The 576716-nt window shown below is 38.2% G+C and overlaps 4 protein-coding genes and 1 pseudogene across 4 annotated transcripts; 2 read left to right on the top strand and 3 right to left on the bottom strand.

The window, feature by feature from the left end:
• Window positions 1-48051: 48051 nt before the first annotated feature.
• On the bottom strand, window positions 48052-110074 carry ERCC8 (ERCC excision repair 8, CSA ubiquitin ligase complex subunit). The gene is made up of 12 exons (XM_036742363.1): window positions 109945-110074; window positions 101629-101724; window positions 100760-100861; window positions 90667-90790; window positions 84497-84578; window positions 83455-83523; window positions 81692-81758; window positions 77082-77185; window positions 75831-75955; window positions 69097-69294; window positions 65002-65085; window positions 48052-48309 (listed from the first exon to the last, which is right to left on the bottom strand). The coding sequence occupies exons 1-12, from the start codon at window positions 110019-110021 to the stop codon at window positions 48241-48243; spliced, it is 1197 nt and encodes a 398-aa protein (XP_036598258.1). The 5' UTR covers window positions 110022-110074; the 3' UTR covers window positions 48052-48240.
• Window positions 110075-110171: 97 nt separating this feature from the next.
• NDUFAF2 (NADH:ubiquinone oxidoreductase complex assembly factor 2) lies at window positions 110172-349885 on the top strand. Its single transcript, XM_036742192.1, has 4 exons — window positions 110172-110424; window positions 256318-256407; window positions 281786-281826; window positions 349407-349885. The coding sequence occupies exons 1-4, from the start codon at window positions 110298-110300 to the stop codon at window positions 349656-349658; spliced, it is 510 nt and encodes a 169-aa protein (XP_036598087.1). The 5' UTR covers window positions 110172-110297; the 3' UTR covers window positions 349659-349885.
• On the top strand, window positions 300788-301414 carry LOC118834761 (60S ribosomal protein L17-like). The gene has a single exon (XM_036742191.1). It carries the CDS (start codon window positions 300819-300821, stop codon window positions 301371-301373), a length of 555 nt encoding a protein of 184 aa, XP_036598086.1. The 5' UTR covers window positions 300788-300818; the 3' UTR covers window positions 301374-301414.
• Window positions 349886-367462: 17577 nt separating the features above from the next.
• SMIM15 (small integral membrane protein 15) lies at window positions 367463-372051 on the bottom strand. Its single transcript, XM_036742283.1, has 3 exons — window positions 371989-372051; window positions 370713-370773; window positions 367463-369208 (listed from the first exon to the last, which is right to left on the bottom strand). Exon 3 carries the CDS (start codon window positions 369181-369183, stop codon window positions 368959-368961), a length of 225 nt encoding a protein of 74 aa, XP_036598178.1. The 5' UTR covers window positions 369184-369208; window positions 370713-370773; window positions 371989-372051; the 3' UTR covers window positions 367463-368958.
• Window positions 372052-516226: 144175 nt separating this feature from the next.
• On the bottom strand, window positions 516227-516625 carry LOC118843453 (annotated as a pseudogene).
• Window positions 516626-576716: the final 60091 nt, after the last annotated feature.

Here is a 576716-nt window from a genome sequence, read left to right on the forward strand (position 1 = left end):
AGCTTACACTTAAACAATTCTAATTTTTAAGGAATTGTTTTCTTCAGCGAGCTTTTGTACTTCTTTTTCCATTTGGCCAATTCTATTACTTATGGAGTTCTTTTCGGTAAATTTTTTTTATTTCTTTTTCCATTTGAACAATTCTGCTTTTGAAGGAGCTCTTCTCTTCAGTGGATTTTTGTGCCCCTTTTTACTACTTGTCCAATTCTGTTTTTAAGGTTTTTTTTAGTATTTTTGTGCCTCTTTTACCAAGCTGTTGACTCTTTTTCCATAGTTTTCTTGCAACACTTTCATTTCTTTTCCAAATTTTTCCTCTACCTCTTCTTTCTGATTTTTTAAAATATCCTTTTATCTCTTTCAGGAATTCTTTTTGAGCCTGAGACTAATTCACATCTTTTCTTTAAGGCTTTTCTTGTGGCTGTTTTGATATCATTGTCTTCTTCTGAATCTGTCGTGAACTTCCTTGAATCCATAGTAACTTCTTAATGGTCAGGTTCTTGTTGTTGTTGTTGTTTGCTCATTTTCCCCCTACCTATCTCTTAACTTTTAACTGTATGTTGAAGCTGGGCTCTGCTTCCAGGGTGGAGGGGGCACTGTCCCAAACTTCAGGTTTTTGTGGTGCTGTTTTCAGAGCTAGTTCTGGGGGTCTGCAAGTTTTTGATGCTTTAAGGTGGCTTAATCTAAAGAGAGGTATGGCTACTACTTTCCTGGCCTGTGCTCTGGTCTTTAACCAGGGAAGTTGTTTCCCTGTAGCCACAAGTGCTAGCCCCCCTTTTGGCCCTGGAACTGTGACCAGATCTCCTTCTCTCCTTTAGCTGCAAGTGCTAGTGTTGCTTTCTGCCTTGGAACTGAGACCAGGGTCCCCACTCCCTTGTGAGTGACCACAAGCACTTTTCTCTACCCTGGAACTCTGACCACAGCTCCTGCTCCCCCATGGCCACATTCACCAGTATACCTTTTTGTCCTGGGATCATGACCCAGAACTGTGTATGGGCATTGCAACAGGGTCCTGCACCCAGTGCCAGCAAAAGTCCCATGTAATCTCTTTCTGACCAATTTTCTCATCCCCCGCCCCTTACTGTCTGTGGGCTGAGAGGTTTGAAATTTGTTGCTGTCACTGATGCAGCTGCCTCCAAGGCCTACTGATGGTGTTGCTGTGGTGCTATTTTTCTTAGGCTAAAAAAATTGTTTCACTCAATCTTTTATTGGTTCTGCCACTGGAGAATGTGATTAGAGGCATTATTTTTAAGTTGTTTGGAGGAGAATTTAAAAGAGTTCAAGTAAGTTTCTGCTTCTTCTCTGCCATTGTGGTTCCACCCCCTTTCATGTCAATTTAGGAACATCTTCCATTCTCTCCTCTCTATATTCAAAGGAAGAATTAACTCTTCTTGCCAATGCAATGACAGTACTTGAGCCTTGGATCCCATCATCTGTCTTTTCCCCCAAGACCTTTTATCTTCCTAATTTTCAATTTCCTCTTATTCACTGGTTTTTTTCCTACTGCCAAAATGCATAATCAACTTTCTTTTCATTCTTAAAAATTTTGGTCCTTCCAACCTCTCAAGCTATCAACCTATATTTCTTCCTTTCTTTCATATTCAAACTCCTCCCCAAACTAAGTTCATAGCTTCCACTTTGTTATCTCTCACTTCCCAATTTCTTTTGGTCTGGCTTCTCCCTTTATCACTGAAAAGAAAATTATCTTTGTTAGGTTAGCAATTTCTCTAACTTGCCAAATTTAATAGCCTTGCTTTTTCTCAGTCTTCATCCTTCTTGACTTCCCTGACTTCTTTAAGTATTTGATACTGTTGGCCACCATCTCCTTGACACCCTCACCTGTATATTTTCTGGATTTTCAGAACACTGATCTTTTCTGGTTCTCCTGCCACCTGTTTACTTCTCAGTCTCTTTTGTTATATTTTCATCCATAGTCCACCTTTCTATTCAAAGGTTCTGTCCTGGACCTTCTTCTCTTTTCTCCTTACACTTTATATCCTGCTGAACTCATTAGCAAGTATGTATTCAATCATCATTATTGTACAGATGACTCTCAGATCTCTATATCCAGCCCTAGTGTCTATCAGGTACTCCAAATATGATTATTAGATTGGATGTCAACCAGGCAACTCAAACTCATCATGTCCAAAACAACTCACTATCATTCTCCAAAATCCTTTTCTCTTTCTGTTAATGGTGTCACCATCTTTTTAGTTCTCAACTCTTCATGCTCCCTCACTTCTCATATTCATTCATAGTCAGTCTTGTGAATACATGAGATCTCTCATTCATTGTCTTGTGGATTCAATTTCCATAACATCTCTTATATCTGTATCCTTCTCTCCACCCATTTGTCCACCAATCTCACCACTTGCCTGGTCTATTACAATAACCTCCTAATTGGTCTCTTTGTCTCTAGTCCCCCTTCCCCTTTCCAAACCCTGCTCCACAGAGTTGATATGGTATTCTTAAAGGGTAAATCTGCCCATGTCTCTCCCTTGCTCAAGAACATTCAGTAGTTCCCTATTGCCTATAGGATAAAACATGTTTCTCTGTGTCCTATGTCTCATGATTTTCTTGCCTCACTCTTATTTCTCTTCCCAATTTTCCTCTACTTCTCTTACTTGCTTTTCCAAATCCTTTTTGAGCTTTTCCATGGCCTGACACTAATTCATATTTTTTCTTGGAGGCTTTTGATGTAGGCTCTTTGGCTTTGTTGACTTCTTCTGAGTGTATGTTTTGGTCTTCTTTGTCACCAAAAAAAGATTCCAAAGTCTGAGTTTGAGTCTGAGTTCATTTTCACTGCTTGTCCATGTTCCCAGCCAACTCCTTGACTCTTGAGCTTTTTGTAAAGGTATGACCACTTGTAGAGCAGAGAGTACTTTTTCCCAAGCTTTAGGGGCCTTGTGCTGCTGTTTTCAGAGCTACTTCTACACAGTAAGCTCTGCCACACCAGTGCTCCTTCTCCCCCAAGAACCACCAACCCGAACTGCGACTCAGATCCAAGCAGGCTCTGCACTCTTGCTCTGATCCTCTGCTTAATTCCTCCCACCAGGTGGCCCTGGGGCCAGAAGCAACTGCAGCTGGAAGCAGCCTCAAAGCTGCACCACTTCCGCACCCCTGGGACTGTGGCAGACTATGGACTCCTTTCACTCCATTCTAGCAGTTCTACCCACTAACCTTCTCTGTTTTCTTAGGTGTTTGTGGGTTGAGAAGTCTGGTAACTGCCACAGCTCAATGATTCAGGGCTCTGTGGCCTGTTCCGCCCAGCTCGCAGTCTGGTTGGTCCTGGTGCGGCCCTCGCTGGGCTCTGCTCTGCTCTGCTCCTAGCTCCGTGATATAGACCCTTCCCCACAACCATCCAGGCTTTCCTGGGCTGGAGCCCTGCTTCCCTCTGTTATTTCATGGGTTCTGAAGCTCTAGAATTTGTTCAGAGCCATTTTTATAGGTGTTTGGAGGGACCTGGGGGAGAGCTCATGCAAGTCCCTGCTCTCCAGCCACCATCTTTGCTCTGCCCCCTATATCCTATGTCTCTATGTTTCTCTAAGCCCTTTATAATTTGGCTCCAGCCTGTCCTTCCATCATCCATTGCTCCCCTTAACATATGCCATGTTCTAATCAAACTGGTCTACTTTCTGTTACTCCCATATGACATTGCAGTTCCCTTCTCTATGACTGCATAGGCTGGCCCTCATACTTAGAATAAACCACCTTTTTACCTCCACCTCATAGAATCCCTAGATTCCTTAAAATCTCTACTCAAGATTCACCTCCTACCCAAGTCATATCCTGATTTTCTCCAGGTACTAGTACGCTCCCTCTTTCAGAAATTTTGCATACATTTTGTATTTATTTTTTCTATATACATGTTTTCTATATACTTCTTCCTTGACTTGCACTCCTCATAGAATGTAATTTCTTGAATACAGAGACTCATTTTTGTCTGTGACTCCCCAGCACATAGTACACTGCCTGGCACATAGCAAGCACTTAATGCTTCTTGATTTGGTCTCCTCAAGGGCATCTAGGTAGGTGATCTCTGACTACCTCCGTATTTATCTTACATAGCAATTCCATATTATCTAGTTTTGTTCTGTTTCTTCTAGTCCAAAGATTATTCCTTTTTGGCATGGAAAATAGAAGCAAAGCATAGAGTTGGTAAGTTCTGTCTTCTCTCTATCATCATTGTCCCTTTCAAGGAGCAGTCCCATCCCTATCTCTTATCCCCAATATAACATTTTTTTAAAAAAATCTCTTTTTATTAGCTGTTGGTTCCTCACAATTCATTCTGAGCTTTAGCAATCGTGATACTATTCTTATAGGTCCATGGCACACTTTTGTTATTCATCCTCAATGGCATAGCTTTACCTTCATCATCTTTTATACCTGTCTCTTAAAAATCTAAGTTGGTTGGTGAATTCTCCATGTATCCACAATTTCCCCTTTTCCTGATCATTATAATTATTTCTTTTTGCATCTTGAGAATTTCATTTGTAAGGAGGTTGATCAAGATAGACCTTAATCGGTTTTATGAGTTTCCCCATCAACTTGATAAGATTATAGAATGAGCCTTTCATTGGAGGTATCAGAGCATTACCTCCCCAGGAAGAGTGTGGATGTGCCCACTGGTGCTTTGCTAAGAGATCTCAGAACTTCTGTTGGGTTCCCAGTAAATAAAGTCTTCTTCAAGATGAATTCTTGTCAGAGGAGCCACCCCTCTCTTTGTTCCTATAAAAGCATGCTGACAGACCACCTCCTTTCCCTTTCACATTTCCCTTCTTCCTTTCCTTCTTCAGAAGACATTACAGCAAATAGTAGAACAGAACTACATGGGCTATGTGGGGAATAATAAGAAAACTTTTTCAGTTTCATAGTCTCTTTTCTCTCAGAACAGGAAATGGTTATTTTGAGAAATAGTCAAGCTTCCAGGTGGCCTGAGAAGAGATCCTGAGAGTAGACTTTCCTAGCCTAAGAGATGTCAGCAACAGGGGCTCTGATAAATTTCAAGATAAAAATTATGTGGCAAAAGCATATCCATGTGATCACTCAGCCCAACAGAGTTGGTCATGGACAATGTTCATGAGCTTCAATTAGCTGAAGAATAAAAATACTGAAGAATCCAAGTATACCTTCATAGTCAATAACGTTAGTGCGATGATGGGCGTAGGTGAGAATAACAAAAACATGCTGAAAAATATGGTTTACAATTAATAAATGAAAGAGGAAAAAAGGTCAGAGGCCTCAAAATCTATATATTTTAAGCACTTTCTGTATGAAGAATGTTTTGGATGTAACCAGAATTGAATAACTGCACAAAAATATGAAATCGTTTTTTAACAGAAAGAAAGTGACTTATTGCCAATATGTGAGTTGTCTCAGAATCTGCTGTCTGTGCACAGATAGACCTTTGAGTTGTTAAGGCAAATCTCAAAATTAAGAACAAATTAGAATAAAAATAACAAGAAATTAGGTGCAATCAAAACAACACTAGCCTGAACTATTTAAATAAATTATTAACACTGAAAAAAAGGGTGAAACTTATAAAGGATTGGGAACCAACATGGAATATTGTCATTATCTACAAAATTTAATAAATACAAAGCAATTATCCTTCTGAGGAGACCAAAAGAATTTAGAAACCACCTCAGTCAGCAAAGGCATGAGCTCTTTCCCAAGCAGAGGGCAGCCTAGAAAAATACTAGTTTAGAATATAAGCTATGAAATATGAAATCTTCAGAGGAGGAGAATGGTGGAACATTATGAGCAATGTCACCACATAAGAAGGCAAGAACTGGTGGAGGGATGAATGAGTTTACAGAAATCTTGCTGTGACACCCAATTAAGTCAGATCATTCCTAGAGCACTTAAGGATGAAATTGGAAAAAGGATGACAAGGAGAGGGACAATGGGGAAAACCTGTCAATATGCCTAGAACAAACAATTTTCTTCATCAGTGACTGTGAAGCCCTATATTTGCACACATATCTGAGTCCCAAATGTGCTACATGAGGAAGGAGAAGTAGAAAACAAGGATATTAATTGCACTTGGACTAGGCAGAGGGAGTCGGTGTTGAAGATGACATAATTTCAAGGGCTTGGAGAGATCAATTCTCATGATATCTGAAAAAGAAGAAGGGAACCAAATTTAACCAAACAGTTAAAGTGATATTACTATTGGAAAAAGGTAATTATGAAGATATTAATAGCTATTGACCCATATGCCTACTTTACATCTCTATGAAATCTTTATGAAAATATTTTACATGTGTCGAAGGCATCCTTGATGAAAACATAAGAAAATGAGCTAGCTTTCTTAAATGATATTCTATATCAGAACAAAATACATAAAGCAATAGGATAGCTTTCACAAATGAAATTGCATAGCAGGCTATATTTTTTACAGTCATACAACTGACCAAACAGTGCAAAAGATACAAGGTTCTACTGTGCTCAATTTAACTAAAAAAAAATCCATAACCAGAACATTTGATTCAGTAGAGTAAAATACTACCATAAATCTCTTCTATAGTGACATCTCTTATACATATGTTAAGATCATTCAAGATGCCTCAATAGATGAAATACCAGAGATAACTGTTTCATTTTCCTCTGATTCTTAATATTTAGGTATTTTAACCTGATTATCACTTTTCTCTGATTATTAATACATAATCATTTATCTGATTATTAATAAATCAAAGAGATGTGCTTATCAAGGCTGTTTGCAACTATTATGGGTCATGTCCAGTGTAGAAATTAAAAGGAATAGGGAGCCTTTCCCTGGAGGTTTGGTGGCAGAGCCAATTTCCTGGCAGCATGGTGGAGTGTAAACACACGGAAGCTAAAGCATCTGTATTGGCATGGGTGAGACTGAACTTGAAAGAGCTGTCTCTTTTGGGTTCCTTCTCTGAGCATAGGTAACTGAATGGTGATCCAGAGATGGATCCAGGCTCAGAGGTAGCCCTTTGAGTATAAAGACTGTGAGATCTGGGTTCTCAGTCAGTACCAGCTATGCTAAGGGAAGTACTCTCTATTGACTGCCATGCTTTTTGGAGGACAATCCAACAACCAGCAGAAGAATGTGCCTACCCACTGACTTGGTTTATCAAAAGATGCAGAATTGGAGAGAATTGTTTAAACAGTGAAGAGCAAAGGTGAAATGAAAAAGGCCCTTCAGTAATCCTCAAAACTGCTTCAATGTTTACACATTTAAATCTCAACCTCTAACAAGAGAAACAATAACTTTAAGTTATTTTTGCTGTTTTTTAATGCATTTTTGTCTTAAGCATCTTCCTTCTAGGAAGGGGCACAGGATGTCTTGATGATATCACAGATAGGAGAGAGAAAGGGACCAAGGTAGGGATGGGGGTCACTCCACCTTTTTGAAAGGTCCACTGACTCTTCTTGTTCAACAGTTAAAAAGGAGCCTGATTCATCATCTTCAAGCAACAATGCTCACTTTTTAAGCTCATGTGCCAAGCATTTCTTTTCTATGAGAGAAAAATAACTGTTCCATATTAGATTTAAATTGTTGCTTTAATACTTTTCAACGATCTCTTTTGAGGAGACATGAGCCAAACTTACATCTTAAGTTAATGTTTTTTCTTGAGGCTCTAGTATAATAGTAAAAGGAGCTGAAGAATTAGAAAGTAGAGCCTAGCCTGGTTTGGGGGTATTTTTAGAGGTCCAGTCTCTCCACAGATTGAAACTTTTCTGTATGCACATGGGTCCATACCAGAAAGGCTCCTAAACAGAAAAGGGAAGGGTGAGAGGCCTTAGACACATTGGGGCCAGAAACAGCAGCAGTTGCTATTGTTAGATAAATATCACAGGCATCATTTTGACCCTGCCTCTGTATTACAAAGGGATTTCCAAGGCCTAGCTAATGACCTTTTCTGTCTTCAAATTTTTATTGACATCTTTTGTTTTTGTATCACCTTCATTTCAGAATAGATCTGTAGCAACATGACTATATGGAAATATGTTTTGCCTGACTACATGTGTATAACCTATATCAAATTGCTTCCCTTATCATTGAGGGAGGTGGGAAGGGAAAGAGAGAATTTGGAACGCAAAATTTAAAAAAAAATGTTAAAAATTGTTTTTACATGTAATTGGGAAAAAATAAAATACTAAATAAAAATAAAATAAAATATATCCTCCCAAAATAAAAAAAAATAAAATTAGTACAAGTCTTCCCAAAAAAAGAATATGTCTATACCCCTTCCCTACCCAGTGAGCCATATCTTATAACAAAGAATAAAAAATAAAGGGGAAAAATAGCCCAGGAAAACTAACCAATATGTCAATCAAGTCTGATGGTACGTGCAATGTTCCATACTTACATTCTCCCACCTCTTCAAGGTAGGAAGAGAGGTATATTTTTTTCATCTTTTCTCCAGGACCAAGTTTGATCATTAAAATTACATGGTATTGGGGGTGGAGCCAAGATGGTAGCTGGAAATCAGGGACTTGCCTAAGCTCCACCCCCCCACGTCCCTCCAAACATCTATAAAATGGCTCTGAACAAATTCTAGAGCTGTAGAAGCCACAAAATAGCAAAGGGAAGCAGGACTGCAGCCCAGGACAGCCTGGATGGTTGCTAGGAAGGGTCTATAGAACAGAGCTGTGAGCAGAGCAGAGCCCAGCGTGGGCCATGCCAGGACCTACCAGACGGGAGTGCCCTGAATCAGTGAGCTGTGGCAGTTACCAGACTTCTCAAACAACAAAAACCGAAGAAAACAGAAAAGGTTAGTGGGAAAAGCTGCTGGGACAGAGTGAAAGGAGTTGGTTTCCAGAGCTACAGCTGCACTTGCCTCTGGCCCCAGGCCCACCTGGTGGGAGGAATTAAGCAGCAGATTAGAGGGGGAGTGCAAAGCCTGCTTTGCCCTTCCTGGATCTGGGCCGCAATCCTGGTTGGCGGTTCTTGGGGGAGAAGGACCACTGGTGTGGCAGAGCTTGCTGTGTAGAATTAGCTCTGAAAATAGCAGTGCAGCCCCTCAATCTTGGGACAAAGTACTCTCTACTCTACAAGCAGTTGTACCCCAACAAAAAACTCAAGGATCAAGTAGTTGGCTGGGAACATGAACAGGCAGTGAAAATGAACTCAGACTCAAACTCAGACTTTGGAATCTTTTTTTGGTGACAAAGAAGACCAAAGCATACAGACAGAAGAAGTCAACAAAGTCAAAGAGCCTACATCAAAAGCCTCCAAGAAAAATATGAATTGGTGTTAGGCCATGGAAGAGCTCAAAAAGGATTCGGAAAAGCAAGCAAGAGAAGTAGAGGAAAAATAGGGAAGAGAAACGAGAGTGATGTGAGAAAACCATGAAAAACAAGTCAATGACTTGCTAAAGGAGACCCCAAAAATACTGAAGGAAAGAACGCCTTAAAAAATAGATTAACTTAAATGGCAAAAGAGCTCCAAAAATCCAGTGAGGAGAAGAATGCCTTGAAAGGCAGAATTAGCCAAATGGAAAAGGAGGTCCAAAAGACCACTGAAGAAAATACTACCTTGAAAATTAAATTGGAGCAAGTGGAAGCTAGTGACTTCAGGAGAAATCAAGAGATTATAAAACAGAACCAAAGGAATGAAAAAATGGAAGACAATGTGAAATATCTCATTGGAAAAACCACTGACCTGGAAAATAGATCCAGGAAAGATAATTTAAAAATTATTGCACTACCTGAAAGCCATGATGGAAAAAAAAAAGAGCCTAGATATCATTTTTCAAGAAATTATCAAGGGCAACTGCCCTGATATTCTAGAGCCGGAGGGTAAAATAGAAATTGAAAGAATCCACTGATCACCTCCTGAAAAAGATCCCAAAACAAAAACTCCTAGGAATATTGTCGCCAAATTCCAGAGCTCCCAGATCAAGGAGAAAATACTGCAAGCAGCCAGAAAGAAACAATTTGAGTATTGTGGAAACACAATCAGGATAACACATCTAGCAGCTTCAACATTAAGGGATCGAAGGGCTTGGAATACAATATTCCAGAGGTCAAAGGAGCTAGGATTAAAACCAAGAATCACCTACTCAGCAAAACTAAGCATCACGCTCCAAGGCAAAATATGGATTTTCAATAAAATAGAGGACTTTCAAGCTTTCTCAGTGAGAAGACCAGAGCTGAATAGGAAATTTGACTTTCAAACACAAGAATCAAGAGAAGCATGAAAGGTAAACAAGAAAGAAGGGACTTACTAAAGTTGAACTGTTTTGTTTACATTCCTACATGGAAAGATGATGTGTGTAATTCATGAGACCTCAGTATTATGATAGCTGAAGGGAATATACATATATACATATATATGTATATATGTATATAGACAGAGGGCACAGGATGAGTTGAATATGAAGGGATGATATCTAAAAAAAATCAAAGTAAGGGATGAGAGAGGAATATATTGAGAGAGGGAGAAAAGGAGAGATAGAATGGGGAAAATTATCTGACACAAAAGTAACAAGTTCTGTTGGAAGGGAAGAGGGGGCAGGTGAGGGGGAATGAGTGAATCTTGCTCTCATCAGAGTTGACTTGAGGAGGGAATAACATACACACTCAATGGGGCAGGAAAGAAGGAGGAAGGGGATAAAAAAAGAGGACTACAGAAGGGAGGGCAGATAGGGGGAGGAGGTAATCAACAGCAAATATTTTTGAAAAGGGACACGGCCAGGGGAGAAAATTGAATAAAGGGCGACAGGATAGGAGGGAGCAAAATATAGTTAGTCTTTTACAACATGAGTATTGTGGAAGGGTTTTGCATAATGATACACATGTGGCCTATGTTGAATTGCTTACTTTCTTAGGGAGGGTGGGTGGGGAGGGAAGATGGGAGAGAATTTGGAACTCAAAGTTTTAAAAGCAGATGTTAAAAAAAAGAGTTGTTTTTGCATGCAACTGGGAAATCAGATATGTAGGCAATGGGGCATAAAAATCTATCTTGCCCTACAAGAAAGTAAGGGAAAAGTGGATGGGGGTAATGGGGTGACAGAAGGGTGGGCTGACTGGGGAACAGGGCAATCAGAATATATGCCATCTTGGAGTGGGGGGAGGGTAGAAATGGGGAGAAAATTTGTAGTTCAAAATCTCGTGGAAATCAATGCTGAAAACTAAAAATATTAAATAAATAATAATAAAAAAGTTACAAAAGGACAAAAAAATTACATGGTATTCCATTTCTCCCTTCTTTTTCCATTTTCATTGCTATAGTCCTTGTGTATATTGTTTTCCTGTCTTTGATTACTTCACTCTGCAGCTATTCATGTGTTATCCTAGGAAATCTCTGAAATCTTTACTTTTTTATAATTTTTTAAAAATGTACTAATTTTCTAGTTGATGAGGATTTATTTTCTCTGACTTCCACACACACCCCCATCCTCACTCCCATGGAAAAAAACAACCCTTGTACAAGTGGATACAGTCAAGAAAAAAAATCAGTTCCCCTATTGTTTATGTCCAAAAATGTACATCTCACTCTGCTTTTTGAATCCCTCATCTCTTGGTCAGGAGATGGTTAACATAGTTTATTATTAGCCCTCTGGAATCATGGTTGGTTATTTCATCGTTTCCTAATGAGCCCTTTCATTTAAAGCCAAATACACTCTAGTACAACAAAAGAAGTTATGTAGAACCATGAATTTCAGTTCAATTCAATTCAACAAATAATTATTAAGTATCTAACATACATATGGTCTTAGGATTAGAACTAGAATGGATATTAGGACTAATCATGTCTGGGCCCCTTATTTTAGAGATGAGGAAGCTCAGGCCCAAGAGGTGTCAAACGACTTAATTCATGGTCACAGAGGTATTAAGTAATCAAACCTCTTCCCCAGTCCCCACTACATCTATTTGTACCTCAGTGGCTCAAAATGTTACATCTAGTTGTATCCAGTTTTTTGTTTAAAGAGTGGTTTTTTTCCTTAGAGCTGAACCTACATGCTTTGGCTCCCCTTCCAACACAGCTACCTCCTACACTAAGTAAGAGCTGTACCTGGTGCACCAGACCCTGAAGTAGACACAAAAATGAATAGGATATGGTCTTCAACCTCCAGGAGCTGATTGTTCTGTCCTGCCTTTGAAGTATTTATTCTACTCACATCTTGTTTCATCACACTCTTTTTTAGTTTTATAGTTCTGTCACATTTGATCATATTTGTTCTTGTCAGGCTGCCAGATCAGTGCACCTTAACATAGCTGAATGTGCTCTGACATTCATTGTGTCAGGGTCCTTAGAGCTCTCACTGCAGGTTTGTATGAACCCAAAACAGACATAACAAAAGAGTCAATCCACGAGTATTTATTAAGTGCCTACTATGTGTTGAGCATAGTGGTAAGCTCCAGGGATATAAAGCCCAAAGTGAAACTGTCAATAGATACATACAGGGCTGATCAGGACTGGAAATGACTCAGGCCAGTTGAGGTTCAATATTGGAATGCAATGAGATATTTGTAGGTCGTTCAACAATGAACAAAAGAAGGTTTAATTAAACATGGAGGTCAAGAATATAATTTATCTGAGTAAAGTTCCTTAGTGGCAATCGAGGTTCATCAGTCAAACATGAGACATGCCTGGATTTCTTTGTGTCTATTTTGTATTTAGGCGACCAGGATGTGATATCAACAAACTGAGCTTTTAGTGCCCTCACACAATCCGGTCTTAAGGAGGGTTTTGATATCTTTTAAGGAAAAATTAGCCTAACTTGAATGGAGAACAGATATTAGAATATTGTTTCTATCCCAGTGGATATGTGTACAAGTTTGCCTTGAAGAGGAAAGCGCTAACTGATGGGGGTAAGGAGAGAGGTAGGAAAGACCTCATGCAGAAGATAGTGCTTAAGATAAGTCTTGAAGGACACTAAGGATTCAAAGAGGTGGGGAGAGCATTCCCAGCAATGGGAACATGAGTACAAAGGCATAATGATGGGAAATAGAGCATCACATGTAAGGAAGAGTAAGTTCCTCCATAGGGTGCATGGAGGGAAGTACTGTGTAAGAAGAAAGGAGTGAAAGGTAGGAAGAGGACAAAATAATAGGAAACGCTCATAAAATTTCAGGATACATCTAGTGTTGACCTTGTGACATAGAGTCATCATAGTCTAATACTCTGATGTTCTCTATCCCTAGGACTTTAGGAAGTTTGGCAAAATGTACCAGTTCAAAAAGACTTACCTAGGACACACACACACACACGCACACACACACACACACACACACACACACGCACACAACAAGCCCATACCCACATACTCCCTTCCCATTGCCCATACACATACACCTGCAAAAGCAGATGAGGATGCACAATAGGTTTAGGAAGCGTGACACAAAGGAATTGTTGAAAGGATAGGTTGTTGTTATACTGGAGAATTTTAGATTTCTAGGTCATGGAAATGACTAGCTTTAGATGATAGTAGGATCAGGGATATGACCCACATGTGATTAGATGGGAATGTAAATGTGGGTTATGACAAATGATGAGACGGATAGGCGTGGAGGCCAAAATATTGTGTGTGTATGTGGGGGGGGGTGATGTCAATGTATATATTAAATGATTAAGTATAGTTGCAGGAGTTAGGGCAGAAATGAAGACTGTGAGCTAACAAACTCTTTGAGAAAGGGAGAAAGACTGCTATCTTCCTGGTGGCCAGCAGATTGATGACTACAACAAAGGTGGAGTAGATGGGGTAGCTAGATCTGGTGGCTAGGATTGCAGTGTCTTTTGGGAGGAACTAGATATCCATGTGTGGAAGAAAATGGAGGGAGTGTGATAAAGAGGAGTTCTAATAGAAATCTAACAGTTATAGCAGTCATATGATTCTATGCTGGACTGGTAGAGAAGTTGTTACTCCTCACTGGCCAAAACTGCTGATGCACTTACTAGGCCCAGATCTAAGTTCCTCTGATTATTCTGGGAAAGTGGCAGATGAAATCAATAATTTTCTTCCTACGACTCTGAGTCCCCAGCCAGGAAAACTGCCATGCGAATAGATATTCCAGTTGCAAAATATCCTTCTCACATGCATTATCTGGTCTATTGTCTTTCTCAGCTGTATTTGAGCAATGAAACATATACCTCAGTAATGCAGTGGTTACCACATTTATCTGAAAATCAGCTTTAAAGGCAAGATGAATAGGAACGAAAATAAACATTAAAGAAAAAGAGGTTAAATTCTACTACGAAGAGAGAGGCAGAGGAAAAGGGAGAAGTGAGAAAACCTTCTGTTTATACTTCTGGGTGAGTTCAATAAAACCAGAATCTGCACAGACACACCATGCAACCCTGGAGTTTATGCTGGTGACCTTACTGCTGCTACTGCTCCACTCTTGATAGTGACTGCTCTCCTTGATTTCTGCCTTCTCAATCATCTGCTCCGCCACTTGTTGGGTTAATTCTTTAGGGTACCCTCTACTCTGTGGCTTCTCTCATGTTTGCCTATTCCCTCCTGATTCAAGATCTCTTCTTCATGAAATCCACCATCCCCTTCCCTTAGGATAGGAGGGGCTAGCTTGTCAGTCAAAGTCTGACCCCAGTTAAAATCTGACCCCAGTCAGTCAGAGGGTCAGGGCAGCTCCCAGGGGATCAGAGAGGGTATTCACCTCCTGTGTCTTATGCCACAAAGAAACCCAAATTAGTTAATTATAGAATAGAGTTCCTACCAGGAGCAATAGAAAGAAAAAGGCAAAGCAGAATATGTCCTTTGGAGGGATAAGACTGAGGTGGATGGGGTTGAGAGAGTGGAGAGTAGTAGTGGGGAAGAGAGAAAGCACAGGGGAAACACAGCCATAGATACAAAGAGGAAAACACCTAAGAATATCTATATCTCTATGAATCACTCTGCTTTACCCCAGAGCTCCTATGTATCATCTCTTCCCCTCTTGCAAGCACTATAATGTTTTGTATAGGTAGTATTATTAAACTCAACTTCCAAATACAAGAAGTAAAATTCCTACTTTCCCATGCCTATATGTGTACTGGCTTTAGGCAGCCCCAGTACAGAAGAGAGACTAGTACCATTCTCCAGTCTGCTGCCTTCTGGGATCCCAGAGGTCAGCTGCACTACCTCACCCTCTGTACTAACATCATTCAATATGATACATGTGACTCATTTTTGTTTTTCAGTCGTTTTCAGTTGTATCCGACTCTTCCAAACCCCATTTGGGATTTTCTTGGCAAAGATAACTGGAGTGGTTTGCCATTTCTTTCTCCAGCTCATTTAACAGATGAGGAAACTGAGGCAAACAGGGTTAAGTGACTTGCCCAGGGTCATACAGCTAGTAAATGTCTGAGGTTGGATTTGAACTTAGGAAGATGCTTAGAAAGCCTGTCATTCTATCAATTGCACCACCTAGCTGCCCTGTGAATCATATAGATGACCACATTTCAAGAAGAAGGATAGAGACATGTTACAGATTCAAAAGTTAAGTGTTACACAACCATGGTCGACAAAAATTGTTTCCACATCTTAAAGTATAAAATCCTTCTTTGTCCTACCACACAGGTCTAGAAAAAAAAATTTCATTGAAAACATGAAGCCCACTAGTTTTCAGCTAGCACTCTTACACTTGTTACTTCTATACTTCTGTGTCTTTTCAAATTTTCATTTTTATTGTGAACTTAGCAATAATCAATGAATATAAACATTTCAGTTTTGGAAAAGGAGAAAGAGACTTGAGTAAGAAACTGTGAACTGTTATATACAGTATATATATATATCTATATATACATATATATGATGTTTAACAGAGTAGTAGCAAAACTGTTCTATTTGTTTTGTCCCCTTCTATACTTTTGTTGTTGTTATTGTTTTCTTCCACACATTTTTAACAATGTACAAGAGGCAGCTGGCAAGTAGGCCTAGCTTGTTGGACTGATACAATTCCTGCATCATGTGGAAGAGTCTGGGGTGACTGACTCTATGATATGATGGCATGTCATGGAAGTGCCTGACTCCTCAATCTGAATCATGCCAACATTTTATAAATGTTTCTAGTCCAAGAACCACATGAGGTCAGAGGGACGCTAGGTGGTACAGTGGATAGAGTGCCAACCAGTATTCAGGAAGACTCATCTTCCCAAGTTCAAATCTGGCAAGATTTTAGGCAATTGGGGTTAAGCAATTTGCCCAGTCACACAGCTAATAAGTGTCTGAGGGTAGATTTGAACTCAGGTCCTAATGACTCTTATGCTGATGCTCTATCCACCATGCCATCTAGCTGCCCCAGCATTATAATGTATTGAAAAGACGCCCGAATTGGAGTCAGAAGGTCAAGTCCAACTTCTGCTACTAATTAGCCGTGTGACATTGAGTAAGTAACAGAATGCCTCCAAGCTTTAGTTTCTCAATCTATAACATGGTTTAGCTGTACCTTGGCTACTCTTCCTCCAGGTGATTGCCAAAGAGTGAGATAATACTTCTCTCTCAAGATCATTACGAGAATTAAATGACATATTAATGTATGCATTATAATTTATCTCCCGGTTTTATGCCTCATTTGATTTTAATAAACAGAACAAAGAAAGTTGTCTTGTTACATTTTCCCAAATAATCTAATATAGTTTAACATATAAATGTGTGTGTGTGTGTGTGCGCACGCACGACAAGGATGGCTTTTGAAAAATGGCAGAACACTTAATGACCACAAGGTTCTCCAACACAGAAGACTGTATGTCATCAGGGAGATGTCTTACAGAAAGAGAAGGTAAGCCAGTCATGGGTCAAGAACGAAGGGTAACATGAATAACCTAAGATCTCGACGGGCATACGTGAAATGCTAATAGAACTAGAATATGACCTCCAACATAATAGCTAAACCCCACTTAGAGTATTTATGGGAGGACACGGCCAGAGTTGCTCAGGATGAGAAGACATTAATGGGCTGTAATTTGCTCTGATGGGGGAAGTATCAATATAGATGAGATCACAGGTCCATTGAAGTATGGGAGAAGACTTTGCAATTATCTTCTTATCTGAGTTCATAGAACTTTGTACTCCTTTGATGCACTTAGGATCATAGGATTATAGTTTTAGAGTCAGTAAGAGCCTCAGAGGTCATGGGGTTCAATTCCCTCACTTTAGAGACAAAAAAATAAGAGATATGCAAAGACTCAAACAAGGCCACACAGGCAATAAGTAGTCAAGTTGGACTTTAAACCCAACTCCTGTAATTTCAAATTGAACATTCTTTCTACTTTCCCCTGTCTTTTATTGATTACGTATGCATTTATCCCTCTGTAGTAGCAATTTGGATTTGAAGACCTTTCCCACCCATTAATAAGCTATGTGACCAGCTTATGTCACAGGAAGCCTAAGACGTATGTGATGGGAGGAGCTTCCTGACAGGAAAAGGAAGTTATGTCACAGGAAATGCTGAAAGAGAGAGAGATGTTATGGTTGCTAATGACTGCTAATGGCTGCCCTCGTGATTGTTAGAACTGAACAGGCTGACTTAGCTGTACTGTGAGTTTGTTTTGGGGAAGACCCCAGCAGGAGGTCAGAGAGGTTTTGGGATGGTGAGGTTACAGGCTGTTATATAGTGTTTTAAGTTCCTTGCTGTTATGATAAAGTAGGCTGACTGGCTATGGGAGCTGAGCCTTTAGTTATGGGATATGATTTTCTGGTATCTGAATAAATGTTATACTTCTTTTACCTTTTTTACAGAGAGTCTCTCATACCTTGCAATAAAGAACTACATAGGCATATTCATGATTATCGTTGATGTTGTGTTTATTGCCTTACTTTTACACCTTCTCACTAAATAATAATAAGCTCATTGAAGACAGAGACTGTCTAATTTATCCTTATAATATATAATTCTTTTGGCAGCCTTTGCTGATCTTAAGTCCCTTTGAAAGTCTAGGGCAAGGGTAGGAACCGGCAGCCTCAAGGCCACATGTGGCCCTCTAGGTCCTCAAGTGCAGCCCTTTGACTGAATCCAAACTTCACAGAACAAATACCCTTAATAAAAGGATTTGTTCTGTAAAACGAAAGGCCACATCCAAGGACCTAGAAGGCCACATGCGGCCTCAAGGCTTCAGGTTCCCCACCCCTAGTCTAGGGAAATACAAAATATATTGTTCATAATTTAGTTTGCTCATATAAGCATCTCCTTTATATTAAATATATAAGCACAGTTTAGTGAGATAGCAGAGAATTACTTTAAAATGGTTTTTTGGGGGGGGTTTTGGTTACAAATGGAAAATACAAACTTCTGAACTTTTAGTAGTCTCACATTTCTGAATTGTTATCAGTTTGAGAGAAGCAGCAAAAACTTGAGAACAGAAGAAATCATTAACATAATGGCAAAACAAAATAGGTTATTACTCTTTCTAGACTCACTGATGCCCTGAAAACAGATGTAGAAAGCACCTGTTTTCAGAAAAGGAGCTGGGGTGGGGGGAATCCACCAAAGTTAATGAACACAATTTTTTCCACGTGGAACTTTGTCTCATTAGTTTCATTATCTGAGCTATCACTGTTAGCAATTTCTATTGCTTCTAATTTTTTCTTCATGGGCTTTTTGAAAACTCATGTTCAGACGAGCCCTCCTGGTATTAGCATGTTAGTTTATTTCCTGATTTCGTATAAGCATTACTAGGGATAGGGACCAGAAGTGTACTTTTACTGGTTTAGGGAACTTTCAACCAGTCAATAGACATTTATTAATTCTCTACTTTGTGCCAGGTACTACTCCGAGCACTGGGAATACAAATAAAAATAAAGACAGCCCCTGCCTTCAAGGACCTTACAAGCTAATAAGGGAAGATAACACACCAAGGGAATCTGATTGGGGGGTTAGGGAGGGAGGGCACCTGACGCAGGAGCATGATGAAGCATTCCAAAGGAGTCCAAAGGCAGTGTATGTATCTGGTAGGAAATGAGGAGAAACAAAATGCTCAGCCCCTTCTTTAAATAGAGGCCCTAGAGCCCATGGCCCTGCCCTTCAATCAAGAGGTCCAGTCAGAGAGGCAAAGAGTACTGATGAGATGAGAGTACTGAGCAGATTCAAGCTTGCAACATAGTGAAATTTTTGAATGATTAGTTTCCTGGGGAAATAAGAGATGATGGAAAGTTCCCAGAAAGTCCAAAAGTAGTGTAGCTGGTGGGAAATGGGGACAGGAAAGTCCTTCCAGTGCAAACTGTCACCTTTTCTACAATTTGTAGTCTTAGAGAGAGTTTTTAAGAGCATGGCTGCTCAAGTGACTTGGCCAGGATCACATAGCCAGTGTTTGTCAGAGATGGGACTTAAGAACCCATTTTTTTTCTGACTCCATGGCCAGTTGTCTATCCCCTAGGCAATGCTGCTTCTCAAGTACTGCTAACCATAGACCAGCTCCTTTCACAGAAGATAGATGAATCAGATGCAGGGGAAAAAAGGAATCAGAGGTTATTTCCTGCACAAAGGCTTGGTGCCTGTAAGGGGTGTCTGAGGTGGGGGGGTGGGGAGGGAGGGGTCACCTTAACAGAATCTCCTCATTCATTCTCCAAGTAAGCCCCAGCAGGTATTCTGTCTTCTGCATCATCTGAAAGTGCCTTTCTCACATTTGTTCCACAAGTACACTGTTAGTTTTTAACCCAGGTTTATACCTTTTACATTTATATTCTTTTCCTTGCTCTCAGTGTTTAGGAATTAAAATGATCTGATACTATGGATAGTCTTTACACAATCTTCATTGCATAATTTTTAGAACTCATTTTGGGGAATTAATACTCTTAAACATTTGGCTTATAATTTTAAAATATTAATCTAAAAGCATTTCAATTGTTTATTTTCTTTTTAAAAAGTACTTTAAGATAAAATTCTTTTTTGTTGTTGTTGAGTTTAGTTTTTTTTTAATCCCCAGCTGATCACATATCCCTGCACTCACCACTAGCCCATCACTATTAACCATTTTTTCAACTCATGCTTTAGGAAAATAACTTTATGCGTGAATCACACATGCATAGACATCTTTACTCTCTTCATCTTTCCATCTGCATAAAAACTAATTGAATGTGTAATTTATAAATACTGCCTCTAATTCTTCTTCAGTTCCTTCCATAATCCATTCCAGTTTATCTTTGATCTTTTACTTCATTTACCATTAACCTTCTTGCAAGTCAAATCTCCAAACCCTTTACTCTATCTACGACCTCTGAATCTACTTCTCAGTTCTCAATGTTATGGCTTTTGATTTGAGGTGGGTACTTTGACGTTTGTCAGACTTGCTCCATCTAGATTTTTCTGAGGATGTGATGAGTGAAAACCTAGTACAGGTGAGGACTGCCCCCATCCCTACCCTCAACCCCTGGGAGGTATATGCTGCTTCTCAAGTACTGCTAAGTGTAGACCTGAAGGTAGAGGCTTTAAAATTTGTGTCAAAATCTTATGATAGTGGAAATCTTTATAATAAGATAAGGCACTTGGTGGTACAGTGGATAGAGCACCATGCTGGGAATCAGGAAGACCTGAGGTCCAATCTAGTCTCAGATACTTGCTAGCTATATAACACGGGGCAGGTCATTTAACATCTATTTGCCACCATTTCCTCATCTGTAGTAATGACAACAATAACCTCCCAGGGTTGTTATGAGGATCAAATGAAATAATAATTACAAAATGCTTAATATAGTGCCTGCCACATAGTAAGTGCTATCCAAATGTTAGCCACTATTATTGTTGTTAATTCTGCTGCATCAGAACTAGGATATCTCTTAAGAAAGCTATGTTATGAAAGGCTTTGCCCTCTGCGCACACAGGAAATAGGTTAGTGGCAGCTGCCTCAGCCCCAGGGCAGGACATACAGAACTCATATACTAGGACCAAAGGACAAATCATTAGACCCTGCAGCAGGAGGTTTTCTCAGTGCACAGAATCCTACTCTCCAAATTTTAGAAGTACAAGTTCCAGAATAACCCTCAGCATGCTATGATGGGTTGGCAAAGAGAATTTGTAAAGAATGGGTGTAGCAGTGCTGGTTGTTAAGTGGGTCCCCTGCTCTGTCTCTGAACTATCCCTAGCAACTGAGGATCAATATTTTTACTTGACCATTTGGTTGAATAAATTTGGGGCATACACTGCAACATTTTGAATGGGAGCTATTCAAGTGAATTCTAGAAGTTTTAGAATAATACTTGAGCAGTTTCATTCATTTCAATTCTTATATTTGTTAGCAAAGGCCTCTCCAAATGAGTGATTATGTCAGTAAATCATCATAAGCACAGGACTGGGAGTTGGGTGGGGACAAGAAAACCCATTCACAAAACTTATGTGTCCAAATAAGACTTATTAAAGGTTGTCCTGTAAGGATGGATTGGTTATGATATTTCTCCAAGTCCATAGCCAGATTGGAGTGATGGCATGGCACCCCATCCCTGCCTCAGATTGGTGTGGGGTATTTGTATAATGACTCCAAAGATGGCTTCACAGCTTTCCCTTTTTGTACAAGGAAAATTCTTTTTCTAAAGTATGTTGGAGAAGCTCTCTCATTTTTAAGGACTTCAGTGTTGGAAAAGCAAGGTGTTTTCTGTTACCTTCACTCTCATATTTATACTTCAGGATTTTTTAAGCACTGTACTTGGTTGAAGAGGCAAAAGACAGAGAACGAGAAGTGGAGAAATAGATTTATCCCATGGCTACCTTTGGGCCTATTCTCATGAAGATAAGAATGGCCTTGATTAGGCTTCTGAAAAGCTCACCCCTGCATAGGTGGCTATGGTTTCTTACAAAGAACAAAGGTATCCAAGTTGGTTCACAGACTGAATTTCTGATTCAACTCTTAATTGAACCAATCTTCAGGTTCTAGACTATGCTATATGTAGCATGTTAACAGATTACACTTTATTCAATCAATCAATCAAAGAGAATTTATTAATAAATTACTACTTGCTATCTCTGTTTCATACTACCTGAAATCTAACATTCTCATCTTCCTTCATGGAAACTTGAAGTCTGCCCCTGGGAAATTGTGGTCTGATAAATGAACTTTTGCCTCATCTCATCCTATCCTAAACCTGGCTTCATAACCAAGTCACATCAACAAGCATTAAGTACTTACTGTCCACTAAGCATTGGGTTTATTGCTGGGAATACAAATACAAGCAGAAAGATAAAGAGTTCCTGTCCTCAAAGTGCTTACATTTTAATAGAGAAGACAATATATAACAGGAAACTGAAGTGTGTGTGTGTGTGTGTGTGTGTGTGTGGTGAAGATGTGTGAGGAGAAAGTATAGAGAGTTATGTATTGTTTTTCCCCATTAAAATGTAAGCTCCTTCAGGGAAGGGACAATCTTGTTGGCTTTTATTTGTATTCCTAGTGCATAGAATAGTGCCTAGAACAAAAATAAATGCTCTGTCCTCTCTCTGTCTCTCTCTGTCTCTCTCTGTCTCTGTCTCTCTGTCTTTGTCTCTCTCTCTCTCTCTCCTTCTCTCTCTCATATCTATGTACCTCTATTTTCCAGGGCTAGATTAGGCCCTAACATACTAAGTCAGTATCATGGCCAACAGCCTTGCTTCTAATGACAGTATTCCTTCTTTTACTTCACTTCACCAGGCTTGCCATATTAGGCAAGAGTGGTTGGGACTTCCTTAAGTACCTGTAGTAGAATTTGCCAATTAGCAGATGACTGTAAAGATATTCCACACTCTCTCATGTTCATTCTTCCAGTTCATCAGTCTTCTGATAAATAAGATACAGTCATCTTACTTTAAACTTTTTATTTTTCATTGCCTCTTTGACAATGTACCCTATCATGTGCATGAACCAGAGTCAGGACACTGACCTATTATTTGTAAAAATTCTTTTAGTCATAGGATGTAAAGTAGGACTGAGGAAGGTAGAACAGATTTTGTAAGTTTGAGACAGTCACCTGGAGGGTATACATAACAAGATTAGCAAATTTGAGAATCAGGGATAATCTCTAATATAATTTGTATAGTGCCTGAGATATCTACCATGCTGGTAAGTACAAATGGTTGAACTAGATATGTCTCTTGGTTCCTGTAATTAAGCCTAATATGCTTGTCTTCTATTTATCATTTGAGCATGCTTCAAGAATGCTTACACCTTTTGGAATCTTACCAATACCCTAGTCCCACACTGCCACAGTTTACATCTGCTTTATTTTTGAGACATACGTAACAATAACTTTAAGCACATGTGAAAGAATAGGTTGTTTGAAATGGGGTTGTCCCCAAGGAAACATGTAAGGCATTATTCTTGGCAAATTACTTGGCAAATTGACCATGGGCAAGTAGAGCACCCAGGTCTGTTGAAGACACAAAGTGTAGCATAGCTTTAAAAAAAGTGCCTTATTAATACCCTTTAAGTCTTCCTTCCTTCTTTCCTTCCTTTCTTTTTCTTTTTTTTCTCCCTTTCTTTCTCTTTTTCTTCCTTCCTTCCTTCCTTCCTTCCTTCCTTCCTTCCTTCCTTCCTTTCTTCCTTCCTTCTTTCTTTCCTTCCTTCCTTCCTTCCTTTCTTTTTTCTTTCTTTCTTTCCTTCCTTCTTTCTTCCTTTCTTCCTTTCTTTCTTTCTTTTTCTTTCTTCCTTTCCTTATCTCTTTTTTTGCTTCTATATCACTACACACTGAATCCCCCCTCAGTGGGAGAATTCCCCCTGGCCCCCATGACAAATAAATAAAATCAAGCAAAATAAATCAGCATTGGTGATCTCTACAAATGTGTGACCTTTTTTGCATCGCTAATCAATCAGCAGTCTCTTGGAGATCATATAATTTAATTTCTTCATTATATAGATGAAGAGGTTCTATGACTTGTCCATGGTCCCAAAGGTAGTAAATAGCAGAGAAGGGAGGCACAATGATACAGTGGAAGGAGCACTGGCTCTGGAATCAGAGGACCTGGGTTCAAGTACTTTTCTTTGTAACTGGTTGAGTTATTTTATATCCACGGGCCTCAGTTTTTCATCTGCAAAATGAAATGGTTGGGGTTAAACTAGATGGCTCTAAGTTTCCTTCAAACTCTAAATCCATTACTTTATGAATATAAAGGAGATTGTATTAAAATTGCATGTCTTAGCCTAGTAATATAACTTGTTGCTTAACAGATTCTGGAGGACCGCTCTAGCACACGTCCTCCTAACTTTTAGGAAAAATCCAAAGCATTATCCACATATGCTAAAACATCTTTGTCCAGAAAATCTACTAGTTCATAATTAATAAGACAATAGAACTTTGCCAAGGCACTAGTCAACCCAAAGGGATCGAGTAGAGAGTGCTAGCTTTGGAAACAGATGGATCTGAGATCAGATCTTCCCTCAGGCACTTACTAGCTGTGTGACTCCGGGCATCAGTTTACTCATCTCCACAATGGGGATAATAATAACGTCTACCTCACATGGGTCTTGCGAGGATCAAATGAGATTTCACATGGGAAGTACTTTGAAAATGTCAAAGCCTACATCACTGTGGCTATCGTCGTTGCTGTTGTCTGTAGCATGTGTAAAAAAAATGCTCCATTCATCTTCTGGCTGAATTCTATTCTGCACAAGTAATTCGGACAGTCATCTCAGTTGTGACTCATTGACTTATTTTCTTCAGAACGAAGAATAGCCACACTGTTTTGAGTAATCAGGTGGGCCAAAAAAAATGAAAGCAGGTGGCCTTTATGGAAAGACACTTACAGTATAAACAAACAGCAGCTGTGAGAACTGAGACTCCCACACTGAGGCTCCAGCTGGCATGGGTCAGCAGGAGGCACCAAGCAGCAGGACAATAGATAGGAACTGTGAGCTCCATTGGATCCCAGCCTAGTTTCTGCATATGGACCTGGCCTCTTTTCTAGACTTAAGCTTAACTTCTGCTTCATGGTTCTATTGTAGTTACCCATCCTGATTATTTATTTAATTCTGCATCTCTTATAGCAGTAACTTGAGGCCCTGGAATCACCCTTGGCTAACACTTGTCCATCTAGGAGTGTGACTTCTAGTAATAGCTCAACATGAGAGCTTGAGTCATTATGATGCTTATTTCTTATGTAACAAGGATTCCACTCTGTTCCTCCATTACCTGAAGGACAGGTGTACCATATTTCCCCACACATAAGATGCTTCCATGTATAAGACACACCTTAATTTTGGGGCCCAAAATTTGAAAAAAAATGTATCACACAAAGTTATTGAACTTCATCCATATTTGCAATCTATCCCAACTCAAACTGATGTGCCTTCCGACCTTGAATGACTAAACGATGAAATTCAAGGACCTTCTGCTCATAGCTTTCAGGCATCTTTTGGGTAAGTCTGGTGCATGTATGCATGCTTAGTCCATTCTGTTTCATGAACCTGAAGCACCAATTGTGTCCTCCTTTCAAATCAGTAACTTCTTTTTCATCAGCAATTCTTCTTGCCTCATGCTGAGCCATCTTTGTGGACACAGGAATTCCAATTGCTCTTTGCTTTTCAATCCATATCTTCAATTCCCTCTCTAAATCAGGCCATTTTGCTGACTTGCCTCTCATGGCCTTCTTCTACATTGGTGTTTTCAGTAGGGTGTCTTCTTCCTGTAGCCAGTCTTGGATTGTTTTCTCAGTTTGAGGAGGACCACACTTACGTTCAGCAACGATTTCCACTCACTTTTGCAAACTGGATCACTTTTAACTTGAATTCAGCACTGTACGAAAATCTTTTCTGAGCCATTTCTGGGCAGAACATGGCAAAACATAATCTAATATACCAGTAACAAATGCGAAACAAGCACAAAAAAGTGGGAAATGCAAGTAAAAAAACTACAACCACTGTATAAGATGCACCCAGTTTTTAGACCCCAAATTTTTCAGAAAAGGGTATGTCTTGTACATGGGGAAATACTGTATTTTATTTTCACCCACTTCCCCCTAGTGCTTCAGTATCCTTAGGGAACTGGGGGATCTCTCATCTCTATAACTGGCAAAAGCCCCCATTGATTATGTTCCCTCAATTTTAGGGGTCCAAGCACTCCAGGTCCATTTAGCCGCTTGATAGATTAAATTGTATAAAAGAATATTTACTTCAAAGATATAACAAGAACAGACATACAGATACTCCCTCCAGCACCTGGGGGCACAATAAGTGAGTACACCCTCAGTGTCTGGGGAGAGGAAAGAGAGTAGGTCACAGCTCAGCTCAGTTCCAATATGAGTCCCATCAGGTTCCAAATCCAAAGCCCTCTTGGACTTGCATGCCAGGACCCTGGCTTCTCAGAGCATCACTGTTGGGCTGGTTCTAAGCTCTGGCCTGGTACCCCAGGCTCCAAAGTCCCTATGGCTCAATGTCCCAGGTTTAGGACCACCTAGAATTAAAAGAACGAACAAATAAAAATCAAAATTCATAGCCTGTTTCACAGAGCTGAAGGGGAAGGCGGCCCTTCCCCACCCAGCTACTGCAAGGGCATCTGCTCTGGGGCTGAAGGAGAGAGATCTGGTTCCCACTAGAAAGAGATTATCCCAGTCTACAACTTTTAATGATGCAGTCAGTTCCAGCTATCCAGCCAATGGAAGAGAGGCTTCTCTCAACATGTGGTAGGTGAGCACAGAATGTATTCTTCCAGAAGCAGATTCCTGGTGTCTGCCATACAAATATCTCCATCTTAGGTGGTCTTGACATAAATCAAAGCCCCATCACAACTAAACATTTCTTGCAAATCTTTTTACTCAGGTAGAGAATCTGGGGCACATTACCATGACCTAGATAGCTAGGTAGTACAGTAGATAGGGTCTTGGGATTAGGAAGACCTGAGTTCAAATCCAGCCTCAGATACTTTCTAGACCTGTGATGTTGTTCAAATCACTTAACCATTACCTGACTCAGTTTCCTCAATTGTAAAATAATAATAATAGCATGCATTTTCCAGGTTTTTGTGAAGATTAAATGAGATACCATTCATAAAGTGCTTGGCACAGTGCCTGGCACATAGTAGGTGCTTTATGAACAGCTTTTTATTATTATTATTATTATTATTATTATTCTAGTCCAGGAAGTTACAGGTCCCTGTTCGTCAGGTCAGCACCATGTTACACAGTCAGAGTCACTACCAACTCCAGCACAAACTTAATCACTGCCAACTCCTTGACTTTTCTAGCACCTCATTCTCTGTGTAACCTGTCTTTTGCTAATGACACATTGCCAAAACAGACAACCCAGTAATGGCTTCTCTTCTCTAGTCAGTTCTACTCCTGGTAGTCTTCTTCTATCACAATCATATTTCTTTTTTCATCATTAGGCCTGAGCCAAATTAATTATTTGATGTCTCTAAATATGCTAGTACCAGCAGTTACACAAATTCTCCTCAGACCAGAGAGGACCAGCTAGGGCAAAGCCCAGTACACATGCAATGCTCATTGTACATCACCCTCTGATACTGACCTCTTCCTTACATTGACCAGACTTCTACTCTTGACCTTCTGACCTTCACTATTTCTCTGGGGATTAGCATTTCCATTACCCTCTAGGTCAGGGCTGGGGAACCTGCTGCCTCAAGGCCACATGTGGCCTTAGGTCCTTGGGTTAGGCTTTTTGACTGACTCCAAGTTTTACAGAAGAAATCCTTTTATTAAGGGGATTTGTTCTGTGAAGTTTGGATTCAGTTAAAGGGCTACACTTGAGGATCGAGAGGACCACATATGGCCTCGAGGTCATAGGTTCCCTACCCCTGCTCTAGGTAGTGACTGGTATGCTCATAAATATTTACCAAACAACTCTCAGGAAAAAAAAATATGTATGACATGCTTTTTAGTTTAATCTACATTAGTAAAAAAAAATTTTTCTTAAGTCTGTATAATCAACACAACCACAAATCAAGCCCTAAATTGCAGGATTTGCCTATTTCTGGGTTGTAAATGCTCACACTAAAAATTAAACAATCAGCTCTCACAAAGTAGGTTCAGGCTGGGCTCCAGCACACCCCTGCCCCTAGGCCCCTTCAGACTATTAGAAAACTGTCTTATCTTACATGCTGGGCAAGTTGCTCTCTACTTGCCGCACACTAGATTGATGGGAAGTTTGAATTCCCTATGGCCTGGATGGGAATCACAGAATCAGAGAAGCAGAAAAGATCACAAAGGCCATCAAATCCAACCCATGCTTGAAAGAGAATCAGAATCCTCAACAAATGGTCATATAATCCTGGAACATGGAGCATATCTGATGAAAACTTCCCCTCTTCTTTTGGTAGAAAGAAGGAGGAATATGAGTATAAAACATTGCATATCTTGTCAGATGAAATCACTCTGTTGCTTGAGGTTAACTGTTGGGGTTGTTTGAGGTTAACTGTTTTCCTTTTTTATGGGAAGTTTCAATGGGAAAGTTTTGTTTAAATTAATGTGATATATAAACAAATACATTGATAAAATTTAAAAATAAATGGAGGCATCACAACTACGTAGAGTTTTGATGTGTTTTTTTAAAAAAATTAAGATTTTAAAAGTTTAATTTCTTTGTAAAGTATGGATGGGATAATATATTTCAAATTTGCATTTGATTTAGAAAACAAACATTAAACCTGTTCTAGTAACTGACCCTAAAGGAGGGGGAGGGGGAAGAAACTCCACCAAGTAAATTATTTTTACAAAGTGGTCATCTCACTATTGTATAAAGACCTCTCATGAAGGAAAATCTACTCTCTTCACATTTCATTTTTGGACAGCTTGATTTTTTTTATCAATCCTAAATCCATCTTTCTACAATGTCCTTTCATTGCTCTGGCCTGCTGTCTAACTTGGTTTTTGAACCCTTCCTTATTCTCTTCTCATTTAGAAAACAAATATTTATTCACTCTCAACTATTTGACAGGCACTGTACTGGGCTCTGGGGATACAAAAATTAAATAGTCAAGATGTCACCCTCATGATGCCTTTGGTTCTCTTTGAGAGCAAAGGACAAACAGCAACAACAAAACTCAGAAGTATGATCTCAAGGAACGTATGCTCTATTGTGGGTATATACCATACACTGAGGAAAGTAAACACTAAGTATACAAAACGGCAAACCAATCGGCAGGTATGACATAAAGAGCAATGAAGGGGGCATCCATTAACACACAAGAGAAAATAATCGGATAGAAGGTCAGAAACAATATCTTTGACTCTATGTCACTGTATGCCAATTCACAAAGTATAGATAATAGTCAAAATGAACAAATTTCCTCATTTGCTTTGATGGATCATGAATGTTTGTTTTCTTTTTTTTTCTTCCGGTGGAGAAGAAAATGAGAGAAAATAGATTTCTGTATATTAAAAAAAAACACTTTAAAATGAAATTGTGGAGGGGTGCAACAGATAATGTGTCAGGCACTATACTAAGTGTTTTACAATTATTATCTCGTTTAATCCACACAATCCTGGGAGGTAGGGGCTGTTATTATCTCCATTTTACAGATGAGGAAACTGAGGCAAACAGAAGTTAAGTGATCTGCCCAGGGTAACATAGTTGGCTAATAAGTTTCTGAAACTGGATTTAAATTCAGGTCTTTTTGCCTCCAGGCCTAGCACTCTATGCATTCCACCACCTAGCTGCCCTTAGTAGTATCTTGTCCTCACAACAACCTTGTTGGGGGTAGGTGTCATTTTTGTTATTCTTGTTTTAAAGATAAGGAAACCAAGGCAGACAGAAGTAAGGTAATTTACCCAGGATTGTACAGCTAGAAAGTGGCTGTACCCTGATTTGAACCACCTCTGGGTGCATGGTAATTTGCATATACTTTTACATACAGTTAATATATTGTTACTTTTCCTTGTTTTACTTTGTCATAAGAGAACTCCCATAGATAGGGGATAATCTGGAAAGGTTTATAATGTAAAAACTAAATATATCACTAAAATGAACTTCAATGGAACAGATATTTATTAAGGACTTACTATGTACGAAGCTCCTCAAAGTCTTCCTTGTGCTTTGTCATAGCATGGAGATGACCCCATGCTCTTAAACCTTCTGCCAGTGCAATGTAAGGTTCGGCAGGTGTTACCATGATAGAAAGGCTTTCAGTAGAGACTGACCACTTGTTGTTGAATTTTTCTGGACATTGCACCCCATGAAACAAGATAAAATACAAAATAGCCATCAGCTTTTTGCAGCTCCCTTTGTTGCTGCAGTGACTGTGGTAGAAAAGGGGGCAGAGGGTGCTAAAAATCACAATTTTTAGACTGTCAATAAACATTAATAATTGGTATTCTGTCCAGTACACCAAAATACATAGCATTTGTGGTGATGGCAATGCATAACATATTGCAGTATGAATACAATGGAATATTACTGTGCTGTAAGAAACTATGAACAGTATGAATACCCAGAACATGGACTTACAAGACTTCTAGGAACTGATACAAAGGGCAGTAATCAGAGATAAGAAAACAATTTACAGAATGACCACTAAAATAAAAGTATGAAGAAAAACAACTGCAATTTGATATGAATGTTGTAAAATTACGAAAAGTCATTCAGTTTCCTGGCATGGCGTTGATACACTCTCCGGGTTTTACAGGCATATTACAACAATAAGGTCAGCACGACAGATCCATAGAATTTCAGTTTGGCAGGCAGTCTAATACTTTTTCTCTCCCACACTTTCCTCTGGAGTCTACCAAAGACTGAGCAAGCTCTGACAATGCCTATGTCAACCTTTTTGTTAATGCATACATCCCTAGAAAGTATACTGCCAAGGGAAGTGAACTTATCCACAGCTTTGAAAACTTCTCCATTTGCTGTAACTGATGGTTCCACATATGGATGGTGTGGTGCTGGCTGATGGAGCAACTGTGTTTTCTTGAATGTTAGGCCAAAATTAGCACAAGCAGCAGAGAATCGATCCATACTTTGTTGCATCTCAGCTTCAGAGGCTGCATTGAGTGAACAATCATCTGCAAACAAAAAGTCATGCACCAACACTCCCTCCACTTTGGTTTTGGCTTGTAGCCATTTCAAGTTGAAGAATTTACCATCAGTGTAGTAGCTGACCTCAATGCCATGTTTGTCCTCACTGAAGGCATTTGACAACATGACTGAAAACATCATTCTAAAAAGCGTGGGAGCAAGCACACAGCCTTGTTTCAATCCATTGGTGACTGGGAAAGCTTGAGTGCATTATCTATTATCTAGAACCTGGGCGAGCATGCTGTCATGAAATTGACCTACAATAGTGATAAACTTTTCCAGGCAACCAAATTTTGACATAATTTTCCATAAGCCCTCATGACTGACAGTATTGTCAAGGCCTTCATCATATCTACAAATGTGATATACAGACCTCTGTTCTGCTCTTGGCATTTCTCCTGGAATTGTCAGGCAGCAAACACCATATTGACTATTTCTTGACCCTTTCTGAAGCCACACTGTCTCTCAGGTAAAACCAGATATCTTCCAGGTGAAAGATCAGCCTATTACTCTGGCAAAAATCTTGCCAGCAATGACTAAGAGAGAGTCCCCACCCCATCCCCATGATTGTCAGGAGACAATCTATTTTGTTTACCTTTACAGAAATGGGCAATGGTGGTGTCCTTCAACTCCTGGAGAATAACCTCTTCATGCCATATAACCCAGAAAATTTCAGTCAGCTTTTGTATGAGCAATGGACCCCCACTTTGTAAATCTCAGCTGGAATAGAGTCAGCAATAGGTGTTTTGCCACATGAAAGGAGCCTAATGGCATTCAAAACCTCTTCTTCAGTTGGAGCTTCAGCTAGGGAGGGATTGACTTCAACATGAGGTAAATGGTCAGTGGTGATGGTCTATTGAGAACACTATGGAAGTGTTCAGCCCAACTCTCTAGGATCATGTCCTTATCACTAATCAATGTGGCTCCATCAGCACTAAGTAGTTGAGATTCATCATAGGTCTTTGGCCCATAGTCTTCAGGGCATCATAACAGTGCTTTGGATAGTTACTATAAGCATAAAACTGAATTTCTTCTGCCTTCTTACTGAGCCAAGAATCCTGCATCTCTCTAAGCTTTGTCTGTAATTTACTTTTGACGGAATTAAATGCTGTCTTCTTAGAGATGGATGAACTATTCTGCTGGTAAACTCTGTGGAGTTCTTGTTTTTCACTTAGCTGTTTCTGAATTTCCACATAATTTTTGTCAAACCAATCTTGATGTTTGCCAGTGTTCTGACCCAGATGAACAAATGCAATGCTGTATACCAAATCTCTGAAAGCTGTCCACTCCACTGTTGCCAACTGTGTGTTGGCTCAACTTTCCCTCCAAGTTAGCAACAAACTCAGAGAAGCACACTAATCTGTTGACATTAATTCTTCTGGTCGTTGTTTTGCCTTGGAACCACTACTTTTATTGAATGCGAATATTTAGCTTAGAGAGGATGTCTATGATCAAATCTAGCACATGTTGCCTTTAATATTCTCACATCCTGTCTGTCTGTTCTCCTTATAATCTTATGGTCTATTAAATGCCAATTTAACTTCAAGGATGTATCCACAAAGTTTTATTGCATTTAGGCAAATAGAAGACAATGTTGGTGATGAGAAAGTCATGAGATGCACAAGTCTTCAGTAGTAAGTGACCGTTGCTATTGCTGTTTCCAATTTCATTCTTCCCAAGGATTCCCTGCTAAGTCTGGTAGTCCGAGCCTACTCTAACATTGAATTGACCCAGAATTATAAGCCTGTCCTCTTTTGGCACATTTATGATAAGGGTCTTCAAGTCTTTATAAAATTTTTCTTTGACCTCATCAGGGTTCATCATGGTGTGAGCATAGGCACTGATGATGGTGGCACGGCATTTTCCTGCAAGTGGCAATCACACTGTCATGAGCCTGTCATTCATTCACTCCCTTTGGTAGGTATACAAGCTTGTTGACTAGATTAGTTTTGATTGCAAAAGCTACACCCACCTCACAGCACTCCACTTCACCGAGGCTACAAAAACGTGTATCCAGCTCCACCTTCAGTACGCTGGCCTTCATTTGCCAGCCTTGTTTCACTCAGGGCTGCTATTTGAACATGATACCTGCTGAGTTCTCTCTCAACAAGAGCTGTTCATCTTTCAGGTCTACTGGTTTTTGTGTTGTGTATAACTGTGCACACATTCTATGTAGCAATGGTGAGTAGAATTATCTTTGCAGATATTTTTATACATGTTTTTGTTGTTGTTGTTGTTTTTGTTTTTGTTGTTGTTGTTTCAACTGTAGGATGAAATCCCTACCTGCCAAAGTAATCAGGCCAGGATTGGGTAGGCAGACAATTTTTAGGACACCTTTTCTAACCTTTTCCTCACACCAGGAGGTGAGCAGTATGATCCTTAAAAGGCTGCTCAGACACTCAGGGAGCTGCCGAATCCCACTGCTGCTTCCAGTGAGAAGATGACCCTATGGCCTGGGCTGCCTATGTGCAGGATTGTGACTACAGCTCCCAGTGTATCCACACCTGCTGCTTCATCACTTGCCTGTCACCACAGGACTTTGAGATAGGTAAAAATGGTAAAATGGTATGGGTGATGTCTTTTGATTCATGTATAAATTGGATTTAAGCAAAATAGTTGTATGAAATCGTCGGTCTCACTCTCTCTTCCATAGTCATCATGGTCCTATGGCAGGACAGGGCCAAGATGACTGGTGATGGCTTGAGATGCAGAGGATGATCTTGACACCTTTGATGACTAACCAAACTCTAAAGCACTCCACAGCATGTGCTTCAGCAATTCTTCATGGCTATAGGAACAAATTGTTGTCATCTACCCATTCCACAAGGGGAAGTCCTCATATGCTTGGAGTAACACCCCCCTAACTCACCGATGTGTTTGAGACCCCTCGGTTACCCTCAGCCTGGGTTAGCCTGTCTATCCAAATGGTTTACCAGGGTGTGGCCACTGTGCATGCTGCAGCTTCTTGGAGTCACAGGGGAGAGTTAGGTGGATCAGGTGCACACCAAAGGTGGAAAGCAGCCTTGAAAAGAGCTCAGCAGCCCTCACACCAGAAGTACTAGTCATGTCCAAGCACACTCTACATCCCAAGAAAAACCAATATTCTGTTAGGGTCAAAAAAGGGAGGGGGGAGGGGAAGAAAAAGTAAGAGCAAAGAACTGAAAACTAAGGGGGTATCAATAAATTTGGGAATGAGAATTGTATTGTAAAAAATGATGAAAGATGACTTCAGAGAATTTCAGATAGTATGACCTGATAATGAGTTAAACAAAGCAGAATCTAGAGAATGGTTTACATGATGATTAGAACTTTATAAAGACAATTTTGAAATCTTTAAGGACAGATCAAAGCAATGACTAATCATGTCTCTAGAGGACTTTTGATAATGATGATGATGGTGGTTAGCATTTGTAAAAGCACTTTAAAGTTTGCAAACCATTTTATATTTTCTCTTTTAATTCTCACAATAAGATAGGGAGGTAGGTGCTTTTATTGCCCCAATTTTATAGATAAGGAAACTGAGACAGAGATTAAGTGACTTGCACAGGGTTACACAGCTATTAGAGTATCTGAGACAGGATTTGAACTCAGGTTTTCTGACTACAGGTCCTTTGCTCTATCTACTACTGCACCACCTCCTGACAGAGAGGCAATGGAGTCAAGGTAGGGAAAGAAACATACGTTTTTGGTCTTGGATACTGAATGGATTTGCTTTGCTTGGCTATGTTAATTGATTACAATGGGCTTTTACCCTCTTTTTTAATTAGGGAGGGGAAAGATGGGTAAGAGAAAGAAGATATTAGCAATAGGCATGCCAACAAAAAAAGGCCATTAATGTATTTTACAAAATATGCCAGAGGGGACAGAATGGAGTCCAGAAGGAAGCCCAGGTAAATAAAACAGCTTTCAAAGTAACATAAAAATTCATTTTATACTTTTTGTCCAAATAGGCAATCTATATAAAACTGAGACCCATGACTTTATACACACACACACACACACACACACACACACACAATTCTCTTTGTGTCCTGTTGTGTACATGGAAATGCTTCTTTTGGGGTTTAAGTTCAGAATAAAACATTTTTTTGAATGTGATACTTCAGTTCTTTTATTTATTTATTTAATATATTTAGTTTTCAACATTGATTTTCACAAAAGTTTGAATTACAAATTTTCTCCCCATTTCTACCCTCCCCCCACTCCCAGATGGCATATATTTTGATTGTCCCATTCCCCAGTGAGCCCTCCCTTCTGTCACCTCACTCCCTCCATCCCGTTTTCCCTTACTTTCTTGTAGGGCAAGATAGATTTCTATGCCCCATTGCCTGTATTTCCTAGTCGCATGCAAAAACTTTTTTTTAACATCTTCTTTTAAAACTTTGAGTTTCAAATTCTCTCCCCTCTTCCCTCCCCACCCACCCTCCCTAAGAAGTCAAGCAATTCAACATAGGCCACATGTGTATCATCATCTAAAACCCTTCCACAATACTCATGTTGTGAAAGACTAACTATATTTTGCTCCTTCCTATCCTATCCCCCTTTATTCAATTTTCTCCCTTGACCCTGTCCCTTTTCGAAAGTGTTTGTTTTTGATTACCTCCTCCCCCTATCTGCCCTCCCGTCTATCATCCCCCCTTTTTTATCTTCTCCCTCCTTCTTTCCTGTGGGGTAAGATACCCCATTGAGTGTGTATGTTATTCCCTCCCCAGGTCAAATCTGATGAGAGCAAGATTCACTCATTCCCCCTCACCTGCCTCCTCTTCCCTTCCAATGAACTGCTTTTTCTTGCCACTTTTATGTGAGATAATTTACCCCATTCTATCTCTCCCTTTCTCCCTCTCTCAATATATTCCTCTCTCATCCCTTAACTTGATTTTATTTTTTATGTGTCATCCCTTCATATTTAACTTACCCTGTGCCCTCTGTCTATATGTGTGTGTATAATATATATATATATATGCATATATATATATATATATATATATATATATATATATATACATATATTCCCTTCAGCTTTCCCCAATACTGAGGTCTCATGAATTATACACATCATCTTTCCATGTAGGAATGTAAAGAGAACAATTCCACTTTAGTAAGTCCCTTATGATTTCTCTTTATTATTTACCTTTTCATGCTTCTCTTGATTCTTGTGTTTGAAAGTCAAAATTTCAATTCAGCTCTGGTCTTTTCATTGAGAAAGCTTGAAAGTTCTCTATTTTATTGAAAATCCATGTTTTGCCTTGGAGCATGATACTCAGTTTTGCTGGGTAGGTGGTTCTTGGTTTTAATTCTAGCTCCATTGACCTCCGGAATATCATATTCCAAGCCCTTCAATCCTGTTTCAACAATCTGGCTAGCAGCTGCTGTGGCGGGGGCAGGGTGTGTGTGTGTATGTAAAACCAACAACAACCAGCTCACAGAATGCTGCAAGCCCAAGTCTTTTTGATCTGCTTTACTAAGGAAAGCAACATTAAGGGGTTAAAAAGCTTACTTTAATTCAGCATACAAATACCATTCACTTAGTTCAGGGGTAAAAACCAGCACCCTGAACTTCAGAGCAAATACAAACAAATTACGAACATCAACAGACAGGTCAAATATAATTGATAGTTACCAACATCTAAGTTCAGCCCAGGAGCTCATAACAAGGGCTGGCCCAGAGTCACTTGCACCACCACTGCTGTGGGTCAGAGCTCCAAAAAAGAGAAAGCCAACCCCTGGTTTTATACCTTTATCAGGGTCAAGGGTGAGTCACACATGTGACTCACCCACGTGACCTAAAATCATCACAAAGATGTGACTTAAATCCATGTGGTCTAAAAGCCTCTAATGTCACAAACATGTCACTCAAACCCATGTAAACTAGGCTTTCCCTTGAAGCAAGGAGGTCATCAGGGACTCCTAATTTGATCAAGGAAATAAAGGCCAAACTCTTCAAGGGCACTTGGTTGAACTAAGTGCTAAGAGCCCATTTTCATTGCCAATACACTCCACCCCTGTTCCAGGAAAAGCATGTTGAGGGATCAGCATCAATGTTCCATTATTACTAGGAAGATCACCATGAAGTCAACTAAACCCTCGTGGTGGTGGTGGTGGGGAGGAATACCAGCCTTTTATAAAACAGTTATTTTATTTCTACCCTTACTATCACCTCCTTATCCTAAAACACTCTGCAATTGCCTTCATTCATGTTACATATTGATAAGGTTAACCAGAAACAATTTCTGTCCTGTAGGTACTTAACCTAAAACAAACATCAATGTAAATGACACGTAAAAAGACAGACAAAAAAAAGCAAAATTTGACAACTCAAAAGAGTCATGAGGTAAAATGTGAGGAGATGAACTTCAATTCAAAAAGCATTTAATAAGCTCCAACTGTGTGCCTAGGCTATGCTAGGCTCTGTGGATATAAAGATCAAATGAAGCAGTCCCTTCCCTCAAGAAGCTTACATTCTATTGGGATGATACAATATGAACACAAGTAAACACAAATAGATAATACAATACGAGAGAGAGAGAGAGAGAGAGAGAGAGAGAGAGAGAGAGAGAGAGAACATTACTGGGGAGAGTGGACTGGAGAGGAGGAGGGAGACTGTGAAAAGACTTTTATAGGAGGTAGAATATATTGTATAGAGAATAGCAAGTATGTCAGGTTAGCTGAGACATGGGGTACATGATGGGGGTGGGGGTCTGTAAAATGGGTGTGAAAAGATAGGGGATAGGTTCTAAAAAGCTTAAAGTGTTTAAATGCCATTATTAGATGCAGATGTATTAAGTATTGATATTGATTTGTTATGCATAGTATCTTTTAGGTTACTGTAACTTCCCTGATTATCTCTCATTTTGATTTCAAAATTTTTTATTGTTTTTGTTATTACTATGCTTTCCCATATTGATAATGTCCAAAAATATGTCTCATTTCTGCAGCTTGACTTCATAACTTCTCTGTCAGGAGGTGGGTCGTATGCCTCATTATTGGTCCACTGGAATCGTGGTTGGTCATTGTGTTCATCAGAATGCTTAAATTTTTCAAAGCTATTTGTCTTGCATAAGTTGTTCTGATTTTGCTGACTTTATTGGCTATTTAGTTCATATGCATATTGCCAGGTTTTTCTGAGAACATTCTCTTTTCATTTCCTATAGTACAATAATATTCCATTACATTTATGTACCATAATTCAACCCTATTTATGGCTAACATCTTAGTTTCTAGTTCTTTACCACTTAAAAAGAAGCTGCTTTACATATTTTTATACATATTGTATTTTTTTAAAAATCTTTTTGAGGTATAGGCCTAGTAACGATATTACTGGGTGAAAACTATCTCTTCATTCATTGTATCCACCTATTCTTGACGTCCTAGTGGCCAAACCATTCTTTTTCCTAAGACTATTTGTATTTATTGTTGTGCTATTTTTTTTTCTTTTGGGCTTACCTCTTGATCTTCTCTTAACAATTTCTTAGGGGTAGATTGGGGTATGAAATTTTTATTCCTTAGAACTACGTGGTAAAAAGAAAACTCCTGGAGGGACACCTTTTCATTGTGCACACAATGAAATCCTGCTATAGGTAACAGACTTCCAAGTGAGATGAAAGAACTACCAAGTCACACTGCCACATGCTTGCCAGTATTTGGCATTGTCTTTAGCTACATTCCTTCAGAAGTAAAAGGGGACTGTTTTAAGCTGAGTCAGGGATGATCACTGAGAAATGCTTGCGTTGCTCTGCAAGCAACGTTGGGCCTGGACTTTCGTTAACATCTTATAAATCAAAAATGTGCTCCTCTGTACCATAAAGTGCTCTACTATTTAACAATAGCTGTGTAACAATAAATAACTTTATAACCTTGGGAGGGAAAATGAGTATTCTGTTTTACTTATGTCTATAATCTCATTTTCTGTATGCTAGGAAATGTACCAGGGCCAGACTCTACCCTCTCACACACTCTTGCATGAGATAAGCCAACTCTGTTTGATTGTGACTTCTTTGCTATCTGGATCTGGCTCTGCTGAAGTTCTAGATGGAGTGGCTCCGATCAGGCCTTGCCCTCTGCTTCAATCCATAGCTTCTGCCCTCATCTCCCGGTAGCCCAATGAAGATGCTAGCTTCAGGTACATTTCTATCTCTTTCTTGCATAATCAATACCCAACTAGGAATCGGTCCACTCTTACTATGACTCTGACTGGCCTCCACCTGACATCTGAAATCACACTGGTTTCAGACCTCTGGTGCATAGACTGCCCAGAAACTGCATTGTGCCTATATTCTACTGTGGCTTACCCAAAGGCCCCTAGCTTCAGGCTACTTTGAATGTCATGAAGCGTGGGTGTGTACTCCTGGTATTGTCTCCCTGCACAGTGGCCTCTTGGGGGCTGATTCTGTCACATGCTCATGCTCTCACAAGCCAGGGCCAAGACCCCATGAGACTTTAGGCTCCATTTTCCAGAGCTCATGATTATTTTCACCTCATTTGGAGTAATTCCTTTCCCAGTGCTATTAAGCTTCTGGCTGTCTTCTTGTGAAATCCTGGGCTAGATGGTAGAGCTTACTGGTATTCCTCTTTTGTCCTTTTGCTCCATCTGGTGCCCTTTAAAAATTTTTGCTGTGGTGTTTATGGGAGAGCCAGGTTCTCCTAGGACTTTTTACAATGTCATCTTAACCAGAAGCGGGGTAAATTCATTATTTCTAACCTCCATTAAGTGTACTCTAACCATGACAAAGAATCTGTCATTCCTGCACTTCAAACTTTGATCAGAAATCCAAATCCCATTCTCAGACACCATGTTCTTTTTGACTTGTTCACTGCCCAATTCAATTTTTCACTTATGCATTAATTGCCTTCAGTGGGTAGCAGTGAAGAAAACCATCCTGTTCTCTCATGGCCATCAGTTTCTTGCACAGAACTTTGTGATCTTTGTAAATTCTTTTTTGATTCCTTCTTACAGCCCTTAAAATTCACTGGAGATGGGTAGAATCCAAGCTTTTGACAACGTTGAAAGGGTCTCTGTTACATTTTGAATACATGTTCTAGGAAGATAGTATTCTTGCTATCAGGTACAAATAGAAGCATCGAGCCCCACTACTCCTTTCTTTGATGTTCTCTCACTTGATAGCTTCTGTAGCTCTACCTTGTCATTCCTTTTTAAATCTCTAAAACCAGTTGTCCTTCTCCTTTCCTTCCTCTGTTTTATGACATTGTTCTATTCTCCAACCTCCTGACAAATGTCAAAATTCCTTTCTGTCCCTTCACATTGTCTCCCATTCCAACAGTACATAGAAAACCCAACTTCCATTTTTTTTTTTCTACGAAAAGAAACATTACATTGTAACTGATAATTTGGAGTGTGGAGAGGTGGTTCTCAAATCCCTTTACCTTCTCTTCAAGGTGAGAGACCAGTTTATACTTGGAAGATACTTGGAGATAAAAATCACGTGGCTATGGGGCAGCTAGGTGGCACAGTGAGTAGAGCACTGGTCCTGGAATCAGGAGGACCTGAGTTCAAATCTGGCCTCAGACACTTGACACATGTACTAGCTGTGTGACCTTGGGCAAGTCACTTAACCCTAATTGCCCTGCCAAAAAACAAAAAAAAAATCATGTGGCTATGGCAGAAATAAAACATACACTAAATGTAAGTCATGCAAACTTGTTTCTGCTCTCTATACTGGTTGAATTTCTCAGCTTTTTTTTTTTTAGTTTTTTTTTCTGGGTATTGCTGTTCCCTAAGTCCTTTGTAACTGTTTTCATCATTTAAGAATGTAACCTGTGCCTCAAAGACCATACGAATGAGACTGTCTTCATTAGTAGAGATTAATTATTAAATGATCCATAACTATGTGAGGGGAAGAGTTGGTGAGAACTTGGGAGAGAAGAGAGATTCTGGTCTTCTGGCTTTGGGTTTTGAGGAAAACAAGTGGTTCTAGACTCCCTTCAGGCTTTTGAAGGTAAGGACAGACCCTTGGAAGAAGTGGCACCTCAATTATATCCCTCTCCCCCGCTTGCTATTGTAGATACTTGGGGGAATTTCCCCTTAGATGATATTTGGGACTTCCTCTCTACCTTGGTTGAGTTGAGGTCTGATATAGATTTTTATATGTCTACTATCTCTAATTTTTGTTTGATAAATGAATTTGTTTGACTCCCTTCTGACCAAAAGCCAAGTTCACAATGAACACACATAGCAAATAGGAAATAGACCCATTTATCCAAAGAAATAGCAAACAGAAATCAGAGGAAGTAAGTATACATAAGACAATATATACCAGACAATACACAGAGTGAATGAACTCTCCCAAAGGGGGTGAGAAATCTCAACTCAACAGAGAGGGGGTAAGGGGCTTGGGGGTGAGGGAGAGAGAGTGGGGGGAAGAGAGAAAGATAGAGAGGCACGGGGGAGGGAGGGAGGGAGAGGGTCAGAGTTCACCTAAGAGGAAATTTCCCAAAGTCTCTAGGGAGAGGGGTATTATTGAGGTGTATGTTACCTTCTCTCTTGGGCCTTTCTTTCCCTTCAGGGCCTTGAAGACGGTTTGGAACTATTTGTCTTTCCTTTTAAAACTAGAAACAAGACCAGGATTTCTCTTCTCTCTCAAACTCTGCCCCTCACACTGGCACAGAGCATTGAATAATCAATCTCTACCATATGAAATATTCCACAACCACAGTACCCCACATCTCCAAAGTTTTACTCTCTAAGATTACCAAGGATGGTTTTTACCTTTGTTTATACCTCTAACTTTTAGCATAGAGCCTGGTACAGAGTGCTTAATAAATGTTACTTGATTAATTTCTCATTTATTTTCCGGGGACTTGAGTTTAATTTTATTCTATCTACCTTGTTAAAGTCATTGGGTATACTGTTTTTCTGGTTCTGTTTACTTTTTCAGTTGATGTCTTTACATGTTTCTCTGAAATGTTCATATTCCTCATTCTTATGTAATTATGCTATAGTAATATGTCGTATCATTCACAATTTGTTTAGCCAGTCACCAAAGGATGGGCATCTACTTTGCTTACCATTCTTTGCTACCACAATACCTTTTGTTATGAATATTTTGGTGATACAGGACCTTATCTTCTGTTGTTGACCTTCTTGTGGGTATATATCTGGCAATAGGGTCTCTGGATCAAAAGGCATAGACATTTTATTTACTTTCTTTTGGCACAGTTCTAAACTATTTCCCAGAATGATTAGCTCAATTTACAGCACTATCAGAAGCATAATAGAGTACTTACCTTCTTGAAGTACTTCCAATAGTCATTATATCAACCTTGTAATCTTTGCCAATTTGCTGGTTATGAGGTGAGACCTTAGAATTATATTAATTTGCATTTCTCTTAAAAGTGACTTGGATATATCTTTTACACTGTTGTTAATGATTTTCAGTTCTTCCACTGAGAATAGTTTGTTCCTTTCCATTGACCACTCACTTATTGAGGAATGAACCTTAATCTGGTGCTTGAGTTAAGTCTCCATGTATCTTGGATACTAGACTTTATTAGAGATAATTTATGCAAAGATTTTCTCACAAATATTTTTTCTCCATATGCTAGCTATATTGATTTTGTTTGTGCAAAACTTTTCAATAACATGTAATCAAAATTATCTATTTTATCTACTGTGATCACTTCTGCCTGTTTAGTTAAGAACTTTCTTTATAGCTAAAGTTATAAAAGATTCCTTATGGGAATATAGATCTAGAACTATTAGGAACTTTGTTGTTATTCACTTGCTTCAGTTGTGTCTGACCCTTTGTGACTTCATTTGGGGTTTTCTTGGCAAAGATATTGAGTGTTTTGCCATTTCCTTCTCCAGCTCATTTGACAGGTGAGGAAAGTGAGGCAAACAGGGTTAAGCAAGTAAGTGTCTGAGGCTGATTTGCACTCACTAAGATGAGTCTTCAGACTTCAGGCTCAGAACTCTATCCATAGAGCTATTAGCTGCCCCATAAGAGATTTTAGAGACTATTTAGTCCAATCCACTCATTGTACAGATGAAGAAAATGAGGCTCATAGGAGTTAAATAATTTGCCTAAGATTACATAGCTGGCAAGTGTCAGAAGCAGGATTCAAACTTGGGTCTGCCAAGCTACAAATTTCCTACTCTCTATATTGTGCTACTCTGTTGGTATTTGGTATTCATTTTCTACCCAGCATTTTTAAAAAATGATCTGACTTTTACATTTCAGTCATCTATTCATTCAGAACTTATTATGGTATAATGCTGGTGTAAATCAACTTTTTTTGTTGTTGTTGGGGAGGGAGGCACAAACTACTTTCCAATTTTCCCAAGAGCTCTTATTAAATTTTATAGACCTTTCCTAAGTAATTTGTGGTTTTGCGTTTAGAGTAGGAGAATTCTGAAGCCAATACTTTTATATTTGACACAGCTGAAGACAGGGATAGTGCAGCTCCTGGGAATCCTGTGTGCTGGGGGACTTCCAGGAATTCTGAAACCAGTGTGATTTGAGAAATCCAATTAATTTACATTTTAATTTCTTCTTACTGATTAATTTGGCATCCCCTCCCGCACCTTGAGTCTTTATCTTTCCCTGCCTAGATAAGCGTCAAGATCAAAATTTTTCCTCCTACTGCATTTAATTTTTTGGTTTTGGTGTTTAGAAAATTTTTTAAAGTACCTTGCTCATAGAAATGCTGATCCATGAAAGTAGTAGTGTCTTGCAATAGATTACTTTGCACATCTTGTTGAGACACAGTATTACCCCTTTCTGTTACCATGATCACTTACTGTTCCTAAGGCCAGGAGATCCTGTCTCTGGTTTTACATCCCCTCTACCAACCTGGGTTCTGTCTGTCACTCGGAACCTGCACTTGCCTTTTCCCTGTGTGGGATGTAGTTCTTGGAAGCATGACTTCTTGAAGGCAGACTCCTAATGAGCCTATTTCTCCCAAATAAAACCCATTATAAGGCTCTTTTACCGTCTCTTCCTTACTATGGCAATGTTTTTAATGTCATTTCATTTCCCTAAGATGAAATCTAAATCCTGGTCTTCCCATCTTCCTCCTTTCCATTCATTGCTTTTAGCCTACTTTCCCACAGTTCCCATCTTTTACTTTACATCTCCCCCCTTGAGTGTCTTCTAATTTGTTACTTCTCACCCTCAAAAAAGATTTGCTCACAGAGAAGAAAGTATAGGATTTGGTCCATATAACATAATTTAATTAAATAATTAAATTAATTTAGTCCATATAACATTAATTCTGCTTCTTCCTTCCCTTTACCTAATTCAAGAAACCTTTTATCTTTGTGGGGCCAGGCTTTCACGTTTGAGGAAGATGACTCCATACTATCAAGACATCTATTTCTTTTCATCTGAATGCCCTGAGGCAACACTTATGAGGTACACAAAGTTCATACAATGCATCATTCCTCAAACTTGTTTTCTGTTCCTCCTGCTACTAGATTGATGGGCTTGTGTGTGTATCAGTAAGGCAAGGTTCATGATATCAATGGTGACCTTGAAGATACCTGTACAGTTCAAAATTGCAAAGCATAAGAGACTCTCTGTATAGAAAGCAGAAGAAGTAAAACATTTATTCAACACCAGAGGATCAAATCCCAGAACCAATAACCTCAATTTGATATAGCAGTAATTATATTCCAAAACAAGTAACAGCACCTCAATGTAACAGCAAGGAGATTAAAACACAGTATCACAGCAAAAAACCAAGCCATCCTTTAACCTTCCCTTCTGCTACGGCCTTCCCATAAACACTCACTCACAAATCCTAACTGTTTGCCTGCGTCCTTTCCTCCTGCAGTTCTAAAAGCCCTTGCAGTCCTCTCTCTTGAAGTTCTCTCTTCTTCTTGAAGTTTTGTCTTCTTCTTTTCTCCACTCTCTGCAGCAATCTAGTATGAGCTTATTGGCTACCCACAGGGTATATATACCTTGGGGCTTAGCACCTAGTAGCAAATGGGTGTAGGCCTGGGGCTTAGCACCTAATAGCAAAAGAGTGTGGGCCTGCCTACAAGCATGCCTCTCCTAATCAAGCTTCCCTTAACTAGTTCCACCTGAGGGCTATTGAATGGGTGGGGAAGATCTTTGATCACATTAGCACCACAGTGTGCTAAGCCCACAAATTCTCAGTAACTGAAACTTCATATAAGGCTTCATGCCCCATACTCAAGTCTTCTCCTTAGGGTTTTAAGCCTGCTGCATACCCAGCTGCCTTGAATACTATCTATGGCACACTGTGGGCACTAGGAGCTGCATGATTTTCCCTTCTTCTATAACCCCTCTGGCCCTTTGCTACCCATCAATCTTTAATATCTCAGATCCTCTTTGTCTTTTTTTTTCCCTCAAACCACTTTTTAAAACACCAATTGCTTATAAACTTGAAAATTTATTTCACTGCTTAGTTTTTTTTTCTTGATAAGAGCTCTATTTTACTTTTTTTTTTTGTCTTGCTCAGAGTATCTGCGTGTCAAATGTCCAGGCCATCTCTACTTTTTTTTCATTGCAGTAATAACTTAAACGCCTCTCTTGTTGAAAGTCATTTTATTTTTCTTCGCTGATGTTTAAGGTTAGCTTTGCAGGACAGGTTTCAATTTGATCTCTTCCCCTACTCCCCTTTTTTTTTGAATATTCTATTCCATTGTTTTCTCAAATTTCTTGTGGCTGTAGAGTAATCCTGAGTCATTAGAAATGACTCTTATAGCTGAATGCTTTTTTTGTCTGTTTGTTTGCAGAATTTGTCATTGAAATTGTGAAACAGTCACATTCCTCGGGATTTCAAGCATTGAGTTTTTCCTCCTGATAAGTGATCTGTAGAAGCAATTCATCAGTGTTTTATTTACTATATTTAAGAGTTTAGGCAGTTTTCTTGTATTATATTTTATATTAGTGTTGTAATGGGGGTAAGGGGTATTAGTAGAATTTGGTCAAATGATTCCCTCCAAACAATTTGATGAAATTATTGGATGTAAGGATCATAGAATCATAGATCTAGAATAGGTGGAAAGGACCTCAGAGGTTATTTAGTCCAACCCTGTCCCTCATCTTCCCCCACCTTTTTTCAGATGAGGAAGGCTCAGGGATTGGCCAGTTTAAATGCAGTATGAAGAAGTGGTTATACTTCACTCTTTTAGAAAATGTGAAAATATTCCATAATCTTTGTTTTAATTACATTTTTTTCAATCAACAAACATATGTGTTTCTCCTCATATCCCCTCTTCCTGGAAAACAAAAGGATGACCCTTATAATAAATATATGTGGTCAAGTAAAACAAATTGTCACATTGGCCAGATAAAAAATGTTTCTCATTCTGCATATTTTAGTCCATTACCTTTGTGTCAGGTTAAGCGGCTTTCTTCATCACCAGTCTTCTAGTATTATGGTTAATCACTGCATTGATCAGAGTTCAAAGAGTTTAAAGTTTATTTTTAAAATGTTGTTACAGTATAAATTGTTCTCCTGATCCTGTTCACTCTTCTCTGCATCATCTCCTCCATGGTTTCTCTAAAGCTGCTGATTTCTTCATATGTTATAGCACAATAATATTCTATTAGACTTATATATATACCATACCAATTTATGGTTATCCATTCCTCAATCTTTAAAGTGTTTCATTTGCACTTTTTAAAGAGTTTGACCCTTTCAAATTATGTGTAGACAACGCTAAGGAAGTGTAAAGAAGTATTTACACATCTTTACTCCTTTAATCTGATGAAATGATGAATAGCCATTCACAGGATCAGCCACACCCTTCCTGGCCTTAAAAAGCAAGAGCAAACTGAGGAATCCGTGTTCTCTATTGGTCAAGAAGAAAGCCAAGTACAGAGGAAGAACTCAGCTCTTGCACCTATTCCAGGATGCAATGACGGAAGAAGTTGTCTTGCTGATATTCACAGTTTGAAATGACCAATGGACAGTTGATGATGTTGAACTGGAATTCAGGAGAGAAAATTGGGCTAGGGTGAATGCGGGAGAAGGGTTCTACAGTCTCTCACAGGAACTGAATTCTTTTTACTTGCCTAAAACCATCAGGGTTCGAATTCTATTGGCTTACCAGTTGAGAACTCTGGATAGCTTTCTTGCCACGATTGGACACTAGAATAGGCTCTAGTATTATTTGGCACTCTTCCCTGGGCTGTCCTGCTTGGTGGCTGAAAACTCAATCCACTATATTTGGTTGGCTCTAGACCAGGCTTCACAGACCATTCTGGAATCTGCCAGTACACGAGTCTCTACGACATAGCACACTGTCATCAACCCTGCGGAGTAACATTTCCCATCTCCTGCAAAACAAACAAACACAAAATCTCAAACCAACAATAAATCTATATTGTTTTTGCTACTAGAGAGGGCATTATAATCCACTGCTTTATAACTTCACTTCCAATCCCTGCATCTACCTAGATCAAAACTCCCTTCCTTGGCAACCACTTCTCTATATGTGTTTTCCCCAATTAGCATATAAGCTCCTTGAAGGGAGGGAAATGTCTCCTTTTTGAATTTGTAATTCACAGGGCCCAGCACAGAGTAGACACTTAATACTTGATGACTAACACAAACAAAATTGAAATATTAAATTGCTATGTCAATTATCTTTTTTTTTTTTGGAGCCCATTGGGGTAAGATGACTTGCTTGAGGACAGCTAGTAAGTGTCCAAGGCTGGATTTGAACTCAGGTCCTCCCAACTCTGAGGCCACCTAGCTACCCCTATATTAAGTATCTTACTCAGTGTCACATAGTAAGTCATCGTAAAGTCAAAATTGGAGCTCATATCACCTTAATTCTATTGTTTTATATTGTAAGCAGTTCCATCATTTGGTTGTAAATTCTTTTAGGGCTGCAAACTTATGCAGTGCTTGGCAGTCATTCAGTAAGTGTACACCATTCAAAAAATGTTGACTACTGTTTTTTCTCTTCTTGGTTAGTTTGAGAAACGTCAATCAAGTCTCCTTCTGTGGCTATGATATCTACATAATAATGCTTCACATTTCTATACTACCTTAGAGTTTAGAAAACACTTTCCTCACAATAACTGTGTGAGACTGAGAGCACAATTACTATTGTCCTCATTTTTTAGGGGAGGGAATTGAGGTTTAGTGAAGTCAAATGGCCAGCCCAGAGGCAAACATCTAGGATGTGAGTCCAGGTCACAAATTCAGCACACCTTCTATTCTCTTAAGAGAAGCATGTAAAGCAATGAAAGGCAATCTCATTATCTGGTACTTTATTTTTTTTTAATTTAATTTCATTTTTATTCATTTTGAACTTAAATACAAAGACAAAAAAAGAGAACATTTCCATGTGCTGATACTTTATTCTTACAACTTTATAAAATGCCTGGACAATAGAAAATTGTCTAAATTTCCACATTCTTATAAATGGAGAGCATAAAGTCCCTTTTATTCTATCAAATAATTTAAATTCATCCTTCTTCATCACTGCTGCTCCATGCATCTTCAAAAGCTGGATTTTTCTGTGAATGAGATACAACCTAAAAAGAAAAGGAAAGTTCTCATTTATTTTTTCCTTAATTTACTATGATCAGAAGAAAGTAGCAAGTGAGATGTGAGTATACTTTAACTGCTAACACAAAAGATGAAGTTGATAAAGAAGATTCTCTAATTCAAAAGCAAGTTAAACTGTTAAAAGAGAAAATTTACACAGGCATAAAAAATAGTTGTAGGCAAAAAGATGAGACTATCAAGTAATATAGCTTATTTAAAAAACATACACACACCAAAACTTATACACCCAAGTGAATACTGTCTCTTCTAGAGTTATCCCCTTGGACATTAATAGCATGCTGATTTCAATGATGCTGCTATAGTTCAAAATATCTGTGGGGCTCCTCTTATGCAAAGCTCGTTATGGCTTTTGGATTGTCCTCAAAGGAGAGGGATCCCCATTGTGGGAGAGTAGATTTGACCTTTAGAAATTAGCAAAAAGTGATTTGCTGCCTCATTGGGTGGATCAAGAGCATAGTCAAGCTGGGAAATACTGTTTTTGGTAAAAACAAACAAAAGAACAAAAGCAGGGTACGACTAAAATAATGAACATTGGAATTGGCGGATCTGAGTTCAAATTTGACCTCTTACATGTCCTGAGTGATCTCAGTGAAGTTACTTAACCTCCTTGTGGGATGCAGTTTCCTCATCTATAAAATGGAGTTGGGCTAAGATGGCATTTGAGGTCCTTTCCATCCCTAGATTTGTGACCCTAAGATCCAATTTTTAAAAAAGACTCCTCTTCCTGTATATCCTCTCTAGTCAAATTTGAAAGGGCAGTTAGGTGGTGCAGTGGATACTGCCAGACCTGGAGTAAGGAAGACTCATCTTTATGTGTTCAAATCTGGCCTCAGACACTTATTACCTGTGTGACCCTGGGCAAGTCACTTAACCCTGTTTCCTCATCTCTAAAATGAGCTGGAGAAGTAAATGGCACTCCATGTGCCCGAGGCACCTCCATCATTCCAGTATTTTGCTAAGAAAAACCTAAATGGGGTCATGAAGAATCAGACATATCTGACAAATGACTGAGCAACAACAATAAAGACAAATTTGAAGGACAAGGTTTGGGTGGAAATAAAAAGTCTAGACTGAAAAATGACTAAACAAAAAAAATATCTAGAAGATCCGTCATCTCTTTTCCCATGGTCATCAATGTGATAGAATAAACTTATCACATGCCTGGGTTAGTTTGATAATCACCTCACAGGCCAGTCTGCCTTAACTTCGTCCTTTTGAGTCTATGTTCACATAATGGCCAGACTCATCTTCCACACACCCAGATCTTGCTATGTGATTTCATTGTTCACAAATCTTTTGTGGGTTCTTGCTGCCTACCAACTGAAGTTCAAACTCTTCTGCCCAACACTCAATGCTCTCCACCATTTATCCCCTTTCCTTTCCAGTCTTATGTCTTATTTCCTTCCATATATGCTACACTCTGGTCAAACTGGGCTACTCTTGGCCCCCAAACACTGTCTGTGTTCTCCCTCTGTGCCTTTTGGTCATGGTCTTCCTCTCCATACCCACCTTTTTATACTCATTTAAATGCCTTTAAAGTCCACTCAAATATTCCCACTCCCACCTCCCACCTCCCACCCCCATTTCCCTAATTTCCAACAGATGTTAACAATCTGCTGACTTGGGCCCAACACACAGCACTTTGTTTTGGAATTCTCACAAGTGTTGATCATATGGTACTGTGTTTTATAATGATTTGAGTTAATTTCTTAACCCCCTGCAATAATCATCTCTCCCTTCACCATACTCTTCCCACCAAGCTTCAGACCTATACTGATTGATGCTGTTTTGTGGGGCTATGGAAAACATCAGCTCCTTTTGGTTCATGATTGCCCTCAACCAGAATTTGGGGTAAAACATGTAGGCTAAAGAGCACTACATAAATGTACATTATTAATAATAATGATATTAACAAAACATTCTACATATGCATATATAATATAAAGTCCAAAGTTTGGTGAACATTGGAAAGAACACGGGCTCTGAAGTCGGAGGATCTACTTTCAAATCCTACCTCTGAGCCTTAATTACTACTTGTGGGACAAAGAGAAAGCTGCCTGACATGTTTTAAAAAGTTCACTAGTATTTTACTTCTTCCCTCAGTCACATGTCAAGAAATTTTTTAGCATTCATTTTTACAAGATTTTGAGTTCCAAATTTTTCTCCCTCTCTCTCCCTCCCCTCCCTTCCCCTCTTTTGAAAGTGGTAGGCAGTCTGACATAGTTTATACATGTGCTATCATGTAAAAAATTTCCATATTAATCACAGTAAAGAAGAAACAGATCAAAAGGAAAAAAAAAACATGAGAAGGAATAAAGAAAATGAAAAAAGTATCCTCTGATCTGCATTCAGAGTCCTTCAGTTCTTTATCTAGATATGGATAGCATTTTCCTCCATGAGTCCTTTGTACTTGTCTTGGATCATTGTGTTGTTGAGAAGAGCTGAGTAATTTATAGTTGGTCATCACATGGTGTTGCTGATACTGTGCACAATGTTTTCCTGGTTCTGCTCATTTCACTTTGCATTAGTTCATACAATTCTTCCCAGGATTTTCTGAAATCTGCCTGTTCATCATTTCTTATTGCATAATAGTATTCCATTACATTCATATACCACAGGTTGTTTGGCCATTCCCCAATTGATGGGCATCCCCTAAATTTCCAGTATTTTGCCACCATGAAAAGGGCTGCTATAAGTATTTTTGTACATGTAGGTCCTTTTCCCCTTTTTATGATCTCTTTGGGATAAATAGCATCTTACTTTTAAATTGCTAATTAAAAAGCACAGGGAATTGTTTGCTTTTCAGGGGTTTTGGGCATTATTGTCAGGAAGCATCTAGAATATTCAGTTCTGTCAATATCTTTGTGATAAGGTGTATACAGATATATTGTAGTTAAATAATTCTATATGTAACTATCTTTTAGGTGAGTTTTCTACTTTAGAGTATTCATTAATGTAGTCTAGACCTAAAAACTACAGAAATCTCTTTACCATTTCAATTTTAAAGTGTAATTTCTACTATCAGTACAGATATTACCTGATTTACAAAGTTGAAATGTTAGCAATCTCAATCCTCATGACTTCATGACATTGAAAAAACACCATCCCTTTACAATGGAGCAAAACAGTTTATTTGTTACATACATTCTCCTAATTTCAATGGGCATCTGCTCAACATCTGAAATAAATTTAATTAATTTGCTGCTTCTTTTACCAGCTACAGCCCATGTGGCCAACTTGAAGAGGACATGGACAAGAATTACAGAGGATGAGGAGGCTGGGATGACTTTCTATCTGCATCATTAGAGGGAACTTTCAAATGGATGACATTGCAGATCCATTTGAGAACTGAGAGCTTCCATCCTCTGGCTTCTTAATTTTTTTAAGGTGGAAATTTAGGTTTCTGAAAATTTCTGAGCAGACTTAAAGTAGGCAGGTGGTTCTGTTCTTACCCTCGGTGAAAAGTGTAGCCCAAAGAGATTGGGGTGATGAAAGATGTGAAACAATGGGGCTGCTGAATGTGGGTAGAGCCAATTAATGGTAAAAATTCCTAAAGGTCTAAATAGTTTTGAAATTCAAATGTAGTATTGAAAGTGGGGCCCTGTGTAGGTGGCTTTTTGTTTATACATACCTATATGATAACCATATTCCTACTATAATGCCTGTACCCTTAGGAATCTTTCAAAGTAAAAACTGCTAATAGATATAACCCTAATTCATTTTAATATACTATGACATATGACAATGAATGTCACTGTGAAGTTTTAATAATCTAATCAGAATAATTTACAAGAAGATTGTGTTTTCATGCCTAAAACTGAAAGCCATCAAGTATGACTTGTTTTATTTTTCTCCTATTCTATCCTCTGCTTGTTTTGCTTTATTTCTGCTGTTGTTATAAGTGAAATGTCTTCGAGTAAGCATTGGAAAAGGGGTTTTATTCTCAGAAGTGCTGATATAATTGTGTAACTGGGAAATAAACAGAAACCATCAGAGGCACACAGCTTTTTACTAAATTAAGCAATTTAATTTTCTTCCAATATCCTTTTTATACATAAGTCACAGTAGATTTACTTTTAATTTATTTTTATTGTTTTCATTTGGCAAGCTATTCTTACGCTATTTAATGTGGTCTACTGTGTTATAACTTGGATTTAATATATATAGTAGTTCTAGCACAGTGGGATATGCTTATTAAATAATAATGTAAAGTAAATGGTTAACCTAAATTATTTGACTACATTTTGTTTTTTTTTAAAGTAGAAAATTCACTCATTTGAGGCAGCTGTATGCTAAAACTGATCAAACCATAATAAACCAAATTAGACAGGTGTTAAAATCTGTAAGTAGTCATGTGGCATTTGGCCAGCCACTTGAAAATTCATCAACATGTGCTTTCTTCCTCCCTTTCATTTGGTATAAGGCCAAGACAAAACAATTCACAAGCTCAGTACTATGGCCAAGTATCTCAGTTGCAAATTTAGCTATGAAATATATTAAGTCAATAGTTGCGCAAAATGCTAACATCCACACAGGCAATATATTACTACAAAAATTCTCTTTCATCCTGATTGCTTAAATAATGCTATTTTCATTTAGGAACTAAATGCATGAATACATTTTATAGTAACAAATATTGTTCTGTCCCAAATTTTACTTCATTTTTTATTTTGTACAAATACATTTAGTTTTAAATGCATCCTAAGTAAAATTTAATTTAACTAAGGAAGATTTGTTTCTAATTGTGAACATTTGCATTATTAACTTTGTTGTCAATTGTTATCACTTTTACTCTTTCAAACACTAGGTTTTAATTCAAAAATTTAGCAGTGTCCAGATAACTAATTAATATTATTTGGTGAAATGATTTTTTGTTGAGCAAGACTATATTTTTAAAAGCAGAAAAAAATATGCTACTGTAGCTTGAGACTGATGGAATAGTCCTTGAATGGCACTGATACTTAATAAATGTTGAAGGAATGAATAAATGAACAAATTGGCATTTCATTACTATGCATTCATTCAAAGTGAATCATTAAAAGTAACCTGCAAATCATTTTGGAAGATTGGGTACTTTGAAACTTTATTAGTCTTAAAAAACTTCAAAAGACATGAAAAAACATCGAAAAGAACCTGAAAAAGTGTTAAACCATCCTAATAATCAGAGAAATGCAAATGAAAACATCTTTGAGGTTATAACCTCATGCCACCAAAGACGCTAAAAGACGGGGAAACTCACTGCTGGAGGGAATATGAAAAGAAACACACATTTACGCATTGCTAGTATTGCTGTGAATTGGCTCAATCATTATGAAAAGCAAATTTAGAACTACGTAAGAAAAGTTCCTAAACTGTTCCAGCTCTGACTTAGAGATTCCCACTACTGGAGGAAGATTACTGACAGCAAGAAAAAACTCATGTGTGCTTACTTCCAGACTGTCTCTTTTACATTTTATCCCACAGATTTTGGCCAGATTAATTTTCACATTACACAGTACTTTATATTTCATCTTAAATATTAGAGCTAGTTAAATCAAAAAAGTGCTATTACATACAAACAACTTCATTCTACTTCTCATTAAACTGGTTTCTTGATCCCAGTAATCTACAGAAGAGACATACTACTTGGAAGATACAGGTTACCTTCTCCTCAACCCTCATTTTTATGAGTCCTACGTAACCCTGGCTTGCCTCTTTTCTTAGCTCAGCTTGTTGGACTCTCTGGAACATGAATTCTAGTGTTAACAAACTCTTCATTAATTTAAAACTTTTCTTCAACAATTCCTCAATCTTCTTAAGTGAAACCTAGATTTCTCCTGGAGATACCATATCCTTTGTAATCCAGATCACAGGTGACTACCCATTCTCCCACTCTTCCTGATTCACAAGACCTGGATGAGGGGTATTTGAAAACTTTTTGTTATCTACTGTCTCCAGACTATTCTTCTGTCACTCTCCATTGAAGTCTGTACAATTTGTTCATACTCTCTTTTTTCTCATGTCACTCTATTAATTTCCTAAATGACTTTAAGACCTTTATCACCATCTGGAACCAAAGTCCCCAGGAAATCAATACTCATGTTATCCCTTCTAATACCTAGTTCATAAAGTTCTTTCACTTCCTCAATTCCAATAATCTCACTCCTGCTTTCCATTTCAGTTTCATAACTTTGTAGTCTCACTTTAGATCTTGATATGTTATGATACTGCATTAGTATACAAAAAGGGTGGAAATATTACATATGCCATTATGATTTATTTTAAAATTTAGACAAGAATCAAGACACATTAATGTACTAGAAGCACTATTAAGAGTAGAAACTAAAAACAGAGAAGATACTGAAATTAGACTCATTAATATCATTGAATTTCAAAGGTAGAAGGGCTCTATAGATTAGTGATCTCCAAAGTAGGGGCTGTAGCCTGACCTCAGAAAATGTGAATGAGTCAGTGTGGAAATATGGGTCACATACAAGGATGTGCTGGTAAATATTTAACAACGAGCTCTCCAAAAAAAAAAAGTTTATACACATTGTATCATTAATATTTTCTTTATCAATTTCTTAAGTTTAGACAATCAACAAAAAAATCAAGTTCTTATGTGTAGCATTTGCTGATTTCTTAGATGTAAATGTTCACATTGAAAATCTAACAATTGACTCCCCTAAGTTGCAAGCTGTTTGGGGCTGACTACACCATACCCTAGCAACATACCACTCTTCCAGTGATAGCTAGAGGCTTATCTCAAAAACGACACCTATCCTTATTCTAGAACACTCCCCAATTCAATCCCCTCCCCCAGCTATGTGAACTACCAACATCTTCCATTTTGAGTCAGTAATCAACTCCCCTGGGCAGTTATAACCTCACTATATTCCCCAGGCACACACAGGAGAAGCTGTGCAGGTATTATTGGGAAAATCCATCGCACTCATACCCACCCCTTTATCCTGAGATCACCTTGTGGTTAGGCAAGCATCCCTGAAAGAGTGACCTCTGTGTCCCAAGCAATGACTGGTAAAATATGTTTTGGGTAAGTTGGAGTAAGTTTCTTAGTACGGACAGGTGGTAACCCAATCACAGATCTCATTACATTATTTTTTTCCCCCAAACTCATTCACCCTTCTTCCTAATTTCCTTTTCATGTAAAGGACACACCCATCTTCCAGATACCTAGTTTCACAAAATTTAGATCACCTACCACTACCAAGTTACATTTGATTAGATATAATTGTTTAGTTGCCACATCTAGACCCTTCTATCTCCACAACATTTATCCTGAGTCTCTTGACTCAGAGCTACCACCTTAGTTCAGGACACTGTTCTTTTTGCCTCCCATCTCTCCTCTTTCTAATACATTTTCCACACAGTTGCCAAAGTGAATTTCCTAAAGTGAAAGTATGACCATGCCATTCAACCAACTCCAGTGGCTCCCAATTGATTCTAAGATCAGATGTTACTTCACTTCTATCTCATTCTTTTAAAATGACTGTATATGTTTAAGTTTTATAACATGTATAATTATTAGTACTCTGGTTTCTGGAGGGCAGAATCCACCAGATTAGCACTGGATTCCCTTCCCCAGTGCCCCAGCTAGATTCTTGCTCCCAACAGGATCTATCTTTCCCAGTGGTTGTGGGCATGGCTGCTCTAGGCCCTTGGCCATGGGATGGACATGGATAATTAAAGCCATTGCTACCTTCTCTGCCGACACACCCCAAGGACTACCATACCTGCAGTTGACCTCTCTTATGTGTTGTCTCACCCAAAGTGAACATGAGCTCTTTAAGAACTGGAATTAACTCACTTTTCTAGTTGTACACAATGAATGGCACATAGTGAGCACTTAAGTGTTTTTCCATTCCAATCTATTAGTACAATAGTATATGAATATAATCCATAAATATAAACATATGGGGTATATGATGGAAAATATTTTTTATTAAAATGGATGCACAATTAACAAAATTTGGAGCCCACTGATCTAGGTTACCTCACACATTTTATGGATCAGGAAAAGAAGGTCCAGGGAAATAAGAGAATTGCCCAAGGTCATATGGTTAGTGGGAGAGCTTAAAGTAGAGCCCTAGAACTCAGAAGACTATTCATTCAGAAGAGTGTTCTTTTTATAAAAGACAATCTAGCCTAAAATGACAGATTTTTCTAGCAATTCAAAAGAAGGGAAGAAAATAAACTCATTAGAAATTGATCTTATAAATAATTTATTATAATGACTCACAAAATTAATTGAAATTGGATTGAATGATAAGCACTGCACCTGAACTGGAAACCATTTAAGGACTAAATCTTCTTTCTTAGCAAAGCTCTAGAGGTAAGAAAGTATTAGGCAGTTTTCTAGTTACATAATCTAACCTGCCTGCCCCCAAATTCTAGTTCATCAATAAATATGATACTTTATTTTACAAAGCAAATATGTCAAGAATATAAATAGGAAGTAAATTCTATTTTATTTGCTACTCTTTTCAATATCTTCCATCTTGTTCATCATAGTGCACTAACACTGTCTTTCTTAGATTAATAAGTGGATCTTTTAAAGATAACTCAGAATTGATGCCTTTTTTCTTACTTAAACATGCTTTTTATTTTATATTTTAAGTGAATAAACAGAGAAGGTCTCATGTCTACAAACAAATCTTGCTAATTATGGAGAGTTTCACTCACCACCAGCAGGTTGATTATCAGGTGATGAATTCTTTGCTTATGGTGACCTATTAGACAATCACAGTTTTTAGAAAGATGAACTTAATCGTAGGAATTCTAAATGTGAATTTTTTGTACAATGATTGATTACAAATATACTATTAAAAAATAGAATCATGTTAGTACTGATATTGTCACAAGGCTACTAGATAAAAGGAAGCTGTAACTAAAAGGAAAGATGGTTCAAAGGACTTCTTAGAGAATCAACCAAAGAAGCTGGTGCTTGTACTCCCAAAGGCAATATGAAATTATCATTTCACTAGAGACTTGGTTATACTGAGTTAAAGCATTTGTGATAAGCCTAAGTAAAAACACTACTCTGGAAAAAAAAATCTGTTGTAAAAGATAAGCCAGTAGGAAAATTCTAATAAGAATTTGCCAATATTTCACTCCCCTGACCCTGCAAGCCTACTGAACATTCTCAATGAATTTATTCTTCCAGGAGTGAGTCAAAAGGTGCTAGAAAGGGCCTGCACTGAACAACATCTCAAAAAAGAAAGAAAAGAAAGAGAAAATGTCTGTCTTAACAGACAGGAAATGATTGATGTGGAAATCATATTAAGATCGGCTATGTAATCAGTATATAAGTATGTTAGCACAAAGATCAAGGTCAAGAAAATTAAAGAGAAGTTAAAGGTGAGAAATTACTGCATATAATAATAACAGCTTCAATAGGCTATCTATTCAAACAAGACAATGATATGAAAATAGGAAATATAAAGGAAAAGATACCGACTTTATTATCATTTCCTGTTTAGGCAATATAAAGCAGCAGCCACAAATAAGAGGTCCAAAGGGCGCAGAAACCAAGTTAGGCAACCAACACTTGATCTCTTTGCTATCAAAGTCAAGGTAATACCAGTTCAGGATAAAAACTCATTTGTAAGGCATCATGCTAAGGGGAACGGCTAAAGATTAAAGAGTGGTATTACTTCAGTAAACAGCAAATATTAACGGATGCAAAAATAAATCTCTGGTGTGAGAAAAGAGCTTTGAAAGACTACAGAAGTCTGATCATTGCAGTGACCAAACATGCCTACAAGAAGCTGATGATGAAGTAGGCTACTCACTGCTTGGCAGAGAGATGGTGAAATAGAGGCAAGAATGAAATATGGATTTTCAGACTTCACCAATCATCATGTATATATTTGTTAGAACAGCTTTGATGGTATGGAGAGGGAAGTTGTGAGTTACTGGGCATCAAAAGATAAAAAAGAAAGAAAGAGCATCGATAAAACAAAAAACACACAAAAAGAAGTCCAAAAGATACTAAAAGGGCAATTTTGTTACTACCATGTTAAATTTATATGAACAATCTTTATGGAATATAAAATCATCATCATTTCATATATAATCCTCTTTTCTGTTCCTCATATACTGAAATATTGTTTAAGTTCATACTTACACCAAAGTGGGTAGCATCCTTCAAATAATATTCAAAAAGCATTCAAAGGTGAAATTATCAGGAAGACAATTAAAGATGAAAATGGAACAAATGTATGAGTGTTTTTCATACATCAAGCCATTTTCATTCTCAATAAGAGAAGTACCACATGTGGACTCTTAACACCTTAGAACCTGACATGTACTGTGAGAGAAATGAAATGGAATTTAAAAAGATGAAGTAAGGAAAAGAACTGAATGAGACCAAGTATATATGGGGAGAGTCAGAAGAGTGAAGTGCAAAGATCACTGAGCTATGTGGGTAGAGTGCCAGTTCTGGGGTCAGGAAAACCTGAATTGAAATCTGGCTTCGGACACTTACTAGCTGTGTGACCCTGGCCAATTCATCTAAGTTAAAATATGTAAAGCACTTTGTAAACCTTAAAATGCTACATGAATACTAGTTAGTGTTACTACTATCATCATTATTTGGAGTTTGAAGACCAAGGTTCAAATCTCGGCTCTGCAGCTTACTACCAGACAAGGCACCTCACCTTTCTGGGTCTCAGTTTCATCCTCTATAGAATGAAGGGGTTAGGTTCAATGAGGCAACTGGATGAGCCCAGGAAGACTTGAGTTCAAACTGGCCGTAGCATTCTCAACAGACTGTTGTCAACCAGTGCCGAAGCCATTGACCATCCACTTCAGATTGAAGTTAATCCCTCTCTAGCCAAACTTCCAACTGAAGAAGAGGTTTTGAATGCCATTTGGTTCCTTTTCTGTGGCAAAACACCTGGTGCTGATACTATTCCAGCTAAGATTTACAAGGGGGAAAGTGGGAGTGGAAGGTGGGGGCAGTCCACTTCTCATACAAAAGCTGACTGAAATCCTCTGGGTGATATGGCAAGAGGAGGTTATCTACAGGAGTTCACGGAAGCCTCCATTGTGCATCTCTATAAAGGAAAGGGAAATAGGTTGGTCCGTGACAATCCATGGGGATCTCTCTCTTAGTCACTGCAGGCAAGATTTTTGCTAGAGTCCTCCTTAATAGAATGATCTTTCACCTGGAAGACGGCCATCTACCTGAGAGCCAGTGTGGCTTCAGAAAGGGCTGAAAAATAGTTAGTACAATGTTTGCTGCCTGACAACTCCAGGAGAAATGCCAAGAGCAGAACAGAGGTCTATACACAATGCTCATTGCTTTTACCAAGGCCATTGATACTGTCATTCATTAGGGGTTGTGAAAGATCATGGAAAAATCTGGTTGCCTGGAGAAGTTCACAAGTATTGTATGCCATAAGTACTGTACACCATGGCACAGCTTGCAAAGGTTCTAGATAACAGACCATGCTCTTGCACTTTCCCAGTCACCAATGAACTGAAGCAGAGTTGTGTGCTTACTTCCATGCTTTTTAGTATGATATTTTCAGTGATGTTGTCAGACACCTTCAACGAGGATGAAAATAGCATCAAGGTAAGCTACCAAACTGATGGTAAATTATTTACCTGGAAAGGCTACAAACCAAGACTAAAGTGGAAGGAGAGGTGGTGTGTGAGACTTTTTGTTTGTAGATGATTGTGCACTCAATGCAGCCTCTGAGACTGAGATGTGACCAAGTATGGATATTGCTTCTGCTAATTTTGGCCTAACAATTAACACCAAGAAAACAGATTCTCTGCCAGCCAGCACCACACTATTCATATATGGAACCACTGGTTACAGAAAATGGAGAAATATTAAATGCTGTAGGTAAATTCACTTACCTTCACAGTATACTTTCTAGGGAGGTACACATTGATAATGAGGTTGACACATGCATTACCAGAGCTAGCTCAGTGTTTGGAAGGCTCTGACGCAAAGTATGGGAGAGAAGAGGTTTTCGGCTGACTACCAAAGTGAAGGTCTACAGAGCCATTGTGCTGACCTTATTGTTATGTGCCTGTGAAATCTGGACAGTCTACTAGTGCCATGCCAGGAAACTGAATTGTTTCCACTTGAATTGTCTTAGGAAGCTTCTGAAGATCACCTGGCAGGATATGGTACCAGATACTGAGGTCCTTTCTCAAACTAAACTGCCAAGCATTCAAGCCCTGCTATAGAGAGCACAACTCTGATGAGCTGGCCATATTATTTGAATGTTTAAAGTATATATTTTACAGATATTATTGTCACCATTTTAGAAGTGATGAATCTGAGACTCAGATATAGTAAGGAATTTGCCCACGGTCACCTAGCTAAATCAGAGGAAGATTTAAGTCAATTTTCCAGACTCCAATTGCAGGTGGACTATACACTATTTATTCACTATGCATACGCACTATCCAAGGCAAGATCTAGTAGAATAATCAAGCTTTGAAAGGAGGAGGGGCTACATCTTTCTCTTTAAAAGGAAGAGAATGAATAAAGACGTAGAGAAATTTTGAGATGAAGAAATTTTAAGTGACTCCTGCAAAATAAGTTACTGTTGTGGTTCTAAAGAACATAAAGGTATTATTACAATATCACAGAAAGCTGTTACATGGCTAAATTGCTTATATATCTGTCTTTTAGCCAGCAAGCATTTAATAAGTACCTACTACGTGCCAGGCACTGTGTTAAGTGCTGGGGATACAAAGGGAGGCAAAAAAGAGTCCTGCTTTCAAGGAACTCACAGTCTAATCGGGGTGAGAACACTCAAATAACTATGTACAAACAAGCTATAAATAGGATAAATTGGAGTTGATGAACAGAGAGAAAGCACTAGCATTAAGGGGGATCAGGAAAGGCTTCTTATAGAAGGTGGTGAGATTTGAAAGAAGGCAAGAGGAAGAGATGAGGAGGGAGAGAATTCCAGGCAAGGGGGAATAACCAATAAAGATGCCTGGAGTTGGAAGATGGAGCATCTTGTTTGAAGAAGGGGAAAGGAAGAGAAAAAGCATTTAAGTGCATACTATATGCTGGGCTGCTGTGAGGCCCAAAACTTTAAAGCTCATGTTCTTCATCATCATCATCATCATCTTTACTCCATCTCTCTTTTCCATCTTCAATCTAACCCTGGCTCCTGCTCTTTTGCCTAGGATTTTCATAATATTCTGTAATAACCCATAATTCTCCTATCCGAAAAAAATCATCAACATCATCATCACTGAAAAATCTCCCATTAATACTAGTCTATAGTGGTTTTCTCCACTTCCTGACTAACTACTCAATTTTCAACTCCTTACAGTCTACTTCTTCTCATTCTAATTAAATTGTTATCCTGAAGATGATCAATGAACCCATATGTAATGGCAAGTGAAGTGGGACTTTTTGTTGTCTTTTGTTTTGGAGTGATTCTCAGCACTAAGGCAATCAAGTGCCCTTGAGTCTTGCCTTTGTTTCAATCAAGAGTCTTTGATTAAATCGGGAGTCTTTGATGACCTGCTTAAGTCACAGGAAGGCTTAAGTCACATGGGTTTGATTCACATGGTTGTGAAGCCCTCTGACCCTGAAGAAGTATATATATACTCTGAGGTTAGCATCTTGCTTGGGGCTCACTCACTGGAAGTGTCATGTGATTTGACCAGATGAAACTCTGGGTAGCCATTAAGGAGCCTCCCGGCTTTGAAAAACTGAGCTGTTGGTGCTTCTCTCTCTGATAACTACGTATGTAATGTCTTGGACAGACAGCTAGAAGCCTGTCTGCTGATTCGTGTTACTTTGCTCTGTTTATATAATTTCTGTTTGTGTTTTCTCTGAAGTTCAGGGTGTTGACTTTTTCCCCTGAACTAAGTGAAGGATATATGTATGTTTAATTCAAGCGAGATTGTAAAACCCTTAAAGTTGCTTTCCTTAGAAAAGCAGATCAAAGAACCTGTGCTAGTAACCCTCCTGTGTGCTGATGTTAATGGTCTTACACACAGTAGCAGCAAGTAGCATTGTTGTTACACCATAATCACTAATTCTATCTCCCCCCACCCCTACTTTCCCTCCCTTCCCTCCCCCTACCCTCTTCATCTTTCCTGGCATCTTTGTATATGCCTTAATGTTCCATTTGCTGATCACACCTTCCTTTCTGAAACTCTTCTCTTCCTTGGCCCTTTCCTGATCACATGCCTACCTCCTTGACCACTCCTTTTATGGAGTTTCTTTATCACCCTTTCCCCTACTCCCATAGTAGTGGTTCTCCAAACCTGTCTCTGGGCAAGTCCATTCACTCCATCACCAGCTGTTACTTGATGACTCAGTGCAAACGCCTGCCTCCCAAGTCTGGCTCTATCATTCTGGAATACTAGATCCTTGTTTCCAACTGTTGGTGAAAATACCACCTTCTGGAGACATCCTATTGCCATTTCAAACTCAATATATCCCAAAAAAAACACATCAACGTTTAAAAACCTGCTTTTCCCTGTCTTATCTGTATAATGCTATTACCACTATTTTAGTTACCTAGGCTTAACCTAGATAATGTCAGAGTAAAGCCATGGTAATTAAGTACTCTAATTTGTATTTGTATGAAAATCTGTATGTGTAATCTACAAAATAATAAGTTTTTATTCTCATGATCCTGAAACCTAAAAACACAACCTGGGGGTTATCTTTGACTCCTCCTTCTCCTGCTTCCAATATCTAATTTGTGGTCAAACTTGATTAATCTATTTGGATGTCTCTTAGATCTGTCTTTTCCTTTCCAGTCCTACTGAAAGTACTATTTTATAAACTACCATCACTTTGATCATTGTAATAAATAGCCTGTTATGTAGTTTGCCTTTCTGGTTTTCCTTCTTCTAATCCATATAACACAAGTGCCAAAATAATATTCCTAAGGCACAGCTATCACTGCAGTCATCTACAAAAATCTTCCATTGCTCCCCATTATTTTTTAAAAGAAGTCTAAACTCCATGGTATTTTAGGCAATGGGCCCTCACCTATTTTTTTGGCCTCCCTTCTCGCTGTACTCTGAGTCCCTGCCAAGATGGACGACTCATTTCCTTGCAAATGTACCAAAGACTTTCCCTCATCCATGCTGTTGCTCATTTAGTCCATTCTGTCCAACCAGAAATTTGACAAGCATACCATTTATGTCTTTATTCAAATTGCTGATGGAAACATTAAACAGCACTAAGCCAAGCACAGACCCCTGGGGCTTTCCACAGGAGATCTCTTCACACAATGTCATTAAGCCATTAATAATGATCCTTTCCCCTACCCCAATAGAGGTTTAAAAACCCCTTTTTGTTGTCATTAGATTTATTAGTCTCTTTAAACAAATCCCATTTTACCTCCTCATTACAACTGTCTATCCTACTCAGAATTTTTTCCTTATTCATTCAGAATTTCATTCTTGAGCATCTCCCATTCCTCCTGGGCTACCTTCTCCTAAAACTTTCGTACATGGGATTCTACTTATCTTTTCTCTGAACCCTTTGAAACATGTTTCACCTTATTTTATGATTTTCTTGATATTAAATAGATGGTAGAACTAAAATCTTTCTATTACATGCTTCAAGGAATCTTATATAATTTAATAGATGGCCAGGGAAGTACCTTGATGCAAGAGCACCTTTAAGATGATAATTTGCCCTAATAATTCAAATGTTCTCTTTTAAGACAACAGAGAATAAACACATGGTGGAACCTTATATTCTCTGTATACTTTATGCCATCTAGAGAGAAAGATGAGATAATCTGTGAAGAGAGACAGAAATAACAACTGGAGCAAGGAAGTTTCAGATAGATTTTGAGCAAGAGGTGATATCTGGTTTGGGCCTTGAAGAAAGGTAGGATCATAGAATTATAGCTTTCAAGATGAAAGGGACCTTGAAGGCCATCTAATGCGATTCTCTTAATTTACATATGAGGAAACTTAGGCCCAGGGAGGTTATGTAACTTGCCCAAAGTCACACAGGTAGTAAGAGACAAAGGCAGGATTTGTACCCTGGCTCTGGCCACAGATCCTGAACATTTTCTTCTGTATTCCAGGTCACATGAAGAAATCTAAAACGAGGAGCTAGTTGGGGGTGGGGCATTACAGGAACAGGAAGCAAACAGGAAATAGTACCTCACAGATCTTAATAAATATTATTTTAGGCTGAACTGAATAGGTAATGACCACAAAATTAAGCCTGATTTGCCAAAGTGAAGTACTCTTTTTCTAGTGATTAATCCATCCCATGGCTTTTCACTAAGCCTCTTCTAATATATCCTACTACTACGAATACTATAAATGTATAGTTACTAGAATTACTTGAGTACTTACCAGGTACTTATCAGATAATCAATGTTGAATTATGTAGGGCTAGGGATTAGTCCTGTGATTTCACTGGCATAGAGAACTCTCAGTGAGGAAATTCCCTCTACCAACACATGCCAACACTTTTTGTGCAATTTCTATAATTATAGAGCTGCCTAGGGCACTGAAAGTTTAGGTAACTTGCCCAGGGGTCACAAAGTCTGTAGGAGTCAGTGTTGGGACTTGAACTTACATATTCCTGGCTTGGAAGCTGACTTATGAAAATAAACTTTGTCCACCTAAAATCTGTCCACCTAATTGTTAACTATTTAAAATTTACAATTAGTAAAAAGTATACTTACCTCATCATCTTCATCAGGGAGGGGTTCACGTAAAGCTGGCACCCAAGCAAGAATATTGCAATCTCTGCTACCACTGTAAAGTTCCTATGATACAGAATGCAAAGATGTGACGGTGGAGAATGTTGAAATTTAGAATGAATCTGAAATTGACTAGTATTTCCCCATATTTTTAAAATGCAGAGTTCTTTTATTTAAAGTTAATTTATTTATTTTAAAGTTAATTTATTAATTTTTAGCTTTCAACAATCACTCCCATAAGTTTTAAATTTTCTCCCTCTCTTTCTCCTGCCCCCTCCCCAAGATGGCATGCAATCTGATATACGCTCTACATATACATTCCTATTAAACATATTTTCACTTAGTCATGTTGTATAGAAGAATTAGAATGAATGGAAGGAAACATGAGAAAGAAAAAAACAGAACAGAACAACAAAAAGAAAATAGTCTGCTCTGCTCTGCATTCAGACTCCATAGTTCTTTCTCTGGATGTGGGTAGCACTTTCCATCATGAGTCCTTTGGAATTGTGCTAGGTCCTTGCATTGCTGAGAAGGGCTAAGTCTATCAAAGTCAGTCATCACACACTGAAAAATGCAGAATTCTTAAGACTATAGTCGTACTATGCGTGAAAAAGTTATATTACTGAGATTGAATTATATGCTCTTTCAAACTATCTTTTATTCCATGTATTTTTATTAACATTACCAGATTCTGCAGAAAAACAGATTTTCCTTACCAAAAAAAAGGAAACAATATCATAAATCTCAGATGAAAAGTATTTTCCCTTCTTCTTTGACTCAGGTATTAAAGGATACCCTTTGGATACTACAGGAGGCAAACATCAAATGACTGAACATTAAATAGACTACTAGTATGTCTATTGGGGCAATGAGGTAACCCAGTAGATAGAGTGCCGGGCTTAGAGTCAAGAAGACTTATCTCCCTGAGTTCAAATCTGCCACTTACTGGCTGTGTGTGACTCTGGGCAAGTCACTTAACCCTGTTTGCCTCAGTTTCCTCATCTGCAAAATGAGCTGGAGAAGAAAATGGCAAATCACTTCAGTATCTTTGCCAAGAAAACCCCAAATGGGGTAAACAAAGAGTTGGACATGACTGAACAACAAAATTTCTATCTATATCCCAGTCATAGTAGCAGTATGAGAGAAGTAGTGTGTACTCAGCTAGAAGAACAGAGCACTGTTTTTCCGTTTAAACAGACTTTGCTGCATACTAAAAAAAAAAAAAAAAAAGGAAAAGATATGTAGTATAGAAACAAAGCTGGGGCACTCCCTTCACAAGCAGCATTTAGAACTCATGGGTAGCATGTGTCGCTTGTGTCTGTCTTAAAGTTCAATGCTAATTTTTATGTGTGATCGTGAGAACATTGTTTTACAGGAGGCAGCACAGAAGTTTTAAAGTATACATTTCAATTTAATTCTAAAAAAGAAAAGTTTATTAAGCACCTACTATATCCCAGACACAGTTCTAGGCACTGGGTATAGAAAGGTAAAAATGAAACAGTCCCTACCCTCAAGGACTTCATGTTCTAATGGGAAGAAACAACATGCACACAGATAAGCAAATACAAAATAGATAAACATACACACTCATACCAGGCCTGTGATTTCTTGGTATAATGAAGTCTCAATGAGGAAACACCCTCTATAAATGCAGATTAGCACCTGCTTTGCAACTTCAGAATCTTAGAACATCTACTGGGGGAATGAAGAGGTTAAGGGTCATAAAGACAATGCTGATCAGAGATAAGAATCAAATCCAGCTCTTTCTGATCCAAAGGCCAGATATTTCTTCACTATGCCAAGCTGCCTCTCTTCCAAATATAAACAAAAATTTCTAGGGCATGGGTGAAACAGAATGCTAAAAACTGGGGGAATAAAGAAAGGATTTGTGTAGAATGTAGCCCCTGAATCAAGATTTGAAGAGAATTAGGGATTTCAAAAGGCAGAGGTGAGAATGGGGCTAGTTTATGCAAAGGAATGAAGTCATGTTATGGAGTTAAAGTATAGAATATCATGCACGGGTTATTAGAAGAAGGTTAGGTTAGCTGGAAGGCAGAGGGCATGTGAAATCAGTCTGGAAAGAGGGAATGGAGCAGACCATGAAGGTATTACATACCAAACAAAGTTTACGTTTTATCAGAGGCAGAAGGGAGCCCCTGAGGATCACTGGCCAGAGAAATGACAAGAGCAAACTTGTTGCTTTGGGAACAACAGTTTGGCACTTGTATGGAAGATGGATTGGAAGGGAGGGGGATGTGGGGCTATAATTGGCAACAAAGAGGCAACTACAATAGACCTGGTGAGAGAATAAGGGTCTGAGCAGGGTGGTAACTGTGTGAACTGAGATGGAAAAATAAGAGAGAAAGAGATGAAGGAAGGGAGGGAGGGAGGGAAGAAGAGAAAGAAGAAAGGAGGAAGGAAGAAGGGAAGGAGAAAAGAGTGAAAGGGAAGAAGAGGAGAAGGGAGGAGGGAAGGGAGGAGGGAAGAAGAGAGGAAAAGAAGAAGGAAATAAACATTTATTAAGCACCTACCAGGCCCTGTGCTATGTTCCTTACAAAGATTCTCTCAGTTGATTCTCACAGACCTGGCAGTTAGGTGCAATTATTAACCCTATTTTACAGTTGTGAGAACTGAAGTTAACAGAGGTTAAGTGACTTGCCCAGGGACTGAGGCCACACTTGAACTCAGGTCTCCTGGACTCCAGGCTCAGCACTCTACTCTCTACACCATCTAGCTGCCTCTGAATGAATACTTCCCTTTGTGTCTTACTATTTAAATTAGAAATGTTAGTTTAAACAGTTAAATACTGCACTATGTTTCATTTGGGGACCCAGGTTTGACATGGCTTCATCAGGTGGGTAGTAGAAGAGTCATTAAAACAAAAGGAAGAAACTGAACACATCAGTGCAATTAAAGTGGATAACATGATAGTACATAGTAGTAATAATGTCACCAGAACATGTTTACTTGAATGGCAGACAAATCTCAGAGCAAAACCAGTTACTATCTTCATCAATTTATATTTGTTGAAGAAATATACATGCACTCTATAAAAACTCTTATCTCTGTTCTCAAGACCTTACAAAATAAGAGTGCTCACTAAATACAAGACATATAACAAGAAGTAAAAGCCACATTCAGTGGGCTAGAATGCTGAGAGGTCTTTTTTTACGGGGGCTGGAAGACAAAAATCACTTGCTTGAAATGCTTGATTTAAGGGGAAAAAACCCCCAAGACTTCTCTAAAAAAAACTCAATGTCTGCATTAGTATATTTTTCCCTTTATGTTTATAACTATATTCCTCTTCAGAAATTACAAAGGAAACTACGGGGAAGAGATTTTGCTAAGGAATAAAGCTAGGAAGGGAAGACATGTTAGTCATAATCTGCCCCAAAGGTGAGACAATGTAGAGAAGGCAGTGTTTAAAAATCAAGAAGTTGGGGAAGCAGGATAGCTAGATGTGACTTAAACATGAAAATAATCTGAACTGTCAGCAGGAAATATATAAATACCACTACCCCACAAAAACTGTATATAGAGAAACTTAGTAAAATTGCTAGTGATATGTTGCACTCCCACATGGCATATCAAGAGATACTGCAACAATATTTCATAGTGCTGCTGGAAGAGAAAGTTTGGGGACATAGTTAATCCCTTGAGTGAGTGAGAATAAAATGTAAGAAAAAAGCTCACATAGAAAAAATACTGCATTGAGTCAAATAGCTGGCTGTTGAAAAAAAAATCAATGAAATAACCCTACAGAAATATTTATATTTTTATTTTTATTCATAATTATCCCATTCCCTCCCCCAAAGACTACTTACAGGAAAATAACCTTCTGCAAAACCCAATAACAGTAAGATTATTAATTGCCAAATAAATGGAGTCCATATGCAGAAGAAAGTTAATTTTTTCCAATTAAGTCATACACTATTATCTTAAATATATCTACGTCTCTAACTTAAGTCTGGTTTCCAACTGGAATTCTAGAGGACCAAATCACAATCCACTATTTTATGCACAACTGGTCTGGCAAGCTGCCTGAGCATTTTAAATTCCCTTAAGTACTTCACTTACCTGGAAATTAGGTTGAAATACACAGCAGTCAACAGTATTATAATGTCCCCTAAGCATAGTTATCAGTTCTCCTGAGTAAACTGTATAAACAGCAATGGTGCTACCATATGGTACAAAGACAAATTCTGGACTGCAGCCATGAGAGATGGTAAATTTCAATCCTTTTCTACTTTCATTACAGACTTTACCATAGTTTACCTGCAAGAGTCAAGACCATAGAAAATTAGTCATTACCTGCTTCTAAATAGTTTGATATATTTTAAAATGCGAACGTTTAATAGTTTTCATAGCTATTCCCCCCAAAAATATTCTTCCACTTAAAACATCCTTTCCCATAACGGTCAGTTTTATCAATTCAAATTAAGTTTCCCTCAGGTGACACTTGCTTTTTTTAGAGAATAATCAATATCATTTTATAATCTCACTAAGAAAACCAATGTCATTAAGACAAATTGATGTTAAATATTAGGATGTATAAATAAAACCAATTTTCAATTATTCAAGAAATAGACTACTTAGTTCTCTTCTATATGCCCTCATGATATGTTAACACCTCCGCTACAGGGTTTAAATGATTATGTGAGGTTTGCTGGGACAAAGGTTGAACCCAATGGATATAAATTGGGGGATAAAATGTGGATTTATATTATTCATATTTACTTTTCCCATGGCTATAATGATCCATCTTTAACTGGTCAGTAGGTGGGGAGAAGTGAGGGAGTAACACAAACACTAAGGTACAAAGGAATACTTTGAAAATTTGGAGGGATACTACTAGTGTACTTGTTCCTTACCCACCACTTAGAATAAAATGTGACAAAATGTACTTTGGAACTTATGGCCTGAGGTAATTCCATAAGAGAATTTGGCCTGACTCTTCCCTTTTGAGTTCTGCAGGTGCACTCCCCACAAAGGACAGAAAGGAAGCCTTTTCTGCCCTGGCAGATTCTTGGCTGTCTGGCAGAGGCTCCACCCTGTTGCCTCTATGGTCACTCAGATAATGGGCTGATCGTTGTGCAAGCTGGAAAAATGCCAGTGTCACTTAGAACACTGCCCAATTTCTAACACGTTCTACAGAGTTATCAGGATATTCATGTTGCCAGCTCTCTCCCAAATCCCCAAAGAACTATGCGGTGGTAGTCAACTTCCCCTTTTTGTTTTGGCCCTTTGAATCAGAGCTTTGACTTCTTCGGTCTGGTTTTGCATCTGCTGAAACAGATAACATCTCCTCTGCCTTCTTATCCCATTCGGTTCTCATTAATGTTTTTCCATATATACTCCACAGAACCTCATCCCAAAGTGCTAGATATTCTCATCCTATTATTTTGTATCTTGGAAATATGAGTACTCCATTTCAGATGTTAATCTGTTTTCACCCATTCTTGCCACCTGACAATCTACCTTTTCCTAGTTATAAATATTATGGATTTCATTTCTGTCAATTCTTGACTCTCAAGTTCAAAGTGTTAACATGCTACAAGTTGCATTCATTATACATCTCTCCATTGCCATTGAGTGATATAATTTGCCATTAAAATTCTGCTAAAATCAGTGGTCCGTGATTTATGGTCAGGAGAATAGTGGTCAAGAGAATAGAATAGTTAAAGGGACAGGCTTTGGTGGTGATGAGTGATTTGGGTACCGTACTCTGTGTCTTATCTACACACATATACGTAAGTGTACATATGTACATGCGTGTATAGTATATGTATGTGTGTATATATGTGCGTGTATATACATGTATGTTTTTGTGTGTATATATATGTATGTAGATATATGTATATGTATATATGTATGTATGTATAAAAGACCAGTAATGTCGACCTAAGGATTAGCCAGATAAGACCCCAGAAACACAGGAAATTCAGTGAAGCTGCTCTAAATCCCATGACATGCTTCAGAATATTCTGTTGAGGTTATTCTCTTTTTCAAGCCCACTTCATTAATTAAACATGGACAAGCCTTAGCTGGCAGACTGTAGTCTTGTCTCTGTCATTAACTGCTGCACAACCCTGGACAGATCACTTATCTTCTCTTTGCTTTGGTTTCATTTCTTAAATGAAGGGGTTGAACAAAATGAGCTCTGGAGTTCCACTTCACACTAAAATTCACCCAGTTGAATGGAAGCCCTTTGAGGACAGGGCCAGTTTTATTTTTGCCTCTATATCGCTAGTATTTCACCCAGTGCCCTTCTGTAAGGCAGACATTTAATAGATGTTTAAAGTTGTGACTTAAAGTTCTAGAGATGTTGAAGGATGAAAATGACAAAATATTTCAATCCCAAGGTACACTAAGCTAACTTTCAGGAGAATGATCTTTAAAAACAACATAAATATAAAAGAACATTTACAACAGATTTATAATATTTTGGGCTGTGTGGCTACAGTAAGATAATGACGCTTTTAAAATACAGATATATAAAAATCCACATATAGCCCTGTGGTTTTACTACCAAAATAATGTTAATTTCCCTGTTTCTTTTAGATGTCATTGTATTAGGCTTATTGATTATAAAGATCTGTGGCAAGATACTACTTAGGGAAAAAAAAGACTTAAAATTTTATGATAAAGGAGTCTCAGTAGACAGGTGGAGGATAACAAGTGCAGAATGTGGCATACCTCTGATCTTGCCACATCACCCACAAATGTACCACCTCCATGTTCAAAAATTCTGAAATCCCTTTATCTGACCATAGTCCATTGGCTTTCTACATCTCCCACCCCTTACCCAACTCTTTATTCACACCATGGCGTCAATCCTTTCACCCTTCAGTTCTTTCCCAGGCCAACTTCCCTGCATTAGACACTCTCCTCTTTTCCCTATCTTGACCTTTTTGTGAACCAATTCAACTCTAGACTGTCCTCTTGAGTCACTAGCTCCCCTATCATTTTATTGACTGTGCCCTGTCAAGCCTCAGCTCTGGATCATTCCTACCATCCACCACCTTTGCTCCTACACACATGTTGGTGTGTAGGAATGATGGTGGAGGAAGTCCCTCAATAATTCTGAGTGGGTCCACTAAAAACTTATTATACAACCTCAATGGGACCTCACTGCTGCTAGGCAATCCTTCTGCAACTCCCTCATCAACTCACTATTCCACTCTCCATAATGGCTCTTCTGAACTTTTTCATCCCTCCTCAAACTTCCATGGAGAATAATGCTGTCACATGTAGTTGATCTCTTGAGTCTGTTTTGCTGAAGTGTTTGTCTTTGTCATCAGGGAGAGTTCAATGTTGTGAGCATATATAACGGTGAATGACTATGATGTTAAAAAAAAAACCCAAACAATCAAAGGACATACATTTTTAAAATGGAGAGGAAAAGAACAAACTGCAGAAAAGGAAGAGAGGATAAGAGATGGAAAGGGCTGGGGAAAATTCAGAGGTACACAATAAGATGTATGAAATAATATAGTAACTCTGAATTTTCTTAGATGTTTCAGTGATTAAAGAATCAATAATTAAAAAAAAGAAATTGATGACTTCATCTTGGGATAACGTGTACAATATTAAGATAACTTAGTTACAAATACAGTGAAATTGTTGTCACAATGTGTTCCTGTAAACCATGCCATAAAATAGATTGTGATTTATCCACAGTAACAATGTAATTGGGAAAGCATTCCTGACCACGGACTCCGCACTAAATAAATAAAAGATCTGATTAACAATGTATCATAAGTGTATAATAATACATCTATGAGTTACTATAATAATTTGAAAAGGCAAAATTAAATTACAAATTTTATAAAACATTCATAAGTTATACATATTGATAACATTTCCCAATATGTTACCACATGTGCATATATAGTATAATCCTGTCATAAATTTTGACCTAAAGTTAATGAGAACTACTTACTTTTATACTTCAACAGCTATAATATCAAATGTTTAATGTTTTTTTTTTAAACCTAGCAGTGTTTTATTTTTGTTTTTGGAAGGGTGGGGAGAGGTAACTTTTGGATGGCCTGCATCTTTTAAAAGTTACCTAGTGTTGGATGTCTGAGCTAATGCCTTTTAAAAGGAAAGTCTCCATAAATTTTCTTACAGCAGAGAGAGCCAGAATCAATGCACTAACCTTAGACCTGTACTTAAATGGGATCATTAGTCTCCAAAAATGGCTATAGTAGCGCATACATATTTGAAATTAAGATGGGTTTGGAGAGCAAGTCTATTGAATCTTGTTCTATTGTTCATCATATATTTTTTGTTCCATCTACTTGCCCACAAAGTGCAGCTTACATGTGTAGAAAAGGGATGGGAAGAGAAGTAATACTACTTTACCTCAGTGATTAAAGGCGTTTGTATGACTGTACAGCTATAAGCCTCAAGACACTTCTCTTTCATTTCTCAGTTTTCCTCTCTTTCATGGCCTAAACTTTATTGGGGGAAGGGAAATAGGGTAAGTCTTCAGTTGTGGCCTGTTTTCTTATTTATGTGCAATATTATATTGAAACTGCTCTTTCAAAGGTTACTAGTGATCAGAATCCAGACTGCCAAAACTAAAGATCTTTTTGCCAGCCCTGATCCTCTCCAATGTTATTTGTCAGATATGTGGATGAGTGAAAGTTTGAGAATTAGAATGGAACTGTAAACTGACAACAATAACTCTAAAATCTCTACTTAATATGAAGAAGAGGTCTCAGATTCAGGATAAAAGATTATGTTCTAGCTACGTGACCCTGGGCAAGTCACTCATGCTTGTTTCCCTCAGTTCTCATCTGTAAAATGACCTGGAGAAGGAAATGGCAAACCACTCCAGTATCTCTGCCAAGAAAATCCCAAAATAGGGTCACAAAGAGTCAGACACAACTGAAATGGACTCAACAACAACTTAGCTTATAGGAATAGGGACTGGACCTATGATTTCATTGGTATAGGAAACTCCCAGGTGAGGAAATTCCCTCTTCCACTGCAGTTTGGAACCTTCTGTTCAATTTTTCTTCTCAGAGAGTAGCCTAGGAACACTGAGAAATTAATGAGGTTAGTTAAATGATTTGACCAGGGAAACAGAGCCATTGTGTGTCAGAGGCAGGACTTGAATTCAGTCTGGCTTCAAGGCCAACTCTATCCACTCTGGCTCTCAGGTTATAGGAATAAGCAAATAGGTTTTTGAGTGATTGTCACAGGATTGATGGAACCTGGGTGAAGGAAGGTATCTTAGACATTCTCTAGTACTACTTCCCATTCAAGTATCACTTCTAAAGTGTTGCCTTCATTCTAGCTCTGTCCCATCACTGAGGTTGTTAAGCTTCTACCTAATCACAATTAGGGATGTTCACCAACAAAAGGCAATTCACTTTATAACTGGTCTAGGTGTTCAAAAGTTGCTTTTTTAAATATTAAACTTAAATGTGTCTCCTTATAAATGTCTATTCATTAGCCCCAGGTTCTCTCTTGATTCCCTCTTCTACACGAGAGCCCTTCAAAGATTAGGAAGGAGCTCTCAGGTTTCCCCTTGGCCTTTTCTTTACAAACTAACCCCCTCGTGGCGTCTTTAGCATTTCTTTTTAAGAGAGTTTTCAGATGCCTCAGAATTCTCGTCCGTGAAAGGTTCTTTAGCTGGCTAACACTCCCTCAGAATATGATATCCATATCTGAACATGATACTCTAGATATGGTCTGATAAACACAGAATACAGAATGATAACCTTATCTAAATAAACAAGAAATGCATAGAATCATAGAATACATCAGGATAGGCAACTGAATTTTAGGTGAATGTTTGCCTATATGAAGCTGTTTAAAAAAAAAAAGAATGAAAGAATTGTGTTAGTATCACTCTGTGCTGTATCAGAACTCTGAGGAGATGACTAGATATCAATATTACAAAGACTTTAGGCAGCGATATGTACCCAAAATCACTTATTTAAATGTTACATAAATTTATGCATTGTACTTATTATTTTAAATGGTTTGATAAACATGTCATTTGTCTATGCTGTCTTTCTAGATGAGAAGAGCAAATCAGGTCCTGCTCAGAGTCATAGTGCAAAGTAATAGACATAGAATTAGAATTCAGTTTCTGAGTTTCTAATCTGTGGTTTAACTGAGTCAAAGTCTCCTGAGAGAATATAAAGGGAATAATGTGCTCTAACATAATCTAGACATAAATGACTTTGGCCTTTCCCCAGTAAAATCAATAGTAATAATGATTATTATGACGACATTAGAAGCATCTGGAAGGGAGTAGTTAGCCAGTACAGATGCTAAAACAAAAGGATAATGAGATTAATATTAACTCCTATAAAATGGGTTGGAAGATTTCTAGGTTAGCACAAACTATAGAACTTTATAAGACTATTTTGGAGGGTACTAAAACGTGCACAAGGATAGTAGGATTTTTAGCCAAGGGGAAAAAAAAAAAAGCACTGCCATAGAAAGTTATTTCTAATTAGTTGCCATCCAGGAATCCACTTATTTATTTTATTTTTTTTTTATCAAATTCATTCTGTAACCTTAAAAACACATAAGGCATGATATGAATTTGCTAGGTATTAAATTTTTATCAAAAATAACTGCTTGGTTGTTTTGAGAATTCAGAATCTGTTGCCTAATGTGCATTTACTATGAAATGTTCATATTTAACTTTATTTTAAATAAGAAAAATAGCTGTAGCTCAATGGCAAGTTACATGGTTAAATTTAGATGACCTAAAGTATACAGTGATGAGCTATTTTTAAACTGAACATCTTCAACTTCATTTCAAACTCCATCAGATATCTTACTAGTGTGTTTTCTCCACTGGAACTATTCCAGAGTCGCATTCGATCATCCGTTCCAGTAGTCAGAAGGTGAAGCCCATCTCTTGTAAAGCACAGGCCATTAACTCTTCCATTATGGGCTGTGTTTGCTACCATGAAAAATAAAAACAGTTCAATTTTTAGTAGATTCATCAATTCTAGAAAAAACAGTCAAGATATATATTCAATTTTTAACATTATTTAGGCATATTAAAATGCACTGCTGTAGAAACAATTAAAAGTGAATAAAAGCAATTATATCAATAAATGCTTTAATCTTCATAAGGATGTGAACTAGAATTATGAAATACAAAAATGTTAAAGGAAAAAATAGGGAAAATTAGGAGAGAAAAAAGATGTTAAATCCAGTATAACTGGATTTGTTCAGAGAGTAAAGTTTATCACATGCTTGGATATCAAGCTTCTTTTTGGCTAGTAGTGAAAACCATTTAATTTTCTCTTCCTTCAATGATTCCATTTCTAACATGATGGTCATATTGAATGAAAATCAGCCAATATTATTATACATAAAGTGTAATGGAAGAATAAATGTCATATCAAAGAAAGGACAGCTACACTAGTCTTAAAATTAACATGACTTCAAACATATGTCTTTGTCCTGAGATAGTACTGTTCCCTTAATAATGTGATTCTACTTTTCTCTTTGAAAATTTGTTTCTAAAGGTAGCATGTGATTTCACCATTTAATCAAATAATTAATTTCCAGTCAATTCTGAATCAAATTTCAAACTACAATCAAAATACAACTATAAAAATGCAACTAATGTACTTTGTCACCTGGATTCCTGCTGATTCATTTTCAGCATAGCCTGCACTTTTTATGCTGACACAGTGAATATAAAATCCTGCTATTTCTTTACTTTACGGTGGGCTTCCTAAGGGGCACTCTCTGCATTTGCATTTCTTAAACACACTTACCCAAGACTATTATAATAGTGGCCAAAGGGGAAACAAAATAGGACAAATTGGTTCTGAGATGTTTCTATAATTCAAAATTCAGAGGCAATCAGAAGTTGTCATATTGCTTATTTACCAAGTGATTTAATTAGCTTTGCACAAACTGATCTGGAATTTCTGATGGAGGCTTTTTACCCCCCATCTATAAAATGTGAGGTTTAACATATCAATATTTTTGCCATTTCAAGAAAGCTTCAAGGTTAAAAAAACAGATACCACTACTATCTTATTTGTATATAAATACAGTTTCTTCATTACCTGCTTCAGAAGATGCTTTGGACTTTTCCCCATTGTGCTGATCAAGAGTAATCAGGCATCCTGATGCTCTCCTAATATCCCACAATTTTACTTTACTGTCAGCACTGAGAGGAAAGAAGGGTTACAATGATTTAGTCCTAGGCCAGAGACTCTGCCCCCTCCCCCTGCTCGTCAGTCATCACAGCAAGGATCATTACATTTGCACAAATGTGCCTGTACATTTGGGTTGTTGTACCTTTGCCTGTTCGGCAGATGTTCAATATGCAACATTAGCATTAAAAATAGTGGGGAAAAAAAGCTAAGAAAATAACCTTTCCTTTTTAGTTTACAAGGACACAACTCAACATCTGCTGCTTTTACAGTTATTTTTAATTACATGAGCATCTCTCTCCCCCCCAAGGACTAGACAGGCTTGTAGTTTGCTCCTTAGCAATTTTCTAACTACATTTCTCCCACTACTTGTTATTCAAATGCTGTCTAGACTATGAAGCAGATAAAATTTTATTTTACTTAAGCATCCAAGCTATCGTATATGTGGCATTTTTTTCTTTAAAAAAGACAAGAGTAAGATGAGCAAAAGCTAACATAATTTCATACCAAAATTACTCATCTCAAGGGCTTACAGGTGACAAATTTGATGATCTAAAAATTAAACACTTGTTTTTATTCTTTTTCAGGTCATTGAATATATGCCTAAAGAAGGAAGACAAGACTTTGTTAACAAACATCAATGGCTGTGCCTTCATGGATGATTCCAAGTGATTATTTGAAGATGTTGACCTTGTATGGACTCGGAACCCACTAGGACATATGCTGGATCCTTCCGCCAACAAGTTTGTGTCTTATGATTTAACAAGTGAAGGAAAACTCACAAGCCTGTTTGTGGGTCAGAAATGTAAAGAAGCCTGAATGATAATGTTTATTTGCCTATAATCAGGATTCTTTGTAAAACTGACCATGGATCCTGTAACAGTGGGATGAATAACAAATATTTTCCCCACTTCCAATTCAGTTTTGCTTCTGAACTGGGATAGGATTTGGGATTCTATTCTGCTCAAACGTTGGTTTGGGTCCGCCTGTATCTCGATCCTGTCCTCCCTGGAAGAGATATAAATGCCTGCCGCATTCAGAGAAGTAAATGTCTCTAGAAAATCTTCTGAAACGGTAAAGATCCAGGGCTAGATTAGAGTGAACCTCTCAGGCTCACTGCCACCTAGATCTATACTATGGCTATGACAGACAACAGTTTCCAGGGGAAAGGGGGAGGGGGCAATATATTTACCTAACTCCTTACCTTCAGTATAAGACTGTTGATTAAAGAAGCACATTGATGCTTAACTATAGTAGGTGGGCATCCCCATCCAATTTAATTTCAGACCTTAGTATTTTTATTTTTCAAATTTGAGGCAAATTTAGAAAAAATATAGTATAATCAACATTTTTAGAAGAATATTATTTGCAAAATAAGAATTCTTCAGGAATAAGTTAGTAGTTTTTAACCATGAGGGTGAATAACATAAATTACTCTATTTTACCAAAACTGAAGACAATGATATAATGCAAATCTCAAAATTTTCAAAGAAACCTATTATCACTGTACAAACCAAAAGGACTGGTGAGTAAGAGTCATGACCTAAGGCCCTATCAAATGATAACTATAAAAATCAAGGCACCATTTGGGCTGAAAAAGTTCCTGGAATTCTGACTTCCAATCACTTGATTGATTTTTTTCCCCCTGAGCTGACATTTTTTCTTTTAAGATTTAGCTGCTTTTGGCAACTAGAACAATAAAAACAATTCTACGGGCTAGGATAGAAACTTAAGAATTTTCCACTAAAAGCAAGACCCCTTTCTTCTCTTTTCTCCTAGAACTGTGGACAATTAAGAGAAAGGGGCATGAACACATTGGCTTTGATCTTCCAGGTTTGGGATAAGTGGAAAACCTCTGCAGATCGGTGGTGGGAGTGAAAAATGGTGTGGAGTTGAGTGTGTTTACATATAATCTGGCTGAATGTCAACTACAGATCTCTCATTTGTTCCATTACAACTCTGTCCCATCAGTGAGGTTCATAGAATATCACTGGCTTCCTTCCTTACCTTCTTTCCCTTTTTCCCTTTGAATCTATCTTTCCTGGTCCTACTGGTACGTGGCTTCCAAGCCCCTAAATAAATCTACACAGATATAGATACATTCTTAGGTCTGACATACTTATAAGTAACCATTTCTACACTATGCTTGCAATTTTGAGCAAGGCAGCAATTTAAATCGGGCCAAAAAACTGAAGGTAGCTCTTTAAAGTACCTAACTAAAAACCAGGGAAGAATCTAGGAAATGACACTTTCGTTACACTACAGAGAACATAGAGAAGTTTGGTATTTAACTTTTCACACAATTTATTAAATGAAAGATAAAAATAAAATCTTCCTTTATCAATGTTACTTATTATTATTGCTTAGCAATCTAATTGAAACAATTATTTAAGACAATTCAGCACAATTTCAGGGCTTGACAAAGTAGGCTGGTTTGCAAATTCTGTGCAATTCGATCTCATGTAAATTCACAAAATGAAACTTTGATGTAAATTCACAAAATGAATTTGAGAAGACAGCTTATAAAGATAGCCTGGCAAGAAACAAAATGGCAATTTTTAGATACTTCCTAAACTGTAAAACTAGTTCTTCTTTAAAAATCTCTAAACTTGATCAATCATTTTCAATTGCTTCTGACTTTTTTTTTTAACTTCAGAAGGTTAAAAAAATAATGTAAATAATGATATGGTAGTGTAGCGACAGTATATTGTATATGCAGAGTACTAGATATGGAATGAGAGGCCTGGGTTTGAAACTTGGTTCTTACAGTCATGTAGACTGATATATAGGGAAATCCTTTAATTTCTCTGAGATTCAATTTTTTCATTTGTAAAACAGGGATAACAGAACTGATACTATCTGTCCTCTAGGATCATTATGAGCAAAGTACAAAGGAAAAATGGGAACACTATAAGTGCTATTTTATAAATGATAGTAATTGTTGACATTTATAGTCTATAGTACTTTAAGGATTACAAAATGTGTAAAAGATATCAACTCACTTGATTCTTACAACAGTCTCACAAGGTTGGGAAGACAGGTGATGTTACTCCCATTTTACAAAGGAGGAAAATGAGGCTTGCTGAGGGTGAGTGACTTGTACAAGGTCACTCAGCTAGTTAACAATATGAGGTAGGATGTGAACCCAGCTCTTCCTGAACCCAAGTCTGGGGCTCTAAATCAAAAATCAAATTCAAAATTACAACTGTTCTGAATACTGAGCTAGAGATACATTTTATCTGTAATAAAGTGGTTACTCAAGAATCTGGGACCAAGGATACTCTCATAGCTCCAGTGGAACAGTTGTTCTTGTTTGGTCATTTCAGTCGTGTCCAACTCTTTGAGACCCCATATGGGGTTTCCTTGGCAAAGATACTGGAGGGGTTTGACAGTTACTTCTCTAGGTCATTTCACAGATGAGGAAACTGAGGCAAAAAGGTTAAGTGACTTGTTCAAGGTCACATAGCTAGTAAGTACCTGAGGCCAGATTTGAACTCAGGAAGATTTGAACTCCTGACTCCAGGCCTGGCACTCTATTCACTGCACCACCTAGCAGCCCAAACCTGCCACAGATGACAAAAGTGGTCCCTAGGGGATGAGTGGCAGGAAGGCTGTGGAATGCTGGGTACCTACTTCTTTTGTTTCTTTTGCTCGTTTAAATATAGGGAAGATGAAGATACAAGGACTATCTCTTCTTCTCTATGCCCTACCTATTGACTGGAAAAACAAAGCAAAATGCAACACAAAAATCCACTGGACTTCTCTAGTTCCCTTTGATTATTATTTGTTCAAGTTTCTATTTTTGGAGACTTTGTGTAATTTTCCTCAAGAGGTAGGTAGCTTGACATGACAATGCAAAACCTTGTAGTCCTTTAGATAATAAAGAACTTGCAGGACTTGGATGTGGAATTGGGGCCCTATTATAGTTAATAAAATTTAAATGTATGTGGTTATTTAGAAGATTTGAGGCAGAATAAGGAAATTTCTAAAAATCTAGTTCTGAAAAGATCCATTTTGTAATACCCTACACTTACCCACACATACATGCACAACCCTTGGGAGAAAAGTCTTTCATTTTTGTTTTCTAACAAAATTCAAGTCACAACAGATAACTCTAGCAAGTGATTCAGTGAATGACCTTTGTTCTCTAGGGGATAAACATTACTGCACTAAATAAATAAAATTATGTCCTCATATAAGGATGACATTATGGCATGTATGTGAATTATTTTGCCCAAAGACTTAACAAATAGATATTCATAAACCTATACTTTCTTGCTCATCATGAAAAAGGGAAAGTTATAAGATGATTATCTGGGTTAGGAATACTGTGGACCAGAGCTTATCTCAATGTGACATGCTTATAACCAAAATTCAACATACTTCTATAGTCCACTTTCCAACAACAGAATTATACCAAAAGAAGTCAAAACACTTATACTATAAGAATGCACTTCTTCCAAAATGCTGATTAGCAATTACTGTTCTAAATTTTAAATAAAAATTAAAATACATTTTACCTTGCTGTTGCCAAGATATATTCATAACGTGGAGACCAGGAAACTGCTAATATTTCCTGTCTGTGACCTACAAATGTAAGAACATAAAAAGCTTTGTGAGGTCTTCGAAAAATTAAGGGATCAAAGAATAATTCTGCATGACTCTAAGAATAAAAATCAAATGTGAAGTAACTTAAACAGCTGGCATTTTATTACATTAATAATTGAGATTTATATAAAAATATAAATCTGGGACCCAAATAGGCACCTATTAGGATATCTAACATTTGTTATGCAATGATTGGTTTGGGGTTGGGAAGAATAACTGAAACAAGTGGTTGGGTTTTTTTAAGGACAAAGCTGTCACATCAGATCTAATTATTAATGCACATAACACCTTTAAGATCACTTAATTTGCCACAGAGAACAAACATCCCCAAAATGAGTAAAGATCTTTTTTTTCATACATTCACAAAGTTAGGCTCATAGATTTAAAGCTGGAAGGAACTTTTAGAGGACAACTAGTCTGACCTCTTTATTTTACAGGTAAAGAAAGTAGGGCTCAGAGAAGTTAAATATCAGAGATGGTAAGTGGCAGACCTAAGGGAGAAAACATGATTTTTTTTCATACACTTAATTTTAAAAGCACATTGTTTAGCTCAAGGGTAAGCATCCTTTTTTAAAAAATTATTACAATTCTTTTAGAATTAAAAAAAATTTACTTTTTCCAATTACATATAAAAACATTTTTAACCTTCATGTTTTTTTTTTTAAAACAATTCTGAGTTCCAAATTCTCTCCCCACATCAATCACCGAGAAGTCGATCAATTTGATAAAGATATATGTACAGTCAGGCAAAAAAGAGTAAACATCTTTAAAAAAAATTTTCTAAAAAGCCCAGGAACTATATATTTCTAAAAATGATAGAATATTTTAAAATCTGAAGTCAATACTGATTGATTCTGGCACTGTTAATCAAATCACTTTTCCCCCTGAGTAAACTACTTAGACACTTCATTTGTCTGTCTTGTATTAACGAATTCATGAAATTTGAAAAAAAAATGATTATCTTTCAGCAAATTTTCTTGATGATGTTTTATTTTAATTAATTCAAAGAAATGCTAAATAAAGCACTGCAGCTTCGGGTAGGAAGGATGTCAGACTTGCATTTTACATATTTGAATAAAATCAAATATTTCCTTCCTTAAATTCCTTATTTCAGTGGTTCAGAATTCATGTTAATGCAATGCCAAATAGCTAAAATGAAAAGAAAAATGTTCACAGTTTTCATTGTTATATTTTATCGGGCTAATAAAAGTTTTCATAATCCCATTATTTAAACATGCCTTTTAACATCTCAGAAGCACTTTCAGAATGGAAGAAAGATGCTTCTGGATATTACAACAAAAGCTGACAATGTAGGCAGAATGTTAGGATAACAGTTCATTTTGTGTAATTTTGACAGATTCACTTACCATTCTCATTTTGGACTTAGATATTTCAATCAAGCATAAACTGTCAAATGAAACTAGGTTGTGAGAGGTAGATCTTGCATTTTCCATGGACTCTGGCCCTTAGACATTTTCATGCCTCTTCTCAAATTCAGGAACACCAGAACAATGCACAGAAGGAGCTTTTCTCCCCCGTTTAGTTTTAACAGCTAGCACAAAATACATCAGTCATGTCAGTGACAAAGAATACATTGTCAGTGATGTGTCTTTATACTGAACAGTTCACTCAAAGTAGTTATTGTCTAACATTTATGTTCCAAAATGAAACGTACCCTGAAGAATGTGGGAAAAGGATCCAGACTTTAAGTCACAAAGTTGTACTTTGGGGCCTTTAGTACCAACTGCAACAATAAAAATAAGAATCCTTTAACACAACAGCTTTTTCATGAAATAAAGAAGGAAAAAAACAGCAAGGAAGTTATAGTCATAAGTTGACAATTTATACTTTTTAAATGGGAAGGAAGAAAATATGGTTTAGTTCCGTCAATTCTTAGTAGAGTGGTTTAACTACATAAATGATATACCTTTATATATCAGTAAGATATTAACTCAGATTAAAAGAGAAAAGGCTTCCTTTTCATGCTAATCCATTTAAAAAAAGACATGGTCTTTAAAGAAAATAAAAACATTTTGCTACAGGAATAAAAAATTCTCAAATTACTTTAACTGTCTTCATACAATGGGTTTTTCACATAGTTGATTTTGGTAGGGGAGGAGGAGGTCAGATATGTGATTTAATTGGTACAGGGAACTCTCAGTGAGTCAAGTCTCTCCAACCAGGGCAGATCATCATCAGCTTCACAATTCATAACCTTAGAGTTGATTAGGCCAAATTATTAGGATTTTCTGTTTATTAAAGTGTTAGATCTAACCCAGTATGGGGCAGAATTTCCAAATTACACAAATGACACAGTAATTAAATCTCTGAAAGAACTGGGGTGATAGTAAAATTCATTCAATTTTTAAAATGAAATATTTAAATTACATGCTATATTTTTTTTATTTTGTCAATTAACAATTTATTTTCTCCCCCTCTCCCCTCCTCCACTAGTGAAAAAAAAAAAGAAAAAATTATTTTAACAAATATATCTAGTCATACAAAACTATTTACCACAATGGTCATGTCTAGAAGTATTATGTCTCATTCTGCATCTCTCTTAGAAGGTGGGTAAATGCTGTACAAATTTTTAAAACCAAACCAAACAAAAAATCCTACCATTCTTACCTGAGCTATACCTAAATATGCTGTATGTAAAAAAAATAAATTTCTGATTTAGGAAAAATATATCAGTTTAATTATAGTTACATACACACCTGCTATCAAACAGTGTTTGGTGGCAACTGGAGACATATGATGACTATAGACTGTTCCCTCAAAATGAAATACATCTGCAGGCTGACAATCAAAAGACAATGTTTATAAAGGTTGAGTTCTGATTAAAATAATAATAAAAACATATTTCCTCCCTACTTATTTTAGAAACTATCTGATTATTTGTAAATGAATAGACAATATACTTATATTTTTATGTTATCTTTAGTACAAGTTCAAACAGATTTCCAATACTTTTTTGGCTTCCCTTTTTTAATGTGTGAAATAACCTTCTATAACAAAACACAATTTCGATATGTCAAGAATTTCAGTACACGTAATATATCTTTATGAAAATATCTTGGGTACTTTCAGCTAAGATGGCTGTCAGAATGGAAGCAGACAGCTCAGTTCCCACATACTTAGCCCAGCAAAAACCTAAATATTTGCACCAGACTGAATAATGAATAAGAAATTCAGCGAGAAGTTAGAGCGACTTCATCCATGCAAGAATACATAAAATGTCAGCCAAAAGCTTAAAGGCAATGAGGTTCTGTCAGAAATGTCAGTGCCACCACAAAATTGAAGCCTATGAGTTGACCAGAGATGAACCAGAGACACTCCTAGCCTGAAAAGCTCTGTATCCAGATTCATCAAGAGTGAAGGGTTTCTACAAGAAAGCCCAGAATGGTCAGAAACTCAGTGGACTCATTGGGTGCAGGCACCAATTCAGGTTTAGCAGTGCTCAGAATAGGGCATATGAGACCCTAAGACTCCAACGTTTGCAAGACTAGATCATGAAATGATGGAAAAGGAGCTAAGGATCCATTAGTCTGAATCTCAAAGTTCCAGGGGGTCCCAAAACCTAATAATGCTCTTAGTGTAGACAAACCCTAGAGGTGGTCAGAAGAGGAAACAAGGTTTTGGTCAAGCATAGCTGGCTATTCCACCTAAAATCACAATAGGAGATGGAGAATGACCCTGGCACAAATCTCAAAATCTGAATTAGTGTAGGAGGTGTGAATAAACTGAAGAAAATATAAAGTACTTTAAAGAATAGATTCAGACACATCTAAAATTCCAACCTAAAAGAGAATTAAATGGATTTTCTGCAAGGACTATATGAATATCTAAAAGGAAGCAAGACAAAGAGAGAGAGAGAAAAAAAAAAGAAAGCTGTGGAGGAAAGAATTAGAAGATGAATAAATAAGTACCTTAGAGAAGAAAATGGTAAATCTTACCTAAGTAACAGACTTCCCGAAAATTAGAGCAGACCAATAAAAAAATCAACAATTCCATAACACAGCAAGAAATGTTAGAACAAAATCAAAAGATTGAAAATTAGAAGCATGTGTAAAATTACTTCTATCAAAAACAGCATAGAAAATATCTCCAGGAGAGAGAATTTAAGAATCATTGGACACTCTGAGAATCATGATTAGGAAAAAAAAAAAAACCCGCAGGCACTGGATTTTAAAAAATCACAAATGAAAACTGTCCAGATTTTTTAGGACCAGAAGGCAAAGTGAAACAGAAAAGCCACCAACTAATCACCTCTGGAAAGAAATCCCCAAAAGAAAAGTCCCAGGAATGACTTAGCCAAAGCCCTCAGTTTCCACATAAAGAAGAGGGGGAAAAAACCCTTTTATTTTTTATTGAGAATGCTTCAAAGTCCTCTTCTGTTAAAGGTCCATTTCTCCCTCTATTAGTATTATACTCAGCTTTGCAAGGTGAGTTATTCTCGGTCACAAGCCTATACCTTTTGCAATATATAATATTTTACTGCTAGGTCTTATGTGATCCTACCTGTAGTTCAATGGCATTTGAACTCCTTCCTCATCCTTTGCAGTATTTCTTCTTTTACGTGGAAAAGGAGGGTTATGAAGGCTAACGATAGTGATTACCCCCCAAAAGAAAAAATGGGGCAATTAAAACATTTTTAAAAACGCACAGAAGAGAATAGAAGGAAGCATAAACAAGTAAGATAATTTGGAAAGAAGGTAAATTTATTACATACTTTAAAAATAGTAAGTTGCATGGAATAGGTTCATGGTTTCATATACAATCCTCTTTTTAGGCTTGACTTTATATACAGAAATGCTTACCTTTTGGATTGGTGTTTAAATGCAGAATAAGTAAAATACTTTTTTTTTTTTTAAAAAGCAAAGTACCTTAGAGTACTGTCCATAGAGCTTTGGGCCTAATGTTGGATAATAATATTATATTGTAAAATTTGAGGAAAACCTACAAAATGGATCATAAGGTCCTACAAAGTTATATTCCCTTAAATTGTTAGTATAAAAACAACTGCTAGGAAGAAACTATATATTAAAAGTATAATAGACTATTAAGGGAAATTAGGGATGATGGGGTATGAGCCTATCCTTGTGAGGTTCATATCACGGAGAAAAATTATGAAATAATTTATAAGTGGCACTTTCAGACATGAAGTTGAGCTGGCTGGGTCAGTATACTATTTCTTGGGGAAGGAAAAAGGAAGTGAAGGAGAAGAGGAGGGAAGTTACACTGACATAAAATGAAGGAGTTCCTTTAACTTTGGTATAGTGGATAGAGCATTTGACTTCAAATTAGGAAGATCTAGGTTTAATTCCTACATCAGACTGTTATTAGACTGACAAGTTATAACCTCTCTGGGCTTCAGTTTTCTAATCTGTAAAATAAAAAGGCTGGACTGAATAACCTTTAAAATCTCTTCCAGATCTAAATATATGATCCTATGATTCTTATTTATATGCTAACAGACCAAAACTGCTACAGAGAAAGCTTAAATAGATGAGACATTAATTTCTATTCTTAAAGCACTCTATATCTGCCTTGCATTCATTTTCAATGATATATTTTAAACAAATACTAATAATCTAAAAGTAGAAAAAAAGCAAATTTTCAAAATTATCTATCAAATATTTTTAATGATTTCTCCTTGAAATTTAATTTAGCAAAGTTAATTGTGTTTACAATAGTCAAAATAAGAGATAAAGGGTTTTTCTTATTATCTAAACAATGCATTTTCTATTTAGTTCCTCTGTATTGAATACATGCGGAAAAGTATTCAAAGTCTGTACCAGGAAAGAAGAAAATGAAAGTAATGGATGCATTTTCATTCCTTTTTTTTTTAATGTTCTATTGCATCTTATTTATGGTATATTTAATTTTTTTTTAACATATTTTCATTTCTTGGTTGAGAAACAAGTTCCCTTTTGCAATGTTAGGGTGGCAGTCACTGCTTCTTTCATTAGAAACCTCATTTTATTCCTTATCAAAAACTTTATAAACTAAGAAAATCAAAGCAAAATAATGTTGCACAATCCAAGGGTAATGCCTAATAAGCTTTATTAGCTAACATATATTAGACATAAATCTTTCAAGATAAAATTATGAGAAAATATTGCTTTAAAAATTATTTGAAGAGTATGTTTCCTTACACTATAGAAAATTTTTTCTGTAAGATTTAAGTGTGATTTTTATAGAATTACTGTTTTTATAGAAATTTCTGAGCATTTTCTTTAGTACTAGAAAAAAATTTTTTGAGAAAATGGTCAGATTTGCCAAAAATTTAGTTGCTGTCTAGCCCTCTACACTTACCCACATAAGATAATATTTATCATCCACCAACAAAAAAACAGCTCTTTAAATAGCTAGCAGTAGAAAATTGAAAAAAAAAAAACCCAACATGTATTGATTCTTATTTTTAGGTCTTGGCACATTCCTAGATTCTATTTTTCTTTCTACTTAAGTCTATTCAAATACAGCCCAGGTCAAATTAATGATAATAAGCAAATACTATTTAATTTTGAGCTATAAAGTTGCTTATGTACATACTGGGTTACCACACATTTTCCAAAAGTTCAGAATTTTAATTAACAAAGGCCATGTTACTCTAATGTTGACTAGTATTTTAGATTCATATTTTTATACTGTTCAATATGATTTATTCTTCCAATGAGTCATTATTAGCCTGCTTTGTGCCTAATACTCTGAGAGATACAGAGCATAGAACATTAATTTAGTTAGAAAGACAGATTGTAATAGTCATTTCACAAAGCAAATAATATGTAAATAGATTGTAAAGACAATAGAAATTTACAGAAAAGGGAGGTCATTGTGGAAGGAAAGGAAGGAAGGAAGGAAAAAGGAACATCAATTAATGCTTGAATTTAGACAATGAAAGAGCATTCTAAGGCCTGAGGCAGCCAAGTAAAGACTTATAGCCCATAATGGTCCTGCAATATTTAAAAGGTAGTAGGAGATCAACCTAGACCAGGGGTGGGGAACCTGTCACCTCCTTCTAGGTCCTTGGGTGAGGCTTTTTGACTGAGTTCAAGTTTCATAGAACAAATCCTTTTTTAAAGGAGATTTGTTCTGTGAAGTTGAGATTCAGTTAAAGGGCTGCACTTGAGGACCTAGAGGGCCACATGTCGCTCGAGGCTGCAGGTTTCCCACCCCTGACAGTGGTAGATATTTCATACTTTGGAATATCAGGAAATAAAGTTGTATTGGAGGAGAGGTGTAGTTATGGTGTTGCTGTTATAGCTGTATGAGGCTGGGTAGACCACTATCTCTAAGAACTTCACAGCTACATCAGCAATAAAATGGGAACAATAAGATTTAAATTAATTACTTTGCAGGAACAAGGTGATCGTTCAAAAGTAAGGATCAAATGAGATAATATATAAGAAAGCCCTATGTAAACTGTAAATACTTTGATATTTCAAGCATCTATTATATTGTTGCATCTCCACCGATGCAAATCACAGCCCCTCAACAGACTGTCTTCAAGAATTTGATAATCAAAAAATTCATTACCCTGTGGCTAACCTGGTGATGGAGCCCCTGCATACTTAGTTGGGCTTGTCCTTGGATAATAAGCATATATAATTCATCCCTGATTCTCTCTTCAAAGCCTTTCAATCTTGGTAGTACCTGAAGATGCACTCTGCTGGTAGCTTTAGGGAGATCGGTGTCACCTATGGTGACCAGAGTAGAATGAGGTATCAGAGCAGAACTTTAGTAAACTGTAACATGTTACAGAAATGTGAGCTATTATCAGTATCAATGTAAACATTAAATGCCAGACTGAGAAATTTCTCTTCTAAGTAATGAGGAAAAAGGCAATTTTTTCAACAAGGAAGTAATTTGATGAAGTCAGGGTTTTAGGAAGACTAATCTGGTGGTAGTGGGAACAAACTATAGAGGGATATAATAGAAACAGAGAAAAGAAAACAGGAAGCTATCTAGGTATGAGGAAATGAGGGCCTCATTTAGGATGGCAACAGTAATGAAGAAGAGATGAATGAAAAATATTTTTGAGGAAAGAATTTATAGACTTAGTGAACGACTGAGCTTTAAGGAATAAAAGACAAAGAAGAATTAAAGAAATCTGCAGAAAGAATTCCAACTTACGGTGCTTAAGAGAAGGATCATACATAGAAATAGGAAATCTGGTATGTGAGAAATCATGAGTTTTAGACATGTTGAGTTTGTTATGAACATCCTATAGGCAAGAAGAACTAAAGGCCTGCCAAATACATGCACACATATGCATACGTGCATGCATACACGTGTAATAATTTTATTGGTTAGAGGAAATTTTGGGGTGAAGAATATCTACCAGTTCAGATTAGCACCTTCTTTGCAAATTACAGTATATTTTAGAGTTGCTCGTCTATAATTAGGTTGCCTCTATAATTTAGAGTTGCCTAGAGCACTGAAAAGGCAAATGACCTGTCCAGGGTCATGAAGTTAGTATGTGGGAGAAGTAAGTCCTGAGCCAAAGTCTTGCTTTACAGTCAGTTTTCTGTGATGCTACATTGCCTTTCTTGCCTGTTTTTAAAGAAGATGAGATGGTTAGCCATAACACTGATAGATTTAAATAAATACATTTTGTCTATAAATAAACATTAGGACTAACATTCTCTTTTCTTTTAAAAATTGGCAGCACCCCACAATAAATAAATAAAAATAAAAATTGGTAATAAAGATGAATAAAGTAACTTACCCAAAGTATCATGTGAATTTTCACTGTCTTGCTTATGTCTAGTTAGATTGTATTAGTTTTCAATGCTGTCACAACTGTCAACCTTACTAGCAATATCAGCAAATAGACCAAGGATTGGATTATCCTTCATCCTTTGAGTGATTTAAATTTACTTACCTGTAATGTGTTTGTGTCCCATATTTTCAGAGTTTTATCAAATGAGCTTGAGGTGAACATGCCAGTATCATGAGGATACCACTGTACTGTCTCTACACTGTATTTGTGAACATCAGGATGGTTTCTACAAAGCAGGAATAGACAATATTAGGTTCCAAATGTCCCAAACAAAACACTATTCTTCATCCTGAAGTCACCAACCTGGCTTTTGACTGCATCACTGCACTGTACCTGGTCACTTCAAAGTTACCAATGATCTCTTTTTAAATAAGTTTTTATTGATTTTTTTTTAACATCACCATAATTGCCCACAGTATCATCCCCCTCTGCTTCCCAGGGAGCCATCTCATATAACAAATAGTATTTTTAAGGACAATAAAAAAAATAAGCATCAGTGATCAACACATCTAAAAATATGTACAATGTTCAACTCCGGCTCTCTCACCTCTGCAGATGGCTAAGGAAGAAGTGTCTCCTCACTGAATGTTTTCTTTTAATCCATTACTCTTTGTAATTTTGCAACATAAACTTTTGATTTTTTGTGTGCAAATTTTTCTTTCCTTTTACATTGTTGTATATTGTTATATTATCTTCTTGGTTCTACTTACTCACTGCCCATCAGTTCATGTAACTCTTTCCATGCTTCTCTGTATTCATCACATTCATCATTTCTTAGAGCACAAAAATATTATAGTCAAGGATCACATTTTGTCCAGCATCACATTCTCCAACTGATAAGCATATAATTTGTTTCCTATTCTTTGCTATCACAAAAATAGTGCTGCTATAAATACGGTGTATATGGCGATTTTCTTCTTATCAATGGTTGCTTTGGGGTATAATCACAGTAATGGGATCTCTGGGTCAAAGGGTATGGGCATTTTAGTCACTTTATTTGCATAATTCAAATTTTTTTTTCAAAATGGTTGTACTGATTCACAGTTCTACCACTAATGAACCAATGTAGTATCTTCCCACAATGCCTTCTACAGTGCGTTTCTAAAGTCTGGACACATAGGCAAAAATGTATATTTTCAAGAAATGAAATGAATTAAATTTTCAACAACATTTTATTTAATTGGAATATTAACAAATAACATCTTCAATATGATCTCCATCATTTGTGATGCAAAGGTTGATGCACTTTGCAAGATTCGTGTGAACTCGATGCAGTAACTCCACATTGCCGTCAATTTTAGCACATTCACTCTTTATGCGTTCAATCAAGTGTGATGCATCTGTGATTTTCATTGAGTACACCTTCTCCTTTAGCATACGTACCCCAGAAAAATAAGTCAAGGGGGTCAAAGTCTGTTAATATTCCAAATATTTCAAAATATGCATTTTTGCCTATGTGTCCAGACTTTAGGGACACCCTGTACACTGAATATTCTCATCTTTTTCATGTTTGCCAATCTGCAAGGTGTGAGATACAACCTTAGGGTTGTTTTGATTTATATTTCTCTTATTATCAATGATTTGGAACTTTTTTAGGTGGTTGTTTTTAGTTTGCAATTCTTCTTTTGAGAATTATTCATCTCCTTTGCCCACTTATCTATTAGGGGTTGTTTTTTGGTTGTGTGTGTGTGTGTGTTAATTGTTTATATATCTTGAATATCTATATATCAGAGAAATTTAGTTATCAGAGAAATTTGATACAATGATTATTTTCCATGTGACTGCTTTTCTTTTTTAGCCTAGGTACATTAATTTTCTCTATGCAGAAACTTTTCAGTTTCATGTAATCAAAGTTATCTATTTTATCTTCTGTAAATACCTTTGTCCCTTGTTTGGTTCAGAATACATTTCATACCCATAGATGTGAAAGGTACATAATTTGGTTCTATTTTAATTTTTGTATAGTATGATCTTTAAAATCAAGGTCATGTATCCATTCAGAATGTACTGTGGAACATGGCGTAAGTGCTGGTCTAAGCCTACTTTCTGCCAGACTGCTTTCCAGTTTTCCTAGTAGTTTTAACCAAATAGAGTTCTTTGCTAAATAACTTATTTTTTGGTTTATTGAGTTTTATTGTTTCTAATTCTCCTGTCTAGCTTGTTCCACAATCTATCTATTTTTTAACCATCGCCAGAAGGTTTTGATGATTGCTACTTAGAGTCTGAGGTCTAGAAGTGCTATTCCTCCTTTGCTCCTACCCCTTTTCATCATTTCCCTGGATATTCTAGATCTTCTGTTGTTTCCAAATGAATTGCTATTTTATCAATTTTTATAAAATACTATTTTGATAATTTGATCTGTGTAGCATTAAAAATATAAATTAACTTTGGTAGTACTATAATTTCTATTATATTGGCATAGCCCAGTCATGAATATTGTATACTCTTCTGCTTTTAAAGTTGCTCTTTATTTCTTTAGGAACATTTTGTAATTGAATCTATACATATGCTTTGGTAGATTAATTAATCCCTAGACATTTTACACATTTTTTTGTTATTTGAAATGGAATTTCCCTTTCTATCTGGTTTTGCTATTACATAGAAATGCAGTTGATTTTTGAGGATTTATTTTGTAGCCTACAAATTTGCTAAAATTATTATCTCAGTTAGTTTTTCTGTGGATTCCCTAGAATTTCCCAAAGTATCATATCATCAGCAAATAAGGAAGATTTCTCTCTTCCCTTTAGTTATTTTTATGCCTTTAATATCTTTCTCTTGCGTTATTGCTGTTGTTAGCATTTCTAGAACTATGTCAAATAATAGGGGGGAAGTGGGCATCCTTGCTTTACTCCCATAACCAATCATCTTTGAATTGCCAAATCTGATGGTCTTTTATCACTCCTAATCCTCCTCAACCTCTCTCCTTTTAGATATCCAGTCCCCTCTGGGTTTTCATAACACTACTCTCTTCTGTCTGACTGCTCCTCAGTCTACCTTGCTGGATCATCACCCACAGTATGTCCCTTAACTCAGGGTTTTCTGAAAGGTTCTGTCCTGGCTTGTCTTCTCTTATTCCTCTATATTCTCTTTCTTGGCAACCCCATCTATTCCCATGGATTTAACTATCAAATCTATACAAATGACTCCCCAATCTTTATACCCAGTCCTACTCTCTCCCTTGAACCTTAGTCTTTTATAAACAACTGACTACTGGACAGTTGAAAATGGAATTCCCAGAGACATCTTAAACACAGCAGGTCCAAATACAAAGTCATTCTTGTCCCCCCTCTTCTACTCTCTTCTAAACTTTCCTGTTTCTGTAGAAGGCACCAACATCATTCTAGTCTCAGATTCATGATCTCAAAATTATCCTGGACTCCTCCATTTTACCCTCTCCACACATCCAATTGGCTGCCAAATCTTGTCATTTCTACCTTTACAATATCTCTTGCATCTAACCCTTTCTCTCTACTTACATGGCTAACATCTTAGTTAAGGTATTTGTCTATTACTAGTCTCCTAAATGCTTTATCCTCCACTCAAATGCCAATTTATATTCCCAAGAAAAAAGGCGGACCTACTCTTCTGCTTAAAATTCTTCATAGCTTCCTAGGGCCTCTAGGATGATATGCCATCTCTTCAGTCTAGCATTTAAAGCACTTTACAATCCAGCTCTCTCCTACCTCTGGAGAATGATATCATTCCCCTTCATGCACTGCATAACCTAATCAAAATGGCTTACTACACTTTGCTCAAATGCAGCGCCTATACCTGAGATAAATTTTCCCCTCACCCTCTCAGGTTCAGGTCAAGTGGCACATCCTACACTAAGCCTTTCCTCATTCCCTGCACCACCCTCCCCAATTGTTCCTGTTTTCTCTCTCCTGAAATTACCTTATATTCACTTATCTGTGTACACATTGTTTTTCCGAGGAAACCATAAGCTCCTTGAGGGCAGGGATTCATTTCTGTCTATGTATCCCTACAGCACAGCATAGTGCCTTATACGCTAAGTACTTAAATGTTTAGGGATTCATTTTGGTCTGCAGTTGTGGTTTAGTGTAAAGAAGTAGTAAGGAAACACCTACCAATTAAGATCATCAATTGTTTTGCAACTTACAGCCTAAGAAAATTACCTGGTGCACTCAAAGCCAATATGTGTCAGAGGCCAGACTCAAACCCAGATCTTCCTGATTGAAGTTCGCTCCCAATCCACTACGCAGTTCTGCTTACAACTGTTTACTAAATTCAATTTAATAAGTATCAGAGTAGGACTTTAGTATAGGATAATACACATTAAATAAACATTGAATTAACAATAATTTGCTTTTCCTTCTTATACTTTAGATGATCTTTTGGGGGATGCTTTAGATACCCCAGGATTCTTAAAAAACACTGTCTGAGGAAATATGAACTAATGCGTCTATAAATTTCTCTAGTAATTGGAGGCAGGGCAGTGACTTTAGAACAGCCTCACATGCTAACCCAGTATTTTTTTCTTTTACTTTTCTTGCTTCTTTACCTCTGCTTAGGATATGATAAAACACAGGTGACCAGAATAAAAAGGTCTCAGAGCTTCAAATTCCAGCAAGATAGAAACAAAACGGGACAGCTAGGTGGTGCAGTGAGTAGAGCACCGGCCCTAGAGTCAGGAGGACCTGAGTTCAAATACGGTCTCAGACACTTGACACATGTATTAGCTGTGTGACCTTGGGCAAGTCACCTAACCCCAATTTCCCTGCCTTCCCCCCTCCAAAAAAAAGATAGAAACAAAACACTGTTTAGAAGCCAGGTACAGATATTGGAACTACCAATCAAGAGCTATGCGATCTTGGGTAATTCACAAATTCATTAATCTTCAATTTTCTCAACCACAAACTAGGGATAATAACACTTATGCTACTTACCTTACAGGGATATTACAGAAATCAAATAAGACAAAGTGAAGCATTTTGCAATTTTTAAGGCCTATTTAAATATAAGCATTTATATTGCAAAATAATTATCACATCCTCTTGGTCTTAAAGACATTTTCAAAGAATTGTAAACACATGGATAAGACATTATATCCTGGTTCACTGGCTTGCTTGCTGTGGTATTAACTGAAACTATTTAATGAACAGACAAAACAAGAAACTGAGGTATGGGTGCTAATTAGATAGCTTTGAATGAGCGCAGCAGTGAAAAATGTGGACTGCCTGATTACTTATCTAGTCATCAAAATGTTTTCCCTAAAATGTCACTAGGAATCAGGTTTAACTCTAGATTTTTTCCAATTAGGTGAAGAAATCATAATTTCTTTACAGAAGATGACTCAAATTGAACTGTAAAGAGTTAAATATAATTCAGTTCAATGAACATTTATTGAGTACCTACTATGTACAAAGTGTGTCCTATTCAGAAAAGGAAGTGGATGTAGGAAGACATTAGGAGGCTGCAGCCAAAAAGTCCTTATAGGTGGTAATGAGAGGCTGAAACAAGCATGGAAATAGAGAGATGATGGATTTGAGAACTACTTAGAGAGTAAGTTTAAAAGAATTGGATATAGGAGGTGAGAAAGACATAGAAATAATGTACTATTAGCTACAAATGCAGCATCCCTAATGAGGCCCATAAGCACTGTATATTAAGACTATAAACTCATGTGAGAAGCAGTGTGGTAAAATGGTTACATAACTAGACTGTGTGTTGGGAAGACCTGAACTCAAACTCTCACCTCTGACACCTTTTAGCTGCATGCCTATGGACAAGTCATTTAACTTCTCTGAGTGTGTAAGTTTCTTCACGTGTCATTTGTAGTACTTGAATTACAGGGTAGCTGTGAAGCTTTGAGAGAATATATGTGAAGTGCTTCGCAGAATTTAAAATACTGTGTAAATGTCAATTATTATTATATAAGGAAATTCATTAACCTGAAAGGGGAAGCAGAGGGGAAAACATCTAGGTGAGGATCAATGGGAGGAGAAAAAGAAGCAATAAAACTGTGGAAAGAGAATACTACAATGACCTGACCAAAAAGAGGAAGTAGTGACTGTTTAGAAAACAGATCACATACCTGGCACTGGGGCATGCTAAGAGAGTGATGGAGGACTTCAAGTATTCAGACAACAATTTTTCTGCTGAAAGTGCAACAGCGGATGAATTTTTGACTTTCCCTAATGATAATTTGATTCTTAAAAAAGTGAGAGGACATGGCAACCAGAAGTATTGTTTGGACCCAATTCTAACCAATTAAGTGGAACTGACTGCTGAAATAGAAATGATGGGTCTCTTGGTAGGAGAAGACCATTTGGACAAAATAGTGATAGTTGGTTTTTAGATAGATAAAGCATTTATTAATCATTTACTATATGCAAGGCACTGTGCTAAATACTGGGGATACAAATACAAGAAAGCAAAACAGTCCTTGCCCTCAAGGAGTTTACATTCTAATGGGGCAAGGTAACATATAAAGGAGAGCTGAAAAACAGGGGAGGTGGAAGATGATAGTCTGAGTAGAGAAGGTATGGTGGGAAAAGGGCTGGGTAGCAATATGGAGGCCTGAGTCCTTTAAGATTTTCAAAGCGCTTCATGTGTATTCTTTCTTTAGAGTCTTATGAAAATCTGTGAGGTAGGTACAACAGGGAAGAAACTAGAGGATTATAGAGGTTCTGTGACTCAGATCCAAAGTTTCTAAGTATCAAGGGTAGGATTAGGGCCCAGGTCTTCCCAACTCCAAGCCTTACACTCTCTCTCTATCCCATGCCACTCCTCCCCTGCAAGAAGACTCATAGCTGCCTGGAATTGGACATCACCATCCCCTGCACATACCAGGTTATAAAAGAAGAATTTGGGTATTTTCTTGAGGCTGGGCCTTAGCACAGAAGAAAGGGTTATGAAGCTGGCACCTGGAAATATTCAATACAGTTTAGAGCTATTAAGAACATGCTGAGAACAAAGAGGGTAGAGAGAGGTATGAATACAATTTCAGAGATGGAGATGATGCAGAAGCAAGCACTGTGATTCAAAAGCTGAGACGGAATGTAGGATGCTATCAGGGAACCTGGGTATTCAGGTAAGGATCCTTGAGTAGTTTGAGAATGTGTTGGGTGCAGGTCCCTGACAGTTTTGTGGGTGTCTCAATAAAGAAACCCAGAAGACTGGATATGCCTTAGGGGAAAGCCTGCCTTAAGGAGGCTGAGGAAAATGGAGGATTAAAGTTTGAATGAAAGCAAGAAATTCCAGCCCCCATGTCCAGCTGAAAGATTTGATGCATCCTGGTCACAGTGTACTCACCAAAGTGTGATTTCATTTTTGGGGATAGTGATTGCAGATCACTATCTGAGATGCTCTTTTTGAATCGAACTTTTCAGTAGTCTCTATCCAGAATGAGAGATTAGTGAAGCTACATCCAATACATGGGTTAAAAAGATCAATTGCCCAAGTAGAAGATATAGGAAACATGGCTATACGACAGCATGTGTGAAACAGAAATGAGGGTTTTACTGAAACGGACTCAATGTGATTCAATAATGTGACATGACAGCCAAAGGGCCCAAGGTAACTTTAGGCAACATCAACAGAGACAGAAGCCATGAAAGACTCTAGAAAGAGCCCTGACCATCTAACGGGTAACTTCTGGCACGTCCAGAAAAGGATTGTTAGGACTGTGAGAAGACTGGATGTGACACCTCTCTCTTCTCATTCTCTTGCCTATATAACCACTTCTCTGTCTCCCTTGGTGGATCCAGATCATGCCCTCTAATTATAGGTGTCCCACAAGATTCTCTCTTGGGTCCTCTTCTCTTGTCCCTTTAAACTACTTCAGCTCCCATGGATTTAGTTACCATCTTTGTGCTGATATTTCTCAAATCTACCTATCTTGCCCCAAATTCTCTGATGACCTCCAATTACCTTTCAGACATCTCAAACTGGATGTCGAGAAGACATCTCAAACTCAATATGATCAAAACAGAACTCATTATCTTTCCCCCTAAACAATTTTCCCTCTCCCCCACCTTCCTTATTACTGTAGAGGGCAATACCATCTTCCCAGTCCCTCAGGCATGAAACCTAGGAGTCATATGAGATTTTTCACTAACTCCCCCCCACACCTCCAATCTTTTGCCAAGGCCTGTCAGTTTCACCTCTGCAACATCTCTTGAAAACACTCCCTTCCCTCCTCTGACACTATAATCACTGTAGTCCAGGCTCTCATCATTTCATGCCTTAATAGCTTGCTGGTGGGTCTGCCTTCCTCAAGTTTCCCCCCACTCCAATCCATCCTCCATTGAGCCACCAAAGTGATCTTCCTCAAGCACAGGTCTGACCATATCATTTACCTACTCAATAAACTCCAATGGTTTGCTATTGCCTCTAAGAACAACTACAAAAGGCTCTGTTTGACGTTCAAAGTCCTTTATAACCTAGCCCCCTCTAACCTTTCCACTCTACTTATACCTTACTCCCCAACATGTATTCTTTGATCCAGTGACACTGACCTCCTGACTGTTTCATGAATAAGAAACTTCGTCTCTCAGTTCCAGGCATTTTCTCTAGCTGTCCTCCATACCTAAATGCTGTCCTTCCCAGTTTCCCTGGTTCCTTCCAATTCCCAATTAAAATCCCATCTACTACAGGAAGCATTCTATAACCTCTCTTAATTCTAGTGCCTTTCTCTCTCTTAATTATTTCCTATTTATTCTGTGTATACCTGTTTATACATATTTGTTTGTTTTTGTCTCTTTTTTTAGATTGTGAGCTCCTCAAGGGCAGAGATTGTCTTTTGCCTCTTTTTGTATTCCCAGTGCTTAGCAAGGTGCCAGCACATACGAAGTGCTCAAAGTTTATTGACTAGCTGACATGGAGTCAGACTGAAAAATAGTTAAGGATCATGAGTGGATGGAAATTGGAACTACTTGATAGGAACTTTTGTTTTTTTTTAAGAAATATGATTTTCATGGAGAAAATGACAATGGACAGTATTAAAAGGATTGAGAAAAGGCATTTTGTTTTGTTTTGTTTTATATCAGGTAAACCTGAGTAATAAATAAAGATTTCCTCTTAACTTACATTAAGAACATCAAGACTGAAAGGGAAATGGCTTTCTTATTCAATCCAGAGAGCAACAATACTGTATGCATTTCTTCATTTAAACTCCACCAGAGGGAATATACTTCTGATATGTAGTCAGTAACTAATGGCCAGGGACTGGATTTACAGAGTGGTAAGTTATTAATGGCTGGGTAATTTTTGTAGGAAAATTAAAAGCAAATGGAAAAAGAAAAACTGAAGTTGTAGAAGACAAAGTGGATATTTTCTTGAACAAGTCAGAAGATGGGAACAATGACACAAGCAGAGATCAGACACAGAAATGGGAAGAGAATGCTTTTCTTGAGACTCCTGTCTCAAGGAAGGAGAAAATGGTCAAGAATACTAAGAAGTTTCAGGTTATCAAAGAAAGGAGTTCAGAAAACTCATCAAATGTGCTCAATTTCAATGTAACAAGAGGCCAGATAATGTGCTTTAAGTGCTGAAAGGTAGAGGCTGTGAACTTCTAGGGAAAAGTCTTAAAACTGCCATGATAGGAGAGACACTGAAGAATAAGAGAGGATGAAGGGCAGTTGAGAATAAGCATCACAAATTTATATAGTGGGTGAAATCAGTGTGATTTCATAAATTTCTTCATTTTTTTTTTTGTAATTAAGAAGGGAGAGGAGAGAAAACAGATGGTGGGGTTACCGAGGATGTGGATTATCAGAAGTGAGAGCTGGAAGGTCAGGGAAAGTGAGAGGTTCTAGGGTGGTATATAGGAAATCATAAAGTGGAAGATCATAACAGAGTCAAAATTAGTTTGGGAGCCAATAGAAGCCAGAGTAAGGGTAGTCAGTCATCAGGATGCCCGAGAAAAGATGGACATGTGGATTACTGAAGATCTAGGACAGAAAGCAAAGAAAGAAAATATGCTAAAGAGATTTACAAATTCCCATTTTTAAAAGTATACTCTGATGTCTTTTGGACAGTAATATGTAAAGTCAACTATGCTTATATTTTTGCTAATTTTTTCAAACGTTGGAAGATTCAGAAGTAATTATTAAGTGTTTTTTTAACATAATTTTAGCCTTTCATTTAATATATTGCTATTTTCAAATTTGCATTTATGCTAGTAAATATTTATATTAGCTTTTTGCTAACTAATTGTATTTTGAATACATACCTGCCCACAGAACAAATAGCTCTGCAAGTGTAATGAACTTTTCTGCTGAAGTTTTCAAGGTCATAAAGTGCGATAATGCCATCTGAACCACCCGATAACATGCTGTCAAAAAAAAAAAGACACTTTTAAAATTTTATGTTATCCACTTATTTGTGATAACTGATTGTTTACTCCCAATAAGGGAATAAATTTCAAATAACTGAAATAATAAGCAGTTAAATGTTAAAGTTTTATTTAGACAACTAGTTTATGATAATTTGACACGGACCAAAATGGAGTTTACCCATAAAGACATGGTTTGCTAGCAAATTACAAAGGAATTTGTAGAAGTCACATCGAACCATCCTAGGAGAACAAATTGGTTTTTAGGACTTTAGCATGTTAATTTTATGCCAAGCAACAATATAAAGTGTAGCAGGAGTACTGGACTGGAATAAGACCTGAATTTGAATTCTAGGTCCATCCCTTACCAGTCACGTGATCATAATCTCTGTGAACTCCAGTTTCCTCATGTTAAAATGGGTAAACACTATTTGCAAAGCCTACTTTATGAGGACTAAATGCTATAATGCCTGCAAAGTGCATTGTCAATCTTCAAGGGCTGCAGAAACATAAACTCATCAACTCAGATAGTGGTGCTAATATTGACTAACCCTTCATTGAAGCCAGCTGTGCAGGCTCTTTACTTGCCAATGCATACTGAGCTTTTGCTCACATATGGAAAATGACATTTAAAACATCCCAATGATTTAGCCTTTTTTTTTTTAACCACTTCAAGACTGGCTTTTCCTGGCAATTTTTGCTGGCAATGCTATGGGCTTATATTTACTTAACAAAGAAATTCTATTAAATTAACAAAATGAACTTACTATCTCCCTTCCACAGGTTCAATATCAAGGGTGTTGACACCATTGCCATGTATTCTTTCCACATCTCGGTCTTTATTTAATTCCAATTTTAAGACCCTTTAGGAAAAAACATAAAAATTAGAAGTAAAAAAGAACAAATTAAAAATGATTTAAGAATGTTGGGGTTTTCAATTTCAGTAAAGTTGGAACCCTGAAAAATAATACTTTATGGTTTACATTTTCCCCTTCCTCACCTTAATACTTATAGCGGAGACCTAGTATGATTTTACTAATTAAATTAAATAAAAAGGTATTTTGCTTAAAAACACAGAAAAGCACTTTCTGAAGTTCTGCAGATTCACAGATTTGGAATTAGAAAGAGATTTTTCACAAATTTAGTTAAACACTAAAAATATACTCATGCTTATGGCTAAGTCGAAAAAGCTGAATTTGAATCCCAACTCAGGTAAGTAATGAACTTTTTGTCTAAGGGCAAATCATCTTTCTGGGCCTCAGTTTTGTCCCTTGAAAAAATGAAGGAGCCAAATCAGATGATCTTTTGTCAGTAAATTTGACATTTACTTGAGTCCTAAGTCTCAAGTAGCTGCTTCCCCATGTTATCTCTGAATTATATTTTCAAAATTCAGGAAAATGGAAGATTTTCTAAAAAGTCTAACCACAGTCCTAGACTCACTTCAGGTCTCCTAGGAGAAGGAAACAGTCCCCCCAGCTCCATTTGGTTAAAAAAACAAGAGATTCATTGTTCAGGTAAAATGATCTCAAGAACCCTTTGTGCCTTTCTGACAGTAGCATTAATCAATGCACAATATGTTTCCCTCTCAACAAGACAGAAAACTTACTCCATGGGTGTTATCTGGATCCCTATCATTGGAAACCAAATAATGGGAAACCACTTTACAAGGATGTTGCAGAGGGAATCCTATATCAAGCTGGTTGGACTAGAGGACCTCTAAAGGTCCTGCCAAATTGAAGAATCTAGTGTTCTAAAAGCTTGCTCAAGGAAATTTTAAAAAATATACAATTCTAAGCTTCTAATATATGAGAGGAAATTTAATTCAATAACCATTAAGCATCTGTAGTTCCCTTTTATGTCAGTGCTGTCTCCCCCATGGAAGTAGGGATTGTTTCATGAATTGTAATTTTATCCCAGTGGCTAGTATAGAGCCTAGCACACAGCAGGCACTTAATGCTTTTTGGTTGAGTGTGCCTATGTGTCAGCCACTTTGCTGGGGATACGACAAAAGGGAAACAGTGTCTGTCCTCACGGGACTCACATTTAATTGGGGGCGGGGGCAGGGCAGATTATGTAAATAATACCAGATGAGTAAATACAGAAATATATAAAAAGTAATTTGGGGGAGGAGGGAGAGGACACTAAGATCAGGGAGGATCAGCAAAGGCATCATGTAGGAGGTGGCACTTGAGTTGATACTTGAAGGGAGCTAGAAATTTCAAGAGACAAAGATGAAAAAGTAGTGCATTCCAGATAGAGGGGTACAGACGCAAAGAGAGGGAGGTGATAAAATGTCGGCTCAGAGCCAACAACTGGTAGGCCAATCTGACTAAAAGAAACAGTATATGTGAGGGAGAGTGATGTGTAGCCATCGTGGAAAGACAGGTTAGATCCATACTGTGAAGCGTTTAGATAACAAATAGGGGATTTTGTATTTTCCCTTTGAGGTAACTGGGAGTCACTGAAGTTTCATGAGCAGGGAGGGGAGTAACACAGTCAGACTTGTGTTTTAGAAAGATTGATTTAGAAGAAGCATTGGTGAGGGGAATGAATGGAAGCAGCGACATCAAAAATTAAGATACAAGTGTGAAAAAAAGGCTAGTGTGATTGCCCAAGTGAGAGGTGAAGTGGTGGCTGAACAAAAAGGAGAAGGAAGTGAAGGATGTTGTGGGGGTAGAATGGACAAGATTTGGGACCTGCTTGTGTTTGGGGGGTAAGGAAGAAGGATGAATTAAGAATGATTCCTTGGTTCCTGACCTTGGTGAATGTTGCCTTAAGAGAATTCAGGAAGTTAGGAGTGGGTGGGTTTAGGAGGAAAGATAATGAGCTCTGCTTTGGATACTCTAAGTCAGGGACTGAGATGAGGTCTAGATATCTAGATTTCTCAGAAAGAAAAAAGAACCTAGAACTGGGTTATTATAGTAACAATTTGGCTAGCAGCAGCTGTTGAGGTGTAAGATCCAACAAGCCCAATAACAAGAGCTGCCAGCACAGGTTCTTTGATCTGCTTTTCTAAGGAAAGCAACTTTAAGGGGTTAACGATCTCAGTTTAATCAAACATACATATATCATTCACCTAGTTCAGGGGGAAAAGATCAGCCCCTGGTACTTCAAGGCAAATACAAACAGAAATTACAAACATCAACAGGCAGACCTTGTCTGATCAAATCACAATTCATAGTTACCAGAGAATCACCAACATGTATCTGTCTGGGTTACAAAGCCGGTAGGGTGGGTTCAATGGCTTGCCCAGAGTCTCCTCACCCACATTCTTTCAGTGAGTGTACCCCCTAAAAGTCAAGGGCCAACCTTGGATCTTATACACCTGTCTTAAGGCCCTGGGGCACTTGAGGCTCACCATTTAGAGTGTGGGAAATCAGTGTGGGAAAGCTCCAACCACCAGCACCACATCATATACAATTCAATGACTCTCAATTGTCTTGGTGCTGATAAACACCCCAAGACAATAAGGATCCCACCTGTCCCATTCCAACAATGAACAGTGAAAAGTCCCATTTTGCTTGCCATTGCAGTTATATTCACAACCAGGACAGGACATGGATGATGATCCTGTAAGGAAAACTTAGAGGGTACAGTTAAGACTGGAAGGAGGAGAATCAGAAGGGCAGTATCACAAAAACCCAAGGAAGAGAGAATAACGAGGAGGGGTTCATTGACAGTGTCCAATGTTACAGAACTGTCAAGAAGTATTAAGCACTCAAAAAGGGCCATTGAATTTATCAATAAGAGATAACTATTAACTCTGAAGAAAGCAGTTTCAATTGAGATAATAGATGTAGGCAGTTTTTTGAAGCAGTTCAGCTGTCAAAGGGAAGAGGGCTATAGGAAAACTTGTAAATACATATTGTAATAGAAAAGAGAAAACACTAGGAAAAAAGTCCATTTTCTTTAAATCTAGTCAATGTATTTGTCATTTATTAGGGAGGCAGTCCTGTGTAGTAGTAGAAAAAGTACTGGTTTTGATAAACCCAAAGAATCCAGCTTCTGGGCTAAAAATTCACTATTCCACAAAAACTGCTGGGAAAATTGGAAAATGGTATGGCAGAAACTGGACATAGACCAATATCTTACACCGTACACCAAAATAAAGTCAAAATGGGTTCATGATTTAGGAATAAAGGCTGGTACTATAAGCAATTTGGGAGAGCAGAGAATAGTTTACCTATCAGCTCTATGGGAAAGGGAAGAATTCATGACCCAACAAGAGAGAGAACATTACAAAATGCGAAATGGATAATTTTGATTATGTTAAACTGAAAAGTTTTTGTGTAAACAAAGCCAATGCAACAAAGATTAGGAGGGAAGCAGAAAATTGGGAGAAAATCTTTACAACTAGTGTCTCTGATAAAGGCCTCATATCTAAAATATACAGGGAACTGAGCCAAATTTATAGGAATAAAAGCCATTCCCCAATTGAGAAATGGTCAAAGGATATGAACAGGCAGTTTTCAGAGGAAGAAATTAAAGATGTCTATAGGCATATGAAAAAATGTTCTAAACCACTATTGATTAGAGAAATGCAAATCAAAACAACTCTTAGGTACCAAATCTCTTCCGTCAGATTGGCTAACATGACAAAACAGGAAAATGATAAATGCTGGAGAGGATGGGGGAAAACTGGAACATCAATACATTGTTAGTGGAGCTGTGAACAAATCCTGCCATTTTGGAGAGCAATTTGGAACTACGCCCAAAGGGCTATAAAAATGTGCATACCCTTTGACCCAGTAATACCTCTCCTAGGGCTATATCCCAAAAAGATCACACAAGTGGGAAAGGGACCTGTATGTACAAAGATGTTTATAGCAGCTCTTTTTGTGGTGGCAAAGAATTGGAAATCAAGGGGATGCCCATCAATTGGGGAATGGCTGAACAAGTTGTGGAATAGTATTGTGCTATAAGAAATGAGGAGCAGATGGACTTCGTAATAACCTGGAAAGACCTACATGATGTGATGCTGAGTGAGAGGAGCAGAACCAGGAGAACACTGTATACAACCACAGACATATTGATTCTGTGAGCACTAACTTTGATAGACTTGGCTCTCCTCAGCAATACAAGGTTCAAAGACAGCTCCAAAGGACTCATGATGGAAAAAACTAGCTACAACCGGAGAAAGAACTGTGGAGTCTGAATGCAGACTGAGGCAAACTATTTGCTCTCTTTTTTTTTCCTCTTCTTTTTGGGTTTTGTTTCTTCTCTCTCATGATTCATTCCATTGGTCATAATTCTTCTTTGCAACTTGACTACTGTGTAGATAAGTTTAATGCAAAAGGTTATATAGAATCTATATCAGACTACACGCCGTTTTGGGGTGGGGGAAGGGAAGAAAATATGAAACTCAAGAACATGTAGAACTAAGTATTGTAAACTAAAAATAAAAAATCCAATTAAAATAAAAAAAAAGAAAGAGTACTGGTTCTGGAGCCAGAGGCCCTGGGTTCAAATCCCAGTTCTGACGCCTATTTTCCGTTACCATAGGAACCTCTTTTGTCTCAATATGATGATCTATAAGTTCGTGTGGGCCAGTTAGATGGCTTCTGAGGCCCCTTCCAGAATAAGATCCTGTTTTGAATCGCAATAACTATACTAATTTCCCATTAGTTCAGATTTTCCTCTACCAAAATTTTACTCCTTATTGTGGGATGAAAAAAATCTTAGGTTCTAAAAGACTATATTGATAGAACATAAGCTATGGAGTTTGTTACCAAGATAAGGAGACTTTGAGTATGGATCTGGAGGTGAACTATGACATACCTGTCTCCAAAAACCAACATAACTATGTTCAAAGAGGCTCATCACCAGGTTGGCCATGAGGTGATTGATTAATTTGGGTGCAGTAACTCATAAATATAATCTACTAAGGATGTAGGTGTTGTTATTTGTCAAGGTGTAGAAAGTACCTACACAAAATGAAATCATGAATCCTTTAAAGCTCTATGGCATGAGACTATTTCAATTTTTTCTTTCTACCTCCATTATTTTGCACAAAGGAACCACTTAATACATGTTTATTGATTTGATTTTTGAAATTATTCAGATTTTAATAAATTTTCAGATTTTACCAATAACTGAAAGGAATCATCATTATATTTACTATTTCATGGGCTACATTTATTTTTGTTTTGGTATTGACTATTATCTCAATGAGAATACTTTTAGAAAATTGGAAATTTTACATTTCCATAGTTTTATTAGGATATTCACCAATAATTAACTTAAATGTCCTTTGAGGAGCTACAATAATCTATTTGAGAATTGGAATCATATCCAAATATTTCATAAATTATTTTTATAAATTACCTTAGCACATTGAATTATAAAAACATAATACACAATGGCATATGTAATAGGGAAAGGGAGGAGAAGAATCCTTATATACTACATCCCAGACAATGGGATGCAGGTAAAGGGTGCAGACAATGGGCCTTAAAGGCTATAAGGCAATGAAAAGGAAGAGAGATGACAATCAATAACTTTAAAGAATGGCAGGGTCAAGCAAAGATCTTTATGGGGAGACCTGAGCATGTTTGTAGGTAGTAAACAAAGAATCACTTCATAGGGAAATATTGAATCAATAAGCATTTATTGAGGACCTACTACTTGCCAGGCCTTGTGCTAGGTATTGGCAATAGAAATACAAAGGCTGAAACAATCCCTATTATCAATAAGCATTTGTTAAGCATGTGCTAATGTAGCAGTCTTGGTTACTGATGATCTCTTAATTGCCAAATCAATGGCCTTTTCTCAATCCTTATCCTTCTTGATACCCTTGAAGCTTCTGACAGTATCAATTACCCTCTTCTCCAGATACTCTCTTTAGGTTTTTGGGACACTACTCTCTCTTGTTTCTCCTTCTACTTATCTGACCATTCCTTCTTAGTCTCCTTTGCTGGATCTTTACCCAGGGCATGCCCTCTAACTGTAGGAGTCCCATAGGGCTCTGTCCTGGGCTTGCTTCTCTTCTCCCTCCATATCATTTCACTTGGGGATCTTATTAGCTTCCATGGATTCAATTATGATGTCTATGCTAATAATTCTCAGATCTACTTATACAGCTCTAACCTCTTTTCCAACTCCAATCTCACATCTCTTGAACTGGATTTTCTGTGGATATCTTAAACAGAACTTGCCCAAAACTGAACTCATCATTTTTACTCTCTCTCTCCTCTCTCTCTCAACCCCTATAAGCAATCTGTGGCCAAAGCCTGCTGATTTTACCTTCACGTAATCTCTCAAATTGGATCTCTTTTCTCCTTTGACACTGCTGCCACCCTGGTGCTGGGCCTCTTCTCTCAATGCATGGAATTACTGCAACAGCCTGTTAGTTGGTCTGCCTTCCACAAGTCTCTCTCTTTACTCTAATCCATCTTCCTGTCCATTTAGTTGTCAAAGTGATCTTCCTAAAGTACAAGTCTGACCATTTTACCGTTCTCATACTCCACTCAATAAATTCCACTGGCTCCCTATTACCTTCAAAATCAAATATAAAAGACTGGCATTCAAAGGCTTTCATAATCTGTCCCTGCCCAAGCTCCACTTATTGGCTGTATTTTGGGCCCTCCAGGCTTAGAGTGAATGTCAAAGGTAACAGTTTCTCTTTGGAACAGCAACCCTGAAGGTCTTCACCTCCCAGCTTGATTTTTTTTTCTTTTTTTTTCTAATTAAAGGGGCCATCCCTTTACTCACTTCTTAAAAAGGCCTATTCACTGAATGGGCATTATCTCACTCTAAGTGAGTACAGGAAAAGGCCTGAGTCTAAAAGGGCCAGGGTCTCCTAATGCATCCTAGGATATCTCCAGTCATCCTGGTGAATATCAGGCCACTGGACCCAGATGGCCCTGGGGAAGAAAGTGAGGCTGGTGACCTTGCACAGCCCTCCCTCAGTTAAATCAAAGTCAACTGCAAGTCATGTCATCATTTCCCTGATGTCATGGTCCTCTTTGAAAACCAAGGACAAACACAACAACAACCTCTCCCTTAGCTTTCTAGTCTTCTTACACCTAACCCGCAAGTATACTATGATCCTGTGACACTGAACTGTTTGTTGTTCCTGCAACAAGAGACTCCATCTCCCGACTTCTGGAATTTTCACTGGCTGTCTTCCATGTGGGGAATGTTCTCCCTCTTCATCTCTGCCTCCTGGCTTTCTTCAAGTCCCAGCTAAAGTCCCACCTTCTACACAGGAAGCCTTTCCAGACCCCACCTTCTTAATTCCAGTGCCTCAGCTCCATTCAATATTTCCAGTTTACGATGTCTACAGCTTGTCTGCAGTTTTTTTTGCATAGCTTTCCCCATAAGATTGTAAGCTCTTGGAGGGCAGGACTGCCTTTCGCCTCTTTTTCTACCCTCTGCTTTGCACTGTGCCTGGCGCGCAGTAGGCAACTAATAAATGTTCATTGTTTGATTTTAATTTTTTTCGTATCCCCCAACACCTAAGTAAGACAAAGGTTGATGCTTAAAAATGTTTGTTGACTGTGCTAGGCGCTGAGTGTATAAATGTAAGGAATGAAATGATGCCAACTTCAAGGAGCTTCCAGTCTAACATATAACTAACATATAAACATATCTACTCAATACAAAAAGAATAAATGCAAATAAATACAAAGAAGTCAAGGTGGTAGGGCCGGCACTAGCAGTTGGGGGGAGGTGGACTGAGAAAGTGGTGCCTGAAGTTCCTCTTGAAGGGGAGAGGGATTCTTTGAGCGCACTTCAGGCATGAGGAACGGCTAGGGCAAAAGTACGGGGTTGGAGGATGGAGTGTCCAGTGGGAGGGACAGAGCCATGGAGTGTGGGATGGAGATTAATGTCCGGAGAGGATCTCATGAGCGAGAGAGAAGGGATGACCGACGGAGCAAATTCCCGGAAGGGACCGGTGAGAACGGGATCAAGGACTCGAGGAGAGTCCTAAGCTTTGGCCAGAAGAGGGGCCGGCCTGCCTTGGAGCTGCAAGTCGGCTAGGAGGACCAAGTGGATCAAAGGGCAGGGGAGCTTGGAGGGAGGCGGCGGAAAAGAGACAGACAGAGCCGCTGATCCTGACTGGCTTCTCAGGCTCTCTTTACCTCCGGGTGGCCTCTGCTCTCCGAAGCCTGCCAGGATCGTCCAGGCCGGCTTGCCGCGCCTCCAGGAAGCCCAGCATCGCTCCAGCTGCTAGCCGGCAGCCATCCCACCGCCATGACCCGAGCCGGCAGGCCTCGCTCAAGGAAGCGGGGCTTCAAGAGCAACATCACCCATTGGCTGAGCCTCGGGGCACATCAACCAATAAGAAACGCTGTTACTGGGAAGGGCCGTGTCGGAGGCGTGGCCTGATGCAGGTTGCTGGATCCCGGAGCCGGCTGCGGAGGTGGGATCTCGGCCCGGTTGTCTCCGCCCCTGCCGGCCTCCGGGGTTACAAACCAGCTGAGTGAGAGGCGGCATGAGCGGATCCCAGGGTCTGCTGCGCGCCTTTTTGAGGCTCTGGTCGAAAGAAGTGAAGCAGTATGTGGGCACGGACCAGTTCGGAAACAAATACTACTACATCCCTGAGCGCAAGAACTGGCTGGGTGAGAGAGGACTCCGGGTGCGGGGGGGGGGGGGGGTGGGAGGAGGGGGCCAGGGGAGCGCTCTACCCCTGGCCGGTGACCTTCACCCGCCGCCTCTGTGCCCGCGCCCCTCGCCGGGAGCGCCTGTCACTCGTCCTGGTCGTCCGGTCACCCACGCGCTGCATCCGCGGAGTCTGAAGCGTTCCCGAGGGGCGACGCTCAGGTAAAGGTGAGACATTAACTACCTGCTTCTTCCGGGCGGCAGAAGGGGCACAGTCCCTGCTTGGAAAGGGGGTCTGCCCGGAGTTCTCCCTCGGCCGCTTCCCGGGTGGGAGTCCTCCCTCTGCCCTTTTCCAGGTGAGTGCAGCCGCAGAGGCCCGGCCTTTTCCGCTGCCTGAAAGACGCAAGTAGGAGTGCTTCAGCTTGACCTGAGTGTCACACTCTTGGGGAGCGCTTTAAAATCCTTCCCTACAGCCGAGGGGGGCATAATCCCCTCGCCTGCCCCACTTCCCTGCTGGGGGGCCTGTGTGGTGTGTGCATTGGTGTGCCCAGGTGTCAAGTGTGAGCCACACACCTCGCAGCCGGGGAAGGAAATGGGTGGCAGGCCAGGCAGGGTATCTTTGTCATGTCAGAATTTGGGGATGTAGCTCGTTGGCCAATAATTGTGAACTCACTGTACTCCTGTGGCTTGAAAGTTTGGGGGACTACTTGGATGAAAGGGGGTTCTTCTATAAATGCAAAATAATATCTTAACCTGGAAAGGTTTACTGACCTGTCCCAAGCTGGGGCCCCTGGTATAATTGTGGATCTTTATCTTTGACTTTGGGACTTGGCCTTAACCCATCACCAACTTCATTCAGTTAAACAAACATATATTAAGTACCTATTTTGTGCCAGGTTCTGGGGAATGTAAAGACAAAAATAAGAGTGCCTGTTCTCAAGCATTTTGCAATCTTTTACCGTTTTTGGTGGTTGGGGGGGGGGAGTGGTCGCAGTGAGAGCCTGAGCACAACTCCTGCCTGGAATCGTGCAACAGGTATGTAGGTGAGTAAATGTAAACTTAATACAAGTCTAACACTGAGTGTAACTTAGGGTGATGGTTGAAAACACAGAAAGGATCCAGAAAGACTTCTTGTAGGAGGTCGAACTTCACTGGAGCCTTGAAGGTAGCTAGGTATTCTGAAAGGCAGAGGTGAGGAGAGACAGCATTTCAGGAAGGAGGGGTGACACTTATGGAAAAGACAGAAAAGTGGAAGATACAATGTGGTGTATAGGGAATGGCAAGTAGGCTCTTTTGGCCAGAATTTACAGTGTATAAAAGGTGTAATATGAAATCATCCTGAAGGTTATTGATCTACAAGGATCCCAGGTTTCTTCAGGATCTTAAGATATTATAAGTAAGTCATGCAACTCCTAGTAGAGATAAAAAGAATAATAAAAGTTTGCTTTCGTGTAACACTTTAAGGTTTACAAAGTAGTTTACACATTAACCTATTTGAGCTATTCAGTTTAACCCCTTTATTTTACCTAGAGAAGGAAAACTGAAACCCAGAGAGATTCTGACTTAATCAACAGAGTTGGGACTGATAATTGAGTGAGAAATGTGAATCATCTTGATGCTAAAATAGAGGGTTTGTATTTTTTTGAGTCAATTGAATTGATTTATATTCTATATTCCAGTCTCATATCCTGAATGTTATCTTTGACAGGTTTCAAAATCTTTATCTACACCAGTATCACTATTCTGCTCTTTTATAGTCTTTTTAGCTCTGAATCAGAAAGTAAACATGTTACTCAGTTTCTCCTTGTATTGTCTCACAGCTAAACTATTTCTCTGTGGCCAGATATGTAGATGAAATAAAAATTCAGACCCTGATTTGCTTTTAAAAAACCCTCTACAAATGGGTAGCATGGGGTATGGTCATTACAGGTGTTGTTGTTCATTCTTCATTTTCATTTTCAAAAGGGATCAATAATATCCCAATGTTAATAGTAAAATAGTGGATACTGAGGGATGTCTTGACTTGCATGTGAATTGTATTTAAGTGAGGCAGGGTTGCACAAAATCATCAGCCTTACTGTCTCTTCCATTGTAGTCAAAGTCCAGCAGCAAGACAAAAGTCAGGACAATTGGAGATGGCCCAGGATGCGGTAGATGAGCTTGGTGTCTTCAATGTCTGACCAAGTTCTACGGGTTCCACAGCACCTGCTTCAGCTACCTTCATGGCATTGAAACAAATTGTTCTCATCCACCCATTTTGCCAGGGAAAGTTTTTCCCTACTTGAGGTAGACATCTCCCTAACTCACCGATGGGTTTGAGGTCTATTAGTTACCTTCAACCTTCTTTAGTCCATCCACTGAGCTGGTTTTATCATCTCTATCTACTCCCTGGGGAGCGGCTGCTGTACATGCTGCAGCTTCTTGGAACCACAGGTGAGAGTTGGGTGGTTTGTGTTTTTTCTTAAAGCCACAAGGGAAACACTGATGCTTCTCCAGCTTCTCCACTTTAGTGACATGGTCAGACCTTCATGTAAAAATATTAATTTGGCCGTTGTGTGGAGAATGAAGAGGTGAGAGACTGGAGAAAGAGACCAATTAAAAGGATATTTCAATGGCCCAGTTTGGGGGGAGCAAACTCTAGGGTGATGACTATGTGAGTGGAGAGAAGGAGATGATGATAAGGAATATTGTGGAGGTAGAATTGGCCAGACTTGGCAATTTATCTAAATCAGATAAATGGAGTAAAGGAGAATGAGGAGTCAAATGCATGTTGGTGAGATTGCCTGTGAACCTGTTTGTCAGGCAGGATGGACATCACTCATCTGTTCTTTCTCCATTTCCTAAGTCCAGATCTGTAGTCTTCACTAGCCTGGAAAGATTTCAGTAAATTGATTCACAGTGAGGTGTAAAGCAGTAAGAAGATATAATATCTAGGGCCCAAGGTTCAGTTTGAGTTAATCAAAGCTGGATTGGGTAGCAGAAGACCTGCATTCATATTCCTGCTCTGTTACTTACTATCTGTATAATCTTGGGCAAGTCACTTAGCCTTTCTTCGCCTCAGTTTCTGCATCTGTAAAAAAAGATTATTAAGATGATTATTATTAAGCTCCTGCTTTGTGCCAGGCACTATACTGAGTGCTTTACAAATATCCGTTTAATCCTCACAATAACCTTGGGAAGTAGGTGCTATTATTCCAGTTTTTACAGATAAAAGAAGAGCCTTCTTGACTCCAGGCCTGGCACTCTATCCACTGTGCCACCTAGCTGCCTCATAACTAATCGTGGACTGATTACAAAGCAATATGAAAATGGTTAACCTAAATATAATAAATATTCTCCTATGGCAGCTAGGTGCCACAGTAGATATAGCGCTGGGCTGGGAGTCAGGAAGACCCGTTTTCAAGAAAGGGCTCAGGAAGCTCAGGAAGACCTGAGTCTCAGATACTTCCTAACTACGACCCTGGATAAGAAGACACTTAACCTCTGTCTGGCTCAGTTTCTTTGATAGCAAAATGGGGATAATAATAGCACCTGTTTCATAGGGTTGTTGTGGGGATCAAATGAGATAATATTTGTAAAGCATTTAGCACACTGGTTGGTGACGAGGTACAAGGTCACCCCAAAATATTGAGGTGCAAGATTTTGTGTGTGTTTGTGTGTGTGTGTGTGTGTGTGTGTGTGTGTTTGGTGGTGTGGTGGTGTCTTCTCAAAAGAATTCACTCGGGCTGTCTCCAAAACAGGTAAAGGCATTTATTCTGGATAACACACCAAGCAGGCTCTTCCTTAGGGGAGGTAGTAGCTCCTTAAGGGAGGCACCCCCTAACCAGGAAAATCTAGGTATTCTTATGGAGGAAATGTGCCCTGTGGGCAGGGAGATGAGGTAATCAGGGATAAGCAGGAAAGGGGCAGTAGCTTAGAGTTTTGATTCCACTGTCTAGCCCATTTGCCCAGGGTGGAGGGGCTCATGTTAGTTTCATTATTTCGTTGGTTGTTGCCCTTCCTTCTTGAAGAGGACCAAAATGGCATCACTATGCTTGAGTCAAGTACCGTGTATCCAACTGTGGCTAATCAGACCAATACAAGCTCAGAATGTTGCACCACAGGTCAGGCACAAATAGTCCATGTGAACATTTGGGGTGGATTCTCTAAATCTCCACATCTCGAATTTCTTTTGAGCTACTTCAATTCTGCTTTGTTCATAGAGCTCAACACTCTCTCTGATGTGGGCACACCATGCTGAGTGGTCCTGTGCCAGTGTCTCTCATGTCAAACAATCAGTTCTGAAGTTCTTAAGAGAGACACGTGGAGTGTGTCCTTGTGTCACTTCTGACCACCATGTGAACTCTTGCCCTCTGTGAGTTCTCCATAGAATAGTCTTTTTGGCAAGCATATGTTTTGTATTTGAACAGTGTGGACGGTCCATCTGAGTTGCTCTCTCTGAAGTAGAGTTTGAATGTTTGGCAGTTTAGTTTGAAAAAGGAGCTCAGTGTCTGGTATCTTATCCTGCCAGGTGATCTTCAGAATCTTCCTAAGACAATTCAAATGGAAGGGATTCAGTTTCCTGGCATGGCACTGGTAGACTGTCCAGATTTCACAGGCATACAACAATGAGGACAGCACAATGGTTCTGTAAACCTTCAGTTTGGTAGTCAGTGTAATACCTCTTCTCTCTCACACTCTCTTTCACAGCCTCCGAAACACTGAGCTAGCTCTGGCAATGTGTGTATTTAAGTTCATTATCAATATGTACATCCCTAGAAAGCATACTACCAAGGTGAGCAAACTTATCCACAGCATTCAAAACTTCTCCCTTGACCAGTCTATTTGAATCTCATTGTCTCCAGAAAGACTTAAGCTAATCTCATCAGTTGGCACTAAGTAGGTACTTAATAAATGCTTGCTCCCTCCCTTACTTTTCCTCATAAACTACATGTTAAAAGTTTTACAAGTAACTTGAGATATACAGAGCATAAGAACAAACTTTAAACTTAGGTTGCTGTACAGGTGTTAAATATAAACTAACAGTACACAGTAGATCAATGCACTTGTACAGAAAATGCTAAGATGTAAGAAGCTAGCTATAATTAAATAATGAAGTACTTAGAGTTTATTAACAAGATAATCAATTTTCAATGGAAATTGGCAGACCTGAGGACTGCCTTTAGTTAGTTGCCTGAATATTCTCTTTAACCATTGTCAGTATCTATTGATTGCTACTGTGGCTATGAAAGATGAAATTGCTTTATATCCAATTTTCTTAACTTTCCCCCTAAATTATCTACTTTTTAAATTGGACCTGTGATTTTCCCCGAGATACAGATCAGCAACTATTCTGTTAATTAGTTTTTAAAATAGTTTTTAAGAGTTGTGTGGATTGCTGAAAAGTTAAATTCAGTCAATCCACAAGCATTTATTAAGCCATTTGTTTCCACAATCCGGCTAGCAGCTTCTGTGGGGGTGTAAGATTCCCCCACAGCCAGCACCCAGAAAGCTACCAACAGCACAGGTTCTTTTGATCTGCTTAACTAAGGAAAGCAAGGTGAAGGGGTTGACAAGTTTACTTTAATCTAGCATACAGACAGCATTCACCCAGTTCAGGGGAAAAAGCCAGCACCCAGCCAGAACTTCAGAACAAAATACAAACAAATTACAACTATCAACAGACAGACCAAATACAGATTCATAGTTACCGACATCTAGGTTCAGCCTGGGAGCTCAGAACAAGGGCTGGCCCAGAGTCACGCGCCACCACTGCTGCAACAAAGAGCTTGTGCCAGACATTGTGCTAAATGAAGGGAATACACTCAAGGAGCTTACATTTTAATGGAGGAAGATAACACATAAAAGAAAGCTGAAAAGAAGTTGGGGAGGGAGCTATGGGGACTGAGGCCTGGTACAGTTAGTCTTTGAGTGCCTCCTGGAGAAGAATGAGAATTAAAAAGTTAAATAACTTGCCCAGGGCTACACAGATATTATTTGTCTGAGACTGGACTTAAAGCCAAGTCTTCCTGATTTAAAGGCCAGCGCTCTATCCATTCTGTCATGCTTAATTGCATATAATTTTTATTGCATTGTGGTCAGTAATAAATATATTTAGTATTTCTCTTCTGTATTTTTGTGAGGTTTTTAATGCACACCAAAAGACAATTATTTCATGTATAAGCTGTAAAATAGTGTAAGCTCTTTTCTCTTCCTATTCAATAATTGCCAGAGAGCAGATGATTCTCTAGTATTTATAAAATCCTGTTCAGGTCCTTAACTTCTTTCTTGTTTGTCTTTTTCTTAGATTTATTTACTTCTGAAAGAGCTACATTGAAGTTACCCACTATTATAGTTTTACTGTCCATTTTGAGGAAGGGCCTAGACTAGCCATACTTCACTTTCTCTTTAGACCTTGCCAAGATGCCTCAGCTGCCTCCTGTCTTTGCCCCTATGGCCCCTTTCACTTTTTGGTGAATTCTCCCTAGAAACTCTGTTATCTCTAAGTTCTTTAGACTTTTTCACCATGCCTTTCTTCTCACCATTTTATGTATTGTCTTCTCCCATTAGAATATAAGCTCCTTGAGGACAGAGACTTTCTTTTTTCGCTTTTATTTGTATACCCACTGAATGCTTAGCATAGTACTTGGCACTCCATAAGTATTTAATGCAAGGCCATGCTAGGTGGTGAAGTAGATAGAGCACCGACCCTGGAGTCAGGACCTGAGTTGAAATGTGATCTCAGACACTTACTAGCTGACCCTGGGTAAGTCATGTAACCCTGTTTTCCTCAGTTCCCCATCTGTAAAATGAACTGGAGAAGGAAACGGCAAACCACTGCAGTATCTTGCCAAGAAGACCTCAAAATGGAGCCATTAGATATGACTGAAACAACTTAACAACAACAAGAAGCACTTAATAAATGTTTGTTGACTATCTGTTTGTTTCTTGAATTCAATTCATTTTTCCTTCACGATGCTATGCTGTTTAATGTATAGAGTGCTAGCATCCTGGACCTGGGCTGTTCTGGTCTGAAAGATGCCCTACCCAACTCATCTGACAGTACTAATGTTTTTTTCCCATTTGGGTTTTTTGATCACCCTGAGGCTTTCTCTGCTCTGTTTGCTTCTAATTACAGATCCTCTAAAGTACAAATGTTTCTAGGCCCACTTGGAGCCAGCCAGTTTGTTTGCCTGCTCTGGTGCTTGTCTAGCTGGTAGTCCCCTTTCTATTGCCCATAGATTTCTGGCTAACTTTTGGGGGTAGGGGTGGGCAACAAGTCACCTAATGTAAAATCTCAGTGGATTTCTTGATCATTATACAATCTGCTGTCACTTTGAGATTTTTGCTGGGGAAGGTGTGGGGTGACTTAGCTGCCTGCCTCCCTCTGTTCAGACATCCATCTCGGCTGGAAGTCTTTTATACATACTTACACATGTATATCTCCAATAGATAAACACTATACGTCTACATATACCCAGGTATTGTATTTATCTGTGTACATGTTGTTTTCTCCCAGTAGAATGGGAGCACTTTGAGAGTAAAAGCATTTCATTTCTGTCTTTATCCCTGATACCTAAAATGTAGTAAGTGTATAATAAATATTCTTAGACTGAATAAATGAATGTATTAAGTGAATATTGATGCAGTCTAAGATTGTATTGTATTCTTTTCTTTCTTTTTTTTTTTGACAACAGCATCACAGTATTGATTCATGTTGTTTTTAGTCAATGAAATCCACTGGTTTTTTTTTTTTTCCACATTAACTGCTCTTAAGCCAGCTTTACCTAATCCAATGCTTGTACCATTGATTTAAAGAAAAAACAAACTTTTTCTTTGCAGAATTATAATTTATTGTTGCTATATTTGGTCTTGTTTTTATTTGATCCTTTGTTGTCTGTTTTAAATTTTTTTATTTTGAACTTAAAACACCCCCAAAATGGGCATTTTCACATACATAGTAGAACAGAAAAAAGAAGATTGTATATGAAGCTGTGGATCTCTTATATGCAGCTTGCTTTTCTTTTAAAATTTAGAATGAATTCAATCACGAGCTTTCAAAGCTGTCCTGCTTGTCTGTAATTCTTTCTGGCCTTTCTTCTGTTTTCTTCTATGCTTTTTTTTTTTTAAGAGATACATCAAGGATCCTCTTTTGTTTATTTTTTTTTGTCTGTCTCTATCTCTGTCTGTCAGGCATCTGTTTAGGACATTGGATAAAGACCTGAGTTCAAATGCAGACTTGGATACTTCTTAGCTCTGTGCCCCTGAGCAAAACACTTAACTTCTAAGTGTTTCAGTTTCCTCATCTGTAAATTGGGAATAACAATATCACCTATGCCAGTGTTGGTCTTTAAGGAAAGCCAAGTACTGCAGAATTGACCCTTTCAAATTGTGTTGGAGAAGACTTTTGAGAGTCCCTTGGGCAGCAAGGAGATCAAATCAGTCAATACTTAAAATTCAGACTATTCATTGGAAAGTCAAATACTGAAGCTGAATATGAAATACTTTGGCTACATAATGAGAAGACCAGACTCATTGGAAAAGATCCTGATGTTGACAAAGATTGAAGGCAAAAGGAAAAAAGGACAGCAGAGGATGAGATAGATAGTATCATGAATGAACTTGAACTTGGACAGACATGGAAAGATAGTAGGAGATAGAAGAGTCTGGTGTGTCCAGAGGGGGTGGAGAGAAAAACAAGTCCTCCTAACAAATATTCACAGTGCATGGGACGGATAATTGTGAAGACTTCACAGGGTTATTTCTAATGGAGAGGTTTTGGGATTTGGCCTTGTAATTTTGGGAAGGCATGCACTTCCCCCTCTCTCTCAGATATTAGAAGATAATGAACTTCCTGTGAGCTATTTGTTCTCTGATCCAGGAAGGGTCTCTCCTAGACTTTCAGAAGCCACCCTGGCAGTTGAGTTCTGATAGGGAAAAACCTGAACTAACCGGATCAATCTTGGTCCTCTGTGTAGTTTTCCCCGCCTAGACTGTAAGCCTACCCCCCAGCCAACGGTGAGAAGGGATAGAGGTGGGTGGGAATCTTTTTCATTAAGCCTATAAATTAAGGCAGGTTCCCTTTTACCTCGCCTCCTCCATTATGGAGGTGTGCCCAAATCTTGGAAGGTTTGTAGAATAAATTTACTTTGTTTCTCTTAAACATGTCTCTCCTATTATTTAAAAATTCTGTCCCATACAGCAGTCAAGCCAAAGAAATTCCCGTGATGCTAGTGTCTGAAAACATATGACTTATTCTGCATCTTGAGTCTATTACTTCTGTAAAGAAATGGGTAGTGTGTTTCATGGGCAATCTCCTGGAATCTTGGTTGGTCATTGCATTGTTGAGTATTCTCAAGTTTCCAAAAGTTTTTTTTTCTTTTTTTCTTTGTACCTTGGCAGCTGAGCATTCAAAATCATTGAGATGAGGTGAGTAGTGAGGGTGTAAAAAAAAAAAAGGAAAACCAGTTAAACTTTAACAGTTTACTCATCATACTGAGAACGTCTGGTGTTAACTAACTTAGGGTTCCATACCTGCATCATTATTCCCTCTTCCCCTAAAAATCAGAGGGGGAAAGATTTCTTCTTCTTGGGGGCTAACATTGATCATTATGAATATACAGCATTTAGTTTCAGTTCTTTTGGGGATAGTTTTCTTTCCACACGTGTCATTCTGGTCATTCTGTATATTATTTTTGTGATTCTACTCACTTCCCTTTGCTTCAGTTCATATGTTTTCCACTATTTAGCTATTTATTCATTGTTTCTTACAGCCTAGTAATATGACAGCACAGTTATGGATAACAGTTTGTTTAGCCAGCTCTCAATTGGTGAGCATTTAATTTGTTTTGTGCGACTACAAATGGTGCTGCTGTAAATATTTTGGTGTACGTAAGGCCTTTCTTTTTTCATAGATTTCGTTGGGTATATGGCCTGACCTGTCCTTGATTAAGCCATGCTAACTCTTCATGATCACTTTTTCCTTTTTTAGATAGAAATTCACTAACCATGTCTTTAATAATACATTCTATAGTTTTGCCAGGAACTGAAACCAAGCTCATTGGCCTATGGTTTGCATATTTATTTTTCTTTCCTTTTTTTTTCCTTTTTGAAAATTGAGATACTATATGTTTTTCTCCAGTCCTCCAGTATCTGTCCCTTTCTACGTAGTGGCTCAGTAGGTCAGTTCGTTTCAGACCTTAGTATGCCATTCATTTGGGCCTTGTGATTTGAATTCATTGAGGAAGCTAGGCACTCTTTCAATCTCCTTATTTAGCTGGGTTATCAATTCCTTATTAGCCATTTTTGTTCTGTCTCTTTCAGCCATTCTGTGTGGAGAAAAAGGAAGCAAATAAGGCTTGAACATTTCTGCCTTGCTATTTATTTCATCAGTTATTATCATCCTATCCATTTTGAGCTTGTTTGAAAGGTGTGTCCCTTTATTTCTCATTTTCTCCCCAGTAGAGATAAGAAAGAACCATTTGTGCTGTCTTCACCAGCATGAGCTTATTGTTGGTTTCAAAACTCACAGTCTTCTTTTGGTAATGTTGTATGCTTTGGTATTTAATCCATTTACTTGCCTTTGCTTTCATTTTTACTACGTCTCTCTACAATCTAAGTTGGTTGGTGAGTTCTCTGTGTGTCCGCATTGATTTCTTTAAATACCTCTCAATTTGTGACAAATTTCAGTTTTCCAAATGTTCTTCCTTTCCCATCCCTTCCGGCCTGAGTTTTTCTATGGAAATTGAGTCTGAGGCATCCACCAGCCCTTTTTTTTTTTTTTGCCAAGGCAAAAGACAAAGTTTATTAAGGTTTTGCCATATTGGGTTGTCTTAAGAAATCTCACCATTTGTGACACCTGTTTTCACAAGTGGGCCAGATTGAATCTGAGCCCCTTCATGGAGGCAAGATGAAACCTATATACACAAAGATTGTAAGAGGGATCTAGGGTGGTCCTGGGGTGATGGGAGGAGGGGTTTAGGGAGGGTCTTGAGGAGGAGTCTAAGGAGGACCTTGATGGGACTGGGATGAGGTCAGACTCCAGGAACCAAAAGAATGGGATTAAGGGTGGGAAGTAGCTGAAGGCTTCCTGGAGATGACAGACAAAAAGACAGCTAGGGTAACAGAGCTAGGCTATAGCTATTTTGATCAGGATCAAGGGTGGGAAACAGCCTCTGGCAATCCAGAGGTAGTCAGACAATGGAACGCCAGGCTAGGCTATTTGGGCATGAAAAGCCAGATCTAGTGGGAAGATTCAGGGTGGTCCTCAAGAGGGTTCCCACAGTCTAAACCCCCAACATACCCCCCTCAAACAAATGGGACCCAATTTCTTTTGGGGTAAAGGGCGAAGGTCTCAGCTTCTGAAATTTTTTTCCTGCGGGCAAAGGGGCTGTCCCTGCCTCGATGGGTCCCATTCAAGAAGCACATAGTCTGAGCAGTCATCTGGAAGTTGATGGCTTGGAGCCTGGAGGAGATAAACCTGGCAAGGAGGTTAAGCAAATAAGCACCAAACAGGCAGCATAGGAGTATAGAAAAAGGACAATTTCCGTGGAGGTTGCTGCAGATGACTATTTCATACCTAGCTCTCCTAAACATTTGTTCTGTGTACCACACTACTTCAGGGTTCAGGAGTTTGTAGCACATCCAAATTAGGTCAGGGGTATCTAAGAGCAAGGCTTGGTATTTGGTGAGCCTGTGGCTAGCCAGCCACTGGTGGCCCTCTGCTTCTACGATGCTCTGAACTGGATGAGGAGTCAGAGCTTCTAGGGACTGGTCAAGTAGAGGTTTAGAAGCTTCCTCAGTTAGAGTGGCTGTAGCAGCCAGGGAGTCTAATTGTTTTGAAAAACAGTCAACTGGCCTGGGGTCAGGTCTTAAGGACCTCCTAAAGCCTGTCCTCTCCTTTTATCAACATACTGAGTGAAAGGTTTTTCTAGATTAGGTAAAGCTAATGCTGGAGTGGTGGTCAATTTTGTTTTCCAAGTCTAAAAAGCTTTAGCCTGGTCAGGCCCCCACTTTAGAGGGAGTGAGTCAGGTCATAAAGAGGTTTAGCAATGAGACCAAAATTAGGGATTGGCGACCTGAAAGTTTGGTTAAAGGAGGCAAACAAGCTAGGTAATATGTAAATTCATAATGTTTATTCCCTCAAAGCTAGCTGAGCTAGCCTACTTGTACATACAAGGAGCCAGAGCATAAGTTCTGACTGCCTGAACAGAAGAATGAGAAGGGTTAAATACATTTTTAGAACAGTCACTACTCAGCATGTCTGTGTTATTTGATTTTATGATCTCCATGTATGTTTAACCATGATACAAGAAAAGGACTTTTCTAAATTGAATAGGTTATAAATACAATAAGATAAGAGAGTTGACAAGGGTCAGTTGAAACTACAACCCAGCATATCTGTATTTAATTTACCATTAACATTGCCATAACATAGTATATACCCATAAAAGAAGTCACATTATTAAAGATAGTGTCTTGGGTTAAGGATCTCATCCTTGATGGCTAATAGAGAGAGGAAAAAATGCTCTTAAGTCAGCCCAGTCTGGCCTTGTTGACATAGGAAGAGGTATTCTCTGAGTTTACTCAGAGAACAAAGAGGTTGTTAGGTTCAGACTCTTCTTCTGGTTAATCAGTTCAGGCTCTTCCTCTGGTTAATCAGTTCAGGCTCTGGCCCTTAATGAAGTTATAAATTGATATTAAATGATTGTCATTTCCTCCTTTTGGTCAAAGGCAAGCTGAAAGCTTCTCCTATAGACCAAGGAAGGTATGGAAAAACCTCTCTCTTCCTCAGGGGTGAAGTTCTAAAAAACCTTATCTAGGTGGATTTGGGGTTTTTTTTTTTTTTCTGTGGTTGGACTTCCCCAGAGATGGGTCAGTAATTGTAAACTAATTGTAAACAAGCAGAGGGAGCAAGTTGCAGGGGGGAATCTAGATAGGGAACATAATGGGAAAAATAGAGCGACTAAGTAAAATAAGCTAAAGATACCAAAAATATAGGTAACCAGTCTTGGGAATGCAAGGGTTCAGGTAGGGAGGGAGCTGTTCTTTGTGCAGGTCTGGTCCCGACTCTTCAGAAAGCTGTCTATATCTGATGTCGTCTTTTTCAGGGCCCCTTTGAAACTGAAGGGCAAGGTCTCCTATAGGCTCAGATGTCCACTGAGGAGCAGAGGCAATCTTTAGATGTGACAGAGGGATCAAGGAGTCCATATCCACAAGTTGGTAGCTACAGGAGTAGTCAGACCTGACAGGGGCTCCCAGAACACATATGATTTGATAATTGAGAAAAAACAGCACCACATAGTTCCTTTACTAAAGGCACATAGAAATGCTTCAGTTTCCCAGCCACACAGGGCTAGGGTCTAACAGCACAATAAAGTTTTTCTCATAATTCACAAAATTGCACAATTATATTAAGTCAGGTACAGACCAAACCACTTAGATGGCTCACAATAGACTAGTATTGAGAAGGGTCATTTATATGTCACATGTTTACATTTACACATTAGAAAACCAAGAAAAACTTAAACATGAGTCATACAAAGTAATGCAATCATTATTAACAGTGTTAACCAACATTAAATTCCTTGTATCCCAGTTACCTATTCCCAACATCCATTCAAGTAGTACTTTTTGAATCCCAGATGCCTGATGTTATCTGGTCCCTAGAGGTCCTTTCTTTGACAAAAAGGTCTTATTCTTAGTAAAAGAGAGTTCTGCTCCTCTGGTTCAGATCTAGAAATTCCAGATAATTCTTGCTTACTATAACTTGGTACAGTCACTTAAATTTGATTTCTCCATTTTTGAAACTTCAGAGTATTTCACTTTGTATATAATCTGCTGTTTCTATCCTTACCTAAATTTTGTACCTGGTATAAGAATCTTTTAAAATGTGAAGGTCCAACCATAATACGAGCTCATCTACCTTTTAAAATTATCAGACAGATACCTTAATAAAGGAGAAATAATTTCACTTTTACCTCTATCTTATATAATTTTTTTGTGTAAAAATCCAAATTTGAGATCTTATTAAGAAAACATGCTTATAGCTTGAATTTCCATGATAGATAAATTTTGGAAGCCAATCATATACATCTGTATGTAATTCTTAGAGGAATCAATCTGATCCTATTGCTTTTCTCAAAATTTGCTATCCTTTTCTTTTTAATTAGACATCTATTACATTACACCTTTGTCTTATTACTTGGCCTAATCACTTCCTCCTTTTGGAGGATGTTATCTCTATATTATTTTTATTTGGCCATGAACATAGGTCAAAATTGTAAGCTATTCATTCCTGTGTCCCATCATAGTAATTCAAGATGTTCCAATATCCATCTATTACCTAATAAATTTAGCATTGTGCTTTCAAAACTTCTTGATAATTAAATTTGCTATAAAAGAAAAAGAGGGACAATGTAATATATCTTAACAGAAGGAAAGAACTTCCTTAGCTCTGTTTGATTCCAGGCAGGAGTCATATCTGATAGCCAATCATATAGTCACTAGATGTTGAAAGCATTGCTTAGGAGTAATCAGGTGGGGAATTTTTCCCTTTTAGAAAGGAAATAGTGAAATTGGGAAATAGAGTCAAGAAGATGCTACCAAGGTTGTGTCCAAGGTTGTCTTTAAAACTCTTCCCAGGCACAGACATCCACCTTTAGAAGTTTTCAGCCTGTAGTGCATGCCATTCTACTATTGGCTTTATGACACCTGTCCCTATAATCAGAGTTTAAAACACAGTAAATTGTAGTCACATAAAGTCTTAAATAGCAAATAAATATCCTTCAGATAGGACTGTCCCAAATTTCATTGAGCATTAATTATCAAATCAAGTTACATAACTTTTCTGTCTTAAGCCATCTGAAACTAGTACAAAGGTATCCAGAGTAATTATCTTGCGACAGGAGAGGCTTGGCTAACCCCCATTTGTCCCCAAACCTTCTTCTCTGCCTTTCATATTTGCAATCAAAACTTTATTTATTTTTCCAAATCTTTCAAGCCTATTATGCAGCTTTCCTTTACATTTCAACTGTAAGACAAGATAGCTCATAAGTTATTACTCTTTACTAACATAACTATATGTACTGGAATCCCAGTCCAGTTTAAACAAAGCAAAGAGGTTGATGACTAACCCCACAGGTTGATGATTTATGTCCTTGTTTCACAAACTTGTTTATTCCTCCCTAATTATATTCATTCTGGAAGAAAGTGTCACTTCAGGAATTAAATCTTATATTTATAAGTTCAAACACCAATTTCAACTCCTGCTTGGGCCATGGAATGACTACAAATTCAGAGTAGGCATTCTAAAAGTCACTCAAGATATTTTTTAAAGACATTTCTAGAAGTATTTCCTCTTCTTTAAAAACAGTTTAAAATTTATCCTGATGTTAAGAAGAATAGTCACTAAACTTATAAAGAAAATTAGTTGGAAAGTTTTAAAATGATAGAAATCTTTTTTTCTTCTTCCTTAAAGCAAAAATAAACCTTTAAATATTGGAATTCATTAAACTAAGTTGGTGAAACAGTCCTTATTCCCAAAGTATTATACAAAATTCCTAGATATTACATAGTTCCTTAGTCAAAAAGATGTTGTAGGGGGCGGAGCCAAGATGGCGGCTGGTAAGCAGGGACTAGAGTGAGCTCCGTTACCGAGTCCCTCCAAAAACCTATAAAAAATGGCTCTGAACCAATTCTAGAACGGCAGAACCCACAGAACAGCAGAGGGAAGCAGGGCTCCAGCCCAGGACATCCTGGATGGTCTCTGGGTGAGGTCTATTCCACATGGAGCTGGGAGCTGGGAGCTGGGAACAGAGTGGAGCAGAGCCCAGCCTGAGCGGCATGGACCATCCAGACCAGAAGCCGGGCGGAGGGGGCCCTAGTGCCCTGATTCAGTGAGCTGCGGCAGTTATGAGACTTCTCAACCCACAAACACCAAAGACTGCGGAGAAGGTTAGTGGGAAAAGCTGCGGGAGTGGAAGGAGTTCCTGGTTTGGCTTCCAGCCCCGGGGGCAGCGGAGGTGGGGCAGCTACAGCTGTTGTTACTTCCGGCTCCAGGCCCACCTGGTGGGAGGAATTAAGTGGCGGATCAGAGCAGGGGTGCACAGCCTGCCAAAGATCTAAGCCTAGTTCAGGTTGGGGGTCCTTGGGGAAGGAGCAGTGCGGGTCTGACAGAGCTGACACCTCCCCCCCAAACGTGGAACATAGAACTCGTTAGTCTACAAGCAGTCATACCCCACTGAAAAACTCAAGGGTCAAGTTAGTTGGTTGGGAATATGGCCAGGCAGCGAAAATGCGCCCAGATTCAGTCTCAGACTTTGGATTCTTTCTTTGGTGACAAAGAAGACCAAAACATACAGCCTAAAGAAGACAACAAAGTCATAGAGCCTACAACAAAAGCCTCCAAGAAAAGCATGAACTGGCCCCAGGCCATAGAAGAACTCAAAAAGGATTTGGAAAAGCAAGTTAGAGAAGTAGAGGAACAATTGGGAAGAGAAATGAGAAGGATGCGAAAAAACCATGAAAAACAAGTCAATGACTTGCTAAAGGAGATGCAAAAAAATACTGAAAAATACACTGAAGAAAACAACACCTTAAAAAACAGACTAACTCAAATGGCAAAAGAGCTCCAAAAAGCCAGTGAGGAGAAGAATGCCTTGAAAGGCAGAATTAGCCAAATGGAAAAGGAGGTTCAAAAGACCACTGAAGAAAATACTACTTTAAAAATTAGATTGGAGCAAGTGGAAGCTAGTGACTTTATGAGAAATCAGGATATTATAAAACAACCAAAGGAATGAAAAAATGGAAGACAATGTGAAATATCTCCTTGGAAAAACCACTGACCTGGAAAATAGATCCAGGAGAGATAATTTAAAAATTATTGGACTGCCTGAAAGCCATGATCAAAAAAAGAGCTTAGATACCATCTTTCAAGAAATTATCAAGGAGAGCTGCCCTGATATTCTAGAGCCACAGGGCAAAATAGAAATTGAAAGAATCCATCGATCGCCTCCGCAAATAGATCCCAAAAAGAAATCTTCTAGGAATACTGTCGCCAAATTCCAGAGCTCCCAGATCAAGGAGAAAATACTGCAAGCAGCCAGAAAGAAACAATCAGAATAACCCAAGATCTGGCAGCTTCTACATTAAGAGATCGAAGGGCTTGGAATGCAATATTCCGAAGGTCAATGGAGCTAGGATTAAAACCTAGAATCACCTACCCAGCAAAACTGAGTATTATGTTCCAAGGCAAAATATGGACTTTCAATAAAATAGAGGACTTTCAAGCTTTCTCAGTGAAAAGACCAGAACTGAATAGAAAATTTGACTTTCAAACACAAGAATCAAGAGAAGCATGAAAAGGTAATCAAGAAACGGAAATTGCAAGGGACTTACTAAAGTTGAACTGTTTTGTTTACATTCCTACATGGAAAGATGATGTGTATGATTCATGAGACCTCAGTATTAGGGTAGTTGAAGGGAATATGCATATATATATGTATATGTTTATGTATATATATAAGTGAATGTGTATGTATGTATATGTCTATGTGTATATGTATGTATATATATGTCTGTTTATATATATATATGTGTGTGTATGTATGTGTATATACATATATATATATATGTGTGTGTGTGTGTAAAAGAGAGAGAGCAGACACAGGGTGAGTTGAAGATGAAGGGAAGATATCTAAAAGAAATAAAATGAAATTAAGGGATGAGAGAGCAACATACTGAGAGAGGGATATAGGGAGAGATAGAATGGGGTGGATTATCTCGTGTAAAGGTGGCAAGAGGAAGCAGTTCTGTGGGAGGAGGGGAGAGGGCAGGTGAGGGGGGAATGAGTGAACCTTGCTCTCATCAGATTTGGCCTGAGGGGGAATACTATACATACTCAGTTGGGTATCTCACCCCACAGGAAAGAAGAGGGAGGAAGATAAAAATAAAATAAAAAGGGGGGGGGGATGATGGAGGGGAGGGCAGATGGGGGTGCAGGTAATCAAAACAAACACTTTGGAAAGGGGACAGGGTTAAGGGAGAAAATTCAATAAAGCGGGATGGGTTGAAAAGGAGCAAAATGTAGTTAGCCTTTCAGAACATGAGTATTGTGGAAGGGTTATACATAATGATACATGTGTGGCATAGGTTGAATTGCTCGACTTCTTAGGGAGGGGGGGTGGGAAGGGAAGAGGGGAGAGAATTTGGAACTCAAAGTTTTAAAATCAGATGTTCAAAAAAAAAAAGTTTTTGCATGCAACTAAAAAATAAGATACACAGGCAATGGGGCATAGAAGTTTATCTTGCCCTACAAGAAAGGAAGGGAAAAGGGGATGAGAGGGGAAGGGGGTGATAGAGGGGAGGGTTGACTTGGGAACAGGGCAACCAGAATATAAGCCATCTTGGAGTGGGGGGGAGGGTAGAAATGGGGAGAAAATTTGTAATTCAAACTGTTGTGAAAATCAATGCTGAAAACCAAATATGTTAAATAAATAAATTTAAATTAAAAAAAAAAGATGTTGTAATGGGAGGACACTTAGTTTGTATAAGTTAAGAAGAATATTCCCAATTAAATTGGCCTTGTCATAATAACAAAGTTTACCAGGCCTTTTTTTAGATGAAACAGGCTTGAAAATCACACCCCTATTTTTTTTGTACAATTTTTAATCTAATATCTAACATCTTAACACAAGAGGGATTGCTTTTTCAGCAATATTGCCGATACATCTGCTTGCCAAATTATACAATTTAGAAATGTAACAATGCCCAAAATACTATTATGTATTTAAAACTTGAAACAACCCATTATCAATTTAGGTGAATGCATTCTAAATCTCCTTGCGCAGAGAATCTTTTGTCTTAAACCACCACATATATTCTCATAATAGAAAAGTTTTCACATGGAAAATATGCTCTCATAGTAAATATCAGTATTATTATTAATATTGTTTATAACCAAATATAACTTTCAAATTATCAAATTTTTATCACATCCTTTTTAAAAACTCAATTCATACATATATATATCAAAGTCAGATTGAAATTGCTATAATACCATTTCTGCCACACAATAGTCTTCTCAAATTTCACAATATAAGAGAAATTTAGAAATACAATACAATTTTAGAAATACAGAAACAATAAAATTTAGATGACATCAATTGCATTTCCAGATTATCACATTATAGAAATTATTCAACTTACTTCCTTTGGTATTTCCACTTCAAAGTTAGTAATTACATTAAAAATAATGTGGTTTCTAACATATGCCAGCCATTATGTTAAGCATTTTACAATCATCACATCATTTTGATCCCATAACAACAACCATTATTATTTTTCCCTTACAAATCAGGAAATAGGTCAAACAGAGATAAAATGCAATTTTGCAACTATAACAGAGAAGTATGAAGTTCACCAAGAGCAGAGGCTGGTTTCCCAATGATGATAATTCTTGGAGGCTGGGCTTAGGGAATGCTTGCCCTGGCCCAATCCATCTACCTCTCCCTTCCCCCACAACTGCAGAATTTACTGAGCCAAGGGCGGTTTGCAGCTGCTCCACCAGTCCTTTTCTGTAAAGGAGGAGGTACTAGGTCAAGTTAGACTTGTGCTTTCAGAAAGCGTAAGATTCATGAAAGCACTCACGTCCAGAGGATTTAAAGTGAAAAATGAATTAAGAAAATGAGTTCTTAGAAAGAAGATGCATTGCAGTGTATCACTGACCATTTGTACACAGAGTGGAAGTAGATGAGTTCAGGAAAGAAGAGGTTACAAGCCTGAAATGGAGACATGATACAGTAGTGTTGAGGGACTTTGGGTTTTCCAGACATCTGTTGGAGCTTGTTCTTTCTGCTAAAAGCAAAGTGGCTAATATATTTTTTACTTGTCTTAATAACTTTATCATTCAAAAAGTGAAGGACTTAATAAGGGGAATGAGTGTTTTGTTCCTGATTCTCATTAGCAAGAAAAATTTGTTGCTTAAGTAGAAATGATAGGGACCTTGCAGGGAAATGACCATTCCATCTGAGAATTTGTGATAATGAAGGAGAGGAAAGCAGGGCATAGTCTGATAAACACCCCAGATTTCTGGGACAGCATTATTAAAATGGGTTCAGAGAGAGCTTAGGTAGGATATCATAAGCTAAAACTACACAGGATGTGAATCTTGGACAGAAGAGGAGATCTCAAGGAGGATATTTTGAAGTCTCGAATAAGACAGATTGTCAAAAGGAAAAGATGTGGATACATAGTGAACTTGCTGAACAACTTAAGGCATATTTAGAAGATAGAAGTGATTGCAGGTTAGAGAGAATGAATTCAAAGTATAGACTGGATCTGGTAAGAAAGTCAGTGGTGCTAAAGTTCAGAATCTAATTAAAACTTCAACAAACATTTATTAAGCACCTTCTGTATGCAAGGGACTGTGGTAGGTGCTGCTGATACAAAAACAAAACTGAAAATGAACCTGCCCTTAAGAACCATACATTCTACTGGAAGGATATAACATGCACAGATAAATAAATACAAAGTTTACGTGAAACAATTTTGGAGGGCATGACTAAGCTGCAAGAGGGTTTTGTTGTTGTTTTATTTAGGCTCTGAGTAAGAGGTGGCCCCTTAACTGAGCCTTGGAGGGGGTTAGAGATTTCAAGAGGTAGAAGTAAGGAGGGAAAATGAGTCACGCATACATAGGCAGAAGCTTGAGCAAAATTACAAAGATGGTTGTTTTCTTCAAGGAAAAAGTAAAATCCGTTTGGTTAAACTGGAGGGTATGTGAAAGGGAATAATGTTCAGTAAGTCTGGAAAGTAACCTAAAGCCAGATTGTAAAGAAAAGCAATTCATATTTTCTGTTAAGGTTAATATGGGGTCACTGAAGCTTCTTAAGCAGGGGCATGAAAATCAGACCAGTGCTTTGGAAAGACGATTTCTGCATCTTTGTGGAATATGGCTTATAGAAGGGAAAATCTGGGGTCATAGAGACTCTTAGTCAGATGAGATATGTAAATGGCCTAAATTGGGGTATTAGTAGTGGTCTTGTGATTGGAAAGAAGAGGACAGATGTTAACGATGTGAGGGTAAATTGGACAAGCCTTCTTGGTAACCCAATCAGCAATATAGTGGAGTGGAAAGAATGCTTGGATCTGGAGTCAGAGTACTAAGTTCAGCTCCCAGCTATGCCACTTAGTATCTTTGTGATCATGGGTAAGTTGCTTATAGTGTTCTTTTAAATGTTTATTGCTGTCCCTTTCTTTTCACATCCTGTTAATTTCTGACTATATCCCTTTCCTCTTTCCTATGCAGCTATTTATTCTTTGTAAAAAAAAAAAAGACTACAAAAGAAAAGAAGAGTAAAAGAACAGTTAAACAAAACCAACCAATTTATCAATCAGTCCTGACTGTCTGTTTTTATGGTATTACACAACCATAGTTTCCACCTCTGTCAAAAAGGAAAGAAGGTGAATTTTCTCAGCTTTTCTTTAGGGCCAGTCTTCATGGTCATCAAAATTGTACAGCAACTGATTTAGATTGTTTTTATTTGCATTTACATCATTGTAGTCATATTGGTCTTCCTATATTTCTCTGAATTCTTCATAGTCTTCTAATGTTAAAATGTGGAAATATTCCATTCCATTTCTGTACCAGAGCTTGGCCATTCCCCAATTAATGGTCATTGATTTTGTTTCCAGTTCTTTGCTACTACAAAAAGTGCAACTATGAATATTTTTGTAAATATGGGACATTTTCCTTTTTTTAAAATAAATTTTTATTGATGTCTTAGTTTTTTACATCATCATGGTTTTCCCTAGTATCTTTCTCCTCTTTCTCTCTCAGAAAGCCATGACAGGTATCACAACCTATCAGTACATTGAAAAAGTCCAAAAACATGTTCAGCATGCAACACCTGTGGAGCTTCCACTTCCATGAAGGGATGGGTTGGGCGTGTCCTCTCATATTTCTTTTTTCAAGCCATTCTTGTTCTTTATAATTTTGCAACATTCACTTTTGATTTGTGTGTGTATGTGATTTTTTAAATTTACACTGTATAATTGTGTCTGTTGTCTTCTTGGCTCTGCTCTGTTTTACTTTGCATCAGTTCCTATAGCTCTTTCCATGTTTCTCTGTATTCATCACATTCATCATTTCCTGTAGCACAGTAATATTCTATTATATTCATAAACCACAATTTGTTTAGCCATTCCCCATATGATGGACATTTGCTTTGTTTCCAATTCTTAGCTATCACAGAAGTGCTGCTTATAAGGACTTTGATGTAACTGGAGACTTTCTCCTTACCAGTGGCTTCCTTAGAGTATAAACCCAGTAATGGAGACTCTGAGTCAAAAGGTCTGAATATTTTAGTCATTTTTTAAAAAATAAATACAAATTGCCTTCCAAATTGGTTGTACTAATTCACAACTCTACAAATAATGTACTAGTGTGCCTATCTTTCCATAACTCCTCCAACATTAATTCTTCCCATGTTTTGTCATCTTTGCTAGTTTGCAAATTGTGAGGTGAAGCTTGGGTTGTTTTGATTGGCTTTTCTCTCATTATGAGTGATTTGGAACATCCTTTCCAATGGGTGTTAGAATTTTGTAATATTGCTTTTAAAAACTGTTTGTTTATACAGATCTTGACCATTTATCTATTGGAAAGTGACTATTGTAGATAGATCGATATCTATATCAATCTCTCTCTCTCTCTATACACACACACACACACACATACACACACACACATGTATATGTTAATTGTTCATATATTAGACCCTTATCAGGGAAATTTTATATACTTTCCCCATGTGACTGCTTCTCTTCTTATCATAGGTACATAAATTTTGTGCAGAAGCTTTTCAGTTTTGGATAATCAGTTACCTATTTTATGTTTTGTAATCACCTCTTTCCCTTGTTTGCTTGAGTACAACTCCCCATCTGTAGCTGTGAGAGGGATACCATGTGTTTCTTTTCTAGTAAAAAAAATAGTATAGCCTTTAAAATTAAGGTTATCTATCCATTTAGAATGTATTGTGCAATATCATATAAAGTGTTGGTCTAGTTCTGTTTTCTGCCAGATCACTTTCTTTTTTTTTCTTTCTGTTTTTGACTGCCTTTGGTACATGCCTTGAAGTGGGACAAGGTGACTTTTTTCTCATGCCATTTGTGCTTTCCTGAGTATACATATGACATAGACCAAGGGAACTAGGCTAACCACAGATCCCAATTTTAATTCCCAAGTTCCTATTTTCCATCTTTGTATAGCTGGTGGTGACTGGCTTTTAGGTTCTGTAGTATACTATATGTATTTCAGGTAAAGGTATTTTATCACATGTATGGTTCAGTTTTTAGTATGCTTGACACTTAATTCTTTTAATAGTTTCCAAGCCTAAAAGCTTTATGTGATTTTTTTTTGGGGGGGGGAATGGGAGGGCAGAATTAAAATCATATTTTTTTTTTAAGATAACATATTTTCTGTGGCTAAAGTGCAAACCTCAGAGTATCTAATGCTCACTTTCAGGTAGATACAATAATATTTCTGCTACATTTTTACAGATTCACTGTTTTAAAATTTTAAAACATAAACATGATTAAAATAGCATAAATTTGTCTAAATTTTAGATTTAGAAATCGCATCTAGCCTATAGCTAATTATCATTCTGCAATATGGCTCCTATTCCTAAAGCTGGATGAGACTGGAGGCAGGCAGGGGGTAGCAATGGATATAGGTAACAGTGATTGATGACTTATTTTAGTATCTAGGACAAATATTTCACCAAAATGAGTAGATTTATCTATGTAATGCATTTATTTTTTACTGTATAACATACTGTCAAAGCTTTTTTATGATGAATTGTTTCTGCTGTGCAACCTGCAGTAATTTTCAAACCATTCATATTTTAGTCATTACCGAAAGAATCCTTTATACAGTTTCTGCATTTTATTGTAGTCATGTATATTGTTGTATAGAATACAATATCTATGTTCTTAAGGAAATACTTTTTCCCATTTAAGTCTAAATCTTCCGTGAAGTAACATTTTTTATTTTAGTGTACATTTATAAAAATAAACTATACAATAATATGAACCTTGCTTTAAGTTTTGCCTGTAAACATTTAATAGCTCTCTCATATTTCCATATCTTTTTAAATTTATCTGGCTTTTAACGAAAACCAAGTCACGTGTTGGTCTACATTTTCACTATATACACATTCTTCAGTCATATTTCCTGAATTTTATTCTGATACATTCTGGTGACAGCTGAATGGTCTTTTTGAGCATGTCGTTTTAAATTCTCATCAATCTAGTAGAAAATCAGATTAGAAGAGGAACAAAATTTAAAACTAGGTAAAACTGAATATTATGAAGGTCCTATTATTAATATTTTTCACAAGATAGAATGAGATAATTTTAAAGCTCTTAGCATAGTGCCTGGCATGTAGTAAGTTCTGTATAAATGTTAGTTATTATCATTATGACTAAAGTAATGTGATTAGAACATTACTAATACTATTAATTGGGACCACTTACTTTGTTTTGATTAGCAAATGGTGCTGATAAGGTCAAAGATACAGGTTTTTACCTTTTGTTAACTTTTCCCTATTCTGTGACCACAGAGGGGCATCTAAGAAATATATACTGTTTATTCATAAATGCAATGGGATAAAATAATGTGGATCGATCAGCACACATCCATGACCACAGCTGGAACGACATTCCTTTTTTGTGTTGGGTCAGTAATAATATTTTTCTGCACAAACAAAATCACCGTTTCATTATACTGTTCTAAGCAGTGAGCTTTCTGTTTTCTGTTAAAAAATTGGCTAAAGATGGGAAATTTAGTGGTCTTTTTTTTTTTCCCAGAAGCCAGAGCACGTTGACTACAAAGGGATGGGAAGCAATCTGACTTCAAAGAATCTTATTTTCTCAGTGAGTAGACCAAGCTGCCTCAAAGAGGACCCAGCTAGTTGGGTAACTCAGCTTGTCCTCTCCCTCTCCCCCTTCTCCTCTCCAAAGGAAGGCAAATTTTGATGGCCAGAAGCTGCCCACTTAACTTGGGGTTTACTGGCTAGATTTCTTTTTCTCTCTCTTTCTATGTAATACAAGGAAAATTAGGAAACCCTGAGAAACCCCTAGCTACTGACAAGCACCCCCAGAAAGAATGGACTCAGATATCTTTGGCATTTAGCAAACCCCCTGGGACTCCATGACTCCACCAAGGAATGTAAATGAGATTATCCCATAACCTGACTGAATCTTTTGATCAGCCAGGACCTTTGTTCCTGTTCCCCCCCTCCCACTCTGTACCCCCATATCCTATATAAGCCAAGCCATCACCCCAACACATTTGCCATTGATTTGTTGTGCCATACCCCGATGGCCGCCGGCTAATAAATTCTCCACTTAAAACTTATACTCTGTGGCGTGTCTTGCTCGCTTCTGGTACAACATTTATCCTTTCTTTTTCTTTCTTTCTATCCTTCTCTTTCTTTCTTCCTTTCTTTCTTTCTTTCTTTCTTTCTTTCTTTCTTTCTTTCTTTCTTTCTTTCTTTCTTTCTATCCTTCTCTTTCTTTCTCTCTCTCTCTCTCTTTCTGTCTGTCTGTCTTTCACAAAACCTTGAACCCAGTTCACTTGGAAGCTCAGGAAGCTCAGATATTGGACCACAATAGGTCCCTGCCCAAGCTCCACCTAATGGCTGTATTTTGGGCCCTCCTGGCTTTGAGTGAATGTCAATGGTAACTGTTTCTCTTTGAAACAGTATCCCTGGGGGTTTTCCCCTCCCAGCTTGATTTTTTTTTCTTTTTTTCTAATTAAAGGGGCCATCCCTTCACTCACTTCTTAAAGAGGCCTATTCACTGAATGAGCTTTACCTAACTCTAAATGAGTACATGAAAAGACCTGAGCCTAAAGGGGCCAGAGCCATTGCATCCTAGGTCATCTGCAGTCATCTTGGTGAATATCTGGTCTCTGGTTCCAGATGACTCTGGAGGAGAAAGTATGGCTGGTGACTTTGCACAGCCTTCCCTCACTCAAATCAAAGTCAACTGCAAGTCATGTCATCATTTCCCTGTTGTCATGGTCCTCTTCGAAAATGAAGGACAAACACAATTTTCTAGGGTACAGACAATTAAAGCATAGGTCTGATGATAATGTCATTCTCTTGTTCAAGAAACTTCATCTCTTCCCCATTGTCTCAAGGGGGAAAAAAGGGGGAAAAAATAGGAGTTCTTCCATCTGGCTTTTAAAGCCCTTCAGAGTCTACTTGTCTTTGCAGACTGATGGCAGGTGACTGCCCCTCACACACTCTGTATGCCTTCCCAACTGCCATGCTTGCTGCTCCCCTAAAGGCAAAATTCTAGCTCCTGCCACTGCCTGTTTTTTAGATGTCCTCCATTCCTGAAAATCTCATTTTCTCCTGGTTTGCTTAAGCAGGGGTGGGGAACTGTGGCCCTTGAGGCCACACTTGAGAACCTGTTGTTCTGTGAAGTTTGAATTCAGTCAAAGGGCCACACTTGAGGACCTAGAGGGCCACATGTGGCCAAGAGGCCACAGGTTCCTCACCCCTGGCTTAAAGGATAGCTCTGGTGCCATATACTTAGGATACACTGACTGCTTTCTCCCTTTTCTTCCCTCCCCCATCCCAACTACTTTGTATTTACTTTCTCTCTGTTTTGTATATACTACTTATCTGCATAGATTTTCTTTCTTCCCTTTTGAAATATTAGTTTCTCCACGTCAGTTACTCTTATGTTACTTTAGTGTAATCCGTTACTTGGTAGATACTCAATGTTTGTTGCATTAAATTAGAATGAGAGTGTGGGGGATGGGGTAAGATTCAGCCTAGAGAATGTCGAGGACACTTGGGCTTCAGTTCTAAAGGCACTCATTATTTAACTTCCCTAGTCACTAAACCCCAGCTTGAAACCTTGCCTCCTGATTCTTCCCAGCCACCAAGCTAGCTTGTGGCACACTGACTTCATCGATCTACATTCAAACTCAAATTACCAGTTTTTCCTTCTCTTGGTTGCTATCCTGGTCTAGGCATTTAACTTCTCTTTTGTTACTTCTTCTTGTCTAGATCTGAGTCAAATTCATTTTGAAGGCTTTGTTTACAAGAGAACAGATAAAATGCACATTCAGAAATAATTTACGGGGTAAGGTGATTTAAAAATGTGCATAAAAATATTCCTATAAAGCAAGCTATATGGCACCTAAACTTTCCAGCCTAACTAAAGACCTCTTTTCTCATCAGATGAAAATGGTATTTTCTTTTTCTATTAACGTCTCATGCCATTTTTAAGATGTGTCTGCCTAAGCATACTAGATGAGGTCATCACTTCATGATATAATGGAAAGTTTGCATGAAGCAATGGAAAGAAAGCTGGACCAGGAATGAGGAGAGATCTGGGTTTGAAACCTTCCTCTGATTGAGTGTGATTGAGCATGGGCAAGTCATTCAGTTTCCCTGAGCTTTAGTTTCATTAGCTGTAAAATTGCCTATACTAGTACCTTTGACACCTGCTTCACATGGTTGTTATAAGGCTCTAATGTGATCCCATGTATAAAGTACATTCGGAAACAAACCATAATGAGCTATACAAATGTCAGGTGTTAATTCTTTGCCATTTAGGAAGCCTTCTAAAGGCACAATTGGTTTGTAGTCCTTTTTGTTACTCAGTTAACTAGATAGTTGCCTTTTCCCTCAGTCAAGAGGAGATGAAGGAATAGAATGGTATTGTGTTTTATCTCCATTATGTGAAAAAGAAGAAATTTTTAACTGTACCCATAAGTAACCCCGAAATTTCATAGACTGTATGTCCTTTTTAAGGGATAGTTCTGACCTTTCTGAATATTTTTTCATAGGTATGGATTTCATTGACAATTTTGGCTTATAAGTATTTCTGTAATTACATATTTGTTCATTAATTTAGATCACATACACACGCACCTTCTTACCCATTGAAATGTAAGTAGAGAAAGTTATGAAATTACTTTTGTGATCCTGGCATTGAGATGTGGAGGTACTTCTTTAGTTCTTATTCCCTTTTAATCAGTCTATGAATATTTATTGAATAACTGCTATATGTTAGGCATTTGGGGAGATATGAAGGGGTCCTTAGATTAAATTAACAAATTCATTTGTAAGTAAAGTTTTACTTAATTCATTTATTCAAAAAGCATTCCTTATTATGCTTAACACTGGGGAACATGTTGGTGATACAAAAACAAAAATGAAACAGTTTCTGTTCTTAAGGAGCTTATATTCTAGGATGCAGATAACATGGGAGCAGATAAAGAAAAAAAAAAGGCTTAGTGCAGTTTTAAGCTTTAATAGCTTAAAGTACACCAAAAGTTTCAAGATACCCTATATATACAAAGCACTGGGGAAAGATGAATGAAGGGTGAGCTTCAGGACTGAATTCTTTTAGGAGGTGGTTGTTGAGCTGAACCTTGAAAGAAGATAGGAGGTGGATGGTGGTGAGGCAAGAGTTCATTCAAAGCATGGAAAGACAGCCTGGGCCAGGGGTAGGGAACTTGTGGTCTAGAGGCCGCATGTGACCCTTTAGGTCCTCAAGTGCAGCCCTTTCACTAAATCCAAACTTCACAGAATAGATCCCCTTAATAAAAGGATATGTTCTATAAAACTTGGACTCAGTCAAAAGGCCATGCCTGAGGACCTAGAAGGCCACATGTGGCCTTGAGGCTGCAGGTTCCCCACCCCTGGCCCTGGGAAAACGCTGGGAGTCACTAGGTAACTTCACTCAGGAGGGACAGCAAATTAACCACTTTGGTTGGAATGTAGAGAGCATGAAGGAGAGTATAGGCAATAAATCTCAAAAGTAGGATAGTCATATTGTGAAGCACTTTAAATGCCAACAGATCAGTTTGTATTTTATCCTAGAGGCACTTGGGAGCCACTCAAAACTTCTTGATTAGGGAGGTGGCATGGTCAGACCTAGGCTTTAGGAATATCACTTTGTCAGCTGTGTGATGGAATGGATTAGAGAGGAGGGGAGATTGGAGCCAGGAGAGACTAATTAGAAAGTTTATGAAGTCATCCAGTTAAGAGTTAATGAGAGACTTTAATCTAGGGTGGTGGCTATGTGATGGGGAGGAAAGGTTGAATTAGAGGGATGTAGAAGTACAATCAACAAGACTTGGGAGTTATTTGGATTGAGAGGTAAAGAAGATAGAAGGTTTGAGAAAGACAGGTTCCAGACCTGGATGCCTTTGTGCCCTGGAGGAGAGTGGTTCTTTGATAAAAACAGGGAAATCAGGAAATAGGAAAGGTTTGGGGAGAAAGATCATGAGTCTTGTTTTGAATATGTTGAATTTAAGAGACCTATACTACATCTAGTTGAAAATATCTAGTAGGTATTTGTGGCTATTTTTCTTGGACAAGCCATAAAAATGCAACCGTAAAATTATAGTCTTACTGAAGAAAAGGGTGTGTGTATACACACACACACACATATATTTCCACACATACATGTAGCGGAAAAGAATGGAAACTAAGTTTGGCTAATACTAGATTACAGAGGTCTTTGAATGCTAGACCAAGGATTTGGACTTCATTTGTAGGCAGTGTGTCATTGAAGCTTTTTTTTTCTATTTTTTTAATTTATTTAATATTTTTAGTTTTCAGCATTGATTTTCACAATAGTTTGAATTACAAATTTTCTCCCCATTTCTACCCTCCCCCCCACTCCCCCACTCCAAGATGGCATATATTCTGGTTGCCCTGTTCCCCTTCTGTCCTCCCTTCTGTCACCCCACTCCCCACCCATCTCCTTTTCCCTTACTTTCTTGTAGGGCAAGATAGATTTTGATGTCCCATTGCCTGTATATCTTATTTCCTAGTTGCCTGCAGAAACTTTGTTTTTGAACATCTGCTTTTAAAACTTTGAGTTCCAAATTCTCTCCCCTCTTCCCTCCCCACCCACCCTCCCTAAGAAAGCAAGCAATTCAACACAGGCCACATGTGTATCATTATGTAAAACTCTTCCATAATACTCATGTTGTGAAAGACTAACTATATTTTGCTCCTTCCTATCCTATCCTCCCTTATTCAGTTTTCTCCCTTGACCCTGTCTCTTTTTAAAAGTGTTTGCTTTCGATTACCTCCTCCCCCTATCTGCCCTCCCTTCTATCATCCCCCCTTTTTTTATCTCCTTCCTCCTTCTTTCCTGTGGGGTAAGATACCCAATTGAGTGTGTGTGATATTCCCTCCTCAGGTCAAATCTAATGAGTGCAAGATTCACTCATTCCCCCTCACCTGCCCTCTCTTCCCTTTCAATAGAACTGCTTTTTCTTGCCACTTTTATGTGAGATAATTTACCCCATTCTATCTCTCCCTTTCTCCCTCTCTCAATATATTCCTCTCTCATCCCTTAATTTGATTTTAGTTTTTTAGATATCATCCCTTTATATTCAGCTCACCTTGTGCCCTATGTATGCATGCATGTATGTAGTATGTATGTATGTATGTATATTCCCTTCAGCTACCCTAATACTGAAGTCTCATGAATTATGCACATCATCTTTCCATGTAGGAATATAAACAAAACAGTTCAACTTCAGTTAGTCCCTTATGATTTCTCTTTCTTTTTTACCTTTTCATGCTTCTCTTGATTCTTGTGTTTGAAAGTCAGATTTTCTATTCAGCTCTTGTCTTTTCACTTAGAAAGCTTGAAAGTCCTCCATTTTATTGAAAATCCATATTTTGCCTTGGAGCGTGATACTCAGTTTTGCTGGGTAGGTGATTCTTGGTTTTAATCCTAGCTCCATTGACCTCTGGAATATCATATTCCAAGCCATTTGATCCCTTAATGTAGAAGCTGCTAGATCCTGTGTTATCCTGATTGTTTTTCCACAATACTCAAATTGTTTCTTTCTGGCTGCTTGCAGTATTTTCTCCTTGATCTGGGAGCTCTGGAATTTGGCAACAATGTTCCTAGGAGTTTTCTTTTTGGGATCTTTTTCAGGAGGTGATCGGTGGATTCTTTCAATTTCTGTTTTACCCTCTGGCTCTAGAATATCAGGGCAGTTCTCCTTGATAATTTCTTGAAAGATAATATCTAGAGTCTTTTTTTGATCATGGCTTTCAGTTAGTCCAATAATTTTTTAAATTATTTCTCCTGGATCTATTTTCCAGGTCAGTGGTTTTTCCAAGGAGATATTTCACATTGTCTTCCATTTTTTCATTCCTTTTGTTCTGTTTTATAATATCTTGATTTATCATGAAGTTACTAGCTTCCACTTGCTCCAATCTAATTTTTAAGGTAGTATTTTCTTCAGTGGTCTGTTGGACCTCCTTTTCCATTTGGCTAATTCTGCCTTTCAAGGCATTCTTCTCCTCATTGGCTTTTTGGAGCTTTTTTGCCATTTGAGTTAGTCTATTTCTTAAGGTGTTATTTTCTTCAGTATTTTTTTTGGTTCTCCTTTAGCAAATCATTGACCTGTTTTTCATGGTTTTCTTTCATCACTCTCATTTCTCTTCCCAATTTTTTCTCTAGTTCTCTAACTTGCTTTTCCAAATCCTTTTTTAGCTCTTCCATGGCTTGAGACCAGTTCATGTTTTTCTTGGAGGCTTTTGATGTAGGCTCTTTGACTTTGTTGACTTCTCCTGGCTGTATGTTTTGGTCTTCTTTGTCACCAAAGAAAGATTCCAAAGTCTGAGTCTGAATCTGAGTTCATTTTCGCTGCCTGGCCATGTTCCCAGCTAATTTACTTGACCCTTGAGTTTTTTGTTGGGGTATGACTGCTTGTAGAGTATAGAGTACTTTGTCCCAAGCTTGAGAGGCTGCGATGTTGTTTTCAGAGCTACACATCAAGCTCTGCCACAGCAGTGCTTCTCCTCCCCCAAGAACTGCCAACCTGGACAATGACTCAGATCTGAGCAGCATCTGCACTCCTGCTAGGATCTGCCACTTATTTCCTCCCACCAGATGGGCCTGGGGCCAGAAGCAACTGTAACTGTAGTTCTGTAGCTGCCCCCGGGGTGGTGGCCAAATGGCAAACTCCTTTCACTCTGTCCCCGCAGTTTTTTCCCACTAACCTTCTCTGTTGTCTTTGGTGTTTGTGGGTTGAGAAGTTTCGTAACTGCCACTGCTCAGTGATTCAAGGTGCTAGAGACTGTTCCGCCTGGCTCCCAGTCTGATTGGTCCGGGCGCAGCCCACACCAGGCTCTGCTCCACTCCGCTCCCAGCTCCATGTTATAGACTTTACCCCAGTGACCATCCAGGCTGTCCTAGGCTGGAGCCCTGCTTCCCTCTGCTATTCTGTGGGTTCTGCAGTTCTAGAATTTGTTCAGAGCCATTTTTCATGGGTGTTTGGAGGTTCCTGGGGGAGAGCCCTAGGCAAGTCCCTACTTTCCAGCCGCCATCTTGGCTCTGCCCCATCATTGAAGCTTTTTGAGTAGGAGAGTAATGTAATGCAATCAGTATTTTAGTATGATTAGTATGCTACACTAAAGTCTTCCTTTGATGCCTTATTGTGGTAGGAGGTGGCACTGGATTCTCAAAGTCAGGGTATAAACTCTAGGAGGTCTTAAGAAGAGCTGAAATGTAAACTCAAGTGATCGAACTGTTCATGGTCTTGAAGAGAAGCCTGATTAAGTTTGGAGAGACATGTCATCTCATTGGCTATAGAGTTACCTTTCCAGCCAGAACAGCTCTGAAAGAGCACACATTAAGTCATGGGGGAGGGGTGGTTTGCAGTTTGCATTGGTAGACAAAGTATCTACACCAAGGAAATCACCGATACTTGAAATTTTTTATTAATCTGCTGAAGAATGCAGACAGAGTATTGCTACATAGCTAAGAAGTGAGTTATTGGGACTGAACAGTGGTGGGATTGGAAAGGAAGGAAAAGATTTGGTGTATAATATTAAAAAGAAGGAATAGAACTTGATAACTGATTGCTGAGAGAGTATTCTGTAGTCTTAGGATACTCTGAAGTATCTCAAGATACTGCACTTCCCAATTGGAAAAAAAAGTTCATTGTTATAGAGAACTTACTGTTTGTTCTTTTGGAGGGGAGGTAGGACTTGAGGGTAGAAAATGTGATGAGTTCATTTTAGACCTCTTGAGGCTTGGGTCATAGTTCATCTAGGTAAAAATACCTAGTAAGCAATCGGAGATATGGAATGGGAGGAATGAGTTTCGGTGTCTTGTGTGTTAGAACCCATAGAATCCTTGAGGTGTTCGAGAACTCACAGGAAGACAATGTAGAAAGAATACAGAGGATTGAGCAATGAATTTTGAGGAGTGCCCTATTTAAGGTACAGGAATCCAGATCTCTTAGTCTGATATTCTAAGCTGTCTATGGACTTTTTGAAGAATTTACTTTATGACATGAAATAAGATTCAAATAGTCCTTCTGCTATAGATTTATACATGTTTGACACATGGGAAAATGCACTATTATTCATTGCTTTCTCTTAACTGCACAATTTTCACTTTTTAAACTCTTGTTTAAATTAAGGCAATTATTTTATTAATTATATCAATACTATGAACAGTTATGAATTAGCTTCACTTAACTTTCAGCATCATTAAAGGAATTAAGAATTTGGGAAATGATCTGATTTCTATAGATTCTTAGAATAGTTGACTTAGGTATTTTTAAAATTTTAGGTTGCCATAAACTTACATTCTTCAAAACAAGCAAAAATCTTCCTGGTACATAGTAGGCACCTAAATGCTTGATTTATTGATTAGAAACTCTTTGCTAATACATAAAAGTTCCAAAGTGGCTTAGATTTTGAGATTGGTTTTGCCAACATCATAGAATCACAGAAGGTGGGAAAGAAGGACATCAGAGGCCATCTAATACATTATTAGAATTGAACTACAATCTACCACCAAAGTAACCATCCATTCCTGTCTTAAAGGCCTATAGTGAAGTGTAACCCACAACTTACTGAGACAGCCCATTCCATTTTGGGGATAGTTATAATTATGTGGAATTTCTTTCCTTATATCAAGTCTCTTGGAAACTTCTCAGTGCTCCTAATCTTTTCCTTCTTTCCAAATAGAAAAAAAAATCTAATCCCTCTATCAATCATTGAAGATAACAATGACATTCTGTTAAGAGTTTTCTTTTCTAAATTCATCTGTTCCTTTGATTCAGTACATTTTCCTGTCCTTTTATCATCCTAGTTGCCATCCTGTGATCATGCTTTAATCTATCTATATTTTGCCCAAAGTGTGGTCAGAACTGAATACTCCAGGTGTAGCTTGACCAGGGTACAGTATAGCAAAAGTATTATTTCCTTTGTTCTAGACATTGTAACACTTTTAATGAAACCTAGGGTAATATTAGCTTAGTTGGCTACTTTTTATTTTTACTCTGATTTACATTGAGCTGTTTATAGTCTTTTAAACTTCAGATTTTTTTTTTCATAGGATCTTTTGTCCAGTTGTGTGTCTCCCAACTTGTTTTTTGTCAAGTTAATCTTTTGAAATTAAGTGTATGACTTTGTTTATCTATATTAAACTTGATTCTATTTAGCTCATTTTAATTGACTGAGATCATTCTTGGTCCAGTTTTATCCTCCAGTTAGTTACCTATCCCCTAGGATTCTTGTAATCTACAAATTTAATAAGCAAGATTGTGCCTTCATCCAACTCCCTGATGAAAATGTTGGTCGGTGCAGAGCCAAAGATAGAACCTTGGGGCACCCCTACTTCATGCAAAATAGAAACCAACCAAATAATAACTACCTTTTGAAACTGTTATTCAGCCAGTTCCACGTCATGTCTATCTTCAAGCATTTTTTTCTTTTACAATAAAATTAGTGTTCTAATAATTAGAGATAGATCAATATTATATGTAGTTTATTTTTAAATGAGTTTTATTGATGTCTTCTGTTTCTTACATTGTCATAGTTTTCCCTAGTATCCTTCCTTCTCCCCCTTCACCTCTCCAAGAGCTATCCCATAAAATGAATAGTATTTTTTTTAAAGTAAAAAAAAAATCAGCCACAACTGATAGATAAATTGAAAAAGTTTGAAAACAAGTACAATGTGTAATACCAATGGACTTCCCATCTTCATGGAGGGGTGAACTGAGGGAGTCTTCTTATGTCTCTTCATTCGAATCCAGCTTGATCTTTATAATTTTGTTTCATTCATTTTTGTTTTTTGATGTGTAGCTGTTCTATTTTGTAATTTACTTCAGAGTGCTAGCAAGTATTAAATGATTTTCCTCAGAATCTCAGTAAAGCTGTTTTAAATATGCTTAAAATTTTAGTACTAAATATAAAGAGGTCATTAATAATTAAGGCAATTCAAATTTTCATACTTGTAAACTGTTACATTTTGGTTTCATTAGTTATTTTGAAAAATCATTGAGTATGGTCGACAGTTTTAGTATTTTCAAGAATTATACTGCCTATTTGTCCAGAAGGAGGCAGCATTGTTTCAAAGAACGGTTTTAGACTGACAGTTTCTTCAATGTTTTGGCTTGGAGTTTGATAGGAGGGAGAATTCTCTTCCTCCAAAATAATTGGATGCAATTTTTCTTCCAAATAAACCGTGCACCACTGTTATAAACTGCCAACTTTGAGGACAAGGATTGTGAAATGACAGTACAAATTATTCCAAGTGGGTAATGTGCACTGAAGTAAGTAGCAATTATTTTGAAGAATTCTCTAAAAAAAACTTGTCATACATATAATTTTTTCTCGTCAGTTGTCATAGACAGCATAATATATACACTACCATCATGAACATCATAGAGTATTTTAAAAAATTTTGCTTATAAACAAAATATCTTATTCATATAGATATTAGCATATCAAACAAACGTGTTGAAAATTCTCTTGTAAAATTTAAAATAATGAAATTTTGTACAATTCACTAAAGATTGTTCATCTCTTTCAGGCTTTATCTTCAGGATGTTTTGGCTGTTATAATCTTTTTTGCTATGATTACATATCCTAACCACAATCTCACACAAATACATTGATGACAATTTGCTTTTAGAGTTCACTTTGATTTTTTTTTTAAATAGTCAATTCATTCTTGAGGCACTTTGCAGAGGTAAAGAATTTTTTTCTCAGCAGCTAATGGGTTTTAATACCATCACAAGTCTTCAGACTTCTGCCAAGCTAATCAAAGTAAAGGCTTTGTTTTGTGTTTTAATTTAGAGGATCAGAGGTAGACAAGACAAGATAGTCAACCCCTTCAGAAAAGAAGGCCCAGAGACGATAAATGATTTGTTCAAACAGAGCTTCCCTGGCTTCTTTCAATCCCTTGCTAAGATTCCCATTTTCTACAAGAAGATTTTCCTGATCCCCCTTAATGCTAGTGCCTTTCCTCTATTGATTATGTCCAGCGTATCCTGACAGTATCTCATTTGTACATAACTGTTTTCATGTTGTCTCCCTCATTAGACTGTCAATTGCTTGAGAGCTAGAATTCTCTTTTTGCCTTTTTCTGTAGCCTTAGTGCTTAGTACAGTGCCTGACAAATAGTAGGTGCTTAATAAATGCTTATTGACTTCCTCTTTTTCCACTTATAAAATTTAATGAATTCAGAAAGGCACTCTTAGGTCTTTTTTTTTCTTTTTTGGCCACTTTTGAAATTTTATGTTTTACTCATTTATCCTTTTTAGTGGAGGAGCTACTCCTGACCCTTGTTATTCAATTTAAATCTGCATACAATGAGTATTTCTTATCGTTTGTTGATGTTGTCCCCAATGAATCATAGATAACTTTCCTTTGTATAATTTAACAATTATTAGATCCCAGTTTACAATAGAAATGTTATAGGAGAATATAATGCAGTAGTTTCTTTTTTAAAAAGTATTTTTGATGATGTCTTCTGTTGCCACCAGCAGCTGTGGCACTGAATGGCCGGAGATCGCCAAATGCTGCGGACAGTGAAAAGAGTACACAGGCCTGGAGGGGGAGTACAGCACAGCTCTGTTTATTAAGCTGAAAAGAAGGGCTTTTATACCTTTTTAGGCAAGCAGATCAACAAGTTCACATGCTAGACATTTGTTACATTGCATGACTTCTTTGTCCTTTGTTCCCTTTTTGCCGTAACAATATCATGTTAACAGCTCACAAGTGGTGTTTAGCACATGTGTGCCGATGAGGCTTGGAGAGCCTGCATCCTGAGCAGCACGTGTGTGTGTGTGCCGAGGGAGCTTTGGAGAGAGCCCATGTGTGCTGAGGTGGGGTTTGGAGAGCCCAGGTGCTGAGTTATCAGCCCAAGGGCAAGAACAGGCTTCAGGGAAAATCTGGCCTGTATCTTATCCCAGAATGGACTTTCTCAGAGCTGGCCCTCTACATTCTGTTTCTTATATCATCAGAGTTATCCTATATATCTCTTCTCTTCCCCTCTCAGAGAACCATCTCATATAACAAATAGGATTTTTTTAGAGAGTAAAAAGTCTGAAAACATATGCAAGGTATTACACCTGTGAACCTCTCACTTCCATGAAGGGGTAGGTTGAGGATGTCCTCCCCTATCTCTTCATTCAATTCCTGCTTAACCTTTATAGATTCGTTTTTATTCACTTTTGATTTTTTTTGATGTGCAGTTGTCCTTTCCATTTACATTGTTGTACTTACTATGTATATTGCTTTATTGGCTCTGTTTACTTCACTCTGCATCAATTCATATAGATCTTTTCATCCTTCTCTGTGTTCATCACATGAAATTGTATCTTACAGAACAGTAAGAAATGATATGTGTAATGACATATATTCTACTACATTCCTGTTCTACAATTAGTTTAGCCATTCCCTAATTGATGAGTGTCCACTTTGTTTCAATGCTTAGCTTTTTACCGAAAATACTGCTATAAATATGTTAGACTATGTCAGGACTTTTTTCTTATCCATTCCTTACTTGGCATACAATTCCAGTAATATAGTCTAGCTGAAAAGATATGAACATTTTGGTCACTTTATTTGCATGATTCCAAATTGCTTTCCAAAATGATTGTTCTATTTCATATCTCCACCAACAATGTATTAGTGTGCTTATCTTTCCATAATTCCTCCAACATTGAATATTGTAATTTTTTGTCATTTCTGCCAGTCTTCGGGGTTGGAGGTTTTATGCATTTCTCCTCTTATTAGTAATTTGGAGCATTCTTTCATATGATAGTGAATACTGTGCAATTCTTTTGAGAACTTTTTGTTCATATTGTTTGACCACTGATCTATTGGAGAGTGTTTTTTGGTTATATATAAATATATGTGTACATGTTCATTGTTTATATGTATTCAATACCAAAACATTATCAGAGATATTTAATGCAAGAATCTTGAATGCCAGAATGTTATCAGAGAAATTTAATACAAAGATTTTTTTCCCCGTTTGACCACTTCCCTTTTTATCCTAGGTGCATTAATTTTGTCTATGCAGAAGCTTTTCATTTTCAAGTAATCAAGGTTATCCCTTATCTTTTGTAATTGCCTCTGTCTCTTGTTTGGTTAAGACTGTATCTCCTACCCCTTACTGTGAAAGATACATGATTTCTTTCTCTTCTAACATTTTTTAATACTATGTTTTTTTTTATTTATTTAAAGTTGCATGTTGTTGCAACAATTCAGCTAGCAGCTGCTGTAAGGGTGTAAGACCCGCCAACAACCAGCACACAGAAAGCTGCCAACACAGGTTCTTTGATCCGCTTTACTAAGGAAAGTAACGTTAAGGGGTTAACAATCTCAGTTTAATCGAACGTACAAATATCATTCACTTAGTTCAGGAGAAAAAGCCAGCACCCTGAACTTCAGAGCAAATACAAACAAATTACAAACATCAGCAGACAGACCTTGTCTGATTCAAATCTCAATTCATAGTTATCAGGGTTTGACAAAGTCCAAACATCCGGGTTTGTGAGCTGGGGGGCTCTTAACTACAGCTGCCCAGAGTCTCCACATCAATACCCTTCCGAGGGTGAGAGCCCCAAGCAAATAGCTCTGTTCTCTCTTTTTATGCATTCTTTAGCTGTCATCAAACGTCATCAGAGTGAACAGAACTCAGGCTCCTACTATTGGCTCTGGTCTTAGCAACTCCCCTTAGGACCCTGAGGGCTTCACACCCACATAGGCTTAACACCTAGTAGATAGGGGTTTGGGCCTGGGATTTAGCACCTAGTAAGACTCAATCAAAGACAACCAACTTAATCGATGTTACACATATCCATTTAGAATGTATTGTGGAATATGATGTAATATGTTAGTCTAAGCCCAAGTATTGGCAGACTGCTTTTCAGTTTTTTAAGCAGTTTTAAAAAAATCAAATGTATTTACTCCTAGGTAATTTGTTTTCTACGTTATCAAACAGTTATTGAGTTCTGTTGTTTCTGATTCTCCCTTGTCCAGTCTGTTCCATTGATCTTTTTCTCTATTTTTTTTTATGGTCATAGTTTGAGGGTTTATTTAACACAAATGAAAATGTGTAAAGCTTTTTACTCATTTTCTTCACTCCTCAGTGTCACATTTGGATTGGTGATCTTGATGCCCAGCTAAGCTGTTCTCTCAACAATGACTTTCCAATTCTTAGAGGAAACATCTTGAGCAAGCACAGCACAGTAAGATTTGTTGCACATCAGGAGCACTTCTAGCTCTTTGACATTGTGCACTAAAAATTTCCTGAATCCACTTGATAGCATGTGTTTTGTCTTCTTATTGTCTATAACCAACATTGGGCATCAAGATCTGGCCCTTGAATCATCTTTGCACTGTGTTGTCAGTGACTCTTGGTTTACACCAACTTCCCTTGATCTTGACATATCTGTCTGACTGGTGCTGGATGGACATTTTGGTCCTCTTCTTGATGATTTTTGGCTTCAAGGGGTTCTGAGGGCAGGCATGGTGCCAGTGAAGAGTTAGCAGTTTCCCCAAGAAAAGCGCCAAGAGAAAGAGAGAGAGAAGGAAAAGCAATCTATATATTCTTTATTATATAGTTTGAGGTCTGGAAGTGCCAGTTCATCTTTGTCCCTATTTCTTTTTATAGTTTCTCCTGATAGTCTACATCTTTTGTTGTTCCAAATTAATTTTATTATTACATTATTAAGTACTATAAAGCATCCCCTTGGTAATTTGATTGGTATAGCATTAGAAGTATAAATTAATTTCGATAGTGTTAATTTTATTTTGCTGGCATGACCTAGTCATGAGCACTTAATATTCCTCTAGTTATGCAAATTGTACTTTATTTTCTTAAGGAACAATTTGTAATTAAATCTATGTAGATATTTTCTGTGCTTTAGTAGGTCAATCCCCAGATGTTATATGCATTTTGTTGTTATTTGAAATGGAATTTTTCTTTCTATTGTTGCTTATTTTGTTTTGTTATTATTATGTTGATTTTTTTGAGAATTCATTTTATATCCTGAAAGTTTGCTGAAGCTATTAATTACATCTATTAGTATCTTTGCTGATTCCCAGGAGTTTTCGAAATAGACTATCATATAATCAGCTAAAAGGGATAGTTTTATCTCCTTCTTACCTTTCTTTATCCCTTTGATTCTTTTCTCTTGTCTTATTGATATTGCCAATATTTCCAGTACAATATCAAATAATAGTGGGAAGAATGGGCATCCATGCTTCTAGCATATCCCCATTGAATATGGTGTTTGCTTTTGGTTTTAGACAGATGCTTTTTACGACATTTAAAAAGGTCCCTCTATACATATATTTTGTAGGGTTTTTTAGCATAAAAAAAGTGTTGTACTTTATCAAAGGCTTATTCAGCATTTTTTGAAATGATCATGTGGTTTGGGATGGTTTAATTATGATGGTTATTTTCCTAATGTTGAAGCATCCTTGAATCTCTGGCATAAATTTTACTTGGTCATAATGTATTATTTCTTAGGTTGCTGAGTGTGTTTGAAAGGATTTTATTTAAATATTTTAAGTCAATGTTCATTAATGCTACTGGCCAATAATTTTCTTTCTGTGTTTTATCGTTCCCTGCTTTAGGTGTTAGAACTGTATTTGTGCCTTAAAAAGGATTCTGGAAAGATTCTTGCTCAAATTTTGAAAAAAAAAACCAACTTGTGAAGTATGGGTACTTTTTATTATTTTAAAATTTGTTGCAATACTCATCAGGACCAGTAGTTTTTTTTTTCTCACTTTGGTAGTTCCTTTACAGTTAGATCTAGTTTCTTTTCCAAGATTGAGTTATTTAAGATTTCTATCTAGTCTTGTGATAATTTGGATACTTTATATTTTTTAAAGTATTCCTCTATTTCTTTTGTATTCTCAGTTTTATTAGCATAATATATTCTGATTATTCTTTTTATTTCTTATGGTTCTGCTGTGATTTCATCTGGCTCATCTGCTGTTTTATTGCTCTCCTTTAATCAGGTTAGCTAAGGGTTTATCAATTTTATTAGTCTTTTCAAAGAACCAGCTTTTGATTTTATTTATTATTTCTACTTTTTTGGTTTCCTTTTCTTTTTCCTGCTAGTTTTTAAATATCTCCTCTTTTGTGCTTATTTTTAGTTTATTTATTGACATTCTAATTTTTTAAATGCATATTCATTTTAATAATCCTCTCTTTTTTTCTATTTTGTTATTTTTGAAATGATATGATTTTCCTCTGTGGACTGCTTTAATTGTATCCCAGAAATTTTGGTGTGCTATTCCATTATTATCATTTTATTTCATATGATTTGTTTGTATGAGATTGTATGATTTGTTCTATGACCCACTCATTAGTTAGGATTTCTTTGTTAAGTCTCCATTTGGATGTATCATTTGTTTGTAGTCCCTGAATAAATTGCTATTTTTATTGCATTATTGTCTATAAAGGGTATATTAACTATTTTTACCTTTTTACATTTGTTTGCACTATCACTATGCCCTAGTTCATAGGCAGTTTTTGTAAAAGTTTTACATGGTACAAAGAAATGTGTATTTTCTTTTGCTGACCCATTTAGAAAATGCCATAAGTCTTCTAACTCTAATTTCAGTTCCATATATTCCTTTTTTTTTTTAATCTAAAATTGATAGAGCAACATTGAAGTCTCTTGTCACAATTGTATTACTATCTACGTCTTCTTGTAGCTCAGATTTTTCCTTTGTGAATTTGGGCACTTAAGGCATTTGAAGCATATGTTTATTACTGATATTGGTTTGTTATCTATGGTTCCTTTCAATATAATATAGTTTCCTTATTCATTCCTTTTAATTTTTGCATTTGAATGTTTGTTTTTGCTTTGTCAGATAACATGATTGCAATTCTTGCCTTTTTGGATTTACTTGTTGCATAGTAAATCTCCACTGCCAGTCCCCGTCCCCCTCCCTCCCCCGCACCCCCCATCCTCTTGGTTTTATTTTATATTTGTCTTTGGATTTAAATATGTTTCTTGTAAGTAACAGATTGTGGGGTTTTGTTTTCCTACCCATTTTTTTTTGTTTTATTCGATTGTTTAATCCTTTCACATTTAAAGTTGTGAGAGTTAAGTATACATTCTCCTCCATTTGTCTATAATATTGAATTTTTTAAATTATGATTTTCCCTCTCTTCTGCTGTGAACACAATATTGTATTCCTTCAGTTACTTTACCCTAGTCTTTTTTTTTTTTAAGATGGCCCTATTTGCACTGGCTCTTTTCCCCCTTACCCCTGATCTCCTGCTCATTTGTTATCCCCTTTCCTTTGGGGTTTTGGTTATTAGGTTTTTTTTCTCTTCTGTTTTCTCTGGTTATATAATTCTGTTCCTCGCACCCTTTTTCCCCTCTCAGTCAAACAGATTTCCCCCTTTTTCTTCTCCCCTTCAACTAGTCTGTTAGTTTTGTTTGTTAGTTTTTTAAATTTCATTTTTGTGTCCTTTCAAAAAGGCTTCTCCTGTTCATTTATTGTCTATCATCTCTTTCTATCTGCTGTAAATGCTTGAGGATAAAACAAAACATTTGGTTTGATATTTAACGCTCTTATCAATCTGGCACCAGCCTATCTTTTAAGGCTTATTTCACATTATATCCTCTTATGAACTCCATGTTCCAACCAAATCAGCCTACTTGCCATTTCTAGAACTTGGTATTTGTTTTCTTACCTCTGTACCTTTTTTGCATTGACTGCTGCTCATTCCTATAGTGCACTTGTGCCCCATCTTTAACTCTTAGAATTCTTAACTGTCTTCAAGACATAGCTCACACACTACCAGGAGGCCATGTGGCTTTTCTTGATTCCCCCAGCTATAAGTGCTTTGTCACCTCAAATTGTCATGTATATACTTATCAGTGTATGTAGTGTGTCTCTACAGTAGAATGTAAGCTCCTTGAAGTCAAGACTATGTATGTTTTTTATGTTTTATTCCTAGAACTCAGCACAATTCTTTGGATAGTATAACCATTTAACAAATGCTTATCAAATTGTAAATAAGGTTTTGAAATGTAGATTTGATTTAGTAGGTTTAAACTGATCTCTTGATGTATGGTCAATTAAATGAGTATTTCTGTACTTTAAAGGGATTTTTATGCTCCTCTTTCAGTGTGGCTGAAAGTAGGCCATTCACACCATTTCGTTCTCTGCAATTCTTATCCACTTCTCCCATAAATCCAAAATAGGAGGTCCAATAGAAGAAGCCTTTCTCTAGGTCCTTAGTACTGGGTATTCATATGGCACTGTTGCTCCTCTGTTAGCCCTCACTTGTGCTATTTGAATCACCCACCTCCTTTTTCTAGCAAACATCACCTAGATAATTTTAACATTATCTTCTGCTTTCCCGTCTTTATTTGTTATATGCTTCTTAAGTCTAATGGATGCCTTTGTTATCCTTCAGATCATTCACAGCTTTGATTGTTTGGATATTTTGTTGTTACATCATTCTTATTGGGAAGCAAAAAAAACCTCATCACAGGGTAGGAAAAAGGAAGACTGGTTAGAGAGGTTCATATGCCAAGAGTAAGAAATCTACATAGATTTCTTAACTAGTCTCCCTGTCATTGGTAGATTCTTAAAAAGTATTTGACAAGAGCTAGTGGGAAATCTGGAAAGCAATTTGGCAAAAAATGCCAGAATCTCATACCATATACTACTCTAAGTTTCAAATGAACATTTGCCTTAAAGATTAAAAAAAAAAACTGAGAGGAAAATTAGTGGAGATACCTTTCACACCTGTGGCCAGGCAGAGACCTTTTTCACCTAAAACCTAATGTAGGAGATCCTAAAAGATGAAATAGGAAATTGAAAATTTGTTACCTAAATAATATCAATGCAAGTAGGATAAGAAGGAAAACTCTTAATTAGGGAATAATTTTTTTCACAAAATCTTTCTCCTAACCTTTAGTCTTGAATCTTCACATTTTTATCCAACATCTCAAGCCCCCTCTCTCCTCTGACACTATCACCACCCTGGTGCAGCCCTCATCACCTTACATAGGTCTAATTGGGCTAACTCCCCATTTAGTAAACTCCATTGGATCTTTATCTCTTCCAGGATTAAATATAAAATCCTTTGGTTTTCAAGGCCCTTTATAACCTTCCCCCTCTACCCCCCACTCTTTTTATACCTCACTTACCCCTATATACCTTACTCACAAGGACACTGTCCTTGCTCTTCCTTGCACAAGACATTATATCTCCTAACTGGACATTTTTGCTGTCCCCCCACTCCTTAAATTTTCTCCTTCATCTTTGCTGCCTGCCTTCTCTGGCTTCCTCCAAGTCTCAGCTTAAATCCCACCTCCTATAAGAAGCCTTTCCTAATCCTTCCAGTGCCTTCTTTCTGTTGATTTTTTCCTGTCTGTATCTTTTTTGTACATAGTTATTTTCATGTTGTCTACCCCCTCAGACTGTGAATTTCTTGAGAACAAGGAGTATCTTTTGCCTTTCTCTGTATCTGCAACACTTAGTGAAATGCCTGATACATATTGGTTAGCCGTTTTTCAGTTGTGTCTGACTCTTCATGACCCCTTTTGGGGTTTTCTTGGCAAAGATACTAGAGTGGTTTGCCATTTCCTTCTTCAGCTCATTTTAAAGGTAAGGAAACTGAGGCAAATAGGGTTAAGTGACTTGCCCAGGGTCACACAGCTAGTACAAGTGTCTGAGGCAGGATTTGAACCCAAGTCTTCCTGACTTCAGTCCCAGCACCCTATCACCTAGTTGCTGCCTGGCACATAGTAAACACTAAACAAATGCTTATTGACAAACTTTCTAGCACTCGTTTATGTTTTCTTCCCCCAATAGATTGTAAGGTCCTTGAGAACAGAGACTATTTTGCTTTCTTGTATTTCATCTCCAGAGTTTAGAACAGTGATTGGCACATTAATAGGGGAAGGCTCATGGGATAGGGGATGTGGTGGGATATATTTAGAACTGAAGGTGATATTTTTTAAAAAGGATCAATTTTTAAAAAGAGAAAAGTTATTCCTCTTTCTAGGCATCCTCACAGTGGCAGCAGCTGTGGTATTATAGAGTGCTCTATTTGAGGAACTGAAAACCTGGATTTGAATCTAGTCTCTAGGACCTACTGGCTGAGCGATCAGAAACAAATTGTATTTAGTTCTGTAAGTCTCACTTTTCTTATCTGTAAAATGGGGATGATGCTTCACAGGTTTGTTGTGAAGGTTGTATGAGATAATATATGTAAAGTGCTTTGTAAACTTTAAAGTGCTGTATAAATGTGTAATATTATTGTATAATTCTAATCTTTTCAGTAGAATTCAGATAAAATTGATCCTAGGACAAGTCATTCTCCTGCTATTTTTCTTTTTTTTACTTAATGCTTTATGGACTATTGCATTGGTGGAAAAAATAAACTACTTTTTGTAGTTGAGTCTAAAAATGTATTAAAATGAAAGCTTTTCCTTTTAGATCCACTAAAAGCATCATTGGTACACCTCCAAGGTAATACATAATCATGAGATGATGCATGCTTCATTATATTCCTCCATGATTTTTATTCCTGCTAAGTGTCTATATTTTGAAATCAACTTGGAGATTGAGTATTTAGTGTGGTGATAACTTTTAACAGCATTGTTCTTAAGTAAATGTTTCTTGTTGTCATTTTTATACATTAGTGTTAAGTCTGAATGATTGTGGGCAATAGTTCAAATTTGATAATGCTCCAGTTCCAGTGCAACTTAGTGGTTGATTTCGGAAGGATATTTTGAGTACTATATTTGTAATATAGGAATCTGTCACCTCCATAAAAGATTTATTATTTTAGCCACTCAGTCAAGTCTTGCTAGTTATTCAATTGTTTATTTAATCATACTCTATATTTCAGCCATACAGGACCTTAAGCTGTTTCCTTTTTTTTGACTTGCCTCTGTGTTGGTACAGGCCAACTTGTATGATGGGCATCTACTATCTCCCCATGATCTCTTCTTTCAAGGTTTCACTCATATACCACTTTTTTCAAGAAGTCTTCCTTGAACACGGACACCTCAGATAACAGATTCCCTGTGATAATAGAATAAGAAAAAAGGAATATGAAGAATTTAAAGAAATGTGGGAAGGCATATATGAATTTATACAGAGCAATATAAGCAGAATCAAAAGAATATCGTGCAAACTTAACCACAATAATATAAAGTAGGAGTTCTTAACCTTTTTGTTTCCCCTCAAGGAGTGCTTTGACAGTTTGGTGAAGTCAGTGGACCCTTTCTCAGAATACTATTTTTAAATGTGTAAAATAAATATATGGGGCTACAAGGGAAATGAATTGTAATGAAATACAGTTATCAGAATATTTAAAAAAAACCAGTTTCATGGATCCCTGGTTAAGAACCCTTGATATAAAGCAAACAGTACAATAAGACATTATAATTCAGATCAATGCCATGACTGTTCTTGAGTTTGATGAAACATACTTCTTTCCTTTTGTTGTAGAGGTGATGGACTGAAGGTTCAGAATGACCTTGTCTAACAGTATATGCCTCAAAATGTCACTTGATTTTGCTGTACTTGATTTAAAAAAAAAAAGTTTCTATTTAAGCATGGAAGGCAAGGTATAGAAATGTCATATGATGCCATTGTTTTTTTTTAAAAGCATCAATAAAACATTTTTAAAATAGATAAAGGGATTAGATGAATGTGTTAAATTGAGAGGAATTGATAGTTGGATAGTAGGAAGGGAGGAGTTAAAGATAACTCTCTAGTTTTGAATCTGAGTAATTGAGGAACCTGGAGGCACCATTAACAGAGGAGCAGGTTTGGAGGGGAAAAAGATAACTAGATAACAATTTTTGCACAAAATGTTTGTAGTTAGCAAATGCCTGAAGTGCTTGAGCCATTTGGATGGAAAAGCAACAGAACTGGGTTGACAAACTCGGAGAGCAGGGCAAGGGTGAAGGTAATGATGAGAATGGGCAACAGGCTCATGGCAGAGTAGGAGAGATGATTGTGATCAAAGAGTAGAATTCTAAATTCAGAATTTTTAATTTGCTTTAGTCTAGGGTCATGATGGAAGTTTAAAATATGGCTCTGTAGTAAGTGTTAAAATGGAATGGAGATAAATTAAGGTCATTGGAATTGAGGAGGAAGAAGAGGAATTATGAGTTCAAGATATTGAGAGTTATCATGCATATTGAAATTGATGAAGATTGTGGCTGGGAAAGGGATAGAATCTGTGAGCCAAGTGCTTACATCACTAAGGGCAAGGGAGAATTGTCATTTGAGATGGTATCAAGTAGATTACAGAACCAATGATGATATAACCAGATGGCATGAATCTTTTTTTTTTTAAGCGAGGCTTTTGGGGTTAAGTGACTTGCCCAGGGTCACACAGCTAGTAAGTGTCAAGTATCTGAGGCCAGATTTGAACTCAGGTCCTCTTGACTCCAAGGCCAATGCTGTATTCACTGTGCTACCTATCTGCCTCTGGCATGAATCTTAAAAAAGGAAAGGCTGTTGGGTGATGCTGGCAAGGTGGCAAGACAATGATTTGGAATGAGTGGCCTGTTTCCTCCTCTTGGTCTTGTGAGTCAGGATGACTAGAAGAAGAGAGAATCTGGACTAAGGGGTGTGTGTGTGTGTGTGTGTGTGTGTGTGTGTGTGTGAGAGAGAGAGAGAGAGAGAGAGAGAGAGAGAGAGAGAGAGAGAGACAGACAGACAAAGAGTTATTTCTTGGGGAAAGGTAGCCTAATAACATTTTAGGAGTAGATGTATTATTTAAAGGAGCAGGATTAATTTTGTCTTCCACAGATTGTTAAGAATGGTTATTGTTTTAAATATAGGCTCATGTGTGACCTTAGATGTCCCTCAGTTTAGCCCTGTCATTTTACACATAAGGCATTGGGGCTCAGAGAATTTGTGACTTGCCCATGGTCATACAGGCAGTAAGTATCAAAGCTAGGATTTGAATCCAGGTCTGCTAACACCAAATCCCATTCCCTTACTACTATGCCAAGTTATCTCAATTTTTAACTTCCTTCTCCCACAAGAGTTATTGTAAGTTGAGTTCTCAGGAAATTTTGGTTATATTCTGAAATCAGCCATTATAGTTATAGTTAGAATTTGAATTTTTCTTTGGGAACTTTTAATATATTTATATGGTAACCTTCTGTACTAAATAAAGCATGCGATTTAAAAATTTTAATTTAGTTAATTTTTTTTTAGAGATTGTGTTATATTTTTAGATGAGTATACCATAGTTAAATTTGTATGAAAACTCAAATGACGTACTTAAAGTCATCTCTTTATTTTCTTTTACATAAAGTATGTTGCTATTTTACTGAAACAAGATACCTAATAATAGTTGGAGAGTCAGAAAGACCTTTTGGGTCAGGAAAATGCCCTTTGTGACACATATTGACTGTGTTGCCTGGAGCAAGTCATTTAACTTCTCAGTGTGCCATGCTCTGGTAATAGAACCGTTTTTAGTTGAACTTCCCGATGCTAGTGAAATCACAGGTTCAGAGTTTAGGCAGGGGAAATTGAGTTTTGGGGCTTCTAGAGGTCTGCCTGGGGAGCATGATTACCATGATAGGGAAGTGGAACTAGAAAGATCTCCACTACAGCTAGCAAGCAACCTGGGAGAAGGAAGAGGGCCTCATGAGGTTGAGCTCTGTCTCCTTAGCATCTGGGAGTTATAGTGCAGAAGGAGGAGGTAAGGGATTTACTTTGGGAGAAAAGAAACAGATAAGAGTCTGGAAAACTGAGGTTGGCCTGTCATCGGATTGTGAGTAAAAGCTATTTGGTAACCTTAGACCTATACGTATGCCTCCAGCAATTCAAGTGAGTAGATTTTCCGCTTAGATTCAGCTTTCCTTTGGGAATAGTTTTATACCTGGAGTAGAAATGTTGACCTATCTTTTTTGTTAATTTTCCCCATCTATCAATGTAAATGGGTTATCTGCTCTGTAATTTGGAGTTTTAGAGCCCAGGGTCATAGAGCCAGTAGATGGCAGAAATGAAATGTGAACCCATATCTTTCAGACTCCAAGGTCAGCTATCTATCCATTATGTCAGGGATGTCCAAAATGCGGCCTGGGGGCCGCATGCAGCCTGCCTACAAGCATAAAAATTTACATAAATGCTTTAGTAAATGAAGCCTAGCTATCACAGAGCTCTCACTAAAATGGCAAATCAAAATATATTGTCTGTTGTTTCAATAAAAACCTAAGGTTGGATAGTCCTGCATTGTGTCATGACTTTCATATAAATAATCTCAATTTTAAAGGTGATAAGTATATTAAAAATGTTGACAGAAACAAATTATGAAAGAAAGAAAATTTCTAACCATGTGGCAACTATCAGGAAGAAGGAGGTAGTGCCCAAACTGAATCTTGAGGGAAAAGAAGGATTTCAACAGGCTAGGATGAGGAGAGGGTTAGTCCAGTCAAAGTCAAGGAGTTGGGAGCTGGAGTGTCATGTGTGAGGAACAGCAGAGGCTGGAATAGAATATGTGGAGAGACATAAAGTCAAAGACTAGAAAGGCAAGAGGGGGTCAGATTATAAAGAGTGCTAGGTGTTAGCCTAGACAAAAAGGGGCCATGTCATCCTCTTATACCAAGGAAAAGAAGGATGACAGATGTAAAGAAATTTAGAGGACTGTGAGACATTGAGAAACATGTTTTCTCTGTAAAGTAGAATATAAGGTCATCTGCTACAAGAAAGGATCAGAGGTGGAGGGGTGGTTGGTGTTGGAGGTTTAATGAACAAGATTATTGAATTTCTTAAATACTTGTAATATTAGCTGTTACATACCAAAAAGTGTACTTTTCATGATATATTTAAATTTTTGGTTCTATTCACAACTGGTTCCTTTGTACTTATAATGAACTTCATTGGGGCTCAAACCCACAGTGTTTGAACTCTTCCTTATGGTTTGAAGTCCATTATTTGTTATCCATTATATCATAGCCATTTGTATCACAAAACATTAGAATTTCCATTTTGTAATGGAATCCTTTATAGAACAAGGCATTGTTCCTAAAATAACAATGCCTTGCCCATTGTAGGTACTCATAAATGTCAATTTAATCCTTAAGAAAATATAATCACTTTGAAAAACAAAAGAGGAAAGAATATCATTTCTCATATCTGTCTATCCATCCATCCATCTATCTATCTATCTATCTATCTATCTATCTATCTATCTATCTATCTATCTCTCTATCTATCTATCTGTCTATCTACACACACAGAGTAAGATATAGGGATAGGAACTGGACATACGATTTGTGGGGTATGGTTAACTCTGAGATGAAGAAACCTCCATTTCTGGTGCAGGTTGGCACCTTCTCTCCAACTTACAGTCTCAAAGACTGGGACACTGGAGGGTTAAGTGACTTGCTTAGCATCAAAGTCAGTATAGGTCAGCAGCAGGACTTGGGCTAGGGTTTCCTGTCAGTGTTTGTATAGATATACTTTGCTATTTAAGACGTAGTTTAGTCTCTCTCCATATAGACCCATGATACAGATCTCCATATAATACATCCACATATAGATAGACGTCAGTATGCTCCTCTAAAATCCTGTTCTTATTTCCTTACCATGGGGTATGATGGTGAACTTGATTCTTGAAGGTGAAGTATCAGTGGAACACAAGTTGCAGCTCTGGCAACAATGGTTTTGACTGTAGACCCAGAGAAAGATTGAATGTCTTCTTGTGAGGATCAGCCCAGAGCAGTTCAGAAACACTTAAGAGAAGGCCAGTTACTGGGTTTTGGGTTCTGGAAATTCACAAGGTTTACTTAAGAAGGTGTGAAGGAATTGTGTAAGGACTAACTACAGTAATGAAATAACAGAGTCAAATATATTTATATGTAAATATAAATTATATAAACATTTTTTCAGAAAATTGAGATATGTATATATACTTTATATGCCTATGTATACATATCTCCCACTTCTTGTGTAAAATGGTGCTGTCACCTTTTCTGCCAAGTAATGAGTTAAAAACCATCTGAGGCAGTACTCCTTTGAAGGCTCTTTAGTCAAGTTTCTAAAGTACAGAATGATCAATAAAATCAGTCTCCAACTTTATCTTCCAAACTTCAGTTGGAAAGAATCTGTGGATTCTGTGGAATGCCAGATATAGCTGGCAGACATTCCCTCATATATGAAAGAGAGAAGGTTATGTTTGCATTGTTCTGTTAATACCATGCCAGCAAGTATGTTACTTACAGGGTCACTAATGGAGAAAAAAGAATCTAAGAAAGAAGTGAATAGGGGACAGTTATTAGAGCTCTGTTGGTCTTGGCTACTAAAAAGAAGGAAGAATAAGTCCTGTCGCTTTAGACAGGTAAAAAAGAAAGTTCTTTCTTGTTAAAACTCAAGAAAATCTGAGAAGGGAATGAAAGTGGGGGAAAGGAGACAGATTATGCTGTCAATTTTAGTTGTCATAATGTGCTTCAGAGATAAAACATTCCTCTGAATGGCAATTGAACAGATGGAAATTTTCATTTTTGGTTAACTGGATGGAAGAATTGGACCAGTACCTAAAATGACGTTGAAACCCTTCATCCCAGCCCCACAAGAAGGAAACAGATGCATTTCTCCAGATACAAAATAAATTATTGAACAGTGCATATATTATATTGGCATCATTGTATCCAACAGTACATCTGCACAATGTTTTAGTCTCCTGGTGAGTGAACAGACATGTCTGGGGGGAAAAGAAGCAGCTATTGAGGTGAATCAGACAAGTATACCATTTAGGTAAGAAAAGCAAGAGTAACACTTGGTTGAATTGGGACAGTTATCTTGGTGGGGGCTGGGAGAGTCGAAAATTAATATTGCTTCCAGTGCTCTGAGATGTGGTAACTTTTATGTGGTGACTGTTTTCCAAATTAAATTAGAACACATGGTCTGACAAAAGATTTCTTTTGCAAAATATCATTAAAAGAATACTTTGTTTTCCTAAAATCAAGACTGTTCCAGAAATTTCAAGAAGAATGGGTACTTCTTCCTAACAGGAGGCCTTTCCTGATCTCCCTCATTATTGGGCCCTCTTCTTTCCTAACCAACATTACTTTATGTTTATTTTGTACATATTTTACGTAGAAGTTGTGTCATAGCCAACAGAAAGCTGGTCTGAGAGTCAAGAAGACCTAGAGGTTCAATTGGTACCTTCAGAATATCTTGCCTCTGTGACCCCTGGTGATTTACTTAATCTTTCTGTATCCCAGACAACTCTCTAAGATTATTAAATTGAAGAATACATGCTTCATTGGCTGAGAAGTCTCTTCAGGAGTCTCTCATCCTACCTATACCAATGACATCAGAAATCTAGTTCGAAACAGTATTTTGTACAAATTGTTTATGTGTTGTTTTCACAAATAAAATGTAAGCATTTTGAAGACAAGGAACTATTTGGGGTTTTTGGTCTTGTATCAGCAGCCCCCAGCACAATGTTTGGCACCCAGTAGGCACTCAGTAAATACTTGTTAAATTTGATTTAATGATATCACATTGAAGGAGGGTTATGTCTCTGTCATTGAATACAATCTCATGGCATGGTTCCCTACCCCACTGGCTCTTCCCATTGATCCCTTGCCTACTGCATTCTATTTAAGTTCATTTACAAGGACTTAATGTGGTAAAAGAATGGTAGAAATAAATCATAGCAGGTTAATATCAGTGCACCCACTGTGCCCATTTCCAGCACAGGATCCTTCTCGTTTTCCATTTTTACCTCCCAAAATGGTGATCAGTGCCAAATCCCAGAAGCTCAGGTACCCATTATTCTCAGGCCAGAAAGTTTGACTCCCAAACTCTTTTGGCCAGTCATCTTCTGCTGATGCAGTTCAGGAACTTGGAGCAGTCCATTGGTCATTCTTGAAGGTAACACAAGGTTCTAATCAAGCTGCCAGGTAATCATGGTTCTGCTACCCATCTCCAGCTTTCTTTGTCTGTGCTATCTGCTATAGGCATTTAATTGTCTTTCCCAATAGTAGGTACTTAATAACTGTTTGTTGACTAACAAATCACCAAACAAGCTGCAGGAGAATCCCCCACAGGATATGAATTGCCTGTTATTACAGTCCTGCTGAGGCAAAAGGAAGGGGAAGGATACACCACTACTTCAAGCAGAGCACCATTTTCCAGCCTATATCTTCCTGTTCACCTGTTCTCTGTATTAAACTCCATCAACCCAAATTCCTTCATTATTTGCATAGATGTAGGCACACTGCTAAAGTCATGCTTGTGACTGGTATTTTATGACAGAGGTATAGGTGCTATACTTTAATATTAAGTCTTTTCCTTTTATACCTTCTCCACCTCCTGGGATGTACTGGTAACCAGTTTTCTGTGGAAAATACCAGCTACCTGCAGCACTTTTTGTGATAGCAAAGATTCGGAAAGAAAGTAGATGCTCATCTCTTGCGGAATGGCAGAACAAATTGTGAGATATGAATGTGATGGAATATTCCTTTGCTTTAAGAATCTACAAACATGAACCTATAGAAGCATGGAAAGACATAAACCAAGGTACGCAGATTCAGGAAAACAATATTTACAATGACTAGAACAATGTAAATTGAAAGAGCACCAGTTATGGTACAATCGAAACTTAATGTTTTGAAGTTATGAAGAACAAGCTTGATCCCAAAGAAGAAATATGAGCTGGAGATAAAGATGAGGGTACGCTGTATGTGACATACCCCACGATCATGCAAGAGTGGTATAATCAAAAGTATGGAAAGGCTTACATGAGCTGAAGTAAGCGTAGACAACGAAACTATTGTATCAGTCAAAAATACTCTGCCAAGGGAGGTTGTGAATGAAGCTATCTTCCTGAATGGGAACAGTAGGGAAACTGACCTGAGCTTTAGGTATGCCTGCAATTTGGGACAACTGGAAGACTTCTTAGCTGGGCATGGGCACGTTTGGCACATTAATATCAACCTCCTCTGACCTATTTCTACTGTTTTTTATTGAAAAATCATAGAAAGACAAACAGTAATAAGGAAGCAATATGCATAATTATTACAACAATGTAAATGGAAAGTACAACCAGAAAATAATCAACTGTGAAATTATAAAAATCTTAGCTTGATCCAAATAAGAGATATAAGAAGACACCTCCCATTCTTTTCAGAGTTTAGGGTCAGTGGGTATAAGGTATTGTATATGATATCAGATTTTTAATTTTTAAATTTTCCTGAATTTTTAGATTTTTATTGATATCTTTTGTTTTTACGTCCCTTCAGTTTCTACCTGTATCTCTGTCTCTCCCCAGAGCCAAAGAGCCATCCATTTTAACAATGAATTTTTTTTTAAAAGAGCAAGAGGAGAAAAAAAAAATCAAATTTTACTGAAATTTTTCTCTTCCTGTTTTCTTTTTCAAAAAATTCTTTGTTATAAGGGATGGTTCTATGGGAGGGAGAAGGAAGAGGGATATAAAGAGAGATTTAGGCTATACAAAAAAAGAAATATCAGTTTAAAATATGTACATGTGTATATATGTGTGTGTATGTATACATACATACAATGTAAACACTACATTCCTTGCTGCTTTCTCTAATATTTTCAGTTCCTGCTCTCACAATCCCAGAAACAGAGTCAGACCTGAGTTGATTTACTCCTTGTTTCCCATTGCCATTTCCATACTTTTCTCTGCCTACCAGCTCTCTATTTTTGGCCTTCACTCCATTTCATTATATTATCCTCTTCTGATCTTGGTATGTGTCACATCACTCTCCAGGGTACTCCTACCTTCCTTAATTTAAGGTTCAGCAGCTGGCTTAACAGTCCCTCTCCACACTATCCCTTACCAATTTACAATGATCTCTTTTCTGCCATTCTGATGTCATAGAACTTCATTGTTTTTGAACTCCTATGGCATATAGCTCTTATCTGCCTAGGCCATAGTGATAGTCATGCTTCACTTCTCACCAGCTCTTAAAATTGGATCACTTCCAAGCTCCTAAAACTCCCTTCCTTATCAGTCTTCTGTCTACTCACTTTCACAGCCTAAATCTTCCTTTATTTAAATCTTGACCCTACAGTCCCTTAATATTTCCCTTTTCTTGACCACCACCTTCTCTCACTTCATAGGTTTGAATCTGGTTAGCTACTTCAGCACTATAACTACCTCCACTCTTATATCCCTGTTCTTTGTCCTTCTGCTTTCATTTCCTAACCTTCTGTCTCAATTCCCCTATTCTTATCCTCCAACTTCTGGGCATTGCTGGAAGAAGTCACAAACTTTGGCTCACTGGGTCCAATGAAAATTCATGCTAACCTCACATTGGATTATTATAGCTATATAACGATCTCTTTATTCATTTTTTCACTTGTTATCACATGCAAAAACAGATACTCCAAACTTCCTCAAGCTTCTACTGGGGGCTGCTGATACAAGACCAAAAACCCCAAATAGTTCCTTGTCTTCAAAATGCTTACATTTTATTTGTGAAAACAACACATACACAATTTGTACAAAATACTGTTTTGAACTAGATTTCTGATGCCGTGCTGGTCTACTTTACTACTCCTCAGACATGACACTCCATCTCCCATCTCACTGGAACCTCATCACAGTTGAATTCTGTCTTTTCTTTCAAGATCAGTTTGGGTACCACTTCCTTCTTCCTGATAGTTGTCACCTGGCTAGAAATTTTCTCTCTTTCCTAATCCATCTCTGTCAATCTCTCTTATATACTTGTCATCTTTAAAATTATAACTATTTACATAAAAGCCATGACATAAAGGATAGCTGACCTTTGAGTCAGGAAGACTAGGATTTATATTCCATTTCTACCACCTACTGCCTCAGAGACCTTGGTTCCTTAAGTCACTTAACCATTTAGTGCCCCAGGTTACTCTCTAAAACTCTAAGTCACAAAGCAGGTACATATCTTATTGGATAGAAGGAATTTCCTCACTGGAATTTACTAATGAATTCATGTGTCCATATAAAAGAAAGATAACTTAACATCATGGAAATAATAGTCTAAGGCAGTGTCCCACCCATGATTGGCTAGCTTTTCAATAAAATACATTGACCCTGCCCTTGAGACTTCAATGACTCAAGGGAGTAAAGGCTCAGTCATTAATGTAGCTTTCTGGTGCACTTAGTACAAAAGTCAGGGCATCCGTAGCTCCCTGGTCCCTTCTTCATGCTTTTGGCTGGTATAACAACAGCGTGTTGAACACTGGCACAGGGAAGTTGTATGCATCTGAATTAATACTATGTCCTTGCTTTGCTGTGAATATTATTTGCTTGCTATGGCCAAGTAAACTTTTGCTACCTTTTAGATGCTTCTTGACTGTCTCTTTGTTCTCTTTTTAAATCTGAGGTACCAAACTGGCCTCTGTCACTTAGGCACATATCTTATCCCTTTATTCTGTTGTAAGTTCCTTGAGGGACCAAGTCATTTTGCACCTTTGCATCCCCAGCCTTAGTAGGTACTTAAGAGGTACTTAAAAGAGTAAGTACTAAAAACCTGGTTAGATTGATACAAAATAGTTTCAAGTATTGACTTGAGTCAATAGCGTTCATTATGTAATAAAGTAGGATTTTGTGGGTTTTGCAGTATAGTAATTCAAGGAATAGCTTCTTGGCAATTCAAAGAAAGTAGATGTACCCTCAGAATAATTAATTAACTAGAGAAATATTAATATAAGATCTTCCTTCATTGTAGAGATATTTATTCTACTAGTGTATGGTCTAGATTCTTTCAATGACACATGATCTGGCTACCTTATGTACTGATTTCCCAATTAGTCCCCAAAGACTCTAGGAACTGACTCACTAGGGAAGCTTATCAGGCCCCTTAGTAAGCACCCTATTACACACATCTCAGCACAGAGAAAGAAGTTAGATAGCAACATGTACTAGTGAATTAGTGGATATTACACCTTTCTAGACCTTTTGGCAGAGGCAAGGACTGTGTATGTTGAGAAGATCCAGTACCACATCTGAAGACAGAAGATTCTTTAGGTAGAAGGAAACAAGGCCACTGCCCTAAGAAACTAAGAACCCCGGAGCTGCACTGTTAAAAGGCCATACTTGGCAACAAGCCTAGTCTGTATTACTTGCCCCTCTGGGAGTAAACCTAGACTCTAGAATTACTACCAAGCACTTCTTACAGGGATGAGCAGACAGACATTGTAGGAAAAGCTGTACACAGCATGAATATGAAGCAGATAGACAGCAGGATGGCCATGGTTAAGCCTGGAAAACTTCTATGAGTCTAGAATCTAGACCTTCCCCAAACTTTCGCTTGGTTCTTTACAGTAATAAAATCAGCTTTGGCCTCTATTCATCAGAAAAATAATGATTTGTAATGCCTAGGCCATCTCAGGCCCTGTAGTGAGAGTTCTTTGGCTTTTTCATTATATGTCCTTGGGTAATTGCAGCTATACCTTCACCTTGGCAGCAACTCTGCAGATTTATCTCAAGTATATGTCCATTCCTTTCTAGTACCTCTTTGAGCCTTATTTATTTTGTTACCTCTTATTAGTTCATAAAGATGCCAGTCTTAAGAGGACACTGAGGACAGTCTTCAAACTCCCTCCCAATTAAACAAATAAAGGAACCCATACAACAAATGATTTAACAGGACAGATAGGCAATCTGAAGAAGTGACAGCAGCTTGGATAGAAGAGTATAATGTATCTTAAGGCAGGAGCTTAGCAGATATAGTAGTATTAGTGGGTAAAGATTTCAACTGTAGAGCTCACCATAGCATAAAGAATGGAAAATATGAACTCCATTAATTTGAAGTCCTAGTTATAATCTAATGAAATATTATAAAATATTTAATGTGAAATAGATATTTTAAAAGTCCTATATCAAGTATTAAATAAGCATCTACAAACTAAATAGCATGTTCTCAAGACCTACAAAATTTGTTTTCATAGGACTGAGGTTAGAACTTCATAGGTAGGAAAAGTTTAATTCAAGATGCTAAATATTCGTGGAGAACAGATATCATGTAAGTACAATGAATTGTGGATTGATCTCATGTCAGTGTATAGTGATCACCATTGTAGTATAACCTTTCTTTCCATTTTCCCAATCATTTAAAAAAGCACAAGCCAAAATGTATAGTAGGAAAGAAGTCATTAAATATACAGAGACAAAAATGTGACCTCAAATCAAAAGCCAAGTACGGGGAGTCTGAATGCCTTAAATAGAAATAAAGCCTTAGTGGAAGTTCTTGACTTGTGGATTTAGTCTTTACCTTTAGGGGAAGAAGTTAGAAGGTAATTGGATAAAAGAAATTGTGTTGGTTCTCATGAAATATTCTTGTTAGGAAAGAGGAGAGCAGAACCTTTGGGAACAGCCACATGAAAAATGATTTAATCCATCAACGACCATTTATTAATCACTTCCTTTGTGTTAAGCACTGGGCTAGGTAGTGGGAATACAAAAATAAAACAAAATAGTCCTTGTCCTCAAGGAACTTATATTCTTTTGGGAGGAGACATGTATACATAGTGGGGTCATAGTGAAGATAAATAGAGTGTCATTTGCGTGGAGTAGGTAGGCTCATTTGGCTAGGCTATAGTTTGTACAAAGGGGAATAATATATATTAAGACTAGAAATATAAATCGAGACCAGGTTATAAAGGGTTTTAAATGCCAAAAAGAGGAGTTTGATATAACAGCCTTTGGAGTTTAATGAGTAGGAGGGTGACATGGTCAGTCATGTGGTGGTGCCAATAAGTGACTACAGTTGGGGCCAAACTGATTGTGATATATGCCAGTGATGTACCAGAGGATAGGAGAAAGAGGGAGGACAACAGTAGGTACTTTCTTATTAACTATCTTTTAAGCTTTCAGGTAGATACAAACCATTCCATCATTCTCTTTTTCTGCATTCTTTCTCTCTTTCCATCAGTGTTACTGCTATTATATGTGTCATGACATCAGCATTCAGTTTGAGATAATAAAAGGTTTTACTCCACATCCACATCCATTGAGATGTGTTAATCAGTCATTGGTCAGGGCTACTAGGGAGATCAAAGGAGCTGACCAGCAGATCATTGAATGGTGTAAATGTAAGAGATCAGACTGAACATGAAACCTGGGATTCCCCAAAGGTTTTCAGGAGCCTGATATTTTGACCTAAAGTGAAAAAAGGGAAAGGTGACCCCATGTGAGCTGTGTGCTCTTGTTACATTTTGAGTCTAATACTAAATTATTTTGACATTACAAATAGACACTCAGTGTGCATATTCATATGCAAGTATATTAATCATAAAGCATGAGATTACTTGAGATATGATATAAATTAAATCACAATTTCTGAACAATAAATTATTGGATGGGATTTACAGTTGTAGCTTGTGATGTATTTAAAGATACTCTTTAATGACTCATAGAAGAATAAATGACCACCATATTATACATTGAAGTTTCATTACATTCATAAAAATAATCACCATTGGCAAGTCTGATCTAGGGATGGATTTACCTTTCTTAAGTATAAAGCCTCAAATGGAGCAGAGAAAAGCTGAAGTACAATTAATGAAACCATATGTGGCAAATGAACATTAAATCTACTCAGCTTCTATTGAAAAGGAGCACTGGAGACTAAACCTCTTTTAATCCCTTTGTGTATCTTCTTGTTGGGAAGCTGATTAGCACATTTTCAAAGCAGACAAATTACATACTCTATTAAGCACTACTCCTTCCAAACTATAGAGATTTGGTTGCACATCTTCCTGATAACTAGAGACTTATTATCTTACTATAATCAACTCTTTTTACTTTTTGTATTATAGCATGAGAAATATAGAATATTTTCTTTTCACAATCATTGTAGCAGGGAGCTTCTTATGAAAGCTGTCAAATCTTAGATTTAAAAAAATAAACCACAGAGCCGGAATATTTAAATGATCTTAGCTTTTCCAGATTTTAATAATGAAAGAATGGTTTCCTGTTGTGTAACAAAGGAAAACATTTAGATAGTCCCTAAGTACAGTACAATTATTAAGAAGCCATATGCATGTTTGATTCATATAGAATATTTTTCAGGGGTGAGCTTTTCCCAAACAATTCTAAATAAAATTTCCTTAAAATATCATAATTTAAGATGCTTTGGTTTAGTAGTATCTTTGTAAGTAAAGTTAAAAAGCCTCATATGAACAGTTTTACTGAGACTGCATATATGTATGCTTTTTTTTTTAGCCAGTAAGTACTCATTTGCATCTTAACCTCTTTTTCACCTTCACTGCATTTAATTACATTCAACAAGTATTAATTGATCATCTGCTAAGCATTGAGAGCTCTACTAGGTTCTGTTAAATGTACATACATGTGTGTATATGTGTATATGTGTGTGTATCTATCTATCTGTTTATCCATCTATCAAGTGTCATAGAATTGTGTATGATTTTTACAAATTCATAGTAAACAATTTATTTAAGGGACACAGTTAGGGATATGATTTTCTTATCCATGGTCTTTTCTTTTGGAGCCTTCCTTTCTTAGATAGGGAAAACAATCCTTGAGTACCTTTAAAATTGAGTCACCTCCAACATAGATTTTTGTTGTATATGTTTGGTCAATTCTAGCTTCTCTTTCTAACTTCAATGGCAATGAGGTGACATAGTGGATAGAGTGCTGGCCTTGGAGTCAGATAAACCTGATTTCACACCCTGCCTCAAACACTGATTGGCTGTGTGACCCTGAGCAAGTCACTTGGTCTTTCTCAATCTCTGTTTCCTCATTTATAAAATGAAGATGATAATAGGGTTGTTGTGAAAATCAAATGTAAAGTTATCACATTATAAATGCTAGATATTATAAAGAGCTGAATTCAGATATCAGCCCTGCTACTTGCTACCTGTGTGACTTTAGGTAAGTTACAACCTCTCTAGGCCTTAAGTTCCTCATCTATAAAATGGGAAGCCTCTAAGATAGCCTCTAAGATTCTTTTTCTAGCTTTAGATCAATTCATCTTTTTTCTTTTTTTTAGTTTAGGTATTATATTTTCCCCAATTACATGTAAAGACAGTTTACCTTTTTTGGACATTTATTTAGTATTTTATTTTCCCCCAGTTACATGTAAAAACAATTTTTAACATCTGTTTTTAAAACTTGGAGTTCCAAATTCTCTCCCTTTCTCCCTTCAACCCCTCCCCTCAATTGAGAAAGCAAGCAATTCAATATAGGTTATACACGTGTAGTCATGCAAAACATATCCCTAATAGTCATGTTGTGAAAGAAAACAGACAAAAAACACAAGAAAAAGAAAACAAAAAAAGTATGCTTTAATCTATATTCAGACACCATCAGTTCTTTCTCTGGGGATGGATAGCATTTTTCATTGTAAGTTCTTCAGAGTTGTCTTGAATCATTGTATTGCTGAGAATAGCCAAGTCATTCATAGCTGATCATCTTACAATATTGCTATTACTTTGTATGCAGTACATTTCACTTTTTATCAGCCTATGCAAGTCTTTCCAGGTTTTTCTGAAAGCATCCTGCTCATCATTTTTTTTTGAGTTGAAATGAAATTGAGAAGAACATCATTTCTTATAGTACAATAGTATTCCATCATAATCACATACTACAACTCATTCGTCCATTCCTCAACTGATGGGCATCCCCATAATTTCTAATTGTTTACCCCCAGAAAAGAGCTGCTGTAAATATTTTTGTACATATACGTCGTTTTCCTTTTGTAAAAACAGTTTTCAACATTTGTTTTTAAAATTGAGGTCCTTAGAACCTATATCAGATTATATGCCATCTTGAGGGGGTAGGGGGAAGGAGACAGAGGGGGAGAAAATTTGGAATTCAAAAACTTGTGAAACTGATTTCTGTAAACTAAAAATAAAAAATAAATTTAAAAAATTTAACAAAATAAAATTGAGTTCCAAATTCTTTCCCTCCTTCCCCACCTCCCTCATGGAGGACGCAAGTAATATGTAATATGTAGTCATACAAAATATATTTCCATGTTATGTTGTTAAAGAAAACATAGACCAAAATAAAAACCTAGGAAAAATAAAGTTTAAAAAAAATATGCTTCAATCTATATTCAGACTCCATCAGTTCTTTCTCTGGGATTGGATAGCATTTTCCATCATAAGTACTTCAGAGTTGTCTTGGATCATTGGATTGCTGAAAATAGCTAAGTCATTCATAGTTGATCATCTTACAATATTGCTGTAACTATGTACAACGTTGTCCTGGTTCTACTCATTTCACTTTGCATCAGTTCAGTTGTCTTTCCTGGTTTTTCTAAGAGCATCTAGTTTATCATTGCTTATATCACAGTAGTATTCCATCACAGTCATATGCCACAACTTCTTCAGCCATTCTCAATTGATGGGCACTGCCTTAGTTTCCAATTCTTTACCACCAGAAAGGAGCTGCTATACCCTGATCTTAAATTGAACCCAACTCATACAGATGCCATGCAGAATATAAGATTCTACTGTGGTTGTACCTAAAATTGGGATAAGGCAAAGAAGATGGATAGTAACTTGAACCAAGAGTTGTAAAGAGGGAAGAAAGAGAGGTAGATTACATTTGGGGAACTGAGCCAGGCATGATGGCACATGTCTGTTATCCTTGCTACTGGAGAGGCTGAGGTTGGTGGATCACTTGCACTGAGGAGTTTTGAGCTAAACTGGGCTAAGCCAATTAGGTAATTGCACCAAGTCTAGTGTCAATATGGCAAGGCCCTGGGAATGGAGGGCCAACATTTTGCCTGAGGAGGGATAAAACAGCCCAAGTCAGAAATAGAACAGGTCAGAGCTTTTATGTTGATCAGTAGTGGGCTTGGTCCTGCGAATGGCCACTGTACTTCCTTCCTGAGCAAGATTGGCAGACCCAGTCTCAAAACAAAACAAAAACAAAAACAAAAAGACATTTAATACAATGCTTTTAATGATCCAGAGTGCTCCCTGACCCAAAAGCCCATTTTTTTCAACCCAAATGTTCTGAAAATGCTATCTAGTTGTAAATCTTGGAATACCATAGTCTCTGATGAATCAGGGTTGTTTTCATGTGCTTCATGAACAGTCACACATTTTTTTTTGCTTGTTTCTTTTTTTTAAGCTTATTTTTAAAAAATTAAGTTCCAAATTCTCTCCCTTTTGCCCTTTCCCCACCCACCGAGAAAACAAGAAACATGATATCACTTATACATATGAAACCATATTTCCATATTAACTATGTTACAAAAAAAAGAAAAATAAAATAAAAAATATGTTTCAGTCTGCACTCGGTCTCTTTCATTTCTCTTTCTGGAGATGCATTGCATTTTTTATCATAAGTGCTCCAAAACTGTCTTGGATTATTATATAGATAAGTAAAGCTAAGTCCGTCACAGTTGGTCATTGTTACAAGATTGCTGTTACCATGTACAATGTCCTCCTGGTTCTGCTTACTTCACTTTACATCAGTTCACATAAGTCTTCCCAGATTTTTCTGAAACCACTCTACTTGTCATTTCTTATAGCAAAATAGTATGCCGTTATGATCCTATGCTACAACTTGTTCAGCCATTCCCCAATTGATGGGCATACCCTCAATTTCGAATTCTTTGCCACCACAAATTGCTGCTCTCAGTATTTTTGTACAAATATGCCCTTTTCCTTTTTCTTTGATCTCTTTAGGATACAGACTTAGTAGATGCATATGCACAGTTTTTATAGCCTTTTGGGTTACAGATTATTCTTCAAAATGATTGGATCAGTTCACAATTCTACCAGCAGTTTATTAATGTTCCATTTTTTAACATGCCCTCCAGCATTTGTCATTTTCCTTTTCTATCATGGTAGCCAATCTGATAGGCATGAGGTGGTGCCTCAGAGTTATTTTAATTTGTATTTCTCTAATCAATAGTGATTTAGAGCATTTTTTCATACGACTATAGATAGCTTTGATTTCTTCTTTTGAAAACTGCCTGTTCGCATCCTTTGATTATTTATCAGTTGAGAAATAAGAGTCACACATTCTGGAAACAAATATGCTGCAGCATATTTCCATTGCTATGTTAGGAAAATGATGTGAAGGATGTCAGAAGAAAAGTATGATCAGAAAAGGTAAGGTCGTAGTCCTGTCAAGAGATCTAGAGATAATAGCTTAAGTGCTCCATTGGTTCCTATGAAATGTAAGAAGACCTTAAGGAAGGCCTATAACATTCTGAGTGAAAGCTCTGTGGACAGCATATGGAAGAACAAGGATAAGAAATTATGAAGGATAAGAAGGTATGAAGAGGTTACAGTTTACACAGGTAGATAAATGCCTATATCAGTGAGATCACAAATCTATTGAATTGTCTAAATATGACATTCTGATATTTATCACTCTTTAGTTTTGTAGATCATATGAACCCAATGTCTACAACACTTTGTAGTTTTCTCATTATGCCACTCTTTCCTGAGTAAAACTCTTCTTCTGGCAACCATGCCTATTTTAGAATAAAAACATGCTTTAAAAAAAAAAGGATTTTTATATCAAATAAATTTTTATTAGTCTATTTCACACATTCATTGAACAAAAGGAACATTTTTAAAGGTCATCAAATTGTTCTGCTTCCAGGAAAGCAGTAACTTCCTATTGCTGCAGCAATTTAGTATGGAGTTGTCATACATCTTATTCCCAATTTTCAGAAAAATTGATGTCATATAAAAATAATTTTTATAACAGCTTTTAAAAAACCCAATACTATTAAGTTTATTTTTCTCTTTTCCTTTTAGTGTCATAGTTTCATAATGTGTTTAAAACATTAACACACACATTTTACATTTCTACAGTAAAGCTCAAGGTGCATCTTAGTTCACCACAATGGAAGGCTTAAGCATCAGCTACTACCCCATGCTGTTGTTTCTGTACCTGGTCCAAACTTTCTTATTTACTCCCAGTGCTTATAGCATTTCAGCTACTTTCCAAGTGATAAGAAAAGAGCTAAGCTAGTTCCTTTTTTTTTTTTTTACTATCTTTTAAGTTAATGTCTTTTGTTTTTATATCATTTTCATTCTTGGATATATCCCCTCTCCCTCTTCTTTGCAGCATGTCATCCCTTTGTGACAATGATTAGAAAAGAAAAACATCAGTTAAGCAAAGCCAAACACATTAATCATGTTTGACAACATATATAGCATTCCACACTCATTTTCCCTCAGCTTTGCAAGAAAGAGAGAGAGGGAGGTCCATTTTCTAAACTCTTCTATGAAGTGAGCTTAGTCATACACAGCTTTCACTTTCCTTTTAATTATCTTCTCATTGATATTGTGGTCATTATTTTTTCCTGGTTCTGTTTCTTTCATTTAGTATTGTCAAAAAGTCTTTCCAAGCTTCTTTGTGTTCTCCATATTTATAATATTTTATAGTGCATTAATATGCTATTATATTTAAGGTACTAAAATTTGGCCATTCTCCACTTGCTGAGCACCAGCTTTACTTCCCATTCTTCGCTGATATAACAAGTGCTTCTATGAATATTTTGGAATCTTCCTGTCAGGGACTTCTGTCAGGGCATATACTAAGCAATGGAAATTTTGAGTCAAAGCCTATTCTGTATAGTCAGTAACGGCCTCATGAGTGAATTGCAGGTCTGATAAGTTTCTAAGGTACCGATTTATCAATATTTTAGCAGTTGCCTCAACAGGGCACATGCATCTGAGTGGGCAAGAATTTTTCCAAAGTACTAATCTCTTTTTTTCAGACCAAGTATCACAAAATTTGTTAATGCATTTTTACATATCATTCATTTGGCAATAACTATCCTCTCCCAGGGTACATTTCTATAAGAAAAACAATTATGCAAAACTATCTAATACAATTATTGTAAATGATAGTATATTACTTTTCTTTTTTAAAACTTATCATTTGTTAATAGAAAGGAAAGAAATATGTCTTAATCTAAGCAGTTTGGAACCAGCATTGTCCATTGTATGGGAGTTGAGTTTTTTTTCCATTTTTTTTTTTTTTGGTCCTTTACTATTTGTTTACATTTCTGTAAACTTTATGTATACTCTTATTTTAGCTCTGAATCAATTCATACAAAAATACAATGCTTATCTGTATTCTTCATAATTATTCCTTTCAGCAAAATAATTTCCTGTTACATTTATACTTTGTTGAGCCACTCTACAATTTAGTTGAGCTTATTATTTGTCACAAGATGTTTAAAATTCCAAATAATGTTACTGTGACTAGTTTGATACATGTAACTCTTTTCTTTCTGTCATTGCTTCTTGAGATGTAAATCAAATAATGAATTGTTTCATTAAGGGGTATGACCAGTTAAGTAACTTTTAAGATGTAATTCCAAATTATTTTCAAGAATATTTGAGACTCATTCACAACTCTGCCAGCAGTGAATTCATGTACTTGTTTTCTTAAAGCCCTCCAGAACTGACTTTTTCTACCAGATCAACTATTTTAGATATGTCTTTAATTAAATCATGAGAATAGGCTATATTATTGGGAGTGAGTACTTTAATACTTAGTAGAATGTAATAATTGGCATTATTACTAAACACAGAAGTAGCAAATTCATGCATAAAATAGGAAAGGAATGAGTTGTTTGTGAATAGTCTTTATACCCTAAATTCCTTTTTTAAAAACTGATCATTCAAATAATGCATATAGGGAAATGACAACCAGATTTTATATTTATAAACACTTATGTTTATTTCATAGAATGTTCTTTTGTTTCAGATCTGTCTGATATTACCATTATCAAGTATTAACAATTTAAAAAGCAAAATTGAAGTCACAAGATCTCAATTTTAGTTTTTTTCCCCCCTGTGCTTACAGTCTCTACACTGTACTAAACTTGAATTGAACCAAATATGAAACAGATGGACTAAATTCTGCTACTCTATTCTACCCTGTATGTTATTACTCTTATCAATTTCCTTCTTCCTAGCTCAAACAAATCATTATTTCTACTTAACATTTACTCAGTTATTTTTCTTGTTCAGATGTTATGACTAAATGAAGATATTTCAGTAAACTCATTTAGAACAATGGGGATCTTGACAAACTTAGGTCAGATATTGGATTATGGACAAGTCATTCATTTAAGTCCTGTGGCTTCAGTTTCCTTATCTGTGAAATGAGAGGGCTAGATTATATGATTTTTATAAATCCTATGATTTCAGGTGTTGCGAAAGAACAGTGCTTAAACAATACTCATTTTTTCATGTATCAATACATAAAGTCAGTAAATTTAAGGTAAGAGGTTAACACATCAAGTCACTTTAAAAATGTGTGTTAAAAGTAACATAAAGAAGATGGCGGCTGGTAAGCAGGGACTAGAGTGAGCTCAGTACCCGAGTCCCTCCAAAAACCTATAAAAAATGGCTCTGAACCAATTCTAGAATGGCAGAACCCACAGAACAGCAGAGGGAAGCAGGGCTCCAGCCCAGGACAGCCCGGATGGTCTCTGGGTGAGGTCTATTCCACACGGAGCTGGGAGCTGGGAGCTGGGAACGGAGTGGAGCAGAGCTCAGCCTGAGCGGCGTGGACCATCCAGACCAGAAGCCAGGCGGAAGGGGCCCTAGCGCCCTGAATATGTGAGCTGTGGCAGTTACCAGACCCCTCGACCCACAAACACCAAAGACTGCGGAGAAGGTTAGTGGGAAAAGCTGCGGGAGTGGAAGGAGTTCACAGTTCCGCTTTCAGCCCCGGGGGCAGCGGAGGTGGGGCAGCTACAGTTGTTGTTACTTCAGGCTCCAGGCCCACCTGGTGGGAGGAATTAAGTGGCGGATCAGAGCAGGAGTGCAACAGCCTGCTGAAGATCTAAGCCCAGTCTGGACTGGGGGTCCTTGGGGAAGGAGGAGTGTGGCTCTGACAGAGCTGGCACCTCCCCCCCAAACGTAGAACATAGAACTCGTTAGTCTACAAGCAGTCATACCCCACTGAAAAACTCAAGGGTCAAGTTAGTTGGTTGGGAATATGGCCAGGCAGCGAAAACGCACCCAGATTCAGTCTCAGACTTTGGATTCTTTCTTTGGTGACAAAGAAGACCAAAACATACAGCCTAAAGAAGACAACAAAGTCATAGAGCCTACAAACAAAGCCTCCAAGAAAAACATGAACTGGCCCCAGGCCATAGAAGAACTCAAAAAGGATTTGGAAAAGCAAGTTAGAGAAGTAGAGGAAAAATTGGGAAGAGAAATGAGAAGGATGCGAGAAAACCATGAAAAACAAGTCAATGACTTGCTAAAGGAGACCCAAAAAAATACTGAAAAATACACTGAAGAAAACAACACCTTAAAAAACAGACTAACTCAAATGGCAAAAGAGCTCCAAAAAGCCAATGAGGAGAAGAATGCCTTGAAAGGCAGAATTAGCCAAATGGAAAAGGAGGTCCAAAAGACCACTGAAGAAAATACTACTTTAAAAATTAGATTGGAGCAAGTGGAAGCTAGTGACTTTATGAGAAATCAGGATATTATAAACAGAACCAAAGGAATGAAAAAATGGAAGACAATGTAAAATATCTCCTTGGAAAAACCACTGACCTGCAAAAAAAAAAAGATCCAGGAGAGATAATTTAAAAATTATTGGACTACCTGAAAGCCATGATCAACAAAAGAGCCAAGATACCATCTTTCAAGAAATTATCAAGGAGAACTGCCCTGATATTCTAGAGGCAGAGGGCAAAATAGAAATTGAAAGAATCCATCGATCACCTCCTCAAATAGATCCCAAAAAGAAATCTCCTAGGAATATTGTTGCCAAATTCCAGAGCTCCCAGATCAAGGAGAAAATACTGCAAGCAGCCAGAAAGAAACAACTTGAGTATTGTGGAAACCCAATCAGAATAACCCAAGATCTGGCAGCTTCTACATTAAGAGATCAAAGGGCTTGGAATGAGATATTCTGGAGGTCAATGGAGCTAGGATTAAAACCTTAGAATCACCTACCCAGCAAAACTGAGTATCATGTTCCAAGGCAAAATATGGATTTTCAATAAAATAGAGGACTTTCAAGCTTTCTCAGTGAAAAGACCAGAACTGAATAGAAAATTTGACTTTCAAACACAAGAATCAAGAGAAGCAAGGGACTTACTAAAGTTGAACTGTTTTGTTTACATTCCTACATGGAAAGATGATGTGTATGATTCATGAGACCTCAGTATTAGGGCAGTTGAAGGGAATATGCATGCATATATATATATATATATATATATATATATATATATATATATATATGTTTATGTATATATATAGGTGAATGTGTATGTATGTATGTATCTATGTGTATATGTATGTATGGGTATGTATGTGTATATATATGTGTGTTTTTTATATATATATGTGTTTATGTGTATGTGTATATATATATATGTGTATGTGTGTATATATATATATATATATATATATATATATGTAAAAGAGAGAGAGCAGACACAGGGTGAATTGAAGATGAAGGGAAGATATCTAAAAGAAATAAAATGAAATTAAGGGATGAGAGAGCAACATAGTGAGAGAGGGAGATAGGGAGAGATAGAATGGGGTGGATTATGTTGCATAAAGGTGGCAAGAGGAAGCAGTTCTGTGGGAGGAGGGGAGAGGGCAGGTGAGGGGGGAATGAGTGAACCTTGCTCTCATCAGATTTGGCCTGAGGGGGAATACCATACATACTCAGTTGGGTATCTTACCCCACAGGAAAGAAGAGGGAGGAAGATAAAAAAAAAATAAAAGGGGGGGGATGATGGAGGGGAGGGCAGATGGGGGTGGAGGTAATCAAAACAAACACTTTGGAAAGGGGACAGGGTTAAGGGAGAAAATTCAATAAAGCGGGATGGGTTGGGAAGGAGCAAAATGTAGTTAGCCTTTCACAACATGAGTATTTTGGAAGGGTTATACATAAAGATACATGTGTGGCCTAGGTTGAATTGCTCGACTTCTTAGGGAGGGTGGGTGGGAAGGGAAGAGGGGAGAGAATTTGGAACTCAAAGTTTTAAAATCAGAGGTTCAAAAACAAAAAAAGTTTTTGCATGCAACTAAAAAATAAGATACACAGGCAATGGGGTGTAGAAATTTATCTTTCCCTACAAGAAAGCAAGGGAAAAGGGGATGAGAAAGGAGGGGGGGTGATAGAGGGAAGGGCTGACTGGGGAACAAGGCAACCAGAATATAAGCCATCTTGGAGTGGGGGGGAGGGTAGAAATGGGGAGAAAATTTGTAATTCAAACTCTTGTGAAAATCAATGCTGAAAACCAAATATGTTAAATAAATAAATTTAAATTTAAAAAAAAAAGTAACATAAAAACATGGAGTAGTGAGAGCCAGCATAGGAGAGTAGTAAAAGCTATTGCATTTTAAAAATTGGACAAATATTAACTGTGCATGGTAGGGCAACACCAATACAATGAAAACAACAAAATATGAAGTTAATATTCATATTCAGTGTGATACCAATCATACTATAAAAGAATTACTTATTGAAGTTCACAAAATAATAACAAAATTCTTCTGGAAGAACCTAAGATCAAGGAAAATAATGGGGGGGACGGGGGGCGTGGAGTGTAGAGTAAGAAAACTATCATTCCCAGGTCTCAAACTAGACTGCAAAGCAGTCATCATCAAAATTATCTGTTTCTGGTTAAAATATAGAAAAGTTGATCAGATGAGAAAGATTAGGTGCATAAGAGCCAGAAGCAATAGAATGCAGTAGCATAGTGTTTGATCAACCCAAGGTCTCCCTTTACTGGATTAAAGATACAATATTTGGCAAAATTTTATGGGAAAATTTGAAATTAGTTTAGCAGGAATCAGGTTGAGAATAGCATCTCATACCACACATCATAATAAATTCCAAATGGATTCATGAACTATATATAAAATATATCATAAACAATTCGGAAAAGTAGAGGAGGAGGTATCTTTCTCAGCTATGGTTAGGGCAAAAGTTCTTGAATAGACAAGAAATAGAGGGAAACATAGTAGATAAATGTACAATTTTGATTACATTAAATTGAAACATTTTCCACAAACAAAAGCAGTGCAGTTATACAATTATCTATGGATAATGGATTTATGATCAAACAAGACAGAGATGATCATGGAAAGTAAAACAAATAATTTTATTGTATGAAATTTAAAAAGTTTTACACAAAGTTTTACAAAAAAAACCCAGTGCAGCCAAGATTCGAAGGAAAGCAGGAAACTAAGGGAAAAAATTTCGCAGCAAATTTCTCTGATAAAGGCCTCATTTTAAAAATACATAGATAACCAAGTCAAATTTATAAAAATAAGAGCCATTCCCTAATTAATAAATGATCAAAGGATATGAACAGGCAGTTTTCAGAAGAAATCAAAGATTTCTATGATCATATAAAAATGCTCTAAATCACTAAATGCAAATTAAAACAACTCTGAGGTACCACCTCACACATATAAGATTGGCTAGCATAATAGAAAAGGAAAATGACAGATGCTGGAGGACATGTGGAAAAATTGGAACACTAATGAACTGTTAGTGGAGTTGTGAACTGATCCAGTCCTTCTGGAGAACAATCTGGTACCTTGCCCAAAGGGTAACACAAACTATGCATACCCTTTGACTCAGCAATACCTCTACTAGATCCGTATCCCAAAGGGAACAAATTAAAAGGAAAGGGACATATTTGTACAAAAATATTGATAGCAGCTCTTTTTGTAGTGGCAAAATATTGGAAATTGAGGGAATGCCTATCAGGGAATGGCTGAACAAGTGGTAGTATATGATTGTGATGGAATACTATTATGTTGTAAGAAATGATGGGTGGGATGGTTTCAGAAAAGCCTGGGAAGATTTATATGAACCAATGCAAAGTGAAGTGAACAAAACCAGGAGAACATTATACACAGTAACTGCCACATTGTGTGATGACTAACTTTCATAGACTAGGCTCTTCTCAGCAATGCAAGGATCTAAGACAACTCCAAAAGACTCATGATGGGATGTGCCATTCACATCCAGAGAAAGAACTATGGAGTCTGAATGCAGATCGAAGCATACTATTTGCTCTCTTTTTTGTTGTTGTTTTGTTTTTTCTTTCTTGTGGTTCCTCCCTTTGGTCTTAATACTTCTTTACAACATGACTAACATGAAAATTAAAAAAAAAAGAAATGATAGGTGGAATGGTTTCATACAAACCTGGGATGATTTTATATGAACTGATGCAAAGTGAAGTGAACAGAACCAGGAGAACATTGTACAGAGTGACAGCAATCTTGTAACAATGATCGACTTTGAAAGACTTGACTATTCTGATGAATACAGTGATCTGAGACAATTCCAAAAGATTCATGGTGAAAATGCTGTCCACGTTCAGAGAGAGGACTGATGAAGTCAGAGTACAGACTGAAATAAAATTTTTTCATTTTATTTTTCTTTCCCTTTTTTTTTTGGCAAAATGGCTAATATGGAAATATGTTTTGCATGATTTCACATACATAATTGATATTGCTTGCCTTCTCAGTGGGTGGAGGAGAGACAGGAGGGAGGGAGAAAATTCAAAACTCAAAATTTAAAAAGTTAAAAATAAATATATAATAAATTTAGTTTTAAAAATAAAGTGTGATTCCAGAGAACTATGGGAAAACTTGTATCAACTGTTTTATACTAAAATGAACAGAAGGAGAAAGATTTCTAAAATAGCCAACCACCCAGGCTGGAAACTTCCTTTTCATTCTCAGCTCTTTACTTATGCTCACCCCATGTATCAATTATATTCTCAAATCTTAAGATTTCTACCTTCCCTACATCTCTGGGCAGCTGGGTGGCATAGTGGTTAGAGTGCCGGATCTGGAGTCAAGAAGACCTGAGTTCAAATTTGGCCTCAGACATTTTCTAACTGTGTAACTGAGCAAATTATTTCACCTCTGTTTGCCTCAGCTTCCTCAGGAAATAAAATGGGGATAATAATAACATTTTCTTCCCATAGATGTTGTGAGGATCAAATGAAATAATTGTAAAGCACTTAGTACAATGCCTGGCACATATTGCTATATAAATGTTAGTTGTTATTATTTTTGTTATTATTGCTATTATCTGCCCTTTGTCTCTATTCACACAGGTACCATCCTTGTAAAGGTCCTCACTACCTCTTGCCCAGATTATTATAATGACCTTTAATTGGTCTACTTACCTCAGTCTTTCCCTACTCCAATCAGTCCTCTGATCAGCTGTGACAGTGATTCAGGAAGAAATCGTAGATTGATGGCCATGGCTTTTCTATTCAGTCAACTCCTGTGGCAAATATAAACCAGCGATTATAAAATGCTTCATTTGACCTTTAAAACCCTTCCCAACTTAGACCCTTTGTACTTTTCTAGTCTTCTTTCCTATGCTTTTGCACACTTTTCTCACTCTGCATACTTTATTCCAGTTACCAGCCTCTTTATTATTCTTCATCTACATATTCCTTCTCCTACTTCCATACCTTTCTATTGGATGTCCCCTGTCCTTGGGAAGTTCTCCCTTCTCACCTCCACCTTCTAGCTTTCCTGGCCTCCTTCAACACTCAGCCAAATCCTTACTTCTACAGTAGCTTTTCCTACTCCATCCTCCTAACTACTAATGCCTTTCCTCTGAAATTACCTTCCATTATTACTATCTGTATGTACCATAGTTACTTGCATTGTGTATCTCCATTATGGTGTGGGCTTCTTTATGAGAAGGACCATGTTTTTGCTTTTCTTTGCATCCCCACATTGTTATTGACTTAACTGCTCCATGTCTCAATTTCTTCATCAGTAAGGTGAGGAGACTATATTAGATGATGGCTCAGTTTCTATCTCTGAGCCTATGTTGCTATAAAATTTTTTTATGTTCTCTTCTTCCACTATGATGGCATACTCTTAGATAATGTAATTCAAAATATTACCAGCAGTAGATTTTGTAAACATAATATTTTACAAGGCCTAAAAAAAGAAAATGGCAAGATATCTAAAGTGAGAAATTTTCTTGGACATAAATAATACTAGAAATTTAAAAATAATATTACAAATTTGAAAAAAAACATGATGTCATTTTCAACATAGATTAACTTTGACAAAGTCAGTACTCTCATGTGGAAAACACCATTAGAATAAGCAAATGTATGAATCATAGCAAGGGAAAATTCTGTGTAAGAGCTGTAGAAGGGGAAAAAACAGCTATCTACATTAGAAATGGGTGCAGAGGTGTGTCTTTTCTTTGGTGCAGGTGGCTGAGTGGTCAAAAGTAGTCTTGAGGGAGATTATACTTTGGAAATAGCAAAAAATTGCAAGATGAATGCCTACTAATGATGTGTTCCAATTATCTTTTGTATCCTGTTATTCCACAATTCATGTCATTAATAAAACAGAATTACTTACGAAAGCCTACTTATTAGAGGCATGTTTTCCTGTGTCTACATATGTTTTTATCATACATCTCATTTATTTGACATGTGCTTTCTACCTTTTCACTTTGACCTAAAGTTAGTGCTGTTAAAATCAGCATAAAATTACAAACATTCTAATGCCTCCCTTAATACTCTAACAATTAAAAGTTTTCCTTTGGGCCATAAAGCATTATATAGTCTACAATTTTAATTTGAGGATACATAATATTTTTTAAGAAATGTCTTTGGCATCAATATAGATGGTGCAGGTTGAAATATTTTGTTGTACTCATTAACCAGAAAGCATGATAGTGAAAAAAAAATCAAAACCAGCATTATGCATTACAGATCATATTGGAAAATACAACCTCAATTATCACTCAGCAGAGATGTACTGCATTTCAACTTTTTTTTAATATTCATTTTTAATTTATCATGGAATGTGGTATAAGATTGTGGTCTACATAGTCTTTTCTATTGATCTACTTTTTTATTTTTATTTTATTTTTATTTAATATATTTAGTTTTCAGCATTGATTTTCACAAGAGTTTGAATTACAAATTTTCTCCCCATTTCTACCCTCCCCCCTACTCCAAGATGGCATATATTCTGGTTGCCCTGTTCCCCAGTCAGCCCTCCCTTCTGTCACCCCACTCCTCTCCCATCCCCTTTTCCCTTCCTTTCTTGTAGGGCAAGATAAATTTCTACGCCCCATTGCCTGTGTATCTTATTTTCTAGTTGCATGCAAAAACTTTTTTTTTTGTTTTTGAACGTCTGTTTTTAAAATTTGAGTTCCAAATTCTCTCCCCTCTTCCCTTCCCACCCACCCTCCCTAAGAAGTCAAGCAATTCAACATAGGCCACATGCATATCATTATTTATAACCCTTCCATAATACTCATGTTGTGAAAGACTAACTATATTTTGCTGCTTCCTAACCTATCCTCCTTTATTGAATTTTCTCCCTTGACCCTGTCCCCTTTCGAAAGTGTTTGTTTTTGATTACCTCCACCCCCATCTTCCCTCCCTTCTATCATCCCCCCTTTTTTTTTATCTTCTTCTTCCTCTTTTTTTCCTGTGGGGTAAGTTACCCAATTGAGTATGTATGGTATTCCCTCCTCAGGTCAAATCTGATGAGAGCAAGATTCACTCATTCCCCCTCACTTGACTTCTCTTCCCTTCCTACAGAACTGCTTTTTCTTGCCACTTTTATGCGAGATAATTTACCCCATCTCTCCCTATCTCCCTCTCTCAATATATTCCTCTCTCATCCCTTAATTTGATTTTATTTCTTTTAGATATCTTCCCTTCATCTTTACCTCACCCTGTGCCCTCTCTCTCTCTCTCTGTCTCTCTCTCTCTCTCTCTCTCTATATACACACACACACACACACATATATACATACATACACACATATACATATATATACATAAACATATATATATATAGATATATATAGATATGAATATTCCCTTCAACTATCCTAATACTGAGGTCTCATGAATCATACACATCATCTTTCCATGTAGGAATGTAAACAAAACAGTTCAACTTTAGTAAGTCCCTTGCAATTTCTCTTTCTTGATTACCTTTTCATGCTTCTCTTGATTCTTGTGTTTGAAAGTCAAATTTTCTATTCAGCTCTGATCTTTTCACTGAGAAAGCTTGAAAGTCCTCTATTTTATTGAAAGTCCATATTTTGCCTTGGAGCATGATACTCAGTTTTGCTGGGTAGGTGATTCTAGGTTTTAATCCTAGCTCCATTGACCTCCGGAATATTGTATTCCAAGCCCTTCAATCTCTTAATGTAGAAGCTGCTAGATCTTGGGTTATCCTGATTGTGTTTCCACAATACTCAAATTGTTTCTTTCTGGCTGCTTGCAGTATTTTCTCCTTGATCTAGGGGCTCTGGAATTTGGCAACAGTATTCCTAGGAGATTTCTCTTTGGGATCTATTTGAGGAGGTGATTGGTGGATTCTTTCAATTTCTATTTTGCCCTGTGGCTCTAGAATATCAGGGCAGTTCTCCTTGATAATTTCTTGAAAGATGATATCTAGGCTCTTTTTTTGATCATGGCTTTCAGGTAGTCCAATAATTTTTAAATTATCTCTCCTGGATCTATTTTCCAGGTCAGTGGTTTTCCAAGGAGATGTTTCACATTGTCTTCCATTTTTTCATTCCTTTGGTTCTGTTTTATAATATCTTGATTTATCATAAAGTCACTAGCTTCCACTTGCTCCAATCTAATTTTTAAGGTAGTATTTTCTTCAGTGGTCTTTTGGACCTCCTTTTCCATTTGGTTAATTCTGCCTTTCAAGGCATTCTTCTCCTCATTGGCTTTTTGGAGCTCTTTTGCCATTTGAGTTAGTCTATTTTTTAAGGTGTTGTTTTCTTCAGTGTATTTTTCAGCATTTTTTTGGGTCTTCTTTAGCAAGTCATTGACTTGTTTTTCATGGTTTTTTCGCATCCTTCTCATTTCTCTTCCCAATTTTTCCTCTACTTCTCTAACTTGCTTTTCCAAATCCTTTTTGATCTCTTCCATGGCCTGAGACCAGTTCATGTTTTTCTTTTAGGCTTTTGTTGTAGGCTCTATGACTTTGTTGACTTATTCTGGCTGTATGTTTTGGTCTTCTTTGTCACCAAAGAAGGATTCCAGAGTCTGAGACTGAATCTGGGTGCGTTTTTGATGCCTGGCCATATTCCCAACCAACTAACTTGACCCTTGAGTTTTTCAGTGGGTTATGCCTGCTTGTAGACTAAAGAGTCTTATGTTCCACGCTTGGGGGGATGTACCAGCTCTGCTACACCAGCACGCTTCCTTCCCCAAGAATCCCCAACCCAGACTGCACTTAGATCTTCAGCAGGCTGTACACTCCTGCTCTGATCCACCACTTAATTCCTCCCACCAGGTGGGCCTGGGGCCAAAAGCAACTGCAGCTGTACTTCTGTAGCTGCCCCACCTCCACTGCCCCCGGGGCAGTAGCCGAACTGTGAACTCTTTCCACTTCCGCAGCTTTTCCCACTAACCTTCTCTGTTGGCTTTGGTGTTTGTGGGTTGAGAAGTCTGGTAACTGCCACAGCTCACTGATTCAGGGCGCTAGGGCACACTCCACCCAGCTCCTGGTCTGGTTGGTCCGCGCTGCTCATGCTGGGCTCTGCTCTGCTCCCAGCTCCATACGGGATAGACCTCACCCAGAGACCATCCAGGCTGTCCTGAGCTGGAGCCCTGCTTCCCTCTGCTGTTTTGTGGGTTCTGCAGTTCTAGAATTGGTTCAGAGCCATTTTTATAGGTTTTTGGAGGGACTTGGCAGGGAGCTCACGCTAGTCCCTGCTTTTCAGCGGCCATCTTGGCTCTGCCCCCTGCATTTCAAGTTTTATAAGAATATCTATTATGTTTTTGTACATATTAAATAAAAAGATTCATTTAAAGAATGAAAATTAGCATGGTTTTAAAGAAAAGTGTAACGTGCAGCTTACATATTTAACAAAAATAATAGCAAAGAAACTAGAATCGAAAACATTGCAAATAGTAATGAAGTAAAGCTATGACTTTTTTATAGACATTGACTGTTATTGGTATTTCTTGTTTTAAACATGTTTACTTGGATGGATCTCAGTGATGAGTCTAAGCAGGTACTCCCCACACTATTCGCAAGCCATTTAGGCCTCCCTATTCTGTACAACGCTCCTCCATAGCCTTCCATAAATCCTCCATTGAGGATGCATCTTAAGTACTGAAGGCCTTTCTGTTGATCTTTTGACTTTGAGTACTTTATAAGAGTGAAGCACGAAGACTTTCCACCAGTTATCTCACACTCTCCCACATGACGGATCCCCTTTCCTTCACATTCAGCTTATGATATTTTTTTAAGGCTGTTTCTCCTATGCAATTATTCATTAGAATTATGTTGCAGCCTTCTCACAACTACTAGGTGTTTCTCCACTATGTTTTGTGTGACCCTCAATACAACTGAAAAAAACAAAATAATTGGGGTGTAATTGACCTTTTTTTGGATCGTTGTATCAGCTGGTTTTAATAAATTGCATGTCTCTAACTCACAAAAACTATAATTTTTTTGTGGATTTTCATTATAAGTAATTGACATTAACAAAATGCAAGTTATAATGACCTAGCTTCTGTAATAATACCACCTGATTATCTTAACAAACACAATATTTTAGGGCTATTGGAGGGAGAACTTTTTTTAAGTCATTCTCCTTTCATGTATTTTCCATTAAAACTTCATTCATCTGAAGGGCTTTGAATGATAAACCGAACATTTTTTTAAAAATTTGCTCTTAGAGACAATAGCAACCCAGTGGAGTTTCTTGAGTAGGGGAGTGACATGATTAGACCTGTGCTTTAGGAAAATCACTTTGGTGGCTGAATGGACAATGGATTGGAGTTGGGAAAGACACAAGACAGGTAGACCCACTGGCAAACTTTTGCAACAGTCCAGGCATGAGGTGATGAGGCCCTGCTCTAGAGTGAGTGGTCATGGTCAGGAAGAGAAGGAGATGTATATGAGAGATGTTGCAAAGGGGAAGTTGACAGACCTTGGCAACAGATTCATTATGGGAGATAAGAGATAGTGAGGAATCCAGGATGACTCCTAGATTGCAAGCCTGAAGGACTGGGAGGATGCTGCTCCGTATAGGAATAAGGTAGGAGGCAGGAAGGCTCTGGGAGAAAGATAATGAGCTCCATACAGCTACAGGTGCTTGTTGGGAAAAGTTTGAATTAAGCTTGAAACCCTGAATTAAGCAAAGGGGATGAGGACCCTACCCAGTGTAATGGCCAAGTGGAGAGAAAGGAATAGATGAGAGATGCTATAGAAGTAAAAACAAGATGTGGCTACTAACTAAATAATGAAGGATGAGAGAGAGAAGAAAAAGTTGAGCATGATTTGAAAGTTGCAAACCCAGGTGACTGTCAGGATGGTGATGCCCTCAGGTATAAGGGAATTCAGAGGGGTGGATTTAAATGTGTGTGGTGAGGAGGGGATGATTAAGAGTTCTATTTTAGACATGGTAGGTTTTAGATACTGGTGGATGAAACAGCAGTAGATGACTAACATGCCACTGGCAATGTGACCCCAGGGTTCAGAGAAGAGAGGACTGGATATATAAATCTGGGAGTCATTTGTATAGCAATTACAGTATGAATACAGCAAGAGAATGGAAGAGAGTGGTCAGACAGGTGGAAGCATATCTGGAAGAAAAACTGAGGGAACAGAAATTCCCTTAGGGGAGAGTGTGTGCAACAGTTGAGAAAGTGCAAAAAAGTCTAAAAGGATGGTCACTGGGGGAAAAAAATCATGCAAAATAATTATAAAGCCAGGACCATTGCCTACCCCTTTACGATTAGGATCAGGAGCACCTGCACCTGGAATCCTTGGATGACTCTTGGTTCCAGGGTAGGCCCTGGCCATCCACTATTGCTCTCTGCCTACACATACCATTCTCTACCTCCCAGACAGCTCAGAAGAAGAGTATGCTGAAACCTAGCCTAGCTCCTTTTCCCACACGCCTATAGAGACTGTGAGCTTCTCTACTCATCTGCTGCTTACTACTACCCTCATGGCTTCTTTTGTTCCCCTCACTCTCCCTGTACTTAAAATCACTGGCCATTTAGGAGAAAGCTACTCCCAGCCCCCTCCTCATTCCCTCATCCCCTTTCCAACATCAAACTTAACCCACCCAAATCCCACTTCAAACCCTGCCTGCTTCTTCCACTGTGCCTTCTGGAATTATTTCTTGTTCCATGGTGAACAAACTCTTCAACTTGGACCTGTTTTCTTTCACACTCCTTTCATTAGTCCTTCATGATACCTGGTTTCTCTCCATTGACAATGAATTCCTGTCCACACCCTTTTGTTTCGCTCCTGGAAGCACTGGTCCTTGAGCATGTATTTGGACAATCTTTGCTCTTTACTTTCACTTCCACGCTCTCCTTTAATCTCTTTTATTCAGAAACCTTTCCCCTTTTGAAGGTAATTCAATCAAAATTTTCCACCCAGTTTGAAGTATGATAGGCATAGTACATTGACTCCCAGGTCATTGTCCCTCTTTTCTCAAGAAGTTCAGTAGCTTACCATCTCCTTCTCATCCTCAATTTTTGACCTTATGTTAAGGGACTTTAGTATGCACTTAGATGTTGCCTTAAATTCACTAATATTCCTATTCCTTAGCCTATTTAAATCTCATAACCTACTCCTTTACTCAGTTTCATCCACACGTAGAAATGGCCACACTATAGGTCTTGCCATTACCCAGAAATGTTCCACTCTCCTAATTAAGGAACTCTGATATCCTCCTATCTAAGCATGGCTCCTATAATTTCCATATTCTATATTTGACCCTTCCTAAACATTTTTTTTGCATCATTGATACTTTCAATCATCCTTCCCTCAACCCCCACCTCAGTACTTTCTGAGGCAATTGCCCCTGCTATGACTTTATTTTCTTTCTATTCCAATCTCAATAGTTAACCAGTTCAACCTATACATTGTCCTCTGCTCTTGAGTCTCTTGCTTCCTCATCCTATTTCAGCTCTTTTCTTGCCAAACCTCAACAATGAATCACTCCCACCTTCTACTTCCTCTGCTTCTGCTCATGAGTCCCTGAAAAAAGCTGGATGAAATCTCAAAACTGTGCTGATTGAGCATATTACAAATTCATATTATCTAACATCAGCAGGAGACTCATTTTATTCCTTCCCAAATAATGATTCCTATCTCAATCCTGACAGAATCTGTTCCAAAGCTTGTCTTTTTTCCTCAGTCCTCTCACACCTGCCCCTCCCCATCTTTCTCAGCTAAAGACTTTGTATTTTACTTTATGGGGAAAATTGAGACCATTTTGTGTGAGCTCCCTCTTCTCCCCTTCTTTTCACCTCCGAATTCCTTACTATCAATCTCCTAACACTCTCTTACTCTTTCCTAGCCTGATAAAAAAGGTAGCGATTCTACTTGGCAAGGTCAGCCCTACTACATGTGCACTTGACCTCATGTCCTCTCATCTTTTCCAGAAGATTGTATCATCAGTTATCTTCTCTCTTTCTTGAAATTTCAGTTTTTCCCTATACGCTAGTTCCTTATTGCCTACAAATATGCCTGTCTTTCTTATCCTTAAAAATTCTTCACTAGATTGTATCACAGCCTGAAGCTATGGTCCCATATCTCTCCTCCTTTTCTCATCCTAATTGCTTGAAAAAATTGCCTACATAAATGAAGTGGAGATTTGCAGTTTCACATGTAGTGTTTTTGTGGAAGTTCTGCATATGTAAATGCTCTTTTTTGGTGTTGAATTTTAGAATTTAAAATTTTTTTTAAATCTTTCTACACTTACTTCCTTCTTCCTTTTCCTTATCCTTTTGCAGTCTGATTTGCAAACTCATCACTCATCATTACTCATCTGTAACTGTTGTCTCCAAAGTTACCAAATAATCTCTTGCTTGCCAAATGTCAGACTTTTTTTTTCCTCAGTCCTAATCCTTTTCAATTTATCTGTTATATTTAATACTGTTGATTACTCTTTCATCCTATATAGCATCTCTCTTCTCTGGGTTTCTATAAAAACCGCTCTCTCCTGGCCCACTTCATACTTGTTGAACCATACTTTTGGAGGGTCATTTCCTGGTTTATCATTTACCTTATGCCCCTAACTATGGGGATTCCCTAAGGCTCTGTCCTAGGCCTTTTTCTCTTCTCCTTCTATACCCTTTCTACATTTTCTCTCCAGGTTACATCACCACCTCCCATGCATTCAACTGTCATTTTTGTAGATGATTCTAGCACTAGTCTGTCCCCTAAGCTTGAGTCCTGCAATCCATTTCTTCCTTTAAGATAGAGCTCAAGCACTGTCATCTGTATGAAGCCTGATTCTCCCCCAACTGCTAGTACCCTCTCCTTCAAACCACCTTACATTCAATTGTTGATATAGTTGTGTTTATGCTGTAAATGTTTACATATTTACTTGTCTTTACCATTAAAATATAAGCTCTTGTATCTCCAAAACCTAGCATAGTACCTCACCCATAGTAGGCAATTAATAAATACTTGTTAATTGATTTGGTTGGTTAAATGTTATTGGTTTTATGATAGGGGTAGTGGCAAAAACACTGAACTCAAGAGTCAGGAGAGAACTGGGTTTCAATATCAACTCTTAACATTAACAAGTTGTGACCTTGGGCAGGAGACTTTACTCTGAGGCTCAGAGTCATCATCAATAAAATAGACATGGTAATTGTATATATAATACCACACCATAAGGAAAATGCTCTGTATATTCAAAATCCTACATAAACTTGATCAGTTTATGGGAAAAGGTGATACATTTTACAATGTAGTTTAAATTCCGTTTAAACATGAGTATCTACTGTGAACAAGACACCGTTTGTAAGACTAGAGGCAATACTATTCCGTATCTCACTGCCATAGAGCAATATTAGTAAAATATTATTGAAAAGATGGACCTTTACCTTCATAGGAAGCTTGAAGTCAGTGAAAGCACTTTGTAGTTTCCTAAGGGCAAGCCAGCCCACTCTAAACTCCTTTTCATCTCTGGGATTGACTTTTTGTCCATCTTGACTGTTTGTCCCAGACGTAACTCTTTAAGGTGACTTTCCAAATGCATGTTGTAATGTGGGTGATTCACAACTTAGGTGTGATCCTCAACTCCTCACATACCCCTCCACCACCCCATGCCCTAACTGTAGCTTAGGTCTGTCCTGTCAATTTTACCTTTGCAAAATCTCTTCTCTCCTGTGACACTGCCACCAACCTGGTGCAGGCTCTCATCACTTCATGCTTGGACTATTGCAAAAGCCTGCTGGTGTGTCTGCCTGCCACAAGTTTGTCCTCACTCCAGCCCATTCTCCACTTAGCTGTCAAAGTGATCTTCCTAAACTTTAGGTTAGACAATGTTACCACCCCTACTCAGTAAACTCCAGGGGCTGGCCACCTGCCACATCCAGGATCAAATATAAACTCCTCTGTTTTGTGGGTCTAAAGAGCACTTCATAACTTGGCCACTTCCTACCTTTCTAGGCTAATTACATCATATTACCATCATATCTCTGTGCTCCAGTGACACTGGCCTCCTTGCTGCTTCACAAACAAGACACTTCATTTCCTTGCTCTGGATATTTTCTCTGGCTGTCCCCCATTCTTGAAATGCTCTCCTTCCTCATCTCTGCCTCCGTGGTTTTCCTGTTTTCCTTCAAGTCCCAGCTAAAATCTCACCTTCTACAAGAAAACTTTCCTGGCACCTGCCCTTAATGCCACTACGTTCCCTCATTTAATTATTTCCAGTTTATCCAATATGTAGCTTATTTGAACATAGTTACTTGCATGTTATCTATCTCACTAGATTTTGAGCTTCTTGACAGGTGGGACTGTTTTTTACCTTTTTTCGTATCCCCAGTGCTCAGCACAGTGCTTCACGCATAGTTGTTGTTTAATAAATGTTTATTGTCTGACAGACTGGGCAATTCTTATTAGTCATCCACTCTGTCTTATTTGTGTAGACAAGCCACACACCTTTCAGCAATTACTGATCTCTTCCAGGAGACTCTTCAGTGTTTCAGGGCTTGATGTAATCAGGACAATATACTTTGCAAACAGGAGCATCTGGAGGACCTCTATATCCATGGGAAATCCTTTTTCAAGCAGGATTCTACTGGATCATCACCATCAGAGTGGTGAATACCTTTAGTGAGCAAGTATCTCCCTGTTTCATGCCTTGTTCCCCAGTCAACCCTCCCCTCTTTCACTCCATTCCCCTCCCTTCCCCTTTCCCCTTACTTTCTTGTAGGGCAGGATAGATTTCTATGCCCCATTCCTTGTATATCTTGTTTCCCAGCTACATGCAAAAAAAAATTTTTTTTAAACATCTGCTTTTAAAACTTTGAGCTCCAAATTCTCTCCCCTCTTCCCTTCCCACCCACCCTCCCTAGGAAGGCAAGCAATTCAACATAGGTCATACATGTATCATTATGCAAAATACTTCCACAATGCTCATGTTGTGAAAGGCTAGCTATATTTCCTTCCATCCTATCCTGTCCCACTTTATTCAGTTTTCTCCCTTGACCCTGTCCCTTTTCAAATGTGTTTGCTTTTGATTACTTCCTCCCCCTATCTGCCCTCCCTTCTATCATACCCCCTTTTTTATCCCCTTCCCCTTACTTTCATGTGGAGTAAGATGCCCAATTGAGTGTGTATGTTATTCCTTCCTCAAGTTGAATCTGATGAGAGTAAGATTCTCTCATTCACCCTCAGCTGCCCCCTCTTCCCTTCCAACAGAACTGCTTTTTCTTGCCACTTTTATGTGAAATAATTTACCCCATTCTATCTCTCCCTTTCTCCCTCTCTCAATATATTCCTCTCTCACCCCTTAAATTTATTTCATTTTTTTAGATATCATCCCTTCATATTCAACTCATCTTGTGCCCTCTGACTATATTCCCTTCAACTCCCCTAATACTGAGAAAGGTCTCCTGAATTACACACATCATCTTTCCATGTAGGAATATAAACTTAACAGTTCAATTTTGGTAAGTCCCTTATGAATTCTCTTTCTTGTTTGCCTTTTCGTGCTGCTCTTGATTCTTGTATTTGAAAGTCAAATTTTCTATTCAGCTCTGGTCTTTTCATTGAGAAAGCTTGAAAGTCCTCTATTTTATTGAAAGTCTATATTTTGCCTTGGAGCATGATACTCAGTTTTGCTGGGTAGGTGATTCTTGGTTTTGATCCTAGCTCCTTTGACCTCTGGAATATCGTATTCCAAGCCCTTCGATCCTTAATGTAGAAGCTGCTAGATCCTGTGTTATCCTGATTGTTTTTCCACAATACTCAAATTGTTTCTTTCTGGGTGCTTGCAATATTTTCTCCTTGATCTGGGAGCTCTGGAATTTGGTGACAATATTCCTAGGAGTTTTCCTTTTGGGATCTTTTTCAGGAGGTGATCTATGGATTCCTTCAATTTCTATTTTACCCTCTGGTTCTAGAATATCAGGGTAGTTTTCCTTCAAAATTTCTTGATGTCTAGGCTCTTTTTTTGATCATGGCTTTCAGGTAGTCCACTAAATTTTTAAATTACCTCTCCTGTATCTATTCTCCAGGTCAGTGATTTTTCCAATAAGATGTTTCACATTGTCTTCCATATTTTCATTCCTTTGGTTCTGTTTTATAATATCTTGATTTATCATAAAGTCACTAGCTTCCACTTACTCCAATCTCATTTTTAAGGTGGTATTTTCTTCATTGGTCTTTTGGACCTCCTTCCATTTTGCTAATTCTGCCTTTCAAGGCATTTTTCTCCTCATTGGCTTTTTGGAGCTCTTTTGCCATTTGAGTTAGTCTATTCTTTAAGGTGTTATTTTCTTCAGTATTTTTTTGGGTCTCCTTTAGCCAGTCATTTTCTTGTTTTTCATGGTTTTCTTGCATCTCTGTCATTTTTCTTCCCAGTTTGCCCTCTGCTTCTCTTAATTGCTTTTCCAAATGCTTTTTGAGCTCTTCCATGGGCTGAGCCCAATTCGTATCATTCTTGGAGGCTTTTGATATATTTTTTTTGATATATATTTTTGAAATATATTTTTGACTTTGTTGACTTCTTCTGGCTGTATGATTTGATCTTCTTTGTCACCAAAAAGAGAATCTAGAGTTTGAGTTTGAGTCTGAGTCCATTTTTGCTGCCTGTTCATGTTCCCAGCCAACTACTTAACCCTTGAACTTTTTGTCAGGATATGACTGCTTGTAGAGTAGAGAGTACTTTGTCCCAAGCTTTAGGGTCCAAGCACTGCTGTTTTCAGAGCTCCTTCTACTCCACCGTCACCCCAGGCTCTGTCACAGCAGCGCTCCTCCTCTCCCAAGAACTGCCAACTACGACCACAGTTCAGATCCAAGCAGGGCACAGCAAGACAACCTGCCTTTGTGCCCACAAAGCACTCTTTGCATTCCCACTCTGATATGCTGCTAGATTCTTCGTACCGTGTGAGCCAGGGACTCAGGAGCTTCCTGCTGCTGCTACTGCCACTGCTGCATGACCTCCTCCATCCCCATATCTGGTGGCCAGACTGCTCTGAACTCCATCCCACAGTTTCCCCCTAACCAGCTCTTTGGCGTTTGTGGGTCAAAAAATCTGTTAACTGCCACAGCTCACTGTTTCATGGCCCTGAGGCCTCTTCCGGCTGGCTGACTCTGGGTCTGGTCTGTCCTGGTGCGGCCCACACTGGGCTGCCCCCCAATCTCAGCACCGTGAGATAGACCCTTCCTGGAGACCATCCAGGCCCTCCTGCACTGGAAATCTGTTTCCCTCTGCTATTTCGTGGGTTCCACAGCTGTAGAATTTGTTCAGAGCCATTTTTTATGGGTGTTTTGTGAGCTGAGTCTTAAAGGAGGAGAGGGATTCTGTGAAGTAGAGGTGAGGAGGAAATCTATTCCAGCCTGGTTGTTGACCAACACAAAGTTGTGGTGGAGGTGGAGATTTGTGTGTTAGAAAGAGAGGAGGACAGCATGATGGGATCACAAAATGCAGGAAAGTCATGTCCAATTAGCCTGGAAAGATAGGGTTAAGCCAGGTTGTGAAGGGCTTTAAATGCTAAACAAATGAGTTCATATTTTATCCTAAATGTAATGAGTGATTGGAGTTTATTGAGGAGAGTGACATGGTCATATCTGTTTTTAAGGAAAATCTCTTGACAGCAATATGGAGGGTACAGTGGGAAATAAATTAGGAGACTCTTGGAATAATATAAGTGAGATGCAATGAGGACTTGAACTAAAGTGGTAGCTGTGTGAGTAGGGATATGGGGTCCGATGAAAGAAATGTTTCTGAAGTAGAAGAAGTATGATTTGTGATTGATTAGGTTTGTATGAGTAAAGGACAGTGAATAATCAAGGATAATGCTAAGATTGTGAACCTAAGAGAATTCTTGAACTTTTATTTTTTCCCTTCTGAATCATACTTGTCCATGTATTTATCTCTGCCTGTGCAATGAAGTCATCAAGTACCAGAAGGTATGTTGATTGGTTTTGGATGGTCTTATGTCAAGTTGCTTTTTTTTTTTAAATTTTGTTTGCCAATTTGCCCTCAGCAACTGATATAGTGTGTAAGTTGCAATTATTTTTATGGTGTTCTTTTAGCAAGTACTTATTAATAGTACAGTTTATGACAATCTAATGTCCCATGAAATAAAGTTTGTTGTAACCTTTGGGTGTGTAACAAAACTCAATCTGGCAGCTCCTTTCTTTATTTCTCTCAAGTATCCTTATGAGCCATCTCTTTACATTTAAGATGGAATTTATTTTTTTTTCTTTATAAGAAGAATGTTAAGAATGATATGATTCAGCTCATTCAGGAACATATCTACTCCTTGGCAACTGGGCAAGGACCTCACCCTTAGAGTAACAACAAACAAATTGAAGTTTGTTAACCATCTAAAAACTGCAAACCGTAGTATGCTCTATCCCATTTCCTGCCCCACTGTGTTACTGTCATTGCAGAAATGGAAGGAGGCCCTCTAGGTCAGAGAGGAGTCTTTAAAAAAATATCTTTCAGCAACTTTAAGTGCTTGTCATGTGCAAAGAACTATGCTAGATCCTGGAAATGCAAAGATAGATGTTTTCAAGGCTCTTACAAGCTAATTTAATTAGATAGGAGAAGGGATTTACAGGCATAACTGATACAAATGTTGTGCCTAGGTAGTACACTTTGTTAAGAGACAGGCCACTTTCAGCTGCAAGGGCTTGAAAAGACTTCATGGAATTAGTTGGCAATTGAGTTGGATTGTGAAAGAAGGGAGAGAGTTCACCAGACGTGAGGAGAAGCATTAAAAAAAAAAAAGGTGGAGGCTGGCCAAAGCAGAGAATAGCAAGTAGAACAGTTAGACTGAAACATAGATTATGGAGGAAACATGATTATAACATACCAGATTTGGGATCAGGAAGAATGGGATTAGACCTACTAGCTATATAATCAGAAGCAAGTCTGCTTTTTCCTCAAACCTGACAGTCATGATAAACTACTTTTGTCTATCTATTTTGTTTAAATTTTTGGTATTGCAAAATTATTTTTCTTTTTATGGTAGAAGTTATTTTTACCTAGATTGTGTGTTAAATAGACTATTGAGGACCATCCTAGAAACTTGTTTATTTTCCTTAAATAAATGAATTCCAATGAATGAACAAATGAGTATGATCTGAATTCTAAACTTGTAGAACTAAATAAGAACTCATTGAATTTCTATCCAGTTTTATTCAGTCCCTTAAGTGTGGCAACTTTATGATGAAAAGAGAAGTTTCCACTTTTAGGGGCAAATGATCCACTTACTCTGTGATCTCTGTGGTAGTGAATAAAATATTTTCTTACTACTGTTATCCAGACTTGTATAAACAAAGTAAATAATACATGTTATACAATTTTAAGTTATTTTATACTTCTGGTATTTTTCTATTATTTTATTGCAGTAAAATTAAGAAAATTAGGTTCTAAAATTGTATAATGCCAAAATTGTAGCTCTGAGTATGGATAGTTAAAAAGAGCACATGAATGTAACAATCGTTCAATGGAGGGAAAAACTTAAATGTAGAAACATTTTCATCCGTATTTTTTCTACTCTGAGAAATAATTTTAATTACATTTTAAGAAATTATAATTTGCTTTTTTTTATCTAGTGGAATTTTTAGTATATGCTAAGTGATGCGGTTATTAGCATTCTGAAGACTAATATAAAATACACTTGATTAAAAAAAAATAGATGATAAAACAGAACAGGCAAAAACTATGTCTTTATTTCTTCCATTACCATTTCACCTATGGCCTTATTCAATCACTGTGTTATTCTCTATTAAGTGTTTTTAAAAAATTTAACAATAATATGCTTTGACCAAATGTGTTATCTGTCTAAGCTCTCTTAGCAATGACCTTGCAGAGATCTCATGATGCAGCAGTTTTGGTTAGCAATCTTTAGAGTAAGTTACCTAGTAAGGTGAAAACATTCTTGGTATTGGGGTATTATTTCACTACATAAAGCATATAAAATTAAGTGTTAATATTGTAGACATTTGGACAGAAAAGCCAATGAAATTCTGAAAATCTGTAGAGTTGCTTTTTAATGACCTCAAGAAACAGCTGATACACAACAAAATGTTACTGTGATATTTATTCATTTGAAAAACTTTGTAATGTGGAAGACTGAATGAGATTTTTTTTTCCCTAAACATCTAATTTATGGAAGAAAAGTATTTTCCCTTGTATTTTTGTTTGTTTATAACCTTTCTTTGGCCAAAGGTCTATGAAAAGGAACCTCCTTTGACTTAAAAGTTCACATAAAGTGAATTGTTGCAATAATTCCTTTTGCTTATATAGAGGATGTCCTTAATGCAGGCTTAGGGTACTAAAGCTATTAAAACTTAAAACTGCACTAAGATTTTTGGGATACCAAAATGCTTTGTGTTGTCTTCTTGAGCGTTAGATTCTTTTAAAAAACAAGTTGATTCATTTATGACCTAATTATTCTCTCCCATTGGACACCTGCCTGAGTGTTTGAAATTTCAGAATAAAATGAGATTGTTTATTAATTGAGAAGATTCATATGGCATAAAATAGATTTGTATAGTCCAGTATTCTCCAGAATGTAGCTTGTCAAGTGGCCTAGCTAAGACTTGTGATGGTACTGGTTATTCCCTCTAGTTAACTGTCCTTTTTTCTGTTTTCAAATTTTTTTACTTTTCATTTGTTCTCTACTGTAGTTATTTTTGGAGATTTTATGGCCTGAGAGAAAGAAAAATGAAGAAATAATAGCATTCAAAAACTATTTTAAAACAAGCTACCACAGAAGCCTTGAAATTTATCTGATGATACACTTTGTGGTGTTTGTGGGAACGTGCTCATCCTATGTAAATCAGCTTGTAGGGATCTGAACTATTTTATATTCTTGTCTATCTCCCTTGGAATAACCCTCAAGGAGACCAACTGTTTTTGTTGCCTACCATTTTAAATTTTGTTTTTGCTAGCAGGTTCACCTGTTTGAATCAGTTCCTTAAGTGACAGGTCTGATCAACTTCTGGTCTTTGTTAATTGCCTAGGAAAAATATCCGCAGTTAAGTTTGTATTAAATTGTAAGGTTCTCCAGAGGGAAGATAATGTCTTTTGCACGTGCTTGATATTTGCTCTGTATGCTAGGCATTATATAGCAATTAACTTCTTCACCTGAAGGCTTGGATCTGCTTTCTCCTTTTACTTTTAGTCTTCAAGTTTCTTCGTTTTCTCTCAGGACCAAAATGAAATTTCAGAAAAAACCACTAGCAAAGGAGGATTCCTTTTATGGTATTTCTGGCCACATTTTAAAGGAGATGTGCTAAAAGTGCTAAGAAATACCCAAGTACTGTGAGACTATTTAATTTTTTTCTAACTGTAGGTTTTCTTAAATTTTATCTAAGTGTCAATATGTGCAATACTTTCCTAAACAGTCAATGATTTTTTTAAAACAATGTACTTAAAATTTTGCAAACTGAAATATTCAGTTTCTTGGATGGGTGGATGTGAGAGTTATAAGGTGGTCATGGAGGCAGGATGATGGTTTAGCTATAACATTTTTGTGCCTTCTATTACTGATGAATTGTACTATGCTACTGCATAGTAGTCTCTACACAGCCAGCATACCAATTAAGTAGAGACATTGGATTTGCTCTTAGTAAATTTTCTAAGCCTTTATACAGAGAATGCATCTTAAAACTGAAGGAGGAAGGGACAAAAGCAGTTACTATAGATTATATTTTTGTAATTGAAGTACTTTGTCTATCTCAAAGCAATTTCCAATTATTAAAATGATTGATATTAAGCATTTATGATGGTTTTGCCAATAAAAATATTCATCTTTCGCATTTGACTATTTACCCCACTGAAAATGAAAAGGGCAAAAGGCGAGAAATGATATCAGTTTGGTGTAGTAAGATGAGGCATTAAGGATGAGAGTTATTTAATATAAACTACAACTATTCTTCATGGCTAATTTAAAAGAAAGTTGTGACTTTTCATTTTTTCTGTATTCATAAGATTCTAGATTTAGGACTTGAAGGAACTTGAGAGATTGCCTCGGACCCCCGTCTTTTAGAAATAAGGAAATTGAGGCCTAGAGAGATGGCGTGACTTGTACAAGATCACATAGGTGTGAAAAGCCTGAGTGAAGCGTGAACCCAGGTGCTCTGGCTCTAAATCCTCCCCTCTTTTTTCTTTACCGCTTTATTGTATATATTTTATTAAAATTAGGTCTGCTCTGTAGAAGTCAAGTAGCATGAAAGCTGGGGACAAATAATTGTGTGGTTAAAAGGGATTTTGTGAGAGCCTCTAATTTCTCTTTCTTAGTGGTGGCCACTTACTTTCCAGCAACTGTGGTACACCCACCACTCAAACTTTGGACTTCTGATTCATCTAGAATTTGATAAAGATTGGGATACCTCGTAAATGGCAGTGGATGCTTCAGTAGCTGCCACCGTGGCTCCTGTTGTTTGATTTTTCAGGAAGTCAGTGTGGTGATATGTTCAGGGAGACTGAGCTGTAACAGATGTACAGCTATAATGAAGCTAATAATGTTAAACCATGCTGACCTCTCCCTTCTCTGAATTCTTTTTATGTTCACTGTCTGCATGACACCATTTATGTATCTTAGTACTTGTAAAATTATATCACCTTGTTAAGTTGTTTCATTTGTTAACAGTATTCTATATTGTAATGAATCCCAGAACCACAGGTCTGGATGCAGTTCAGGCTTGGAGTATCTCACCAGTCTCTCTTCAGCTTGAGACCCCACCCAGAATTTCCTCTGGGAGCATTAGAATTTAGCCCGTATCTGTATAGAGAAAAAATAAATAAAAGGGCTTTTAGCTCCCATGACTAACTATATCAAATACAAGAAAGGCTTTATTTAAAGTAATACAAAGCAGAATGACTTGTACCTGATCTTATAGCCAGTCAAGATAACTGTCCCTCTGGCTCCAGTGAGCCTCCCTCCTCGCTATAGACTTCTCTAGTTGTCTAAGATCCATAACGTTGCCTTTGGATTGGGATCCCACGAAGGGAAAGAGGAAGGGAACAAATATTTGTTAAGCAGCTACCATTGGCCAGGCACGGTATTAAGTGCTTTACAAATACCATCTCATTTGATCCTCAGAATGACCTGTGGGGTGGGTGCTGTTATCACTCCCATTTTATAGTTGAGGACACTGAAGCAGACAGTGGTTAGCTGACTTGCGCACAGTGACACAGCTAGTGAGGATCTGAGGTGATAACTGAACTCAGGTTTTCCTGCTGCCAGGCTCTATCCACTGCACTACTTAGATGCTTCAGGGGAAATTATTTGACATTGTTATAGAAAAAACTCTCTTTATTTGGGGAATCCTGTTTCTTAGGGTCTTCTGTAACAACCCTCAGACTTAGGCTACTATTCTAGTTAAGGCTGGCCTTCCCAAAGGGACAATCTCTCAGGATTTCTGGAGACTTAAACAAATGACTAAAGACTTTGGTGTGGTGAGGCCTACCTTTCCAGTCCCCTAAATTATTAGCATTGGTCTAATAGAGACCTCACAAAAAGGAAAGGCACTTGGAGTTCCATTGACATTTCTCTCCAGGACATAGGGAGTTCACATGACATGCAGTTCTACTGGAGGGGAAGGTCCAGGTTGGTTCTTCTACATTCTGCCCCTCCCCCCCTTTTATCCCTTCTTGGCTTTGGCTCCTACTTATTTATTCCCAGAACTGCTCCTTCAGAACTTGATGTTTTCTAGTAACCCTTGCTTTTTGCCCGTAGGTTTGGTCCAGGTGCTCTGCATGGTCTGGAAGTTCACATCTGGCCATGTCTCCTATGCGTTCCATTCAGGTGGCTCCCTAGTTCCTCTAGGATAAAATACAAACTCTGCTGTTTTAAGCCCTTTACGACCTTGACTTAACCAATTTTTCCAGCCTCGTTGTACAGAACTTCACCTCCCACACAGAGTCAGACTCTGGCCTCTTGAGGCCAGTGAAGTGTGCTGTCCCCCCATCTCCCCACCTTTGCAGTGGCTGTGCCCCATGCCTTGATTGTTCTTTCCCCTCACCTCTCCCTCATAGTATCCCTCCCTTCCTTTCCTTATGTCCCCAACTGCTAGTACCCTTCTTTGTAAACTACCTTGTATTTAACTATGTTGTATTAATTATATTTATTCTTTTTATGTTTACTTTGTGTGTGTGTATATATATATATATATATATATATTTCCTCATTAGAATGTAAGCTCCTAGTGAGTAGGAATTTTTTCATTTGATAGGCTTGTATCTCCAGCACTTAGATTACCTAGCCCATAGGAGGCTCATAATAAATACTTGATTGTTCCAGAAATTCTTCTTAAGTGTTTCAGAGTCTTGATCCTGGATTTTATTCACTTGTTCAGAATTCTGGCTCCTACTTTCATGCATTCCACTGCTTCTTACTAACTTTTCTTCAGCTTCTTCAACATATCCAGGGAACTTCCTCCTTGCTCCCTGGCTGTCGTGTCCAGCACCACATGGTTCCCTCCTCTCCTAAAATGTCATATGCATGATTTCCTGAGTGGGTGACAGAACTTGCATTTCCACCCTCTGGCCATCTCAGATCATGTCTTTCCTACCTTTTCTATCATGTTTTCTCTACTCTCCCTTTTAAAGGTTAACTTCATGAACATGCTTCAGGTATATCACTGACTGCGAGGCAGTCGTCTTGAAATGTAGTGTTTGTGAAAGTCTTCTATAGTAGGGCACCTTCTCTGCTGCAATCAAGTTCTCAGCATTGGGTGGCAGTGAAGACCTAGGGAAATGTAGGCGTTCTTTTTTGTTCCTCATTGTATATAGAAATGTTCATTTTTGGTGATGTTTAAAATAGTAAAAAAATACAATATTTTTAAAAGCTAATGCATGGGTACATATTCCCTAGAAAGATAATATTTTATCTGTTTGTGTAGATCTGTAGTTATATAATATATCTGGCACACATTATCACATTTTATCCTCACAAAAACCCTGTGAAGTGGTTAGTACAAATATTAGTTAGTTTCATGGTTTGAATTGACAGCTATTATAAATAAGAAAACTATAACTCAGAGAAGTGAAATTATTTATTCAAAGTCACATGGCTAAGTAAATCACAGACATGAGACTTGAACCCAAGTTCTAACTCATAGCACATAGCTCCTCCCCCTAGCCTGTGCTCCTCCTTGATCAATGACCGTGCATTGACAAGAGAAAATCAGTAAGCACTGTCTCTGATGAAATCAATAAAAGATTTGCCTATTTTTTTTTCCAAACGTGAAGCTTCCAAAACATAGGTGAAGTAATAGGAGACAAATGAAGGGAGGAGAGAAGAGAAAAGAAAGTGTCAAAGATTTGAAGGAAGGCTAGGGGTTAGCAGCAGGTACTCTCATCAGAGATGAGGATGGTGATAAGTGGTTAAGACAAGATGGAACAAACATGCTACTGAATGATGTTTTGCTTAAGGATGTTGCTGTGAATGTTGTGGTTTAGTTTATTGAACAATGATATATGCTGTGTGAATATTCTGAAAAATGCTATAAGATATACTGAATGATATGTTTTATTTAAGACTATGTGGCCATCTTACTAATAAGTTATTGTGTGATGGGATCACAAAGTACAGTGCCTCTATTTGTTCCAGGATCTATGGCCATTTAGATTGAAAGGCCAAGGATCCTAGAGGGGTAGAATGTAAAGGCAAGCAAAGCAGGACTTTCCCCTGTTTTTTCTTTTGGAGTGCTTTTCAGCACTATGGCAATCAGGTACCTTTGATTGAGTCTTTGATTGAATCAAGAGTCTTTGATGACCTGCTTAAGTCACAAGAAAGCCTAATTCACATGAGTTTGAGTCACATAGTCATAACGCCCTCTGACCCTGAAGAAGCATATACATATCGGAGGTTAGCATTTTGCTTTGGGGCTCACTCATTGAAAGAACGTTCCTGTGATTTCACCAGAGGAGACTCTGGGTAGCTGTTAAGGAGCAGGGGGGAATCCTGTAAGGGGGATACAACCATTACCTCTGTAGCCCATGAATGGGTAGAAATTGGATACCTATGTAGATGAGGGTTATTTTTCCAATAACACCAATAGAAAACTGTGTTGTACTTCTAAATATATGTGTATATTTCCCATACGTGTGTGTGTGTGTGTTTGTGTATTTAACTCTATCATATAAACCTGACAGGAATGTTCCTTTAAACCCCATGAACAAACAAGAATGAAAGGAAGAAGAAGAAGCTGATAAGGATGTGATCAGTTATGATGGGATGATGTCAGTAACAGTTAAAAAAAAAGTCAGTAATTTTCTGGAGGTTAAGAAAAATACTTGAGAATTGGGTAATAAATACTTGTTGAATGAGATTGTTGATTGAGAGCTTTGAATTTTGGTTGGTTAATTAACTTTGCAGAAATATAGCCATGTGACATTGTAGCTGCATATTCTACATTTCCCCTTTATTAGAGAAAAGATGGGGCAGCTAGGTGGTACAGTGGATAGAGCACTGGGCTGGGAATCAGGAAGACTCATCTTCCTGACTTCAAATCCAGGTTCAGCCACTTATTAGTTGTGTGACCCTGGGCAAGTCACTTAACCCTGTTTGCTTCAGTTCCTCGTCTGTAAAATGAGCTGGTGAAGGAAATGGCAAACCACTTCAGTATTTTTGCCAAGAAAACCCTAAACAGTGTCACAAAGAGTCAAGCACAACTGAAAACAACTGAATAACAACAACAAAGAGAAAAGGTGACCAAAATAAGTTGATTTAGTTTTTCAGGAAAGGAAGCTTCCAGGGTCACTATTTGGATCAGCATTTATTTAGCCATTTGTCTCACATTATACAAACTGTATCTGTAGGACATTATTGATGTTAACTGGTATTCATAATAATAACCCTGTCAGAGAACAGTATATTCAATAACTCTGGAAGTGTAAATGAAAACACTGATTGGCAGAGAAATTCAAAGGAGCTATTAGAATACAGATGATGAAGCTTGCTTCCTTAGTATAGAAGTGGAGGGCTATTGGAGTGGTATGTGTCAAATGTAATTATTTTGCTGGTTGGTTGTGCTTAACTGTTTTTTTTTTTTTTGTTACAAGGGAGAGTTCATTGGGGTCAGCAAAATTATATCATGTAATGACTAGAGAAAAAAGCCTTCAATAATTTTTTAAATGAGGCTCTTGGGTCAGCAAAATAGATGAAATTCTATTCAGTATTATTTTGTTTTGGGAAGGCTTAGTGAATAGAAAGCTGACTTTGAATTAAAGAAGACTGGGATTCAAATCCAACCTGTATGGAACATAATATCTGTGTAATTCTGGACCCATCCAAAGAGCTTTTGTTTATGCACATTATATCTATCTACTTACTATACTAGAAATTAAAACAATATTATTATGAAAAACTTTTGACTTCACAGACTCCCTGAAAGGGTCTTAGAAATGGATAGGGGTCCACACTCTGAGAACCACTGCTCTGGGCACACATTTATTACTCTATTGCAGAGAAGGTGCCAGCCTGCTTAGTAGAGGAAGTTCCTTACTCACTAGGACCACCCTTCATCAATTAGGTCAGAGGTCTAGTCTCTATCCTTGTATTGTGTTTAGGAAAGGTGAACACATACATACAAACGCATGTCAATTTTTTTTCTTTCTAAAATGTCTTAAAAAAAAAAGTTTGGGTGCCTAAAGAGTAGGCATTTAGATATCTGGAAAACTTGCTTTTCCCAAATGGCTTATGCTAGATAATGGAAGTTTCAATTTAGAGACACTGGAACACAGTGGGTAGAAAATGGACTTCAGAATCAGAAGACCTGAGTTCAGGTCCAGCCTCACAGCCTCTAGGCAAGCCATTTATATTTCCATGGCCAGGCAATTAATTATTCAACTGGTATTTAAGTTCCTACTTTGTATCAGGCACTGTACTAGATGTTGCAGATAGAAGATGAGTGCAAAGAATGAAACAATACCTGTTCAAAAATAAATAAGATTTTAGTGGGAGAGACAGCAAGTGCATATAAAAATATCCATGGCAAAAATATGATGTTAATAAACATGTATATGTTTGTGCAAAGTAGTTCAATACAGGGTATTTGGGGAGGAAGGGTACAAGCATTTGGGGTATCAAGAAAGGCTTCATGTGGAAAGTGGTGCTTGAGCTTAATCTTGGAGGAAGAGAGAGAGACTCTGTGAGGCAGAGATAATGAGACAGTACATTCTGGACTTGTAGGGCAGCCAGTGCAAAGCTATGGAGACAGATGTATTAGCAAGCACCCTAGCACACCCAGGATGGCCTTCTAGTACAGGTTCTTTGATCTGCTTTTGTAAAGGAAAGACAGCTTCAAAGGGGTTAACAATTAAACAGTACAGACTTTATTCTGTCTAACCTTCTCACAAGGGTTGCTGAGCACCAACTCCTACAGCATTACCTAATCACCCTTCTTGCAGGGGCTGGCAAGAAAGGGGCGGGGGGTATGTAAGGGCAAGAAAAGTGGAACTTTTTGTTTAGCTCTTTTTTCTTTTGGAGTTCTAGTTCTTCTCAGCACTAAGGTAATCAAGCACCTTTGATTGCAACTTTCTTTTGTTTGAATTGAGTCTTTGACTAATCAAGAGTCTTTGATGACCTGCTTAAGTCACAAGAAAGCCTAAGTCACATGAGTTCGAGTCACATGGTTGTGATATCCTCTGTGGGCCAGCCCTGAAGAAGTGTATATATACTCTGAGGTTAGCATTTTGCTTCTGGGGCTCACTCATTGGAAGAGTGTTCGTGTGATTTTGCCAGACAAGACTCTGAGTAGCTGTTAAGGAGCCCCACCAGCTTTGAAAACCCAGATGTTGGTGCTTCTCTCTCTCTAGTAACTATGTATGTATTGCTATGGACAGACAGGAACCCTGTCTGCTGATTTGTGTTATTTGCTCTGTTTATATAATTCCTGATTGTATTCTGCCGGGGTCTGCTCCAGCCTTGCCACAGTCAAATTGGTGTCAGTGTAGCTCACATGCTAGACTGTGCTTCTCTCCCAGTCTGGTGCAACAGACCTCTCCTGTCCACCCTCCAGGTTGTCCTGAACTGGAAATCCACCACACACTGTGTCCCTGTGAATTCTGCTATTCTAGAATTTGTTCAGATTCATGGTTTAGTGGAATCTGAAGGTGTTTGTGTGAGAGCTCAGAACAATGGATTACAGAAATCAGTATGTGAAAATCCCACCTGGCCACATCTAGATAGAATGGGATCACCACAGACACAGCTTTGACAGCAAAGCTTTTGGGCCAGTTTCCCCTGGACTTCTCCATGCCCATGCTGCCCATATTCTCTGGCCTCCACAATGCTGGCAAAGGTTGGAAACCATTCTCCCTCCAGAGCGGGGACCAATACCAAGTGAGAAGATATAACCTACTTGGATCTACATGGCATGCTTGAATTACAAGGACAACAATATTTAAAAATAGAGGGAGGGGAAAAAGAGAGGAAGGGAAAAGGTAAGGGGAAATGTGGAGGACCCAAAAAACCATTCACATCTCAGTAAATGATTTCATGCTAGACAAAAAAAAAAATCAGCCAAAATAGGGTCAGATACCCCCTTGTTCATGCCAAAAATCAAAACAAAGTGAACATAAAAAAGTACAGGCCATTGTGTCTTTTGATGGCATTACCATAGGAATGACTTGTTTGGTAAACTTGTTTGTTTATGCTTCTTCATCTGATGATTTGGGGGTTTTGATTTGAGCTTTGCTTGCTGAGAGATCCTGAACTAATGTTCAGCTTGATGAAGGCATATTAGTTACAGGGTAGTTCCTTTGTAATTTGGCTATAATATAAAGAAACACTGATGCTGACATACATACCTTAATACAACATTGTGATTACATTGTAATTGTCAATATTTACTGGCTGAAAAGGTCATGGTGAATTATGATGAAAAAAAATGAAGCATGCTTCTTTCAAAAAAAAATAATTTCTAATTGTAATTTCTGTTTATGTTTCCTCTGGAGTTCAGGGTGCTGACTTTTTCCCCTGAACTAAGTGAATGATATATACATATATATATATGTTTAAAGTGAGATTGTAAAGTTGCTTTCCTTAGAAAAGCAGATCAAAAAACCTGTTCTAGCAGCCCTCCTGTATTACTGGTGTTGTTAATCTTATACCTGCACAGCAGCTGCTAGTAACATTGGTGTTATAGGAGGGGTATCTCTCCCTACATCTCTGTGGAGCCAATCGAGACAGGCACAACTTGTGCATTCCCCTAAATCCCCTCAAGCCTCACTGGGGTCCAGTTGAGACAAACTCAGATTCCCCTCAAGCCTTGATGGGTGCTGATCAAGGCACATGTGGTATCCTAGATTGTGCATTTCAACCCTAAAGGTTTCCCACTCACTGACTAGTGCCCACCTGCTTTATACTTACACTCCAACCCTCCAGGATCCTGACCTTTACAATCTAAACAGGTGTCAGGCCTTATAGGCCAAACAGGAGATTTTGTTTTGATCCTTGAGACAATAGAGAGCCACTGGAATTGATTGAATGGGAGTCGGGGTAGATGGTCAGATCTGCACTTAAAGAAAATTAATTTGAGTGTCATGGAGGATAGACTGAACTGTGAGAGACTTGAGGTAAGGAGACCAACCAACAGGCTATTGTAGTAATCCAGGCATGAGGTGCTAAGGACCTTTACCACAGTGGTGGCAGCATCAAAGGAGAGAAGGGGGCAAATAAGAGAGTTGTTATCAAGGATTTGGCAATTGTTTGAATATGGATGGTGAGAGTGAGTGAAGAGTGGAGGATGATACTGGGCTTGTGAGCCCAGGTGACTGGGTAGATGGTGGTCTCCTCCCCAGTAACAGGGAAGTTGGGAAGACAGAATTTTTAAAGAAAAGACAATCAGTTCAGTTTTGAATATTTGAACTTTAGGTATCTGTGAAACATCCAAATGCCAATAGGCAGTTGGAGATGTGAGACAGCAGGTCGGGAGACAGGTCAGGGTTGGACAAATAAATCTGAGAGTCATCTCTGTAGAGATAATAGTTGAATCCATGGCAACTGATGAGATCCTTAAGTGAGATAGTAAGAGAAGAGGATCCAGGACAGAGCCTTGGTGGATACCCGCAGTTAATGTATATGACCTGAAGACCCACCAAAGGAAACTGAGAAGAAAGGCAGACAGGTAGAAGGAAAGCTAGGAAAGAGCAGAATCATGAAAACCAAGTGGGAAGAGGCTATCAAGAAGAGGATGATCAACAATGTCAAAGGCTGTAGAGGGATGAGGACTGAGAAAAGACCATTAAATTTGAGATCATTGGTAACTGCAATCTGGGCCTTTGCTTCTTGTTTCCCTGCCTTTGATAGGTGAGTTTCCACCTTATCTTGCCTTATTTTTCTAGTAACTAGACTTCCAGGCTACTTCCCTGGTGTTTCTACAGTATGCCATGATATATTTTCCCCTGACTCCCTTCCAGCTTTCTTTTATATGTCATATTTGTACTCTTGAGGTCAGGGACTCTCTTGCTTGGCTGTATTTATATCCCCTGTGTTTCATATTATCCCTGCATATACATAGTGATTGTTTAATAAATGTGCACTCTTTCTCTCCCTCTCCTTATCTCTCTACTTCCCTCTTACCCTCTTATTCTCTCCATCTTTTTAATAAAAAAATAAATAACAGCAGCATGTAAGACATTTTGTTACATTTTGCTTAACAGTTATACTTTGGGGGGTAATGTTGGGTTTTATTGTCACAAAGAAGGGTTTCATTAGTTGATAGATGGTATATGCTTGGAAATGACGAGTATACACTTACAAAAAACATAAAGAAAATTTAAAACAGAGATATCATCAGTTTCTTAGTCTTTGATCACTTCTCATTCATAACCTTGAACCATATTTCCCACCATATTTTTCATCATCCTCCATTGAAACCACCTTTTATCAAATGTATGTTCGTGTTATTTTTGAGGATCTCCACTTTTCTCCACTTCCTCATTTGCTGTAATAGGTGTCTGCGCATAAAAAAAAAAACAAAACGATTTTCATGATGTTCTTTTTGCTTGTGGTGCTCCTCAGCACAGCCAGACAAGATAATCAAGGGTAGCATGTAGCATATTTGAGCACATGATGAACCCACCTTCTCTAGTTCCATTATTCGTCTCAAAAGAAAACCTGAAAGTTGACCTGCCATTTGGCTTGCAACTCTTTTATACATTTTGGTTTCATTTATAATGAGAATGTCAGTATTATAGTTCTTCTCTGGCATTAATATAACAATGCAGACATAGACAAATTTTACATTTCGAGTGACAGCAGTTAAGTTTATTTTTGTATTTTCTCTAAAAACTATGTGGTTCTTAGTGTCTTCTGCATTTCAGGAGGGAGTGTTGTGATATTTCTCTCCCTCCCTGTCCCCTCCCCCTTTTTGCTTTGGAAACAGAAGTTGTTTCAGGAAAGATAAAGGAAATTTTTTTATTTTTTGTTGTTTCATAGGTTGCTATGGAATGACCATCAACTACTGATCATGGACTTCACTATACTTAACAGGCTGATCCTAAGACAGCAGGGCCAATTTTTAATTGGGACTGTCTATATTTGAAGTTCTGGCAAGTTCAACCAAGCTGGAGAGACTATGGGATCTCTCCCCTGTGCCTTGGAGAACCCAGATGATGTCCCTTCCAGGTCATGATGAGTCCTCAGTGTAAGACTTAGGTGGAAATAATCATGGGATTATTTTAAAATATTTAGTACACTTTGGATTAAGTGAGAATCCTACATAATAATTTGTTTCTTGAAGTTACAAATTGACAGTTTTACTTAATGGTAGAAAAACAAGCAGCCATTTTCTTAGGATTGTCTCAAAATAAGTAGGGTGTGGAATAACCATATTTCAGAATTATGGTAAATGATTGACTTGTTTTGGAGGGAATGGCATATTTTTAAAAGCTTACTTAGGATGTTACTATACAGTGCAGAATATATAGTATTTATTGCTTCATTTTGGGCCCTTTGATTTTATTTCTGATTGAAGAGATTAGTCAGAAAGTTTGAGCTCAATAAATCTTAAATAAAAAAGATCTCATAATTAATGTTATTAAGCATGCAGTTAATCAACAAATATTTATCAAGCACTTACTGTTCAGTCGACACTGTGCTATAACTTATGGTGATAACAAAAATAAAGGAAATAGTCTCAGCCTACAAGTAATTTACAAGGGTGAGAAAATAGAAATAGGTTCATTCAAGTGCATGCCGAGTTGGTGGCTCTCAGAAATGAAGGGATGTTGAGAAAGTGGTGATATTTTCCTGAACAAAGGTGTAGCTGTGTGAGTGGGGATAAAGGTGGCTACAAGATATACTGTGGAGGTAGCATATTGTGGTGGCAAGATAGGCAACTGATGGGATAAATAGGGTGAGGGAAAGTGAAGTGATTAGGATGACTCCAAGTTTACAAACCTGTGTAAGTGGAAGAATAGCATTATCATCTAAAAATTAACAGTACCTTCAACATTCCTGCACCACCAAAGGCATCCCACCCTTCCCAAGGTAGTGATCCAGAGTCAGCTTGAAGACTTACAAAGAAGGGGAAACTGCTTATTCCTACGCCAGCCTATTCCACAATTGGACAGTTTTAATTGTTAATAGAAATTCCCCTAACAATCTAAATTTTGCTCTATCATCACTTGTTCCCATTTCTGTCCTCAGGAGCCAAACAGAACTAGCCTAATGTGTCTTCCACATGCTAGCCTTCCAAATATGAGGCCCTTATTGCTGGAGAGTATTGGATATGTAGCTATCATTATAAAACGAATCAGAATCTAACAGACAACATATTTAATAGCTAGCACTTGTGTAGCACTTTAAAGTTTGCAGAGTATTTTACAGATATCTCATTTGATCCTCACAGCAACCCTGGGAGGTAGGTATTTTACAGCTAAGGAAACAGAGATAGACAGAGGTTAAGTAACTTGCCCAGGAGCTCACACCTGGTAGGTGTCTGAGATAGATTTGAATTTGGGGCTTTCTTACTCCAGATCCAGCACTCTATCCACTGTGCCATCTATATAACTATACAGTAATGTATACTATACAATAAAAATTGAACTGATTTTCTAAAAAATTTACTAGTCATAAATTGGCTTCCCACAACCCAAAATCTAGACCTGTGCCTGGCCAGTGAGGTTAGTAAAACCATTTTGGGCATTTTAAAGAAATTAATAACAATTTTTGGGTGACATGACTTCCTATAAATTTTATTATTATTTAAATTAAATTTTAATTATTATAGAAAATTTTGGTTAAAAGAGTCATAAAGTTTTTAGGTTGAAGGGGACTTGGGATTCTTTATACAAGGTTTTTTAAAACATCAACTAAGATAATTTTTTAAAATATGCATTGGATTTGTAGAGTTCTAGGCTAGGGCCATGGTGATTGTGGGAAAGACCTTGGAAAATGTCATGACTGATGAATAGTTAAGTTGAAATTTGGAGGCTAGTCAGTTGTCTTAGAATCTTTTTGATATTCCCTACTGTAATTATTCCCTTTTCAAGCACTTGATCTGTCACCTTTTCTGGTAGAGAATTGAATGGGTAGATGTGACTATAAATGATCATCTCACAAACATTTACCAAAGGTTGACATGTTTTGCTCTACTAGCTGTTATACGGTATACAATACATTGGTTTGCCCTTTCTTCTCTAGGAACTTACCATTGAATATAATAATTATTTTTTTGTAATCAAATCAAAAGTTGAACAGGGTTTGTTTTTTTTTCTTAGAATATTTGCTGGATCCTGCCTACATTAATATACACAAGTGTTTCTTGTGGATTTTCAGTTTTTATGTTAGTTATTCTTTTCTGGGGTTGATTTAGTGCCTCCATTATGCTCACAAACCAGATGACTGATTCAACCAAATGACAAAGAGTTTTGTTGTAGATTTGTCAGCTGTCACGTAGTTGATTTTAATTTCATTTGATACTTATTAATCACTTAACTCAGTTGGTCACTGCTGTATTTTATACTGTTGCAGTTTTAAAGTGGATTTCTGAGTTATTTAATTGCTGAAGTTGTTAGTGAATGGATATAGCAGGTGCAAGAAATTGGTTATCTTGGAAAATGCCATGCATTCTTTACTTTGCCATGTATTCTTTTCTTTAAAAGACTGTTTTAAGACACATATTTCTAAAAAGTAAAACATTTGCAGTTTGTCTAGTTAATGCAGCCTGCATACAATGCATTCTTTTCCAGCTATTGATATAAATAGCTATCTGGATAAAGCTGCCCTTTTACAAACTACAATCAGGTGAAGAGGGAACTCATGAGGAGTGTGTGTTAACAGAAGTGTCTGTGCCAGCAATTTTAATTAATTCTGTATTTTAACATTTTTCTCTTCTCTGGCAACATTTAATTAAGAATAAGACATGTTTAAAAAAAAAGCCTTTTCAAGTCCTTATTTTCCTCAACTTTTTCAATTCCCTTTTTGTATTATTTTGACCTTCTAGAAAATACTTTTTCATAGTTAGTTCTTCCATTTATCACTACTAAATATAGCAAAATTAAAATGGAAGACATCAGATGAAGTAATTCACTTGAAAAGAAATTTTAAGTATTGATTTTTATATACTTATTTCCTGCCAGTGGAGTAGAAAATAAAAATCTTGTTTCAAGAGATTCTGCAGTTTAACTCTTTAAATGGCAGAGAGAGGATAATAAGGGAAAATCACTTGTCTCAGCCTGGTAGGCACTGAATCCAGGCTAGCACTGCTTTAGCTAGCACTGCAGCTGAAATTCAAACATGAGGAAATTGCAGAAATTTACAATTCAATGTGTGTTTCATCAGGGAGAAATCCACAGATTGTTTTGACACTCAGTTAGAAATTCAGCATGAAGATGGACGTCTCATGAAATTTGCAGCTGCTGATTGAATTTATATTTCCATAAAGGCTATCAACAGTAGCAGCCTGCAGGGGAAGAGAGGGGGGAAATGACAAAAATCGTGAGGCTAGCATTTTTCTTCAGCCTTATAGTCTCAAATTACTTGTAATAAGGGTTTACACTGACCAGGATTAAAGAAAAATATAGACAGCCAGAAGGGAAGGACTTCTCAGTTTAATTGATTTTAACCAAAAAATGTCTAAATTTTATATCCAAATATGTGTGTAGTCATCTGTAGCAAATGTAATGTATAACTAAAAATCCCTACTTACTTTTCAAATGGGAAAAATAAGGTAGTTCTTACAATTACAGAAGATTTTATCATACAAGTTATTTTCATACTAGCTTCCCAAGATAGAAGATAAGTGCCAGAACACAAAAGAACCTTGTCTTTGTGGAAAGGAAGCTAATCATTTTATGTACTTTCAAGAAACCTAGATTTCATTTTTAGAGTAACATTTTTTTAAAATGTTTTAATTTTTAAAAATTATAAATAAGCACAAAAATAGCATTTCACATTTAATAACGTGTATCTTGGAAATTGATCCCTTCTTATTTAAAGGTACATAATGCATTATTTTTTTTTGAGATAGGAAAGCTCTTTTGGTGCAAAAATCTTATTTTTCCTTCAACTGATCTAACTTTTTAATACATAAGTGCATATTTACCAACTACTTTCAAAAATATAAATGCATACTTAAGTGATGAGATGACTTAAGTATATGTTTTCATTGTTCTTTCACAGGGCTTTGTCTCTGTGTAACACTCCATGCATTGACCAAAAAAAGGATACACTTGAATGGCTTTACATGCAAATCAGAGTTTGCATGTTACTGTATGAAAATATCCACATCCTTACTGAGCAGGCCCTTACATTTCTTTTATCTCTAGGATGTAAAATGCTAAGACTGCCATCCCTCAAAACAGTGACATATTTGTCCATATTTTTAGTTAGCCTTTACTGTATTGAATTGGTAGTAAAATGATATGTAATCCTTGATAAATTCTACTATATTTCTGGTTTTTCAGTAGCTTTTTATAGATATAATTATATTTGGAAAGATCTCAAATAGGTGCATATTAAAGGCTCTTCTTATTTGGTAAGGAGTATACATTTCTGTTGGTATTTATAGTATGCATATAGCTTATATTGGCCCTTGTTACATGCATTTTTCAAAGTTTCAAAATTAATAGTAAATATCAGATTATGCTATAAGAAGTGTTTATTCTAATTAGAATTTTCTTTTTTTTTTTCTCTTGTCCGTGTTTTATTACCATAAAGTGTTAGTGGATGCATTTTGTGTACAGCTATTTGGGGAAGGTGGCCCCTACTTCTCCTTGCCTTTCCCATGGTTACAAAATTTATAGCATTGATTTTTCTTACTATCTTTTCATGCTTTACAAAACTTATTTCATTTTATGCATTCATTATGTAAAGATTTCTAAAGATAATAGTAATAACTAAAATAACATCTATTTTATAGCATAGTCTAATTAATTATTAGTTATTATTAACTAATTAATTAGCTTTGTGTATTGTATATACCTCCCTGATATACCCATCCTATTCGTAGGGCAACGGAAACTAAATTTAATATTAATTGAATAACAGTATGATTAGGCAAATAAAATTTCTGCCCCCAAAGATAAATATAAAGGACTTTTGGATTACCAGATGTTTTGGATTATTTGTATTATTGGTGCCCTACAGTAGTTCTACTAATCAAGAGTTGGCTTAGCATTTGAAAGCAATTTTTACTTAGAAGAGGACATAAAACCTAATGGCATACATTTTCTCTTTTATGTAGCGTAACATAGTTATGACCAGGATTCAAAAATTGCATCTGCCAAGTCATTGCTAGCTATTAAATATTCCAGTTTGACTATGAAATCAAATCTATGTACCAGGCTCATTGCCTCCAGTGTTTTTCAGAAATAATGTAGCAGAAACACTTGTAGTGTCATATATGGTGGTGACTAATGCTATGATGACACTTCCTCGACACCAGAGGGCACTGTGTACAAAGTTGACTAGAGATTGCATTAGCCATGGTAACACTAGACTTGCCAACTTCCAAGATGTTCCTGACTGTCAATTCAAAGCCAAAGAAATTGAAGTGATCTCTAATTTTCAAGCAGAGAAAAAAAAACCAAATAACAAATCACTCATCACAGAATTCTGGTATGGACTTGAGAAGTCATCTAGTTGAAATTTCTGGACAACACCTATAGTTAGGGAATGTGATGAACCAGGAATGGAGACTGAGAAGGAGCAGTCAGACAGACAGAAAGATAATTAGGAAAGATTAGTGTGATAAAAACTCAGAGGAATCAATTAGTTGCATTTTTTAAGTTGCATTTTTAAGTTTAATGCAATTAGTTGCATTTATTAAGCACCTGCTTTGGGACAGGTGCTATGCTATTCATGAGGAACAAGGGTAGTCGACTGTGTGATATCCTGCAGAGAGATCCAAAGGGATAAGGACCAAGTGAAGACCATTATTTGACAGTCAAAATCATTGGTAACTTTGGGAAGAGCAGTTTTAGTTATGTGCTGAGTTCAGAAGCCAGGGTACAGGAGGGTTGAGGAATGATAGGAGAGAAAGTGAAGGCAGTTAGTGCAGATGGCTTTTTTAGGAGTTTGGCTGAAAAAGGGAGAACAGATAAATGATAATAGATGATAGGGTCTGTTTTTTTAAGGATGTGAGAAAATCGGTCATGTTTGAAAGCATCAGGAAAAGAAACAGTAGGAAGGTAAAGATTTAAAATTGGAAAGTGGGGGAGGATCACCAAGGGAGTAGTCTTCTGGAGAAGTTGGAGACAATGGGATCAAGAGTACATGATGGGCCTTGCCAAGAAGGGCTACTTCATTATCAGAAACCAGTAAAGGAGGAAAGAGTTGGGGGTTTCTGCCCAAAGGCATAAACCTATTAAATTCTTTATTTGAAATGAATAGAAAGGAAGAAGAGGAGGTTCACAGTGCATAGGCTCATGTTCCAAAGCTCAAGAAATGGGGCATGAGATGCTGGGAGAGTCTTGAGACAAGACAAGGTTTGAGGCTGCTTCTGTGGAGAATAGAAAAGAGAATCAGAGAGAAGTAAAAGGATTGTCTTGCGGAAGTGAGAACACAGTTGATCTGGCTCCATTCAGTAGCTTTATGAATAGGAGCAGGGATTGAAGATGGTGGGAGTATTCCAGGGTTAAATATAGCAATGAATGAATGTCAATAACACAAGGACGACATAGATTACAGAGCAAAAGACAGAGTAGAGTTGAAATAACTAACTATGGAGTTGACTGGCAGGACTAGAAACTGAAGTCAGAGTGGGCCTAAGAAATGACCTAAAAAGGACTGAGGGGTTGAGGTATCGAAGATTTCGATGAGAGGTGAAGAATAAGGTTAGAAGGGGTGAGGCATAGAAAAGGAGGTTATAGTCATATAGAACTATATAGAACATATATCCAGGCTATAACAATCTCTGTGTATGATCAAACAAGTAGGTTTTTAGGAGATTAAGGAACAGATGGGTTAGTGGTTTTGAAGGATCATTAACACAAGTGTTGGATTTCCCTGATATAAAGTCAGTAATTGTGGAGGAAGGAAAAAGGGTAAGCTAGGTATTGAATTCCTTAAGAAAAAAGAGAGAATGACATTGTTGGGGGTGGGGGGGAGAATGACTGAGAGATAACCAGAGTTAAGAATAACATCTATACTGTGAGCCTGGATGACTGGGAAGATGGCAGTGACCTTGATAGTGATAGGGAAGTTAGAAAGGGAAGAGTTCGGGAGGTCAGTTTTGGATATGTTCAGTTTATTTAGGATGCCTGTGGACATCTAGTTCAAGATATGTCTGATAGGTAGTTGGAGATGTGAGTCTGAAGTTAGAAAAGGGATTAGGGTAAAATAGTGGAAATTCAATAGAAAAATATATAGAAAATTATGGAAAAGTGTCCTAATAATGAAAATTGTCAAAATTTAAAATTAGCTACCTTAACAGATGGTGGGTTTCCCCCTCACCAGAGTTTTCAAAGAGTAAGGATGTTGTTGGGATGTCTTAGCAATCTTGTAGAGAAAATTCCCCTATAGGTTTATATCAGACTACATGGTCTTCAAGGTTCTTTCTAACTCTGAGATTTTGTGATTCAGAGAACAAATGTGTAGAATTAGTTTTCAACATTTACCCTTGAGTAATGTCAATAAGTGTTTAAAAGATGTAAGGAAATGTCACATGTTAATATTCTTATATTCACAAACTGAAGTGGAAATGTAGTCAGTAGCCTTGTTTTCATTCAAGAAAGTAAAACATACTATAGAGGTGGATTAAAAATTTAGAATCTCAAGAACTGCCTTAGATATCATTTAGGTCAGACATCACCCTTCCTTCCACCTTCCCCAACTCTGATGCATAAGCTCCTTCAGCACTTTGGACACAAATGGTAATCTATTCTTTGCTTAAGCATCTTTAGTGATGGAGATCACAGTACTACATGATAGAAAGTAATTCTATTTTCAGTCATTTAAAGTTCTAAAGAATCTTCTCTCATATTAAATTGGAAATTATTGCCTTGTAACTTCCTTCTGTTTTTCCTGGTTCTATTGCAGTACCATGGAATAAATTTAATCCCTGTTTGATATCATAGCACTTTAGTAGTATTAATATAATTTTGGCTTTCATCTTTTCTTCTCTAGGCTAAAGATCCCTAGTCCTTCTAATCAATTCTAACGTGACATCGTTTCAAATTCCCTCACCATATTGGTCATCCTTCTTTGCATTCAGTCTACTTCATTACTCTGACTGGCATAGAGTATAAGCAGTTGGACTGGATTCTCCATATTCTGGACAACATACTTTTCTTAATTGCAGTGTAAGATTGCATTAGCTATTTTGACTCCTTTGGAGATTATAATCAATCTAAATTACTATGTTTATTTCATATAAACTACTGTCTAGACATTTCTCTCCAAACATCTATGTCAAAATCTTGGGCTTTAATTTTTTTTTCAAACCTAAGTACAGAACTTTGCACCGGTCCACGCGACACTTTGTTTTGTTAAATTTGGCTCATTATTTCATCCTCCTAATTCTTTAGGATCTAATTTCTCTGATCCGAGGTACTAGCTATATCTCTGTGCTTTGTGTCATCTGGAAATTTAATAATCATGACATATTTCTTCCCCTGTCTTTGGTAAATAGTAAACAGAACAGGAACCCCTACTCCTATGACACTGATCCATTCTTCATAGTGTTTGGGTATGATCATTCAGCCAGCTACGAATTTACCTACCAGTAATATTATCTGATATACATCGTCATCTTGTTCACATGGGAATCACAAGAGAATTTATAGATCTGAATCTGAACAAGGCCTTTGACAGTTTCTCCATGTTTGCCTGATTCACTGATGCTCATAGCCCTGTCAAAGGAAATAATAACTGCTCACATTTATACAGAACTTTAAGGTATGCACATCACTATTTCTACACCAAACCTGTGTTTTTTTATAAATATTATTGAGAAATATTATTCTAGAATAGATTATGCTGGGCTTTGACAAATAACCTGTATTTGAGCTCATCAATGCTCAGTGACAAACTAGGATTCCTAAAGACCAATGATAAATGATACCCACCTCCCGACAGAGAAACGATGGGGTAAATATGCAGATTGAAACACATTTTTGGACATGGCCAATTTGGAAAGGGTTTTGTTTTCCTTCCCTTCCCACCGGCTCCCCCCACAAAAAAATCAAAATTAAATTTAAAAATTGCTTGATAAATTGAAAAAAAAATCATGAGAAAAATCTAGACTTGAATGCCACATCATGCTATGTGAGAACAAGCAAGTCACTTAATACTTTTGACCCCAGTTTCCTCATCTGTAAAATGAGATAATAATATCTATAGACCTACCATAGGGTTCTTTTGAGGCTCAAATGAGTAAATCTCAATAAAGCGCCACCAAAAAACCTAAAGCCCTACACAAAATTCAATGGTAGCTGTTATTAACTCCATTTTGCTAATTAAGAAGCCAAGGATGAGAGATGTTAAATGACTTACTCATAGTCATATGGTTGGTTAGTATAAGAGCTGAGATTCAGACATGAGTTTTCTTGGTTTTAAGTCCAGTGTTGTTTCCATTAAACCATACTTCCCTTTCCAATGAAGTTAGCCTTCCATGACTTCTGATTTTGTAAAAAGACTTTTATTGATAGCTTTGTTTTAAAATCACCTACATTTCCCTCTTTATCTCTCTCCTTCTCTGGTCCCAGACAACAATCCCTTATAACAAAGGATTAAAAAAAAAAGAGGAAGAGAAGGGGGGAAAAATCAGTAAAACAAGTCAACATATACAAAAAATCTGATGTTACATTCAGTGTCCCTATTAGATAGCCCACGGGCCCCACATCTGTAAAGGAGCAGGGAAGAGGTATCATCTTCTCTTTCGGGGGCCATTCTTGGGCATTATAATTTTTTGATATTCACTTTTGATTTTTTTGGTGTCAGTGTGCTTTCCATTTGGTTGTTATAATAATTGTGTTTTTTGCTTTCGTGCCTTGCTAACTTTGCTTGGACTGCTTGATACAAGTCACTCCATGTTTCTCTTTAATCATTATGTTCATCATTTCTTACTGTGCAGAGTTATATGCTGGCAGAACTGAGAACATAAAACAAACAGAAGTTTACCCAAACTAACAGAAGACCAGTTAGAAACCTTAAATAATTCATTTTGAGAAAAGGAAGTTGAACTAGCAGTAAAGCAACTAACAAAGAAAAAGATCTCATCATTTTGGATTCAAAGAAGAATTCTATCAATTTTAAAGAACAATACCTGTACATCCAAAAATTGTTTCCAAAACTTGAGAAAATGCATTCTACCATTCTCCTTTTATGAGACATATAGTCCCGATACCTAAAGCAGGGAAAGGTAAAACAAAGAAAGAAAATTATAGAACAAATGTCACTAATGCTGACTGGTACCTGTCTTTGTAGCCGGTTTGACTTCCAGTGACACACAGGGAGTCCAGCTGGGGGTGCAAACAAATTATGTCAGCTGGGGTGGGGAGCTTTGTCCTTGACATGTTCAGGGCTTCCTCCATAGTCTTCGTCCAGTGTTTCTGGAAAATATGTAAACTCAAGAAGACAATTTCAACCCTTAACATTTACAAAATTTTAAATAAAATTGTCATTCTGCAGCTTTATCTAAGAGATCATTTGTGATGACCAAGTTGAATTTATACCAAGAATGCATAGATGTTTGAATATTAGAAATAAGTTTGACAGAATTAATCATATTAAAAACAAAAAATATCCCAAATCACATGGTTATCAAGAGGTACAGAAAAATACTTTGACAAAAGATAATACTCATTTGTGCCCAAAACAAAACAAAAACCCAACAAAGTATACATAGAGGGATATTTTTTTTAATATGACAAAAAGTTTATCTAAGACCAAAAGTGACACTTGTATGCAGTGCAGATACACTAGGAGATTCCTCATAGTTCTAGAAATTCTAGTAATAGTAATAAAACAAGAGAAAGAAGTTAAAGGTACAAGAAAAAGCAAAAAAGAGAAAAATCCTTATTTGCTAATGATATGATGGTTTACTTAGAAAATCTGATTGTAATAATTTGAACAAATTTGTAGGCTACATAATAAGGCCACAAAAATCATTACCATTTCTAAATAATAACAGTGCAGGAGGAGGTAAAATAAAGGTAAATTCCATTCAAAATAATTACAAAATGGATATATTTGAGAGTCAGTCTACCAAAGCACACTCATTACCTATATAGATTGAATTACAAAACACTCTGTAAAGATAAAAGTAGCATTCAGTGTTCGTGGCTGGACCATGTAATATAATAACATAACAATGCTACTAAAGTTACTTTATAAATTTAGTGCTATACCAGTCATGCCACCAAAGAGTTACTTTGTAGAACTAGTCAATAACAAATATGTTTGGAAAAAACAAAGCATATAGAATACCATGGGAAATAATGGGGTGGGGAGGGGAGGGAAATGCCAATTATACTTCCGGATCTCAAACTACATTTTAAAGCCGCAGTCATCAAAATAATTTTTATCCTTAAAAAATAGAAAAGTATATCAGTGGGACAAATTAGACAAGGAATAATCAGACATAATTGAACTGAATAACAGTGTACAACAAACCTAGTAACATAAATTACTTAGGAAAGTATTCTCTATTTGAACTCTTGGAAAACTGAAGAACAGTAGCAAAACAGTTTAGGCTTAGACTGACATCTTGTACTGTATGCTACAATAAATGCCATATATCTTCATCCAGATCATTGATCATTGTATATATGGACTGAATATGAAGAATAATGCCATAAAAATTAGAACAGAAGTAAATCATATACCTTTGTCATGACTTACCAGCCCACATTGACTCTTAAAGATTGTCACTTATTTCTCTTACTTAAATACTTATAAACTTTCAGATGGAGAATCCTTTAGAGAATTTTCCTGTACTTGTATAATTATAACATTAGTCATTATGTCAGCATTATGTAAAATAACAAAACTATGTCCCTCCCCTACTCAGTAAATTTTAATGGCCCCCTATTGACACTAGAATGATTTGTTATTTCACATTTATCTCAATTCTTTTTTTTAAAAAAAGTCTATTTTATGTAATCTTTAAAATGTAAAACATTTTAGCATCATAGTACATTTATATACTTCATAAATAGATATTGTATATAAAAATATTTTACTGATGGGGTGCACAAACAAAAAAAGTTTGTAGACCGCTGTAATAGAAATGAGAATCAAAAGTTCAGAGTCCTGATTTTACTTTTGACATGATCTAGCAGTATAACCTCAAACAGTTGAAGATAATGAGAACCAAAATTAGGGCTTTGAACTAGATCAGTGTTTCTCCATCATTAATCTGTGAATTGGCACTAGTCTGCAACAAATTTTTAAGTCTTTAAAATGTTTGTTGACTGCTTACTTTTTAAAGCTTATAAATTGTAAAAAAAAAAAAAAAAAAAAAGCTTGCTTTTGATAGACATGGTGAATTGGATGTCATCATTGTGAATAGCGTCTGACTCTTAGTTAATTTCTTGGATCCTGGTCACCTGACACTTGAGTGGGAAGGGTCATTTCCTCACCTGCACAATAGTCCTGCAATCTATAATCATTAGCCAGCAAGTAGGTACTTCGAACTGTTCATTTTTTTAGTTGAATTGCACTATTGGTTTAATTATTGTGATCAATTTTATACTTTAAATGGGTCCAGTGCACTCTTTTGAACACTTGTAAATGCTACCCAAATTTCAGGGTGATTTTTTTTTCATTTGGGTGGATCAGATAAATGAAAGGCATTGTATGAAACCAACTTCTCTTGTGTCTTTTTAACTGCATAAGGCAGTGTCCCGTTTTACCCTTGCATCAAAAGTATTGAGCTGAATTCTGAATACATTTTCAGGGCATAGATGCACTGGAACATGACCAAAAGAAATAAAAGAAAATATGATGAGGGCCTTGGAGACTATAATATCTGAGAATTAACTAGAGGAACTGGGGGTGTTTAGTCTGGAAAAGAGGAAAATTAAGAGAGAGGGCATGATAATTGTTTCCAAGTACATGAAGTACTATCATATGTTAAGAAGGATTAGGTTTGCATTGCTTGGTCCAAGAGGGCAGAAGTAGGAGCATTGAGGGAAAAGAACCAGAAACAAAAAAAACAGATTCAGGTTCTATGACTACTACTTAGTAAGATCATGTCTTTGGAGAAGTCTTTTAACCTCTCTTGGCCTCAGTTTTCTCATCTTTAAAAATGAGGGGGTTGGATTAGATGACCACTTAGTCCCTTCTGGCTCTAAATTCTGTTCCCAATCCAAGTCTCTTTGCTTAGCTCTAGTCCCAATACTACCCCTATCTATACCTTTCCAACTTTCCCTCCATAGGCTTCTCAAACTCAGTATGTCCAACATAGGACTTTTCACCCAAACCTACCACTCATTCAGAATTTCCCATTTTCCACTGAGGATACCACCATCTTTTGACTCACCCATTTTCTCAACCTTGGAATCATCTTCAATGTCTGCCTTTCCTTAGCTCCACACACATAACATTTTGCCAAATCTTGCCATTTCTACTTCCACAGCATATCTGAACTATGCCCTCCACTTTTATGGCCATTGCTTTATTTCAGGCCCTCATCACTTCTTAACCTGTAATATTGCAGGAGACCTCTTATTGACCTCTGTGCCTCAAATATCTACCTTCTCCAGTCCATCATGCTGCCACAGTGCTTTTTCCTGAAGTACAGTCTGATTAGGACACTTCCCTGTCAGTAAACTCCAGCGGCTATCTACAGTAAAGGATCAAATATAAATGTATCTGCATAACATTTAAAGCTCGTCACAACTTGCCTCTAACCTACCACATCTTGCTTGGCTTATTGTAAAAGCCTAATAATTGGTCTTCTTGTTTCAAGTCTCTCTCCATTCTAGTCCATCCTCCACTTAGCTGCCAAGGTGACTTTCCAAAAATTTAGATCTTACAATGTAACTTTGGCCCTGCTTAGTGACTCCCTCTTACCTCTACCCTTATTTAACTTTTAAAGCTTTTCATGAGCTGGCCCTTTCTTACTTTTCCAAGCTTCCTAAATTGGATTCCCCTCCATGCCATCTGTGATCCAGTTGCACTGATTTGCTTGTTGTTCCTTACAACACTCCATCTCCCATCTTTATTCTTTTGCGCTGTCTATGCCCCATGAATGCTCTGCCCCCTCACCTTTGCCTCTTAACTTCCCTGGCTTCCTTCAAAACTCAAACACCACTTCCTAAATAAAATCTTGTCTGATTTCTCCGGCTATTAGTCCCTTCCCCAGTAACCTTTTATTAACTTTGTGATGTTTTATGTAAAATTACAAATGTATATTTTGTTTCCTAGAATAGAATATAAGCTCCTTGAGGTCAAGGTCATTTAGATCCATGGTACCTAGCACAATGTCTGGCACATAGGCCCTTAATAAATGTTCATTGATTGATTGATTAAACCTATAATTCTATGACCCTAAGTAAAAAAGAGACCTCTTTAGGCTGGATGCAAGGAGAAATTGCCTAAAAATGAGCACTACCTAAAAGTGGAATGGGCTGCTTGAAGAGGCAGTGAATCCCCCTTCATCAGAAATCTTTCAGCAGAAGCTGGATGATCATCATTTATTAGGTGTGTTGTAGAAAGAACCTTAGATTAGATAGATGGCCATTTCAGGGTCCTTCTGTCTCTGAGATTCTGTGATTGGATACATCTGAATAAATGCAACCAGCCATCCTAAATGTTTTGATTTGATTGACTAATTCACTTAATCTTTTTGAGTATTTGTTATATGCTTCATGCTCTGCTGTACACTGTGGGACACAGAAAGAATTATAATACATGATTTCTGTTGTCAGGGACCTTACAGTGTAGGAGAGATAAGCCATACATTTACATACACGTATATACATTCTATTGGACCTTGGAAAAGGAAGAGAACACTGTAGGCTAAATGGATCAAGGAAGGCTTCTTGAAGAAAATGGGACTTGAGCTAGCTGGTGAAGTGAATAATTGAGATAAGTGAAGAAAGGATAAAAAGGAAGGATGGAGGCAGTGGCATGAGCAGTGGTTCAGGGATGTAGATATACTAGCTAGTTTTAGAAGACTGTGGATATACCAAGGCATCTAGGACAGCTATGATATATGACATTGATGGAAAATAAACTTTGAAAGATACATTAGGGTCTGATTTTTGGAGGACCTTTTAATGCAATTCAGATTTTCCTAATTTTTGTCAAAGTATTTTTGATGGAAGCAAGTATGAACCAATTGCTCTAATTAGAGGGGATCCACATAATTTTTAAAGAGGTCTTGTCCCTATTGAACCTGATGATTTTTCCTGAAAGGCCTGATATGCAGATATGTAGATATAGATATGTGTGTGTGTCTCACCTTCCAATATGCATACTGGTTCCTCATATGTCAATACTCACTTCAATAGACTTCCAAATTTTATATTTCTAAGTACCCATTAATTGACAGAACTTCAGCACACTTGAATGTCAGCAACAATTATGCCAATATTTGACCTAAAAAAATATCAAGTGGAGATTTCTTCCCTGTGGACTGTATCTCCAGGTATAGATAGATCCCTAAAACTGGATTAGTGCAAAGAGTATTTTCACAAACTTGTTTTTTTTTCTTTTTGAGATTTTCTGAAAGTACAGCAATACGGCAATACTTTCTCAGGAGAAATAATTTTATTAAAACCACCAAAATGACAACATTTCAAATATAATGCAAATCATGGAAAGCCATTGAACATTTCTGAATAGGAGAGTAGCATGCTACTTAGATTGTAAGATCCTTCTAATTGGTGAACCTGCTTTGAGTCTTTCCCCCACTCCAATCTGTCATCTACAGCACTGCTAGATTAATGTTTTAGGCAAATTAATCTAGCAGGGTGGTACAGGATCGGTAGGGATTGGGGCAAAACTAGTGGCATGATCACCTATCAGGAGGCTAGTGCAGTCATTGAGGTAATCATATGAACTAATGGGCCTCTACCAGAGTAATTGGACAGGATAACATGAGAAAATGTGGGAAATTAGCAGGTTTTGATGAGTGTCTGGCTATGAGAACTAGGAGAGAAGAAGTTGTCAGAAGACTTCCCAGTTCTGACGAGTTTTCTTCTTTAGCCTACAGAGAGCATTATGAGTTAAAGGGACTGATGATAAAACTGAGGGAGAGGTAGGAAAAGGCAGAAACATACCATGCTAAAGAAAAAGTAAAACTGGTTAAATTCTAAGGAAAAACAACCTAAAAATGATTTAAAAAAAAAAGGAAAAAAAAACCATGTCAACTGTGGTGTTAGGTGCCACAGTGGATAGAGCACTGGATCTAGAGTCACAAAGATCTGAGTTCATATCTGGCTTCAGATACTTACTAGCTGTGTGTACAATCCTGGGCAAGTAATTTAACCTTGTTTGCCTCAATTTTCCCATTTGCAAAATGTGAATAAAATAATATTGCCCACCTCCCAGAGTTGTTATGAAGATCAAATGAGATAATGATTATAAAGCACTTAGCACAGTGCCTAGCACATAGTAAGCAGTATATAAATGTTAGCTGTTATTGTTATTATTAGCTTTTATCGTCCAGCTGATGATGAGATTCTCTGTTCTGGCTAATTCTCTCTTCTGGCTAAGGGACAGACTAGACCAATGATGTCAAACTCAAATAGAAAATAAACCATGCATAAGGATCCCTACAGTCCACATTACAGAAAGTCATGTTGACATCTGTATTTTATTGTATTTTTATTTTGTTAAATATTTCCCAGTTATGTTTTAATTTGATCCCAGCCACATGTGGCCCACAGGCTTCATGTTTGATACCTCTGGACTAGACCCCTGAGGGAAAAGAAATTCAAACTGTGTTTATGGGCCATACCTATTGTCTCTGCATTTGAGATTTCCAAAAAAAGAAAGAAAATGTGTACGAGTTCTGTTTAAGGAATATTTTAGATAAGGGATATCTGTATCGTATTTAAATCAGAAATTAGTAAATGTTGAATAATAGTAATAATCTAAGAACATTGCTCATTCCTTTATTAGTGTATTTCTTTACAACTTTTAAACCAAAAACTTGTTAGCACCCAACTGAAAACCTTGGATGTTTGTTTGGGGCTGCCAACCAAAATTAACTGATTGATGTTAAGGAAGGAGTAAAATGCTAAATGAACCTTTTAAAATGATTTATAATTAAAGCATAATTAATCACCCAGAAAAGCCCATAACACTGTTATTTTGGGTCACATTGCTTAATTGATGCTCTCTGCAGCTGTAGCTTTATTTTTATTAAATTTACATTTCATACTCATGTTGTCATTTGACCATTTCTCTTCTCTGCATGAGTGCCTTTTTGTTTACCTTCTTACATTATGTTTTTATTTATAGAACAGAAAGTACAATGTGCTGCTTCTTTTTCATTGCTTGCTAAATTCTTTTTATACATGCTAAATCCTTGCTTTATGCAGCTTTGGGGGGGACAAATTTAAAGAAAATATTCAGTACTTGTATTTCCAGGTTTGAATTTATTCACATTGTGACAGTAATTGGTAGAAAACTGTTTCTCACCGCTGACAGGCCAAGAAAAGAAAGGCAATGGGGACAAAGCTACCACATGCCAGAATGCTGAGGAGCCATCAGATAGTTAAAGAAGTGGCATTTGTACCTGCATTATTTAAGCCTCTGTAGAAAAAAAGGGGAAAAGAAGAATTGGAGGAGAATATATCTGTAGCAAGTGTATTATAAGATTCATTTTTTAAATAGTCATCTTTATGAAAAAGCATCTATTAGATTTGCTTTTTTCTTTCAAAAAGAACAGGAAACGGTACTTTGCTAATGCACACGGCATGCTAGTACACACACACACACATACGCACACACACACATACATATACACACACACACACACACACACACACACACACACTCACTCACTCGAATATTCCTGTTCATTTGGAGAAAAAAAAAATCCTCATATCGCAGAAGATAGCCATTATCTCTAAGTGTTAAGTAAAATTGTAATGGTTTTTAATGTCGTTGCCCGACAAAGAAATCTCTACTTAGAGCACAGTAAAAAAAAAAAAAGAAAGAAAGAAAACTTGATTAACCACTGCAGGGAGTATCTGTTAGCACTGACCAACGCTTCCCAGACTATGGTCTTGGAGACAGCTGGGGGATCCTTGAAGCTGCTCCAACAAATGGGGGAACTGATCTCTTCTATTGTTATTAATGTCCTGAAAATGGCAGGCTCTCTATCTGCTTCTGGTTAGGATGAACATTTTATTCCTCCGGTTTTTATTCAATATCACATCACCTCAATAAGATTTCATCAAAAGGAGTGTCAGTATTACTCCCAATTTTGCTGAGATTTTAGCGCTAATTTGCAGCAAACTAGCATGGATGGCTAGTCCAAAAGTGATTGTTTTTGTTTTTTTCCCTGTCAAGCTATGAACTGAAAAATTCAAGAACTAACTAATCCTGTCTGTCCCATAGTGAGGGTGAGTGGGGCCCATGAAGGACCAGGAATGGAACAAGACTGTACCAAATTTGGTGCATTATTGCTACTTAGGTCTAACAAAGTAAGGTTGTTAACAATGTAAACAAACTTGGAAGGGTGGGACTGGGGAGGAGAGGAAGAGGGTGCTGAGCAGAATTAAAGGAGTGAAGCTAGATTTGTATAGTTAGAAGAGACTGCAGAGGCTATTTTGCTTAACTTACACCTTTAATTTACACCTGAGCAAGGATGCCTTCTAAATCCTACTACACAAGAGGTTAACCCCTAATGAGAGGGAGTCTACCACTTCCTGAGGCAGTCTAGTCCACTTTGCAGTAGCTCTAATTGTCAGCAAGTTTTTTCTTACATAAACCTAAATCTGCCTCCGTCCATGTGTTCCTGATTTTGCCTTCTGGGGCTATGACAATTTAGAGTTGTTCACTATCTTACTGGTAGTGCCATCCTTTATTCTATGTGACTTGTTGACCATGTCCTCCTTCTCCTTAATGCAGAGCAACGTTTTATTACTTGGAGCTCCAGTAAGAACTGCTGTCGTAGATCATGCTATAAATATTTGCAGTTCCTGTCTTTGTGACTTTAAGAGCACTTTGAGTCTGGAAACCATTTCTAAAGTATCTCAAGTCCTTAGATTAATTGAGTATTTTCTAAAACTGAAGATTTCAAGATCTTCTAGATTACTGAATGGCCCTACATCTTGACCTTAACTATGAAATACTAATTGCTAAGAACCTTAATAATTCCAGTAATTCCAAGCCTGACCTTTGTATTTCCAGAGACTTAAATAGGACACCAGTGTATATCTGAATAAAGATGCCCTCTACACAGTGATGTCAGGCTCAAATAGAAATGGATCCCTGTGGATTGCATATTGACTTAGAAAATGACAATTAACATTATCTATGTTGTATTGTATTTTTATTTATTTTGTCAAACATTTCACAATTACATTTTAATCTGGTTTCAAGTACTTTCTGTAGTTTCAGGGGTAGCCTGTGCACTGTAAATTTGATACCTTTTTACAACATTCTACATAAGTGGTTATCTAGCTTTTTCTTCAACACTTCTGATGAGAGGGAGCCTTTTACCTCCTGAATCAGTCTATTCTACTCTGCAGTAGCTCTAATTGTGAATGTTTTTCTTTATATCAAACCCAATATAATTCTATGTTACTTCTGTCCACTCAGCTAGCTGAGTCAGGAAAACAGCATCTATGTATATTTTCCCTACATTTTGTGATGACTGAAGTACCAGATAACCACAAATATACTCTTCTTCTATTCTATTTGAAAGAATTAGAACTACGATAAACCTTAGGCTCTATAATTTACAAAGAAATATTTACTAATTTTTTTCAGATCCCAGTAGGCCTGTATGTAATTGTGTACTAGAAGAGGTCTAGAAATAAATATGAGACAAATAAAAATGTAAAGGGAGGAGAGCACCCTTTGGTGCTCCTCTTTCCATGAGTGTCAGTGGCTGGCACAGCTATCAGTTGGCATCACACCAGCCTGTTGTAGTTTTAATTGGTTGTTACACTGCACTTGCTCCATTATAATGATTGATAGCTCTACTAGCTGGTGACAGAGGACCCAGAAATTCTGAAAGATATTTAACCTGTCTTTTGCCTCTGTTCCATAGCTTTAACACAAAAAGAAAGTCTTGGCTGCAGCACTTTGAAAATGTAGAAAGTATATATTGCCCTAAAAGTGCTGGAGCAAAAAAAATTCTCAAGATTTTGCTTTCCATTTCATAAATAATTGATAAGGGTGTACAGTGGGTTGATGGTTAGCTAGAACATGAACCACAGTAGCATTCCAGATTTGGAAAAGGCTTTTTATTTCATTTGACCTCCACAGCTAACCTCTACAACAACAATGTAAGGTAGGTATTATGGTTATTATCATCCCTCTTTTACAGATGGAAAGACTAAACCCCAAGTTAAAGACTTGCCCATGGTCATAAAGCTAGTAAGTATCTGAGGAAGGATTTGAACCCAGGTCTACTGACTTGAAGTCAGTCAATTGACAAGCATCTATTAAGTGCTGGCAGTGTTGTTAATGGACAGAGAGCCAGCCTGAAAACCAGGAAGACTTAATTAAGTACAAGTACTGCTTCTGACATATACTAGATCTGTGACCCTGGGCAAGTCACTTAGCCTCTCATTGCTAAGACTATAAATTGTAGAGAAGGTACTGTCCTTATCTGAGAATTCTCTGTATATCAGTGAAATTACAGATTCAATTCCTATCCCTTACTATGCATTAGACACTGGGCTAAGTGCTAAGAATACCATTCTCTTCCGAACAAAAAAGCAAAACCAGTTCCTGCCTTCAAGGTACTTAACTTTATAATGGGGGAGACAACATGTCAAGCTACATAAAAAATAGACCCAAGGTGACCTTAGAAACCAAGGTATTAGCAGTTGAGGGGCCCTGTGGTTGTTTGAGCTAAGTCTTGAAGGAAGCAAAGAGGTGACACTGAGGAGAGAGAGCATCCCAGACTTGGGGGCCATGAGATGAAATAAAGAGCATCATATGTGATGAATAGCAAGTGGGCCAATGCGGCTGAACTGTAGAATGCAAAGAGGGGAGCAAAGTATAAAAAAGGGAAATGTAAGTCAGGGACAAGCATGAAGAACTTTAAATGTCAAAGAGAGCTTTCTGTGTGATCCTAGAAGTAATAGAAAGCTACTGTAATTTGAGTGAGATTGTAATATGATCAGACCTGTACTTTAGGAAAATCAGTCTAGTATCTGTGTGGAGGATGGAGGAAAGAGATGATGCAGGAAGGCCAATTAGTAGACTGTCGCACTAGTCAAGGTAAAGCATGATGACAACTTTACCTGGGATGATGGCTTTGTGAATAGAGAGGAAAGGATGGATGTGAGATGTGGAGACAGAAAAAAAAACCAAGATTTAGCAATTGACTGGCTTTATGGATTGAGGGATAGTGAAGAGTTAAGAATGATATTGAGGTTGTAAACCTATGTGACAATGTTCGCACCCTAGGCAGGAAAAGGGAAATTCAGAAGAAGAGTAGGTTTTGGAGAAAAGATAAGTTCTATTTTGGACATGTTAAGATTGAGATAACCTACAAGATACCCAGTTGTTAATGTCTGGTAGGCAGTTGATGATGTGCTTGCTACTGCAGCACAGGAGAGAAACTAGCATTGGATATTTAATCTGAGAGTCATCTGCAAAGATTGATGATAAACTCACAATGATCTCCAAGGCCACCAAGAGAGTAAGGAGAAAATAGAAGGTCCCACACGCGGCCCTTAGTGTATAGCCATAATTCATAGGCACAACATGGATGAAGATTCAGTAAAGGAGGCTAAGGAATGGTCAGGCAGGAAGAGAACCAAACAATTTGAAAGAACATTATAAAGGGAAATGGGAGAATTTTTAAAACATTAGAATAATTAAAGAATTGGCTGCTTATTACTTGAATTCATTAATTTGAATTATCAGCATAAATGTGTATGTCAGTATAAACATATTTTCTATTATCTCTGGTCATGTTGATCTGTCTTAAAGGTGAAAGTAATGCGTCACTAAATACTGTTTAGCAAAGAGGTGAAAGAGGACTAGCCAAAAAAAGGGAATTTAGTGCTCTGTTCAGAAGTAGTTCTGCAGAAAGAAAGCTCCTTTTTTTCTTCCTGTTTCATAATTCTTTCATGAATTTTAATAGAGAATCTTCAATTCAAAATTGCTTTGCCCTTTTTGGGAAGACTCTAGGTAAGAAATTTTAAATGTTTAATTTGATAAAGGAAATGAACCAAATATAGAATAGAGAGGGTCCCAAATTTAAAGCTTAGCAAACTGCTTGAAAATATGAATATCAATCTCAAGTGAAAAAAAACAGCCTCTTCAGAAATTTGAGTTTTAAATATGATGTAGCTTGTTCAACTAGGTGAATTAATCACTTTTGTTTGTTATTTTATTTGTCCAAGGCATGTGCTTCATTTAGACTCTGCCACTAAAGGATATAGCTGTCTTCTTATATTTAATAGATTTAATTATGTCAGATTCTTTCAAAATCTCTCACCTTGCTTTCCCGTAGAAAAAGATTTTGAAGACTATTTCTTTTTAAATATATCTTTTGTGATACCTTTTGGTTTTTGTATCACCTAGATTTTCCCCTGTATCACTCCCTTTCTTGTCCCAGAAAGCCATCTCTATTAACAAAGAATTTTAAAAGGAGAGAAAAATTTAGCAAAAAATGATCAAGACATAAAAAGTCTGACATCAGATGCAATGTTCTACCTCTGTGAACTCCCTCGGCTCCCACATACACAGTTCTGCCATGGAGAAAGGGAAGTTTTGGAGATCATTTCTTAATTATTTCTTTATATCCCAGTGATGTTTTCTCATGCCATTAATCAGAATAAAAATTTCTGAGGCTGCAATGGACAAACCAGTTATATTTTCTGGAGCTTGACAGTTTCCTTCACATTGTTGTAAGTTTGGATAATTAGAAATCCAGTCACTTCAGGTTAAAGGCATAGGTGTGGACAAATAGGATTTTTATTAATGTTTCATTAATGTTACAAATCTTAATTAAGAATACCTTTGAGTTTATGACAGGTTGACCCAATTTCATTCATTCTGCAAACTATGTTTATGGTGAGTGAGCCTTGCAGTACAAAGATAAATATAAGATGCAGCCTCTATCCTTAAAGGATCTTACAATCTAGTTCTGTCAGAAAACCTACATTCTTAATAGCTGCTTAGATGGAATAGCATTGGTAGCACTGGTTTAGTCTTGGAAACTTTTACCTTTCCATCTTGAAATTTATTGTTGCATTGACATAATTAGTTCATGTTCTTATTATACAACTTCTGCTGAAAAAGTGTGTTGATATGTTTTACTTTCAGAAAAACTCAAATACAAAATGCAAACTTGTAAAAGAAGTTACCCTTGGTTAATCAGGGAAGCTATCATTCATGGGAAGGAAGCTTTGGCTGAACAATTTTCAAGTAGTGCTTAGATCTTCACAAATTTTCAGCTGATGAATGAAAAAATAGAAAGTTCAAAAGGTTGAGCTACAGACATATCAGGGCAAATGTGAACATTTGTTGAAAGGATATTGGAAATACTTAGTTGCTATGTGACCCTGGGCAAATCACTAACCTCTCTTAGCCTCAGTGTCCTCCTCTATAAAGGCCCCCAGTATGTTGCAGGGGAGGAATTTTAATCACTGAGAAATATATTCCAGAAAAACCCAATTGAATAGTCATATGAAAAAGTGTTTGAAATCATTAATAATTAGAGAAATGTACATTATTTTTGTATATCTATTATGAATCACACCAGAACCGCTAAGATCACCATCATCTTTCTTTCACCCTAATTTGGAAAATAAAGAAAAATAAAGTGACAGAAATGGCATTCCCCTTCTGCCATATCAGCTTTTTTATATTCCACTAATCTTAATTATGACATCCTTTAAGATTAGATGAAGGGGTACTAGTCAAGGTGTACCACAGTGTTCCCCCTTTGAAGCGTTCGATGGGTTGCTAGTAACTGCCATTTAGGACACAAAGAAGAAACAAAGCTCCTTCCTGGTAATAATAGCTGGCATTGATATAGCACTATTACCTAATGTGGAAGCAACTATAGATGTCATCCTAATCTTATGAATGAGTAAATTAAAGGTGAGCAAAGTTAAGTACTATGCCTATGGTCACTTATCAAGAGTTTGGGAACCTAGATCCTTCCCGACTCCCATGTTTCTCACTCTGTTCACTGTATCATCCTTCTCCCTACTCCCATCCTTCTACCCTGCCTCAGATAAACCCTATGAAAAGTATGATGGAACCTTTCCCAAATTATTCCACTGAGGGAGAAAAAAGAGGTGTTTAAAGATTAAACAAGACATCACGGAGAACTTTTAAGAAACATGTATGTAAGGGGGGCAGAGCCAAGATGGCGGCTGGAAAGCAGGGACTTGCCTAAAGCTCTCCCCCAGGTGCCTCCAAACACCCATAAATATGACTGTGAACAAATTCTAGAACTGAAGAACCCACAGAATAGCAGAGGGAAGCAGGGCTTCAGCCCAGGACAGCCTGGATGGTGGCTGGGTAAGGTCTATCACACTGTGCTGGGAGAAGAACAGGACTTAGCTCCCTGAATCAGTGAGCTGTGGCAGTTACAGACCTCTCAACTCACAAACACTAAAGACAACAGAGTAGGTTAGTGGGGAAAAAACTTCAGGGACAGAGTGAAACGAGTTCGTGGTTGGCCACCACCCCAGGGGCGGCGGAGGTGGTGCAACTCTGAGGCTGCTTCCAGAGCTACAGCTGCAGTTGCTTCCAGTGGCAGGCCCACCTGGTGGGAGGAATTAAGCAAGAGATCAGAGCAGGAGTGCCGAGCATGCTTGGATGTGGGCCACAATTCTAGTTGGTGGTTCTTGGGGGAGAAGGACCAATTGTGTGGCAGAGCTTGCTGTGTAGAAATAGCTCTGAAAACAACAGCACAGCCCCTAAAGCTTGGAACAAAGTACTCTATACTCTACAAGCAGTCATGCCCCAACAAAAAACTCAAGGATCAAGTAGCTGGCTGGGAACATAAACAGGCAGTGAAAATGGACTCAGATTCAGACTCAAACTTTGGAATCTTTCTTTGGTGACAAAGAAGACCAAAACATACAGTCAGGAGAAGTCAACAAAGTCAAAGAGCCTACATCAAAACCATAAAAGAAAAACATGAACTGGTCTCAGGCCATGGAGGAGCTCGAAAAGGATTTGGAAAAGCAAGTAAGAGAAGTACAGGAAAAATTGGGAAGAGAAATGAGAGTGATGCAAGAAACCATGAAAAACAAGTCAATGACTGGCTAAAGGAGACCCAAAAAATACTGAAGAAAAAAAAAAACCTTAAAAAATAGACTAACTCAAATGGCAAAAGAGCTCCAAAAAGCCAATGAGGAGAAGAATGCCTTGAAAGGCAGAATTAGCCAAATGGAAAAGGAGATCCAAAAGACCACTGAAGAAAATACTGCCTTAAAAATTAGATTGGAGCAAGTGGAAGCTAGTGACTTTAGGAGAAATCAATATATTATAAAACAGAACCAAAGGAATGAAAAAATGGAAGACATTGTGAAATATCTCATTGAAAAAAAACACTGACCTGGAAAATAGATCCAGGAGAGATAATTTAAAAACTATTGGGCTACCAGAAAGCCATGATCAAAAAAACAGCCTAGATATCATCTTTCAAGAAATTATCAAGGAGAACTGCCTTAATATTCTAGAGCCAGAGGGTAAAATAGAAATTCAAAGAATCCACCAATCGGCTCCTGAAAAAGATCCCCAAAAGAAAACTCCTAGGAATATTGTTGCCAAATTCCAGAGCTCCCAGGTCAAGGAGAAAATACTGCAAGCAGCCAGAAGGAAACAATTTGAGTATTGTGGAAACACAATCAGGTTAACACAACATCTAGCAGTTTCCACATTAAGGGATTGAAGGACGTGGAATATGATATTCCAGAGGTCAGTGGAGCTAGGATTAAAACCAAGAATCATCTACCCAGCAAAACTGAGTATAATGCTCCAAGGCAAAATATAGACTTTCAATAAAATAGAGGATTTTCAAGTTTTCTCAGTGAAAAGACCAGAGCTGAATAGAAAATTTGACTTTCAAACACAAGAATCAAGAGAAGCATGAAAAGGTAATCAAGAAAGAGAAATCATAAGGGACTTACTAAATTTGAACTGTTTCGTTTACATTCCTACATGGAAAGATGATGTGTATGATTCATGAGACCTCAGTGTTAGGGTAGCTGAAGGGAATATACATGTGTGTGTGTGTGTGTGTGTGTGTGTGTGTGTGTGTGTGCGTACATATGTATAGACAGAGGGCACAGAGTGAGTTGAATATGAAGGGATGATATCTAAAAAAATAAAATCAAATTAAGAGATGAGAGAGGAATACATTGAGAGAGGGAGAAAGGGAGAGATAGAATGGGGTAAACTATCTTACATAAAAGTGGCAAATAAAAGCAATTCTACTGGAAGGGAAGAGTGGTCAGGTGATCGGGAATGAGTGAATCTTGCTCTCATCAGATTTGACTTGAGGAGGGAATAACATACACAGTCAATTGGGTATCTTACCCCACAGGAAAGAAGGAGGAAAGAGATAAAAAAGCGTAGACAATAGAAAGTAGGGCAGATGGGGGAGGAGGTAATCAAAAGCAACACTTTTGAAAAGGGACAGGGTCAAGGGTGAAAATTGGATAAAGGGGGACAGGATAGGAGGGAGCAAAATATAGTTAGTCTTTCACAACAAGAGTATTGTGGAAGGGTTTTGCATAATGATACACATGTGGCCTATGTTGAATTACTTGCCTTCTTAGGGAGGCTGGGTGGGGAGGGAAGAGGGGAGAGAAAGGAACTCAAAGTTTTAAAAGCAGATGTTCAAAAAAATTTTGTTTTTGCATGCAACTTGGAAATAGGATATACAGGCAAAGGGGCATAGAAATCTATCTTGCCCTACAAGAAGGTAAGGGAAAAGGGGATGGGGGGGAGTGGGGTGACAGAAGGGAGGGCTGACTGGGGAACAGGGCAATCAGAATATATGCCATCTTGGAGTGGGGGGGAGGGTAGAAATGGGGAGAAAATTTGTAATTCAAAATCTTGTTGAAATCAATGCTGAAAATGGAACATATTAAATAAATAATTTTTAAAAAAAGAAAAAAGAAACATGTACATAAGATTGAGGTTAGGGTAGGAAAGTTAGGATGAATTTTTTTTCATAACAAACTAGTCCTATAGGACTAGTCTCAAGAAGATTAAAGCATAGGAAGATCTGAGGTTTGGATAAATGCTCAAGATATCAAAGAGTCTAGCTCATGACCTTTGACTCCAGAGCTAGTGAGCTTTCCATTGGCTTTCCATTAATTACTTTCCTAACAATTTTTTATTCCTCTTCAATCAGTAAATTCTTCTTGGAATGTTCTCTTGACAAGAACCTCAATTCAAACTCAGTTCTTAGGGCAAATGCTACCAATTTTGCTTTAGATAAAAATCAGATACGGACCTTACCTACATTTTCACCTGAGCCTCTCTCTTTGAATCCAAAGGGAATGTTTGGTTCCAAGGTTCTTTTTTACTTTTGCAGATATATGTTCCTCCCTACATTGAAAAGTAGGGTTTCTGTTACTTTTGTGACCTCGAAATCATACAGACATATCAGGGGCAAATGTGAACATTTGTTGAAAGGATATTGGAAATATTCACTAGCTATGTGACCCTGGGCAATTCACTAACCTCTCTTAGCCTCAGTGTCTTCATCTGTCAAGGCCCCCAATATGTTGCAGGGGAGGAATTTTAATTACTGAGAACTATATCCCTTTACAGGCAAGTACCACTCTTGTCTTATGCTGGTTTCTCTTCCTTCTCCATTCTTCTTTCCCTTGTTGCAGAGGTAAATCTTAAATGTTAAACATGATCTCACCATCTGATGTCATATTGAAGACTCTTGGTAAATGTTTAATTGGCTTGAGAGGTGATATGGTATAGTAGATAAAGTGCTGGTCTTGGAGTCAGGAAGACTTGGCTTTATATAACATGTTAGATGATTACTAATTGTGTGACCATCAGCAAATCACTTAACCTCTCTTGGCCTCAAGTTCCTAATCAGTAAAATGAGGAGGTTGGGTTTAAACTCTAAGGTTCTTTGTAGCTCTAAATCTATGATCCTATTAATTCCTCCCTTGCTAATATTCTGGTGATAGTTCTAATAATAATATACTCTTTATCTAGTTCTTATTTGGGTCTTTCAGGTCTGAACAAATATTCAAGACTAAGTTATTTTCATCTAGTTATCAGTGCATTATATGAAGAATAATTGAATCAATAGGTAAGTAGGAAAGTAATTTTTATTATTATTAAACATTGTTTTTGTTGCCCTCAGGGAAAATGAAAATAGGCCTCATTCATTCCTGTGGGCTAGTCGCTGAAGTACTCTGGGGACAGGCTCACCAAAGTCAAGGAAGTCGAGCATTTAGTATTAATACTTACTTTAATGTTTGCTCCAACAAACTGTTGAGAGCCAACAGCATCTCTCCATTGACCTTATTAGTAAAGGGATCATGCTTCTCTTTTTTACCAAATGGCCTTGTAAGCCAAGATTAGGTTATGCTTTTGTCAATTAGAGGTAACCTTCCATAGCTTTCATAACTCTAGAAGGAGAGCCTCCCAACTTCAACCTAAATTATTTAAGTCATTTGAAGCCATCTTGGATTACATTGTGATTCCTAAACTGCCTTCTGACATTTAAAAAAAAAAGCCATGTCTGCCTAGAGTTTGTTTAAGCGCCATTTATTTAGGATTATATATGAGCACAACTGTAAAAATGGATCCTTTCTAACCATTCATCAAAGAATTTGAAGTTTTCATTCCATAGCAGATGGAACAAAAGAGCAGAGAAAGTTTGCCTCAAGAGCAATTTATTAAATGTGAAGTGAAAAAAAATGAGAATAGACTTGTTTCCTTTCATATTTTGTTCTTCAAAATTGCCTTATTATTGATCGTAACATGCTATACAGGGCTCTTGAATGAGTTCATTTTTCTTCTATATCACCAGTTTAAGTGGATCTCTGAATAAGACCCAATGCTTCATATAAAAAAAGTCCTCATTCATGCTGAAAGTGAGTTAAAGAATTCATTTCCTTGCCTACTTCTTCCTTTTGCTATTGGATAGCTTTGAAATAATATCTGGATGATTCTCACTGAGGAGATAGGCATGTTGGTTTATCCATCTTAAATTGAGAAAAACAAAAAGATAAATGCTCAGATGCTTCTTTCCCGGTGATTTGGTTGTCAACCTGTTTCCTTATTCCCTGGCTAGTACTTACTCAGATCATTTCAATTAAAAGAAGTGGGCTGGGCTGAAATTATGAATGGTATTTAATCAACTAGGATACCCAAAGCTGTTGGAAACAGAAATGGCATTTGTTATTTATATTCAATTAAAGTAAGAAACTGGAATTGCCAAATTAAATATTCTTCCTTGAGTAAATTTTCTGAAATGATAGGTGAGAATGACAAAGTCTGGTATAGTCACGTCAGGGAAATTTGTTTTCAAAAGCAGATTCCCAGGTGAATCTTGTTAAAACCATTATGCCTGGACTAATTAAACCTTAGATAAATATGAGCTCTATACTCAAGTATGAGCTCTTTTTGTAACTCCCATGTTGTTTCTTGAAGAATTTATAATGATAAAATGTCTTCCTTACCTTCACTTAAAGATGACATCTTACAACCAGAAAGTACTCAGTGGTGAAAAGACCAATTTGGGAATCATACGCAAACTTAGGTTCTGACTAGAGTTGGCTTTAGGGAGAATTTAAAGTAAGCAGAAGAATACTTAAAATGGACCCTACTCTCAAGGCTCATTTTGTATACCAAGTTGCTTTGACACAGACTTGTACTTTATATCACCATGTGTTATCTGTGAGGTAGAACTAGGATAACTAAATATTAGTGCCTGAAAAAAGTATATTTTATTGATGTCTTTTGTCTTTGAGTCACAGTCATTTGTTGACTTCACCATCTCCAGACTGAACTCTTTCTTTTAAAAAAGAAAAAATTCAGCAAAAGTATCCAATAAAGAGAAAGTCTCATATATACTATATGTAGTATATGTATGAAAATGCTGTATCCATACACATACACACACACACACACACACACAGCCAGGAGAGAGAGTTCTCGCCTGGTAATCTTCCACACTTTCAGTGTATTTTTTCATTTTGCAGAATTCCACTTCTTTTTAGTAATCTGTTCATTTGCAGTGTTGCCATTGTACATATTGTATTCTTGGTTCTGCTTAATTCATTGCATCAGTTTAAAAAAAAATCACCGTCTTTCTGAATCCCTTAGATTTATAATTTCATTTATGTACCATAGTTTTTTCAGGAATTTTTCAGTTGATAAATGCTTAATATTTTTATTTAAATTTTCAAAATTACATATTATGGGTTGAAGCCAAATTTTAAGTTTCTTTGTTAGAACTTTTTTGTGTATATGTGTGTACTTTTAATTTTATATGTTAATGCTTAAGCATTATTCTCATTCAATAGAAATTATAAGTGTGTAGTATGTGTCAGCTTTTTCACATGATCTTAGGTCACATCAGTTTATGGGATATATTAGAGGTCCATATTTATTGGATTTGTAGTGGCATCTCTAGAAAAATTAAAGAAAATCCCTAAATTGAGGAAGCTGTTGTTTAGTCAGAAAATTATTTGAGACATTAAAAGATATGTAGTTTCTGTATCAGGCAGGATTTTTCTTTCCAAATGGATTGGTTAACAACTGTTGATAACTTTAGTTAATGTAAAAAATAGTGAGAGAAAGATATGATGACTTATCAAAGCTCAGTGAAACAGTTACTTGTGAAATCATTGGAAAATATACCCTCATTGATTAAGCAGGGTAATCCTGTGGCTATTTGGGGGATGTTTTTGTCACAGTATAATATGAAGATGGCAATTAAAATAAAGACAATAGTCATTTAAATTGGCTCTCTGGGTAGGGATGAGGGAAGGAATACAGTGGGAATTATAGGTGATGAAAAAGGATATTAGCGAAATTATGTTTAAAATATGAATTGTTTTTATTTAACAATAGTAGTATATTATGTATATTTTTATTAGCAAATATTTCCCTTCCCATACTCTATATCCCTCTCCCCCACCCCATAACTGCCTTCTTGCTGTTCCTAATCATTTTCTGCCTTTTCATTGGTAATCTTCCATGCCCAAAATGCATTCCCACTTTACCTCTACCTATTAGAATCCCTTGTTTCCTTCAAAACTCTGCTCAGGTGATACTTTTCACATGAAGTCCTGCTCCTTTCCCCAAATACTAGTGCCTTCTCCCCTAAAAATTTTATTTTGATTTTATAGCATATATATGTAGCATATATATATAGCATTTATTTATTATATACATGTTTCCTCTGATAGCTCCACGAGGGCAGAGGACTATTTTATTTTCTTCTTTGTTACCCAATGCCTAGCAAAGTGTCTGTCACATAGTAGGCACTTAATAAATGCTCACCAATTGATTAACAATATGGACACAAACGTTTGTTCATATAGCTATATATGTGTGTGTGCAACTGCTGTTGATGAAAAAGATATCCAGAACACATGAATTTGTTAAATAATTTAAACGCCAATTTTTGTTTTTATTGTAATTGGGCTATCTAATTGAATACATTATTCATGAATTTTTAACATAGTTAAAAATTAATGCAAAAAAGTTTACAGCTTTATTATACATAAGGTAATATTTCCCTGCATCTGTGAGGTCATCAAGGGAAGATTTAGAGCAGGCATGCGCAACATATGGCCAAAGGATTTCAGGCAGCCCACAAAAAACATAGAGGATATAAAAGAAAGTAAAGATGTAATGAGTCCTTTGTCCATGCCCCACTTAACCTGCTTTCCATTAGTCACTATTGTGCATGTAACTTGGCAAATAGGTTGCCACTGCATGCTCTCTCCTGTTTGTCATGTGACCCATGGCAACCTACCATGGTCAATCTGTCTCTAGTCTGACAGGAGTGATTTCATGATATATAAAAATCTTAAGTAGTAAGTGTAATTAGTTGATATTAATTGAAATTTCCCCTTTTTGAAATATGTTTTATTTGCAAAATAGTTTAATCATTAATTATACCTTTACTTGGAAAATGAACCACTAAAAACCTATCTTTGGCCCAAAGAAGTTTAGCCTATTTTAATTTTGGACCCTACCTACTGCCAAGTTGTACTGGTCTACTTTAGAGAGTAGAGAGATGAAGCAGATCTCACACCCACAATTAGGAGTTGAGATAAAGATATTGCCCTCAAAAAGGAAACTTAGAAGCACTGTGTTCCCATAGGTAGGAGAACCCAGAGAGAGCAGAATAATGAAAATGCTGAGAGGAGAGAGTTTCCTAAAGAGAGAGAGAAAATCCATTACCCCCATTGTAGTTTGTGTTGTTGAATTTATCAAGCCCTGGGCTACTACATTCATTTACTTCTGGATCTTACTTATCTATTTATCGTGTTCTGTTGTTTTCATGATTACTGTTTTGTAGTATAATTTGAGATCTGATTATATTAGACCTTCTTCAGTTTTGCGTTTCTTCATTATTCCACTTGAGATTCTTGACCTTTTGTTCTGTCACAGAAATTTTGTTAATTTTGTCTGTTTCTATAAAGTAGCCCTTGGATAGTTTGTTTTAGTGCTAAATATGTGAATTTATTTAGGTAATACCATTTTTATTATATTGGTTCAGCCTAGCCTTGGACACTGAATATCTGTTCAGCTATTTGTCTTCCTTTATTTCTCTGAAGAGTACTTTTGTAATTGCATTTACATAAATACTGGGTGTATGTGGGTATGTAAACTCAGGTACTTTAGACGTTTTTAATTATTTGAAATGAAATTTCTTTTATTCTGTCTTCCTCTGAGTTTTGTTAGTGAAAGACATGGTTTGAGAGGCTGTGTTTGCCTCTTGCTACTTCACTAAAGTTTTTCGTTGAATCACTGGGATTCTGGATCTAAATTATCATATATTCTGGAAATAGAAATAATATTACTTCTTTTTGCTTGTGTTTATTCCCTCAAGTTCTTTTTCTTATTGCTAGAGTTAGCATTTCTGATAATCAACAAGCATTTGCTTTGTGCCAGCTGTTATGTTATGGGCTGGGAATAAAAATACCATGAGTGAAATGATTCTTGCCCTTCAAAAGCTTATAATTTACTGAGGTAACAAAACATTCTCACAGATATATACAGGATGTATACAAAATAAGTAAATGGTGATTTGAGGATGGAGTCAGCACTAACATGTGGGCATTTGTTCTTGAAGGACGTGTTCTGGGAAGCAGAGGTGAGAAAAAATAACATTTCGGAGCTAGGGAACAGCTTTGTGCCAAGAAGATTGAATGTCATATATATGGGAAAGCCATTAGACCATTTGGTTAAGGTGAAGAGCATGTTGGACAGAATAGTATGTATAGGCCTAGAAAGGCATATTGAAACCATACTGCAAAGAATTTTAAATGCAAAATAGAGGCTATTATTGCTTTATCTGACAGTTTTTTGAGCCAGACAGTAAAATTATCAAACCTAGGCATTAGGGATATTAGTCTGACAATTGTTTGGGGGTTAATTGGAGAAGAAACTGTATGCAGTGAGACCCATTAGGGGTCTCTTGTAATAATCCGAGGAAAAAATTGAGGGACTAAACTATGGCTACTGTAGTGTAAGTGGAGAATGGGGGGGGAGGGATTAAATGGGTGGGATTTTGAGGAGCTAGGTCTTTTTTCTAGACTTTTCAACTGATTGGATCAGGGAGGAAGGTAAATAAGAATGAATTGAGTGTTCCGCCTATACTGTAAACGAAAGTTATTAGAAGAATTATAGTGACTTCAGTGGAAATAGGAAGTTAAGAAGAAGGAATTTGGGGGGAAAATAACAGATCTGGTTTTGGACTTCATGTTTGAGATTCTTATGGGTCATGTGAAAATATTTTTCAAGCAGTTAGAGATGTCAGACAGTCAGTAAGCACTTATTACCCACGTGATGCTTGACAGGCACTGTGCTAAGCACTAGGGATATAAAAGGAGGCAAAACAGTTCCTGCAAAGAAGCTATATGCAGGATAAATAGGATATAATTAAAAGAAAGAAGACATTGGAATTAAGAGGGCTTGGGAAAGGCTTCCTTTAGAAGATGACATTTTAGTTTAGACTTGAAGGAAGCCAAGGAAGGAGAGATCATTCCAGGAATAATGAGATAGCCAGAGAAAATACTCAGAGTCAGGAATGTCTTGTTCATGGTACAGCAAGGATGCCAGTGTCACTGGATTAAAGCATATTTGGCAGGGAGTAAGCTATAAAAAGACTGGAAGAGTTGGGAGGGGAGGGGTGGAAGTTGGTTATGGCTATGAATATCAAACAGAGAATTTGATCCTGGAGGTGATAGGGGGCCATTGGTGTTTATTGAGGCAATAGGAAACCAGTGGAATTTTTTGAATATGGAGGTGACATGGTTAGACCTGCCCATTAGGAAAATCACTTTGGCAGCTGAATGGAGGATGAATTGGAGTGAAAAGGGACTTGTGGCAGAGATACCAGCAGGTTTTTGCAATAGTTCAAGCCTGAGATAATGAGATATTGCACCATGACAGTGGTAGTATTGAAGGAGAGAAAGTGGCGTATTCAAGACATGTTGCAAAGGTAAAATCAGCCGACTTTGGCAAGACATCATATATGGGATGTGAAAGATACTGAAGTAAAAGATGACACCTAGGTTCTGGGCCTGAGGATCCGGAGGATGGTGGTACCCTCTACAGTAATGGGAAGTTTGGTAGATTTGGGAATCATCTACATAGAAATGATCATTGAATACTTGGGAGCTGATGAGATTGTCTTGAGAGGGTTTAAAGAGAAGGAGTCATAGAAGACAGATATGCAGTTCATTTATACACAGAGAGCCATAGTGGCAAAAGCAGCCAGGTGGTACAGTAGATAGAGTTCTTGGCCTGGAGTCAGGAAGACATGAGTTCAAATCCAGCCTCAGACACTTCCTAGTTATGTGACCCTGGGCGAGTCACTAAACCCTGTTTGTCTTAGTTTTCTCATCTGTAAAATTGACTGGAGAAGGAAATGGCAAATCACTCCATTGTCTTTGCCAAGAAAACCCCAAATGGGATCACAGAAAGTTGGACATGACTGAAAATGACTAAACAAGAACAGTAGTGGATGATCCTGCAAAGGAAACTGAAAAGGATCAGATAGGTTAGAGAAGAACCAGGACATAGTAGTATCAGGAAATCTCAGGAAGGAGAGAGTGGTAAATCGTGTCAGATGCTTTAGAGAGGTCAAGGAGGATGGACACTAAGAAGAGGCTATTGGATTTCACAATAAAAGGAACATTTATAACCTTGCAAAGTATAGTTTTAGTAGCGTGGAACAGATCCGAAGGTAGATTATCAAGGGTTGAGAAATGAGTTTGAGGGGAGAGAGTAGTAATTGAATGAAGGTAACTTTTTCTAGGAATTTGGCTGGAAAATCTCATAGGATGATAATTTGAGGCAAAAGTAAGGTGAATTTAGAGGTGAGTTGGGTTTTTTTTAAAGGTATTGGTAATCTGACTATGTTTATAAGCAGCCAGGAAGGAGCCAGTGGATAAAGTAAGGCTAAAAATGAGGGAACCAGAGAAGATGATTAAAGGGGCAGGCTCCTGATACAGATGACACAAATTGGAATTGACAGGAAACCTCCTCCCCATCCTCTGAGTGTGGAGCAAAAGAGGAAAGCATGAGGGGTAAACACTGAGGTGAGATGATTTGAAAAGTGAAATTTGAGAGGAATTCTTTATAGAATAGCCTCAATTTTGTTTGTGTAGTATGGTGTATAGCTTAAGAAGACCAATTTTTTAATGTGCTACTATATTCATTTGAGTAATTGTTCTTTTTTAATTATTCATTTAACAGTATAGTCTGTGAGTTTATAATATGTCCCATTATTTTAGTTTTTGCTCATTTTACCAACCTTTTGAATATGGCAGAATCACTGGCACTAAGTTTTTGTGAGATTATTTATATCAGTTACTCAGTCACTTCATAATTAGCCAATTCTGCCACAGTTTGAAATTGTAAAATGAAATTTAAGATTGTCTAAATTTCTATTGCTAAAGCAATTTTCCACCATGTTTCTTTTACCCTACAAGCTTACCCTCTGTTCCCCTTTACCTTTCCATCCTCAGATAGTCAGGCTGTACTCTGAGAGTAAAAATAAATATAACATTGTATTGGCACATGCCACAGTATGTAAGAGGTTTGCTTATTTTGGAGCGTAAAGAATATTGTTTCTTTTTGTGCCAGTAGTTTACCAGACTTGGTTTTGTTTGCTTTTGTTAGCGAACTTCACTGCAAAGTGGAAGATTTTAATTACAGTAATTAAATTTCCTCTCATTGTAAAAGATGCTTTTTAAAACCTGGATTTTCCATGCCATCTATCTTAAAGCCTATTTAATTTGGACAAAAAGTTTTCAGCCCCTTTGGATTGAACAATTAAGACATGTTAAAACACATCTGTCATGATTCAGACAGAAAGTTAAAACGACATTGCATAATGCTTGTTTCTTATGATTTCATTTTTGAAAGCTTGTGTTCTTATTCAGAAATGTGCTTTGTAAATTGGAGATAAGGCTCTCTCTGCAAAGGATTATAGAATGTGTGTTAGGTGAATATATATTGCTTCCCAAAGCTAATTCTTTGCACATTAATTAAAATTTTAAACAGCTACTTTTATTGCACTTCCCCATAGTAGATGCATCGTATTACTATGAGTTCAAATGATTTCCCCCTCTCCACCCTCCCCCCCCCCACCCCGCATCATTTGGTTTTTCCTTTTTAATGCTTACCTGGTATGGATCAGCATGAAGGTTGTATTTTCTCTAGAAAGCCAGGCATTACCTCCTTGCATTTTGGAGAGTAAATGATATCTCTTCATGTACTGCTCAAGTTGTTTTCTCCTTTATCTCTTAAGAGAGCACCAAAATATATTCAACTTTTGATTAGCCACACTAATAAAGGAGAAGGAGGTTATGGATAATGCCCAACAATGAGTATTTCTAAATCCTTTATGCTTGGCTTTGGAATGTAGTCAGAAACAATTTTTTAGTCTTATAAATCTTGCTAGAGAAATAGACTATGTGACATATGTTTTTGTTGCTTGCAACAAAGATACTCATTAGACCTTTAGAAAATGTTTTAGTCTGAGTAATTTTCATCACTACCAGCACCATGTTTTTGATAGTAAATAGGAATAAAGACATTTATTCATCGTATGTGTGGGAAGAATAAACGTACTTATTTAATGGTCTTTTCCATTGCTTAACTTATAGGACAATTTGTGTTTACTTTCAGTTTTATATCTTACTAACATTTCCCTCTAGTCTTTTTAAGGCAAATAAAGACATCTTTAAGCAAAATATTGTACTATACTAAAGTAGGAAGATTCATGTGGCAGTTTTTGAGTATTTCGCTGATATGTTTTGATCTTTGAAACCCTTAGTACCTAAAAAATGAAGGTCATAACCTGATGCAAATTATGGCAAATATTTTAGAATCACAAAGTAAAATTATGCAATGGCATGGGAAGGGGGAAAGTCATCTTTCCCCACCATCCAAAAATTTAGACCATCATGAACCAAAAGGAGAAGGGGATAGAAAAAAAGTATACTGTCCATACTTCCCACGTCTGGGGGTCTGATATGATGGGAAAGAATTAAATTGCCTTCAGATATATTGGGAAGCATATGGATCACTCATTAGGTTCTAATGAAGAGGTGGATTTAAGTCATTCAACATCTCTAGGACTCAATTTCTTCAAATTAGAAAGGTGGACTAGAAGGTCCACCTGAGGGTCTAGTCAGAGATCTAATTCCTGTATTTTATACTTGCCTAATGATGGCAAGAGGAGATATGTAAGAGTGACAAGATTTTAGACTATCCTGAATCTTTCCATATGGGACTCTGGGAAACATGGAGTGTTAGTAAAGTTTGGGTAGACTGGTAAATGTCTCAGCAGACTGCAGTTATGCAAGTGTATTGGTAAGCTCACATAAACGGCCTATAAAAAACAAAAGTACCAAATGCAAAGTTAGTGCTTGCATGCCAACAAAAACACATGGTAATTGTGTAAAATCACAGAATTCTATGGTTTGGAACACCCAATTTAATCACTATGGGGGAGAGAAAATTGCTCATAATAGATATGGACATAGTGTTAGCTTTAATGTAGGAGGTTCCTTTTTCCAAAACAGAGCCAAATTACAGCCTAATTTGTGTTCATTTTATTCTCAGTACTTCACAGAGATACAGACCTGGAAAGGCAGGGATATGATGAATGTGGGTCTAGGTTATTCTAGTGATGGTGAAGATAGCAGCTAGCACTTATATAACACTTTAATATTTACAAAGGGCTTACAAATATTATTTTATTTGATCCTCACAACAACCCTGGGAATAGATGTTGTTATTAGCCTCACTTTACTGATGAGATAACTGAGATGAATCGAGATTTAACTGACTTGCCCAGGGTTATACAACTAGTAAGTGTCTGAGATCAGATTTGAACTCAGGTCTTTCTTGACTCTACTCAGGTATTCAACATTCACTCACTCATTCATTCATTCATTCATTCATTCATTCATTCATTCCCTTGTCTGTCTGTTTGTTTATTTATGTTGTTCCACTGCCCAATCTCAAATTTGTATATGTGTCACTTTAACATTTACAAGGCACTTTCCTCACAGCCACCGTGTGGAGGAGGTAATGCAAGTAGTGGTGTCTCTCTGAGAAAACTGAGATTGAGGGAGTTTCTGACATATCCAGGGTGATGTAGCTAATATTAGAGCTGGCATTCAGATGAGATTCTTTCCTGATTCCGGGTGTATCACACTTTCCACATACTATGGTGTGTCTCTTTAGGTGAAGGGCAAAATAAAGTAGGAATTATAAGGTGCAGAGTTTTGTAGTGCATTTTTCATTATGCCAGCTCTGTCTTGCCCTTCATTTTTCATTTTACTTACATGAAAAAGAAGTTTCAGAATCTGACAGTACAGGAAAAAAAAAAGTTTTGAAAATGCTTTTGCCATAAAACTTGTTGGAAGGAGTTTACATATAGTTAATTATTTGATTATTCATATTCTGAACACTCCATCTTATTGCAGACTGTTCCTACTTTTAGATAAACTGTGTTCCTGGAAACCACTCTTTAAAACAGATTCCCATTTCTTTTTTTTAAATGCTGTTGTTGTTTAATTGTTTTAGTCATGTCTGACTCTTCATGACCCCCTTTGGGGTTTTCTTGGCAAAGCTATCAGTATGGTGTTTCAACAATCTGGCTAACAGCTGTTGTGGGGGTGTAAGACCAACACAACCCCAACAACAAGCATGCTGCAAAAGCACAGTTTCTTTTGATCTGCTTAACTAAGGAAAGCTATGTGAAGGGGTTTGACAAGCTTACTTTAATTCAGCATACAAATATCATTCACTTAGTTCAGGGAAAAAAGCCAGCACACTGAACTTCAGAACAAATACAAACAAAGTACAAACATCCAACAGACAGACCTTGTCTGATTCAAATCCCAATAGTTACCAGAGTTTAACAAAGTCTCGGCATCCAGGTTACAAGCTGGAGGGCCCTTAGCTACAGCTGCCCGGAGTCTCCGCATCAACACCATCTCAAGTGAGAGCCCTGGCAAATGGCTCTGTCCTCTCTTCTTATAGGGCCTCAGACGTCATCTGAATGACAAGAACTAAGGCTCTGGTGATTGGTTCTTGAGTTAGCCCTTCCCCTTAGGACCTTGGGAGGTTCACATCCACATAGGTTAGGTTAACACCTACTAGGGGTTAGAGCCTGGGGCTTAGCACTTAGTAAGACTCAAGATGGGCATGGCTCTGGAGTTAGCACCTCCCCTTAGCCAGCCCCACCTTGGGCCCCACCCCAGTCACCAATCCTGCACCCACATAGGTTCCACACCTAATAGGGGTTTGGGCCTGGGGCTTAGCACCTAGTAAGGCTCAATGAAATACACTGAATTACTCAAAGAAAACAAAGGCCATTTTGCTTACCAACACATATGGTTTGCCATTTCATTCTCCAGCTTATTTTACAGGTGAGGAAACCAAGGCAAACAAGGTTAAATGACTTGCCCAGGATCACACAGCTAGTAAGTGTCTGAGGCTGAATTTGAATTCAGGAAGATCAGGCCCAGCCCTCTATCACCCGTGCCACCTAGCTGCCCTTTAAAATGCTGTAATGGTGCTTTTTGTACTGTTTGTCTTGCTCTCACTTACCAATCCACCCCCTTCCCATTGGACCTTTCCTTGTAACAGAAAAGAAATTCAATGAAACAAACTCACACCAGTCATGTCTGATAGCATATGCCTTGTTCTTCACTACCTTTCTACCTAGAAGTACTCTGGAGTCAGGATTGATCAAGGGTATCCATCTGAATTCTGATCTCTTTTAGTGTTTTCTTCTTTTACATTCTCATAGCCATTGTGTGTCCTGCAGGCTTGTGCTTCAAGTTTGTGGGTGAGGTCACTACCCAGCTCTCTCACTGCAGTGTCTCAGCCTGGAGCACCTCTTTTCCTATTTGAGGTGAAAGAATAATTTTTCTCTACCATACAAAGGAAGAGAAGGAGAATAAATGGAAGTGAAAGGGATAGGTATGCAGTATAGAACCTTCTAGACCTGAAATAGCTTCTATGACAATGAAAAAGAGGACTGGAAACAGAGGTCAGACCCTGTCCTTTCCCCCAAGAGATTACTTGGGAAAAGGCCCCCAAGTCACACCCTCAACTCCCTCAGTAGAAAGAGGCAGAGGAGACCCAGGTCACTGTGTATCAGTGGAAGGATATGGGACTCAAAAGTAAGAATGGGAAAATAGAGATAAGTAAAAGATCATGAAAGACCAAAAGTCCAAGGGAGAATACAGCTAGTTCAGAAGCAGATAAGCCAACAGAAAGACTAATACAACACAGCACAATGCACACTGGTAAAGTACCTACTCTGTGCCAGGCACTATACTAAGTGCTGAAGAAGCAAATACAAAAGTAGTCTCTGCTCTCAAGGAACTTACACCCTGATAGGGGTGGGGGAGGAAACAAATGCAGAAAAAAATGCTGAAAAGGGGATGGGGTGCCAGATGGAGCCATGATGATGATGATGATGATGGTAGAATCAAAAACAAAGCAGAGCAACTGGTAATGTCATAAAGACAGAAAGAAAAAAAATACAAAAGGAGGCAAAACCACAATGAACAAATATTATAATATGAGGGAAAATTCGCTGATCAAAAAGAGAATTCTCACTTCCCAAAGACCATGGAACAATAGCAAGGCAGTCCCTATTTAAAAGACAAATGTGTTTAAAAAAAAGAAAGAAGAAGAGAGCCCATTGATTGGGGAATGACCAAAAAAGTAGTGGTACATAATGGAATATAAATGCCCCAGAAAAAAACTATGCATGTGAAGAATGCAAGGAACTATGAGAAGAATTATGCAGCTGATCCCAGTGAAATAAAAACCAGGAAGATGAAAAAGGTAGTTGTGCCTAATCTCTCACTGGTTATCGTTATCCCATCTACTCTTAATAGCTGTCCAAACCCATCCTGGATGCTTTTCTTTTTCTCTAGTATAGTTTAATCCCCTTTTTTGATAGTGGTTGGGGTTGAGGAGGGGGATGTTCTTAGCTTTCCTTGTCAATCTTAGTTCTCCTGATGCTTTTTTTTTTCATAGAACTCTGCCAGTCTTTTGTATTTATCTTATAGGCAGCTAGATGGCATAATGGATAGAGCACAGTGCCTGAATTTAGGAAGACCTGAATTCAAATCTACCTCAGATACTTACTGGCAGTGTAACCCTGGGCAAATCATTTTGATGCTGTTTGCTTCAGTTTCCTCAGCTATAAAATGTAGATAATAATAGCACCTATCTCCAAGCATTGTTGTGAGGATCAGATGAGATAACGTTAGTAAAAACTCATGGCACTGTGCCTGGCATATATAGGGTATTATATAAAGGCTAATTATTATTCTTTTCCCTTTACCCTTGCTTCTATCTTCTGTAAATCTAAACTGGTCAATGAGTTTCATGTGTATCCACATAGGTCTTTTTTGGACAACTCCCCCTTTCCTTCTCTATAAAAATCATCTTTGTGTCCAGAATTTCATTTTTGAGAGCTTCCCCAACCCTCTATGTAAAATGAAGTGGTCAAATTCCCCTCACCCCCTCAGATACTGACTTAGCTGTTATTCCATTCTGTTTCTAAGACCTGTCAGTTTCACCTGTGTACGCATCTCAAATAGGCCTCCTTCTGCATCACTGATGCAGGCCCTCATCATCTCAGGGCTACAGTATTGCAATAGCTTGTTGGTGAGTCAGTCTGCTTCATGTCTTTCCCCACTCCAGTCCATCTTCCATTCAACCTAAAGGGTAGGTCTGACTATCTCACCTTCATACTCAATAAATGTATCTGGCTCCTTATCACCTCCAAGATCAACTGTAAAATACTCTCATGGATCTTCATAGCCCTTCATAACCTGGACACACACACACACACACACACACACCTTTCCAGTCTTCTTGTACCTTATAGCCTACCACATACCCTTTGATCCAGTAACACTGGTCTCTTTGCTGTTCCACAAACAAGATACTCCATCTTTTGGTTCGGATATTTTTACTGGCTGTCCCTCTATTTCTGAAAGGATCTTCACCTTTTTCTGTTTCCTGGGTTCCTTGACTTCCTTCACATTTGAGCTAAAAGCCCACCTTCTTTAGGGAATCTTTCCTAATATCTCCTAATTCTGGTCCCTTCCTTCTGTTGATTATTTCCTATTTATCTTGTAAATATCTTGTTTGTACATATTTGTTTGCCTTTTGTCACCCCTGTTAGATTGTGAGCTCCTTGAGAGCAAGGACTGTCTTTTGCCTTCCTTAGGATCCCCAGTGCTGAGCACATTGCCTAGCACAAAGTAAGTACTTAACAAATATTTATTGACTAATTGACTGACTCCCCACAATCATTAGCCTGCAAATCCCCCAAGGGTTGGAGCATCTCTAGCAGATAGGAAATGGAAATTCAACTATACAAAAAGAGAACAAGCTGCAAAGTTCTCTTGGGGACCGCCACACTGCAGCACCCCACTCTTAGCTACCTTGTGATAGGCATTGTTATGTAAAGAACATGGATGGAAAGTCAAGATAAATCATTCAGAAGCAAATTCAAAATTAATGTTATGCTCATAACATTCCCTAATAAATTAACTGCCTTGGAACAAATTTGAGTTTTGAAAGAGGCATTATGTCAAAACTGACTTATGGTTATTATGTACAGCCCCTAGATTTTCAAACAAAAGTGCTACCAAAGTTTCTTGTAAGTTCTTTTCATTTGCCTACATGAAGAGGGAAGTTTTTTTTTTTTTCTGTAGCATTTTGACATTTGAAACTGCCCCAATTTGTATTCCTACTTCTAGATAAAACCTGCCTGACAGTAACTTTGTTTCTTGTTGTAGTATCCTCAATGGTGACATATTGGCTGCTATTAATTAACAACATTATGTCATATGAAGGTATTTCCCAGGGCTGCTTCTTCCTATTCTAAATATATTCCCTGTGTATTTTGTAGGACAAACTATGCGAGAAAGAAGATTTATGGAAGCAAGCAATATGAAAGAAGTAGACTACAGAGAAGGAGATATTCCAATGGAATGGGAAGGTACATTTTCTTTCCTTTTTGTAAACTATGCGACAAGAACGGTTTAAACATAAGAGGAATAAAAAAAGAGCACCTGTAACTACAATCTGATTTGCTCTTTTTCTCCAAACTCTTCATTTTGAGAGGTAAAATTTCTGACTATAAGCTGAGCTTTTTGAAACATTGTTCTTTTTAAAAGTTTTGTTTATAAATCTTCTGGTTTGATATCTAGGTCATTTCCAGATATACTTACCCCACCATTAGCCTTCCCCTTTATCAAAAAAGAGTCAAGCAAACACATCCTACCCAGTGATATTTGACAATGTAGGGAGCCTTCCACACATATTCTTCACCTCCCTAACAAGTCCTGCTCCAGTACCTCATTTAGTGCTTCAAGTGACCATGGGTTCTCAAAGGCAATGCCCACATAGCAGAAATTCTGGCAGAATCTTTGCAATGCTGCAATGTTTTTGAGTATAATCCTAGCAACAGACTAAGTCCGCTTTCCAAGGACCACCTTAGCTAAGGACAGAGAGTCATAACCAGTAAAATGGTGTAAAGCCAGTCAGTAAGTGAAAGATCTTTCCCTTCCATTGGATAGGCTTCAGGTGGGACCAACAAAGGGAGGCCTGATTAAAGACAGGCCCATACCCTTTCACTATCTAGGTCTGAGGCCCCAGGCTAGTTAGCAAACTAGTTTACTAGTTTGAGAGAGGCATGAAGCCCTCAGGGCCCTAAAGGGAGTTGCTAAGACCAAAGCCAGTGGTATGTGCACTGAGTTCTAGTCAATCAGATGACTACTAGGACTGTATAAAAAGAGAGCTCAGGACTGGGAGCAGCAGAACTGAGAACTGGGAGCAGCGGAGAGCAGTAGGATTCAGAAGCAGAGAGTGCTGAACAAGAGAGAGTTGCAGAGATCAAGGAACTCAGAGTCAGCAGAGCTACAGGAGAGAGTGCTGAGTGGAGAGTTAGGATTTGAGAGTGATCTTTTATAGGAAGGCCCTAGCAGTGAGGGGAAATTACAAGTATGGATTGGTTCCTTGCTATAATATTTTGTTATAATTTCCTTATTACTACAGTGAAGTAGGCTTATCGGTTTTGGAATGTTATTGCTACAATATTAAATTGAGGGCATTGGTCCTTGGATCTGATCCTCTGGAGTCTAAATAAATGTTATACTTCCTCTGCCTTCTACCTAGAGAATTCCTTATATTTTGAGATTCCAAACGACTCAGGCAGGTCCATGGCCCTCTTTGAGGTCATGAATTTTGCCTTACTGCTGTAAATGGTTACTCAGCAATGAATTTTTTGACAATGGTAAACCAGAAGGCAAAGAACAACAAAAATGGCCTCAGTCTTATGCAGCCCCCCTTCTACTTCTGCAATGGCTGTGGCAGAGTAATAGAAAGGGAGCAGAGGATCTAAATACCAATTTTTAGAACATCTATGCATTGTAACTTGATTTATACTCTATATGTGAGATCCTGGTCCACTGACCAAGAGGTGAACATGCTGCTAAAGGAGCTGAATCCTGTCAATCTTGATGTTCTTTCTATAAACAAGACCAAGAGAAGCAAGAAAGTTACAAAGATGACTCATATACACTCCTTCGGAATGCAAAAAAAGGAGTTGACAAGGCAATAAAAATATTATTTCATATTGAAGTACTCAAGATTAGTATTTGGAGAAAGGAGATAATTGCAGCATATGTGCCAACATTGGTTGCAGAGGATACTTGGTGGATTTAATGCAAATGTGGGAATGGGGGGGCGGAGCCAAGATGGTGGCTGGAAAGCAGGGACTAGCGTGAGCTCCCAGCCGAGTCCCTCCAAAAACCTATAAAAATGGCTCTGAACCAATTCTAGAACTGCAGAACTCACAAAATAGCAGAGGGAAGCAGAGGACAGCCTGGATGGTCTCTGGGTGAGGTCTATCCCGCATGGAGCTGGGAGCAGAGCAGAGCGGAGCGGAGCAGAGCCCAGCATGAGCGGCACGGACCAACCAGACCAGGAGCTGGGCGGAGTGTGCCCTAGCGCCCTGTATCAGTGAGCTGCAGCAGTTACCAGACTTCTCAACCCACAAACACCAAAGACAACAGAGAAGGTTAGTGGGAAAAGCTGCCCCGGGTGCAGTGGAGGTGGGGCAGCTACAGAAGTACAGCTGCAGTTGCTTCCAACCCCAGGCCCACCTGGTGGGAGGAATTAAGTGGCGGATCAGAGCAGCAGTGAAGAGCCTGCTGAAGATCTAAGTCCAGTCCGGGTTGGGGGTTCTTGGGGAAGGAGGAGTGCTGGTGTGGCAGATCTGGCGCATCTCCCCCGGCGTGGAACATAGTTCTCTTAACTCCACAAGCAGTCATACCCCGCCGAAAAACTCAAGGGTCAAGTTAGTTGGCTGGAAATATGGCCAGGCAGCGAAAATACACCCAGATTCAGTCTCAGACTTTGGATTCTTTAGTGACAAAGAAGACCAAAACATACAGACAGAAGAAGTTAACAAAGTCAAAGACCCTACAACAAAAGCCTCCAAGAAAAACATGAACTGGTCCCAGGCCATGGAAGAGCTCAAAAAGGATTTGGAAAAGCAAGTTAGAGAAGTAGAGGAAAAATTGGTAAGAGAAATGAGAAGGCTGCGAGAAAACTATGAAAAACAAGTCAATGACTTGCTAAAGGAGAACCAAAAAAATACTGAAAAACATACTGAAGAAATGTGGGAATAGATGAGAATGGTGAGAAATATATATATATGTATATATGTATGTACGTGTATATATATATATATATATATATATATATATATATATACGTATTTTACACATATGTGTATGTATGTGTGTATAAAAGAAAGGACTTTTCAGGAAGAGAAAATGACAGAGGACCTGTAGCCCACAGCAGAGCTTATTTCTTTACATCATGAATGCTTTATTTGAGAAAAAAAAAATACATGGGAAAAGATAACAATGATGTAGGAGTCATCCCTGAATCAGTTCTCTGTTCACAGTCAGAACACTGACTTTTCCAAAGATCAAAATTGGTTTAAAAAGAATCTCCAAAGGGAAAAAATAATGAAGAAAAATATGACATGACATGCATATACTTACATATGAATAATATATCTTATCAGGGATCCTTGATGGTTGGTAAGTCCTTGCTGGGAATGGCTATATCTTCAGGAGTGCTAGCCCTACTCCTCCCTTTACTTCATCCTCACTCCCTGATTTTTACCACCTTCGTACCAGGTACCTCGCAAACCTAAGGATAACTGCTGAAAAACCGCAGTAACTATATACAGATGTACATACTTTTTCCATCTATATGGAATCTTGTTGAGGCTCATCTACACATAAATCAATGGATTCTCTATGAAGATAACAGTAGTGAACAGACAGTTGTGTGCAAGACACCTTCTGCAATATACCACATCTTTACTATTTCACAATTAATCAAAAGATGTATAAAATATAAGATCCTATTGTGCTTATTGTTGTTGATTATGAAAAAACATTTTATGTAAAAGAACTGTCATTCAGAACTCTTTGAAATCTATAAAAACAGAAATAATGCTATTCAAGAGCCCACTGATCATAAGCATCAGGCAGAGACATAGAGCAGGGAGCTGTACGCTTACCAAAGGTCTTCATCACTGTGAGGAAGAACTTACTTGAAGAAGTGTTCCTTATAAATGGTGAAATGTTTCAAATGCTCTTGATTCTCTTCTTATCTTGGTTGTATCAAGTTTATCCTGTAACATTAGAAGACATGAGTTGATTCATTCCATTGGTTATAATTCTCCATTACAACTGGACTGTTATGTAAATAAGGTCAATATGAAGGTATATGTAGAATCACATGCCATCATGGGGGTTGGGGGGAGGAATGGGAGGGAGAGAAAATTTGGAACCCAAAAACTTATGGAACCGAGTGTTGTAAACTAAAAATAAAATATAAATTTATTAAAATTTTTAAAATTTAAATTAGAACTAAAGCTTTAAAAAATAATAACATACTCCATGTAAAACATCTGTAAGCTTTAAAGCACTACATAAAAGCAACCAACTGTTTTTTGTGAAAATAAATAAATAAATTTTAAAGAAAAAGAAGAGATGAGTAACCTTTAAGAAATATTTGGCTGACCACCAACATGGGAAAGACCAAGTGAATAGAAAATGTCTGCTGCACAGATTATGTCATACATTTGGATTGATGGCCTGTGGAGCTGTGCATCTGTATTTGTATACAAGCTCTTTTTTTGATCATGGCTTTCAGGTAGTCCAATAAGTTTTAAATTGTCTCTCCTAGATCTATTCTCCAGGTCAGTGGTTTTTCCAATGAGATATTTCACATGGTCTTCCATTTTTCATTCCTTTGTTCTGCTTTATATCTTGGTTTCTCATAAAGTCACTAACTTCCACTTGCTCCAGTCTAATTTTTAAGGTAGTATTTTCTTCAGTGGTCTTTTGGACCTCCTTGTCTATTTGGCTAATTCTGCCTTTCAAGGCATTCTTCTCTTCATTGGCTTTTTGGAGCTCTTTTGCCATTTGGATTAGTCTATTCTTTAAGGTTCTTATTTTCTTCAGTATTTTTGGGGGTCTCCTTTAGCAAGTCGTTGACTTGTTTTTCATGGTTTTCTTGCATCACTCTCATTTCTCTTCCCAATTTTTCCTCTACTTCTCTTACTTGCTTTTCCAAATCCTTTTTGAGCTCTTCCATGGCCTGAGACCAATTCATATCTTTCTTGGGGGCTTTTGATGTAGGCTCCTCGACTTTGTTGACTTCTTGTGGCTGTATGATTTGATCTTCTTTGTCACCAAAAAAGGAATCTAGAGTTTGAGCTTGAGTCTGAGTCCATTTTTGCTGCCTGTTCATGTTCCCAGCCAACTGCTTGAACCTTGAGCTTTTTGTCAGGATATGACTGCTTGTAGAGTAGAGAGTACTTTGTCCCAAACTTTAGGGTCCAAGCTCTGCTGTTTTCAGAGCTACTTCTACTCCACTGTCACCCCAGGCTCTGTCACAGCAGTGCTTCTCCTCCCCCAAGAACCTCCAACCAGGACCGCAATTCAGATCCAAGCAGGGCACAGCAAGAGAATCTGCCTTTGTGCCCACAAAGCACTCCTTGCATTCCCACTCTGATCCACTGCTAGATTCCTCCCACCGTGTGAGCCAGGGACTCAGGAAGCCACTGATGCTGGCACTCTGGAGGCAGCCTCAGGAGCTTCCTGCTGCTGTTACCACCACCACTGCATCACGTTCTCCAGCACCATAGCTGGTGGCTGGACTGCTCTGAACTTGATCCTACAGTTTCCCCCTAACCTACTCTTTGGCATTTGTGGGTTGAGAAATCTGGTAACTGCCACAGCTCACTGTTTCATGGCCCCAAGGCCTCTTCCGGCTGGCTGACACAGGGTCTGATCTGTCCTGGTGCAGCCCACGCTAGGCTGCACTCCGCTCTCAGCACTGTGCAATAGACCCTTCCCAGTGACCATCCAGGCTCTCCTGGGCTGGAGATCTGTTTCCCTCTATAATTTCGTGGGTTCCACAGCTCTAGAATTTGTTCAGAGCTATTTTTTACAGGTGTTTGGAGGGACTTGGGGTGGAGCTTAAGCAAGTCCCAGCTTTCCAGCCACCATCTTGTCTCTGCCCTAGGAATACTTATTAAAAAGGAAATATATATGAATTTAAGATTATGTGAACTACTATTCCTAGGGATTGTTGTGGATTCTCTACAATTAACTATTTTAAAGTGGTTCCAAAAGTTAAACTAGCCAATTTATTTTCTTATTGCTATTTTTAAAATCTTCCTTTTTTATTACTATGATCTTAAGAAACCAGCAAACATGAACTTCCCTATACAAAGAACAGGAAAAGAGGAGTACATATGAAACCATGAATCTCTACTAAATACACATTTTTGCATGTATTTCAAATTTAACATGGTAGTTCTAACAGTGCCCTATTTGTACGTCTCCTTTTCAACTTCCTTCTCTTTTCTATATGTTTTTACATGATTTATTGATATCTTTTCTTCTGCTTTTTTTAAAATTATTGCTATAATTGTTGCCCAGTTCTCTGAAATAAAAAGTCTTCCCTTGTAACAGATAATCAAGTGGCCATACCTACACCTTTAGTCAGTCCATCACCTTTTTTGCCAGGAAATGGGAAACACGTTTCATCATCAAGCTTGTGGAGAGTTATTATTGGGCATTGCATTCATCATTATTCTTCAGTCTCTCACTGTTGTTTTTGTTTACAGTGTTATAGTCATTACATAAAATGTTTTCCTAAGTCCACTAACTTCACTCTGCCTTAGTTTATGTACTGAAATTGAAAAGTCCCAAGTTTCTCTGAAACCACCCTTTTTGTAATTTCTTATGATTCAATAATACATTATATTCATATTACAGTCATAATTTGTTCTTCCATTCCCCAGTTTTCCTGAGCAGCCACTTTGTTTCCACTTCTTTGGAAAAAATAAAAAGAGTTACCAAAATATTTTTATGCATATAGATCTTTTTCCTTTGATTTTTCTTGGTCTAAGCCTAGTACTGAAATTCCTGGGTCGAAGTCACAGTTTATTGATTGCTACGGGCTTAGTTCCAAATTATTTTCATTGTAGTTGCTGGACCAACTCATAGCCCCACTAGCAGTACCTTAGTGTGCGTGTCCTCAAACAGCAACTTTTTGGTCATATTTCTAATGGGTGTAAGGTGCAACCTCAGAGTTGTTTTACATTGCATTTCTCTGTTAGTGAGTTGGAACATTTTTTCATAATGTTCTTCATAGTTTGCTTTTGGGGGGAACTGTCTGTTCATACCCTTTGACTTTCTGTTGAGGAAAGTTTCTTATATATTTGAATCAGCTCCCTATGTTTCTTGGAAATGGGAACTTTATTAGAGAAATTTAGTACAAATATTTCCCCCAGTTAATGATTTTTCTCTTCTAATTTTAAACATATTGATTTTTTTCAATTTTATGTAACAAAAATGATCTGTTTTATCTCCTATGATGTTTTCTATAGCTTACTCATTGAAGAAGTCTTCAACTATCTATAGTTAGGAAAGTTATGTCCTTACATGCCCTTCTAATTTGTTTATGATTCGATCTTTTATATCTAAAACATTTATCCATTTGGAGTTTATTTGGAAGTGTTAATCTAAACCTAATTTCTGCCAGACTGCTTTCCAATTTTCTTAGAAGTTTGTTAAATCACGTCTTGATTTTAATACTGTGCTACTGTGTTTGCTTCTAAATCTTGTGTTCCTAATCTATTCCATTGATCAGCCTTTTATGTAAGTACTTTTTATTTTTTTAATCCCTAACTTCTAAACAACATATAAAGTGAGTGTTTCCATGATCCAGCCATTTCCAGAATGTAACTTTCAAAACTTTGCTATTTGTCTCTGTTTCCTTCTAGCTTTCTGTGCTATTCTGCGTATTGGAAAAAAAGTTTCAACGACCGCCTTTTCTTTCTTTTGCTTTTTTTGTAGGGCTGTGCCATTCCCAGTCATCCTCTCCCTCCCAAATTTCACCCCATTGTAAAAATGAAGAAAAATAAATTATAATTAAGCATAATTAAGAATAATAATTCCCCATATTGCCAGTGCTCATTCAGAACCTTGAGTCCGTCACCTCTGTTAGGAAGTATGAACATGGTTTCATCATTCATCTTTTGAAATCATAGTAGGACATCCCATTGTTCAGAGTTCTTGAGTCTTTTGTTTTTTTTTTTGGTTTTTTTTTTGAAGCTTTAATTTTTTTAATCTAAATTTATTTATTCAACATATTTAGCTTTCAGCATTGATTTTTCACAACAGTTTGAATTACAAATTTTCTCCCCATTTCTACCATCCCCCCCACTCCAAGATGGCACATATTCTGGTTGCCCTGTTCCCCAGTCAGCCCTCCCCTCTATCACCCCCGTCCCCTCTCATCCCCTTTTCCCTTCCTTTCTTGTAGGGCAAGATAAATTTCTACGCCCCAATGCCTGTGTATCTTATTTTTTAGTTGCATGCAAAAACTTTTTTTTGTTTGTTTTTGAACATCTGTTTTTAAAATTTGAGTTCCAAATTCTCTCCCCTCTTCCCTTCCCACCCACCCTCCCTAAGAAGTCAAGCAATTCAACCAGGCCACATGTGTATCATTATGTACAACCCTTCCACAATACTCATGTTGTGAAAAACTAACTACATTTTGCTCCTTCCCAACCCATCCCGCTTTACTGAATTTTCTCCCTTGACCCTGTCCCCTTTTGAAAGTGTTTGTTTTGATTACCTCCACCCCCATCTGCCCTCCCCTCCATCATCCCCCCCCTTTTAGTTTTTTTTATCTTCCTCCCTCTTCTTTCCTGTGGGGTAAGATACCCAACAGAGTATGTATGGTATTCCCTCCTCAGGCCAAATCTGATGAGAGCAAGGTTCACTCATTCCCCCCTCACCTGCCCTCTCCCCTCCTCCCACAGAACTGTTTCCTCTTGCCACCTTTATGCGAGATACTCCATCCCATTCTATCTCTCCCTATCTCATACATACATATACACATAGATATATACAAACTACACATTCACTTATATACATACATAAACGTATATATATGCATATTCCCTTCAGCTACCCTAATACTGAGGTCTCATGAATCATACATGTCATCTTTCCCTGTAGGAATGTAAACAAAACAGTTCAACTTTATTAAGTCTCTTGAAATCTCTGTTTCTTGATTACCTTTTCATGCTTCTCTTGATTCTTGTGTTTGAAAGTCAAATTTTCTATTCAGTTCTGGTCTTTTCACTGAGAAAGCTTCAAAGTCCTCTATTTTATTGAAAGTCCATATTTTGCCTTGGAGCATGATACTCAGTTTCGCTGGGTAGGTGATTCTAGGTTTTAATCCTAGCTCCATTGACCTCCGGAATATCGCATTCCAAGCCCTTCGATCTCTTAATGTAGAAGCTGCCAGATCTTGGGTTATTCTGATTGGGTTTCCACAATACTCAAATTGTTTCTTTCTGGCTGCTTGCAGTATTTTCTCCTTGATCTGGGAGCTCTGGAATTTGGCAACTATATTCCTAGGAGATTTCTTTTGGGGATCTATTTGAGGAGGCGATCGATGGATTCTTTCAATTTCTATTTTGCCCTGTGGCTCTAGAATATCAGGGCAGTTCTCCTTGATAATTTCTTGAAAGATGGTATCTAGGCTCTTTTGTTGATCATGGCTTTCAGGTAGTCCAATAATTTTTAAATTATCTCTCCTGGATCTATTTTCCAGGTCAGTGGTTTTTCCAATGAGATATTTCACATTGTCTTCCATTTTTTCATTCTTTTGGTTCTGTTTTATAATATCCTGATTTCTCATAAAGTCACTAGCTTCCACTTGCTCCAATCTAATTTTTAAAGTAGTATTTTCTTCAGTGGTCTTTTGGACCTCCTTTTCCATTTGGCTAATTCTGCCTTTCAAGGCATTCTTCTCCTCGTTGGCTTTTTGGAGCTCTTTTGCCATTTGAGTTAATCTATTTTTTAAGGTGTTGTTTTCTTCAGTGTATTTTTCAGTATTTTTTTGGGTCTCCTTTAGCAAGTCATTGACTTGTTTTTCATGGTTTTCTCGCATCCTTCTCATTTCTCTTCCCAATTTTTCCTCTACTTCTCTAACTTGCTTTTCCAAATTCTTTTTGAGCTCTTCCATGGCCTGGGACCAGTTCATGTTTTTCTTGGAGGCTTTTGTTGTAGGCTCCATGACTTTGTTGTCTTCTTTAGGCTGTATGTTTTGGTCTTCTTTGTCACCAAAGAAAGAATCCAAAGTCTGAGACTGAATCTGGGTGTGCTTTCACTGCCTGGACATATTCCCAACCAACTAACTTGACCCTTGAGTTTTTCAGTGGGGTATGACTGCTTGTAGACTAACGAGTTCTATGTTCCACGTTTGGGGGGGAGGTGCCAGCTCTGTCACACCAGCACTACTCCTTCCCGAAGAACCCCCAGCCTGGGCTGGGCTTAGATCTTTAGCAGGCTGTGCACTCCTGCTCTGATCCACCACTTAATTCCTCCCACTAGGTGGGCCTGGGGCCAGAAGCAGCAGCAACTGTAGCTGCCCCACCTCTGCTGCCCCCAGGGCTGGAAGCCAAACCGCGAACTCCTTCCACTCCCGCAGCTTTTCCCACTAACCTTCTCCGCAGTCTTTGCTGTTTGTGGGTTGAGGAGCCTGGTAACTGCCGCAGCTCACATAATCAGGGCGCTAGGGGCCCCATCCGCCTGACTCCAAGTTTGGTTGTTCCACGCTGCTCAGGCTGGGCTCTGCTCCACTCCATTCCCAGCTCCCTGCTCCCAGCTCCGTGTGGGATAGACCTCACCCAGAGACCATCCAGGCTGTCCTGGGCTGGAGCCCTGCTTCCCTCTGCTGTTCTGTGGGTTCTGCCATTCTAGAATTGGTTCAGAGCCATTTTTTATAGGTTTTTGGAGGGACTCGGTACGGAGCTCACTCTAGTTCCTTCTTACCAGCTGCCATCTTGGCTCCGCCCCCTCTCCCAGTCTTTTGTTTTTATTCTGTATTTAAGGGAGTGGGAGAGAGAGAAAATATATTTCTGTTCATTTGAAAAATATAGAGAGGCGGGTTGGTCCTATAGATGTGATTGCATGCAATCTCAGCTGATTTGCCTAAATCATTAGTTTTACTTAACTGCTTTATTTTGTTGTAAAAGATTTCTCATGAAGTCGGAATAATCTGTAAATGTATGTAATATGAAACCAAAACAGCAGTAAAACTTTATAAAAATTCTGGACTTAAACACCAAATAAGATTAGCATTTCTGTATAAAAATTGAATTTTAAAAAGGACATAAATCATGAAATCTCTATTTCCTACAGATTGCTTTTCCTTTAAAGTATATAATAAACTCAACATGTAACTTTCACAACTGTCTTGTTAGTATTTCTGACCCTTCTCTTCTGTGCATTTCCCATGCTTGCACTCACACACACACACACACACACACATACACACACACACACACACACACACACACACATACACTCTCAATACCTTTTTTCTTTTCTTTCCTTTTTCCTTTTGTTCCCCCCCCTTTTTTTTTTCCATTGGTTGGGTTATGGGCAAATAACTCTATCTGGGCCCTGCCTCTTCCTCCCAAATACCCCACCCCACTAGGGAAAAAATGGCAAAACCCTTGTAACAAATATGAAGTTAAGCAAAACAAAATTCTACATTAACTATGTCTGAAAATTACATCTCTAGCTCCATAAGTCTACTGCCTCTCTTTCAGGCATATTTCATCATGAGTCCTCTGAATTATGGTTGCTCACTGCATCGAACAGAGTTCTCCTGTCTTTCAAAGTTATTTCTCTTCCTAATGTTTTTGTTTAAATTGTTTTCCTGGTTCTGCTTGTTTCATTCTATATCACTTCATGTGTCTTCTCTGGTTCCTCTGAAACTGCCCCATTCTTTATTTCTTGTAGTGCAGCAATATTCCATTGTATTCATATTCCACAACTTGTTCAGCCATCCCCAATTGATGGGTGCCCTCTTAGTTTCCAAAAAAAGCTACTGTAAATATTTTCATATAAACAGCTTCTTTTTCCTTTCCTTTGATCTCTTTGGCATATAAGCATAGTCAGGGTATCACTGTCAAAGGGAATATGCAGATCAGTGACTTTGGGAACAAAGTTTCAAATTGTCTTACTTGTTCCAAATTGTGTCACCTGACCAATTTACAGTTCTATCAAGAATATATTAATGTGTCTATTTTCCCACAGTTCTTCCAGTAATTCTCTTTATCTCTTCTTAAATCATCCTTGCTATTCCAATAGGTGTAAAGTGGAACCTAAGTTGTTTTAATTTGTATTTTTCTAATTATTAATTATTCAGGGCAATTTTTTAAATCTGGCTGTTGACAGTTTGATTTTCTTCCTTTGAGAGTTGCTTCTTCATATCTTTTGAGCATTTATCTATTGGAGAATAGTTGTTGTTCCTATACATTTGAATCAATTCTTTGTATGGTTATATCTTGAATATCAGACTTTGGCTGCAAAGATTTTTTTTTCTAGTAAATACTTTACCTTCTGACTTTACCTTGCATTGTTTGTTTGAAAACTTTTAAAATTTATGTAATCAAAATTGTCCGTTTTAATCTCCTGTGATCTTCTTTATCTGTTGTTCAAGAACTCTTCTTCTCTTATCCATAGATGTAAAAGTTCTTCCTCCTTCCCAGGATGGCATGCAATCTAATATAGGCTATACATGTACAATCATATTAAACATATTTCCACATTAGTCATGTTGTGAAAGAAGAATCAGAACAAAAGGGAAAAACCATGAGAAAGAAAAAAAGAGAGTAAACAGTATATTTCGATCTGTATTCAGACTCCATAGTTCTTTCTCTGGATGTGGATAGCACTTTCCATCATGAGTCTTTTGGAATTGTCTTGGATCATTGTATTGCTGAGAAGAGCTAAGTCTAGCATAATTAATCATTGCACAGTGTTGCTGTTACTGTGTATAATCTTCTCCTGGTTCTGCTCACTTCACTCATTATCAGTTCATGTAAGTGTTTCAAGGTTTCTCTGAAATCCTCGTGCTCATCATTTCTTACAGAACAATAGTATTCCATTACTTGTTCAGCCAATCCCCAATTGATGGACACCCCCTCAATTTCCTACTTTTGCCCTGACACAAAGGGATACTATAAATATTTTTGTACATGTGGGTCCTTTTCCCTTTTTTATGATCTCTTTTAGATGCCGATCTAACAATGGTATTACTGGACCAAAAGGAATACACAGTTTTATAGCCCTTTGGGCATAGTTCCAAATTGCTATCCATAATGCACCAACAGTGCCTTAGTGTTCCCATTTTCCCACATCTTCTCCAATATGTATCATTTTCCTCTTTTGTCATATTAGTCAATCTGATAGGTATGAAGTGATACTTCAGAGTTGTTTTAATTAGCATTTCTCTAATTAATAGTGATTTAGAGCATTTTCTCACATGACTATAGATAGCTTTAATTTCTTGATCTGAAAACTGCCTGTTCATATCCTTTGACCATTTCTCATTTGGGGAATGACTTGTATTCTTATAAATTTGACTCAGTTCTCTATATATTTTAGAAATGAGGCCTTTATCAGAAACTGGCTATAAAAATTGTTTCCCATCTTTCTGCTCTCCTTCTAATCTTGGTTGCATTGGTTTTCTTTGTGCATTAATTTAAAGTAAACAATTATCCATTTTGCATTTTATAATGCTCTCTATCTCTTATTTGGACATAAATTCTTTCCTTTATAAATCTGACAAGTAAACTATCCCTTGCTCTCCTAATTTCCCCATGTTATCACCGTTTATGCCTAAATCATGTACCCATTTTGACCTTATTTTTGTATAGAAGTGTGAGATGTTGGTCTATGCCTAGTTTCTGCCATACCATTTTCCAGGTTTTTTTGTCAAGTAGTAGTTTTTTGTTCCCAGTAGTTTTTGTCAGATAGTTAGTTCTTATCCCAGAAACTGGGGTCTTTGAGTTTATCAAACTGTAGATTATTCTTGTCATTTACTACTGTGTCTTCTGTACCTAACCTATTTCACTGCTCCATCACTCAATTTTTAGCCAATACCCAATAGTTTTTATGATTGCCACTTTATAATAAAGTTTTAGATCTGGTACAGCTAGGCTACCTTCCTTTGCATTTTTTTTCATTAATTCCCTTGATATTCTGGACCTTTTGTTCTTCCAGATGAATTTTGTTATTTTTTTCTAGCTCTATAAAATAATTTTTGGTGGTTTGATTGGTATGGCACTGAATAAGTAGAGTAATTTGGATAGAATTGTCATTTTTATTATATTAGCTCAACCTGCCCATGAGCAATTGATATTTTTCCAGTTGTTTAGATTTTACTTTATTTCTGTGAAAAGTGTTTTGTAATTATGTTCCTGTAGTTTCTGGGTTTGTCTTGGAAGGTAGACTCCCAAATATTTTATATTGTCTACGGTTATTTTAAGTGGAATTTCTCTATCTCTTGCTGTTGGGCTTTGTTAGTAATATATAGAAATGCTGATACCTTATATGGTTTTATTTTATATCTTGCAGGTTTGGTAAGGTTATTAATTGTTTCAAGTAGTTTTTTAGTTAATTCTCTAGGATTCCCTAAGTGTACCATCGTATCATCTGTAAGGAGTGATGATTTTGTTTCCTCATTGCTTATTTTAATTCCTTCAATTTATTTTTCTTCTCTTATTGCTAAAACTAACATTTCTAGTACAGTATTGAATAATAGTGGTGATAATGGGCATTCTTGTTTTACCCTTGATCTTATTGGGAATGTGTCTAGCTTATCCCTATTATATACAATGCTTGCCAATGGTTTTAGATAGATACTGCTTATCATTTTTAGAGAAACTCTATTTATTCCTATGCTCTCTAGTGTTTTCAATAGGATTGGGTGCTGTATTATGCCAAAAACTTTTTCTGCATCTGTTAAGGATATGATTTCTGTGAAGAGTTTTGTGATTGATATGATCAGTTATGCTGATAGTTTTCCTATTATTGAACCATCCCTGCATTCCTGGCATAAATCTTACCTGGTCATAATCTATTATCTGCATGATAAATTGCTGTAATCTTTTTCTTAATATTTTATTTAAAATGTTTGCATCAATATTCATTAGGGAAATTGGCCTTTAATGTTCTTTCTCTGTTTTGGCTCTTCCTGGTTTAGATATCAGCACCATATTTGTGTCATAAAAGGAATTTGGTAGGACTCCTTCTTTGCCCATTTTTCCAAATAGTTTATATAGTATTGGACTTAATCATTGTTTAAATGTTTGGTAGAATTCACTTGTAAATCTCTCTGGCCCTAGAGATTTTTTCTTAGGGAGTTCATTGATGGCTTGTTCAGTTTCTTTTTCTAAAAAAAAGTTTAGGTATTTTATTTCCTCTTCTGTTAATCTGGACAATTTATATTTTTGGAAATATTCATCCATTTCACTTAGATTATCAGATTTATTAGCATACAGTTGGGGAAGATAGCTCCTAACCATTGTTTTAATTTCCTCTTCATTGGTGGTGAATTCACCCTTTTCATCTTTGATATTGGTAATTTGTTTTTTTTTTTAAATTGAATTGACCAAAGATTTATCTATTTTATTAGGTTTTTTTTTCATAAAACCAGCTCTTAATTTATTTATAAGTTCATTATAAGTTCTTATTTTGAACTTTATTAATCTCTCCTTTGATTTTCAGAATTTCTAGTTTGATATTTAATTGGAGAATCTTTTCTCATTCTTGGCAGTATACATAATATGTACACAAACATATTCATACACCTGTGTCATGTATGCATATGTAGATAAATAGACAGACAGATAGCTATCTAGGGGACTTGAAAAAAGTCTCTTTCGTGTGTCTCCATTATATAGCATGGGGGTGGGGGAGTAAAAGTGGGGAGATTTTGCAGATCATGTCCCCAAAATATCCCCAGGTAAATCCCACACTAAACTTGTAATGACTCTGGGTTCTATTTGAAAAAGTATCATATCATACAAAGTTTGTTCAAAAATCTTTCCTTTGAAGTATTTTTGTAAATTTAAAAATAGAATAGATTTAAAATTTTTAATGTCTTTTATGAATGTACGTACATACACAGAATTAACAAAGATGACTTTTAGGTGAGTCCTCATTCCCTTAAAAAAAAAAGGAAATAATAGACATTCCTAATGTAATATTGCACAGATGCAGACTACTGATAACCTTTCTGTAATTTAATTCTAAATGGTCACCTACTGTATCTAGCGATAGAATGTCTCATTTACTTCTCGGCTCCTGTTGGCCGTGCTTCTGAAAGGATATCAGTCATTTTCAATGCCTTTGGAGACTCAGTGATTGCATGCTTCCTGCAGGAATTTACTGCTTTCCTCTTCTGTCCTCCTTTAAAAAAAAAAACAACAACTGGTAATGTTTAGTGATTAATGGGAGTCTTAATTTGCATGCTCACTTTTACGCTCATTATGGTATGTTATGTGCCAGTAGGAGTATTAAAGTTCAATGAAAATCTCATGCATACTAATGAGAATGCAAATAAGCATTGATGAAAGAATGCCAGTATCTCAAAGTATGAAATGTCCAGTTATCTTTCTAAATTCCACACAGACAACATTAGCATTATAATGAATGCTGAATGTAGGATATACCACACAGATATAATTAGCAATAGCAACATAATTATACCATTGAAAATTGGATATAGGTTCAGCTTCAGAGGGGAAAATGCAATAATTTGGTATTACTTCATACATATACTTCCTTTTCTTCCTAACCTTTGCCTTCTTTAAGAAGGACTTGGCAAATAAATGAATGTTTGCATTGAAATCTTTAACTGCAACTTTTACTGGATGTATAAGTGCAAAATGGTGAACCAGCATCAACTATCATCACAGTTATAACAACATAATTTCAATTATTAAGGTACTATTCTAGTAGAAATAGGAAGAATTTTTCAGTAATAACATTTGCATATTTATGTAAATTAAATTCCTTTTCTGTCATCCATCTAAAATTAAATTACAGGAACCACTTGAGGTTACAAAATCTCATGTTACCTCAGAGTTGGGATAAATCTTGGAAACCATTTAATCCAGCCTATACAGACCTGTACCTGAACATGAATCTTCATTGCAATATCCATGACAAAGACTACCATACCATAGACCAGGGCCTCTTACTTTTTCCACTCATAACCCCTTCAGCTCTTCTTAAACTGTGGGTTGTGACAATCCACAGTTAAAGCAGTGCTGCCACAGCTTATGTATTTTCTCTGACATGAGTGTAGGTAGTACTAAAAACACTGTAGCCTCATGTGATCATACATGCCTATGATCTCAGCTTCTGGAGGAGGCTAAGGCTGGTAGATCCCTCACGTTTAGGAGTTCCAAGCTTCAGTAGACTTTAAAATGATCAGGTGTTCATACTAAGTCTGTATGGTAAACCCCTAGGATCACGGGGGACCATCAGACTGCCTAAGGAGAGATAAACTAGCAGGTCAAAGTTTACATGGTTTTTACCATTAAGATAGGACCTATGTGTGGATGCTCCATTTCCAGCCTATATAAGAAAGGTAGACCTGAAAGGGAGGGAGGCAAAGAGGTGTTATTATCCCCATTTTATAGTTGAGGAAACTGAGGCAAACAGGGGTTACCCAGAGTGATACAATTAGTAAGTATCTGAGGCTGGATTTGAACTCAGGTCCTCCTGATTCTTGTTCCAGCATTCTATCCCCTCAGCCACCTCTGTATTTAGATAGAAAGAAAGAATACTCCATATTTCTCTATAGTTCTGTGAACTTAACCATTGTGAAAGAATGTTTTGAACTTAACAGCACAACACCAGCCATCTTTAAGGAAAACAGATTTTGACCGTGATTCCTGAATACCTCTTTGCCTGCATCAGATTGGTGAGCTATTTTCCTCTAATGTGAGAAAATTCGTTTTCGTTATAATTTTATAAAACATTAAGTGTTTTTTTTGTAGTGAGTCTCAGTATTTTTGAAAGGTTCTTTATAGCTTTTGCATTTTTCAAACGCTTGTTATCATCCTAAACTAAAACTGTAACATAGTGCTACCATTTTCTAAAATGGTCTAAAATATTTTAGACAATTACTATTAAAGTAAAATATTTCTTATTTTTTCCACATAGCTCTGAATAATGAATATGTTGCCCTTCACGTGTATCTTTAAGTTGTTTTTGCTGTGATGGTGATGAATTTAGATTGTACTATCTACATTCATTACTTTGTTTTCCTTGTAACCAGTAATAAAACTTAGGAAATGACTATCTAGAATTGGGAGAAGCACAATTTAAGTATTGAACTTTTTTTTTCTTTGCAAAACTAACTGACCAAGACATAGCTCAAACCCACATTATTGATTTCATCATTGTCCTGTACTAACTAGATAGAATGTACTTCTTACATACATACCACCTTCTACTCAAAAGTAGCATACTGATTTTGATTAGTTTGTGTTTTTTTTAATTATTTATACTTATATTTTAGAATTATTGTACTATAGTGAAATTGGTTCAGTAGATTTTTCTTAACTCTTTTTATTTTCATAACTAAGAGGAGAGTTACTTATGAGATGATGATTTTCTTTTTGGCTCCAGGAAAATAATTGGTCCTGTAGATAGAACTGCTGTTCAGGATGGATAGGACAATGATAACCAATGATAAAGAGAAGGCAGAAGGTGTTTATTTTGCTTCTGTTTTCTTTGCCAAGGATAAGGATCTTTTGACTGGAAAAGGAAGAAGAATGACAAATAGGGAATTGATGATCAAGATAAGTGAGGAGATAATGAGTACTCAGTTGTCCTTTACTGCTTCAGGTCTTCTGACCCAGATGAACTACACTCTAGGGTGCTGAAAGAACTGTGAGCTGTCCTTGCTGAGCCACCATACAGGGTGTCCCTAAAGTCTGGACACATAGGAAAAACGCATATTTTGAAATATTTGGAATATTAACAGACTTTAGCCCCCTTGACTTCTTTTTCTGGGGTATGCTAAAGGAGAAGGTGTGCTCAATGAAAATCACAGATGCAACACACTTGATTGAATGCATAAAGAGTGAATGTTCTAAAATTGACTGCAATGTGGAGTTATTGCATAGAGTTCACATGAATCTTGCAAAGCGCGTCAACCTTTGCATCACAAATGATGGAAATTACATTGAAGATGTTATTTGTTAATATTCAAATTAAATAAAATGTTGAAAATTTCATTCATTTCATTTCTTGAAAATAAGCATTTTTGCCTGTGTCCGGACTTTAGGAACACCCTGTAGATTATCTTTCTTCTTTTTAATTGAACTTTCCTTTTACTCATGCTGTTTCCACATGAGTAGCCAAGGGGGAAGGAAGCAGGCCTGTGTATGGGACTGCTCATCTCCACAATATTCCATTTATACCCAGAAATTAACAAATGAGCCCAAAGTACTATCATGGTTACAAGTTGATAGAAAAGGGATCGGAGGTGTCAGGAAAAGAGGGGATAATTATTTTTAAAAATATAGCCTCCATCTTTGAATCCTTGGAGAGGGGAAGGAGTTAGTCTTCTTCAACCCAAGATGAACTAGAAAATCAGAAACAATTTAGGAAGGTCAGAACTGTTGGGGCAAGGTTGGGAAAGATTAGGGGGCAATTTAGTAGGGGTGAAGGAATCATGCTTCCCCTGGTGGAATCCCTCATTCTTTCTGGTCTGGTAGAAATGGGGCAACCTGTGTTTTCCCTGTATTCTCCCTTCCCACACCCTCAGCTTGGGCAGTTCAGGGACCATTGTTGTTCCAGATGGGAGTCAGGGGAGGCTCACAATAGTCTCCCCTCCAGACAGATCACTGAATTTGCTCCCCAACTTCTTGGCCAAGGTATGGTGATCCGTCACTTCCCTGAAGCAATTTACTTGTAATTTGTACTCGATTCTGGTTCCGCTTCTAGATGGCATCCTTGGAGCTCAAATAGATTGTTTTTCTCTGGAAGGACACACTCTCAGGATCCCAGAAGATGAACACTAGGTAATCTGTCTTGATTTTCATGGTCTCATAGGTAATGTCATGGAAGGAATAGATCAATCCGTGTCTGACAGCACCTTGAGAAAAGTGGCATGGGGGCATCCACAGTTCTCTCTACACCACTCACAAGGATCTTTTTGCCCTCCTCCAGCACAGTGTCTTTCTTTTGCTTCTTTACTTCTTGTGATCTAGAAGATTGTGCATTGTTGCGTTGTTGAACATTTTAATCTTCCCATCTGAGAAAGCTACACCAGATGCTATGATTCCAGAAATGAGGGAAAGAGGAGAGACAAGGAAGCTACTACCTTAACTGCTGCTTCTAGGATCCTGTTGACCATGGATCATCTTTTAAAGAAGTATTTCCCGATTGATAAGTGATCAAGTGTTTTGAGAAAATGAAGTACAAATGATTAACAGCTATGTGGGAAAATGTTCCAAGTCAACTGCAAATAAAAAGACTCTGAAGTTTTATGTCATATCCATCAAATTGGTAAAGATGAGAAAAGATGGAAATAATCAGTGTTGAAAATACTATATAAAGACAGACACTCCACTACACAGTTGGTAAAGTTGTGAGGTTGGTCTGACCATTCTGGAAAACAATTTGATATGACTGAAAACTATTAAACTGATTAAACTATTCATGCTGTTTGACCTAGTGATACCACTATTGGTCATTCATCCCAGGGAAGTCAAATAATATTTTTTTAAAAAAGCTCATATGACAAAGAATTGCAAACAAAGTGATTCCCATCAATTAGGGAATGACTAAGCAGATAGTAGTACATGAATTTAATGGGATGTTACTGTACTATAAGAAATGATAAACATAATGCAAAGAAATATAGGAAGATGAAGAGGAACTGATGCAAAGTGAAGTAAACATATCCAGGCAAACAATATATACAGTGACTACAATACTGTATGCAGAAAGAACAATAACTTCAAAATGTGTTATAAATGTAAAGAACAAGTTGTCCTCAACGAAGGATGTGAGAAAACATTTACCCCTGTTGCTTTATGGAGGTCGGGGTCCATGAGCATAATAAAACATCATCTTCATCTTTATTTCTTTAAAATAATTTTTCTTTGTTATAAGGAATATCTCTCTGTGAGGGAGAGGAAAGTAATACAAGAGGAAATATAGGCCATAAGAAAACAAAAAAAATCAATAAAATCGTACTTTTAAAAAGAAAGGCTGTGTGTATATTAAAATACTATGTATACATGTGTATCTATAGCAATACTTTTTTCAAGGTAAGTTCTCAGCAGCTGGGGAATGGCTAAATAAAGCATTATGAAGTGTTATACCAATCAATATAGAGCGTTTGGAGGAATTTGAGAAATCTTGTGTGACCTGAAACAGAATTAAGTAAATAAAACCAAAAGTAGAATATGCATAACAACCACAGAAAAGTGTAAAAGAAAACAACCCTGAAGACATCAGAACTTAGTCCAGTGCACTGGCCGTTATTGACTCTGTCGGCTTGTTGATCAGAACGATGGTGAATTACAGGTATAAAATGAGGCACATGCTATCAGACACAATCCATGTATCAGTTTGTTTTGATTAATTATCTCTTTGTTACAAGGGAGGATTCTCAGTAGGATGGTACTAGGAGGTGACAGTGATGTTATTAAAAATTACCAATAATATTTTTTTTAAAGCATAGGGAGTAGAAGTCATAGAATTTAAAGGACAAATGTTTTAAATTGAAAAAGGAAACAGAATGAAGTTTGTAGACTAGAGACCAGTGAGGTCACCTTTGATTCCTGGCAAGATTCTAGAATGTATTAATTAAGGAATTACATTTTTCACAGAGCTAGCTAGCATGGATTCCCAATGAATAGATCAAATTAAGCATATTTCTACTTTTTTACATAGTTACTAGACTGCTGAATTAAGGGAATACAGAAAATATTCTAAAGAAAATTTAGCAAAACTTTTGACAATCTTTCATGCCATTCTTGTGGAAAAGCTAGAGATGTGTGCTACATAATAGTAGAATGAAGTAGATTTAAAATGCATGACTAGTAAGACCCAAGGAATAATCTTCACTAGTTTGATCTTTATTTGGAAGGAGACCTCTGGTGGAGTGACACAGAATCTGTGCTTAGTTCATTTTTGTCTATGATTTGCATAAGGCATAGATAGTATGCTTATAGATATAAGCTATCTAATTGGCAGATGACAGAGAACTGGGAGGAATAGCTAGCCAACTGCATGCCTGCAACCAGCTTCAAAAATACCTTGACAAGGGGTAGCTAGGTGGCACAGTGAGTAGAGCACAGGCCCTGGAGTCAGGAGGACCTGAGTTCAAATCCAGCCTCAGACACTTGACACACACATACTGGCTGTGTGACCTTGGGCAAGTCACTTAACCCCAATTGCCCTGCCTTCCCCCTCCAAAAAAAAATACCTTGACAGACCAGAAAACTAGAGAGCCTCTACTAAGATGACATCTAATAGGCATAGATGTTTTAACCTTGGAATCACGAATATAAGGTGAAGGAAGTATGACTAGATACGACCCCAGCTCTTATGTGAAAGGTCTGGGGGTTTTAATGTACTACCGACTTAATATTGTCATAACTGTAACTGAGGAACATAAGGTGATCTTAGGCCACATAAAGAAAGCTACTACAAGCAGAGTTGCCCAGACCACATCTACCTTATTGTATTCACTTCTGGTTGTCCCATTTTAGTATGAATATTGATAAACTGGTAAGCATTGAGAGGAGGGCAGCCAGAATAGGGAGAAGGTCCTTGATATCACCACATGAAGGCTGATTGAACAAATTAAGGATACGTAGTATGGAGAAGAGAAGGTAAAGATGGATACAAAAAGCTGTCTTGTGCAAGAGGAGATTGTCTTGTTCCTGGTACATGTAATAAGTGCTCCTTGCCTTGACTTCTTTTGATGCCAGATTGTAGATTATTACAAATGGGCAAATTTAGGCTTAATATGAGGGACGTCTTCCTAATAATTAGAGCTATGCAAAAGTGGTTGGTTTAGGCTATGTCAGGAAGTAAGGTGGCAGAGTGGTTAGAGAACTGTGCCTGGAGACAGGAAGGCTTGAGTTCATATTCTAGCCTCAGACCAGCTGTGGGACCCAGAGCAAGTAAATTAATCTCTGCCTCAGTTTCCTCAGCCGTAAAATGAGGATAATAATAATACTTACCTCTCAGTGTTATTGTCAGGATCAAATGAGAAAATATTTGTGAAGCATGGCATCTAGCATGTAGTAGATGCTTTGCAAATGCTTATTTAAAAAAAAAGTTGTAGGTTCCCTTGACTGAAGGTCTTCAAATAAAATCTTGATGACCAACCACTTGGGAACAGTGTGGACAAGGTTATATTTCCTTGTTTGGATTTGACTAGATGGCCAATGAGGTCCCTTCTAGCTCAAATTCTGTGCCTGAAGGAATGACGTTAACTCAAGGTATGAAGCATCTGTGTTCTGTAGTAATGGAGAAGAGTTCAGTGACACTGATAGAATCAAAAGTACCTACAATATTGGAATATATTTCTAAGGGATCCCAAACATTAAAAGTAAAAACCTTTTAACTGAATAGTATGCTAAATTTTTCTGAAAGTAGCTTTATTTCTAAGAAATATTAGCACCATGAGATAGCTAGCTTTAGCTTATAAGTGTAGAGAGTCATTTGAAAAAGTTGATACAATATTACTTCCTCTTCTGTAAAGAACCTTGTTTTTAATAGTTAATAAGCCCTGCTGCAAAGAATATATATATATATACACATATATATGTACATATATATGAAATTTCAACAATAATAATAAAAAGAACTGTGCTAATCTTGAAGTCATTGATAGATCAAGTCTCATGGTATCTGAAAGAGCATACCTAATGCTTAGAAAAAAAATCATAGATTTTATACTTAAGGAAGAAAAGCCTACTGTGAGAATGTCAACTGCTGATCTCTATGTCTATATACATATGAAAGATATACTTGATGAAGGGTATAAGAAGGGAACAGGAAGACTACATCCTTATAATTACATAATTTACTGAAATAAGTAGAGACTACAAGGTCCTACTGTGCTTATTGGTTGTTGACTATAAGAAAACATTTGATTTGTAAATTTCCAACAAGGTATCCCCCAAACATGTTAAAATCATATGAGTGAACAAGAGTAACAAAAATTACTAGATGTCAGGAAAACATAAAAGAGGATCACGTACATTCACCATTGGTGTTTGTTACTGTCCTAGAAGATGTCCAGCACAGAGTCCAAATAGAAGAGTGATTCCTTATGGGTGCTACTGTTTGTGGGTGACATTGTTCTAATTATATCAAGCCCGTGAACATTGTGACTTGAATAATAAAAATAGCCAACATTTATATAGCACTTTAAAGTTTGCAAAGTGCTTTACAATATGTTATCTCATTTGATTTTCACAACAACTCTGAGGTAACTGATCCCTCAAAAGATTTCAGCCTTTCCAACCAGGAAAAAAACAACATGAAGAATTTCTGATGCCTGCTGGATATGCATATATTTGACTTAGTCTAGTTAGGTAGACCTAGTTTCAAATCCCTCTGATATTTACTGGGTGTGTGACACAATATGCAGTTCATATATGCTTTCTAATCCTGTTTCCTCATATATGAAACGGAGATTATAACAACGCACTGTCTTCCTTTAAAGCATAGCTTCTTAACCTGGAGTCCCCCAAATGATCTGTGGATAGATTTCAGGGGGTCTTTGAACTACGTATGGGGAAGAAGTTGCGTATTTATTTTTACTAACTTTTAAGTGAAATTTAACATTTTCTTCAATTGTGATTTTTTTTAACTTCTAAAGAGTCTGTAGGTTTCACCAGACTGCCATAGGGAGCCATGACACTCACAAAGAGTGTTTAAATATCCTGCATGAGGCTTAAATGAGGTACTAAATTGAGTACATTACAAATCCTACTGAAGTGTCAGCTGTGACAAGCGGTTGGATTTACAACCTAGTATTAGTAAGCATGTCCTTTTTGGATAGATATTGAAGATGGACAATGAACTGGCCTTAGAATGGAATGGAAGGCAGAGAGTAGGCTTTATTGTATTTGGGAAATCATGCGATGCTTATAATGACCCCAAGCTTCTCCCTGAAACAAAGGCCCATGTTTTTAACCTCATTATTCACTCAAGATATTACGTGGTTCTAAGTCATATAATATCACAGTTTCCAAAGAACTAAAGTTGTGGGTCAACCAAAGGACAGTGAATTGGATTCACAGCAAGCATAAGGAGGCTACAATACATTACCGAGGAAGAACTGGGCAGAGATTTAAAGAATGCCATTAGAGAACTTTTTGACTGGAAAAGCAGGCAGGGCAGGTCTTTAGAGAGAATGAGAGAAAGCAAATTAACAGCCCAGTGTCAGTATCCACACAACTTCAAGAGATCTAGAAGAAGATTCCTTCAGCATGGTGAAGGTATCTTTTTGGGAGGTATAACAAGAGGAGATGGACAAAGGTCAAGAAATGGATGGATTGGGATCGTTCCCACATCAAATAGATCATTGATCCTTGGAATATTGCAATAACAATCAATATTTTATGAAGAAAGGATTTCTAAGTCCCAGCCCCCTCAATTTAAATAATACCCAAATAAGCAGAATTCTGGTCCAATCATGTAATTTACCTTCTAGTTCACTTTAGTGCTATAGGACCTTAAAGCTAATTCAGACTATATGAAATGTGACTCTCAAGGAATGAGACTGACTTTATATATGGTTCAAGAAATTCAATCTCATTCCATTGCAATTGTAATTAATTTTGTAACCAGTTTGGTTTTTTTCTCCTGAAATGGGGTAATACATTTCAGTGTTGTTTTTCCTTGCAGCTTGGATTAGGAAAACAAGAAAGAGTCCACCTACCACTGAGGTAAGATTTCACTATGAAAACATTCCAATAATATGTTTGGTTTATGTATTTACTCATAAGAAATGAAAACTATGTTTATTTTGCACTTGAATAAATATTTAATAATATTTGTTATACATTCTGTGGAATTTTGAAATATAAAATGTCAGCAACTACTCACTCATGGTTTAAATGTAGATTAGGCAGTGTAAAAAGTACGGAAACTCCACAAGAAAAGTCTCTTAGTAAAGGTACTTCAGGAGCATAGTTCTTTGATTTTTTAAAAATTAATAATCGATAGCAGATTTGTAGGAAATATGTAAATATTCCTTTATACTTAGAACAGTCTTTTATGCTTAGTAATATGCTCATTTCCATGTTTTTGTTCATATTTTACTAAAGATTTCAGTTTCTTCTCAACATATTCTACTACCTGTTGAGAACAGTACTGCAAAATGAATGAACATTTCAGAATGTTTTCTGGTGCTTAAGACCTCTGCTGCTAACCATCACCTTTGCATTGCACACTCCTCAAGGACCACCCTGCCTTAGGGAATGCCCTTCTCTGTCTAGTAGGACCTTCTAGAGTATGTGCTCTGTGGGCATACCTTCAAGGCCCTCAGGCAACTTCCCAAAGAGATCTGCTTATAAATCCCATAATTTGTTGGCTACATGTTGAAGGATTCATTTATTATCCTGCTCCAGTGTTTAACGCTGAATAAAGGTTGGAAACAATGTACACTGCTATAACAGATAAAAATTTCCAGAATTTGATCTCTTGTAACATAGAAGTCCTGCTAAAATATCAGGCAGATTATTTCCCTTTGAGCTGCTTTTCCCAGGCTATGTAATATGAAGAGGTTTAGTCCATGAGCGTCAGTTATATATTCAGACACATTGCCTAGTACTCTAAATTATTATAAGGTCGATTGCTAGACAAAATCCAGGGACAATTTGGAACATTGTTGCTTTCAAACTGTTCATTCATATGTGTTTCCATCACTCAGAAGTATATTTGTCTTTATACATCTTCCCATAATGTTGAATAACCTCAATGAAAAATAATATAGAAAGTATGAATTATAGCTGTTGTATTATTACTCATCTTTGGATCTCCTACCCCTAAGGTTAAGTTGCTTGAGTGAATGCAGATTTGCCTAGCCTATTATCCCTAGCTGGCTCCATAGCAGACTAGATTATGCTTCATATCCCTTCCAGCTGTCCATCTAGGCCATTTTGCCATCTTCCCCACCATCATGTGCATCTCCCTTTTCCCGTCCCATCTTTTGCTGTGAACATAGTAACCAAACCAAGAGCATCATTTGCAAGGGGCATGTCAGTTAACATCCCTCAACTAACATCTCCCTGACTTCACAGACCAAGCTTTCTTCCTTAATTATCAGTTCCCTATATGTGTTACATTTTTCTTATTTGAACATAAGAACCTTGAAGGGAGGAACTATCTCACTTTTTGTATTTATATCCCCAGCACTTAGCCCAACAGCTAGCACATGGTAAACATTCAATAAATAATACTTTTAAATTCATTGCTTAGATCCTTCAATGAGGTTTGTACTTTAACAAAGTACAATCAGCGATGTGATTAACAGGCCTGTTTCTGAAAATCATATTATTCAGTTATACTTCCCAGATGTTTTGAGCTTTTATTTATATGAAATTAGGCATATATATATATATATATATATATATATATATATATATATAAAGAAAAAATTGTATAGATAAAAAGTTATGGCAGAATGTTACACCCACAAGTTGATACAGATTCTCATCTCCTTCCTGCTTATGTCATATAATTTGATGTGTGGTAATGAAGAACATGTCTAACTTAGGGTTTTGGTTGAATTGTTAGTTTAATAATATCTTGGAAATATTTAAAAATAAACTAAATTAAACCATTTTGAGTGTTTTGAACTCCTGAATCAAAGCATTAAACTGTGTAAAGAAAATTATCAAATTATGCAGAAAGCCATTCAATCTTCAGACTGTTACAGCATTATATATAACTATAGGTCTTTATTAATTGCCACTAGAAGAAGCTGGGCAGAAATATTTGAATGTTACTCTCAAAGATTTTTGTACTAGTTTGAATTATAGGCTAATTAAACTGTGGTGAAGCTCTCGGTAGTTATGCAACTGAAATTTTGTGACTGTATTTTTTACTGAAATTCAGAGTGGCCACAAATCTTTGTGAAACTTTCACAGACAGATCTTCGAAAGGTTAGCTTTTGCTGCAGTAGCAATAAAAAGTATCCCACAAATTTTAAAAGTTCTGTCTACTTATAACAATGTACCGCCGCATCTTAGCAGAAATGAATTGCTGCTTCCTTGTCTTTGATAAACCTGAAGTCTGATCTAAGGCCTGGTTTATTCTTAGCACATTTCTTTTCGTCTTATTTGACTTTTCTCTGTCTTTTAAGAAAAAGGATGATGTGGCCCCAGGGGAAAAACATGCTATTATTCATTTATTTTTAGATCTATGCATGTTCCCAAGTATTTCTTCTTTCAGATTAATATATGATGTATATATAAAACAATGTAAAACTTCAATCAGAAGTGAGTGACAAACCACATAAATTGTTGGTCAGAAACACAGGTACCATTTCTCCTTTAAGTGTGGGCTGAGACTCAGACTGGAAAAAGTTAGGGAAGTTACGATGGCCAAGAATCCTTACCATACTTCAAAGAATGTTTTGATAAAAAAAAGTATCCTTTATATCTTTCTCTACTCCCTTAAAGAACTATTACCAAGCACAATAAAAATGTATCTGCATCTCAAACTACAGGTCCAGACTTTGGTCCTATTAGCCTGGGGACTGAAAATTGCTGTTGATCACATTGAGTGTTCATAATTTGGTTGTCTAAAATTTAGAGTTGGAGAACTTTGGGTTTAGAAGGAAATTTTGCGCACTGACTTATAGCATGATTTGATTTGATTTTGAAATATGCCAGATTTTGTTCTCAGTGCTGTTATCCTGACGATGATGAAACAGTTTTATCTACGTTCATTTGCCAAACTTTTTCTGTGTGTTGGTGTACACTGTTTCTATGGCAATAAGGAATATTTACATCTAGAATATATATCTCATCTGATACTTAGTTTTTGCATTTTAATGTTTAAATACATTTTCATATCCTCATATACCAAATACCCAGCATAAATATATTCAGGTCAAGGAAATGGTTTGTAATTATGTATGTGTGTGTTGTATTAGCAACATAATAATAACAATACAATATGGTATAATAATAGAGACAGCTAAATGACATTGTGGAGTGCCAGGCTTGGAATCAGGAAGACTTGAGTTGAAATCTCACCCTAATCACTTATAAGCTAGTGACCCTGGGCAAGTCACTTAACCTCTGTTTGCCTTCGGTTCCTCTTCTGCAAAATGGGAATAGTAATAGCATCTACCTCCAGGGTTGTTGTCAGATCAAATAAGATAATATCTGTAAAACACTTTGAAGACTTTAAAACACCACAAAAATGCTAACTGTTGTTATTAATAATAATTCTAGCTTCTGTTATTAATATGTCCTTTTCAGCCATCTAATATGTGAGCAAATGGTTAAACTAAATATTCCTCTATTAGGGAGTGTTTCTTTTAGGAATATTTTAAGTCCACAACAATCTTAATTAGCAGTAAAGTTTTACAGAAAGAAAATTTTGTTATTACATAGATATACCATGCAAATACATAGGAAGTGTTCTTTTCCATTTTTGTCAACCTGTTTCCATGTTACCTGAGTTGCCTTTATTTTCTAACACTAATGTTTATGAATGTCTCAACATATTGCATTCCTTAAAAACATAATTGGCTTTCACTATAGTTTGAATTGACTACAAAAGGGGTTACACATAGAATTATAGGTAATGATACCCTAATCTTTTCGCTACTTTGAGATAGAAATTCATGTAGAAAAAAAAATAGACAAGTTTGTGGTAAAAAGTAAGAATGAATGATCCTATTACAGGAGAATCAGGAAATCTTCAAAGAAGATGTGACTTTAGCTTTTCTCTATTATAACACCTGGTAGTATTATATGGCAAGGATAAAGTGGTAATTTGACATATATCCTACATAGTTGGCTAATTTAAGAAATCAACCATAGGAGATTACATATGCATTACATGCAGGGAAATTCAGAAATCATTTGTATTTACCAAGCTTTTTGTAGCACCCATCTTTCAAAGACTCAAAGAAGAGAAGCCTGAAAAGAACCTCTAATGTGTGACAGGCTTTATAGATGGCAGTGAAGATACCAAGACAAAAAAACCAAACATTCTCTGCCCTTAAAGACCTTATAGTTTTTCAGGAGAAACAAAATGAACGTGTATAAATAAATATAAATTAAGTTTTCAAGGGAAGAACCCTAGCTGCTGGGGCATGGAGGGTCCTAGAGGAGGTGCTTCAGGAAAGTTCTCATATAGGAAATAGTCCTTGAATTGAGTTTTGGAAGCAAGGTGTTCTAAGAGGTTGAAATGAGGAAGAAGTACATTTCAGTCATGGGGGATAGCCTTTGGAAGGCAAGGAAATGCATGGAATGTGAAGTATGGATTGAAGAGTTGTGGAGTGAGGAGTAACATGTACCAACCATATAGGAAGGTAGGCTGAAGCCAGATCATGAGGGGCTTTAAATATCATTCAGGAATTTCAATTTTATAATTAGAGTTCTTTAAGTAGGAGAGGAACATGGTCAGACCTGTTTAGGAATATTTCTTTGGCAAGCTATATGGAGAATTAATTGGAAAGGACAGAGACTTAAAGTAGAGAGTCCAATCAGGAAACTATTCCAGGAGTCCAGGTGAGGTATATCATTTATTATGAGTTTGACCTTGAGTATTCAGCTCCTCTGAAAAGTGAAAGGTAACTTCTATAGTCCATTCATAGGTCTAAATTTATGATCGTTTGATGAGATCTTAAAGTAGAATGCTGGCCATGTTAGTGAAGAGGATGGATGTAAGAAATGTTGCAGAGGTTATATCAACAAGACTTGGAAATTGACTGGATATTGGAGAGTGGAGCTGACAGGAAATGAAAGGAATGACTCCAAGGTTACTTTTTCTATGTAACCAGAAGACTGGTGGTAGTATCAAAAGAAATAGGGTAGTTAGGATAAGGAGTGGGTATGGGGAGAGGGATAATAAAGTCTGTTTTAGATATACTGACTTTTAGAGACTATACAACATCCATTGTGAAATGTCTCATTGGCAGGAGAGAGACTAGGACTGAATATATAGATTTGGGAGTTGGCTGCATTAAAATTACAATTGAACTCAATTAGAAGTGATGAGAGTATAAAGAGAAGATAAAAAAGGGCCCAGAACAGAACTTTGGTTTATACCCACAGTTAGGATGTGGGAAATAGACGATGATACAGACTGAGAAGGAGAGGCCAGACAGGAGGAGGATATAAATAAGAGGAAAGATCAATGTCATGAAAACCCAGAGTATCCAGGAAGGGGAAGGTGGTCAGCAGTATAAAATTCTACAGATAAATCAAGAGGGGCTAGAGCTGAAGAAAAACTATGAGATTTAGCCATTATGAGTTCATTAGTAACATTGAAGAGAAAATTTCAGTTGAGCATGAGGTCCAAAGCCAGATTTTAAGAGGTTGAGGAGGAAGTGGAGGCAAGGAAGATGGGCCCCCGTTTTCTAGGACTTTGGCTACGGAAAGGAAGATCAGTTATAGGATGTTAAATTGAGGGGATGGGGAAGTCTTGTGAAGGTTTGTTGCTTTTTTTAAAATATGAAAAGGTAACATAGGTGTGTTTTTAGGCAAAAACAAGGGAACCAGTAGATAGGGAAATATTGAAGATGAGAGACAAAGAGGTTGTAATTATGGGGACCATCTGCTGGAACATAGTCAAAGAAGATGGAATCAAGGTTACATCTAGAGAACTTGGTCATGAGAAGAAGAGCTATCTCTTCATTGGAGACTGGCATAAAACAGGTAAATGGAAGATGAGAGGTGACTAGTAAATAGTTTTGAAATGTAGATTAGGGGAGAAGAAGAACTCAAAATTATTACAATGACAAGTTTTATGTTTACTGTCCATTGAATCAAGTAAACAGGTAAATTCTTTGCAACATTCTGTAGCCTATTCAACAGGCATGCATTTCTTCAGTGATGATTGTGTGCATCACTTATCAAACAAATAATTTTGTGTGACACTCAGGATTAATGTTAATCTAGGTACAACACAGGGAGATCTATGTTTGCCAAAGTTACTCACCCTTATCATAGAAGATGCTCAGCAGTGAATCTATATGTAGGAGAAATTCCCTAACATGTTAAATTCCTTCTTCCAGATTCTTTGGTTTGTGGTTGATATACTGATTGTGTTGAGCCCCAGAACTCCATGTAGCATTTAAACTAGGATCTGTAATTATCTTAAGAGATCAGCCTAACTTTCTACATTGAAAAAAACATAAACAATTCTCAGTTGCCAGACTATGATGTGAAGTTAGATAGATACCACAAAGGGCTTATTTAAAAGTATGTATGTGTTGGATAGAAACTGTAAAAGAATAATAAAATGGCCCCAGAATTCAACAGGAGACACAAACAAAAGATTGGATTACATGTGGGAAATTCAATTGTGACTGTGGAAGTCTTCACTCAAATTCTTAAACATCCTTCAGGTTGCTTCTACATTGCCTTTACTTTCAGCATTGTCCTATATAGCCTGTTAGGATTTTGACTTCTACCATTTTTATTAGGTAGAATCAGGTTGTAATGGCAGTGAAGAAAAAAAGAAAATATAAGACTACCTAAACTAAATCAAGTGTACACAAAAGGAGGTAAATTCAGGACGTCTCTTACTTTTAAGAGAATTTGGGAATCAATTCTCAAGATATTTAAAAGAGGAAATAGGATATAAATTGCTTGGAAGAAATTATGAAATTTATTACTCCCCTAAGAAGTGATTGAGGAAACAAGAAAAATATCAGTGATTGCCAGCCCATATGCTTACTTTCCCATCTCTACAAAATCCTTATAAGAATGATTTAAATACATATTGAGGCCATCCTTGCTGAAATTGTGTGAACGGAAATAGGCAGGCTCTCACAAACTATATTCTATAGGAGACCAAGTCTTTATAGTCATACCATTGATGGAAAGGTGCAGAGAATAGAAGATTCCACTCTAATGAACACTTGCTGACTATTTTAAAGTATTTCATTCAGAAAAGCAAAGCACTGCCCCTCCCAACAAAGCATCTTCTGTGCATAAATTAAAATCATAATGGGTTCCTCAAAAGATATAACACCAGAGAATTTTATCTACCCCTCTGACTATAAACATCAAATTAGGCATAAATTAGATTTGTGCTTGTGAGAGATGTTTGCCATTATCATTGAGTATGACCAGTGTAGGTTCCTTAAAGGGCACCGCAAAAACCTTGGTAGACTTGAACAGGCTATAGAATATTACAAAGAATAACTTGTGCCAGAGATGCATGAGATATTATCCAAAAACTCTATGACCAGAAAAGGAGGGGGGATGGTCATGTAGCAAAAGCAAGTCATAACAGATGGATAATCCATTGGTACTCACAGTGTGTTGATAGACCTAGCATGCTGGGTTAACATGGACCATGGTCAAGAGAAAACATGAATGAGTTATCTGTACCTTCAAAAGGAGTACTAGCATTAGTGATATGACAGATACATTGAATTTTCCAAGAGAGAGACAGTATGGCATTATAGAAAGAGTGCTGGCTTTAGAATCAGGTGATCGGTGTTCATATCCTGGTTTTGCCACTTCCTATTTATATGACTTTGGGCAATTGCTTTATCTCTGGGCTTCAGTTTCCTCATCTGTAAAGTGAAGGGATTGGATTAGGAGATCTTCTGAGGTCCCTTCCAGCTTAAAATTTTTATTCTCTTATACTGAGTAAGAATCAGGGCTTGAATGACCCAATACTTCATCCAGATATTGAGGCAGGTATGTAATTCCAGAGTTTATTGAAAGCCTTTTGTTTTTAAACCTTCATGTGCCTCAGCACTTAAGTGATCAGTGATCTCACCAGTGAGTGTGGGGAAGATAAATTCTATAGTCTGCTTTTTAGGCACATACCTGCCCCAGGAAATTTTATTGATTAAATTTTAACCATGTCTGCTTAGAGAGAATATCCAAAGACAGAAACTTATCCTGTCTTTGAAAATCTATCTCCCCCAACCATTTTCAGATGACAGTTTATAGGGTTAAGGGACAAAAACAAAAGACAAAATTCCACAATAAAATAAAACATAATCACAAAGTTCATGTAACAGTTTTGATTTGACAAATAGAACAATATGGAGCACCTTGGAGAATCATTTCCCTAAAACCATTCAATCCATCTTTAAACTCTTCCTATATGGATTCTTCTTTCAACCTGGTGAAGTGAACTCCGGTGATCTTTTTATTAATTGAATTAAGCAAAGACATTTTTCTTTCCCTTGGTTCTGATAAGTTTCAGGGAGTCCTTTGACCTGATCAGCCCTCTGTCTTAACAGCTGATTAGACTTTCAGTATGAATGATACAGAATACTCTCTCTTTGGCATTGCCACCTACTTTAGGAAAAACTTAAGGAGATCTTTCACTCACTCAAGACTAAGGAGTTTAGACAAAGATACTAAAAATATGTATTATTTCTTACTATTCCTAAAGAAGTGTAAAGGGCATAGGTGATGCAAAGCTTGGCACCCTTACTGTATTTTCACATTCCTCCTTTTTGTGCCCATTAAAAAACCAATCTGAAGCATAATCTGTGTTCATAGTTTATGGATCTCTTTTTTATACCTGTTCTTCTTCTTCAGGCAGCATTTAATAAGTTGGTTCATTATAAATATGCCATTGTTTTACCCTAATACATCAGATGCAGCAAAATAATAGGATGAAGAGAACTAATATATACAAGTGCCAGAATAGGGTTGCAGGTGTTGTATTAAATCTATGGCAGGTTATATTTGTTTGTATACAGGAAAGCTATGCAGTAGGTGGCAGAAAAAATTTAGTGTTCAACTGGATACTTAAGTTGTCTTCAGCCTATAGTCTCCTGAAAGATTATACAGATTGGCGAAGCTGTCTGAGATTAAAGGTGGTCTAATTTAAAGGCAATTGGCATGTCAGACTATTATTCTGCTAGTTGGTTGTGTAACACAGAGCTTCTTAAAATGGAGTCTCAAAAAATTTGGCGACAGTAAAAAGGTTTCTGAACGCACAGTGACCAAAAATTAATTCAAAATCAAATGTGTGATGAATCTGAGGTGTTTCTGGCAGCACTTACCCATGTTGCATCGTGCAGCTTCACTGCAGCCTTGGTTCTGAACACATGACATGCACACTTTCTACTGCACATGCCATCATGCCCATGCATGACCAGCAAACGCCATCGAAATGTGAAAAGGGGCCACGAGTAGGAAAAGTTTAAGAAGCCCTGATCCAACAGAGAGTCTGAACTTCTTAGGGGCCAAAATGGATATTCTAAATCTATATATTGATCACTCTAATATAATTATGTCTCATTTCAGCCCAACAAATCTTACCTTTCAACTAGATCCTTCATCTCTAATTTTTTAAAAACACATACTGCAGTTTGATGTTTGCAAAGCTCTAAAAAGTCCACTTGCTCTTTGTTCAATATCAAATATCTGGCGTTATCCCAGGAACACTTATGAATAGACTAGGCTCTATAAGCTGCTTGATCTCCCATACATCATGATAGATAGACTACTCAGTCCCACATGCTTCCTTCTAAGGATCCTTATATCTGAGCCCAACTCAATGGGACCATAGATATAAAATGTCATTGTGAGTGACTGAATTCTCAAGCTGAAAACCTCCAGCCTTACCATGCTAACAGATCAAAAGTGATTACTGATTTTTTTTTTCACAAACTGTCATGCCAACATTGATGAGTGAAGTCACTATGTAAAACTCACAGCTGGTTATTCAAGAAATCCTAGACTCCAGAGCATGCTCCATGCCATTGGAGTGTCTCATCCCATTAGACTATCTCACTCATTAATGAACTGTGTTCTCATGAATTTTGTAGTACAGAAAAGATATGAAGCTCTCCCCAGCACACCCAGAGCTGATTCAGTTAGGCTCCTGTCAAAAAAACAGTGCTTTTTCTAATCATACCAACAAGTGATTCTCTCTCTTTATAGATACACATATAAATTATTAGATGTTTTATATATACACATTATATGAATATTAATATAATAAAACATTTTATATTGATTAGATGTTTATGTAAACATCTAATCAATATAAAAATAAGTATGAATTAAAGTGTAAAACATGAGACAAAGTTTATTGCCATCAAAAACTACTCACAATCATCCAATTTAATAAATCTCCAAATCATCTGCATGTAAAAACACCCTATGCTTGTATTTCTCACTTTTGGTGTTCTATATCAGTTGCATTCAGAAAAGAGAATAGTGTACGTATCACTTTTCATCTCACAACTACAAAGGTATGACCTTTGTCCAACAATTACTATCCAGAACTTAAATCAACTGCCATAATTGTTCCCAATTAATTTATCAAACCAAACAATTTAAATTTTAAGTTACTCAGTTCTAAGAGTTGCTCAGGGGTTCCATCTACTTTTCCAACTCCATAAGGATAATAGCATCAATGAAATGAAGTTCGGAAATTATTTAAAAATCTCAAATCTTATTCCCTGGGAGGAAGTCTTTTCAGAGAATTTCTTGTCCCAGTTTCTAAAAGATACCCTATGGCAAATTCCTTTTTTTTTTCTAGTCTAATCCTTTCCAATGATGAGGGCAGATTTTAATTAGGGTACCTCATATTTATAACAAGCATTTCTTCTGTTGTAGTTCACAACTCTATAGGCATAGCAAAATTCATATATTTTTGTATTCTCCTCTTAACTCAGAGATATCCAAAAAAGTTTCCTTAAACTTGAACTGCAATTTCTGCAACCTGGGCTGCTCTTTTCTGCCTTTTGTTTTTCTGTACGCATAATTATACTTTAGAATTTTCTAGTGTCAAGAACATCTATTCTTTCCTTATGGTCCTTTAATTGAGCATTAAGACTACACTGGGTTGCTTTTTAATTTCTTTTTATTTTGTTTTTTTCTTTTAGATACTGACTTATTTATCCAAACAGAAATCATCACATTGCATTTCCCTCTCAATTGATTCAGTATCTCACTTTCTGGTCTTTTACAATTCTGCTTTCACATCATGTTTCATATGTTTCAGTTGTGTTTCTTTTCTCTTTCCTAGAGTGAATCTGTCCTTTTGCAAATTAGCAAGATTTCCTTATGCCTCTCAAATCTGTTGCATAATTTTGCTACTGGATGATTATAGGTAAAACTTTCAGGTCTGTTGTCACAGTTTCTCTTTTTGTTACATAAAACATTTTCCAGTTTGGTTTCTTTCTTAAAAACTTTGTTGTAGTCTGTTCTAATAACTCTTTGGTGGCTGCTCTTAATTTACCATACAGTTAAATTCTGCCAAACATTCAGAGCAGTCTACTGTGACCAGGCAAATTAAATTCTTCCTAAAAAATGATAAAATATTACATTTTCCCCTCACAAATATGGCTTTTTTCTTTGAACCACACTTCTCAAGGCTGTTTTCTAAAATAACAATAATAATAATGATAGCTAGCATTTATATAGTACTTACGATGTGCCAGACACTGTACTAAGCACTTTATAAATATTATCTTATTTGATCCTCACAACACCCCTGAGAGGTAGGTACTGTAATTCTTCCCATTTTACATTTGAGGAAACTGAGGCAAACAATGGTTAAGCAACTTGCCCCAGGTCACACTGCTTGCTAGCCATATATATGTCTGAGATTGAATCTGAACTTGGGTATTTCTAACTCCAGGTCCAGCATTCTATCCACTCTGCCATCTAGCTGTAAACTTCTTTCTTCAAGTTGAAGAGAAGACAGAAAAAAGCTAAAAAGCCCAATGTTACATGTTGGCAAGATTCTTAAGTACAAGATAGGGCTGAAAGCTGAAAACTACAAAAGTTTTGGAGGTTTAAAGAGACCTTAGATCAGGACACTCTCTTGTCCACAAAGACTTCCATCCAAGGGAAAACCAAGTAAATCTTTTACCTAAGTGAAACCAAGACACTGGAAAAAATAGCATTTTTTTTTTTTGCTATTTTTGAAAAAGAGTGCTTATTATGTTTCTACAAGTAAAAAACCAAGCCATTCAAACTTTCTCCAGTTCTTCTCCATTGTGCTGGAGAATGTATGTAAGGACTATTTCACATTTTTGTTTTTGTATCCCCTTTTTGCCTTTCACCTTTCTGAGTAATAGTTTATCTAATTGAATTGAATTTTCTCATATGTCCTTTGAGAGGATTCTCTCTATACTTCTCTCTCAGTGAGCTTATCAGCTCCCACGGATTTAATTATCATCTATATGCAGATTAATCACAAATCTACGTATGCAGCCGTAATATCTCCTCATAACTTCAGTTCCTCATTATCTATTGCCTATTGGACATTAAAACTGTATTTCCCAGAGACGTCTCAAACTCAACAAAACTAAATTGATTGTCTCTTCCCTTTTTACTTCTGACAACCACACTTCTTCCAAATTAGCCACCATTCTTTTTGTCATCCAGGTTCATAATCTCAATATTATCCTCAACTCCCTCTCCCTCACCCCTCATATCCATTTAATTGTCAAATCTTGCTATTTCTACCTTGACAACATCTCTTGCATCTGACCCCTTCTGTCTATTTGCATAGCCAGTTCGATCTCTCATCACCTCTTGCCTAGATTATTGCAACACCTTCCTAATTGGTTTTTCTATCTCAGGTCTTTTATTTATTTATTTCACCTATCCTCCACGTAGCTGCCAAAGTAATTTTCCTTAAGTTCAGGTTTAACCATGTCACTCCAGTCCTTAGTAAATTAGAATGGCTTTCCGCTGCCTCTAGAATAAAGAATAAACTCTTCTGTTTACAACCTTGACTCATTGGCCATTACTTCCATTTTTGCCCTCTGCAGTCAAACAAAGGTGGCTTGGGGCAGCGAGGTGGTGCAGTGAGTAGAGCACTGGCCCTGGAGTCAGGAGGACCTGAGTTCAGATCCAGCCTCAGACACTTGACACACTTACTAGCTGTGTGACCTTGGGCAAGTCACTTAACCCCAATTGCCCTGCCTTCCCCCCTCCCAAAAACAACAAAACAAACATCTCCCTTCCTTGGCAATGGTTTTCCCCCATGCCTGGAATGTATTCTATCCTCAACTCTGTGTCGTAGAATCTCTCTTCCTTCACGATCTAAGTACCATCTTCTGCCTGTAACCTTTCTGGATTTCACCCCTCCTTCCCAACTGCTACTCACCCCCCTCCCAAACTATCTTGTATTAAACTACCTTGTATTTACTTATTTTTATTCTCTTTATATTTATATTTATCCTATATGCACTTTATATATAGCTGTTAGAGCATCTGGGTGCCCCAGTGGCTAGAGCCTGGAGTCAAGAAGACCTGAGTTCACATCCAGCCTCAGACACTTCCTAGCTGTGTGACCCTAAGCAAGTCACTTAACCCTGTTTACCTCAGTTTTCTCATCTGTAAAATGAGGTAGAGAAGGAAATGGCAAACCACTCCAGTATCTTTGCCAAGAAAACTCCAAATGGGGTCATGACAGGTTGGACATGACTGAAATTACAAAACAACAACAGTAAAAACAATAGATATGAACACTTAAAGAATATTGATTATTTGTATTGTATATCTCCAGTGCCTAGCACAGTTCTTGCTCATAGTAGACACTTAATAGATGCCTTTTGATTGGTTGTGAAGGCTTCATCTAGGTCTTTGATACTTTTTGGTTGCACTCAGGTTGTCCTTACTATGGTGTGACCTAATTAGCTCTCAGATAGGGTATGAACACTCTTGACGCAATTTGGCATTTAAACCTTTCCAAGACTGGTACCTTAAGGACTGCTATACATCCATCCTGGCCTCTTTGACGTTTGTGATAACTGGCATTCCTCTGAGCCCCTTTGCGTTGGCCATCCCTCCATTCTCGGAATGCTTTTCCCTCCTCAACTCTCTCTCTCAGAATTCTTAGCCCCCTTCAAAGCTCAACTTACTTATTTTGCATTTATTTCTCTCTTTCTGTGTTGTAAACACCTCTAGAAGATTCTAAGTTCCATGAGGGCAAGACTACTACAGTACCTTGCACAAAGGAAGTGGCTTAACAAATGGGAATATTGGGTTTATAGACATATAACCGAAAAAGAGCTTAGAGGTCATTGAGCTGAATTCCTTCATTATATCACTGGAGAAGCTGAGGACCTGATTATGTCATTAGCCCAAGATCTCCTTGGTGCCTGGCCCAAAGCAGAGCCAGAATTCCAACTTCTTACTGAATCAAATTGAACTGCCTTGCTCCTTCAAGCATTGGACTTGCACAAGTAACACCCTTGAAGCTTAGGTGCTTTTGAAGCTTGGTCTTCAAAAGCAGGCTGCAAACAAATAGGAGAAAGAACAAGGGCTAAACCTAGAGACAAAAAACTGTTCCTTAAAGGGAGGCTTCCTATATCAGCTCCATCTCCTCCATGTGATGTCCCCTGGAAAAAAGAAGCAACGTAGCCCAGAGAGATCTTGAAAATTAATCCCTTGATATTTTCAAAACTGGGTCACCCCTAGCACAGATTTTCTCTATGTGTACTTGACCTGATCCAGCTGCTCTTCTGGACTTCATCATCTTAAGTGCTATTTCTAATTCCTTTTTATAGGATCTTGGTTACTAAGGCGTTGGTCCAAATATGATAATTTCTCTGTTATCAATAGATAACAGAAGCAACATTGGCACATCCGTTCTATTTGCCATCTATTTGTTGTGCTGTTTCCTTGCATCTATAAATGGTTTGGAGTAATCTAGTTTAATTGGGTTTTACCCCAAATCTTTTGCAACCTTGTTTTCCCACACATTACTTTTTTGCTATTTTGCGAAGTGATACGGCTTGTAGCTCATAATGTTTCTCAACAGCTTAAGACATAAATCAAATCATTATTATGTGTTTTTAAGATCCTAGAGACTAACATTCTTGTTTCTTAATTGCTTCCATAAGAAAAAATATTTAGATAAAAAATAAATGCTATTCATCGATTACTTTTCATTTTTAATGTATGATAATACTTAATGTATAGTAACAAAACTCAATTATTTCTGAATTGCAGTTAGGTACAAGGTGAGATTTTAAAGAGGGGGAAAAAACCTTTGTGACAGCTTCTGTCTTGTTTCAGACTATTTCTAGCTTTTCCATAATTGTCTATTTTGACAGTCTCCCTTTTAATGGAATGGAAAAGGTATATTTAAGTGAGTACTAATATGCATAAGGTTTCAATAATTGTCTGGTCTCCAAAAGTTAAACTAATTATATTATCTACTGGTTATCACATTACTTAGCAATTTTTATTTAATATAATTTATTTCATAAATAGTATGAGAAAAAACATCAGTTGTAAAATTATTTCTTTATAATTTAACTTTCCAAATTCCTATTACTAGATCAGGATACAGTTTTAATTAGCTTTGAGATGGGATGCCAAAAGTTTACATTAGTTAGTAATTTAAATGTCATAATTTCAGACTGTTATAGCAGACTGTTATATTTGGTAATAGATTTCAGTTGGGCAGTATATTATTGATATGCTAATAGGTACATTGATTTCTTTGGTCATAGATTATAATAGTGCATGTATTTGGAAGCTAGATGGCACAGTGGAGAGGGCTGGACCTGGAGCCAGAAAGACCTGAGTTCAAATCCAGCCTCACACACTCACTAGCTGTGTGACCCTGGACAAGTCATTTCACCTCTGTTTGCCTCAGTTTTCTCACCTGTAAAATGGGAAGGAAAATAGTAGCTACCTCCCAAGGTTGTTGTAAGGATAAAATGAGAGAATATTTGTTATCATAGTACCTGGCACATAAGAAGTGCTGTATAAATGTTAGTTGTTATTATATGTCATCATCATCATGTATTAAACTGAGACAAATTCGAAGTGACTATAAAAGGCAAATGAATTGGGAGATACGAGGGAAGAGTATAAAACATAAAAACTACATAATGCTTTAAGATTTGCAAAGTGAAATATTACAAATTACAAATATAATCTCATTTTATCCTTACAGCATCTCTGGAAGGTAGGTATTTTTGTTATTCCCCATTTTACATATGAGAAAAATGGGATGCGAAGGTTAAGTGTCTTGTCTTGTCCCGGGTCACCTGGTCAGGGTCTGAGGCAAGATTCTGACTCAAGTCTCCCAGACTCCAAGCCCTGCACTCTCTATCTACTGTATCACCTGACTGCCTAACAGCATTAATATATTTCAGGGGCATAATTGTAGATAGTAAAGAAAAAAAAAAAGCATGAGAGAATATTTGTCTCAGTTTCAACCTGTACCTCACGCCAGTGGTGTCAAACCCAGATAGAAAAGGGTCTTTGCTTTTACATGTTTGCTTAGAAACCCACAAATTAGCATTATCTATGTTGTATTTCATTTTTATTTTGTTGAACATTTTCCAATTCCATTTTAATCTGGTCCAGTCCACACTTGGGAGTTTTACAGGTCAACAGGGGTCTGACTCCTCTGCTTTACACTGTACTTTGATAACTTGAGTGAACTTTAATTTCTTTGGTGTGCTTACTTCTTCCACCAACATAACCCCTCCACGTAATCTCATCTGTTCTGTTCTTACCATGTTTTATCATGCTTTTCATAGAATTTCAACCCAGCATCCTCTCAGCGCATCCTTCTCTTGTCTCTTATTTGATAGACATAATTGCCCTACCTTCTTTTTCAGGCCTACATATTTTTGGTGATGTCTTTACACCTTTTCTCGCATACACATTCTTAGTAGTAACATGATCCCTGCTAACACTCTGGTGTGCTCAATATCCTAATCCCTCCCTACATACAGGTTGAGCTAGTTTTTCCTTAAAAATTGTTCAGATCTTTCTTGAGACTCGGTCAACTCAGGAGTCTGAAGATTCAAACTATTGGTTGTTTCCTTATCACTTAAGTATAAAGCGGCCGAGAGAAGCTCCAGGGGCTCTTTGATTCTTGGCTGATGAGTTTTCATGAATAGCTCCAAGCAAGACAGCTTTGCACATGCCATAGTTAAGTACATTTCTGGAGGAGACGGTAAATATTGAATGACCTATAGTTGTCTCATTTTTGTTCCAGTACTGAATCTAAACTACCAGAGAATGAGCCTGAATCAGACCCAGTCCTGAACAATTGGCAGAATCTTCCAAGATTGGAACATAATAGGCTCATCGAAGTGGGGGGTGGGCAGTACAGAGGAAGACAAGCCTGGACTGACTATCATGTCTCTGGTGATGTTCTAGATGCCTCTAAAAATAGCAGTTGCTCACTGAAAAGCACTGCCTTCTCCCTGCCCTCCCTTGTGAGATTAAAAAATCAACTGTAGTCATTCAGCAAGAGGAAACCTATGCAAATAGTGCCTGTCCTTAAGAACCAGTTGTACCTTAAAGATAAGTGCTGTTAACTAGGTTTTGGGCCTTCTGGCTTTGTTGGGACTTCCAACATGGTCATTTAAGCCTCCTTCAAGTTCTTTTAAGGAATCTTTTCAGAACTTGGTTTATCTTCAAAGCAGCCTCAAGGAACTGAAGTTTTGGGGATATAGAAATACATTTTCACCTTATTAGGAAACGACAAATTCAGAAGAGCTAGCTGTATTTAGCTGGTGGTGGGGCTGCATGTCCTTGAATTGCTAATGCTCATCATCACCCACTAGATTTGGGGGAAGTCTCTTGAAAGGAGGTCCTTACAGGCTTTTAGGGAGTCGTATTTGTGTAAACAGGTTGGCTTTAATTGACTTCTTGGAAAGGATGTTGCTGCTGAACCTGTAGTCTTCAGTGCATTCACATAACCAGCCATCGTGAAGTGGCATGAGGGATCCCAAGAGTGAGAGAGGCAAACCTAGACAAACTTCTGGAATTTTAGGGTTGTTTAACAACTCTGCTGAGGAAATGGCTTGAGTTTTGTTTGTTTTTTAATTTAGAATTTGAGAGGTCAACCAACCACAAGGATTTTGTTGTGATTCTTTGGCACAAGCCACTGGGGCAAGCACTGGAATTGGGAACACAGATAAATGTGCCAGTTGCACCCCTATTTAATTAGCTAGAGACAGGCAGGATGGTGTCTGAGTTTTAAAAGTTTCCACTTTTAACCTCAAACTGTGAACTCTTATTCTCTCTGAAGCCTCCAGTTAGGGGTTCCTAAAGAGCACAGAACTCAGACATCAGGTGTATTTTCCCAACCCCATCAGAAATGGCTACTAGTTATCTAAACACATGTATTGGTTTAGAAGAGCCTCTGGCTTTCTCGCTTTTTGTGGGGTGGGTGTGTGTGCGTGTGGTTCCTCCAGAACAGGAGGCCAGACTCAGGCCTGAGCATTAGGAACTCACTCTCCCCCTCCCCTCCCTGGAGTTTCCTGTCTAGACTTTAGCAATTGCCTCACAATAATGCTCAAGCCTCCAGCAACATAATCCCAGTCTAGGGCAAAAGATCTCAGACCCTGCTGTTGGCAGTTGACCTTCACTGGCACAGGCTGTAACAAGTGACCCTAGCAGAGTGGGCAGCAGGCACATGCAGAAAGTGCCTACTCTTCTGCCACTGCTGCTGGGAGCCTATTGGCTGTCCCTTAGAACTGAGGCCCGCCTCTCTCCCTGCTGCCTCCTAGTCATCGCTGCTGGTGTTCACATCTGTGCCAGCTCTGCCAACTGGTGCCACTGGGGTCTGCACCTATGCCTACTGCTGTCTGCCATAAATTGGGCCTATGTCTCTGCTGGCAGCTATCTGCCACTGGGTTGGCAGCCAAAAAATGAAACAGTCCCTGCCTCAAGGAGCTTAGTATCAAGTGAAACATGTCCAAAATATATACAAAATAAATACAAAATAATTGGCTCTTCCCTTGAGCCGTCCTAGGTAATCATTTAAAATGGTGAGGTACTCTCTTGATCCAGAGAACCCCACAAAATCATGCAAGTCAAGGGGTTCAAATCTCCGGGTCCACTTCAAGAACACCCGTGAAACAGCCCAAGCTATCAAGGGCATGCATATCCGAAAAGCTACCAAGTATTTGAAAGATGTCACATTGAAGAAACAATGTGTTCCCTTCCGTCGGTATAGTGGTGGAGTTGGCAGGTGTGCCCAGGCTAAGCAGTGGGGTTGGACACAGGGTCGCTGGCCCAAAAAGAGTGCTGAATTCTTGTTGCATATGCTTAAAAATGCAGAGAGTAATGCAGAACTGAAGGGTTTGGATGTGGATTCTCTTGTCATTGAGCATATCCAGGTTAACAAGGCTCCCAAAATGCGACGGCGTACTTACAGGGCTCATGGTCGAATCAACCCATACATGAGTTCTCCTTGCCATATTGAGATGATACTCACTGAAAAGGAACAAATTGTTCCTAAACCAGAAGAGGAGGTTGCTCAAAAGAAAAAGATATCCCAGAAGAAACTGAAGAAACAAAAGCTTATGGCACGGGAGTAAATAATGAAATTAGAGTGCAAATAAAAAGCGAAATGAAAACATTTGTTACAGTAAAAAAAAAAAAATACAAAATAATTGGGGGTGGGTGGGCAGGTAAGGAAGGCACTAGCCCCTTGTGGGGGCCCAGGGATCAGAAAAGGTCGGATGGAGGAGGTAGCACCCAAGTTCTACCTGGATGGAAGCTCCTTTCTTCTAAGGAAGTTGAAAGTGAAAGTAGAGGTGGAAACATCCCAGGCACGGAGGGTCACCTGTGCAAAGGTGGAGATGGAATATCATGTGGGAGAAACAAGCAATTTATTTTGAGTGGATCTGAGAGTGGGTAAAATAAGTGATAAGTAATATCTAATAATAATAATAAGTAAATAAGTAAGCCTGGAAAGATAAGCTGGAGCCAGATTGTGAGGGGCTTTAAACAACTAACAGAGCAGTTTGTATTTTATCCTAAAGGCAATAAGGAGCCACTACAGCTTTTACATATGTATGCATGTATACACAAGGCAGCTAGGTGGCACAGTGCCCAGCCTGGAGTCAGGAAGACTGTTCTTCCTGAGTTCAAATCTGGCCTCAGACACTGCCTGTCTGTGTGACCCTGGGCAAGTCACTTAACCCTGTTTGCCTCAGTTTCCTCATCTGTAAAATTAACTGGAGAAGGAAATGGCACACCACTCCAGTATCTTTGCCGAGAAAACCCCAAATGGGGTCACTAAAGAGTTGGACATGACTAAAAAAAAACTGCGCAACATGTATACGCAAACATATGCATATGTGTAAAGAGAGGGAGGCCCCTTTGAACTTCTGCAAGGGAAGTATGGCAGAAAAAGAGGCAAAGGAGCTAAGAATCACATAGTTTCAAGACCTTCAATGTGTCATTTTAATATTGATGCAGTTTTAAAATCTTTAACAGCCTCTGAATTAATAGACTACTAGAAGAATTAAATTGCTTCCTTGAAGAGAAAGGAATATTCAGTAAGAACTATTGAGCAAAGGAACTTACAGAGAAATATCTGGCTCAATATAGACATATAAATAGACCTGATTTGACTTTCATAAATTAAAAATATAGCTTTTAACAGTGACCCTAGACACAGAAACATTTATAAAGCATCCATAGATCAAAGAATTAGACTCTACCATCTCTTTCCTACAGCCTAATGCCATATGCATAGTCCAAAATTTTAGAGTCACTCAGGTGACAGAGAATGAGTGTACGAAGAATAAAGCAAGGCATGTGAGTAGAGTTGCTGTCCTGGAGGGAGGAAGCTTGGCTGTGGAGTAGGCCCCGAGTGGCCACCTGCCTTCCCATCTGTTTACGAAGACAAGGGAGAAGAGATTTAGCCTCCTGGCTAGATGCCCAGGAAGAAGGAGAAATACTGTATGTTCAGGCCGCTAGCCTGGCAGGCAATGGGGAGAATGAGATGTAGCCTCTGGCCTGGCAGGGATCCAGACCCAGAAAGAGATTGGACCAGAGGCCTGGCTGGGAGCCAGAAAGGGAACAAGAGTCCTATGTGCTTTTCCTATGTCTTTTCCACTACTACTAGTCTAGCCAGGTGACTCACAGGACTGGTAAAAATTACCTTACCCCTTGCTAGATTTTATACATACATATATTTTAGCCCTTTGGTGTTGGCACAGAGGCAAAATTACCCCTTCTACATTCGAAGCTCTATGCCAAATCTTACGGAGTCCTTTCAGGGGCTGCTAACACTTTTTAAGGGACTGCTCAGTTTTCAACTGAAAGAGGCCCACTCTGTAACAGCACAAAGGCAGCCCTCTATCCAGTCAAATGGCCCATTGCTGCCCTCTTTAGACAGTCTCCAAGTTGGCGTTAAGATTGTCTTGAGGGATTGGAGAGCATTGTTATGGTCTCCTTTCTAAGAGCTTGGAGGTAAATTAGGTATTGATCAGGAATTACCATATTAGGAACCTCCTAACAGACTCATTGCAAATATGGTCATTTTAGAATCAGCCGTATTTGTACAAATCAGAACATCAGCAGAGTAAAGGTCACTAAATATCAAACAAAGAAAAGCCTAAAGAAGGAGAGAAGGAGCTACATGGTATTTCAGTAGATGCTACTTTGGCTTGTTTAAACAAGCTGTCAACTCTGAAAAATGGAAGAGGATGAAAGGAGTTGGTCATGTGATGCAGTAAAGAAAGTTCTAGATTTGGAGTTACAGGACCTGGAATTCACTCCTCCATTCAATACTAATTGGCTGTATGACCTTGTGAGAGCAATTTAGCCTCTTGGGGACTATTTGCTCATCTCTAAAATGTAGATAAGGGATATGGTGAGGACTAAATGAGATAATATATGTAAAATGTTTTGTAAACCCTAAAGTATTATACATTTTATACATAGCAGCTGTTATTATTGATATTTTAAAGACATTGACTTAGGACATTGATGTTTCCTGAAGAGCCTTACTAATGTAAAATGGTTGCCACAAGAAAGCATGAGAAAGCCTTAAAGCCACCTTAAATGACACACTCTTAATCTTGCTAAGAAAAGAGATGTGGTAGGCAAGGGCAGCACCAGTTTCTACCCAACTACAGCCTAAATTTATCTGCAAAATCAGTAAATGAGGAAAATGGAGGATTTTGAGCTGTGTCCCCTCACAGAATAGTAAAAGGAAATTCAGGAGAAAATTAGCTCAGAGAAAGCTTGGGCTTAGATCCAGCTAAATCTAACTATCTAAAAAGTGCTTGCAGATGAAACAAGACAGAATGGAGCAGATTTGTTGTATATGCTATGTATGGAAGTGGAAATAGCTCTTACGAAGGTAAGATTGAGAAGAGCAGAAGGACCTCATGAGTTGAAACAAATTAAATCTGCACTGTAGGTAACACTATTTAAAAGGCCCTTAATGATCCTTTATCATATTTGCTCAGATAGGGGAAGGATGGAAAAGATCATGACTACTGCCCTGTCTTATTAGGAAAAAGATATTCAGAGATATGAACAACTTCCAACCCATATGCTTCCTTTATAAAAAATCTTTATGAAAGTGGTTTATATACACATCAAGGGAATTCTTGATGAAAACATGAAAAAGGGGAAAGCAGGCATCTTTATTATTCTCTTAACACCAAAGTTGCATGTCATCATAATGTTAATAATTTCTTTGGGTACATGACCCAGCAAGTTGAATCATTATATGTATTGAGGGGCAAATTCATTATAAGACATTGCTTGCAAAAAAAAGTGTTTAAAGTTCAAGAGAAAAAGTCTATCAATATATAGAAAACTGTCATAAAGAAGTAATAATATTTTCAGCTCCACAAACCAGGTCATTTTTCTGATTTTGAGAGCAGGAAAAAACAATCCATTAGATCACTTATTTAGTAAGAAACGGAATGAGTTAAAATGATCTGTCTATATGAAGGAATTCTCTTCATGACATTCTTTGAGGTTACACGTAGTGGATGACTTACCACAACAAAAGCAATAATTCATGAAATCATAGATCTGGAACTTGAAGGGAGATCAGAAGCTGTCTGTTCCAATTCCTTCATTTTACAAATGAGGAAACTGAAGGCTAGATGTCCAGTGATTTGCTCAATGTCATTGAGGTAGGATCAGAGGTGGGATAAAAGCCAGTGCACTTTCTTTGCCTCAATTCAAAAATATATTTATGTCTAAAATTAGAATTTTGTGTGTTAATGTTTTCTTGAAAAAATTTAAAGAACATGACATTATTTCTTGAGATTATTAGAGTTACCTTGAGATGTCACATAATCAGAGTTGGGAATCATTGAGCTACGGGAAGAATCAACAGTCTCAGGCTGTGAAATTTTTCTTAATTTCCAGGAGTGGCCATACTTAGCTCTTTTGGAGAAGGGATAAATAAAATTGATTTCTTTTTTCCTTTAAGTTCGATAATAAAGGATGCATTTGGTGATTGGTAACTGGTCCTTTAGGTTTTTCCTGACATGTAATACGAAAGACACACAAATGTACAAATTTAACGTCATGATCCTTTGGTAAAATACACACACACACACACACACACACAGTGTCATATTCTCCCCAATGCTTTCATTTATCTCTGGTGTTTTTAGAACTGTGCTTTCCCCATTTGTTCTTTCACTGCATTTGTCTAGCCAAAGTGGTCCTTTATAAATTTTGTTAAGATTTTGTTTACACTTCTTATGGCATTTATTATATTTATTTCTGTATAAGTTTTTATCTTCTCTTCCAGAGCAAACTCCTCGGGGGCAGATGATCATCAACAAGTATTTGATAAGTGCTTACTCTGTGCTAGCCATTATACTAAGCACTGGAGATACCAAGAAATGCAAAAAGCAATCTGATAGGAGAGACAACATGTGAAATAAGTAGGTACATATAAAATACAGAGAGTAGATGAAAGGTAATCTGAGAGGAGAAGGCATTGACATCTGGGAGAAATGGGAAAGGTCCCCTGTAGAAGGCAGAATTTGAACTGAGTTGAGGGAAGCCAGGTGCACTTAGAGGTGAGGAAGAGGAGCATTCCAGGCTCAAAGGACAGCCAGTGCAAAGGAATGGAAATGGGAAATGGAGTGTAGTATTTGAGGAACTGGAAAAAGGATAGCACTGCTGCATCAGAAAGTGCTTGGAGTGGAATAAAGGGTGAGAACACTGAAAAGTTAGGAAGGGACCAGCTTATAAAAGGTTTAAATGCCAGAGGAAGTTAGAGTTGATCCTAGAGGTCATAGGGATCCCCTGGAAGTCATGGAGGGAGGGGACACCAACATATTCAGACCTGCATTTAAGATAGGTTTTGATAGATATTTTTGTTCATCACCTAGATTTCACCCTATCCCCTGCCACTCCTCCTAAGAACCATCCTTTATAACAAAGATTTTTTTTTTTAAAAGAGAGAGAGAGAAAGCAGCAAGACAGTGGAACATTCTGGCATACACAGTGTTCCACTAAACCCCTGTAGACCTATCTCTGCAAAAGCGTTATGGAACTTCCACCCAAATGACCATGGCCACACAGCTCTGTCTAGTAAAACCCTGAAATTCACATCAGATCAAATTATTTGATCAAAAATCCAATCTACTTCAGAACTGCACAAAAAAAAAAAAATCCACCAGGTCACCAGCAAAAGTCAGGCCATGTATCCATTTTGAATTTGTTTTTGGAATGTGGTTTAAGATGCTAATCTATGCCTGATTTCTGCCTGTCTGTTTTCCAGTTTACTGAGCATTAGGTTATTGAGTTACATTATTTTGCGTTCTTCCCAGGCTAGGCTTTTCCATTAATCTACTTTTCTAATTTTTAAACATTACCAAATAGTTTTGATAATTGCTACTTTTTAAATATAATTTCAGTCTGGATGCGCTGTTCCCCCTTTATTCCTCCCTTTCATTATTTTCCTTGATATTCTAGATCTTTCATCCTTCCAAATAAATTTTGTTGTTTTATGCAGCTCTTTAAAATATCCCTATGGCAGTTTTATTGAAAAAGCATTAAATCTCTTAATTAACTTTAGGAGTTTGTCATTTTTCTTATATTGGTGAGGCCCAGTCATGTGTACTGAATATTCCTCCAGCTATGTAAGTTGTTCTTTATTCCTTTAAGAAGCATTTTGTAATGGAATTTATACAAGTATCGAGTCTGCTTTAGTAAATCAACTACCAAATATTTAGTGTATTTTGTTATTTTAAGTGAAATTTCCATTTCTATTATTGCCTCTTGGATTTTGTTATTAAATAAAAATGTTTTTGATTGTTACAGGTTTATGTTGTAGCCTGCAACTTTGCTGAAGCTATTGTCTGAATTTCTTTGCTTGTTCCCCAAGATTTCCTAAGTAAATCATCATCTTATCAGAAAATATAGTTTTGTTTTCTCTTGTCTTATCTTTATTCCTTCAATTTCTTTCTGTTGTCTTATTGCTGTTGCTCGCATTTCTAGAATGATATCACACAATAGCAGAGAAGGTGGCATCCTTGCTTTACTCCTCTATTTACTGAGAAAGGTTTTTGTATTATCTCTATTACATATAATGCTTATTTTGGGTTTTAAATAAATCCTTATGGTACTTTTTTAAAGATAATTTTGCACTTTAATGTTTAAAAAAATTTTACCATAAATAATTGTTGTACTTTGTCAAAGGCTTTTCCCACATATATTGATAATGATGTGCTTTGGAATTTAAAAAAAAAACCCATAAATAATTTGATTGATTTTTCCCCCAATGTTGAACTGTCTTTACATCCCTCATATAAACCCAACTTGATCAATATGAATGACGTGATCTTTTTTGCCTGTTTTTATTTAAATTTTAGAATTAGCATTCATTAGTGATATTACTCTATAACTCTTCTTTGCTTTATCCCTCTCTGGTTTAGGTTTTAAAACTATGTTTGCCTCATAAAAGGAGTTTAATAGAGTACTCTTTCTCAGGTTTTGAAAATAGTTTTTATAATATAGGTATTTAAAATTTTTATAAAATTCTCCTACAAATGCATCAGGACCAGTTTTTTCCCCCTTTGGTAGTTCCTGTATCTATTGCTGTTGCTTTTTCAGAAAGTTGGTTATTTAAAATCTTCATTTATGTTCTATTTACTTTGAGTATTTTATATTGCTGTCGTAGTACTCTTTTTTGTGCTTTTAGTTTTGTTGGTGTTATAACTATACATAGTGGGTTCTGTTTTATTTTTATTTATTTTTATTATATTTATATATTTATTATAAGTATATTTATATATGAATTATATATTTGTTAATATTATTTGTATATGCTCTTTGTTTACCTTGTTCTTTTTAAAATTTTGTTGATTTGATTTTCCACCTTTTAAATCAAATTAGCTAAAAGTTTATCCATTTTTTAGTCCTTTCAAAGAAACAGCTTTTAATTTTGTTTATCAGTTCTGTAGTCTTTTTGTTTTCCAATTTATCATTTCTCCTATGATTTTCAAGCTATCCTAATTTTACTTTTTTTTGGATTTATTTGTTGGTTGCTAATTTTTTAAACCACTTACTAGCTGTGTGACCCTTGGCAAGTTACTTAACCCCATTTGCCTCAGTTTCTTCATCTGTAAAATGAGCCAGAGAAGGAAATAGCAAACTATCCTAGTGTCTTTGCCAAGAAAATCCCAAATGGAGTCACACAGAGTCAGACATGACTGAAAACAACTGAATAACAGAAAGATCTATTTGGTATTTCTACCTTTTAATATTCATTTTCAATCTATCCATGCCCTGATACAGGGTCAGTTTTTGTAAAAGTACAACATAGTCCTGAGAAATATTTTCTTTGGTAGTTCCTTTTAGAAGGTATCACAAGTCTTTTGGCTGTAACTTCTCAAGCATTGTGTTTGTTTCTGTATTTTCTCTTTTGTTGATTTTTGGTTTAGATTTGGTCGAACCTGAGAGGAACTTTTAAGTCTACTACAATCATTATATTTCTGTCTTTGTCTTCTTGCAATTTAGCTAATTTTTCATTATTAATAGATGCTGTGCCATTTGTAGTATATAATTTAAATATTTATATGAGTTTATTGTCTGTTATTCTTTAAGCATATCTAATTTCCATGTTTATCCATTTTTCGTGAATTTTTATTTTGACTTTATCTGATAGCATGATTGCAGCTCCACTTATTTTGATTCACCTGTTGCTTAGAGACAGCTTAAGGACCATAGGCCTTCCAGAAGAACATGACAAAACATGACAATTTTGTTCCAGCTTCTCAATATCATTCTGTGAGTGCCTTTGCTTTTTAGATGTCTTATAAGCAACAGATTATAGGGTTTTGTTTTCTCATCTAATCTGTAACTTTCATTTTATTGGATTATTTAATCCATTCACATTTTGTTATAAGAGTTAATTTTATCTTTTTTTCCATTTCTATCTCTTATTTGTTTGTTTAAAAGTTAGGGTTCATGTTTGTTCTACTTTCTCATTTAAGTCAGTAGTTTGTCCCCTTCTTTAGTTCTGCTTAATCTATTAGGCAACCTTATTCCTATAGCCTTGCTTACTCCCACCTTCAGTTCCACCTCCTTCATTTGTCAATTGCAGCTCCCCACCCCAGTTTTGTATTTTTACTTTTTTATTTCTTTTGGTTATCTGATTCTTCCCCTCTATTTTATCTCATAGTTAAGTGGTTAAATGAGAATACCTGCCTCCCTTTCAACTTCTTGTTTTTAGTTTTTTTTTTTCTTTTTCTGTTCTCTTTTCTAAACAGGATTTATTTACCTTGTTCTCTTCATTAATTCTCTCTGTCTGTCTCTCTCCCCCTCCTTCCTTCTCTCTGTCCTTCTCTCTCCATTTTGAACTTTTATTTTTTAATTTATGGTCTGTAAATTTCTTTATTCCTTCTTTTGCCTCTTTAAAGCTTCTAAAGTACTAAGTCTGAGTTTCCTCTTCTGACCAATTTCAATGCTATTGCCTTTGTAGGTCATGTGCAATCATCTCCTTTTTCTTTTGTGCCTTACTTTTAGGAGTATTACAGCAAGTAATGAGGGTGGAAACATTACCCTATGGTAATTTCAGGAAATTTCCCTGTATGCCAAATCATAAGACCCAATTCTGTCCCCCTGTGCATCATACCATGGTCATTCTCTTTTCCATGCAGTCTCTTCTCTGGGTCCATGTCCTCCACCTTTCTGGGTAACAGTTGCCCTTCAAAGTTTCATTTCCTTTCTCCTGAGGTGGAATTTTATCTATCTCTTGGTAGAAGTCATCTCCCTGTACATCAAGTCCCTGTAGGTTAGACCCATTGTGAAGCCCTTATCGCATATAACAGAATATAACTCTTCTCCCATTTGAGTGTCCCTCAGAGAGAACCTCTCCCCTCATTGGATAGAGACCTCTCCTTTCTTTCACCTCTATTTTCATCCCTCCCTTTGCCACCTTTCCCATTCTTTTATATCCCCTCTTCTTGCTAAAAGACTGCAGGAGTTATCTTCCTTCTTTGTATACCCATGGACTTGATCAGGGCACTGCACACATTCCCCTATATCCACAACCTCTCCAATATCCTTTTTTATTTTTATTTTTTCCTGAGCCAGGGTCTCCCCAACTGCACAGGCTAGAAATGCAGGGGTCTCAAATAGACCTAGTCCCAATACTAATTAGCATAGAAATTTTAACCTCCCTATTCATGACATGGCAGATTCTCCCCTCCCTTAGTAGCCTGAGACCCCTCTACTCCTTAGGGCTCACTATATTAGTGCCAGACTTAGTAGGGATATCTGATCAGCTTTAGCCCCACTGTAGCTCAGAACTGCCGAACTAATAATATGATCCACCAGTGTCAGCCTCCCCATTAGAAGAGACTACAGGTGTGTGCCACTGTGCCCAGCCCCAATACCCTTTTATGCACTCTCCCATTTTGTATTTTACCACCACAAGTACATTGATTCACCTGTACAGGAGATTATAGAGTTTAGTCCATGCGTGTTTCAAGACTGCTTCTCTATCATCAGTTCTCCTTTTCCTTTAAATTCTACTTCATCTTTATCACCTTTGTATTTTTATAAAAGAAATCTTTGAGTGTTCCTTTTGTGGTTGTTTTTATTTTTTAACCTCAAATGTGTCTTTCTCTATTTCTTTTTGTTTTAGTAATTTCTAGAAATATGGAGAATTTGATTTCATTAATTATACTTTCCTTGATAGCTCTGTTTATTTACCCGTCTTGTGTTTCTGTAGTTTGTGGTATTGGTAGATCTGCTTACATGGGTGTGTGTTTTTTAAAATTTTCTGTAGGAATTCTTCAAAAAAAGGTTTTTTTTTACTGAACACTCTTTTTAAAAAAATTGATGATTAGGCTCAGGTTTTCAGGGTATGTCATTTTGGGTTTTATTGCACTCTTTTAGAATACAGTGTTCTTTTACCTTCTGTAACTATGAGGCAGAAGAGGGGGAGGAGAATAATTTCCTGCTTTCAGATTTCCTTTCATTTACATTTGAGGGGCTTTATCCCATTTGCTTTATTTATACATATATAGAAGGTATTTAATAAATGCTTGCTGGTTTGGAGAAGATCCTCCAACTCAGGGGTGGGGGATAGCCAGGCGTGCACACAGTAGCAGCATCAGCTGTGGGCCTTGGAGGTGTCTCTCAGCCCAGAGATAGTAAGAATATTGGACAACTGGTCAGAAAGAGATTATAGAGGACCCCTGTGCTAGCACTGGGTGCAAGATTGGGTACTATTTGACAACTCTATTGCCTATCCCCACTTCTGGATTGTAGTTCCAGGGTAGAAAGGAACATTTGTAGTTGCAAAGGAGCAAGGGCACACAGGAGTAATAGTACTTGTGGCTGCAAAGGATCAGGGGCTCTTACTGGGTTAGAATTGAGTCAGAAAACAGAATAGGAAATCAGTGACCATATCTCTCCCCAGATCACACTGCCTTGGAAGCACCAAAAACTTCCAGATCTCTAGAACTAGCTCTAAAAACAGCAAGGCAAAAGAGCCTGAAGCTTGGGACAGTGTCCCCCACCCCAGGTAAGCAAAACCAAATGAGGAAACATCAACAAAAAAAGAACATGACCATAAATAGCTACTTTGGTGACAACAAAGATCAAGACATATGCCGAAGAAGACAACCAAGTGGAAACAAATAAAGGCAAAGACTCAAATGGGAAAAATCCCTACAAACTGGACACAAGCCTGACAGGAATTCCAGGAAGAGTTAAACAAAGGGCAAAAAAAAATTTTTTAAGTCAGAGTTGTAGAGGAAAAATTGGGAAAAGAAATGAAAGTGACGCAAGAAAATTATGAAGAGATAATTAACAGCTTGGTAAAAGAGGCACAAAAAATACTAAGGAAAGTAACACCTTGGAAAACAAAATCAGCCAACTGATAAACCAAGTACAAAAACTCACCGAAGAAAATAATAACTCCTTAAAAAAGCAGAATTGGCCAAATGGAAAAATATATCCAAAAGTTTGCTGAAGAATATAATTCCTTAAAAATTAGAATTGAGCAAATGGTAGCTAATGAGTCCAAGAGACATCAGGAAACAAAACAACATCAAAAGAATGAAAAAATAGAAGACAATGTAAAAGACTTCATCAGAAAAACAGCTGACCTGGAAAATAAATCAAGGAGAGACAATTTAAGAATTGTTAGACTACCTGAAAACCATGTTTGTTTGTTTGTTTTTAAAAAGAGCTGAACATCATATTTCCAGAAGCTATAAAAGACAACTACCCCCAGTATCTTAGAACAAAAGGGTTAAAAAAATTCACTGATCACTTCCTGGGAAAGGTTTCAAAATGAAAACTCCCAGAAATATTATAACCAAATTACAGAGCTCTTAGGTTAAAGAGGAAATACTGAAGGCAGCCAGAAAGAAATTATTCAAATACCGTGGAGCCACAATCAGGATCACACAAGCTTTAGCAGCTACCAAATTAGAGGGGCAGAGAGCTTGGAATATCATATTCCAGAAGGCACAAGAGCTAGAATTACAACTAAGAATTACCTACCCGGAAAAACTGAGTGTAATCTTTCTGGGTGGGCAGTGGGGGAATGGATATTTAATGAAACAGAAGACTTTCAAGCATTCCTGATGAAAAGACCAAAGATGAAAAGAAAATTTGACTTTCAAATACAAAGCTCAAGAGAAGCATAAAAAGGTAAATGTGAAAGAGAAATCATAAAGGACTCCATAAGGTTAAACTCTATATGAGAAGATGATACATGTAATTCCGAAGAACTTTATCATTATTAGGGTAATTATGAGTCTGCATAGTCAGATGACACAGGTACAAGTAAATTATTTTGGGATGATCTCAAAAACAAAATGGTGGAGTGAGAAAGGGGTGGGCTCAGGAAAGGAAGAAGGGAGAGGAAGAATGGCAGAATTATCACACATAAAAGAAGTGCACAAGGAGGTTTTTACAGTGGATGAGAAAATGGGAGGGGTGGGTAATGCTTGAATCTCACTTTCATATAAACTGATTCAAAGAGGGAAGAAAAGAGTGTGTGTGTGTGTGTGTGTGTGTTTGTATACACACACAAACACTCAGTTGGGAATAGAAATCTCTTACCCAACAAGGAAATAGGAGAGGAGGGTAGTAAGAGAAAAGGAGGGGGGTAATGACAGTGGGAGGATAGATTAAGGGAGAGGTGGTCAGAAGCAAAACAGACTTTGGGAAATACACAGTAATCATAATGTGATAATAATGTGAATGTGATTAGGATAAACTCACACATAAAATGGAAGAGGATAGCAGAGTGGATTAGAAATCAGTATCCAACAATATGTTATTTACAAGAAACACAACTTGAGAGAGAGAGAGAAAGTGTGTTAAAGGGTTGGAGCAGAAGCTATTTTACTTTAGCTGCAGTAAAAAAGGCAGGATAGCAATCATAATCTCAGACAAAGCAAAAGTAAAACCAAATCTAATTTAAAGATATAATCAGGAAAACTACATCTTGCTAAAAGGTACCATCAACAATGAAATAATATTAATACTAAACATGTATATGTGTACATATGTATTAATATCAAATGACAGAACATCCAAGTTATTAAAGGAAATTTTTAATTAGTTATAGGAAAAAATAGACAGTAAAACTATACTAGTAGGGGACCTCAACTTTCCCCTCTCAGAGCTAGATAAATCTAACCATAAAATAAATAAGAAAGGTATGAAGAAGATTAATAGAATTTTAGAAAAGTTAGATATGATAGACCACTGGAGAAAAATGAATTGGAATAGAAAGCAGCATACTTTTTTTCTCAGCTATACATGACACATTCACAAAAATTGACCATATATTAGGTCATAAAAACTTCATAAACAAATGCAGAAAAGCTGAAATATTAAATGCACACTTTTCAGGACCATAATGCAATAAAAACTCACATTCAATAAAGAGCTATGGAAGCACAGATTAGAAATTAAATTGGAAATTATAATGAGTGAGTCAGAGAACAAATCATAGAAACAGTCAATAATTTTGTTAAAGTTAATGACAACAATAAGGCAGTACACCAAAATTTGTGAGATGCAGCCAAAGCAGTACTTAGGGGAAATTTTATATCCCTAAATGCTTATGTCTATAACAGAGACAAAGTGCAGATCAATGAATTGAGCATGCGACTGAAGAAATCTAGAAAAGGAACAAATTAAAAATCCCCAATTAAACAGCAAAATGGAAATCCTGAAAATCAAAGGAGAGATTAATAAAAGTGAAAGTTTAAAAAAACCAAACCAAAAAAAAAAAAAACTGGGAGTCAGTTTTATGGGAGAAAAACAATAAAATAGATAAACTATGGGTTAATTTGATTTTCTAAAATAAAATCAAATTACCCTACCAAAAATGAGAAGAATGAACGCATCACTAATGAAGATGATACTAAAGCAATTATGTGAAGCTATTTTACTTAATTATACGCCAGTAAAACTACCAATTTAAGTGAAATAGATGGATATTTATAAAAATATAAGTTGCCCAGACTAACAGAAGAAGAACTAGAATATCTAAATAACCGTGTCTTAGAAAAAGAAATTGAACAAGTCAGCAATGAGTTCCTTAAGAAAAAATCCCCGGGGCTGAATGGATTTACAAGTGAATTCTACCAAACATTTAAGAACAATTAATTGTACTATCATATAAATTGTTTGAAAAAAATAAGCAAACAAGGAGTTCTACCAAATTCCTTTCATGACACACATTTGGTGATACCTAAACCAGGGAGAGAAAAAGGAGAGAGAGAAAACTATAGGCTAATTACAATAATGAATATCAATGCAAAATTTTTAAATAAAATTACCTAGAAAATTACAACAGTATATCCAAAGATCATACAGTATGCCAAGGTGGGATTTAAACCTGAAATGTAGGGTTGGTTCACTATTAGGAAAACTATAAGCATAATTGACCATATCAATAATAAAAACAACAGAAATCATATGATTATCTCAATAGACACAAAAAAAGCCTTTCACAAAATACAACACCCATTCCTGTTTTAAAACACTAGAAAGTATAAGAACAAATGGATCCTTTCTTAAAGTGGTAAAGAGAATCTATCAAAAACCTAGAGAAGCATTATCTATAATGAGGATAAACTAAGATCATTGGTGAAGCAAAGATGTCCATTATCACCACTGTTATTCACTATTGTATTAGAAGTGCTAGCTATATCAACAAGACAAGAAAAAGAAATTGGAGGAATAAAAATAGGCAATGAGGAAACAATAGCATTACCCTTTGTAGATGATATGATGGTATACTTAGAGAACCAAAAACCTAGTTGAAACAATTAACAACTTCAGCAAAGTTGCAGTTTATAAAATAAACCCACGCAAATCATGAGCATTTCTATATAAACAAAACTCAGCAGGAAGTGATAGAAAAATTCTATTTAAAATAACTCAAATAATATAAAATGCTTGGGAGTCTACCTGCCAAGAGAAACCCAGTTAGGGAAGAGAAAAAAACTGAGCCTTTATTGAGTTCATCGAGGAAAGAGGGAGAATGACCTTGAGATCATTATATGAGAGCAAGAATCTGGAATTGATGATAAAATTTGGTGAGATCTTTAAAAGAATAGAGATTGCTGGATGATGGCAACAGAAGAATCTGGATATGGTCGTGCTGACTTTGTATGTTTGGAGGTGGGAAGTAGGAAAGGGGAGAAAGAGAATAGCCAACTCGAGACAGTCAGAAGAGAAAGTTGGACTTCAGTGTGTTCCAGAATGTGAAGCAAGAGATTAAGGTAAAGGACAATTTGTTCACAGTGGAGATGGGGGTTGAATTTCTGAGGGATAATGGACCTGGAGGGCAGATGTTGGTGGGAACTGAGCTAGTTAGGAAGGAAAGTATGGAAGGAGATAGCGGGTAGAAGGTTTTTTGCCCAGGCTCAAAGGTTCTGATTCACAGAGATTAGAAGAGCACAAAGTAGGGTTTTCCATTTTGTTTTATTTAGCTGTAGGACTGGGGAAGTACAATGTTTGGAAAGCCTGTTAATTAAATCAACCTCAAAATTCTAATTAGGGAGGGAGAAAAGGGAGGTGAAAGGAATAAGCATTTATATGGCACCTCTTATTAGCCAGTTACTATTCCAAGTGCTTCACAAATACTGTCTCATTTCATCCTCACCACAACCCTGTGAGACAGGTCCTGTTTTTATCCCTATTTACATTTGAGGAAACAGAGGCACAGAGGTTAAGGAACTTGCCATGGGTCACACAGCTCTTAAGTGTCTGAGGCTGGATTTGAATTCAGGTCTTTCTCAGTCCAGCCCTTCTATCTACTGCACCACTTAGATGCTTCATAATTAGAATTTTGATGTGAAGGTACCTTTGTAGATCTCATTTCCCAGGCAAAGAAAGGCTTTTATTCAGAGTCAAGGGCTAGGATTGTGATTGTGAACAACAAAATTTATTGTTGCTACAGCCAGGGTACCTGAAGTTCATGAAGTAGGCTTATTCACAGCCCATGCCATAGATAATGTCCTCAATTGCTTGCAGTTATTAGGAGGTATGGGTACATTTAAAACATTAAACTGACTTTATATGCAACTCTCTAGTTGCATGATGAGAAAAGCAAACATTGATTTTGTATTTTATAAATTGATTTCACTCTGCAATTGATCCTGTTCTGTAACCTTATTCTGTATTCTATATAACCTAAACTTTTTCTTTGTCTCTGAGTGAAGCTCATGAGTTCAGAAGTTCAGTCTTCCTCTCTCATAGTTAGATGCCAAAGTTTATTCTCTCTATTGATTAGTTTTAGTTAAAGAAAAAAAAACTCTGAGCTACGTTTAGAAGATTAATACTCATGTAAAACACTTTAAGGCAACTGTTATCCTAGCACCACCTGCAAATTACTTTGTGCCAAGGAAGCTTATTATGCCTCATAATTTCAGCTCCTGAGAAACTCCATGACATCTGTGTGCTCTCTTTGAGAGTAGACCAGCTCACCGTGCTCCATCTTAGCCTCATCCTTGCCCAATTAAAAGTGGTCTTATCTCATTCCCAGGTGCCAGTGAATCTTCTATCCCTTGTCCACTATTAATGGCCTTGAGATACAACTGGCTTCCATAAATCCACAAAGCATTTTTCTAAGACATAAAGGGGTGGTCTTAGTCCCACATTCCCTTAATATAACCGATCATGTTGTCTTCACCCCCATGATGCTGCCAGCCCCATCACCATTTGTGTCATTTCCTCACCTTTTCTGTTTTGTTCTTTGTTTTATGGCTATAAAAAGGAATTGCATCTTCATTTCTTTGTCTTTTGTCTAAATTGAGACAAGCCATTAGACCTGCTTTAATAGGTACATGCCCTGTTAATAAATTACTATATTGCTTTGAGAAAACGTGCCTCAGGCTACCTTTTGTTGAATTTCACTTGTGAAAATGACAAGAGTATGGAATGATGATGCCAGGTGGACAGCTCAAGTGCTCACTGATATGGTCAAAATGTTAGGGAAAAGTAAGGAAATTCTCAGGCACATTGAGTGTCCCCCCTGTGGCAAATTTATAGGGAGATATGGTTAAGAGTAGCATAGAATGGGCAGGTATGGATGAGATTCAATATATATCTTTGGACGAAGCTTCCAAATGGATTAGATCACAGATCCATTTGAGCATAAAATTTGCCAAGCTAATTTAGTCACAACACATTGAAGTTTGAAATACACTTGCAGATCTCTTAAATGCTGGTCCACATATCTAAAATATGAAACACTTCTGAAAATAAGGGAGTGATAAAGGGATCAAGAAAATTTTGGAGTCAGATAGAAATTAAGCATATATTAATATTGAGAAATTGCTCCCTAAAAGAATTTTATATTCTTGTAGTTTCATTTTTAGAAGAGAAAATATTACTAGCATCAAATTCTTCTTTATAACCTCTTTTCATATTATGTGAAAAGAATGCCAATGGTCAATAGAACACAGTTTGGAAAATACTGCTATAATACATCATTTATAATGTATATAATTTAAATTTTGAATCTGGTTGAAAAGCTAAAGGCATTTAATTATGTATAACTGTGCAAAAATTACTTATACTAGGATGAGAGAGAGAAAATGAAGGTGTTGTTCAGATGCTGGGTTCATTGCTTTTAATGGTTGATGCCTTCCCATCTATTCTGCCATGCAAACATAGAGAGCCCTCTGCAGCCTTTCCCTGCAAAAGAGTATTGTATTTAATGCAGTGTTTTATGGCACCATAGAGGTCTCAGAAACTTCCTACAGTTATTCCTTGTTAAATGAGCAGAACCAATAAAGCACCCAAAGATGCTCCTTTGACTTTCTGATTGGTCTCTTGAGGCACCTTCAGCCTTTCATACCTTACAGAAATTGCTTGGTCTTACAAATTTAGACTCAAATGTAAATGTAGTGTTTTATGAAGCTGTAGAAGTCTCTGATAACTCTTTACAATTACCCCTTATTGGATTAACAGAACTACTATGGCTGCCTCACAGCGGCTATAATGATAATTGTGACTTCCTCCTCTGTATCTTAGAAACAGGGATTCATAGACTCTCATTTCATAATTACCTCAGCTAGTCCCATCTGTATCTTGAGCTAGACTCTTCTCTACATCTTCAATAAGCAGTCATCCAACTTTTACTTGAGTATCTCCAGTGATGGAGAAATCAGTCCTGTTGAGGCAACCTATGCTATCATTGTTATTCAGTCATTGCAGTTGTGTCTGAGTCTTCATGACCCCATTGGAGGTTTTCTTGGCAGAGATATCAAAGTGATTTGCCATTTCCTTCTCCAGCTCATTATACAGATGAGGAACTGAAGCAAATGGGGTTACTTGCCCAGGATCACACAGCTATTAAGTGTCTAAGGCCGGATTTGAACTCAGGAAGATGAGTCTTTCTGACTCCAGGTCCCTCATTCTATCCACTGTGCCACCTAGCTGCCCTAGGACACCTACTTTTGGACCACACTAATTGTTAGGAAGTTTTTCTTTTTATTGAGATGAAATCTGCCTTAGTACAACTTCTACTCATTGCTTTTTATATCTGCCCTATGGAGCCAAATGCAAGAAGGAAGGCTCTAAGTAAACTATTTAACCTCTCTAGACCTCAGTGCCCTTATCAGTACGATGTGGGGATCATACCAGCTGACCTCTCAGGTCCCTTCTAGCTCTAAAAATCTATGTCTATAAATCTCTAGTCTCTCTTCTCTATGGCATCTCTTTAAGCATTTGAAGACAGCTGTCACAACCTTTCTAGAGTAAATATTCCCAGTTCCATCAATCTTTGTGTGGCCTGATTTTACATCTTTTCTCCCTGCTCATCCTCTGGCCATGCTCCAGCTTGTTAATGTCAGGGCAGGGTGAAATAGTGGAAAGAACACTAACTTAGAGTCTGGAGACCTTCCCGAGTGACCTGGGCAAGCTACTCCATGCCGTGAGCCTCAGTCTCTTCATCTGAAAGATGGGGATTATGAAATTCGCTCTCCCTACCTTACAGAATTGTTGCGGAAGTATATTATAAACTCTAAAGTGCAATAATAGATATGAATTTTTACTGTTGTTAAAATCTGGTACAAAGACCTTAATGCAGTACTCCGCGTGTAGTTTAATTAGGACTCTAAACTCCTCTGTTCTGAATGCTCTACCTGCATTAGTGCCGCATTCACACACAGTGTCTTGGGCAGGGGAGACTAAGAGAAGAGCTGAGGGGCTGCTAGTCCAATGCTTAGAACCTTCCCAATGAGACTATGTAAAACTTTTTGCTTACTGCATTGGCCTGGGTAAAGGCCGTGCCTTTCTACATGTAAGGTTAATGGGGAATAATATCTTCCCTGCCCATCAGTAAGCCTTCTGTGAAGGGAAGCTTGCTTGCTTGAAGGAAGGCTTACACACCTTTGATTTCTAATTAGGCACTGAGTCTATCAGCTGAAAGTGTATATATTGTGAGAGGTGGGTTTTTGCTTTGGGGGCTCACTTATGAGAAAGATGTTGTGATTCCCTGGTTAAGACTCTGAGGAGCCCTATGTTCTGAGCTCCCTGACTGCTCAGAGGTAAAGACTCTCAGTCCAGTGGTGAATGTAAAGCATCCGTAGCAGTATGGTTTTGATTCAGGCAGTAGACCCCTGTCTGTTGGTCTTTATTTCCCTTCTCTATATTTTTTCTGTTGATTAAATAAGATTGTTAACCCCTGAAACAGCTGTCTTTCCTAGTAAAGCGGATAAAAGAACCTGCACTAGCAGCCATCCTGGGTGTGCCGGTGTGGTTGCCGTTACACCCCAACATTTTGTTTCTGTTCTTGTTTTTTACAAAGCCTGAGTTCAACTAAAATCCCCGTGTGACTAACTTGTCCTCTCTGCCACTAGCTTCATGGTAAGAGGTAGGAGTCCTACACCCACTAATTGTGGATTACTTTTTCAAAGAGTTTAGCAGAAAAGAGGAGAGTGGACAAAATGAAAATATGTATACAGATAAGATGTATATAAGATAAATTGAAGATAATAAAAAAGCAGAAGGCACTAGCATTAAGGGAGATCACAAAAATCTCATAAAAGATAAGATTTTTGCTGGGATTTGAAATAGGCCAGGAGGTGAAGATAAGAGAGAGTATTTGAGACCTTGAGGAATATCCAGTGAAAATGCATGGGGTCTGGAGAGGGAGTGTCTTTTTGAGGAACAGCAAGTAGGCAGGTGTCACTGCATTACTGAGTACATGGTAGGTGTGGGGGGAGAAATAGGTAAGAGGACTGGAGAGGTAGGAGGGGCTGAAGTTATGAAAGTCTTTGAATACCAAATCAAGAATTTTATATTTAATCTTGGAGGTGACAGGTTGCCATTCAAATTTATTGAATTGGTGGGGAGCAGGGATGATATGATTGGAACTGCACTTCAGAAAAATCACTTAGTGACTGAATGGAAGATGGATTGGAACAGAGAGGGACTTGAGGCAGGCAGACCCACCAGGATGCTATTGCAGTAATGTAGGCAATGATAATAAAGGCCTACACTAGAGTGGTGGCAGTGTCAGAGGATAAAGCTGTGGCAAAAAAAAGACAAAAGTAGTCAGACAGGTAGGGAAAAAACACAGAGATAATAGAATTACAAAAGCTTAGCCATGAGATAGTACACAAGGGGAGAAGTTAGTCAGTAATGTCACATGATGCAGAGAGGTCAAGAAGATTGAGGATTGAGAACAGGCCATTAGATTTTGCAATTGAGAGGTCAGTGGTAACTTTGGAGAAAGCAATTTCAGTTGAATGATGAAATTTTAAGCCAGATGGCCAAGAGATAGAAGAAACTGGGAAGAGAAGTGAAGCCACCGATTGTAGAAGAATAAAAGAAGAGGAGAGCTATAGGTCAGTAAATGATCTTGATTGTTTTAAGGATGGGGGACACTTGGGCCTTTTTGTAGTCAGCAGGGCCAATTTGTGTTTTCCAATGCCCTTCAAGTCCCTCCCCCCACACTGGACACTCCAACAGTGGTGGACTTCTTCCTGCCTGCCTGTCCCTCTAGCAGGCAGCTACAGAACTTCGGTGATAATTGGAGTATACTTCCATAGATCTTGCTATACTTCAGAGGCCTTATTTTATTCCTGTGGAGAAAATGCAGTGCTCTGGCATTGCTTGGAAGCAGTTGTCCTTTATGCACAGCACTATGAATCATCCATACTTTCTTTTTAGGCTTTCAGGATTCCTGAACAAGTGCAAATTGTTTGTAGAATTCAGCACCTAGGAGTCTCCATGGACCTGGCCAGGCTGGCTTAATGGTATCCTACTTGGTTGCCACTGGGCCATGGAAAATAGGGAGCTCCCTATAGAAGCATCTGAAGCAGTTCTTTTAGGAGTTGTGTGAGATATCTTTGATATTCCTTAAAGATCTGAGATAGCCAACCAGTGGCTTCGCCAGCTCTGGCAGTGGTAAGGAACCGTGGTAGAAAACACTTCACTTCTAGACCCTAAGTCAGGATATGACCCAGGCTGCTCTTGCTGTTGTTGATCGGTTTTTAAAAGTCTCAGAAATGTGCACGCATAACGAAATAGACTAGTTTGGCATGACTATCAACTTACTCATTTTCATCTGACCATGTGTGTATCTCTAGTCCTGCTTTTGGCCATAGCTAAAATTGTGGGAATCTTCCAGCATTCTCCCACAAGAAATATCTTGCATAGCATGTCATAAGCCAGTGTAGCTTACAGGATACCAGGTCCATCCCAATCCTCCTGCCTATCCCTAGGGTTCCCACAGGACAGGTAGATACCCACACATAGGCCTGCTTACCACCATTCCTTACATCAACCAACATTCATATCACATCCCACAGTCTGTCTCTTCCTGACCCTCAAAAGCAAGCTGCCAGACCCCTCAGTAGTATACGTCTTGACCATGGTTACCTCAGGGCTCTCTGTAAATTTTATTGACTTGGTATTTCTGACCTTGAATGAACAAGTACCCCATAAATCCCATGCTGTCCAAATAGTAATCAAAACACATCTGGGTCAGAAGAAGACATAGCAGACCTGGTCCCTGAATATGCTTGACAGGCTTGCAAAACTGGGGTAGGAAACACATTCTGCCATATAAGGCCAAAACTTTGGAGAGAAAGATGGTGCTGGAAAGCTATTCCATCAATACTTCTATTAGCATGCTTCTGATCTAATGCAGACTTCTATCTTGAAATCTCTCTTCCTGGTCCCCAGCTTTCCCACTTCCTTCTCATTCTTTGGATTTAACATTCTGAGAAGCCCCAGCTCCTGGCCCAGTCTGACCTCTGGTTTACTCTTGTTTGGATCTTGTTTAAACTTTTCCCTTCTTTTCAAGAGGGACAAGCTTTTCCTTAGCCCACATGGTTGCCTCCTGGAATTTATCAGTTCTATACGGATGTACTGTGGGCCAACTTATAATTACTAGCCCAAAATTTCTATTTATTCCTGCTTTTGTTTCCTGCCTGTTGGCAAATCCCTAGTGAAAGAGTCTTATGCATTCCTTAGGGCTGTGTAATCTGTAGGCTTCTTGCTCCCACAGCTAGCTGCCCTGGGTTTCTTCACTTCCCCCGCCTCGCAGTAACATGTAGAACAGATACACACTTCAAAACAGTAACCATCAGACACAAAATTCCAGTATATTATATACTTGATGTTATCATTTTTTTACAGGCAGCTGGGTGGCACAGTGGATGGAGTGCTGGGTCTGGAGTCATTCCTGAGTTCAAATCTGGCCTCAGACACTAGCTGTGTGACCCTGGACAAGTCACTTAATCCTGATTGCCTCAGTTTCCTCATCTGTAAGATGATCTGGAGAAGGAAATGACAAACCACTCCAGTATCTTTGCCAAGAAAACCCCAAATAGGATCACAAAATGTCAGAAACAACTGAACAACAACAAAATCATTTCTTTAGGAGCTAAGTTCCACACCTAGGACAACTACATATAGCCCCATACTCCAAATCTAGGCCAAAAAAAGGGGTCAAGAATAATAGATACAATGGGTGGCCCTGGTTGAATAGTTGTATAAACTAAGTATGATTTAATCCCTCCACAAAGTTTCTGAAGGAAGAGGAATGCTAGCCTTCACATTTAATCAGTGGTTGAAAAAAACCTGAAAATTGTTCCTGAAAGTAAGAGAAGATTTCTATGGGATTGCTTGTCAAAGAAAAAACAGATTATTGCAATAATTCATGGGAAGGAAAGAAGCAGTGCACTGAAAGAGGTGAAGATTTTCAAACAATGTTAATTTCAGAGCAGCTACAGAGAAATCAATATTATCTAACAGAAAATAGTTGAATGTCAAAAATCCCCAGCCATTCATGATCTCTATGCAGATGTATTTGTCAGGATTCCTACATAAGCACAGCGAAGCTATTGCTGTTTCCTGCTAGTGATGATGATGGATTATTTATTACTCCTTTTTTTCTTGTACACAATTGAACAGAAACATAAATGTAAACATTATATTTGAATGGCTTCCTGACATACATACACTTCACAATTAATTCCAAACGAAGTTGTTTGAATAGTAGGAAACCCCATAAGATATATCTGCTTATTGAATAAAAGTAGTGAAGTATACTTCTTTAGTCTGAAAGCAGAGGAGGTATGATTGTGCCAGAATGGAAAGCCTGTTGGTAGGTCGCAATTCAATTTGTCAAGCAAATCCTTAGATCTTTAAAGCATTTACTGCCCTCATGTGTGCTTAACCGTTTTGCTGTTGATTCAGTGAAGCTCAAAAGTTTTGTCAGAATTGGGAGATGTGAAATTATTACTCACTAATGGTGCATATACAATTTCAGGGAAATCCAGTGGAGTACAAAAAGAAATTTAGGGGAAAGACACTTTATATCAATTTTTATAGTAATCAGTTGGCCCTAGAAATTGAAAAATATGCTCAAAAGTCTATATTTACTGAGAACCTTTTTTTAAGGTTTGTAATTGGTTGGATATTTTCACTAAGCAACTAGATGACACAGTGGATAGAGTACTAGACCTGGAGTCAAGAAGACCTGAGTTCAAATGAGGCCTCAGATGTTTACTAGCTATGTAACCCTGGGAAAGTCACTTAAACCTCCATTTGCCTCAGTTTCCTCAACTGTAAAAGGAGGCAATAATAGCACCTACCTCCCAAGATTGTTATGAGAATCAAATGAGACATTTATGAAGTGCTTAGCACAGTGCCTGGCATGTAGTAGGTGTTTAATAAATGCTTGTTCCCTTCCTCTCTGTAGGAAAAAAAAAAGATCATTTTTTAAGCACTTAGTGTATGCCAGAAACTGCTAGAAAGCATTGTGTCATTTAAATAGATTGTGAGGTGTACTGTAACTTCTTACAATAAGGTTGATTGCCATTTTGTCCGCTGATTAGAAGTTAGGTTTTCTTAATTAGATGATTTGGTTATAAATAGATTTTTGATAAAATAATAAACATCTGCAGTTTTTCTAAACCAACTGGAATGAAAACTTTATCAGTGCCAATAGATTTTAAAATGGAAATGCAGCATTGAAAAAAAAAAACAGGGTAGGAATCTCAACTTCCTTTGCATGACCTTTTCAGAGATGTTCTATTCATTTTTGCCCTGGGCATTTGCAGAGCAAAAATATACACTTGGAGAGAGAGTACAAATATTTGCATGCAAACTTGGAAAGAATGGAAGGAAAAATCAGACAGCATCTGCAAACTATGGGCAAAGTGTGCTAAAATATGCCAAGACAATGACATACAAATCTTTGTTGGGAGCAGAAAAGGAAAGTACATTTGGAGGGTTATGAAGTCACAGTACACAGCAAGACTTTCTCACATTTGCATTTGCCAACAGGTTTTATTGATGTCCATAACTGCTCCATTTTAGAATGTGAAGTAAATTTTTCCTAAAGCAATTAAGAAATTCTCTCTGCACTAGATGCAGTGTTTCCACATTCAAATTCATTTCTGGATAAAAAAAGCAATTATATCTCTCTTACATCCGTGTGATGTGGATAAGGTTGCTTTTGTGAAGAGAGATATCATGAAAATATCTGTTTTAACACCAGATACCATTTTGTTGTCCTAGGAGAGCAGTATTCAAGATGTTTGTAGCATGGTGTTCCCGTGCATTCTTAAATGTGTTCATTTACTAGTTTTGCACGGTGATATTTGGCGCATTAATGATTGTATGTGAGGCATCATTCACTTGTGTCATGTGTGTGTTGTGACCTGTCCTTGCTAATTAAAAAGAGATCACCAGAGGCAGTGACACCATTCCATTTCTTTAAAAAAAGAAGTACAAAGTCACAGATGAGAGTAGTTTTATGAGATTATTATTGGTTTAACAAAATTGTTATAAGCGTTTCATGCTGCCCTGAGGTAGACATTGTTATTCTCAAATAATTCAGTAACTCTTTCATTGCCCTACAGAACTTAAAGTTCCCATTTTTAAAGGCATTGTAACGTATGTGTATACATATATATGTATATATGTGTGTATACATATATATATATATGTTAAAGAATCTAAAATTTAGATCATTACTGCTATCACGTATTGGGCTGCCCTGACGCTGAAGCTTTGCCTCCCCATTAGACTGTGAGCTTCTTGAGAGCTTCTTCCTTTCTTTGCATCCTCACCATTTTGCACAGTGCCTGGTCTGTTCATCTGAACAGTAAAAGAACCTAAATCAACTGGCCATCTTTATATCTGCCTTTTATTTGGAGTAAATGGGTATACAGAACTATTTCATTTATGACTTTATAGAAAACTTCTTTAAACACTAATTTGGTGAGATAATCATTAATTCTCTGGATGAGGAACATTGTCCACAGTAACTTTCTTTTGTGTGACCTTTGGGAACTTTCTGGTTTTCTTATCAGCTCTAAGAATTATTTCAGCATCTGAAAGCAATCCCCCCTCCCTTTTCTTTTCACTTAATAGTATTTTATTTTTTTCCAGTTACATGTAAAGAAAGTTTTCTCTTTTTTTTTCTTGAAGGGGGGAAGGCATGGCAATTGGGGTTAAGTGACATGCCCAAGGTCACACAGCTAGTAAGTGTGTCAAGTGTCTGCAGCCAGATTTGAACTCAGGTCCTCCTGACTCCAGGGCCAGTGTTCTATTCACTTTGCCACCTAGCTGTGCCTAAAGATAGTTTTCAGTGTTCATTTTTGTAAGATTTTGAGTTCCAAATTTTTCTCTCTCTCTCCCTTACCTCCCCCTTCCCCCAGAAAGCAAGCAATACGATAAATGTCATACAAGTACAGCATGTTAAACATATTTCCACATTAGTCATGTTGTGAAAGAAGAATCAGAACGAAAGGGAAAAACCATGAGAAAGAAAAAAAACTGAAAATAATATGCTTCAATCTTTGTTCAGACTCCATAGTTGTTTCTTTGAATGTGGGTAGCATTTTCCATCATGAGTCCTTTAGAATTGTCTTGGATCATTGCATTGCTGAGAAGAGCTAAGTCTAGAATAGTTAATCATCTCACAGTGTTGCTGTTACTGTGTACAATGTTCTGGTTCTGCTCACTTCACTTAATATTCATTCATGTAAGTCTTTCCAAGTTTTTCTGAAATCTGCCTGCTCATCATTTCTCATAGAACAATAGTATTCCATTACATTCATATACCACCACTTGTTCAGCCATTTCCCCAATTAATGGACATCCCCTCAATTTCCAATTCTTTGCCACCAAAAAAAAAAAAGAACTGCTATAAATATTTTTGTACATGTGGGTCCTTTTCTCTTTTTTATGATCTCTTTAGGATACGGACCTAGTAGTGGTATTGATAGACCAAAGGGGTATGCACTCCTTTTTATAGCTTTTTGGGCATTGTTCCAAATTGCTCTCCAGAGCAGTTCACAACTCCACCAACAAAGCATTAGTGTTCCAATTTTCCCACATCCTCTCCAACATTTATCATTTTCCTTTTCTGTCATATTAGCCTAACTGATAGGTATGAGGTGATACCTCAGAGTTGTTTTTATTTGCATTTCTCTAATCAACAGTGATTTAGAGCATTTTCTCGTATGACTGTAGATAGCTTTAATTTCTTCCTCTGAAAACTGCCTGGGGAATGACTTGTACTCTTATAAATTTGATTCAATTCTCTATATATTTTGGAAATGAGGCCTTTATGAGAAACACTGGCCTTAAAAATGTTTCCCAGCTTTCTGCTTTCTTGCTAATATTGGTTGCATTGGGTTTTTTTGTGCAAAAACTTTTTAAATTTAATGTTGATCTATTTTACATTTCATAATGTTCTCTATCTCTTGTTTGGTCATAAATTCTTCCCTTCTCCACTGACAGGTAAACTATTCCTTGCTCTCCTAATTTGCTTGTGGTGTCACCCTTTATGTCTAACTCATGTACCCAGTTCAACCTTATTTTGCTATAAGGTATGAGATGTTGGTCTGTGCCTAGTTTCTGCCATACTGTTTTCCAGTTTTCCAAACTGTTACTTTGGAGTCTTCTATTTAAATGCAAGGGGCGGGGGTGTTGGAGTATTGTGTATATACCTTTTGCAACTGCATTGGAAAGAGTAAGGCACTGATTTAGCTAATATCCCAATGGTATGTATTACATCTAGAATTAGCTCAATTATTATGAGAACATTTCCATCCCTATCCCAAAAGACAGACTGATTATGTCTCCATGGGAAGAACAGAAGCAGGGGTGACCACAAGATAGATATTCACTATATCAATAAAGCGCAGGTATGAAACTTAATGTTGGCATCTGTTGCAACAGCATGTGTACAATATGCACGCAAATTATAAGATCAGGATACATGTGGAGAGTAAAAGTTTGGAGTTTTTATGTGCCCCATAGTATTGATGGAGCCATCAACAAGCATGTATCATTAGGCACCTACTGTGTGCCAGGCCTGTTCTGGGAGTTGTGGATACAAATCCGTACACTGACATGATTACAGCTTCACGGCACGCAGCCCTGACTGACGGCAGTATTCTTTTACTGCTCACAGATTGTCGTGCTATTAGCAGTCAATTAAATTTTTCTATCCACATTTTCCTGAAGAGAAAGGTACCATATCAATGCCAATTTCTTTCTTACTTGATTTTGCAATGACTAGTAAAAGTATCAAAAGTAAAACTAGCTAAGTGGCTACAATTTTTTTTTTATTGCTGGTAATTACCTAGGTTTCCTTTCAGTAAAATAATTGTGTTTGTGCTTAAAGGTACTTTCATTTGCTCATGTATATAAGTTGATTTGTTTTATTAAAGCACCACCTGTAGAACAATTAATAACTTTTGCTTTATGATTGGTTCATTTTAACAGCATTTGGGGATTTAATAATTAAACTGGCTCAAGTTCAAAGAAAAAAAAACTATACGCCAAAAATCTCTTGCCAGCAAAGAATATAAACAAAGCTTACAATTACCCCCTCAAATAACAAGAGATTAGTTTGTTGTTGATAGAACTGTTTTGAAAAAATGCAGGACACAAGAAAGCATGTCAAAATAACAAAATACAGTCCACGTTTTAATTATTGCAATTGTTCTAAGGGTATTTTCAATAGAAGTGAATGTGAATAAATTAAACATGACATTGATTTGGCAGAGATCTGCAGTTGATTGGCAAGAACACATAGTAGGAACAGCTTTTGCTAAAGTTGGCTGCTTTTCATTGTACGCGATTTCTTAGCAACCCCAGTTCTATCTTATAACATAAGTTACCCTTCTATACTAGCTCTCGTTTATTTAACCTTTTTAGTGCCTGTTCCCATCTTGGCAAGATTAAATTCACTTTCATTTTCTAACCTACCAGGAGTTGCCTTGGGTAAGAACATTTAGTTCTTGTCTGGGAGACCACCACCTCTCCCTTTTTCTTTTTTCTCACACTGACAGGGTAACCTAATATCCTAGCATTTCATCTTGGCAATCTGGTAGAATGAGAAAATGCAGTTTAATTCTAAGCTTTAGTAATATTTTCAAGAATTTGCATCACCTGAGTACTTGGTAGGCTTTAATTGTCACTCAGCTGTGTAAGAAACTCACATTGTCAATGAATATTCAACCCTAATATTTAGAAACAAGATTACACCACAGCCTTGCCCTAATCCTCCTGTGGAAAGACCCACTGTCTATGTAAACCCATCTTAGTGGGAGGTTTAGGGGGTGGGGGGCCCTTTGGTGTGACTCAACCTTGATGGCCAAGGCCCAGAATGAACCCACCTTATAACAAATTCTACTTTATATATAGCAAAGAGTGTTATGGTGAATTTGCCATTTGTAAGTCCTTTTTTATTTTATCAATTATTTAATCTACTAAGATTACACTTATCCAAAAGCAGGCACAGACAAATTCTGAAGTTGTTTGATATGGTGTTGTTGTTGTTGTTGTTTTAATAATGTTTAAATGTGATGCCTTTAACTGAAAATTGCCTAGAGTGTGTATACATTAAATCATTCAGACAAAATGGTGAAATTCTGCCAAGTCATATACCATAGAAATTAGTTAACATATCTGATGGCACAAGAGAAAGATGTGAATTTATGACACATCTTTATTAATTAAAATAATATAGAAGAAGAATGAGTTTCTTTAAGAGTAAAGCATTTATAGTACCATTTTCTTGAATGGACTTCTAGAAATATCGTTCTGTCTCCAATAACACCAGTACTACAGGGATCTCTGATTTCATTGATGTGAATATTTCTTCCACTGAAACAGATGGCAGTCCTGGTGACTTAGTAGATAGATAGTCTTAAGAATTGTTATGGCCAAAAATTTCATCACCCTATCACCAACCTTAATGAGTCTCTGTGAACTTAGCTGAGCTGGTTCTCAGATAAGAGACATTTCGGCTATCACTGTACTTGTGCTTGAAGTGTTTCCAACTTGATAATCAGTCAGTCAACAGGCATTTAGTAAGTACCTGTTGTGTGTCATATACCGTACTAGGGAAGAGTGAAATAGCCCCTGCCTTCAAGGAGCTTATATTCTATTGGAGGAGACAACATGTACATATATGATACAGAATAAATGCAAAGTAAATGAGATAGTTTAGGGTGAGAGGGGCATTAGCATTGGAGGGAATTCATTTAGGTGGTATCTGAGTTACAACTTGAAGGAGGAAGTTTCTTTGAAGCAGAGGGGAGATGGCCAGTACAAAGGTGTGGAAACAGGATATGGAGTGCCACATGTAAGGAATAATAAATAGGCCCATTGGACTAGAATATAGAGTTTGAGAAGGGAGATAATATATAAGGAAGGTATAAAGGCAAGTTGGGACCAAGTAGTGGAGGGATTTAAAAGCCAAACAAAGGAATTTATATTTTATCTTAGAAGCAGCAGGAAGCTACTGGAATTTACTAAGTAGAGAATTGACATGGTCAGATCTGTACTCTAGGATAATCATTTTAGCATCTGGATTGGAGTTGGGAGAGACTTGAGGAGAGACCAATTAGAAAGCCATTCTGATTGTCTAGGAGAAAGGTTATGAGTGTCCAAACTAGGGTAGTGGCCATATCGGTAGTAAGAAGGGGACAGACGCAAGAGGCGAGGATGTGAAGTAGGAATAGCAAGATCTAAGAGCTTATATTACATGTCGAATGGGGGAAGGTCAGCTGGAGTATAACACCGAGGTTTCACATCTGGGAGACTGAAGGGAGGGTCCTCTCATGAAAATAGGTAAGCTCAGAAGAGGAATAGATTTGAGGGAAAGGAATGAGGTGTTTTAGACATGTTTGAATTCAAGCTGTCTATGGGACGTCCTGTTCAAAATACTCAGTAGTCATTTGGTGATAGGGGACCTGGAATTCACGAGAGAAACCAAACTGGATATATATATATATATATATATATATATATATATATATATATATATATATATATATACATACATATATTTACACACACACACACATATATGTACATCAGAAAATCACACACAGAGCTCAGACTCTGCTGACATAGCCTTCAAATACCAAGGGTCACCTCCATGCTCCAATGGAGCAACACAGTAGGATTTTTATAAAGGTCTAGTTCTGATACCTATTGAATATTTTTTCTTAAATCTAGTCCTCTAATTTAATAAATGAAAGTAATTCCCAATATGGAAGTTGCCTTTCCATTATAGATCAAGTGATGCTGCTATAACTTATGTTCTTAAACAGTTTTGGAGGACACTGAGAAGTTAGGTGACTTGCCCTGGCTCTGCATCTTCCTACATGTGTGACCTTGGGCAAGTCACTTAACTCCTCTCCGCCTCAGTGTCCTTATTAGGAAAATGAGGGTATTGGACTAAAGGACCTCTAAGGGACTTAGCAGCTAAACATTTTCATAGTGGTCATCTAGAATTTATGAAGTGCTTACTATGTGCCAGGCACTATGCTAAGCACTAGAGATACAAAGAAAGGCAGAATATAGCCCCTATTCTCAAGGAGCTCACCAGCTTAATGGAATTACATAGTCCATAGTATCATAAATTTAGAATGGGAAGGGACCTCACAAGAATATCTATGCTGTTCCTTATTTTACAAATGAGGAGACTGTGATGCAGAAATGTGAAGTGACTTGCTCAGTCTATGATCCTGTGATCCATTGTTATCTAGCCAGTATGTGTCAGAAATAGTACTGGAACCTAGATCTTCCTGACTCCAAAATCTGTTTGTTTACCTAATTACCAAATATTTTATAATGCTCAAATTGTAATGATTTTTCTAGTCCTGGTTTCCATTTTTTATATGTTAGTAAGACTTTATTTTATGCCCTAATTTTGTGAAATAATGGGTTTTAATTTCATACAAAAATATTAAAGAACTTTATTGCTATGTCATAATTTTGGCTTTGGCTAGATATCTTTGGCTCCCCGCCTTAACTCATCTCTAAAATACCATTTATTGTCAGCTATGCATTTAAATGGAGGGTATTAATTTGTTAAATGAATAACATGAATAAATATTCATTTATATTTGGCTTTCGGACGTGTTTTGCACTTATATTTGAACGTGGCTATCCATGGAATTCTGAGACCATATTTTAAGTCAAGCAGTGAAACCACAATGTAAATATCTAACATAAAGAAATAGAAAAGTTGTATTATTTTCCCATTCCATTTGTACCTCACTCCATGCTGGTCTTCAGCAGTCAAAATTATAGCACTAATAATAGGATTATCCATCCTATTCTAGTCAACAGAGCAGAAAAGTGTGGGGTAAGAGGGTAAAAAAAAAGACAAAACATGAACAAATGTGTTCTCTACTATGTACTGTATCGTGATAGAGGCTAGAATGGTGGTGCCATTTGGTAGCTGAAAAGGACCTTAGGGATTGTTTTGTCCAACTTCATTATATTACTTATGAGAACACATAGTCACAGAGAGATGAAGTGGCTTATCCTGGGTACTCACCTAGTTTGGAGCAGATTCAGGAACATACCCAGGTCTTCTGACTCCTACACTGCTCAAGGGTTTCTTTACAGCAGAGGTTGGGAGAGGAAAGGACCCCTTTCACTGAGCTCTTCACATTTTTCTGTGTTGCTATCCGTATGCTGTATTGTATGCTATAGTGTATGCTATATTGTCTAAGAGTGAGAATAAGTGGTTTGGAGTCTGATGACGACCTCTGGCAAGGCATACTAATTTAACCTATTGAAGTTTCGTCTCTAAAATAGAGCTAATAATCTGTGCCCTGTGGAGGTTCCAGGGTTTTGAGAATACCTCCTGACTTAAAAGAGCCCAAGTTTCCCTTCCCTACCACACACAGTTCAGAAAATAAGCCCTGCATAATTATACAAACTACCTTCCAAACCAGAACAATAACAGAAAAAGAAAAGCTAGAGGAGAAGATCATCTATACACACATATATACATATACATATGCTCTCTCCCTTTTCTACTGGATTTTAAGCGCTTCTTTTCATTAGCTAAGTCATTGCAGAGTAGTTGGGCATCAGCTGTATTCAATTTCAGGATCCACTTTTATTTTATTAGTAATTTCTCAGAAAATAATTGGGAGAATGCATTATAATAGGATTTTATTGTACATGGATGGAACACCATCAACATAATTTCAGTCAACTAACAAGCATTTCTAAATGCCTGTTTTGTGCCAGGCACTGTGCTAGACACTGATGATGCAAAGAATGAAACAATCCCTATTCACGTGGAAATTGAATACATTCCATGGGCATGTATGTGGTATGTCTAGTACAAAGGAGTGGAAACAGATTGTTGTGTGAGCAACAGGGAGGAAGCCGGTTTAGCTGGATTGAACAGTGCAGAATGGTGAGTAATAGCCAGTGATGGTGGAGAGGTAGGTTAGGGCCAAGTTATGTAGGGCTTTAAAAGCCAGAGGGTGATAGGAAGCCATTGGAGTTTATTGAGTAGGGAATTAACAGGATCAGATTTGTGCTGAAGGAAAATTCCTTTGACATCAGAGTGTAAGATAGACTAGGACCTGTAATTAAGAGGCTGTTGAAATAATTTAGGTAAGAGGTGAGGAGGGTCTGAAATGTGTCCATAGAAAGAACCAATATATGTACTATAAATAAAAAAAGATAGTATCTCTCAGTGGATTGTCAATCAGCATATTTAGTATATTGAATCTGGACTGATATCTTTGTCCTCAATTCAGTGCAACAAATGCTTAATAAACACTAACTGTGCTGGATGAGTGGGACAAGTGTAAACACTTTCAGGATCCCTACCCTCAATAAATTTATATTCTAGCAGTTTTTTCTAAACAAGTTTCTTTTGAGTTTGGTCGCTCTGAATAAGTTGCCCTGAAAGTCAACCTCCTTAACCTGGAAAGCTACTAAGATTCAGAAATTCCTTGAGGGTTGGCCTAAAACAAGCAGTCCACCTATACCTATCACATTATGGTATTTACTTGTAATATTTTGTCTTCTGCCTAAATTTTTTTTTGCATTTTTTTGTTTTGAAACTAGGCTTACATTTTTACAGAGAAAAATACAAATTTTCTATTTACAATAATGTATGCTTTGGCAGTGGTCATAGATATCAAAATTAGTATTTGGAGTGATTTATTATCTAAAATATTTTTCAAATAAACATGTCTTTACATTTTAAAATGTGTATTCATGTTTTATTTTTTTATCACATTCATTTTTAATGTGTTCCTCTTCCTTCTCCAACCCTATAACAAATACATTTTTAAAAGCATTAAAAGGTATATCTGCATAACCAGCTAACTTATCAACTAAGCATGTCTTCAGATTCTTAACATTTAACTAATCTGAGTACTATACAAAGAGTTGTTTTGAAACTGCAGAGTTATTTCACTGCTCTGAGACAAAATATACACTAGAAAAATTCAGAAACAGGGATTAAAAATATTGGATGTCACTAAAATCAGTTTTCTAACCACTTATTTATCAATATCTATTTTTTCATTTTTAATTCCATTTTGATCTCTTTTGCCTTTAGCTATGTAGTTTTTGCCAGGGGGATAAAAAAAAACACCTCATTTCAGCAGTGCTGGAACATAGATTTAGAGCTGCTAAAGCATCATCTAGTTCAGTGGTTCTCAAAAGGTGTGCCTTGGCACACTGCCCAGAGTTTCACTAAGTGTGCTGTGAATTGTATGGAATTTCCACTTTCAGTCATACATGCATGAGTCTCCTGATTGTCCCATAGTGTGCCCCAATTCCTCAAACAAAAGAATTATACCAGGCCATGTGCAAAAAAAAAAAAAGTTTGAGAAACAATGATCTTGTCCAACCCCTTCATTTAACAGAGGAAGAGGCTGGATTCCCGTAGGGGTACGTAGCTTGTTACACGGTTAAAGTGGCGTTTGAATTTAGACTGATAATCTTTAATTCCAAACCCAGCACTCTCTCTGTTGTACCATGCTGCCTCCTAGGAAGGGACAGAAATAAAAATAACACCTAGAAAATAATTATCAGTTAATACAAAATAATTTAAGAATTCCTTAATGAAAATAGTTTAATAAATAATCTGTTCTGATGAGAACAGAAGTTTCACAGTCTACCACTAATGTGTTAATCTTTGATGGACAGAAGATAAATCAGTTGATTTTAACCACAATTTATCTACCACATCCATGTATACACACATTATTTTGTTGTCCTGTACCTATGGTTTTGTTGGTTTGGGGAACTCCACTGATGCTAATGAGTAGTTCATTTGTAATTTACAGCCTCAGTTGCCTGGGGCACAGAGAGGTTAAGCGACTTCCCAGTGGTCGTACATGTAGTATGTGTCAGATGTAGGACTTGAACCCAGGTGTTCCAACTGAGGCCAGCTCTGCATCTGCTATACCATACTGCCTTTCATATAGCGTCCAATTGTAGTGAATACCTATAATATCCACTTCAGCTTACGTCTACATCTGGTCACCAGCCCATACAAATACTGCTTTCTCGATAGAGATAAAATCCCTTATTTTGAATGAGAAATTCTATGTCCACACATATATTGTCAGGACTTTTGCCATCTCACTAATAGTCTAATGAAAGCATTGTACTTTGATGTAATAATTTTACATGGAACTAATATAAGTGAACTTATAAGATTACATCATATGAAAGAAACCTCCTATAATTTTTATAGTGTAAATGGTAAATGAGTGGCATGCCATGAGCATAGTATAATTTGATTCTAGCAAATTATTTAATATAACCCACAGTCAAGTGAATCCATAGCACCCAAGGAGTGTTGACTAATAGATTTGTATTAAACTAGATGCATTCTTTCATACATGGCCACAGGGGCCCGTCTTCATATCTTTATCAGTAACTTTGGAGATGCTTATCAATTTTCAGATAATATAAAGCTGGGGGGAGGGCACAGGATAATTTATGTGACAGACAACAATCAAGATAGAAAATTATATGACCGACAAGAATTATGGGCCTGGATCAGCAAGATGAGATTTAATAGATATAAAGGGAAAATCCCACCTTAGTGTTCAAAAATTCAAGTTTAATAAAATGTAGAATGAAAAAAGACCCATCTTAAAACAGTTTGAGTTTACACAAACAAAAACAAACCAAAAGAAAACAGCAACTAATGAGTTTTAGTTGACTCTAAGCTTCATTTGGACCTCCAGTGTGATACAGACACCAAAAAATGCTGATGTGGTCTCATTCTGTTTTGACAGAAGTACAGCTTCCACAGCAAGGAAATTAATAACCTCACTATGCCCTGTACTTGTCAGGCTACATCTGAACTCTTGTGTCCAGCTCTACGCGACATATTTTAAAAGGAACATTGCCAGATTGAAGAGAGGCAGCAGAATAGTATAAAGTACTGAACTTGCATTCAGACCTTCTCTGACACTTGCTAGCTTTGTGACCCTGGGTTAAAGTAATTTAACCTCTGTTTCTACAGAACCTCTCTAAGTCATAGACTTGTTGTCACAGCCTGGTTGGAAATCATAGGTCTGACTAAACCACAGACCCTTTGTGTATTTGCATATTGATAAAAGAGCACCCAAAGAAAGGTAACAAGGATGGTGGCAGACTGAAAACAAAGCCACATAAGGAAATGGTTGAAGAAAACAGAGACATTTAGACCAGGGAAGAAAGGACTGGGGACCTGTAATTTCATTAGTGTAGGAAATTCATGGGTGAGGAAACTTCTCCCCATCTATGTCTATGCCTTCTCAGCTATTAGAGTCTTAAAAGAGTTGCCTAGAACACTGAGAAGTTGTGACTCACTCATCACACAGTCAGAGTGCAAACTTGAACCCGAGTCTGCCAAGGAGAATGGCTATCTTCACATATTTGAAGGTTTATTCTGATCATAGCTCATATTTACATAGCATATTGATGTTTACAAAGGACTTTATTCACAACATTCCTATGAAATAGGCATTTTTCAGTTGAGAAAATGTGAGCTCAGAATTTTGGCCAAGCTCACATAAGCACTTATTTCAGTAGAACTTGAACTCAGATCTTCTTAGTCTGAAACCAGTATTCTTTCCATTGCATCACATTACTTAAAATATAGAAAAGGGATTCAATTTCTTATCCGTAGCTGCAGAGGACAGAAATAGTACCAACTGATAGAAATTATAGGGAGGCAGGTTTCGGTTCAACTTAAGGAAGAATTTTATAACAATTAGAACTGTACAAAAATGAAAGGAATTACTTTGGGAAATATTGAGTTTCCCATCACTGAAAACATTCCAGAAGAAAATGAATGACTATATGTCATAATATTGTTGAAAGAATTCCTGCCTTGGTTAGGTTGGGACTAGATGAATTTTAAGGTATTTCCAACAAGATTCCTTAGTGCTATGGTGACTTTTAGAATGCTTTTGTGGTATCAAATATTAAGATAATGGGGTATTTTCAAAATTTGGTGAGATAATTTGTTTTAGTGACAGGAAAGGATATGTTGGTTAAGAGTATTAAAGAACTGAGGGTAGAGCCCCCACCCACGTCCCTCCAAACACCTATAAAAAATGGCTCTGAACAAATTCTAGAGCTGCAGAACCCATGAAATAGCAGAGGGAAGCAGGGCTCCAGCCCAGGACAGCCTGGATGGTCGCAGGATAGGGTGTATCGGACAGAGCTGGGACCGGAAGGGAGCAGAGTCTAGCGTGGGCCACACGGACCAACCAGACCAGGAGCCAGTCCCTAGCACCCTGAATCAGTGAGCTGTGGCAGTTACTAGATTTCTCAACCCACAAACACCAAAGACAACAGAGAAGGTTAGTGGGAAAAGCTGCTGGGACAGAGTGAAAGGAGTTCGAGGTTCAGCCACGGCCCCAGGGACATTGGAGGTGGTGCAGCTACAGAGCTACACCTGCAGTTGCCTCTAGCCCCAGGCTCACCTGGTGGGAGGAATTAAGTGGTGGATCTCAGCAGGAGTGCAGAGCCAACTTAGATCTGAGTTGGGTTGGGGTTGGCAGTTCTTGGGGGAGGAGTAGCACTGGTGTGGCAGAGCTTGCTGTGTAGCTCTGAAAACAACAGCGCAGCCTCTCAAGCTTGGGACAAAGTACTCTATACTCTACAAGCAGTCATACCCCAACAAAAAACTCAACGGTCAAGTAAATTAGCTGGGAACATGGCCAGGCAGCGAAAATGAACTCAGATTCAGACTCAGACTTTGGAATCTTTCTTTGGTGACAAAGAAGACCAAAACATACAGCCAGAAGAAGTCAACAAAGTCAAAGAGCCTACATCAAAAGCCTCCAAGAAAAACATGAACTGCTCTCAGGCCATGGAAGAGGTCAAAAAAGATTTGGAAAAGCAAGTAAGAGAAGTAGAGGAAAAATTGGGAAGAGAAATGAGAGTGATGTGAGAAAACCATGAAAAACAAGTCAATGACTTGCTAAAGGAGACCCCAAAAAATACTGGAGAAAATAACACCATAAAAAATAGACTAACTCAAATGGGAAAAGAGCTCCAAAAAGCCAACGAGGAGAAGAATACCTTGAAAGGCAGAATTAGCCAAATGGAAAAGGAGGTCCAAAAGACCACTGAAGAAAATGCTACCTTAAAAATTAGATTGGAGCAAGTGGAAGCTAGTAACTTCATGAGAAATCAAGATATTATAAAACAGAACCAAAGGAATGAAAAAATGGAACACAATGTGAAATATCTCATTGGAAAAACCACTGACCTGGAAAATAGATCCAGGAGAGATAATTTAAAAATTATTGAACTACATAAAAGCCATGATCAAAAAAAGAGCCTAGATATCGTCTTTCAAGAAATTATCAAGGACAACTGCCCTGATGTTCTAGAGCCAGAGTTTAAAATAGAAATTGAAAGAATCTACCAATTGCCTCCTGAAAAAGATTCCAAAAAGAAAACTCCTAGGAATATTGTTGCCAAATTCCAGAGCTCCCAGATCAAGGAGAAAATACTGCAAGCAGCCAGAGAGAAAGAATTTGAGTGTCGTGGACACACAATCAGGATAACACAAGATCTAGCAGCTTCTATATTAAGGGATCGAAGGGCTTGGAATATGATATTCCAGAGGTCAAAGGAGCTAGGATTAAAACCAAGAATCACGTACCCAGCAAAACTGAGTATAATGCTCCAAGGCAAAATGTGGATTTTCAATAAAATAGAGAACTTTCAAGCTTTCTCAGTGAAAAGACCAGAGCTGAATAGAAAATTTGACTTTCAAATACAAGACTCAAGAGAAGCATGAAAAGGTAAACAAGAAAGAGAAATCATAAGGGACTTACTAAAGTTGAACTGTTTTGTTTACATTCCTACATGGAAAGATGATGTGTATAATTCATGAGACCTCAGGATTAGGGTAGCTGAAGGGAATATACATATATAGAGAGACAGAGGGCACAGGGTGAGTTGAATATGAAGGGATGATATCTAAAAAATAAAATCAAATTAAGGGATGAGAGAGGAATATATTGAGAGAGGGAGAAAGGGAGAGATAGAATGGGGTAAATTATCTCTCATAGAAGAAAAATCAGTTCTGTAGGAAGGGAAGAAGGGGCAGGTGAGGGGCAATGAGTGAATCTTGCTGTCATCAGATTTGACCTGAGGAGGGAATAACATACACACTCAGTTGGGTATCTTACCCCACAGGAAAGAAGGAGGAAGGAGATAAAAAGGGGGGGGGGGATGATAGAAGGGAGGGCAGATGGGGGAGGAGGTAATCAAAAGCAAACACTTTTGAAAAGGGGCAGGGTCAAGGGAGAAAATTGAACAAAGGGGGATAGGCTACAAGGAGCAAAATATAGTTAGTCTTTCACAACATGAGTGTTGTGGAAGGGTTTTGCATAATGATACACATGTGGCCTATGTTGAATTGCTTGCCTTCTTAGGGAGGGTGGGTGGGGAGGGAAGAGGGGAGAGAATTTGGAGCTCAAAGTTTTAAAAACAGATGTTCAAAAAAAAAGTTTTTGCATTCCACTAGGAAATAAGATATACAGGCAGTGGGGCATAGAAATCTGTCTTGCCCTACAAGAAAGTAAGGGAAAAGGGGATGGGGGTGAGTGGGGTGACAGAAGGGAGGGCTGACTGGGGAACGGGGCAACCAGAATATATGCCATCTTGGAGTGGGGGGCGGGGAGAGTAGAAATGGGGAGAAAATTTGTAATTCAAACTCTTGTGAAAATCAATGCTGAAAACTAAAAATATTAAATAAATAATCCCAAAAAAGAGTATTAAAGAATTGTGAATTATGTTGTGAACTAACATATAACAGTTGAAAGCTTCACTGTGGTAATTTATACAGCAAATTGTCATTCACAGTTCTTATTCTGTGTACAGCTAGATGTGGGCTCCCTTGAGAGTTTGCCCAGCATTTCCTGAATTCCCAGGAATTCAACAATTTGACTGTAGTTTAAATACCATATTCGAGCGATCATAAAACCCTCTACCAGTAGCTGTGTATCATTCTCTCCATCCCACCCCTATGCCCAGTACATTTTGAAGAAAGTCCAAGTTTAAGACTAGACTTAGAGCAGAAAGAATAAAATACTTATGTATCTCTCATTTATCCTCTAAGGTGCCACTATGAATTAGAAAGTCTCTCCCCCAACCTCACCACATTTATATCTGTTCTGCATATCCTCAGCATTTTATTTATGTAAAATTAACATCTTACTTACTTTAAACCAGTTGAAAACAGTGCCTCCATATCTGTAATAGTATAGTTCTATTTTAAGTCAGTTTAGAGATAGTGCCACATTTTTTACATCCTGATCAAGCCTGTTAAAATAGAAATTTTTATATAAACCTGTATGTGCAGGCCCATGAATGAGTCTTGTACATATTTATTCCAATCATTCTTTTTAAACCATCAGTAATAGCATCTTATATAAAATTGTACCTAATTCCTAAAATCCTTGCCTATCTGAAGCTTGAGTGGCTGGCCAATCCTGGGACCATCTTGGGCACTTGAATTTTTTAAAAACTGAACTCAATTTTAGTCACTTTAAATTAAAAAAAAAAAGGCTACAGGGATTCAAGGCAGCTTGACTTTGACAAAAGCAAGACTCTATGGCTAGTCACATCATTGACCTAAAGATATAATCACTTTCTACTACATAGTCCTTTAAGAACTCAATGGCAATGCTTAATATTTATTTACATACATACTGAGATTTAATATTTTATATCTGAGAAAATGTGAGGGAAATTCCTTGATTTTTTAGCACTTTTTTTAAAACTGATTTTTTTGACAGATGACTTCTGTTTATCTTTAATTATATAAATTGCTCTTTTCTTAACCTAACTATAACTCCCTTCATCTTGACTATTCCAAATATTTATAAAACCAGGTCCCCTTACATAAATGATTTATGTTCTGTTTAGTTTTCCTGGACAACGTCAGCAAGGGTCTGGTGGTAATTAGTTTAAAAAAGAAAGAAGGAAAATTCTTCTCCCCAAAAATGAAAGGTTTTCTTTTTTTAAACAAGGTGACCAACTCATATGGTCTTCTTGTGGTGGCCATTGTGGTCTTTCCGCACAGCCACTGGCAGAAGTACCAGCCATCATTAGAGGAAGGTTTGACTTGGTAGACCAGTGGCAGAGAAATTACATGGATGGGGGGTGGGGAGGCCTGCTCATCTTCTCCATTTTCTTTCACAGAGTAGATGCATAGGTGCTGAAGCTGTTAGCCTGTGAGTTTAGAGCTGACGTGTAGTAAGCCGCCTCTGTCCATACACCTCTTCTTTGGAGCCTGTGAGAGCGGTGGTACCACTTCTAAATTAGGTCTTCCAATAATCTTTACATTCTTCTCCAAAGATCATATCAGAAGGCAAACTAGCATGGGCTCATACCAAAAGAGAGAGTAAAGCACTCTCTCCTACAACTCATTATCTCCACTTTCATTGAGACATTTTATCTATAATATCCTTGCTTCTAGAGCCACCTTTTATGTGTGCCTCCTAAGACAAAAGGAGTAACAGACCTTATTATTCTCTGTTGCTCACCTACCATTGTCCTACCATTAACCCAGCTTTCATAGATTCCCAAGGAGTCTATGGATAGATTTCAGGGGGTCTGTGACCTTGGATGGGAAAAAGTTATGTCTTTATTCCCACTAATGTCTAACTGAAGTTTAACATCTCTTTTAATTATTTAAAAAAAAATACCATTCTAAGAAGTGGTCCATACTGCCAAAAGGGTCTATGGAACAAAAAAGGTTAAGAACTCCTACCTTGTGTGCCTTAAGTGAGTAAATATGTAAATGTGTGGTACTATGGACCAGGACCAGGACCAGGTTATGGATAAGCCTCTGCTACCTCTTCATACCAATCTTCTGTGCCAAGAAGTCCCAGTTCTTGTTTCACTGGCACTTCTACTGTATCCTCATTGGTCCCAGTCTCCCCTATGAAGAAATAACAGAATCCATCTTATCACTTGCTGAGAGTTCCCTTTTCTCTCCTCCTCCTCCTCCTCATCTCATATCTCCATTAATGTCAGTATCTTCTTCACACAAAGTGGTGGTCCTTCTGCTTTCCAAGGCAAACCCCTCTAGGAAATACCCAAGTGATCCCATTCAATCTCATCTTCAGCAGGTTGTCCCCTCCATCATTTCCACTCACTCTTCTTTGTCTGTTGGATACTTCCCTACTGCCATAAATGTGCCCATGTCTCACCACTCCTCAGAAAAACCCACTTGATCCATCCATCCCTGTGTCATCCCATATCTCTTCTCTCAAAGCTTTCTTTAATGGATACTTCCACTTCTTTCCCTCCCACTCTCTTCTGGCCTCATTATTCAACACAAACTGCTTTCTCCAGAGTTACCAATGATCTCTTAATTGCCAAATCTAGTGGCCTTTTTTTCATTCTTCTTCTGTCTTGACCTCCCTGCAGCCTGACACTGTTAATTGCCATCTTCCCCTTGATACTCTAAGTTTCCACGACACTCTTCTGGTTCTCACACCTTTCTTCACTGGATCTTCATCTAGGTCATACCCTCCAAAAGTGGGTCTCTCCCAGCCTCTATCCAGGGCTCTCTTTTCTCCTCCCTCTGTACTGTTTCAGGTGGTGATCTCATTAGCTCCCATGGACTCAACTATCTTATCTATGCCAATGTTTCTCAGATCTACTTTTGTTCTTCAGACTTGTCCAATTCTTAGTTGATCGTATTTGGGATTTTCTTGGCAGAGGTACTGGAGCAGTTTGCCAATTCCTTCTCCAGCTCATTTTACAGATGAGGAAACTGGGGCAAACATAGTTAAGTGACTTGCCCAGGGTCACATAGCTAGTAAGTGTCTGAGGCTGAATTTGAACTCAGGTCTTCCTCAGGTCCAGTGTGCTATCCCTTAATCTCCAGACTTGTATCTCCATCTGACTATTAGACATCTCAAACTGTATGTCCAGTAGACATCTTAAATTCAATATGTCTAAAAGTGAGCTAATTTTCTCTTCCCCCAACCTCCACCCCACCTTCATATTTCCCCATTACTGCTGAGGGCATTTACCATCCACCCAGGTTTGAAACCTAGGTGTCATCCTCGACTCTTCACCCTTTTTCCCCTCCCATATCCAATCTATTACTAAGTCCTGTTGATTTTACCTTCATAACAATTCTTCTATACATCTTCTTCTCTTCTCTGAGGCTGCCATCACCCTGGCACAGGCCTTTATCACCTCACAACAACCTTACAAGGTACGTGCTCTTATTATTCCCTTCTTAAAGTTGAGGAAACTGAGGCAAACAGAAGTTAAGTGACTTGCCCAGCTGGTATGTAAATGTCTGAGGCTAGATTTGAACTCAGGTCTTTCTAGCTCCAGACCCACTGTGCCACCAGCTATCACTAGAAGGGAATTGACATTTATTAAGCATCTACTGTGTGCCATGTACTATGCTAAGGGATTTTACAAACATTATCTCCTTTGATCCTTACAACAACCTTGTGAGGTAGGGTATATTATTCCCATTTTACAGTTGATGAAACTGAGGCAGACGGAGGTTAGGTGACTTGTCCAGGTTCACACAGTTAATAAGTGGTTGAGGTCATATTTGAACTCAAGTCTTCCTGACTTTAGTCCCAGTGCCCTGTCCCCTGTACCACCTGTCTCTCAGTTCCTTAGTACTACTCCCCTCTATGTGTTTTCTCCCCATTCAGATGCAATATATTTAAGATAGGGACTGGTTCCCTTTTGTATTTGTATCCCAAGAATTTACTAAACCGTTTGGTACATAATAAATGCTTAAAAACTATTATTTTATTCATTAATTCCACTTCCATTCAAAACACTACTAGGAAAAGTATAAGAGGATGGAAAGATAGCAGATAAAGAATAAAATTTACCAATTCTAAACATTATTATGAGTTAAACCTAATGTGACCTTGGGCAAGTCACTAAGATTCCATAGGCATCAGTTTCCTTACCTGTAAAATGAAAAGGCTGGACTAGATGCCCTCTAAGGCCCCTCCTGTTCTAGATCTATAATCCTATAATCCAAAGTACCAACTGCAAGAAAATAGACCTCATCCTTCTCTCCCTTTCCCCTTGTGACTAATTGCTTTCTGTCAAGTTCTGTTATTGATGCTGGTTGGATCAGTTTTAGCTTTCTTGCTGATGGAAAAGCTGGTGAATGGTTTTTTTAATTTGCCTATAAGTCTCAAGTATGGAAAACTTGGGGGAAAATCATCTCTCATTGCTTAGTCTTATCCTTATTAGCTTCAGTTCTCTAAAACATATAGATGTTTGCCTCAGCTAGATTCACTGACTTTAGATTTGAAGAGTCCCTTCCCCCTCTTATCTTTCCTAGCTCCCATCTGAAGATGACTGTTCCTATCTGGCTTCCCACGCCATGTGTACGTTGGGCTCCAGACCTTCCTCACCAACCCTGGAGGTCTCAGTTCTCCAACTCTGCAAGTGCCGTCTTTGCTGTTGCCTTCAGTGCACCTTTGTGACACCTCATTGCCCTGCATAAACCAAATTTTCCCAGCCATGTTGCAGTGGCTGGTTTTAGCCCTAAGTTGTGAGATTGTTTCTTTCACGTTATTCCAGAAGAGATTTGGAATCATAAGCTTAGGCCTCACAAAATCACAGAGTTAAAAGGAATCTGAGAGGCAATCAGGTCCAACCTCTGCTTCAACAAGAGGCATCATCAACAAGTGTGACCCAACCTTTACTTGAAAGCCTCTAATAAGCAGTAGTAACCCAGTACCTTCCAAGACAGTGTGTGCCAATTTTGAGTCACTAATGATAACAATATGCAGTCATATAAAAGCTAAATTTGCATGTCTGCAACTTCTATAGATTATTCATACTTCAGCCTTCTGGGATCAAGCAGAACATACCTAATCTGCTTTCTGCATGATAGCTTTTCAGGTGAAGACAATGGTGGTATCAAATTCATTTCCCTCGCCCTTCCCCAAATCTTTTTCCAGGCTAAGCATCTTCAGGTTTTCCAGCCAATGTGCACAAGTCATAATCCCAAATCTCTTCATCATTCTTTCATGACCTCTGGACCTCTCCCCTCCTTGATGCACTCAGCATGGGCTTTCCTACTAGACTAATTTTCTACTGGATTTTTAACTCTGCACCCTATTGGCTTTCCCTTAGCTTTTCTCTCATTAACTGAACTGAGTTTTTGTTCATCTCCTAGGACCAATGAGAAGTGATATCCATACTTCTTTCCTTTATTGTTAGCTTTCTTCCATATCTCTCCAAGCCTATACCAGGGCTGTGAGTTCAGGCCACTCCCCCAAAAAGTAGAATTTCAAGTTTTAGAGTAATTAAAACCAAAGTATTGTACATAACATCATTATATTCCTTATACCCCAAATAACTGGCCAAAGACACATCAAAACTGTTTTTTGCATCATTAGTATCCCAAAGATCTTGTTGAAAGTTATAATTTAGTAAATGTATTTATAAAAGGGATTCCTGCTTTGAATGGAAAGTTAAATTAAATGACTTCTAATTCTGTTCAGCATCTAAGATTTAGCAAAAGTTTTTTTAATATATCCAATTCTTTACCATCTCATAGAACTGTACTGTCTCCAAGATCCTGAACATTTTTTACCTTTCTGGAGGGGAGAAGGCAGGGCAATTGGAGTTAAGTGACTCACCTGAGGTCATACAGCTAGTAAGTGTGTCAAGTATCTGTGGTCAGATTTGAACTCAGGTCCTCCTGAATCCAGGGCCAGTGCTGTACTCACTCCACCACCTAGCTGCCCCCAAAGATTTAAAATTCCAATTTGCAAATACAATTTACTGTCATTCCACCTCAATCTTTCGTTCATACCCTGATTGTGACCTGAAATCCCTTGACCCTCTCTGCCTCTCCCCCCTTTCATCTCCCATACTTTGGCTTTTCTAACCTCCATACCTGTCCTTGACCCCTGCTCGTCTGCTTTAATAATTTATTTGTCACCACCCTTGCCCACCTCTACAAACTTCCTGTGTCACAAAATAATTCTCAACTCCAGATAACAGTAAATAATAATAATAACAATAGAATTTATAGTACTTTAAGGTTTGCAGAGTGCTTTCTAAATGCTCCATTTTATCCTCACAACCACTCTGGGAGGTAGGTGCTGTCATTGTCCCCTTTTTACAGATGAAGACGCTGAAGCAGATAGCTTAAGAGTCTTGCCCATGTTCACACAGTTAATAAGAGTTTGAGGCTGTGTTTGAAATCAGATCTTCCCGAATACAAGTCTGGTGTTCTATCCATTGCACCACCTACCTGGTTTTTTCTCTTCTGCTATGTCTGAGTATGCCTGGAGAAAGTCATGTGTCTGTGCTGATGTTGCCTACTAAAAATGTGTAGTACAGTACTTCCGCTGGTCCCTCGCTGCTACAACTCATCTTTTCTTCTGGTCTAATCCCTTTCTCATTCCCCACAGAAGCTGTGTCAAACCTACTTTTTTTTTTCTTTCTCCTCAAGCCCTGGTCCCCATCCAACCAATAGATGTTGTAGCCTACTTATTTAACTGGTAAAATTGAAGATGTCTGACCAAAGCTTCTTAAACTGTTTTCCTCTGTTCCTAAAAATTTCTTAATATCTTTCAATTCTCCCTTCCATCCTGTCTCAAAAGGTTTTGATTCCCTCTACTTATACTTTTAATCCCGTCCCATCTTCCCTTCTCCTGAATCTATCTTAATCTTCACTAGTCCCTCCCTTTGCCCTTCTTCTAATCTGTACCCATATATACTCAGATATCCCCAAACCTAAAAATGCTATTCTTTAACCCTTAACCCAAATCCATCTAGCTTCTCCCTTCCATGGCCAGACTTCTTGGAAAAGCTGCCTAAAGCCTATGCCTTTACTTCCGTTCCACCTACTCTCCACTCTGTCCCTCACAACCTAATTTTCATCCTGAACTTTAAATTACACCTGCTTCCTCCAGAGGTCACCATAGATCTCCTAATAAGCAAATACAATAGCTATTTTTAGCCCTTGTCCTCCATGCCTTCTCTGAGGCATTTGATATTATTTACCACACCCTCTTTCTTTTATGCTCTCTCTCCCATTGGTTTCTGATATAGTGGCCTATCTCTTTACTTGCTCTTGTCTTGTCCTTCCCTGTGTCCTCTTCTCTCTTCCACCATAAATTAGATGTTCAAGGTTCTGCCCTGGACCCATTTTTCCTCTCTTTCTATGCTGTCTCCTTTGACATTATTCAGTCATATCCTTCCTATGCAGACAACCCACAAATCCATGTCTCCAGTTATACCCTGTCTTATTAGCTATAAACTTGCATTTCCAGCTACCTATAGGACATCCCCACCTGCCCAAACGACATTTCATACTTTATTTGTCCCAAATCCAATTTAATATCTTTCCCAAAAAGTCCATTTCCCCTGGCTTCATTTTTCTGTCAGTGAAATTGTAATCCACTTACCCAGACTCCCATCGTCAACTTTGGTTCCTTCCTGTCTTCTCGTATCTTATCATTTTCTAAGTCCTATCTAATCTACCTTTGAAATATTTCATATTATCATCCCTCTTCTCTATTCCTACAACCCCCAATACGACTTCTCATTACTGTGTGCCTAGACTTGTGCTATAGCCTTCTGACACCTCCATCTTTTTCTTCCTTTAATCCATCCTTCCTGTTATTTGTTTGGTGTAGTTTTTCAAATGGTAATTGCCTGGAATAGGAGTATCATTCCATACCTATTTATATTTCCACTAACGTGTAATCTTAAATAGAGGAGAACCAGTGAAAAGTATTTACAGTCTGGTATTGATCCCATGAGGCTTGAACTTAGACTTCTTGCTTTGATCTTTCTTTAGGAGATGAAGAAAAGTGGCCACAGTAGGATTCTGGTTCCTTTCATCTCCTGTATCTACCTAACCCTGAAGCCACCAGCCACTTCAGCCTGTAGCTCTCACTTCTGCTGTGGTGGATCTAGTAATGACTAGTCACCAAAAAGAAAATAAACAGTAAATTCAGATGTTGTCTGGGAGGCTGACTCTGTCTGTCCTGGCCTATGTTAGCAGTGCCTCGACTTCTTGTATTGATCAAACTGTTTGTTTCACTTTTGGGAGGAGTGTTCCCATTTTCTTCCATTTTCTTATTGCATGTAAAATAAAAGGATGGGACAGCTTAATTAATTTTCCAATTTAACGATAAGCTGTAGTATTCATTCCACACTTACACTAAATAGACACCACTCAATGTGAGCAGGCATTATACATGATTTACATGCTCTTAAGAAAAGTGTATCTTCTCTTAAAGTCCATGCTTGTTTTTTCTTTTTATGAAAACAAACTCATGTCTATCAGGATTTTTCATGTCCTCCATTACTGTGTGTTCATGCAGGAAATAATGAAGAATGAGAAATATAGAGAAGATGTTCAAATAAAAATCAAAGACGTTTCTGAAGAAGAAAACCTTCAAATCACAGACAGCAAGGAGATGCTCGCTGCTTCACCAGTTCACACTAAAATTAAAGGACATGCTTCAGCTCCTGACTTTGGAAAGAGTGAGCCATCAGAAGACCCCACTAGCACTGGTAAAACCTTCCAGCCAGGATCCTGGATGCCTCAAGAAAGCCGTAGCCAAAATAAATAAACACGTTTGCTATGGGTAAAATCCTTTCAATGAAATGGATGTGATTATTTCAACAACTAAAAATAAAAGCAGATGTAAAAAAACGATCACTTGGTATTTTCTAGATGTACAGTGGAGCTACATTCCATTAGGTTTAATTGTTCTTTTTAGGAACCATTTTAAAAAAAATTGAATTTGATGAAGCCATAAAGTTAAAAACACATTAAATACTTGTGCTTAAATTTTTACTGTGTTTTAGTGCATTGATTTACTTTTGTATAGTCCCCACTAAATACCATCCTGCTTGAGGGAAATGCCAGACATGGATACTCAACAAGTTGTGGCTTGTGATGACCATTCAGGAATCTTCCATAAATATTCCCAAATCGAAATAGAACAGTGGGTGAAGTAACCCTGGGATTTGCCGGGGGGTTGGGGGGGGGGGGAGAGGAGATTTCTAAGACCTAAAAAATTTTTTCAAAAAAAAACTAAACTAGGAACAAAGAATAGTTGATTATAACAAAAGTCAACAAGATGGCAGACTAGACATATTACCCACAACCTCTCAAACTTATAAAGCAACTGCAGCTAACTCCATGATCTAGGACACCAGAATCCAAAAAAGGTTTAAAAAACTAACAAAGTATCAACTGACATATGCCTGGAGCTCATTCAGCACTCCTCCCACACCTCCTACATCACTAGCAGCCATGCTGCTCTAGTCAGCCAGTGAACTGGACACATTACTTCCAACAAAACTCAGCCTCGCACCTCACTTTCCCTCCCCCCCTCCCTTTCTAGTGCTATGGAGATCCTGACTCCTGACTACAGATTGCTTGGCCTCACCAGAGAGCCAATGCTATGGCAGTACCCCAGGGGCAGAACCTTACTGAGGCCACAGTAGCCAGCCCTACAATGGGCAGAGGTCTGTACTGCGAAAAATTTCTTCAGGAGAGCAGAAGGACATAGAGAAATGGACAAGATGAGTGTGAGCTAGAAATAGGGCTCTACACCACACCCAATACCCCCTCAAAGAGCCCTGGATACCCACACTACAGAAATCGATCCCGTAGCACCTGTGCAGCAACATTCTGAACTGCCAAGCCGGCAAAGAGCTCAACAGCCAGTTGGGGCCAGTTCTGTCCCCCTAAAAGTCATTTGGGGCAGAGGCATACTGAGGCATCAGTTGCCTGGTATTAGAGGAAGCTGAGGCACTTTGAGATCCAGACTCCAAAGGGCACCATCAAACAGGAAGGAGTCAGACAGTGAACAACAGGGGAAGATATGTTGGGCATTGGGGAGACAGAAGTACCAAAGATCTCAAGAAGATAATGACAAAAGTACTAAAATGTAGGAATTGTAACATTTCTGCCATAGGGACACAATTCATGATCTTTATGAAAGCAGTTTCATTGATAGGAAGATGGCTAGAATCTGGGAATAGGGCCTAAGGAAGGAAACTAGAGATAGGAAAAAAACCTAGGAGTTTTAAAGTAAGGAAAAGGATGGGACTGATAGATGAGAAAAGATGAAATAAAGCTGCTTCAGGATGAGTGTAGAATTGGACATGGAAAGGAACAGGGGAAGGAAATAAGCAATTTATTTGACACTACATCCTGGGCTCTGTGCTAAGGGATTTGCAAATCTCTCATTACAACAACCCTGCAAAGTCGATGGTGTTACTATCCCTATACTACAGTGGAGAAAACTGAGGCAAATAGTGGTTAAGAGATTTGCCCAGGGTGATACAGCTAGTAAGTATCTGAGGTTGAACACAGGTCTTTTGGACTTCAGCCCCAGTGCTCTATCCTAGCTGCCTCATGGCAGAGAAATTTAGTAAGATGTTGGTAAGAAGAATAGAAGACATAGGAGAGCTGAAAAAAGGTAAAGGATTAATCAGGGTTGCATTTCATTAGGCATCTCTTAAATACTCTCATTCAATAAACATTAAGTACCTGTTATACACATGGCACTGGCTAGGTACCGTAGGTAGAAAGACAGAAGTAGCTGCTGCTCTCAAAAAGCTTATGATCTACAGGAAGTGACAACATGTGCACAGAGAAGTTGGATATGATGTAGTTTGAGGAGTATATTTGGGAGTATCTGGCAAGATTTCCTAGAGGAAGAGGTACCTGAAAGGATCCATGAAGGAAAAAAGATGAAGATGATCAGTGAGTCCATGACCACGCATGAGGGAATAGCTTGGGCTCATTCATGGGGTTAGGAGGGGGACTGTCATAGCCAAGGCACAGCTAATAAGTCTGGTGTGATTGAAGCAGAAAGTACATAAAAAATTAATTTGAAATAAGGCTAGAAACTTAGGTTGGATTGAAGATGGCTTTAAATACCAGGCAAAAGAGTTTGTATTTTCACAGCAATATTATGCAATGACCAACTTTGATAACTTAACTCTTCTCAGCAATACAAGGAGCCAAGACAATTCCAAAAGATTCATGATGGAATATGCTATCCACATCCAGAGAAAGAACTATGAAGTCTGAATGTAGATCAAAGCATACTATTTTCTCTCTCTCCCTCTCCCCTCCTCTATCTCTCCCTCTCCCTTTCCCTCATTCTCTCTGTCTCTGTCTCTCTCTCTGTCTCTGTCTCTGTCTCTCTCTCTCTCTCTCTCTCTGTCTCTCTCTCTCTCTCTCTCTCTGTCTCTCTCTCTCTCTGTCTCTCTCTCTCTCTCTCTGTCTCTCTCTCTCTCTCTCTCTCTCTCTCTCTCTCTCTCTCTCTCTCTGTCCCTCATTCTCTCTGCCCCTCTCCCTCTCTCCTTTTACTCTTTTGTTCACTCTCTCTCTCTCTCTCTCTCTCTCTCTCTCTCTCTCGTTTCTTCTTTCTCATGTTTTTCCCCTTTGGTTCTAATTCTTCTTTACAACATGACTACAAGGAGTCCAGCAGAAAGCTCTGACATAAACCTCTAAGGGCAACATTTTGAGGAGTCCAGCAAAAGGACTTCCAAGAAGCCACATGCGCTCTAAAGTTAAGCCCACCTTCCCCTAGTCTATGGGTTCTTGTAAAAGAATGTGCCTCTACTTTGGGGGGATGCTTTATGCCAGCTTTACATCTTTAATATAAACGTATTTCTCAAATCTAATTGTCTGAATGACCAATTGCTATCAACTGATATTCAATGGGTGGAAATACATTTTTGGCACTTCCGAGCCATAGCATTAAAAACCAACCTCAGTCCTTCCAGGTTCCCACACTCTGGAGACCCAATCTGTCAGTGCAAGTAGAGGATGGATAAGTAGCTCCAGAAACTGCACTACACGGTTAAGAACAGAAAAAGAAGACTGCATATGAAACCATCAATTTCCATTATGGACAGCTTGGTGCTTTTTTTTATATTTCAAATTTAACTTGGTAATTTCAATGCTGCTTTGCTTGCTTGTGTCCTCTTATGAACTTCTTTCTACTCTCTTCTGTTTCTTTTTTTAGTAATTCTTTAACATGTTTCTCTCTTTTCTTCCTTTTTTCAGTCTCACTGTTATTATTTCCCAATTGAAAATGGTCAAAGGATGTGAACAGGCAGTTTTCCAAGGAAGAAATCCAAGCTATCAATGGCCATATGAAAAAAGAAAATGCCATGGATCACTTAGGAATTAGAGAAGTGCCATTTAAAACAACTCTTAAGTTTCTACCTCACTCTTTATCAGATTGGCAAAATTGGGGGGAAAGGGGAGGAAAATGACAAATGTTAGAGAGACTATGGGAAAGTAGGCATATTAATTCATTGTTAGTGGAGCTGTGAATTGGTAGCCATTCTAGAAAGCAATTTTGAACCATGACCCAAAAGTTACTAAACTGTACATACCCTTTGATCCAGTGAAACCACTACTAAGCCTATATCTCAAAGAAAGAGGAAAAAGACCTGTATGTATCAAAATTTTTGAAGCAGCTCTTTTTGTAGTAGCAAAGAACTGGTAATTAAGAGGACACCCATCAATTGGGGAATGACTGAACAAATTACAGAATGTGAATGTAATGGAATACATTGTAGCATAAGAAGTGATGAAAGGATGGCTTCAGAAAGACTTGTTTGAACTGATACAGATGGAAGTGAGCAGAACCAGAAAAACAACTTATACAATAAAAACACTGTAAAACATAAACCACTTTGAAAGCCGTAAGAACTTTATCAGTGCAGTGACTATGAAGAAGACTGATAAAACAAACAAATACATGCTTTTCACCTCCTGATTGAAAAGTGATGGACTCAGGATGCTGAATAAGACCACACACACACACACACACACACACACACACACACACACACATATATGTATGTATGTATGTATTTGGACATGGTTACCATGGGAATTTTTGCTTAACTCTATGTACTTGTTAAAAAAAATGCATTTTCCTTTTTCTCTTTCTCAGTGTTGAAGGGTTGGGAAGGAGAGAAAATTTATTTTTGTTCATCAAAAAATAAAATCTAATTTTTTAAAAAGTATCACTTTTTATTACCCACTCCCTTGCCCCCACAACAAGCCTTAGGCTTTCAAAAGAAATCCCTATGGCTTCATTTCACACTTTGCATGTGACAAAGAATCCATTCCTTCTACAATCATCATCTCCATTGAAGAAGGAGGATGAGGAATGATGGGGTGGGAAGAAGGGAGGAAACTCATCGTAAGTCCTCCATAATCTACTTCTCTCAAGGTATTAAAGAAAAGGGGGGAAAATCCAATATAACAAAGGGAAGAGGGAGAAGCTTATCTGACAATGAACAAATCAAAGAAAATCTCTGACTCTAAAGAAATTCTGCAATAAAAAGGAACCAAAGGGAGAAAAAAAATAACGAATACAGAAATGCAAGCTGAATCAGCACTCTAAGTGATGGAAGAATACTAAAAGATAAAATAAATGAGGTAATAAATGCATTAAAGGAAGATTCCAATTCAGAAAAAAAGCAAGGAGAGAAATAAAGGAATAAATTACAAAGCAAATAGAAATTAAAGCAGGGGTTCTTAACCTGGGGTCCATGGACACCCCCATTCCCAAGGGGTCTGTGGATAGATTTTTGTGAGTCTGTGAACTTGGATGAGAAAAGAATTACAGCTTTATTTCCACTAATATTTTTTTCTTTGTAATATATACTTTATTTTAAATCTATTATTCTGAGAGGGAATCCAAAACTCTAACAGACTTCCAAAGGGGTCCTTGACACAAAAGAAGTGAAAAACTCCTATTTAAAGCATAATACGAATAACTGATTTATCCGAATCTTAAAAAACATTACACACAACATCCCCTTGAGATAGGTAGAGCAAGGATTATTGTCCCCATTTATAGATGTGAAAATTGAGTCTCAGAGAGATTGTTATTTTCCCGTGAGTACACCACTAATAAGTATAAGGGCCAAGATTTTAGCCCAGGTCTCCTGACTCCAATTCCAGTCTGCTATCCTCTACATGTCCCAGTCATGGTTTCATGTCTGGTGCAACAGACCATTCAGAGCCCAAGGGTTCAGGTAAGCAATATTTTTCATAAAAACATATCCGAAAACCTCCACATCAAAGCATTCCCCAAGGCAGTTAAAAAAAACCAGTCTATGAAGAAAAAAGGAGGTAAAAGCTACTGGAAAGGAGATTAAAGACAGTCAGCAATGAAGTTATCTGGGGTTTCAGGAGTTCTTCGCTGCCCTCCCCCACAGAGTCCTGAAACTGCTAACTTCCTTGACCAAAGGACTCACAGCTAGATCCAAAGGCAGTTTGCCTAGGAGTGAAGTTAACTCAAACTGCACAGGTCTATTCTACACAGTGCGATTGGTCTAGTGAGAATGTGGCCATTAATTTGAGCCTCCTCAGCTCCACCAGGGTGTTGGCCCACAATACAAGTCATTGTCTTTCGTCAATGTAAGTAACAACAACAACATAAAAGTCATCCAGCAAGGGTCACTGGATAATTAGAATAAAATCAGAATACCTAGTATGTGTAGAACTCCAAAATTTTTATAGTTAATTAATAACAATATAAAATAACAGAATTGGATGACAAAAAACAGAAGACTAGAATAATACATTTACTGGGAAATATTATGGTGATATTAAAAATATATATCTGAAAAATATACTTAAATTTTTTAAAATTTATATAAAAACACCCAAAAGATTGGTCATTCAAACCAGCCTCAGAAAATACTAGTGTGGAAAGTCCCTCTACGAAAACAGATTAAACCTATGTAAGTCCTAGGAATTTGCTTGAACCACATGAGGCGAAATGACTTTGCCCAGGGTCACACAGCTAATATTAGAAGCTGAGATTTGAACCCAGATCTTCCTGACTATACTATACTCCCTAGTACCCTAACCACTATGCCATTTTTCTTCTATAGGCATGAAAAGATGCAGGGGGTGGGGGAGGGAGGGCATGGAGAATGGGAAAAAAGAATAGAAAAAAACAATGGGAGAAATGAATACCCTCCTCAAAGGCAATTAGGACCATATCAATAACTCCTAACTGCTAGGCCTATTTTCTTGTTTTTGTAGAATATTTATAAGAATGATCTGCAAGCATATTTTAGATACACTTAGTGAAGATGAGAAGGGAACAGACAGACTTTCATCAACTCTTCTGTATAGCAGAACACATTTTTTTGGTTACAATTGACTGAGAGATATAGAGAATACAAAATTCTGCTGAAAGTTTTTTCTTTGTTGATTATGAAAAAAAAATTGACCAAACCAAGCAAAACAGAAGGCTCTCCTTCCTTATCCCTCCCCCCTGCCAACCTTACCCCAGTTTGTGTGTTTGAGCTGTGCATCCAGGCAGCTAAAACATTCCAATGTTTGAAATGTCACTGACTCTTGTACCCTAGACAAGCTAACCAGGTTCACCATCTCACTCCCGACAGTGCCCTAAGTCTTACCCACAGTCCCATTTCTGAATAAGAATCTGGTGTTCAAAATGTTTTCTGGTTCTTGGGGGTGGGGCCCCCCTTTCTGCCATACTCATTGTGAAATAATGAGGAGGGGAAGGGACCCCCAGCAGAAACTGGTTTGTGTAGTAAGCTTTGTTTTGTGTTTTTGTCTGTCTGTGCAAGTTATGCAGCTGCTGAAATCAGCTTTGCCTTTAATTAAACCATGTTCTCTCCAACCAAAAAAAAAAAAAAAAGGAGGGGGAGGCAGCTAGCTGGTGCAGTGAGTAGAGCACTGGCCCTGGAGTCAGGAGGACCTGAGTTCAAATCTGGCCTTAGACACTTGACATACTTACTAGCTGTGTGACCTTGGGCAAGTCACTTAACCCCAATTGCCCTGCCTTCCCCCCTCCAAAAAAAAAACCAAGGAGTCTTTTGTACATACATTATAATCATGGACGATCTGTAGATAAAATGAATTCAAATACAAAAATTACTGTCTTCAGTGACCCTTAGATTACTAAAATGGAAGGAGTCATAAAATAGGGAGAAGGGTTAGTCGTATGGTAAGATGAAAGCACAACAGATGGACACACAAAGTGGTTCACTAGTAACCATGAAATGTTAAAAGGCCTAGAGGAAGACCTGTAGGACAATGGATGGATCCTCTGTGGAGAATCCATAGATGAACATGAACAAGAACCACTCAGGATGAGAACACATGGATAGTTTGTGATCTGTACTGATGAAAGGAATGCCCACATCATTGAACTCCCCAAGCCACCAAACTACACAAACAGGTAAGTGAAAGAAGCTGGGAGTATACATTTTTAAAAAGTAGACACAGACCTCTCACAAAAATGATTACCTACTTGAGCACTAAGGTGCCCCAGGTAAACTCAAGAAGTCAGAAATTAGGTAGGCTACGTTAACTTAGTGCAATGAAATTAGAAATAAATAACAACAACATGGGTAGGAGCATATGACTGTGATGAAACAAATAAAAAAAATCTATTGAACAATAATGGGATTAAAGGATGTTTTTAAAAAACAGAATACTTAAAAGGTAATGATAGAACCAATGTCTTTGGAATCCTACCAGTGAAGTTCTTATAGGATTATTGATTTCGATGTGCAAGGAACCTCAGAGGTCACCTAGTCCAACCCCCTTATTTTACAGATGAGGAACCTAAGACCAGGAAAGGTGGGGTGACAAGTCCAAGGTCATATGAGTAGTAAGTGGCCAAGCGAGGTCTTGAGACGAGGTCAACTGACTCCAAGTCCATCATCCTTTCCTTTGAACTACTCTTCCTCTTTTCTTAATGTACAACATGATATTTCTACATTAATAAGAAATAAAAATAGAGACTAAATAAATTCATTCTTCACCTAGAGATAGAAAAAGAACAAAGTAACAGTGCAAAGCAAAATAGAAAAGGAGAGGGGATAAGGATAATAGCTAAGTAGGCTAGAAATTTTTTAAAATGAATTAATAAATAAAACCAAGAACTATTTTTGAAAATGCCAATTAAACTAATAAGCCATTAGTAAATAGAAAACCCAAAAGGAGATAAAAATGAATCTTTAAAATTAGAAATGCAAAATGATCATAACAATCAATCAAGCATTTACTAAGCACCTGCTACATGCCAGGCACCATGCTAGGCACTGGGGAGAAAATTTCAAAGAATGAAATAATCTGTACACATAAGGAGCTAACAAATACAAAATAAATTGACTATCATTAGAGAAGTCATTAATACTAATGTAAAATGAATATATAAGAAACCATGCAAAACCAAACATCTGGCCCAAAGAGTTTGAGGCCTTTCCTGGTCCTCTCCAGCTGCTTTGATTCTTTCTCCTGCTCTTCCCCTGCATCACCCCTCCTTACCCCCATCCCACCTCACCCCCAATCCTGGTATGTTTCTTATGTATTTTGTAGATATATACATATATATGCATGTTTTCTCCCTCAATGGAACATAAGCTCTGAGAAAACTGGGGAGGACTAGCTCTCTTTTGTCTTTCTATTCCCAGCATAGTACCTGGAATACAGCAGGCTCTTAATAAATATTTGTAGATCAATTCATTGGTTTATAGATTCACAGATTAATTTTTCCAAACCTTCACAGAACAAATAATTCCTACATTATGTAGATAATTTTTAAATATAAAGAAAGGAGTTCTAACTAGTTTTTTAATAGAGCAAATGTGGTCTTGAAACAAAAGCCTTAAAAAACACTTAAAAATGAAAATTATAGGCCAGTAATGGTTTCTTTAGTGAATACATATGTGAAATAATAAATAATATATTTACAACTAGTAGCATATTTTTTAAAAAATCCTTCTTCAAGAGAATGACATAAAAGACTTTCAAAGATAGTTTGTAATTAGTGGTAAAAAATATAGTTGATCACACATAGGTAGATGCATCAATGGATCTGTGCTCTCGTTGGTGTCTGGATTACAAGACCTCCATGTCTTCCAATCCTGTGTGATTTTCATCCACATCTTTCCATAGAACTTCAGTAGAGTATCCATCTACATACTGGTGGCTTCCTTTGGTTCAGTTTCTAGCCTTCCTGTCACCCAGGTTCAAAACCTAGAAGCCATTCATTATCAGCTCTTGACTCTAACTCATTCCCCCGTGTTGAATGTTGAACCAGTTTCCAAGTCTCGTCAATTTTACTTCAACATTCATTTCTTTTCTCCATTCACAACACAACCAACCCTGGTTAGATCCTCAACATCAAATGATACTATTTGTAAAGCACTCAGCACAGTGCCTGGCACATCGTAGGTGTTTAATAAAAGCCTGCTCCTTTCCCTCCCCTCCAGTCTAGTCTCCTAATTGGTGTTCTTGCATCTACCCTCTCCCCTTCTCCAATCTGTTCTCTGCTTGGCTGCTAAGTTGATATGTCTAAAGCACAGGTCTGAAGCTTCAGGGAATCCCTGTTGTCCTTTACTTATTACCCACAGGGTAAAACACAGACTCCTCTGTTTGATACTTAAAACCTTTCACAGTTTCTCTAAGCTAATTACAAAGTATTCTCCTTCATGTATTGTATATTCCAGCCAAGCGCCCTTGATACAATATTCCATCTTTTGCCTCTAGGTAGTTAAGTGGCAGTGGATAGAATGCTGGGCCTAGAGTAAGGAAGACAGATTTAATTCCGGCCTCAGACATTTACTGGCTATCTGGTGCTGGACGAATTACTTCATCTCTGTCTGTGCCTCAGTTTCCTCAACAGTAAAGCAGAGATAATAACAGCAGCTACCTCCCCAGGTTGTTCTGAGGATAAAAATGAGATATTTGTGGAGTGCTTAGCACAGTGCCTGGCATTTAGTAGGTGCTTAATAAATGCTTGTTTCCTTCCTTCCTTTTTGCCTTTTGCAGAGGCTGTCTACCATGTCTGAGATGTTCTTCCTCCTTACCTCCATCTCTTAGAATCCTTGGTTCCCTTCATGACTCGGCTCAACTTCCATCTCCTACATGAAGTCCTTCCTGCTTCCCTCAGTTGTTAGTGCCCCCTAATTACTTTGCATTTATAATGTACATAGTTTGTATGTATTTAGTTATGTGCATGTTGTTTCTCCATACCCTTCCCTCAATAGACTACAAGCTTCATGAAGTCAGGAATGACTTCATTTTTGCCTTTGTGACCCTGACATGTATCAGAGTATTTAGTAAGTGACAGATGCTTAACAAAAACCTTTGAGTTAAATTTTAGTATCATGCATACACTAATATAACACCCAACTACCCATCTATTTTATTTTTCATTTTCCCAAGTCTACCTCCTTTTTGTCATTATTCACACAAATCATAATGGGTAATATGCATCCGCCTACTTCCACATTTCATGTGCCCTCCCATTTCCCTTCATGTCACCTACAAGTTAGATCCTTCTAAGATTGTAGTGTTCCATGACTTGTAGCCATATTGTGTCACTGAGAAAAATATTGGTGTTGAAGAGATAGACTCTATTTTTATCAGTTAAGAATCATTGAAAATATTGTTCAGCTTGGTAAATTTGATTCAGTCTAGTTGCTTCCTACTACTCAAATTTAGCCCCTCTTCCCTTTTTGTCTGTCAAATCTTTCCTATGAAAGTATGGTTTCAAGGACAGCTACAGATCTGAACCACATAGAAGGTGACCCAAAATGAGCAATCGAGAACAGTAAGAGAGTCCAACTTGCCAGCAGGAAAGGAGGTAGCAGAGGGACCCCCAACAAATATAAGTCCCTCCTGGACTTCAGGCTGCTTGTACTTATTGGCAGTGTTGACTATCTTCCCAGTAGTTGGGAAGCAGAGTGTTTATAACCCAGTATTTATTCTAAAGTCTCCCAGCCTAGTCTTCAGCTGAGGAAGCTCTAGGTAGGGGAAACAGATCTCAACGAAAATTAAGTTTTTACTGTGTAGTAGATCAAGGGTTGTGGCATAAGTGGAGGGTGTCTGTTGCTTTGCATTTTATTACCTTTTTATCTAATCCAATTAAACTGCTTACCGAAATAATGGTCCTGCTGTGAATAAAAGACAAGGGTATAGCAACAGGATGGAGGCTTGAGCCATTGAATTAAATGAATTATACTCCTGGACTAGATGTAGGATAAGATCCCAGGAAAGTAACAATGTGGGGCAGAGCATTTGAGTAGCAGTCTTATACAGAGGATCGCTGATAAAGGACTAGGTCCTGGCCACAATGCCCATCATACTTTTGTTAGAAATGTAGAGAGAAGCAATGTGATTACCTCTGTCCACTTCCCATTTTTCAGAGTTGACAACTTGATTAAGCAAGTTGGGTTGGAACTACTGTGTTTGCATTTGATATTTATTTGGACCTTTGCCCTGACTAGACAGTGGTCTAATTTCATTCACACAGGTGGGTGTTACATTGCCAAATGCTCACACACACACACACACACACACACTCTTCTCTAGGTACAAGAAACTGGAACTGAGCTGATATAATCCAGATAAGATAGCATTAGACTGGATCTGACTTCACAGGTCCATCATTCCGGGTGTCCAATATGAATACACACCATTCACATGGTCTGTTTGGTTTTCCTAAGGTTAAACAACCCCTGTACTCCTCAGGTAAATCCAATCTGGTCATAGTAAATAACTGTTTTTCACTATATTGCTGTAATCTCTTTGCTAATATTCTGTCCACTATTTTTTGCATCAATATTCTTCAGTAATTTTATAGTGTGGTTTTTTTTTTTTTCCCTCAGGTGACCTACCCATGGCCACACAGGTAGTAAAAATTGGAGCTAGGATTTGAAACCATATCTTTTAACTCTAAATCCATCCCTCTTTTCATTATTATCTCATACTGTCTCTCACAGTAAGAATACCATGGTAAAAGTAACAATGCTTAAATTAAGGAAAAGAGCTCTGTGATTCTTGGCATCTTATGACCCCAATCCCCCCTTTTATGCCACTCTGCTAATATTCTGGTGGAAGTAAAGGGATACTTCCCAACTCTGAAGGTTATTTTGTATTTTTGTCCATTGTTTGAGTCGATGTGTCCCTCTTCCCCCCATATTAATTACCTGATGGCCTTGCATTAATAAGTAAATAATGATTTTTTTGTTTGTTTAGACATATGATTTCACTGGTGAGTAAACTTCCTTGGCCAATGCATATCAGCACCTGTTCTGCAACTTAGCATTTTACAGTAGTTGCCTAGGACCACACAGCCCAGACATGTCAAAGATGGTCCTGGAACCCAGGTCTTGACCATACTGCCTTTCCATGACAGAAATTCTAAATAGAATAAGGTAACAGAGGAATATTTTCCCAAGTACAGTCATATATGTCAACTCAAAAGCCAAATGCAACATATCACATCATGGGAAAAAACTGGAAACATTTCCACTTGAAACAGCCACAAAGCAAGCCTACCCATCTTTACTACTTCTTGCTGATATAGCATTAGGAGTGGAAGCAATCACCATAAGATGAAAAAAACAAATTAGAGGGATTTACATGAGAAAAGTAAAGGTCAAAATATAATTGTTTGCAGGACACATGTTATCCTAGAGTATCAGTGGTTTCATTAAGTTCAATTGATACAAAAATGAGTTCTACAAAGTTACATTATACTAAGACAATTTCACAGAGTTGCTTGCATTCTTATGTGCTACTGGTAAAGAACAAGAAAACATTTTTAAAAGCTTCTTTTTAGCAACCAAAAAAAAAAACAAATTATGAGAATTGGCTTACCTAAACACACACATACACTAGATAAAGATAACTCAAATGAACTGACAGAAATTTTAAAAGATCTTAATAACTAGAATGAAAGTCAATGCTCATGAAATGTTTAAGCTAGTATAATAAAAATGGCAATACTCCCTAAATTAAGTAGCATTTAAGGTAATATCACTGGTTTCTTTACAAAGCTAAATAAAGCCATCATGATGTTTACATGGGAAAACAGAAAAGATTAATAAGGGTTCATTTGGGTTTTTTCTTTAAAAGGCTTGTCATCACAGATTTTATAAAGTAGGTATCACTAATATGTAATGGAACACAATAGAGATCACAGAAACATAATTAAATATATACAAAAAATGTTGGATAAATCTATAAGAAATACAAGTTGGGGAAAGGATTCATTATTTAACAGAGTTTAGAAAAGCTGGCTGACAACATGGAAGAAAATAAATGTAGATCTTTATCTTATATAATATACCATTAATAATTCCCAGACGGGAATTTCCACAGAAGTGTAGAAAGGCAGATTAAAAACTTAAAGAAAATGGTATAATACTTTTATCAATTATGGAAATTGGATACATTTTAATAACAAATTGAAAAAAATTACTGGAGATGAGGTAAATTTCTGCACAATAAATGATATAATCAAGATATGAAATAATGTATGGGGGTATATGCATAGCAAATAGAATTAGAATTAAGCAGCATGGTGTACTGAATAGAGAACTGGCTTCAGAATTAGGAAGACCCATATTCAAAGTCCTTTTTTTGATATACATGCAGAGCATTTGATTTCTCAGGGCTCTAGGGGCACTGGCAGAGATCAGGCTTAAGCAGCCTGCAGAACTCCAAGAGCAGCCTGAATCAGAATAAAATGTAATTGGGAAATATTTAACAAAATAAATAAAAACACAGTACAACAGAGATAATGTTAATTTGTGGTTTTCCAGGTCAACATACTGTCCACAAGGATCCCTTTCCATTTGAATTTGCTCTAGGTAACTTTCTAAGACTATATAGTGCAGAGAAGATGCCAATCTGAATTGATAGAGGCAGTTCCTGCATCTAAGTGTTCCCTCAAAAGTAGTAGATTGATAGGAAAGGGCTGCCTATTGTAAAGGTATTTACATTTGTTGTAGTACATTTGTAGTGTCAGCATTTGTTGCAGTACATTTTACAGGCTCTATCTCCAACCCTTCAGTGTTTCTAGGGCTATCTTAAAAGCTCCACTGTGCCTCAGGGGAATTGGTCCTTGTCACTGGGGTTGGGAGATGAGAATGGGAAAGGAAAAGAGGGAAAGGATTAAACATTTACATAGAATTTACTATGCCCTAAGCATTACGCCAAGCATTTTACAAATATCTCATTTGATCCTCACAACAACCCTGCAAAGCAGGTGCAATTATCATCCCCATTGTATGACTGAGAAGACTGAGGCAGACAGATGTTAGATGACTTGCCCAGCGTCCCACAGCTAGTATCTGAAACTGAATTTGAATTCATGTCTTCTTGTTCTAAAGGTCACACCCCGTTCCTTTAGACACTAGTTTAACTGTCTGCAAAACCATCCTAGACTCTGGGATACTGGGACACTGGGATGTTAGGATGCCCATTCTTTAACTCCTTCATGTAAAATAGAAAACAAGCGAATAGGCTGAGGACCAATACTCATTTTGAAGGCCCAGTGGCTTCATAGAGAGTAGAACAACACTGTTTTTCACTGGACACTTTCGGTAAAAGAGTCAGAGATATACCAAGATCAAGCAGCTGAAAGAAAAAATGACTGTCTTTAGGGCACTAATTTTTTTCTGAAAGCCTCTGCAGCCAAAGAGCCTTCCATTCAATAGCCAGCATTTACACAGCACTTTACAATTCATAAAGCATTATACATATATTACCTCAATTGATCTTCATAACAATCCTGTGAGGTAGGTGCCATTACTGTCCCCATTTTACAGATGAAGAAGCTGAAGATGAAAAAAGGTGATTTACCTAGGGTCACATAGCTACTATATCTGAGCAACCATAACCAGTTACAGCATGCTCTAACATCTCTCCAAGGCATTTCCATCACTCATCATCATGACTCGACCTGAAGCAGGCTGCCATCAAAAAAATTAGGCATATGTGCCAGTTCCATCTCTCTCTCTCTCTCATGCACACATGCATGTGCATGCCCACTTCTAAATTAATATCTACATTTTATTGATATACCAAAAGTTATTCAAACATTCACAAATGTGTTAAACATTTTAATTGTTTCCAGCTCTTTTCAATAAAAGATAATACCATGCTCTCTCTCTACAGATATATGTATATTATATATCATTATATGGACAAATAATGCCACTCTACATAGCTACATGCAGACTATATAAATATATATATAACATATAATATGGCAGTTTCTATACCTATTCATATACATATAACATTAACAGCTTGTGATTTTTACTCACTCAATCTCTTTCTCTTAGTTTATCTATTCACCAGTATTTGCATATGCTTTTTCTTTCATTTTATACATCATAATCAAGTGTCTCTGTATTCTTCTTCCTGCTACTGTTTTTTTGCATGGCATTACTTCATATATCTTTCCAAATTCTTTCATATTCCCTGTATTTATCATTTTAATTCCCTAATGCTATTAAATTTTATAGATATACCATAGTTTATTCAGACATTCACGAATGTGGGACATTTGGATTGTTTCTATCTCTTTTCAGTGACATATAATACAGCTCCCTTTCTATATAGCTATGCTTCATATATCTTTCCAAATTTCTCTATGCTCCCCATATTTGTCACATTAATTGCATTTTACTGGTTCATCATAGTTTATTTAATCATTCACTAATATTGGACATTTAGCTAGATACAGATATACATATATGTGGAAGGGGGGAAAGGAGGGAAAGAAAGCATTATTGTTATTGAAAAGATCAAGAAATAATCCAAATGTCCACCATTAATGAAGAGCAGAATAAATTATGGTATATCATAGAACTCTCTAAGTAAAATTATAAATATAGAGAACATAAGTGTTGTCAAAGAAATAATAACCGAAGAACAATATACATACACACTATGGCATATGAAAGGAAAAATGTGTATGCAAATATATACATATGAATGGATAAACAGTAAGAAGGGGATACAGGGTAGCTAATAAGCTGTTATAGACATTTTGTATGTTATGGTAACAGAAGACAGGGAATTTCTCCAAGAAGTGTACAAGATGGCAATAAAATATGACCATTTGTCTCACAAGGAGCCAGGAAGCTGTATGTTACGTGTGTGTGTATATAATATACATATATAATAAATTAGCAACATTATCAGTAGAGGGAAGGCACCAGGTTTAAGGAAGATTGGTACAACCTTCCTGCAGAAAGATGGATTTTAGTTAGGACTTGGAAGAAGCCAGGAAAACCAGGAGACAGAGATGAGGCAGAGCATTCCAGGCATGGGGGAGAGCCAGAGAAAATGTCTGGAAGTAGGAGTTTGGAGTGTCTTGTTCCACGAACAGCAAGGAAGCCAGTATCACTGGATCAAAGAGTACATGGTGGTGGAGATGGGGTAAGATAATAAGACTGGAAAGATAGGAAGGGACCAGGGTATGAAGTACTATTAAGTATAACCTGGCACCTCCAGTGATTAAGGTTTTCTCTCCTCAAATTACCCTGTATTTACATGACATGTTGTAGCATCGACTTCTCCCCCATTCCCTTTATGTAAGCTCCTTGATGCAAGAATTATTCATTTTTTCTTTGTAGCCCTAGCTTCCTGCTTGGCCTTGCACACACAATAGATGCAGAGTAAATATTTGCTGTATTGAGAGTTCCCAAGAAAACATTTGGACCTATTCTATGGCTCACTATTAAATGATGCATCAAAAACTTTTTTTTTCTAGAAATTGGACAGCACTTTGTAGTTCTCTCATTTTCACAGGCAGGTATCCTAAGTCTTGGATAAAACTGAAGGAACTACAACAGTTGGTATAGATCTTTAACTTGGGAGCCCAAATTCCAAATAAAGGAATAACACAGGGTTGGAATTTATTATGTTTCAACTGCGAAGACTGGTGGGAAATATGGACTGAAAAACCAATAGACATGAATTATTGCAATAGAAACAAACAAACCCCAAAACTTGCTTTGAAAGAATGTTCAAGTACAAATAAAATATTCATCAACACTAAGATTCTTGTTGCAACAAGGAAGTTACATGTGACTTGTACAGTGTAAAGAGAACCAGAAAGCATCACCAATGAAAACTCAAAAGCACATGCCCTACCAGTGGTCCAGATGTCGTTCCCTATGAAAGATAGTGTTAACAGAGTATGAGAAGTAGACATTCAACTACAGGGTAAAAGAATGAAGAGAGATCATTCTTTGATGGTTTTAAAAAAATGATACCTTGCAGACACCTTACTATGAAAGATGGCTAGTTAGTATAAATGTTACTTCCTAAGAGAAGTTCAGTGGTTATAATGATCTATATTCCATTCTTAGAAATGTGGTAAATTTTCAGACAGATTTCTCATTCTGATGAAATTTGTGCAGCATTTAGATAAAAATAATTTGCATTACAGTTAATAAATATGAAGACAACCCACATATTAAAAAAGTATCAAATTTATTTATATAACTAATTTATTTCTTAAATTAGGATTACTAGATTAACATACTTTAAAAATTTTTAAATTCATTTAAAAGGAAAAAATGATCATAGCCATTAAAGTTTAATAGTGGAATAGGTCATAAAAAGCATACACAAAGTTTAATCAATTAAACAATTATTTTTCATAAAAGGAGAGATATTATTTTTAGCCTTTTGCATGAAACTTAAAAACAATTAACCTATTCTCATTCCAATTTAACTTGCATACCTTGTTGTCTTTCCACCCAACACACAGCAAATGAAAAAGGGTTTTATTTTGTCTTTGGGATTTGTTTTTAAGATGCCTCAAGAAACTGACCTTTAAAATGGAGTTACCTGACTGCTACCACATTAGTTAAAATGAAATAATGGATAAAAAAAAGAATGTATTCAAAAACTCATTTGACAAAGCTTTTTTTTTTAACCATTTCACTCTTATGTACAATATGAGCATGAATAAGCTGAATCCTATGAAGTCTGGCTTATTTACAGCAATCCTAAATTGTTCTCTGCAGGTGATTCCTAAGGTGGAGAGGAGTCTTCATAATTGCACATAATTCTGTCTGCCCAATACAGAATATGCTATGTAGTCAAAAAAAAAAAAAAAAGCATGGAACAATTCTACAGTGTGTTAAAATTAATCAAATATGAAATGTCTTACTATCACATTGCCAGTATCTTCCAAGTGTAGTTGACATTAACAATGCAGAAATCAGAACTGTTACTTGATCAAGATTTGCTTTTGCTCCCAGAAATGATTGCAGATCAAAGAAACAAACGTGAATAGGAACTATAGGATAGCATGAAGTACATCATATGGACATGCATGATCAGAAAAGGAGGTAGGCTAGTTTAATAGTGACAAGGAGACAAAGACAAATAGCCCAAGTCTACACTGGTTCTCCCAAGCACCAATATTAAAAGGACTAGAGGAAGATAGCTAGCCCACTGGGTGGATCCTCTGAAAGATTTATGGAATGACATCAACAACAATTGCAGAGGATGAGGCAAACATGCAAGGGAAGTGATTTGCCCTAGTGGAGCAAATTATTCAACCCGATGAATTATAAATTCATCTAATGGTCATGAAAACGGTGTTTTAAAAAAAAAAAGTAACTGAAGAATATTTTTTCCTGTCCCCCAGTGGAGAAAAAAATCTTAATTTTCAATATTCCAAACCTTTGTCCATAAATAGGATCCCAAACTTAAGCCATTATTAGACAATTCACATTCTTAAGACATTTTCTTCTCTAACATAAGATTCACTTTAGTGCCTGAACTACCAAAAAGCAACAGTAAAATGAGTTATAAGGAATTTGCAGTATAAATGTAAGTTGACAGGCACCAACAAGCTCCTGTACCCAAGCTGAAAAATTTACTAGTTATAGCTTTGAGGTTAGAGTTTAAATGTTCTCAGGTGGTCAAACTTAGTTAGATAACACTTATAAAATACAACAAAAGCACCCTAGTTTTTCTTCAAGAACTGCATAATTTTGAATGATTTTTCTCTAATCGTTGATTCTTTAATCGAGAAGAGTTTTCTTCTTAACCTAATTTTTCTCTCAATCCTTCTTTAGCCGTTTGGCTTTTGCAATGTTTTCTTGACGTCTCTGTTTCTTCTTCTGCTCCTTTTCCCTGGCCTCAATCATCTTTGCCAGTTTCCAAGACAGTACTGCACTTGCTAGAAAAAGTGGAGTCAGAGCCAAAATCACTGTAGTAAGGAAGCCATATGGATCCTTTGCAGCCCACTCCACAACATACTCAGCCCAAGCTTTTACATCAATCATCTCTGTAGCTGTCCTTGGAAAAATCCTATGTAAAATCAGAGAAAGTCTGTTTGGTTAACCAAATATTAAAATCACAAACACAAAAAACTACACAGGCAGTTATTTAACCCTCAAATTCCCCATTATTCCATTACCATATTATGACAAACTACTGAATGAACATCAAGTAAATATTTATGTATTTGAAACTGTACATTTAAGTTAAAGATTTTTAAAGATGCGTAAAATCATTTATTTGGGTGATCTGGATATAAAATTAGAGAATATGAAGTTCACTTCAGCAATAAGACTCTAAAAACATTCTAATTTGTTTTAACTTTTATTAAAGTTAAAAGTACTCTCACACATGGTTGCTATATTCAAGACAAAGCCGTCTGGCAGCAGTCTGCCATTAAGAATCCTGAGGTCCATTTAGTTCTCCCAAGAAAAATCTGAATCTAGTTTGTTAATTTGCAAACACATTCTATCTAGTATAGGCAATAACTAAATCACAAAAGATGACCAATCTTTTGTATGACAACAAAAGTATTAAGGGAATGATGATTCTTGAGCTGGAATGTATAGCACAGGATAGCTTCATGTCTGGGGCTGAGAGGATAAAAGGTCCAGGTTATGTTACAATGTCTGTAACCATATGCCAGTTGTAGCACGTCACAGCATTTCCTATTTTGAGCTTGAAGGTTACCTCAGAGGCCATCTTAAGAGACCATCTTAAGATAAGGCCCACGGAAATTAGATGATTTGACTAAAGTCACATAGGTTTTAAGTGGTGGAGGCTGAATTTGAATCTAGTTCATCTGACTCCACATTTAGGTCTCTTTTCTTTCTCTCACGTAGATGACAATATGTTGTTTCCTGCTGGGGTCATACTTGTTACTTTCTTTTCGTTTCTCCCCTAGAGATTAAGTATGTTCTACTAATGGAGACAAGTAGCAAATAAAGACCTTTGCTAGTCCTCAGCATTTTAAACACCTAAAGGTTGCTGGGAGAGAACACAGTTTGTATTTGATCTAGGTTAAAAAGAAGCAGTTTCCATTTAATTTTGAGAGACTAGGTTGTACCTTTCATTATTTATGCACCTGGGGTAGGGGAACTTATCCTTACATGAATGGGTCACAGATGTACAACCACAGAAATTCAATTGGGATCCATATTATCCTAATTTTGCCCAAAAGGCCATTAACTGTGGTCTAGTCAAGGTTTCTGATGACAACTCCCATCTCTTTTCTCTTAGTTTTTTTTTGTCTTTACTACCTGTTACATGCTTATAGAATAATAGAATTTTAGAAGATTTAACTATTATAGAATGGGTAGGTAAGAATAGGAACAAAACAAAAGCAGTTAAAAACTGTCAGGGTAATCATAATAAATTTCAAAGTTAGCTATATGCATCCTTCAGATAACAACTACATCCAAATCTCTGTTCTTCCCTGTATTTAACACACATGAATAAAGCCTCCAAAGAATTTATATTCAGTATTGGTAAATTATCTAGCCATTAAAATATCTTTTAAAAAATATGTAACTACCTTTCCAAAGATGTTACAGCAGGATCATTCCTGACACTGTTGAAGACCTTGAGGTTTTACACTAGAAAAATTATGGTGAAAAATGAAAAAATTTAAATTAGCCGTGCCCATGAAAAACCAAACTTCCAGTCCCTTTATCTCTTAGCAAACTTTTACAATACCTAATATGTTACAATAAAGCAGCACCCAACTGGTACTACCAGCAAAAGTGAGATGAGAGCGTTGTTAACTGTTGTAACTAAAGACTAAGCCAGTAGATCTGAAGAGACAGGCAAGGGAAAGCATAGGTCAAATTAATTCATTTTTTCAACAAATCTTCCAAATGATATCATTAAAATAAATAACAATAATAATGCCAAACGTGTATAGTTCACAATGTGCCTTCACACAAATTATCTATCAGCAACCCCTTCTGAGGTAGACAACAGGCTTGAGTAAACTGTGGCAGTATCTTTCCTCCCACTCTAGTGTCCCTTCTACTACACCAACCTGTCTTTCTCAATTGCTAAACTGGCTTGTAACGATATAAAGTTGTGTCTTCCTACAGGGGGAATGAGGGGAGACATCTGGAACATGTAATCTCATTTCTTTTAGGGAATTCCCAGTGAAGAAATTTCCTCTTCCAAGGCAGACTGATCTTTTTTGCAACTTAAGAATCTAATAAGTGTGTCCTGTCCCGAGTACGTGCCTCGCCCAGGCAGAGTGGGTCAGTATCAGAGGCCGGGCTCCATCTACGTCATCCGGGCAGGGGAGCCACTCATTGGGCCATCCTGCCACGAGGTTTTCCACTATAGCAAAAAGGAAATGCCCTCCACTGGGGTGCCCTGAGCTTTCGACCATCTCCCACCACTTGCGCCTCCTTTTCCATTTTTCCTATCGCTAGTTCCCCCTCCCACCCACCCTGCGCCTCGCCCCAGAAACCTCTCGGAGACCCTAACACTAGAGAGACTCCCTCATCCCACATCAGGAGATTGAAGTAGGAGCCTCCTGGCCTAGGGGTTGGCAGCGCCGGGGGCCAAGCTCGGGCAAGCCAGGGGGGCCGAGGGACTCCGGGACACGAGCTTCCAGGCGGGGAAGCCGTTGGGGCGAGGGTTAAGGCCTTCTGCATCCCCTCCCCACGGCGCCGCCGCCCTCAAGCCCACGCCCCCGGGACAGCCGAGTAGGGACACAGCGCCTCCCGCTCGGAGCCCACCAGCCCGCGGCCCTCGCGCCCCCGCTGACTCCCGCCCGGGTCTTGGGGGCGTGCGCACCCCCCACCTCCTCCCCACTTCCCCACCTTCTTTGCAGGACTCCAGCTCCCCCAGGCTGAGCCGAGCGACCGGAAACGGGAAGAAGGAAGCCCGGGCTCCTTCCGTTCGGCCATAGAGTTGAGCGGGGGCGGGGACGCGGGGGCGGGGGCCGGGGCTGGGCTGGGAGCCCGAGGGGCCGAGAGGGCTAGAAAGGCCGCCTGGCCCGGCGCGCCGGGTTCACTTCCGGCCTCCTCGGCGGCCACGACCTCGAGTCCGGGGTCAATGGGGGGGAAGCCGGCTTGGTGACTTCCGGGGCTCGTGCCACTTACTTGTTTTCCTTCGCCTTAACGGCTTCCTCCTGCCGAGGCAGAGACGACGGCGCGCGGGGACGGTAGGGGAGAGGCTGCGGGCCTTCCCCAGGGCCCCGCGCGGAGAGGAGGCGACGGCGGCCTGGAGGGGCCGTGGCTTTGTCCCTTCGGACCCTGTACTCCCGGAGCGGAGAGGCGGGGCCGCGGGGAGAGTCGTCGCGGGTGTTTGGGGTCCCTGGGTAGGAAGCCCCCCTCGGAGGTGGGAGAAGCCGGGCTGAAGCCTGAGAACAAAGAACCGGACGGAGAGAGAAGCGGCTCCCCCGGGCCTCGGGGCTGGGCCGGACCCACGGCAGACCCCGCCCCTTGCAGGGCCCCCCCCCCCCCCCCGGAGGTGGGTCCCAAAGACCCCCGAGGTCCTTGGAGGGGATTTTGAGAGAGCGCGATCCCCAACGAGGCGTCCTGGTTTACAAAGCAGAACCTCCCTCCGGGAGGCGATAACCGGCCTCCCCTGAGGTGGGACGAGCCGAGTTAAAACCCTGCCTGGGACCCTTCTCTTTAGTTTTGGCCCCTCTGAACCTGACCTAGGTACAGTGGGGATAATAAGAATCCCCACCTCGCAGGGTAGTTTAGAGGATCCAGTGTGATCATATGTAAATACAGCCCCTTGGCAAACCTTAACGTTCTAGGTAAATGAAAGACATTTCAAATTATCCCTGTTTTAAAGAAGTGAATCAGATCTGGAATGTGTACCCGTGCTGGTTTGGTGGAAAGAAAACCTGATTTGTTGGATTCAGATCCAAAGGACCTGCGTTTGAATTACAGCTCTGCTACTTTGTGTCACCCTAATTTATCTGGGCCTCAGTTTCTTCCTGTATAAATAATGGGGGGATTGAAGCCCCCTGCCATCTTTAAGCCTGTTATTCCAAGCCCAGTGCTTCTTCCACTAACCTAAGCTGCTTTTCCTAATTTCCTTATTTTTATGCAGGACTTTAGTACCTAAGTTTCCTAAAGGAGGTAGAAGTCTGTTGTCAATCAGGGACAAATTCAGGTAGAATTCCCTTTCTACATGAAAGGGAAGTTTAAAAAAAATAATTTAAACACTTAATACATTTTTCCTTAAAATTGATTGGAAAGAAACGGTCTCAGTAGAGAACGTTGTTACTTCCCAAAAGCAATTGTTGCTGAACATTTGGGGGGAGGGGGGGAAGAGTTTCCACAGTGGCTGATCTTTCAATACACAGATGAAAGGAATGTAAAAGTCAACAAGCAGAAGGAGTGAGTTAATGTAGCTGAATCTTCAGGAAATAAAAGATTAACACTGGTTTGGTTGGTAAGCAAATTTTGTAATTACTTGAATAGCTCTGTTTGACTATGTCTGGCAAGTGTTGCAAGACCACTTGATTTTCTGTGCCAGTTTAAGCCAGTTTTTATTCTTTAAAGGCTATATGCAGTGATCTCTGAGGAACAAGCAGTGACATGTATAACAACAGTAATGATTATTTACCAGGAAATGGGCTGTTGGCAACTAATCTAAGTTAATAAAAATTCTTTTTACAGGATAGTTTGTTATCTCACAGCAGATATATTCTTACACATTCCTGTTTGAAAACTCAAACGATGGTTTCTAAGCCTCAACTGCCATGGCTATACCTGCAATTTCCATAAAAGAAGTCTCAGTTTCTGGGCTGTGTGTATTTAAATTTTTGTGCACTGGAGATAACTTTATCTTGTTTTTGTAATTGTCCCTGAAGGACAGTCAGTATTTATTATCTTAACATGCAGTGGACCAGCAAACTTTTACTCATGGATCCTCTCACCTATCTTTCCTCTAGGCCACCCCGGTGCCTCCTTGTCTTTAAAAAAAAAAATTGGACCCTGGGTGGGAGAAAAGGTGGGAAACCGCTAAAAGCCGTGTTGTCTATGGCATTAATGCCTTATCTACCTTCTAACTCAACCAGCCTGACTTCCTTTTTCAATGGAGAACTGAAAATCTGAGGGTATGAAGAGGGAGAGATATGATTGTGCTAAGTGTAAGAAACCAAAAATCTTCCTTCTTATAATGTCAAGACAATCTCAAGCTCAATCGTCATAGAATCTTGACCTCAGTAGGAAGAATATTGAACTTAGTAGACTGAAATTCTAGACCTGGCACTACCATTGGTTTATCAGAGCTCTAACCCAACATGTACCAGGTATTGATTGATTATAATTACAGTTTGGGTAGTGTGGTGTAGTGGAAAGAGCCTGAGACTTGGAATTGCCTTTGGGACCTTAGGCTAATTATTTAGCCTTGCTGGGCCTGTTTTCTCACTTGTAAATTGAAGGGATTGGACTAGTTATTAGACTACTTCTAAGGACCTCTGGGGGCTCTAATGCTATGATCTTAAATTCTGAGTTTATTACCTTCAGGTGGAGCAAGCCCCTCTATTCTTAAATTCATCTGTTTTCATTTTCTTTGTCATGCATTTAAATGTCAACCAAGCCCCTGTCAGAAGTATGATTTAGCAGATGCCAAATAAATGGGATTGGTTGTAATTAGGATAGACTAAGGGAGGTGAAGGCATTTCTTTGCTTCAGCTGCTCAAGATGACTTCCGGGATCCCTTCTAGCTCTGAATCTATGATCCTATGAAATATTTTGTATTTTTCCATTTGATTGTCAAAAACTTTTATAGTGGTTAATGAAATTGCTGAAATTTAGACATACTTAAATTTGATTTGTGCTTCAGTGTGTCATAGTGAAACAAAAATGGTAGTTGGTGAAAGTATTCAAATGCACACATTTTCATTCTGGCAAATTGGTTAGAGCTACGTTATAACACCTTACAATTTATAGAACTAATACTAATGATGGAATTATAAGATTTTAGGGAATGAGGGACTCATGAGATTATATCTCAGAGACCAGGTCCAGTCTTTGGCATCCTTAGCAAAATTCACAAGTGAGGGAAAATACTTAGGATTATTGGAGTTAACATTCTCCACCTGACCTGCACAAGCCACATCACTCACACTACCAGGTAAGGGTGAGGTCTGGGTTTGCTCCTTATATCATTGATCAAAGCTGTGTTGCTCCTTGACTCTTCCTTCCACAGCTTCTAGCTTGAAACAAGCCCTTGGCTTGGTCAAGAAACTATTCTGTAACTCCACTTTTGCCTCACTGCCTCATCTGCTTGTGTTCCTATAGATCTAAGCTTGGCACAGGAACACCTTGCTTTGGTCCAGGAACTCCTCAATGTTCTGTGGTTGACATTTCTCCCAGAATCTTCCTTAGGAAAGTCCTGTGCATCTTGCAATAAGAAAGTCAAAGCCATTGTGCCCCCTGAATTAGTTAAAACAAAAGGGCCCCTGAGGTGTTGTGAAGAAGCCTGCTTATTTCAAAGTCCCCTAGCTGCCTCGTTGCCAGGCAGGAGAACTGAGTTCCTCAAAGTGTGCTCTCCAGACAGCACATCTCACTAAATTGTTTTGAGCCTGGGAAAGACACTCTTGCCTCTTTGATCCCTCTGCCAATTACCCTGAGCTTTGAAAAAATCTCAAGAAAGCACTAGGGGAGGACGACTAGGAAGAGACAAAACTGGTAGCTACTCATGGCAATCTTGTCCCAATGGCACAGGCTTTTTTGTGGTTAGGAGAGATTTTAATTTAATTCAACAAACATTTATCTACCATTTGCTCTGTGCAAAGTACTGTTAGTTCCTAGGAATACAAAGAAAAAAACTCTTAAAACATTCTTATCCTCAAGGAGCTTACATTCTGCTTTGAAGGCCAAGTAGTATGGCCTGTTAATTGCAAAAAAATCATGGCAAGTAGTCATTTAGCATCTATTTAAAAACTCCCAAAAGAGGGAACACAGTACTAATGAAATGGTGCATTATATTTTTTGGTAATTCTAATTATGGGAAAGTTCTTCCTTATATTGAGCCAAAACCACAAAAACTAAACACCTCCCACTGTACACAAAGCTCCAAATGGATATGTAACCCAGATATAACAAGTCACATCATAAACAGATTAGAGATGTAAGGAAGAAGTTAGCTTTCAGATCAGTGGATAGAAAATTTCATGTCTGAACAGAGAAGATTACACAAGATAAAATGGGCAATTTTGATAATATAAAATTTGAGGTTTTCTGCACACAAGTCCAACGTAAAAATTAGATAATAAATGTGTAACTGGGAAGTCTCATAACCAAGATATATGAGAAACTAATTCAAATTCATAATACTAAGAGTAGTCCCCAGTAGATAAATGTTGAATGATATGAACAGGAAGTTTTCAAAGGGTGAATTCCACACTATCAATAATCGTATCAAAAAATACTCTCACTAATGGAGAACTGCAAATTAAAGCCACTTTGAGGCTACCTCTTATCTCTTAAACTGACAAAGGTGACAAATTTAGGAATAGCTGCAGGAAAATAGGCATACTAGTGCACTATTCGTAGTGGTGTTGCGAATTAGTCTAGCTACTCTGAAAAGCAATTTGGAACTGCCCTCAAAGTTACTAAAATGTGCATGCCCTTTTGATCTATACCTCAAAGAAATAGGGAAAGAATCTATATGTACAAAAATATAGCAGCTCTATTCATGGAATGAACAAAAATTGGAAACCAAGGGGATATCCTGTTGGGGAATGGCTAAACTAATTGTGGCATGTAAATATAATGGGAAATTGTGTCATAAGAAGTTATGAAATGGATAGATTTAGAGGACACAAGACCTCTGTGAACTGATACAGAATGAAGTGAACAGAGCTAGGAAAACTGATAACAGAGAAAAACTGTGAAAAACATTAGAACTCTGATCAACACAGTGTTGATCCATGAATTTAAAGAACAAAGTTGAAGCCCCACTCACCTCAGGACAGAGAAGTGAGACCTTATAATGCAGAAACAACAAACATTTTCAGACATGGCCAATGTGGGAATTTGTTTTCCCTGTTTATGCAGCTATAAATTGAGTGCTTTTTTTTCTTCTTTTTTTAGGTTGTTCACTTGGAGGAGAGGGAGTAGTAGGAGAAGGAAAACATTTAAAAATTAATTTTAAAGTATATTGAGTCAAAACTTGTCACTCCATTTGTCCAATTCCCCCCCCCCCCCCCCCCGAGCCAATACTTCCAGCTATTCACATATTTTGAAGAAAGAGGCCAATAAAGCATTAAGTGCTTATTATGTGCCAGGCACAAAAGTGTTAGGAGCGAGGGATACAAAGAAAGGCAAAAAAAAAAAAAAGTTCACTCTAAAGGAGCTCAAACTCTAATGAGAGAGACAATTTGCAGACATCTATGTACATAAAAAATGCAGACTAGATAGAGGCTAATCTCAGATGAAAGCACTAGCAGCTGTGGGAATGGAGAAGGGAGGGGAGGAAGATGGAACTGGATATGAGTTGAGTCTTGAAAGAAGTCAGGAGGTAGCAGGAAGAGGAAAAGCATTCCTTTTTTTTTTTTTGGAGAGGGGAAGGCAGGGCAATTGGGGTTAAGTGACTTGCCCAAGGTCACACAGCTAGTAAGTATGTCAAGTGTCTGAGGCCACATTTGAACTCAGGTCCTCCTGACTCCAGGGCCGGTGCTCTACTCACTGCACCACCTAGCTGCCCTTGAAGAGCATTCTTGTATAACGATTTCAAGTTTTCTCTGGTCATCCGCAGGATGTACTCCAGTTTGTCAGTGTTTCTCTTAAAGTTGGATGTTGAGAATTGAATGCAGTGCTTCAGAAGTGACCTAATCAGTGCAATGTGAAATGGAGTGGGCATTCATTTCCTTTATGCTGGACACTACTGTTAATTTGGTCTAAGATCACAGCTTGCCCCTTGGACAGCTATGTTAAATATAGAGAGATAAATGCCAAGATCTGGCAATTAATTAGGTGGGATAAGTAAGAGTTAAAGAGACAAGACTGACACTGAAGTTTCAGGCCTGGGTGACAGGAAGATAGTAACTAGGGAAATTTGAAAAAGAGTAGGGTTTTGAGGGAAAGGTAAGTTCTGTTTTGGAGACTTTAAGATGCCTCTAGGACATTCAGCTTGAAATACCCAGTAAACAATTGGTAATGTGGTACTGGACCTCAAGAAGCTCATGAGAGAATATAGAAAGAAAAGGGAAATGAGCCTAGAACAGAATATTGAGGTACACCCAGGCATATGCTGACAAATGTCTAACAATCAGCTCTCCAAAAAAAAATTCAGGACACTTAAGTTTAATCTGCATTTTTAATCTTTTCTCCACTTTCTCAAGGCTAGACAATCAACAAAACAGATCAAATCCTGTTTTGTAGCATTTGCCAATTTCTGTGGTATAAATGCTCAAACTGAAAATTTAACAGTTGACTTGAAAGCTGGTACAAGCTGGTTTCAACACACCCCCAGCTATACCCACAGTTAGTGGACATGCCATAGATGAAGATGCAGCAAAGCAGTCAGGGGTAGAACCAAGAGGGCAGCATTAAGGGAATCCAGAGAGGAGAGTATTCTGGAGGAGAAGGGAATAGTGTCAAATGCTGTAGAGGATGACAATTGAAAAAAAAGCTGTAGGTTCTGACTAGGTATCATTGAAACTTTGGAGAGAACAGTTTCAGGTGAATGAAGAAGTTAGAAGCCAGGTTGCTGGAAGTTTGTTTAGAGATTGAGAGGGGAAGAAATGGAAACATGCTTTTTCAAGAGGCTTAGCTGAGGGGAGGAGAGATACAGAATGACAATTAGTGGTAAAAGACCTTTTTTTTTTTTAATGGTGGAGACTTGGGTGTACATGTAGGTAGAAGGGAAGGAACCAGAATATGGGAAGAGATTTAAGGTTAATGGTGAGGGTGGGGGATGGGGGAAGCATGGTTGGTGGGAGTCATCTGCTGAAAAAGATGGGAGGGGATGAAATGAAGAGTACATGGAGAGCCGCTGGCCTTGGCGAAGAGAAGGGCTACCTCTTCATTAGAGACTGGAGAAAAGAAGGATATGGTGGGGGACTGGAGATGAGTAAAGAAGAGGGATCTCACAGCAAGTGGCCTGTGGAGGAAGAAGCCAGGTCCACGGCTGAGAGGGTGGAAAGAAGAGAATGGATCACAGATTCATTTGAGTGTTTGAGAGTTATTTGTCCTCAGGGCTTTTCTCCCTTATTAAATAAGTTCCTTAAGGATAGGAACCTTGAACATTACTGATGTACTTTCCTACAGCCTGCCAGAGAGGTGAAGTGATTTATATGCCTAAGGTGTCACAGGTAGTAAGTAGTCTGAATTCAAACCCAGATCTCCTCATTTCAGATGCACTGAGCTCTTTCTGATGTGCCACACTGCCCCCAAGTGGACTTAATAGAATTGCTGATTGAATTAATAGGACTGAGGAGAGCCAGGGTCCCATACCGCTATAGCTCTTAAAATAGACATTGTTCCATTAATCATATTTTTCAAGTGTAATCTTCAATTAGTTCTCAGTCTACTTCACAATGTATTATTATCATCCTGCCCATTTCTTTGTCCTGTAAAGGTATCACGAAAGATTTGATCAAATATCTTGCTGGAATTATGTCTATCAAGTTTCTCTGATCTACAAATAGAATAGTTCCATCAGAGATCATTTGGCATATCTTGTGATCCTGTGATCATAGATTTATAGCTGAAAGGGACTTCAGAGGACATCAGTTCTAATCCCCTCATTTTAAAGGTGATGAGACTGAACCACAGAGAGGTTAATTTACTTGTCCACAGTCGCACAGTACGTGGCTGTAGTTCACACTTATTGAACCCATGGTGGTTGGTATGATTCTACAGCTTGTGGGTTGTTGAGGAATTTCAACACGGTTATAACCGGGTTCTATAACAAATGCAGGATTTGCGAAATGACTGGTAGCTGAGATTTGAATAATCCATTGTTTCACAATTACCCAGTATCCAGGTGGTGGCAGCACTTCTCAAGAAGCCATGGCAGAGAGAAAATTTTTCTCTAGTATTGCCTGTTACTCCAGCCCTACCTGCCCTACCCACTCTTAAATCCTGCCTGCTAAGTCCTTTCCTCTCCTCTCAATACCATCAGTATTTCTCTTTTTCCTGTTTCCAGCTATTAGCAGCCATATCCAAATGGTCTCAGCTCTCCAGTTGTCAACCTCATTCCTTACTCAGTACTCTTCTTCCTGTTTCTAGCCATTTCTCTAGAAGGGCTTGGGTCCTTTCCTCTTATACAATTAATATTTTCTTGGAAAACCTTTTTGCAGAATGATTTCGAACCCCACTTTACAAAAATAAAATTTGTTGCTTTCTTATTTTGTTATTTCTTGGATTATTTAGAAGGCACATTGAATGCTCTGCAGAGTATCTCCTGGGTTAGATATTATTCTGTGTTATTAAAAGATTTGGGTGATGGATTAGAGAACATGCTCATTAAATTCGTGGAATACACTGACCTGGGAGGTTATATGTAGCTTGCAAAAAATAGGATTAGTCTTCAAAATGACCTTGACAAGTTATAGAAATGGTCAGTACTAGATTGGATTAAATTCAGTGGGATGAAATATAAGGCAATACAGTTGAGAAGGGAAAGCATATAGTTACAAGATAAAGAATGATTTGTTCAGATTAAGTACAATAAAAAGAGACCCGAGTGTCATAATAGACAGCAAACCGAATGAATCTAAGATATAATGTTACCAACTAACATATAACTCCAGTAAATTAGTGTTAGAACAGTCATATGCTATGAGAGAACAATGAAATAATTTTTAGCTTTGCTGCACAGTGAGTGTAAAGCCCTTATTAAAGTTGCAGACTATGCTAAGGGTAGGACCAAATATTTCAAGAATGATTTGAACTGGATGGTGTCCTGGGTAGAAGGACATCAAGGACTTATGTGGTAGGAGCAGTCTCTGCCATGTAAGCTAGTCTAGTTTTTCCTTAATTGGTTTGGGGTGCTAAGGCTGAGGCTATTGATAGAGCTTCTTTGTGACCTAAGTACAAAAGCCAGCCCAAAGAATGTCACTCCTGAGTGACTCTCTCTTAGACTAGATTTGTGTGCCTTGCATGGCTGAATCAATGCTGTCTTCTTGCTTGAGTATCCTTTCTATATTATGGCTAAGTGAACTTTTTGTTAACTGTTAGAGGAACAAATATCTCTTTTTATTCCAATTATGAACCTGCAGCTTCAAACTGACCTTAATCAGGACTGGCCTATACCAGTTGGTATAGTCAGCAGTATTGGGTCAGAATAACATCCCTGGAGTAAGGAAAGGGCAATGCAGAGGAAAATGAATGAACCCCTTGGTGGTGCTGGCACTGGAGGCATCCACCTATTGCCTCAGGGATATTAGAGAATAAATTGTATGTGGGCATTCAGCAACTAGAGACAGTAATGTATAAGCTCTGTGCCTTTTAAGAAACATACGAAATGCTGTAGAATGTTGTTGAGTTGGTATACTTCTTGTATTGATGGTGATAATAGTTATTTCTAGGCCCAGTTACTGTGGTGGAAATGGGCCCTCCCCAAGATGTCTAAAAACTATGCTAGAGGAATTGCTTAGGACTTTTTATGTGGCATTTGGGAGACTATTGGCAACTGTGTCACATTGGCTCTTTAGGGACTCTGGTGCGAGACACTAGGGGAGACACTTAGAAGGACAATACTTGATCCTCTTCTGGAGTCTAGAGATCTTCCCAGAATGGCAAATATGGACGTGTGTACCAGTTGTATCCTTGTTTTATTGAGGACTGAGGTTGTGGTATGGTGCTACATCATTTTAAAATGGCCATAATCATACTACTAGAACCCAACTCGTAGGATTGAGAGCCTTAGTTAGGACTTCACAAACTTTAAAGTTTTATATAAATTAATTATCAGTCACTTAACCCCAATTGCCTTGCCTTCCCCCCTCCAAAAAAATTAAATCAATTATTATCATTATTATATAGGCAATCATTTATAAAATAGATTCTTATTTATCTGTTGTAGCAGAACTACAAATATGCTGAATCCATTCACTACAAAATTTTGATGGTTCCATAATTATTGAGAGTCTCAGCCTTATTTCTTGAATTATTTATGGGTGTTTGTTCCTTACCTCCTCAACATAATTTGTCGGCCACATCCAACTTCCCTTCCTTTGTCCCAAGAGCAGTTTTACAACCATACTCTGCTTCAGTTCCTTTTTATCACTAACTTCTTGTTTCACTAATTTGCTTTATTCATCTTTTTGTTTTACTTACCTTTTCCTATTTCCCTTATCAACTGCCTTCTCCTTCCTTCTCCTCAGGACTTTTCTCCTTATCCTTTTCTTCATCTAGATTTCTTCTTCCTTCACACTGAGCTCTTCTCTTTCAGCCCAAGTTATTACTGTTCAGCTTATCCTCAAGTTTTCCCAAATATTTACAATTTTTCTTCCCCAAAATTCATTCTCTGGATTTATTCATATTTTCAGATTCAGTAAAAGCACTTTCACAGTGTCTTTCTCCTTATTTAACTTAAGCCCTTTTATGCTGTATCCTTCTCTCACAGTAGATGCAAGTAGTGCCATCTTTTACTTTATATCAGTGCTTCAGTATTGGTAACTGATTACACCATTTAGATAGGGGCTTTGGATTGATAACTCTTCTTAAACATTAGGTAGTCTTAATATTGTGGTCCTTTTTGTTCTTTAAATAATATTCTCTACATCATTGCAACATGGCATAATTAACAAATGTCATTGTGCACTGAGAATCAGGGCTTAGATGTCAAACCATTAAAGTTCCTGAAAGGATCCATAATTCCCCTTCAGAAACTTCAGTGATAACTACCTTCTTACCCTCTTTTAAAGAAGCTTACTTATCCTTAAGCACTAGATTCAAGATAAATGGAAAAGAATTATGGCTCAGTGAGCATTTAGTAAGCATATACTATGTACTAGGCACTGTGCTTGGTGTACAAAAAAAGGCAAAATATAGTCCCTGCCATTAAGGAGCTAACAGTCTAACATGGGAGACAACATATGGACAAATATATACAAAGCAAGCTACATAGAAGATAAGTAGGAAATAATTAACCCAGGGAAGGCATTGGAATTAAGAAGTTGGGGAAGGCTTCCTGTAGAATGTGGGATTTTAGTTGGTACTTAAAGTCAGGAAAGTCAGTAGTCAGAGTGAAGGGAGAGTTCCAGGCATGGGGGACACCACGGAAAATGCCTGGAGCCAAGAGATAGAGTGTCCCTGGAACAGCCATGAGGTCAGTGACACTGAATTGAAGAGTACATGTTGGGAGGTACGGTCTAAGAAGACTAAACATAGGAGGGGGCTAGATTGTGAGGGACTTCGAATGCTAAACAGATCATTTTGTATTTGCTTTCAAAGGCTATGGGAAGCCAGTGGAGTTTTTTGAGTTAGAGGGATGACATGATCAAATCTGCGCTTTAGGAAACTCACTTTAGTGGCTAAATGGAGGATAGATTGAAATAGGGAGAGACTTGAGGTGGCCAGATGGACTAGCAGCCTATTGTAGTAATCCAGGTATGAAGTGATGAGAGCCTTCACTAGAGTTACTGTGTCAGAGAGAAGAGGATGTGTTGGAGAGATGTTTAAAAGATGAAATTGGCAGGCCTTAGCCATAGATTGGATGGGGGGATCAGGTGAGGGAGAGTGAGGAATCCAGGATGACTCCAAGGTTGTGAGCCTGAGGGACTTGGAGGATGGTGGTACCCTCTACAGGAGTAGGGAAGGTGGAAGGGGTAGGGGAGGCTTAGGAGGAAAGATAATGAGTTCTGTTTTGGACATTTCAAGTTTAAGATGTCTTTAATTGTTTTTATATTTGAATTTCTAGCATTGTAACATTATTTTTGACTTTGTTACTACAAGTATTTAGTATTTCAGGATGCATTGGGCTAGCCTCATATACTAAACACCATTTATAAAGTGCCTATGGAAGTGTATGTTTCCAGTGTCAAACAGTTGATTTGAAGATGGGAAGCTGGCTAGAGTAGGAAGTTCTACTTTCATTATTTTCCTGTGTTACAAAACAAAATTCCCATACAACCAAATAATTTAGGCAGCCCCTTAAAGCTGATTTTAAAAGTGGCATCTAGCTTTGAGAAATGTTTTCAAACTTGATCTTTTCCAGGTTCCATTTAATGGCAGTCTGGTCAGGTAAACTATTGTCAGTTGGGTGCTTATTGGGAGTTAAAGATGGATTTATTTCTCTTGAAAAGGAATATATAAGTCCATTTTAAAAGCCATGTTTTCTATCCCAGTAGGTTTATAATCTAAGATGGACACATTGATCTAAGTGTGCTTCTAGAAAAAGTGAATAACCAAAAAGATGTGGACAGATACAGTCACAGAGTGCTATATTCCCGACAGCTTTATTAAAGCATGCCATCCTAAATATATTTCTTGATTTCCATATACCATTTTTAAAGGAATTATAGAATTTTTCCCATTTCACCTGCCATAGAAAATCCTTATTTATATAGGGAGCTTACACATGCAGTCGCCACTACCCAAGAGTATGATTTTGAAAAGTGATAGAAATTAAATTTGTCTAATTCTTGTCCCCTAGATTGTAAGACCTCAAAATTGTGAAAATGCTTTTCCTTAGCCACACATGATGCCTCCATTGGTATATGCAAACCAAGAAGTGATGTTGAATGCAGCTGTATTTATTCTACTAAATCCACTTATACCATAGGGAATTAAAACTTCCTTCAGGACTATAATTTGTGTGTGTGAATTTCCATCCATTGTTGTATCTTTCAAAGATAGTGGTGAAAGACATCTAAGTGATGTGGGATGAAAGAGTGGAAATAAGAAGGATCTCTTGGTGAATGTCCTTAATTTTTTCAGTGAAATATGAGGCAAGGTTCTCAGATGAGAGGGTAGAGGAAGGGAAGCCAGGTTTGAGGAGTGATGAAGAGATTTAGAAAGGTGCTATAGCAAATCAGAGAAGAAATCGATTAAGGAATTCTAGAGGTATTGCCTTGTAGCAATGAGGAACCACTTGAAGTTATGTAACATAAATTTGTAGTAGACCTCCTTAGCAGTATCATGGTTTTCTCCAGCTTAGTTCAGCATCATATGAATAGGAGTGAAGCCTGCAGATGATGGGAGTAGTTCAAGGCTGGGACTTGGGAGGAATAGATGGCTAATAAGGTAAGAGGAAAAAGGGTTTAAGAGAAGAGGACAGTAGAGAGTTGAATAGTTTCACCAAAGGGTCAAGATGAGAAAGAGAATAGACTGTTGCCAATGTGAGGCTGATGGCCTGGGAAAGAACCTAGAGGGGGTGAGGATTCGATCTCAGTAAATATAAAGAACAGGATTTGGGGTTGCAAGATGGAGGGAGAATTAGAGCAATAGTAGATTGTGCTAAGATAAGGGAAATGTAAAGTTTATGAACATCAAAGTGGAACAGTTGTGCGTGATGGCAAGATCAAAGTGTGTAACCAAGGTGGAGTGGAGAAGCAGGGCATGGGAAATCAATCAATATTAAGCTTAAAGCCTGCTAAATCACCAGGCTAGGTAAGTTGAGAAACTGGAAGGTTAGGTTGTTTGTATATTGAAGGCTCCTTGTATGAGGGCAGAAGCTGAGGAGAGAAACAGTGTGAGTCAAGCACTGAAATTTTTGAGGAAACATGAGTGTTCTGGAGGTTGAAAGAAAACAGCTACCAGCATCTTGTCTGAGTGGTAAATACGGACTGAATGAACCTGAAAGAAAGGTTGGGGGGCCTGTAAGTAGCAGTGGGGAGCAAGAAGTATTCCAACTCCCCCACCATGATCCTTGAGTTGAGGGGGTAGAGGATGGTTTGTTATGAGTGACAGTGCAACTAGTGCTGGAAAGGATTGCCAGGGAAGCCGTGTCTTCAGGAGGGAACCAGGTCTTAGTGAGCTCAAGAAGATGGAAGGAATGATAAAGGAAAACAGTAAAAGTTTGTTCCCTATAGAGCAGGCACTCTAAAGAGCACAGTGGAACAGGTTGGTAGCTTTAGAATGGGATGTTGTGTTGGGGAGGGGTTAGGTTGAGGGGGATGGGAATAAGGGAGTGGTCAGTATGGATTAAGAACAGAGTTTGAATGGTGACAACCAGAAGTTAATCATTTGATAGGGGACGGATACCATGAAGTTGCGAATGTGTTAATTGTGGAGGAATGAGTTCATGTAGGTTATGATCCCTAGGCTTTCAGCCTCAGCCAAAAATTAGGAAAGACTCAGCTGAAGCAGTTGGTGGAAATGGAGTTGAGGAGGCTTCAGGGAGTGCTAACAGGGAGCACCATGGAATAACTAGCCCAGGGAAGTGGGGGAGGGGGAGGGGCTAGGATGTTATCCTCCTTCCCTGGCAGGCCCTTCCCTTCTTACTCAGTAGACTCAGGTGAGACAAAGTCACCAAAAAAAATGTAGAAAATAAAATTGTTTTATGTTGAATATTTGCTAGGTGTTAGTAAACATATTTCTCTCCCTCCTCCCTCAACAGACTGTTTACAAGCCCCCAAATTTGCCCTATCAACTCATTTTAAAAAAATCATGTTTTTTCAAACAGCAAAAGTCCACCTTTTCTTCTTCTCCCCTATGTCCTCTCCCACTCAAATGAGAATGAGAAGCCAAAACCTTATTACAAACATATACAGTCAAGCAAAATTTTTTCTACATTGACCTTGTCCAAAAAATATATAGCTCATTGTGTACTCCAAGCCCTTTACTTCTCAATCAGGAGGTGTTGCCCTGCCAATTGAGTGAAATAGACTGAATTTTGCTTTTTGTTATTCTATATGTAGTGCTTTCAAAGGAGACCCAAAATATACTATTTTATTTTTGGCAGGGCATTTGGGGTTAGGTGACTTGCCCAAGGTCACACAGCTAGTAAATGTGTCAAGTCTCTGAGGCCGCATTTGAACTCAGGACCTCCTGACTCCAGGGCCAGTGCTCTACTCACTGCGCCACCTAGCTGCCCCTAAAATATGCTATTTTAAAAAGTCAATAAACATTTTTTAAGTACTTACTGTGTGCCAGGCACTGTATAAACAGCGCTGGATTTAGATAGAACTAAGGGCAAGTCCGTACCTTGTCACTTACCAGCTTTGTGGGCTTGGGCAAAACATTTCATCTTCACAGGCCTCGGTATTCTCATTTTACAAATTTGTAGGACTAAATAACCTTTTTTATCCTGGTATCTAATTAATTAATAAATAGGAATAAGGGATTCTATGCTTCTGGAGATGACTTTTTACAGCTGAACCATAAAAACCAAGTCCAAAATTTTCGTAAAGGATTGAGGGATAGCTAACCCCATATATTATCTTTACAAAATTTATACAAATTTATACATGTCCTGAATTTTTCCTTAACCATCTCTGCTGAATATAATATTCTTTTCCTCTCTTAATATGTGGTCTAGTGTTGCCAAACATTTTTCAGCAACTTCAGCTTACTCCCTTTGCATTTAAGTGATGAATGACTCAGGTATGTTATAGAAGCAATATTTATAAACTTTAATACAGACTTTCATGATTGGAAGGCCCCAAAATTGTGTAGGTTATCATGTTAATATCCAGGGCATCTAGTACATTTTTCCTCTAACATGAGAAATAGTAAGATTGAAATAATTTAAACTTTTGGCTAACCTCCTGGCCTCAGAGTCAGGAAGACCTGGGTTCAAGTGTCTTGCCACTGACATATGTTGGCTTTGTCACCCTGGGCTAGTCACTTAATCTATCACTACTGAAGGCAGTTCTGTAAAAGAAGTTGTAGAGGAGGTGCCAATCTGCATTTGAGGAGGAAGTTCCATACTGAGATTATAAGCTTAAGTTTTAAAATATTATGCCTTTAGATTTTCTTTCACTTCCTATATGAGTTCTACACTTGACTGAAAAGCAAAATTTGTCCGAAATTTCTATCAGGTAAGTAAATTAAGTAATTATATGGGGTGGCTCTCCAGGAAGGGATGCAGAAGAAACACTGAGAAAAATTTGGATGATTGTAACTTGACCCTCATTCCTTTGTTCTTGTGATATTTAAAATGTTCAGTTTAGAGCATCCCAGCTAGACACCTGCACTGCCCTTCATCATTGGCCAGGACTTAATACCAAATATTCATTCAGTTGCCTGACCTGTATTGCCCTAGTCAGGATAGTTCTCTAGGTATGACATAAATTGCATCAACAAATGGATAAAGTACATTGCCTGAAAGGACCAAATGATTGGGTATTGCCATAGCTCCAGGAAAACTCCTAAGAACCCAGTTCTACCACAACTTGGTAAAGCCATCCAATACGTACTGGTCTTGAATCCTGCCCTGTTCTATATAAGTTACATCATAGCAACGCCACATGGGCAATATTCTTACTGTTAATTTGGTTCCTTTTTTTAAAAAGAGAAAATTTTATTGGTGTCTTCTTTTTACAGTCATCCAGATTTTTCTCAGTGTCTCTTCTGTATCCTCTCCAAGAGAGCCTCTTATATAATAAATACTAGTAAAAAGATAGAAATCAGCAAAACCAGTATACCTTACAAGTCTAAAAACGCATGCAATGTACTATATTCCCACTTCTGCAAAGGAGTAGGGTGAGAATAGAATGCTGGACTTGGAGTCAGGAAGATCTAAGTACAATTCCTTCCTTAAACACTTAGCTGTGTAACTCTGAGTAAGTTATTTAAAAGCCGTCTACCTCAGTTTCTTCATCTGTAAGATGGGGATAATAGTAGCCCTATCTTAGAGAGATATTTTAAAGATAAATGAGATAATAAATGCAAAATGCTTTGCAAACCTTAAAATGCTACATAGAGGCTAGGTAGCTAATTCTTAGAGTCATGCTTGTTCTTTGTTATTTTGAAAAATTCACTTTTGATTTTTTGGTAGTTTTTTTTTTTCATTTACATTGTTGTAGCCGTCGTGTATATTTTCTTGGCTTAGTTTCCTTTGCTTTGTATCAGTTCATATAAGGTCTTCCCATGTTTCTCTGCATTTGTCATATTTGTCATTTCTTATAGCACAGTAATAATTATGTTACATTCATGTACCACAGTTTGTTTAGCCATTCCCTAATTGTTGGGCATCTACTTTGTTTCTAATTCTTTGCTATCATGAGAAGTGCTACTATAAATATCTTGGCGATATTGACGATGATGAATTTCTTCTTATTAATGTCCTCCTTGAGGTATAAAGCTAGTGATAGAATCTCCAAGTCAAAAGATATGGATGTTTTAGTCAGAATGTTTACCTAATTCCAAGTAACTTTCTGAAATGGTTATACTTGTTCACATCTCCATCAACTGATAGTATGCCTGTCTTCCCCCGACCCTTCTAAAATTGACTGTGCCCATCTTTTGTCATCTTTGCCAGTTTGCAGTGTGTGAAACCATTTCCATTTCTTTTTCTATTTTTCTTACTATTAATGATTTAGAGCATTCTTTCATATGTTAGTAGTTTGTATTTCTTTTAAGAATTGTTTGTTCATATCCTGTGACTACTTATCTATTGGGAAACAGCATTTTTAACCAGAGGAGTCCACTGACTTGGGTCTATGGATAGAATTCAGAAGCTCTGTGAACTTGGATGAGAAAAAAATCTTTATTTTCACTAACCTTTAATTGAAATTTACCATTTCCTTCAATTATTGAAAAACATTACTCTTGAGAAGGATACAGAGGCTTCATCAGACTGCCAAAAGGGTCCATGACACCAAAAGGTTAAGAACCTCTCCTCTAAACCCACTCTTGTTAGTATAGATAGCTCTTCAACAAGTGAGTAATCTATGTATGTTTGTGAGTATGTGTATATTTTGAGTTCCTAATTAAATGTGTCTGCTAATTACTTTTTATATCAGAAACCTCAATAAAAGTTAATAAACTGAAATGGAGTCACTAAGTTGGTTGTTGTGTTTTCTGTAAACATGCATAATTAAAAAGTGGGGAAGAAAAAAAAAGGAAAAGCTTTTAATCTTTGAAAAGCACATTGACCTAATTTATGGGGATATAATGGAGGCATGGAAACATGCAAGTTGGCCTACCTTGACACTGATCTTATTAACAGCATCTTTATAAAGGATCTTCATTTGAATCTATAAATTGCTTTTTTTTTCCTACAGTGAACTATTATTAAGTACATTTGTCCATTTACTTTTAGTCCATCTCACCCTAGCAGGTTGGATCAGTTTTTGCAAGAAAACAGTCCAGATGGGGCCACTTTCAAGATAGATGAGTTTTGAGGCCAACTAACATTGTGTTCCTTTTAAAACAAAACAAAAACACTATCAAACTTTGTCTATTTTTAATAGCATTTAAATGGATATTTGCTAGCTAAAATTACTTAGCATACAGATCCAATGTAGCATAGCACTAACCCAAAGATAAATATTTTTACTCAGTCCTGTAAATTTTGTGGATGTAAGCAGACTTAGAAGCAATTTTATGTTACTTCAGAACTCATCCACATGCTTATCTTGCCATCCTTCAAAAATCCTCTTTACCAGTTTTAAGATTAACCCTCTACCTAAGATCCATTCCCCAGTTGCTAAATGGTCAAAGGATATAAACAGGCAATCTCAGAGGAAGACATACAGGCTATTTATAGCCATATGGAAAAAGACTCCAAATTACTAATAAGAGAGATGCAAACAAAGCAATTCTGATCCTTTACCACATACTCATCAGATTGATAAAATTGGCAATAAAGGAAAGTGACAAATGTTTGATAACCTAAAAGAAAACAAGCACATTGTTGGTAGAGCTGTGAATTGCTCCAACCATTTTGGATAGCAATTTGAAACTATTTCTCCCAAATTTACTAAACTGCATATCTTTTAACTTAGCAATACGACTACTAGGCCTATACCCCTCAGAGAACAAAGATAAAAGAAGAGGTCTTCTATGTACAAAAATTAATAGAAGATCTTTTGTGGTGGCAAAGAACTGGAAACTAAAGGGCTGCCGATAAATTGAGGAATGGCTCAACAAATTATGGTAAGTGAATGGATGGAATCCTGTTGTGCTATGAAAAACAGCAAGGTGGGAGGCGGCTTCAGAGAAACTGGAAAGACTGGTGGGAACTCATGTACAGTGAGCAGAATCAGGAGAATTATTTAATACTATAAGTTTGTAAAAATGAGCAGTTTTGAAAGATTTCAGAACTCTGATCAACTATGACTCCAGAGGATGGATAATGAAGACTATTACACTACATACCTCCTGACAGAGAAGTGACGGACTAAATGTGCAGAATAAGACACATGAATATGGCAATTTGTTTTGCTTGACAGTAATTATGTATATCTGTTGTGAGGATTTGGGGATTTTTTTCCCAGTAAGGAAAGGGAGATGGAAGAGAAGGGAAAAAATGCCTGTTAAGTGAAAAAAATATATAAACTATATTAGTCCTTTACCTTTTCTAGAAGTAGGACAGAGGGGAGAACTGAAAATTAGATTTCTTTGTTAGGAGAAAAATAAACATTTCCTTTATAACTCAAGTGAAAGTTAAAGCAAGCTGCTCTAGCTCCAGAAATTGCAAGTTGGACTACCAGGATCTCTGCCAGTCAGAGATGTGCTTCTCAAAGCACAGTATTCAACCTTTTGACAAATCTTCCCTCTAAAATATCTAAATCCTTGGCCTCAGTAGAAGCCATCACAACAAGGCTTCATGATTATTTCTAAGTCCTCTCCCCAGAATGATACCACTAAAATCAATAGTTCAGTTTCCGGAGTCTTGGAGCTCATGTTAATTACTTACAACTATTGAGACCCTCCATTCCTGCCTATCCACTCTACAAAATATTCAGTCTGGAAAAAAAAATTTGTTGGGTTCCTGTCTTGGTAAAAACATTTGTAACTCCTGTAATGTCTGTTCCATGAGTAATACTTTCAGGATATAGAAGCAGCTGTTTTTGGCTAGTCTTTTGCTAGTAGATGTTGGGAGAGGGTTAGGGAATCACTTCAGTGTGTAGAAGCTCTTGGAAATGTTAGTTGTAGTTTTAGAAGTGACCTTAGAGATTTGCAAAGTCCTGATTTGTTATCCCATTGTGACATAAAGGTGACAAAAATTTTTAAGGGTCTGCAGTATTGTGTTGGACCCCTTCTACTTCCATAGTGATGGTGGTAGAATTATAGATGGGCAGAAGGTACTCAAAAACCTATGACTTTTAGACTAAGTAGTAACTAGAGGTACAGTGTGAGGTTTTTCCTCTAATGACCGACAAATCAAATACTGTTGGAAGAATTGAATCTTATCAGTATTTATATTCTTCCAGTAGAACAAACCAGAAGACAAGTGTAGAAACACCAGAGACAAGCATTATTTTTTTTTCTAAGTAGAGGTTTATTGAGAGGCAGAAAGGGACAGAAAGGGACACACACACAGAGAAAGGGCATATAGCCCTCCTTTTTGAAATTCTTTAAGCAGATCTGTGCTTAGAAGATAATAAATTTGTCTCTTACATATTCAGTGGCCAATGTACAGAGGAATGAAGATTTCTTCAATACAAGTAAATGTAAGGCTATGTGATGAATAAAGTTTGAGAGACAAAAGTTCTGGGTAATCATTTTATTAATTATGGCTAATAAATAATTAATAAAAGGTGGTCATTTGGCCTCTCTTAAACCAAAGATGGTTCATGGTGGCCTCTTGATGCTTAGATACCCTTGTCAGAGTAGGTGTTCCTGACAGGCAGCAATCAACTGTGGTTAACAATGAGAGAATAAATATTATGAAAGGTGGAACTATTCGAATGAGGGTTTGGTGACCCTGACTTTGATTATGTCACTCTTACTTATTTTTATCGAGATCACCCCCAGCCTCTGGCAATCTGTCTAGGATCTACCCCCCAACCAAGCCTAAGTAGAACACAGTGGGCTTCCACAGTTGGGTAGAGTCTGAACAAGATTGAGGAGAATGTTAAATCCAATCTCATTATCAGCCCTTTTTCTTTAGGGATGATCTGACCTAGTAGAGAATGAAGGAATAAGGGAAAAATTCCTGAATCTCCTCAATAGTAATTGGTTATTAATATAAGAGAGAAATAATCATTTCAGATAGCTCATGGATTTTTTTTCCTTAGGAGGCAAAGGAGTTGGCATACTGGTCTCCTAATGCAGCGAAAAGCAACAAGAAACATAATTTCATAGGATACATCAGGGGCAGGGAGCCTATGGCCTTGAGGCCATGTGTTTCCCTCTAGTTCCTCAAGTGTGGCCCTTCAAGTTTGGATTCAAAGTGCCACACTTGAGGAACTAGAAGGCCACATGTGGCCTTGACGCTGGATACATATAGTAGAGTGATGAGGGGAACCTTTGATTTGCTGGCCTGATGCAACTCCTACAGAGTTGGACATGCACTCTGGTTCCTTTGCTCTAGGCCAGCAAATCAGGGTTTCCCCTAATCATCCCTACACTCTAGTGCTCATAATGAGCATAAGCAAAAAGACTACCAGGAAAATAATGTCAGTATCTATTGCAGAGCATAGAGTTAGATCAATTATATGAAGAGTGTAACAAGATACTGCAAGTTAAGTCAACAAATAATTTGACATTCAGTACCTCCAATGTGAAGATGGATGTATAGGAGAAGAGTTTAATATATATGTTGGAAAAATGTGGCCCAGGTATAAGAAAAGAAAAGGCTTGTAGACTACATAGAAGCTTTGTCTCTATACCATAAATGTATTCTTCCAGAAGAAAGTTGGAAGACACTGAGTATATTAATCATCAAAAAAAGTGACCAAAAATGAAGTTGACAAAATCTTAATAGAATATTTGCTGGTATAGGAATCATTTCAGAGTCAGCTTTTCTATGTGTAACCATCATCTAATTATAGCAAATATAAAAATCAACTTCAAATTAGAAAATATCCATAGATTCTTATCTATGATATCATGAATATTTGTAGTAATTTCAGTCAGAACTATATATTGACAGAGCCCCCAAAATGGGAGATAGGAAATGGACAAAGATATCAATCATTTATTGCAAATATTTAGCTGATTTAAACAATTGTCGTTACAGGGAAGCCAAAAAAGCCCAGAAACCCTTTAACCAGCAAAGCACATGATGCCACTGCCAAATGGAAAGAGATGCTGCCAAGGTCAACACCAGTTTAGAACGCAAACTGATTTTAAAATGGTACTAAGAATGGTGGAACATTGTCAACAGCTCCTCCTCATAAAACAACAAAAAGCAGAGGAAGTAAAAACAAGCTTCCTAAAAACTTGGTGTGAGACCCAAGCGCTCCATGTCGTAGCAAGAAATTGACAAAATAGGAAATTGAATAAATTTGTTAATGTTTCCATAACAATCTAGTCCTATCATCAGGGACAGAGGAACCACCAAATTTTTACATTAACATCTAGAACTAGCACCTAACAAGACAGTATGAGGCAGAGGAGATGTACCAGACCAAATCCTATGTGTGCAGGAAATCTATATTGGAGGTGATACAACCTGAAACACACTGAAGTATGATTTTGGATAACATTAGGGGGAAATGTGGTGGGCTGGGATAGTGATGGAACTAGGAAGTTGTGAGTTAACCCCTTGTACTCCCACAACAGAATCTGGGGCTGTAGTGAGCAAGGAAGTTGTGTTACAGACCTAGGACAGTCTAGGTTAACTTTGCCCCCCAAGTGGATTGATCCACTCAGCTAGTAGGCCCTTTGGACAGGAAGAGTTTAAAAATAATTTTTAGGACTTTTGTCAGTGAGCTCCTGAATTCCAGGGAATCTTTTTGCTGACTGCTTTTAACCTTCTTGCTCTTAGCTTTTTTTCCTGATTTTATCTTCCCAAATTACTTTTTAACCACACTGAGCATTGTTTTAACCTCAGGGTATTTGAATATATTCTTATTAAATGCATCATTTGTTTGAGCCATCAAGCCCATAGTGATCCTTTATACCAATATGGAACTTCGAAGACCAGGATGAGAATATACCCAAAGAAAACACCAAAAATGATGTAATAGCCCCAAAAGGCAACTGAAAGAATATTAAGAATTATTGACTCATATGCCTACTTTGTCATCTTTATAAATTTGTATGCAAATTATCTATCTACATATTGAAGGTTTTCTAGTTGAAAATGTGAGAAGGGAACAGCACATTTTCACAAACAGTATTCTTCAGCAAACTGTTTTTACAGATATACAATTCATGGAAAGGCGGAGAGAATACAAGATCCCACTGTGTTTATTGTTGATCAATTACCCCAAAAAAACCCCAAAACCCCAAACATTTGACTTGTTGAGCAAAATGCTCCCTTGAAGGGTTGCCTCCAATAAGGAGTCTTTCATGCACATGTGCAAAGATCTTACAAGTTCCTTGAGAAATATAGCCACAGAGATAAATCTTATCAGTGACCCTCTAAGTATCAACACCATGTGAAGTATAAAATAGGGAGATATATGCTTGACAAAGGTTTTAAACATAATTATGGAATTGTGTTCCAAGGGCCAGAAAAAAAAAGGATTTTCTCCATAAATCATGAGGTCTTGAAGGTACTCTTGTTTACATATAAGATTGTGCTGATTGCTGTCTGGTTGAGTTCTATGGTTATTTTATACACACACACACCCACATGTATGTATGTATATGTAGAGGTCTAATATTCCATAAAGGAAGAACTAAATAGGTGAAAAGATGTCAATTGTTCAAACTGACAATGGCCATTCTGTGGAATTAGTGCATCAGTATACTGTATACTGAGACAAAATATTTCAGATGTACAGTGAGTTGGGTCCAGAATTGAATAAGAAGTAAGCAGTTTTTTTTTTATTATATTTGGGAAATTGTGCAATGCTTTATAGCAATGCCCAGTTGCTCTGAGGTATAAAAAACCTACTTGTTTCTAACAGATGTTTATATAATTTTATCATATTTTCATTTCTAAATATGTCCCTTTCCCTCTTCCCATCTAGTGAGCCATCCTTTGTAACCCAGAATTAAAAGGTAAATAGTTTGAAAAAAAGGCAGTTTAGCAAAACCAAACCTCAATTGGATCTGATGGCATATATGTCATGCTATTTAATAATTCTCATCTCTGTAGGCCCTACCTTCTTGGTGATTATAATTTTACAAGTTCCTTTTATATCGTTGTAGATATTTTGCATTGTTTTTCTGAGTTTGTTTCCTTCACTCTGTATTAGTTTATATAAATCTTCCTGTACTTTTCTGAATTCTTCATGTTAATTGTTTCTTACAAAGCAGTGATATTCCATTACATTCATATAGTATCATTTGTTTAGTCTTTCCCAAACTAACGGACATCTATTTTGCTTTCAGTTGTTTGCTATAACACAAAGAGCTATTATAAATATTTGACATATGAAGTCATTCTTTCTATCACATACCTCTTTGGGGCATATGTTTAACTAATATCTCTGGAGGCCAATCTTTTTTTTTTAAAACACAAATATTCTTCCAATGATGTTCCATGAATATTGGAACACAATTTCTGAGGAATTAGATGTTATAGGAATTAAATGCAGAAATTGTTCTAGGGCAATAATTGAGAAATGTAAATATGTTTAAGCTGCAGCAAATTTCCATTGACGACCTAAACTCAAGAAGTGGGATAAGAGTTATCAGTGAGGAAATGTATGACCAGGCAATGGTATAGGATTGTCATGAAGCAAGAATGAAGAATAACCATTAAACAGTCTGAGAGCTCCAGGAAATGAAAAAAGATTTAGAAGAAGATCCGAAATGGGTGGATCCTCTGTGGAGGATCTTTGGAAGAAGATGAACAGTAATTATACAGTATTTGAAGGGATGAATAGGTTGCGGTCTTCACCAATGGAGGGAATACTCACTTTGATGAGATACCAGAGTCATTGTAGAGACCTTAAAATAATCTGGTCTGAACTTGCAGGTCATGTGAGTAAAAAGATGGCAGAATAGACATTTTTCCAGTCCCCATGACCTATCAGACCTCTCCAAAACGGAAATTATGCACCAAAGATAAAGCAACTGTAGCTGTTTCCATGGTATAGGACACTGAAAATCCAAAAGAAGGTTAAAAAAAAGCTGACACAGACCCTGAGATGATACAGCACCCTTCCCTCACCTCCCACAATAACAACAAGACTACACTAGCAGTCCCAAGGATATAACACAAGCTTACATAATAACTCACCCCTCCACTCTGATCCACCTTCCTCTTTTCAGTGCCATGAAGACCCTGAGTCCAGCTACCTTGGCCATAGCCCTTCAGGAGTAAAAATCTACCATAGACTGCAACCCAGAAACACCAATGCTGTGAAACTGAACTGCTGGTGGCTCTGAACTGACAGTGCCAGGGAAAGCAAGCTGTCATGGAGAAAACGGTAGTGGCCCAGAGAACTAAAGAATGAAGAGAGTATGACACATCAACAGGATAGGACTCTGTACATGTGGGAGCTGTGTAGCACTCCACAAGCCTGAAAGAAGAGCACAGCATCCAGCTGAGTCCAGAGACCTAGGCAGGTGAATGCAAATTGCCCAGCATGGGAGGAGATCCAGCCCTTGAGGAAACCACAAGAAGAATGAGCCAGAAGGTAGTGATAAGGAAAATGGGGGGGGGGGTGCAGACTGGAAATACTGATGACTCCAGAAAGAACAAATTTTAAAGACTTGAAATATAAACAAACAGAAGGAAATATAACCTCCAAATCTAGTTCAAGCATCTATGAATAAATATTGCACAATAAAAGAAAATGATCTAATACTTGATGAGACAGAAGACCCTGTGAGATTTGAGAAAAAACGTGAAACCACTACATACTTTTCTTAAGTGATTTTAAAAAGAAATGAGAATTATGAGAATTTATGTCCTGCACAACAAAAACAATGAGCAAAATAGAAAAACTTGAATCTGCAGTGGCAAACTTGACCAAAGAAACAAAAGAGAAAAAATAGACTGGGAATGAAAATACACAGAAGTTAAAGACAACTTAGAAGAAGAGAAGCAAAAAACAAGAACATTAAAAGAAAATATGCTCACTATGCAAGCAAAACATGGATCTGGAAGACAGGATATGTAGAGACAACCTAAGGGTTATAGTTCTCCCAGAAGAGTATGAGAGGAAAAATACCTTAACACCACAATGAAGGAAATAATAGATCTGCCCAAAACTTTTGAACATGGAAAATGAAGTTACAATTGAAAGAACTCACAGATTGCCTCCAGAAAAAAATCCAAGGCTGCAAACTCTAAGACATATGGTGGTTAAATTTAACAATTCAATTCGGAAACAAGTACTGCAAGCCATGCAGAAAAGACTTACAAATATAAAGGAAAGGACATTGGAATGACACAAGACTTTTCTAGACCCACTAGAAAAAGGAGAGAATGGAGTAACATGTGGGAGAGCACTGGACCACAGACTACAGCCCAGGCTGACCTGTCCCGCAAATTTGAATTTAAACATACAGGACAAAAGATAGATGAGAAGAATGTGAAACTTCTTAGAAAGACAACCAGAACTGAAGAGATTTACTTTGCAAACACACCAAACAACAGAAATGCAGGAGTAAAATGCAGAAATGCAGACAGCAACCTCAATAGAGTGACAACAGAAAGATCAATAGTATATTTCTCTTCTAAATGTACACAGATAGGTGGAAATTTAGTAACAATGGAGAGGGGACATTATGGACAGAATCTGTCCACACCCTGCCTTGTGGAGAATTGATGCTTCCTTGTGGAACTACATTACAATGTGGGAGGGGGAGAGCTGGAGGATAAAGACAAGTGAGTGATATGCCAGGGTAAAACAAAGGGTTAGCTATGAGAGGAAGGGGACTGCTGTGGTCTCAGAGAAAAGCCTCCAGGGGAGTGGGTGACAGGGTGGGGAGTTAAGACTGAAAAGATGAAGGAGGCCTTATGTGGAGGTGGAAGAGAGTTTCAATGATCAGTGCTCCTAAGGACAAAAGAATTTGAGGTCCTTACAAGACTGAAGTTTGGGGGATTTAGTGCCTGAAACATCACCTTTTCCTGGGAGAGAGGAAGTTGGAACCCCAGAGAAGAGATTTCCAGGCAAATATAGAAAAAAGGTCAGCAACAGAGGTTATAGATTGAGGGGGCAGAGGAGGAGGAAGTAGGAGGAAGGTTGCCCACCTTGAAGCCGTGTCCTCCCTGAGACCTGCAATAATTGGCATTGTTCTGAGAAAGAGACATGATAGAAAAGGAGAATCCATGGAGTGAGTCCTACAAAGCAGTGGCATAAAGTGTCTAGAGCAGCGAGCCTAGAATGGATACCTTGGAAGCTTTGATTGTATGAAGAAGACAGAGAAAAGACAGAGACCAGATGATTATAGGGTTCATGAACCAGAGAATGAGGGTCTAAAGCAAACAGAAAGAAAATGAATAATGAAAGAAGTAAAAGAAAACCTTTTTTGAAAAGCAGTACAAAAATGAAATTTAAAAACTAGTGAACAGGTCTAACTGAAGGGGAGGAAAGGAAGGGACAGTCTATCTAAGAAGAAAAAAGAGTAAAGAAATATATAACCAGATAAAGGTAGGAGAAAGGAACTAACAAACAAAACCCTAAAGGAAAAGGGATTGGGGAGAGGGGAAGAGAGCCATCGGAAACAGAGTCACCTTAAAAAAATAAAATAATTGAAGGAATATAATACTATGCTTACAGCAGAAGAGGGGAAAAATTATAACTTGAAAAACCTAATTTTAGAGATAGATAGAAGAAAATATAAACCTACCTCTTCTAACTTTAAATGTGAATGGATTAAACAATCCAATAAAACAAAAAAGGCAGATTGGATAAGAAAACAAAACCATACAATCTGTTGCTTACAAGAAACACATTTGAAAAACAAAGAAATAAACAAAATGAAGCTGAGTGGAAGGAAAAAAAATTTACTATGCATCAAGTGAATTAAAAAAAAAACCAAGAATGCCATCATACTATCAAACAAAACAAAAACATTGCAAAAAGAAAAAGATAAACAAGGATACTATTAGGTTGAAAAGAACCATGGACAACAAATCAATCTCAGTAATAAACTTATGCATTCCAAATGCTTTGTTACCCAATTTCATAAAAGAAACATCTGAGCTTCAAGAAGATATAGACAGTAACACAATAGTGACAGGAGACTCTAATATCTTTCATCAGTTTTGGATAAGTCTAACAGGACAAAAAGGAATTTATGGAACTGAACAAATTTCTGGAGAAATCTAAGAGTTAAAAGACATATGGCATCTTGTAAATGAGACGGCAAAAGAATACACACACATGTATTTTTATAGTTATTTCTCTGCATCACATGGAACTCTTACAAAAATTGACCAAGTACTAAGGCACAGAGATACTGCAAAACAATGTAAAAAGATATAAATAGTCGATGCATCCTTTATAGACCATAATGCAATAAGAATAGAAAGTGGGTGGGGGAGCACAAACAAAAGATAGACCCAAATGGAGACTTAATGAAATCTTAAATAATAAATAGATCAAAGAACAAATTATAGAAACAATAACTATGTAAAAGATTAATGATGAAACAACATATCAAAAAGTTCTGGGATTCAGCTAAAGCAGTCCTTGGGAAATCATATCCTTACATAAACAAAATAGAAAAAGAGGAGTAGTAAAGTGAATGTACATTTTTTTTAAAAAAATTAGAAAATCAATAAACCTAAAATAAGCAGAAAAGAGGATATATTAAAATTACGGAGGAAATAAATTGGAAATAAAAACCCAGAAATGATACATAAAACTAAAAGCTATTTTTAAAAAAGACTAATAAAATTGATAAACCCTTAGCTAATCTGGTTAAAAAGAAGAGAGCATAACATAAAACGAATAAAATAGCAAGTGAGCAAAGTAAAATCACAGCAAAAGAAGAAATAATCAGAACATATTCTGCATGGTTATATGCAAACAAATCTGAGAACCCAAAATATAGAGGAATACTTTCAAAAATTATAAAATATCCAAACTATCAGGAGACCATATAGAGATCTTAAATGGCCAATTATCTGAAAAGGAAATAGTTCTAGTTGTAAAGGAACTAACAAAGGAAAGAATTCCTGGACTTGATGAACTTCTAAAAACAGCTTAGTGCCCAAACTTTACAAATTATTCTCAAAAATTGAGAAAGAACCCTACCAGAATCCTTTTATGAGACAAATATAGTTCTAATACCTAAACCTGGGCAGGGAGGTGAGAGGTGGGGGGAGAGGGACAGGACATGGGAAAAAAATAGTATTGACCAATATTGTTAATGAACATTGACTCAAATATTTTAAACAAAATCCTGTCAAACTCTGCAGTGATTTATCCAAGAAATCATTCATTATGATCAAATGGGATGCAAGAGTGAGATTCAACATTAGGAAAGGAATTAACACAATACATTAAAAATGAAAACATCTCAACCCACATGATCATTTCAATCAATGCAGAAAAAAGCCCTCTAATGAAGGACAATACTTTTATGTTAAAAACATACAAAGTATAGGCATAGAGGAGCCTTCTAAAAATATAGGCATCTATCTAAAATCAAAATCATATGCAATGGAGATACATTAAAATCATTTCCAATAAATATGGGAGTGAAACAAGGATGCCCCCCTCCCTGCTATTATTTGACATAGTTCTTGAAATGCTAGCAGGAGAAATAAGATGAGAAAAGAATTAGGGGAATAATGATAAGTGAAGTGGAGATAAAACTATCCCTGTTTGCTGATGATATGATGGTTTATTTGGAAAACCCAAGAGAATCACAAAGATTCTAATTGCTAAAGCAAAAGCTTTAGCAAAGTTGCATGCTACAATATAACTTCTCAAAAATCAATACTATTTCCATATAAATAACAAAATACAAGAAGCAAAGGAAAACCTCACTCTAAATAACTACGAAATGTGTAAGATATCTGAGGATCAACTTCAAAAAGTGCAGAAGAATTGTAAAGATCCAATCACAAAGCACTCCATAAAGAATTAAAGAACAACCTAAATAACGGGAGGATTATTCAGTGATCATGGCTGGGCTGAGCCTATATAATAAAAATGATAATACTGCCAAGATTAATTTACACTTTTAATGCTATACCAATCAAACTACCAAGAGGATACTTGATACAGTGCTTGATAAAAATAATCACAAAAGTCATTTGGAAAAACAAATGATCTAGAGTATCACAGGAAATAATGAAAAGTAAGAATGAAGGGGAATAGCACTTCCATACCTCAAACAATATTATAAAACAGCAGTTATCAAAACCATTTGGTGTTGGCTAAAGAATAGAGAAGTAGATCACTGAAACAAACTAGACTGGACAAGGGAGATTCAGAAACAAAAGAACTCAATAACCCAGTATTTGATCAAGTGGAAAACATGTTACCTAGGGAAAATTTCCCAATTTGATAAAAACTGGTGGGGAAAGTGGAAAGTAGTCTGGTAGAAATTAAGCTTAGCCAATAGCTAACCCCACTGCATGATATGTTCTAAATGGATACGTGACCTTAATATCATACCATAAAGAAATTATGAGAGAAACAGATTATATGCTTCTCAGAGCTATGGGTAAGAGATATATTCTTAATGAATTGATGGAGGCAATTACTAGAAATAGATAACTTCGATTATTTGAAACAGAAAAGTTTCTGCACAATGTTAATGGATCTAGAATAAGAAAGGAAGTGGTCAAATGGGGAGAAATATTTGTATCAAATTTTTCTGATAAAAGTATATAGATATGTATCTAGATGATAAAGATGTGTAGATAGGAGATAGAGATAGGTGCACACACATGCAATACAGATGCACACATATGCATATGTGTGTATATATGTGTAGATAGAGATTTTCTATATCTTGAAATATATATTTCTACATTTTTTCTCTATATATTTTCTATATGTTTAGCTTATCTAAAAGACTAACAACCATTTCCCAATAGATAGGTAGTCAAAGGACATGAATGAACAGTTCTCAAAAGAACTTCAAACTTTTCACATCCACGTGAAAATATGCTCCAAATCAGTCATAAGAGAAATGCACACCAAAACAACCCTGAGATTTTACACTCAACCTGCAAATTAATACAAAAAATACCAACAAAAAGTGGTAACAGCCAATGTTGGAGAGATCATGAAGAGAAAGACACACATAAATTGTTAGTGGAACTGTGAAATGGTACAACCATTTAGGAAAGTGACTTGGATATATACAAATAAAGTGACTAAAATGTCCATGCCCTTTGAACCAGAGACTCCACTACTGGGTTTATACCCCAAGGAAGCCATCAATAAGAAAAAATAGTCCCCATATGTTCCAAAATATTTATAGCAGCACCTTTTGTGATAGCTAGGAATTGGAAACAAAGTAGATGCTCATCAATTGAGGAATGACTAAGTGCATTGTGGTATGTTAATGTAATGGAATACTACAGTGCTGTAAGAAATTGTGTGATGAATACAAAGAAGTATGAAAAGATCTATATGAACTGATGCAAGAGGAAGTAAACAGAGCCAAGAAAACAATTTATATAGTGACTACAACAATGTAAATGAAAAGAGAAACTATACACCAAAAAGGAAAAATAAATGCAACAAAATTATAAGAGCAAATGGGACTCAAATGAGGAGATATGAGAAGATACCCCTAACCTACCCCTTCATGGATATGGGGCATTCACAGAAATTATACATCGCACATGTTTTCAGATTTTCTCATTGTATTGATCAATTGCACTGACTTTTCCCCCCCTCTATAATATACTATTTGTTGTATGTTTCAGGGAGGGGAAATGAGAGGTATACGTGGGATACTATAGTGATGTAAGTAAGAAACAGAAAATATCAATTTAAAATTATTTTTGTGGGGCGGAGGCAAGATGGCAGCTGGAAAGCAGGGACTTGCATGAGCTCCTCCCCAGGTTCCTCCAAACACCTATAAAAAATGGCTCTGAACAAATTCTAGAACTGCAGAACCCACAAAATAGCAGAGGGAAGCAGGGTCCAGCCCAGGACAGCCAGGATGGTTGCTGGGTGACGCCTATCACGCGCAGAGCTGGGAGTGGAGGGGAGCAGAGCCCAGCATGGGCCGCACAGACCAACCAGAACAGGAGCCAGGCGGAACAGGCCCTAGCACCCTGAATCAGTGAGCTGTGGCAGTTACCAGACTTTTCAACCCACAAACACCAAAGACAACAGAGAAGAACTGCAGAACCAATGAAATAGTGGAGGGAAGCAGGGCTCCAGCCCTGGACAGCGTGGATGGTCACTGGGTGAGGTCTATCGCACATGGAGCTGGGAGCAGAGGGGAGCAGAGCCCAGCGTTGAGGGCGGCAAGACCAATCAGACCGGGAGCTGGGAAGAACAGGCCCTAGCACCCTGAATCAGTGAGCTGTGGCAGTTACCAGACTTCTCAACCCACAAACACCAAAGACAACAGAGAAGGTCAGTGGGAAAAGCTGCAAGGACAGAGTGAAAGGAGTACACAGTTTGGCCACTGCCCCAAGGGCAGCGGAGGTGGTGCAGCTACAGAGCTACAGCTGCAGTTCCTTCTGGCCCCAGGCCCACCTGGTGGGAGGAATTAAGTGGTGGATCAGAGCAGGAGTGCAGAGCCTGCTTAAGATCAGAGGCAGGTCCGGGTTGGTGGTTCTTGGGGAAGGAGAAGTGCTGGTGTGGCAGAGCTGGCTGTATAGAAATAGCTCTGAAAACAACAGTGCAACCCCTCAAACTTGGAACAAAGTACTCTATACTCCACAGGCAGTCATACCCCAACAAAAAACTCAAGGGTCAAGTAAGTTGTATGGGAACATGGCCAGGCAGCGAAAATGCACTCAGATTCAGTCTCAGACTTCAGAATCTTTCTTTGGTGACAAAGACAACCAAACCATACAGCCAGAAGAAGTCAACAAAGTCAAAGAGCCTACATCAAAAGCCTCCAAGAAAAACAAGAACTGCCCTCAGGCAATGGAAGAGTTCAAAAAGGATTTGGAAAAGCAAGTTAGAGAAGTAGAGGAAAAATTGGGAAGAGAAATGAGAATGATGCGAGAAAACCATGAAAAACAGGTCAATGACTTGTTAAAGGAGACCAAAAAAAATACTGAAAAAAAATACTGAAGAAAAAAAACACCTTAAAAAATAGACTAACTCAAATGGCAAAAGAGCTCCAAAAAGCCAATGAGGAGAAGAATGCCTTGAAAGGCAGAATTAGCCAAATGGAAAAGGAGGTCTAAAGGACCACTGAAGAAAATACTACCTTAAAAATTAGATTGGAGCAAGTGGAAGCTAGTGACTTGATGAGAAATCAAGATATTATAAAACGTACCCAAAGGAATGAAAAAGTGGAAGACAATGTGAAATATCTCATTGGAAAAAACCACTGACCTGGAAAATAGATCCAGGAGAGATAATTTAAAAATTATTGGACTACATGAAAGCCATGATCAAAAAAAGAGCCTAAATATCATCTTTCAAGAAATTATCAAGGAGAACTGCCCTGATATTCTAGAGCCAGAGGGTAAAATAGAAATTGAAAGAATCCACCAATCGCCTCCTCAAAAAGATCCCAAAAAGAAAACTCCTAGGAACATTGTCGCCAAATTCCAGAGCTCCCAGATCAAGGAGAAAATACTGCAAGTAGCCAGAAAGAAACAATTTGAGTATTGTGGAAACACAATCAGAATAATACAAGATCTAGCAGCTTCTACATTAAAGGATCAAAGGGCTTGGAATATGATATTCCAGAGCTCAATGGAGCTAGGATTAAAACCAAGAATCACCTACCCAGCAAAACTGAGTATAATGCTCCAAGGCAAAATATAGATTTTCAATAAAATAGAGAACTTTCAAGCTTTCTCAGTGAAAAGACCAGAGCTGAATAGAAAATTTGACTTTCAAACACAAGAATCAAGAGAAGCATTAAAAGGTAAACAAGAAAGAGAAATCATAAGGGACTTACTAAGTTGAACTGTTTTGTTTACATTCCTACATGGAAAGATGATATGTATAATTCATGAGACCTCAGTATAAGGGACTGAAGGGAATATATATATATATATATATATATATATATATATATATATATATACATATACATATATATATATAGACAGATATATACATATACATTCAACTCACCCTGTGCCCTCTGTCTGAATATGAAGGGATAATATCTAAAAAAAATCAAATTAAGGGATAAGAGAGGAATATATCAAGAGACAGAGAAAGGGAGAGATAGAATGGGGAAAATTATCTCACATAAAAGTGGCAAGAAAAAGCAGTTCTGTAGGGAGGGAAGAGGGGACAGGTGAAGGGGAATGAGTGAATCTTGCTCTCATCAGATTTGGCCTGAGGAGGGAATAATATATACCCTCAGTTGGGTATCTTACCCCACAGAAAAGAAGAAGGAAGAAGATAAAAAAGGGGGGACAATAGAAGGGAGGACAGATGGGGGAGGAGGTAATCAAAAGCAAACACTTTCAAAAAGGGACAGGGACAAGGGAGAAAATTGAACAAAGCAGGATAGGTTAGGAAGGAGCAAAATATAGTTAGTCTTTCACAACATGAGTATTGTGGAAGGGTTTTACATAATGATACACTTGTGGCCTATGTTGAATTGCTTGCCTTCTTAGGGAGGGTGGGTGGGGAGGGAAGAGGGGAGAGAATTTGGAACTCAAAGTTTTAAAAGCAGATTTCAAAAAAAAGTTTTTGCGTGCAACTAGGAAATAACATATACAGGCAATGGGGCATAGAAATCTATCTTGCCCTATGAAAAAGTAAGGGAAAAGGGAATGGGGGAGAGTGGGGTGACAGAAGGGTGGGCTGACTGGGGAACAGGGCAATCAGAATATATACCGTCTTGGAGTGGGGGGAGGTTAGAAATGGGGAGAAAATTTGTAATTCAAAGTCTTGTGAAAATCAATGCTGAAAACTAAAAATATTAAATAAAAATAAAAAAATTAATTGTGAAATATGTAACAAAACAAATAAAATATATTTAAAAATTAATAAAATGGACATAATAGTATTGCAAAATCAAAGGGTATATAGAGTTTTGGTATAATTCTAAATTGTTTTATAGAATGTTTCTATCAATTCATAGTTTCATCAAAAGCTCTTGTGTGCACTTGTCTTCCCTAGTTTCTTAAGCATTTACAGTTTTCATCTTTTTGCCATTTTTATTACTCTAATGATTCTAAGGTGAAACCTCTGCTATTTCAATTTGAATTTCTTTTATTAGTAGTAATTTGTAGCATTCTCTCCATATGTTTGCTGATAGTTTGTATTATTTCATCTTTTGAAAACTACTTGTTCATCTCCTACCCTTTATCTACTGAAGAGTAGATTTTTTTAATGTATCCGTATTAATTCCCTATGTATCTTGTATAGCAGACCTTTGTTAGAAAGATTTGTTGCAAATATGTTTCTTAATTAGCTGTTTCCCTTCTAATCCTTAATACGTCGATTTTATCCTGGGCTGGGAAAACTTTTATAAACTGATGCAAAGTGAAGTGAGCAAAACCAGGAGACCATTGTACACAGTAACAACAATATTGTAACAATGATCAACTATGAAAGACTTAATGATCAATACAGTGATCCAAGATAATTCCAAAAGACTCATGATGAAAAATGCTGTCCACCTTCACAGAGAGAACTGATGAATTCTGAGTGCAGATTGAAGCATCTTGTTTTTCACTTCCTTTATTATTCTTGCTTTCCCCTCCACAACCTGGCTAATATAGAAATATGTTTTGCATGACTTCACATGTATAATGGGTATTATAGTGCATACCTTTTCAATAGGTGAGGAAGGGGCTGGAGGAAGGGAGAAAATTTGGAACTCAGAATAAAAAAATTAATATTTAAAATAAAAGGCTACAAAATATGTTGATTTTTGTCATTAAGAGCTTTCTGATGTTATATATGAAAATTATTCATATTTTCTTTGATCACCTCTATCCTTTGTTTAGTTAAGAATTCTTCACCTAGTAATACTTTTTAAAAGTACAGCCCTCCATTCTTTTCTAATTTTTTTGTGCTATGAACTTTTATTTTTAGGTCATGTATTCATTTGGAGCTCATAGTAGTATATGGCATAAAACACTGATCTAAATGTAATTTCTCCCATGCAACTTCCTAGTTTTCCCAGTAGTTTTTGTTAAATAGGGAAGTCGTATCCTGGCATTTAGTGTTCCTTGGTTTATGAAATACAATCTACAATATCAGTTGATTCTAGTTCTTGTAAACACATTTTATACCTTTATTTTTGGTCCCGTGGTTAGAATTTTAGTGCTATATTCCTCTTCTGCTTAGATATTTCACTATTTTTGCTCTTCTTGAATAGATAATTTCTGAGTTTGTCTGTATCACCTAATACATGATTTGCAATATGTTTGCACTCTGATTATGATAGAGCCTTCAAGGCCTTCTTCTGAGAAGGTACATATGATAAGGTATATTGGCATTCTTTGAAATAAGAGAGAACCTTGTTTAATGTTCGTATTAATAACCAATGAGGTACAAATCATGGACGTGTTGCTTACCAAAGGTATTTGCCACTTTTATGGACAATGTCCAGTGTAGAGTCCAAATGGAAAGAATTGTCTCTGTAGACAATAAGGTCTTCCAGATCTTCTTGTTTGTGGATGACATTTTGCCAATTACATCTGGCTTTGGAACACTGCAAATCACCAAAGTGAGATCCATGAACATTCAAAAGAGTTTTAGGTTAACTCTACATATGCAACACCAAGTATATGAAGAATGCCTATTGTCTAAACTATGATATGCAGTTGGATGTTTGATTTTTACATATATTTTGAATAGATACTGTAGATGGTCAGTGAACTGGACCTAAATTGGATAAGATGAAGAAATTCAGCCTAGATGACATTTAGAAAAATGTACAGCCCTTTCCATGGTCCCAAGCTTCTCCCTTAAACAAAACCTCATCTCTTTTTTAACAAGTGTTCTTCTGGTAATGCCATATGTCTATGCCATGAATCATAAAATATCACAAACTCTGAGAAATTGCAATTGAGGGTAACTCAAAGAGCAATGAAAGCATTATGGTAGGCATAATTAGACTATCAGTAACAGTAAAGAATTGTACACGACAAGGGGCTGAAAGATGTGACTATAAAAGTAGATGTAGGCTAGTCATATGTCAAGAGTTAGGACTTACAAATGGGCAGCCTATGTGATGCAATGGTATACATGTAATATCAAAGCTAAGAGCCTTCAAAAATGACCCCTTATGGGAGAATGTGAATGAGTTGCACAAAATAAGGAGGCATGGCTGGCTTCTGAACTGCACAATTGGAAGAAATGCCCATATTCATGAAATCATAGGTCTGTGGAAGTATTGTAGGACTTAGATTGTACCTGACTCCTAAGTTGCATTGATATGGTATATTATGTCATGAAATGAAAAAGATTAGGTATTGTGACATCAGTAAATCTTCAATACAATGTGGACGTTAGGTTTTAATTTTTTAAAGAATCCTTTCAGTTCAGAACTTCAATGTATATAAGAGAAGTTAACTGTAGGTATCAGAGATAAATTTTAATTATATAACATTCTTATAGTGAATAACAGAAGTTACCTATGTTTTCCTATGTCAGCCTGACTGCCACAGATGGAAATGATCTTTATATGGAAATGTTCTTAAACTGCACATAGTATTTTCTACCTTCTTATACCCTTACCATATTCTGTTCTGCACTTTAGGTCATATATGTATTGTATAATTTTGTATATCTGTTCTGGAATGTCATTTTCATAGTTTGTTAGATTATAAACACCATGAGGGTAAAATCATATGTTAAGCATATTTGCACCTTTTCCAGAGCCTTTGTTATTGTTGTTCAGTCGTGTCTTACTTTGTGACCACATTTGGAGTTTTCTTGGCAAAGATATTGGAGTGGTTTGCTATTTCCTTGTGCAGCTCATTTTACAGATGAGGAAATTGAGGAAAACAGGGTTAAGTGACTTGCCCAGGGTCACACCTAGTAAGTGTCTGAGGCCAGATTTGAACTCACAGACATGAGTCTTCCTGACTCCAGGCCTGGCACTCTATCTACTGTGCCACCTAGCTGCCCTTTTCATAACCTAGAATAGTGCTTTGTAATTGCTTGAATGGATGAGTGAATGAAATTATATACATATATATATATATATATATATATATATATACATACAGAGAGAGAGAGAGAGAGAGACAGAGACAGAGACAGAGACAGAGAGAGACACAGAGAGACACAGAGAGAGAGAGACAGAAACATCTAGGTATGGGGGGTGGGGTTTCCCCCATCCCTACCGTTGTTAAACTGACCCTTGAATATTTCTGTAGTTGTCTCTTTCTGTAATGTAGGAGATTATCCAGACATCACATCAGGTAGTGGAGAGCCACAAAGTAAATACAACTGGATCATATTATAAAAGAGAAGGCTGGTACTATGTCTCACCATCAAGTGTCTACCTTGAGGCACATGTAAGATAGGCTGATTTCTGCAAGACTTTATCTCTTAAATAAATCAAACCAGTAATTCAGCTTGGGCTGCCTCTTAGTTACTTTCATTCCGCCCAGGAAGGACATAAAAGAACTGTACCTTCATAGGTTTATTCCCATGTAAATCCAATCCCTTCTTGTTCTAGCAACCATCCTACCTTATCTGACTAAAGTGGAAAAGCCAGAATAGATCATCCAACCACAATCTTCCGTAGTCTGAATCACTATGTTGTGTTGCTCTCTCTAATGCCGTCTTTTCTGCTTCAGGTTGTCTTAGGCAATAAAGTTTCTAACACTCTTAGGAAACTCATTTACTAGTCAGTCACTAGTTCTTGTCTTTCTTTTTTGTATTTGTAAATTCAGAACTTAGTACAGTGCCTGATGCATAGTAGGCATTTTATAAATGTTTATAGATTAAAAGAAGGTATGTAATATTCAGTTTGCATGCTCCTTTCCTTCATTCTCACTTGTTTCTTTTTTGTATCACCCTACTCTATTTTGTGTTTTTGCTTTTTAATACTCAGGAACTGTTGTAGACTCACTATCTGACACAGGCACACCTAAAAGAATAGGAATAGCTCAGACGATATTATTAAAGATACAACTGTCCCTGACGTATCAATATTGAAGACAAAAGTCTTCAGTGTTTTTTTGTACCCAAGACTTTAAACATTTTGCTGCACAGCTTGGCACAAAAGACTACCCCCAGATCCATATACAACACAGAGTAACACAGATATATAGAGAAAGCCACTTAGGAATACGAGGCCTTTTCTAGCTGTACTGCTTGGTGGGGAAGAAGTATCACTCGCTTCTCTATGCTCTCCAATCAACACAATTAGCTTTGGATCTAGGAGAGCCAGTAATGTATTTATAGAGTCTTCTACCTACCTATGGGACCAATATAGTAACACCAGTCCAGAAGATTTTAGTCTCCCAGCTTTTACTCCTATTTCCAGATACCTTCAGAGTTGGAAAGAAGCAGGAGTTCTTACAATAAAAGAGCCACAGCTCTTGGGATCACCAGAGTTAACACCCTTCACATGTCCTGCACAGTCCACATGACTCACAGTGCCAGGTTATGGGAGATATTTAATTCAACAAGCTGGGGATACAAAGAAAAAAAATAACATCCTTACCCTCAAGGAGCTTACATTCTGCTTTAGAGGTCAAATAGTCAGGCCTGCTCATTGAAAAAAATTCAACATTTACTGATGAGTTGTCATTTAGTCTCTAATTGAATACTTCTAATAAAGGGGAACTCAGTACCTAGTGAAATAGGGTATTCTTTTTTTTGGACACCTATTTGTTAGAAAGTTCTTTATATTAAGCCCAAACCACATAAACTAGAACATCAGTAATTATAGATCCATTTGCCTGTGTTTCTAGGAAACTTTATTTGAAATGGCATATGTACCTGTGGATGAAAATATTAGAAGGGCAAAACTCTTTTGCAGATGATTTTCCAGAGCAGGCCACATATTCACAATCCCACAACTGAGTGAGTGGTATTAGAGACACATGATGGACATACATAGATTTCAGTATATTACTAATAGTGATTTGCATGGAAAATGTGGTGTGCAAGATGTAATAATAAAGAATTTCACTTGCATATAATTTAAAATGCAGTCAGAAGAGAAACTTTAAGTGGAGGGGAGGGGAAAGATCTTAACTGGAGATATCTGATAAAAGGCTTCTATATAAAATACAAAGGGAAATGATATAAATGTATAATCAAGAACCATTTTAATAGACAGGTAGTCAAAGGATATAGGTAGTTTTCAAATGAAGACATTCTTCAAATCATTTGTAACAAATACAAATTAAAACAAATCTAAAGTTTCATCTTACATTCATCAAATTGGCAAAGATGAGTATATGAAATATTGATTAGATTTGGAGGGATGCTACGAAGACAAATCACTAATACACTGTTGGGGGAACTATGGACTGCTCTAACTCTCAAAAATACTTTGGAACTACAGTACAAAAACAAATGACCTCTGTCTGGCATATACCCTAGAAGGTCAAAGAAAGAGGGAAAGGTTCATATATATGAAAATACTTACAGCAGCATTTTATCGTAGTAGAAAAGAATTGAGAGTAAACAGGGTTTATGTTTATTAAACAAATTGGTAGTATATGGTCATAATGGAATATTATTGTGCCATAAGAAAAAACACATATGAAGAATCCAGAGAAACTTAAGAAGACATATCAATCAACAAGCATTTATTAAGCACTTACTATGTACTAGAGGCTCCCAAAGTGGGTGATACCACCCCCTTGGGGGATGCTGGAAGAGTGGGGCTGGGGGTGGTACAATTGGAGGGAGCTGAATAAAAATAAGGGAGTGGTGGAAGCATAAGGAAAGAAGAGAAGAAAAATTTTGAAAAAACATCCATGCATGTTTCATCTGTTGTGTAACAGGGCTAAAGTCATAGTGATTACATTATTTTCCAAATAAACACACAAAATGCGAGCTATAACTGATCAGTGGTCAAGTCCACCTGCAGGTCTTAACAAGGAAGTGCTGGCAGGTAAGCTCGTTTCACATTGTTGGGAAGTCCAGCATGCATCAGCAGAAATATGTGTGTGCAATAACTTGTTTACAATATGATACTATATGGTTACATGATGCAATATTGCATCATCAAAATTTCAATGCAGGAAAAAACCCACAAATTTACAATAATTTGTTAAATTTAAGATGTGTCATTTAAAAAAAATTTTTTATGTTTTCTTGAAATGATGCAAATTTCAAAAAAAAAAATTGTTAAAGGGTTAAAGAAAGTAGATTTCCAGGTGGGCACTGAGTAATTTTTTTTTCTTTTTGAAAAGGGTGCAGTAGGCCAAATAAGTCTGGGAACCTCTATACTAGGCACTAGGATTATAAATACAAAGAATGAAACAAAGAGCTTGCATGAAGAAGATAATAAGTACAGTTAACATAAATATATACAGAATACAAAATAGAATAAATACAAAGTAATTAGATACTACTTTGAGAGGAAGAGATTAGCAGTTGGGAGAGATCAAAAAAGGTTTCATGTAGAAAATGGTGCTCAAGCTGTATCTCGAAGGAAGAGAGGGATTCTGAGGAGCAGCAATGAGGAGGGAGTGCATTCTAAGTATGAAGCTGGCCAATGCAAAGAGATAGAAGTATAAACCTAGAGGCAGTTAGGTGGCACAGTGAGTAGAGAACTGGCCCTGGAGTCAGGAGGACCTGAGTTCAAATGCAGACTGGGACATTTGACACACTTACTAGCTGTGTGACCTTGGGCAAATCACTTAACCCCAATTGCCCTGCCTTCCCCTTCCAAAAAAAAAAGATGGAAAAAAGAAGTATAAACCTAAGTAGAACAAAGCAAGCAGATTAAAGATAACAATTTACACAATAGTAAAAAAAATACGTAGAAGAAAACAGCGTTGTAGAAAATCAGAACTGTCACCAATTTTATTTTTTTATTTATTTAATTTATTTAATATTTTTAGTTTTCAGCACTGATTTTCACAAGAGTTTGAATTACAAATTTTCTCCCCATTTCTAACCTCCCCCCACTCCAAGACGGTATATATTCTGATTGCCCTGTTCCCCAGTCAGCCCACCCTTCTGTCACCCCACTCTCCCCCATTCCCTTTTCCCTTACTTTTTCATAGGGCAAGATAGATTTCTATGCCCCATTGCCTGTATATGTTATTTCCTAGTTGCATGCAAAAACTTTTTTTTTGAAATCTGCTTTTAAAACTTTGAGTTCCAAATTCTCTCCCCTCTTCCCTCCCCACCCACCCTCCCTAAGAAGGCAAGCAATTCAACATAGGCCACATGCCTATCATTATGTAAAACCCTTCCACAATACTCATGTTGTGAGACTAACTATATTTTGCCAACCCAAACCTGACTCAGATCTTAAGCAAGGTCTGCACTCCCACCCTGATCCACCACTTAATTCTTCCCACCAGGTGGGCCTGGGGCCAGAAGCAACTGCAGTTGTAGTTCTGTAGCTGCCCCACCTCCACTGCACCCGGGGCAGCTTTTCCCACTAACCTTCTCTGTTGTCTTTGGTGTTTGTGGGTTGAGAAGTTTGGTAACTGCTACAGCTCACTGATTCATGGCGCTAGGGCCTGTTCCACCCGGCTCCCAGTCTGGTTGGTCCGGGCGCAGCCCACACTGGCCTCTGCTCCCCTCTGCTCCCAGCTCCGTGCACGATAGACCTTACTCCATGACCATCCAGGCTGTTCTGGGCTGGATCCCTGCTTCCCTCTGCTATTTTGTGGGTTCTGCAGTTCTAGAATTTTTTTCAGAGCCATTTTTTATAGGTGTTTGGAGGGACCTGGAGGGAGGGAGCTCACGCAAGTCCCTGCTTTCGAACCGCCATCTTGGCCCACCAATTTTAACCTTAGAGAACTGGTGATGTACAGAACCAGAGATCATTATACACAATTACAGACAGACAGTATCTGTGATGACTAACTTTAATAGACTTGGCTCTTCTCAGCAATGCAAGGTTCAAAGACAGCTCCAAAAGACTCATGATGGAGAAAACTATGCACATCCAGAGAAAGAATTATGAAGTCTGAATGCAGGTTGAGGGAAACTATTTGCTGTCTTTTTTTTCTTCTTTTTTGGTTTCATTTCTTCTTTCTCATGATTCTTCTATTGGTTGTAATTCTTCTTTACAACTGGAATATTATGTAAATAAGTTCAATGTGAAGGTATATGTAGAACCTATGTTGGATTATGTTTCATCTGTGGGGAGAGGGGGGAGAGAAGATTTGGAATTCAAAAACTTGTGGAACTGAATGTTGTAAACTAAAAATAAAAAAAGAAATTAAAAAAAGGAATTGGTGATATAGCAGGCTTCCCCCATTTCAATGAGAAGGTGATAGACCACAGGTATGGAATTAAGCATACATTGCAAGACTTGACCATTTTGATGATTTGTTTTATTTAGCTAGATTTTATTGCAAAGTAGGGTTCTATTGTCACTGGGAAGTGGCAATGGCTTTAAAAACATATTTATGAGATATCCCTAAACTTAGCACAGTTTCACTATTAAAGCTACTAAATTGCACTGACTTTTGGGGCACTGGTTTTTTTTTTTTAATTTCATCAAAGAAATGTATGATGAAGAAAGAAAGTGGAGTGACTGTATAACAAGAGTAACAGATGGTAACTACACAGCCTGCAGCACAGCTCTGTTAACCACAAAGCATTCAAAGCCCTAGAGCAGGGGTTCTTAACCTAGGGTCTATAGACCACCCTCCCCCACCCCAAGATAATGCTTTGATAGATTTCAAGGGGTTTGGGAATTTGGATGAGAAAAAAAATTACATTGTAATTTTCATTAACCTCTAGCCAAAAATTAGCATTTACTTCAAATATTTAAAAACATTATTCTGAGAAGGGCTCCACAGGCTTCAACAGATTGCCAGAGCAGAGTATAACACGAAAAAGGTCAAGAATCCCTGACCTAGAAGAAGTCCTCCAGCATTTTGTGTATGTAGATCCCAAAGGAGGAAGGTAACAAAAATGACATTGACCGAAAAATTATGGATAAGTTAAAGGGAATGCCCCCATTGATGAGATCGCAGATACATTGAAATATGATTAAAAAGAAGAAAAATGAAAAAAAGAAAAGCTGCCATATAGTCAACCATAGTTAACCATAGATATAATCAAGGTTACAAGTGATTTCTATTTCATTTTAAGTTCCTGAGAAATTTTTAAAAATATTCATATAAGTTTAGTCAGCTATTTCCATCCCCCCCCCATTTTTATAAGGGAGAGATTTTTAAAAATAGAATTATTTAGAAACCTTCTCTGTCTGCATGCCCCCCTTCTCTGTCCCTGCCCTCCTCTGCCCCCCTTCCTGCCCCTCCTACCCAGTCCCTCTCAACTTTAAAATACCACACTCAGCAGATATATGCACTGAGTGACGATTACCCATTTGCCTTCTTTAAAGAAACATAGTTTGATACAACAAAGATACATGTTTTAAAAATTCATTTGCTGAATATGCACAACACATAACTTATTGATTTAAACGTAGCACTGACTATTCAGAAGTGTGGAAAGGTTGATTGTAAAGATAAGAACTATTGTATGAGATTGCTTTGTTTGGTTTTGGATGGAAAATTGATGTATGCTGTAAATACTTTGAATTTTTACTTGGATGAACTGTGTTTGACACCCTTTACCTAGAATAAAAAAGCAATAGCTTTCATTTCTACTTATTACCTATATATGGGATTATAAAATCTTAAAAATAATGCTCAATTAACTGAAATAATTACCTTGCAAGATGCATAAATGTAGTTTAGGGCACATAAACTACAGGAACTAAAGTAAATCACAATTGAAGTGATTGGTTAGAAAAGATACTATGAAAAATATGATATTTAAAGGATTAAGCAAGATAAATTTGTTGATCTGAAAATTAACATGTACATTTCTTGTTTAATAGGTCTATTAGTTTTTTTAATGGTGTTTATTTGGTTTTGAAAGCCTTTTCAATCAATCAATAAGCATTTATTGAAAGAATACAGTATTATGTGCTAGGCACTAGGGATACATAGGTAGATATGAAAGAGCTCTGCCCTCAAGATGCTTATATTCTATTGGGGGAAATAAATACACATGTAAATAGGTATAAAATATATGCAAATAAGTATACAGCAGCACCCATTGTCCAGTTGGAGATATTCTATAGAATCAGGTGGAAATCCTCGCTTACATTTTGCTTTTGTTAGCCTAGGTTTTTGGATGTGCTGACTGTAGCTGAAAAAAAAACCCCACTAGCCTACAGCAGTATAAACGTATCTATAAATCTAAGAGTATGAATACAGTCATAGAATACCTTTAAAGAAAAAGTTAGTTAGAAGTACATACTAGTATGTTTGTGAAAAACACTGGACTAGAAAAGTTATTGGGGCCTTTCAAATTCTGGTAGCCTTGTAAATACATACTCTTAGAAAATAAGACTATTAGATCCATAAAGGAAGGAATGATGCCTTATTCTTTGTATTTTCTATGACAACTAACAGTACTTTACATTAGCAGACCTGGTGCAAATTACCTAGTGAATGTACAGATGAATGAAATCATGCTTGTTGAGTTGAGTAATACAATATCCCCTCATTTATAACAGTCTTGGTATTGAGAAATAAGATTATCATTTGTTTTGAATGTACTGTGTTATATTAGACTTTTAGAACGTAGTTACATTTTAGGAGGGATAATTTAATCTATGACAAGGTAAGTAGGCATAATCATTGAATACTGGACTTGGAGTCAGGCAAATCTGGGTTCAAGTCCTGCCTCTGATACTTACTAGCTGCTTATCCATGGGCAAGTCACTAATCTTCTCTGATCTTCAATCAACTTCAATCAACTCTTTAAGACATTGATGGATCAGCTACCCAGCAAGGGTTAACTGGCTCTCTATCAATTACCTCATCACATATATGTGGCTGAAATGTCAGTATAAAAGTTATAGAGCAGAAGAGCATACTCCAGAGCAAAAGAAAACTAAAGACTAACAGAAATAAGCTCCTCCATCTGGTCAAGAACTGAACAAAATAGAGACAGAATTCTGGGAGAGTGTTTGTACCAGGGAACCAAGTGTAGGACCTGGTGAACAGACCTGAAACCTATAATTGCTGAAAAAGGGGTCATGTCTGGGAAAATATGAGAAAGCAAATTAAAACACTATTAAAAATCCTGTGGATTAAGGGAAACTCAAAAGATAATCCCACAACCTCCCCCCCTCCCAAAAAATAGCACCAGGATAAGTATAAGCAAAGCTACAGAAAAAGTGGCTTAGTCACAGGACTATAAGAATGACTAGAAGAAATGAAGCAATAGATAAAAAATGAAATTACAATTGAATTAAGAGCTCTGGAGGAAATCAAATTGGAAAGGAAGCTGGTACTTTAAACAGTTATGATCACACAAGATTATGCAACAACTACTCAAAAGGAAAGAAAAATCTTGGAATACAGTATCCCTAATGGCAAAAAATAAATGTTTACAACCAAAAATAATTTACCCTGAAAACCTGGGTATAAACTTGTTGGGGAAAGGGGAGAATTGACCTTTAATAGAAGACTTTCAAACATTCCTAATGAAAAGACTACAACTGAGAAGAAACCTTGAAATACAATAGTATGAGTCAAGAGAAACCTAGAAAGGTAATTATGTTTAAGCAATTGGAAGCTTAACAAAGATGAGATGCTTACACTTCAATTGGGAGAGAAGAGATTAGTAGTGACACTACTCTCTCCTGATTCTCCTCCTACCTATTTGACTGCAACAGGCTTCTAGTTGACATCCTTGCCTTTAGTCTCTCTCTAGTCAAGTCCATTCTACACTTTGCTGCCAAAGTAATTTTCCTTAAAGACAGATCTGAACCTGTCTCTCTCCTAACTCAGTATGCCTCAATGTCTCCCCATCATCTCTAGGATAAAATATAAACTCCTTTGTAAAATTTTAAAGCCCTGTACAGCCTGGCCTCAACCTTTTCAGACTCATCGGACATTATTTCTCCTCACACACTTTGTGATTCAGCATGCCTAGCCTGTTCTTTATTCCTCATGCACTACTCGTGCACCTTCCAGCTCTTGACCCCTTCTTTTCATAGTCTCCTTCTTTCTTTAAGACACAACTTAACCTCCACCTTCATGAAGCCTTTCCTAATGTCCCTGTTGGCTGGTGCCCCATCTCTCAAGTTACCTTGTATTTAACCATTTTGTATTTATTTGTATTTGTTCTTTTTTCTATTTATTCTGTCTCCTCTGTTAGCATGGAAGTTTCCTGGGAGGAGAGATTGTTTCATTCTTGGATCCTTGGCACCTAGTATAGTGCCAGGCCCACAGTAGTTGCTTAACAAGTGTTTGTTGACCAATTGATTGATTACCCCACACACTCAGTTGGATAGAGATAGGATATCTTCTCCCACTGAGGGAAGAATGCCTAGGGAGTGATAATCTATTATGTTTGTTTGGTTTTTTAAAAAAGTTTTCAATCTTTTGAGTTCAGGCCTTCTATGAATTGGAGAAAGTGAATAAATGTTTTATTTTCAAAGGTTCTGGAGGTAAGAGTACGTAGAGATGACAATGATTTTTTCGCCAAGTACTTGTGTTAAACAGAGTTGGTGTTTGTCACTAAACTCGTGAGAATATTTATTGTGCACAGTTTGTAACATGGAAGACAGAATGAGTTTATTGCATTTGTAAAAACTTCCCCATGTAAATCTTAAACTCAGTGTTGTTAATTTCAAAAACAATACCCTTTGAGTCCAGAGTATTTCCAAGTACAAATAAGGTTCAGTTATTAAATATCAATTTGATTTTTATTTATTTGGCAGCTCTGGATAGCAAGTTAAATGAGAAACTTAAAAAGAAGCATGGACCTTTTTGGTTTTCTCTCTGTTACCTGCAGGATCATCTAGAGTCTGGCCATGGGAAAGTGCTTTACTCACTGGTTTCTTTGCCTTAGAGGCTTCAGGCCTCAGGGCTTAATATTGTCATTCTAGTTGACCCAAATATTTATGAGGGATTGCTAAGAGAAGATTTGAAGATAATAACCATAACAATATATGTTAGCTGGTTTGATCCTCATGTACATTTTACAAATGAGTAAATTGAGGCTCAGAGAAGTTAAATGATTTGCCCAGGATAAGACAGCTTATCTGAGGTAGGATTTGAACCCAGGTCTCCCTGCTTCTCATTCCAGTGGTCTTGCCAGTATGCCATACTGCCTTTCACTGCCACCACACATGGCCATCATACAGATAAAAAGGAGACAATTGAATGTCCTCAAAATCCCATAGCCAGCTAATTTAGGAGAATGGAAAAAAAAAAAACCAGGTTGATTAAGGCTTTACTTGGCCAAGATAAACTATTTTGAAAATAAGAAGAAACAGGTTAACTGAAGTGTCTGATAAGGTCAATCAAAACCTCTCTCAAATAAGCAGGCATTTTCCTTTTAAGATAAGCAACCAGCCAACTAGTGCTGACTACGGTAGCCTTAGTTGCCATGGTGTAGCGAAGCAGGGCACCTGTGGCAGATGTGCCTGTTCCCCAATAGAAATAGTGATGACCATGGTGTAAACAGGAGGCCCATTTCCCTGAGGCACTTGCTTCTTCTCACTCCTCCAAACTCCACTGACAAAGAAACTATGGCAGTCAGCGCCAAAGATGGGGCTGAAGGATATACATGCAATTCTCTTATTACCAACCATACCACTCTGTAAGACTCCCTAGTATATCAACAAACAAGGCCACATTTCTTTTGTCAGGTATAGCAAGCCTTCTTAAGCTTCCACTAATTCTTTCCATTTAATTGGCAAGAATTTGCTGAGGACTTCCATCTCCCCTCAACCCCTCTCTCCAAGAGAGAAAAACAAGACAGGGTGGCCCTACCCTTGAGGAACTTCTATTCTGGTTGGTGAAACAAGATGTATTCATACACACAAAAAATTAAAGAATAATACAAAATAATATATTAATTAACAAACTGAATAGTGCAATTTATACATCACATCTTAATAGGAGCTCAGAAACCAGAATGGTCCCTGTAAGCTGGAGTTCCCAGCTCCATAGAGGAGGTAACACTTAAGGTGAGACTTGAAAGATGGGTAGAATTTAGACAGTCCATCAATAAGTACTTGCTAGGTCCTTATTATGTACCAGGTACTGTTCTGGGCATTGGGAATACAAGGAAAATGAAAAAAAAAAAACACATAGTCCCCATTTTAAAACCATAGTCCCTATCCCTAAAGATCTCATATTCTGATGGGGGAGAAGAAATGCAAAAGAAAAAAAAATATGTACAAGAAAGGTTACAGAGAAGATGGAATTGCAGAGAAAAGGCACCAGCAGTAAGGGGTAGGAGTTGGAGGGGGGAGGGACCAAGAAGAACTTCCTGCTTAGAAGGTGAGATTCGCATTGAGTTTTGAAGGAAGTCAGGGAAGCCAGGAGGCAGCAGAAACATTCACACAAAGTTGGGGGATGAAGTGTCTTGTGTAAGGAATAACAATAAAGCCACTGTTGCTGAATTATATAGTAAGTTAGGGGAGTAGAGCAGAGGAAGACTGGACAGATAGAAAGTGTCAATTTGTAAAAAGCCCGCAAAATGATATTACATTTGATCCTGGAGGTCACAGGTACCTACTAGAGAGTTAGGAGGGTGACATAGACCTGTGCTTTAAGAAGATCACTGGCATCTGATTCATGGATGGATGGAGCTGAGAGAGACTTGAGTCAGAGATATCCACCAGGTTATAGTTTAAGATAATAGTCTATTGGGGCAGCTGGGTGGCACAGTGAGTAGAGTACTGGCTCTGGAGTCAGGAGGACCTGAGTTCAAATCCAACTTCAGACACTTGACACACTTACTAGCTGTGTGACCTTGGGCAAGTCACTTAACCCTAATTGCCCTGCCTTCCCCCCACCAACAACAACAACAAACAGAAAAAAAGATAATAAAATTCTAAAAAAAGATAATAGTCTACGAGGGAGGTTATAAGGGCATGCAGCTGGGTGGTAGCTATGTGAGGGGAGAGAAAAAGTCTTATATGTGAAATGTTGAGAAGAAAGAAATGACAAAACTTGAATATGCAAGGTGAGTGCAAAGTAGGTTGAGAATGACCCTGAGGTTGTAAAACAGGATAACTGGGAGTATGGTCATGCCCTTGATAGTATTAGGGAAGTTTGGAAGAATGGAGGGTTTGGGAGAAAAGATAAGGATTCCAGATTTCATTCCAGCCAAGGGAAACAGCTGGAGCTGTTTGCAAAATGAATGTGGTGTCTGTGAGAGACAGTAAAGAAACTAGCCTAACTCTAATGGGATATTCTTATACTAGATAAAGCTGGATAGGTAAGAGGGATCCCAGGCCATCAAGGGCTTTGAATACCAATTAGAGGAACTTGGATTTTATGAGATGGATAATAAGGAACCATTGAAGTTTTCTGAGGAAAGGAGTGAACAAGACAAAAGCAATGTGCAAGGAAGACTAATCTGGCCACCATGTGGCAGGAAGAGAGAAAGCTTTGAGTCAAGGAAACCAGGAAGGAGGCTGGTGTGAAGCCTGGTGGGAAACTAGAGAAACTGGAATATGGTAATATGGGAAAGGGAAATAAGAAAGGCCTATGAAAGATTGAAGACTTGAGGCAAATTAGGCTAGCTCCAAAAAAAAAAAAAATCAGGGGAGAGTAAAAAAAAATGCAAATAAAAATAAACACAACCTGTAGCAATGATATTTGCCTGTGCTTAGGATGCTTTCACTGAGATTTCACTGCATTATCTCCATGGCATTAGTTAATATTGGAAATGCTAGTGAAAAAATGTTGGTGACCAAGGAAGTATAATCAATCCATGGATTGATTTTTTTTCTAAACTGCCATCTAGATATAGAAGTGTCAGCTTCAATTCATGCAAAGCATGAATCCTGTATCCTGGATTATTCCGGTATCCTGGAGTAATAATCAGGAGAGTGCCTTTGACTAAATTTAATCATTCTTCATGTTGATCTTTATTAAAAAAATTTTAAAAGAAACATTATTGCTTTGTGAAACTCTTCCTTCCATTCTCTCCTTCATATCTAAAATGCATTCCTTCTGTTAATTATTTTCTATTTATCCTGCATATAGCTTGCTTTGTATATATTTATTTGCCCCATTAGATTGTAAGCTCCTTGAGGATAAGAATTGTCTTTTGCTTCTTTTTGTATCCCTAGCATTTAGTACAGTGCCTGGCATGTCATAAGTACTTACTTTATTGATTGATTATCTCCAAGGTTATAGAATTTCCTGGCATGTCTGTCTTATGCTACTTTTGTGTCCCTCACCAAGCTTATAACAATAGCAGGCACTTAGCAAATACTTCAGAAACACAGATTCAGGAGGCTTTAATTGGTCCAAGATAAGCTAGCCTTTTCAGGAACAATTTCAAGATCATTTAAAATTAACTTTTGTTAGTATTATAACTAGATTGAAGGCCTATTGAAGAGTGCAGTATAAACAGTTTGGGTAGCTTCGTGGCTACTTCGTTTTCCCTACAGATTATTTCTGTATAGTTTTCACCTTTACCATGTCTTTATTGATAATTTTAGTATCAATTTTTTAAGTTCAATTCAACATACATTTACTTTATGCCCATAAGGCACTATGCACTGTTTTAAAATCGAATTCAGTCAGTCAACAAGCATTTATTAAGTATCTCCTATGTGTCAGGCATCATGCTAAGCACTGGAGATACAAAGAAAGGCAAAAGATAGTCCCTCTGCTCCAGGAGCTCAGAGTACAAAGGTGGAGTGGCAGCAGGGGGAGGGGTGTTGGGGAGAATATGCAAACAACTATGTGTAAACAAGATATGGACAGGGATGAACTAGAGATAATCAACCCAGGGAATGCGCTTCCTATTTCCTTTGAGCGTGATCTCTCTCTCTCTCTCTGTCTCTCTCTCTCTTTCTCTCTCAACATGTCACATTTGTATTTAATTATGGATAACACATGAATTTACCATTTCTGATTTCAAAGCTAACTGCAATTTCAAAAATAAGCTCTGTGTGTGTGTGTGTGTGTGTGTGTGTGTGTGTGTGTGTGTTTGAAGGAATAACTGTGCATTACGGCTAATAATTCCTTTTAGAGGTTGGCCTGGTTTTGCCAAATCAAACCAAATCATGGAAAATTGATCTTAGTGTCTTCTTACATTTATGCTTTCATTCTGAAGCATCCATGGAAGAATTAAAATAACATGATTTGTCATTTTGCTCTGTGTAAGTTGCAACTGGGCTAGTATTTACTTTGAATGACTGCTCACCTAATGCAGTTAATGTGGACCATATTCTAACTTGTCCCAGGCATATTTCCAGATACTGAGTGAAAGGCTGATTATTTAAAAATCAGTTGCTTAGAATTAGCTAAAATGAAAAGTCCACTTTCTATGAACTGAATATACTGTGTATGCTAATATTCCATATCATTGATGGCATGGTGTATTTTTTGAACCCTTTTAAAAGTAAAGTTTCTTATTTTTTCTTTCCCAGTGATTGTAGTTCTCAAAGAGTTTCTTTTTCTTACTACATTATTTTAATACAGTGCCTCATGCATGATAGGATCTTGATGAGTTGCTTCTTAAATAGAATTGCTTCAAAAGACATGTAATTTAATTGCTATGGGTATTGGACTATAGTGTGGCAGATCCCAAACTTGCCAAGCCTAAGAAGGAATTAGGCATTGAAATTTGTTTAAATATTTAGCTCTATCACTTAAATTTTTCATTTCTGGACAGTCCGTGGATACCAATGGAGTCCATGGGTTTTCTTTCAATTATCCCTCTCCCTCCTTGTGTGTGATTTCTCATATATCATATCATTTATCATATATATGATTTAATGCTAACTTATTGTTTTTGTTTATCCAAGGCAAATGTTGAATATTTTCATATTAACTTGAAAGAAATGAAAATCAATAAATTATAGATCCAGGAAAGTACACGCAGAAAGGTGCCAATTTCAATAGAAGTAGAACAGTATTAACATTGGTATGACAGAAAGAATAGGCCACCATCACTGTGAAAGAGTTAGTAGAGGCAAATACACAAGATTTTTCTTGAGTGAGAAAAAGAAAAAAAACTAATATATCTTTATAGTATCATCATATAACAGAAAAAGAAAGATATAGTGTCATAATGGACCTCCAAGTAAATGTCCGCCCAAAAAAGCAAACCTGTAGCTATAATAATTAATTAATCAATTAATGTGGCATTCATTATTTCAACAGTAGCTAACATTAATATAGCTCTTTAGGTCTTGCAAAATACTTTGCTCACCACAACCTTATGAAGTAGATGGTTCAAGTATTACCATTCCCATTTTACAGATGAAGAAACTTAGCCTCTAGGAAGTGACTTACCTCACCAGCTAAGTAGTTTAATGAATGGAGTGTTGACCTGGAGTCAGGAAGAACTGAGTTCAAATCTGGCCTCAGACACTTACTAGTTGTCTGGGCAAGTCACTTAATTTTTATTTGCTTCAGCTTCCTCAACTGTAAAACAGGGATAATACTGGCACCAACCTCCCAGGGCGATGTTGTGAGGATCAAATGAGACAATATTTGTAAAGTGCTTAGCACAGTGCCTGGCATATAGTAGGCACTTAATAAATGCTTGTTCTCATCTCCTTCCCATCTCTGTGATCATATACTTAGTGTTTAAAAAATGATTCGAATTTTGATCTCCTGACACCAGCTCTAGCTTTTTTTCTTACTATGCCACACTGCATAAACAGATCTAAAATATACAGAAATGGCGACTACTATGACTATCTGTATTTGACATTGACTCAGCTGCAACATCCCACCTAACCAAAGAAGCTCTGAACCAATCAAAAACACAATGTCGATCTTCAGTATGCCTGTGGTTTCATAGTGTGGGGTACTCCCTTCAGCAGAATAGATTATAGATTATCCCTATCTTCTTGTCTTGTATAAGCTTTGTCTTTGTCCTCCATGTCCGCTCAATGTTCTAGAGACCTTCCTTTAGATTTCATGACCTTGTATGGATACCAATGGAGTCCATGGGCTTTCTTTCAGCTATCCTTCTCCCTCACAACATACCCAGCCCAGTTTCTTTATTGACCATAAATCTCCCTGGTGGCATCCATCCTATACACCACTACTACATACCTCCTTTTTCAGTCATGTGTTGCAGACTACACCTATCCATATCTCTTTGATCCTCAATTTTAATTCTTCAGTGACTGTGGCATCCTATGAATCATATCCACACAGTAGCACCGGATGAATATGTTTTTTTTTTAAAATAGGCCTTTTTTTCAAGAAGAGGTATTATGCAAATTTATCTTATAAAGGTTTGGTATCTAAAATGTATAAACAATTTATACGTATATACACATAAATATATACATATATATGACTAATAATCATTCTCCAGTAGTAAACAGTTGAAGGATATGAACAGTTCTCAAAAGAAGAATTGCAAAGTATTTACAACCACATGAAAAAAATATTCCAAATCACTAAAAATAAGTGAAATGCAATTCAAACCAACCCTGAGGTTTCACCCTGCAAATTGGCAAAAATGACAAAAAATGGCAACAGTCAATGTTGGAGGGACTGTGAGAAGATAGGCATACTAATACATTGTTGGTGAAGCTGTGAAATGGTACAACCATTTTGGAAATCAATTTGGAATTATGCAAATAAAATGACTAAAATATCCATACTCTTTGAATCAGATATTTCATTACCGAGTTTATACCCCAAGGAAGCCATTAAAAAGTCCCCACATGCTCCAAAATAGCAACACTTTTTGTAATAGCTAAGAGCTGGAAACAAAGTAGATGCCCACCAATTGGGGAATGGCTAAACACCTTGTGGCCCACAAATGTAATGGAACATTAATGTAATGTGCTATAAGAAATGCTGTGTGTGGAACGCAGAGAAGTGTTTGAATTTGGTGGAGAGTGAAATAAGCAGAGCCAACAAAACAATACACATGGTGGCTACAATTTAAATGGAAAGAGAAACTATGCGCCAAAGAAACAAAAGTAAATATAACAAAATGATAAAGATCAAGTGGGACTCAAATTAAGAGATATGAAAAGACCCTGCAAGGTACCCCTTTCATGGAGATGGGAAGTCCATAAATTACGCACTGCACATGCTTTCAAACTTTTTCAATATATCAATTAGTTGTGCTGACTTTATCCCTCTCTGAAAAATACTGTTTGTCCTGTAGGATGGCTCTTGGGGAGAGAGAGGGGAAAGGATAAATACTATGGTAATGTAAGAAACATAAGATATCAATAACAACTTATTTTTAAAATAAAGGCATTGTTCACTTCTTCCCAAAGACAATCTATCCCATGTTCTTCCTGCTGTTCAATTCTGGGCCCGGGTCATTGCCCATCCAAGGTGTTAATTCAAGATAGCTCTGTGGGTTGTCCATCAGACTGCATTTAGTCTTGGTCTCAAAAATAGGCAGTCTCTATCTACTTGGTCTTTATAAAGTAGCTAGTTTGGCCAACTCTTTTGAATGATTATAGATCTCTTTTAGAAGACTCTGCATTGGGCAGAGGTTAATGTAATCAGCACATTGTCATCCACAAATAGATAAACCATGATTCCCAAGGACTGAAGATGAGATAAGTAACCTACCTGTTGCCAAATGGACTTAAAATGCAGAATGAGCCATAATTTTGGTCATAGACAATGTGAGAATTTATTTTGCTTGACTATGTTCATTTGTTATGAGGATTTTCTTTTTTCTTTTGATTATTCAGCGGGTTGAGAGTACATCGATTCACCATTACATATACTAATTAGTGGACAGAAGCACTAAACGTTTCTCAATGCCTATAATCAAACTTTATTAATCAAAGCGTGCAAAACATGCTCTCTAAAAAGAGACTACTGCCACTCTGGTGCATTAGAAGTTCCAATCAGCTTTTTACTTAATAAACTAGATAAGGTTCCCTTTCTGCCCAGCTAAAGGCTATAGCTATGTGTCTCTCTTCAGAATGGTGTTCAGGCAAGTTTCCAAATCTCCATCAATCAGCATTGCCCTCAAGTCACATGGATTTCCTCAAGTCTCAAGTCCAGGAACAAAGGAGTATTTCCAACTGCTTACTGAGCATCTCCACTAGAATGCCCATCATTCCTTCAACCTCAATTCATTTATAATGCCTAGCCCCAAGCTCCAGCTTTAGATTTGCACAGACTGGGTTCAATCTTGTAGCATTCCCAGATCTCTCTCCAGCTTGTGCCTTCACCAAGGACCTACCCTGGGAACATTAGAATATACTTGTCCACATTGCATTAAGGAGTCATAATCAAAGTTCCCAATGTGGTATCAATGGGCATCTTTATATCTTATAGGGGAAGCTATCTTCAAAGCCAGAAAAATGGCGTTGTTCTTTAATTTCAAGTAGACCAGGCTTTCTTTTGGTTATACCCTTCTCACAGCCATAAACAAAGCAACATCACTTTCTTTTCACAAACCAACTCTTTTTTACATTTTCCCTTTTTCTATTATTGTAAATATTGTCAAGAAAACCTGGTGCAATTTCCTTCTCTGACACTGAGTGCCACAACGGTCTGCTGGAGCCAGCTCCAATTGGCTTGAGAGAATCAGTGTTAAATTTTCAGTGTGAGCATTTATACTTCAGAAATCAGCAAATACTACAAATCAAGGCTTGATTTATTGTTTTGTAAATTGTCTAAACTTAAGAAAGTAATGAAAACAATGTTAATATGACAGATTAAACTTAAAAGTGTGTCATTCATACATTTTTTTATCCTGACTGCTGGTTGCTAATCATTCAACAGCACACCCCTGCGTTTCACCATTACCAAGTCATGTCACTTCTGAGCTATAGTTTTCTAATACGAAAATGAGTATTATGCCTTTAGTACCTACTTCATAAGGTATGTGTGGCCCAAATATTGTCATGTAGGTATAATACTCTTCAGACTCTCCAGCATTATATAACAGTCAGTTGTCAATATTACCCTAGTCTGAATGGATCTGTGATCTCATTAGTTTAGATATTCCTATCAATGATGCAAATCATAACCCACCCAAGCCTGCCCATCTTTGTTACTGTCATTCATGCCCTCCCATAAGTTGACCAAAGTGAGTTTACCTAATATCTTGGAGACCTTCCTTCCTATCTTTTGACATCCCAAAGTTTCCATAGAGAGCTTTGACTGTTGATTTCTCCAGGTAACCAGTTCATCTTTTCTTCCTATCATACAATTCCTTGAGGACATCTTTTAAGCCCATCTTCTTTTGAAGTCCCTCATTGGTTATGTGCTGCATTTGTTGTTTAGTTGTTTTTCAGTCATGTCTGACTCTTTGTGACCACATTAGGCATTTTTTTTGGCAAAGATACTGGAGCAGTTTGCCATTTCCTTCTCCAGCTCATTTTACAGATGCGAAACTGAGGCAAACAAGGTTAGGTGATATGCCCAGGGTACCACAGCTAAGTGTCTAAGGCTGAATTTGAATTTAGGGAGAGGAGTCTTACTGACTCCAGGCTACTGAACCACCTAGCTGCCCTTATATAGCCTTTAAGAACTAACGGTCACTTCCATGCCATTATGAAACATGAGTAAAACTTAGTATAGGACTCTAGCCTTGTAGACTAAAAAACATTTCAGGAGTAGTCACTTGCTACTACACCAGGATCCTCCATGGACCTCTGGGCCCATACTTATCCTATCCTTTCTCACATATAGTTAATCTCTCTCCGCATCTAGCTCCATCCCAAAGTCTCGCATATCTATTCCATTCCTTGATCACCTCTCCTCTTCCTTTAAGTCTATATTATAAGTTCTCACTAAGTCTTGTTGATTCATCTGGAAATATGTGCCAAAGTCACTCTCATTTGTTCATTCTCATTACCAGTATCTGGATGCAGCCATGATCACCTTACACCACAGCTTCCTGGACTATACCTGGTTCTAGAAACTCTTTAATCATCTTGCCACCCTGAATACCACTGCCAGCTCTCTTTCCCAGACACCCTTTCATCATTGCATTCTCTTGCTTAAGAACCTAATAATTTTGAGAAAAAATTAATTGCAATATAATAGTCATTACTGTTGTCATCTGCTGAGTAGAGTCAAATAATAGAGTCACCAGGATATCATGTGGCTTAAGTGATAAATATAAGTGCAGTATGGTATAGTGAATGGAGACCTGGCATCGGAAGTCAGGAAGACCTGTGTTCAAGTCACACCTCAGACACATACTGGCTGTATGACTCTGGGAAAGTCACTTAGTTTCCCATTGTACCAGTCAGCACCCTAAAGCTATAAATAGTAAGGCAAGTCCTGATCTTTTTTTGCTATGGAAGCTCTTATTGGGAGTTCTGTATGCTAATAAAATCACAGGTCCAGTCTAAATCCAGAAACAAATACATGCATATATTTCCACATTTCTCCATCTTGCTCATGTACAGAAAAAAATCTGTGGCCCAGGACAAATCAAAGGGGGAATGTTATGACTTTGTACTAGGTGGGGAAGAGCAAGGAATTCAACTGGTTTGTGGTCCCTTAAGTGCCCTTTTGTTGATCAGTGCCTTTATAATGTTGCACAGATTTTGTAGCTTGTTAAAGTCATGAAAGATTTTGTATTAAATGACATTTTAGCTTCAGGTCAGGAAAAGTAGCAATGGAAACAAAGCTTTGGTTTCCAATTTTCCTTAATGACTAAAAAGTCTGATGTCTTGATTCTGACATTGGCTAAGATCATTATAAAAAGATTTTGTTGATTGACTACTACAAAACCTGACTGGTGGCAATATGTCCAAGAGGATTTTTTCATTTTTTCCTTGACTGTAATTATGACTTTCATAGTAGAAAAACTGATTTCCCTCCAAAAAGCCCAAGAAATGCCTCTCAGTTTGCTGTAGCATACTTCAACAGGGAATATGGAAATCATTGTACCCAAGAATAGTGACTGTTAGAATTATATTTGTCTGCTCTTCCCTTTTTTGTTCCTATTAATATTGACCACTTCTGTGAAAGAAGAATACCACTCTTGCTCACATTGAAAATCAGAGGCATTAGGCTCTGGTTAAAAAATGAAAATTTAAGTTTAATTTTTGAGGAGAGTATCTGATGGCTGTCTCAAATATTATTTAATAATTTCCCAAGGTACAAATATAAGCCCTCTCTTTCCAAGCTTTTAAACCTTGACTAGACAAAACACTAGAAAAGTAATTTTAGGGCATAATTTTGCACAAGTGCTTGGGGATAAAAAGCCTTTTTTCTCTGATTAGGTGACTAGCATGATTTTTTGCTGTTTTAGTTGAGTTTGACACTTTGTGACCCCATTTAGGGTTTTCTTAGCAAAAATACTAGAATGATTTGCTACTTCCTCCTCCAGATCATTTGACAGATGAAGAATTGAGGTAAACAAGTTAAGTGACCTGTCCAGGGTCATATGGCTAGTAAGTGTCTGAGGCCAGATTTGAACTCGGGAAGATGAATTCAGGAAATCTTCCTGACTTCAGGCCCAGCACTCTATCCACTCTGCCGCCTAGATGCCCTATATTAGCATGATAATCTTCAAGTTTACTAAAATATAGCTTGCATATTTGGAATGAAGAGATGTGCAAATAAACTAGTGCAACTGCCTGTGTCTGGAAAGGATACTTTAGTTATAGCAAATAACTAGAAATGGAATTCCCATCAGTTGAGGAATAGCTGAATGGATTGTGGTATGTGAATGAAATGGAATATTATCGTGCCCTAAGAAATGATGAAAGGAATGTTTTCAGGCTATTATGGGAAGAGTTGTATGAACAAATGCAAAGGGAAGTAATCAGAATCAGGAGAACAAGTTACGTAATAACAACATTGTAAAGACAATCAACTTGGAAAGATTTTAGAATTCTGATTGATGAAATGATCAACTATAATGTCAGAGGACTAATGATGGAGCATCCTACCCACCTCCTGACAGAAGCAATGGACTCAAGATGCAGAGTAAGACATATATTTCCACACATGGACAGTGTGGGAATTTGTTTTGCTCAACTGTGTATATTTGTTACAAGGGCTTTGTTTTTATTTTTATTTTTCCCCCTTCAACTTGAGGAGGTAGTTAGGAGGAAAGGGGTAGAGATTTGTGGAATAGAAAGGAAAGGAGTCACTGAAGTATTTTAAAAAATTCACAGGAGAGAACAGAAGGAAGTCCAGAAAGAATCAGAAACAGGACAGCTTTTAAAATTATGCATTGAATTTATTACATATTTTTAAAAAAAATCTTATTGCATAACCCTCTTTTTATTTGGCTCTACTGTGTATGTGGAAATGCCCATTTTGTTTATTTGTTAAGTGCAGAATTAAGAGAATAAATTTAAACAAAAAAAGAACTGGAAAATAAAGATGTAGGTCTTTTAACAACTTGTTTAATATATCATAATGTATCTCAGTTTGATGTGTACCAGAAAGCTATGGTTTAAACAAAATCTTTGAATTACAAAAGCTAGAAAGAAAATAAGCAAAATAACAACTCCAAAACAAGCACAAAGGAAATCTTTACAGTTAGAAGGTAAATAGATAAAATTGGAAATTAAAAGACTATAAAACTGATAAAACTAAAAGCTGGATTTTTAAGAAGACTAGCAGTTGATAAACTATTAGCTGTTTAAAAAATAAAGGCTAAAATCAAATTACCAAAATAAAAAAATTGAATAAGGAATTCACAACGAAAAAGAAATAAGAACGATTAGAAACTGCTATATAGAATTGTATACCAACCAAACTGAGAAATGAAAGTAAATACATGATCATCCACACAATATAAAATAACTGAAGAGGAAGGGTGAAAGGGGGCTCAATACTAGAGATTTAAATGGAGGAGAATACCAACCTAACAATTTTAACTTTTTTGTGAGTGGGGGAGGGAGGGGCGAGGGAGAGAAGGAGAGGGAGAGCGGGAGGGGAAGGGGGAGGGGCCAAGAACAAAATATACTTCAGGCAATTCAAAAATGCAGGAGTTCCAAGGATGATTGGCAACAATAAAAATCTACATCAAGAGAGCTAAAAGTATCATCGACAATGAAACAATATCTTTAGGCGATATATATGCACCAAATGCATCTAAGTTTGCGAAGGGCTAAGCAAATTACAAAATGACATAGACAGTTACCTTGTAGGGGATTCATTCGAGGCTGTGAAAACCAAGATCTGGGTTTCTATGAGAACTAGCCCAGAGTCAGTCACAGGATGAGTCAGATCCTCCTCATTTCTTTTTTTTCCTTATCATGTCTCTCAACCAATCAGAGTGCTCAAAAACACCAAAAATATAGATCTGGGAGTGGAGGTAACAAGTAATACTTGTTTTCCAAAAAAAAGTTGTTCTAGGATTCCTGGGAAGTGAAGGAGCATCCTTAACATATATCAGAGATGGAATTTTTCCTATACAAAAGTGAAAATCTTAGAAACCATCTTTGGGGTTCTTACCCCGGATATTTTGTGCTGGAAATTTGTGACTTGGAAATCTGTAGCCCAGCTCAGGCTTGAATCAGCTTTGTAGATGGAATATTCTTAATTAAATCTCATTTGTACAAATAAGTCTCATGCATGGATTTTTTTTCTTTTCTTTTATTTGCACATACAATGACCCTATTTGGAAAGGCATTTGCCACCAATGGTAGGAATTAGAATGGGAAGCACATGATCAGTTCTTTTCTTTTCATAAAAAATCCTGTAACTTCAAAAACATGGCACTAATTCAAATAGACAGGACCATGTTGTGAATAGTCGTAAAATATTTTTTTTTAAGTTGCATGAACTTTTTAGCTGAAATTGATGAACCGAGAAGACTAATGCGACATGCTTCTGTTTGGGTGAATAAGCTTCATAAAAACCTAGAAAGCTGAACTATGAAGAAATATCATCCAATAAAGTAATAAAATTTGGAAATATTTACAAAGACTGATTCCTATTCTCTTCAACTATAGGTGGTTATGAAATCAGAGAAGTTTCATTTGTCTTCACTGAAAATATGCCATTCGTCCATGAGAATTTAATAGAGTACTTAGACTGTTGGACAACGGTTGTTGTATTTGTCAATCTTGGTCATGTGCTTTAACTAGGAAAAGAGTGATAAGTACTATCAAAGTCTCTATGGTTTGCCATCCACGTGGAAAGCATCAAGATCGAAAGAGCACCTGCTCAGCTCTGCCACTTGTTAGCTGTGTGACCTTGGGCAGTGTCACAACCTCTCTGGGCTTTTTTTTTCTTTGTTTATAAAACAGGGACACAGAGTCGCTATGATAGAAGTGAGAGGATATGTGAAAGCGCTTTTTAAGGAGCCAAACAAACGTGTACCATATTTTTATTTTCACTGCTAGGTCTGTACCATACACCTAACATGGAGGTTTTTTTTTTCCTCAACAACACATCTTTATTGAGCCCCCACCTGCTCATTATTTGGATCAAAGACCAAACCATCTAGGTCTGAAAACTGCTCTTAGAATTTGAGAGAGACCTCCCTGGTATTGTAATTCAAATTTTCAGCTAATGCAAGAATCCACATCCCCAGTTACCTGCTTGAACAATTAAAGCAATGAAAAATTCACTAGGAGGCCCATCCCACTTTGGGGCAATGCCAATTGTTTTTTTAAAAAAAATAGTTCTTCACTGTCTGGAGTACAATTCAGTTCAATTATTGTCTCTGTGTGGTGAGAGGCACCATGGCGTAGTGATTAAATAATAATAATAATAGCTAAAGCCCTTTACAATTACTACCTCATTTGAACTTCACAACAGCCTTGAAAGAGAGGTGCTATTGTTATCCTTATTTTACAAATGAGGAAACTGAGGCAAACAGAAGTTGAGTGACGTGCCCAAGGTCACATAAGTATCAGAGGCTAAATTTGAACTCAGCTCTTCCTGATTCCAGACCTGGCATACCATTCATTGCACCTTTCCCTCAATCTTTTGCGTACCTCAATTTCACTTACGTATAATTTCAACAGTAAAATAAAAGCAACAATAAAATGAAACCAGTAAGAAATACCAGCTTTCCTCGTGAGGTTTCTTTGAAGAATAATTAAAATGATTATAAGGTGGTTTTTGCTATAATATTTTTTAAAACTGACACTGAAATGTAGTTGCTTGTCTGATTAGAGTTAGATCATACAGTAGATTTAGAGCTGGAACAAACCTTAGCGGCCATCTAGTCCAACCCCTTCTTTTCCTTGATGAGGAAACTGAGGCCCATGGCAGTTAAATGATTTGCCCTGGTTTGCATAGGTACAGTAGAAGGGAGACTCAGCAGGATTCAAAGCAAGGTTTTTTGACTCCAGAAACAGTTCTATTTCCACTAGTGATAGGACCAATGGACCTCTCCCTGTCCCGCTCCCCCCCCCCAATTGCTGACTGGCCCCTGCCTCCCTTGATGCAGCTTCTAGGTCCTCTCAGAGTATAAAAAGTCCTACTCAGATGAAGTTGGAACCCCTTGCCTGTTGGAGATCTGCAGACCACACAAGATGGCGCACCTTAACTTGCTGAACGTTCATTTCCGAATGGAGAGAAGGCATCAGATTGTAGCCACGGATCAAATGAGAAAATATTTGTAAAGCGCTTAGCCTAGTGCCACCTCACACATGGCAGGGGCTATATAAGTGCTATTTATCATTATTATCATAATCATTATTGTGGCACCTCTATAGGAGCTAAGCATCACCATTTCTTTATTGCACATCTTTGTTATGTTAGAGATTGTTCAAAGATTATGTTCAAAGATTTACAAGTGTCTCATTTTGTCCCCAAAGCAAACCTGAACTAATGGGGTCATATCTGCCCCTAATGCAAGCATGCCAAACGGTTTTGTTGTCGTTGTCGTTATTCAGTCGTTTTAGTTGTGTCTGACTCTTTGTGACCCCATTTGGGGTTTTCTTGGCAAAGATACCGGGGTGGTTTGCCATTTCCTCTCTCCAAATCATTTTTACAGATGAGGAAACAACTGAGGCAAACAGGGTTAAGTGACTTGCCCAGAGTCACACAGCTAGTAAGTGTGTGAGACTGGATTTGAACTCAGGTCTTCCTGACTCCAGGCCCACTGCCCCACCTAGCTGCCCCACCAAACTGTTTACAAATCTTTAAAACTCTATATGACTTTAATAAAAAATGAGAAATAATGAGACAGAGTAATAGGGACTTAGACTAGACTAAAAAGTCAGAACACAGGTTTTCATTCTAGCTCTGTTCCTTACTATCTATATGATCCTGGGCAAGTCTTAACCTCACATTAACTCAATTTCTTTATCTGGAAAATGGGTATAATCTCTTCTGTTCTATCAACATAGAGTCCCTGGGAGGATCAAAGGAGATGAGATATGTGAAAGAGCTCTAGAACAGGAGTTTTTAATCTGAGGTCCCTGGACGGAGTTTAAGGGGTCCATGAATTTAAATAGGAAAAAAATGATATCTTTATTTCAATATAAATGGTTTCTCTTGTAATCCTATGGATTTTATGCATTTTGAAACCTTACAAGAGAGGGTCCATAGACTTCACCAGAATACCAGAGAGAATCTGTCACATAAAAAGGTCAAAAAACCCTGGATTGGAAACTGTACAAAGGTGTTCTAAAAATAAATGTACGTTTTTTAAAAAAAGTCTTGTGATGTTTACCAGATACATCTGAGATGTTCTTACGAGCTGCAGTACAACTCCAACTTGTATATGTGTATTTGTGTGTGTACATGCAATCTACATGTCTGTTGATGTTTCCACAAAGCCTAGTCTGGTGTACTGGGTAACTACTAAGCCAGTCATGTCCTGCTCCCATAAGAATCCATGGGCGTAGAGAGTAATTTGGCCTATGTTATGTTTTCATTAAGCAACGAGGTGACAGGCCCCATAACATTTTTATTTTCGCATGTTTTGAGTGACCACATTTTGAGTTATTGGTCTCATAGAGCTCACAGCAATAAAAAAAAGTTTCTAACACTCACCCCATTAGATATTGGGTTTATATGGAGCTTATTTATTTCTGCCTCCACATTTGGTAACTAAGGAAACAATTATGTCACTGCCAGAGGTAACTCAGAGACAGCACCAAGCAAGGAACCCAGTTTAAAGTCCCAGTTTGGGATGTATGCAGTTACTTAATATTTCTCACTTCCCTTTCAGTGACAAATGTGTGAAATATTTGTTTGGGGACTGCTATTGGGAACCACAGCATCATTCTGTTTTTGTTGCTTTAATTAATTAATTATAAATATTTTGTATTTATTTTATAATTTATTTATAAATAAATATTTGTGTGATCTTGGGTAAGTCTTAACCTCCCGTTAACTCAATTTCTTTATCTGGAAAATGGGTATAATGCCTTCTGTTCAATCAACAGAGTCACTGGGAGGAAATGAATAAACAAAATATTAATTTGCTTTAATTTTGTTGTTTTAATAAGGTCTTTCTGGGGGAATATGCATTCAGAATGTACTGTTTCTGAAAAGCAGCCATGCGTAAGCAGCAGGTGCTATTCCATGTATGGAGATGCTATTAAACAATCGTTTCTTGAAAAGTGACCCAAATTAAATCTTTTACCTGATAGAGATTACCTAGGGGCTAGCCTTCCATTCTGCCGTTCTTGTTTCTGGCCTCCTTTTCATAAATCTACCACATTGGTGACAAGTAATTTTTATAAATACCCAGGATGGAGACTGCCCAGTTTGGCCCTGTGCCAATAAAGCCACCTGCCCTGGAGATGAAGCACCAGTTAATCCTGCATTCCAAAGCATAGCTGACTGAAATAATTGATGATGCTCCTGACAGCAGGCAAACGCAAACTAGGACCATGCTGAAATGGCGGAGTCCTCTACGGGGAAAGAGACTGACATGGGCTGCAATATTTTAAAATTTGATAATATTTTTACACGTTGGTACCAAAAAATCCATAATCCCATCAAACAACTTTCATCATAAATATACAAGACAATTTGATGGAATAAAATTTTGCCAAGTTTATCCTTTTCAAGAAAAGATAAGTGGAATTATTTTAACCTAAAATGTTAGTTGAAAACAGTGCTTGACTATATGACTCGATGGAGAATTTCTAGCCGATAACTATGGAAAATGATGCTAAATGTATACTATTCCAGAAAGAACCAGTTATAAATTTGAAGACACTTCAGTAGTAACTGAAAATACTAATATTCTTTCTAGTTCTCTCTTCTTGCCCCAGCTTCACCTCTAATTCAGTGCCAATGACTTAACCTCTTCCATTACTGAAAAGATCAAGAATAGCGGGCATGAATTACTTCAGCTTTCCTCAAACAAAAAGCATTTATTGAACATCAACTATGTGTTCAGCACTGCACTAGGCATTAGGGATACAATGATAAAAACAACAGTCCCTCACCTCAAGGAGCTTGTTGCTGTTGTTTTTCCGTCGTTCTTCAGTCAAGACTCTTGACTCCATTTGGGGTTTTCTTGGCAGAGATACTAGATTGGTTTGCCATTTCCTTCTCCAGCTCATTTTGCAGATGAGGAAACTTGAGGCAAACAGTTGCCTTGGATCACATAGTGCGTAAGCATGTGAGGCCAGATTTGAACTCAAGTACATGAATTTTCCTGACTTCTAGGCCTGGCTCTATCCACCGTGCCACCAAGCTGCCCCCCTCAAGGAGCTTACATGCTATTAAGGGAAAAAACACACCTGGAAGGTAGCTGGAAGGGTCAAGAAAGACTTCATGTAGGTGTTAGCGCTTGAACTGACTTTTAAAGGAAGCTAGAAGGGATCATGCTCCTAGGGAAAGAACGTGTACTTACTGAAGTCCTGCTTTCCAATCCCCTCTCAGATGCTCATTGGCTTTGTTACTTTGGGCAAGTCATTTAACCTCCTTTTGTGTGAAAAGATGGGGTTAGACTAGACAGTGTGTAAGGTCTGTCAGCTCTAGCTCTCTAGACCTATGAAAGAGGTGTGGAGGTGACATGGAGGACTGACAACCTGCAGGGAGGAGACGGATTGTCAAATGTGAGGAACAGTAAATAGGCAAGTTGAGTGAAACATAGGTTGCACAAGAGAAAATAATGTGAAACAAACCTAGAAAGGGAGCTGGGACCATATTGAGAAGAGCTTTTAAAATGTCAAATAAACAAATTAATGGTTTATCCTAGAGGCAATAGGGATTCAGTGGAGCTTTTTGAACACTGTTGTGACATTCACACATGTGCTTTAGGCTGCTATATGGAAGAGACAAATTAGGATGCTATGCAATAATCCAGGTTAGAGCTGATGAGGGAGGAGGCAATGTGGCTGGAGAGAGAGGGACAGATACCAGAGATGTTGTAGAGGTAGAGTTAACAAAAGTTGGCAACTGATCAGACATGGAGGGTGAGGGAGAGTAAATACTTAATGGTTACTTGGAAGTTGTGAACCCAGGTGACTAGAAAGGATGTGACTGATGGAAATTCCTCAGAATTCAGTACTATAAACTATAAACTCTGTAGTCATAGAAGAAGTGGCATGTCTGCTCACTATGGCTAATCCCTCTATGTGTTCAATCTCTTCCCGAGCCCAACATAGTCCCTGGCATAAACAAAGCATTTAGTAAGTGCTTGTTGATTGACTGAAACCTGAGATAGACTCAGGTCTCCGCAAACCTAAAATAAAACCAAAAAAATTCCCTTGACCTTCTAGCCTGACTAGCTACCATCTCATTTCTCTCTTTCCCTTCTATGCTAAACATTTTGAAGGGGTTATCTATATTCATTGCCCCCACTTCCTCACCATGGACACTGTTCAGCCCCTTGCCATTTAGCTTGTACCCCCTATTCTCTACTGAAACTGCTCTCTCAAAAATCACCACTGAATTCCTAATCACTAATTATAGGGGCCATTTTTATTTCTTATCTTCTTTGACCTCTATGCAGATTTTGATCCTATAGACAACTCTCTTTCTGCTACATTGTCTCTCCCCCTTTACCTTCAGACATACCAGATTCTCCTTGGGTCTCTTCCTACCTCTCTAAATATTCCTTGTCTTCACCTCACTGACTCTTCATGTTCCTCCTGACTCCTTAAATTCAGTGGCCTCTAAGGGTCTGTCATTGACCAGATTCTCTACATCCTTTCTTGGCAGTCTTATTCACTTCCAACTGCTACCTCTAAATAGCTAACTCTGAAATCATAAGCCTTGTGCTCTATTCTGGAACTCAAACCTGAATCTCCAGCTTCCTACAGGACCTGGCTGTCTACATACCTCAAACTCAAATGAGCTTATTATCTTTTTGCCTTTCCTTATAACTTCACTATTTTTTGTCTGTGGCACCACCCAGTCTTCTAGGTTTGCAGCCTTCACATTATTACCTTTGATTCTTCCTTCTTTTAGACATTTACCTCTCATATACAATAAGTGACTGGCTACCTTCTATACCTGGAGTACACTCCGTCATCACCTGCCATCTCATAGAATCCCCTGCTTTCTTTACATGCACCTGGAGCACCATCTTTCGTAAGAAGCCTTTCGTCAGCTCCCTAAATGGCAATGCCCTGCCTCCCAAACTACCTTGTATTTAACTACTTTGTATATGTTTGCATTCACTTTCTATTTATATTGTATGTTCCAGGCACTGTGCACCAAGATCTCTCCCCACAATGTAAACTCCTTGTGACATTTTTTATACTTGTATCCCTGGTGCCTACTACAATAACAGTAGGTGCTTAATTTGTTGCCGTTGTTGTTGTTTGTCCTTCATTCTGGAAGAGGACCATGACATCAGGAAGATGATGCTGTGACTTGTTAGTGAATTAGATTTAATTGAGGGAGGGCTGTGCAAGGCCACCAGCCTCACTTTCTCTCCAGAGCCATCTGGGTCCAGTGGCAAGATATTGATTAGGCTGACTGGAGATGGCACCCAGGTGCTTAACAAAATCCTCTTGATTGATCATTTACTGAATACTGCTAATTTCACCTCTATAATATCTAGTGTATCTGTTTCCACCACAAAATTATAATCCGAATTACCACCTGCCTAGACTATTGTAATGCCCTCCTAGCCAACCTCCTCCCTTCTATTTAATGTATTCTTTAAACTGCTTCAAAAACAATTTTTCTTCTGCAGAGATTTGGCCCTATCCTTCCTCTACTATTCTTTAATGGATCCTAATCACCTACAGAGTCAAGTCCAGATGACTTTGCCTGAAATTCAAGGCCTTTTACAATATGGTGCCACCGCACCTTTCCAGTCATACCTTCTTTACATGCATTCTACCCCTCAGAAGAGTATAAGCTCCTTGTGGCCAGGGATTATGTCATTTTTGCCTTTGTATCCCTAGTGCCTAGCATAGTGCGTGGTACATAAATGTTTGTTGATTTGAGCTAAATAGATGCACTGTATTGTATGGTATTGTTCTTGTTGCTGTGGTTTGAGCTGGGTCTGATTTTTGATCTGTCCTCTGGCTTCGCGGTCAAAGAATATGAGCTGAATAGCTAAGAATATACCACTTCCTAACTGTATGACCTTAAGCAAGATGCTGAACTTCTCTGGCCTCAGTTTACTCATTTGCAAAATGGAGTTAGATTTGGACTAGATGATCTCAAAGATGTCTTCCAGCTCAAGATCAGTGTTCCTATGATTCTGATACTATTCTGCCTCTCCTCCCCACCCCACCCCCCCCACACTTTGGCCCTTTTCCCCTTAAAAAAAAAGCCTCCTTATATTCCCCCTCATCCTTCCCAACACTTTCCAGCTCTCTTTTGTGTGCCTTCCCCATTAGAATATAAGCTCCTTAAGGACAGAATATGTTTTTCTTTTTGCTTGTATTTGTTTCCTAAGGGCTTAGCTCAGTGCCTAATACATATGTAATAAGTATTTAATAAATGCTACCTGCTGTATGGGAGGTTGGGTAACCTATTTGGATCTTTTTCCCCGCAAGGGTCCTTCACAACCTTTATACTAGGGCCTTCCCCTCCCAGGCTACTCATTATCTCCTTTATTTGTGTTTTGTACATATCACATTTGCACCTATGTATTGTCTCTCCTATTAGAATGTAAGCTTCTTGAGGGAAAGGACTGCTTAGCATTGTCTTTATGTGCTGAGTACCCAGAACCATGCCTAGCAATAAATGCTTGAATGATTTGTGTAGGTCATTATGGCCCTAATTTGACTTGTAGCTCAAGGTTAGGAATCAAGAGCAACTGATGGAATAATTCCATTTCCATGGAGGCCTGAAGTTTGTGGTATATTTTACATACACTGTCTCCTTTGGTTCCTCACAACAAGCTTGTGAAGTAGGTACTACAGGTATTATTATCCCCATTTTGCAAATGAGGAAACTGAGGTCAAATGATTCACTTGTTGTCATGCAGTTTAAAAGTGGCACAGATTGGAACTGAATCCATATCTTCCCACTTCTAAGTTTAGCTCTATCCACTCTGTGTAACACTGAGCAAGTCACTTAACCTCTCAAGATCTCAGTTTCCCCCATGGAAAACTGAGGTGGTCAGACTTGATGACATTCAAGGTCCCTTCCAATACTAAATCTATGATCCTATGATTTATGATCCCACTGGACCGTGTGGTCTCACCAATAAACCAATACGAAGGGCTCATGACAAGCTGAAGGTGTGCTCACTTTTAGCCCATACTTGATCAATAATCCAAGACTTGACGATAGGTAATTATAAGCAACATTGACCATAGGTTATCTGAAAGTCTGAGGCTTCACATGTTTGACCCTATTAACAGACATAACCCATCAGGTTTATCAAACAACTCATTATTTCAGGCAAAATCAGAAGAATCCATCATTTGAACTGTTTGGTTAATTTTGTTAAAACAATAGAATTGACTTGTGCACACAGACACAGTCAAACCTTACAAAATGCCTGTCTGCTTTCTTCCTGGCCAAATATTTGAGCTTCCTTTCTTGGAATCCTATCAAAAATGACATCCCAGAATGGAATGTGTTGTAGCACATTCAACACTTTTTAGGGTATTAGATCATGCAATGACAGGTGTTAGAGGTGACCAAGACCTTGTAGATTAGCGGGTACCCATGGAGGTGGGATTTAGCATGTGCACGTCAATTTCAGGCTGTCCACAAAGTAAAAACAAGTCCTGATAGAACTGAAGCAGCCCTACCTGAAGCACTGTGTTGGCCCTTGATTTGATAAAAATAGCTGCTCTCACTGAAGACAGAAGAAAACAGAGTTTAAAAGAATTACTACCTCTACCTTTACTCAGTGTTCTGCTCAATTTTCCTCGTGATTTCAGTCACAACTTGATTTACCAACTGCTTTAGTGCCATATTCAGCCAGAACAAGTGTTTTAAAAATAATTTAGGATTTCATTGTCAGGCCACTCAGTCAAAGGCACAGCTTTCCTGAGAGTGTGACAGATTTTGCTACTAACATTTTTACTGTCAAAAAGCCTGCACCCACTGGAGGTAGTTTTCACTTAGCTGTCCTAAAAAGGTTCAATATCTTATTCCAAGAGTCTCTCTTATCAGAAATACAGCTCAAATGGTGACAGAGGGGATTCTATTTTTAAGAGAAAAATAAACATCTCCTGCAATCTCGGCAAGAGGAACTGAAGAAAGAGACCAATAAGGAGCAACTTGGATTCCTTGCACTTTTTAGAATGTGTGCTTCTTGAGGGCAAGCAGTATTTATGTTTTTCTTAGCTTTGGGCTTAGGACCTATTAAAATTTAATAAGCATGTGTTAATGGACTGACCTAGAAGAACTGAAATGGGCCTCTCTTTAAAAACAACAGCAACAACCGCAAAAACTGCACAAACTTTACAACATGGAGTATAATTAGGTTTGGGCTTCTTTTGGTATAGACACTTCATTATTGTCTGAGTTGACATTTTCTTAATAATGAACCTTTTTTGTTGTCTCTGTTGTTGAGGCAATTGAGGTTAAATAACTTGCCCGGGGTCATACAGCTAGTAAATGTTTGAGGCCAGATTTGAACTCAAGTCTTCCCGACTCCAGGGCTGGTGGTCTGTCTTCCTAGCTGCCCCTGAACTATTCTTTTTCTAACTCACTAAATTGTTCATCTGCTCATCTTGTTGTGGAAAGGAGTGTACTTGTGGGAGGCTGTAGAAATCACAAATTTAGAGTTAGCAGATAACAGAGATTTTAAGCAGAAAGCACATGAGCAAGAGCTCCTGATTTTGGGCTAGCTTTTAGTACGCAGACAGACTTAGAATCGTAGCTAGGTATCACACAGATAGAGCTCTGGACCCAGAGTCAGGAGAAAGACCTGAACTCAAACCCGAACTCAGACCCTAAGAAAGTCACTTAACTGGTTTCAGTTTCCTCATCTGAAAAATGGAGCTCTGCCTCCAAAGGTGGTTGTGAGGATAAAATGAGATGATATTGTAAATATTAAAAGAGATAATATTTACAAAGTGCTTTGCGAATCTTAAAACACCATACTAAAATTAATTATAACTATAATTATTATTCTTACCTGTGATCTCATCAATGTGGGTACCCCCTTCACCAGTACAGATTGCAATTCACCTATAACTTTTCAACAGTGTGTGTCTTTTTCATTCCCTCCCCCATCCTTCAGGGTGGTGGAGTAGAATTCTTAATAATAATAGCTAACATTTATATAGCATTTGCTATGCACCAGGCACAGTGCTAAGTATTTTGCAATTATCTCATTTGTTCCTTACCACAACCCTGGGAGTTAGCTGCCATCAACGGACACTGAGAATGGCTGAACAAGTTATGGTATATAATTGTGACGGAATACTAGTGTGCTGTAAGAAATGACAGGCACAATGGTTTCAGAAAACCTGGGAAGACTTTTATGAACTGATGCAAAGTGAAATGAGCAGAACCAGGAGAACATTGTACACAGTAACACCAATATTGTAAAGATGATCAAAGACTTGGCTACTTTGATCAAGACAAAGATCTAAGACAATTCCACAGGACCCATGTGAAAAATACTGTCCACCACCAGAGAGAGAGCTAATGAACTGAGTATAGAATGAAGCATACTCTTTTTACTTTGTTTATTGCTTTCTTTTGCAACATAGTTAACATGGAAATGTGTTTTGTATTGCTCCACAGGTACAATTGATATCATATTGTTTGCCTTCTCAAGAGGTGAGGGAGGGGCAGGAGGTAGTGAGAGAATTTGAAACTCCAAATTTAAAAAAATGAATGTTAAAAAATTCAAAACATAATTGGGAAATATTTAATGAAATAAAGATAGATTTTTTAAAAGGGGGGTCATGTTTTTTAATGTGATTTTTGGGGCGAATATGTCTGCTCAAAATCTCTGGACTATGTGGAGAAACTGAGGCTCAGGGAAGTAAGTGATTTGCTCCCCATTGACTCTTTTTGTTTTATATCACCTCCATTTGCAAATATTTCCCTTTCTACATCTCTATTGGCAATATGGGTTACTCATATTCTCTGTTGTAAGTCTGTCATTTTGGCTTACTTGGGAAAAGTAAAAACAGCCAAAAACCAAACTATTGGGCTGCCTTCACATTCCTAGAGTCTAAGCTCATTGAGTGAGCCCTGGAGTTGGGACTAGACTAGAGAGAGCCTACAGGAGTTCCATTCAGGATCTCCCTAGAAAAAGCTGGCCTAACATTAGCCTGGAAGATTCCCAGAGTGCTCCACACCCCCAGGCACAGTGGTCCCTGCCTCTTGCTTCCATTACCTAAATATTCCCTCCCTCCCTAATCTCCTTCAATCCAAATTCTATCCTTTCAAATCCACAGAAACTACTTTCTTGAAACCTACAGGAGTTCTTAACCTCTTATCTATGAACTCCAAAAAAAATTTTTGATAACTGTTTTTCAATGCAATTGGTTTCCTTTGTAGTCCTATGTATTTTATTTTATTCATTTAAAAACATTTTTTCTGAGAAGGGAATCAAAGGCTTCATCAGACTGTCATCTAAGGCTACCAGTGACTTCCTTTCCTAATCAAAGCCTTTCCTTTCTTGATTTCCTCTGTGACATTTCACTCACTCCTTAAAACCTTCTCCTGTTTTGAATTATTGGCCCCTGGCATTCACCTCCTATTTCCTGACCATTCTCACTCAGCTTCCTTTGCTGATTCCTCTTCATCTTTTCACTGCGAATATCTTCCCAAAGTCAAGGGCCCCAGCCCTTTCCTCTTCTCTCTGAGCTCACCCACTCTCCCAGGATGAGCTGTCTTGACAATTCCCAAATCTGCAGCTTGAGTCTTAATATTTCACCCTTTTTCAGCTTTCCTATAAGCAGCAGAGCTGTGAGTTGTAACACCCCCCCCCCCCATTTGGAGTAAAATTCTCATAAGAGAAGCTGGAAGCTGAGTAACTGAAAAAAAAAGATGGTCCTAGAGTAGGGAAAATGAAATTTCTCACCCAGGTCGATGTAGTAGAATGAGCGTTGTATCATAAAGGAAGACAAACCTAGGTTTAAATCCTAGCTTACTATACTTATTACTATACTTATTACTGTGTGATTTGGGGCAAGATGACCTCTTTGGGTCTTATGTCCTCTGATTTCTACTCTAGATTGTTGGTCTTTTGTTGCTATAATTCCTCTCTGTAATGTGGTGGAGGACAATGAGGACAGACATTGCATGTGTTGTCAGATATAATCACTGTCGTGAAGGCAGATTCAATTTGGTGACTGGGATGGTGGTGGTAGTGGACTGTATTTTTCCAGAAATGACATTGATATAAAATCAAAGACATCAATAAAACTGATTTTAAAATGTCTTGATTGTACCTTACCTGACCCCTTTTGACCTGACCTTATTTCTTTCAAGTAAGGTGCCCAATCACCCAAGTTCATTGGTAAGCATATGCCCGGGTCCTGTCTGATGTTGTGTCCATACCTCTCTCAAATGAAGGTCTAAGAACAAAAAAACAGGTTGTGACTTAAGATTCTTTCAGGGTATGGTCCAACTACTCCAGATGGAATTAAGCAGTTCTTAGCTTCAGAACACAGGAATTGAGAGTGAGAGGGGGTGACTCCTGTTATGGGCAAATGAATGATTAAAATGACAAATCATTAATTAAATTTAACTTTACCATGTAGGGGCTAATCAAAATTCTAATACTATATTCATAAGGGAAACACTCTTTTTTAGGTCTCAAGGCCTGTGCCACCCATCTCTTCCCCTTTCCCTCCCAAAGCTGGGCCTGAGGGCTCCCTAGTTCACAGTTTGAGCACTAGAGGCTACGTTACAGACCTCCAGTCCAATTCCTTCTTTCTACATATGAGGGGACTGAAGATTAGAGAGGTCAAGTGACTTGGCCAGTTTCACGTAGGTAGGGCCAGAGCCTAGATTTGAGCTCTCATACCCTAACTGCAGTTGCAAACTTCTTTCCGCTGTGACATGCTGACATGACACCGCGACATGAGGAAGTGTCCTCATCTGATTCCTTGGACAGATATTGTGTGGACGATAAGACCAAGAAGAGGAGTTCTATAGGAATTCACAATAGTTGCTACTGACCTGCCAGGTAAATACCAGGCAAACTGTCTGACCTCCTTGCAGCTCAGTCATTTCATCCATAATGAAAAATGATTTCTGTCACAAGGTAATTAACATAAGTACTTTGGCTATCTTTTTTTAAGCATTTAACACCTTAAAAGACTCTAGCATATAAACACTGTACTTAATAAAGTAGGATTTAAAACCTCCAGTCTTGGGGGTTTGTAATCGCAAGGCACAGCACGCTCATTCAGCCTCTTAGAACTGATGGTACCTTCATTTTGAACCAATAGAGCTGCTGCTGCAAACACTGTTTGAAAGTGTATTTCACAGCTCACTGGGTTTTTCTGTTTTCCACTTTCAAACATATGTAACTCGATTAAAATTTCTGCTGATCAGGACGGGTAGTGGAGGCAGGTTGCTGCGGCAGAATCTGCAGTCTCCTGGGATTAGGGTAGAAAGCATGTGCCACCATCTCTCCATGTAGGAAGTTAAAGAATGAAGCTTTTACTGCCATAATAGTCATTCCTGACACTGAAATACCACCCCCCAAAAAACAAACAACTAGATTCACAAAGAGGCTTTTATAAGCACCTCTATGTAGTTATTTTTCATTTTTAAAATTTATTGTTTATTTTTAACATTCTTTTTTAAAAAATTTTGAGTGTCTGATGATCTCCCTCTTGCCCCCACTCACTGAGAAGGCAAATAATATATCAGTTATACATGTGAAATCATGCAAAACACAGTTCCATATTAGCCATATCTCAAAAAGAGCAAAAATAAGTGAGGAAATTGTACTTCAGCTTACACTCAGAGTTCATCAGTTTTATCTCTAGAGGTAGATAGAATTTTTTTGCATCATGAGTCTTTTGGCATTGTCTTGGCTCACTATTGATCAGAATAGCCAAGTTTTTCACAGTTGATCATCGTTATAACACTGCTGTTATACTGTGCAGAATGATCTCCTGGTTCTTCTCATTTTCCTCTGCATCAGTTCCTATAGGGTTTCCCATGTTTTTTTGAATCATTTTCTTCAGTGACCTTTTGTACTTCTTTTTCCATTTGGCCATCATTTCTTATAGCATAAGAGCACTCCATCATAATAATCACATGCCACAACTGTGTTCAGCCATTACCCAATTGATGGGCATCTCTTCAATTTCCAATTCTTCGCAACCACAAAAAAAACTGCTATAAATATTTTTGTAAAAATAGGTCATTTTCCCTTTTCTTTGATCTCTTAGGGTAACAGACTTAGTAGTGGTATTGCTGGATCAAAGAGTTTGCACAGCTTTATAGTCCTTTGGGCATAGTTCCACATTGTTCTCCAGAATGGTTGGACCAGTTCACTACTCTACCAACAATTCATTAATGTGCCTATTTTCCCTCATCCCCTCCAGTATTTGTTATTTCTGATAGGTGTGAGGTAGTACCTCAGAGTTGTTTTAAATTGCCTTTCTCTAATCAATATTGGCAATCAATAGGATAGCCAAGTGATGCAGTAATAGAGTGCCAGACCTGGAGTCAGCAAGATGTGAGCTCAAATTTGACCTCAGATACTTACTAGCTGTGTGATCCTGGGCAAGTCACTTAACCCTGTTTGCCCCCATTTCCTGATCTGTAAAATAAGCTAGAGAAGGAAATGGCAAACTACTCCAATATCTTTGACGAGAAATGTGGTCATGAAGAGTCTGAAATGACTCAGTAACAACAACGAAAATCAATAGAGACTTAGAGCATTTATTCATATGACTATAGATAGTTTTGATGTCTTCTGAAAATTGCCCATTTATATCCTTTGATGATTTATCAGTTGGAGAATGGCTTTTGTTTTTATAAATTTGACTCAGTTTCCTATATATTTTGTTTTAAAAGCTTATTTATTTTTCGTTTTCAACATTTACTTCTATAAGTTTTAAATTCTCCTCCCTCCCCCCTCTCTCCCCTGCAATCTGATATAGGCTCTACATATACATTCCTATTAAGCATATTTTCACATTAGTCATGTTGTATATAAGAATAGTAACGAATGGGAGAAACCATGAGAAATAAAAAACAAAACAAAAAAAATTAGTTTGCTTCGCTCTGCATTCATAGTCCATGGTTCTTTCTCTGGATGCGGATGGCATCTTCCATCACGAGTCCTTTGGAATTGTTTTAGGTCCTTGCATTGCTGAGAAGGACTAAGTCTATCAAAATTGTCATCACAGCCTGTGGTTGTTACTGTGTACAGTGTTCTGGTTCTGTTCACTTCACTCAGCATCAGTTCATATAAATCTTTCCAGGTTTTTCTGAAATCCTCCTGTTCATCATTTCTTATAGCACAATAGTATTCCATTACATTCACATACCACAACTTGTTCATCCTTGCCCTCTTCCCTTTAGGTGAAGCATAATATACTCTGCTTTAGCCCTTCATTTCAACTCTGTATGTTTCTTTCTGTCCCAAGTGTGTCCTTGTATACAACATATTATTGGATTCTGGTTTCCAAAGCATTCTGCTTCTGTTCTATGGGTTATCTCATTCACATTCATAGTTATGATCACTATTTATGCATTTCCCTCCACCCTGTTTCCTTCTGTTTATCTTTCTCTCTATTTATCTTGACCCTCCTCAGAAGTCTGTCTTCCTTCTGACCATTGACTCCCCCAACCCTCCTCTCCCCTATAGTTCTCATCTCCTCCCCCCCCAACCACAATCTCTTATGCTCTTCCCCACCTATTTCTCGGTTGGGTAAGATAGATTTCTACACCCAGCTAAGTGTGAATATGTTTTTCCCTCTTTGAATCAATTCTGATGAGAGTAAGGTGCAAGCACTGCCTACCACTACCATTTCCCCACCCCACCCCCATTTCTCCACTACTATAAAACCTTTCCCTTCTCCCAGTATGTGTCTCTTTCTCATCTCTACATTCCTTCTTTGGAGATCATCCCAACATAATTGATTCATACCCATGCCCTCTGTTTATGCAAACTCCTTTGAACTGTGCTAATAATGATAAAGTTCTTAGGAGTTTCATGTATTATCTTCCCACATAGGAATGTAAACAGTTATCGCAATTGATTCCCTTTCATGTTTACCTTTTAGTGTTTCTTTGAATGTCAAATCTTCTATTCCACTCTTTTCATCAGGAATGTTTGAAAGTCCTCTATTTTATTAAATATCCATTTTTTTTCCTCTGAAGGATTATACTCAGTTTTGCTGGGTTGATTACTCTTGGTTATAATTCTAGATTCTTTGCCCTCTGGAATATCATATTCCAAGACTTGTGCTCTTTAAACATGAAAACTGCTGAATCTTGTGTGATCCTGACTATAGCTCCACAATAATTGAATTGTTTCTTTCTGGCTGTTTACAACATTTTCTCCCTGACCTGGGAGCTCTGGAATTTAGCTATAATATTCCTGGGAATTTTCATTTTTAGATCTCATTCAGGAGGTGATTGGTGGATTCTTCCAATTTCTATTTTGCCCTCTGGGTCTAAGATATTGGGGCAATTTTCCTTGATAATTTCTTGAAATATGATGGCTAGGCTCTTTCTTTGTTAATGGCTCTCAGGTAGTCCAACAATTCTTAAGTTATGTCACCTGGATCTATTTTCCAAGTCAGCTGTTTTTCCAATAAGATAGTAACATTTTCTTCTAATTTTTCATTCTTTTGACTTTGTTTTATTGTTTCTTGAAGTCTCATAGAGTCTTTAGTTTCCACCTGCTCGACTATAATTTTTAAGGAATCATTTTCTTCAGTGACCTTTTGTAAGTCTTTTTCCATTTGGCCAATTCTGCTTTTTAAGGTATTAGTTTCTTCAGTATTTTTTGTGCCTCTTAGCAAGCTGTTAATTCTCTTTTCATAATTGTCCTGCCATCACTTTCATTTCTTTTCCCAATTTTTCCTCTACTGCTCTTATCTCTTTAACTCTTCTAGGAATTCTTACTGGCCTTGGATCCAATTAGCATTTTTTCATTGAGGCCTTAGCTGCAGTTGTTGGCACATTGTTGTCTTCTTCTGAATTTATGTCTTGGTCTTCTCTTGCCAGCATAGTAGCTTTTTTTGTGACCAAGTTCTTTTTTTTTGTTGTTATTTGATAATTTTCCCAGGCTATTTCTTCACTATGAACATTGTGTTAAAGTTAGGCTCCGCTCACCTTGGGGTGGAGAAGAACTCTGCCAAGCTTCAGGGTTTTTTCGTGCTGCTTTTTTCAGAGCAAGTTTTGGTGGTCTGCAAGTTTGGGTGCTTCTAAGGTGGTGTTATCCTGGAAGAAGAGTGGTCACTGCTCTTCTGGTCTATGCTCTGGTCTTTACCCAGGAAGGGCCACTGCTCCTTGGCGACTGTAAGTGGTAGTACTCCTCATGGCCCTGGAACTGTGGAGGGCCCCTGCTCCCTTGTGACCCAATACAAGCCTTCCTCTCTGTCCTGGAACTGTGACTCAGAACTGTTTAGAGCAATACAGTTACCAATCAGTGCCAGCTGCACCCAGTGCTAGCAAAGGATCCCTTGTAATCTCTTCCTGACCCCCTTACTGTCTCTTTGGGCTGAGAGCTCCTGAAGCTGTTGCTGCTGCTGCTGCTGCTGTGGCCACTTCCAAGGCCCACAGATGGTGCTCCAGGCATGCTCTGGGCCTGTGCCCACCTCGGTTTTACAGACCTCTCAGACACACCTCCTAAATTGTCTTAGACTGGAAAAATGTCTCCCTATGACCTTTTGTCAGCACTACTGCTCCAAAATTTAATTTGAGGTGTTATTTTAAAGTTGTTTGAAGGGAAATGTTGGGAGAGTTAACCTGGGTCCCTGCCTGTACTCTGCCATCTTGGCTCCACCATAGTTTTTTTTTTAATTTCTTTGTTTTATTGATGCTTTCAGTTTTATATCAAATTCATTTCTGAATAGACCCCACCCTCCTCTCCTACCCAAAGAGCCTTCCTTTGTAACAAAGACAGGATAAAAAATAATTCAGTAAAACTAGTCAACACATAACAGCATAGATGAGATTCCACATCCATAGTCCCCCACCTATCCAATGAAAGGGGAGAGGGGCATTTCCTTGGGTCCTTTTCTGGGCCAAGTTTCCTTACAATTACATGACATTCACTTTCATTTTATTGTTCCTTCTGTTTATAAGGTGGCTATACCTAGTTTCTAATGCCCTCTTCCCACCCCTCCCCCCAACTCCTACTTGTTTAAGCTTTAGAATTAATTTGAGGTACGCAGTGAGAGTATAAAACACAGTTTTCATCTTGTTGCATGGCTGGTGCTCTATGCCTAGATGACTTTTACAACAAGATGTCTCAAAAAGGAGTTGTGTTCAATGTGACTGTTCTAAAAAAGAGCCTTAGCACACATCTCACCTCAGCTAAAATGGCTTCTCAGTGTAGAGTGTCAACTTCATTTTCCCCCAGTAGAAATGTATGTTTTCCCCTACCATAAAATGCACTCATAATAGAAATGAGACAGTTCCCCAGGGTGTGGTTATCAAAAGATCATCTCGCCCCAATCTGATTAGAGGCAAGAGGCTCATGCCTCGAAATGCTCCTGGGTGTGATTATTTTATGATAACCATACCCTGTATCATATCTTATTGATTAACTAATAAAGCTTCAGCATTATTATTCAGAAGAGGAATTGAGATATCAGAAGGAAAAAAAAAGTGACCTAATTCTAGAAAGGAAACAGTTCCTTCCAAAGACCCAAGCCACCTCTTTCGTACCCAAGTTACAACTATAGTATTCACCAGACACCTATTTTAGTATCTCATTGATGATCAGCCTATTAATTTTTTAAATCCTAACAGGACCTGACAGGGTACTTATTTGAAAACTCAATCTACAGTAAACTGTTATCCTCGCCTCTTGTTGAGACCAAATGTGAAACTGTCTTCTTTGACTGGTACCTTAGACTAGTACAGACTTCTTTCTGGATCATCTAGAGTTGTACAGCACAATGACTTGGGAGACAGTGGTGTGGTAACTGCATAGGGCCATGTGGTTGTAGGCAGGACTTGAGAAAGAGTCTCCCCCGCTTGCTTCTAGCAACCATGCAATCCTCCCTGGCAACTCAAGTGAGGAGAGCAGATGACTAGCAGCCGACCATATGTCAGAGGTTCTCTGTTGCCGCAGGCCAATCACTGCCATTTTGGCCTATGCACCAAACAGGGTTTGGGGCATCATTTGCAACGTGTCTCATTGGCACTGACAAACAGACAGGTGTCCAAAACGTAGTTGTGTTTCAGCATCTGCACGGCACCCAAGGGCTGTAGGGAATTAAAGCAATTACCCAGATAACTGAAAGCTGCAAAAAATGGTTTTGTGTTAATTACCATGATATTTCTTGTCCCTTTGCAGCCTGACTTACTTAGGTTATAATTGCATTTGTTCAGTTCATCTTGCTGGGGTCTTTGCCCTCATAGACAAGAGAAGGAGATGTGCCACAGGGGAGCAGGTATGCCAACTTTGTCCCTTGGTAGTTTATGTATAGGTCAATCTCTCTCAGGAAGGGAAATTGAGCACTTCCAGAATAATCTGGCAGAAAGGCATGTGCCTAAGAGCTGGACATGGGGCCTCCTCTATCATTCCATGCTATTTTCTCTGTCCACCAGATATTGGCCTTATAAGCCAATCTCTTCTTCATTTTCTTAGAGCATTAGTTGTAGGCATTCAGGATCTCTTTTCAAAACGAGGCAATGTTTCAAGAATAAAATGGTAAAAAGGAAAAAACACTGGACTTAGACGATCAGGGTTCAAATCCTGGCTTTGCTGCTTCCTAGTGTGTGACTTCAAGAAAAACATCTAACGTCTCTGACTGCCTGAGAATAGAACGAGGGTAGTAATTCTTGTACTACGTAATCCACACGACTGCTGTGAGGATAAAATAAGACAATGGATGCCACATCCTTCACAGCTATAAAACCTTGTACAAATATGAGTTATTTTGTGCAACATGAATCATGAGTTCCAGCACTGGCGTCTCTTTTTGGTGGCAAGAAGGAGCAGAGCTGACACAAAGCAGAATGGGACAGTGGGTTTCCAAACTCAGCCCCTGGTATGCGAAGGGGAAGAGCAGAGTCCTGGAGAATCTACTAAAGGACCTGACATGGAGACCTCAGACTTCCAGGTCCCCACCGGGAGTTTTCTGCCTGGTGCTTTCAAAACAGCCTTCTAAATAAAACCAGTCTTTTGTGACATTTCTTCCCATTAACAAGATGCACTCGCTGTTCCCTTTTCTCCTTTCTCCCCTCCAAATACATGGTTTTATCTTTCATCTCTTCTGTTGCTCCCCTGACAGCACTATTTTCCAAACTAATTTCTTTATGCAATCTTCTCTCTAGGTTAATTCTTTGCAAGGGAAATATAACCCTTATAAATTTTCTTTTTAAGTATTTGACACCTTATCTGCTTTTGGCATATCTGACCAAACAGGATGCAGAACCGAGCCTGACCTCTGCCTTTAGGAGTACACAATAAAAGGTAAATGGAGAACCCAAAACCTGAATGAAGCCTTTTGTCCTGATCATAGCTGCACGGCCAGCTTCCCCACCCTTCCTCCTAGAAGGGAGTGAAAAAAGAAAAAAAGACTTCTTGCTCATTTAATTCTTGGAGGCTGTCCTTGTTATGCGGGGGATGCTGCTGGTTTGAATGATGGATAAGTGGATGATTAACCACTTTTGCAAAAAAGTTGCCCTTCCTCTTGCACCGACAAAAGAAATTCCTTCTTTACAGGAAAGGAGTGGGGGGGTGGGGAGAGGTTTTATCGTGTGAGTAATAGTGTGAAAGGGTTATTTTTCTTTTTGTGCCTCATCCTTTGTCATAGGGTCATAGATCTAGATATAATAGAGGCCAACTAGTCCTGCCCCTCATTTTTGCACATGAGAAAATTTAAATGTGTTGCCCAGAGTCACCTGAGCACAGCCAGGATTTGAACTCAAGCCCTATGATTACAGGTTCAGCACCATGCTGCCTGCTGCCTGCTCCTGTAAAAGGAGGCGTCTCTAACCAAAGGATTAAAAAAGGAAGTAGACCTGTGGTTTTTTTTTTCTTTTTAATGAAGTAGGTGGGGATCTTAGAGTTAAGAAGACCTGAGTTCAAATCCCTGTGAGGTTGGTGCTATTGGACTCCCCATTTTACAGATAAGAAAACTGAGGCAGAAAGAGATCAAGTAACTCGGCCAACTATTAAGTGCCCAGTTAGGGAGTGAGCTCCTTGAAAGCAGGAACTGTCTTGCTTTTTCTGTGTGTGTCCCCAGTGCTTGACACATTATTGGTGCTTTTTATTTCACAAGGAAGCTCCCTCTGCCATTCGGGTCTGCACTTGCTCTACAACTCACAGTCTCAGCTGCCTGGGTAGCGGGCAGTAACGTGACTTGCCCAGGGTCCCACAGACAGCGAGCATCAGAGGCTGGCCTCGAACCCAAGTCATTCTGACTCTGAGGCCAGCTGTCCGTCCAAACCAGGCTGCCTCTCCAGCCGAAGCCTTGGGAGCCATTCGTTTCTTCGGTGCCTTTTTCTGAGAAGCTTCCAGTAATTCTAACCATGAGACAGTCATTCCTCGCCAGCTCCCTGGAGGGTGAGTGTGCCATCTGTACTTCCCCAGACAGGGAACCTTAGACCCAGAGAGGTAAGTGGAGCTGCTTACGGAGGGACACCCAGCAACCACGTGCGTCTAGGCAATGACAAGCATCTAGCTGAGAAAAGATGAGCCTGGCATTTGGGACCCTAGGAGCAGCATGCTATCAATCATCCGGACTGTTTGTGCCGTCATAGGATGCATATGATACTTAGAAAAACACAACGGGAACGTTACCCTGATTCAGCACCCGGAGACAGACAAGTTCAATAAGCGAGGGGTCGAAAGGCACTCAAGAATCCGAGTCTTCCAGGCTTCTCCCGCAAACCTCGCTCTGTTCCAAAAGCAGGAATGGAGGCGTTTCCAAGACGGCCACAAAGGCTCTGCCTGCCCAACCTATCGTTGTTAGTGTCACCGTTGCTTTTTTGTTTTGTTTTTGGGAGGCAATCGGGATGAAGTGACTCGTCCAGGGCCTCACATCTAGTAAGCCTCTGAAGCCAAATTTGAACTCAGGTCCTGCTGTGCCACCAAGCTGCCCCTAGGGTCACCATTTCTAATAATTATAGCTAGCATCTCTATATCCCTTTAAGGTTTGCAAAGTGCTTTACAAATTTTGTCTCACTTTACCCTGCGAGGTCGGTGCTGTAGTTCTTCTCATTTTACAGACGAGAAAACTGAGACAGAAAGCAATCAGGTGACTTGCCCAGGGTCACATAACTATTAAGTGCCTGAGTCCGGATTTGAACTCGGGTCTTCCTGACTCCAAGACTAGCACCTACTTCTTTACATTATCTACTAGACATGACCTACTTATTTTTTTTTTCTTCAAGGGGGAAGGGATCAGACCTGTGACTTCACTGATACAGAGTGTGTGGAAACTCCTTCCACCAATGTAGATCAACAACTTCTCTGTAAGTCAGGATTTTAGAGAGTTGCCTAGAATCAGGTCATGCTTAAGGTCATGTCAGTGGCAAGATCCAAACCCAGATCTTTCTGATTCCTTAACACTATACCATGTTGCCTCCATCTAAACTTCCTGTGTGTCTTTGGACAGTCCCTTTCCCTCTCTGGACCTGTTTCCTCGTCTGTCAAAGGAGGGGGCTGTACTAGATGGCCTTTTCTGGTTCTCTGTCTACGATGCTATGGCCCCATGACTTACATCACTGAATAGGAGTTCTGGAAGGATAAGTGATTCTCTCATTCTTGCTTAGCTGCCTCAGATGCCATAAGGATTGCAGTAACATTATCCAGAAATCATTTTGCCCCCAGAAGTGGAAAATTTGTAAGATGAAAGCCAACTTTTTTTTCTTTCTCTCTCTCTCTCTGCTTTTCCGAGAAGAGGTGACAAGATATTTTCTTCTCTGCCCATTTTCCTGGCAGCGAAATTTGCTTTTGGCCACAGTTGATGTCTCTCTCACCCTCTCACAGTGTAAATCTTGGTACACAAGGCCTGCCTGAACTCATTCACGCACACAAGGGCAGGATGTCCAGGCCTCAGTGCAGCCCTATTAGAGTACTGTAAGATGACCCTCCCCCACTGCTGACTTCTGTGATGACCCTGGGATGCTTTATCTCTAGAAATGCCTCTCCTTTTCTCAGCTCTGCTTCTGTATGATCTTCTTCCTTGTCCAATCAAAGGTGGCTCCTCCCTGTTTGTCTTGAAATGTTTTTTTTTTCCCAACATTAACTGTTTTATTGAAGGAACTGTTCAATAACCCTGACTTCTGGCATAAACTGTAACAGGAACTATGAGAATGCACAGATTTAAAGAACCTACATCTTTATTTCCTTTTTCCTGCCTCCTGGTGGACTTTATTAATAATTCCTTCCCATATAAAGAAGAATTATAATAATTCACTGAGAAACATAAGGATCTATTTAACTTCGAAAATCCCCCCAATACTTTCTTTTCTATATTTAATGTTGCCACAGAATCAAGGCCAAGGATGAATTTTATAAAATTTCATATCTGATAGTTTTTGAAAATGTAGAACTGTGTTTTCCTTTCACCCAAAGAACAATTCCCCTTTTAAAACCTGTGATGGAAGCTTTCATTATTCACTGAACAAATGATCAGTGAGTGGCCCCTAGGTTCTAAAAAGTCTAGGAAAACAGAAAAATCATGGCACTGACCTTTGAGGAGGTTATTGTCAGATCTGTAATTGGGCTGAGGTTGCTGGGGATTTGTTCCAGGCCTCCAAAATCCAAGCATTGTAGTCCTATCCTTGAGGGTCTCATTGATCTCCCAGGACCCATCTCCCTCCCTCCCTGCACACCACCTATACACATACTTTTTGTCTCTTTTCTGAAATTAGAGATTTGTGGTCAGCAATGTCACTGGGGCTTTTGGTGGGACTCTCTAGGCTATGGACTGCCTCTTCGCCTAGTACGACTGCACCCCCACGAGGGTAGACAGTCTTCCACGTATCACCCACTCTAACCACATTTGGTGCAGGTACCAGAATTTCTGGTTATGACTGACACAAAAGTTTATAATAGGATTAAATAGCAACTGGTCAGTTCAAGACTACTTTTGGATGGCAGAGTTAAGAAAAGCTTCATAGAGGAGGTGAGATTTCACCTGCACTTTGAAGGATTGGTTGTTTCTGGGTAGGCGGAGAGGAGGTGAGGAAAAGTATCAGAAAAACCACAAAAAGCTAGAGTGAGCAGGGCATGTTTGGGAATTCATGAATAGACCTACCCAGGTGTGGCAGGAAGACTTTGTCTTTGTAATATTGGGAAATGGGGGGAAAATAGCTTGAGGTCAGATTATGAAGAGCTTTGAATGCCAGGCTGAGGACCAGAGAGGTGCCCTAATGCGCTGGAAAGAATGCTGGATTTTATGTTCAAAGTCCCTGTTTCCACTTACCAGCTGTGTGACCCTGGGCAAGTCACTAAACCTCTTCGGACCTTAGTTTCTTTATCTAAAAGGAATTGGGGGCTACATTACCTCTAAGGTCCCTTTTATCTGTAAATCTATGATTTCATGACTTTATGTCAGAGGCATGAAAGAATTTATGGAGCTCTAAGTGATTTCTCACTTCCCAAATCTCTGATATCACATTGTTTCAGACCTCTCAAGTGCACTTATCATGTAAATATATAATCACCTAGATGTTTGTCTTTCCTCATGCTTGGACCTCCAGCCTTAACCCTCCCTCTCCTCCATTAGATTCGAAGACTTAGGGTAGGACTGCCTTGTTTCACTTCTGTATCCCCAATGCCTAGCACATCCTAGGCACTGAATAAATGTTTCTTGAATTTATCCTGTAGGTTGTGGGAAGCCATCAAGAACAGGGAGAAAGTACAATGAGCCAGATTTTGTGAAGGAATTTTGTGTAGCAGACTTGTGAAGAAATCACATTTTATATCACATTTTTATATAGCAGTCTAAGGTTTATAAAGTGCTTTCCTCCCAATAACACTTTGAATGAGTATTTCTATCCCCATTTTTACAAAAGACAAAACTGAAGCTCATTGAATTGAAGAGAACTGACAATGGTAAAGATCTGAGACAATGTACCATATCTTGCTGTCCCTAGCCAAATGGCCTTAGCCTAGAAGGGCCAGGGTCTCCCACTGCGTCTTGTGTCATCTCCAGCCATCCTGATGAATAGCTGGTCACTGGACCCAGATGGCTTTGGAGGAGAAAGTGAGGCTGGTGACCTTGCACAGTCCTCCCTCGCTCAAATCAAAGTTAACTGAAAGTCATGTCATCATTTCCCTGATGCCATAGTCCTCTTCGAAAACAAAGGACAAACACAACAACAACAGCCAAATCTGGCTGGCTTGCATAAACACTGCCAGTTAAATACAGTGGATCATGATTACTGTCTGTTAATTACATATAAGGTGCATAACATCGTGCTTAGGATCGATTAGCACCAGGCACATTCCTTTATAACCACAAAAGAGCATCTTGTCTTGATTTTGCTTTCATTTCATTGGTTCATTCAACACTTCAATGGTTCCTGACAATGTGTGACACCATCATTGGCGGAAGACCATTTTTGATAGTGTTCCTTGCCTTTAGCAACCCTGAGGCTATTATTATAGAATAGTACTATGCGTTTGTAGGCGAGTCGTCTTTGGTTGCTGCCCTTTCCACATGAGAAAATTGAGGTCAAGAGAGGGTAAGCACTTAGCTCCTGCACAATATCATTTAAAAAAACCAAGTTTGTCATTGAGTTCCCTATGCATCCACATTGGTCCCGTTTAGAAGACTCTCACCTTTTCTCATCAGAATAGTTTCTCTTTGTGGCTTCAAGATTTGATTTTTGAGAACTTCTTGCCTCCCCTAGGTTGACTTCTCCTGGAGAATTTGAGCCTAGGGAATTGAATCATATTTTTTTCTTTCAACTATGTGATCCTTGCCAGTATGTGACTGAAATGAAAGGGAGATAGACATCTTTGGAGTTGAGAAACGGCAAGGTCAAATAATTAATTAATTTTAATTAATTAACATCAAATATTAATTTATTATTAATTAAATATTATATTAATTAATATTACAATTTCTAGGGATGATATCAGATGAGGTAGAGAAGAAAAATGTGAGCCAAATGATAAGGTAAGTGTTACAGCAATCAGACTTTTTGCTGTTCTCCCATTTTGGGATGCTAAGGGTATAAAGGCTCCCCTTTGCTTGAATGGGTGGGAAACCTTTTGCTGTCTCTGTTTTGGAATATTTCTCAGCTATTTCTCAGCACTGAGGCAATCAGGGGTCATTGACTTGTATATGATGTGATACTGGGATGGGGAACTTTCACACACCCAGCCTAGGTGAGGTCAGAGCCCTCAGGGCTCTGAACAGGATATAATTGAGGGGAGCTTGATGTTTGGCTTTTGGGGCTCACTCATGGAAGGAGTGTTGAGACTCTTGGGCAGGCCATTGTTAACTGCCCCCTGGGCTTTGATAACCCAGATAGATATTGGTGCTTCTCTGGTAGCTATGTGTTGTGATTTGAGTCAGACAAGGTCTGTCTGTTGATGTTTGTAATTTCTGTTTGTATTTGCCTTGAAGTTTAGGGGGCTGATCTTTTCCCCCTGAACTAAGTGAATGATGTATGTATGTTTGATTAAATTGAGATTGTTAGCCCCTTAAAGTTGCTTTCCTTAGAAAAGCAGATCAAAGAACCTATGTTAGCAGCCCTTCTGTATGCTGGTGTCACTGGTCTTGCACAGCCACAGTAGCTGCTAGCAAGATTGTTGCTACAGTAAGTTGAGAGGGTGACAGTTGCTACGGTATTATGGTGACAAGGTAGGAAATCAGCTAATGATGTGGATTTGAATGAGGAAAGATTATTAAGGGTTAGAGGCAGAAGGATGCTCAGAAAGCATCTGTAGGGAATGACTATATCAACCCCTCTCCTATAAATGAGTATACCAACATCTCCCCCAACCTTTGCTTATATAGTAGATTTTTAAAAAATGCCTTTTTTCATAGATTCCAGGTATCTTCTGTGCCCCTCCCCATACCATTAGCATCCCTTCCTTCTTCCCACCAATAAAGAATAGCCATTAAATAGTTAAATATGATTCTACATCCTCAGCTCCTACTTCTCTACTGTAGGGGAAAAACGTTTCATTACCTGTTCTCTGGGACCAAGATTTGCCTTAACAATTCTTCAGTTTGGTTTTATTTTTAAGTCAAGTCACCTAGCACTTATTAAGCATCTACTATGTGCCAGACATTGGACTAAGACTTGGGATATGAAGAAAGGTAAAAATAGTCCCTGTACCCAAGGCGCTCATGATCTAATGGAGGAGAAAACATGCAAACAACTATGTACAATGAAGCTACATATACAATAAATTGGAGATAATCTCAGAGGGAAGGCATCAGCATTAATGGGAAAGGCTTCCTGCAGAAGGTTAGATCTTGGTTGAGGTTTGAAGGAAGCCAGGGAAGTTAGCAGGAGGAGATGAGGAGGAAGAGAATTCCAGGCATGGGGACAGCTGGTGAAAATGCCTGGAATCTGGAGATGGAGTGTCTCGTATGTGGAACAGCAAGGAGGCCTGTGTCACTAGATGGTAGAGTATATAGAAAGGAGAAAGGTGTAGGAAGATTGGAAAGGTAGGAAGGAATCATGTTACGAAGTGCTTTAAAAGCCAAACAGAGGATTTTGTATTTGATCCTGGAAGTAATAGGGAGCCACTGGAGTTTACCGAATGGAGGTGGACGGGGTGACATGGTTGGATCTGAACTTTAAGGATGATTAGTTTGACAGCTGAGTCAAGGATAGACTGGATTGAGGAGAGAGTTAAGTCAGGGAGACCAACCAGCAGGCTATTACTATAGTCAAGGTGTGAGTTGTTGGCACTAGGCAGTGTCAGAGAAGATACTAAACATATTGAGAGATGTTCAAAAAGTCCTGATGGAGGGCATCTAGATGGTGTAGTGAATGGAGCACCAGCTCTAGATTTAGGAGGACCTGAGTTCAAATACAGCCTCAGATATTAGTTGTATAACTCTGGGCAAGTCATGTAACCCTGGTTGTGTCCAAAAAGCTTTTTTAAAAAAGTACTGATGGGATTGAGCAAATAATTGGATATGGAGGAACGAGAGTAAGAGTTCAAGGTAGACACCTAAGTTGCAAGTCTGAGTAACTGGGAGGATGTGAGCCCTCTATGGTAATAGGAAAGTTAGGAAATGGGAGAGAGTTTGGGGAGGCAGGGAGGGGATAAGATAAATTCAATTTTGGACAAGTTGCGTGTGAGATATCTGTAGGACATTCAGTTTAAGTTGTCTAATAGGAAATGTGAGAATGGAGGTCAGCAGAGAGGTTAGAGTTGGGTAAATAGATTAGAGAATTTTGGTCATTGAATCCATGGGAGTTGAGATCACCAAGCGAAGTACTATACAGGGAAAAGAGGGCCCAGTGCAGAGCCTTGAGGGATACCCAATGTGGTAAAAGGACAAAAATCCAACAAAGGTGACTGAGGAGGAACAGTCAGATAGGTGGGAGGAGAACCAGGAGATATGTGTCCGGAGAAACTAGAGATGAGAGAATATCAAGGAGAAAAGGGCAATCAACTGTGTCAAGGCTGTTCAGATGTCAAAAACAATGAGGATTAAGACAAAGCCATTAGATTTGTCAATTGAGAGACCATTTTAATTTTTTTCTAAATTATTTCCTTTTGTTATTGTTTTATGAGTGGAGACTCCATCAATGTAGGGATCTCTCTATGTGGAAACTTACTCTACCAAGGCAAATCTAAACCTTCTCTGAAACTTATAATCTTAGAGAGTTGCCTAGGTGGGGGTGGGGAAAAACTGAGAGGTTGAGTGACTTGCCCAAGGTCACAGAAGCAGGATTTGAACCCAAGTCTTACTGACTCCCACATTGTCTCCCTATTTACTCTACCATACTGCCTCTTGACTTTGCTTTAGTGTCTTACCTTTTACATTTTTTGTAGTTATTATATATTTTATTCCTCTGGTTATGTTCACTTCACTCTGGGCAACTGATCTTTGAATCCAAACACAGGACTTCACATTTGTCTCTATCAAGTTTTACTTATTAAATATGACCCATTTTCCCAGTCTTTCAAGATATTTTTGGATTCTGAAGCTGCATAGCAGCTATCTCTATCAGCTTCATTATCCACAGATTTAATAAATATTCCATTTATATTTTTATCCAAGTCACTGATAGAAATGTGGGACAGCAGACAGCAGAGGAGAGAGCCCTGTAGCACTCTGCTGGAGACTTCCTTCCTTCCAAGTTGTCATCGTCCCATTGATCCTGTTGTATTAAAAAAAAAGATACAGGATTTGTATGAATTGGAACTAAAGAGGATGTAGAATAAGCTAGACCAAAGATTCCTATAGACCTCCAAGGATAAGTGAAGGCTATGTATTTTTTTCCATTCATTTATTCATGTGTTGCTAAAAAACTACATGTTCATCATTTGGAGAGACGTACTGTAGTATGAAAGCAGCCCTGAAACTTGGGCATCGGTCTGCACTGAAAAGGGACAAGCGATGCACAAATGCCTTTAGCCAAAGATCTCAACTGAGGCCAAGATTCAAGGTGTCTATCCAAGTATGGACAAAGTAGAAACAAAAAAGAAGTCCAAGTTGCCAGCAATTAGTGAAGGTTTAGGTAAGCAATCAGCATTGGAGAAAGTTAGCAGGAGATATTTGGATTCCAGCCATGGGGAAACTGAGTTTCAAGGAGGGGGATGGCAGGAAAATCATTCCTGCTGGAAACTAGAATACTAAGTAGTAGTTGAGTATGAGGCAGGGCTCGGTCTATATGTAAGAGTTAAGTGGTCTCATCTGTATGTTTGATGGCCACCCATAAGTAATGGCACTATACATTCGATGCTTCAAGCATCTATAGTTTCATTGGTGGGGCTTTTATTTCTAATCTATTACTTAGAAAATGGTCTTGGAGAGTCTGTATAGCCAAAAAGCTCATCATCCTTGTGGTCAAATGGATGCTGATCCTTTGTGAATTTAGCTAAGTTGGTCCTGGGTCACTGGGTCTTTAGTCCACCCCTGAGCCCATATCCTAAGCTTTTCTACCTTGGCAGGACCTGCCAAAGTTTGTCCTCTCAGCATTTTCTTCAAGAACCCAGGATCACTTCAATGTCTTGAGGAAACATAAGAGGAGGAATCCAGTGGAAGAAAATAAAACCAGTTTATTCCTGAGTTCACAAAAATGAAGGTGCATTGGTAATTAAGATGGGCTTTTAACACTTATTCAATCAAGTGTCCTTGAAGGGTTTGGCCTTTGTTTCCTTGATTAAATTTGGAGTCCTTGATGACTAGGGAAAGCCTAGTTTACATGGGTTTGAGTGACATGTTTGTGACATCAGAGGCTTTTAGACCACATGGGCTTAAGTTGCATTTTTGTGACACTTTTAGGTCATGTGGGTGAGTCACATGTGTGACTCACCTTTGACCCTGAACAAGATATATAAACCTAGAGGTTGGCTTCTCCCTCGGAGCTCTGAGCCACAGGAGGAGTGGTGCGTGACTCTGGGCTAGCCATTGTTGAGCTCCTGGCTGAACTCAGATGTTGATGGTTTCTTGGTAACTGTGAGTTGTATTTGGTCTGTTTATAAATGTATGTTTGTAATTTGTTTGTATTTCCTCTGAAGTTCAGGATGCTGGCTTTTTCCCCTGAACCAAGAGAATGACATTTGTATGTTCGATTAAACTGAGATTGTTAACCACTTAATGTTACTTTCCTTAGTAAAGCAGATCAAAAGAACCTGTGTTGGCAGCTTCCTGTGTTCTGGTTGTTGGTGGGTCTCACACCCCTTCAGCAGCTGCTAGCAGATTGTTGCAACAGAAGGTCAAGTGGCAAAATAAGAAGGAATATCAGAAGTATTTCAAATCCTATGTGGATATATCTCTCAGAAGATTTTGAGCTAGCAAGATTTAGGGAGACATAGTTATGGCTGATGAACATCTTAATATAGGATAATGATTCTAAAAGACCAGTTCCATTCAGTAGATAGTAGAACTCCCTATCATTGCTATATGAAAGGCACAAATGTATAATCTCCTTAATTGCCAAGATAAAAGTTGTTCCAGTTTCAGAAGCTTGAATTTAGTTAAAGTCACTGGAAAACACTTTTGGCCCATGTGGTTTTCTGCCCTTAAGAGTTCAGAGTTCCATTTTGAATTTCTGATTCTATCTAAAACCACTGAAACTGAGCTGAAACATCTAGGTAGGCGGGTGAGTTCCAACAAGACTCTCTCTGCTGAGTCTGTAAGATTTTTCAGACTAGTCTAGTTCGCTTTGTTGAGAAACCAAGACAAAATAACCAATTCCAGTGGGGTTTGTATGGCTTGGTGGTTTTCATCCTAAATTAAGGCAGAAGCGGTGGTCAGTCATGTGACTCACTAGCCCAAAGGTTTCATTATAAAACCTTAAGGAACCCAAAAATTTCAGTCTTAAAATATACTCCTGAGAGACAGCCCAAAAGTCATCCTAAGTTTGGACTAGAAGTTTGGGCCAAAGAACTGGGAGCTTGCTCTGAAAAAACATTATGAGACTTGTCTTAAATTTCAAACCTAAAGTTTATCTTCATTCAGTTCATGGCAGAGACATAGTCTTCCATCCCCTCTCCCTCCCCAAACACTGTCTAGGGCAATAAAATCATCTATGAAAGTAGTGGAAGAGAATTAGGGGATTTGGCTTGTTTATGTCATGAGCATGTCATGTTTTGAAGTAAATGCCAAAGCATCAAAACTGCTTGATTTTTAAAGCCACTCCAGAGTATATTTTATGTATATATTTAAAAACTAAGTCAATATGCATATTCCCTTTGGAAGCTGCTAATTAGCACAAGATTTAGTACCTGGTGGAAGGAACCTTAGAGTAGAGCCTGTGTTCTAAGTAACTCTGGACCCATGTGAGACTTTCTTTAATTTATCCACAAACACAAGCATTTTAATATATAAAGAACAAAAAGGATTGCATATGAAATTTTGAACTTCTGTTACATACATTTTGTTTCGGAAAAAAAGGCTATATTAAATTTGAGAGGGGAGTAACAAAATTACCCTGTGTTCACTTCTGAACTTCTTTTTGTTATCTTTCATCAGTTTTTAGTATAAATGTTTCATTAATGATCTTTTTCCTTCTTTTAAAAAACTTTTCCACTTCCATCACTCTGTATCATTTCACAGAACTCCTCTCACATTTCTTTGAGTTCTTTATATTTGTCATTTCTTGCAATGTAGTAACATTTCATTGAATTCATGTACATGTATAATTTATTTTTTAAAATAGTTTTTTATTTTTTCCAATTACATGCAAAGACAATTTTTGACATTCCTTTCTTATAAGATTTTGAGCTTCAAATTTTTCTCCCTCTCTCCTTCTCTTCCTTCTTCCCTAAGTTGGTAAGGAATTCAATATAAGTTACACATATATAATTTATTTAACCATTCTTGGGCATTGTCAATCAAATAGTTTGTTTCCAATTTGAGGTTTGAGATTTTTTTTGGAATTATGAATAGTGATGGTAGAAAAAAAATATGAGATATGTGTGTATGTATGTATTTACAGATAGCTATCTCTCTCTTTTCTCTGTCAAAAATGTCCTAAATGTATGAACCTAAAGGTGGAATCACTGGGTCGAACAATATGAATATTTTTGTGACTTGTATAATTTCATATTGCTTTTCAAAAAAGCAGACCCAATTCATAGCTCCACCAGCACTGAACAGTTATGCTGTAACTGTCCTCATTTGCACTGCATTTTTTTTCCTCTGGCAGCATCTGTGGCAATTTAATGGGTGTCTCTCAGTTGTTTTAGTTTTCCGTTTCTATGCTTATTATCAATTTTTCAATACTTTTCACATGTAGTTGTTGAAATTTTGTATTTCTTCCCTTTTGGATCTATGTATCATATTATACAAAAAGTATTTTGGAAGAAAATTGTCCTAATTAATGACTGACTGGGTGTGGGGTAGTGGCACGGAGAAGGGCGAAGGAGAATATGCCAGATGCATAATGGTTAAACCCTTGATGAGCAATTTCTGTTTTAATTTCTAAGATACCAGAGCTCCAAAGTTTACAAAAAAAAGTTTTTTCTGAGAGTCAATACATCTTTTTAATCATCCACCAAAAGCAGGAAGAGCAGGGAAGTAGGTGTTTCATCCAGTTGGGGTAACAGGTTACCAGGAGAAGGCAACCAGTCTACTATATTCCAATGATCTGTTTGTCCCAATCCATCAGCCATGGCTTTAAGTATTAACTGTGATTTGCAAAGGAGTAGAATGTTTTATCTGATTCAGTAAAAAAAATTATCCTAGATTCCTTAAAAATTTGCTTAAGAGAACCAACATTAATGCATTTACTGAAGCATCTAATTTGCCCAGACCCCATTATATAAAAAAAACCAAATTTTTCAAAGGGGACAAATTAGAAACAACTTTTTTTTTAAATCTTAGACTTAACTTTACAAAAAAGCTTTGCCATCGGATTCCTTTAAATAGCAACCTCCCCTGGCATATTTCACATATGATTTGATTTACCAAAATAATTCTCCACACAAACTTCAGGAACACATCTGTTTTGTAAAGCAAGATGCACCTGTAATATGCTTCCATACAGTAACACACAGGGAGTAAAATAATTCATTTATGTGATAGTCATCTAATATATTACATAGCACAATTCATAGCTAATTATTTTAGAAACAGACATTTGCTGCTTTGGTTTTATGTATGTACATTTTCCAAATATGAGTTGTCATGAGGGGAATTTTTATTCTTTTGGTTGGCACACTCCTACACAATGCCCTGCATCAATTATCTGGTTAGACACCATTCCTGATGTTGTGCCTGCATCCTGCAAAAGGAACCTATTTTAGTCTCTTGCATGTCAGAAGGGTAGGATGTTTCGAAGGCTGCCTTTTCCTGAATGCATCAAAGAAGCAGGACAAAGTCTAACTTCTTTGTCAGGGCACCAAGTCCTTCTCTTATGGACCATTAGTATTCAAAGTAGGGATGAAGCTGCCTGGGATGCCATGGCCTGACCCTAAGGGTTCTCTTCTCAGTGACTTGGAGAGTGGTAAGATGTGTCTCATCCCATCTTCTCCCAAATAACAAATGCTAGGGCTTGTCTCCAACATAATAATACCCACCATTATCCCCCAATGCTCCTTCCACTCAGCCTCTTCCCTGAGATAGGCAAGTTCCAGGCATTTCCACTTCCAAGCCTTCAGGATAATTATAATCTAACAGCCATGGGGCACCCAGAGCAGCAGTTACAAGTGCCACTGGGAAAACTTGGCATCCTCTCCCCCCAAGCATCCCTAACCCAACCTTGCCTCAGCAAATCCTGCCTTTCCAGGTTTTTTGCACGCCTTCCATGTGCTGATCCAATGATAGGCCTTCTTGCTGTTCTTCAGACACCATACTCCATGTCCTGACTCTGTGCTCCATGCCTGCAGTGCTTTCCTTCCTCACCTCCACCTCCCACCTTCCCTGATTTCCTTCCATACCCAGTTCAAATCCCAGCTTCTACAGGACCCCTTTGGAGGCCTCCCTCCTCCCCCACTGCTAGCACTTTCCCTAATATACTACCTTCCACTTCCACTGTGTATCTTTTGTGCATACATAGTTATTTGTGTGTTGTCTTCCTCATTAGAATGTGCACAACTCGAAGGCATGGATCATGTACTTGCCTTTCTGATATCCCTAGGGCTTAGCTCAGTGCCTAGCACATAGTAAGTACTTAATAAATGTTTATTTACTAGTCGAGTGAATGACACACAGTGCTTGCTCTCTGTTCTGGGAGAGTGACCCTGCTTCCCTTCTTTTAATTTAGGGTGGGAAAGAGTGAGTTACATAGAATAAGCAGGCATGAGTGAGTCCCACATCTCATTACAATAATTTTGGCTACAAGTTCTCTCCCAGACTTCCCATTCCAGTCAATTCCCTCATCTGTAAAATAACCTGGAGAAAGATATGGCAAATCACACCAGTAATTTTGTCAAGAAACCTCCAAAATGGATTCACAAAGAGTTGGACATGACAGAGATTTTATACATATACATATACATATATATACATATATGTAGGAGGTACCTATTCTAAATTTTTAATAAAATCTTTTTATTAAAAGGAGTGTTTAATAAAAAAAAAAGTTTGGAGATTACTGCTCTGAGAGACATGGCTGGAAGCTACAATAGACTTGACATTTGGAACTCTGAGTAAATAGGATTCTCTTTAAGTGGACATTCTGCTAACTATTTTTATTCCCTTTTATTTTTCTTTTTGGTAGGAAAAGAAAGAGCTATGAATTACCTGAAACTCTTATTTCACTGACAATAAACAAAAGATAATTAATGCCCAATGAATGGGTTTGACCATGAGAGAGAGAGAAGATTTTTGATCCTAGAAACCTGGCCTCTGTTACTTTAATATTATATATCTCCTTGTGCTGTTAAAAAGTTACCTTGTACTCTGCCCACCCACAAATGGGCCTTTCTCCTTTCAGTTTAAGAAATAAAGTACACTTCTTCTGTGAAACCTTTATATGGAAACATGTCTGAGCACTTCCCTTCAGTCAAGTTAGTTGAAGTGGGTTTGAACAAGCAGAAAGAAATAACACCAGTGCTCAGTAATAACAGGAAACCAAAACTCAACCCCCGCTCCCACCAGCCTTTCTCTAGCCCTTGTCATCATGGGCTATAAGGGACCTCAAGAAATCGTCTATTCCATTGCCCTGTGGTTACCGTTTTCCTTGGCTTCCTTCATATTAGCCTGTGGGACATTCTGAAAACCAGGAGGCTGGATTCATCTTCTTCTTGGCTATTCTTCTCTGCAGAGATAAGAGAGGACAACCAGGGTAGCTTTTGCTGGTGGATCTAGTCCTCTGTGCCCTCTGGATACTGAGTGAGTCTGGATGTGGGAGTCTCACATCTCATTACAATAATTTTGGCCACAAGTTCTATCCCAGATTTCCCATTCCTGTCAAGGGCACCACCATCCTTCTAGTCACCCAGACTCATGATTTTGGTGACATCTTCAGCTTCTCATTCTCCCTCACACCATATGGCCAATCAGCCACCAAATCTTATCTGCTCCACCTGCACAGCTCTGATATCTGGGGAATCCATGAAGGAGACAGGATTTGAGGGGCAGGGAGGGGGACAAAGGAGTGCTGTAGGTATTTCCCAGTGTAAACACATGGGGTTTAGTTTGTGCAAAGGAGCCATTCTGGAGAGATGCTGTTGACTATATTTGGAAGCTGATAATATAATTTAGTTCTCCTCTGGGTATTGCGGGCACGCTATGATTTCCTTGGTTGAAATGCCTTCCTTCCCACCCCAGAATGGAGGAAGGACTGAAATAATTTCATATTGGACACTTTCCTTTCTGGTAGATAATTTAAATACTACCATATGTCTTCTTGTTTCGTCCTCATACTGGGCTCTTTGGAAACTATAAGCTTTGTAAAAATGCAAACCTCACCGATGGAGATTAAAAAAAAAATTCATTATGTAGTGATAGCCTCTGTTCCATGCTGCTCCAATCACTAGGCTATTGCAATTACCCAGGAAGGTGTTTGAGGCTATGCTCCACTGAAGGGGAGGGATAACAACCATCAGAAACTGTTTAATCCACAGGAACTCAAATCAGCTTGATGGAGGCTGCACAGGGTGGAAAGAAATAATCATTGAAATTGGACCTGGGAGGACAACTTCCCCCAGTTTCAAGCTGTTCAATAGGAGAGGAAGCTTTGCCACTGTGCTGACCTAGGAGCTCCTACCGGCCACCCTCTCCAGCCAGAACCTTTGTCAGGGTACAAGAATGGCTCTGGTCCAAGGAAAATGAATTTCACTGGAGAAAGGTCCTCCATTTGAATTTTCCCCTAATCCCAGTAGCTTGAGCTACCAATACTCTTGATGGATGTGTGTCTCTTTTGAACATACCAGATGTCATTACTGTACCCAGCTCTCATTAAGCTGTCGGCTGCTCATGAGCCTAAAGACCTGTTTCAGAGGTAGCCAAGTCAGCCTGAAAATAATAGCCTAGTTATCGTGTTTTTCACAGCTCTTTGTCTTCCTTCTGCACTGAGGAGTTATGTAGTTAACTTTATTCACACCTAAGAACAGTAGGGGATAAAGTTTTCTCATAGTTGAAGCCATATAATTGACTATGTAATGTGCAGTGATTCTGGAGTTACATTTTCTCCTAAAGCACATTGCCTCATTTTGGAAAGAGCTTATTAGATTTTTGTAAAGTACACACACACACACACACACACACACATACACACGCACACACCATATATACATACATACATATATATGTATATATATTTTTTAAGAGAGAAATTTTTAAAATCAGGACTTCCATCAAGCCTAACAGTGGAAAACATCAGACTGCCCTTTGCCCCAGCTAAGTTCAACAGCTCTTACCACTAGGTATTGACACAGTTTCTTTTCTTTTTTCCCTTTCCCCCTTCTGCCCATTCTTTGACACTACAGCTGAGCCCACACACCCTAATACAATCCAGAGCAACCCAATAAGCATTCATTAAGAATGGTCGATATGCTGGGTACTGTGATGAGTGCTGAGGAGCAAAGACAAAGGTTCCAAACAGCCTTTGCCCTCAAGAACATCCTACTAGGTTGGAGAAGCTTAGAGCAGGAACTGACTTTAGACATCATTTTTCCCTAAAGCTGTAACCAGAGTGAGGTGACTAGGGTTTTGCCCAAAGGGGCTGAAAACTTTTGCAGTCCTTCAGTAGGGTAGAAAGATCGTAGGCTGGCACCTGCTTAGCGAAAATAACAAACTAAAAAAGGAAGCTACCAAATGGCAGCCTGGGGTGAGCTTTTCTCTCACACCTCACCTGAACTACTGACCAGATCAGTTTAAGCCACTTATCCCAGGTATAGTTTGTGGTATTTTCTGTGGACACAACAATTTCTAGGTGTAAATCTGTCTAATTCAACTCTCTTGTTTTACAGGTGAGGATAACGAGTTTCAGAGAGGGATAATGACTTGTTCACGGTCACATAGCTAGGAACTGGGACTAGAACTCAAGTCTCCTGCCACCCAGTCCAGTATTCTTCCTCTAATTATTTTAATTTCTCACTGATTTCATGACGTAAAAAGGACTAATCCCTCCCTAATGTAGAGGACTTGAATTTGTGGAAAGAACCTAATCCTGGGTTGGGCACATGGTATACGCTAACAAGTTCTGTTGACAGACTGTCTTTTGGAGAGTTTGTGTATGGAAGGGATGTACTGGTGGGGAAAGGAGCATGGAGAGGGAAAAGGAGCTGAGGTCTGTAGCTTTTTATTCATCTTCTTTAGCAATCTGCCTCCAAATTGGGATTTTAGAACGTGGTGTTTACAGCCAGGACAAAACCAAGCTTTGTTCTCCTAAGCTTCTGTGTTTGTCTCATTTTAAAAAGTAAAAAAAAATTTGAAAATGGTTTTGAAATGGTACACACTATGAAGCTCCCTCTGTATTGGGCTTATACAAGCATGTATCATCAAGGTAAGAAATTAGGAAATTGCCTTTTGGCTAGAACATTATTCTCTCTCTCTCTCTCTCTCTCTCTCTCTCTCTCTCTCTCTCTCTCTCTGTGTGTGTGTGTGTGCGCGCGCACGTGTGTGCGTGTGTTCATGCTTAATCTGTCATTCAGATACCTAGACAGGCTGTCACACATTCTTCGCTGCCTACTGCTCCAGCTTGCTAAACCCTGTAGCATGGCCACTGCATGCATTTGGAGAGGAAATGAAAGCAGGAGGAAGGCCACCACTCCCCTAGGTAATGATACAGTCTCATTCCCTCCAGTTATCTTGCCAACAACCAGATCTCTCTCCTCCTGACCATTCTCCTACACCAAAGAGTAAAGAATAATTAAGTCTTTTACATGAGGTGTGGTTTAGTTCAACATGTACCGTTGGTTCTGCAAACATGCCGAGGGCAGGGGAGGGGGGAAGTTGGGTATACACATTATGTACCATATGCCACCCTTCTAGCTGGCATGCAGTGGGTAGCTATAAAAACAAGGGAGGGAAAAATGGTTGTGCATTCTGCTTTTGAAGGCTAGCTTTTAATGGAAAAGTTATTGGGGTGGGTGTAGGTAAGCAACCCAAATTTAAGTTTTATTAATCCTGCATTAGTTCTGTGTGACAATCATTTGTATACATTTTGTTACTCAGAGAGACAATGGCAGTTTTTAAAATTTACCTTCTTGGCATCATGCAGCATAGTGCAGATATGTCTCACTTTATGAAGTGACTGCAAAGCTGTATTTTTTAAAAACATAAATCAAGTCACATGTGCACTAGGGGAATCATACAGCCATAGATCTTGGAGGTATGATTTTATGGCTTTTATAGATAAGGCAACCGAACCCCAGAGAGGTTGAAGGATTTGGCCAAGATCACATAGTTAATATGTAATGGACTAGGGACTAAGCTTCCTTCCTGGAATAGGGGTTACTTCATTGCAACAAGCCTGGGGTCTTCTGAGACACCCAGCATCTTGACTCTCATCTTATGCTATAGGAACTAGAATTTCTATTTAGTTCTCACAAGCCCACATAGGTGGCATTCATCCAGCCCTCTCTTTCTCAAGAGAGCCTCAGATAAAAGGTCAACCTTAGTTGTTACTATGGACAAGCAGTGCACTGTATTGGAACTTGCTAGGTCAAGGAACCATTCCAAACTGGGCAGGTGGAGGGGTAGACTTAGCTTCATCATGCTAAGACTTACCACCCCGCCCCCCCAAGGAACTGAACTACCATATGCCCAAGTTCCTACCTGTTCCACACTTTACTTCCCACACCGGTGTCTATCCATCAAGTTCCATACGTCTAGCTCACTGAAAAGCCTGAATCCTACTTGTGGAAAGAGTAGAGATTTGAGTGCAACTTCAGGAATGCAGGGCAAAGGCCACCAACTCAAACCAAACCCTTACAATCTTGCTAAGCGAAGCTCTAGGGTAAAATCTAAGTGTTAACTGCCTTGGACTTGATGGGAAATTAAAGAAAACTATAAACCTACCGAAGTGGGCCTTGAGGAAGTTGGCATTGAAAGGGAAACAAAGGGCTCAAAAGATAGATTTGACTGAAGAGATGCTGACTGGGTACAGCTGTGGGTCTAAATGACAAAAGAGCTAAAACAACTCACCAAAAGAACCTGTCAACACTTCCTTGAGGAATAGAGGCCACCTACCTGCAGTTCAGCCGAGGACTAGCATAGCATAGCAAATCAATAGAGGACCAGTAGATGGCAGAACATATACAAAAGCAGTATGTCATATTACATCAGCAGACCAGCAACTCTTGAGGAGAAGAAAACAGCAACCTCAGAGGCAGAAAAATGTTCCAGTTGAGAGGCAGTTTTGTTAGCATGAGTTATCCTGGCTACTTAAGCTCCCTTCCTACTAGTGAACAAAGGAATCTATGAGTGTACATTAACAAGATTTTATTTTCTTTTTATTTACCTCACTCTTCTATTTCATTAAGTGCTTTTATTTTGAGTTAATGTATCCTCTGGTCTGGTTTGGAAAAAATGTTAGATGGGGGCTTAAGAGCTGTGGTTTAGAATATATACTGACTCAAAGCATGACTAGAATCTGAGTGTAACTTTCAAGAGCTGATTTTCTAAATTATTTATTTTCTCTTCCTTTTACTTGCTTCTTTCTCCCAGCTGAGCAACACCAAAAGGGCAAAGAAAATTAAAATCCTTGCAACCAATATGCATAGTCAAGCAAAATAAATTCCCTCATTGGTCATGTCCAAAAATTTCTGTCTTATTCTGTACTTTGAATCCATCACTCCTCTGTCAGGGAATGGGTAGCTTACTTCATTTTTGGTCCTCCAAAATCATGGTTTGTCATTGCATTGATCAAAGTTCTCAAGTCTTCCAAAGTTATTTTTCTTCATAATGTTGTTATTATTGTATAAATTGTTTTTTATGGTTTTGCTCACTCCACTCTACATAAATTCATACAAGTCTGCCCAGTTTTTTTTCTAAAATTGTCCATTCTATCATTTCTTATGGCACAAGAGTATTTCATTACAGTCACATACCATAAGTTGGTTAGCCATGCCCCAATTGGTGGCTACCCTCTTAGTTTCCATTTTGTTTTTGCTACCATGGAAAGAGCTGCTATAAATATTTTTGTATATATGCATTCTATTACTCTTTGATTTCTTTGGTATGTATGCCTAGTGGTGTTATCACCAGGCTAAAGGGAATTTTTGGAGGAATACTTTCAAATTTCTTTCCAGAATGACTATACCAATTCATAGCTCTACTGAGAGTGCATTTATGGGATCATTTTCTGCCAGAGGAGCTGATGTTTGAGGCCTATATAATCATGGCAAATTTGTGTAACAAGTACTAGGCCAAGGTTGATTCCATGATCACCAATCATTAAATCATTTATAATCAATAAAAATAAAAGCAATAAATAATTGTAATATATCAATAAATGCATTTGACAAGCATTTGTCAATACCTATCATGTGCCAGGAACTATACTTGGACTAGGAAAACAAAGACAAAAGTGAGAAATAATCCCTGCCCTCCAAGAGCTTACATTACACTAGGGGAACACCACATGTTCACAGATGAATAAATACAAAAGTGCAAAATAAACATGCAGTGACTTGGAGGAGGCACTAACCTGGCAGGTAGTGGTCCCAAGAGGCAGAGGTGCAAAGGGAGTGCACCCTAAGCATAGGACTCAGCCTATGCAAAAGCAGAGAGGGAGGTGGAAGGTTTTCTATCGGGAAGAATAAATAGTCCAATTTTTCTGGAAGGTAGAGTTCATGAGAGGAAGTAACATGTAAGCAGCCTAAGAAGCCTGAAGTCAGATTGTGAGACTCTTTAAATGCCAAACAGACAAATTTTGTGCTTTATCTCAAAGTAATGGAGAACCACAGAGCTTCTTGAGCAGAGAAGTGCCATCGTCAGCCCTGTACTTTACATGATACAGTTTTCTCTTCCACATGGTGGGGGGTATGGGTGCAGCACCCCCAATCTGGAAAATCCCCATAAAATTATTTGGCCCTCCTTCATACCAGAGAAGAAGTCTGAATTATTATGATGTTAAAAGAAAAATATGTCATTATACAATACTATACATATGTTTCATGTATTTCTGAGTTTCTAAACTTCTCCTATGTCATCTGCTGGCCTTCACATGTCATCTGTGTCTTCCACAAAACTCCGCCCAAATTCCCATTTAGTTTCTTATGCTGACCCACCATATATGGAAACCATGATGGGGAAAGTTGTGATATGGAAGGGATGACTGTATCAAGTTGGTAGCTGTGCAAAGCATAGACTGAAGAGGGCAGAGATGGGATACAAGGAGACAAATTAGAAGACCACTGAAATGGTCCAGGTGAGAAGTAATGAAGTTATGGCCTGGTGGTAAGAGTAAAAAGAAAGGATGGGTTTGAGAGATGTTGAGGGGATAGAACCAACAAGATCCTAGGATCATAGATTTAAATCTAGAAGGAGACATAGAGGCTATCTGGTCCAGCCTATTCATTTTACATATGAGGAAACTGAGACTCCATGAGGTTAAATGAGTTTCTCAGGATCATCTAAGTGGTAAGTGTCAGAGGCAGGTTTTGAACCCAGAGTGTCTTTCTAGAATTTATGTCCTTTCCACTGCGCCACACCTTCTTCTTCTCATAAGTCATAAAGCCGGATTGTCATACACATCCCATGAATTAAGTCATGCTCTAATGGGCCCTCTCTTTCTGATGCAGAGCTAGGAGGGGCCCCAAAATGCCTGATTCAGAGAAGTTGTATGAGATAAAACCTAGTGAATAGCCCCATCACTGCTTACTTTGCTGTTGCAGGACGGAGGGAGCCCTGGATACATTCCATTCATCCACCAAGGAGCTCAGTTACCAGGGATTGTGCAATAACCAGTGATGCAAATGAAGAAATCACCCAAAGGAAATTGTACTCTGAGTAATGGAAAAACCACTAGAAGTCTCAGCAAAGATAATGAGACATCCACTCACTTCATGGCAGAAAGGTGGGGGGTAGTTAAGATGGAATATTATATACATGGGCAGATTCACTCTCTCTGTTGGATGGTTTTGTCTAATTGTTGTTCTCTCACAAGAGAGGGTTCCATCTGGGTGATGGCAAGAGTGGGAAATGATCGTAAAGAAGAGAGAAAAGGCCCTGAGAAAATGTACAAAGTAAAAAAGAAAAGAAAAAAAGGGGGGAGCCTTGGAGTCATACTCTCATACAAAAATATCTTTAATCTAGTCTGAGGCCAATTTTCATTGGCAACTGCCTTCCTTTGGCAATGTAGACAACTTAGACCAGTTTCCTAATTCCTTCCTGCTACCTATAGATAGATCCAGACCACAGACAGTCCTCCTCCAGTTTCCTCAGTGCCTTTAACCTCATCCTCATCCCCTATATCCTTGTTCTACTGGGAGTACAAGGACAAGATACTTCTCCTTTCTGTCTGAGTCTAAGCCTCTAATCCAGAGTGTGGCTTAATGACCCTATCTGTTTATCATTGTTGTCATTTTTCATCCTTCGTTCTTGAAGAAGACCATTGACCTCATAGCTAGGGGAGGTATTGGCTGATGTAATTTACTGTATCTTAGTTATTATGAAACCTGAATTCTAGAAAACACACATTCTTCAGGAAAGAGACTCAAGCCACAACTTAGGAAGCTGAGGTTCAGATAAAGGAGCTGAAGAAGGACCAAGAAAAGCTGGCTGTTCTTTACTGGCACCTGGGTACATCTGTTTATTGTAACTCAACCAATGATCCTGGGGTCAGGAAGTCCCAGAAACAAACCAGGAGGGGGGAGGGTCACCAGAGGCTAAGGTTTCAAACAGGAAGAGAGGCTCAGGCTCAAAGGAGATCTTGGAACTGGTACTCACTTAGAAGCCCCAGGCTCAGGGGAGGGTAAGATACTAGCCTGGTTGACATGGTATAAACATCCCTCTTGGGCAGGAGATAGTAACCTTCTGATGAAGCCTATTGGTCCATTCTCAGAATCATGCTTTAAAATGATTTAAGGAAATACTAAATCTCAGTAAGTAGTTAACAAAAACAAAAATGTAATTTTTTTTCCCCATCTGGGTTCACATGCCCCTTGAAATCTATTTTAACCCCAGGTTAAGAATCCTTGGTCTGAGGCCATAGGGTAGAGAATCTAACTTTATAAAAAGAGTGTGTCAGCCATAAAAGCAACATGAGAATTCCTTCAACTCAGGGAGTAAAAAAAGACTGGGCCAAAAGTGGGACAGAAGGAGCCAATCCAAAGCCAGAGCACTAAATTTCCAGCAATGGCGGCATTATGGATTGGGCCTCACCTCATGACAGTCCTTTGATAGTTTTGATCTTGTATTAGAATGTAATGAGATATTCTTAGGTCATTCAATAATTAACCAAAGGAGGTTTATTTAGATTTAGAGAATTTAGATACTCAACAAAGACACAGCACTAGGCTTGGGTAGATGCAGCCTCCCCCCAATCCCAACCGCATGCCCAAACATGACTGATCAGCAAGCCAGGATGTGGTCTAGAGACATCTATCATGTCTGAAGGGCCCCAACTGTACCTGGTAGTGTCCTTAGGTGACCAAGAAGCTACATCTATGAGGTCTAAAACCACTAGGAAGCTGTGCCAACAGCTAGGTCATTTGAGCCCTAGCCTGGGATAATCAAGTCTTGGCAATAGCTTTCTTGCCATTTAGGGAAAGAATTAACCTCACTAATATGGAGATGAGAAAAGTAAAGGGGGAAGCCTGGTTACTGATCCTATCAAAGCAGACAAAATAGACCTGCTAAGTTGGGGCAGATAGCTTGAGGTAGACAGAAGGAAGGATCTTTCTGTTCAAGGAGTTTGATTCTTCTATGGGTCAGGACCAGTAAAGATTTTCTGCAGAGGCCAGGGGCTGCCATGGCTAAAGATAATGGAAAGCAGACTACTCAAGACCTTAGATACCACAGCTCCACCAAACTGATTCCCCCATCTTGAAGCCAAGAATTGAGAGAACATCCAGTTGGCTCTGGGACACGACTGGGAAATAAGGGATCAGCCATAGAAAAGAAGAATGTAGCTTTCCCCTTTAATTATGGCTTTAACATTTCCCCTCCTCTAATATATTGCCTTAAAGTGTTTAATGGTAAGAGCTTTACAAAACCTAAAAGAATAATGGTGTGTCTTCAAGGAACACAAGTAGAAAAAGATCTGTTGTCCTCTCCTTTAGGCTGAGCGGGGTATTAGAGAATCCATAGTGCAGTGCATAGAACACGAGGCCTGGAGTCAGAAAGACTCCTCTTCCTGAGTTCAAATCTGGCTTCAGATACTTACTGGCTGCATGACTCTGGGCAAGTCACTTAACCCTGTTTACCTGTTTCCTCATCTGTAAAATGAGCTGGAGAAGGAAGTGGCAAATTACTCGAGCATCTGCCAAGAAAACCCTAAATGGGGTCATGGAGGGTCAGATACTATTGAACAACAAAACGTAACCCCACTCCTGCACCAAGGCTGAAGTGGTTCCCTGAAAGACAGCTCTGTGATCTTTATAGTAAATGCTGCGTATACAGAAGCTGTTACTCCGGATTGGTGAAGAGCTCTAAGCCTGAGTAAGATGGAGAGAATTTGGAAAGAGAATTCTAGACAAGCCAGCAAGAGACAGGATGGAAACTTTTTACATGGTGTTTAGGATATTGCTCAGGAGTCAGAAACATATGAGGATACCACTCTCTCCCCATGTCTCTTGATTCCCAGCACCTGTACCCCCAGCAACAATGATTGCTACTACCACCACCACCACCACCACCACCACCACCACCACCACCACCACCACCACCACTACTACTACTACTACTACTACTACTACTACTACTACTACTACTACTTTTCAGTCATGTCTGACTCTTCATGACCATACTGTCCATGGGCTTTTCTTGGCAAAGATACTGAAGTGGTTTACCATTTCCTTCTCCAGCAGATTAAAGCAAGCAGAGGTCAAGTGACTTTCCCAGGGTCACACAGCTAATAAGTGTATAAGGCTAGATTTGAACTTGGGTTTTCCTGACTCCAGGCCCAGCTGTCTATCCACTGAACCACCGCCACCACTGCTGGAATAGCTATCATTCATATAGTATTTGAAGTTTTGCGAAGCACTTGATGTAATCTCATTTGATAAGAATAGATTTCCCTGGTGAGATTGTCCCTTCCTTGCTTGCTCTAGAGGAGATCGTTCATTCTTCTGTATTCTTTACCTACTCTAATCTGTTTAACCTTCCGCATTTGTTTAGTGTTTGCTTGGATAAGTGAGTTTGCTTACTGTCAGACTTTGGTTTTGCTGTCACACTGGAGTGTGTGTGTGTGTACCAAGAATTTGGAGGGAGGGTTCTAAGCTAGCAAGAGTAAGCTACCAGTTTTCTTCCCCCTTTAAAGTGACTTTTATTCTAAACCCCATAAAGAGAGCTTCATACTTCTAAGCTGCCAATAGTTGATATGTGGTAAATACTGTCAATAAAATTCTATCCCAATAACCTTCTTGAAGACATGAGGGTGCTTGGGTAAGTATCCAGCCATAGCCCTGCTCTTGTTCCCCACAAAGGCACAAATAACAGTCTTCCTGGGAGACAAGGTAGGCCAGACCCTGATGAAATGTCTATCTATCCATACCACACGCAGCCAGTCATTTTATATTAGATGGGTTTCTAGTAATAATTATTGTTATTTTAATAGCTAGCATTTATTTTAAGTTTTCCAAAGTGTTTTAGAAATATTATTTTATTTGATTGTCATGACAACTCTATTGTTTTCCCCATTTTACAGATGAGAAAACTTAATCTGGGCTTAAGTAATGTGCCCACGGTCATGTAGCTAGTAAGGATTTGAACTGTAGTCTTCCTGACTCCAATTCAAGTGTTCTAACTATGTTTGTCTTTATAATAATAGCTGGTAGTTAGTAAGAGGCATGGCGAGCCAGCTAGGTGGGCAGCTAGGTGGTACCATGGATAGGGCACTAGGCTTGGAATCAGGAAGACTCATCTTTGTGAATTCAAATGTGACCTCAGACACTTAACTGGCGGTGTGACCTTAGGCAAAACATTGAATCCTGTTTGCCTCAGTTCTTCCTCTGTAAAGTGAGCTGGAGAAGGAACGGCAAACCGCTTCAGTATCTTTGCCACGAAAGTCCCAATAGTGTCAGGAAAAGTCAGATATAACTGAAACAACTCAACAACAACAACTCGTGAACCAAGAGTCGGTGCTTGCTGGTGGAGTGGTCAAAGAGGAGAGGGCGATCATGGTGTCCCACAGGGACCCAAATGGAGTCACAAAGAGTCAGATACAACTGAAACAACTGAACAACACTACTACTACCACCACCACCACCACCACCACCACCACCACCACTACTACCACCACTACTACTGCTACTACTACTACCTAGCAGCTGATAAAGCAGAGGCCTCTTAGAAATAAGACCTCAACTGGGCTACAAGCCACAGAATTAGAGTATCTCAGAAGTGGAAGGGCCCTGAGAAGTCATCTTAGTCAAATCGAACCTGTCTGAGAATCCTTTCCACATCATCCAGTCACCGCTTGAAGTCTTCCAGTGAAGGGGAGTTTACTCCCGAGGCAGTCCATTACACGATTGGAGAATGGATTTATGGGGCAGTTAGATGGCGTAGTGGATAGAACACTCGGCCTAGAGTCAGAAAGACCTGAGTCCAAATTTGAACTCAGACACTTACTGTGTGACGATAACAACTCACTTCACCTCTGTTTGTTTCAGTTTCTTCAAATGTAAAATGAGGATAATGATAGCACCTACTTCCCAGAGTTTTTGTGATCACATGAAATAATATTTCTAAAAAGCGCTCAGCTCAGTGCCTGGGTTATAGTGGGTGCTATACAAATACTTGTTCCCTTCCTTCCCTTACCCTTAACTTTCAGAATTGAAAGTATGTTTTTTTAAAATTTTCCCTCAAAATTTTATTTTTTCCTCTTTAAATTTTTTAATATTCATTTTTAAATTTTGAGTTCTAAATTCTTTCTCTCCCTCCAGCCCCTCCCCCACCCATTGAGAAGGCAAGCAAAATGTATCCATTATACATGTGAAGTCATGCAAAACATATTTCCATATTAGTCATATTGCCCCCCCCCCAAACAAGAAAAATAAAGTGGGAAAAATGCTTTAATTTGCACTCAGAGTTCATCAGTTCTCTCTCGGAAGGTGGATAGCGTTTTTAATCTTGAGTTCTTTGGAATTATTGTGGGTCATTGTATTGATCAAAGTAGCTAAGTCTTTCACTGTTGATTATCATTACAATGTTGCCATTACGGTGTACAGTATTCATCCAGCCCTTGCATCAGTCCATTCAAGTTTTCCCAGGTTTTTCTGAAACTATCCCCTTCATCGTTTGTTTCAGCACAACAATAGAGAATTGGAAGTACAGATGATATAGAGGAGGAACTGAGCATGATGTGTACAAAAAGTCTGAGTGAACAGTCTCAGGTCTCACTTCCATCTGGGCTTAAGAGTACGAAAGATTACTGCCAGCCTCTGGGCAAGGGAGGAGCAGCGGACCCTAACTCCCACCCAGACCCCATATATTCTGTTTCTTTGTTTCCTTTGTGTTTATTTTTTCTCGATTGCAGATAACTGAGTATCTGGAGATAAAATGGGTCAGGTTATGATCTTAGGAGTTTCAAAAGGTCACAAGAATCATCAGAAATCCCCTCAGCAGCTCACAGCAGTAGCACAGAGCACCAGAGCCACTAGCAGCAACAGCTGAGTCAAATGAAGAGAATTGACCTGCTCAAACTAAGAGAACATTGTACACAGTAACAGCAGCATTGTGCTATGATCAACTGTAAATGACTTGGCTCTTCTCAGCAATGCAGTGATGCAAAACAATTCCAAAGGTCTCACGATAGAAAATCCATATCTGGAGAAAGGACTGATGGTGTCTGAATGCAGATTGAAGTATACTATTTTCACTTTATTATTTCATATTTTTTCTTTTGATCTGTTTCTTTTTCACAACATGACTAATATGGAAATATGTTTTACATGATTATACATATATAACCTATATCAAATTGCTTACCACCTTAGGTAGGGGAGAAGAGAGGGATGGAGGGAGGGAGAAAATTCGGAACTCAAAAATTTTTTAATGAATGTTTAAAATAGTCTTTACATGTAATTGAAAAAAATACTATTAAAAACAAATTATTTTTCCAATTAAATGTAAAATCAACCACTTACTTTTAAAAAACAAAGTATATAACAAATTCAACAGGTTACTTTAAAAAAAGTGATCTGTTTCACCCAGCCCAGAAGTGACTTAAATTGGCACTCGAGGTACAATGTCCTGAAAGTAGAGGCGAGACTCATATGTTAGAAGTGCTGTACACACAGAAATGCCAGGAATCAAACCTGGTGAAGACTGCATAAGTGGATGAAAGGACTCCCAAGGTTGAGGGGCACTCTTGGCCATCTATATTCCCTTGACTACTTCAGCATCTTTGTGCTTCAAGGTTGATTCCACTCTCCCCAAGGACTCGGGGGTTGGGGTGGGGTGGAGTGCCTGGCCGAGCAGAAATTGCCTCCTGGTTTGGGAGGATATTTTTGTAGCAACTGTCCTGGCTATAGCTTAGTAAATTTGTTATTGTTCAGTCATTTCAGTTGTGTGTGACTCTTTGTGACCCCATTTGGATTTTTCTTGGCAGAGATACTGGAGTGGTTTGCCATTTCCTTTTCTAGCTCATTTTACGGATGAGGACACAGAGGTAAACAGGGTTAAGTGACTTGCCCTAGTAAGTGTCCAAAGCCAGATTTGAGCTCTGGTCTTCATGACTCCAGGGCTGGAGCTCTGTCCGCTACCCCTTTGTAGAAGTGACAACTCTGGCAAACCAATGTCAACTTGTTATCTGATATTGGATGGAACACAATAGATGGGGCTTGTGAGCAATAATATTAGATAACTCTAACCTTCCAGGGATGAACAGTCCTTGGCTTCTGGGGGCCCAGTCTATGAGTGAGTGCTCAGAGAGCCTAGAGAGGGTACTATGCAGTGTTTCCCCATTGCAAATAGTGCTAGCTCTTGATTTTAGATAGATTTTTTTTATCATAGCAATAACATCTCTTCTGAGTCTATAATTTATAGAGTTTGTGGCACAACAGAGTATTTTGCCTGAAGCTATTCTTGCAGGACCACTTTTATATTTTACATATTTATATTCGTTTTCCATGATCTGCCTTTCCTTGCATCTTCTAAGCATATTTTTTCCCATATTGCATAGTAAGTTCCCTGTGTGTCCTCACTGAACTTTTCAGACTATATTCACATTTGCATCTCATTTGTGTCATTTCTATTCTTGTCTTCAGATTTTCATCCTTGAGGGCCTCCCATTGCTCCCGGGATGACTGTTAAAAGACGAAATTATCCAAGAAACTGTAGGCTTCTCCAGTTTTGGACAGTTGGAAGACATCCACAATCTAGAAAAACCATATCAGTCTACACCCATATCACACCTCCATGCCAGGTTTCAGGTTTGCTTCCCAAATTTCTCATCTATTTCCCCTTTCTGTGCAGGAGGTCTGTAGCACACATGGATGACAATATCACATCTGTTTCTGCCTCTATTGATCTTCATCCATATATTCTCCGCCATACTTTCCCCTTATGTTTCCTGGTTTTCTTCATATGAGTATTCTTTGTTGGTAATCCTCTACTGCTTCTCCGCTTACCTATCCTGTTTTAAATAAGGAACCTATTCAAGGCCCATAAAAATGATGGTTCTTTTGACCTTTTGAAGCTGATAAGGTCATGGCCATAGTCTTCCAAAACTATATTCCAGGCATGGGCCCCATTCCACAAAATCTCAGTAATGCCCATGAGGTCAAAATTGAGTCTTCTCATTGGGACTTCCAGTCCACCTTGTTTGCCACCCATACTTAGAGCATTTGTATATAAGTGTATCATCTATACCTTTGGGTTTTTTAGTTCTCTTTTATTCCACTTTTTTGCACCCAGGTGCAAAGTGGGCTGCAACCTTTTTAAGGGTAGTAAGTATACTTCCCTTGGAGATACTGACTGTTTTGTAGTGAAGATTATAGCATTCCATGATTTTCACCAGCATTGTTGTATCATACATAATATTTTAGAAGTGGAAGGGACCTTCTTCCTCTGAGAGGGTAGAAGACGAGAGGATTGGTGGATGTATAAAGACTGGCTGAGAAAGAATTGAAAATAAATGAACTCAGTTACTTAGAGTTTGATAAACCTGAGAATATAAATTACCAAGGAAATTCTTCATTTGACAAAAATTACTGGAGAAATTGGAAAATAGTCTGCCAAAAACTAAATTTATCCCAACATCTTACACTGTGTATCACAATGAATTCAAAATGATATGTGACCTGAATATTAAAAGTCATATCTCAAAAAATTAGACAAGAACCAGATCAGGTCCCTTTCATGGTAAGTCAACAAGCATTCATGAAACACCAGGCACGGTGCTAAGCATTGAAGATACAAAGAAAGAAAAAAAGAGCCCCTGATCTCAAGAAGCTCACAATCTAATTGGACAGACCACATGCAAACAATTATGCACAAGCAAGTTATATTCAGGATAAATTGGAGATAATCAACATAAGGAAGATAATCAGCAACAAAGTTGGAGATAATCAATAGCTTTAAGGGGATGGTGGGGGTCTGGAAAGGCTTTTTGTAGAAGTAGGATTTTAGATGGGACTTGAAAGGAATTATGTTTAGGAAGTGAATTTTAACCAAATAAAAGATAAAGGCAATTAAAAAGAGAAAATAGATTCAGTGACATGAAATGAAAAAGCTTTTGGGCAAGCAATATGAATGCAAGTAGGTGGCTAAGTGGATAGAGTACTGAGCCTGGAGTCAGGAAGGCCTGAGTTCCAATCTGATCTCAGACGCTAGCTTTGTGACCCTGGGTGAGTTATTTAACTCTGTTTGCCTCAGTTTCCTCATCTGTAAAATGAACTGCAGAAGGAAATGGCAAACTGTTCCAGTATCTTTGCCAAGACAAATGGTGTCATGAAGAGTCAGACATGACTGAAATGACTCAACAACAACAACAAATGATAAGAAAGAAATCTATTGACTGGGAAAATTTAGGACACTGGGAAATATAAATGATGTAAAAACAAAAGATATTGATATAAATTTATTCTTTAAAAAAAGAAAAGGAATGAAATGAAGAAGGAAGTCTAAAAGGCTTACTTGATAGGACCTACATCTTTGAGGTGAAGTACCCCATATTATGCTTTGCTGTATTCCTCATAGTGCCTAGAACAATGGAGTGCTCCTCGCAGATGCTCATAAAAGAGTTACTGGGCAAACATATTGCTAACAGTATTACTCTGGAATTCTGATTGGTCTTGCTCTCCTTCTCTGTTATTAGTATACCATGGTTGTATCATCATTTCAAGTATGAGATGCTTCTGAAATCTGGAAATTTAGTATTTTGTTCTTCCCATGTTTTGGGTGATGTTACCACATGTGGTAAATGTGGCACTACTGTAGCAGAGAAGCCTATTGGTGCTACATCTGGATTGAAGCATTTAGTAATCTCTTATTTTATTGCTTTGAAATACAGACTTTCTCTTGGGTGGTAATAATGTGTAAGGAGCCACATTAGCAAGATAAGACAAACTATTTCACAGTGGCCCCTGAAGCTACCTCCCTGCATCCCTGGGCTCTCATCGTGGAATAGTCCTAGGAAATAAATTTTCTAAATTCATTGCCAGCATCAGCCTTGGTTTTTAAGTATGGCTTAACTCCCACCCTCACTTACCTCATCTGGAGCATATCACATCTGGCTAGGCCTGCCTGTTATTGCTCACAGATTTATGAATAACATAGTTGGTTATAAGTAGGATTATGTGAGGTCATTTTTCTAAAAATAGAAAAGCGTCCTGAAACCAGAAGCTTCGTAGTAGTTTGCCTCTCATTAGCACTGAACTGTGGGTAAGCTGGTCCTTTTGAAAAAAGAAAGAGAAAGAGTCGGCTGGCTTTTCCTTGTTCTTTGAATCCCATAGTTCTGTCTAGTGGAAATTCACCACTAGATTTTGTGATAGGCCATGGCGAGAAACACATAATAGAGCCAGAGACCTTTCTTTCTATACATTTGACATGTGTAGAAAATAGAATTAGAAAGGCCAGACATTCCTGGGGCCATTCCTGAGAAGAATTCTGAAGGCATGTGAGGCTAAAGCCTACACAATACGGTCCTTCAGGAATTAGAACAAACAGGCAGCTAGCTAGATGGGGCAGTGGATAGAGCACTGGGCCTGGAGTCAGGAAGGCCTGAGGTGGTGAAATCCACCCTCAGACACTTACCAGTTGTGTCCCCCTGGGCAAGTCACTTATCCTAGAATTGCCATGAGGATAAAATAAGATGATATTTATAAAATACTTTGCCAATCTTAAAGTGCCACATAAATGGTAGGTAGGCAGCACAGGGCAGCTAGAGCTGGAGATGGAGTGAGGAAGACTCTAGATTCAGATTCTTATTAGAACCGTGTGACTCTGGGCAAGTCAGTTCAACTCTAAAATAGGGAAAATAGTAACACTTACCTCCCTGGGTTGTTGTGGGGATAAAATGTGAATTATAAATAATTCTATAATTATAAATGTAATTTATAAAGTATTTTACAAACCTTACGATCTAGTATAAATGGTAACTATTATCATCATCATCACAATGGGTATGCTAGCTCTTTGGAAGAAGGCAAATAAAATGTGATTAGGGAGAGGGAACAAAACAGGAGGGTACTTTGAGTTCACTAGGAAAGAATGAGCTTGCCTCTGGCCAGGCATTTGTTAGGCTCCTGGACAGAGCCAAGTCAGTGGCAGTCCTGATGGAGACTGTGCAAAGGAGCAGATTCAAAGAGAAGGCCAGACATTCTTGAGCTGTTCCTGAGAAGAATTCTGAAGGCGTTTGGTGTGAGGCCTGAAGCCTGCACAATACAGTCCTTCAGTAGCTGGCTTTGGAGAGAGCCATCAGTGAAGGCAGTGGGAAAGTGGAAACCTTTCCTGAAGAATGAATGTGGTGATTAGGGGATTGTGGGGAAACACTTTCCTTTGCTAACAAGCCCTGTTTGTATTAGGTAGATTGGACTGGTTGGGCTACTCTGAGGCACTTTCAATTTCCTTAGTGATTGCTGCTGGGCCCATCTAGCCCCTGGCTTGCTCCAGTCATCCTGGCCCCTCCCTCTTCCAGACAGATGCCCATTAACACTTGCTCAGTATGAGTGGAAAAGGAGGCCCACCAAAAGACACCCCTAATAGTAAACCCTAAACCAAATTGTTCAAGTGTGTGCATATATATCTGCACGTAGGTACATCCAGACCTTGAATACTCAGCATAAATATCATTCAGACATAATTCCAGAAGAAGAAAGCTAGCTAGCTGAGCTGCAGGGGCTTCAGAGGGAGTAGCCACATCTCAGTTTGTGTGAGTCTCTCTGCTGGGTTCTGAAAAGGCCAGGAAAGTGGGGCCCCTTGATGGAGTCTCAGACCACACTGGCCTGGCCCAGTCCTTTACGAGAGAAGAACTTTCCTATTTCTAAACAGCACAATCTCTCCCTTTTCAAAGAGTTACCTGTTCTTAGACAAAAGATAGTGTTGGAATAAAATGAAACTGAATGTTGAGTGAATATGGTAGAGAATGCACCTCCCTCCTTTTGTTGGAGAAGTGGGGGACAATAGATATGTTAGGTCACCCAGGCTACGCAGATGTATTCATTAACTTTGCTAAACTTTTTTTTTTAATATTTGTTATAAGGGAGGGTTCACTGGGAAGGACAGGGAAAGAAATGAAGGTGACAGAAAGGCAAATAAAATGAAATAAAAATAATAAAACCATTTTTTCGACAAGGAAAAAGACTCAGTAAGCCAAAATTAAGTCATTAACTTATGAATGTTTCAAGGACTTGTAGTAGAGATCGGCCACTTGAAATCAGAAAGACCTGAGTTCAAATCCCACTTTAGTCAACTGCTAGTTGTGTAACCCTGGGCAAGTCACTTCACCCCTCTGTGCTTCAGTTTCCTTATGTAGAATATAAGGAGGTTGGACTCAAAGGCCTCTAAGCTCTCTTCCAGTTCTAAATCTCTGATCCTACAAATATACACATAAAAAGGTGTTTGCTCCACTGTCGAGGACATTACCACCCCACAATATTGGGTGCCCACAAAGCACTTTCCATGTAGATGTTATTTTACTGCCCTTCACAACGTCCCTGGGAGGTACACTGGCGGCAGATGCAGTTTTTTTCTCATCCCTATCTACCAGAGGCAAAAGAAATAGCAATGCAGCTTCAGAGGGAGCTGGGGGTGTAGTGAATAGAGCACCAGGCCTCTAGTCAAGAAGACCTGAATTCCAATCTTACCTCAGACACATCCTGGCTGTAAGACCCTGGGCAAGTCACTTAACCTCTCTTTGCCTCAGTTTCCTCAATTGTAAGATGAGGATTATAATAGCATCTACCTCCCAGGGTTGTTGCAAGGATCAAATGAGATAATATTTGTAAAGTGTGTGTCTCAGTGTCTTGTCCTATGGCATGGGACGATTCAGTGACTGGTCAGGACAATGCCTTAGGTCTCTCATTTTCTATCGGAAAGATTATTGGACAATTCAGTCTTATGAAATGATCTTCAGTTCAACAAAATAAAAATAAAGAAATCCCCACCCCTGCCACAATAGCTCACCTGAACTACAATAGAGAAATGAATAAGAGATAGCTGTCTCCTGCCATAAAATACCGGCTGAGCCAGTTGGTTAGCTGGTGGACAACCCTAAATAAAGCGAGAGGGAGAAAGAAGCCAAACCTTTACCTACTTGGCACATGTGGAATTTTGTGTGACTAGGACCAGCAGCCAGCAGCCAGCAGCAGGCCTGGGAGGGAAGCTGCTAAGGGGATAGATAGGGAATGGCAACAAATTAAGAAGCAGCATGTTCTCCCAGTCTCCGTCCTCCTAGGAGGGAGCTGTGTAGGTTAGGGAGCTATCTGCCCCTTCGCAGTAACCCCTGCCTGTAGCTCTAGGCTGGTACAGAAGGCAGCAAACCTTTTAAAGAACCCAGAGTGCCAGTAACAGGGTTAAACCAGGCTTGTTTGTGCCCTGGCACAGCTTAGGGCTTACTTTTACATAGTGCCTTATAATTTACAATGTGATACGCAAACATCGTCAGATCCCAGAGAGCAACAATATGTGGTGGAGAGAAAAGTGTCCCGGATTTTGACTTGGAGGCTTTGGGTTTAAATCCTAGCTCTGCTACTCATTACCCCTGGCAAGTCACTTGTCACTTCCACCCTCCAGACCTGAATTCACTTATTTGTCAAATGAGACTATTGGACAGATAACCTGAGGTGCCTTCCAGCTACAATATCGTATAATTGGTTCCCTTTTTCTGCACTAGCTAAGGTTTGTAAGGCTTGTAAACTTGTAATGGTAATCAGGGAAGGATTTTTTGCTGTTCTTCCCTTAAGTGACTTTAGTGAATCTGACCTTTGAATGGGGCAGGTAAAGTGGGATGTTTTTTGGTCTTGGGATGTTTCTTAGCACTAAGACAATCGAGAGTCATTGAATTGTATGTGGTGTGGTGCTGGTGGTTAGAGCTGTCCCACACTCTGGTTTCTCACACCCTAAATGGTGAGCCTCAAGGCTTCGGGGTCCTGAACAGGGTATATGTGCTGGAAATAGTGTTTCACTTTTGGGAATATGCTCATTGAAAGGGTGACAAGACTGGACAAGCCATTGAAATAGCCCCCCAGCTTTGATAAACCAGACAGATGATTGGTGCTTCTCTGGTAACTATGAATTGTGATTTGAAGCAGACAAGGACTGTCTGTTGATGTTTGTAATTTCTGTTTGTATTTGCCTTGAAGTTCTGGGGGCTGATCTTTTCCCCCTGAACTAAGTGCATGCTATATGTATGTTTGATTAAACTGAGATTGTTAACTCCTTAAAGTTGCTTTCCTTAGAAAAGCAGATCAAAGAACCTGTGCTGGCAGCCCTCCTGTGTGCTGGTGCTATTGGCCTTACAGTAACTGCAAGCAGCATCGTTGTTACAAAACTTTGCAAAGGTTTTGCAAGAGTTGTTCTTGAAACTTACAACAACCTGTGAAGTCGGTGCCTTTCTTATTCCCATTTTACAGAAGAGGAAACTGAGGCTGAGAAAGGTTAAGCCATTGGTCTAAGGCCACACATTCTATAGGAAATATGGCAGACAGGATTCAAACTTAAGGTGTTCCTGACTCCAAATTCAGCACCCTATTTACTGCATCATTAGAATCTGCTATTTCAGCCAAATGATATTTGAAACATTCTTGGGACTCCAAAGGACATATTTTCTATTTTTCAAAGATCCAGTTGCAATATGATGGACTCCGAGGCTTAGGATCGGCTTTGAACTATGCCTGGCATCTGGAGAGTACTTTCAAATTTACACAGCTCTCTCACCAACATTGTCTAACTTTTCCCTCATGACAACCCTGGGAGATAAGACAAAGCAAGTGTTATTAGCCTCGTTGTACCAAAAAGGAACGTCCATGAAAATCTGGCCCTGATGCTTCACTGCAGTGAGGAGGTGATCCTGGGCTCTCAAACGCCGTCGCAGAGGAGTGTGAATGAACTCTGGCAGGACTGAAAAGCTGGAAAGACTTGGAATGTGGGTCCAGTGCTGAACTCTGTGTGTGTGTGTGTGTGTGTATGTGTGTGTGTGTGTGTGTGTGTGTATGTGTGCGTGTGTGTGTGTGTGTGTGTTACACAAAGTCTAACAGGACTAGGTTTCAATTCAGTTCAGGTCAGTTTAATTCAACAAAAACTTTGCCTATTCCGTATGATGCCTTGTGATAGGTTCTGGACATACAAAGACAAAAACAAAACAATCCTTATCCTCAAAGAGCTTACATGTAAGACAAAGAATTAAATATATAGTGCACACAAACAATTTAAAGAGGTTTGTTGTTCAGTCTTGTCCAACTCTTTATGACCCTATTTGAGGTTTTCTTGGGAAAGATACTAGAGGGTTTGCCATTTCCTTCTCAGCTCATTTTACAGATGAAACTGAGGCAAACAAGGTTAAGTGACTTGCCCAGGGTCATACAGCTAATAAGTGTCTGCAGCTTGATTCAAACTCAAGACTTCCTGATTCTAGGCCCAGCACCCTGGGCATTATGGCACCACCTAGCTACCTTTAACAGAAATAGGAAAGTTTATTAGAGGGATGGCTTTGGCAGGGGGTGGAAGGAGTGGGGAGGGTGAGGGTAGGAGACAAAATAAGTTCCATTTGAGACATGTTGAGTTTGAGATACTCGAGGGCATCCAGGTGGAGATATTCAGCAGGCAGCTTTTATTGTAGGACTGTAATTCCAGAGAGAGATTAAGGCTGACTATATCTATTTGAAAGTTATCTACAGGGAGCCAATAATACTTCTCATCTCATTGGGTAGAAGATTTTTAAATATCATTTTTACCTTTGAAATAGTTTTCATAGCATCACTCAGTTATATAGTAGGACAACAAGAGTAAGGCATATACCTTCTTTTTTAAAAAAAGCAAAATATCAAGGAAGGGTTTTTCCTGGAATTTCTCAGAAAAGTCATCCGTGTATTTGAAGGTCAATATAAGGTAGCTCGGTGGTGCAGGTGATAGAGCCCAAAGCCTAGAATCAGGAAAACCTGGGCTCAAATGCAGCTTCAGACACTTACTAGCTAAGTGACCCTGGACAATTCACTTCACCCTGTTTGACTCAGCTTCCAAATCTGTAAAATGAACTGGAGAAGGAAATGACACACTATCCAGTATCTTTACCGAGAAAACCTCAAATGAGGTCACAAAGAGTTGGACGCAACTGAAATGATCAAGCAACAACATGCTGGAGCTAGCTGTTAAATGTTCAGTGTGAATATTTACACCTCAGAACAAAGCAAGTGCTACAAACCAGGGCTTGATTTACTGTTCTGTTGGTTGCCTAGACGGACAGTGATGGAGAAAAGTTTAATAATGAAGGTTAAACTTAGAAGTTTGTTCTGGATACATTTTCCTCTAGAGAGCCTGTTGTTCAACATTTACCAGCACATTTCTGCTTCCAGGGTTGGAGACCTGATTGCAAAGGGCTGTGAAGTGGTTAGGAGGATCCAGGAATTTTCTGTGAAAGAGAGCAGAGAGGGGCAGCTAGGTGGTGCAATGAATAGAGCACTGGCCCCGGACTCAGGAGGACCTGAGTTCAAATCCAGCCTCAGACACTTGACGCTTACTAGCTGTGTGACCTTGGGCAAGTCACTTAACCCCAATTGCCTTGCTTTCCCTCCTCCAAAAAAAGGTGGGGGAGGGAGCTGAGAGTTCTTGGATGGTGCTGCAGTGCCAGGTGATGAATTTTTCTCATATGTGCACAACAGACTAAATCAGAGATTATTTGATACACTAAAGTAAGTGTGAATGAGTAACCTGACGCTAAGGTCACAAAGGTAGTAAAAGGTCTCAAACACAGGCAATTCACCTCTATTACTCTGTCCTCTCTACAACCCTGTCTCTAAAACAGAACTTTCAGAATGAAAAATGTTATTACTCTCAAGACAATATTAGTCAATTGAAGTGGTATGATCCTAATAACCAAGTCAGTAAGAAATAGCCTCTTGAAACAAATTTTAATCTTATTTTATTATATTTACATTTGCTTCTTTGGTTAATGTGAAAGCCTGGCTAATAATAGCCTTAATATGCAATTGGTTACGGGAAAGATGAAGAAAAGATTGTCTGGTGTTAATAACTATCCAGGGTCATAATTCCAGAGTTAGTAAATTGGCCTGCAGCACCATTCATTGCCTTTGTCCCATTAAATAAGGCTGCAGTCTCAGGGAATGCTTTATTCTAACAGAGCTATTCTAATATCGAGGCTGCCTAACCTTTTGCAAACTGTGCATCCTGAAGTTCATAGTTGACATAAGGACTGATGATTCATCTTTTCAGCAAACAAACTCCAGTGCTATTCCTACCCAGATCCGTTCCTAGAAAAAATGCTTTAGTATCAAAATCAGTCTTACAAATAAGCACCTAAGGAATGAATTTAAAAATGAGGAAACTGAGGTCTAGATAAGTTAAGGTCCAACACAGATGAGCAAACTGTACTTCTCTATAGATTGCTTCTTGCTCTGGGTACATGACAACCTGAAAGTTTTTATTAAATTTGTGTTCCTGGTAAGTCAGAACCAGTCAACCAACAAGCATTTATTAAGCACCTCGAATAGTGCCTGGTACTCTGTGGGATAGAAAGATAGCTAAAGTCTCTTCTCTCCAAGTACTTTTCATTATCTGACATTTGGGGATATTTCCACATTAGGACACAAAAGACAAGTTTATAATTGCGTGGCTTAATGAACACTTTCATAAATCTGTGTGGTACCGTGGAAAGAATGCTGTATTGGAGTCAGTGGGCCCTGTATTCAAATCCTTCATCTGTCCCTTAATAGCTATGTGACCTTCAGCAAGTCATTTAATCTCTCCAGAGATTATCTGTAAAATGAGGAGAATGGAAGGGTCGTCTAAGGTTCTTTCTCGTTCTAAATCTGTCATCCTGTCTACGATAGTTTTCCATAGCAGAGAACTCCTTCTCCTACATTTCATTAGATTCTCTACTCTCAATTTCTGTAAGATTAGGACTTTGGTATGGAATCACAGCTCTGTTATAGACTTCAAGATTTCATCTGGTTGCCGGTTCTGTAAAATGACTTGGAGTTATGCAACTGAAGTCACTAACCTGTTTATACTCTTTGATCCACAATCCCTTCCCTAGACATATTCCCCAAAGGAGGTCAGAAGCAGAGAAGAAAGTCCCAAATATATCAAAATATTCATAAGGACATCTTTTATGGTAACAAAAAACCAGAAACAAAGTGAGGTATCATTGATTGGGGAACAGCTGAATAAACTGTAATATATATATATATATATAATAGGTAGAATGTTCTTGTTCTGAAAGAAATGGCTAATATGAGGAATTCAGAGAAATATGCAATGGCTTCTATGAAATGCTACAGAATGAAGAAAACAGAAGTAGGAGAATTAAATAACCAGTGATCTCAATGGCATAAGTAAAAATAAGACTAAAAGACATCTGAACTCAGTATACAGTAAATGCAATGATCAATCTTGCTGCTAGAGGCCTAATGATAAAACACACTTCCCCTTAGTAGAGAGGAGGATGGGTACAGAATGCTACGTATGTTATTAGATTTAGTCACTTTATCGGTTGCTTTTGCACAATTGTGTTTCTTTGTTACAAGGAAGGATTCTTTGGGGAGAGGGCATATCAGACCTTGAGCATGGTGTGAAAAACAGAGGCATAGATCAAAATTAAGAAATGAAAAGAAAGTCATCTGGGCCATGCTTCTTTTTTGAAATGGATATGCCATTGAAGGATAGAAGACTATTCATTTTTCAAAACAATTCGGGGACTTGGGCTGCACAGCCTCCCTCATTGCCTCACGCCAACATTTAGTCATACTAGTGATCAAGAAGGTTTCCCTTACATCAAAACAAAGTCACTGCTCATTTCCTCTTATTAGATCTTCGATGGATATTAAGAACATATGGTAAGCACTTCTGTCATAAAAACACTGAATATACTTGAAGAGAGTAAACAAGTAAAACCATAGCCTTTTTTTCTCTAGGCCGAAAACCTGGAACTTCTCTAAACTGTCTTGATAAAACCTATCACTCAGCTATTTGATCAACTTTATCAACTATTCTCTAGTTCCTAAAGTTTCTCAATATCATTTAAAAAATTGTGGTGATCCATCTTGGGCACGACACCCCAAGAAGGACGGACCAAGCACTACATATTTCCTCTTAACTTTCTGATATTTTTATGATGCATCTTTTAAAAAAAGAAGAAGAATCACATGGCTCAGTTATGGTTGATGAATTGGGAAATCCCATTCAGCCTGGAGGGGTGGTGTGGATTTTAAGGGTCATTTCCCATGAGTTCATTTTCTAATATTTTGTATTTAGTGCATGACTCTTTCTGGAGAGTTTCCATTTTATGATCAGTGTATTCCATACTGAAACAAGGAAACCACTCAGCCCCAAAGGAAAATCTGTGAGGGAGTGAAAATGAATTCAGTAGCTCTTTTAGCCTCTGGTTCTGGTAGTTTATGATGTCATTGACTCTGGAGGGAGTCATGTTTTGAAATAAAGGAAGACCTCATGAACTTGGACTAACTGGGAGGAAACCATTTGCAATTAACGAACAACCATGTTATAAAAATTTTTAAATAAATATAGTTTTATTACTTTCAAGCAGATATAATGCTTTAAACTATGTTACCAAGGTATACCCCAATAGGCTTCCTTTGAGGACCTGTTTTAAGGAACAGATCAAAAAAGTTATGATTAGTATATCAGGTGGGTTTTTGTTTTTGTTTTGGTGAAGGGCTGCCATTAAATTTATAGAAAAAAATGTACTAGAAAAGTTTTGGGTTTTGTTTTGTTTTTACATCTCATACATTCCTTCTTCATCTCGTGTACACATTTAATTTGAAAACTCTCCGAAGGTTGTATAGTTCCCCTCCTGCCCCACACTAGATTTGGAGGAGCATGGACTGGTTACAAACTTTAGCTCTGCTACCTAGCAACTCTCTGATCCTAGGCAAGTTTTCTCTGGCCTCACTTTCCTCTTTTGTCAAATGAAAAAACACTGAATCATAGATTTGGAGCTGAAGGGCAACTCAGAGACCAATTAGTCCAACCCTATCATTTTACAGATGAGGAACTTAGCCTCAGAGATGTCAAATACTTGAGCAAGGTCATGTGAGTAGAAAAGTAAATAACAGAACCTAGAGGTTATACCCCAGAGAGATCAAGGAACAAGGAAAAGATTCTATAATATAGAAATGTTTATAGCAGCTTTTTTTGTTCTGGCAAAGAACTGGGAATTAAAAGGGTGCCTGTCAATTGGGAAATGGCTAAGCAAATTATGATGTATGTATATAATGAATACTATTGTGCTATTCAAAATGGTGAAATGGATGGTTTTGGAGAAACCTGGGAAGACTTGCATGGACTGATGCAAAATGAAGTAAGCAGAACTAGGAAAACAATTTATACAAGAATATCAATATTAACATCTTTGCTACAACAACATCAACAAACAACTTTGAAAGACTTGAGAACTCTGATCGCTGTAATGAGCAATCGTGCTTCTGGCAGACTTCTGCTGAGAGATGTCAACCACCTGCTGATGGAGAGGTGATAGACTTAAGATACAGAAGGATATATACTTTTTTTGAACACAATGTGGGAATTTGTTTTGCTTGACTCTGCATATTTGACAAAGTTTTTTTTTTCAGTGCAGGAGAGAGAGGGAGAAAAAATAATTGCTTGCTAATTAAAAGAAAATAAAATTTAATTAAAAATGTTTTTAGTGACAGAGCTGGGATCCAAACCCAGCACTCCTTTCACTCTACTAATGGGATTTAACTCAGTGCTGTCTTTTGGAGGGAGAGGGGAAACCAGACTTCTGATTTCATCAGTATGGGGAGATCCCAATGAAATGTTTCCTCAACACAAACAAATTAGCCCTTCTCCTACAACCCATATTCTGAGAGGGTTCATTGCCTAGAGAACTGAGAAGTTAAGCCACCTACCCAAAGTCACATAACCAGGATATGTTAGAGACAAGATGTGAAGCCAGGTATTCCCATCTCAGAGGCTGGCTCTCTATCCATGATGCCATGGTGTCTCTCCAAGATCACTATAAATTCTAAATATTACAATAATTGTAGGTAAGTTTCAACTTTGCCTCATTCAAATTACTACAAATTTCATCATGTCTTTTGCACAGAATAGAAATTTAACGTTTGTCGAATTAATCCATGGAGTCTACACAAAGGAGATTTTGCTATCTTCGTTCTTCTACTTTGGTCTATTCTGACTTTACACTCCAGTTCTCAATTTTATTTTGCCATTTCCCTCTGGATAAAACCCTGCTATGTTTTCTACACAAAAAAGAAATGTTTGGGGGATCTTCTCCTACCTCAGTTTTTATTAACTCCTCAAGTATTCTTTGTTTTAGGTCTGACCACTCTAGGACACCATCCTTGAGCAGGCTAGGCAGGTGAAGAGTACCATCTTCTCAAACTCTTCACCTCTCAGTCAACCCTTCCTGTGGTATCCACTTCCAGTCTCCTCAGTGAGAAAATTCAGAAGATTAAAATCTAAAAACAGAAGGTGAAAATGATCTAAAAGCCCCAACTAAAAGCTCCATAGGGAAAGTCACCAGCATGTAGCACAGTGCTGGTCTTTGTAATGTGTAGGCTGCCCCCATGGTATAGTCAGTACACTTAAGTTATAACCAGACTTCTGCCATTGACTGTCTGGGTGATGCTAGTGATCAATTTCTTCATCTGTAAAATTCAAATCTGGCATCGCACTCTTACTAGTTTGGTGATCCTGGGCAAGCCACTAAACCCTGTTTGCCTCAGTTTCCTCATCTGTAAAATGAGCTGGAGAAGGAAATGGCAAACCACTCCAGTATCTTTGCCAAGAAAACTCCAAATGGGGTCATGAAAAGTCAGACACAACTGAAACAACAACCGAAGGAAGGAAATGTGCTCTAAAAGATCTCCAGAAATTGCTGCCAAATATATTCTATAGCTGAGGAACCACCAATTACTGAACATCCCCTGAGCCTTAATTTCCTAACCTGTAAAATGGGTGTAATAATCCTCCTATTACCAGAGAGGCAGCATGGTCCTAGCTAGAGAGAGAGAGATGGTTGGTCTTGCAGACAGGAAGACCTGATTTCAAGGGTACACATGCTTCGAGCGACCGTAGGTGTGCATCGGCATTGGTAGAGGGAATTTTCTCAAAGGGAGTTCCCTATGCAGTGAAATCACAGGTCAGGTCCTCAAGTTCAAACTATCTACCTCTGAAAGTTTTTGTGAGGAAAGTAATTTGTAAATGACAAAATACTATAGAAACATGAGCTATTAATAATATAGGTATGGAATCTAACTGAGGCTGAAGGAAAGCCTGTCTCCAAGCTGTTATACACCTCCTCCTTTCCTATTTGCAGTTATTTGAAAAAAAAATTGTAGTTATAGGCTTATACAAGGGGAGGGTCATTCTACTGTATGAAAAAGCATGGCCTAGGCAAGAAAGTAAACTTATTGAGAGCTTTTGCTCTGTGTACCCAGCACCTATCGCAATGCCTGGTACACAGAGGGTGCTTCTTTAATTGAATAGAATTGAATTGGGAGGGATTCCAATCTTTCTTCCAATTTGGAGGGAGGGACGGAGGGAGGGAGACACACACACACAAGAGAGAGAGAAAGAGAGAGACAGAGACAGAGATAGCAGAGAGACAGAGAGAGAAAGGCAGCAGAGAGACAGAGAGAGACAAGCAGAGAGACAGAGACAGACAGAGAGACAGAGACAGACAGAGAGAGACAGACACACACACAGAGCTGAGATCAAGATAAAAATGTGATTTCTTATTGTATGCCTGAGAAAGATGAAGGAAATTATTTGAAGGGGAAGGGAACAAGCATATAGTATTTGCCAGGCACTGCTAAGCCCTTTACAAAATTTGCCTCATTTGATCCCTACAACAATCTAAGGAGGTAGGAACTATTTCCCTATTTTTACAGATGAGGAAACTGAGGTAGACAGGGGTTAAGTGACTTGCCCAAGGTCACACAGCTAAGTGTCTGAGGAGGGATTTGAACTCAGGTCTTCCTAATTACAGACCCACTGCTCTAATCACCACACCATCTAGCTGCCCAAGGACAAGTAGCATGCGAGTAGATGAACAAGACTGAGACCAGGAGTTTCTGAAGCTTGGGTCTCCATTTAACCTCCTGAGCAACTGCCCAACTCTGCTCATTTTTCAATGTCTCTTGACCTAACTTGAGAAGACACCATCTTGGCAGCCCCTTGGAGAATAAGAAGGAGGAAGATATTAGTATCTGAGAAAGAGTAGGAAGCAGGTAGCATCTAGATTTGTTCTGTGCTGCAGGAGAACTTGCTTTGCTCCCACATAATAGCCTGAGAAAACCATTGCTTTAAGTTTGGGGCACAAACTTAGGGCACATGACTTTCTCCCCCAAATTTCATTTCACAGGAAGCAGCCCCTCCCCCCCCAAAAAAAGCCTAGAATGGGGTTGTTTTTGTTCATTTTTAAAGGACTTGAGTAAGTGTTTTTCTTGGATCTCTGGTTCAGGAAGAACAAACTAACACCTGGTGGCAGCCGGAAAGAAGCTGATATCCAGGTCACCCTTCATCATTAGCAGCAATACAATTTGAAGAGAATAATGTTTCCGGAGTTTTCTGGGCCCTTTGACTTAATGACTTCCTCAGATTTTTCAGAACCAATCCCAATCCAGTAATTATCCCCTGGGGGAAAGGGATGCATTTTCTGCCTATGGCTTTCTCTCCTTTTCCGTCCCCTCCAAACCCTACAAAACAAATGGCGTGTTAATGAATCTGGCCTTTAAACATGCCATATTTTGACATTGGTGTTTAGCAGTAAAGAGACATGAGACAAATTTAGTTTGGGCTATACATACCACCATTTTCTCACTCTTAACCCACACCCAACCAAACTGTTATTTTAAGTTTTCTCCATTACTGATAAAATTCTGTGTCCTGAATCAACTCACTGATATTTTAATGATTAGCCTCTTCTGAACCAGCTAAGTCAGAGGTCATCATTTTCTGGAGGGGGGCGTCACTTATCATCTCTGTGCAGATGACTCTCAGATCAATATATCTAGCACTAGTCTCTCTCCTGAGCTCCAGCCCTACATCACCAACTACAATTTATTGTGCAACAAAAACTGTACTCCCACAGGTGTCTCAAGCATAACATATCCAAAACAGAGCTCATTAGCTTTCCCTCAAAACCCATTCCTCTTCTGAACTTCCCTGTTTCTGTTGAGGATCCCATCATCCTCCCAGTCACCCTGGTTTGCAACCATGGCTTCATCCTCAATTCCTTACTCTCACTCATCCCGCATATCCAATCAGTTGCCAAATCTTCTTATTTCTGTCTTTACAACATCTCTTGCACACACCTCTTCTCTCCACTCACATAGTCACCACCTTAATTCAGACCTTCATTATTTCTTCCAGGTCTAGGTAATGTCCTTCTAATTGGTCACCATGCTTCAGTCTCTCCCCATCCAGTCCATCTTCCACTCAATCACCAACATGCTTTTCCTGAAGCACAGATCCTAAGCCATGTCCCTATTCAACAAACTACAGTCACTTCCTGTGAACTCTAGTATCAAATAGAAACTCCTATTTGGCATTTAAAGCTTTTTACCTGGAACAGAGATCAAGATAGTGGAGTGAGAGGTTACAACTGCCAAAAGCTCCCCCAAAACTTCTTCTACAATAACCACGAAAATGTGCTAAAATGAATTCTGAGCGGAAAAGCCAAGAAAAAAGTCACAGTAAGTTATTTTTCTAGCTCAGAGCAGCTTGGGAAGACATTGGGTCGGGGGCTGGCCATGTGTACAGTTTAGTGGAAGCAGCATTAGGTGTCAGGACACCAGGCTGAAGTGGCAGCAGCATGGGGGGAGAGGGGAGCAGCTTAGCACTCAAGCACAGTAAGGAGACTGAAAACTTGTACAGAAAGAGAACCTAGGGCACCCCTGCACTAGCACTGGGCACAGGATTGGATGGCACTTGGAAGCTCTGTTGCCCATTACCCAGTTCCTCATCATAGTTCCAGGATGAAGAGGAGCAGTCCTTGTCTAGTAGTTCTCTTGCCCATTACTAAGTTATGGGCTACAGTTCCAGGACAGATAGAAGCAGTAACTGTTATGAGGCAGCAAGTGTCCTAGCTATGTAAGGACCAGAACACAGAACAGGAAGACAGTGAACAGACTTCTCCCCTAGACCACACTTCATTGGAACCCTGAAAATTTACAAGCCCCCAGACTGAGCTGTGAAAGAAGCAGAAGGAAATAAAAGAAAGAAACTCAGGCCAGATATGCCTGTCACACAGAGAACTGAAAAACTCAACTCTAAAATAAAGTCCAAAGTCAGGATGTAGGCTGGGAAAATGTTCGAACAAACAACAGAAAAAGAACTTAACCATAAAAACTACTATGATGACAGAGAAGGTCAAGATACAAACCTAGAAGACTATGACTTGAAAACATCTATAACCAAAACTTCAAAGAAAAATTCAAACGAAACGTAAGTTCCTAGGAGAGCTTTTAAAAAAAGAGATCTTTTAAAAGCAATTTTAAAAAATCAGATGAGAGGAGATATTAAGGAAAGGAATAAAATTATGCAAGAAAATTATGAAAAAAGAATTGCTGTTGTTGTTCATCCTTCATTTTTTAAGAGAGTCAGTGACATCACAGGCTTGATGTCTTGGTTTGTGCATGAATTGTATTTAAGTGAGGCAGAACTGCACAAAGTTGTCAACCTCACTCTCTCTTCCAGAGTCATTGAAGTCTCATAGCAAAGTTAAGATGACCAGTGACGGCCTAAGATACAGTAGATGACCTTCGTATCTTCAATGTCTGACCAAGTTCTAAGCTTGAGGTGTTTGAGGTGTTCAGGGAGGACTAGCACCTCTGATGTGAAGGCCCTCTTCAAGGCTGCTCACCTACCTTTGGTGTCCACCTTGGGACACCTTTGGTGTCAACTCTCATCTATGGTTTCAAGAAGCTGTAGCATGCTCATTAGCCACATCCTGGTAAAACCATCTTGGGAGATGGGCTAAATCAGGTTGAGAGTAACCAACAGGCCTCAAACCCATTGGTGAGTTAGGAGGGTGTCTATCTCAAGTACACTTCCCCCAGCAGAACAGATAAATGAGAACAATTTGTTCCAGTGGCCATGAAGGCAGCTGAAGCAGGTACCATAGCTCTTAGTCAGTTCTTAGTCTTGATCAGAAAAAAAGAATTAGTAACTTGGTAAAAGAAGTACAAAAAAATATTGAAGAATAACCACTTAAAATTAGAATGAATGAATCAAAGAACAAATCATAGAAATAATCCGTAACTTCATTGAAGATAATGACCGCAATAAAAACATTTTACCAAAATTTGTGAGATGCAGCTAAAGCAGTACTTAAGGGAAAGAGAAAGAGAAAATCAACTTATTGGGCATGAAAACCCAACAAATTAAAAATCTACAATTAAAGCCCAAAATAGAAATCCTGAAAATTGAAGGAGAGATTGATAAAATTGAAAGTAAAAACAACCATTGAACTAAAAAAATAAAACTAGGAGTTGGTTTTATGAAAAAACCAATAAAATAGATAAACCATTGGCTAATTTGATTTTTTAAAAGAAGGAAAATCAAATTACCAGTATCAAAAAATGAAAAGAGTGACTGTACAACCCAAGAAAATGAAATTAGGGCAACTATTAGTTAATATTTTGACAAACTGTGTACCATTAAAATTGATAATCTAAATGAAATTGATGACTATTTACAAAAAAAATAAATTGCCCAGATTAACAGAAGAGGAAGTAGAATACTTAGATAACTCTATCTTAAAAAATGAAATTGAATAAACCATAAATTTTATTATTGTTCAGTCATTTCAGTTGTGTCTGACTTTTCAAGAATGTGATGGAATACTATTGTGCTGTAACAATTGATGATAGAGAAGATTTCAGAAAAATCTAGGAAGACTTGTATGAACTGATACAAAGTAAAGTGAGTAGAACCAAGAGAACAACATATACAATAACAGCAATAGTCTAAAAATAATCAACTGTGAAAGACTATACAATGGTCCCTTCTAGAACTCAGTGTACAATATTTCACTTTCTACTCTATTCCTTCTTTTAAGTTTTTTTCCTTTGGAATGACTCACATATGTCTCAGTTGAGCAAAGGAGAAAGAAGAATTCACTGAGGGTGAAACTAGGCAAGGACCAGTGGTAGTAGTTGAGAGATACAGAATGGGCCATCCTTTAGTAGCTTTGGTGTGTTAGCTAGTAAAGTCTGAAAGAAGACAGACATTAGGGTCTTGAATATCATGAATTTTCAAAGATGAAAGGGACTACTGAGGCCATCTATCCAACCCAAACCTAAGTAGTTACCTCTTCTTTAACTTTACAGATGAGTAGTTATCTAGCTTCTAGTTGAAAATCTCTGGTGATGAGGGACCCACAGACTTCAAAGGTAGTCCATTCCACTTTTGAGTAGCTCTAAATGTTGGGAAAATTTTCCTTACATCCAACCTAAATCTGTCTCTCTGTAACTTCTGTTCATTGCTTCTAGCTCTGCCTTCTAGGGCAGAGTGGAATTCCACAATGGAATGAACACACTCTAGGAAGTGCACAAGATGATCCAGGGGACACAAGAAGGAGATATTAGAATAGCTGTCCAGTAATTCTGGGTCACTTGACCAAAAAAATGGAGAGTTAGAGACTTTCTCTAATGCTAGCAACCTCTTGGAATGCTCCAAAATAGGAATTATCCACAACAGATAAGGCAATTCCGTAGTCTAAAACATCAGGAAACCTAACATATAACAACCTGATGAATTAACAGCAGAAAAGACTAATTCCTAATTCCCAATGTGCTTACTCAGCACCCTTTCTCCCACCAGACAGCTTGCACTGTTGGGGCTCCAGAAGCTGACCCAAGGGCTTGCTACAGAACTGAACTCCATGTTCCCTTCCCCCTACCACCACAGAAAATCACAAAATTTAAAAAAAAAACTGCAGAAGTTTACTCTGGCTGCAACAGTACTCAGCCAGAGAACTGGAGAACAGAGGGAACCAAAATAGGATACCAACATGTATTTGGCTCCACCAGGCCTGAAGCAAAGGACCTGGCATCCAGCTGCGGCCAGTTGTCTCTATTCCTCAAGCCCCATCTCCCTGCGCTGAAGTCATTTGAGGCAGAGATCAAAACTGGTGAAACATGAATTCCCCAGCACAAAAGGCAGCTGAGACAACTTTGAAATCTAGCCCCTGGGATAACCACTATCAAAGGTGAAGGAATCAGAAAGTGAACAATAGGAAAATATAAGGGGAAATGATTACAAAAAGATTTCAGGAGGAAGAAAACTCAGTTAATGACCTTGAGCACAAGCAGATAAACCAACAGGCAAGATTTTAATAACACAGAAATGTGGCATCTAGATCAGGTAAAAGAGTCCCGATATCTATGAATAAATATTACAAAACAGAGTAAAAATGAATCAATATCTGAAGAGGCAGAGGACCCTTTGAATACCCAAGAGAATTTGGAACAATGGAAGGATGTTCCCAAGTTGTTTACAAGAGAAATGAGAATTGTTAAAGCAGAATTTATGGCTTCTATGTTCTGCTGTCTATAGCAGAAATAATTGGCAAAATAGAAAAACTTGAATCCATAGTAGCAAAGCTTACCAAAGAAATAAAAGAGAGAGCAAATGATTAGGAATACAGAGAAAGGAAGGACAATCTGGAAGAAGAGAAGAAAAAGCAGTGACAGTAAAGGAAAATAAGGTCTCTGTACAAGTGAAGCATATTGATCTTGAAGTCCGAATGCACAGAAACAACTGAAAGATTGTATGTCTCCCAGAAGAACTTGACAAGCCAAAAAACCTAAACACCATAATGCATGAAATAATAAAAGAATACTTCCCAGAAACCTTTGAACACAGAAAACAGTGTCAATCAAAAGTAACCCCAGAGCTCTTCAGTGGCTCATAGCCACTGCCTGCCTTTGCTGCTTCTCTTCTCCCCACCTGTACACAGCGAGGACTGCACTGAGCACTGAGTCATTGGTGCTCCCAACACAGCTTCACTTGGAGAAAGGACCTTTCTAGGGCCTTGCCCATAAAGGGTAGGATGTATGGGATATTTGTTTCCTACAAATACCCTGCTTTACCTTTGAAAGATCCGAGAGGGAGGGGAGTGGGACATACCACCAGACTCTTGAGCAACCAAGGCTGCAACAGAGACAGGAAGAATTTGCTTCCTCAGGAGTGGGACATCTTCCAGGACAGATGGATTGGATGTGTGCTCCAAAACCTGGAACTTACTGGGGCACACCACATGGAACTTTGGGTCACGCATGGCCCCAGGCAGCCAGATTGGTCAAGGTGGTGTGGAAGGGGGCGGGCTATTTCCCAAGGACATGATCTCCTTGCTGCCTTCCTCTCAATACTTATAGGAAAACAAGGGAAAACTGAGGAAGAGAAAGTGACAGGAACAGGCACATCTATGGCAGCAACATGAGCAAGCACCAATAGCAGCTGGCAGGACGTGAGAGACGGTGGCACCTATTGTTGCCAACAAGCTTGAGGCCCAAGTAGCCAAGCACGGAATTATCTCAGACTGGCAATCGTGTTTCCAAAGCCTGGGTAAACCCACAGGAACCTCTTGGACACAAATAAGGAAAATCATCCATCACCTACCTGTATCACCAGCATCTTGCCTTGTCCCCTTCCACTGCCCTCTTCCCCTTATCCCTCTTGGGGGAGCTCAATGGCACAGTGGATAGAGCACTGGCCCTGGAGTCAGGAAGACCTGAGTTCAAATCTGGCTTTAGATGCTTACTAGTTGTGTGGGTAAGTCACTTCAGCCTAATTGCCTCAAAAAAGAAAAAAAAGTAACTCTCTCAACCAGGGAGCTAATCAGGGATATGCTAGCAAATGTTTTAAAAAAATAGCTCTTTGAAAATGTGTGCTATACTTCTAAGTTTAATCTGCATTACTAATATTTTCCTCATCACTCTCTTAAGACAATCAACAAAACTATAAATTAAGCCCTGATTTAAAGCCAGCCTTGCTGATTTCTGAGGTGCATGTGTTCACACTGGAAATTTAACAATCATCTCTCTGGGTACCAACTGCTTCCAGCACACCTCTGCATCTGACTTCCACAGACCATGTCTACCCATCCTACTGCCGGACATTGGAAAAGATGAAAATTTGCTAGCTGCATTTCAACAGAAGTTTTTACCTACTTGGTGGATGGAATTGAAAAATGATTATCATGCTTTAGTAGGAGCATCCACCGTTGAGCTATTTGATTTGTACTCGAGCGTCTCTGTGTGGTATGTTTTTCCATTATTGACAGATGTCAAAACTAAGAATTAAAATAAACTGACCTTAGAACCAGACCTTCAAATCACTGTATCACAAATATTAAATCAAGACCTTAAAAAACAATGAAGTAAATTCAATCACATCGCCTTCACCAAAAATATAACATTTTTGGTGAGAGTAATGTAATATATTGAATTGAATATATTGAAAATATATTTTTAATGAGAGCAGGAAGGGTTTTTTTTACCACTGATGAAAAACTTTTAGAATTATTTTTAAAATATTGTACACTTCATCTTTATTCCATTCTTTTTAAATATCTGGTCTTATGTTTGTTTTATTATATGCTTACTATATTAATACAGTAATATATGTATATAATTTATAAATAAATATTTATATTTAAGATAAGTGGTCACATTTATTTTTTTTTACTGAAAGGAATAAGCAATCAAAATAGTTTAGAGACCTCTGTTCTGGGGCAAACAGAACAAAGCCTAACCCCTTTCCCCATGGCAATCCTTCAGATTCTTGAATACAGCTCTCAAGACCCCCTAAGTCTTGTTTAGAGGAAACCTCTCAAATCCCTTTAAACAATCTTGTTTGGCTTGATAGTGAGGCTCTTCATTAACTGAGCAAGGTTGGGAGTGGGGCAAGATAAGGAATCTATATGCACATGAATGCCAGGCAGATGACAAGATGTCTGCTCTGGTTAGGCCCTGGGGGCTTGGTGTACAGCAGAATGGGATGAAGTGTGGTCTGGGGACCTGGGACCAACTAAATATAAATAACCGAGATGAGAACCAATTCACTCACCCTCCAATCCAGGCAGCTGTGTCTTAGGGAGAATCCCAAATCTTAGTGGATTCACTCTTTCTTTGTCAGACTGACATCTCTCCAGAACCTCTCCATCAGATCTTGAATACAAGCTCTGGGATGACAGCAGTCTTTTCTATTATTTATGCAAGTTTAACAAATAGCTGCTTTGACACCCCTTGGCAGGGAGTCACCAACCACAACTGCCCATATCTTCTTCCTCATAGCATTACTGGATGATCTCTGACCTATTGGTGGCTGTGGTTCCCTCATTCCTTGGAGTACAGGGAACTGCTTTAAGGAACTGCTTTTTCCTGAGATGTCCCCACTCCCTCCTTACTGTAAGACTCTTAGACCTAGTACTAGGGTCCACATGTTCTGGTGTTCTTTTTCTTCTTTTTTTTTTCTTCTCTGTGTTACTTCCAAGCTCTAACTTCTCAATATTTGTTTCCTTATATTTGTTTGTTTTATTTGTTTACTCTTTGAAACCCTTCTTTTATTTCTTCAAGAAGTGCTTCATTTTCTCTAATAATCTGGGCAGTAAAAAGCATCCCTCTAGCTCTCTCACCTCCTATTCTAGAAGGTGAAACCAACATATACCTTGTACAGCAGTAGGGTCAAACCCAAATAGAAAAGGGGCTATCAAGAGTCAGCCATGTGGTGCAGTGGATTGAGCACCAGCTCTGGAGTTAGGAGGACCTGAGTTCAAATCCAGCCTCAAGCACTTACTAGCTATGTGACCCTGGGCAAGTCATTTAACCCCATTGCCTTCAAAAAAGGAAAACAGGCCACTAAATCATATATAAGGATCCCAAACAGAGATGCATATTGACTTAGAAAATCACATATTAACACTACTTATGCTCTATTGTATTTTTGTATATTTTGTTAAATATTTCCCAATTATACTTTAATCTAGTTCAACTGCCCGGTGTTGGACACTTCTGCTGTACAGAATTAGTCATTGCTTGGCACTGACAGAAACACAAGCACATTTCCTGCAGGTTGCTGCAAAATTCTCCTTGCCTTCCACACTTGGAACCAGATGGCCAATCTTTTTCTTCTTCTCGGTAGCTCTCTCGGCTGACCCGGAGTGATGCTGGGAAATGACTATTCACTGTATGGTCTGGTCAGTCAAAAATGCTTCAAGACGGGGAGCTGGTCCTAGTCTTCTTAACCTGGTTTCTTCTTCCTCACAACCTTTATAGCAAAACTTTCCATGGAGGTCAGAGAGTTTAAGGTGAGATCATCAAGAAACTGAGGTAATCATCTCAATAGAAAATTACGAAACATAAGAGTAAAAGAGATGTGAAGAAAGAAAAGAAAAAGAGTGAGAACACAGGATGTGTGTTCATCAAGGCTGGAGGCTCAGTTCAAAAGCAACAGAGTGCCCAGAATCAAGGGGATGACTAGTCAGAGAATTTCTGTAGACAGAGCCCAAGGGACACTGGCTGCATGGATCTTTCACAAAGTTTTGTTAAGAAGAGCTCTGAGCTGGTAGAGGGGGAGGGCAGGATGGGAATTGGTTCTGGAACTCAAAGAGTAAAGCAACCAGCTTTCCCAGGGACTTAGAAGGCTCAGAGAAAAAGTTTTATCTGGGACTAGGTGTAGAAGTGCAGTGGATAGAGTGCCCGGTTTAGAGTCAGGAACATCTGAGTTCAAATGTGACCTCAGCCACTTAGTAGCTGTACAGCCTTGGGCAAGTCACTTCACTCTGTTTGCCTCAATTTCCTCATCTGTCAAATGAGCTGAAGAAGGAAATGGCAAACCTCTCCTGTGTCTGTGCCAAGAAAATCCCAAATGGAGCAGCTGAAAACAACTAAACTACCTTAACAAAGGGGTAGAAGTAGGCTGAACCCACAGAGAAAAAAATGAAGCTGGAAAAAATATTTTTTTAAAAAGTCTTTCAACCTGTGTTAAGCTAACTAATAAAGATAATATATTTAAAACCACCTTAAATGCATATAAATGTTGCTCTCAAATTTTTTTTTAGTAAAAACAATTGTGCAGCCTGAGACGCTCTTCAAAAATTTTCCTTCCAAAGAAGGGAAATGCTAGAAATCCCAAGGATATGATTTTTGGAGGAAAAATCAGAACCCCATTTTGGACACCCTGGGGAAAATCGAAAATTACCCAAGGATTTGGTCAGATTTTGGTCTGCTTGAGGGCTTCCTGGCAGCATTCTGTTCCATCACTCACCATACATCTAACCAAATGGGAGAAGCCAATGAAAAAATTTCATAGGAAGTGTTTAAAGTGTTTGTTATCCATGATTTGTAGTAATCTGACCTCTCAGAAAGGTGTCATCACCACCCTTGGCTGGTGGGTGAACAATAAATTCTTGACATTCAGCCTAATTTATGTCCTATGGTTTTGCAAGTCAAAATAATGACCTTATCCAGCCTTTGATGGGAAAAAAAAGGAAAAGAAAAAAAAAAGAAACTTCTCTGCCAGTCCTGTTTGGAGTTGGGGAGGAGAGGTCTACACTTACTGGTGACTACGGTATTAAACCTAAAGCCAGGAGACCTCAGTTTAAATGCCAGTTCCAACACTTACTAGCTGTGGGATTATTGTCAAATCCCTCAACCCCTCTGAGACTTAGTTTCTGTTTTTGTTGTCATTTGTCCTTTGTTCTCAAGGAGGACCAGTGACATCACAAGGGTCTTATCGATAATAATGATACCTAGCATTTATATAGCACTTTAAAGTTTACAAAGTGCTTTACAAGTATCCCATTTGATCTTCACAACAACCCTGGGAGGAAGGTTCTATTATCTCCATTTTCAGATGAGGAAACTGAGGCAAGCACAGGTCACACAGCAGGTGTTGGAAGCAGGATTGGAATCCAGGTCTTCCTGACTTTAGGCCTGGCACTCTATCTCCTACACCACCTAGACTGAACTCATGTGAAAAAATGAAACTGGGAAAAATTTTTAAAATGCTTTAAGCCTGCGTCAAGCTAGTTAGAAATAGATTATATACTGTAACATCTCAAATGTATATACATTAAAGTGAAAACAGACCTTTCCCTCAAGGAAGATAAAAGGTAAGTCTATTGGTGCGATGGGGACCGGCACGTGCTCTGAGAAAGAGCCTCTGAGGCCACTCCTTCTATGGAAGAGACCACAGAGCCTGCCTTTAGAAGAGTCAACATGAAGGATGATGAAGGAACCTTGAAGAGACTGGAGTATGTGTAGATATTCTGGAACTGAGTCAGGTCTGCTAAGTGCATAGTGGATGACAGCCTCTTTGATTGGCTATTGTTGGAAATTGGAGCATCTTTGAAAGGTCTTAGCCAGTCCCCCGCCCATTCTCTTTCTTCCTCTCTCTTTTCTCTCTTGTTCTCTTTTCTCTCCCTCCTCTTTCTCTCTTTCTTCTCTTTCTCTTTTCTCTTTTCCTTTCTCTCTTTTCTCTCCTCATTTCTCTTTTCTCCCTCTTTTGCTCTTTTCTCTTTCTTCTTCTCTCTTGTCTCTCTGTCTTCTCTTTCTTGCTCTTTCTCTCTCTTTCTTTTGTCTCTTTCTCTCTCCTTTCTCTCTTCCTATCTCTCTTTTTCTCCCTCTTTCTCTCTCTTCTCTTCCTTTCTCTTTCTTTTCTATCATTTCTTTCTTCCACTCTCTTATCTCTCTTCCAGACCACTCAAGGTACACTTAGAACACTTAGATGGGGAAATGAAGCAGTCTTGTTTTGGGAGAGTGATCCCAGAACATACTAGTCAAATAGGAATACACAAAATAAACATAAAATCAATATGTGGTGATTTTGAAGGCTAGGCACCAGTAGATGGGGGTATCGGGAAAGGTCTCCTGTAGAAGGTGGCACCTGAACTTATCTTTGAAGGAAACTAGGGATTCTGAAAGATGAAGGTAAGGAGGGAGGGCATTCCAGCCAACAAAGGCAGAAAATGGTTTCCCACGTACAAGGGACAGCAAGAAGGACAGTTTGGCTGGACCATAGTGTGTGTGGGTGTGTGTGTGGGTGGGGTGTACCATCTGCTCCATGGGCTTGTCATGGGAAAGAACTTGACAAACTGTCAAAGGCCATAGAAATGCAAGGGATTACTAAGGGTAGATGGCAAACAAAGTCATTTACCCCAATATAAACAGGTTTACTATAGATTGGCCTCGCTATAGGTTTGAGAAGTCAGACTGACCACTCTCCTAGTCTGGGACCATCCCCAAAGATGCATTCTGTTCACCATTTCCCAAGCACATTCGACATTCTTAATGTAGCAGGAGTGGTATAATTGTTCTCCTGACATGAATTATAAATGTGTTTTGTTTGTTTTTAAGGATGAGAGAGAAATGATACAAGAGTAGACAGACCCCTTTCTCCCTCCCTGCTCCCCTCAAGCACCATGACTCTGCTACTGGCTTTTGCTCAAGAGCTGCATCCATGAGTGGCAAGGTGCTTCTTTAAAAATGATTTGATTAGAGATAAATATACCTGGGGTTATGTAATGGATGAAAAATGCCAAAGGCGCTGCTGCAGTCACAGCCCAAGAATGATAATCAGGAGGGCTATTTTGGTCATTGGCACTGAAACCATCTCACCCAGGTAGATTTGGAGCTTCTCAGGGTCAAATGGAAACATTCTGTTTGTTCTTACGTAGAATACCGGCTCAGAGCAAGGATATTTCCAAAGTGCTGGAGAGCTCATCCGAGTCATACTACTAAAGGGAGATTCTATTTTCAACGTTCCTGACAAAAATCCAAAGCTGTTAAAGTTATATCTGACCTCTGCCCAATCTGCGACAGCTTAAAAACCAAGAAAAACAGTCTCTCAATCAATATCACCACATTCCTAAGCAGACAATGAACAACCTGGCAACCTTTCTCCCTGTTTTTGTTCACCCTCTTCCCGTTGTTGGTGTCTCTTTCACTTCCTAGATCATGTAGGCACAGAAGAATAGCCCTGGGGTCAGGAGAGAATATGGAAGTTGTTAAGACTACTAAATATTCCCTCCCTGGGTCTAGTCAGCCACCTTTCTGAGTCTGTTCCTTCCCCTTCCAATCTGCTGTGTTTCTTCAATTGCTGTCAGTTGGGTAGGAAAAAGGATGTTTGGTCAAAGGGCACAGAGATGGGAATAAGAGAATCGGAGAGAGGAAGTGAGTAGAGCAGAGATAAAGCTATAAGACCTGGGAAAGAAACAACTAGGAACAAAAGTAATGACTAATACCCCACACATAACAGATGTGGAAGACGATGACCTGGAGAAAGATGGAAATGGAGGAGGGTGTAGAGATTGTCTCTCAGAAAAGAAGCAAGTCGAAAATAGAAGAAAAAAACTTGGGGAAACCAGAGGACAAACTAAACTTAGCAGTCTATGTAGGAAAGGAAAGAAGCAAATAGAAGAGAGAAATAAGACTCCAAACAGGAAGACCATTTGAATGGGAAATGTGGTGGAAGAAAGAGCATAAGCTCTCATGGCATGTTTGTGTGCTGTAGTTGACGTGACAGAACTGACAGGGCTCCTGTGTTTGGTATTGGGTGCACCTGGCAAACAACAAATGTGCCCCACCTCCTTTTAAAATAGTGAAATAAATCTCTCTAAGAAAACTGAGCATTTCTTCATGCTACCAGTCTTCTTACTCATCTGACTCTAAGGATTTGAGGTAAAACCCTAAGAGAACTTGGCAGAAAGAAATTCGAAGGCCAGCCCAAATGATTCTTTTCTATAAAGTTAATTTTATAGCATTATGTCAACATAGCCCTTAGGGTTTGGCCTGTTTTTAACTGTCCCAGTGGTAGATTATCTGCTTCCCATTCCACTCCCCATAAGTCTTGGGGTGGAGGGCAAAAGTGACTTAGTCCTTTTACAATTACTGCTCACACAGTTATTAGCTATTTACTCCCATTTGAGAAGGCTGACTTACCATTAATAAGTGTTTTTAGAGGTTGCTTCATAAGTTTTAATAATTTAACAAATGAAGTAATAAAAAATTTGTAAGTAAAGCATAAACTCCTTAAACATTAGACACATAGTAGAAGTAAATGTTATTTCATTACCATAAATTAATGTTACTGAGCAGTCCTATGCTCAGTTTTTCAAAAAAAATTTTAATGCTTTCCCAGTGCCTACTCATTATTTCAATTAAATATTATTCAACTGTAATTTTTCCCCTCTGTAATCCTTGTCTCTTTTTTTCCTTTAAGGGAAGGAGGAAGAAAATAGCACAATAGGTAAGTATCAGAGAAATGGAGAGGGTTGTATATTGATTGTGACAAATAATGTTCAATCAATCAATCAATAAACATTTATTAAGCACCTAATACATAACAGATGCAGATGCAGTATCCTAGATGGTGCAGTGGATAGAGTGTCAGGCCTGGAGTCAGGAAGACCTGAGTTCAAATTTGGCCTCAGATACTTAATAGCTGTGTGACCCTGGGTAAGTCACTTAACCCTGTTTGCCTCAGTTTTCTCATCTGTAAGATGAGCCGCCTAAAGAAATGGCAAACCACTCCAGTATTTCTGCCAAAAAAAAACCTCAAGTGAGGTCACAAAGAGTCAGACACAACTGAAAAACCACTAAACGATCAAAAACATGACATATGCTCCTCTAGGTATGGGAGGTACAAAGGTAAAAATGAAATAGTCCATGCCCTTATTAAGGAGCTTACATTCTATCAGGGAAAGTAGGAATTGTATATATAGGCACATACAAAATCAGTAAAAGGTAATTTTGGAGTGGAGGGTTCTAGCAACCAGAGTTTGGGCAAGGAATAGGGAAAAAGAGAGAGTCATGAAATGGTTTCATGCAGATGATGGTACCTGAGCTGGGTAGTGAAGGAAACAACATATTCTACAGATTTCTATCTTTGTTCCAACACAAAGAGATTCTTTTAGTAAGTCTATGTGGGAAATATTTATTTAATCTTTAAATTAAATATAAAACAAATTAATTAAATGTTTAAGAGAATGAAATTGGGAAGAATGACTGGGCCTTCCCTGACTATTCAGTTCTGGATCTAACTCATCTTCCATCTGCAATGCCTGTCTCAGAAATAGACACTAGTGCACTAACTCAACGGATGGGGCATCCAACTGCATATCTTAATCTGAACAAAAGGCATTTTTCATCCATTTTGTTTTTCCTATGTGGTTGGGTCAATTTCTTTTTAATATTTGTGGATCTCATTGAGGAAGCCCTTGAATGTTCTGGGGTTTGATGGAATCAGCACATTGTTATCTGCAAACAACAGCATCTGAAAGACTTCTGCCATCTAGAGGAACTCTCTCTCTTCCATTTAGATCTTATCTAACACATCCCTTATGGCAGTGGTGAGCACTGTGGTGTATATCTGCTTGTGTTATGCTTCCTTTGATTTCATTAATGAGAGTATTCTGTTAATAGTAACATCCATCCTTCTGATCACTCAGGTTCACATCCTTGGATTTATCTTTGATTCTTCCTTCTTTCTTAACTCCTACAGCCAATCAACTTCCAAGTCTTATAAGTCCCATCTCCACAACTTCTCTCAGGCCCATCCAGTTTTTCCTACTCACACAGTCTCTATCCTAGTTCAGGTCCTCATTATATCTTATTTGAACTATTGCAAGAGCCTCCTACTTTGGTCTCCTTGACTTCAATCTCTTTCTTCTAATCTAACTTCCACACAGCTGCTAATTGCTATTTTCAATATCAATGATCCTTCCTACTCAGTCTATCTTTTTTTTGTTGCCAATATTCAAGTTTATTAAACAAATAAAAAATTTATATTTAGAAAGTTTTTAACTGTCATCTGCTTCAAGGTTTATGCTGCTCCCAAATTTTTCATGTAACTGAACTTTCAAATTGACTAACGCCGTTGGATTGATTCAACTCTGGATTCTAATGATTCATTTTCATCTTCCAATTTTTCTTAGCTTCTTCCAACATTTCTTAAGTGTCAAATCGAGAGTGGCTAATAAAAACATCACCATTTTGGTAGGGAATCATTAAAGAATCTTCATCCATCATCATTACATCTTCACAAGCATCCTCTAAATTTTGAAGCTGTTTCTTTTTGATGTCTATTTCTTCCTTCAGCTCTGTGATTCTACTAGTATTCAGGGAACATTTGTTAATCTTTTGTTGGTCTTCAAAAGTAACATTGACATTGCAGCCACCTTCTTCAGGGTGGCGCCCATCTTGGGACTGTCAATCTATCTTCAAGAGCATCCCATTGCCTCTAGATAAAATATGAACTTCTCAGCCTGGCATTTAAAGCCCTTGACACTCTGGATCCTATCCATATTTTCAGTTAATGAAAGTACTCTCCTGTACTCTTCATTCTAATCAATTTGAATTGCTAGCTGTAGTTAGCACAGTATTTCCAGCTTTCGTGCCTTTGCACAAATGTCCTTCATATTTGGAAGTATATTCCCTTTTCACCTCCACCCTGTCGAATCCTTACCATACTCCAAATCACAGCTCAGGCACCACCTTGTAAACCAGGCCTTAATTGTTTTTGTTTTTGTTTTGTTTCTTTACTATGAACTGGAACATCATCAATATTTCCGTGTACAAATATGGCCAGAAAAGAGGATCGGAAAAATGAAACGCATGTTTATCAAGCCAGTTCGGGGAAGGAAATAAGCTTTTATATAGTGCCTACTATGTGCCAGGAACTGAAGTAATGCTTCTTACAAATATTACCTTATTTGATCTTCACAACAACTCTGAGAGGTGGGTGCTATTATCCTCATTGACAGTTGAGAAAACTGAGGCAAAACAGAAGTTAAGTGATTTTGTCCAGAGTCACACAGCTAGTGAATGTATGAGGTCAGATTTGAACTCAGGCCTTCCTGACTTCAGGGCTGGCGCTCAGTGCACTATGGCGCCACCTAGCTGCCCCTGAGTATGAAACTGTGAATTTAATGCATACATTGTATTTTTTTTTTTAGCATATATTAAATTTAACATGGTAGTACCAACATTATCTTGCCTCTGGCTTCCCTTCTGAACTTTCATCTGCTCTTTTTTGTGTACATTTCAAGTGTTTTCACTGACGGTATTCTTTCCATTTTTTTGTATCACTATCACTACCTTCACCTTCCACTACAAATTTCCTTTCTCCCCACCCCGTACAAAAATTATAACCTTTTTAAATAGGACTTTTTGACTCCCCTCAATTATTAGCACTTTCTCCCTCTTGAAATTTTTGGTATATGCAGTATATTTACTTACATGCATGTTGTATCCTTCACTCAATTGAAGTAAGCTCTTTGAAGGGAGGAACTGCTGTTTTTGTCATTGTATATCTAATATATCTAGTTATATATCTAATACATACTGTATATCTAAAAGATCTAATTTAACTTCACATAGTAAGTGCTTAATAAATGCCTGTTGAATTGAACCAAATGGAATTTATCAGGTAGTCAATAGATACTAATTAAGGACCTACTATGTGCCAGAGGCAGCTAGATGACTCAGTGGATAGAGCATGGGGCTTGGAGTCAGGAAGACATGAGTTCAAATCCAGCCTCAGAGACACTCACTAGCTGTGTGACCCTGGGCAAGTCACTGAATCTTTGTTTGCCTTAATACATTGGAGAAGGAAATGGCAGGGGACTCCAGTATCTTTGAAAAAAAATGATAACAAACCAACCCATGGACAATATTGGCATTCTGTGGTTCATGGGGTCATGAAGAGTTAGATATAACTGAACAACTGAACAACAACTATGCCAGACACTGTGCCAAGCACAGGGAACACAAAAAGAGACTAAAGAAGGACCTCACAATCTAATGGAGGGCATGAAGAATCAGGGAATCTTATATTCAGGAAAGACTTGTCACTGGAGGAAAACCTTTAAATGCATTTTGCTGTAAAGGGTCACGTGTCACTGTTTGTTTCTTCTCTTTTTAAATAAAATTTTACTGGTATCCTTTGTTTTCATGTCACCAAAACGTGTTTCCCAATATATTCCTTCCCTTAAGTCTCTCTCCCTCCCAGAGAGTCATCCTTTCTAATAGAAAATTTAAAAGGAGAGAAAATCCGTTAAGAATACTAACCAACAAATTTTAATATTACATGCCATATTCTGCACTCATGTCTCCCCACTTCTTCAAAAAAGTGGTGAGGTGCTTTCCCATGTTTCTTCTCCGGGACTCATCTTGATCAGTATAACTTTACAACATTCATCTTTGACAATTTTGTTGATTTTCTTTTCATTTCCACAATAGTAGTCATTGTGTAAATTGTTTTGCTGGTTTAGTTTGTATCATTTCATCTAAGTTTCTCCTTGCTTCTCTGGATTCATCATATGTATCATTTCTTGCAGCATGGAATTATTCCATCATGTTCATGTACCACAATTTGTTTAGCCATTCCCCAGTAGATAGGCATCTACTTTATTTCCAGTTTTTTTACAACTACAAAAAGTGCTGCTATAAATAATGTTTTAGTGTATATGGAGCTTTCCGTTGCTTTTCACTCTTTTTTGAGGTAACACTGCTTGTAATCTTCCACCATCTTCTTTTGCATTGCTTTACAAAGATTTGTAACATGCTCCAATATTTCCTTTGGCTGCCATCTCTCTCTGCTTGGCAAGGAAATCAAATATTTGCTGGCTAAGATTTTTGAGATCTTTTGGCCTTTTTGTTTTGATGACTGTTTGCATTGGTTATGGCTCTGCTCTTCCAACAAAGTGTCTCCCGTTGCATGCATTAAGATAATACAAAATTCCTTGATAGAATCAACTACAAAGATAGATTTGCTTAGTTACCTTTTGATTATCAATAAAAAGAAAGACATAAGACAGGGAGATTTATGCTCAGCAAAGGTATTTATCTATATCATGGAATATATCCTACAGAAAACCCAAATGGATGGTGAGTTCCCTATAGATGTTGAGGTCTTCCAGGTGCTCCCATTTACTAATGTCAGAAATCACAGGGTTTTGTTAATAAACTCTATGGCCACACCAAAGAGATTGACCTGGCAACCCACATAGTAAAAATCAAATGGTTGAAGTCATGTTGTGTATAATATTCACACATACATGCACCAATGTTGAACAGGCACTGAACATGGATAAATGAGCTAGCTGGGTCCAAATACTACTAGGAGGAAAAGCAGGTCATGTTGCATTTGGGAAATAGTGTAGCATTTTCAATTCTCCATGATGTGAAAGTTCATGTTTTGACACCCATATTCTCCTGATACAAATGACTCCAAGTTTTGCCTCATGATAGCCAAAAAAATAAAGAATGTGGGTGAGCCAAAGGGCAAGAAAGAGATGGATGTTGGCTGTAAGTAGCATATTAGTATGGGTAACTTATGCAGAAGTGTTGTTAAAGATATACATGATGACAGATTTAGAGTTGGAAGCAAACTTAGAAGCCACCAAGTCCTACCCCTTGACTTTATAGAGGAAGAAACTGAAGTTGAGAGAAGTTAAGTGACCCCTCTAGGGTCACACTGCTAGTAAATGAATGAATCAGGATTTAAGCTTCTTGCCTACAGGTCTAGAGCCCCAGTCACTGTGCTACCTAGCTGCCTGGGCTAGGCACATGGCAAAGCAAGGCATAGCAAATGGACAGGCTGAGTGTTGCACCAGAATCCACAAAATGTTAACAGACCCAAAGGAAAACCTGCAGAATGTTGGGTTGATATTCTATGCAGGAGTCATGGAAGTACATGCACTAGAATTGCATAGAATGAGAAAGTATGGATCCATTGCGATATGTCTATAGACGGGATGGGAGCACGAGACCCAAAATCAATAAAAACATGAATTCATAGAGTTATCAAAGTGTGGTAGCTGGCTTGGTTTGGGGGTACCCTAAGCCTGATACTCCTATGTGACTAGATTGCCTATGGAGGGCAAACCAGCCCAAGTCAGAAGAGGGAGCCAACAGGTTAAAGTTCCTGTGTCAACAAGAGTGTGATGGCAAATATCCCCTCCACTTCCAGCCTGGGCAAGATAAGGATATGAAGTTTTGTTTGTTTGTTTTTTTTAATCACCTTGTAGGGTGTGTCTCTTCTATCTGGAGAATCAGGGTTTGGGAACCATGAAGATCCAGTCCATCTGTCCTCTAGGGGTTTCTAGCCATGTAGATTATTGTTGATGAGGTTGCAGGACATGCCTCACTACTCTTAAGCTCAGCACAATAAACTCCTGGAAATAGAGTTGTGCTAAGTGCATCCAGAGTATTAGCCTTATTCATATTATCATTAACCATTAGGAAAGGCTCTTCACCAGTCCTGCCTAATAGAAAACAAATTGGAGGCAAGTAGCGTGGTCAATTATAACAGTAGACAGTAAAACCTCATTTATTTTGGACTGTTAATTTGGAATGTTTTAATAATTTGGGCAAAAGATGGACTGGAATTTACTTTAACTTAATAAGCCCTTTATAAGTAGTACAAGTAGAGCTGAAACCATCATGGGGAGATTAGAGCTATGCCCCATTGTGCCAACATCCAGGATGGAGATGGAATGATTCCTTCCCTGTAGTAATAGCCATCCGATATCTTGCCTCAGAGTCCTCTGTCGACATCTAGGCCCCCACCCCAGGGTCCTGATGATTTGTGACCACCTTCTTTCCAAACCTAGTAGAATTATGATCTAGACTACAGGGGGAATGGGCTGTCCCCTCTGCAAGTATGACTTGACTTTCAGTCTCTCTTCACACCGCACCCCCCACCCTCCAACTTCCAACTCGCTCAACTGAATTTGCATAAGAATTCCTAGTTAAGGCTGGGAGTGCAAGAGACAAGTGTCAACAAGGTTTCAGGGAAGCTGTATAATATACTGAAGAACAAACTTTGTAAATACCCTCAAGAACTTTAGAAGTAAACATTGACCTACAAATAATTGTTATACTAACTCCAAGTCATTCATATTTGCCCAACAAGAACTTCTATTAGGCAACTTTTTTTAAACCTGCTTGTGTGTTAACTGCAGTGTGGCTATGAGGAAGGAGCACTGTCTGTCAGAAGACAGAGTTTCTATGTTGACACTATAACTAGCTAGCTGGTAAACTTTAAATACTTAAATCACTGAACCGCTCTGGTTTCATTGCTGAAATAAGGGCCAATCACTCTTCTCATGGCATTAGGGGATTGTTGTGAGAGTAAAATGAATTAATGGATACAAAAGTGCTTGGAGGCATACGCAGCGTATGTAGTGTAAAGTAAGGCTGGACTGGAGAGCCCAGAGGCTAGAGGCAGGGAGAGCCGTGGCTGGCTGCCTTTGGAGTTTACAATCTAAGTGCTAGTACCTGTAGAAAGTTTATTCTAGCAGCAGCTAGGTGGTGCAGTGGAGAGAGCACCAGCCCTGGAGGACAAAGGAGTTCAAATCCAGCACCACACACTTGACAATTAACTAGCTGTTTGAACCCTGGGCAAGTCACTTAACACCAGTTGCTTCAGAAAAAAAAAAAAAGTTTATTCTAATGTTCCTCCCCACCCCCACCCCCGAAGTTGCTAAGTGCCTGCCCAGATCCCCACTATCACAAATTATATGATATCTACTTTGTATATGTTTTGTATATGTTTAAATGGGCACATGTTGTGTCCCCCAACAATACATAAATTCCTCAAGGGTGGGGATTGCTTTTTCTTGGCATTTCCAGTGCCTAACACCATGCTGGGTATGCATTAGGTGCTTAATAAACATAGGTTGATAGAAGGCACTAATGATGATAATGAAATTTCGTTTTAAAAATTCTAGATATTAGATGTTTCATTAATTTATAGATTTAGGGTAGGGAGGAACCTGAGAGGACATTTAGTCCAACCATTTCATTTTAGAGCTGAGGAAGCTGAGGCCCAGAGAGGTTAAATAATTTGTCCAAGGTCACACATCCCCTCAGGGGAACTCAGCTCCTCTGATTCCAAATTCAGCACAAATTCAGACAAAGCTTCTGTCCGTTAGTCGAAATCAGGGAGGTTTCACTATTCATACAGGCCGAGTGAAAGGGATTTCAATAATGAATGCCTCTTTATGTACATACACATAGAGAGCACTTTCTCATTATTTGAAAAAAATTCTTGGCACCACTCTTCTGTACTCTAAATATATTGAATATGACACACTGAAAACTAAGGTGTTTCTCAAATCTAGTATTTGTCTTGAAAATATTTGTCTCGTCTCTATTTCACAGTTTAATGTTCAGGAATTGGAGGAATGTTGAGGTATTAGCGATGTCCACAAGATCTCTTTGTCTCCTGAACAATTTCGTCCTGGTGCACTTAAACCAAGGGAAATCGCTGGGCTTCAGAGGACACAACTACATTGATTGCTTCTCTCCAGGCAGATTTCTCAAACCCAGCTGGCTCAACAATTACCTGAAAAAAAATGCTCCCACTAATCCCACCTCCAAGAGGAATCTGGAGGCTACAGAATTTGTCTGTTGCCGCTTACACCAACTGCCTCACCTGATGCCCATGCATGGAATGGGACCTTATTGTGAGGATCTTGGTGGGGGTGGAGAATGGATTTGGTGGCTTGCCTTATTCAGCCCCATTGCCAAAACAGTCCATCTAATTCTCCCTTTTGCACCACAAAATGCTTTTTAAATATAGGAGGGAAATACCCTGTTTGGGTCTGTGTGACCAAGGTTGTTGCCTAACCCTTGGAGGACAATAGTACTCCTCCAGTGGAGGACAAAGAATAGCTGACATTTGTCTATTTGTTTCAGTCAAGTCTGACTCTTCATGACCCCATTTGGAGTTTTCTTGGCAAAGATACTAGAATAGTTGGCCATTTCCTTCTCCAGCTCATTTTACAGATGAGAAAACAGAGGCAAACAGAGTTAAGCGACTTTCCCAGAGTCACACAGCTAATAAGTGTCCGAGGTCAGATTTGAATTCAGGTCTTCCTGACACCAGGTCTGGCATTCTGTCCACTGCACCACCTAGCTTCACAGCTGATATTTACATTTAACATTTACATGGTGATTTGTGCATATCATCTCCTTTCGTCTTTACCATAATCCTGTGAGGTAGGCATTAATATTCCATTTACAGAAGTCAGGGATGGAGCTAGGATCCAAAGAAAGGTCTTTGCTTTACAATCTACCATGTTGTCTTTCCAAACACCAAAAGATTGTGTCTTAGAGGTAGGTAGGAAGCAGACTGTGCCTGCAGGGAATAGAGAAGGGGAATCAAAGAATCACAGTATCTCTGTGATTATGGGTACTTCACTGGCCATCTTGTATAACCCACACCTCAAAAAGAATGGTCTGTGTGGCACACCTAACAAGTGGTTATCTAGTCTTTGCTTGGAGAACTCCAAGGAGGGCAACCAGCAAATTGGCAACAATAACAAAAGATGGAAGCAATGTTGAGAAGCTATGGAAGGACAGCCTTCTCTTTTTTAGCCTCCTCGCTCACATTGTACCTTACATAAGAGCTGTATATAATGTCATCTCCTCTGCTGTAAGTTATATGAGGGCAGGGGAGGGGTTTCCTTGATTTTTATCACCCTCTCCCTCCCCAACGATAGCACCGTGCACAGGGTGAGTACTCAAATATGGTTGGTTGGTGGTTGTCCTTTGTTCTCAAAGAGGACCAAAATGACATCACTATGTTGGAGTCAAGGTACAGCACATCTGACTGTGGCAAATCAGACCAATACAAGCTTGGGCTGGGCACAAATTAAATATAAAGGATATATGAAGAATGGCACTATGTGCATCCAGAGAAAAACTGATAAATATAAGTATGTCTAGAATAATTTTACAATATACCTATTTGTGCCTAATGGTAGCCATTTCTAGGGTGAGGTTTAGCTGGAGAGAAGAAAAAGGGTTCAAGGCCTGTCAGCTACCCTCAACCTGCTTTAGGCCATCCTAGATGACATACCAGGGAGTGGACAGTGTTTAGAGGTGTATGGGGTGTTCAGGGAGGACTAGAACCTCTGGTGACAGGGCCTGCTGAGCCCTTTTCAGGGCTGCTCATCCCCCTTTGACATCCACCTATCACCCAACCCTCACCTATGGCTTCCAGAAACTGCAGCATGCCTAGCAGCTGCGATTACAGCATATTAATGATAGCACCTACCACAGTGCTTTTCACACAGTCGGTGTTCACTAAATATTTGTTGGAAAAGATCTTTCAATGTATGAAAACAGTCATATATGTGTCTATTAATAATCACAAAAATTAACAGGATTGCAAGCCTTTCATGGAAATGAAGAGGTGAAGAACATATTTGGGAGTTTTGCCATTTGGGATAACATTGCCTTTTAACAGGCAGCCTAGCTACAGCTAGTTTGGCTACATCGGCAGAGATGAACATGGATCTGATAGCTTAAAGATGACACAAAAGAGGGCATAATTTAAAAATTCAATCAGATTGGTAGCTGGGCCATACCCAAACTCTCTCCATCTGTCCAGTGAGAGAGATGATAGTAGCACTTTATACTTAGGCCTTTCTTTGGAAGTGCTCAGCTGATATTGCCTCATTAGGCCTACATTAAAATGCATACCCCCAAGACAGGAGGCCTTTGCAAAGGGGAAGAGAATAGATGCTTAAACTCTCAGAGGTTGGAATTGCTCTATTCTATCCAAGCACCCTGGAAATTAGAGCTTGTCTCTTGCCATAGAATACATCTCAGTGTTCAGTAATATTAATTGGCTGTAGTTTCTATTCAAAACCAACTCACTAAATCAGATAGTATGTTTTGAATTTTCTCCAATTTAGAAATATATTTTTTTTTGTCTTCTTAAACAAAACAAAACAAAACTTGGGCAAAGCACCTTTTGAATTACACAGGGACAGGGAACTTGCTAGACTGGGTCAGAGCCATGGTTATGGTGACCACACATTCTGAGTTTGCCAAGACAGCCTCACCCAATTGTAAAAAGAGGAAGTGGACTTTGAATGAAGCTATGCAAAAGAAATATCCTTTGTTAGACTGCATGTCCCAATTTGGTATTCAGAAAATATGGCAACTTCTAGCTATGGCCCTCACTCTCATTTGAAAATGAATTAAAATATTGAAAACAAGGAAGCATTCTGACTTTTCTTGTATGTAAAGGTTCGAGTACTTTGGTGATTTTTATAAGACCCCTTAAGTTAGGCTTGGTCTCTAATGGGGATATCAGGAAAGAGGTGGGGGTAGCAAGATCCTCTTCCTTAAAAGGCAAAAGAGATACTGGTTTATCTAGTAGATGTGCAATTCCCACCACTATGCAACCAAACATCAAATTGAAACCATTTCACAGAATTGGCAAACAGCTAGAGGAACCAATGGCCTGAAGTCATTTTGACCCACAGGGGTATAGTCTCATTTCCATGTGCGTGTTTCCCTCTCCTTAATGCTCATGATAATTGCATATGTTGTGAAGGAAGACTAGGCCCTTGGATTTCCTTTTAATTCAACTGAGGCTGGTTTTTAAGAATTGGAATTGAATGAACTCACTTCAAAGAAAAAGCCTCTTTGTCTCAATCCTAGAAGCAACATTAAGCATCAATCGCCATTTTGAAATAAAAGTTTAAAAACTGGAACCTCTGTTCCACTGGTAGGATTATTGGACTTCTCTCTATCTCTAGCCATACTAGCCTTCATGCTACTCCTCATACATGAGATTCCATCTGTTGTCTCTATCTCTTTGCACTGCTTGGCTCACTGGAATATATGCCCTCCTCTCTTCTGCCTTTCTGAATCCCAAACTTCCTTCGGTGCTTAGCTCAAGTGCTACCTTCTTCAATCAATCTTTCCTTATTCCCCCAAGGTGCTAGTGTCCTCCTCCCCTAATTTACTCATCTATGAGCATGTTTCTCCTTCAATAGAATATAGTCTTTCTGAAAGCAAGTATTGGCTTACTTTTGTCTTTGAATCCACAGTGCCTGGCACATAGTAGGTGCTTAACAAATGCTTATTAGATGAATGGATGAATGGATGAATGAATGAATTTGACAGTGAAAATGTTAGGGACAATTTCATTTTCTCTTTAAATTGAAGTTCCTTTTTAGACTCCCCACATTAGCTCACTTAGCACAGTTAACCACCCACGTAGATGAAAAATGTTCATTTCCCCCCCTTATAGTCTTTCTGCTAACCTATTCTTTAGCACCTGCAGTTATATTCATCCCTCTAGCTCTGGCAGGGCTGTGATTAACATCCACAGTAAAGCATTGGTTTGAGATGGGCAGAACTTGGAGACTGGGATTTAAAAAAAATTATAGCTGTATAGCAATCATAAAAGTTTGAGCTAAAAATTTCTGGGTGACAAACTGCACAACTGGTACAGATATGTGTAAACTATAATGGTTCATGGCTCCTTAGAGCGTTTTTAACAGTCGTTTTAGTTGTTAGAGATAATTTATCTACTCACTGCCTATGGGTGTCATGGACCATGACCAAAGGCAGGTTCAGTACCTTTGTTTGGTAGTGAACAGCATTTGAGAACCTGTAACAACGTTACTTGCCACTACTGTGGCTGTGTAAGGCCAGTAACACCAGCGCATAGGAGGGCTGCTAGCACAGGTTCTTTGATCTGCTTTTCTAAGGAAAGTAACTTTAAGGGGTTTACAATCTCACTTTAATCAAACATATATATATATATATATATATATGTATATATTATATATGTATGTATGTATATATCATTCACTTAATTCAGGGGGAAAAGTCAGCACCCTGAACTTCAGAGAAAACACAAACAGAAATTACAAGCAGAAATTATATAAATGAGCAAATAACACAAATCAACAGACAGGTTTCTGTCTGACCATAGCAATACATATGTAGTTACCAGAGAGAGAAGCACCAACATCTGAGTTTTCAAACCTGGGGGGCTCCTTACCGGCTACTCAGAGTCTCCACACCAACACTCTTCCAATGAGTGAGCCACAAGCAAAATGCTAACCTCAGAGTATACATACACTTCTTCAAGGTCAGAGGATGTTACAACCATGCAACTCAAACCCACGTAACCTAGGACTTCCTGTGACTTAAGCAGGTCATCAAAGACTCCTGATTGAATCAAAGACTCTTGATTGAAACAAAGGCAAGATTCAGAGGCCCTTGATTGTGTTAGTACTGAAAAGCACTCAAGAACAAAAAACAGCAAAAAGTCTCACCCTGCTTGCCATTACAGACCCTCTCTCTGCTAGCTAGATGGATATTGTTGACTGTGGAGGAGAGGGAAAGTGATCAGTTTTACTTCTAATCACTGCCTCCTTTTATCTACCTCCCCCACCTTTCTCTTATCCCCTCCTCCTCCTACTTCCCTGTTGGGTAAAATAGATTTCTATACTGGGGTGTGTATGTATATTCTTCCCTCTTTGAACTAATTCCAATGAGGATAAGGTTCAAGTGTTTCTTGCCACTGCTCTCCCATTTCCCCCTTCACTGAAAAAAACTTTTCCTTATGTTCACCTTTTTATTTTTCTCTTGAGTCTTGTGTTTCAATGTCAAATTTTATTTTCAGCTCTTGTCTTTTCATGGGGAATACTTGAAAGTCCTCTACTTCATTAAATATCTATTTGTCCTCTCAAGGATTATACTCAGTTTCACTGTGTAGGTATTTTTGGTTGTAATCATAGCTCCTTTGCCCTCCAGAATATCATATTCTAAGCCCTCTTATCCTTTAATGTAGAAGCTGCTAAATCTTGTGTTATCCTGACTGTGATTCCACAATACCTGAATTGTTTCTTTCTGGCCACTTGCAATATTTTCTTCTCCACTTGGGAGCTCTGGAATTTGACTACAATATTCATGGAAGTTTTCATTTTTAGATCTCTTTCAGGAGGTGATGGGGAGATACTTTCCATTTCTATTTTGCCCTCTGGTCACAGAATATCAGGGCAGTTTTCCTTTATAATTTCTTAAAATATGATGTCCAGGCTCTTTTTTTGATCAGAGGTTTCAGGTACTCCAACAATTCTAAAATTATCTCTCCTTGATCTATTTTCTAGTCAGTTATTTTTCCAATGAGATATTTGACATTTTCCCCTATTTTTTCAATCTTTTGACTTTTTTTGTTGTTTCTTCAAGCCTCATCAAATCATTAGCTTCCACTTGCCCAATTATAATTTTTAAGGAATCATTTTCTTTCGTGAGCTTGCATACCCTTTTGTCCATTTGGCCAATTTTGCTTTTTAAAAGAGTTCTTCAGATTTTTTTGCTCTTTTACTAAGCTGTTAATTCTCTTTTTCATAATTATCTTGCATCACTCTCATTTCTTTTCCTAATTTTTTCCTCTGTCATTCTTATCTCTTTTTTAATGCTTCTAGGAACTCTTGTTTAGCCTGTGTCCAGTTTGCCTCTTTCTTCACGGCTTTGCTTATAACTGTTTTCACATTGTCTTCTTCTGAGTGTGTATCTTGCTCTTCTCTGCCACCATAGTAGCTTTTATGGTAGGGTTCTTTTGTTCTTGTTTGTTCATTTTTCTTTTTTTTATTGTTTCTTTTTAAAATCTATTTATTTATTTAATATTTTTAGTTTTCAGCACTGATTTTCACAAGACATTGAATTACAAATTTTCTCCCCATTTCTACCCTCCCACCCACTCCAAGATGGCATATATTCTGGTTGCCCTGTTCCCTAGTCAGCCCTCCCTTCTCTCACCCCACTCCTCCCCCATCCCCTTTTCCCTTACTTTCTTGTAGGGCAAGATAGATTTGTATGCCCCATTGCCTGTATATCTTATTTCCTAGTTGCATGCAAAAACCTTTTTTTGAACATCTGTTTTTAAAACTTTGAGTTCCAAATTCTCTCCCCTCTTCCCCCGCCCCCACCACCCTCCCTGAGAAGGCAAGCATTTCCACAGAGGTCATGTGTGTATCATTATGTAAAACCCTTCCACAATACTCATGTTGTGAAAGACTAACTATATTTTGCTCCTTCCTATCCTATTCCCCTTTATTCAATTTTCTCCCTTGACTCTGTCCCTTTTCGAAAGTGTTTGTTTTTGATTACCTCCTCCCCCATCTGCCCTCCCTTCTATTGTTCTTGCCTTTTTATCTCCTTCCTTCCTGTGGGGTAAGATGCCCAATTGAGTGTGTATGGTATTCCCTCCTCAGGTCAAATCCGATGAGAGCAAGATTCACTCATTCCCCCTCACCTGCCCCCTCTTCTCTTCCTACAGAACTGCTTTTTCTTGCCACTTTTCTGTGAGATAATTTACCCCATTCTATCTCTCCCTTTCTCCCTCTCCCAATATATTCCTCTCTCATCCCTTAATTTGATTTTATTTTTTTAGATATCATCTCTTCATATTCAACTCACCCTGTGCCCTCTGTCTCTCTCTATATGTATATTCTCTTCAGCTACTCTAATACTGAGGTCTCATGAATTATACACATCACCTTTCCATGTAGGAATGTAAACAAAACAGTTCAACTTTAGTAAGTCCCTTATGATTTCTCTTTCTTGTTTACCTTTTCATGCTTCTCTTGATTCTTGTGTTTGAAAGCCAGATTTTCTATTCAGCTCTGGTCTTTTCACTGAGAAAGCTTGAAAATCCTCTATTTTGTTGAAAATCCATGTTTTGCCTTGGAGCATGATACTCAGCTTTGCTGGGTAGGTGATTCTTGGTTTTAATCCTAGCTCCATTGACCTCCGGAATATCATATTCCAAGCCCTTCGATCCCTTAATGTGGAAGCTGCTAGATTTTGTGTTATCCTGATTATTTTTCCACAATACTCAAATTGTTTCTTTCTGGCTGCTTGCAGTATTTTCTCCTTGACCTGGGAGCTCTGGAATTTGGTGACAATATTCCTAGGAGTTTTCTTTTTGGGATCTTTTTGAGGAGGTGATCAGTGGATTCTTTCAATTTCTATTTTGCCCTCTGGCTCTAGAACATCAGGGCAGTTCTCCTTGATAATTTTTTTTTTTTTTGCTTTTTGGCAGGGCAGTTGGGGTTAAGTGACTTGCCCAAGGTCACACAGCTAGTACATGTGTCAAGTGTTTGAGGCCGGACTTGAACTCAGGTCCTCCTGATTCCAGGGCCGGTGCTCTACTGACTGTGCCACCTAGCTGCCCCTTCCTTGATAATTTTTTGAAAGATGATATCTAGGCTCTTTTTTTTGATCATGACTTTCAGATAGTCCAATAATTTTTAAATTCTCTCTTCTGGATCTATTTTCCAGATCAGTGGTTTTTTCAATGAGATATTTGACATTGTCTTCCATTTTTTCATTCCTTTGGTTCTGTTTTATAATATCTTGATTTCTCATAAAGTCACTAGCTTCCACTTGCTCCAATCTAATTTTTAAGGTAGTATTTTCTTCAGTGGTCTTTTGGACCTCCTTTGCTATTTGGCTAATTCTGCCTTTCAAGGCATTCTTCTCCTCATTGGCTTTTTGGAGCTCTTTTCCCATTTGAGTTAGTCTATTTTTAAGGTGTTTTTTTCTTCAGTATTTTTTGGGTCTCCTTTAGCAAGTCATTGACTTGTTTTTCATGGTTTTCTCGCATCCTTCTCATTTCTCTTCCCAATTTTTCCTCTACTTCTCTAACTTGCTTTTCCAAATCCTTTTTGAGCTCTTCCATGGCCTGAGACCAGTTCATGTTTTTCTTGGAGGCTTTTCATGTGGCTCTTTGACTTTGTTGACTTCTTCTGGCTGTATGTTTTGGTCTTCTTTGTCACCAAAGAAAGATTCCAAACTCTGAGTCTGAATCTGAGTTCATTTTCGCTGCCTGGCCATGTTCCCAGCCAACTTACTTGACCCTTGAGTTTTTCATTGGTTATGACTGCTTGTAGAGTATAGAGTATTTTGTCCCAAGCTTGAGCGGCTGTGCTATTGTTTTTAAAGCTACACAGCAAGCTCTGCCACACCAGCACTACTCCTCCCCCAAGAACCACCAACCTGGACCTGACTCAGTTCTTAAGTTGGCTCTGCACTCCCGCTCAGATCTGCCACTTAATTCCTCCCACCAGGTGGGCCTAGGTCAGGAAGCAACTGCAGCTGTAGTTCTGTAGCTGCACTTCCTCCGCTGCCCCCAGGGTGGTGGCCGAACCATGAACTCCTTTCACTCTGTCCCCTGCAGTTTTTCCCACTAACCTTCTCTGTTGTCTTTGGTGTTTGTGGGTTGAGAAGTCTGGTAACTACCACAGCTCACTGATTCAGGGCACTAGGGCCTGTTCCACCCGGCTCCCAGTCTGGTTGGTCTCTGCGCGTTGCATGCCAGGCTCTGCTTTGCTCCACTCCCAGCTCCATGCATGATAGACCTTACCCAGCAACCATCCAGTCTGTCCTGGGCTGGAGCCCTGCTTCCGTCTGTTATTTTGTGGGTTCTGCAGTTCTAGAATTTGTTCAGAGCCATTTTTATAGATGTCTGGAGGGACCTGGGTGGGAGCTAATGCAAGTCCCTGCTTTCCAGCTGCTATCTTGGCTCCGCCCCCTAACCACATACCTTTGTTCATTTTTCTAGCCTATTTCTTGACTTTGAGCTTTATGTTAAAGTTAGGCTCTATTCACCTGGAGATGTGAAGACACTGTCTTAAGCTTCAGGCTTTTCCACAGTTTTCAAAGCTAGTTCTGGGCTTCTCCTAGTTGTTGGTGCTTTTATAGTGGTGTTATCCTGGGAGAAGTGTGGTTACTGCTCTCCTGGTCTTCAATCTGTTCTGTAGGCAGGAAGAGTTCCTGCTCCCCAGCATCCACAAGCACTATCATTCCTCTCTACCCTAGAACTGTGCCCCAAAACTGTATATGGGCAATGGAGTTGCTAAACAGCACCCTGTGTAGTGTTTGTCCCTGCCCAGGAGGTATATCTATGGGTTTATCTATGGCCATTCTTGGAATGATTTTTTAAAATATTCCTCCCCAAGAAGCCATTTCTGATGCTCGCTTCTTTACAATTTTTACCCAGCTCCAGATCATTAACAAAGATCCCCTGATTCAGGATTAGATGACAGAGGACTGAGACTCCACACTTCCCTATTTCTGTTAAAGGTACCACCATCCTTCCAGTGTCTCAGTTTTACAATCTCACCATTATTCTGACTCTTCATTCTCCTTCATCCCAAATAGCCAATCAGTTGCCAAATCTTGCCTTTCTACTTTACCATTTCTGACTCCATTTGTCTACCACAAGCTGCCATTTCAGTTCAGGCCCCCATCACCCCTTTCCCTAGATTATTACAATAGCTTTCTCATTGGTCTTCCTATTTCAAGTTTCTGACCACTCCAGTTTACCCTCTCTGCTGCTGCCAAATCAATTTCCTTTAAGTGCAGATCTAACCATGTGACTACCCTCTCAATCAACTCCAGTGGCTTCCTATTGTCTCTAGAGCAAAATAGAAACTCCTATGTTTAGCTTTTAAAGGCCTTTGCAACTTGGCGCCAGTCTATCTTTCCAGATTTGTTGGATATGACTCTCTTTCCTACATTCTACAATCTGGCCTGACTGGCCTTCTCTCTGTTCCTAACATGACACTCTGTCTCCCATCTCTCTGAACTTCTGCACTGGTCATCCCTCATGCCTTGAATACATTTCTCCTTACCTCTGCCTAATATAATCCCTCTTCTTTTAAGATGCAGCTCAAGAATTATGGTCTTTATAGAACATTCCTGATCATTCCTTCTGCTAATGTCCTCTGTCTGCCCAAACTCCCTTCCCTGCCTTTAACTATTTTGTATCATTTATATTTATTCACAGTATATTTATTCTGTATGTGCTTATATATGCCCTTGCTGTCTCCCCCATTAGGCTATGAATGCCTTGAGAATGGGCTTGTTTCATACTTTGCACTTATGGCCTCAGCACCTGGCATGAATATCTGTTGATCAGTTACTTGATTGACATGGTGAGTGTCCCTGAAAATCTTTGCCAGAGCACAGATCATCAGACAGAGCAGTCCCGCTGCCCACTGCAGCTGCTTTCAGGAATAAGCTGCATTTTCAAGATCTCAGGAGAGGAAGTTCAGAGTCTAAACTCCAGAGAGAGAGAGAATTAGCCTGGCTACTTCAGGCAGAGCTGCCCAGGCCAGACCCCCCTTGTGAGGGAATGGTTAGGTGACACCATGGATAGAGTCAGAAAGACCTGAATTAAAACCAGCATCGGGCACGTACTAGCTGTGTGACCTTGGGTAAGTCCCCTTTAATGTGTTTGGCTCAGTTTCGTCAACTGTAAAATGGGGATGATAATGAAACCTATCTCATAGGGCTATTGTGAATAGTAAATGAGATAGTATTTGTAAAGCACTTAGCACAGTGCCTGGCACGTATTCGGTGTTATAGAAATGCGTATTCCCTCCCTCCTCTCTACACTTTCCCACAGTTACAAGGAGCCAAACCCTAACCAGTTTCTATGTACAGGTGAAACTCAGGTTGCTATGATTCAATTTACTTTCTTTGACTTAGTGTCTTTACAATGGGAGTTTAACTATATTTGCCCTGAAAAAGTACCTGTATTTATTTATTTTGGTGATTCTTTTGAATGAATGGAAAAGATACGTACATGCTCAGGAAATGCTAAAGTAGATTTGTGTGTGTGTGTGTTTATTGTGTAGCTTTGATGGCCAATTCAACTTAATTCAAGTCAACAAGCATTGATTAAGACTACTATAATCCAGGCACCATGCCAGCTATCGGGGAAACATAGGCAAAAACCTTACCTCAAGGTGCTTACATTCAAATGGGAAGAAACATCATATCCACAGACACAATAATGCAAAATATATAAAGCAAATCCAAATTTTGGGAGGACTAACACGGGGGTTGGGAAAAGGCCTTCGGAAGGAGGAGCCCATTAAGCTATGGAAGGGAGCTCGGGATCCCAAGAGACGGGAGAGAGGAGGGAACACATCTCGGATACAGGGATTGCTTCAGGGAGCATTTCTGTGAAGGAAAATACACAACCTTAGTGCTTTAATAGAAAAAGAAGGGAAAAAGAGATAGGCTCACAAATACTCTATAAAATCAGCTCTATAATTCTTACTAATTCGAAAGAACTGTCCCCATGGTGACAACTCTTAGAACCCATTTTTAAAATAACCTTTTAGTAGTACATATCTCTACTTCCTTCCTTTGAAATTTGGTAACCATGTATAGTTAGTTTAAAACACACACACACATACACACACACACACACACACACACACACACACACAGAATGGTTATTTTTAGTCCAGTAGCAGATTATAGCAATCTGGATGAAGGTAGTTCTCTTGAAACTTTTCCACAAATTATCTCGAGGTGGCAAGAATGTGAAATCCGGGTATGGGAAAATGTGCTTTAGTAGCAGCTATAGACAAGTACAGTCTGTGTTGCTCAGGAAGTGTGTAGCATGTAAATACTTAAAGTGCATTGTTGAAATTAAAAGATATATACATTCCAAAGTCGGCCATTGTCAAAAGTAAGAATGTCTGCTGGCAGAAGTGGGAATGTTTGGGGACTTGAAAACCTGCCCATTATCTCACATTTGTGCTAAGGAAAACAAACCAGCAAATGGAGGAAGAGCAAACAAATTTTTTCCCCAATATAGAAACTGTTGGATTAGTCTGTTTAGGTGAGAGCAAATGAATGAAAAGAATGAAATCAAGGAGCAAAGGCAGGGAAAAGAAATAGCCCAGCCCTGGCTTTTTGAATGACAATTGGTGGGGCCTTTGCCAATCTCACTGAAATTTCCGAGGCTGAAACAACAGTCATCAGGTACATGTCCATTGCCCTGAGACAACAGCTCTCTGATCCTCATAGTTTTTGTCTCTAGCCTCACATGACTGCCTGGGAGAGAGTAGAGAAAATGAGCCTGGGATCTGGGGAATGTACCTTCTTCTATGAACTTTCAAAGTTCTATTTCAATGGCTGCAATCCTGTCCAGATGTGAGACACTCACAGAAAGACCTTTTCATGCTGAGAGCCTTTTTGGCTTGGCCTCTCCAGTGACGGACTGCCTGTGCTTAATTAGGTTTGCCTCTAATGCTGGGATCAGGACTTGTTCCGACTCCAGGAAAGTAGCTTGGGCTTTGGCAGGATGGGACTCGAATCATAAGGTCAGTTTTATATCTGTAGAAATTCTCATCTTTGTGACCTCCAAAGGATCATAAGAGGCAGGATTCAGGGCCAGATGGGACCTTGGTCTCCTAGGCTAGATCCCTAATTTTACAGATAAGAAGACTGAGTCCCAGCTATGTACAGGATAAATGTGAGATAAATAACAGAGAGAAGGTGTTAGAATTAAGAGAGTTTGGCAAAGGCTTCCTTTAGAAGATGAGATTTTAGTTGGGACCATTATCAGAAGCCAATAGACAAAGATGAAGAGGGAGAGCATTATGAGCACAGGAGACAATCAGAAAAAATTCCCAGAGTCTAGAAATATAGCGTGGGGTTAGTGGAACAGAAAGGAGGCTAGTGTCACTGGACCAAAGAGTATTAGGCAGGGAATAAGGTATAACAGGACTGGAAAGGCAGGAGGAGGCTAGGTTATGAAGGACTTTGAATATCAGATGATTTTCTATTTGATCCTAGAGAAAATAGGGAGCCACTGAGGTTTATTGAGGACAGGAGAATGTGTTTGAACCTGCACTTTAGGAAGATACCTTTAGTGACTGAATGGAGGAGGAATTGAAGATGGAATTTTGAAATTTGTGATCATGGAGATAGTGCATTTGTGGGTCATGGCAAGATCAAGGGTATGACTATCTTTGTGTGTGGCCAAGGTAGGGTGGAGGAATAACCCATGAAAAGTGATTAGTTTAAGGAACTAAATGGGCAGGGTATTTGAGAGAAAGTCAATATACATGTTGAAGTCCCCTAGTACGAGGGCAAGAATTGAGGAGTGAAAAGTTATGAACTATATGTCGAACTCATTATAGTCCTGTGATGTCTCAAATAGAAGAGTCCTCATAAAAACATTGATCTTTGAAATATTGAAGTATATGATCTAACTGACAAAACTCTTTCTATTCAGAATCAAATTTTCAGAAGAAAGAGAGTTAGGTCCAGAATACAAAGCAGGGCATTACTTGAGTAAAGTACAGCCTGAAGGGCAGACTGAGGGCCCTTGGTGCTAAAGCAAAAAAGTTGAGGCATCCAGGCATCCAGTATGCCCCTGAAAAAAATGTAAATTTGTTACCTGGCAAGAATATACTAACACATGATGTATCACATTAGTGCTAGCATGGATTAGTTTATTGCTGTTGTTGTTCAGTTGTTTCAGTCTTGTGTGACTTTTTGTGACACCATTGGGGATTTTCTTGGCAAAGATACTGAAGCTGTTTGCCATTTTCTTCTCCAGCTCATTTTACAGATGAAGAAACTAAGGCAAACAGTGTTAACTGACTTGTCCAGGGTCACACAGGGACTAAGTGTCTGAAGCCAGATCTGAACTCAGGAAGATGAGTCTTTCTGACTCCAGGCCTGGTACTCTATCTACTATGCCACGTAGCTACCCAGGGATTACTTTATAGATTTAAAAGAGATCAGGGTATTTTCTCTTTTTTGTTTCTGTTTTTTCTTTCTTGTGTTTTTTCCCTTTTGTTCTGATTCTTCTTTCGCAACATGATTAATGTAGAAATATGTGTAACATAATTATACACGTATAGCCTGTATCAGATTGCAGGCCACCTTGAGGAGGGGCAGGGGAAGGAGGGAGAAAAATTTAGAACTCAAAATCTTATAAAAGTAAATGTTGAAAGCTACAAACAAATAAATAAATAAGAGATAAGGGCCATGAAGGAATAAATCATCACTAGCATTTATATAGTTAAGGTTTGCAATTTGCTTTATATATTATCTCTCTTAATCCTCACAGCAACCCTGTGAGGTAAAAACTATTACTATCCCTGTTTTAAAAATTAGGAAGCTAAGACAAAGAGAAGTTAAGTGACTTGTCCAGGGTTACACAGCTAGTAAGTGTCTGAGGGTGGATTTGAACTCAAGTCATGAGAGTAAAAGAAAGGAGAAAGTTAGATGTGTAGAAGCTCTTAACCTAGAGTCCATGAATTTAATTATTTTTTGAAAACTATATTTCAATATGATTGATTTCCTTTATAATCCTATATGTCTTTTGTATTTAAAAGCATTATTCTGAAAAGGGGTCCATAGACTTCAATGAGGTCCATGATAAAATAAAAAATAAAAGATTAAGGACCCCAGCTCTTAAACATGATAAACTCTCAGACAAGGCAGTCCTAATGGGGTATCACAGTAATCAGTGCTCTTAGAGGTCACAGGCAGACAAATGCCTGCTGACAAGGTGGTGAGAGGTGGTAACTTAGAAGTTGCCTAATAAGAAAAAGTATGGCTCTTTAAACCAGTTGTTGTGACACCTGGAAAATGGACCAAAGGACCTATGGACGAACTAAGAGTCCATTTCATCTTCAGGGTCTTTGGAACATCTTATTTCCACAAACAATAGACCTATGCGATTGAATCCAATCTCTGGCAAAATTTTCAAATGGCTTACCAAATGGCTGATTTCTGTAGAGAGGGTTAGTCAGGGGAGCCTGATTAACTTAATGAGTTTAGAGACAGAGGCAGAGACTTTGTTTAAGACTTTGATTGAATTTCCCTATGTAGTGTGGCAGACATGTACAATTAACACCTCATTGAGAGAGTTGCAGACATCTCTAGGGCCTTAATTTTTGTCTACCCCTTCACATTTCACTGTGGATGATTGGTTAAGTCTCAGCATCAAGAGATGATTTGATTGGGTCGGACTATTTGGACCAGAGCCACACTTACTTTTTCACTGGGCCTACTAAAGGGAGTAGAGACACTTCAGTCACAAAGTTATAGGCATTTGGGGAAGGAGAACCATAGCTGATCTGAGAGAGGACCTGGGTCCTGAGAAAGTGAAAAGTGAAGCTGGTAGAACTGACTTTTCCTCAGGGAGCTTCTAATAGCAGCCTGGCAGAGTGAGGGGCAAAAGAACATTGCATTCAGTCAATTAATAAATATTTATTTATTTTCTTTCTTTTTTTTAAAAAAAAAGTATTTATTTTTAGTTTACAGCATTCAGTTCCACAAGCTTTTGAATTACAGATTTTCTCCCCCTCCCTCCGCACCCCCTTCCCCAAGACAGCATGCAATCTGATATAGGCTCTACATATACATTCACTTTAAATACATTTTCACATTAGTCATGTTGCAAAGAAGAATTATAACCAATGGAATGAACCATGAGAAAGAAGAAACAAAACAAAACAAGAGAGAGAACAAATAGTATGCTTCAATCTGCATTCAGACTCCGTAATTCTTTCTCTGGATGTGGATGGCATTTTCTATCATGAGTATTTTGGAGTTGTCTTAGAACCTTGCATTGCAAGAAGAGCCAAGTCTATCAAAGTTAGTCATCGCCCAATGTAGCTGTAACTGTGTACAATGTTCTCCTGATTCGGCTCCCCTCACTCAGCATCAGTTCATGTAAGTCTTTCCAGGTTTTTCTGAAGTTGGCCTGCTCCTCATTTCTTATAGCACAATAGTATTCCGTTACATTCGTATACTACAATTCGTTTAACCATTCCCCAATTGATGGGCATCCCCTTGATTTCCAATTCTTTGCCGCCACAAAAAGAGCTGCTATAAAAATTTTTATACATACGGGTCCTTTTCCCACTTGTATGATCTCTTTGGTATACAGCCCTAGAAGTGGTATTGCAGGGTCAAAGAGTATGCACATTTTTATAGCCCTTTGGGCATAGTTCCAAATTGCTCTCCAAAATCAATAAACATTTATTAAGCATCTACTTTGTGCCAGGCACTGGGCTAAGCACTGACAATTTGAAAAATGGTAGTGGATGAGAGTCAATGGTAGAGTTTCTCAAGCCAGTGACTTCAGAATAGGATAGAGCCACATGACTTAGATTCCTTAGATATATTGGGAACATTTCCTGGACAGTGCCAGTCCCCTACAGGACTCAGCCTTCTAGGGATACAAAGGGGAGTTCTTGGACAGTAGTCACCTCTTAGAGATAAGAGGATTGAGAATATAGTCTTAGAAATGGAGGGACAGGAAAGGGTTCTGTCCCAGTATGGAAGAGCAAAAATGTGGTATATGTCTGATGAAAGGGGCCTTGCCTTTCTAGGAATCCCAAATCTGTTTTACTTTTGAGAATATAGTGGAGCGGGGAAGCTCTTAAATGGTATTGTAAGACTAGAGGTCAATTTGATACCTTGGATGAAGGTAAGACTAACCAGAATGTTGGGCAGGGGAGGGTTGGGAGGAAGGGATTTGCCTCTCTGGCAAACCCTAGTTTTTTCATTTGTTTGTTTTGTTAAAGCAGTTTGAGTACAAGCTGTGACAATGGTATGAGGCTGAAGGCCTGCGTAGGCCTCTGGGATGGACATGGAACTAAACAAAAAGGGAAGGAGAAATGTATTAACTGTTAATTGACCATCCTTTATATTGCTTTGCAGTTTCTGTGGGGCAAAATAAATTCGGTCTAGTAGCCAATATGCATCATTATCTTAAGTGTTTGCTTGGCACATAAAGTCGTCCATCTACTCTATGAGTGGGAGAAAAATGAGCAAAAGATGATATTTGTAGGAGTTCCAAAGATAGAATATAATCTGTGTTAATCCAAATCTTGGCTTCTCAGCTAAAGGTTATTCCTACTCACTTAGAAAGGGAGATGGTGATCAATTACAGGTCAAAATGGGTTCACTAAGAGCAAATTCATGGTGAATGGAAAGAATCATGAACTAGAGAGCTGGGTACCTAGGTTCTAGTTTCTGAAATGCTGCTAGAGAGTTGTTGTATTGGACAAATCACTGAACCCTTCTATATTTATTTCATTTGCAAAAAAGAGGAGATTGCTCCAGAAAGCCTCTCATGGTACAGTGGATAGAACATTGGGCTTGGAATCAGAAAGACTCATATTCGTGAGTTCAACTCTGGCCTCAGGCACTTAATAGCTGTGTGATCCTGGGCAAGTCACTTAACCCTGTCTGCCTCAGTTTCCTCATCTGTAAAATAAGCTGGAGAAGGAAACGGCAAACCACTCCAGTATCTTTGCTAAGAAAACCCCAAATGGGGTCATGAAGAGTCAGACGTGATTGAAACAACTGAACAACAAAAAATATTCTTTTTAGAGCTGAAATTTTATGCATCTATGTGTCTATAAGTCATAACAGACAAACCTCATTCCTTTTTTTTAACAGAGTTACTAGACTGGTAAGTCAAGCAAAACTCATAAATATAGTAGATTTGGATTTTAGTAATGACTTTGAGTCTATCATGAATACTCTGTGGATAAGATGGAGAAATGTAGGTTGGATAATAATAAAATTAAGTATATTTGGAATTGATTGAAGGACAAAGCCTGAAGAATGTTTATTAATACTTCATGTCAACCTAAAATGAAATCTCCATTGGAATACCCTGGCCTTGTCCTATTCAACATTTTAAATTAATTTCTTGGATGGAGAAAAAGAAGGCACAATAATCAACCTTTAAGCAGGGAAGAAGAGTTAATACAGGGAAGAGAGAATCAGGAACCAAATACGTCTCAATTGGCTGGAACAATGGGACCAAATCTAAGATGAAAATAAATGCAAAAGTCCTACAACTGGATTCTAAAGTACCTCTATTACACATACAGGATTAGGGAGGCACAACTAGATATTAGTTCACCTGAAAAATACACGGGATCTGCCTCTGTCCCTTTTTCTCTGTTGTTCTCATCACTGTCTCTCTGTCTCTATCTTTCTCTTTCATTTTACTTTGCTTATTCAAAAACCATTGTGTACTCCATTCCAAAATATCCACATTCTACTTTACTCATTTAGTAATTGCTCTCCACTCCGACAGAAACTCAAACATACCCTGAGGCTAGAAGCTAGATGGTGCTAAGTCAAATTGTACTCAAGTGACTAAAGTCAAGAACACATCTTGAGGCTTTTTTAAAGAGGCTGGTAGTGCGGAAGGGTCTAGGGGCAATTGGTGACTGTAGCCATCTTCTTAAACAACTGGTCTCTGACCCACACCCACCCCACCCCACCCCCAACTCTGTCAGCCTTCTCTGACAATTCTCAACCTTAACACAAATCTGGAGAATAGTATTCAATGGACAGCAAGGAGCTGCATTGGAGAGAGTGTGAGACTTGGAGTCAGGAAGACCCGAGTTCAAATCTGACCTTAGACATTTTATTTACTAGCTATGTGACCCTGGGCAAGTCACTTAGTCTCAGTTTTCTCAATTATAAAAATGGGGATAATAACAGTACCTAAGCCACAGAGTTGTTATAGACAAAATGAGATAATATTTGTAAAGCACTTAGCATAGTACCTGGCACATAGTAGGTTCTATTTTAATGCTTATTCTCTTCCCACCCAGCCCCCAATCCCCACATAGATCAGCCCTCATCTGATTGGATAGTGGATGTGTCAGAGACACAATTTAATTATATCCCACTCACAGTCCTCATGGGTCTACCTACAAAACCCTGGATAATCACTTAAAAGTTCTCCATAGAACTTGAAGCAAATGTGGGGGTGGAATACTTCAGTTTCCCCTTTTCCTGGTCCATATACTCTCAGGAATCTCTTACTGGCACATTGTTCAGATACGATTCTTTGAGACTAAGCCTGGGAACTGCTGTCATGTTACCGGAATGGTCATTCCAGGGCATCTTCTCTTAAGCCTCCTAAACCCCTCTCAGAATAGAGAGAAACTTCTCTCAGTTGCAGATAGCATCTTCCTTCATAAGTCCTTAATATGAATACTTATAATATTCAAAATGACTTAGTTGCTCAAAGTCATTCTGCAAACAACATTGCTGTTACTGTATACGATGTTCTCTTGGTTCTGCTCATTTCACTCTTCATGATTTTGTCCACTTTTATCCATGTTTTTCTAAGTTCATTGAGCTCATCATTTCTTATAACACAGTAGTATTCTATCACACTCATATATCACAGCTTGTTCAGCCATTGCCCAGTTGATCTCTGAAATTTCCAGTTCCTTGCTATCACGAAGAAAGCTGCTATAAATAGTTTAGAATGTATAAGTTCTTTCCCTTTTTCCCTAATCGTCTTTGGAAACAGATCTAGTAGTGGTATTGCTATGATAAAGAACTGATAAATAGAAGTATACATAGAATGATTTTACATATTATGTATATATATATACATGTATATAGTGCGTGCGTGCATGTGTGTGTGTGTGTGTGTTCGTGTGTGTGTAATGGTAGCCATCTCTAGGCTGGGGGAAAGGGAAGGAGAAGGAAGAAGAAAAAGCGAAAAAAATTACATAATAACTTTGATATATATATATATATATATTTAAGAGGAATAGCAAGCTGTACATAATGTTTGCAGTTTCATGTGCAATCATCTTTTTTTTTCCATTCTACTGTTATGAAAATGCTTGTTTTATTTCTTAAGTTCAGAATTAAAAAAAGAAAAGAATTTCTCCTGGATGTCTTGAGTCCTGCACCAGGTCACCATTTGGAGCATCAGAACTACAGCTGCCAGCCACAGGCCTCAAAGCTGGTCCTAGGTCCTGTTATGATCCAGCCACCCTAAGGCTTGTCTTCATGGCTCTCATAGTAGCAATCCTTTATGTAATGCCATAAGGTTTGCAAAGTGATATACGTATGTTATTTCATTTGATCCTCACAGCTACCCTGTGATAGAGGGACTATAATAATCCCCTACGGATGGGGAAACTGAGGCTGAGATTGTCCGGGGTCACACAGCTAGCAAGTGCCTGGGGCTGGATTTGAACTTCAGTTTTCCTGACTCCACATCCAGCATTATATCCACTGTTCCACTAGTCGCCTCTGACGGCTAACTAACTTGCCTACGGTCAGCAGAGCAAGGATTAGAACATAATTGTTCTACCTGTTGGCATCAGAACAGGGATGTGCAGGAGCCAGCTTGTACAGCTCTTGGGAGATCCTATCGTTAAATTTTCAGCGTGAGCATTTTATACCTTGGAAATCAATGAACGCTACAAACCAGGGCTTGATTTATTATTCTGTTGATTGTCTAGATTAAGAAAGTGATGGAGAAAATTTTAATAGTGAAGATTAAACTCAAAAGTGTGTTGTGCGTATATATATTTTGGAGAGCCAATTAAACATTTACCAGCACACCCCATTTTTTGCTTTTTTCCCCTTTTTTCTTCCTTCTGTTTCCTTTTAAAGACCTCTCTCAGAGAATCATACATTTCAAGCTGTTAAACTGAGTTAATCTAAAAGATAGAGATATTTCCCTTTTCTAACTCAAAAGCTATGATTCTCTGATACCACCTTAGTACAGGACAGGTAGTGATGGGTAATGGCATCATTCTCCTCTTGCCCTCAGTAGAGTGAGGGACCAGCTTGTTCTCCAACTTAAAGAGGCTGAAATTACCCCCACTTAGCACTTTGACCAACAGCCTTAGTGCACATTGACATCTGTATTCACTCAGCTACGAGGTGTTTAGTTATTATTTTCTCCTGGAGAATAAATGAATCACTGAGAATTCTCTTAAGTACAAGAGCATTTGATCCATGATATCTAAATAAGAGTTCTTTAATTTGCTTTTCTGTTGTCTTTTCACATGAAGCCTCAATTTTGATGTTGCTTCTGCTCGGAGAGGCATCGTGGTATAGTGGAAATAAATAATAAACATTTATTAAATACTTATTGTATGCTAAGTGCTGTGCTAAATGCAATCCCTACAGAGTGAGAAGAACTTGGTTTGTCTCTTAATTTTGCCATTTACCTGTTAGGTGGGCTTGGGTAAGTCACAATCGCTCTGAGCTTTAATTTTCTCATCTGTAAAATGGGACTAATTATACTTGTAATCTTTGAAAGGTCAGTATGAAAAATCACACTGTAATGAGTGCTATGTAACAGAGCTGCTGCTCTTAAGCAATGATTGTTCTGGTGGTCACCTAAATATGTATATATTTATATATACATATATATTTTTTCTTGTTATTCTTGCCATGTGTCTGATGGAAAGTCCCCTAGAAGTCTATGCTAAATCTAGATTTCAAACTCCCAAACCTACCTCACATAGGGTTGAAACAAACAAGAGCTATCCGTTCCAAGTGGTTTTATACCTGGATTTGTTGTTGTTTTTATATTAAAGCTCCTGATAAATAACTTATGTAATGGGGGTAGAGGAGGAGAAGTTGATTGACACATTTGTGACCAGTTGGTTTTCCCCAAGTCTGGTTTTTGAAACTGTGGAAATTAAGAGAAAAGTAGAAGATATAAAGATGTGCTAAAATCTTGAATAAAGTGTAAAGAAATGTGTACAGTGTATTACCACTTTTATAAAGTATGAAGAAGTGCTCAGATCAAATTGGATGGGCAGCTGATGGCCCTTTGTGAAGGAACATGTACTTTCTAGGGACTCAGTCAAGAGACAAGAGACAGCTTTGAGGTGTTCAAAAGAAAGCCAACCATGAATGAACTCAGCTCATGAGAGGGAATCACTTCTCGCCTGTTGACAGGGAAGGGGGGAAAAAAGAGAGAAGGGATTTCTCTCTCTCCATCACCCATGGCACCTTGCTTCAAGCTACTAATTCAGCAGGAGACTCCACCCTCGGCAGAGTTGGGGCTAGTTGATCAAAGCAAATTAAGGATTGGTGAGTTGAGAGGGTTAGCTTTAGCCATTGGAGTCTGAGCTGTGAAGAGGAACAAGAGAAAGGAGCCCATCTGAGTGACCTTGCCAGCAGAGACACTGTACCCTGGGGAGAGCAGCATAAGGATACCACCAGAAGGGAAAGAACATCTGGGTCCTGCAATGCCAGAGGTATGAGTTTCCTAGGTATGTGTGTACCCTAGAGCTGAATTTCTCTACCAGCATATTCTATGCATATACCCATTCTTCCCACTGGTGTTGTATGTATTTATAGAACAGTTTGCCTCCAGTTTGGGAGGGAAATGTTTTGTTAATATTATTCATGCTATGGTGTGGCAGGTACTAGGTAAAGATCAACATCTCACACTGCATACCAAGATAAGGTCAAAATGGGTACATGATTTAGGATATAAAGGGTGATACCATAAGCAAATTAGAGGAGCATGGAATATTTTACCTGTTAGATCTATGGAAAAGGGAAGAATTTATGACCAAATGAAAAATAGAGAGCATTATAAGATATTAATGGGTCATCTTAATTACAGTAAATTCAGAAGTTTTTGAATAAATGAAACAAATTCAGCCAAGATTAGAAGGGAAGCAGAAAACTGGAGGAAATGTTTTTACAGCAAGTTTTTCGGATACATTTTTCTCAAATTTCTCGTTTCTCAAGTATCTAGAAAACTGAGTCAAAATTATAAGAATAGGAGTCATTCCCCAACTGATAAATGGTCATCAATGTGAACAAGCAGTTTTCAGAAGAAGAAATCAAAGCTGTCTATAGTTATGTGAAAAAATGCTCTAAATCATTATTGATTAGAGAAATGCAAATTAAATAACTCTGAGGTATCACCTCACACCTATCAGATTGGCTAATATGGCAGAAAGGGAAAATAACAAATATTGGAGAGGATGTGGAAAAATTGGGAAACTAATGCACTATTGGTAGAGTTGTGAACTGATCCAATCATTCTGGAAAGTAATTTGGAAGTATGTTCAAAGCACTATAAAACTGTGCACACCCTTTGGCCTAGTAATACCACTACTAGGTCTATATCCCAAAGAAATTTTTTTTAAAAAAAGGATAAGGACCTATATGTATAAAAATATTTGTAGCAGCTCTTTCTGTGGTGGCAAAGCATTGGAAACTGAGGTGATGTCCATAAATTGGGGAAAGGCTGAACAAGTTGTGGCATATGATTGTGGTGGAATACTATTGTGCTATACGAAAAGATAAGCAGGACAGTTTCAGAAAAAAACCTGGGAAGATTTATGAACTGATGCAAAGTGAAATAAGTAGAACCACTAAAAGCAATATTGTAAAGATGATCAACTGTGAATGACTTAGCTATTCTAAGCAATACAATGAAGTAAGACAATTCCAAAGGACTTGGGATTAAAAAAAATTCTATCCACCTCCACAGAAAGAACTGATGGAAAAGAGAGACAATCTGAATGCAGATTGAAGCATACTTTTTAAAAACTTTAAAAAATTTTGTTTTTGGTCTATGTTTTCTTTCATGACATGGCTAATATGGAGATAAGTTTTATATGACTGTACTTGAATAATCTATATCAAATTGCTTGCCTTCTCAAGATGGAGGAAGGAAAGAGATGGAGGGAGAGAATCTGGAACTCAAAATTTTTAAAAAAGAATGTTCAAAATTGTTTTGATATGTATTTGGAAAAATAAAATGTAAGCATTTTCACTTAAAACTTTTATTCAAGCTAAGTCATTTCAGTAAATGTTTTGGCTTTGAACTGATTGTGCCCTTGATATGACTATTAAAGATAAGCACACTGGTGGGGAGCTTTGAGCTATGGGTTTAAGAGTTCAGATCTTCAGGGTACCTTGGGGCTAGTCAATGACGTGCTTCCTTCCCCAGTGCCAAAGCTAGCTCAGACCAGCTTTCAAGGGCCAAAGCTAAATTTTCAGTGTGAGCATTTACACTCCGGAAATCAGGGAAAAGGCTAAAATCAGATACTTACTAGCTATGTGACCTTAGGCAAGATACTTAACCTATGTCTGCTTCAGTTTCCTGATCTGTAAAATGGTGATCATAATAGCATAGGGTAGCTGTGAGGATCAAATGAGATACTATTTGTAAAACACTTGACCCATAGTAGGTGCTTAATAAGTCTTTGTTCTCTTCCCCTCCTTTCAGTGATTAGTAACTATACAGAGAGATAAAGAAGAAATTCCATTTCTTTTTTTTTAAAGAGAGACATTTTTAATTCAGTGTAGATGAAATGGAGGTAGAGAGACAGAAGAAGAGAAAGGTAATGATGAAGAGAATGAGAGAGAAGAAAAGGATAAAGGAAGATAAGAGGAAATGGGAAAAGGGAGAAAAGGTAAAGAGACAAAGGAACAATAGAAAAAGGCAAGGAGAGAGAGAAAGAGGGAAGAGAGAGCATGTATGCATGCACGTGCCAAAGTTCTTGCTCATAGCCTTCCAGGGTACGCATGAGTCTTGCAAAAAAAAAGTACCCTTGACCAACAAAGCAAGTTTCCCACTAAGTTGCTTAAAAGAATAACTAGCTCAGTGTGGGAGAAGTGGAGACATCCGTGCTTATGGCCTTGCTCTGAGCCTGAGGGCTCTAATGTGTATGTGCCTGCTGAGACCATCAGTACCTGGATAAACTGTCAGTACCTGGAACAGACTGTTAGTCACTTGGGTTGTAGAGCCTGGCTCATTTCTAATCTTTTTCTGGTGGTTAGAAATGGAGTGAAATATAACTTCACAATGAGAAATTTCAAATATGAAGAATACCAAAAAATATGGGAAGACATACATGAAGAGATTCAGGTTGAAGAAATTATAAAATATACTGGTTACAATTATATAAATAATGGTGGTGGTGGCAGTAACATAAACAAAATGTTTTCAAAATATACAAAAATGAAAGTAGTTCAAAAACGGACCTGGAAGCAAATAGCATGTTTTTATTCCTAATTTGTTAAAGTTAACTTTAAAAACTGAAAATGTTGAAGTTTATAATTTATATACAATGTTTTTTGTTACATATCTCCCTAATTGTTTTTGTTACTGGCTACCAAGGTCAGAATACATTTTTAAAAGAAAAAAGAAACTGTGCTTCTAGAAATCCGCTAGTGGAGAAAGTGGGGAGGTTCCTGCCTCAGTGCCCTCCGGGACATTTGGAATTTCCACATGGATTCTGGTGTTGAACAGGAAGATTTTAACAACTTGGAGGAAATGAAGGATTTAATCCAGGGATCCTTAATGGTCTTTCTGTGTATGTTACAAAACCCTTTGACAATCTGGTGAAGTCTATGGATGCTTCCTTAAAATGTTTTTAAATGCAAAAAATAAAATACATAGGACAAAGGAAATCAATAATATTGAATTACAGTTATCAAACTATCATATAAAGAATAAGTTCACAGATTCCAGGTTAAGAGCCATTACTCTAGTCAAGCTTTAAGAGTTAGAATCCATGTTCTCAGCTCTATTCTACTGATTTAATCGTAATAGTATTATAGTAAGATCATAGAGTGAGAGTTGGAAAGAACCAAGGACGCACGAGTAGTAACTGAGTCAGAATTCAAATCTAGATCCCCTGACTCCAAATCCAACATCATAACTGCTTCTCATCTATACTATAATGTTGACTCTCATTTTGGAGGACAGTTATGTGGTGCAGTGGATAGAGCACCAGGCCTGGAGTCAGGGAAACTCATTTCCCTAATTCAAATTTGGCCTTAGATATGTACTAGCTATGTGACCCTGGGCAAGTCATTTAATCCTGTTTGCCTCGGTTTCCTCATCTGTAAAGTGAGCTAGAGAAGGAAATGGCAAACCACTCCAGTATCTTTGCCAAGAAAACCCTAAATAGGGTCACAAAGAGTCAGATACAACTGGACAACAACATCATTTCAGAATTTCTTCAATAAGTCATTGATTTAGAGGTGGCAGGGACCTCAGAGGTCATTTAGCTCAACCCTGTCACTGAGAGTTTCAGTAACTTAGCCAAGGTTACAAAGCTAATAAATGGCAGAGCAAGGATTTGAACCCAGGTCCTCTGAGTCCAAATCTAGCACTCCTTCCATTGTACTAAGTCACCATGGTTGGGATCAAGCACATGACTCCCTCCTCTTCTCCCCTCAAAAAAATTACCCAATTACCCCCATTCCACACTTTGACCAAAAGCCAGTTTCTTAAAAAGACTTCCTTGACCAACGTCCTAAGAGTTTATGAACCCAGCATGGCAGCATGGCATTACTGCAGTTCGCATTTGATAGGAGATGTTGGCTTAATAGGAAAGAACAAGAACTGGAAATGTTCAACAGGAAAGCAAATGTAAGTGTGATGACTTGGGTACAAATCTCATTACTGTATATGGGACCTGTACTTGTTGCTCTACACCCAGGAATGTCACTGACAGCAGTATTCCTATATTTCCTGAGACAGCTGGAAGTTTGACCCCAGGACTAAAGCCAGCGCAGATAGGTACGTAGACAGAAAGACAGATCAAAAGTAACACGTTCTTAACCTGATATTGCCATTCTTCAGAACTGCATTGTCAGCTTTTCACCGTGGTGGTTCAGCTGTTGCAGTCAGGTCTGACTCTTTGCGAGCCCGTTTGGGGTTTTCTTGGCAAAGATGCTGGAGTGGTTGGCCATTTCCTTCTCCAGGAAACAGGCAAACAAGAATAAGTGGTTTGCCCAGGGTCACACAGCTACTAAGTGTCTGAGGCCAGATTTGAACTCAGGAAGATGAGTCTTCCTGACTCTAGCCCCAGTGCTCTCTCCACTGAACCACCCAGCTGTCTCAGGTTCAGTTGAAAGCAGCTAGGTAACATTGAATCAACTAGTAAAGCTCCCCTCGTGCAGTAGATACACTATTAGGAAGTTATTCACAAATTGAATTTTTATAAAAGGAATCCAATGCTAAATCTGTCAAGAGAAATCGCTATTTAATGCAAATCATTTTTCTAGTTTACCATTTACTTAATTTTTCTGTTTTGTACATTTGGATTTTATATGCTGGATTTTCTTAAAATGAAAAATACCCGCATAAAGAAATAGCCAAACATGACTGTGAAAACATGTTTGTGTTAAACATGATGTGAAAATATGTTTAATGTGAATGTCTATGTAGAGCCTATATCGGATTGCATGCCATCTTGGGGAGGGGGGAAGGGAGGGAAGGAAAGAAAATTTGGAACTCAAAAGCTTGTGGAACTGAATGTGGTAAACTTAAAATAAAAAAATAAGTTTAAAAGAAAAAAAAGAAATAGCCAATATAACTCTTTGATTAAGTCATAGAGCCATATATTTTTAGACTGAGAAGGGACCTGGAAAGTCATCTAATCTAGTATGTTCTTTTTTCCAAGTGAGGAAAATAAGGCCAAGGGACAGTAATTGACATGACCAAGATCACATAGGGAATAGGTAGCTGAGACAGGAAACAAACCCCAGCCTCCTGCCTCCTGGTTCAGCTCTTTGCCAAGCACAACTGAATGCACTATAATTCACCAAAGTGTCAATTCTCTTTGAGAATAAAGTAGCTTCATATTTGAATTGGGATAACTGTCCAGTTTATCTTCTCTTTTTCCTTCTATATAGCTTGTTTCTAGGCAGCAGAGTTGTGGTTCAGTGACTTCTGTCTAGAGAATATGAAAACAGGGCTCTCAGCCAATTTTGATGAGCTAACTATTTCTCCAAATTATCATGCCTATTGAAAGGACCCTAAAACCTGCAGTTCAAGACTTGTCATTTTATCTGCAGGATAGACTCAAAGCAAGCATATCATCAAATATCTGGAATTTTATATTCAAGATTTTCAAGCAATGAAAAATGTCGTCCTCAAAAGTGACTGACAGGTCTTTCGGCTTAGTTCAGCTACATTGAGTTGGGGGTTTTGGTTTTTTTTACATTATTATCTTCATTCTTTCTATAGATTTCTCACTGTGCCACACTCGTTATGACTCACTAAATTTTCTCTAGAAGTATGTGGGGAGGAGGGAGGATGACCCCAAGTGGTTTAAATAAAATGCAGAAAGATAAGATGAACAGAACCTGCAAAATGCATCAAACTAATAAAATTGATTTTTCAATGAGACAGAAATTTGCTCAGGGTGCTGGAATATAGCCTAACAGCCTGGTGAGTGTAGTGGCTGGACCTGGCTTGGAGGTTGGAGTATTGTGTTCCACACAATGAGATTAGATGCAATCAGTTTACACCTTGACAAAACACTGTCTCAATTGTAATCTTGGAGGTCCATAGAAGAACTGACTTGGCCCTAAAGTCCCTTCTAGGTCCATAATTCAATCTACAATTCTAGAAGAGTGTCAATGGATTTAGTCACAAAATGCTCAGTCCTTCATCCTATGGCCACTTTTACTGAAGTAGGGAAAATAACAGGATGGATGGATAATAGGGATGGACCAAATCAGTTTACAGGATGAAGTGTAAATCCTTAAATACGGCCATACTATTGCATCATTTTAGACCAGTTCATATTTCTTTCTTGGCCATAAACCCCAGCAGAACTATGCCATCTCTTTCCAGAACCAAATGATATATTTCTTTGTATCCTCCATTCCTGAGGGACACCATGGTGTACTTGGGGAGGTGTGTTGTAGTGGGCAGAGTATGCAACTTGGAGTCAGGAAGGTGTGGGTTCGAATCCAGTATCTGACACTTTCCAGTTGTCTGAACTCGAGTAAGTCACCCCCACTCCCAACCCCACCTCAGTTTCCTTGTCTATAAAACAGGGATAATAATATCCAGTGAGAGTTGGAAAGAACCAAGGACACACAAGTAGTAACTAAGTTGGAATTCAAATCCAGCTCCCCGGACTCCAAATCCAACATCATACTGCTTCTCATCTATATTATAATGTTGACTCTCATTTCAGAGGGCAGTTAGGTGGTGCAGTGGATAGAGCACCAGGTCTGGAGTCAGGAAGACTCATTTCCCTAATTCAGATTTGGCCTCTCAGGGTTTTGGTGAGCCTCAAAGGAAATAATCAGTATGGAAAAAACTGGAAATTTTATGAACACATACATATTATATAATATATACTTTTATATTTATGTATAGAAGTATACCTATGTGTAGTACATGTACTATATATATGCTATATTTGTGCATATATTTATAAAACAACATTTTTATGTCCTATAAACTTTGCACACTGGTATAGGCACTCAGTGAATGTGTGTACATCAATTAAAGCAAGAGCAGGGAAGAGGAAACTGCTAAGAGGCCAATTACAAGCCAGAGGCTTCCCTGAACAATGCAGCCATTTATGAACAGCTTGCAAGAAAATAAGCAGGGACACAGCCTGGGGAAGAGCACAGTGAGCAGATGGGCTGCCGCTGCTGAGCAGCCGAGGCAGTGATAGGTAGGCAGTATCATGGTACTGGGGAACAATCACCATACTGGGAGTGAGGAAACCCACATTCTTATCCTGGCTTTGCCACAACCCAGCTGTGTGACCTTAGCTAAATCATTCCATCTCTCTGTGTCTCCTGTCCCCTAACGCTAAAAAGGGGGTGTTTTCCTGCTTTTCTTTCCCCCTGTAAACTAGACTTCTGTCTAGAAACTGGGTGATCTCTCACCTCCTTTCCAGTTCTTACGCTGTGGCCCTCTGCTCTTAAAACTATGACATTACTCAAAGGCCACCAAATGTTTGGTAGAGATACTCAAAATTTCAGAGAGGCATCAGGCTATTGCGTCCTATTTCTGACACAGCATTACCTTGGAGAGACACCATGACTCCTGAGCTGGCTGGCCTGGGTTCAAATTCTCTCTCCTGAGGCTTACTACCTCTGTGACCTTGAACGACATCACTTAACCTCCTTGGCCTCCAGTTTCCTTATGTGTTAAGTAAGGCAGGTTTAACTACACAGCTCCTGGGGTCCCTTCCCATTACAGATCTATGATCTCAGTGACAGCCAGGTAGCTCACAATAGTCAGCAATTTTAAAATATATGTTTATTTTTCAACTGCCAGGGGGCCAATCCCTCATTACATGGTCATTTTTACCTAAGTTGGGAAGACATTTGGCTGGACAGTATCAGCAGGACCAAATAATTTGGATATCCTATTGTATCAGTTCAGAAATGTTCCTATTTCTTTCATGGCTGTAAGCCATGACAGAATGATGCTGACTCTTTTTTTTCTGACACTCTAAGGTATTTTCTGTCCCTACAATTCATTTAGCACTTATATACTGCCTGGAACCATTAGTCATCTTTTCTTGTGTAGATGTCTTATCTCCTCAGCTAGCCTGTTTCTCCTTGAGAACAAGGATTATGTTACTATCTCATATCAGAACTGGTTGGCTCAAGACACATCTCTCTTACTATTGAGGCAGAGGTACAGTGTTACTGGGGTATCATGGGATGCCATAGACCTCCTCTACTTAGTCACCTCTCTTTTTCTCTCTCCAGCAACCCTAGCTCTCTTATCACTGAGGAGCCTTTTGTTTTCCAAGAGGCCATTACTCCTCCTAGTGTTCTGTGGTCCCCAATACCCCAAATACCTTCCAGAGAGAAAATATTCTTCCTATCCCCTGATAAGCACATTGGTGCATTGATCTTTTAGGTAAATAAAAGGGGAATTGCATTGGAGCCCTATTTCCAGGCCCATCAATAGCAATGTAGATCCAGAGAGGTAAGAAGGGAAAGCGGCCAGCTCACTTCCTCATATTTCAAAAACTATGTGAGCGGGGACCTTGCATTTCATGCCTATGTTCGGCTCCTTCCTTAGTATTTATCTATTTCACTCTGCAGATTTTCCCCTAGCTCTGGATACTTGCTCCATCTTCCAAGCTCTGACATGTCATGCTAACCTGGAAAGGCTTTGAATAAAGGCCAAGCAGCAGGCTTTGTGTTTGTCATGTGAGCTTTTTTTTGTATGTTTGTCCAAACTTCATCTTATCACTGTAGGGAATTCCAGTCGAGAAACTCCATCAATCCCCTGCAATTTTCCAAAACAGTAGTCTTGGAAAGTTGCCCAGCATGCTCAGAGGTTAAGCAACTTGTCTAGGTTTATACAGTTAATATGTTCAGAGGCAGGACTTGAACCCAGCTCTTCCTGATTCCAAGGTCAGCTTGCATGTATTCCTGATTCCAAGGTCATCACCATGACGTATTTCCTTTGACCCTAGGATTAACTTGTTAAATTCAGAGACTCATCACCAAATTGTTGGTCATCAGACAACTTTTTTTGGCCATAAGTCTCATGAAATCATGTCCTAAGACGTGGAGGGAATGACGTTCATCATCCACGGTGGAAGCACCCATGTAGATGAATCAGATCTTTTCAAGTATTGAAGGAGTGGCCGTGGTTACTGTTAAGTGGGCACCACAGTGAAATGGAGTGAGCATTATGGCAGGAGTTAGCAGCTCCAATTCCAGCTGTGCCTTGACTACCTGTGCAACCTAAGGATTCAGTTTCCTCATTTATACAATGAAAAGGCTGGACTAGAGGTCTCTTCTAGCCTTTAAAGGCTGTTTGCTCTTCTGGGTCAAATGCTGTTAAGCATGAGTATCTTGGACAGCTACTGCAGATAGCCAAGGAGGCTGGCCCAGAATTAAGTAGGTGGAGAGTGAAACAGATTGCATTTGGGTAATTGTACAATGATTTTAATAATCCCAAACTACTCTTTTGTACAAAGACCACTTTCTGTAACACTAATATTCCATCCGATGATATTATGCAACTGAGAATCATGCAACATCATGAAATAAAAGGGATTAAATTGGCAGGTCACCCAAAAGATAGCAGAAAGATACACAGTCAGCATAAGGAGATTTCAGCATACTGTCAATGACAACTTGTATGTAAGGACTGATGCAAAAAACACTGTTGAGGTCATGCACATCCAGAAAAGAGGCAGGCCTGTCATGTAGTAAGAGCAAGGGGCAACAGATGGGCAATCTGAGGGTCATAGTTATCCACAAAATTTAAAAAGACCTTGTAGAGGGCCTCAAGAGCTTTGGGCTGATGTTCTATGGAACAACATGGACAAAAATCACAAAGGCTAAGAAGGCATGAACGGATTGTAGATTGTATTAGTGGTGGAAGTCTACACATGAAAGAGAACACAGATCCATTAAAATATTATTTTTAAGATGCCTGTGGTTAAATGTTACTGTGTTCTGGAAGAATTTGAAATGACTAAATTCTAAGCTCATAAAGTTAATAATGATATTTGTGTGGGTGCATGATTATGGAATGAGGCTTGCCTAAAATGGACAGTATCCGCCCTTCCTTCTGAAATGATTGGTGATTTAAATCAGTTCTATACCACTATTAACTAGATTAGGTATTTAGAATCCATCTTTCTGATCTTATAGATATGATTTTGCAACAATAAATTGATTTTAGAAAGATGCTCTATTGAGATATCCATAATTTCAACATTTTGAAACCCATTCACTTCCCAGAACAGTGCTGGATTTGATTACCAACTCATGATTAAAATGTTATTAGCTTGTCTTTTAAATACTTCTTGTTGGAGAATTAAATATTCTGTGTTCAGCTTGTTGTGTTTATATTTGGTCAATATAATTTGGTCATAATTGGTTTCATTTTGACTGTCTTTAAGTTTTTTGTACTTATTATCATTTTTTTGGTCTATTGGGATTGCCTATTACCAATTTCATGCTACTTAGCAAGCCAGTGAGGAGCACCCTGCTGAGAACCTTAATTATTGTTAATTGAATATTGTAAATGGTTTTTCAGGATCACCATCTTGGCAAATTACATGATATTTTTCTCTGACAGTATAAGTCAAAGCACCTAGAATATTATGTAGTCTCAGAATCCCTTCCTAGTAAGCTTATCAAATTAAGCACATGAGCCTCAGCTGTAGGTGGTTCTTGGTGATGGAGGTGGGGCAGGTAAAATAGTCCCTTTTCCTCCCAAACTCCATGTTGTAAATGTGTTTCATAAAGCACCTAACACATGGGGTTTCTTTTACTTTTGCTTTTTCTTGTTTCTTTTTTGCGGCACAAAGACTACTGAGCAATAACCATCCTTCTAAACAAAATGACTCTGTAGCCAGGGTAAGAGATTCCATTTTGGTCCCTAGTATCTCTGTTATCAGTTTCAGATCTTATCTATCCATAACACCCTGATAGCCATAACATCCATAACTACACTATAGTAGGCTTTTCCTACTGTCTTTCCCTGCATCCCTGCTTTCTGAGTCCATTTTCAATTCTGTGGGTAAAGAAAGGAGGTGGGGAGCAAAGTGTCACATAAAGAGGGGAATAGAAATGAGAAAATCAGGGACGCTGCAGAAGAGAACACCACCCCCCAACTTATCATAGAAATAATCCGTCATATATACTCCATGTTGTACAACGGTGCATGATAGCAAAGAAATTAGGACCAGATCTTTATCTTAGCCTTTTCAGCTTTGAGGATGGATTTCCACTCGAGATGTCTGGACAGAGGCAGGGTGTAATGGAATGAAGACATAGGGGCTGGCCGGCTTTGCCTGTGCAGTATTCTGTTCCTATTGAGCTATACGATAACTATTTTGTTTTCTTGCTATCTAAGCTGATGGAATCTCAGCTAACACCATTGAATCACAGGACCAGAAGGGGCTTTGAGAAGTAATCTAGTCTATTCTTTTACCAGATGGTAGGCTCATAAATCATACCAGGAAGAAAAGAGCATAGCCTTTCAAAAAAAAAAAAGACTCCTAGAGAAGGGAATTCCATGATCTTCCTTGGTAACCAGACTCAAAGTTTAGAAATAATACTTCACATTTGTGTAATGCTCAATAGTTGACAAAGTCCTTTTACATACATTATCTCTTTGGATTCTTACAATAGCCTGTTGAGGACAGCATTGCATTTATTATAATTCCCATTTTAAAGTTAGAAAAACTGAGCCTTGGAGAGGTCAAACAACATAGCCAAATCCACATAGTTAACCAGTAGTAGAGATGGAACTAGAACTCAGGTCTTCAGACTCCTAGGCCAGTGCTCTTTCTATTAAACTACAATGCCTTCTTTCTGTCTGCAGCTTATCCTTTATAGTTGGCTGCATGGCCTTGAACTTTAAGGCAATTTTTGTTTGTTCTATTCTCCTGAAGCACAGGGGAGTCACAATCTGTATTGGTAAACTGAGTACCTTTACCATGAAAATATCAGGTAGTTACCATGACTTCAATAACCCATGCCTTTTTTACTTTTCAGTTAATTTGGAGAAATTTTTTCTAAACTTAATGACAGATTTTTTTTCAATTGTCTTGATACGTTCTATTTGGTTGTCAGTACCCAACTGGATTTGTGTTCTCCCCAATGTGGATATTCTCTCCAATTATGCAGATTGCATCCAATCCCTGCTTGATTACCTTATGGGACTCTTAATCATGCCCTTCCCCCCGCCTCCCTTTTAAGTTCACCTTAGTAGACCTGCTCTATGTGCCGGGGGCTATCTTCATTTTCTCTTGATACTGCAAGAATACCAATGGAGCAGCAGTGAATCATTATCCCTTGCTCTTGTCACATTACTAGCCCATCTTTTTCAATCATACATTTCTTACTCTGCTCCTCTTTTGCAATTCTTTTGAATATATTGCAGCCTACTCATACCTACCATCTGCCCTTCCACTGCCCTCTGGCTGATATTCATTTTCAATTCTTCAGAGACTATAGCGTGTTCCATGACTCATAACCACAACTCCGGAAGTACATTGCCCATTAGATAGCTAAAAGCAACAGATTGACTATTATATTTTAAAATCTTGTATTTCTTGTCATATGGACACAGCTCTCTATCAGATTGTGTATTTAACCTTGGACACACCCAGATGTGTAATTCTCATTCATATGCTGCAGTCAATTTTCGATGAATGTCAATGTGATTATGCACATTCCCGTTTACATCAGAAAAATCTTATTCTCAAATTCATTGTTCTCTTCCATACGGCTACTACAATAGAGGTACTGGTGTCAGTGATATCTCAGGCACTCACTGTTGTCAGACACTCACAATAGGACAAATACAACATTTATTAACTACTTGTTATATGCTAGGCATTACGCTAGACTCCAGAGATATTTTTAAATTTAAAAAAAAAAAACAAAAAACCGTTCCTCTCCTCAAGGATCTTACATTCTACTGCCCCTAATCTGTGTAATTATAACTTTACTTATAGTTTAAAAAAGGTTCCCTCTCTGTCCCATGAATATGCCATGACTCTACCCTTTAATTATGCCCTTTTCTCTTTACATCTATCCAAATCCTACTCTTCCCTTAAGGCCAAATTCAACACCTACCTCTTTCAGGAAAATCTTTCTTACTATTTATTCTAAATTTCAGCTGATCTCCATCACCTTATAGACTCTATACCATAAAACGGTATTTTGTTATTCAGTATTGTTTCACTTCTCCAACTAGATTGTAATAAATAGAAAACAAATTCAATAACAATTTGAATTATTGTATAAAATCTTATTTATACTACTACTACTAATAATAATACCTGCCTCCTAATACCCAAACATCATATACTCAGAATATTCAGGACACGAAATCTCTTCCACTATAAATTTTATTTAATTTTTTCTCAAGTACATGTAAACAAAAAATTTTAACATCCATTTTTAAGAATTTTTAGTTCCAAATTCTCTCCCTCCTTCCCTCCTTGAGAAGGCAAGCAATTTGATATAGATTATACACGTCCAATCGTGCAAAAATATATTTCAATATAAGCCATATTGCAAAAGAAAAAGATTGAAAAAGCCAAGAATAATAAAGTTTTTAAAAAGTATGCTTCAATCTGCATCAGTATGCCATAATTTTTTTTCCTTTGGAGGTAGATAGCATTTTTCATCATAAGTCCTTTGGAATTGTTTTAGATTGTTGTATTGCTGAGAATAACTAAGTCATTCACAGTTGATTGTCATATAATATTGCTGTTACTGTGACAATGCTCTCCTGGTTCTGTTCACTCCACTTTGCATCAGTTCACATGTCTTCCCCGGTTTTTCTGAAACCATCCTGCTCAACATTTCTTATAACACAATAGTATCCCGTCACAGTCATGCACCAAAACTCGTTCAGCCATTCCCCAATTGATGGGCATCCTCTCAACTTCCAAGACTTGGCCACCAGAAAAAAAGAGCTGCTACGAACATTTTTGTACATATAGGTCCTTTCCCTTTTACTTTGATCTTTTCGTGGGTATGCTGTACAGTTCACTGTAAATTTAAATGCCTTCTTTATTTTATACAATTAAAGCTATCACATTTACTGTCACTTAATACACTTGAATTTACAAGGCAAGTCCTATAGCAGCTGGTTAATTCCTCTTAAGAACTATGCCTGTAATTCAGGGAGCTGCCACCTGGTGAATGATGGGGCTTTGGCTTCTGGCAGCATAGATGTCCTATAGGCCTGGGAACACTTAGCATGTGGTCCAATCAATATTGTTTAAAATATGGGTCCGTGTAACTCTTCAAAATAAAAGTATGGCTTACGAGCTTAGTACTGGTTACTACTACCTTATGTTATATTACAAACTTAAATCAAAATAAAATACTGATCAAGATTTCCAGAAATACAACACAGAAATACAAGATTAATACCCTCTCTCTCAAAACTGAAACTGTTTCGTCTGCTTTATATTTTCCAGGCCTAAATAGAACTCAGCCTGACTCCATACTTAGAGTTGAGACTGCAAATATGACCAGAGGTGTAAAAATTATTTTGCATAAAATCACTAAACATGATTCTTTATCCCAGCAATTATAGGCCTCTGAAAGATCCATTTTTACTTTATAAAGGGGATTTTCTCTTTTTTCTCTGAAAATTTTAAAGCACATGGAAACAAAATAGAACATACTCAGTTTTAAATAGGAGATCATAGTTGCCTTACAGCCATATTTCATCAGTGTGTGTGTTTTTTATCATCAAGAAATTGTCTGAAATAATGACTAAATGAATAAAACATGGCACAAATGAGTGGTTCTGCCTTAACATACATAGAAGGACTGTTATTATTTAAATGTTGCTGGTTATATTAAGTGGGAAAAAGGCTTAGGATCAAAAGCGAGAGAAATAGGCAGCCAAGTCAAAAATGCTGTAAATAAAATATGAAACTGGTTTAGAAACGGAGCACCACATAGAAGTCTCTGTCTGATATGTGGTCCATAATTGTGAGAAGTTTGTAGAAGGTGACATGACACCTGTCAATTATCCACAGCAGGCAGAAAATGTAGATTGCATGAATAATTCATCAATATGCTGCCCTTTGTTGCTAAGCTGTCTCAGCCAAGCTCCAATAAAATAACTGCTGATATGAAAGAAGGGAAAATGTTTAAGTGGGAAGAGCCCTACGTTACAGATTGAAACATTTTTCAAGGTAGTCTTATTATTATAAAGGTATATGCAACTTTGTACAGATATCTAAATAATTAACATGCATCCTTGTTATCAGATGTAACATAGAAGGGGCTTGTGGCCATGAAATTTTATACATGCCCTTTGTGTCAATAGAAAGAGTATCTAGAAAGAGCACCAGAAACATACATTTATGACACATTTTACATATATAATCACTCATGCCGCAGTTTTCCATCTAAAATACAAAACAACAGTACTCAATCCCCAAAAACAAATTGAGGTAGAGTCTCAAAAGCTCAGAATCATAGAATGTTAGAACCGGAATGCTTCATACAAAAAAAACCTGTAAGTCTAATTTTTTTTTGCACTTTTTAAAAAAAATTAAATGTTTTAGGGATTCTTTTAAATACAGCTGTCATTTCCCAATTACTCTCTGCCCCTCCCCCACACACAACCCTCCATTATAAGAAAGAAGCACAGGAAGCAAAACAAACCAACATATCAACAATTTCTGGCAATGTATGCCTCATTCCATACCTGCGGACCACCACCTCTCTGCAGAGAGGTGGGAAGGAATGGTTGACATGGGCCAGTTCTCTGAAGTCATTCAAGAATAATGAGTACTGAAGTCTTTTAATGTTTTCTTTTATGTGATTATGGTTATCATGAAAATTCTTCTCATTCTTCTTACTTCCCACCATTCTCCATATGGGTAAACAGAGGCAACAGAGAGATTGACTACTCTAAGATCATCTTGCTAGTTATTGGCAGAGGTAGGTCTAGAAGCCAGTTTTTCTGCCTCTTCTCTGTGAACAGAACTTATCTACAGAGCCATGTGAGCTATGGGAATTTGGAGAAATACCAGTTCTGCAGCTCTGGGGACCTACCTAATGAGCCGTGAGGAATTAGAACAACTAAGTCTTTCAGTTGTGCACCATTCCCCTGAAGCCCGATACACCCGGGTCCTCCCCCCACACCTGTGCTGGTCTGGTCAGGGAGAGGGGCTCAGGGGCCAGAAGGGGATGTAGCCTGGGAATAGCCTGGGGCAGGCACATCCCCGCTGCTGACCACTGCCAGACGCCACAGCTTCCTTTTGCTGCTGCTGACAAACGTTAGTACAGAATTCTCAAGCAGGGATTTCTGGAAAGGAGTAGAGGATGACTTTCTTCCCCAGAGTCTAGAATTTTCTTCACTCACGGGGGAGATTTCAGCTGCCAATAATGAAGAAACCAGTTCAATTTCATATAACTTAACTAGGAAATAAGAGCATTTAGCATGGCATTCCCCATTTTTCTGCAGCATGTTAGAGGGGAGAAGGGAGTGTAGGGGGGTGGAGGCAGAGGGAAGTTTCCTTTCCATTCGATGGAATACAGTCTAAGTTTTGCAGCTTGCTAGTGCTTAGTTGACTCTTGTCTTTTAGGCTTGCAAGGTCTTATTCATGTATTCAACCGATTAAAAAAAATTACAGTGTGTGACTGCTTTGGCCCAGTCTTTCTCTATTTTTTCTTGCTATTGTCTGTAATCGTCCTAACTGATAGTAATTATAGATTTACAATTATTTAACTTTCTACATGGCTAATCTACAGGAAAATTCAATGGAAAGGGAGCCAAGTTTCTCTATGCAGGTCAAAAGCCAGCATTAACTTGGAGGCCTCCTGAATTTGTCCTACTGCAGACGCTTATCACACTTAAAGTATACTGGTTCTATTTAGGTATAAATAGGAATAATAATGCACCACTGATTCTATTGTGCTGTGGTTGAGGGTAAAAATTAAACCTGGATGGTCCAATCAGAGTTCACATAGGCATGTTAACATACTGAACCAGATTCTCGGTATGTATATGCATGCCCTCTGCTTTTAAAAACTATTCACTTTTTCTCTTTTTGAGAGGCACTGTGGTACAGTGGATATAGGGGCCAGCCTTGGAGTCACAGGACATATATTGGAGCTGTGCAGTCATCTCTCGAACTCTAAATGCCCCAGGCTGCTTTTTAAAGCAGGTTATAGACAGTTGCCCCCATACATATGCATTGCTAAACCAAAATAAATAAATAACTCTTCTAGGTCAGTAGGCTACTATTCAACAGGTATGAAAATAATTGATTCCTTCCCAACTCATATGGCATTCTGTTCCTCAATACTGTTATACATCACTGGGAGTAAGGGCCTTATCCCACCCCCTCCCCATTGGCTTCTTTAGAGCAAGGACTGGATCTTAGCTAAACATTATGTGCCTTTCTAATATCTAGCACATAGTAGGTGCTTAATGCTAATTGCATTGTATTCAATGGTGCCTAATTAGCTGAAAATAAATCCAAAAACATGTAAATGTCCATAAGAGTGTAGTTCTAATACTCACAATCTCAAGCTTAACAATTATATTATTCTACATTGTCTCTTTTGCTGTCTTTTTTGCTAATCTTGCCTCTTCTGACCCCTAAAGTGGGTATCCCCCAAGATTGTTATATAATAAGAGACAACATATGTAGAAGGAACCTTGGCACACCACCAGAACCACCTGAGCACCACCCCAATGTCCCTGGGCTCTGAAAAATGAGCTTTTGCCTTCTCTTGCCTATTTCCATGTATCTGGGATCACCTACCCCCTCCCTTTCTAGCTTTCCTTGATGTCCAGTGTTGTCCAGGTAGAATATAAGCTCCTAGGTGGCAGCAGCTGTTTTACTTGTCTGTATTTGTATGCCCAGTACTTAGCACAGTTCCTGGAGCACCATGAGCACTTAGAAATGCTTTGTTATTCAGTTCAACCTTGTTACTTTACAAGTGACGAAACTGAATCCCAAAAAGATTTCTGTGACTCACCCAAAGTCACACAGCTAGCAAGTGACAGAGATGGGATTAAAATCTGATCTGTTTATTCCAAATCTAATGTGGTTTCCATTCTACCATTCTGTCCTCTTCCCTCTTTTCTCTAAAATTCTCTTGCTTTGTGGCCTCATTGACTTCTGTGACTTCAATTAGCAACTCTATACTAATGATTCTCAAATGGGTATATAGCCCCTGCGTTTGCCAGAAGCTCCAGTCCTGCACTTCAAACTACCTGATACAGTTCAGTCTGGGTGTCTCCCTGCCCTTCAAATTCATCCTGTCTAAAACTCAATTCTTTACCATCTCCCTGAAACCTTCCCTTCCTCCCAATTTTGTGTTTCTGTTGAAGGAATCCTCCTCTTCCCCCATTACTCAATCTTCTCTGACTTTTTCCTTTCCCTTGCTGATCACATTGAAATAGGTACGGCTTCTTGTTTATTCTACCTCCCTGATATCTCTCATATCTATCCCCTCCTCTCATATTGCTATCACCCAAGTTCAAATTCTCATCACTTCTCAGCCTGCTAACTGGTCTCCCCTTTCACAAAGCTACCAAGTTAATCTTGCAGGGCTGACCAGGTCACTCTGTTGATCAAAGAATCTTCACTGGCTCCCTATTGCCTATAGGATAAAATGCCAACTCCTTGGTCTGACATTAAGTCCCTCTGCCATAAAGCTTCTTCTATACATTACTTACATTTAAAAGTCTTCTATTCCTTCAACAATCAGATCATGTGTCCCCTCTTTCCTGATTCCTCCCATCATCTCTCCCTCCTCAAAGTTTCTTCAGATTCTTCCTGTGGCTCTAATACATTTTATCATTTATTCTGTTTAATTGTATATGTTGTGTTCTTCCATTGGACTGCAAGTTCTTGATGGCAGGGACTGTCATTTTTCATCTTGGTATCACCAAAATGTGCTCCACACAGTGCCTTGCACATAGTAGGGTCCCTCAGCAGTTGGCATTCTAAGTAGGAATGTCAACTCTTTCTCTATTGTAGAATCTCTTCTTAGCCTTGAAAAGAGCACACCCATCTATATTCATTATTCATATAAAATCAAATCCCTAAGCACTTCTCCTATTTAGGGAATCATTTAATGTCCAATAGATATTTAGAATACATAAGCTCCAAGGCATTTCCTGACAGAGGTATTACAAATATACTTTGCTTTATACAAATCTAGTCTATGAAAATCTGGATTTCACAGATTTGTAGATTTTTAAAATTGGTACAGACATTAAAAATCATTTAGTCTAGTCCCCTCAGCTGCACAAATGATAAATTAAGTTGAGTGGAAGAAAGATGGGGGGTGAGATTCTTCATTATGCAAAATATCTCTTCACATTAATAAAATACATGAATTCTGGAACATCATAATAACCAAGCTTAGCCTCATGAGATGTCTCCTTCATTTCTTTGCAAGGTGGGGGACCATGAGTGTGGAACATTGCATAGGACATTGTCCTTTAAGTATTTTATTCCTCTTTTTTTATTCTTTATTATATTCTATGGCTCTCTGGAAGGAAGTTGAGGGAGATATACAGTGGGGTAATGTAGGTACAAATGTAATAACAAAAGATATAAATAAAATCTTACTTAAAAATAAAGCAGGATGGAATTCATTGAAAAGTGTGTTCTCCTAGTGTGTGTAAAATATGACATAATTTACAATATTTTGACTACCTATGGCTTTTTAGGAATGCCTGAAAAACTATGGTACCTCAGTTTCTTTATCTATAAAATAGAGAAAAAGTGATGTTCAACTGAGGTGGAAAACATTCTAAATAATTCCTTTCCTGTTGTGATTCCTCAGCAGTATATGTTTAGAAGTCACCTAGCTAGTTTTCATTTGAAACAAGCAATAACAAAGGGTCCCTTTTGAATTCCACTTCTATAAAAGAGCTTCTTAAAGGGTGTGAGACATAGGCCAGTCATGAATAGGGGAGTGAAATTAAGTCACTAGACGACAGTTTTAGGAACCTGTCATGCACAGTCTCTTCACTCTCAGTCAATGCCTAGTGTTCTAGGTTCCCTTACTGCCCTTTACCTCCCAGGTCTCACTCCCAGACCCTTGTTCTTTCCTCGTGGGGACCTCAGGGAACTCAGAAACTTGCCATTCCCATGTCCTGGGAGAAAGTGTAAGGTCCTTGAAGCCAAGAACTGTTTTATTTTTTGTTCTTCTATCTCCTGTCCTTTAAACAGTGCCTGGCACACAGTAGGTACTTAATAAATACTTGTTGATTTATTCTGTGCACCATAGAATCTGGGTTCCTGATCACAGCTTCCCATTACGGGTATCGTTACTTGGGAAAGGAATTCAGGTTGGAAGGTTGGGGCAGGGGTGGTAGAGAAGGGAGCACCAAGATCAGGACCAGCTCAACTGATACACCCACACTTGTACCAAGTTGACTCCAAAATCCCAGCCTTCAGTTGTATACACTGATTCTCACAAACACACATGCTGCTGTTCTCTTAGACACATGTTCTCTGTTGACTCTCATTCTCTCTCTCTCTCTCTCTCTCTCTCTCTCTCTCTCTCTCTCTCTCTCTCATTCTCTCTCTAATTAGCTCATTCTCTCTCTCTCTCTCTCTCTCTCTCTCTCTCTCTCTCTCTCTCTCCCCCTCCCTCCTTACTCTCTGTCTCTCCCTCCTCCCTCTGTCTCTCTTCTCTCCCTGTCTCTTTATCTGTGTGTGTGTCTCTGACTTTCCTAATTAATAATTTATGTTCTACACCCTCTTTTTTCATGCCCTTGGGGACAATTTCTCTCAGAACACCTAAGGCTGCATCAAAAATTCATCCCAACCCCTGCTGAAGAGGCCCACAAATTCAATTGTAACAATATCCCAGGACAATTCCCAGGACTGCCACTCCCACTTTCAACCTAAGCATCCTCAGTCACAGGAAAGCCAGAAATAACAATTAATAGGGTCCAGAGTTAAAAACTGGAGTTGAAATAAAAACCCAGGTTAGCAGAGTTTAGATGTTTGGAATTATAAAGAAAGGCTTATGACATAGACATAGAGTTGGAAAGGGGCTCAGGGATAATCTAAACCAATCCCTCATTTTATAGATGAAGTAACTGAGGCTCAGAGAGATTAAATGTGGGCAATTAGGTGGCACAGTAGATAGAGCACTGGCCCTGGAGTCAGGAGGACATGAGTTCAAACCAGCCTCAGACACTTGACACTTACTAGCTGTGGGACCCTGGGCAAGTCACTTGATGAGAGGGTGTGAGGAAGGAGGGAGGAGGGAGAGAGATGGAGAGAGAGACAGAGAGATTAAGTGAGTTGCCTAAGAATTTGAAGTCAGTTTGCATTATTCCAAGTTCAGCCAAAAAGTTCATCACTCCTTCCACCATCCCAGGTGAGCAGGAGAAAGTGAAAGCTTTAAGCCAGATTTAAATCCTGTTGATGAATATTGGGAAGTGGTAAGATTGGGATGTGAAGAGGAGGCTTTGAAGCTCCTAAAGTGTTGAATTTGACAGAAGATATGAGGAAGCTGGCTTTTAGGATGGCAAGGAAGGGACTGAAATAGAGAAGGAAGAATGATATCAGTGTGACATTTTAGACTAATTGGAGAAGCGAGATTGAAAAAGCAGAACATGCAATCAGAAGAGCCCTGCACTATGAGTAAAGAGACCTGTGTTCTAGTCCTGGTTCTTTGAGGCAATAAATTGATCAAGAAGTGTTTATTAAACACTTACTATCTGCCACTAACCAGCTATATGACTTCAGACTTGAGGTCACACAGTTGGTTAATGTGACTAATTGAATCTGTGTCTCAGTTTCCTCATCTCTGAAATGGTGAGACTGGGTCCAATAATCTCTAAATTCTCTTCCAGCTATACCTTTCCAAAATTCTACAACAGTAAAAGGGAAAAAAATGGAAGTAAACTAGTATCTGAGGGTGGGAGGAGTAAAGTGTGGGGTGGAAAGAAATTAAATACTTAATTGAAAAAACCATTTTAAAAGAACTTTTAAAACAACTTTCCTCATCAAGGTTTCAATATAATTAATTGCCAGTCAGCATAAGAAATTAAATGGTCATTTTTGGGGAGTTTTGTGGAAGCCATTGGTGGCATGTCAAAGCCAGCAGATGACATAGAAAAAGTTTAGAAACTCAGAAACGTATAAAATATATGTATAGTATTGTATAATAGCAACATATTTTATCTTTTAATACTATAACAATTCAGCCTTCTCTGGTATGAAGAGAGGGTCAAAAATGTTTGCGTGGATTTTCCAGATCACAGGGGTAACGCACCCCTAACCCCCGAGATGTGGAAGGGATAACTGTATATGGGAAATGAAATATAACAAATGCACTACTTGGTCCTAAAAAAAATCTGCTCCTTAATATTTGTTTGAGAAGTGATGGATGACAGCAAACCTTCTAACCTCATGCTCTCTTCACACAGATGGTAATACCGGCCTCTTACTCAATGGGAGTAACACACATGTCAGAGTTGCAAGATCAGACCCTCCAGGCGTAGTTCATAATAAAAACATTGTATGGGTCTTTTACACATGACTCAGAGTGTGTATTGTGTGTCTGATTGAAAAAAAGGATGTCTTAACCCACAAGTGCTAACATGTTGGTTGGGTTGAAAGGAGTGCACAGTTACATAAGAAATGAAAATACCACAGCAGCCAACAGTTTACCACCTTGTATGGTACATGGAGAATCTCTGCAGAAAAACTGCCAGGTCTCTGCTCTGCCAATTTTGAGAAGAGCTGGGTTTGGTTTACTTTTTTTTAATCAGAGTTCCACAAAGGCCTTCACACAAAAAGGGTCCCCCGTGCCTACTGCCTAACGCTAGTCTGGGTTCTGTCTAGCAGCTGCTGTGTTCACCCTGAGAGGGGCCAGAGAATGGGAAAAGAGAGAAAGGGAGGAGTCACTAAAAAGATGGGGTCACTATACCTAGACTTATCATGAGCAGCTGGAAGGGACCGTTGGGATCTTCTGGTCTAGTCCCCCCCATATCCGCTTTGGTAGAGGAGGAAGCAAAGGCCATTTGCCCGAGGTCATAGGCAGAGGCACAGAGGGTTCTAACCTAGTTCTTCTGATGCCAGAGCTAATGTTCCTTTCACGACATCACTGTGCTTGGGAAATTTTAGTCACGAGGCTCTCCACTTCAGTTTTCTCGTTTATAAGGTGACATTTAATACCTTCCTTAGCTTATTCACTTACAAGTATATTGAGAGGCAGGGTAGTGCTTGGGATCTGTATTCAGGAGATGTGGGTTTGAGTCCATCCACTTCAACTGACTAGCAGCGTGATCTTGAACAAGCTCTTTAGCCTCTTGGAACCTTGGTTTCCTCATCTGAAAAGGGGGATAATCCAGGATGTTTGCCTTTGCAAGGTGGTGGTGAGGAGAGTGCTTTATAATCTATAATGGGATGTATAATGTGAGCTGTGATTGTCTGAATGAGTTTATAGCAGAGAAAGAATTTTGCAAAGCAAAATGTGCTCTCCAAATGAGCATGAGGCATTTAACAAATACGAATTCACACTATCATTAACTTTATACCCTAGAAAAAAAGAACAAAGTAAAAAAAGTGCACAGCAGAGAACAAAAGAAAACTCACAAGGAAGCAAAGAAAAGATGGACACAACATGTATTATTTATTACATAGGCTTTCTTGAAATGAAAATCTATTGTTAAATATTTTGAATCCTCTCTTACTTTTGCTATGTACACAGTGTGATTTTTTTTCTTTCTTACTTTGTATTTAGGTTTCAATATTTAAATTTATGATATGTTTTGCTCCTTTTCTCTATTCTGTATTTGTGTCCTGGCCCTTGAGTCTAAAATTAAATTAAATTAAAAAAACAAACAAACAAAAAAACCTTATGTCTTAGAGCAGAGGTAGGGAACCTGTAGCCTTGAGGCCACATGTGGCCTTCTAAGTCCTTGGGTACAACCTTTTGACTGAGTCCAAGTTTCATAGAACAAATATTTTATAAAGGGGATTTGTTTTGTGAAGTTTGGATTCAGTCAAAGGGCCACACTTGAGGACCTAGAGGGCCACATGTGATCTCAAGGCCACAGGTTCCCCACACCTGCCCTAGAACAACATGGTTCAGTGGAAAGAATATCAGTCAGAAGACCTGTAATTAGAGGCCCTACTCTATCACTATCTATGTGTCCTCGGACAAGTCTCTGAACTTCTCTGAGCCTCAGTTTCCCTATATGTAAAATGAACATAGTAGACTTGATGGTCTCTGAGATTCTTTTCAGCTCTACTCTTCAAAGCCTTAACATTTCAGAAACTCATTCCCCAGTTCAGTGCCAATGCACACCACCCACTTAGAGCAGTTGTGGGGGGGAAGGAGGCCTCTCTTTGGGCTGTCTTTTCTCTGGAATGCCTGTCCCCTCCTGGTCTATCTATGTTCTCATTGGTTGACTTTTAGGGTGTGATGCAGGGCATATTTATTTGCTTTGGCCTCTCTTTATGGGTGACATCTGGCTTCTCAGTCTATTCTTACTAGTTTCTTTATATCTTTTGGATTTTGTACACAGGCCCAAAGAACTCCACAAGGGGTGTGTTTGAGATTCTAACTAAAGAAATAAATTGAAAGCAAAGAGCCCTGAGAGTGTCGAGTGTTATTGAACGGCTGAGTCAATACGATGAACCAAATGTCTCTCTCTGAAGGGAGATGCTAGCTTCCATAACTTCCATATTTTAGGTGAGGTTTTAAGCTTCATGACATCACATATATATGTATATATATATATATATATATATATATACACACACACATATACATATATGTGTGTGCATACATATACACACACATATATGTATCCTATAGTTAAATGAGGCCCCCATAATATTTCCCCTATTCCATGACATGCTTGTTAGGGATGTCAGCTACTCTATCTTTAAAAATGGGAAAAAAAAGATCGTCAGGAAGCATAGGCATCACGATCAAATAGAATCAACCAGTTACTCAATCAATAAGTTTTATTAAGCTCTTACTATATGCTAAGAAGGGAGGCTAGGTCTCATAATGGATAGAATGCCTGGCCTGGAGTTAGAAAGACTCCTCCTCTTCCTGAGTTCTAATCTGGCCTTACTAGCTTACTAGCTAGTGTGACCCTGGGCAAGTCACTTCACCTTGTTTGCCTCAGTTTCCTCATCTGTAAAATGAGCTGAAGAAGGAAATGGCAAACCACTCTAGTATCTCTGTTAAGAAAACCCCAAATGGGGTCACAAAGAGTGGGACACAACTGAACAGCAACAACAAAATGCACCAGGCATTGTGCTAAATGCCAGAAATACAAAGAAAGGCAAAGATAGTTATTGTTCTCAAGAAGCTCACATTCTAATGGGAAGGGGAGTGGCAACATGCAAACAACTCTATACTTACAAAAAGCATGCAGAGGAGCTGGGAGATAATCTCAGGGGGGAGGCACAAACAATTCAGGGAGAGGAGTGAGGGAGGAAAGTCCTCCTACAGAAGGTGAGATTTGAGCTAAGTCTTAAAAGAAAGCCAGAGAAGCCAGGAAGCAGAACTGAGAACTGAATTTGGGGTCAGCTGACCTGCATTTAAATCCTACCTTCTATACATAATAGCTAGGTGACCTTGGGCAATTCACTTAATCTCTATAAGTGAACCCTTTCTTCAAAGAGATAATAATATCTATAATAATAATCCTACTTTTACTGTCTGCCTCCCAGAATCATTGGAGGAAGATTTTGTCAACTTTGAAGCACCAGAGGAATGTGAGCTATTAGTGTTAGTTAACGACAGCATGCCAGGAACCAAGTTGCATTCTTTTTGTCCAAACGATGGCCTCTCAGATAGCATCCTGCCCTTTCTCCCTGTGGGGGCAGAGTGGCTGAGGAGTGAGTGACTCAGGGAATAATGCCACTGAGGAACACGGGGCATGCCAGAGAGAGGCTCAGAGCATGCCAATGAGTAACCCCATACTGTAATCAAATGAGAGCCAATCTGTGAACGCTTTGCGTAACAGCATATTTGGATTGGGGCTTAGCTTTCAGGGCTTGTGTTTCATGGAACTCCTGAGCATGCTCCCCTCCTTCCAAGGGCCCTGCCAAGTGCTGTGCCTCGGCTTGCATGGGAGTGAGCCATCCTTCCAAGAGCCTGAACTTGGCTGTCCCCTCTGGGTAATATGAAGCTCTGCCAGGGAGCAGCTGTCTCTAATCTGTTCTCACTCTCTGGCCTTGCCAGAGCAAAGGCTATTTTGATGCAAGCCCATTGCTTACCACTAGGGCAGCAGGGCAGGGGGAAGATGCTTGGAACAGAGGGGTTATGCTTACTTGTCATTCCTGGAAGTGAAATCCCAGGAATAATAAATGTTTGTTGGTGGTGATTATGGTGGTAGTGGTGGTGGTGGTGTCATTTAAGAAGAGGTCAGTGCACAACCTACAGCACTGGAGAGAAAGCAGGGGCATACCTGATTGAGTCAAAAAGATCTGTGTTTAAATCCTGCCTCTGACACATACTGATGGTGCCACCCTGGGCAAGTGACTTGACCTCATGATGCCTCCAGGCAACCCTCTAAGGCTAAATTGCAGAACAGTTGTCTCTCTACAAGGGCAGAGGAAATTTTCTCACCAGAAGGTCCCTACGCTGATGAAATCACAGGTCTGGATCAATGATACTGCTTACCAACCCAAGACAGTCATGTGGTCTGAAATCATGGTAACCGCCAGACACAGTGAAGTGAGGTTGTATCCCCAATTCCACGTATTTGCTAATATCCCCCAGGGTTTTCTGAACTTCTGAGTGTCTGCCATACTCTCTGACTCTAGTTACTCTGCTTCTAATTTAATGGAAGGATAGGGAATAACCTGTCTAGGCATGTTGTAATGCATTTGTATGTATGTGTATATATATATATATATATATATATATATGTGTGTGTGTGTGTGTGTGTGTGTATTTGTATGTACGTATATATGTATGTATGTGTGTATATATATTCAAACCAAGGTTATTGTGGGAATGAATGAACTATAGCTTATACCTATAGAGCACTTTATAGTTCACAAAGTACTTTACATATATCGCCCTATTTTCTGCTCACACCCACCCTACAGGGTTGGTGGTTACATGTATTATTATCTCAGTTTTATAGTTAATGAAATTGAGGTTTGGCCTGGAATAGTTGTTGTTGCTTGTTGTTACTCAGTTGTGTCTGACTCTTCATGACCCCATTTGGGATTTTCTTGGCAAACACACCAGAGTGGTTTGCTGTTTCCTTCTCCAGCTCATTTTTTCAGATGAGGAAATTGAGGCAAGCAGGGTAAAGTGACTTGCCCAGGGTTACACAGTTGGTGAGTGTCACAAGCTGAATTTAAATTTAGAAAGATAAGTCTTCCTAGACCCAGTGCTTTATCCACTGTGCCACCTAGCTGCCCTTACCTGGAACAGAGTAGGCACTTCATAAATGCTAGTTAACTGACTCGGTGACTTACGCATGGTCACATGGCTGCTAGAGATTAGAACTAGAATTCAAATACAGGTCTTAGGACTCCAATCTGATGTTCTTTTCACTTTAACACGTGTGAAAATATTTTCAGAAGTATAAAATTAGAGAAGCTAGTACGTATTGTGAAAAGTACAATTGTATAGCATACTGTCATTTAACAACAAGCAGTGGTTTTAACACAAGGTCTCAAACTTTCAGTAACAGTGATATCTGCAAGGATGAAGCTGCCTCAATCATAAACACATAGATTATGCTCGGAAACATTTTGCAGTGATAGGAAAGGGGGCAGATGGGTTGATATTTGCTGACACTGTATCAGTCAACTTTTTGGCAATAATTAGGTCCAATATTTTTTCCCAAGTCTTTGGCATCTTGTCTTCTTACAGAAACCCTGAGAATCATTTCTTCAATGTCCTCACCGTTGTGTCACCTCTGGCATGGTGGCTCTCTGTGTACACTTAGTCAATAAACATGTATTAAGAACTAAGTACCAGGCATTATGCTAAATACTAAAGATACAAGGAAAGGTACGTTCTCAAGGAGCTCACGGTCTAATGGTGGAGACAACTTGCAGATGACCATGTCTGCAACGAGCAAGTCACACATAGGATAAGTTTGAGACTTTCAACAGAGGGAGGGCACTAGAATGAAGAGCAATTAGGAGAGGCTTCCTGTAGAAGCAAGGATGTTAGCTGGTAACTGAAGGAAGCTAGGGGAGCAGGCAGAGATGAGGAGGGAGAGCATTCCAAACATGGGGTACAGCCCGAAAAACCGCCCAAAGCTGGGACAGTGACTTGTACGTGGAACAGTAAAGAGGCCAGTGTCATTGGATTGAAGAGAATGTGAGGGTTGGAGGAGTAAGGTGTAAGAAAACTAGAAAGGTTGGGGGAGAGGTAAGTCATGAAGTGCTTTGGAAGCCAAACAGGATTTTTATATTTGATCGTGGAGGTGATAGAGAGCCACTGGAGTTTATTGAATAGGGGTAGGGTGTGGTGGCATAGTCAGACCTGTGCTTTAGAAAGATCACTTTGATAGCTGAGTGGAGAATGGAATCAAGGAGGGGAGAGACTTAAGGGAAGCAGACCAGTCAGGAAGCTATTGCAATAATCTAAACATGAGAGGATGAGTAACTGCACCAGGGTGGTGGTCACCAGAGAGGATGTCAAGGTGAAATTGATAGGCCTTAGCAACAGATTAGTGGGAGGGGGGATGGTGCCAGGTGGGGAGTGATAGTGAGGAATCAAGGATGATACCCAGGTTGTGAGCCTGGGAAACTTGGAGGATTCCGGTATCCTTGGCAGTACTAATCCACCTGCTTTTCCCATCACCATTTTATTTAGTACCATTTCGAACACCTCTTGTAACTTATCTGGGACCGAGATGTAAGGATGCATATAGGTAACTGTAGTGTCCAAGATGAAGAAGAAAGCATGAGCTAAAGTTTATAATGGCCATGATACTAACTATATCAAAGGGCCAAGGTCTGGACCTGCGATTTCATATGTCAATGAGAACTCTGGGGTGAGGAAATTTCCTTTACAATACAACACCCAACTTTTCCTGGCTTCAAGCCTACTATCCATTATACCACATTGTCACTCATAATTGCAATACTTAGAATGATGATTTACATTTCTGGAGTGCTTCAAGGTTTAAAAAGTTCTTTCTTCGCAGCAACCCTGTGAGATAGGGCAAGTGTTAGTAATGTCCTTATTGTATGATGAGTAAACTGAGGCAAAGAGAGGTCGCCAGATTCTCTTGAGATCGCAGAGCTAATTAATATAAGGGGTAGTATTCAAATCTGGGTCTTCTTGCTCACTGCTGAGATCAGGGATCTTACCATGTTAATACTATTATTGACCAGTGACAATAACAAAAGAACACCATACCCTTATAACATTTGCTAAATGAGGCAATTAATTCAAAGCCTGAAAATATATTATGAAGCTAAATTTATTAGAAAAAACTAATAATGCTCTCCAAAAAAAGGTTCTCCAGTGATTGCCTCCCTTCCTCTCCTCTCACTCATTTTCCAATACTTTGCGGCCTATCTTCTCACCTCATCACTCAACTGAAACTACTCTCTCCAAAATTACCAATGATTTTTTAATTGCTAGATCTAAGGGCCTTTTATCCCCCTTCTCGACCTCTCTACAGCATTTGGCATTGTTCACCACCTTGTCCGAATACCCCTTTCTCTATGGGTTTTTGAGATACTGATCTCTCTTGGTTCTCCTCCTACCTGTCTGACTGCTCCTTCTCAGTATCTTTCGTTGGATCATCACCCATATAACAACCCCTAACTGTGGATGTGCCCCAAAGCTCTGATCTGGCTCCTCTTCTTCCTTTATATACTCTCTCATTTGGTGATCTTATCTGTTCCCATTGTGCCAATTATCATCTCTGTGTAGGTGACTCCAAGACCTATATATCTTCTCCTAGTCTCTCTTCTGAGTTCCAGTCTCATATCACAAACTGCCTATTGGACATATCCAAGTGGATTGCTGCATACATCTGTAATGGCAAGCAAAGTGGAACTTTTTGCTGTTTTTTCTTTTGGAGTGTTTCTCAGCACTAAGGTAATCAAGTGCCTTTGATTGAGCCTTGCCTTTGCTTGAATCAAGAGTCTTTGATTAGAAACAGTATATATACTCTGAGGTTAGCATTTTGATTTGGGACTCACTCATTGGAAGAGTGTTCATGTGATTTGACCAGATGAGACTCTGGGTAGCCGTTAAGTAGCCCCCTGAAAACCCAGATGTTGGTGCTTCTTTCTCTGGTAACTATGTATGTATTGCTATGGACAGACAGAAGCCCTGTCTGCCAATTTGTGTTATTTGCTCTGTTTATATAATTTCTGCTTGTAATTTCTGTTTCTCTGAAGCTCAGGGTGCTGACTTTTTCCCCTGAACAAAGTGAATGATATATGCATGTTTAGTTAAAGTGATATTGTAAACCCCTTAAAGTTGCTTTCCTTAGAGAAGATCAAAAAACCTATGCTGGCATCCCTCCTGCGTGCTGGTGTTATTGGCCTTACACCTCCACAGCAGCTGCTAGCAACATTGCTGTTACAACATGTCTGAAAATGCATTCATTATCTTTCCTCCCAGAAATCACCCCTTTTCTGAACTTCCCCACTACTGTCAAGGGCACCATTATTAGAAAATCATCCAGTTTCATTATCTCGATGTCATCTTTGATTCCTAGTCTTCTGTTACCCTATATCAGAAAGGGAAAAAAAACATTCATTAAGTATCTACTATTTGCCAGGCACTGTTAGGTACTTTACAAATTTTACCTTATTTGAGTCTTATAACAACCCTAGGATACAGGTCCTGTTATTAACCCCATTTGGCATTTGAGGAAACTGAAGCAGAAAGACTTTAAGTGACTGGCTCAGGGTCACACAGCTAGGCAGTAATCTGAAGCTGGATTTTAACTCAAGTTTTCCTATCTTCAGGCTCAGTGTTCTCTCTGTGTCACTTAGCCACCTCTATGGAATTAGTTGCCCAAGCTTGTCTTTTCTATGTTCATATCATCTTTTCTGTAAGGCGCCTTCCCTCCACTCACATAGTCAGTACCCTCGCTGAGGCCTGAATCAATTTGACTTGTAATAGTTTCCTTAGTGTCTTTGCCTTGCTTCTCTAATTCATTTTTTCATAGAGATTTTTCTAAAGTGCAGATTTAACCCTGCCACTCCCCTACTCAAAAAACTTCAGTAAAAAAAGCTTCTTAAAACCTGACCTCTATTTACCTTTTGTGTCTCATTGCACGTTCTTCTTCATGTACTCTACTTCCTACTGGCCTTCTTGCTTTTCCTTGTGAATGATATTCTGCTTCCTAAGATTGTACAATCTGTGTACCATATCTGTAATACACTCCCTCCTCAAGGCCACCTCTTAGAATCGTTAGGTAACTTCAAGTCTCAGTTTGTCTTCCCCTCCCCCATCATTCTACCCCTAATGCATCACCCCTCAAAAAATATCTATTTTGAGTCTAACTACACATGTACACATTTGTCTCATCCACTAGAATGGAAGCTCCCTGAGGGCAAGAACTTGACTCTTCTTAGCTTTGTATCTCCAGTGCCTAGTAAAGTTCCCGGCAGACGGTAGGTACTTAATAAATGCTTCCTGATCAATATGTTTAGGACATTAAATGTAAATCGTGTA

Source organism: Trichosurus vulpecula, chromosome 1, assembly GCF_011100635.1.
Source record: "Trichosurus vulpecula isolate mTriVul1 chromosome 1, mTriVul1.pri, whole genome shotgun sequence".
Taxonomy (NCBI): domain Eukaryota; kingdom Metazoa; phylum Chordata; class Mammalia; order Diprotodontia; family Phalangeridae; genus Trichosurus; species Trichosurus vulpecula.

What these genes read in the sequence shown, in the direction of transcription:
- LOC118834761 (XM_036742191.1), top strand. Translation starts at nt 300,819, where the DNA reads ATGGTGAGGTACTCTCTTGATCCAGAGAACCCCACAAAATCATGCAAG.
- NDUFAF2 (XM_036742192.1), top strand. Translation starts at nt 110,298, where the DNA reads ATGAGCGGATCCCAGGGTCTGCTGCGCGCCTTTTTGAGGCTCTGGTCG. An exon ending in TGAGCGCAAGAACTGGCTGG is followed by an intron (nt 110,425 to 256,317) that starts GTGAGAGAGGAC and finishes TGTATTTTGTAG; the next exon opens with GACAAACTATGCGAGAAAGA. An exon ending in AGAGTCCACCTACCACTGAG is followed by an intron (nt 281,827 to 349,406) that starts GTAAGATTTCAC and finishes GTGTTCATGCAG; the next exon opens with GAAATAATGAAGAATGAGAA.
- SMIM15 (XM_036742283.1), bottom strand. Translation starts at nt 369,183, where the DNA reads ATGATTGATGTAAAAGCTTGGGCTGAGTATGTTGTGGAGTGGGCTGCA.
- ERCC8 (XM_036742363.1), bottom strand. Translation starts at nt 110,021, where the DNA reads ATGCTGGGCTTCCTGGAGGCGCGGCAAGCCGGCCTGGACGATCCTGGC. An exon ending in GAACCTGTGGAAGGGAGATA is followed by an intron (nt 100,862 to 101,628) that starts GTAAGTTCATTT and finishes TTTTTTTGACAG; the next exon opens with CATGTTATCGGGTGGTTCAG. An exon ending in CAAAGCATCTTCTGAAGCAG is followed by an intron (nt 75,956 to 77,081) that starts GTAATGAAGAAA and finishes TTTTCATGGTAG; the next exon opens with CAAACACAGCCCATAATGGA.